Source organism: Neolamprologus multifasciatus, chromosome 3, assembly GCF_963576455.1.
Source record: "Neolamprologus multifasciatus chromosome 3, fNeoMul1.2, whole genome shotgun sequence".
Lineage (NCBI taxonomy): Eukaryota > Metazoa > Chordata > Actinopteri > Cichliformes > Cichlidae > Neolamprologus > Neolamprologus multifasciatus.
This window is the reverse complement of record NC_140441.1, coordinates 26,093,721-26,654,385: the sequence shown is the minus strand read 5'-3', so window position 1 is coordinate 26,654,385 and position 560,665 is coordinate 26,093,721. Positions and strand designations below refer to the sequence as shown.

At 38.8% G+C, this 560,665-nt stretch overlaps 31 protein-coding genes, 9 long non-coding RNA genes and 1 pseudogene across 66 annotated transcripts in view; 11 read left to right on the top strand and 30 right to left on the bottom strand.

Annotated features, from left to right (window-relative positions):
- LOC146522329 (uncharacterized) overlaps positions 1 to 18,394 on the bottom strand; it is a 35,571-nt gene extending 17,177 nt beyond the window's left edge. The window contains exons 1-6 of the mRNA XM_085154135.1: positions 17,730 to 18,394; positions 17,384 to 17,521; positions 17,078 to 17,193; positions 16,334 to 16,537; positions 16,059 to 16,124; positions 11,467 to 15,293 (exon numbers count right to left, since the gene is read on the bottom strand). Coding sequence (XP_085010261.1) covers positions 11,467 to 15,293; positions 16,059 to 16,124; positions 16,334 to 16,537; positions 17,078 to 17,084 — 4,104 coding nt within the window. The 5' untranslated portion in view covers positions 17,085 to 17,193; positions 17,384 to 17,521; positions 17,730 to 18,394. The remainder of the gene's footprint in view (positions 1 to 11,466; positions 15,294 to 16,058; positions 16,125 to 16,333; positions 16,538 to 17,077; positions 17,194 to 17,383; positions 17,522 to 17,729) is intronic.
- A 2,539-nt stretch (positions 18,395 to 20,933) lies between these two features.
- On the bottom strand, positions 20,934 to 25,537 carry LOC146522328 (uncharacterized). The gene is made up of 3 exons (XR_014873080.1): positions 24,914 to 25,537; positions 21,384 to 23,804; positions 20,934 to 21,307 (listed from the first exon to the last, which is right to left on the bottom strand). It is a non-coding gene; the product is annotated as an uncharacterized LOC146522328 (long non-coding RNA).
- A 763-nt stretch (positions 25,538 to 26,300) lies between these two features.
- On the bottom strand, positions 26,301 to 31,242 carry LOC146522327 (myeloid-associated differentiation marker homolog). Its single transcript, XM_085153720.1, has 2 exons — positions 31,024 to 31,242; positions 26,301 to 27,762 (listed from the first exon to the last, which is right to left on the bottom strand). Exon 2 carries the CDS (start codon positions 27,635 to 27,637, stop codon positions 26,792 to 26,794), a length of 846 nt encoding a protein of 281 aa, XP_085009846.1. The 5' UTR covers positions 27,638 to 27,762; positions 31,024 to 31,242; the 3' UTR covers positions 26,301 to 26,791.
- A 2,286-nt stretch (positions 31,243 to 33,528) lies between these two features.
- LOC146522326 (uncharacterized) lies at positions 33,529 to 39,424 on the bottom strand. 2 transcript variants are annotated; one of them, XM_085153695.1, is made up of 5 exons: positions 38,003 to 39,424; positions 36,922 to 37,110; positions 36,649 to 36,708; positions 34,903 to 36,279; positions 33,529 to 34,830 (listed from the first exon to the last, which is right to left on the bottom strand). In XM_085153695.1, exons 1-5 carry the CDS (start codon positions 38,007 to 38,009, stop codon positions 34,553 to 34,555), a joined length of 1,911 nt encoding a protein of 636 aa, XP_085009821.1. In that variant the 5' UTR covers positions 38,010 to 39,424; the 3' UTR covers positions 33,529 to 34,552. The 2 variants fall into 2 exon arrangements, with proteins under 2 accessions (XP_085009821.1, XP_085009820.1); XM_085153694.1 differs by having other exon boundaries at positions 33,529 to 36,279.
- Positions 39,425 to 39,505: 81 nt separating this feature from the next.
- On the bottom strand, positions 39,506 to 68,981 carry LOC146522323 (myeloid-associated differentiation marker homolog). Of its 3 annotated transcripts, none has more exons than XM_085153719.1 (3): positions 56,310 to 56,399; positions 49,006 to 49,084; positions 39,506 to 42,825 (listed from the first exon to the last, which is right to left on the bottom strand). In XM_085153719.1, exon 3 carries the CDS (start codon positions 42,698 to 42,700, stop codon positions 41,852 to 41,854), a length of 849 nt encoding a protein of 282 aa, XP_085009845.1. In that variant the 5' UTR covers positions 42,701 to 42,825; positions 49,006 to 49,084; positions 56,310 to 56,399; the 3' UTR covers positions 39,506 to 41,851. The 3 variants fall into 3 exon arrangements, with proteins under 3 accessions (XP_085009845.1, XP_085009844.1, XP_085009843.1); XM_085153718.1 differs by lacking the exon at positions 56,310 to 56,399 and adding an exon at positions 49,340 to 49,890; XM_085153717.1 differs by lacking the exons at positions 49,006 to 49,084; positions 56,310 to 56,399 and adding an exon at positions 68,322 to 68,981.
- Positions 53,802 to 58,599, top strand: LOC146522325 (serine/threonine-protein kinase pim-1-like). 2 transcript variants are annotated; one of them, XM_085153702.1, is made up of 9 exons: positions 53,802 to 53,947; positions 55,332 to 55,574; positions 55,700 to 55,852; positions 55,974 to 56,068; positions 56,206 to 56,253; positions 56,357 to 56,575; positions 57,579 to 57,759; positions 57,846 to 58,016; positions 58,106 to 58,599. In XM_085153702.1, exons 1-9 carry the CDS (start codon positions 53,824 to 53,826, stop codon positions 58,195 to 58,197), a joined length of 1,326 nt encoding a protein of 441 aa, XP_085009828.1. In that variant the 5' UTR covers positions 53,802 to 53,823; the 3' UTR covers positions 58,198 to 58,599. The 2 variants fall into 2 exon arrangements, with proteins under 2 accessions (XP_085009828.1, XP_085009829.1); XM_085153703.1 differs by lacking the exon at positions 53,802 to 53,947 and adding an exon at positions 54,678 to 54,910.
- LOC146522324 (uncharacterized) lies at positions 58,722 to 61,177 on the top strand. Its single transcript, XM_085153732.1, has 3 exons — positions 58,722 to 59,850; positions 59,923 to 60,102; positions 60,185 to 61,177. Exons 1-3 carry the CDS (start codon positions 59,677 to 59,679, stop codon positions 60,206 to 60,208), a joined length of 378 nt encoding a protein of 125 aa, XP_085009858.1. The 5' UTR covers positions 58,722 to 59,676; the 3' UTR covers positions 60,209 to 61,177.
- A 1,717-nt stretch (positions 68,982 to 70,698) lies between the features above and the next one.
- On the top strand, positions 70,699 to 94,354 carry arhgef11 (Rho guanine nucleotide exchange factor (GEF) 11). 12 transcript variants are annotated; one of them, XM_085153678.1, is made up of 43 exons: positions 70,699 to 71,329; positions 72,266 to 72,939; positions 74,570 to 74,584; positions 74,895 to 74,986; positions 75,089 to 75,193; positions 76,232 to 76,281; positions 76,374 to 76,431; positions 76,516 to 76,715; positions 76,829 to 76,900; positions 77,124 to 77,231; positions 77,689 to 77,737; positions 79,110 to 79,147; positions 79,263 to 79,355; positions 79,994 to 80,062; positions 80,173 to 80,277; positions 80,626 to 80,724; positions 80,879 to 80,921; positions 82,104 to 82,200; positions 82,315 to 82,437; positions 82,957 to 82,980; positions 83,096 to 83,222; positions 84,062 to 84,155; positions 84,491 to 84,520; positions 84,739 to 84,865; positions 85,003 to 85,206; positions 85,420 to 85,467; positions 85,767 to 85,915; positions 86,055 to 86,195; positions 86,667 to 86,743; positions 86,843 to 86,968; positions 88,940 to 89,057; positions 89,144 to 89,292; positions 89,389 to 89,464; positions 89,545 to 89,727; positions 89,831 to 89,912; positions 90,017 to 90,097; positions 90,452 to 90,507; positions 90,597 to 90,737; positions 90,879 to 91,112; positions 91,451 to 91,567; positions 91,718 to 92,025; positions 93,280 to 93,412; positions 93,522 to 94,354. In XM_085153678.1, exons 2-43 carry the CDS (start codon positions 72,806 to 72,808, stop codon positions 93,569 to 93,571), a joined length of 4,425 nt encoding a protein of 1,474 aa, XP_085009804.1. In that variant the 5' UTR covers positions 70,699 to 71,329; positions 72,266 to 72,805; the 3' UTR covers positions 93,572 to 94,354. The 12 variants fall into 12 exon arrangements, with proteins under 12 accessions (XP_085009804.1, XP_085009810.1, XP_085009805.1 ...); XM_085153684.1 differs by having other exon boundaries at positions 70,699 to 72,463; positions 72,907 to 72,939; XM_085153679.1 differs by having other exon boundaries at positions 70,699 to 72,939; positions 93,522 to 93,583; positions 93,757 to 94,354.
- A 140-nt stretch (positions 94,355 to 94,494) lies between these two features.
- LOC146522321 (vang-like protein 2) lies at positions 94,495 to 110,652 on the top strand. The gene is made up of 8 exons (XM_085153698.1): positions 94,495 to 98,041; positions 101,651 to 101,888; positions 104,424 to 104,547; positions 104,632 to 105,239; positions 106,997 to 107,133; positions 107,384 to 107,519; positions 107,848 to 108,094; positions 108,472 to 110,652. Exons 2-8 carry the CDS (start codon positions 101,818 to 101,820, stop codon positions 108,727 to 108,729), a joined length of 1,581 nt encoding a protein of 526 aa, XP_085009824.1. The 5' UTR covers positions 94,495 to 98,041; positions 101,651 to 101,817; the 3' UTR covers positions 108,730 to 110,652.
- A 1,127-nt stretch (positions 110,653 to 111,779) lies between these two features.
- LOC146522320 (uncharacterized) lies at positions 111,780 to 113,126 on the top strand. Its single transcript, XR_014870636.1, has 3 exons — positions 111,780 to 111,819; positions 112,677 to 112,907; positions 112,992 to 113,126. It is a non-coding gene; the product is annotated as an uncharacterized LOC146522320 (long non-coding RNA).
- An 8,885-nt stretch (positions 113,127 to 122,011) lies between these two features.
- LOC146522319 (uncharacterized) lies at positions 122,012 to 127,359 on the top strand. Of its 3 annotated transcripts, none has more exons than XM_085140847.1 (8): positions 122,012 to 122,081; positions 123,099 to 123,305; positions 123,390 to 123,500; positions 123,769 to 124,059; positions 124,274 to 124,402; positions 124,681 to 124,758; positions 126,036 to 126,110; positions 126,218 to 127,103. In XM_085140847.1, exons 1-7 carry the CDS (start codon positions 122,033 to 122,035, stop codon positions 126,095 to 126,097), a joined length of 927 nt encoding a protein of 308 aa, XP_084996973.1. In that variant the 5' UTR covers positions 122,012 to 122,032; the 3' UTR covers positions 126,098 to 126,110; positions 126,218 to 127,103. The 3 variants fall into 3 exon arrangements, 2 of the variants coding, with proteins under 2 accessions (XP_084996973.1, XP_084996961.1); XR_014870635.1 differs by having other exon boundaries at positions 122,020 to 122,081; positions 123,096 to 123,305; positions 124,681 to 125,958; positions 126,218 to 127,359; XM_085140835.1 differs by having other exon boundaries at positions 122,020 to 122,081; positions 123,096 to 123,305.
- Positions 127,360 to 128,882: 1,523 nt separating this feature from the next.
- LOC146522318 (uncharacterized) lies at positions 128,883 to 135,923 on the bottom strand. The gene is made up of 7 exons (XM_085153709.1): positions 135,650 to 135,923; positions 133,943 to 134,248; positions 132,016 to 132,288; positions 130,841 to 130,945; positions 130,675 to 130,733; positions 130,495 to 130,569; positions 128,883 to 130,288 (listed from the first exon to the last, which is right to left on the bottom strand). Exons 1-7 carry the CDS (start codon positions 135,723 to 135,725, stop codon positions 130,211 to 130,213), a joined length of 972 nt encoding a protein of 323 aa, XP_085009835.1. The 5' UTR covers positions 135,726 to 135,923; the 3' UTR covers positions 128,883 to 130,210.
- A 13,161-nt stretch (positions 135,924 to 149,084) lies between these two features.
- LOC146522312 (uncharacterized) lies at positions 149,085 to 237,181 on the bottom strand. Its single transcript, XM_085154133.1, has 7 exons — positions 237,117 to 237,181; positions 234,136 to 234,464; positions 232,999 to 233,274; positions 232,814 to 232,918; positions 150,119 to 150,134; positions 149,769 to 149,836; positions 149,085 to 149,644 (listed from the first exon to the last, which is right to left on the bottom strand). The coding sequence occupies exons 1-7, from the start codon at positions 237,179 to 237,181 to the stop codon at positions 149,580 to 149,582; spliced, it is 924 nt and encodes a 307-aa protein (XP_085010259.1). The 3' UTR covers positions 149,085 to 149,579.
- On the bottom strand, positions 158,190 to 174,932 carry LOC146522315 (uncharacterized). Of its 2 annotated transcripts, XR_014873046.1 has the most exons (7): positions 174,827 to 174,932; positions 174,510 to 174,646; positions 174,201 to 174,423; positions 167,348 to 174,116; positions 159,844 to 159,920; positions 159,281 to 159,438; positions 158,190 to 159,174 (listed from the first exon to the last, which is right to left on the bottom strand). It is a non-coding gene; the product is annotated as an uncharacterized LOC146522315 (long non-coding RNA). The 2 variants fall into 2 exon arrangements; XR_014873045.1 differs by having other exon boundaries at positions 158,191 to 159,438.
- Positions 163,657 to 166,893, bottom strand: LOC146522317 (uncharacterized). 4 transcript variants are annotated; one of them, XR_014873049.1, is made up of 5 exons: positions 165,806 to 166,893; positions 165,400 to 165,488; positions 164,445 to 165,300; positions 164,108 to 164,281; positions 163,657 to 163,734 (listed from the first exon to the last, which is right to left on the bottom strand). It is a non-coding gene; the product is annotated as an uncharacterized LOC146522317 (long non-coding RNA). The 4 variants fall into 4 exon arrangements; XR_014873048.1 differs by having other exon boundaries at positions 164,108 to 165,020; positions 165,133 to 165,300; XR_014873050.1 differs by having other exon boundaries at positions 164,108 to 165,300; positions 165,806 to 165,914; positions 166,471 to 166,893.
- On the top strand, positions 168,447 to 170,568 carry LOC146522316 (uncharacterized). The gene is made up of 4 exons (XM_085153711.1): positions 168,447 to 168,932; positions 169,512 to 169,580; positions 169,746 to 169,892; positions 170,196 to 170,568. The coding sequence occupies exons 1-4, from the start codon at positions 168,447 to 168,449 to the stop codon at positions 170,412 to 170,414; spliced, it is 921 nt and encodes a 306-aa protein (XP_085009837.1). The 3' UTR covers positions 170,415 to 170,568.
- LOC146522314 (uncharacterized) lies at positions 194,589 to 199,823 on the bottom strand (the record flags this gene model as incomplete). Its single annotated transcript, XM_085147898.1, has 8 exons — positions 194,589 to 196,674; positions 196,822 to 196,881; positions 197,346 to 197,402; positions 197,484 to 197,534; positions 197,703 to 197,761; positions 197,861 to 197,876; positions 198,024 to 198,131; positions 199,508 to 199,823. Coding segments are annotated over 8 exons (750 nt in total), but the record flags the coding sequence as incomplete, so codon positions are not given.
- On the top strand, positions 211,812 to 220,665 carry LOC146522313 (uncharacterized). Its single transcript, XM_085153676.1, has 4 exons — positions 211,812 to 218,042; positions 219,620 to 219,736; positions 219,853 to 219,956; positions 220,060 to 220,665. The coding sequence occupies exons 1-2, from the start codon at positions 211,860 to 211,862 to the stop codon at positions 219,623 to 219,625; spliced, it is 6,189 nt and encodes a 2,062-aa protein (XP_085009802.1). The 5' UTR covers positions 211,812 to 211,859; the 3' UTR covers positions 219,626 to 219,736; positions 219,853 to 219,956; positions 220,060 to 220,665.
- A 4,654-nt stretch (positions 237,182 to 241,835) lies between the features above and the next one.
- LOC146522311 (uncharacterized) lies at positions 241,836 to 245,229 on the bottom strand. Of its 2 annotated transcripts, XR_014873042.1 has the most exons (5): positions 243,941 to 245,229; positions 243,756 to 243,860; positions 243,664 to 243,679; positions 243,517 to 243,584; positions 241,836 to 243,393 (listed from the first exon to the last, which is right to left on the bottom strand). It is a non-coding gene; the product is annotated as an uncharacterized LOC146522311 (long non-coding RNA). The 2 variants fall into 2 exon arrangements; XR_014873043.1 differs by having other exon boundaries at positions 243,756 to 245,229.
- Positions 245,230 to 251,767: 6,538 nt separating this feature from the next.
- Positions 251,768 to 257,600, bottom strand: LOC146522310 (uncharacterized). Of its 2 annotated transcripts, none has more exons than XR_014873040.1 (4): positions 256,992 to 257,600; positions 256,774 to 256,824; positions 256,636 to 256,692; positions 251,768 to 254,628 (listed from the first exon to the last, which is right to left on the bottom strand). It is a non-coding gene; the product is annotated as an uncharacterized LOC146522310 (long non-coding RNA). The 2 variants fall into 2 exon arrangements; XR_014873041.1 differs by having other exon boundaries at positions 256,636 to 256,689.
- Positions 257,601 to 258,713: 1,113 nt separating this feature from the next.
- LOC146522309 (uncharacterized) lies at positions 258,714 to 266,390 on the bottom strand. The gene is made up of 4 exons (XM_085153725.1): positions 265,787 to 266,390; positions 262,941 to 262,976; positions 262,393 to 262,659; positions 258,714 to 261,900 (listed from the first exon to the last, which is right to left on the bottom strand). Exons 1-4 carry the CDS (start codon positions 265,842 to 265,844, stop codon positions 261,614 to 261,616), a joined length of 648 nt encoding a protein of 215 aa, XP_085009851.1. The 5' UTR covers positions 265,845 to 266,390; the 3' UTR covers positions 258,714 to 261,613.
- A 23-nt stretch (positions 266,391 to 266,413) lies between these two features.
- Positions 266,414 to 269,058, top strand: LOC146522308 (uncharacterized). The gene is made up of 2 exons (XR_014873055.1): positions 266,414 to 268,769; positions 268,847 to 269,058. It is a non-coding gene; the product is annotated as an uncharacterized LOC146522308 (long non-coding RNA).
- Positions 269,059 to 269,613: 555 nt separating this feature from the next.
- Positions 269,614 to 285,857, bottom strand: LOC146522307 (uncharacterized). Of its 2 annotated transcripts, XM_085153715.1 has the most exons (8): positions 280,708 to 285,857; positions 278,447 to 278,482; positions 277,929 to 278,195; positions 277,174 to 277,437; positions 273,957 to 274,067; positions 273,732 to 273,800; positions 273,410 to 273,460; positions 269,614 to 273,069 (listed from the first exon to the last, which is right to left on the bottom strand). In XM_085153715.1, exons 1-8 carry the CDS (start codon positions 280,742 to 280,744, stop codon positions 273,062 to 273,064), a joined length of 843 nt encoding a protein of 280 aa, XP_085009841.1. In that variant the 5' UTR covers positions 280,745 to 285,857; the 3' UTR covers positions 269,614 to 273,061. The 2 variants fall into 2 exon arrangements, with proteins under 2 accessions (XP_085009841.1, XP_085009840.1); XM_085153714.1 differs by having other exon boundaries at positions 269,614 to 273,460; positions 285,805 to 285,857.
- A 17-nt stretch (positions 285,858 to 285,874) lies between these two features.
- Positions 285,875 to 362,545, bottom strand: LOC146522302 (Fc receptor-like protein 5). 2 transcript variants are annotated; one of them, XM_085153690.1, is made up of 18 exons: positions 361,664 to 362,545; positions 359,985 to 360,020; positions 359,509 to 359,775; positions 358,781 to 359,047; positions 358,380 to 358,658; positions 336,989 to 337,252; positions 336,588 to 336,866; positions 301,930 to 302,193; positions 301,529 to 301,807; positions 300,377 to 300,658; positions 291,610 to 291,717; positions 291,477 to 291,492; positions 291,296 to 291,381; positions 291,082 to 291,132; positions 289,798 to 289,857; positions 289,518 to 289,577; positions 289,300 to 289,365; positions 285,875 to 289,167 (listed from the first exon to the last, which is right to left on the bottom strand). In XM_085153690.1, the coding sequence occupies exons 1-18, from the start codon at positions 361,698 to 361,700 to the stop codon at positions 289,163 to 289,165; spliced, it is 2,706 nt and encodes a 901-aa protein (XP_085009816.1). In that variant the 5' UTR covers positions 361,701 to 362,545; the 3' UTR covers positions 285,875 to 289,162. The 2 variants fall into 2 exon arrangements, with proteins under 2 accessions (XP_085009816.1, XP_085009817.1); XM_085153691.1 differs by lacking the exons at positions 358,380 to 358,658; positions 358,781 to 359,047; positions 359,509 to 359,775; positions 359,985 to 360,020; positions 361,664 to 362,545 and adding exons at positions 337,717 to 337,983; positions 338,194 to 338,229; positions 339,891 to 342,237 and having other exon boundaries at positions 285,875 to 289,365.
- On the bottom strand, positions 311,154 to 312,630 carry LOC146522306 (uncharacterized). Its single transcript, XR_014873054.1, has 3 exons — positions 312,561 to 312,630; positions 311,934 to 311,984; positions 311,154 to 311,653 (listed from the first exon to the last, which is right to left on the bottom strand). It is a non-coding gene; the product is annotated as an uncharacterized LOC146522306 (long non-coding RNA).
- LOC146522305 (low affinity immunoglobulin gamma Fc region receptor II-like) lies at positions 312,712 to 319,127 on the bottom strand. Its single transcript, XM_085153713.1, has 3 exons — positions 318,379 to 319,127; positions 314,684 to 314,947; positions 312,712 to 313,365 (listed from the first exon to the last, which is right to left on the bottom strand). The coding sequence occupies exons 1-3, from the start codon at positions 318,698 to 318,700 to the stop codon at positions 313,058 to 313,060; spliced, it is 894 nt and encodes a 297-aa protein (XP_085009839.1). The 5' UTR covers positions 318,701 to 319,127; the 3' UTR covers positions 312,712 to 313,057.
- LOC146522304 (uncharacterized) lies at positions 320,416 to 321,184 on the top strand (annotated as a pseudogene).
- Positions 348,844 to 354,896, bottom strand: LOC146522303 (low affinity immunoglobulin gamma Fc region receptor II-like). Its single transcript, XM_085147889.1, has 4 exons — positions 354,575 to 354,896; positions 350,890 to 351,189; positions 349,329 to 349,568; positions 348,844 to 349,080 (listed from the first exon to the last, which is right to left on the bottom strand). Exons 1-4 carry the CDS (start codon positions 354,894 to 354,896, stop codon positions 348,950 to 348,952), a joined length of 993 nt encoding a protein of 330 aa, XP_085004015.1. The 3' UTR covers positions 348,844 to 348,949.
- Positions 362,546 to 362,671: 126 nt separating the features above from the next.
- On the bottom strand, positions 362,672 to 377,307 carry LOC146522300 (basement membrane proteoglycan-like). The gene is made up of 8 exons (XM_085147874.1): positions 377,295 to 377,307; positions 376,126 to 376,389; positions 375,725 to 376,003; positions 368,541 to 368,807; positions 366,124 to 366,234; positions 365,921 to 365,989; positions 365,596 to 365,646; positions 362,672 to 365,287 (listed from the first exon to the last, which is right to left on the bottom strand). Exons 1-8 carry the CDS (start codon positions 377,305 to 377,307, stop codon positions 365,280 to 365,282), a joined length of 1,062 nt encoding a protein of 353 aa, XP_085004000.1. The 3' UTR covers positions 362,672 to 365,279.
- LOC146522301 (copia protein) lies at positions 370,251 to 375,652 on the bottom strand. 2 transcript variants are annotated; one of them, XM_085153700.1, is made up of 2 exons: positions 373,969 to 375,652; positions 370,251 to 372,751 (listed from the first exon to the last, which is right to left on the bottom strand). In XM_085153700.1, the coding sequence occupies exon 2, from the start codon at positions 372,709 to 372,711 to the stop codon at positions 371,212 to 371,214; it is 1,500 nt and encodes a 499-aa protein (XP_085009826.1). In that variant the 5' UTR covers positions 372,712 to 372,751; positions 373,969 to 375,652; the 3' UTR covers positions 370,251 to 371,211. The 2 variants fall into 2 exon arrangements, with proteins under 2 accessions (XP_085009826.1, XP_085009827.1); XM_085153701.1 differs by having other exon boundaries at positions 372,619 to 372,751; positions 373,969 to 375,636.
- Positions 377,308 to 386,128: 8,821 nt separating the features above from the next.
- LOC146522299 (uncharacterized) lies at positions 386,129 to 410,401 on the bottom strand. The gene is made up of 32 exons (XM_085154132.1): positions 410,086 to 410,401; positions 409,653 to 409,688; positions 409,160 to 409,426; positions 407,626 to 407,892; positions 407,225 to 407,503; positions 405,691 to 405,978; positions 404,869 to 404,976; positions 404,716 to 404,731; positions 404,531 to 404,616; positions 404,256 to 404,356; positions 403,354 to 403,390; positions 402,923 to 402,982; positions 400,191 to 400,258; positions 396,894 to 396,960; positions 396,709 to 396,744; positions 396,246 to 396,512; positions 395,453 to 395,722; positions 395,096 to 395,362; positions 394,735 to 395,007; positions 394,373 to 394,648; positions 392,007 to 392,285; positions 391,634 to 391,909; positions 391,115 to 391,522; positions 390,726 to 390,998; positions 389,008 to 389,250; positions 388,432 to 388,539; positions 388,291 to 388,306; positions 388,106 to 388,203; positions 387,920 to 387,964; positions 387,756 to 387,815; positions 387,474 to 387,536; positions 386,129 to 387,235 (listed from the first exon to the last, which is right to left on the bottom strand). Exons 1-32 carry the CDS (start codon positions 410,120 to 410,122, stop codon positions 387,228 to 387,230), a joined length of 4,983 nt encoding a protein of 1,660 aa, XP_085010258.1. The 5' UTR covers positions 410,123 to 410,401; the 3' UTR covers positions 386,129 to 387,227.
- Positions 410,402 to 423,299: 12,898 nt separating this feature from the next.
- On the bottom strand, positions 423,300 to 429,433 carry LOC146522298 (Fc receptor-like protein 5). Its single transcript, XM_085153699.1, has 11 exons — positions 429,233 to 429,433; positions 427,426 to 427,461; positions 427,046 to 427,312; positions 426,244 to 426,510; positions 425,843 to 426,121; positions 424,500 to 424,778; positions 424,307 to 424,423; positions 424,078 to 424,146; positions 423,868 to 423,918; positions 423,705 to 423,770; positions 423,300 to 423,602 (listed from the first exon to the last, which is right to left on the bottom strand). The coding sequence occupies exons 1-11, from the start codon at positions 429,267 to 429,269 to the stop codon at positions 423,526 to 423,528; spliced, it is 1,545 nt and encodes a 514-aa protein (XP_085009825.1). The 5' UTR covers positions 429,270 to 429,433; the 3' UTR covers positions 423,300 to 423,525.
- A 208-nt stretch (positions 429,434 to 429,641) lies between these two features.
- LOC146522297 (transcription factor Adf-1-like) lies at positions 429,642 to 430,748 on the top strand. Its single transcript, XM_085153731.1, has 2 exons — positions 429,642 to 429,984; positions 430,123 to 430,748. Exons 1-2 carry the CDS (start codon positions 429,855 to 429,857, stop codon positions 430,392 to 430,394), a joined length of 402 nt encoding a protein of 133 aa, XP_085009857.1. The 5' UTR covers positions 429,642 to 429,854; the 3' UTR covers positions 430,395 to 430,748.
- Positions 430,749 to 432,156: 1,408 nt separating this feature from the next.
- On the bottom strand, positions 432,157 to 433,493 carry LOC146522296 (uncharacterized). Its single transcript, XM_085153730.1, has 2 exons — positions 432,973 to 433,493; positions 432,157 to 432,412 (listed from the first exon to the last, which is right to left on the bottom strand). Exons 1-2 carry the CDS (start codon positions 433,323 to 433,325, stop codon positions 432,286 to 432,288), a joined length of 480 nt encoding a protein of 159 aa, XP_085009856.1. The 5' UTR covers positions 433,326 to 433,493; the 3' UTR covers positions 432,157 to 432,285.
- Positions 433,494 to 448,869: 15,376 nt separating this feature from the next.
- Positions 448,870 to 470,452, bottom strand: LOC146522295 (uncharacterized). The gene is given in 20 exon segments (XM_085147859.1): positions 448,870 to 449,493; positions 449,662 to 449,721; positions 450,400 to 450,456; positions 450,538 to 450,588; positions 452,660 to 452,715; positions 452,839 to 452,854; positions 452,961 to 453,080; positions 453,391 to 453,672; positions 456,456 to 456,734; positions 456,857 to 457,123; positions 457,856 to 457,946; positions 457,949 to 458,148; positions 460,521 to 460,556; positions 460,634 to 460,703; positions 465,090 to 465,134; positions 466,450 to 466,541; positions 468,894 to 469,160; positions 469,306 to 469,629; positions 469,832 to 470,107; positions 470,401 to 470,452. Coding segments are annotated over 20 exon segments (2,718 nt in total). The 3' UTR covers positions 448,870 to 449,416.
- Positions 470,453 to 482,606: 12,154 nt separating this feature from the next.
- LOC146522294 (Fc receptor-like protein 5) lies at positions 482,607 to 495,049 on the bottom strand. Its single transcript, XM_085147852.1, has 16 exons — positions 495,031 to 495,049; positions 494,478 to 494,744; positions 494,077 to 494,355; positions 492,977 to 493,255; positions 492,575 to 492,839; positions 492,181 to 492,185; positions 489,196 to 489,486; positions 487,968 to 488,225; positions 487,467 to 487,715; positions 487,175 to 487,294; positions 487,055 to 487,070; positions 486,844 to 486,938; positions 486,540 to 486,599; positions 486,399 to 486,449; positions 483,397 to 483,459; positions 482,607 to 483,254 (listed from the first exon to the last, which is right to left on the bottom strand). The coding sequence occupies exons 1-16, from the start codon at positions 495,047 to 495,049 to the stop codon at positions 483,169 to 483,171; spliced, it is 2,403 nt and encodes an 800-aa protein (XP_085003978.1). The 3' UTR covers positions 482,607 to 483,168.
- Positions 495,050 to 512,021: 16,972 nt separating this feature from the next.
- On the bottom strand, positions 512,022 to 512,807 carry LOC146522293 (uncharacterized). The gene is made up of 4 exons (XR_014873053.1): positions 512,600 to 512,807; positions 512,321 to 512,380; positions 512,166 to 512,216; positions 512,022 to 512,043 (listed from the first exon to the last, which is right to left on the bottom strand). It is a non-coding gene; the product is annotated as an uncharacterized LOC146522293 (long non-coding RNA).
- Positions 512,808 to 514,738: 1,931 nt separating this feature from the next.
- LOC146522292 (Fc receptor-like protein 5) lies at positions 514,739 to 519,119 on the bottom strand. Its single transcript, XM_085154131.1, has 3 exons — positions 518,861 to 519,119; positions 516,004 to 516,270; positions 514,739 to 515,118 (listed from the first exon to the last, which is right to left on the bottom strand). Exons 1-3 carry the CDS (start codon positions 519,117 to 519,119, stop codon positions 514,739 to 514,741), a joined length of 906 nt encoding a protein of 301 aa, XP_085010257.1.
- A 14,229-nt stretch (positions 519,120 to 533,348) lies between these two features.
- LOC146522291 (uncharacterized) lies at positions 533,349 to 539,592 on the bottom strand. Its single transcript, XM_085153723.1, has 8 exons — positions 539,237 to 539,592; positions 537,209 to 537,481; positions 536,070 to 536,165; positions 535,933 to 535,948; positions 535,770 to 535,849; positions 535,422 to 535,478; positions 535,223 to 535,285; positions 533,349 to 534,442 (listed from the first exon to the last, which is right to left on the bottom strand). Exons 1-7 carry the CDS (start codon positions 539,310 to 539,312, stop codon positions 535,233 to 535,235), a joined length of 651 nt encoding a protein of 216 aa, XP_085009849.1. The 5' UTR covers positions 539,313 to 539,592; the 3' UTR covers positions 533,349 to 534,442; positions 535,223 to 535,232.
- Positions 539,593 to 539,614: 22 nt separating this feature from the next.
- On the bottom strand, positions 539,615 to 541,552 carry LOC146522290 (uncharacterized). Its single transcript, XM_085154130.1, has 4 exons — positions 541,324 to 541,552; positions 540,924 to 540,959; positions 540,452 to 540,718; positions 539,615 to 539,901 (listed from the first exon to the last, which is right to left on the bottom strand). The coding sequence occupies exons 1-4, from the start codon at positions 541,391 to 541,393 to the stop codon at positions 539,615 to 539,617; spliced, it is 660 nt and encodes a 219-aa protein (XP_085010256.1). The 5' UTR covers positions 541,394 to 541,552.
- Positions 541,553 to 550,974: 9,422 nt separating this feature from the next.
- The window catches only part of LOC146522274 (basement membrane-specific heparan sulfate proteoglycan core protein-like), a 276,185-nt gene continuing 266,494 nt past the window's right edge, over positions 550,975 to 560,665 (bottom strand). Inside the window, exons 31-40 of the mRNA XM_085154129.1 lie at positions 559,788 to 560,036; positions 559,421 to 559,540; positions 559,293 to 559,308; positions 559,123 to 559,190; positions 558,440 to 558,502; positions 558,286 to 558,345; positions 556,208 to 556,273; positions 555,051 to 555,113; positions 552,992 to 553,054; positions 550,975 to 552,606 (exon numbers count right to left, since the gene is read on the bottom strand). Of these exons, the coding sequence (XP_085010255.1) occupies positions 552,599 to 552,606; positions 552,992 to 553,054; positions 555,051 to 555,113; positions 556,208 to 556,273; positions 558,286 to 558,345; positions 558,440 to 558,502; positions 559,123 to 559,190; positions 559,293 to 559,308; positions 559,421 to 559,540; positions 559,788 to 560,036 (776 nt within the window). The 3' untranslated portion in view covers positions 550,975 to 552,598. The remainder of the gene's footprint in view (positions 552,607 to 552,991; positions 553,055 to 555,050; positions 555,114 to 556,207; positions 556,274 to 558,285; positions 558,346 to 558,439; positions 558,503 to 559,122; positions 559,191 to 559,292; positions 559,309 to 559,420; positions 559,541 to 559,787; positions 560,037 to 560,665) is intronic.

Genomic DNA, 560,665 nt, shown 5'->3' with positions numbered 1-560,665 from the left:
GCTTTTTCAGTGACCCATTCCAGTAAGTCTTTTAACTTTTGAATTACCCCTGCTCCTGCCCCAGTGGCATCAGTAAATAATGTCGTTTTAAATGCTGTTATTAAGGCTACTGCAAGTGCTGCTCCAATCCCAAATACTGGTCCAATTAACCCGAGGAACAAGCCAAATGGACCACCCCTCATGCTCTCTACACCATTACGTACCCATTCTGCGACTTGGCTTACTCTTTGGATTAGCCGTGCTCCTGGCCCTGTTGCTCCAAAGTTAAATGACGCTTTAACTGCTGATATCAGTCTAAATGTGAATGCTACTACACGTCTAAATGTTGCACCGGTTAACCTTGAAACTGAGCCAAATAGAGCACCCGCCATGGTCTCCAATCTAGCTCCTGCCCATTGTGTCAGGTTGTGTACCTTTTGGATCACAAATGCTCTTGCCAATGCTGCTCCAATGTCTAACATTACTTTCAGTTGTCTTATCAATGCTACTGTGTGTTGAATTACAATGCATGCTCTTTGCGACACATACTCTCCTACTGTTATTACTATTTGCTTTACCCATGGCCCTGCCTGAGTGGCTCCAATCTCTAATATTCTTTGAAGTGTTAACATCAGTTCAGCTGTGAGAGTTGCACCACCCTGTAAAATGGTCATTCCTAACTGCAAAAAGAATTCAAATGGATTAGCCACCATACTCCCTAATCCAGCAGCAACCAAATGTTTTATGTTGCTTGCCTTTTGGATTGCCCATGCTGCTGCCCCTCTTACTCCAATGCCATATGCTGTCTTCGCTGCTGTTATCAGTTCATCTTTGAGTCTTGCTCCAAGCCCTAATATTATTCCTTGTAACTGCAAAATGGAGCCAAACAAACCACTCACCATGCTTCCAAATCCAGCTCTTAACAATTGTGCTCCTTTGCTTGCTTTTTCAGTGACCCATTCCAGTAAGTCTTTTAACTTTTGAATTACCCCTGCTCCTGCCCCAGTGGCATCAGTAAATAATGTTGTTTTAAATGCTGTTATTAAGGCTACTGCAAGTGCTGCTCCAATCCCAAATACTGGTCCAATTAACCCGAGGAACAAGCCAAATGGACCACCCCTCATGCTCTCTACACCATTACGTACCCATTCTGCGACTTGGCTTACTCTTTGGATTAGCCGTGCTCCTGGCCCTGTTGCTCCAAAGTTAAATGACGCTTTAACTGCTGATATCAGTCTAAATGTGAATGCCTACTACACGTCTAAATGTTGCACCGGTTAACCTTGAAACTGAGCCAAATAGAGCACCCGCCATGGTCTCCAATCTAGCTCCTGCCCATTGTGTCAGGTTGTGTACCTTTTGGATCACAAATGCTCTTGCCAATGCTGCTCCAATGTCTAACATTACTTTCAGTTGTCTTATCAATGCTACTGTGTGTTGAATTACAATGCATGCTCTTTGCGACACATACTCTCCTACTGTTATTACTATTTGCTTTACCCATGGCCCTGCCTGAGTGGCTCCAATCTCTAATATTCTTTGAAGTGTTAACATCAGTTCAGCTGTGAGAGTTGCACCACCCTGTAAAATGGTCATTCCTAACTGCAAAAAGAAGCCAAATGGATTAGCCACCATACTCCCTAATCCAGCAGCAACCAAATGTTTTATGTTGCTTGCCTTTTGGATTGCCCATGCTGCTGCCCCTCTTACTCCAATGCCATATGCTGTCTTCGCTGCTGTTATCAGTTCATCTTTGAGTCTTGCTCCAAGCCCTAATATTATTCCTTGTAACTGCAAAATGGAGCCAAACAAACCACTCACCATGCTTCCAAATCCAGCTCTTAACAATTGTGCTCCTTTGCTTGCTTTTTCAGTGACCCATTCCAGTAAGTCTTTTAACTTTTGAATTACCCCTGCTCCTGCCCCAGTGGCATCAGTAAATAATGTTGTTTTAAATGCTGTTATTAAGGCTACTGCAAGTGCTGCTCCAATCCCAAATACTGGTCCAATTAACCCGAGGAACAAGCCAAATGGACCACCCCTCATGCTCTCTACACCATTACGTACCCATTCTGCGACTTGGCTTACTCTTTGGATTAGCCGTGCTCCTGGCCCTGTTGCTCCAAAGTTAAATGACGCTTTAACTGCTGATATCAGTCTAAATGTGAATGCTACTACACGTCTAAATGTTGCACCGGTTAACCTTGAAACTGAGCCAAATAGAGCACCCGCCATGGTCTCCAATCTAGCTCCTGCCCATTGTGTCAGGTTGTGTACCTTTTGGATCACAAATGCTCTTGCCAATGCTGCTCCAATGTCTAACATTACTTTCAGTTGTCTTATCAATGCTACTGTGTGTTGAATTACAATGCATGCTCTTTGCGACACATACTCTCCTACTGTTATTACTATTTGCTTTACCCATGGCCCTGCCTGAGTGGCTCCAATCTCTAATATTCTTTGAAGTGTTAACATCAGTTCAGCTGTGAGAGTTGCACCACCCTGTAAAATGGTCATTCCTAACTGCAAAAAGAAGCCAAATGGATTAGCCACCATACTCCCTAATCCAGCAGCAACCAAATGTTTTATGTTGCTTGCCTTTTGGATTGCCCATGCTGCTGCCCCTCTTACTCCAATGCCATATGCTGTCTTCGCTGCTGTTATCAGTTCATCTTTGAGTCTTGCTCCAAGCCCTAATATTATTCCTTGTAACTGCAAAATGGAGCCAAACAAACCACTCACCATGCTTCCAAATCCAGCTCTTAACAATTGTGCTCCTTTGCTTGCTTTTTCAGTGACCCATTCCAGTAAGTCTTTTAACTTTTGAATTACCCCTGCTCCTGCCCCAGTGGCATCAGTAAATAATGTCGTTTTAAATGCTGTTATTAAGGCTACTGCAAGTGCTGCTCCAATCCCAAATACTGGTCCAATTAACCCGAGGAACAAGCCAAATGGACCACCCCTCATGCTCTCTACACCATTACGTACCCATTCTGCGACTTGGCTTACTCTTTGGATTAGCCGTGCTCCTGGCCCTGTTGCTCCAAAGTTAAATGACGCTTTAACTGCTGATATCAGTCTAAATGTGAATGCTACTACATGTCTAAATGTTGCACCGGTTAACCCTGAAACGGAGCCAAATAGAGCACCCGCCATGGTCTCCAATCTAGCTCCTGCCCATTGTGTCAGGTTGTGTACCTTTTGGATCACAAATGCTCTTGCCAATGCTGCTCCAATGTCTAACATTACTTTCAGTTGTCTTATCAATGCTACTGTGTGTTGAATTACAATGCATGCTCTTTGCGACACATACTCTCCTACTGTTATTACTATTTGCTTTACCCATGGCCCTGCCTGAGTGGCTCCAATCTCTAATATTCTTTGAAGTGTTAACATCAGTTCAGCTGTGAGAGTTGCACCACCCTGTAAAATGGTCATTCCTAACTGCAAAAAGAAGCCAAATGGATTAGCCACCATACTCCCTAATCCAGCAGCAACCAAATGTTTTATGTTGCTTGCCTTTTGGATTGCCCATGCTGCTGCCCCTCTTACTCCAATGCCATATGCTGTCTTCGCTGCTGTTATCAGTTCATCTTTGAGTCTTGCTCCAAGCCCTAATATTATTCCTTTTAACTGCAAAATGGAGCCAAACAAACCACTCACCATGCTTCCAAATCCAGCTCTTAACAATTGTGCTCCTTTGCTTGTTTTTTCAGTGACCCATTCCAGTAAGTCTTTTAACTTTTGAATTACCCCTGCTCCTGCCCCAGTGGCATCAGTAAATAATGTCATTTTAAATGCTGTTATTAAGGCTACTGCAAGTGCTGCTCCAATCCCAAATACTGGTCCAATTAACCCGAGGAACAAGCCAAATGGACCACCCCTCATGCTCTCTACACCATTACGTACCCATTCTGCGACTTGGCTTACTCTTTGGATTAGCCGTGCTCCTGGCCCTGTTGCTCCAAAGTTAAATGACGCTTTAACTGCTGATATCAGTCTAAATGTGAATGCTACTACACGTCTAAATGTTGCACCGGTTAACCTTGAAACTGAGCCAAATAGAGCACCCGCCATGCTCTCCAATCTAGCTCCTGCCCATTGTGTCAGGTTGTGTACCTTTTGGATCACAAATGCTCTTGCCAATGCTGCTCCAATGTCTAACATTACTTTCAGTTGTCTTATCAATGCTACTGTGTGTTGAATTACAATGCATGCTCTTTGCGACACATACTCTCCTACTGTTATTACTATTTGCTTTACCCATGGCCCTGCCTGAGTGGCTCCAATCTCTAATATTCTTTGAAGTGTTAACATCAGTTCAGCTGTGAGAGTTGCACCACCCTGTAAAATGGTCATTCCTAACTGCAAAAAGAAGCCAAATGGATTAGCCACCATACTCCCTAATCCAGCAGCAACCAAATGTTTTATGTTGCTTGCCTTTTGGATTGCCCATGCTGCTGCCCCTCTTACTCCAATGCCATATGCTGTCTTCGCTGCTGTTATCAGTTCATCTTTGAGTCTTGCTCCAAGCCCTAATATTATTCCTTGTAACTGCAAAATGGAGCCAAACAAACCACTCACCATGCTTCCAAATCCAGCTCTTAACAATTGTGCTCCTTTGCTTGCTTTTTCAGTGACCCATTCCAGTAAGTCTTTTAACTTTTGAATTACCCCTGCTCCTGCCCCAGTGGCATCAGTAAATAATGTCGTTTTAAATGCTGTTATTAAGGCTACTGCAAGTGCTGCTCCAATCCCAAATACTGGTCCAATTAACCCGAGGAACAAGCCAAATGGACCACCCCTCATGCTCTCTACACCATTACGTACCCATTCTGCGACTTGGCTTACTCTTTGGATTAGCCGTGCTCCTGGCCCTGTTGCTCCAAAGTTAAATGACGCTTTAACTGCTGATATCAGACTAAATGTGAATGCTACTACATATCTAAATGTTGCACCGGTTAACCCTGAAACGGAGCCAAATAGAGCACCCGCCATGGTCTCCAATCTAGCTCCTGCCCATTGTGTCAGGTTGTGTACCTTTTGGATCACAAATGCTCTTGCCAATGCTGCTCCAATGTCTAACATTACTTTCAGTTGTCTTATCAATGCTACTGTGTGTTGAATTACAATGCATGCTCTTTGCGACACATACTCTCCTACTGTTATTACTATTTGCTTTACCCATGGCCCTGCCTGAGTGGCTCCAATCTCTAATATTCTTTGAAGTGTTAACATCAGTTCAGCTGTGAGAGTTGCACCACCCTGTAAAATGGTCATTCCTAACTGCAAAAAGAAGCCAAATGGATTAGCCACCATACTCCCTAATCCAGCAGCAACCAAATGTTTTATGTTGCTTGCCTTTTGGATTGCCCATGCTGCTGCCCCTCTTACTCCAATGCCATATGCTGTCTTCGCTGCTGTTATCAGTTCATCTTTGAGTCTTGCTCCAAGCCCTAATATTATTCCTTTTAACTGCAAAATGGAGCCAAACAAACCACTCACCATGCTTCCAAATCCAGCTCTTAACAATTGTGCTCCTTTGCTTGCTTTTTCAGTGACCCATTCCAGTAAGTCTTTTAACTTTTGAATTACCCCTGCTCCTGCCCCAGTGGCATCAGTAAATAATGTCATTTTAAATGCTGTTATTAAGGCTACTGCAAGTGCTGCTCCAATCCCAAATACTGGTCCAATTAACCCGAGGAACAAGCCAAATGGACCACCCCTCATGCTCTCTACACCATTACGTACCCATTCTGCGACTTGGCTTACTCTTTGGATTAGCCGTGCTCCTGGCCCTGTTGCTCCAAAGTTAAATGACGCTTTAACTGCTGATATCAGTCTAAATGTGAATGCTACTACACGTCTAAATGTTGCACCGGTTAACCTTGAAACTGAGCCAAATAGAGCACCCGCCATGCTCTCCAATCTAGCTCCTGCCCATTGTGTCAGGTTGTGTACCTTTTGGATCACAAATGCTCTTGCCAATGCTGCTCCAATGTCTAACATTACTTTCAGTTGTCTTATCAATGCTACTGTGTGTTGAATTACAATGCATGCTCTTTGCGACACATACTCTCCTACTGTTATTACTATTTGCTTTACCCATGGCCCTGCCTGAGTGGCTCCAATCTCTAATATTCTTTGAAGTGTTAACATCAGTTCAGCTGTGAGAGTTGCACCACCCTGTAAAATGGTCATTCCTAACTGCAAAAAGAAGCCAAATGGATTAGCCACCATACTCCCTAATCCAGCAGAAACCAAATGTTTTATGTTGCTTGCCTTTTGGATTGCCCATGCTGCTGCCCCTCTTACTCCAATGCCATATGCTGTCTTCGCTGCTGTTATCAGTTCATCTTTGAGTCTTGCTCCAAGCCCTAATATTATTCCTTGTAACTGCAAAATGGAGCCAAACAAACCACTCACCATGCTTCCAAATCCAGCTCTTAACAATTGTGCTCCTTTGCTTGCTTTTTCAGTGACCCATTCCAGTAAGTCTTTTAACTTTTGAATTACCCCTGCTCCTGCCCCAGTGGCATCAGTAAATAATGTCGTTTTAAATGCTGTTATTAAGGCTACTGCAAGTGCTGCTCCAATCCCAAATACTGGTCCAATTAACCCGAGGAACAAGCCAAATGGACCACCCCTCATGCTCTCTACACCATTACGTACCCATTCTGCGACTTGGCTTACTCTTTGGATTAGCCGTGCTCCTGGCCCTGTTGCTCCAAAGTTAAATGACGCTTTAACTGCTGATATCAGTCTAAATGTGAATGCTACTACATGTCTAAATGTTGCACCGGTTAACCCTGAAACGGAGCCAAATAGAGCACCCGCCATGGTCTCCAATCTAGCTCCTGCCCATTGTGTCAGGTTGTGTACCTTTTGGATCACAAATGCTCTTGCCAATGCTGCTCCAATGTCTAACATTACTTTCAGTTGTCTTATCAATGCTACTGTGTGTTGAATTACAATGCATGCTCTTTGCGACACATACTCTCCTACTGTTATTACTATTTGCTTTACCCATGGCCCTGCCTGAGTGGCTCCAATCTCTAATATTCTTTGAAGTGTTAACATCAGTTCAGCTGTGAGAGTTGCACCACCCTGTAAAATGGTCATTCCTAACTGCAAAAAGAAGCCAAATGGATTAGCCACCATACTCCCTAATCCAGCAGCAACCAAATGTTTTATGTTGCTTGCCTTTTGGATTGCCCATGCTGCTGCCCCTCTTACTCCAATGCCATATGCTGTCTTCGCTGCTGTTATCAGTTCATCTTTGAGTCTTGCTCCAAGCCCTAATATTATTCCTTTTAACTGCAAAATGGAGCCAAACAAACCACTCACCATGCTTCCAAATCCAGCTCTTAACAATTGTGCTCCTTTGCTTGCTTTTTCAGTGACCCATTCCAGTAAGTCTTTTAACTTTTGAATTACCCCTGCTCCTGCCCCAGTGGCATCAGTAAATAATGTCATTTTAAATGCTGTTATTAAGGCTACTGCAAGTGCTGCTCCAATCCCAAATACTGGTCCAATTAACCCGAGGAACAAGCCAAATGGACCACCCCTCATGCTCTCTACACCATTACGTACCCATTCTGCGACTTGGCTTACTCTTTGGATTAGCCGTGCTCCTGGCCCTGTTGCTCCAAAGTTAAATGACGCTTTAACTGCTGATATCAGTCTAAATGTGAATGCTACTACACGTCTAAATGTTGCACCGGTTAACCTTGAAACTGAGCCAAATAGAGCACCCGCCATGCTCTCCAATCTAGCTCCTGCCCATTGTGTCAGGTTGTGTACCTTTTGGATCACAAATGCTCTTGCCAATGCTGCTCCAATGTCTAACATTACTTTCAGTTGTCTTATCAATGCTACTGTGTGTTGAATTACAATGCATGCTCTTTGCGACACATACTCTCCTACTGTTATTACTATTTGCTTTACCCATGGCCCTGCCTGAGTGGCTCCAATCTCTAATATTCTTTGAAGTGTTAACATCAGTTCAGCTGTGAGAGTTGCACCACCCTGTAAAATGGTCATTCCTAACTGCAAAAAGAAGCCAAATGGATTAGCCACCATACTCCCTAATCCAGCAGCAACCAAATGTTTTATGTTGCTTGCCTTTTGGATTGCCCATGCTGCTGCCCCTCTTACTCCAATGCCATATGCTGTCTTCGCTGCTGTTATCAGTTCATCTTTGAGTCTTGCTCCAAGCCCTAATATTATTCCTTTTAACTGCAAAATGGAGCCAAACAAACCACTCACCATGCTTCCAAATCCAGCTCTTAACAATTGTGCTCCTTTGCTTGCTTTTTCAGTGACCCATTCCAGTAAGTCTTTTAACTTTTGAATTACCCCTGCTCCTGCCCCAGTGGCATCAGTAAATAATGTCATTTTAAATGCTGTTATTAAGGCTACTGCAAGTGCTGCTCCAATCCCAAATACTGGTCCAATTAACCCGAGGAACAAGCCAAATGGACCACCCCTCATGCTCTCTACACCATTACGTACCCATTCTGCGACTTGGCTTACTCTTTGGATTAGCCGTGCTCCTGGCCCTGTTGCTCCAAAGTTAAATGACGCTTTAACTGCTGATATCAGTCTAAATGTGAATGCTACTACACGTCTAAATGTTGCACCGGTTAACCTTGAAACTGAGCCAAATAGAGCACCCGCCATGCTCTCCAATCTAGCTCCTGCCCATTGTGTCAGGTTGTGTACCTTTTGGATCACAAATGCTCTTGCCAATGCTGCTCCAATGTCTAACATTACTTTCAGTTGTCTTATCAATGCTACTGTGTGTTGAATTACAATGCATGCTCTTTGCGACACATACTCTCCTACTGTTATTACTATTTGCTTTACCCATGGCCCTGCCTGAGTGGCTCCAATCTCTAATATTCTTTGAAGTGTTAACATCAGTTCAGCTGTGAGAGTTGCACCACCCTGTAAAATGGTCATTCCTAACTGCAAAAAGAAGCCAAATGGATTAGCCACCATACTCCCTAATCCAGCAGCAACCAAATGTTTTATGTTGCTTGCCTTTTGGATTGCCCATGCTGCTGCCCCTCTTACTCCAATGCCATATGCTATCTTCGCTGCTGTTATCAGTTCATCTTTGAGTCTTGCTCCAAGCCCTAATATTATTCCTTGTAACTGCAAAATGGAGCCAAACAAACCACTCACCATGCTTCCAAATCCAGCTCTTAACAATTGTGCTCCTTTGCTTGCTTTTTCAGTGACCCATTCCAGTAAGTCTTTTAACTTTTGAATTACCCCTGCTCCTGCCCCAGTGGCATCAGTAAATAATGTCGTTTTAAATGCTGTTATTAAGGCTACTGCAAGTGCTGCTCCAATCCCAAATACTGGTCCAATTAACCCGAGGAACAAGCCAAATGGACCACCCCTCATGCTCTCTACACCATTACGTACCCATTCTGCGACTTGGCTTACTCTTTGGATTAGCCGTGCTCCTGGCCCTGTTGCTCCAAAGTTAAATGACGCTTTAACTGCTGATATCAGTCTAAATGTGAATGCTACTACACGTCTAAATGTTGCACCGGTTAACCTTGAAACTGAGCCAAATAGAGCACCCGCCATGCTCTCCAATCTAGCTCCTGCCCATTGTGTCAGGTTGTGTACCTTTTGGATCACAAATGCTCTTGCCAATGCTGCTCCAATGTCTAACATTACTTTCAGTTGTGTTATCAATGCTACTGTGTGTTGAATTACAATGCATGCTCTTTGCGACACATACTCTCCTACTGTTATTACTATTTGCTTTACCCATGGCCCTGCCTGAGTGGCTCCAATCTCTAATATTCTTTGAAGTGTTAACATCAGTTCAGCTGTGAGAGTTGCACCACCCTGTAAAATGGTCATTCCTAACTGCAAAAAGAAGCCAAATGGATTAGCCACCATACTCCCTAATCCAGCAGCAACCAAATGTTTTATGTTGCTTGCCTTTTGGATTGCCCATGCTGCTGCCCCTCTTACTCCAATGCCATATGCTGTCTTCGCTGCTGTTATCAGTTCATCTTTGAGTCTTGCTCCAAGCCCTAATATTATTCCTTGTAACTGCAAAATGGAGCCAAACAAACCACTCACCATGCTTCCAAATCCAGCTCTTAACAATTGTGCTCCTTTGCTTGCTTTTTCAGTGACCCATTCCAGTAAGTCTTTTAACTTTTGAATTACCCCTGCTCCTGCCCCAGTGGCATCAGTAAATAATGTCGTTTTAAATGCTGTTATTAAGGCTACTGCAAGTGCTGCTCCAATCCCAAATACTGGTCCAATTAACCCGAGGAACAAGCCAAATGGACCACCCCTCATGCTCTCTACACCATTACGTACCCATTCTGTGACTTGGCTTACTCTTTGGATTAGCCGTGCTCCTGGCCCTGTTGCTCCAAAGTTAAATGACGCTTTAACTGCTGATATCAGTCTAAATGTGAATGCTACTACACGTCTAAATGTTGCACCGGTTAACCTTGAAACTGAGCCAAATAGAGCACCCGCCATGCTCTCCAATCTAGCTCCTGCCCATTGTGTCAGGTTGTGTACCTTTTGGATCACAAATGCTCTTGCCAATGCTGCTCCAATGTCTAACATTACTTTCAGTTGTCTTATCAATGCTACTGTGTGTTGAATTACAATGCATGCTCTTTGCGACACATACTCTCCTACTGTTATTACTATTTGCTTTACCCATGGCCCTGCCTGAGTGGCTCCAATCTCTAATATTCTTTGAAGTGTTAACATCAGTTCAGCTGTGAGAGTTGCACCACCCTGTAAAATGGTCATTCCTAACTGCAAAAAGAAGCCAAATGGATTAGCCACCATACTCCCTAATCCAGCAGAAACCAAATGTTTTATGTTGCTTGCCTTTTGGATTGCCCATGCTGCTGCCCCTCTTACTCCAATGCCATATGCTGTCTTCGCTGCTGTTATCAGTTCATCTTTGAGTCTTGCTCCAAGCCCTAATATTATTCCTTGTAACTGCAAAATGGAGCCAAACAAACCACTCACCATGCTTCCAAATCCAGCTCTTAACAATTGTGCTCCTTTGCTTGCTTTTTCAGTGACCCATTCCAGTAAGTCTTTTAACTTTTGAATTACCCCTGCTCCTGCCCCAGTGGCATCAGTAAATAATGTCGTTTTAAATGCTGTTATTAAGGCTACTGCAAGTGCTGCTCCAATCCCAAATACTGGTCCAATTAACCCGAGGAACAAGCCAAATGGACCACCCCTCATGCTCTCTACACCATTACGTACCCATTCTGCGACTTGGCTTACTCTTTGGATTAGCCGTGCTCCTGGCCCTGTTGCTCCAAAGTTAAATGACGCTTTAACTGCTGATATCAGTCTAAATGTGAATGCTACTACACGTCTAAATGTTGCACCGGTTAACCTTGAAACTGAGCCAAATAGAGCACCCGCCATGCTCTCCAATCTAGCTCCTGCCCATTGTGTCAGGTTGTGTACCTTTTGGATCACAAATGCTCTTGCCAATGCTGCTCCAACGTCTAACATTACTTTCAGTTGTCTTATCAATGCTACTGTGTGTTGAATTACAATGCATGCTCTTTGCGACACATACTCTCCTACTGTTATTACTATTTGCCTTACCCATGGCCCTGCCTGAGTGGCTCCAATCTCTAATATTCTTTGAAGTGTTAGCATCAGTTCAGCTGTGAGAGTTGCACCACCCTGTAAAATGGTCATTCCTAACTGCAAAAAGAAGCCAAATGGATTAGCCACCATACTCCCTAATCCAGCAGCAACCAAATGTTTTATGTTGCTTGCCTTTTGGATTGCCCATGCTGCTGCCCCTCTTACTCCAATGCCATATGCTGTCTTCGCTGCTGTTATCAGTTCATCTTTGAGTCTTGCTCCAAGTCCTAATATTATTCCTTGTAACTGCAAAATGGAGCCAAACAAACCACTCACCATGCTTCCAAATCCAGCTCTTAACAATTGTGCTCCTTTGCTTGCTTTTTCAGTGACCCATTCCAGTAAGTCTTTTAACTTTTGAATTACCCCTGCTCCTGCCCCAGTGGCATCAGTAAATAATGTCGTTTTAAATGCTGTTATTAAGGCTACTGCAAGTGCTGCTCCAATCCCAAATACTGGTCCAATTAACCCGAGGAACAAGCCAAATGGACCACCCCTCATGCTCTCTACACCATTACGTACCCATTCTGCGACTTGGCTTACTCTTTGGATTAGCCGTGCTCCTGGCCCTGTTGCTCCAAAGTTAAATGATGCTTTAACTGCTGATATCAGTCTAAATGTGAATGCTACTACACGTCTAAATGTTGCACCGGTTAACCTTGAAACTGAGCCAAATAGAGCACCCACCATGCTCTCCAATCTAGATCCTGCCCATTGTGTCAGGTTGTGTACCTTTTGGATCACAAATGCTCTTGCCAATGCTGCTCCAATGTCTAACATTACTTTCAGTTGTGTTATCAATGCTACTGTGTGTTGAATTACAATGCATGCTCTTTGCGACACACACCTTTCCACCTTTCCACCTTTTGTGCTACTTTGTTTACCATCTACAAATTCTTTACCCTCTCTTTTTTCTTTCTTTACCTTCTTTCCTGGCACTAGTGCTGCAATGTTTAATGCTTCTTTCGGTGCTCTTATTAATTTTAATATATGTCCTCCACCATACCTTAAAAGTATTTTTGTTTTCCCAAAGAATAAGCCAAATGGATTATCCAACATTCTCTTAAAACCACCAAGTAGCCATTCTGCTTCTTTGCTTCCTTCTTTAATTACCCATTCTGCTACTATTCTTGCTTTTTTTATTACCCATGCTGTTGCCAGTGCCAGTCCTACATTTAATGATGTTATCTGTTTATCTCTGAGTATTGCTCTACCCATTAATATTGTTCCTCCTAACCCTAACATTAACCCAAACAAAGCAACCATGATTCTTTCTAATCCAGTAGCTCCCCCTTCTGCTTCATAGCTTACTTCTTGCATTACCACTGTCGCTACTTCTGCTTCTCCATAGTCTAATTCCATTGTAAATAACACTATCAGTCCAACTGTGAGTGCACCTAACACTATTCCTGCTAACCATGAACAGGAGTTAAATTGAGCACCCATCATGCTTTCTAAACCACCACCTATCCATGCTAACCCTTTGACTAATTTTTGCATTGTTCTTTTAGCTACTTTCCATGCTTTCAGGATTATACATGCTCCTGCATCTGCCACTCCAATGTCTAATATGATTTTTATCGCTTTTATCAGTAACACTCTAATTGCTTCTTTACCCTCTAATATTTTTACTCCTAATTTTAAAACCAACAAAAATGGAGCATGCACAATGCTCCTTAATCCACCACCTACTATTTCAGTCTTTTTCCTTAATTTTTGTATTGCCCATTCTGTTCCTCTGCTAACCTTTTTGATTGCCCCTTCTGCTCTTGTGACTAATTCTTTTATCATTGGTGTTATCAGTCCAACTGTGTTTGGTTCTCCACCCCCTAATATCTTACATCCTAACCATGTAAAAAAGCGAAATGCATCACCCACCATTCTCCGGAAACCACCACCTACACATTCTGCTACTTTTATTGCTTTTTTTATTACCCATGCTTTTTCCTCTGGCACTCTAATGTCTAATGTGTTTTTGAGTTGTGTTGTTAGACTTTTTATGAATGCTGCTACACTCTTTAATATTGTTACTGCTAATGCTAAAACCAAGCCAATTAGAGCACCCACCAGTCTCCCTAATTTACGACCTGCCCATTCTGTTCCTGTCCTTAGTTTTTCCATTACTCCTGGTTCTGCCTCTGCTGCTCCAATGTTTAATGCTGTTTTCAGTTCTTTTAACAGTTCAATTGCGAGTATTGCGCCTGCCCATGCTATTGTTCCTACTAACTCTAAAAACAAGCAAATTAGAGCGCCCACCATGCTTCCCAATCTACCACCTACCCATTCTGTTTCTTCGGTTACTTTTTGCATTACCCACGCTCCTGGCCCTTCTCTTCCAACATTTAATGCTGTTTTCATTGCTCTTTTCAGTCCTACTATGAGTGTTTCTCCACCACCTAATAATGTTCCTATAAGGAAGCCAAAATTTGCATTCACCATCTTGACTAGTCCACCACCAGCACTTTCTCCTCCTTTGCTTAACTTTTGCAAAACCTGTTGTACTGCCTTGCTTATTATTTGCATTACCCACTTGTTTATTTCTTGCATTATCAATGTCCCTGCTCTTATTGCTTCTATGGCTAATGCTGCTTTAAAGGCTGTTATTAATCTTATTTTGAATGCCACTACACTCATAAATCCTGTTCTTGTTAGCCAAAAAAAGATTGCAAATAGAGCACACATCATGCTCCCTAATCCACCGCTTACCCCTGGTTTAGTTTTTGTTTTTGTCTCTGTAATTTCTATTTGTCGTTCTCCTTTTCTTGCAACTTCTTCTTTCCTCCTTTCCTTTTCCGTTGATGGTTTGTGTTCATCTAGCTCTTTTGTCATTTCTTCCGTTTTTCTTTCTTTTTCTTCATTTTCTCCTTCGTCTTTATTTTTTGCAGTGCTTCCTTCTTGCGCTTCATTTGTTGTTCCCGGGGTTAAAAGCACGACAATTGGCCCGAAGAAGGCATTTGCCACTGATTCTGCGGCATGACCTTTAAATTTGATCAATCCATTATTATTGACACTGTGGCTAGACTTTTTGCAGGAATTTCCTTGTGGTAACATCTTACTGGTGTAACACTTTCCTTTATTTTCTTTAACTATCTGATCCACTGTGTTTAGGAGTGCCTCCACCTGGGACTGGTCTCTAAAAGATTCCCCCAATTTGCTATACTTGTTATCAATGAAATGGTATCGACCCTTCATTTTCATGACCAAATCACTCAAACATTTATTCTGAGCCATCAACTTCTGAGTCTTCATTCCTTCTGGGAGAGTGTCTTCCTGAGTAAAGACAACTGCAGCATATTTAAAAACTTCCTCTGAGAAATATTGGCTTATTTTCTCAATGACAGCCTGCTGCTGCTCTGTGGATTTCTCCACTTTGAGCACAATGAGAAAAGCATGAGGCCCTGGAATGCATTCACTGACAGACTTCAATATTTCAAGCTTACGCTTCTCCTCTGAACCACATGGGGCATAGAAATCAGGAGTGTTGACCAAGGTTATCCGTCTTCCATGGAGAGATTTGGACTCAGTTTGACATTCCGTATTGTCAACCTTGAACAGATCTTCTCCAAATATAGTGTTTGCTAGACTGTTTTTCCCAGGTTTAGTGGCTCCCAGCAGGACAATCCTGTACAATTTTTGCACTGGAAGGAAATAAAGACAGAAAATGAATAATGTTTGTTTAATGCTGTTTATGAGGTTATTAATCAAGAATAAACATTTACTACATTTATAAGTTTCATACTTAGAATGACTAACACTTTATAAATGACCAATTAACCACATTATTAGTGCTACCAATATATCTTCATGGCCCTAAATTTGTAAAGGCATAATTTATGTAAAATGTCTTTATATATACACTACATTGTTTGTGATAGACCATTCATAGTTTAAAACGACTATGTGTTTATACACCACTCTCCATTTAATCACATAATATTAACTCCGACCAACTTGTTGTGGCAGATGGCTTACCAAAGCACCTTGAGGTGACTGTTGTTGTGACATGGTGCTATATAAATAAAACTGAACTGAACTTCCTCAATCTGCTGCAGTGAGGTATAAATACAGTGCTGCCTTAACACTAACTTCAGGCACAGTTTGGTAACTAAGGCGTTTCTCTTCAGGGGGTGGAGTACAGAACAAGTTTGCCACATTCCAATTGTGAGGGACCATTGTATACAACAAAATCAAGTAAATTAAAAGCATTTGTTTCTATTTACTTTCCATTTGGATCAAGTTTACCTTTTTCAAGTAACTTACTAGATTTGACAGTGTCAGTTTCTTTTTTTAATAGTAGGCTTAGAACAACAATTTATTTTATCAGGATAGAGATTCCTGTCATCTGAAAATCCTACTGACTAAAACTCATGTCAACTCATGTCAACATGTCAGTATGCTGTTACCTCTGATGTACTTTTGACCTCCAGCTGCTCCTGCCATGCAGATCATTTTTGGTGACTCCAGAAGAGCTAAATAAGGAAGAATAACAAATAGATTAGCGTATTTGGTTAGGGCTGTTTTTTTATATTGCCACACAAAAAAGACTACTAATTTCAGTTCAGCTAAATTGCTTTACTACACTAAAAAGAAATAGGCAATGTTTTTTTAATACACTGGACAATAGACAAATTAATACACTGTCACCAAAATGCTGTATTTGTTTATTTATTTAGAATACCTTTCTCAGGTTTGATTCTTCCAACCTCTTTCTGTGTTTTGTCTTCTGCTTCTGTTGTCTCAGCTTTTGCTCCTGTCTTTTTTTTCATGTTTTCCTGCAAAACTGTAATGCTTGGCCCAAAGAATGCTTTTTTCAAAGGCTCAACGGCAGGGCCTGTTAAGTTGATCCATACATGCATAGAGACACCACCTGGATTCATCGGTTCTAAAAGACACAAATAGCAACATGTAATTAATATACAAATACCAAGAAAAAGGCTTCAAGACCAACTTGAAGCTGGTTTCTATCGAGCCATAGAGCTCATCCACATACTAACCAATAAAGTCAAAGTCTGTCTTTATGTTTCTTGGGGAGTTTGCTGAACAAAGCATGATCAAACACTCTGAGGTGAAAACAGTGTTTTGTTAAATTTGATTTAACATTGAAATGTAAATGTTAAATTTGTTATTGGCATTTTGTATTCTGTAGAGGCCACATATTACTCAAATAACTTATGTAGTGTAATCCAGTTAATAGATTATCTCAATGACTCTTGCCTCACAAATACCAGAAGCAATTGAATTTTCTCAAACAAGGCTGCATGCTTGGCTTGGTGTAAGGTTTCACATTTGCCATTACCGACTTACACACAGTAGGCTTAAAGCATCATCCAAGTGTATTTTGAAAGCATACTTTATCTAAAATATTAGTTTTCAAAATGCAGATGTTGTGATGCCCACAAATGTTAGTGTTAAAAGTACTTACCAGACATGGTGTTTGAAGTGAAGAGCACAGCGTTACAATCACGGTGTATCTTGTGACTTCAGCTTAGTCACATTTGTCACAATATGTGTATATAGAGGGCAGATTGCTGGTTTCCCCTTCAGGAGGAAATAGAATGCAGCTGAGTGTGTATTTTTAGTAACAAAATTGCTTTGCATTTTTATAAAACAACTTAAAAAAAATAAATTGCAACACATTCAAGTTTGTTTTTTTAAAGCATAGTCTATCTAAACTATTCGTTTTCAGAATGTTGTGATGTCTGCAAAGGTTTAGGTTAAAATAACATACCAGACGTGTTGTTTGAAATGAATGAATGCAGAGCAGAGCGTGACAATCACAGTGTGTCTTGTTGTTTGTGACTTTCGCAAACTTTCTCTTGCTGTTTCAATATCTGTCTGTAGAAGGTGGGGATTGCCCTGGTTTCCCCTTCAGGAGGAAATAAAATGCAGCTGCAAATGTTTGTTTTTTTTTAACAAAATAACTTTGCATTTAGATAAAATAACTTTCAAAAATTAAATTAATTCTAACACATTCTGTTTGTTTGTTTTTTCTATTTTTAAAGTATACTTTAGCTAAAATATTCATTTTCAGAATGCTGTGATGTCTGAAAAGGTTTGGGGTTAAAATTACTTACCAAATGTGTTGTTTGAAGTCAATAAATGAAGATCAGAGCTTGACAATCACAGTGTGTCTTGTGGCATGTGACTTTCGCTTACATTATCTTGCTGTTTAAATATGTATCTGTAGAGGGTGGGGATTGCTTGGGTTTCCCCTTCAGGAGGAAATAAAATGCAGTTGCATGTGTTTTTTTTAAGTAATGAAATAGCTTTGTGTTTATATAAAACAAATAAATTAATTGCAACCATTTTTTTTTGTTCAGGTTACTGCTAATCTTCCATTATTAATTATCTCTTACCAGTGTAAGTATTTGCTTTCACCTCTGGTGCACCTGTTCTTAATTTCATCAACACCAAAGGAGCTAAAACTGATTATCAACCCCCTCTGCTACTAAACTGACTAGATCAATATCCCAGAGGTTTAACTGACTAATTGCAATAATCTTTGTTTTCTTTTTAAACTTGTCAAGTCTTGTCTAGGACATTCAGATCATTATTCTAATAATGATCTGAATGCACTGTTGTCCCAAAAAAACATTGCTTTTCCAAGATCAGCTCTGTAAATTCTCTATAGGCTCCTCTTATTCATGCATTTGTTTTATCTGTTTACTTATTAATTTCTATTCATGTTATTTCAGTTATTATATTATATGTGACATGCTACGACAATGTCTAAGGCAGCGAGAGAAAAAAAGGGAAGGGTGGGGGGGGGGGGTGATAGTGAAAAATATAATAAAAAATATAATAAAAGGATAGCGTACAAATAGAAATGCACAACGTATCGCCAACTATCACACCTGTAAGAAAAACAAAATACATGATGCATGAGTCGACACTCTTCTTGTGGAGTGTGTGTGTGTGTGTGGGGGGGGGGGGGGGGGGGGGGGGGGTGATAAAATGTATTTGAAAAAGAAGGTGGGAAGTGGCAATATCACCGCCCCAAGAGTCAGAGGCAGACAGAGGCACAGATCCGAACATCCAAGAGAAGGAGGGAAGCGCCTGAGGTGCCACCAGCCAAAGGGAGAGATTTCCAAAGGACCAGAGGATGAGCAAAGCCCCGTGACCAGCAAAGCTATACTCTGATTAAAAAGTGTTGAACAATATACACTCATTCGAAAAATAATTTTTTGTAGGACTCTATGCTTTTTTCCAAAACCTCCTTAAGCAGCAATGATTTTAAGCAATTATTTTCACACCATTTCATGCTGGGGTGCTTGTTGTGGTTAAGTTTAGGGATAAAGTTATGGTTAGAGTTAGGATTATGGTTAGGCTGGAATGTGTGTTACTGCCAGGAGCGTCATTCTATATGATTTCATTCACAATCCGGTTCGTATTATAGGGAAGTAGAAGGTTACCTTTCGCGTTCCCATGGGACAAATCGTCAGTATGTTACGTGTCAGGAATGGGAACGGGCCCGATTCTTTGGATACACGAAACCAATAATAACCTGCAGCAGAATGATGGGGACAGAAAAGCATGAGGAAGATGAGAAACAGAACACATACTTAAACAAGTTGTGGAGTTCCTTATAGACTTTTAAACTGTATTGCAATGGGTGCTACTAGAAGTCACCAAACATGATATCTGAGTTATGTCTCTGGTATTTTCCCTGACCACAGTGCAATACTTCATTTGCATTTTGCTTTTTCCTTCTTCCTTGTTTTGAGTAGTTGCTCCTGTCTACTCCTGGAGAGGGATTGTTGTTCGGGTATTAAAGACAATCCAGAACAAGCAGAAACTGAAAGTATTTGCAGTAAAGACAGTAAAGGTATTTCAAGACAACAAATGCAGCATTTGGTGATGCCTGTGGTTTCTGGACTTCTTAACCTCTTAAGCCCCAACGCCCCTGATACGGGGGCAAAAGGCAGGAGATCCGGTAGGCTTGGGGTTTAAGAGGTTAACAGTCCTTACACCTAAAATTATGCTAGCTGTCAGTTGTTTTAGCCTCTTGGACGAGAGGAAAAGCATCTTCGTGAACCTACAGTGGTCCAGTTGCCTTCTTTAAGCACTCAACACAACCTTTCAGTAAGCATGTCAGCAAGGGGGAAAATGCACCCCAAAATATCAAAGACAATTTATTCATTTATTTTTGGATAACACATAATATAGAAATATTCTATTTGATGTTCTTATTGAAGAATAGTTATTTAAAAGTAGAAAGTAGCTTAATTTATCTAGAGAAACAGGTTTTGTGATTTGGTGGAAATACAAGAGTACAAACTGAGTCGACTTTAAAAAGATTTTCACTTTATTAAAAGTTATTTGTTAAACAAAGAATTAATTTCTTTAGCTTACAAAAAAGAAAAAAAAAGAAATAATTCTCTTAGTGAGCAGCATGAAAATAACGGATATTTTGGGTAGTTTTGTAAAATCTCTTTCTTGAAACAAGGAATTATAAAACCTGTCATGTTGTGTCACAGATTCTGTGTTTCTGATTCATGTGCCATATTGGACATAGCCCTTTTTTATGGTGTGATTATATGATAACAAGAATAATAACAAGCAACAGGAACAAAAATGATATGAGGAGGGTCCCAGCAAATGGTGCTTTGAGAAAAAACCATGACAGAAGCAACGAGTAGAAAACAAGCACCAGTAATACCACTCCAAGATGTTGTTTCATCCACTCTATTAACTTTCTTATTTTTTGGGGGGGGGTGATAAAATGTATTTGAAAAAGAAGGTGGGAAGTGGCAATATCACCGCCCCAAGAGTCAGAGGCAGACAGAGGCACACATCCGGACATCCAAGAGAAGGAGGGAAGCGCCTGAGGTGCCACCGGCCAAAGGGAGAGATTTCCAAAGGACCAGAGGATGAGCAAAGCCCCGTGACCAGCAAAGCTATACTCTGATTAATAAGTGTTGAACAATATACACTCATTCAAAAAATAATTTTTTGTAGGACTCTATGCTTTTTTCCAAAACCTCCTTAAGCAGCAATGATTTTAAGCAATTATTTTCACACCATTTCATGCTGGGGTGCTTGTTGTGGTTAAGTTTAGGGATAAAGTTATGGTTAGAGTTAGGATTATGGTTAGGCTGGAATGTGTGTTACTGCCAGGAGCGTCATTCTATATGATTTCATTCACGATCCGGTTCGTATTATAGGGAAGTAGAAGGTTACCTTTCGCGTTCCCATGGGACAAATCGTCAGTATGTTACGCGTCAGGAATGGGAACGGGCCCGATTCTTTGGATACACGAGACCAATAATAACCTGCAGCAGAATGATGGGGACAGAAAAGCATGAGGAAGATGAGAAACAGAACACATACTTAAACAAGTTGTGGAGTTCCTTATAGACTTTTAAACTGTATTGCAATGGGTGCTACTAGAAGTCACCAAACATGATATCTGAGTTATGTCTCTGGTATTTTCCCTGACCACAGTGCAATACTTCATTTGCATTTTGCTTTTTCCTTCTTCCTTGTTTTGAGTAGTTGCTCCTGTCTACTCCTGCAGAGGGATTGTTGTTCGGGTATTAAAGACAATCCAGAACAAGCAGAAACTGAAAGTATTTGCAGTAAAGACAGTAAAGGTATTTCAAGACAACAAATGCAGCATTTGGTGATGCCTGTGGTTTCTGGACTTCTTAACCTCTTAAGCCCCAACGCCCCCTGATACGGGGGCAAAAGGCAGGAGATCTGGTAGGCTTGGGGTTTAAGAGGTTAACAGTCCTTACACCTAAAATTATGCTAGTTTGAGTATTTTTCAAAGTTCAAAGTCAGCTTTACTGTCAAAAGCCATATGTACAGATCATAAACATTATTTTAAAAATTGCAGTCCTCAGTATTACACTAAAACAACATGTGAAAATATGAGACTTTTTTCCCTTCCATAGAACAAGCAGTATGTGCTACGCTGATGACTAGGTTGAGTGGATGGCATGAAATAAAAAGGCCCAAGAAATAGAAAATAATGTATTTTAGAGCCAAGCTGAGCTCGTGCCTTGTCAAACACCTTTATACTTGTTGCTGTTATTGTTTTTGCTTTTTCTGCTGCAGCTGTATAATTATTAGAACAGCCACAGCAAACATGCAAACTTGCTCATAAGTATTTTAATTATTCTAAACTGATGACCAACTTCTGTCTCTAACATTTTTCTGATGACTATCTAATTCACACCAAGTTTTTTTTTTCCTCCCTCCTTGTTTTGAGTAGTTCCTCAACCTGGAACGGGTTGCCCCTGTATGCTCCTGTAGAGTGGTTGATGTTCAGTTATCAAGTACAGGGCAGAACAAGCAACAATTGCAGGTGTTTGCAGTAAAGCATCACAAGATTCTATCTAAAATTTTGTTGGTTTTGTGGACTGTTTACTCTTTCACAGAGTAAGCAGCATGCTTGCTGCATTGATCGTGGCGATCAATGCAGCAGTTGCCAGTTCATCTTGTAATCGGAAGGTTGCTTCTCCCTGCCTGCACTGCACATGTGTACTATATGTACCCACTGCCTGTATTTCAAATTTATATCACATCACAGAAAATTATATTGCTTTCCAGCAAATGTGCGTTTGCTGTGCTGTACTTTGTTCGATACAGTAGGAAACCATAATTGCACAGCTCAACCCAGAGGAAAGAATGTTTCAGTGCTCAGCAGTGCTGTTGCCATGTGAAGGGCCATTGTGTTTAAGAATCACTGTAATTGCTAAACAGTTAATAATAATAAAAAAATTTTAAAAAAATTAAAACCCCTTGAATTACATTGGAAAGTCTGCACTTCAACTGAGTACTGGGAAAAAAATGGTGGTGGTCCACATAAACAAAAATGTCTATGTCTAATTATACTTATTAGAATTGTTAGACAAGAAAAACACACCTGTTGGCAAGCATGCAAACTTGCTCACAGGTATTTCAAGCATTCTGACTTCTGTCCGACGTATTAGCCATGCTACGCCTACTGCTCCTCCAGTGACTACAGCTGCTGCTGCTGCCACATATCCTGCTGCTGTGCCTCCAAACCCTGCCGTGCCAGCACTTGCACCGGCTCCTGTTGCTGCTGCCAAACTTTCTACGGCTGCTGATACTCCTATAGCTGTTGACAATGCTCCAGCAGCTACACCACCTCCTGTAGCTGTTGATAATGCTCCATCAGCTACACCACCTCCTGCAGATGCTCCACCACCTGCAGATGCTCCACCTCCTAATAGTTTGTTTTCTCTTGCACTTTCTTGTACTTTTTTTGTGGTTTATCTTCCACTTTTCCTTCCGTCTTTTCTTGAGTTTCCTTTTGCAGTTGTTCTCCTCCTTCTTCTGCTCTTTCTTCTTGTGTTTCATTTGGTCCTTCATCTTCTTCTAGTTCATTTGATTTTCCAGTTGTTTTTTCTTTCTTGTGCTTCTTTTGTTTCTTTTGCTACTTCCCCTTCACTGTTTCTTTCTTTTTTTTTCTTTTGTCATTTCTGTCTGTTCATCATTCATTTTTTCTGATGTGACATGCTCTTCATTTTTTCTTCCTCTCCCTCCTTCTTCTTTTTTTTCTTTTGTCATTTCTTTCTGTCCATTGTTAGTTGTTTCTGATGTAGATTTTCCATCTCCATTTCTTCTTTTTCATCTGTTTCAGTGCTGTCTTTCTTTTTTCCATTTGTTGATCCTGGAGTTAAAACTACAACAGTTGACCCAGAGAAAGCCTTTGCCATGGATTCTGCTGCAGTGCCCGCAAGTTTGATCATTTCATTCTGAGAGACACTGTTGTTAGCCTTATTACAGGTGTCTACTTGTGGCAACATCTTGTTAGTGTAGCACACTCCTTTGTTTTCTTTAACTACCTGGTCTATTGTGTTTAGCAGTTCTGCCACTTTTGACTGGCTAGTGTCACCCTGTCGGTTGTATTTATTAATGATGTGGTATCGGCTCTTGCACTTCTTCACCAGGTCAAATGCAGCATTTATTTGTTTAGTTATTCAAGATACCTGTCATGTCATCTTTCTGTGCTTCTCGTGGTGTTACCACTTTAGCGCTCATGTTTTCCAGCAAACCTGCTACATTTTGACAGAAAGCTTCTGTGAGAGATCCAGCTGCAGGGCCTGTTAATTTGATCCATACGTGCTTAGAGATGCTTTCCCTGATTTTAGCAGAGGGGTGGAGCATTCCAGAGTGTTCTAGAAGAGATAAATTGCAGCGTTTAATTAATAGTGTACATTTATGTAGCTGGATAATCCATTATCACTCATTTATGCTTTTGCTGAAACAATTGCACATATTTCTAAAATTCTTAAATCACCAGAAGAGGTTAAAAACATCCACAAAATAATGACGGCATAGGAGAAACGTGACATTGCATTCTGTGCAGCCGCAATAAGAATCAAAGTAACATATCTGCCTTCATGCAGCATGTCGAGTTTGTTTGGCAAAGCATGATCACAAGCTCCAAAATCAAAGATACTTTTTAAAAAGTTTTTCTAACCCCAATCATTCATGTTCATATGATTTCATGTTTTTAACACTAACTTTACAAGAACATTTTTAAACTACCTCTTTAGACATTCTAGAGCTGCATTTATTTCAGTTGTACAATCTATGACTTTAATCCAAACTGTAACTGACTGTGAGGAATGTGTTTTGGCTGAAAATGTACATTTTAAATGCATGCATGAGATGGGCTTTGTATGTGTTCTGTACATTTATTTTCAGATCCAAATATGTGTAAGTGTCAATGTCATGCATTACTCTAATATTTATAAACTCTCTTGAATTTTCACACAGGTCAATAAGTCTTCAGGCACTTTCAGGTGAAAATGGGAAGACAGTAAGCAACAGCTCTGCTCTACTAATGTTTGGTTTTGGCTCCATCTAGTGGTTCCTGAAATATAATGCAATGTTATGTCATCAAGCTTCGTTCTTGTTGGTTTCACTTTTGATTTCTTGGGTCTCTTTTTTTCCTGCATTCACTGCGCAGCCTTTTAGGTGAAATGACAAAAAAGATTCGATGTGTTTGTTTGTTTTTGCTTAATTATAAAAAGCTAGAAAATGCCATTCAAATCAAATGTATTTAATGCAATCTGGCTGACAGATTAACATGATGAGTCATGTGTCATAAAAAATCAAAAGCAGGCTACGTGCTTGGTTTGGTCCGACATTTCTGTGATTGTGATTTCATCACAATAGTCTCAAACACCAACCAAGTGTCGTTTCCTCCGATTATTTATTAGGCTTCTCAAAATGCACATGGTTGTTGTGACTGCAGAATATTAGAGTTAAAATAACTTACCAGGCATGCTTGCAGAAAATCAGTGAAGAGCAGAGCTTGACAACCGTTGCTTGTCTCCTGTGGGTTTACTTTCACTTGCTGTTTGAAACGTTGGCATGGAGAGAGCTCAGGGTTTCGGTTTGAGTGGAAATAAAAAGTGCAGCTGAATGTTTGTTTTCAGTTGCTGAATTCTGCATTTGCAGAATATATTAACACAGATGTGAGGTTTACCCTTCTATAGAACAGATAAGATAAATGTTCCATTGGTCCTGATATGTTATTATAGCATGTTGCTATGACATGAAGTGGATGATGTAAATGTATAATGTTGCATTCTTTTCTTTTTGTGCCCTTGCCACATGGTGTAAATTCAGTAGAAAGTACAGTATATAGCTACACATGACTGGTTGCAGGTAAGACACATGTTTTGTGCAGAAACATGCTGAATATTAAAGGATAGAAGAAGCACGTGTCTAATATTAAGTCAGATTTTACGTTTTCATGTTAATATTAGTTTTATTCACCTTGCTACTACATCATTAATTTCAGAAAACCATAACAAGAAACTATAATCAACTATGAAATAACACAAACATACAAATGTTAAAATAGGTAAATTCCTCTTTTCTAAGTGTCTGTATCCCTAAAGGCATTTACACCAGTTTGGACTTTATTCTTTGCACTTTTTTCTGTGATGTTTCTGCTGCATTACATCCTGTAAAGCCACCTTAAAGTGTTAACCTTTTCTGATCTTCCTTTTATTAAAATAATTTACATTTTTAATAGTTCTCTCCCAGTGTCACAATAGTGGCACGTTTTTGTAGTGCCTGTCAAAATGTCCCCAAAGGCACAAAAAACTAAATCGTCTGATCCCTGCTTCTGTATAATTCAATAATTTTTTGTTGTATTTCTGTCAGCCCTCCTTTCTGTATCACATTGCCATACCTGCTTCTTTGTTTGCTTGCAATGTACTTCCTGTTTCTTCAGGCAGCTCCTCCACCTGGACCTGGTTTTCATCCTTTAAAGTTACTGCAGAGACCAACAGTGTAAACAATAAATATTAACAAATTTCACTACTTTCACCACAGCAGTGTGGCACACATGCCGAACTTTGCATAAAGTTCTGAATAGTGCCTTCCACTCTGCAGGGTCTCCTCTCAAGTGATTCATGTATCAGTGTTGAGTATTTAAAAAGAGGTATAGATTTCCAATGAAATGAAAGTTCTTGTGTTCATTGTAGCAATTATTTAAAGTGTGAAAACACATGACTCAGAATGTACATCCTTATTTGAATTAAAAGTATGTTTTATGACTAAGTATAACTAATTATTGATACTGTCATCTTTGACAGCTCATCTCAGTTATTCTATTTCCTTTCCAAGTGAGTAAAAAGTCTGAGATATATTGGTTTTATTGTAAAAGCTTTATTTCTTCAACAAATACAAATATCAGAACACTTTGTTGGTATTATAATGATATTGATACTGATATGACTTTAAAGCGCTATTAACAAAAGATTACAGGATGATGATCTTTCAGTTAGAGCGTGTTGAAATGCAAGTGCCCTATTTTGCCATCCCCCTGTGCTCCAGTGTGCTAACTTTATTGGCTTTAATGGAATATAATGTACTTTTTCCCCACACGATTATGTGAAATCTCACACTTTGATAGCTGATGTTTGAGTTGTGTTGCGCATATCATTTCACATTAGAGGTTAAATACTGTATGGCAATTATTTGATGACATTCAAAGAAATACATACTCACAGGCAAAACAGGCTTTTCAAATTTGGGATCCCTTTGTAGGATTTCAAGATTTTTTTAAAAATTCAGGATTTTAAAATTTCAGCATTAGCTCCACTGCTCTGCAAAGCTATTGTTCACTACATCTCTCTTCTTCTCAGCCACTGACAAACACTAACCTGGCACTGTACACTAGGTCAGCAACGTAAAGCAGGAAATTGATGGCAGTGATTACAGCTGCGGCGATTGTTTCTGGGTCATCGTTTCTCCTGTAACTCTTGTTAAACTGGAACACGGGCCAGAGGATGGTGGCAGTCAAATACATGATAACCGCCAGGAGCCCGTATGCTGAAAGGAACTTGGAGAATGGGATGGGGAGACAGCCGGTCCACTCTCCCACACACAGCACCACCACAGCCATGGAGAGGATGAAGCAGATGCAGTACACTGCCATGCACCACTTCAGAGCTGGATGATGGTCGTATGTCACGGGGCTGCTGATCAGGATGAAGATAATACAGGCCAAAAAGGTCTGGCACACTTTCAGTAAGCCCGGAGCTGTAGCCATGTAACCTGCCACCTCTCCTGGCCTTGCTTTAGACAGGCTCACCTCCCCCATGTAGGCAACCGCTGCCAGGCAGGAGAAGACTGTGGAAACTATGCGATGGTCACGAGCTACATGATAGAACAACTGGTGTCTAAGGAAGAAGACTGGGAAGATGATGGATGCTGAAAGGCAGAGGAGTGCAGCATAGCAGGCAACAGTGATGGGGAAGTTGGACCAGGACACTGGCACCCGGGCCTGGAGGCCAAACAACTCTACCAGCAGGACCAGCAGAGTGCAAGCGAAGCTGAACGCCCAGCAGAAGATGCACCAGTCAGCCATGCCTCCGTGGGGCAGATCAGCTCCATGTGCAGCGACACTAAATGCAACACAGGTGAATAACAGGGCAGCTACTCGCATCCAGAGCAACTGGGAAGTAGGGACCACAATCAATGGCATGATGGGATGTTACAGTCTGTCAGGAGGTGCAAGTGACTTTAATTGTCCTGCAAGATTTAAGATGAGTCTTGTACTGAATGTCGGATCCTGCTTCTCCTCTACTTAGTTGGCATTTGTCTCATAATCTGCAGGAAGAAGACAAAGATAATCAGAATAAAATGAAGCAAAGATGTGTTAATATGTAGTTAAGGATTGACTGTACAGTACGTCTGTGGAAAACAAAATTATTTTTGAAATTTAAAAAAATTTGGATTTTTTTTTTATTATTTATTCCTTTAATTATGTACAGTCCATAACGAAGAGTAGCTGAGTTTTCTAAAGTCTAACCTTTAAGTTTAGTCTTATTTCTTGTTAAAATCACATGCCATCCTTATGCTATACTAGCAAAATTTTACCACTCGACTGTTCATAAATAAGCTAACAGCCAAATGTACGGGGGGAATGCAATGCCTAGTGACCTGCAACATCAAACTTACTAATCTAATTATTAAAAAGTTGCTCACCCCTGACAAACATGTCTGGGCTCTAACTTAAATTGCACAAAGCTAAAGGAATTTGTGAGGTCTGGCGTTCAGGCTGTGGCCTGTGTATGCAGGAAGCTGAGTTCTGCCTGCTTAATCTTCAAGGAATTGGAAAGTCCCTCAGTGTAAACCATAGTGGGTGTAGTGCTTTTCAAACTCTCTAGAGTTTAATCCTGGTCTGTTATCCAAAGCATGGCCGTTTTAGTTTGCTGGTTGGGTTGTATTTATACTGTATATTTTCAACAAATATGCTTCATTGCCTGTGTGTGCAACCTTCTATGAGCAGCTAGTTGTTGCATGAATGCGTGAGAAGAATTCAAGCCATTTGGCTGTCATCAGGGGCTGATTGTGACCCAGTGTATATAAAGAGCTAACCTGGGATGTGTTCCAATAGTAAATTTCTCCTAGGAATCTTACTAACTAACAGAAGTGGCCTGGAAGTATCTATTTAGTGGCCATAATGAGATCTGTTCCAGTCCTCCAAATATTAAGGAAAGGAAGTTCAGTGCTTCCTTCGTTGTCAGCATCATTCTTTATAAAGGGGAAGAAGAAACAAGCTGTCCCATAATTCATTGTGATAGCCCATTTAAACATTCATAAAAACAACAGACATAATAAACAAAGAGTAGATCATGTAAGAGAAGTGCTTAATTTTAAAGAATATAGGACAGATTTACTGAGTGGGGCAAAACATTATGCCACATTATTACACAATTGCAGGTTGATCTACTAACAGTGTTCTGTAATTTAGATGAGATGAGGGCTGTTCACTTCAGTAAAAAAAACACAGCCAAGAACCATGCGAATTAGTGGTTCATAAATTCCAAGGAGGGAGCATGAGACAGCGATTGATGAGTGACTTTTAACAAAAATAATCAAGTGTAAGCTCAGGTTTCACATGTGTTTCTCTCAGGAAACAGCAAGGCAGTTCAGATAAATAAGAGGGGGATAAAAGGAAATCTGTATGCTTTTGACATGAGAAGTAACTGTACTGATAGAAATCACTGGGCACTATGTAAAAGGTTCGGAAGATTAGTACTCAGGTGGAGTCCAGTATTTATCGAGAGGAAAGCTGCATTATTACAAATGGAAATCTGTGTGGAACTGCTTACAAAAAATACCAAATATTATTGAGCATCAGACCACAAGCTGTCCCGGTTACTATGTTACTGCATCACATCTGTAAATCACCTTAAAAATTACAATCTAATAATGACAAATGCAACATTTGTGCATTAATCTAACGGCTGCATTTTCACTGACACTCATTTTATTCATTTCAGATTTAGCAGGTGAGTCCCTCACTGTGAACGCACTGCTGAGAAAACCCCCAGTTCAGTTCATTTCTGCTTGAAATTCCCATTATTATTGAGGAGCATTAAGTGGGCCTAGCCTCTAAACCAGGGGTCCCCAATCCCAGTCCACGAGGGCCGGTGTCCCTGCAGGTTTTAGATCTCACCCTGAGTCAACACACATGAATCATATGATTAGTTCATTACCAGGCCTCTGGAGAACTTCAAGACATGTTGAGAAGGTAATTTATCAATTTACATCAGCTGTGATGGCTCAAGGACACATCTGAAACCTGCAGGGACACCGGCCCTCGTGGACTGGGATTGGGGACCCCTGCTCTAAACACTCACAGTGAAGACTGAGTAAAGAGTTTTAAGATTAAGAGTTTCCGCACTACTCATAACTTCTCATGTGCATTACTCATGTGGACTCCCTCTGAAGTCCACATGAATCTGGTATCTTGAAGCTAATCTATAGAGCTTTATGATGCCAGTGTTTCCAAATTCTGCATTCTGCATTTTAGCCAAATCCCCATATACTTACGAGATAGGTAAAAGCAGATGTTTTGGCAGATTGAATGAGTAAGGAAATACCCTTTTCCCTACATCATTTTTAATGCAAGAGTGAAACATCTGTTGTATTTCTAGGGTGTGGCGAATTTCACTAGAAGATAAACTCTAGCTCACCCCCGCCCCCATAGGTCACGTTCAATTGCCATTAACTCCGGTGTCACATATCCTGTTGCACATAAAGGGACTCACACAAAACAGGAAGCAGCTCTGAAGAACTAACAGCGTGTATCCAGGAAGCAACAGTAGCAACATCGAAGCAGTTTTTCAGACTAAATGGCAATCATGCCAGAATATTAGGACTATTTCAGGTATATTTTTTAACAGGGATCAACATCCAGAAAAGTTTTTTTTAAGTTCCTGTTGGATTCTCTCGGTTTAAACACACTCCATGCATGGTGATCTAAACTGAGAGAGATTATTGTTAATATTGCAGCAGCAGCATGGTACCGAGACATCAGGAAAAGGTGCGGTTGTGCGGTGTAGGTTATGTGGCCTCTTCTGCTGACAGGAAACCAGGTTTGGGTTTACGCTTTTGGTTTGGTAGCGCGCATACCATGCATACCTCGGTTCTTAACACAACCCAGTCGAGGGGGTAGTGCCATATAAAGCTTAAAAGTTAAAGGGAACCACCCACACTGTTGTAAAATGGGGGCAAAGAAAGTTTCTCACAAATAACAGGTTATGTTTAATCAAATAGGCTATTGCAGGATTTCTTACCTCTCCTAAAATAATAAAGCTATGAAAGAATATGCTCGTTTTCATGCAGATACCCTACCAGAGGAGGCGTGTTTATTTCTAAGAGTATGTTCTGTATAACAGATGCGTTTATCAAGGGTAAAACCGAGTAATTAAGAGGTTTTCCATGTCAGATAGCGGACATACCGCGCCTCGGTGCTATTGTAATGAGCTCTACTCCAAGAATAGACCGCGATAAACACGAGCTGCTAAGTTTTACTTAAAATCTTTCAGAGCAACATATCATTCTGAGGCGGGATCTTACCGATTTCTGAGCCAGGAGTTTTATTTCACAATAATGTTAAAGCTTTAAGTTCCTCGGCGCATCCCCTCTGTTATCCAGCGATAACTGTCTGCGAGCTGTGGGTCCCACGCCCCACACTGCCATATTTGGTAAAGTCTAAAACCTCCTCCACGTCCAGCAAAATCGTCACAGTTCCTCTTCTCGGTGATGGCTTACTCACATAATAAAGGAACAAATAAAAAGGTCATATAAATTAACAGGCAGCGATAGGTCAAAAGTGTGAGTTATGTCATAATTTGGGGTTGTTGTGTCAAAATTCTGACACAGTAACCCCACATTATGACTATCTCGAAATTTCAAGTTACTTCTGAGTCAAGACTCCTGAGTGGAATTTTACAGAGAGGAAGCAGTAAGTGAGGCTGGAAAGAATCGCATCAAGCATCCTGAAAATCCTCCCAGGGTTGTGTCCTCCTCTCTCTTCTCCTCCCTCTAAGCCAGGGGTGTCAAACTCAAATACACAGTGGGCCAAAATTCAAAACTGGAACAAAGTCGCAGACTAACATTAATATTTATTGAAAAAAAAAAATCTTCCTCTAGATATAAGAATGAATCTTTTCTTATGGACTCAAACAAGTTTTACTGAAAAACTGAATATGGAACAAGCAAAGGTTAATACTAAACAATATATATATTAGCTGTATAATACCAGTAGGCCAGCTCTAATAGTAATTTGGTATGGCTTCGCGGGCCAAATGTAATTAGGCTGCGGGCCAAATTTGGCCCACGGGCCAAACACCCGTCTGGTAAAAGCGTGAAGTTCACAGATGACAAGTCATTAGACTCATCGAGGATGGTGATGAGCATGCATGAAGATGTGGGGTTGAACGGTACTGTGTGTGCTGTAGAATTCTTCAGATTTCTGGGATCCACAGTCTCCCAGGATCTTAAGTGAGGACAGAGCAGAGGATAGACTTCCTGCACCAGCTTAAAGGTCAGCCTGGCTCAGGAGCTGTTGATCCAGTTCTACTCTGCAATAATCCAGTTTGATCTCTGCTCATTCATTACTGGTTTGGATCAGCCACTAAACAGGACTACAATGGTCTACAACGGAAAGTCAAGTTTGCAGAAAAATTAATTGGTGCCAACTTGCACTTCATGCGGGACTACATTGCAGACCATGGCTTTGTCCCAATTCAGGGTCTGCACGCTTGAAGTACGCGCACTACGCGTACTACGTACAGTGCGTACTATAAGTACGAGAAGTGCGGAAGTGAGAGGCTTGTGAAATGGGACGGTCTAGCCTCCGTCGCGCTGCCCAGGTTGCCTAGCAACCATGATACTAACAGCTGAAAATGTTTCATACAGCTTTGTTTGACAGAAATGAAGGAAAACATCTTTTGTTCATTTGTTTGTTTGTTTCTACATGAGCTTTGATTTGATAAGTATCTGAGGTTGAGACCACAGGACTGTGAAATCATGATTATTGGGCTTCATTTCTGTACTGAACAGTCATTTTAAGATTAGCTAGTAAATAACAATTAGCTGATGTTGTTCATGAGACTAAAGTCATCTCACTTTGGTAATGTAAATATGGCCAATATTAAAGTTATTATTTCAATCATGATCAGTTATTACAGCAGTGAATGAACTCTGTTTCAAATACTGAGCGTCAATACAGATTCAAGCTGCAGTTATTTATATTTCCTGTCACCTTAAATCTTCACTCAAAGACAGGTTCCTTTGACACTGTATATATAAATGTATTATATATAAGAGACAAATATTGTTCTTTCAATATGTTGGCATTACTAAATTTCTCAGTGCTTACTTTAAATATCCATGAAATCATCACATTCTCTGTAAGATTAAGGCCAACTATTGAACGGCGTATATTTTAAAGTAAAGGCTTTAAAACCAAGTTAGTACTAACTACAGATGGCACGATACCACTTTTTAATGTCCGATACTGATTCCGATATCATAAATTTGGATATCTGCCGATACCAATATGAATCCGATGTAGCGTATTTTGTAATCAATAAAACTGGTTTTTTTTATAAATATCTTGCTACATTTTGTATAAGTTCATACTCAAGTTTTAAAAAACAAGAGACTGAAGCTATTCTGTTATACCTGTATGCAAAAAATACACTCCACCCAAAACATTTTATAGCTCAGCAACACTGATCAATCTAATAAATTTAAACCTACACCATCCTCCCTATTCTGGTATTTTAAAGAGTACTTAGTGGAAATATTACGCAAACTTACTAATAGGGTTGCCAACTCCCAGCAAAAATATTAGGGAACCACCAGAAATGGGCAGTATCGCGTTACTTGTAACTTGTAATTACTGTTCATTTTTAGGTATTTTAATTACAGTTACTTACAATGTACTTGTGTTACATTGTAAAATAATTAAACTTACATACTACTACATACTACATTATGGAAGAGATGCTACTGCTGCGTACTGTCTTTAAAAAAAATGATTAATTTCTTTTGTTTGCCCACTCAAGGTTTATAAGTATGTAGTTAAATTACTTATTTAGTAATTAAGTTACTTTTCGGACACAGTAATTAGATAAGTATTTTAAATACAATATTGACTAAGTAATTAGTAATTAATTACTTTTTTAAAGTAACTTACCCAACACTGGTGCTGACCCATGTGTGGGCCACATCTGGCAAACCAGATCTGGGCCAGCAAAGGGCTGTCATTCTTTGCGGTATGTGAGCCATGTGTAAGCACATTGTGTGGGCCAGGTCTGAGCCATGCTATGTGGGTAGTAGCACCCACAACCAAATCAACCACAACATCTTGTTAGTGTAGCACACTCCATCGTTTTCTTTGGCAATTACTCTAAATTTTTTATGTATTATGTATTTATTGTGTATTTAGGGCAATGTCTTACAGAGGTTCGACACTCTGGCCTATGTGAGGACTCATATGATTAATAATGTGTCAATAACACTAGGACCATCTCTAAAGAGACACCCACTCTAAGGCTTAAATACCTACAACTCTGTCAGTTGTTTTAGAACTCAAGAATCCTCTTAAGCTGTCTTTTTAAGCACTCAACACAACCTTGCAAGTCAGTAAGGGGAAAAATGCATCCAAAAATATCAGTGACAATTCATTCATTTATTTTATAACACAAAGAAATATGTGTGACAGAACATAGTTGATTTTCTTATTGAAAAATATAATTATTTAAAAGTAGAGAGTAGCTTAATTACTCTGGAAAAACAGGTTTTGTGATTTGGTAGAAATACTAGAGTACAGAGTTGATTTTAAATGAATTATTACTTTATTAAACATAATTGTTTAAATAAAGAAATCATTTCTTGAGTTTACAAAAAAAAGACAAAACAGAGAGAAAAAAAATGATTCTGATTACAGAGCAGCATGGGAATAATTTATATTTTGGGTGGTTTTGTAAAATCTCCTTTTTGAAACAAGGAATTATAAAACCTGTGATGTTGTGTCACAGATTCTGTGTTTCTGATTTATGTGCCATATTGGACATAGCCCTTATTTATGGTGTGATTATATGATAACAAGAATAATAACAAGCAACAGGAACAAAAATGATAAGAGGAGGGTCCCAGCAAATGGTGCTTTGATAAAAAACCATGACAGAAGCAACGAGTAGAAAACAAGCACCAGTAATACCACTCCAAGATGTTGTTTTATCAACTCTATCACATTTCTTATTTGTTGTATTAGCCATGCTACGCCTACTGCTCCTCCAGTGACTACAGCTGCTGCTGCTGCCATATATCCTGCTGCTGTGCCTCCAGCCCCTGCTGCACCAGCACTTGCACCTGCTCCTGTTGCTTCTACTGCTCCTGCTGCACCTCCAGCCCCTCCAGCCCCTGCTGTACCAGCACTTGCACCTGCTCCTGTTCCAGCAGCTACACCACCTCCTATAGCTGTTGATACTGCTCCAGCAGCTACACCACCTCCTATAGCTGTTGATACTGCTCCAGCAGCTGCACTACCTCCTATAGCTGTTAATAATACTCCAGCAGTCACAACACCTCCTGCAGCTGTTCCACCACCTGCAGATGCCCCACCCCCTAATAGTTTGTTTTCTCTTGCACTCTCTTGTACTTTTTTGTGTGGCTTGTCTTCCCTTTTTCCTTCCGTCTTTTCTTGAGTGTCCTCTTCCAGTTTTTCTCCTGCTTCTTCTATTTCTTCTTGTGTTTTATTTGGTCCTTCATCTTGTTCTAGTTCATTTGATTTTCCAGTTGTTTTTCTTTCTTGTGCTTCTTTTGCTACTTCCCCTTCACTTTTTCTTTCCTCTTTTTCTTTTGTTATTTCTCCATTTTCTTCTTTTGTCATTTCTGTCTGTTCATCATCCATTTTTTCTGATGTGACATGCTCTTCATTTTTTCTTCCTCCTCCTTCTTCTTCTTCTTCTTCCTCTTCTTCTCCTTCTTTTGTCATTTCTTTCTGTCCATTGTTAGTTCTTTTTGATGTAGCTTTTCCTTCTACATTTTCTCCTTCTTTTTCATCTATTTCAGTGCCATCTTTCTCTATTGCATTTGTTGATCCTGGAGTTAAAACTACAACAGTTGACCCAGAGAAAGCCTTTGCCATGGATTCTGCTGCAGCGCCTGCAAGTTTGATCATTTCATTCTTAGAGACACTGCTGTTAGCCTTATTACGGGTGTCTACTTGTGGCAACATCTTGTTAGTGTAGCACACTCCCTTGTTTTCTTTAACTACCTGGTCTATTGTGTTTAGCAGTTCTGCCACTTTTGACTGGCTGCTGTCACCCTGTTCGTTGTATTTATTAATGATGTGGTATCGGCTCTTGCACTTCTTCACCAGGTCACTCAGATATTCATTCTGACCTATGAACTCTTTTACTTCCATTTCATCTGACTGTGGGCCATCCTGAGTAAAGACAACTGCAGCATATTTGAAAACCTCCTCTGAGAAATACTGGTTTATTTTCTCAATGACAGCCTGCTGCTGCTGCTCTGTGGATTTCCCCACTTTGAGCACAATGAGAAAAGCATGAGGCCCCGGAGTGCACTCAGTGACACACCTCAGTATTTCAGGCTTCAGCTCCTCCTCTGATCTACCTGGGCCAGAGAAATCAGGAGTGTTGATCAGGGTAATCCTTCTTCCATAGAGAGATTTGGACTCAGTTTGACATTCAGTGTTGTTAACCTTGAACATGTCTTGTCCAAACATGGTGTTTGCTAGGCTGCTTTTCCCAGCTTCAGTGTTTCCCAGAAGGACAATCCTGTATAATTTTTCCACTGGAAACAAATGAAGACAGAAAATTAATAGAGCATTTGAGTACTCATATGTTGTAATTTTGAGCTTGAAGATTAAACATCCAAAATATTCATAAATGTGTCTGTTGTTAAGCCATCACTCATTAGAGAATGATTGTTTGTTAACTAGAGGTTTGTGCGAAAAGAAGAAGAAGATATGACTGTGTACACTGACAAAGGAAAGAAGAAGAAAATAGAAAGCAATCAAGGATGAAATGAAATAGACATTTTAACACACTCTCCCAGACTCCTCCATTTTATTTACAAAAAAGAATAAAACATAGGACCAGGAGAGCAGTCAGTGATGATGATTTACATGTACACAACTGAGTCAAACTCATGTCTCCTTACCTTTGATGTACTTTTGAGCCCCAGCTGTTTTTCCTTCCATGACAATCATTGTTGGTGGCACTAAAAGGGCAAAACGAGGGAAAATAACACATTTGATAATCCTGTTTTTATAGAGCGGTTTATTATATTCCTGTAAAAAAAATTTTTTTACTTATATCAGCTCAGGTCATTTGCTACATTACATAGAGAGAAATAAGGTCATGCTTTGGAAAAATGATATCAGATGAAATGACACAGAAATACTGCATTTATTTGTTTAGTTATTCAAGATACCTGTCATGTCATCTTTCTGTGCTTCTCGTGGTGTTACCACTTTAGCGCTCATGTTTTCCTGCAAACCTGCTACATTTTGACAGAAAGCTTCTGTCAGAGATCCAGCTGCAGGGCCTGTTAATTTGATCCATACGTGCTTAGAGATGCTTTCCCTGATTTTAGCAGAGGGATGGAGCATTCCAGAGTGTTCTAGAAAAGATAAATTGCAGCGTTTAATTAATAGTGTACATTTATGTAGCTGGAAAATCCATTATCACTCATTTATGCTTTTGCTGAAACAATTGCACATATTTGTAAAATGCTTAAATCACCAGAGGAGGTTAAAAACATCCACAAAATAATGACGGCATAGGAGAAACATGACATTGCATTCTGTGCAGCCGAAGTATGCTTCTAGCTCAGAAGGTAGGACAATTTGCCACTTAATTTAGCTGTTAAAGTATGCTTGTAGGTCACATTCACAAAGGCAGGCACCAGTCAGAGTATTTTTCTAGCTAATATTCACAAGGGTAGGATGGCTCGCCACTTAATTTTGTGTTGTGCACATGTGTAGAAACAGCAGGTAGGATGGATTCCCAGAACACCGGGACCTTCAGGTGAAAATGGGAAGACAGTAAGCAACAGCTCTGCTCTACCAATGTTTGGTTTTGGTCCATCTAGTGGTTCCTGAAATATAATGCAATGTTATGTCATCAAGCTTTGTTCTTGTTGGTTTCACTTTTGATTTCTTGGTCTCATTTTTTCCTGCATTCACTGCGCAGCCTTTTAGGTGAAATGACAAAAAAGAGCTAATTTGATTTGATTTGTTTGTTTTTTATTCAATTATAAAAAGCTAGAAAATGCCATTCAAATCAAATATATTTAATGCAATCTGGCTGACAGATTAACATGATGAGTCATGTGTCATAAAAAATCAAAAGCAGGCTACGTGCTTGGTTTGGTCCGACATTTCTGTGATTGTGATTTCATCACAATAGTCTCAAAGCACCAACCAAGTGTCGTTTCCTTCGATTATTTATTAGGCTTCTCAAAATGCACATGGTCGTTATGACTGCAGAATATTAGAGTTAAAATAACTTACCAGGCATGCTTGCAGAAAATCAGTGAAGAGCAGAGCTTGACGACTGTTGCTTGTCTCCTGTGGGTTTACTTTCACTTGCTGTTTGAAACGTTGGCATGGAGAGAGCTCAGGGTTTCGGTTTGAGTGGAAATAAAAAGTGCAGCTGAATGTTTGTTTTCAGTTGCTGAATTCTGCATTTGCAGAATATCTTAACACAGATGTGAGGTTTACCCTTCTATAGAACAGATAAGATAAATGTTCCATTGGTCCTGATATGAGCCCCTATATGTTATTATGTTATTATAGCATCCCATATAGCAAGCAGGTCTGGCCCAGATCTGGTATCAAGCCAGCACTGCTGGCTGACGTCTGGCATGGTAAGACGCATGCCATCCAGATATGGGCCAGGCCTGGTATAGATGGCACTGTCAATGTGATGACATGCCACATCTGGCCCGATTGTGGTTCGGTTTATGTGGCCCAGGCTCATAGAAAACAGGTCTGGCCAGGATCTGGCATCAAGCTGGCACTTCTGACTGACTGGTGTCATGGCAGGGTGTATGTCAACCAGATGTGGGCCAGGTCTGGCAATGGTGGCACTATTTATGTTCCTATTTTCCTATTTTAGTTGGAACCCCAAAGTGCAATGTTAATATACTATACTGCTATGGTAGCCAACGTTACAAATTCAGTTATGACAGGTTTGTGAGTGTACACTTTATCCAAAACCTAGTGAGGGTTTACTCATGTTTACCTCCGGGTGGCTGTAGCTCAAGTGGTAGAGCTGGTCACCTACTGATCGGAAGGTGAGTGGTTTGACTTCTGGCTCCTCCATCTGCATGTCAAGAGTGTGAATGTGTATGAATGTAATTAGAAAACACATAAAGTGTGTGACTGGGTGAATATGGCATGTTATACAGAGTGCTTTGAGTAATAAGGGGGAAAGGAAAAGAATCAGTTAATTCACTGTCTGAACAGAGGTTTGTCATGTTACTTTTGCACTATTTATGTTCCTGCACATGTTGTTATTACATGGCTTGATTAAGGTACACATTTGGCTGACATCTGGGCCAGCACAGAGCCAGCTGTATGTCTGCAACTGGCCTTGTGCTGGCCCATGTCTACCTCTGGCAAACCTGATCTGGGCTGCCAAAGGGCCATCATTCTTTGCGGTATGTGGGCCATGTGTAAGCACATTATGTGGGCCAGATCTGGGCCATACCTGTCATGGTCTCCGTGCCTGGCCGGCTGGCCCCACAAGGCTACATGTGCTGTTTTGGTTCTCTCTCTCTCTCTCCCTCTCTGCCTGGGCGGAGCTCACTGTGAGCTCCCGCCCTTGGCCCACACACCCGACAACAGTCACCTGTCATCACCGGGAGCACTATTTGAGGCTGGAACACAGATCCTCTCGTCGCTGGATGATTGTTAACACACTACTGACGTTAGTGTTTCTCGCAGCTCCTGTGAACTCGTGCTTAGTAATTTGAGATTTGTGATTCGTTTGTGACTTCCATTCTCTTCTGCTTCAGACCTTCCTCCCCGGACCTGTGACCTCCCTGCCGTGTGAACGTGTGTGAGTGTGAGAGAGCTACCCTGTGATTCCCTGGAGTTTTGGATTCCCTTCACTGTATATACTGTGCACTGATGCTGTAAATAAACTGGTTTTTGGAGACGTCTAACCGCTCTGCGCCTGAGTTCCTACAACCAGATTGTGACAATACCAATTTTGCTATGTGGGATGTTGCTATGACATGAAGTGGATGATGTAAATGTATAATGTTGCATTCTTTTCTTTTTGTGCCCTTGCCACGTAATGTGTAATTTAGGTAGAAAGTACAGTATATAGCTACACATGACTGGTTGCAGGTAAGACACACGTTTTGTGCAGAAACATGCTGAATATTAAAGGATAGAAGAAGCACGTGTTTAATATTAAGTCAGATTTTACGTTTTCATGTTAATATTAGTTTTATTCACCTTACTACTACATCATTAAATTCAGAAAACCAAAAAAAGAAACTATAATCAACTATGAAATAACACAAACATACAAATGTTAAAATGGGTAAATTCCTCTTTTCTAAGTGTCTGTATCCCTAAAGGCTTAATCACATTTACACCAGTTTGGACTTTATTCTTTGCACTTTTTTCTGTGATGTTTCTGCTGCATTACATCCTGTAAAGCCACCTTGAAGTGTTAACCTTTATTGATCTTCATTTTATTAAAATAATTTACATTTTTAATAGTTCTCTCCCAGTGTCACAATAGTGGCACGTTTTTGTAGTGCCTGTCAAAATGTCCCCAAAGGCACAAAAAACTAAATTGTCTGATCCCTGCTTCTGTATAATTCAGTAATTTTTTGTTGTATTTCTGTCAGCCCTCCTTTCTGTATCACATTGCCATACCTGCTTCTTTGTTTGCTTGCAATGTACTTCCTGTTTATTCAGGTTGCACCAAAACACTGATTAACCTCTTCTGGAAACTGCTGTAATTGCTTTAACACGGCAATATTGCAGAGACCAACAGTGTAAACAATAAATATTAACAAATTTCACTACTTTAAAAAAATCAAAACTTTGCATAAAGTTCTGAATAGTGCCTTCCACTCTGCAGGGTCTCCTCTCAAGTGATTCATGTATCAGTGTTGAGTATTTAAAAAGACGTATAGATTTCCAATGAAATGAAAGTTCTTGTGTTCATTGTAGCAATTATTTAAAGGGTGAAAACACGTGACTCAGAATGTATATCCTTATTTGAATTAAAAGTATGTTTTATGACTAAGTATAACTAATTATTGATACTGTCATCTTTGACAGCTCATCTCACTTATTCTATTTCCTTTCCAAGTGAGTAAAAAGTCTGAGATATATTTGTTTTATGATAAAAGCTTAATTCCTTCAACAAATACAAATATCAGAACACTTTGTTGGTATTATAATGATATTGATACTGATATGACTTTAAAGCGCTATTAACAAAAGATTACAGGATGATGATCTTTCAGTTAGAGCGTGTTGAAATGCAAGTGCCCAATTTTGCCATCCCCCTGTGCTCCAGTGTGCTAACCTTATTGGCTTTAATAGTATATAATGTACTTTTTCATGATACATAATGTATTTCATTGTGTGAAATCTCACACTTTGATAGCTGATGTAAGAGTTGTGTTGCACACATCAAGATTCAAGAAAACTTTATTTGTCACATGCAAGTTGCCCTGCAGTGAAATGAGACCCCCCGACCTTACATACACAACACAGACATCACATGGGGAGACAGGTCGGAAACCGGTAGTATTACGGAAAAACACTGAAATGTACAATACAATGGGAAAGTCCAAGAGGGGAAAAAAAGAGACCTCTACTCATGCTGTGCTGCTATGGTAGGACAGCATGAGATCAGAAAACCAAAAAACTCCTCTACACAGAACGCACATAAATGTCCACAGCACAACGTTATGGAGCACGTGACAAGCAACAGGGGTGGGTAGGGGGTGAGGAGTAATCCGAAACATTTTTTCCAGAATTTTTTCCAGCGCTGGGCCCAGACCCACCGTGTTCTCCAGGAGGAGACAAGTATCGAAGGCGTTGGGAAAGGGATGAGTGCGTATCAGTGTATGTGTATGTGTGTGTGTGTGTCCAGAGTTCAGCTGAGACAGTGTCCTTCGCCCATCATTTCACATTAGAGGTAGAGTAATTAGAATACTGTATGGCAACTATTTGATCACATTCAAATAAATACATACTCACAGGTAAACCAGGCTTTGCAAATATGGGATCCCTTTGTAGGATTTTAAGGATTTAAAAAACGTTTCAGGATTTTTAAATTAGGAGGGGGGGGGGGTCAAAATTAGCGCTACATCTCTCCACTTCTCAGCCACTGACAAACACTAACCTGGCACTGTACACTAGGTCAGCAAAATAAAGCAGGAAATTGATGGCAGTGATTACAGCTGCGGCGATTGTTTCTGGGTCATCGTTTCTCCTGTAGTTAAACTGGAACACGGGCCAGAGGAAGGTGGCGGACAAATACATGATAACTGCCAGGAGCCCATATGCCAACAGGAACTTGGAGAATGGGATGGGGAGACAGCTGGTGCAATCTCCCACATACAGCACCACCACAGCCATGGAGAGGATGAAGCAGATGCAGTACACTGCCATGCACCACTTCAAAGCTGGATGATGGTCGTATGTCACTGGGTTGCTGATGAGGATGAAGATAATACAGGCCAAAAAGGTCTGGCACACTTTCAGTAAGCCCGGAGCTGTAGCCATGTAACCTGCCACCTCTCCTGGCCTTGCTTTAGACAGGCTCACCTCCCCCATGTAGGCAACCGCTGCCAGGCAGGAGAAGACTGTGGAAACTATGCGATGGTCACGAGCTACATGATAGAACAACTGGTGTCTAAGGAAGAAGACTGGAAAAATGATGGATGCTGAAAGGCAGAGGAGTGCAGCATAGCAGGCGACAGTGATGGGGAAGTTGGACCAGGAAACTGGCACCCGGGCCTGGAGGCCAAACAACTCTACCAGCAGGACCAGCAGGACCAGCAGAGTGCAAGCGAAGCTGAACGCCCAGCAGAAGATGCACCAGTCAGCCATGCCTCCGTGGGGCAGATAAGCTCCACGTACAGCAGCGCTGAATGCCACACAGGTGAATAACAGGGCAGCTACTCGCATCCTGAACAACTGGGAAGTAGGGACCACAATCAATGGCATGATGGGATGTTACAGTCTGTCAGGAGGTGAAAGTGACTGTAATAGTCCTGCAAGTTTTAAGACAAGTCTTGTACTGAATGTCGGATCCTGCTTCTCCTCTACTTAGTTGGCATTTGTCTCATAATCTGCAGGAAGAAGACAAAGATAATCAGAATAAAATGAAGCAAAGATGTGTTAATATGCAGTTAAGGAATAACTGTACAGTACGTCTGTGGAAAACCAAATTATTTTAGACATTTTAAATTTTTTTTAATTTTTAAAAAACTATATTTAAAATTATTTTAAAAATTATTTTAGTATTATTTATTTATTTGTATTTTTATTTTGTTATCCTTTTTATTATGTACAGTCCATAAAAACAGTAGCTGAGTTTTCCAAAGTCTAACCTTTAAGTTTAGTCTTATTTCTTGTTAAAATCACATGCCATTCTTAGTATTTCTCATAATCAGTTAATAGTTTTCAAGCACTGCTTTAAACACTTTATTCATGATGAATAAGCTAATGTACAACACTTTTTATTAATTATGTTTTCATGTTCTACAACTCATTGATTAACCATTTATAAACGCTACTCTGCATCAGTTACAAACCAGTCATTTCAGGATGTTCAATGGTATACAAAATAACTGGTAAAAGGTAAGTAGATGGTTAACATATCCTATATAATGCTATAAACTCTACATGTACTACACATAGTAGTTTCATACTAGATGTTTTATAAACACTGAATATCAGGGTTTCATCACTCATATATATCTTAACAGATGTCTTACAATACATTTATAACTGTCACTTAAAGGCTGCTAAAGCTGTAACTCACTATCGACCAACTTCTTTTTTGATAGATTATCTAAAATGCTCATAAATACCTTAATAAACTTATTTAGGAAGTTACAAACCATTTACTACTTGTTAGTAAAGTATCTTGAGTGAGCCCATCTGAAGTGGGGACCATATATACCTTACAACCTATTTATAGATGTGAAAGTTTTTAAAGTACATTGTAACAAAAAATAAATGACAACACACAGGGTAGATCCAGAATGCAATATATTTTTAAGATGCCAATCACAAAAACATGAGAACAATGCTTACAGATTGGACACACAAATTTTGATACAAAAATAAAAAAGTGTCATAAACTATCAGCCAATATTTGAGGAAATACAGAACACGGCTGGATGCAAACTATATGACTTGTAGCTCTTTACATAAAGTGTATCACATGTATGATGATTAAAATTAAACTACAGAATTTATAAAAGTAAAATAATGAAGTAACATTCAAACCAAAAATCAGCAGCAGACATGGTGCCTCCTCTTTTGAACAGCCTCAAAATCTTGTTATACCGGTTGACCACTTGCTTCGGATTCTGGACTGCATTTGAGAGAGCATAATCATTAATGTAATAGTGTGGTAATGAAACACACCACATGCAAACTGTTAAGTTAATCACTTGACTTCTTGTTCTTGGTTTTTGGTCATGTTTCTTTGACTTCTTGTGTTTTTTTGCTTTGCCCTTCTTCCTCTTCTTCCTGTCTTTATCTGATGAAGTTGTGCTCATGGAGGAGTCGGAACTCTCATCAAAAGACCCATCAGAGGACAGTGAAGATATGCTCAATACCTCACTGGAATCCTGGACAGAACATGTGGGTTCCTTTGAGAGCTAGTAAAACTGTTAAAAAGACAACACAGACAAAATTACTCAACAAAATGCTTATGCAAGTGCTCAGGCAGAGGAATTATGTGACTAGCTATGTAATGTTTTTAAGAGTGGACTTACATGCTGCTAATTGCTCCTTTAGATAGTCTCTTTCTTTGGTGAGCTCATCAGTCTTATCCTTTTGCCACTCGAGCCTCATCTTACAGATCTACAACTCTTGTGATTTTCTTCTGTCTGCCAGCTGTGGAGTTGGGGCAACAGTCACACCTGGAGAATATTAAAAACAAAAAGAGATTTGGCTATAAATAAAATTAATAAAACAAATACAATAATAATAATAATAATAATAATAACAATAATAATGTACACATTGTAGAATTTAAATAACAGTAACAGCATCACAGTGATTGATAAATAGCCTACAATGGTGATATTATAAGCTAAATTTAGTTATGTATTTAGAAACTGGCCAATTTGCAGCAAAATAGCTAGAGAAGGACTGACAAACTAAATTACAGAAAGCACAATTTTAAGTTACAGCCCAGAGTAACACCAAAGGCAATAATCCTCATTTAATTCTTGAGCCAGACCACAAGAAACGACTAATAAAATAAACTAAACTGTGTTTTTGCCAATATCTAAATCTTAAATGTAGCTAAAAGCTAAGCTAAGCTAATCACCTAATAGCAGCTAGCGAAAAGCTAGCTGCACACACCCACTTTGTTAAATATAGTGAAAAGGTATAAAATAATATGGTATAATACCTAAAAAGTTGAATATTACAGTAAATTACTGGCAGCTGTGGTTGCCAGAATGTCAGCGTGGAAAATATAGTGATAATGTAGAATATATAACGGTATACTATGTTGATAAATGTAAAATTCTCAATAAAGAATCATAAACCTGTTCATGGTAACTCATGTAAAAACAACAAACATTCCATTAACCTGATTACAGTTTTGCATTGTTAAATACAGTGAAACTGTATAAAATAAATATTAAAATGTTCAATATTACAGTAAAATACTGGCAGCTGTGGTTGCCAGAATTTCACCGTGGAAAATATACTGATAATGCAGAATACATAACGGTATACTTTGTTGAGAAATGTAAAATTCACAGTGAACTTTGGTTTTTGCACTATAATTACATCAAAATAAAAAAACTAATATAATGTAAACCTGTTAAAATACAATTTTAATAAGCCTGATTACTGTCTCCTATTGACAAAGCACAGAAGAGCTGTATAATACAAAACATGTTTTTTTATACAAAAGTTTATATTTACACGAAATTACTGGCAGCTGTTTTAGCCAGAATGTCATCTAAAACATTAAGGTCCAACAAATGAGGCAATAAGAATGATAGGGCTGATGTTGCAGAGAGCATCCCTCATGACTGAGGGCCTTCATCTGTGTGGTAACGACTGGGTTTACGCTACAGTACACAATGCCCGTAGGACAACGGACTTCTTCCAGGAGAATAACATCACTCTTTTGGACCATCCTGCGTCTTTCCCTGATCTAAATCCAACTGAGAATGGACAACAGTTCCAGACAGTAGACGCCCTTCTTGTGGCCGTCTTCACCACTTGGAAAAATGTTCCCACTCACCTCATGGAAATGCTTTCATGAAGTGATCGACAATAACAGCGAACCTATTCATTACTGAGTTCAAGTTTGGAACTTTGATTTCTGTTTTTTGGAGGCGTGGTCCAAAAATCTCTTGATCAGCTGTAAAACAGCCTGTTTCAGTTAAAGCTTTCTTTTTAACTCTTTAAGACCTACCATAGAACCGAGTCCGCCAGAGCTTACATTATCTTTTTTTACATGCTGTAGTGCCATTTTTGGGAGCATTTCAAGTTGCTATACATCAGTACAACTGTTATAGCCCAAAATGTAATAATATGTATGCATTACGTCCATAGTAAATACATAAATTGCAAAAAAAAGTGCAATAAACTACAAAAAAATTGAAAATCGTTTGTTTTTTTTACATCTATTTCTACTTAGAGAAATTTAAGAGGTTTATCCCTCAAAACGTTAAATACAAAAAAGTTGCAAAAAATAGCTTACAACAACAGGAAATTTATTTTGAGTGTCTTCAGTTTTATTTTTGAGATACACCAATTTTTATATACTGCAGAAAAAACAAAAATAAATCCTATAATGCAAATTTGCAAAGAAAACAGCATGTGCATCTAAATAAAGTGTTTAAAGCAGTGCAATCTGAGTTCTAAGCATCCCAGAAACTATTCAGAAAAGCATGAATCAAAACATGACTTTTAAAAACACCAGTATAGGATTATCAGAATCAGAATCAAAATACTTTATTGATCCCTGGGGGAAATTATTAGGCCTATAAGTAAAAAACTTCATTTTTCGCAAAAATATCGTCACTTCCGGTTTCGGGCAGGTAATGGCGGACATGCGATAGTTCGCGCTGATGTCTATTTCAATGTAGGAAGTGTTATAAACAGCTGATCTGATCGGCAAAGCATGTTTCTGGAATATTATGTTTCTTTTCCTGCAAGCGCTTTATATGCAGTTTTTCCAAAGCTATATGTGGAAGGAAACTGTGACCTAGGACAAGCTGATGGCATAAGATGTAAGTACAACTCCTCCGGTTTCATATGCAAAAAGAATTATTGCGCTACCTTACGTGGTTCCGGTTCTACCGTGATTTAAAAATAGTTACGCAAAATGGAGCGTGCCCGCTCCGACCAGCTTTAGAGGGTTAATAAATTGCATGCTCAAAAAAGTGTTTTGCCACACTCCCATTCCTTCTTGTTGTATGTTGAAGCTCTACTTGGAACCTTGTTAGGATCCAACCATGCAAAATGTGATTTTTTTGCCATTTTTTAAAATGGTCTTAAACTTTTGATCAGGACTGTACAACCTAAAAATAACAGGAAATTGTTTTCTTCAACCACCTACGTCACAGTAGACCAACAAGTGCAGTCTGTGTTCAGACAAGTTTTGAGCAATAAAAAAGTAGCTTATATTAGGGCTGGGCTATTTCATACCATTCACGGTAATACCGGTGTAATTTTGGGCAACGATAGGAAAATGAAATATCGCGATAGAATATGGGTAAAACGCGCATGCGCAGTGCCTATGTTTACATACGCACATGGCGGTGACGCAGAATGAGAAGAGCGAGAGCGGATCGTTGAATGAAGCGGATGAACCAGAACTGGTTTGTAAAAATGCTGCAACTTCAGTGGTGGAACTGGTTTAGCTTTCGTCCGTCAGATACACAACAAAGCACTATTTTTGGTAGAGCATGCTAGCGGGCCGTCGTTATTATCGTGTTGTTTGGAAAATGCGGCACACTTAAAATCAATCCTTTGATTTTTCTGAAAATCGACAGTGCCCCTTATAATCCCGTGTGCCTTATGTATGAATTCTGGTTGTGTTTACTGACCTCGAAGCGATTTTATGTCGTACACGGCGCTCGAAAATCTGTCAAATGTTTCAGTACAACTTTGCTAAGCAAGAACCCGCACTGCTTGATGGATTGTCGGAGCATTACGGTTATCGTAGTCAGGAGCCTCGCGGAGTGATACGTACTGTGCTTCAACATAATATTACCGTATTGCGTGTGTATAACCTCTTTTTAAGTTTTGTGGATATTATACATGGTTATGCTGAGGATATGTCGGCCAATTTCCACTGGAAATGCCTTTGGTTAAACTGTCAGCAAGGAATTTGCACTGTTACGTTTTTATACAACTTTAATGCACATAAAAAACAGCTGCTTGTTTAAGTGAAAATACATTGATGGGTTTTTTTGCACTAATAAAGTTGTGGAGTTGTAAAGTATTTTGTCTAGTGTCAATTATATTGTCAATTATATCGTCAGTTATATCGTTATCACAAATTTTCAAATGCATATCGTGATAAATATTTTTGGTCATATCGCCCTGCTCTAGCTTATATGTAACCTCCTTTATTTGTTGATGAAAACAAACAAACTGAAATGAAGTTAGCGTCATGCATTGGGATACTGAATTGTATCGTTGACATAACTGCAATTGAACTGAAATGCGAGTAGGGCTGGGTACCAAAACACGATACCTTTTTAGTACTGACTGATTCAGTAGATATCGATACAGAAAAAATAATATTTTTTGGCGCAAAATTTCTGTACTTTTCTAATTAAATCTCTGTTACTGAGCCTCACAGGTCCTTTTCTTCTGCTGCTGCAGATCACATGCCAGCAGTGGCTTCGCACATGCACAATTCATTTGCAGTCTGGATGCAGTGGGTTAAAAATCATCGGTTCCATATTCCACTCTGTCACCAATTATGAGAGGCAACAGTCTTAAAAATTTCCAGTTTTGTATTAACTGTCCTGAGAGTTTGTTTGAGGAGTGACCTCACACGGCTTTGAAGAGGTATCAAGGTCAGAGTATTTGAAAAGTCAGAGTATTTAAACTGTTTAATGCTCCGATTTAGAATAGAGTGGGTGAACCATTCTTTTTTTTTCACAAAACATTTAAGAAACAGCACAACATCATATGACAAAATGCCCTAAAAATGTTGTGTCCTAATCAAAATGGCAAACCTGGCTGTCAGATGTGAAAATATTTTAAACAGTTAACTGACTCAAATTTTATTCCTCCTATATCTGGTGTACCTTCAGTCTTGAGGTGTTCAACAGGAGAGTTGTGCGTCTCTATGGTGCATTCTGCTCCACACTGATTTGGATCACCACCCTGAAAAACAGATTGTGTCATTAAACAGTATCTACAGAAATGATGTGTACGACTAAAGCAGAAGCCACCAGTGCAATGTGAGCCCAAATTATCTCCAGCATGCAAAACAAGGTTCCTTTAACTACAGTTTTATCTAACTAAACAGGACTGAAGGCAAAACCTGTGACAGAGGAATGCTTTCAATGCAACAAGAAAACTGACCAAGCGAACTATGGTTACAGTTGATATACGTTTCACGTCTAATGATATAATTACAATGAAATTGAAGGTTGTTGGTTCAGTGCAGGGTGCTGCTGGCCTCCCTTGCTGAGCCGATTCAGTCTGGACCATTGACTGTAGAAAACATGGACGACGCGACCCCGCCTCCTACCATTGTGCAAAAATGAAGCCAAAATATCCCGCTTGTGGAGGCTGCCATCTTGCAAATTTGGAGCCAGAGTCTGCGCAGTAGTGACTTGAGGTGGAGCGACTGTGTAACGCTCCCGCCCACACACCCGCTGGACGTGACCGCAAACACGCCCCCCTACACTTTTTACGTAGCCCGGCTGCTCGAGTTTTTTTGCTGGTTTACCGCGACTGACGACTCGTTTAATTAAGGTAAATACAACTATGTCACTGTTATAAAAAAGACACACAGCTTATCATCTTATAGTTCTAATATCACTCTGTTGTTAATTCGTTAGTTAGATTAGCCGCTAGCATACGCATTGTGTTGAAGGCTTGTTGCTAGCTAGTTAGCGATGCTACACACCTGCTACTCTTAATAGTCTTCAACACTTATGTTTTTTTTTATCCGTTTTTAGACAGCGATGAGATCAGCTGCACACTCCACAGAGTTACTGTTAATATCAAAAATATAATGCTGTCCTTTGAGATTTTAACATAAGACTGTGAGTGTAATGGATCTAAAACTGTTTAAATCTCTACAGCCTGGAAACATGGAGACTTTAAAAACAGCAGCAGGTTTCAGTAGTGTAGTCTAATTTGTTCTTTTCATTTAATAATAGAGTCCATATTATATCAACAGCTACATTTACCCTGGAGATAAACTAGTGAGGGAGACCATCAGGACTAAGCTGGGTTTCCTGGGTCCAGAGGTTTGGAGAAACTTCTTTCATCACAGCTGTCCTGTGCCATAAGTTCTGTTGACCCGCTGTAAGAGGCATCATTTAAGAAACACCAGGAAGACTGAAGCTCATGGCAGTGATTAAGCAGGACTCAAGATCTTCACCAGCAGCTCCCTCACAGGGAAATCTTCAGCACTCCTCCGTAGGCCCACCCGAGGAGATGGATAAACCCAGCATTTCATCAACACTGTGATGAGACCTTTGGTTTGTGTAATGTAATAAATACTCAGATACTCCCCAGAGGCTCCGGACTTTTACATAAAGATATTATATTCAGTCCTGTAGAAAGTTATATATTTAAAAATATGTGATCCTCTCTGGTTACTCTGGTATGAATAACTCTGAATCACTTTATGGTAAATAACACACTATCTGCAAAAAACTGTGAAAGAATTCCAGATGACAAGTTTGTAGTTCAACATACAAGTGACGACCTTTGACCTTCATCAGGTTTTATTTAATTGTGTTAGACAAAATCTCATATGCTCGTCATGCAGCTGAGTACATCAAGTGTTTAAAACGGAAGCTGTGCAGGTCTGAGATCAGCAGCTTTGTGAAACACCAAACTGAGGTCCTGTTAATGCTGATATATAGTGACACAGTTACATGAGTGATTAATCCTTTTGTTTTTTTGTCTTTAACTTTATCAATAAAACAACTGCAGCTTTCACTACAGTACGTGTGGTACTTTAACCTTTGTACTGTTTTCATCAGTTCATTTTACAGTTAACATATGAACATGTTGGATGATCTGTCTGCTGTCACTCGATGGGGCTGAGGTCTGAATCTGAGGGCAGCTCCTGTAATCACAAAGACAACAGAACCATCAAACTCAGATATAAATAAATAAATTTTAAATAAATTTTATCCCTCAATATTGAAATAAAGCTGATTCTTCTGTCCTCACACACTCAGGATCTGAAGTTCTTCTCTTACATTTTTTCAGTACAGTATTACAGTACACTACAGTACTTTAATCCATAGTTCCTGATTAATGAGGAGTTACTGAAGTACAAGCTTTTAAAAAAAATGTTTGTCTTTACAGATGTGGCAAGAGACTGAAAACATGCTGTTGTTTGCACATATTTAATATTCAGCTCTGCACAGGAGCTGAAGCAGGGTGCAGCCTGTTGCTTTTACAGTATAATATAATACTTGTAATAAAAGTACAGTAACAGTAATTACTGACTGAGCAGCCCAGGGCGTTTCTCTTGATTTCTTTAGTAAATTCATTCACCTGCACAGATTAGCTAAACGAACCCTGACAGCCGAGTGCTCATTTTAGCTAGCTAGGTCTCAGGAGCTAGCTATGGACGGTAGTTACGGATTAGCTTACAAACACATTTAAGTTACCGAAAAAGTGCAGCGGGGCCTCGGGTCCTTCTGTCGGGTAGTCCAGTTTACTGAAGAACACCTCAGGCTGTCAGGTTAAAACACTCGGTCGTGTTTTCGTAGCGTAAACGCTGGCCCGCCTCTCAGAGCCTACGCTCTATCTGCTATTCGCGAACAGAGATACGCAAGTTTCTCCGTGACTGCAGCTGTCAGTCAAAGCTCTTATGATGACGTTTCACCCCAATTTAACATCACCGCGGTAGGAATTAGAATCAAACTTATGGGAAAGGAGACCCCTTGAACATCAATCAGCGTGATGAGAACTATTGAAAACAAAAGAAATAATCTTTGGAAAAAAATTATCTAAGGAGAATTAATTTATTTTAGTCTGACCCCAGTCCCATCCGCTAACATGGAGGAGGCGGGGTTTATGACCTATACTGCAGCCAGACACCAGGGGGCGATAGAGACGTTTTGGCTTCATTTTTGGGGACCTGTCGCGTTGTCCATGTTTTCTACAGTCAATGGTTCACCCGAAAGACAAAACTCCAAAACACAAACTTAACAATGTGGTGTATGCTGTACAGTGCAGCGAGGAATGACCAGACCTCTACATTGGAGAGACCAGTAAGTACACCGTTCCAATGGAGCGGTAGGAACAAACTGAAACACACTAAAAGAAAAGGGTTATTGTTTAAAATTGTGTTTTAATAAATGTGTTAATGTTAATTAAGTGTTCATTGTGTGCTGGAGGTCCTACTGGTCCCATGGTGGAGCAGCTACTACTTCTCCTTTAAGAAACTAGCCTCTGATGGGATACAGATATTTGGGACACATTTTAGTTAGCTCGTTAACGTGTTGGCTGTCCAGCCCCATGCACTGGGCGATCCGCGGTAGCTCGTTAACGGAGATTTGCCGTGTTGTCCCGGGGTAACCCACGTCCCGGGGCTAGCGACTTTTCCAGTCGGGCTACCAAAATCTATTTCTGCCCTGCCCGTCGGCCTATCGTAGGAAGGAAAAATATATGTCAATGCTTTTGCATTCTTTCGGAAATGTAGCTGGGTAATTATGTCATTGGCATCGAGCCACTGTCAATATGTGACATATTGAAATCGCGCTTGAATTTGCGCTTGTTTTTTGCTTTCACTTTGCAATCCCGGGAACTGTGTATAGAGAGCGACAGCACTGATTGGTGAGTGATGATAATTTGCGCACCAATTCCTCTGACATCGTCTTATCAATCGTTAGCTTACTATGCAAACATGACAAGTGAAATCTCCCGCAGCAAGCTTAAACATGTGAGAGGTTGATCGTGCAGAGAATCGCTGAGCGTTATGTGAGTGGGTGTGTAAAAGCAGCAGGATATATATTTTAGTTCTGCTGAGCCTAATAAGACAGGTCAGGGTGAAGGAGTGACAGCCAAAGAAAAGCTTACCACAAAACGGAAAAGTTATTACAAATCAGACTATAAGGCAAAAAGAAAGTGCAGCTTTATGGTTTCATGGACAAAAGAATTTCTGTGGCTGCAATATGACGAGCTAAATAACCAGGGCTGCACATAAGTGGTCTGCAGGTGCGCATTCGCTGTCAAAATAAAAAACGCGCACAAGATAAGAAGTTGCAACGCGTGTTTGCGCACATAAAATTTTCAGGAGGAGGACAGACATTTGTTTAGAACTCTTAAAGATGTCGAAGAAGCTCCTTTAAGCAATTACTGTGATGTTCCTCCACCTCCAAAGAAATGTCAGAAGGAGTCCGAACCACAAAAGAAGCACGTACTCTCGGAAAAGTGGTTGCAGGAGGTGAGCTGGCTTCAAACAAATGATGAACGCACAGAGATGTGGTGCAGAATGTGGTGTGAAAATTTAATAAATGACAAATTAAAAAGGCATGAACATTTTTTTTGTATCGAAAAAATATCGAACTGTGACACCAAAGTATCGAACCGAACCGAACCGTGAATTTTGTGTATCGTTGCACCCCTAGTAAAGACATTCTCTTCAAAGTGAACGCTGCAAAGGTGAGATGCAAGTTTCAAGTACATCCTTCTTATGTTAGCTAGCCACTAGTTCAGTCTCTGTGCTACACCATCACCTACAGGACAACTGCAAAAAAAACCCCAACAACAACAAAGAACAAAAAAACAAAACATGTAGTTAAGATGATGGTTTTTAATTAGCTGCTGTAAGACAATGTAATAACAATAAATAAATGCAACATGACATTAACTGCTTTTTAGGTAAGTACTATATGTACTTTTGGAGAACTGTTAGATCATCCATGTTTTCTACAATCATTGGTTTTCTGGACAAAGTGGCCCACCCAGAGGTCCTTGCCATCGACCAGCAAGCCACCCTGGCTGAGAATCATCTGGTTGCCAGGGCAGAAGGAGCAGAGCCTGCAGGTACAGCATTCTAATAAGGTGTCAAGGGGGTATACACCAGGCTTTGGTGGACACAGGCTGCACGCAGCTCCTGGTTCACCAAACCCCGCTTTGCCCCGGGACATTATTGGTGTTGCAGTGGGTGCAGGTTAAATGTGTACATGGGGGCATTCACAGACAAAACACATGGAATAAAGGCTGCAGTCAGTTTGTGCCTGTGGCGTCTTCTAATTTTAGGAACACGTTGGCAGGGATTTAATAAACTTCTGGTGCAGTATGTGGGGTTCTGATCACAATATTAAGTAGTGTGTAGTGTCTGCGTGACGCTCAGTGGTGATACAGGGTTGTCCGACGCCGATTCCGATGATTCGCCCCACAGAAGATTTTCCACTGGTGACACCCTACGCTCAGCCTTTGACAAAGTGATAGAAATTGATGATCACTTCCTGCCGCGTGGACCTAGCCTCGCTTTGTACTATTGAATGATCCTAACAGAAAAAAATAGAGTTAACACTGACTTAATAAAAAAGTGTTATATTTTATCTCAGATAAACTAGTCAGTGTTTATTAGTGTTTGCTGAACTAGAAGTCTTCATAGTAGCATCCACACATCAAGTCTTTAAACAAATAATGAAAGGATAATGAAAGAAAGTTTAATGTGAAATTACTGAATTATATGGAATATTATGGCTTTGAGTGTTTTTCTTTAAACTACTTGGGACACTTTTACTGGCAGTCAGTGATGTCAGTAAAAGGCAAGGTTCTAATGTTGTGTTGCCATAGTCTCCGGAGTTTACTTTTAAAGCTCACTTACAGAACTGACTTCTACAGCTTAGTTAGAAAAGTCAAGCATCCAGACATTTGAAGGACTATTCACTCATTAAGGCGACATTTTCTATTTTAAAAGTTCTCAAAAAATTAAGATGAAAAAGGAAACAAGAAAAGTTACGACTGAGGCAGATAAGAAAGATCCAGGAGATCAAAGTAAGTAAAAAAAGAAAGAAAATCTAGCTCAAATCCCCCAAATAACAAAATCTACATTTCTAACAATGTTGAGGCTCTGTGTATAAAATGGTTCATTTTTAGACGATTTAAATCCTAGTTTTGATTGAAACTAGCGTAAGTGCAACATGTCTAATCAAAGAAAGGTTACTGGGGCACTTTGTCTTTTGGTAAAACAATGTGACAAGTTTATTCTTGGACTGAGCAGTGAAAACAGAGCAAGAAGTGTCATCAGTATCTAGACTTAGTAGACCTAGTATGGACTCATGTTGGTGTGTTTTTTATCAAAAGGATAAACTTGTTATTATATTGTAAGTGATAGTAATTTAAAATTCAATGGCATCAAAATCCTTCTAGTCCTGATGTCGAGCGCTCTTTTTCACTAATGTGTTGTTGTTTATAGATTGTAAGAGCAGGATGGCTAAGAGAAAAGCCAGTCCTGAAAAAAAGACCCCCATAAAAAGAAGGAGGGTCACTGAGCAGGCTGGTCCTTCCACCAGCTCAGATGCTCATGTGGTCAGAGGAGTCAAGCGAAAGGTCCAACAAGATGAAGCGGGGACAACCAATACAGCAAAAAAGTGTAAACTTCTTGACCATATGAGCGGTGACAAGGGGCAGGCATCTTCCTGGTTGGACACTGGTAAAGGTAGGCTAATTAGTTGAGTGAGGGGTAGATTAAGTGTACATCTGGTTGCTAGTTTTAAGATATTAGTGTTTGGGAGATATTTGTCTATTAAGCTGATGTGCTTTTGGTGTTTTCCACATCTGCAGACTGCAGCATAGAGATTTCAGAGAGCTGCAGTAAAAACAAAAAGGCTGGCAAAAGGAAAGCTGCGGGAGACAGCAGGGACCCACCTAAGAAAAAGAACGTGGACCAGGACAAAAGCAAAACTGTTGCCAAAAAGTCAGTGGCTGAACAGAAACGTAAGTAGCAAGCAGCTTGGCTTTTATATTCAGGTGAAGAGCAAAATGAACATTTAGGGTACAGCAGAGAGTAATTTGTGTGACAGCTGTAGTAAAACCCAATTTGTGTTTGTCTGTTTAGGTGACTTCCGAGCGAGATACGTGGAGGAGCAGCGGCTTGGAGAAGGTGGATGCGGAGCAGTGTTTGCTGGCTACCGCATAAAGGATCATTTACCAGTAAGTGTTCAGATGGTGGTAGTAAGACAGGCAGTAATGCAGATAAGGGATAATATCGTAAGCTGAGACGTGTGCTGTTTTACACCTTTAATTATGTCATACTGAGGAAATGCTCATCAATGCCCTGTGTCTTTTAGGTGGCCATCAAACACATCCCAAAGGAGAAAGTGTACTGCAAAGTGACGGTAAATGTGCAAGACTTGAATTGTTTTTACATTAGTGGATTGCATGCAGCGTTCACCTGTGGAATGTCTGTGCCTCATCATCCACTTTGTTGAAATATTTCAGGATGATAACGGGAAGCATCTGTCAGCGGAAGTTGCCATCATGCTGAAGCTTGCAGCTGAAGCAGATGGATCAGTGGTAACATCAGCCCCAGTGTCTCTGTTGGAGTGGTTTGACTTTGGCAGAGAGCTGATCCTGGTGATGGAGAGACCTGTCCCCGCTGTGGACCTGGACAAATACATAAAAGAAAATGGAGGATTTTTGCCAGAGGACAAGGCCAAGGCAAGTTGACTTGCCTTAGAAGAGCCTTAGACTGTACATCATTCAATCAAAGCACAGAGTATTAGAGAAACATTAACCTATTGATTGATTATTGTCTTTTTCATCATTTCCAAGTAGGGCTGGGCTATATCATACCGTTCACAGTAATACCGGTGTAATTTTGGGCAACGATAGGAAAATGAAATATCGCGATAGAATATGGGTAAAACGCGCATGCGCAGTGCCTATGTTTACATACGCACATGGCGGTGACGCAGAATGAGAAGAGCGAGAGCGGATCGTTGAATGAAGCGGATGAACCAGAACTGGTTTGTAAAAATGCTGCAACTTCAGTGGTGTGGAACTGGTTTAGCTTTCGTCCGTCAGATACACAACAAAGCACAATTTTTGGTAGCGCATGCTAGCGGGCCGTCGTTATTACCGTGTTGTTTGGAAAATACTGCACACTTAAAATCAATCCTTTGATTTTTCTCGACAGTGCCCCTTATAATCCCGTGTGCCTTATGTATGAATTCTGGTTGTGTTTACTGACCTCGAAACGATATTATGTACACGGCGACTTTGCTAAGCTACGAAGCCGCACCGCTCGATGGATTGTCGGAGCATTACGGCTATCGTAGGCAGGCGCCTCGCGGAGTGATACGTACTGCGCCTCAACATTATATTACTATATTACTATATTATTGTGTGTGTATAACCTCTTTTTAAGTTTTGTGGATATTATACATAGTTATGCTGAGGATTTCCGCTGGAAATGCCTTTTGGTTAAACTGTCAGCAAGGAATTTGCACGGTTACATTTTTATATAACTTTAATGGACATAAAAAACAGCTGCTTGTTTAAGTGAAAATACATTGATGGGGTTTTTTGCACTAATAAAGTTGTGGAGTTGTAAAGTATTTTGTCTAGTGTCAATTATATCGTCAGTTATATCGTTATCGCAACTTTTCAAATGTATATCGTGATAAATATTTTTGGTCATATCGCCCTGCTCTATTTCCAGGTCATTTTGAAGCAGCTGGTTGATGCTGCGAAGCACCTGGAGGATAAACACATCTTTCACCGGGACATCAAGAGTGAGAACATTCTCATTGAGACCGGCTCAGATGTACCGCGTGTTCGTATCATCGACTTTGGACTGAGCTGCTTTGTTAAGGAGCGGTCGCAGTACCGCGTCTTCTATGGTAACATATTCTGCTCTTGCTCTTCACAGATGTCACAATTTTCGCCTTTTGTTTTAGAAGAAATTGCAATTGTGTCTGTTTATTAGGTACAGACATTTACTCCCCTCCCGAGTGGTACAAGCGCAGTTGCTACAGGTGTGGACCCACCACGGTGTGGCAAATGGGAGTGGTTCTGTACGAAGCACTTCATGCGGGGGACTTTAACACCAGGAGTTTCCTCAACAAGCGCCTGAAATTCAAAAGACATCTGTCCAAAAGTAAGAAAACGTCACACTTCAAGACTGACTAATGGCTTGGACCACTGGAACTATCATCTTCATGTTTTTTCTCTTTCCTTTTTTTCCAGACTGCCAGGATTTCTTGGACGCGTGTTTAACCAAAGTCCCGGAGATGCGGCCGACGCTGGAGGGCCTACAGCATCACACTTGGCTGAGATAAACCTATCGCACACACACACAAACACACACAATTCAGATATTATCATTTATGTGTGATATATGAATTACCTTTCTTTTTTTCTGTTTGACAGGAAATAATTTTTTTAATTGCCCCACTTTAAATTTCAGTGTTTTGGAATTCCTGTAATCCCCCCAGCCATCCCAGGAAAGGGGATCTCTCTTTGAATGGGCTTTCCCGAGGTTTCTTCCCGTCAATCTGGCCCCCCCAGGGGAGTTTTTCCTCGTCTTCATAGAGAGCTTGGGCTGGGTCAGGAGCTCCATCAAAACTGTCTTCATTTAATTACTCTAATGTAATCATATACTTTAAAGTAATCAAATAAAAAACAGTAAAAATCTGAAGACTTGAAGTAAACTTCCATTAAAATAAAACTTGTTTAATTCATCTTTGCTGAGGATACTGTGTTATTACTATCTCAAGGATTGTATTTTACCTACCACCTGTATTTTGAAAAGTAAGAAAATTAAAAGGTAAATCAGGTTCAGGTATATACAAAGAAAGTCACACTGCCACTGCTCTGAAGACTTGCATCTGTTGCCCTAACCCCCAACCAGTCTTGACAGATTTCCTGGTTCTAGCAGAGGTTGCAGCAGTTTTTCCTTCCCACTGTTGCTGATTGTTTGTTCATAGTGGGCTGTCTGATTGGTGGGATTCTTTCTCTAATATTGTGGGCTCTCTACCTTACGATGTAAAGCGACACTAGACGACGGATGTGATTTGATGCTATAGTTACGATTGAATTTATTTGTTAATGTCCGTTCAAGAAAGGAAGTTTGATATTTCTTAATATCCATCTATACTCTGTGTGAACTGTGAGCTGTTTGACTGATCACCTAATGTGTGACAAAAGAATGCGCTGTGATGCTAATGACAGTCTGCGCTCTCTTACCTGTCTGCAATGGTTGGCCACAAAATTACTGGTGTAATTTATCGGAGATGTGCAGAAGCAGGCAATTTACTGGATTTAAAAGTGATGTAATTCATGCAATATTGGTTAAGCTACTGTTAAGACAGCTGTTACTGTTAACGTAATAATTTAACAAACTGTGTTTATTTATTTATTTCTATAAATATTTCTATATATATATGTGAATTCCACATTTGTTCTTTGTACTTTCATTAACCTAAATATTCAACATCCTCACTGAGGACTGCAGAGATTGACAAAAACAATCTCAAAAGCTATATCTCAATCTGAGCTTGGACTGAATTTGCATGTATGTCCGTTCACTGAATTAGTCAAGTCAGGTGTGACATTTTAAAAACAGAACAGAACCACTGTTGTTAAGCTTTATGCAACAGCTGCCCTAGATTAACAGTATTGGTGATTTCAAAATATGTCTTTATGTTTCTGTAATAGTTAGATCAAAAATATAATGCTTAAAATTAAGGAGCTTGGAAAGAAAAGCGTCTGAACTTCTTTAAGTTGCTTGAAGACGTTTCACCTCTCATCCGAGTGTCATGGTCTGGGTGAGCAGCTGGGATTTTCCATCAGTGCCAGAGCACCCTTGGCTCCGCCCGTGGGCAGGACTTCCTCAGCTTCAAGCATCTGGAGCTAATTGGGGCAATCAGGCCAAAGAGGGATTTAAGCTCTGCGCTGTCATCTCCTCCCTGCCAGTTCGTCAACTACCTGATGTTGGTAACCGGCTCCCACGTTCATGTTGCTAATCTCAAGTTGTTTGACTCACGCTGTTTCTTGTGCTTCAGGACCTATTCTCCAGTGTCGACTGCTGCTCACCGCTTGGATCTCAGCTCCTTTCCATCTCACTGGGAAATATCTCCAAACCTCACCTGCCTGCCCTCCTGCTCACTCACCACTTTGGATCCAACGAACCCCAGGTCAGCCGTTTCACCTCCCCCTCGATACCACACCTCCACCTCCTGCAAGTAAGGTGAAGAGACTCTCATAATTACCTTCTCTGGTAATCCACTTCAACCCAGCTCTAACTCCGCTCTCCTCTCTCCCCAGTGTGACCAATACTTACCTGCCTAGATCCAGTTGTCCTCACGTTCATGCCACGCTAATAGTTCCACGGCTACGTTTCCACACCGCAGTTTGCCACGTTATTGTGTTTTCACCCATATTATATATTCACCAATAAATTGGCCCTCTTGCCTCCGCTCTGTGTGTCTGCGCTTGGGTTCTGTTCAAGTTGCAGGCCTCTGTCCAGCGTGACACCGAGAAGCTTCTTCAGTTCTAACAGTCAAATGGCGGAGAGTCCCAGATTTAAACCCAGTGGGAGTATCCCCCCAAAGAGGGACAAAGGACCCCCTGATGATCCTCTACCTAATCACATGAGCCAAGGTGTGAAAACTAGTGATGGGTCGGTCGCGAACGAAATGGCTCTTAGAGCTGGATCTTTGACGTGAACGACGCAAGCCGGCTCCTTAACGCGAGCCGTGGTTTGTTTTTTTCTTTCTCTCACCCTCTCTCTCGCACCGCTTCACTCCGCACTAGTGATGTGCGATACCACTGATTTCCTTTCCGTTCCAATACCAAGTAATGTCCAGGGTGGTATCGACGATACTGATCCAATACCGATACTTTGTACAAAAACTTATTTTATTTATTGTATCTCAAATTATAGCATCATAATGATTACAGGAAATCAGATTACTTGTTCTTATCACTTAATAATGCAGAGTTTATCATATAGAAATAAAAAAAACTGAAGTTGTGCTCTATTTGAACACCTTGTCTGCCTGCAGCACTAAGGACTCGGTGAGAGACGTCTGTCTCGCCCTAGCAGCACCTGTCCCTGTCCTTCTCTTCAGTTCGCCTCAACATACGCTCGTCATATTCTGTGATATGATTTACTCTGAGGTGTTTGACAAGGTTAGTGATGTTGCCACAACCATACATGCCAACCCTCCCGATTTTTCCAGGAGAATCCCGAATTTCAGTGCCCCTCCTGAAAATCTCCCGGAGTCACCATTCTCCTGAATTTCTCCCGATTTTCCACCCGGGCAACAAAATTGAAAAACCATATTGCAGAATTCATAGCGCAGCCCAGCCAATTCCAGTTTCCAACAATGGCGGCAGCTACTTCGTTTTAATTTTACTCTTATTTCTCTTTCTGGGTCGCAAAAAAACTTTTAACATATTTTCAGGTGAGAATGTAGCTGTGTAAACTTCAAATATCTTAGCCGACTGACTAGTGATGGGTCGTTCGCGAACGAAATGGCTCTTAGAGCCAGCTCTTTGACGTGAACGACGCGAGCCGGTTCCATATCGCGAGCCGTCACGTGGGTTTTTTTTTTTTCTTTCTCTCAGCCTCTCTCTTGCACTTTTTTTCTGCTTCACTCAGCACGCGAGCCTTGTGCTTTACGCTGGGCAGAGGGGGGAGGGGCGGTAGTTACACTCAGTAGCACAGGAACAGAGCCGGAGGGAGAGAGAAAGAGAGCCAGGGACAACAACGTCACATTAGAAAGGTATAGTAATCATCCACAACTATTTTCAGTTGCAGATGATAAAGGATTCAGAAAGTTTATTCATGCAGGCCCATATGACAGAGAATGTGTATCTTATTTTTTTTCATGTTTTAATTTATATTTATTTGTGTTGTGGTTTTTGCAGTGTTTTGTGTTGTTTCACTTTAAATTTGTAAAAGGAAATAAATAAAAGTATATTTACGGTGGCCCCTAGAGACAAAGCACATACAAACTTCAAATCACGTACAAACCCTGAAGCACGTACAAACTCCAAAACACGTAAAAACACGTAAAAAACTTAAAAGTAGGGCCCTTTCTCAATTCTCAAGTACGCGAGTACGTACTCGCCGAGAACGCAAGCACGGACTCGTGATTTGTACAATTGGAATACCAGCGTACTTGATGATGTCACAGGTCCGGAGTTTTTACTGCCGTCCCCTCTTAATTTAACTGTGAGTAATATGTTATGAAGCTTAACTTTAATCACAGCCAAACCGGTTTACTCAGGAACAAATAAAACACTGAAATAAACCAAACATTAACATTTAGAAGTGATTTAAGTGACTTATATATCATGTTTAACCTCAGTAGTGAAATCTCTATTAATAAAAATAGTGTACATGTACATGCATGTACATACCTTAATAAAAACAAGCAGGTGAGATGTTAGAACGCTTTTATTTTTATTTTAGTGGACACTCAATACAATAGACAGCTACTGGGGTTTGGGGTTTGTTTAACCTGAGTAGCAAAAAGACCGCGGGGGGTTGAAAACGATGTGCCGGGAGTCTGCTGTTCTCGGCGGCTGTAATAATCCTCGACCTCGCTGTCTGGTATGGAGCTGGCAGGTCACAGACGTCTCCGAAAACGTCGGAGCTCGTTTGGAAATATATGATATCTTGATAAATCGAGCAGATATTTGAAGTTTACACAACTACATTCTCGCTTGAAAAGAACTTAAAAGTTTATTTTGTGACCCAGAAAGAGTAATATTTAAAAGTTTTTAGCCCCGCTCGTCCGCCATTGCCGCGTTTGAGTTTTGGACGAAATGCATTCTGGGATATTTAGCTGTACCAAGTCCACACAAGTCACCACCGATGCATGCTCGATAAAACGGGCGGAGCGAGAACACATCCGGGACTTTTTTGCGTTCTCGGCTTGATGCGTACTTCGAATTGGAACAGTACTTGGTCTCCGACTGATGACGTATCACGAGTAAACGAGAACGCAAGTACGCACAAGTATGCATATTGGCTGTATCCCAATTCAGGGTCTGCAGCCTTAAAGGCCGCATTTTAAGGCCGATTACGTCACCGCGACGCGACGAAGGCTGTCCCAATTCGAAGGCTGCTCCAAATGCGGCCCTCAAATGCGTCCTTCATTTCCCTGAATTTTAAGGACGTGGCGGTGTAGACTTCGTGGCCCAACATATCCCAGAATGCATAGCGCGGCGGTGGGTGTGGATAATTTTGCCGATTATCCACAACGGCAGATGAGGGGCGCCCGAAGAGTAAACTTTAAGTAAGTACTGAATATTATGTCACTTATTTATGTGCAAATGTTTAATAACGAAGAACATTAAAACATTCCTGTTGGCCACATGTCGGCAAAGTCATGTGACATTAGTGACGTTTGTACTAGGGGTGGGTTTTTATAATCGATTTATCGATTAAAATCGATTCTGGCTTGGATAACATAAAATCGATTCATTAAAATCCTGAATCGATTTTTTAATATAAATTTATTTTGCCCGAAATGCCAGAATCTCTGGTGAAATCTCACAAAATTTCAACAACCACCAAACAGCTAAGACAGTAAATGAGAGCAGGAACACGGATTCTGCACAAAGACTTAAACACACAGCGCAACCCGCGGATCAGAATCAGTGAGATGTCGCCTTTCTCACGGTCGGGGCTGAAAGCCGACAGCTCTCTGATTCTGATCTGTCGGCGGTTCAGCGCTTTGTGTTCACGCCCTTAATGCGCTGATTCTGAAGCTGTTAGTTTGATGTCTCTCCAAACAATATTGACCGAACCAGCAGCAAAAGAATATCCAAACTACGCTTCACATAAACATCGTCATGTATTCACTCTGACTTTTGCTGTTTTGCTTCGACCATAGCTCTCTCTCTCTCTCTCTCTGTACTGTTTTCTGCATTATTCGGTTGCTTGTTACGCACAAGACTACCGTTGTTTACAGCGCTGTCGGCCGCAGTTTTTTTTTCCCGTTTTATATACTTTTACATTCTTCCGAAAAGAAAACCTAATTTCTGCCGTTCAATACTGAACAAATTTAAACTTTTTTAAAATTATGCAAAATGCAAAATGCTTACCGCTGTAACTTCAGAGGTAATGTTCATATGTTGATTAATGGTTTTCTTTCGTTTTTGATGTACTGCAGAATATTTTTATAAAATCCAGGCCAGGAAAATCGCCTTCATGTTTTTCTGTGTTTTATCCTCAGCTACTTTGACACAAAGGCATCTGCTGTGATGCTCACACCTTTGATAAAGTCTTGCGTGTGTCAGCTTCCTTTTTATAGATACAAAAATATGTAAATGTACTGATCTGAATTATAATATTTCTGACTGTCAAAATTTCCCAGATTCAAATCGAAGCGAATCGAATCGAATTAAATCGAATCGATTCGGGACCTTGTGAATCGGAATTGAATCGATTCTAGAAATCAGTGACGATACCCAGCCCTAGTTTGTACTAACTTGGTTTTAAAGCCTTTACTTTAAAATATACGCCGTTCAATAGCTGACCTTAATCAGAGAATGATCAAAGCTCATGTAGAAACAAACAAACAAATGAACAAAAGATTTTCTCCTTCATTTCTGTCAAACAAAGCTGCATGAAACGTTTCCAGCTGTTAGTATTATGGTTGCTAGGCAACCTGGGCAGCGCAACAGAGGCTAGACCGTCCCATTTCACAAGCCTCGCACTTCCGGCCTTAGCGGTCTTTAAGTACGCGGCTCTTGAGGATCGTTGAGGCTGCGTACTTTAAGGCTGCAGACCCTGAATTGGGATACAGCCATTGAGAAAGGCCCTAGAAGTGGCGCTATCTTCTTCTTCGTTGGTTTGGCGGACTACACACCACCAATAAGTATTGGTGCCCTCTGCTGTTGCAGTACCTCACAGACAACTCCTCGTCTAAGTTTTTTGCTCTTGACATTGCAATCTACACCAATTATTTTATTAACATTATTTCATTAATTTTATTAAAAATTAATTTTGATCAATTCATTTTAATTTCAGCAGGTGGTATCACACTCAAACAGATTGAACAGTGATAAATCCATGATTTAAATCTCCTGTTCACCACATCCCAAAGGTGCTCTTGGTTTGGGCTCTGGTGAACGTGGAGTCTGATGGATTTCAGTGAAGTCATTGTGATGTTTAAGAACCTAGTTTGACATGATCACAGTTTCGTGATATGGTGCGTCATCCTCCTGGAAGTAGTCATCAGAAGATGGGTACACACATAGCTGGACTGGCCGATGGTGATTTTTTGTTTTTATGGGCCAATGATTTTTTTTTTTATAACAGTATAAACAATGAAAGGTGATGGATTGGCCAGATGCTGGCAGATGTGTAAAAATAACTCAGTTGTTTGGTGGTGGCTATGGTGGAGCTGCCACAAGAGGCCAGGTGGATGAGGGAAAGGGGAGGCAGGAGGAGCAGAGACCCGCCCGTCAGAGTGTCAGGTGAACTGAACTTCAGGTAAGAAGTTATGACCTGCAGTCTATCTGGATCAGATATAAACCAAGTTTAGGTGGAGTTTATTTTCATTGTGCTGAGTTTTTACCGTCAGTTACAATAACTTGTACTGCGTACTGGCTAGCATGACAGAGTTTCTACAGCTGGGTGGGTGCTATGTTACTGATAATGAACTTTATTTTACTCATAAGGTTAGTTAGTAGAGTTGCCAACCATCCCCTAAAAATGGAATTGTCCCATATTTAGAGAAAATATTACGCGTTTCGTATTGAGGTGAAAAGGAACACAGTTTGTCCCGTACTTCAGCTAGGATGGAAAAAGACACAAAGCTGGAGTTTTTCTCTGTCTTTACGCTGTCAGCTATCTCTTCTTCTCTCATTCAATCGTGAAACTGATCAATGATCAGCTGATCAGCTTTTCTCTCTTGCTTGTTTATCGCCCACTATGTGCCAGAAAGAGGAAACCAGCGGTTGTAGCGTTAAACAACAGCAGCACGTTTGATCAGCTGTTGTTAGAATTTATTTAATATTAATTTCTAGTATCAGCTGATGTTTGCTGGAGCCACAGATGTAAAAGCTGCTGGTCATTATGTCGGTTTGGTTATCTGGTGAGAGGGAAACATGAAGATGAAACCAGGAGATGTCCTTACTGAATCATCAGAGCTGAACAGGTGATGGAGAAACAGGTTTACCTTTTAGGTGACATGAATGAGTTGAAGGGAAGTTATGAACTGTTTCTGAGAGACAAATAACACCAGGATCCTTTTCGAAGTAGCTGACAGCTGGTAACTGTGCAGGGGCGGGTCTAGCAAAGCTTTGCCAGGGGGCCAGGTAGGGCATTAACAGGGAAAGGGGGGCACAAATAAAATACTTTTCTTTCTTACTCTCATTTAAAATATCTCGCTTTTATTAAATAATTATCTGAATCTTACAATCAAAGTTTTTATCTGATGTACAACGTATAGAAATCATACATATACCAACAAGACAGTGTACATCACTGTCACAACAGCGTTTGTTTTCATTCAAAGGCTTTATGGTTTTTCCTATAATACCTGGTGGGCTGGTCTCTAGTCAAAATGCCCGGGCCGATTTTTTGTCCCAGTCCAGCCCTGGGTACACAGTGGTCATAAACGGATAGAAATGAATGGTCGAAGTTCGAGGAGAGGAGTAAGCAATTAACTAATAAGAAAAATTATGTTTAATGATCAAACCAACTGATGAATCCCTGAGATTCTGAATTTGAATGTATTTTTTTTTCAATGATAAGGAAGATTAAAACACAATCACTTGTGACTCATGATGTGCATTAAAGGGTTAAAAAACACTGTAAAAGCACACAGTTATTTTTAGGGTAATTGGTTCTACAATAGAAAATAGCCTTTTGCCATTAATTATCCCACAATTTTTTTTTTCATTATAAATAGCTGTCTTATATCAAATCACAATCAAATCAAAATTTATTTATATAGCACATTTAAAAACAGCAGTTTCGATCAAAGAGCTTCACAAGTTACTTGGTGAGACTGTAGAACTTAAAGAAAAAACATTTTTTATTTTTAGTAATTGCTCGTATTTACTGTTAAGATGTACTGTTTTATCAAACAGTCTGAGCTTGTTAATATAAAAAAATTCACCGTAAGTTTCACAATAATTCTAACAGTGTTTTGACACTTTGTTAAAATTAAAAGCACGGTATGTTTTGAGTAATTAACATACAGTTGTAAACTGTAAATTCAAATGAAAAAAGCAGGAAAGATTGTCATTCATACAGAATTATTATGTAAATTGTAGGGTGATTAATTGTAGATAATGTTACAGATTTTTCCTGTTGTTTTCAAAGACAATGTGCCATATTACTGAAAATTAATACATTTTCAACATATTAGCAGTGTAAAAATAAAGGCAAATAACCGTTTGTCAATATACAGTAATTTAACATAGATATTACAAGCATTTACCCTTTTTGATTTAATGGCAATTTACCGTTGCCATTTTACAGTTATTTAGGGTCATTTTTACGTACATTTCTTATTTCTAGGGTGTGGCGAATTTCACTAGAAGATAAACTCTAGCTCACCCCCGCCCCCATAGATCCCGTTCAATTGCCATTAACTCCGGTGTCACATCTCCTGTTGCACAAGTGACTCAAGAAGCAGCTCTGAAGAGCTAACAGCGAGTATCCAGGAAGCAACAGTAGCGACATCGAAGCAGTTTTTCAGACTGAATGGTAATCAGGCCAGAATATTAGGACTCTTTTCAGGTGTGTTTTTTTTTTAACACGGGTCAACATCCAGAAACACTTTTTGTTTTTACTTCCTGTTGAATTATCACGGTTTAAACACACTCCATGCATGGTGATCTAAACTGAGAGAGATTACTGTTAATATTGCAGCAGCAGCATGGTACCGAGACATCAGAAAAAGGTGCGGTTGTGCGGTGTAGGTTATGTGGCCTCTTCTGCTGACAGGAAACCAGGTTTGGGTTTACGCTTGTGGTTTGGTAGCGCGCATACCATGCTTACAAGGTTCTTAATAAAACCCAGTCGAGAGGGTAGTGCCATATAAAGCTTAAAAGTTAAAGGGAACCACCCACACTGTTGTAAAATGGGGGCAAAGAAAGTTTCTCACAAATAACAGGTTATGTTTAATCAAATAGGTTATTGCAGGATTTCTTAACTCTCTTGAGATAATAAAGCTATGAAAGAAATCTATGCTCGTTTTCATGCCAGAGGAGGCGTGTTTATTTCTAAGAGTATGTTCTGTATAACAGACGCGTTTATCAAGCGTTTAACTGAGTAGTTAAGAGGTTTTCCATGTCAGATAGCGGACATACCGCGCCTCGGTGCTATTGTAATGAGCTCTACTCCAAGAATAGACCGCGATAAACACGAGCTGCTAAGTTTTACTTAAAATTTTTCAGAGCAACATATCATTCTGAGGCGGGATCTTACCGATTTCTGAGCCACCAGGAGTTTTATTTCACAATAATGTTAAAGCTTTAAGTTCCTCGGCGCATCCCCTCTGTTATCCAGCGATAACTGTCTCCTGGTCCTAGCCTGTTTGGCGCCCCGGGCGAACACTCCCTTGCTCGTTTCTCCTCCTCTTGTTTTCTATTTTTTCTAAACTGAGGACCTGATGGCTTTGAACTTTTCTTGTCCATCTTACATTGGTTTTAATTTTGCACTCCAGTATGAAGACAAATCCCCCATATCAAGGATCACCTCAACATAACCTAATAGACCTACACCTCAGTTCACATATTATTCACTTTGTCTAGGGTTTATTTCTGTGATTTCGCACAACCCAGGATTCAAATCATGAATACATAATGGTTTTGGATTTACAACATTATGAAGGAAATGTGCTCTATTTGGAAGAAGCCGGCCCCTCTCCCGTGTCAACAGGTTGTGTGTGAGACTTTAATTCACCAAACTGTAAATTATAAATTATAAATTGTTATTGATCCCTTTACCCCGAGTCCTAAAGTGTATATTTATTTTCTTACTCTTCTCATATTTATTGTTTGTTTACTTGCACTGCTGTAACTGGAGCCTCGTCGTCTCTCTATATACTGGACTGTATGTAGCGGAGATGACAATCAAGTTTACTTTGACTTCAGCAGCAAGCAGGCGCACCGAGGGCTCTCACGCTCACTTTTCACGTATAGCATTTCGAAAAAACATCGGTGCAAATTATAAGTCTGTATCATAATGTCTGCTGTTTTCGTGTTTGTTGTTTTTATTTTGTTTTATTTTGCGAGTTGTTTATTAGATGCTGCTCCAGCCAGCCACAGAATCCCCCGCCGCCCCGCCCTCTCCTCCCTGTGCCGCAAGCAGCGGGCGCACCTCGCAAACGGAGGGCGCCCTTACTCCCAGCAAATGGGCCATAGAAAACCGATCGGGGCCTGTGCCATTCCCAATATGAGTACGAGCAATTTTCTTTTTCTTTTTTTTCTGCCGATGCCCGTGATGCCGCCCCGGGCAACCGCCCGTGTCGCCCGTGTCAAAAACCGCTGCTGCCCACGCCCCACACTGCCGTATTTGGTAAAGTGCTAAAACCTCTTCTCGGAGATGGCTTACAACTCACATAATAAAGGAACAAATAAGAAGGTCATTTCTGGCATGTCGTGCTCCTCACTAGAGATGCTTAGTTGTGTAGCGCTGCTGGATGGGCGTGGAAGCTTGTTACTGCCAGTAAATAAATAAATAACTAAATGAATAATTAAATCAACAGGCAGCGATAGGTCAAAAGTGTGAGTTATGTCATATTGTGTCAAAATTCTGACACAGTAACCCCACATTATTACTATCTCGAAATTTCAAGTTACTTCTGAGTAGAAATGTCAAGACTCCTGAGTGGAATTTTACAGAGAGGAAGCAGTAAGTGAGGCTGGAAAGAATCGCATCAAGCATCCAGAAAATCCTCCCAGGGTTGTGTCCTCCTCTCTCCTCTCCTCCCTCTAAGCAAACACCCGTCTGGTAAAATCGTGAAGTTCACAGATGACATGTCATTAGACTCATCGAGGATGGTGATGAGCGTGCATGAAGATGTGGGGTTGAACGGTACTGTGTGTGCTGTAGAATTCTTCAGATTTCTGGGATCCACAGTCTCCCAGGATCTTAAGTGAGGACAGAGCAGAGGATAGACTTCCTGCACCAGCTTAAAGGTCAGCCTGGCTCAGGAGCTGTTGATCCAGTTCTACTCTGCAATAATCCAGTTTGATCTCTGCTCATCCATTACTGGTTTGGATCAGCCACAGGACTACAATGGTCTACAACGGAAAGTGAAGTTTGCAAAAAAATTAATTGGTGCCAACTTGCACTTCATGTGGGACTACATTGCAGACCATGACACGCTGGACACAAGCTGTTCCAACTGCTCCCCTCTAGGCGCTACAGAGCACATCAGGCCAAAAACAACCAGACATCTGTACAGTTTCTTTCCATAGGTCACTCACATATTGTCTACTACTAAACAAATCCACCTGCTACTGAAGCAAAGCATGCATAACTCAAAATTTTGTGATATGATTCCAATACCTTGACTTGCTCACGGAAAAGAAAAACCATTGAAAGAAATATAACTAAATATGAAAAAATATATTTTCCATAATTTGTTAAATATGATGATATTAATTTTTTTATGAAAATATGTTTCATAACATCTGTTGCACAAACAAGCTAGAGTGATAGCGACGGAAAAAATAAATATTTATGTTAATGATCTAAAAATATATTTTCATTAAAAAAAATTCTTTCCATAAACGGATGCAATTCAAACTTATCCTGTCTGGTTACTGTCCGGTTGTAGTACACAACCCTGACCAAACGAGGGCGCTGTTTACGCTCTGTGTGTACGTCGTGTGATCCTTGAGGATATGGTGGTGGATCAGCAGCCAGACAAGACAGCAAGATAACAGCACAGCATACAGCTTAATGTCAAGGACTTTGGAGAGGAGATAAACATATGCTACGACGATTATTAATTAAATCCGGGATTCTGTGGCAGATCACGAGAGGGAAGCAGATCCTGCTGTAACCGCTGTATATTTGGAAAGAAGACCTGAGGTGGAGCTCTTACTGGAATCGCTTTGCCTTCTCGCTAACTAGCTAATATGCAACTCTGCGTGTGAATTTGCACGAAAACAAGACTGCTGGATATAACAACCCGGGGCTTGCATTGACTCCCCTTTCCGTTCTCATTGTGATATCCACCTGCTCACATGCAGCTAAAGTCATGCCGGTCTTTCGTCTTGCAGATATAGCCGGTTAGCAGACTAGCTCGGAGGCTCGGCAGGTGAAAGCCGGGCACGCAGCGCTTCGGTTCTGCGTGAGACATAACGCCATGCCGCTGGTTGAAAGAGGCCGATTCGTAGAGCTGACTTCACCGAGCTAACGCTAGCTGCAACTAGCAGGCCGCTGCAATCATCTTCAAGTCAGCTAATTACACAAAGCCACAGGTGAACGGTGGAGATCACCTTTCGCTTTCTTTCTTTGCTGTGCTTACTTGTATATAAGCTCCATATACGCGGTGAGCCAATACCCAGTAATCTGCTAATCGGCTAGCCCTTTAGTTAGACAGTAGCGCTAATGCAAAGCCATTTGTAGCGTCTGGTTTTGCTGTTGTTTACATAGTTAAGAAAAACAGACTGTTTTCTGTAGCTTACAGCTAGCTCGTAGGAGTGATAAGGCTGTTTGTAAACGTGTATATATATTTTTTTGTTTAACTAATACACGGAGTTTGATACTTGTGTATTGAATAATTTGCACTAGATAGCCACATGTACATCACTACAGATCATATCATATTCACTTTGTGGTGGCTTTATTATTTTTAAGCATTATTAGTGAAAGCAGAGTGAATGAGCAGTACTGATTTGAATGGGGTTATTTAGTCTGGGATCTCTGCTGAAGCCTCCACATGTAAACAAGTCTGCGTCAAGTGAGTGTCAGGTTCGCATTACTATTTGTTTTAACTGCACGTAATCACCGAATATCCAGTTTATTCTCTGAACATTATTTATCCATGTTTAAGCAGTTACTTTAAACCTGACACAGAAAAAACAAAAAACAATAACAACAAAAAACCCAAAAGATGGGATGTTGTTGACCTCCTGGAGCATAGCCAGACATATCAGCCCATTCATTCATGATTGATGATCTTTGTGGAAGTAGGTTGTCCTCTATCCATTTGCCACTAATGTGAGACCTCAGCACCAAGCCACCAACGATCTGTATTTAACTTTAACCACTAATGTTAAAGGAGTGAAGACAGATCCTGGGGAGATTTGAGTGTTTATAGTTTTAGCAGCACTTTCCTTTAAATCCTGCTGAGCCTAAAACTGGAGCCACTGGTGTGAAACATGAAGACCACTGTGTCTGATCTAAACCCGCAGCCCTGTAGCGTGGAGATCTGATCAAAGCGCAACAGAAAGGCTCATTGTACGGACTGATAGTTGAAGAGGAAACGGAGATCATGGTGGTGATAACAAAAGCAGCCCAGTGACAGCTTTGAATCCCGCACCAGGAAGCAGAGGAGTGTCTATAAAGGCTGCAGACATGAGTCTCCGCCAACCCACCTCCACGCTGGACAGGTAGGAGCCTCACATCCGCTACACCCAGACAGTTTATGTGGGTAAAGGTACGCCTCTTTACGCCTCGCTAAAAAAAATGTGGTATTCCCAGGTGAGCATTGTTTTTATCTGACGGATGTGCAGTGAGGCCACTGGAAGAACAGCTCAGACAGCTTGTTGACTTCAGAAAAAAAGCAAAAGATTACACAATAATGTTCATTTATGTCATTCAATCTGCATCTCCTCTAATAAAACACTGGATGTAGTGCACCCCGTCTTGTTTGTTAATGCCGTTTGTCACCACTTTCACCATATATCCCTGCACTATGTGATCGTCCTTGTGATGCATCTTTGTTGTTTATCATGTGTCTTTCCTCTTTCTCCTGCTGTATACTATTTTCCCCGATTTGCACGTGCCTATTACTTCCCACTGCTGTGTCTTTGTGTGTGTCATGTGACGGCAGGGCAGCCAATAAGACAGTCAACCAACTGTTCAGGTAGGACAGCTGCCCGGTGGTTGCTCATGTCAGGGTTTGGGGGTGCTTTGGAGACATTAGGAACCCAAAATACAAGAAAAAAAACATTTTATGACCTTGGTACAAGCACGATCCTTACATGAACACTTAATTTTAAGTGATAAAGAAACACTTTGAAATCTTTACCTAAATACTGCCGTTTTGTCAAAGCCGCTGCTGTCCCACACTGGAAGTATAGCTCTGTGCTATGCCTATGTCATAACAGCTAACCCTTCTGATACCCCTCAATCTAACCTACAGCCCCAATGTTCATGACCCTGCAGATATAACTACATGTCACCATTGACCAACCCATGCAGGTTTAAATGATGGCAATGGTGTTGACCACCTGTGTAGGTGTTGTAGGTGCTACGTAGATTCATTGCAGAAGTCTCAAATCAAACATCAGAAATTGAGAAGGTTCCTACTCTTAATTTGTCAGGTATGGAGTGAACTTGCATTACTGGGTAGCTTAAGCCTCGATTATACTCATGTGGTCATGGACACGTACACAGACAGCTGGAGACACCACAGCCGAATATCATTTATGCTATCCTTATTTGAAGTTCACCATGTGGTGCATGTGCATAGTTGGTGCATTTAAATATCCATCCATCCATTTTCTACCGCTTATCTGGGGCCATATCATAAGGCAGCAGCCTAAGCAGAGAAGCCCAACCATCTCCTGTAGCTCAACTGAGTGAACACTGAGGTGTTTCCAGGCCAGCCAAGAGATGTAATCTGTCCATGGGACTACCCAGGGGCATCCTCCTGGTAGAGCATTCCTCGAACACCTTAACAGGAAGGATCCTGTTCAGATACCCGAATCATCTCAGCGACTCCTTTCTTTGCCAAGGTCATGCTGATAGTGTCTCCACCCAGTTGGTCCTGGGTGAGCTACCTTGCCCAGGATAGATGTACCAGAGCCCTGTAATACCTGGGATAGGCTCCAGCCCCCCTGAATTGGATAAGCAGAAGAGCATGGTTGGAAGGATGTAAACCACTGAGTGAAATTAAAGTGTTCAAGTGAAACTACTCAGAGTAGGAAAACAAAGCAAAAGGCTTCCATTAGGACATGAACTGCAGTGTAGCAGCTGAGATATTGGTGATTTATGCCATCTGCTGCAGACTGTCGCAGTTTAAAACAAAGCTGTTCCACATTGGAGTAGCCAAAACCAGTTTGATTTGAGAATTAGAGACATTCTCAAGAGATTTTTTTCATTCAGATTTCTTTTTTCTCTTTTTTGATCATCTAACCCTTAAGTAACTGATCGTTTCAGTGCTACTTGCCTATGTGAGGAGCTCTATCTGTCCTGATCACAGCACATTTCTTTGGATTTAAAATGACCTTTGTTTGAATTATTCCCTTCAACCTTTGGAGTGTGTTCTTCCATCACACCCCTTCATATAAATATATTCCTTGAAGTCATGGCTGCTTTTAGTGTTTACAGTCTGTAATAGTCTGAAGGGCATAGTGATGGTTTAAGCAGTCTGCCCTCTCCCTCAGTCTGTTTCTCTCTGTTGTTTTCTCTGTCTTATTCTTTATTCTGACTTTCTGCTTCTTCCCCCCTTCTCTGTTTCTTCCTTCTTTCCTGTCATGCTTCGCTTTCAGCCCTTTTGCCGCTTGGTGAGTTTTCCTGTCAACTACTATCTTGTCTCTTCTCTGCTATTCATACACTTATTACTGTTAATACCGCAGCAAATACAACCATGTGTCTCCATTGAATCTCCTTTTCTCTCTTCATTTTCTGCATTCCTGGCTAAGCTTTTTGGCCTGTTCTCTGACTTTTGATTTCTCTCTTTCCTCCAGTGACCCTCATGTTTTTCATTTATTCCCTTCAGAGCTTCCTTGTCCCTCCCAGAGCGTTTCCTAAATTGGCCTGTTCAGTATCATGCCGTACTAAAGTCTCTTTCTGTTTCTCGTCTTTCAAATCCAGGATCAACAGTTTGACAATTGGGGACTCGGAGCGTAAATCCTCTGGCCCTCAGCAGAGAGAGCCAACGGCAGAAATCATTTCTGACAGTACAGGTAACTGCGACTTATGATGGGTTATTTTTAGTTGCCGTTATATTCTTGTTTGATTTAATGTCATCCCGCCGCTCATTACGTCTTCTTCTTCTTCTCCCCCAGGCACTGGACTTGTGCACAGATGTGTGGTCGTGCAAAAGGACCAGCTGGGTTTCGGCTTCACCGTGTGTGGAGAGAGAGTGAAGCTGGTACAGAATGTCCGACCAGGTGAGACAGAGATGCTGCGCCTGCGTTGTCATAGAAACGTAGACAGTGTTAAAAGGTGAACGCAGGTGCAATTACATCATCTTTTGGGTTTTGAAGGCTCAGTGAGCATCGTTGTCATCGTCACCTTAGTTGCAAAACCCAGAGAGGAGGAGAGGCGGGTCTGACTGTGAAACGGCACCCTCACTGCCTCACAGCTTGTGATGATATGCTGTTAGCCAACGAGTGAGCAGATAATACTGCAGATAATTGTCCCTTTTTAAACATAATTTAGTGAAGATTTGTTGTTCCGTATGGTAAACTGAGTCCTCACACACTCAAACACGTTATGCAACACGCCACAGTCCCACCCATTCATAAGTGGACTTTATTTCTATGCTTAAGTGTTTTCAGGCTAATATTTACTCACATTCACGCCCGAGAGCAACTTGGGGTTAGTATCTTGCCCAAGGATGTTTGGCATGCAGACTGGAGCAGGGATCAAACCACCAGCCTTTATGATTAGTACATGACCTGAGCTATAGCCATCCTGTTATGATGACCCAAAACGAGTGACTGAGACCGTAAACTCGCCAGGATTGTGTTTACAGAATCCAGTTTCCCATCTGTGAACATTAACTAGCATTAAATGAATGCGATACAACAAATAACACCATCTCATTTGCTAATAGGCCAGCAGCAATCAGTAGTTCTATTGTTGTAACACCACTTCGGGCTTAACGGCGGCAGTAGCTCAGCTCCAAGGACGGCAAAGTATCCTTGGAACGACGAGGTGCTCTCTGATTCGCTTATCAGAGTGAATGTGATTGAATTTTTGATAGATGGAAGAACAGTGTTTGTATGACTTTGTGTGAATGAGGCATGTCACTGTGGATTTCTATGAGTCATCACTGTAAAGAACGCTTGTTCAAATGCAGTCTGACCCACGTGATCTGGTTGGTGACGGATTACGTGTTGACAGCCGCGCTGACTATGTGTGAGTTAAATCGTCCTTTATCCTTTGCATGAGTTTGAATGTATGTTTGTATGGATGCTCTTCAGGTGGAGCAGCAGTGAAGGCTGGTGTCCAAGAAGGGGACAGAATCATAAAGGTTTGTACTGCTTTCCATGTCACTGGAAATCTGTGCTTTTTGTTCCTATTCAATAGTAACATTACTGATTCTCTGTCTCTCATTCTGCTCAGGTGAACGGCTCGTTGGTTTCCTCCATGTCCCATCAAGAGGTGGTAAAGCTCATAAAATGTGAGTATATGTTTGGCTTTAATGGTTACGTGTTTTTTCTTTTCTTATTTTAACCTCATTCTTTTATCATTTATCATTTCAAAGCTGGATCTTACGTCGCACTTACACTACAAGGGCCGTCTCCATCAACCACCTCCTTGCCCTTGGAGCCCCTCCTCACTGATCACACTCTTAATCAAAGATCATCTCTGGCTGGGGAGGCTGCACCTCCTCCACCTCCACCCTTGCCCTCTGGACTGAGCAGCACCCCCTCCCAAAGGATCACAGGGCCCAAACCACTACAAGTACATGAAACTTTCAGGACTGATATCTAGTCAGTAAAGCTTACTTACCAGCAAAGTAAATGTCAGTGATTTACAGTTTTTGTTTTTTTGTGTGTGTCACACTCATTTTTTAGGACCCACAAGTACAAAAACATGCGACTCAGATACTCAGGAAAATGCTGGAGCAGGAAGAGGCCGAGCTGCAGGTATCCATGCCACCTGTGCTATTTGTATATCGATACATATCAGTGAGCTGCCCGTGTTGCAGAAAAATCTAGTGCATGCTATCTCCCGTTATCATCGTGTACTTGAATAAATATTTTTTTAAGCTCCTTTGGCCTGTTTTTGCTTTTGGAGTACTAGTTAAGATAAAGTTGTGTGGATAAAATCTGCTGTTTATAACCAGACTGAGACTGACTTGATTTGCAGGACTTGATGGATGAGCAGCTGAGGAACCCGTCGCCATCGCTGGAGGAGCGAATTGAAAGCGCCAAGAGGAGAGCTAACCAAGTCAGAGTCAAGATTCAGCAAGATGTGGTGAGGCGACCCGGCTGTTTTACTCTATTACAGTTTCTGTAATCGCTGAGAAGCTCCTGTAACATTCACTTAATGATCTTACTAGGACAGAGCATACACTAAGACACAATAAAAAGAACAAACCAAATTACTAGAAAGGCAACATGACCAGATAAATTCAGTTAAGTTAAAAAAAAAAAGTTTTCAGGGGAAACATCAAACAGAACGATCTGACTAACATGCTTGGTGCTTTTTTCCATTTGCATCAGGGACATAAAACAATGTCATTCTTTTAAATTGATTTGCTGCTCTAACTGTGCAGTATTGATCTTATGAAAGAGTTTAATTCCTATCCTGCAAACCCTGATCGATCCCCCAAAAATGAATTAATTCTATCATAAAGGTAATAAACAAGCGTAACTTCTGTTTAAAGCTTGCGCTTCAAATCCATTTAACTCGCTTTATTTTTTGTTTGTAGGAGGGAACGAGGTCAGAATCTGTCACAGGCTACTTCATAGCAGGAGAAGGTTTGTATCTGTGGGTCTTTGTAAAGCTTCACAATATACAGTGCTGTTTAAAAGTCTCGAGCCACGCGTCATCTTTCTTCTTTCTTTTTTTAAAGAGGTGTTGAGCAACAGTTCTCCAGGCTTTCTGAAAGTCTTTCAGAGCTTCTATTTGGACATTGTCTGCTTTTTCACTCATTTTCAGTCCAGTCCTTGTACCTGACCATTTTCAGAGGAATGTTTATTTTTTTAAGCTACTTAACAAATAAGCTGTGTTAAGAATGAAAAAGGAAACTAACTGTAAACTGAACTAAAAGTGACAAAGATAACAGAGTTTGACTGACATAAAGATATTAGCCGGAAACTTGGCGATTCTTCGTGTTGTGTGCAGTGACTCATTAAAAAAAAGTTTCTAGAGTAGATGAGCAGTGTCTTAGGCTACGTTCACACTGCAGGCGAAAGTGCATCAAATCAGATTTTTTTGACCCTCTGCGACCCATATCCGATCATGGTATGACAGTGTGAACGGCACAAATCCGATATTTTCAAATCCGATCTGGGTCACTTTCGTATGTGGTACTGAATCCGATACATATCTGATGTTTCAGAAAGCGACTGCTGTTTGAACGGTCAAGTCGCATTAAATCCGTCTTTTACGTCACTGACACAAGACAGACAGCAATTATCAGCGCCGGAGAGGCGCCCGAGAAGACATCGCAAATGCTTCCTGGCCATCCGGTGAAACTGTTGGGAAGACAACGTTGGAGAAACGTGAACATTTTATTTGTACAGTATAATCTGCAGATTCTGACAGAAATCTGCAACTATCCTTTGAAGCACCGCTCCTCTAAAACAGCAATAAGGATAATTATTAGGTTATTTACATTATTATGTAAATAACAAAATAACAAATAATAAATAACAAATAATAAATAAAGCAAAAATTGGGAAACGTGAAGTCCGAAGTCTTTATATTAAGGCCATCAGTCAAACAATATTGTTTGCTCTTGGTCTAAACAGAGCGCGTTGTGTGTGACATCTTCTTTTGTGCATGGGGGCCGCTTTGAGCGTTCACACTAGAGCGCGTTTGCTGTCGCATTTTATTTGTAGTGTGAACGAGCAGACAAAAAAAATCGGATTTGATCAAAAAATCGGAATTGAGCTTTAAGACCTGCAGTGTGAACGTAGCCTTAAAGTCGTGCCATTAAGAATCCAGCAAACATTCGTGAGGTGAGGGTCCTTAGTCATCTATAAAACACAGTGGAGGCTCTGTCATGGTGTGAAGCTGGTCTTTTGCACAGCACTCTATGTGTCTTTTAAGCTTTATTCACTAAAAACTTTAATGATAGATTTGGTTGCTTCATAATTGGTTTCCCATGATTCTTTGCTTTCACAGGGCGACAATCAATAGACTCCAGTGAAGGAGACATGGAGGTAGGCGCCACAATCTCTCTTTTAATAAGCTTGTTTGTGTGTGCTTGTGCATGTGCACTCATCCCGTCCCGCTCGTCCTTCTTCATTCCCTCCTTCTCCTCGTCCTCCTCCCCAGGCCTTTGAGAGTCCCCACTCCTCCCCCTCATTTTCCTTCAGGACCCCCCTGCACCGGCGCCAGACGTCCGACATATCCACCTTATCTGATTTGGTGAGATTGATGCACATATTCACTGTAAAGACGTTTTCCTCTTTCTGCTGCTGGAGCCACACAGGACTAATGACTGAAAAAATCAGAGGATCATCATCACACGATTAAGATAAATGTGTACTGGAGTGGTAGGAGGGCATGCAGGTCGAAAAGAAAAAAAAAGTGAGAGAGGGAAACAGAGAAAGGGCACCAGGTTAATGTATCACTTTGGAAATTTGAGATTTAGTAGTGTCATGTGATTGTTACCAAACCAGGCTGAATGTTATTAATCACTTTTATAGAGCAGAGTCAGTAACTGAGGATACGATGCTGTATTACACAACATTTCCAGTCTGTACTCGGAGTCTGCCTTCGTACCTGCATGTTCTGCATGGTTCACTGTGACACGCCGACCCTTCAAGGCAACAGCTGCTTTCCTTCTCAGACATTCAGGCTGTCGTTTCCTGCCTATTTCTGCCGTGTGGCACTTTGATTTGCCCTTTCCTTTCAAATGCACGAGACAGTCGCTGAGATCATTTATCAGCATGAATATAGTCATTATTTATATTGATCCCTGCACATGAATTATGTAAATTGAAATGCACATGTGTGTTGCCAAGTATTTTCCATTTTCTGAAATCTGTGTGTGTCTGTTCAAGGGTGGAAAGGCTCAGATCATCGGGCCCGAGGAGGAAGATGAAGAATATGACGGCTATGCATTTAATGAGGTGACATAGATAGATGGATATAATATTTTTTTTTTGGAAGATGTCTCTTCTTTTTTGTATATTTTCCTCCAGTTGAGCATCCCTTCATATTTTTCCCGTCTTTCTCTCAGATGGACGGTCCATACCAAGATATTGAGCTGTTAAAGGCACGACCAGCACACATGGCAGTGTTCATGAGATATGTCTTTACCCAGCTTCTGGATCCCAACCCTCTGGTCAGTTTATATTATCTTTTGCACAAGGTTCAATAAACTCCCCATTTTCCCAAAATTTGAATTTTATTGCAGTTATGTCATGTTTCAGACTTTAAGAGGAGGTTAAATGTGGGACGACACTCAAGTTCATATGCGTGTGAAGGCAGATAAGCAAATATTTGTGGCAATACAGTTTAGCTTTTTATTCAAAGCCTCCAATTTTAGTAGTTCAAAATGTTTCTGATCATCCAGAATCTTATGTATATTTCAATTAAATTGGTGCATGTCAACACTAAGTTACACAAACGCACGTGCATGTCTGTGTTTGATTTCTTACTTTCATGGTTGTTTTCTGTGTTTCTCCATCAGCTGTTCTACCTGTCTGTGGAGGCTTACCTCGGCTCCCTTCCTAAAGATGCCCGCACTCTTGCACCTCAGATCTGCTCGCTGTTCCTGGAACCAGATGCTGTATGTAATGAGTCTAATCCTGTTATCCCTGTATTAACTGACTGGTGATGATGGTACCACAATTATCTTGTGTGCTCCGGTTAAAAAAGACTGACTCTATATTTTTACCATAGAGTAACTGTAAGAAAGAAAACATTTTTTTGTTTGGTTACAGCCCCTGAAAATTAAAGTACGAGAGGAGTATCTTGCTGATATCGGTAAGTGAACTAAAAGCTCGTGTTCATGTTTGTGTTGATGTATCCAGTCGTATACAGAATTTTCTGTTTTGTGAAAAAGCCTCCAAAAGTCAACCTTTACCACCCCCAAATGTTTTACCGTTCATTAAGGTAAATTGGCGAAATGAAGGTCGTGATGTAAGAATTGTGCAGGCAGTGAATTCACAGCAACTCAGTGAGCGCCACTCCTGTCTCATGTCGCCTACCCACTTCCTGCTCAGTGCCAGATGTGGGAAATGTTATTAGGAATGCCTGCTCAACTGTTATTAATGCAAATATCAAATTAGCCAGTCGCATGCCAGGAAGAGAACACATTTAGGCATGTAGACATGGTCAGAATGACCTGCTGAAGTTCAAACTGAGCATCACAGGAAGGTTTAAGTGACCTTGAGTGTGGTGTGGTTGTCGGAGCCAGATGGGCTGTTCTAAAAGTGCTGATCTGCTGGGATTTTCCCACATAGCCATCTTTGGGGTTTACAGACACTGGTCTGAAAAAGAGAGAATTATCTGAGTGAAAATGCCTTTTTGATGCAAGATGACAGAGTTGAGCTGCCGGGCGGTTTTTAGCTAATGGGAAAGCAACAGTAATGCAAATAACCACTCATTATAATCAGGGTTTGCAGAAGAGCATCTCTGAACACACAGCGCATCAGCAGAAGATTGCAATTGGAGAACAGCAAACTCTGATTATAATTCATGCAAACTGAAAAAAATTGGACTTGAGAAGACTGGACTGGATGTGGCCTGATCTGATGAGTCTCTGTGGATATCATTTCACTGTGGACCAAAATCTCAGAGGAATGCTTCCAGCTCCTTGATAAATCTGTGCCATGAAGAATTAAAGCAGTTTTTAATGGAAAAAAGGGGTCCAACATGGTAGCAGCAACATGTACCTAATAAAGTGGCCAGGGTGTCTCTCTTCCCCCGGTGATCCACCAATGCAGTGCATCTTTTGCCCACAAGGTGGAGCCTGCCAAACAGTTTGAGAGTAGCTAGAGTAAATAAATAGTAGTCATCAAATTTAAAGGTTCATGTTATTTTGACAAAGCAAACATATTATTTATTATTATCTATATTATTATTATTATTATTATTAAAAATATTAGTTTGATTTTTCCTGCTATCTAACTGTACCCTTTGCTATTATGTCCATCGTCCCATAAGAAAATCGACTTCATGCTCAGGAGGACATCCGGGGACCTCTGTCTGAGCTGCAGCAGCTTGTGCTGCCAGAAATCCAGGACCAGCTGCAAGATTACAGGTACATCACAGAGGATTCATTTTGTTTGTTTATTCAGTGGAAAACATTGTTTTTAAATCTGAAGAAGAGTTTCTCAGAGGGTCACATTAACCTCGTGTCCGTGTGTTTCAACAGGAACAAGCAGATGATGGGTCTCGGTTCTCTGTTTGGAGAAGGAGACCTGCAGCACCTTGATGGAGACACTGTGAAAGAGAAACAGGTGGTGGACAAACAAGTCACCGCCCTGTGGGAAATACTGTGAGTCTGTGTCTGCATTTATTGTGGTGTTTTAGCACTAAACTGTAAAGTTTAAACCACATTGAGTTTAAAGTGAAGGCAGCGGTTTGTTTTTGTTTGATCGGCTGATTCAGCTTTCTGTGTCTGTGTTGCTGTGTCCAATTAAGTTTATTTACTCGTGCTCTCACCACACGCGCACACACAGACTGAGACAGGTTTCCCTAGCGACCCCGTCAGTTGTTAGGCGTCCAATAAAACTGTTATTACATATCAAATGAGGGAGCTCAGTAAAGCTATCATGACAAAGGTCATTATCCCGGCCACAAACTCTGGAAAAACCACATGACATTTCCTCCTCTCACGTTATACACACACAGAAGCTGCTTCCCGTCACATGACTGTGGCTCGGTGCTCTGTTTCTTGCGTTCTTATTTGCACCCGAATAAAGTGGATTTAAGTTTGAGGAGTTCTTTGGAAAAGGGATTTTTGTCGTGGAGGGAGTTAACAACGTTTTTATGTCTCTTTGTCTTCCTGCTGCAGATCAAAGCACGAGGAGGACAGAAGGTAAAAGAAGAGTCTCACCTGTTGGAGTGAAATATCACAGCTACACCTGCATTAGAAATTTCCTAATTCTTCAAACCTTCTTTTCTGGTCTCTGCTCTTCACTCCTCTCCTTCAGTTCTCCTCTGGCATCAGCTGTGATCCTCTATCTGCGTCATTCTGGGATCAAGCCTAGAGACTCCAAGGTCTTCCCCGGCCTGACCACAGAGAAGGACAAGTGGATCACTTTCTTAAAGTCCAAGAAGGTAAGAATGGAAATTTGCCTTTTATCTTGTCACCTTCTGCAGCTGTGATCATTAAAGTGACGGCGTCTTAAAGAACACAGTATTAGGTACACCCTACTGCTACCATGTTGGACTGCCTTTTGCCTTCAGAGCTGCTTTAATTCATCATGGCACAGATTCAATAAGGTGCTGGAAACATTCCTCAAAGATTTTGGTCCATGTTGACATTCATTGACATTCAAGTCATTGTCACGACAATATCCCCTCACACCATTACATCACCAGCTGAACAGTTAATACAAGGCAGGATGGATGGATGCTTTTGTTTATGCAAAATTGAGACCATCCAGATGTTGCAGCAGACACGAGTGACACCAGGTGTGGTCTTCTGCTGCTGTAGCCCATCTGCTTCAAGCCTTGAAAGAGTTGTGCATTTAGATATGTTCTTCATATCTTAGTTATAATGAGTCGTTATCTAAATTACTCTGGCCTTCCTATCAGCTCACTCATTCTCCTCTGACCTCTGACATCACTGAGGGACTTTTGCCCAATGAACTGCAGCTTACTGGTAGTCAAAACAAAGAGCAGCATTTCTTTCTCATTCTGAAGCTCAGCTCAAACTTCAGCAGCTCATCCCGACTATGTTTACCTGCCTAAATGTACTGAGTTGCTGACGTATGATTGGCTAATTTGTGTTATCGAGCTGTTGAACAGGTGTACCTAACAAAGTGGCCAGTTTCTCTGCATTGATTGCATCATATTCATTTTGATGTGACTGTGTGTTTTCCAATTTTCTCTCTTAAAAGTTGTTGTTTGTTGCACTCGATCTCAGTGACTGAACTCAGACCTCCTCTCCACAGCTGAGCGGTACCAAAAAGGAAAAAGATGGAGAGGATAAAAAGAGAAATCCCATCCTGAAGTACATCGGCAAACCTCGGACCACATCCCAGTCCAGTAAATTAAACAGCACAAACACTTTCGACACTTTAGAAGAAGCTTTTTAAATCATCATCCAGGCCCAGTTCATGGTCATGCTTCCTGCGGTCTCTCGACATTGTCTAATAACGGCTCCTGTCAGTGTCAGCTGATGGTTCACTGATACACAACAAACAGCAGCATGCTGACACACGTGACCCTCTCACTCATTCTGCTTCTATTGATTCCCTTTTGTCCTTTGTTTGCCTTTTAATTGATTTTTCCTGGTTTCATGCGTTGATTTATGGGATTTTCATTGTGTCATTATTCTGACTTTTATTGTTGTTTCTGTTTGGCTCGCTGTGATTTTGTAGCATTCCATGTCCCGCTGTCACCCACCGAAGGTACTTCACTTATAATTTCACTTTTAATTTTACCCTTTTGTGCAAATTTAATTTTAAGAATCATACCTGGTGATGGATTTGTATTTTTTTTGTTTTTGTTTTTTCATCAACCGTTTCTCCTCGTAGTGTGTGTCTGTGTTTGTGTCTGTGTGTGTGTAGGGGCGAAAGAAAGGAATGTTATTTTATTATACCATTAAAGTTTACGTTTGTATTGGCAGTCCGGCCTGGCAGCGTGCGGAACATCATTCAGCAGTTTGAGAACAGCACCGAGACCGGCGAGGAAGTCAGCGACGGCGCTGACCCGCAAAGGCTCTCCTCCAGCAGCCTCGGGGATGAAATGGACAGGTAGCTGCGCCTGCAGTATAAGTTCACAGCCAGCTGGCAGCAACTGAGCGAAGCAGACTTTGCTTTATTGTTTTTGTTGGAAGTGGTTAAACTGATTTAGCCTTTTGGGTTTGCTTTGCGCGCTCTGTCCCCACCAGCCCTCTACCAGTTCGTCTGGCTCGCAGCGAGTCACTAAAGGCTCAGGGAGAAGGGCGACGGCGGGGCGGCACCTCAGGAGCCGAGTCTGTGCCCCGCTCTCGTAGCGATGTGGACATGGAGGACTGCGCGGATGAGAGGGACGGGCCGGGCCTGAGGCCTCTGCAGCACAGCGCCTCGTCCTCTGCATCCAGCAACTCTGCACGGTAAAGATTGACCAAGCCAGACCTGTCGGGGTGCTCAAACACCAACACGCGCACTTTAGCAGCTTTAAGGCAGGAGCTGAGTTCACTTTATTTGAAAGAGAGACTTTTGATCCCCTGAAGCACATGTAAATAAAGTTTTTTGCCCCTGATTTGACCCTGAGAATTATAGGTTTTCACCTAGTGCCGTCTTTCTCTCCACTCTCTCAAACTCAGGTCTCTAGAGAACCCTACACCCCCATACACCCCTCGGTCTAGACGCAGGTGAGTTAAACTGTTGTCACAGTAGATGGACAGGGCAAAGGAATAAAGATATGGACATTTGAAGATGAAGTTGGGTTCGCAAGCAGGAGAAATTCTACTTTGATCATCTTACAGTACTAATACATTTTAAAAGAACTATTTAGACATGGAGTTACAGAGATGATCGTGGAGTCACGGCTGATTATTTTCTGTTTGTCTCTTCGTGTGTCGTCCGCCACTGCTGTCTGCCCATCGCTCCATCTCTCTGCGGGTACACGTCGGTCCGCCTCATCCACCCGTGTTTCTGGATCCCCTTGTAGGAGCGTGGAGTCGCCGCTGGCCCTGCTACCCGATGCTGCAGCACTGGAGGATGACGTGATGGATAGTAAGACCTGGCAGGAGACTGTTACCCCTCAGCTGCTTGCAACACTCAGCCCCAGTGAGGTGGATAGACAGGCTGTCATATACGGTAAGAGCTACAGCAGATATTTTAATTCTCAGTACAATCAGCAGGTTTTAATTTGCTTTTATTTTCTAATACACATCTCTCACATATGCGAGGTAGTTTGACCCTGTCCTCTTTCCTCATGTGGCCTCATCCTGTTCAGAGCTGTTCACCACTGAGGTGTCCCACCTGCGAACCTTACGGGTCCTGGACCAGGTTTTCTATCAGAAGATGAGGACTGTCCTGAACTCTGACGAGCTGGCCTGCATCTTCCCCAACTTGCCTCAAGTTTACGAGCTCCACGGTCAGTGTTTGTCCACCATAGCTGCTAAAGGCCTGTGAAAGTGTTTATACACAGGCCTGGTTAGTGACATTTTAATCAATACAAGCAAGAAAATAGAATAAAGATTTATGTTTGAATGTCTTCATATTAGTTAGTTGAGTTAAATATGAAACATATCCTGTGTAAATGGAAATCCTCCCTTTTTAAGAGCCTTTTGCTGTCCTGCTGTGTCTGTTTGTACACCCGGTGTGTTGCACTTTGAGTTGCTTTGTGTTCACGGCTCTGTGTTGCTATGTAAACGGCAGCTTTTCTATATGTTTGCTGATCCTTTATTTCGAGCCATGTAGACACTCAGTGTTAGATTACTGTACTCCTCACTAAGGGGAAGCTTTGTCCTGATTCTTAAAAATACCTCGTGTGTTGTTTTCATGATTAATTTAAACATTTCCAGGCTTTGATGTTCTTTGTTGCTTTTGTGTCTCTCGTTTGCAGCGAGTCTGTGTGAAGCGATGAAGAAGCAAAGAGAATCGCCGATTGTTCAGGACATCGGGGATGTGATGCTGACCAGGGTTTGTTTTACTCCTCCTGTCTCGATGGCAAGTGGAAAAATGTTTTTGTGCTCCATATTCAGTGTGTTTACAGTTTTGTTTGTTTGTGTGTGTTTGTAGTTTGAAGGGGCAGCCGGAGACGAGTTTCAGGAACAAGCGTCCCAGCTGTGCTGCCAGCAGTCTCAGGCTCTCGAGCTCATTAAGAGCAAACAGCGTAAAGACCCTCGCTTCGCTCACATTATCCAGGTACACACACACACACACACACACACACACACACACACACACACACACAGCCTCTGACAAAACATGTAAAATATTCATGCAACACACACTTTGATGCTCCTTGTGCTTATTAAAGCTTTATGCAGTGAACACATCATTTTAAAAAAGTGTGTGTGTGTAATTTACTTACAGTTGACGACAGAAGTGTGTTCATGTGTGTACAGTTTGTTCAAAACTGTGTCACCTTACAATAACTGCACTTCTAAGTTCAACAGTTCAGATTTAAAAGACCAAAGTAAAAGTCACACAGTCGGAGGGGCTGTTGTTTACTGGGACTAAAATATTTTAACATTTCATACTTTGTGTGTTTGCCTTCATTTTTAATGACATGGTCTCTTTTGGCACACAGGAGGTCAGTGTTGCATCATTTCTAGAGTTTTGCTTCCTCTCAGCTGCGTTTTCTTTTTCCATACTGTCTCAGCTCATAGTCTCTCTATTTTTTGCTTTGTGAGAGGACATGAATTCAAGCTTTCCTGTTTGGTATTGTTATGTTACAACACTTCTTACAGAGGAATCTTAGAAGTTTTGTAGCCGCCGTTAGGCTCTTATGATTTAAATGTAATTTTTCCCAACATCCTTTGCTCTCGTGAAGCCCTGCATCTTCACACTCCCACATCTGTGCTTTCCTGCCAGGATTATACATTCACTGTGATAATCCTGAGCAAGTTCACACCGAACGTACAGGACGCCGTCTTAGTCTGAAGCAAGCCTTCGTTTTTTCACCACACTGAGAAAGCAGCGAGCAGGAGGTCGTGTCTGTGGCCGCAGCTGCAGTGGTGCACATGCAGGTTTTTATCTGGCTGTTGATCTTTCTGCTCGCTGCATTTTATGTCTTTGTGAAATCTTCGCATTTTCCCGTTAATTTTTCAGAAAGCAAACACGCTCTGTCATTATCATCAAAAAGACAGCGGCCACTTTATTAGGTATACCTTGCTAGTTTCAGGTTGGCCTTCAGAGCTGCTTTAATTCATCATGGCACAGATTCATTAAGGTGCTGGAAACATTTCTCCGAGATTTTGATCTGTATTGACATGACGGCATGACATAGTTGCTTCAGTTTGTTCTTCCACTGTTAAAGCTGCTCTATTGAACTGTGATGTGGTGACTGGATGTCATTTGAGTGCAGTAAACGCATGTTTAAGAAACCAGTTTGAGATGATTCAAGCTTTGTGACATGACTTGTTGTCTGCTGGAAGCATCCATCAGAAAATAGGTACACTGTGGTCATAAAGGGATGGACGTGGTCATCAGCAACATTCAGGCAGGTGGTGTTTAAATGATGATCAGTTTGTACTGAGGGTCCAAAGGAACCAGAAGCCTAAACCATTGATAGGAGGGATGATCACTCATCTGATCGGAAACGTTGGGTTGAGCCTGTGTAAATTGTAGCTCGAGTTTCCTGTTCTTAGATGAATGAGTGGCAGCTGCTGTGGCCCATCTGCTTCCCAGTCTTGATATGTTGTGCATTCAGAGATGCTGTTATGCGCACCTTTATCTTTGCCTTTCTATGAGCTCAAAGCAGCATGTCCATTTTCCTTTGCTGCTGTCGCTCACTGGATATTTTCTCTTTTTCAGCCTTTCCTCTGTAAAGTGTAGACATGATTGTGTCGGGGGAAAATCCCAGCAGATCAGCAATTTCTGAATCCCTCAGTCCAGCGTGTCTGGCTCCAACTACCACGCCATGTTCACAGTCACTTAAATCAGTTTGAGCTTCAGTAGGTCATTATGACTGAGTTGCTTCTGTGTGATCGGATGATTGGTGACTGATTTGTGTTGAGGAACAGTTGTTATTAATCGCTTTATATCAAGTGATATTCGAGGATGTACTAAATAGTTTTGTGTACAGGATAGTTATTATACCGTGTCTATGTGTCATAGGTAATAAAGCGTATAGTTATGTTTAAACATGACCACGTTGTTTTATTTGTTCAGGAGTGTGAGGCGAGTCCTCACTGTCGCAGGTTACAGCTCAAAGACCTGCTGGTGTCAGAGATGCAGAGACTCACCAAGTACCCGCTGCTGCTGGACAAAATCGTTAAATACACAGAAGGTGAGGAAAAGCAGATCCAACATAACCCTGACCACAAACTGAGCTGTTGCTAGGAAACATGATCTTATTTGTTTTGTTGATTTTAGCGGGCTCATCAGATTTGCCCTTGCTCCAGCGAGCGCACGCATGTTGCCGAGGGATACTGCAGAGCGTCAATGAGGACGTTAGGGAATCGGAGCACCGGCAGCGTCTCAGCGAGTACCAGTGCAGGCTGGATGCTGCTCCTCAGTTCAAGGTGAGAAGTTTAAAACTTTATTTTTATTCTGATTTTTAAATGACAACGATTCATTTTTGATCTGTAAATGTTTTGCTTCGTTCTTGTTTCACGCAGAATGTGGACCTCACCACGAAGAGAATGATCCATGAAGGTCCTCTCACGTGGAAAGTTAACAAAGAAAAGCTGATAGGTGAGCATCGCTGTGGTCATTATGTCTCATCAGTTTAGTTTCAGGCCTTCTAACCACAAATATCTGCATTCCTGTGTCAGAGATCCAAGCGCTGCTGCTGTCAGACTGCCTCGTCCTCCTTCAGAAGGGCCCGGACGACCGGCTACAGCTGCGAAATCATTCCAGCAGATTGGGTGGAGGCGGGGGAGGCAGCGGTGACAGCAAGACCTCTTTCAGCCCTCTAGTGAACCTGGCATCGCTGCTTGTTCGCCCAGTAGCTACAGGTACACTCGCAGCCTTTTATTTCTCTGTTTTTGTAATTTTTAAATAATATTTAATTACCTTTTTTTTTTTACTAATTTTATTTTTTATTTCTGTTTTCTCTAGACAAAAAAGCTCTTTACATCATCAGCACCACAGATATGCAGATCTATGAGCTGGTGGCTGCAACAACATCCAAGAAGGAGATGTAAGCTCTGTTCTTTGATTCATTCACATTTACCTGAGGAAACCTGTGCTGTGCTGCACTCTTTACTTAATTTGACGATGTCTTAACTTCTTCTTGTTAAACAGCTGGAAAGATTTACTGGAAAAGGCCATCTCTGCCGCCGGCGGATCGTCACCTCTGATGAATCACAGCTCGATACCCATGTCGTGAGTAGATTTGATTTGAATCATTTCTTTGATGAAATGTCCTGATTAGACAGTGAAAAAATTGAACTTTTCTGTCATTTAATTATGTAACTATCACTTATTTATGCTATTGTCGTATGAGTAGTCATGTGGAAGCAGGAAAGCTGTCAAACTTTACCAAACTTAAAAGTGCAGCGTTCACATGTTCCAAAACAGTCCGACTGGCAGGATTGGAGTTTTTGGTGGGCTGATTCTGGCCCGCAAGCCTTATGTTTGACATCCCTGTTTTAAACACAATATGATAATCTGTATGTTCTTTTGATCTGTTTATTTTTAATCCAAAAATATGCGTCATACCCTTTATTCTTCCTCCAGGTCCCCGAGTCTACGCAGTTCTTCCCCCGTCTCGACTGGCAGCAATGCCTACGGAGGTAATGACCACGCCGCGATCGTCGGCCTCAGATCTGTAAACAGTCTGCAGATGTTTTAAAAAGCTTTCTCCAACTTCGCTTTCTCCCAGATAACTCGATGACGGAGCAGTCAGACTCCACGGAGACTCATTCCAACAGCGACGAGCCCGCGATCTCCCACAGTACGCCTGTGGACCAATCGGAAGCTTTGCTCAAAGGACAAGGCGTGGCGGAGGCCGCTCTGCAAGACGGTGAGAGCGTCCGAGTATTTTACGTTGGATTCTGTTTCTTCTGATTGTGGAACATAAAAAGTAGAAAAGAAAGAAATCGAACCTTTAAACCTGAATCTTCGCTAATCCAAAATTCATCCCTTTTTCATTTTTTTTTTACAGTTGAAACCCTGCGGCAGCTCATATTACAAGATTTCGGAGAGGACTGTTGGAGCCACGATTCAGATGATACACCCACCAATGAGATGGCCGCTGAAAGCAACTCATTCACAGAGAGGCAGCGACCGGAGTCTCTGGAGACGGTCCTCAGCTGCTGCACCGATGAATGGGAGGCTGAGCCAGAAGAGCTTCTGCTTGCAAAAGCACCCAAACCCAGCGTTCAGGTTATGAGGAAAGGTAAACACAGCCTGGCTGCCGAGCACCCTTTTTCTCATGATTTTTTTCAGCAGCCGCTCACTCACGATTGCACTAAATTCTCAGATAATTAAACGTCTTAAGCTATAATTTGCACCTTTTTCCCCCAATGAGGTGACGTGTGGTCACTGTCATCTGCTTATATGACATCTGGGTGTGAATAATGGCCGCCGTCCTTTGCATGTCTTCTCTCTCACGCACTTTATCTTCTCGCTGTTGAGAACATGACGACACACTGGTTGCTTTAGTTCAACTCTTCACTCCTTTACACCTTTCAGTGCACTCCTCTTTTGTCACAAGTCTATCCTCTGTGTGCGTAGCTGTGGTTGCGGGTCCTCCTCCTCCTTCTTCTTCTTCTGTCGCTGAAGACATCACTGATGATGTCACCCTCCCCTCCAATCAGTCATCCAACTCAAGAAGCGAGGCCAAAAAGCAGGGTAATGCTGACCGACCTGGTCCACAGCTGTAGTTTTTTTTTGTTAAAATAGGTGTAATAAAGAATGTAACATCTGATGTTAGAGGTGTTGATTTTACTCTCTGTTCATTCACTAAAACACTTCTTGTTTTGTTGCACCTCTGCGATTCAGGAAATACCTTCTACCTGGTCATGCCCATAGAACAGGGCGAGAGCATGACTGACGATCTCAACGACCCCCCTACACCCACCGCCAGCCACTTCCCTCCACCTGCAGAGGAAATGACGTTGCCACAGACGCAGATGGAAGAGGAGCCGGCAGCCGGCGGCCCGGAGGCCAACCAATCAGAGACTATGCAACTAGAACAGGAAAAAGAAACAGGCCATTTGCAGGCTGCTCAACACACTCACGTAATCAGAAACGTGGATGAGATTTTTCACACGATTGAGGAGCTGATGACCAAGTTGCGCCACCTGAAGGTGAGTTTTGTGGACCATGTTAAGTGTGTGGTTATTAGACCTGAGTAACAGCAGAAGATTCGATATTATATGCTTTAAGAAGCTTTTAAGAAACAAGAATCTGAGGAAAGAGGGAAAAATGTGCATAATCATCAGCAGTTAATCTTCAGTCTGTCCAGTAAAGAAACATACATCATTGTGAATAGGTTTCATTTGCTTTGGTGCGAATGAAGGTGATGACAGGACACCTGTTATAGCCTTAGGTTGTGTCCGGTGCACAGATAGTGTAGCTCCTCAAAGATCGTTAACTGTGTCTCCCAGCACAGTCTGAAGGGTGTGGAGGAGATGGCAGTAAGCAGCTGCAGTATTCTCCTGAAAAATAGGTGTCGCCACTCACACAGCATCACCACATAAGCACTGATATAGGAAGAGAAGAAGGAAAAAAACGGAAACAAACAGATACTCAGTCTCATATTTTTGAAACTGTTGCAGCATATCCCTCTGCGCAATCTGACGATCTCTGAGCTGCTTTACTGATCTGTCATTTAAACGGTGGTTAAAAACCGACATGATCGTACACTGGTGTCAGTTTTGTCACACACAGCCATGCAATAGGGAGAGAACAGAAAGCATAAAAGCACCATCAGTAGGACCTGTACTCACAGCTGTGTGCCAGTTAGCATTTGGTGGCCCGTTCTCCTCACAGATGAGAGCAGGTTCACCCTGAACACGTGACGGACGTGAAAGAGTCAGGAGACCCCGTGGAGAACAGTTTGGTCTACCCTTGGATGCTCACAGACTTTCCCTTGCTAGCCAGCGTTCCTTCACAGCTGGTGGTCACCACACTGACCTCTCAGACACATCATCAGACATTATGCGGGTACAGTGAGGCTTGTGGTGCAGGACAGTGCCTGCCTTATGTTGGCACAGTATGCAGGGAGTTGCTGTCATTGTCTGGTACTCGTGTTCCCCAGAACTGAATCCAACTGAGAAACACTGCTGTCAACCAATTATACAATATGTCAGTAAAGAGTTTCAGCTTAAGTGATTTAAGTGTTCTCTTACTTGTTTATGAGCAGTTGTGAACTTACTTTAAAGCCACATCGATATGATGACTCCTGTGTAGATAAAAACAAGCTTAGTGATTTATTCATTCAATTTTCTTTATACAAAATTAAATGTGGCACACATCACACACAGTATTTCATCATAAAGTATCACCTGATTCTCTACCAGAAATAAGTGTGTTTCCTAAAACTGTTAACTCCTTTGCAGGAGATAGAGAAGGCCCACTATAAGCTTCTGGAAACTCTCAGAGAGTCCTCCATCAGTCAGGAGTCTGAGGACCAGCAGTGTCGCTCGGCAACCGTCTCCAGGACGCCGTCTCTGGATCGTAGCTCAGGAGATGGTGAGCACGCACTGAATTTGCAGCTTGAACTTTTACATATTGTTGGCCGATGATAGCAACTTCTCCTCTTGTGCTACTAATTAATGCTTTCATCCTTCAATCACACCAGGCAAAGAGAGCAGACCTGCGGAGCCCAAAATCCTGTCGACTGGATTCTGATGCGGCTGCATGGTAAATCCAATTGCAGTCGCTTAATCTTGATTGGCAGTCTGACGTAGCTATCCACTTTGGGGCTTCCCCTTAGACCCGGTTCCACTCACCCATCAGCCCCGCGTGCACCAGCCTGTGGCGCAGAACATCAAGCCCGTCACCATTTCTTTGTTTCTGTTGCCCTGATATAACAGGAAGGTGATCTGACTGATCGAGGTTCCTGAGCTCAGTAAGCGCAGAATGAATGGAGTCCACGGAAGTTGAGGAATAAATACGAAGGAAAGGAAGGAAAAAAGCAGAAGACAAGTTGACTGTGGAAGAGAGAAGTTGGAAAAATTGAAAGTGGAAATGTGAGCAAGTTTGGATATTTGTGAAGGAAAGAAGTGTTCATGTAATCCTTTTGGAGAACTGGTTGAAGGAACAGAGCAGCAAAAATGTTTAAATGTTAATTTAAAGAAGAAGAAAAAAAAAATCAGAGGGACCCGTCACCCCAGCACTTTACCCACAACGCACCTGTCTGTCATGTACGTCCTCTACAGCGGACAGATCAGGGACTGAAGGATTCAGGCTTCATTTAGGGAGGGTGGGGTGGAGGGCTGAGACTGCCTCCTGATGGGGTCTCCCTCCCCCTCCATCTTCGCTGTTTGCTTTACACCGACTTCACCTGCCACCTCGGCCGAAGGACTGTGTCTATATAATTCAGGTTATTTGCACTGGGTAAGGAAACACACACACGAGCATAGTCGAACTCTCATTCATCTCCTACACCGACTGTGGAAGAAACTTAATTCATTTCATTCACACGCCTTCTTTGAAGCTACAGGAAGGCTTTCATCAGTGCAACATGTTTCACATTTTTCTTTTTTGGAAACAGTACTACGCTGTTTACTACTGAAAATGCTGGCAGGTTTTATTTTCAGCGCCGCTTCAGGGGCGCACAGGGATCTCAGCGGTTCTTACGTGCTCAGTGGATTCATCGACCGTGTACAGCTGTTGGAACGTTTTGGGGAGATTTACAGTATGTTGAGGTGAGATTCAAACCTGGGATGATTCAAACTTAAGAAACTTGAATTTTCACCAAGAACCTGTTGCCAAATAACCAGACTGGCATCGCCTGTCTACACTTTAGGGTTTAACTGTGCATCCCTCTCTAGTGTTTTGTGTAAATGTGTAGTGACCCACCACGGTGAATACTGTGAACCAGCAACTTCTACCCGTTTAATATTAAACCCATAAATAGTGTTTATATCCTCCCAGGCCTACACTAAGCCATGAAAACGACTGCGCTCCACCCCCACTCCAAGCACACATCCACTTTGAAATTGTGGAAGATTAAAAGCTTTGTAAGAACCTTCTGACATTTTATGGGAATACACTCAGTTTCGTTGCCTTGGCAGGTGGTTAGCGGAGCTTAGCATCAAAACTGGAAGCTGGGCTTGACCAAAAGTAAGCAAACCCACCTGCTAGCACCTCCAAGAGCCGATTTTCACATCTGAACTTAGGACAGCATTGGGAGAATTAAGTCAGGATTGTTGTTCAAATTCGTTTGCCTTTTCTCACATGTAGCGCACAACGGGATATTTTCACAACTGGAAACACTCAGTCTGGACTTAGTGGACGCCACCTGGTTTGCAGATATAGTAAATGGGATATGTGGTGCCCTCTAGTTAGCACACTGTGAACTATTTGGATAATTACCTACTCTGTTCTCACCTGTGTTGAGTGTGACGTGAGGCGGGGTTTATGTTTAAGAACTAGCAGTTCAGCATTTCTGTTTTTACATCAGGACTGCAGAGCGTGGGTAAAAATCTAGAAATTTCCCGCACCTGCCTTAGAAAAGTCCTACATGTAGGGAAAACCACCTTGTTAAACTTTTATTTTTGTTTTGTTTTTTGTACAGATAAACAAACACTGAGCTTAGCAGGTGGGTTTGTTGCTTCTGGGAGGAGCCAGACTGGCTCTTTCAAGTTCTCATGCTAAGCTAAGCTCGCTAGCTGTTAGCTGAAGTTCTGTATTCAAAGCACATACGTGAGACTGGTGATGGTCTACCCATCGAGGTGTGTTTCCCAGAAGTCAGGCCGTTCCTTTAAATATTTTTGGGAACATATTTAGGATTGTTTTATTGCTACTGACATTCAAATTTTTTGTTGAACGCCTTGTTTGAGGCACATCTAACCAGCAATGACTGACACTAAAGCCAAGTGATTTTTCTCTATTCTTCCCTTTTTCTCTCAAACTACATCTGTCTGGTACTAATTCTAATACACGGCAGGACAAAATGTGTATTTTAAACTGCAACTAAATAGCAGTTTAAGTGTTATTTTTTTTGTTTTGTTTTTTTGCCTCTTTAATGTTCATCGCGCTGGGCAGAAACACACCGCGCTGAATTTGATTTGAGCTGGTTTCAAATACTAACTGAGGAGTGAGTAACCCAGCCTGATTACAAGCTCCATAACTAATCCTAACACTAAACTGATCAAAACCAGGAGCCGATTCAGTCGTTCGCACTGTCAGATTCTGCCATTTGAATGGATGTTTCACCGCCTAGTGGAAGGTTTTTGCTCTTCAGCCACCAACACTGTGTAGGAGAACGTGTGACTGTCAAATCACACGTGTACAAAACATTAAATGCAAATTTAAAAAAAAGAGGAGAGATGATTAAAGCAGCGCTACGTAATGGCAGGATGGCTGATTTTTCTTTTCACAGCTGTATGAAATTTGTGCTAAAATGTAAAAATGTTTTACCAAAGTGATTTTTTTTTTTTATTTCAGAGGTGTTTAAGGGAACACGCTTTTTTTGTTTTTGTTTTCTTTATTCACATTTTGGTGGCTGAGTTTCAAGCACTTCAGACCAAGAGACTGACATTATTACTATTAAACTTTAAAATCACTATTTTTAACACCTTTTCACATCAAGCTGTCATCACACAGTTTTCACACTCTACATTTTATTTATAATTAAAAAACAAACACAAAGCACCAAATGGTCTGAGCTGGTTGAATGCTAATCTTTTCTTTTCTGCACATCTTTCGGTGTATTGTCCTCTTTGTTCCTCCACAGCATTTTCTAATTCCTACCTCTACACTTTCCTTTTAGTGATTTCCTTATCATTTTTACGTCAGTGCCGCAGCCCTAATGGCTGGAAAGAAGCTAGAATTGATTCCATTGTTTAAAAAGAAGAAAGAAAAAAAAATCTTGCACAGACAAAACTTCCCTGCACAGTGCAAACTACTGTATGCATAAACACATCAATAACTATCATCTCATTCTTTATTTTTGTGTCTTTTTTAAAAAAGAAGAAATCTTGTTCACATGTAATATAGAGATCAACCCACTTGTTTTATATACGTTAATTTTTTTTCTGTAAAGCGTTAGTCATTGTATTTGATTTTATTTTTGTAGATATAAAAAAAATGATGTATAAATTATTTTCTTCTCCTTTGTTTTTAAAATTGGTGAGATTGTTAGCTGCACAGAAGGAAAAAAAAGAGCTCATGTCACAGATTCATGTGTTTTGTGAGATTAAAAAAAGAAACTGGTTAAAGAGAAGGACTGGTGTGGATTGTTACTCTTTGATTCAAATATATTTTGTTGTGCTGTTTTGTTTTGTTTTGTTTGTCTTCTCTCTAAACTTCGACCTCTCCTGTATCTGCACATCAGCCACCTTAGTCATCAGTTATAAATATTTTCCTGGCATATGTGTCTATCTTATATGGAAGAGACGATGTAGGAGAGCCCTCGTTTCCTTGCCCCCCCCCCCCCCCCCCAACAAAAGACAAACAAACCATCTTTTAGGTCTGATTGTGATAGATTGTAACTTGAAAAAGTTAGAAAAGTCTGATTAGTGCGGTTTTTTGGCTTAGAAACCAGATTATTAAAAGATTCATGGACAAGGCAGGAAACATAGTTTCAAAATAAAAGCATGAATGAGAGTTTCTAAGGCTTTTTTGGTAAACCTGCTTTTCTGTATTATATGGAAAAGATATGAAAATGCAGTTTCCATGTTAAGAGATTGTAAATAAGTAATCAGGTGACTGTGGAAATACATCCAGGGAAGTTTTTAAGGTTTTCGAGATGATTTTCGCATTGTCTTTGAGTTTGAAAGTTCAGTTTTATTATGAAAATCCCTACCGGAAGCCGAGAATATACTCCAACTGTGCCGGTTCGGTACGTGCGTACGAGACCCCCCTCACAGCGGGACACCGCAGAAGTAGATCGGGGATGAGGTCTGGTCCGCAGCCTGTTGTTGATGTTAGCTGGGAGGATTTTATTAAAGAGAAAAATAAAACAAAGTGTGCGCACAGCGGAGATTCAACATTCACTCCTGCTGTAAACGAGCGAGGAAACTGTGGGCAGATGAGAGAAAGTGAATTGGGAGCGTTTGGAGTGGCTTTTGTTGGACACTGCCCTCTGGCACCGCTGCTGCTAACAGCGGCTCTTTGTGCTGCAGGCTGCCGCTTTTTCCTTCAGGGAGAAAGGTAGGACCTCTGGAAAAACCTTCCTGCAGGTATTACACTAGATTATTATACATGCATTTCTCCAGCACCACAACACTTGATAGAAGCTGGTGCTCAGCCTCTCATCCGTGGACTTTTACGCACAGTGTGCTTAAGGACGCACTTTGCGCTACGCGTCTGGGTAGACTTATTTCACTATCATGAAATAAAAGTGAGCAGCAGACTGGTGACCAACAGCAAATAGGTTGGTCACCAGTCTGCTGCTCACAGCAGCATCACTTCAGCCTGCATGCTCTGCTTTGTTTTAACACCGACTCTCTTTGACGCTTAAAGTAAAATCGCGTTACGTGCAAACCTTCCCTGGAAGCGCCGCCACATCCATCATGTCAGCTGTTTGAGTGTTTGTAGAGTCCTGGATTATCGAACTACTCTGTTTAGGGTTGGCTCTTGGAGTGAGGACAGGAGGCAACCCACACCTCGCTGGCTCACTGCCACCCGGAGGACAGGAGACCCCTGTGAGTCACAGAATTAGACATGAGGCTAAACAGCGACAGAGAGTTAAAAACATCCTAAACTGATTTAAAAAATACAAAGTTTCACCTGCTGACAAATGTATTTTATTTAAACATGAGTGGAGGGACACATAGTGATATGAAGGCAATGAAAGCTTTTTAAAAATGCAAATCCACAGATAGTTATCTCTCAGCATCAGCAGAAGTGGACGCTAGTAAACACTTACAACAACAACTTAGGACTTTGAGGCAGGCCTCTTAAATTCAAAATTAGTTTAAGTGCTGGCAGTCCCCTTTCCACACTGCACGTGGAAAATCTCACATGACAGTGGACTGCAGTGTAAATCAACTAGTGAATCGATTACAGTGGGATAGCCTTATCTGATCAGTGTGATCGGTGTGATTAACTGTGTCCTGTCAGCGTGAGAGAGAGAGATGAGGGGCTGGTTTTGTTCACATTCATGGCACAAAAATAGTTTCCAATCTGTGAGAAACATTTACTGTAAATTCTGACATTTTGGTTTTGCATTAAGTTTGTGTTTGTCTGCAGAGATAAAATATTCTACTTGAGCATGTGTCAGTATGCCTCCCATAGTCAAGGACATCCATGGAGGTGTGCACTCTCTAAACACACAGAGGTAACTGTGGGGCTGTTTTTCACTCAGTCCTGATGGTTTGTAACCACCACTCTCTCATGCTCCTTTTTCTGTTTGAGACAGTATTTGAAAAAACAAACAAACAAACCTTTGTCTTGATGAGAGGAATCGTGCTCAAACTGCAGCAGCTCTGAAGATAATTTCTCATCGTGTCAACAGGGAATATGAGTTCTTAGGTCACAGTGATTTCCATTTTTATCCAGAAAGTTGGCAGAGCGCTCTGCCCATCATGGCGCTGTGACAGGTAGTCCATACAGCCATGTCTCTCTCTAAGGAGGCAAGAATGCCGTTTTAACTCTTCACTTCATTTATGTGTTCCCTTTTACCTCTTTTACCTCATATACATTCAAAGAAGGTTTTACATAAAAACTGAGGAGACATTTGACTTTTATTGGGATAAAAGTCCACACTTTTTAAGTAGAGATAGTGTCTCTCTCATGAATCCAAAACTGGAGCTGGTTCCACAGAGGAGGGGCCTGAAAGCTGAAGGCTCTGTCTAACTGTTTGTTCTTAAACATGGCCAGATTTCTAAATAATCAGGTCAGTGTATGTACAGTCAATTATATGTGAGCCACAAGCTCTAGGCCACGTCCACACGTGCGTGGATATTTTTTGAAAGCGGAGATTTTTCGTTTAAAAAAATCCTGTCCACACGTAAAAGCAAAACCAGGTTTTCAAAAATCTCCAACCTGGCAGGAGTTTTCAAAAATACCCGGGTACGTGTGGACGTAGCCCTAGACCATCAGTTGGAGGTGGACATTTTTCTTTTTCAGTATCAGTATCAAGAGACCAGTATCACTAATATCATCATCTCACACACATAGCTCTAGCTTTAAACACAGAACTAACTCCAACTTACTTTTTAAGTCTTCTGTTTATAAGGGGCAGTTAATCAGAAGAAAGCTGTCTTAAAAAGGAAGGTGTGAAACAGTTTGTGAACCAGAAGCTCAGGATTCAGACAGTTTTCTTTCAACCTGTGTTTCTTCATTACGTCAGTGCAAGCAGACATCCTAATATGTTCCCTGATAAGTCACACATCTCCAGCTGAGAACAAAGAAGCCCCACCCATCTGCTGTTTAAATATTTTGTTTGCTAGGAGCAGCCAATCAGAATAAACTTGTCTAACAAGGAGGGGGAAGGGAACTAAAACTGCTTGTTTTTGACAGTGAAGAGAGGGGGTGCACAGGGGGTGGTTCTCATTTCTGCATTATTAAAATAATAACAGCTTCTACAAAGTAAATAAATCAGTGTGTCAGAGAAATATGGATATTTAAGTGTCAGAAATTTTCAGTGACCCTCTGTGGATGTCAGACAACTCCACATGAAGGTCCGATCTCCTAAAATTTAAACCTACTCATGCGCCTTCTTGCAAAATGTCCCTCTTGAGAAGTCCATGTTTGAATCACATGAAAGCTGTTAAGTAAAACCTGAAGTCTCTAATGTGGAGATGTGATGCTTCAGGTCACAGCACAAACTGAGAGCACAAGGTAGCTTGTTATTAGATTAAGTGTCCGCTTTTTCTGCAGGCAGTTTGGAAAGTACCCATGAGAAAACAACCCGGCTCTATCTGCATGAAAACAAAAACAGATTACAGGTCTGTAGATTCAGAGGAATGTCCTTACAATGATGCCAGATTTGCTTAGTTTAAAAAAAGTCTTGAGGTGTGCAGTTGAGGGATAAGAGAACAGGATGGGGTGCTGCTGAGTTGATGTTTTGGTTGCCACGACAACTGCTCCCCCTCCTGTCTTTTCTCACCGCTAGCCTCCCATTCATCCCCATTGTAGTAGCTAAGCTCCGTTGCCCCAGGAGACCACGGGGGACAGTTGGGGAATGTGGGCGAGAATGCAGATCGCAGATCGACCCACAACAAAACTCTACGGAAGGTTAAATATAGCGAAATAAATGAAGCTCACTTTAAAAAGCAACAAAGTGCAGGTTCTTTTTTTAAAACTGCATGTTTCCAAGTTTTTCACGTATAAGACAGCAGGAATATTTTCAAGCGGCTGCCATGTTGGGCATCTGTTCCTGTGTGTCCTGCACACTGGAGACTTGCAGCCTAAGAATAGAAGGTAATGTGGTTGCCCTTCATTGGCTGAGAACACACTTGGAGCCAAATCACTCAGTTTGCTCATTTAAAAAAAAAAAGGCAGAATAATGGGCTCAGTTATGCTCTTCCATACACTTAGAGTGCCAACATTTCAACAAAGCTGTCTCTCTTCTTGTTGCCATTCCTCGGTATGTGTCCTTCTGAGACTGTTTTACTTCTGTCTCACATGACAAATTATCTTTTTCCTATCCCTCCTTCTCTTCATTCATCTCTCTGCCTCCTCCCCCTGCTCTCCCTCTCTCTTCTCTCTCAGCTTTCTTTCAAATGGTCTCCATGCCTTTTCCAAACACTCACCCTATCTATAATTAATCTCTCACTCTTGTCTTTCTCCCCCATCTTTCCGTCTTCTCCCAAGGCTCCAAGATAGATTCCCTCAGGAGTAAAGTGGATCTGCTGCGCCTCCCTCTGGCCCTCTCTACCAAGTCCATCAGCAACTGCAAGAGCCAGTTGGGAGTGGTCTGGGACAAGGGCGGTTTGGGGACAGGAGTGGCCCGGAAACTCCACCCACCGCCGATCACTGACATGGACAACGAGTCAACGTACTCGGGATACTCTTACAAGTCATCCCACTCGAGGAGTTCCCGCAAACACAGGTAGAAGAAGCAAGCTGAGGCTGTCTAGTGTTTGTGTTTGTGTCTGTCAACCGTTTTAAAATAGCAGAACATTTCTGAAAGGCCAAGCTGAGGTCTTTAAATCTAAATTCTAATGATCGATGAACTTTTCAGTCATATTACACATGGATGTCACAAGTCTTACAGTAATAAACCAAATCTGTGATTAGGAGGTGAGCAGCGAAACTATCGCTATCAAGTACTGTGATCACATATCATCATGGTGCATAACAACCACATGACAACAAGCGAAAATGACACTTCTGACATCTTAGAAAACCACTGAATCATTTTAATTTCACAACAGTAACATCTAATTTGTATCCACAAAACTTTTAATATTAGACAAATATGAGAAATGCAGGTGTGATTTATCCACACCTCCCCGGTCCTCTGTGAAAAAATAATTGCCCTGTTTGTTAAATCATGAATTAACTGTGATTAACTGCACTCGGGCTTTATTACCGCTAGACCTGTCAAATCAAGAAATCGCAAAAGATCGCAAAAAGCAACACATCATGCCATGACTTAAAGAAACGGCTGACAAACAGTCAGTTATGTCTAAGCCATTTCTAAGGCTTTGTGATTCCATGAACCGCAGCGAGAGCCATTATCCACAAATGGATAAAACTTTGAAAAGTGGCGAAGAGTGTCCTGCCTACCAAAATGACTCAAAGAGCACACTGACGACTCATCTAGGAGGTCGTAAAAGAACCTAGAACAACATGTAAAGAACTGCAGGCCTCATGTGTCTCAGATAAGGTCAGAGGTTATGATTCAACAATAAGAAAGAGACGGCAAAAGTGCCATCCGTGCAAGAGTTCAAGGAGAAAACCACTGCTGAGCAAGAAGAACACAAAGGCTCGTCTCACATTTATCAAAAAACATCTTTGACTCCAAAGACTTTTGGGGAAAAAAAGCTGAACTTTCTGGAAGATTTGAGTCCTGTTAGATCTGCATTAAACTGACACAGCATTTCAGAAAAACACCATCATACTAACAGTCAGACATGGTGGTGGTAGTGTGATGGTCTGGAGCTGTTCTGTTGCTTCAGGACATGAATTCTGCTCCCTACCAGATAATCCTGAAGGAGAATATCCAACCATCAGCTCATGCTCAAGAGTGGAACAAAACGTCTTCCACATGTGAAAGGCTCAGTTTTTTTTTTAGTTTTTTGGCACTGCCAGATTTAGGGGCACTTGCATTTTAATGCAGGCTGTAGGTTTGGATAAGTGTTTTCCCCTTAATAATGAAATCATTGTCTAAAAACTCCAAAAGTTGATTCTGTTCATCTGGATGTAGCGTTTTCAGTGGGAGAACACCCTGGATTTTGTTGAGAAGGTGAGAGATGTCATTATCGAGGCAGATGAAACCATGGTGTCGTACGATGTTACATCTCTGTTCACTTGCATCCCAGTCACGGAAGCGTTGGAGGTAGTCCGTAAGAGATTACAGGATGACCCCAACCTCAGCAACAGGACCACTGTCAGCATCGACCAAGTGTGTTTGCTTTAGGAGCTGTGTCTTCACTCCCCATATTTCACATAGAAGGGTCAGTACTACAGGCAGAAACATGGGCTCCCCAGTTTCACCCATCGTGGCCAATTTGTACATGGAAGAAGTGGAAAAGAGGGCTTTGCTATCCTACCCTGGAACACCACCAAGCCATTGGTTCAGATATGTGGATGACACCTGGGTGAAAATCAAATCTCAGGACGTACTACATTTCATGGATCACATTAACTCGGTGGACTGACACATCAAGTTCACCAGGGAGGATATGAAAAGTGGCAAGTTAGCCTTCTTAGACTGTGAGATTTCCATCAGTAATGGGGGACATCTAAAAGCTGACGTGTACCGTAAACCTACACATACGGATCAGTATTTAAGGTTTGACTCTCATCATCCACTGGAGCACAAACTCTCCCACTGAAAACGCTACGTCCAGATGAACAGAATCAACTTTTGGAGATTTACTTACCTGGATGACTGAGCACGCGTCAAGACATTGTCTAAAAACTGCATTTTGTCTTTACTTTAGTTATCTTTGTCTAATATTAGAATTTGTTTGATAATCTGGAACATGTAAGTGTGACAAATATGCCAAAAACTAAGAAATCTGGAGGGGAGCAACTATTTTTTCACCACATTGTTTTGCAATGTCCTCAATGGACAGTCCGTTAATTGACATATAAATCATCTGACTAAAATCAAACAAACAACTCTAGAGCACGGGCATTTACTAGTAAATAAACAGTAATACATATCTTTAAAGACACTAGATAAAGTCAACACGCTGGTTACATGAAACAGTAGTGTATAATTACATTATATGTTCATAATAACAATGCAGTAGATTATGGAAAAATATAAAATGATGTTTCTTTCTTAAATAGCTGTGTTTATTGTCAGAGTTTCACCACAACAGTTTCTGAAGAATCAGATCAAAATCTGCTGACATGAATTAAGTGTTGTGCGTTTGTAGACAATAACTACTTTTTTCTTGTGGGTGTGCAGGGAGAGAAGGGACAGGCATCGCTCTAAGAATCGCGATGGCAGCATCCGTGGAGAGAAATCTGTGGTCATCCAGGCTCCGGGGGAGTCGCTGCTGGACGCAGATTCCCCCAGAGAGGACGACAGGGTGAGAGATTCATTTTTCATTTTTTGTCTTGTAACAAATGTTCTTCATAGCCGCAGCATTTCTGACACTGATCTCTTCCTTCAGGATGACAACTGGGGTGAAACGACCACGGTGGTCACCGGCACCTCTGTGGACAGCATCTCAAACGAGGACCTGACGCAGCTATCTAAGGACTCAGACGACTCTTCAGCGCTGGAGTGCCGGCGTTACATCAGCCCAGCGCTGGGTGTCATTCTGGGGTTCGTCTCTCTGATCACTCCACTGGCCTTCTTGGCCCTCCCACAGCTCTTGTGGCGGGACTCACTGGACCCTTGCGGCACGCCGTGTGAAGGCCTTTACATTTCACTCGCCTTCAAGCTCCTGATCCTCCTCATCTCCACGTGGGCGCTGTTTCTCCGCCCGCCCAGAGCCGCTCTGCCACGCTTCTTTGTGTTTCGCTGTCTGCTGCTTGCGCTGGTCTTTCTCTTCGTGGCGTCCTATTGGCTCTTCTATGGGGTGCGGGTGCTGGAGCCCAGAGAGACAGACTACAGGGGGATTGTGGGCTATGCGGCATCTCTGGTGGACGCGTTGTTGTTCATTCAGTACCTAGCCCTGGTGCTGCTGGAGGTCAGACACCTGCAGCCTGCTTTCTCTCTGAAGGTTGTGAGGAGCACAGATGGAGTCAGCCGCTTCTACAATGTGGGACATCTCAGGTTAGTAAGTGTGGAAAATCAGGAGTATTTGTCTATTTTTTGTGTCTCTTTTTTTTCTAGTTCTCTGAAATAATGCTTCTTAAATTTCAGTGATACTTGCTGCAGAGTTTGGCCACGCTGTAGTAGGGGGCAGCATTTCATCACTGTTTGATCTGTCTGGGTCATGTTTGTTTCAACCCACTGCTAAGATTTCCAAAAAGCCCACTTTCACACCACATGCATTATTTTCTCCAAACCGCATGTGGATCAACCCACAAAAAAAAGTCCAGATTTTGTTACGAAGTTTTCCCCAAAGTGTCGGTGGAACTGTTCAGTCCTGCAACTTTGACTCTGACTCTTGACATCAATGCATTGCACTAATTCTCAGTTTTAGTCATTGCTCTAGTTTTCCTGCAGTTACCAACCAAACCGCAGTGAGTGGTTTTTAAAATATGCAAAGATCGTGTGGATGGTGTTGCTTTCATTTTCTGTGGGTGGTTAGGAAGTCACGCCTGTGCTATGTGTGTTAGACCCCTCTTAACCTTTGGCTCTGCTGTGAAGCTGCAAGCATGTACTGGTGGTGCAAGCAGAGCGATCGAACTAAAAACTCAACACAACTGCAAAATATGTGGCCATAATTAGGTGATGATTTTATTTAGAGGATTGCAAAGCACAGTAACAGTCATCTTCAAGATAAAGATGTTATAGATGAAAAGGGAACAGCCCAGCAACACTGGAGAAGGGGAGAAAAAAATAAGCTCTTGATGGACCAGACAGCTCAGGAGGGCAGACGTATGCTATAAATGTCCAATTGCACAGCAGGATGGATGAGAGCTGATAAGGATCACAGATTCAGACGGGATCAGGCCCAGATCCTGTTAAGCTCTGATCATTTTGCACTTAACTCACGGTGAACATCCTCAGAGTGGACTGAACTCTGATCAACCTTTCTGGAACAGGAAACTCCAAAATTGTCGATCTCACAGTTATTCAAGCCACAGTTTCTTTTTAAACTCAAAGTTTGTTGATCCTGCTTCCTGTAATAGGGCCCTGGTGACTGTGGAGGTCATTTGAGTGCAATGAAGTCATTGTCACGCTAAAGAAAGCAATTTGACATGATCAGAATATTGTGACTTTGCGTGTTGCCATGGAGCTGTAAACATTGTGGTCACAAAGGGATGGACATGATCAGCAACGATACTCATGCAGCCTGTGGTGTTTAAATAAAGATCAGCTGCTATGAAGGGACCCAATCTGTGCAGAGGAAACATCCCCCACACCACCAAACCACCAGCAGCAGCCTGAACAGTTGATGAAGGCAGGACAGAGCCATGCTTTCATGTTCTTTGTGTCACTACACTTACCATCTGAGTGTTGCAGCAGGTTGTCTCGATCATGTCTACATGCCTAACTGCAGAGCCCTGTGATTGGCTGATCAGATATTTGTGTTCATATGCAGTTGAACAGGTGTTCCTAATGTGGTGGCCAATGCAGCGTAGCTTTAATAAGCACTTCTTCATAGCAGAGGATTGTTGTTGCATGTGATTTATAATTCTTGCACTGCTGTGCACTTTTTCTTGTTTCACACTGTTATGATTGATGTACGTTGTTAGTCCACAGCAACCGTTTTTTGAGCGGCGCTCCATCTGAGTGACTGTTGCTGTTTCTTCCTGTTTCAGGGGCAGTAAAGCAGCGAGGATGTTAAGGTTGCTGATGCTGATAACCGCTCTGTGTTGTCAAGTGTAACAAACTTTCTTCCTCTTTGTTGTGCAATGCAGCATTCAGAGGGCCGCAGCGTGGGTTCTCGATCAGTACTACAGCGACTTTCCGGTTTATAACCCTGCGTTGCTTAACCTCCCCAAGTCCATCCTCACCAAGAAAATGTCTGCTTTCAAAGTCTACAACCTGGGGGAAGGTAATAATTCAGCTGAGCAAAAAACCTTATCAGTCCGAGTGAAATAAATGACGCTGAATGAAAAAGCAGTTTTCACCTCCACATGTAAAGCCATAGCTTCAGATTGCATAGTGAATTTCACACAAACACGAGTCTATTCATTTATTTCTTCCAAATTCTACATGGAATAATAACTGATAAGCTCATCAGAAGTATCAGAGCCACCCGTGTTACTCTGCTCACGAATTAAATGACACATTTCTGTTCACAGACAACAGCACCAACAACTCCACAGGCCAGTCCAGAGCCATGATTGCAGCGGCCGCTCGGAGAAGAGACAACTCTCACAACGAGTACTACTATGAGGAGGCCGAGGTGGAGCGGAAGGTCCGCAAACGCAAAGCCAGGTACTAACGGGCGTGTGAATACAGAAGTACTTACTGACAAAGATGCAGAAGTTGCAGACTTGGTTAAACTTGAAAGGATGTGGTTTTCCTATTAAAAGATAATCATATAAATATCAAAGATAAGAAGGAAGCACAAAGACAAAAAAATGTTGTTCTTGTCATGAACTTTTTACATTTGTGGAATTCATATTATTACGTTTTTACCTGAAAGTCCTAAAATGATGCTTGTTTTTTCCGCTGGGGTAATAAACATAGAAGTATAGAATTTGTAGTTTGTAATGTAGATGACATCGGTTTAGTGGAGTCATGGTCTCCTTAATCCTCACAGGCTGGTGGTGGCAGTAGAAGAAGCTTTTACCCACATCAAACGTCATCAGCAGGAAGATGCAGTCACTTCGTCTCCCAAACACCCGCGGGAGGTGATGGACCCCAGGGAGGCAGCTCAGGCCATATTTGCCCCCATGGCGCGGGCCATGCAGAAGTACCTTCGTGCAACCAGGCAGCAGACTTACCACAGCATGGAGAGCATCATCAGCCACCTGCAGTTCTGCATTACCCACAACATGACACCAAAGGTAAGGAGGGTCAGTTTGTGTGCGTGATTTTCCCCAGTTCAGTCCTGGGAGGAGACACACATCCCTTTAGGGTTGTGTCAGGAATGTAGGAATAAAAGTACGATATAATTTTAAGCAGAAATCCACCTTTTCTAGCTAAACGTTCAAATAAATGAATTTTGCTCTTGTGTAAGAAGACAAAGTGTGAAAACAGTTTGTTGACTTTAATCCCAAACATGTTTTTATAAATGTTTTACATTTGATTATGAATTGTGATTGAAACTGTCCAGCATTAAAGTAGTGGCAGCATTTTATTTTGACATCACATCCAGCCACATTAAACAGTGTGATGGAGTTTGTTCACAAACCATTCTGCACATTTTCTGCTGTCATTAAAGGCTTTCCTAGAGCGTTACCTCGTCCCGGGCCCCACCCTGCAGTACCTGGACAGCAACAGGGGGCGCCAGTGGACACTAGTGAGCGAAGAGCCAGTGACCGCCTCTTTACGTCAAGGCCACGTCTTCAGCCTGAGGCGCCTCGACCTTTCTCTGATTGTGACAGTAACGCCGCTTCCTTTCTTGCACATAGCCGAAGAGTTCATTGACCCCAAAAGCCACAAGTTTGTCATGAAGCTTCAGTCAGAGACGTCTGTGTAGGAGGGGAGAGGCACTGGGCAAGGCAGAGGAGGGGCAGGATGTCGAATCATATGTACTAATAACTGAGGGCTAATTTTTGGGGGGGATTTTTTTAAGGGATATTTTGTTTGTTCTTTATTTACTTTGCAGTATTTAAAACCTGATTGTCATGTCATTGTCTTTACTGACATGAATATAGGAAAAACACCAAGGCCACAAAGATAGCAGGTCGCTGACCATCTTCCGTTTACTTGCTCGTAAAACTGCTGACTGTTAACTTCGCTAAGTGATTCTACTTCCCGTTGTTGCATTTTGTTTGCTCTTTAAATGAAATTTTTATAAATGTGATATTGCACCATTTACCTAAGATCCACCCATTATAGATCGATGTAGGAAAATATTCGAGTATTCTTATTGTTCAAAATGACCTTTTTTATGTGCAGTCAGACCTGAAAGGCTTCGCTTTAATTTATCTTTCTCAGACTTAAGCTCAGTTCTCTTTTCTTTCTTTAGCATCTTCTTTTTTTACTTTTTTTAGTTCCTGACAGACGGACCTTGAAAGGCAAAGAATAAACAGAAAACTTTACTAAAAGTTTGCCTGACATTTATAGACTGCTTTCATAACCTAAATATGGAGACATGAAACCATCTTTGAGTTATTTCTTCTTATATTTTTTTAATCCACTGAATGAAGGTGAAATGCTTACTTTGCAGTAAATATGTTGTTTATGTGGTTTGGTCACTCACTGAGAGGTCCATCAACAGAAATGTCTTACATGATGAGGTAAAAAAAAAAAAAGCTAAATTAGGAGCAGGGAATGGAGCCTTTCCCAGCTATCATAGATCAAGAGGTAGCTGGGCTAACAAAGAGAGGCAGGCAACCACATTTAGAATCAAAAGTTGAGAAACTTCACAAATGGTTGTTTTGAATTCAGAACATTCTTGCTGTGAGGCAACAGTGCTAACCACCGCACTATTCACGTCCCACTTTATAAAGTCTTCCTCTATAAGCAAAAATACTGCATTCAATAATTTACATTGGCCTCATGAATACATTTAGTCTTTATGGTCTATTTTAAAGTCCTATTTAATTAACAATAGCGATGGATTAATGCTGGTAAAGTCGGGCCTATATTAGCAGCGGGCCTGTAAGGGAACAGCTTATGTGCTGTGAAACACTAACTTCATGTAAGTGTTTCAAATGAAAAACCTTAAAGAGTTTCATTGCATGGGTGCCCTTTATTACTGCAGGGCGCTTTTATTATGAAACATGAGCAAATATGGATGACAATAAAACACACAAGAGGTTGATTGTATTGTTCAATTTCTGAAACTGAAGCACTAGAAATGCACACTATGCTTAGGTGGTGCAGATCTTACACCACCATTGGCACCCGGAGCTTATCTAGCCCTGTGCTATGTCTGTGTATGGGGGTCAACCTGTAATGGTTATGAGTAGATGAATCTAATAACACTAGCTAGAGCCTGTTTGTCTGGAGTAATAACAAAGGTATTGATTTAAATGATGGCTATAATTAGGTGTCTTTTGTCATTCAGAAATGTCTTTTTTTACACTACAAATAGTCGTGTTACTGATGAGCAGTTTACATGTACATTTAGAGTGTTTCCCTTTTATAAATGTAATTTTGTATTTTATCAGTTGTATTTTGCTGTCACTGTACTGCAAATAATCTCTAACACTCATCTTTACAGGTCACTGTCACTGTCAAACACTATTAAATGATGTCAGTCAAACCTCATATGTGTCACCATATGTTTGAGTTGTGGCCGGGGTTCTTTGGTACTGAAAAAGGGAAGTGACGCTGACATAGCAGTAGTGTGTGCACCCAAACACGAGGTGACAAATTTCCACAGTCATGAGATTCCATGTAGCTAAAGTAAATTTGAATTTGAAATACTACGGAAACATAACCTACAATAATACAAATGTGATACAATTGAAGATGAAACCATAAAATAAATCCAAGAGAAAAACTGAAAGAAAGATGTGAAATGTACCAAAAAATAGAGGTTTGTAACATTGATAACAGGAATATTAAGAAGAAAAGTGATAAACATGATATAACAGGAATGTTTTTAATGAAAGTAGTAAAGTATTTCCGTAGTAAATTGTATGATGTGGTAAAGAGTGGTGATTGGAGCTGACTTTAATAATACTTTAATAATATTTTATTCTATTGTATATAGTATGTTATTCTATTTCATTCTATTCTATTGTTTTTCTTAATTTTTGATGATTGTAACTTTGTAGTCCACTTTCTGCTATGCCAACAAATTTCCCACGTGGAGGACATATAAAGGTTTATCTTATCTCTCTTAATGGACATGCAGGTGTAGGAGATGATGTGCTGGGCAGGTATGTTGTTAAGGAGGGAAACACAGAAAGACGGATGGTTGTAGATTTCCAAAAAGGATGGACATTGGTGTGTTAAACACTTCCCAGATGGACGACAGGTAGTGAATCAGGAAGGCAGTTGGTCTGGATGACATACCTGACAGGGCCACAGGCTTTTTAACCACAGTTTGGTGATTGAGACAAAGAGTACTTTGACTGATCTTCAAGAACAAGGCTGATGTGAAGACAGGTCACTGAGATGAAAATGTTAAGGTTTTCTCTGGGCGTGACCAGGATAGACAGCATAAAAAGTGAGTACATCAGAGGACAGCTCAGGTGGAGCGTTAAAGTTAAAGAGTCAAGGCTGAGATGGTTTGGAAATGTTCAAAGGAGGGAATGTGGATATATTGGACAAAAGATGATGAATATGGAGCTGTCAGGAAGGAGGAGAAAAGGAAGAATGTTTATGGTTGTAGTGAAGGACAACATGCAGAGGGTTGGTGTGATGGAGGCAGATGTGGAAAAAGGACAAAGCAATGTAGTAAATACAAAAAATACTTTTTTGAGGATTCACACACAGGACTCCAAATTCTGATGCACACAAGGAAATTTATTAACAATCTTCACCGGGTGTAACGTACGCTTCCTCTGTGGATCCTTCTGGCCATGAGAACAACAGAAAGTCATAGCACTTTGACTGTGTTTCACAGCAACCACCATGAGACTACCAACCCTTCTTATTGTTTTCCTTCAAGGTATGTCCTGTGTACATTATCTGAAGCTATTTATCATCCACAGATGTGCCAGATGTCGAGATAAAAAAAAAATATATATATATATTTTTACAGTTTTGTTTTGAAAATGACTTTACTTTTAAATTAATAGCCTTAAATGCTGGACATAAATGCCCACATTTTCTCTTTGAACTTTTAGATTTATGCCAAGAAAAGTGAGTATAGTGGAATGATTTGCTCTTGTTCTCATTAGAAAAAAGGAGGAAGGTTAATTGGTGTACAGACATGGCTGCTGTCACGTTGCTTCATTTCTGGCTTCTCTCATAAAACTCGTTGTTTACTCTTCTCAAAATGGGACTGCATCCCCATGTGTTTAGTGTTCATTAACATATATTCCTGTTACGCGTGTTATTAGCTTGACCATTTTTAGTGTGATTTTGTAGTTTTGATGTTTATGGTGACAGATTATATATTTTAAATCTGTATTGATAACTACCCTAGTTTACCCTTTAAAGGGAGAATGTTTGATATCTAGACAGAGGGAATTATTGGGATTATCAGTTTGACCCAAAAAGAAAAATATATTGACAAAGGATGTTCAATATTAGAAATATTTCCAATTATTTCTAATGAAGATCAAAACATAATTATGTGACTGATAGCTGTCATTAGCCATTTTATGATAATGTCTTATTTAGAGATGGGTCAAATGAAACCAAACAAAATCTGTTGGCTCATTCAGTAGAGTTGAAATGTTTACCCATTTTTCTAATCGAAGGTCAAAAGTATTTTTAGAAGTGCTTTTCTTCTTTTTTAATGTTTAAACCTGAAAGACAATGTACAGTGCTACTAAACGTGTTTATGTATTTATTTAACAGCATTACAAGGTGTACAAACAGCAGCAGTAGATAAATCGCCTCCAAAGGTCTCTGGGTACCTTGGATAAAACATCACATTGCCCTCAGGAGTCGACTCATCATGGAGTCTCACCAGAATTGAGTGGTCAACATTCACCAACATCACTTGGATTGCCACTTATCAACGAGGAAAAATAAACACTGAATATTTCTCTCAGTACACAGGGAGACTCACTCTTAACACAACATCAGGTGACATTTATCAGCTTTTTTATTGTAAAGGAATTGGAGTTTTCTTTCTTTCTTGATTTTGTTTCAATGTATTTTATTCTATAGGTGACCTAACAATTCACAACCTGATGGAAAGTGATGGTGTTGAATATACTGTAGAAGTCTTCAACAGTGATGGTGAAGACAAAGTAAATCAGATTAAACTCACAGCAAAACATAAGTGATGTATTAATGATCAACCATTATCACAATACAGACCTTTCCTAAATTTTCAATGCATTTTCAAGTCTTGTCTTTACTTTGTGTGAATTCATCATTTTCACTCTCCATCCTTGCAGAAAAGCTCCAGCAGCCATCCATCCAGATAGTCACAAGCACATCTGTAGAAAGTGGTTGTTTAATGGTGGTGAACTGCTCTTCTCTGGATGAGGGTGTTAACCTCTCCTGGAGAGTTGAACCAGTCAGTGTGCTCACCATCAACAAGAGTAATCCCAGTGACAGCTCTGCACAGATTTTTGCATTTGTCAACACCAAAGAGAACTTTGCCAGTTTTACCTGCATCTCCAGCAGAGATACAGAGAGTGTTTCATCCAAACCTGTCACACCAAAGTGTGAGAGTAAGATCTGTGGTAAGTTGTTGAATGGGACACATTCTGTAACAAACAAGCACAGCGTCAGCTGAGATAGAGATTAACCAAAGGATATGTTGAAATTAATGATGTTGAAGTTGCAATTAAATCAGACAAATCAGCTCACACGCAATAAGTCACATTTCTGATTTTAAATTTTTTGTTTTCCTCCTTTTAGTTTCAAATTGTACAACAGTGACACGGCCCAGGGCAAGAAATTCTATTTGTTTCTTTGTTGGCGTTGGAGTAGGTGTCTTCATAGCTGTTTTAATTTACTGTTATAGAGGTAAGAGGGGAAACTACGGAGCCCCACAAGGGACATGGGAGAAAAAAAAACAGACTTTTGCGAGATTTTGCAAAACAAACTCGGGATCTCGCAAAACCTTTGCGAGATCCCGAGTTTGTTTTGCAAAAGTCCATCATAATTTTTTTTTCTCCCATGTCCCTTGCGGGGCTCCGTAGGAAACAAAACACAGACGGAAAAGAAATATTTATTCTGTAAACTCCCTTGTTTGCAGTTTAGCAGAAAGCAGTGAAGATAGTGGTAGATATTAGCCATGGAGGTGTTTAAACCCCTTTTTCAAGCACCCTTAAAATAACAGCTATATAACTACAAAAACATTAATAATAATAGTGTATTTTAATATTATTATCTGGCATTTTTCCCAAATGTTAAGTTTTGCCAACTCTTCTACTGAAGACAGGATAGAATAAAGACAGGTTTCAACGTTCATTGTTCATGATGCTAAAGGGCACCCACATAACCTGCAGCATGACTTGTCATTAATAGATAAGACTTTATTTGCTCCAGCAGAAAGAAGAAAAGGAGGCAATGTAATGGCATAAATAAGGGGCGCAAACTGTTCTGATATTACATGGTCATTAATGTGATTTTTAAAATGTCTGTTTATGTTGTTGTTGTTTTTTGTTTTGTTTTGTTTTTATTGATGCTCTTACACAAAGTATTTACATTAGGATTAGTGATATTTGTCATATTTATATACATACTATTTTACTAGTTAAGATAAGTTATTTAGACAAAATCACTTCTTAACTCTTTAATGTACTGGGCCATTTGATCCACAGTTTGTTGAATTTATCTATTTGAAGCTGCAAAGACATAATAAGCCTTTCTATTAAAAGTATTTGATAGACAGTATTGTACAGTTCTTGTGTTCCTGCTTTGAACCATTTCCTAGTCAATGTTTTCTTAGCATTAAAATGATTCTTAGTAAATATTTATCTGTTGGAGTAGTCATATTTGGGATGTTGAGGCTGAAGTACATATAAAAGAAATCAAAAGGGATTTGGGTACAGAAAATATTTTCCAAACATTTGTGGATATCTTGCCAGAATGGAGTAACTTTGGGAGAGAATAGATGACAGTGATATGCCTTTAGACTCCCACATAACCTCCAGCAGCCTCCAAAGCTAAATTAAAAGCAGGACCTGTCCCAGCTATCGTAGATCAAGAGGTAGCTGGGCTAACAAAGAGAGGCAGGCAACCACATTCAGAATCACCACTTGATCTTACTCCACCAACTTCATGGTTTTGGACTGTGGAGGAAGCCAAAGTACCCAGACAGGCAAACATGGGGAGAAACTCTACACAGCTGGTTATTTTTTACCCAGAACCTTCTTGCTGTGGGGAAACAGTGCTAACCACCGCACTGTGCACTTCCCACTTTATAAAGTCCTCCTCTATGAGCAAAAATAGTACATTCAATAATTTACATTGGCCTCACGAATACATTTACGGCCTATTTCAAAATCCTATTGGATATATATATATATATATATATATATATATATATATATATATATATATATATATATATATATAATAGTGATACATTAATGCTGGTAAAGTCGGGCCTTTATCAGCAGCAGGCCTGTATGGGAACACTCTAATATCAGGTTGTTTTGCTCTAAAACTAAAAATTTCCTTCATGTGTTTCAAACTAAAATCCTTAAAGAGTTTCAGTGCATAGGTGCCCTTCATTACTGCAGGGGGCTTTTATTATGAAACACGAGCAAAGGTCGACACATGCCATATTTACAAACAGCTGGATGAGATTAAAGGATGACAATAAAAGACAGTGTTAAAAACAGGATGATTGTATTGTTACATTTTTGAAACTGAAGCATTAGAAATGCACACTATGCCTAGGTGGTGCAGACGTTACACCACCATGGGCAGCCAAATCTTATTTACCCTTGTGCTATGTCTGTATATGGGGGTAAACCTTTAGTGGTTATGAAAAGATAACTCTTTAACACTAGCTAGAGCCTGTTTGTCTGGAATAATAACACAGTTATTGATAGAAATGATGGATAAAATTGTGTGTCTTTTGTCATTCAAAGGTGTCATTTTATACAGTACAGATAGTGACGTCACATAGCACAAGTCACCATCAAGTGTGGGATCTACCAAGGAGATGCTCTGTCCCCACTGCTGTTCTGCATAGGCCTGAACCCCCTCAGTGAGATCATTAACAAGACTGGCTACGGATACCGACTACGGAACGGAGCAGTTGTCAGCCACCTCCTGTACATGGATGACATCAAGCTGTATGCCAAGAGTAAACGAGACATCGATTTACTGATCCACACCACCAGGATATACAGCAATGACATCGGAATGTCGTTCGGACTGGAGAAGTGTAGTCGGATGGTAACAAAGAGAGGGAAGGTAGTTAGAACTTAGGGGATTGAACTACCAGAACGCAACATTGCAGACATAGAAGACAGTTACAAGTACCTGGGGATCCCGCAGGCAAATGGGAACCATGAAGAGGCCGCTAGGAGAGCTGCAACCACCAAGTACCTGCAGAGGGTCAGGCAAGTCCTGAGGAGTCAGCTGAACAGTAAGAACAAGATCCGGGCCATCAACACCTACGCCCTGCCCGTGATCAGGTACCCTGCTGGGGTAATAGGCTGGCCAAAGGAGGAGATAGAAGCCACTGACATCAAGACAAGAAAGCTCCTTACCATGCATGGAGGGTTTCACCCCAAGTCCAGCATCCTGAGGCTGTACGCTAAGGGGAAGGAAGGAGGCCGGGGACTAGTGAGTGTCAGCACCACAGTCCAGGATGAGACAAGGAACATCCACAAATACATCACGAACATGGCCCCAACTGACAGCGTGCTCAGTGAATACCTCAGGCAGCAGAAACCCAAGAAAGAGGAGGAAGACGAGGAACCATCATGGGAGGACAGGCCCCTGCACGGTATGTACCACCAGCAGATAGCGGAGTTGGCTGATACCCAGAAATCCTACCAGTGGCTGGACAAAGCTGGACTGAAAGACAGCACAGAGGCACTAATCATGGCAGCACAGGAACAAGCACTGAGCACAAGATCCATAGAGGCTGGGGTCTATCACATCAGGCAAGACCCCAGGTGCAGGCTGTGTAAAGATGCCCCAGAGACAATCCAGCACATAACAGCAGGGTGCAAGATGCTAGCAGGCAAGGCATACATGGAATGCCATAATCAAGTGGCCGGTATAGTGTACAGGAACATCTGTGCAGAGTATAACCTGGAAGTCCTGAGGTCAAAATGGGAGATGCCCCCAAGGGTGATGGAGAATGACCGAGCTAAGATCCTGTGGGACTTCCAGATACAGACGGACAAAATGGTGGTGGCTAACCAACCGGACATAGTGGTGGTAGACAAACATGAGAAGACGGCTGTAGTGATCGATGTAGCGGTTCCGAATGACAGCAACATCAGGAAGAAGGAACACGAGAAGCTGGAGAAATACCAATGGCTCACAGAAGAGCTCGAGAAGATGTGGAGGGTGAAGGTGACGGTGGTCCCAGTGGTAATCGGAGCACTAGGTGCAGTGACTCCCAAGCTAGGCGAGTGGCTCCAGCAGATCCCGGGAACAACATCAGAGATCTCTGTCCAGAAGAGCGCAGTCCTAGGAACAGCTAAGATACTGCGCAGGACCCTCAAGCTCCCAGGCCTCTGGTAGAGGACCCGAGCTTGAAGGATTGACTGCCCACAGGGGCGAGCGGGGAAATTTTTTTTATACATATATAGAGGCAGGGTTTTTTGGTACTGAAAAAGGGAAGTGACGCTGACATAGTAGTAGTGTGTGCACCCAAACATGAGGTGACAAATTTTCATAGCCATAACATTCCATGTAGCAAAGTCAATTGGAATTTGCAATACTACAGAAACATAACCTGCAATAATGCAAAATATAAATACTGTCACGGTCGGATGGTCCTCCCCGGACGACCTTGCTTGTGTGCTTGTGTGTGTGTGTTTGTATCCTCTCATTCTCCCCTGTCCACAGAGCCTGGGTTTACAGAAATACAACTTTCTCCCTGGAAGCTCCCTCTGCGCTATTGCCCGCCCTCCTGCATCTGATCACTCGGCCAGCTGTTGTCTTTCAGCTTTTTCTGCCTGTTGGAGGTATTTAACCAGAACACACGGCGACAGTCGACATGGGATTATTACTTCAAACTGGTAGAGTCTGTGAGCATAGTGTGCATGTTGAATTTGGCTAGTGAGCCTACTAATTGTGGATTTTGTTTGATTTCCTTCTTCTTCCAGGAGAATTGGGTGGAGAAGAGAGTTGGGGAGCACCACACACACATGGAGCCACACCACAGAGTTCATGGGGAGCAAAGGATGAGCACCTTCGGGAGTTGCACTTATTGTTGAATCATTGGACTTAATTTTGCACTGTAAATAAACACAATTTTTTGCCTTTTAAAGAGAACCGTGCCTGGGTACTCTTTCCTCCTCACTTTTGTGACAGAATAATCCCACACTCATGGAGCCAGCAGATTCTGCTTCACACCAGCTGTCTCTCCAGGGGAAAGTTTTGGAGCAACATGAGGAAATGCTCAAGCATGTTTCCAAGGAACAAGCCATGCTGTTGCAAGACATCACAGAGCTTAAAGGTATGTTGATTTCCTCACCTAATGTGGCCCCCCCACCACCCGTCTCTTCTCCTGATGCGGTGGCAACCTGCCCGCTCCCTCCCTCTCCTCTACTGCAACAACGGGAGCACTTGCTTCCCGTGCCGGACAAGTTTGACGGAGAGTTGGGAAAAAGCCAGGGTTTTTCACACAATGTTTTCTTGTGTTTACAGAACAACCCTTTGCTTATGCCACAGACTCAGCTAAAATTGCTTTCTTGGTGCAACTCATGACTGGGCAAGCTCTGCAATGGGCACAGGCTGTATTAAACACTCAGCCCTCTGTTGCTTAATGGGCAGCACGTTGAACACATTTCACAAGTGGTCAGAAACTTGTAAATAACTCATGAAAGAATAAAGTTATGTTGAAACCAAGCATACCATTGTTTTTCTTGTGACATTACCAATAAGTTTGATGTGTCACATGGCCCTGTTCCTATTAAAAAAACAAAAGTTGTATCCAAGATGGCCGACTTCTAAATGGCCACCATGGTCACCACCCATCTTGAGGAGTTTGCCCCCTCACATATACTAATGTGCCACAAACAGGACTTTAATATCACCAACTATTCCCATGTTATTACGGTGTATCCATATAAATGGCCCACCCTGTAGTGTTCCACAGGGTTCAGTGCTAGGACCAATTCTGTTTACATTATACATGCTTCCCTTAGGCAGTATCATCAGAAGACATAGCATACATTTTCACTGCTATGCAGATGACACCCAGCTCTATCTATCCATGAAGCCAGATAACACACACCAATTAGTTAAACTGCAGGAATGTCTTAAAGACATAAAGGCCTGGATGGCCGCTAACTTAAAGATAAAACTGAGGTTATTGTACTCAGCCCTGTCTCAGAGTGATGCTGAAGAACTGGTTCATGCATTTATTACTTCTAGGCTGGACTACTGTAATTCAAAACTCCCTGAAAAGCCTTCAGTTAATCCAAAATGCTGCAGCAAGAGTACTGACAGGGACTAGAAAGAGAGAGCATATTTCTCCTGTTTTGGCTTCCCTTCATTGGCTTCCTGTTAAATCCAGAATTGAATTCAAAATCCTACTCCTAACATACAAGGTCTTAAATAATCAGGCCCCATCTTATCTTAATGACCTTGTAGTACCATATCACCCTATTAGAGCACTTCACTCTCGCACTGCAGGCCTACTTGTTGTTCCTAGAGTATTTAAAAGTAGAATGGGAGGGAGAGCCTTCAGTTTTCAGGCCCCTCTTCTGTGGAACCAGCTTCCAGTTTGGATTTGGGAGACAGACACTATCTCTACTTTTAAAATTAGGCTTAAAACTTTCCTTTTTGCTAAAGCATATAGTTAGGGCTGGACCAGGCGACCCTGACTCCTCCCTTAGTCAGTGTTGGGAAGGTTACTTTTAAAATGTATTCCACTACAGATTACAAAATACATGCCCCAAAATGTATTTTGTGACGTATTCCGTTACGTTACTCAATGAGAGTAACGTATTCTGAATACTTTGGATTCCTTAATATATTACCATGCTTTTTACAACTACGTGAATGTACTAATGCTGTGTGATTTATTACTGTTACTGAAGGTCCGCGGTGCCGAACCATGGTAAAGGGACCTCTGGCTAATATGTCGGGTTCCGTGTCGGGCTCTTAGCTGAAAACTAGCTTTACTTTGTTGTGTGGGTCAACTTTGCTTGCGAGAGACAGAGAGAGGCGTTGAAAGACTGCTCGAACCGAGCTTATTGTTTTGGAGGAAAACACAAACACAGCATACAGTTGAGTCTTAATAGCTTACTTACAACTGGGCTCCTCAGGCACTCTTCTTGGCTGCAGTGGTTATTATTATATTTACATGCTTCCAGCTCCTGTTTTTGCTCGATGACAACTCGTACTTTTCTACTCTCCCTTTTTTCCATCCTCGCGCTCGAGCATTCTACCTATTAGCTTAGCACAACAACAACAAAAAGGTGCTCTCTCACCCAGGAAACCATAGCTGGACTGGCCATCGGGCATACAGGGCAATTGCCCGGTGGGCCGATGGTGATTTTTCGTTTTTATGGGCAGATGGGTCTTTTTTGTTTTTGTTTGTAACGGTATAAACACTGAAAGCTGGTGGATTGGCCAGATGCTGGCCGTTGTGTAAAAATAACTCAATTGTTTGGTGGTGGCTATTGCGGAGCTTCCACAGATTCAATAACATTAGCAATAACATTAGCAAGTGGTGGAGGCCAGCAGGTGAGGCAGGAGGAGGAGAGACCCGAGGTGGCCCCGAGTCCCAGTGTAAGGTGAACTGAACTTCAGGTGACAACGTATGACCTGCAGTCTATCTGGGTCAGATATAAACCAAGTTTAGGTGTAGTTTATTTTCTTTGTGCTGACTTTTTACAATCAGTTACAATAACCCGTACTGCGTACTAGCTAGCATGATGGAGTTTCTACACAGCTGGGTGGGTGCTATGATGTTACTGATAGTGAACTTTATTTAATTCATAAGGTTAAATATTAGAGTTGCCAGCTGTCCCGGAATCGTCTAGTATTCAGGGAAAATATTATGCATTTCATATTGAGCTGAAAAGGAACGCGATTTGTCCCGGACTTCAGCAATAGTCACCTTTCTCACTCACTATGTGTTAATAGACCTCTCTGCATTGAATCATACTTATTATTAATCTCTGTCTCTCTTCCACAGCATGTCTTCTAACCTGTCTTCCTTCTCTCACCCCAACCGGTCGCAGCAGTTGGCCCCGCCCCTTCCTGAACCTGGTTCTGCTGGAGGTTTCTTCCTGTTAAAAGGGAGTTTTTCCTTCCCACTATAACCAAAGTGCTTGCTCATAGGGGGTCATTTGATTGTTGGGATTTTCTCTGTATGTATTATTCTAGGGTCTACCTTACAATATAAAGTGCCTTGAGGCGACTGTTGTTTTGATTTGGCGCTATATAAATAAAATTGAATCTAATTGAATAGATATGATCTTGATTGGCCTGGCAGAGAGAAAGGATATGCAGCAGGTTAGGATGATTTAAGGATAGAGATCAAAATGAAGGAAAATAGCATGCTGAGAAGGTGCAAGGAGTAGTTTGAGAAGTTGATGGATGAAAAATGAGAGACAGGAGAACAGATGGAGGACAGATAGTTAATCAGGAAGTGCAGTATGGTGTTATTTTTGTGCCACTATTCTGAGCGCACATAAAAAAAATTGCAGGTGCAAGTGTTGCATTTTGAGAAGAAATTTATTTTGAGCGAAGAAAAGCTAAATTTGAGTGAAAAAAATTCACTGCTGCGTGCAAAAAATGTATTTCAGTGTTTGCTATTATCCATATACACACAGAATAGTAGCCCCTCTCTCCGTCAGTTTTTGCATTTGTGCTTGCTCGCAATGTGTTATTGCGAGCAACATTTCTTTCTGAATGTCGACATATTGGAAAAAGGATGCTGAATATGGAGCTGTAATGAAGAAGTAATAAAGGAAAAACGTTTATGGATGTGTCAAAGGGTTGGTGTGAATGAGGCAGGTTATCCGCTTAAAGGAAGCAGCTAAAGAGGAACAAGAAGTGATGTAGCGTAGACAAAACAACAGGAAGTCACTGCCACTTTAATGTCAGCTACCATGAGACTGCCAACACTTCTTATTCTTTTCTTTCAAGGTATGTTCCGTGTACATTATCTGAAGCTATTTATCATTGAAAGATCTGCCAGACTTGAGGTCTGGCAGATCTTTCTTTGTACCTAAAGAAACTTACTCGTTTCTTTAGGTACAAAACCTAACTTGTGAAATAATTGCCTCACATGCTGGATGTAAATGATGTGAATCTTATCATTTAACTTTTAGATTTATGCCAAGAACAGTGAGTATAGTAGAACAATTTACTGTTGTTCTTATTATAAAAAAGGAGGAAGTTTGATTAACGGGTGTGCAAAATGGCTGCTGTTACGTTTCTCTTATAGAACACATTGTTAACGCTCTTGACTCAATCTCAATTCCCTATGTTTAGTGTTCATTAACATACATTTGTATTGTGCAATTTATTAGCTTGACCATTTTTAGTGCGATTTTGTTTATCCTGGGAGATTATATATTTTAAATCTGTATGTAACCTAGCTTACACTTAAAAAAATAATTAATTAATTAAAATTGTCGGAAGCACTTCTCTGTCTAGACTAATGGTGTCATTGGGAGTTTTAACCAAAAAGAAACATATCTTGACACTAGATGTTTAATATTGCCTACTTATCATTGAAACTACTGCAAATGCTGCTCAAAAAAACAGGAAAATAAGAATCCCTAAAAGTTTATTCCGTTCATCTGGACATAATGTTTTCAGTGGGAGACGTCCAGATGAAAAGAATCAACTTTTTGGGATTTCCTTACCTGGATGATTGACCATCATGTAATTGTATGACAGATAGCTTTCATTAGCCATTTTATGATAATCACATATTTGTGGATGACTGAAATGAAAGCAAACAACATTTCATGATTCTTGTATTTAAAAATTCACATGAAATAACCTGTAAAAATGTTCAAAGATCAGAATACTGGAGCTTTTGATGCTTAAAGTTGCGAGTATTTATAGGAGTTCTTTTCATTCCTTTTTTTTTGTGTTTAAACCTGAGAGATAATGTATAGTGTTACTAAATGTGTTTATGTATTTATTTAGCAGCAGTAGCTAAATCACCTCAGGAAATCTCTGGGTATCTTGGAGAAAATGCCACGTTGCCGGCAGGAGTCGACCCATCATGGAGTCTCACCGAAATTGAGTGGTCAATATTCACCAACATCACTTTGATTGCCACTTATCGCAATGACAAAATAAACACTGAACGTGTCCCTCAGTACACAGGGAGACTCAGTCTTAACACAACATCAGGTGACATTTATCAGCTTTTTTATTGTAAAGGAATTGGAGTTTTCTTTCTTTCTTGATTTTGTTTCAATGTATTTTATTCTATAGGTGACCTAACAATTCACAACCTGATGGAAAGTGATGCCATTGAATACAATGTAGAATTACGCAACAGTGATGGTGACGACAAAGTAAATCAGATTAAACTCACAGCAAAACGTAAGTGATGTATAAATAAAACTGTGTTAATCCTTTATATTTTGACTTTTGTGTTGCATCATCTAAATCATCTATTGCTTATCTTATTTTAAATAATTGCAGCATTTATGGACTATTACTGACTTTGTCTTTATTTTGATTGCATCTATGCTGCATAAATATCAAATTTAGCCGTCTACAATCAAATATATTACTTGGTTTCAATTAAGCTATTCAGGCATGTCTTTACTTTGTGTGAATTTATCATTTTCACTCTCCATCCTTGCAGAAAAGCTCCAGCAGCCATCCATCCAGAGAGTTACGAGCACATCTGTAGAAAGTGGCTGTTTAATGGTGGTGAACTGCTCTTCTCTGGATGAGGGTGTTAACCTCTCCTGGAGAGTTGAACCAGTCAGTGTGCTCACCATCAACAAGAGTAATCCCAGTGACAGCTCTGCACAGCTTTTTGCATTTGTCAACACCAAAGAGAACTTTGCCAGTTTTACCTGCATCTCCAGCAGAGATACAGAGAGTGTTTCATCCGAACCTGTTACACCAAAGTGTGAGAGTAAGATCTGTGGTAAGTTGTTGAATGGGACACATTCTTTAACATGTAAGCACAACATAGGCTGAGATGAAGATTAAACAAAAGATCCAGCTTTAGTAACCAGTGCTGGTGTCAATGCATCCTTTGTTGTAAGGACTCTAAATTGAAACTAAATCAGACAAACCAGTTGACACCAGTTGAGTAATTCACATTTCTGATGCTTATGTTTTTTTTTCTCTCTGTATAGTTTCAAATTGTACGACTCCACCTTCACCAACAACAGGGACACAGTACTGTGCTGGAAATATTGTAATTTTTGTCATTATCGTCCTTGGGATATGTGGCATCATATCTTATATGATTTATCGTTATCGAGGTAAGAGGGAAAAAAATCACCCCCAGAAGATAATGTTTATTCAGTTTCCTCCTCTGTGTGCAGAACACTAGAAAGCAGTGAAGTATCAGCATCAGCCATATGTGAGGTTAGACCCCCTTTTGAGGGGGTCAGCCCCTAAAAACAAGTATAGCAACTGTAATAATAATCATGTATTTAAGGTTTATTTTCTGACATCGTCTTCTAGTGTTATATTCTGCCAACTGAAGACAGGATAGAAGGAAAACAAGTTTTAATGTCCAGTGTTCTTGATGTTACAGTGAAATCGTACAGCCTGCAGAGTGACTTGTCATTAATAACTCAGAATGCAGTGGCTCTGGTACAAAGAAGACAAGGAGGTAATTCCATAACACTTTACATGAAACATAGAAAAACTGCATATTGTTCTGATTACACATGATTTGGTAGACTCCCTTTTTGTGGTTAAAACTAAAACAGTGTGTAACGGTTTCGCCTCCAACCTAATTTTTTGATTCATTCTGAATCACTCGTAGACACTGCACTATATAATACAACTATTTAAGTTGCTTTTGAAGATAAAATAGTGATGTGTACCTCACTGAAATTAGGTTTACACGTGAAAAGAGTTGACTACATGTGCAAGCAGATTATTCAATTAATATTAAATACCAGGTACTGAATATGTGGCAGTATGACTGGAGGTTGAGCACCCCTCAAAGTTTTAACCTAGTCAGCTCTCGTTGTCTTCTAATGCTATATTTTGTCAACTTGTCTATTGAAGACAGGATACAATGAAAATGGGTTTAAATGTCCAGTGTTCTGAATGTCATGATGCTACAACAGCTGGCCTGGTTTGTCATTGATAAATAAGACTTTCTTTGATGCAGCAGAAAAAGACAAAAAGGACAAAGAGGTCATTCGATGGCATAAATCAGTGAAGCAGATTTTAAACAAACTTTACCAGAAATATGGCAATAGTGCAAACTGTTTTGATACTGTGGGATCATCGCTGACTAATAAAATAATAGATTATATTTTTTGTTATTTTTTAGTTGAATTTAATGAGTTTGTATGTTAAATACATTGTAATAGTAAAATTTAGTGTTATTTTGTATCATTGGTTTCTAATGTTATGTTCTGCCAACTTGTCTACTGGTGACAGGGTGGAATTAAAATATGTTTTAATGTCCAGTGTTCTTGATGTTAAAGCGCTATCACACAGGATGGTTTGCCACTCAAAAATGTGACTTGCGTTGCTGTGGCAGAAAAAAGATGAAGAAGTAATTTGATTACACAAAACTTTTACTTACTTGTTCTCCAAACAGCATTATAAATGTTAGATAGATAGATAGGCTAGATAGAGATCAGTAGCTAATTTTAGCTTTCAGAGCCACTAGTCTGCTGATATATTGCTAGTTCCCTGTCAAGGAGCAGATTTACTTTATTACTTTAGTTAGTTAAAGATTTGTATTTCTATTCTGTTTGAATTGTGCTTCATTGTGTGTTTACAGTACACCTCCAGACCCAGGAGGCAACAAATGAAAATATTGTTGCCTCTCTATGTCCAGCAGCAGCTGGTATTCAAATTAATATGGATCACTTTATACAATTTATTAGGTTGTACATTTTGTTTATGTTACATTTAAATTTTTAGTGGCAGCACAAAGACCAAGAGAGGAAGAGCAGAAAAGAAATCAAATCAATATACTTGGGTGATCAAAGCCCAAAGGTAAGTTTCTGTTTCAGTTTTATCTGGTTGCTAGGATTAATTACACTTTTTTAAATACAATGACAAAATAACCAAGTTCCTTTCTATGTTATTATATGTCATAACAGCTTCAAGAATGTCACAACAGCCTCAACAAGAATTCCTGAACGATTTCAAAAACATGCCTGAAGACAGATTGAAGACAACCGTCGTATTTGAATGAATGCATTGTGGCAGAATCATCAGAAGATGGACACAGTATTAAGAAAACATCAGTTATCTAAATGATAAAGTTAAAAAATCAAGTGTCAAAACTCAGACATGGTGAGCATTACCCACTATTGTATAGGCGGTCAGGATTCTTAAATTATCTCAAATATGTTTTTTGGGTTTTTTGCCTTTTTAAAATATTTTATTATCTTAAATGTAAATCTCGCCCCCTCTCTATTTTTTTGCTACTTTATGTACTAGAAATGGCACAACACTTTTCTATGTCTGATACGAATATCAAAAATTTGGATATCTGCCAATACCGATATGAATCCGAGATAGTGTATTTTCTAATAAATACATTTTTTTAAATATCTTGCTGCATTGTGTATAAGTTCCTACTCAAGTTTTAAAAAACAAAACACAAAAGCTATTCTGTTATACCTGTATGCAAAAAATGCACCCAAAATAATTCATAGTTCAACAATACTGATCAATCTAACCTACACCATCCTCCCTATTCTGGTATTTTAAAGAGTACTTAGCAGAAATATTAAACAACCTAACTAATAGGGTTGCCAACTCCCAGCAAAAAAAATAGGGAACCACGCCCCCCACCCTCCGCCTTGTGATGCTTAATCGACATAATCGGCTTTAATTTAATGCACATGTAAAGTAAATGCAGAGAAATCAATTATTTTTCTACAATAAATACATAGATTCAACATCTTTCTTCAACAGAACTGCTGACTGCACATATGGTACCTTCCCAAAGGAAAAAGTACTATAGGTACTACTATTACTCGGGTATATATTAGAATTTATATTTACTAAATACAATAATGGATTTCTATACATTTTACATCAGATAAAAACTTTGGTTGTAAGATTGAGATAACTATTTATTAAAAGCTAGACATTTTAAATGAGAATAAGAAAGAAAAGTACTATTTAGAAAAGGATCCTGGTGTTATTTGTCTCTCAGAAACAGTTCATAACTTCCCTTCAACTCATTCATGTCACCTCGGCTGTAATTGTTCCAGCCCAGAGTCGAATATGACCAATTGGCCAATCCACCACCTTTCATTGTTTATACTGTTACATAATAATAATAATAATAATAATAATAATAATAATAATAATAATAATAATAATAAACAACATCGGCTCATAAAAACAAAAAATCACCATCGGCGGCTGATGGCCAGTCCAGTTCCATATATCGGTTGTTTAATGTGGAAATACTTTACAAACATTCAGAGATGAACTTACACACTTGCTTTACTTCTCTGGGATAGCTTTCTCAGAGATGAAATGCCAGTTTGGTAGCGAGGCTCTAAATGCTGCACCAGACCGCCGACTGGTCTCGCACTCCACAGCTGCTCTATTGCCTGACGCATACTATTCTGACGTGCTAAGGTTATGAGCTGAGTTACACCATGTCGCAAGTTTTGTGAGGTGCTTTCGTGATAGTTAATAGATCGAATTACATTTTTTCTTTCTCTCCAATATCCAATCCAGTAATTTAGGTCATTATCGGACCAATCCCAATACGTAATATCGGATCGGTCCACCTCTAGTATGTACAGAAGTAAGTAACAGTTATAGCAACCCAGTGTTGTCCATATTATTTCAGCTCACTCTACCTGTTTGTCTTTTGTTTTGTTTTGTTTGTGCTGCGTTCAGTTGTGTTTACAAGTACTTTGTGCAAAATGAAGCTGAATGTTCTTTCTGAATTATTTTCCAAATCCAAATCATTTTACCATATGAATTTTGCATTCTTGCAAGTTAATTTTTAATGTGTTCACACAAACTTGGGTACATTTGTTTTGGATAATATTATGTAATGTAATTGTAAACAAAGGTATAACCTTAATATAGGAAATGAGAAAAAATATTTTTTTTAAAATGATTTATCTTGTTGGATGCCGTTAGGACTGTTAAAATCATGTATTAATTTCTATCTCCAAAAGTTGATTCTCTTCATCTGGACGTAGCGTTTTGTGGGAGAAACGTTTCATCACTCATCCAAGTGACTTCTTCAAGTGTCATCTTACAATGCTGTGATTGCAGCCATTCCCCAACTGTCTGTAAATGGTACTCATGGCCATTGATCACTGGTCTTTGATCAGTGGGTTTTGGTCAGTGGTTGTTGATCAACGGTCATGAGAATTTGCATAATTCTGATTAAGGAACTGACCTCACAGCCCATTGTTCCTTCACTGGGCTGGTTTCAGTCATTATGCAAATGTGCTGTTTATAAGATTGGGGAAAGCTGCAGTCAGCTGAGACTGAAGAAGTCACTCGGATGAGTGATGAAATGTTTCTCCCACAAAATGCTACATCCAGATGAACAGAATCAACTTTTGGAGATTTACGCATCAAGACGTATTCATTTATATTTGTTTCTCTTGGATTTTCTTTACTTTGAAGTTGTACTTATGATGGTAACCCATCCACTCTAGGAATTTAGTTGCAAATTGGTCACAACACATTACTACTTCTAGTTTTATTACTTTAATCATTTAATTCAGAATAATTAAGTTGTGTGTATATACATCAAATGTTTGTATGTGCTTCACTCCATGGCACTACAAAGTTGACACTTATGCTAAGTTGGATCACTGAGTTACACAGTGGGAGGAACACTGGTAGCAGACCCCTTGAGCAAGTCAGAGTCATGTCAGTGGTGTTCAGAATTCAGGTTGGCACGTGATATACAGAGGCCTCAAATAGTTCTGTCAGTGATTACTGGCAAATTTAAACTGAGAGATAGACTATTTAATTCTATAATTGTGTTACAATATTTACATACCACATACAATTTTGTATGCAGTTGCATACATATTCGCACGCATTTTAACCATAAAATATCTGAATATCTCTAAACAGATACTGCCACCTACATAAGTTTAAGAATGTATTGAATTGAATATATTTATCTATTTTTAACTTCAACTCCACTGCAAAAAAACAAACAAACATAAAAAGCCCCAAACATTTATTGTCTAATTCTGTAACATCGGGTAAAATTTCAGTTACATTATCCTAAAGTTGTACTTTTTTACAGCACCTAAATCGCCTAATGAAGACATTAGGCATGCATTGTATGTTACAACTTAACTTTTTTCTTTGTGTACTTATAGAATGGAGTTTTATTTTTGAACATCTTCCTTTTAAAAAGTACATCTCAATCTTCTGTGCTGCTATGGAACTATTGTGAGTCTCCATCATCCACCATTGTGGATACCACAATAAATGGTCCATTGGAGTGATTGGAGATGATGTGACTCTTCCATTCAATAGCTCTGACTAGCAGGATATAACAGCTTGTTGGCTGGTGGGGAGTCTGGGGCTGGCAGCAGAATTAAGGGCTATATTATAAAGATTTAACCCCGAGTTAATGAGGATAGTCATGGTTCAAAAACTCTGATTCAGTGTTACCTATCACTTCATTGATTAAGATGTCTGTTGATTCAGTGTTATATTTTGGGACTGACATATTTGTAGTAGAATGAGCACCACATACCATGATTGTGCAGGTAGTTTTATATCAATAAAAAAGTATTGGTAGAACTATTGCAAATAAAATAATTATTAAGAGAATAATTACAGTCACATGAATGCCATTCAATGTATGTGAAGAAAAAAAGCACAATATACTCTGTATTTTACAAAATTTACAATGTTAATGACATTTCCTTATATAGCTTACAAAAGAAAAAGAAAGGAAAATAAGACACTTACTCCAATATTACAAAAGTCACATATTAAATGTTACCTCTTTTGTTTTCCTATTAACCTTGTATTTTCTTATTCTGCCCATTATATAATTGTTGTTAGAAGCAAAATGTTAAATACCACCTTTTTTATGTTTATACTAAAAATGGACAAACAAAGCTGTGCACCATCTAGGAAACATCTTGGTAGGGGGACACTGAAACCTTCCTCACACGATTAAGCTGGATCTTGTCATAGACAGTCTGAGGCTGTAAGTGTGACAAAAAGACATCAAATCCACAGTTACTTGGTCTGTTCTAACATTAACCAGTATTTACAAAAAGTGAAGTATAAAAAGTGCTAAATACTCAGCACAAGGTAGAAAGAATGGCAGGTCACTACACTGTAGTGACTTGACATTATTTCTTCAACAGATTTAATCTTACAAGTATCTCAAACAAAGTTTTGCTCTTACCCCAGGTTTAACCGAGGTGACTCTATTATCAATGGTTTCGTACAGCGAGCAAGGCTGCATGGTAGATAGAGTCACCTGAGAGTGGACAGAGACAGGTAGAATCACTGAAGTAAAACTTTTAGGAAACACAAAACTTTCCCAAAAAAACTCATGTGTTTAATAGTGAATAAGCATACTTACGTCATCATTTGTAAGCTCACCAATATCAGCATACACTGTGAGGTCATTTGTGTCACTTCCTGGTTCCAAATGAAAAAACAAACAAACAGATAAACTACTAAAATATGGCACTATTAATTTTATTATTATGATAGCTAAATAATGGAAATAATCAAGAGTTTCTTACCAATGTGTCTTTTTCTGCAGCAACAAATTCCCACTATAGTGACTATAGTGACTATCACCAAACATCCACCAGCTGCACCCACGTAAAGGAAAATATGTTTTTTTCCTGCAAATGATGACATTGATTATATTAAGAACATCCTACGATTAAATGAAAATAACCAAAAAAATACCAGCAAAATTATTGCAGATAAGTAGTTTTCACAAGTCGAATGACAATGATGACTTCAATGTCTAACCTTATATTAAACATCATCATCTAGAGCAATGTGCAAAGGTCCCAAATCATCCTTCATTTCTTTATATTTTGCTTTCAAGAAACCAGATGTTCTCATATTTTTTAAAGTGGATTTGAGCAACAGTTTCTCCATGTTTCTGGAAAAGACCAAAAGTTCTTTCAAGGTTTTACTTTGGACACTGGCTTTGGACACTGATTTTTACTAATTTTAAGTCCAGTCCTTGTATCCTCCAGGGATAACCCTGAGCTGTGTCAACAAATAACTTAAAACACATAACAAAGAACCATTTTTACATAGGACCTTCAGGCTCTTTAGGCCAGCAACCTTTTGGAAAATATACTATTTATTCAAGCAAAAAAAGTGTTTTTGCACCAACAAGGTTATTTTCAAAGAGCTATTAGCTGAATAGTTTTTTTTATATATCTCAGCATGGTGTGCAATGTGTCCTTAAAAAACACTGAGAAAACTGGACAAGTGGAGGAAAAAAGAATAAGTGGCATGCCTAAAAAATCTACATCAAATGAATAGTATCTATCATGGTTTGGAGCATTATTTGATCGAATTATAAACACAGAAAAGCCTAGAGAACTAGCGATGAAGCCCAATTAAAAAAAATACAAGATAGCTTGCATAGGAGAACTCCTCGCATTAAAAAATAAAGATGTTGACACCGAATGTTGACTTTCAGCTCTGTTTTTGCCTTATATAGTGTATTAACATTTGTATTTATAAATGCTTCAATGAATCACTGCAAGTTTCCTATATTCTTTGCAAAATATACAGAACTGAAGGGTGCTTCAAGACGTTTGCACAATACAATGTAAACTATTTATCCTGCTATATCATTTCAGTTTTACAATATTCATGGTCATGTTTGATCTGAGGATTGCATCAATATATTATAAATAAACGTATCCACTTGTTATGTGTCCTATACCTTTTAGTTCTTGTTGTGTACTGTTGCTGCACTTCACTGTTCGAAATGCAGACTTCTCACTGACATGATTGGAAACTGTGCAGGTGAAATTGGTCTCGACACCTTGATTCCTGATGATATATTGTTGTATGGGACCAGTTAGTGTTTGTTTTCCTACAGTCCACTTGTAGCTGACATCACCAGTTGTGCTGCACTCCAGCAGAACTTCACATGATTCATTTGAGGGAATCCAGGTAGAATTGATTTTTATGTCAGGCTGTTTAGTTATGGGCTCTAATGAGAAAACAGGAGGAGACAGAAAGTGTGTCAGGTCAAGTATATGTGGTGCTGATTTCAGAACATGTATTATATAAATCTTTATGTGTCTGTGTGTGTATATATATATATATATATATATATATATATATATATATATATATATATATATATATTAGGGGTGCAACAATACTCGTATCGATATTGAACCGTTCCATACAGTGCTTTCGGTTCGGTACGCATATGTATCGAACAATACAAAATTTTTAATTTATTTTATCAACTTTCCTTCTGACGATGCTGTCTGTGTTGAGCGCTCAGTGGATCTGCACTCGACAGTGCAGCCTAGGCGGAGTAGTCGAACGCAGATTCACTGAGCGCAGGGCAAGCTAGCGAGACAGAAGTTAAGCTCTCCTTGCAACATGGCAAATTGAACCTCCCCCACCCTCATTCAGATGTGGCGTTTGGAACTATTTTGGTTTTCATGTGACGTATGACCCTGAAGGTAAGCGCGTCATGGACTGAAGAAAAAAAAATATGTTGGATGTGTCACGCAGTGCTCAATTACATGGGTGGGAACTAGTGCGTTAGCACAGTTAGCTCGTTAACGTGTTGTCCAGTCCCATGCACGGGGCGATCCGCGATTGCTCGTTAACGGAGATTTGCCGTGTTGTGGCGTTAACGTCATTTCAACGAGATTAACGCTGACAGCACTAGTGGGAACACAATGAATATGACTGCACATTTACTCTGACATCATCCTAGTGCAAAGACAAGTGGAAGCAGACAAAAACAACAAGCACGCATGCTACAAACTTTACCTGAGTCATTTAGACAGCCGTTAGCACATGATTCTCCTTATGGGGACCTGATATGTTTAATATGCTGCTGAGAGTATAGCCCAGAAGAAGCGTATAGTATAGCTTTTATTTTGGAAAGAGACATTTCTCTGTAATAAACTCTCTTTTCCAAAGATGAGTGATTCCTCAATCAGATAGATTTATTCTTTTTATTACTTTGTTGTTTCAGCAACATTAAATTTAAAAACTGTACTTTTGAGTTAAAATATATATTTATAATTGTAATAAATGACAAATTAAAAAGGCATGAACATTTTTTTTGTATCGACTTTACCAAAGTATCGAACTGAACCGAACCGTGAATTTTGTGTATCGTTGCACCCCTAGTATATATATATGTATATATATATATATATATATATATATATTATATATACATATGTATATACATGGTTTGAAGAAATATATAAATGATTTGATCTTGATCTTAATTTTTAAGTTACTGGAAAAATTATGGAAAGACACAATGTTGATTTGCAGTTAAAAAAAAACTTAGGCTGATAAACTATTACAAATTGTCGCATTGTATTTTATAATGAGTTGTATGGATTAGTGTTAATAAACAGATACATGGACATAAAGTTCAGAATAAAAAAATAAAAAAAGTCAATTAATTAGTATGATGTACAACCAGTATTTAACGTTAACACATTGAGGTGGCTGAGAAGGCACAGAAAATTTTAATAAGTAAATTTAATAAGTAATTTTAATAAATAAAGTAATAAAGAGGAAAGAAAGTTTAAAAAAAGAGCTAATTTTTCATTAGGATCCTTGTTTAATTAAAACAAACAAGCAAAAAAAAAGTCTCTTACCATGAACTTGCAGAGTGATGGTGACTGAAGGCCTTTGCTCATCATTCACCTCTGAGACAAAAATGAAATCACCAGAATCTTGAAGAGTCAGTTTTCTCACTGTTAAAGTAAAGTCTGTGAGGTTCAGCTCTGATCTGTCCTTAAATGGAGAGTTTTTAGAAACACCCTCATCTTTGCCTGCAACTGTTATTCGTCCATATTTCCACGTTGCTGCAGTCACTCCTTCAGTTGTTAAGCCTGATGAAAGCTCCACAGTATCTCCAACTTTTTTGTGAATGACGCGTTTTCCACTGGAAGTCTCCACATCTGCAAATCATACAAACAACTGAGTATGATCGTCATGAAAGTTCAAAGTTCAGTCAGTTAGTGAGAAAAAAAAGACCAAATTACCTGCAACCATATCCTCTAGTTTTAGTATGCAAACAGTGATTGCTAATTCAAAAATAACAAAACTAAACAATCACAAAAAAGAGAAAATTACAAAAAATCTTATTACAGAATGAAGACATTTGTCAATTGACTTTTATGGTATGAGTGACCTTGCATAGCTAAAATTTTAAATATGGCAAAAATAATTACATATTATTGCTCCATAAATGTTTCTAGGTTGTTGGTTTCTCTATAGACAAACAATAATTAATTAGTTAGTAATTTTAGGATAAATAGAAAAGTGCATGAATAAAAAAATTAATAAAAACAAAAATAAATAATCAAACAAAGAGAAAACCAACTGCAGGCATCTGAAGGCAGTTGTTCATTAGTAGTGGTTATTTATAGCAATAATTAATACTTTAACACAACAATTGTCTGTGTGATTACCAAAACTGCTGCATTTTGATTTTAAAAAAATGGTGCAACTGCAGAATTTGTGGACAAAGTTTACAGCTGCCCCTTGTGTTCTGAGCTCATCACTTTCGGCCACTGTTGCTGCTACTGGTGGAGAGTACACAGGAAATTCTTCTGTTGCTAGTGTCACATCTGACTCACAGCTTTTTCTTATTTGCTATACTGAGTTTATTTGTCCTTTCAAGTCACTAGAGGTTTTTCATGTATTTTTTCCTTACTTTTGTTTTTGTTTCTAAATAGAAGAGAATCAACACATAGATCAATTATTATTTATAATTACGTCTGTACAAAAGACTTCTGAAATGTGTCCACACCCCCATTTCAGTCAGATCAATTACTACATAGAACTGTACTGCATGAGAAGTTATGCATAAGAAGGATACAATACAAATAACACTTGCATGTTATACTTATGAATACTTAAGAAATACAAAATAAAAAAATCAGCAAGCAAGTTTCTTCAATTAGATTTCTAAACAGATGCAATCTGAAGTAGCAAAGATGCAAACCAAGCTGCCAGTTTAGAAATACAAGATGTAAGAGGTTCACTGTTCATTAAGTTATAAATACTTAATACTTTTATATGAATACGCCCAGTTCTCAAGTTCACAAGTGCACATGATATTATAGCTTTAGGGTCACCGCTACATTTTGTAACACCAGGTTTAGAAACTCACAAGAAAAATACACTGCAAGCCTCTTCCAAGGAAGACATGTCACTTCTCAAGAGTTGAAGCACTTCTGATGTACTAACTAAGCATGTATCAGAGTTTATGAAAAGAACAAAAAACAAATACAACACATTAGTATTGTATTTGTGACACACATTTGAGAAAGATCTGAAAGCACAGGTGTACTTACAGTAGAGGCAGACCCAGAGAAGTAGCACAATGCTCTTAACGAAGTAGCTACGATAACAAAGTCGACCACCAAACATCGCTGTGGGGAGAGGAACAACGTCTGTTTCCTCTTCTTGTCTGTCAAACTGTGGCTTCACAAGTAAGTGCAGAAAAAAAACTGAGAGGGTGGAGAGTGGGGGGAGGTTTCAATTAACATAGAAGCAGAACAAGCGGTCATAAACTTGCATGATATGCAGCAAGATTAAAGTAGGCACACTATTTAAAATCCATTAAAACACATTAAAACTAAATTATACTTAGTTAAAAAAAAAAAGATATTTGAGAGGATTTTCTAAAACACTGTTAGGAACAGTTAAGATGTACAACAGCATTGCTTATTTTTGCTATAACAAAATGTTTAGGTCACAAAAAGCAGCCTAAATAAATATACATTCCTACTTACATTAAACATCCTGGGCCCCTATTATTGCTAGTCAGTCCTACTTTGCATTAACAGTACAAACCCTGCATTTACTGCTACAAACAACTGTATCTAAGCTAGATGTGAAGATAAGATGAGAGATTAGAGTCCCTTTCTAATAACATTTCTGCAGGAAGAACATAACCACATCCTGCCTTCAGATATGTTACACTTAACAGAGTGTTGTCCTAAACTTTATTCACCTCAGAATAGAGGAGAACATGGATCCAGATAATGAACTGCAGAGTGCATTTAAACATTTAAATAAACCACCATCTCTGTTATGACTCAGTTTCTTATCACCACTACAGCACCCTGTCTGTATATACTGTATGTATACATGTTACACAGTCCGCAAAAATTATATTGGACAAAATAAATAAACAATTATTTTTAAAGACAAATCTGTTCGAGCATTCCCTCTCCTGAACAAGTCTTTTCCTTGCTGAGCTGGAGATTTCTTTACAATAAGGAAATTATTTTGGTCAGGAGGAACACTGGTGGAGCTTTGTCCAATAAGTTGTGAAATATTTCAACACTGATGCTAGGTGCTGTTTTCCTCTGCACACTATGTAGATGAAAATATGCTTATTTTCTTATTTCCTATGCAGGGCTTCAGTCTGTCCTTGCACGATGAGGCCTATAACAGTATATGCCTTAAGCAGAAGTTATGGTTCAGTGGGGACTTAACACAGGAGGAAGTGAACTACCCATCATCAAGATCAAGCTCATTTCTATGCAGCCTGCTCAGAGAAATTACATGTAAAGAGGATATATGACCATGCTGACCTGCCTGGTCTGTTCTGACTGATCTGATTCGCTGCAGCCAACATTTTCCAGTTTTGAAATATTGGGACTGTGTGTGGTAAACCTATGCTAGCTTGTCTCCCAAACTATGTCACATACAACTGCGAGAAAAAAAGAAAACAAAACACTTTTCAGACACATATATATTTTTTAACATACCCAGGGACACATGCAGTCGGTGGACTAAGGTGTGGGTGTGTGGACACCATCTTTATGAATTCCCCAGACAAGTGCCTAAAGAGGTTCGACACTGTCTATCATTGGGGTTTACGTCTTATTACTGCCTGTTGAAACTGTGCACATCACTGTTGTCTGTATACCGCTGCCAAGTGGCCATCTCTGTCTTTATCAGGAGAATCTCCCATTGGTTACTTTTTATCTAGAAATCTCCTCTTGGGCTGTTTTTTTCTTATCCGCGTCTATATGTGCAAACCCTGCAACCAGTATAGCCTACACTTTCACAATATAGAGAATAGCTCTCTTGGTCAGTGTTGCTGCTTTTAATGTCACTCTTGCAATGATAAAGGTTTTTAATTTTAACACTCAATACATACCATTATATCACAAAGCCCTAATGAGAGAAAGTCAAATATCGCACTTGCACTTTACATAATAAGGTTGATCTATTGTATTTTTAGCTTCAGATGAGTGTACGTTAAAGGTGAGTGCATCTTAACTGCAGCTAAGCAGCCAAAGCCTGATCTCCCACAGGCAACAAAAGCACTGGTAAGCAGTTAGGGTTTCATCACAACCCATAAAGGAGAATTGCAGCCTTTGGACAATTTTCTACTTTAGTGTCAGCTTTGTGGTAAAACATAAGCACTCAAAGATAGATCCTGTGTGAGTGTGATAAAAAAGCCCAGAAGCGATCACAGCTAATGCAATGATTGCAACAAAATCTCTCATTAAGCTGTCCGTTTGACATAATGGCCGTTCATGAAACAGAGCAATCCACCTTTAAAGTTTCCAGAAGCCTTTCAATAAAATCCCCCCAGTTTGACATTAGTTTATGTTGTTACTTGACTAATGTGTGGAAACGTGCCACTATAACTGTGGTTACATAACTACAGAAAAATGTCACAGCTCAGTCATATCTGTGAACTCGGGTCCTCTAAACTCAAAGTAATAGTAAGCTAATAAGATTGCGTCTTTAAATGGGTATAATTATGAAAACACTAAAATACTTGGCAACTGTAAGATTGCAACTATGTAGCAGTGATGACTTAGGACTGATTGCACAAACAGCTACAGTGCTTTTCTTGTATTATGATTCGGATCAGTTGGATTATTTTTATATAGTGTCAGTGCATAGCAGCAGTCATCTCCATGTGCTTTAAACTGCAAAGCAAAAACCTTAACAATATAAGAGAGAAAACTCCAGCAGAACCAAACACAAAGATGGGGGCAAGGGCAGGAAAACAAAACAGAAGTGGAAGCAAGAGTCAAAGTCAATTTGACTTAAATAGCACATTTAAAACAACACATGTTGACCAAGGTGCTGTACAATTAAGATAATCAAAAGAAATACAAACGTAGGGAGACATGAGAAAAAGTTAGGAGAAAGAAAGAAGAAAGTGAGAAATTAGAAGATTTGAGTAAGAAGTAAGATAAATGAAAGTAATACAAACTCATTCTGATTTAAAAGTCATGGAGTAAAAGTGGGTTTTCAGACGGGTTTTAAAAGTGTCCAATGTTGGGGAGGTCCTGATTTGAAGTGGAGAAGTTTGTTCCACAATTTAGGAGCAGTTACAGCAAAGGCCTGATCTCCTCTGTGCAAGCCGTTAGTTAAGTAAGTGTAAAGACAAAGATAGGAAGTTAAATGACAGGAAATGCACAAGGAAAGGTAATTACCAAAATAAAACAAGAAGCCAAAAACTCAGAAAAAGAAAAGAAAAAGTTGTGGAAACAGAAGAACAGAATAAAATAAATACAAGGAAGGAAATCAGTGAAACAGACCTGGAGAGAAACTCAAATGTTAATCGACACCCAACAGAAAGCCACATACATTATTATATGTGTATAGAAAGTTACTCTTTATGATTCTATATGAGAAGGCTTTTGCTAAAGCTTATGTATCTATCAATACAATAAACATAGTGTTAAGACGTTTTACAATTTTTGTACTATAATCAGAAATAAAATGGACTAATATTGTCATGAGGGGAGTCTTTATTAAGAACCTGAAACTGTAGCTGCTGCAGTGTCTCTTTGGCCAGCACCACTGTGGTTTTCCTGGTGTCACGTGTTCATGTGAAGCAGAGAGAGCTTACCGGCAATGACTGAAACTCACAGTGTGGTGTTCACAGTGGTCTCTTCACGTATGTGCACGCCATGAAGTTGAACGTCTTTTAATTTAATTTTTTTTCTTGTTTACTTCAAGGAAAATGATCTCTCTGTAAACACACTGGTGATGAAACAAAAAAAGTTTTGATGTTTCCTGTTTAAAGCGTAGCGACACAAACTGTGTTTAACACCTCCCACATCTATGCTACTGATGATCAGCCACTGATGTTACTTCTCCGTAGATTAACATCTTTATGAGTTGTGAGCGACATTGTTTTCAGATGTAATCACAAAAAAACATCTGAGCTTCAGTTTCATACTTTTAAATAAATCCAGTGTTTAGGTTACTTGTGTCAGACCTCACATATCTTTCTCTTGTAAGAAAATAAAATCAGAAAAAAATAAAACTAGCATCATTAATTTTTCTTGAAACTACAAATAGTCTGGTTTGATGATGTTAACAGCGGCTTTATGGCTGGAAACATTTGGTTAACAGATCCACAGACAGATATTTCACTGGTGGTTTACCAGTGTAACTTTGTACCAAGTACAATTTTGTAGCTGCACTGACTGCATAGTCAGTTAAGATTAGGCTGGAGTTTATCACCCTTACCACCATTATGTTTAAGATTTTAATTTTTAATAATATGTCTTTAGATGACTGACAGCCTCATAGACTGAACTGACTTGGAATGATCCTGGAAGAAGACATGTTTTCCTTTGGAGTTGTAGAGCTACGCAGGGCTGTGACCCCTTATGAAGAACAGAGGAGCTTTTTATAAATCATGTCTGCTGTAAAATCATTTTACCCAGGAAAAAGGACAGTTCAAAGAAATTATTCAAAACCCCAAATTACCATGACATTCTTCACTATGATGAAACTTCTGATGTCAACTGTAGCATCAAGTAGTTCAGACATGTTTGTTCAAAGACAGTTACTGTGTACGCTCAGATGAGTCTGACCACGTCTAAATGTACTGAGGCCTCTTAGCCGCTTTGAGATATTACACAGTTTCCTGTTTTCTGAGATATGATGAGGGGAATTGGATGACACAGTTGCTTTTTAAAGAAGTGATCATACCATAAACACTCCCTTCCCTTCTGCATCACGTCATTTTCTATTTATTTCAAGCATTTCCCACTAGTTTGTGTATAGGATCAACTGAGCTGGTCAGCCTTTGAGGAAAATAACTGGTGAAAACCTGAAGTGTAACAGATGTGTGGTTAGCGACATTTCAAAACAAGAAGTGATACAGTACTGGTAAAGTGAGGCCGAACAATGACTCATTCAAGAAACAGAACCAACACAGGACACCCTTAAGGACACTCCCAGAAATATTTACCAGAAAGATCTTCAGCACAAACCCGATGAGTTCAAAAGTTTGTAACAATGTTACAATAAAGTTTCCACCAAGTTAGAATTCAGAGGTGCATGAACACTGCTACAAATAATGACATAGATATTACAATACAAAGCATATTTGTCCTCTAATATTACATATTTAAACACAGTGAAGTTGTACACTTGACTCTTGCAAACCACCATAAAAATGGAGCAGAAAGCAAAACCACAGAGCCCCACCACGCGGCTAAAAATGGTAACCAGCAAAAGTGATACCAGTGCCTTCAACCTTTGGCAATACACTCTTCTTCACACACACACACACACACACACACAGACACACACACACACACACGCACGTGTGTGTGTGTTTGTGATTAATGTACATAGACCTGTTACAAACTGTTAACTAATAAAGTTTATCACATATATGTACTCAGATGCTGACTGTAGTTCATTCATTCAAACCTTCAGACATTTCAACCACAGTTAAAAATATTTACCTGCATTAATAGACACATGAGGTCAGTGGTAACTCAAGCTCATGGGAAACAAAGTCTCTGTGATACCAGGTAAATCGTATGATAGTTTTAATGTTTAGCTTCTTCTGTTTTATATTTTCAAATCAAGATTGAATCCTAATTATGTTTACTTAAGATAGCTGCTAGCTGTTTGCAGATACACAGGAAACCAACTAGGACACTGTTGGTCAGCGTTAGCGGGTGCATTTCATGCTAATATTTCCTCCTGCAGAGACATCTTCCCACAGCAGCACCACTTACATACTTAAAGCAACACAGTTTAAAGAGTCTTTTAATACATTTTTGTCTGGAAAATTTGTGCCACCATAATTTAGCATGTCAGAAATCTTGCTTTCTATATGTGTGATGGAAAAACTATCAATATCAGAAAGTGCACCAGAGAATACAAAAGAATAAGATGATCATGGCTTTAGGTTTGCCTTAAAAAAAGAATGTTTTTAATCCAAATTGAATTACTTTAAATCCATCATTCAATTACTAATGAATACTAAGTTATTAACCCTTACAATCTCTTGCCATACATTATCCAGCATCTTCAGGGCCACTCATTAGTTCAGAACTGTCACCAGAGCCGTCGCCTACTGTTCTTTAAAAAGGATCACATGAAATAGTCTTTTTGTCTGTGAAATATTTTATACAAAATTAAGATTTTGGCATAATGATTTCTTTGTTATTATACTCTATACTCAGAACTCAATAGGGAGAATAAGTCATACTTAATATCTATATTGACATGGACTAGTTAATGTGTTAGGAATAAAAGGCCACATGGTTTAATGGTAATTAGGCCACTGTTTTGAAGTCTGTTTCAAATCCACACAGTGGGCTGCTGGATGTCATTCTGTAAGAATCTGACGGTGCTCATCCTGTTCTTCCTTGCACAAAGATGCAGATAGTCCTGCTGATGGGTTAAGGATCTCGTACAGCCCAGTCCAGCTCTCCTAGAGTAGCTGCCTGTCTACTGGAATCTCCTCCAGGCCCTTGAGACTGTGCTGGGAGACACAGCAAACCTTCTAGCAATGGCACATATTAATGTGCTATCCTTGATGAGTTGGACTATTTGTGCAGCCTCTGTAGTATCCAGATATTGCCACATACTACCAGTAATGACACTGACCACAGTCAAATTCAAAACTAGTGAAAAACAGTCAGAAAAGGTGAGGAGGGAAAAATGGCCTCCACTGTAAAACCATACCTGTTTAACAAACAAACAAGCTTTTATTTTGTCACATACAGTATCATATGTAGTGAAATGTTCTTGTGTCAATGCTGGAGATGTAGCTGCGGCATTCCACTGCCTTTTTTTAAGCATGAAGGGTCTAGGGAGGACCCTTACTGGGTGGGACTGAACTTACGACTCCTGCTCCAAAGACGTGAATGTGTTACCACTACACTTTCCAGCTGTTTTGGGACTTGTCTCATTGTTGCCCCTCTACTGCATCTATTATTGATTGATTTCATCGACGCCAACACTGAGTCTAATTAAAGGGTCGAGACGTGGTGGTGTTAGACATTGCAACAGCCTATCCGGTGTACAAATTAGCCTTTGTGCACATGGTTGCAGAATTTTCACTGACACTAAAGTGCAGTCACTTCTTCTTCTTTTCTTTCCAACACTAAATTGGTGTGTTTCTGGTCAACATTGTGTGAACAGGACTGTTTTCTTGGTTCCTCTATAAGAGATGTGCTGCTGTGATAGACACACACTTTGAGTCTGCAAACTGGACAAACACTTTGCAACTGTTATTTTTGTGTGCCAGCTATATTTGAGGTCACACCAACAATGTAAAATTAGACGTGGGGCTTTTGTTCATGTCAGTTTCTCACAAACATACTGTGACACCAAAAGTGTAACAGAAAAAGCAGCACCTTTTCTCCTACCGTTTGTGTTTCCACATTATTGCAATTATATTTGCCCAGTTAGATTTGAATATATGTGATTATATTGTCGAACACAAAAACCTATTACATTTTCATGCTTACTAAAATGTTTTTGTAATTGTCCTCTCAGACTCTGTTTTTTTTTTTTTTTTTAATCACTCTACTCACATACAGCTTGCCTTGCATACTAGGCAAGCTGCTGATAACAAATGGTGATCAGGAGGAAGAAGATGGCATCCGTGTATAGCATGCATCATTGACAGCTAGAGCCAGTGGCGGTCCTAGCCTGTTTGGCGCCCTGGGCGAACACTCCCACCCCCCCGTGTTTGTTCGTGTTTGTTGTTTTGTTTTTATTTTGTTTTATTTTGCGAGTTGGTTATTAGATGCTGCTCCAGCCACCCTGAGAATCCCCCGCCGCCCCGTCCTCTCCTTCCTGTGCCGCAAGCAGCAGGCGCACCTCGCAAACGGAGGGCGCCCTTACTCCCAGCAAATGGGCGATAGAAAACCGATCAGTGCCTATGACATCCTCAATATGCGCTGGCTGATGTTGGGGCAGCATGAGTACCGTGATGCCCGATGCCTGTGATGCCGCCCTGGGCAACTGCCCGTGTCGCCTGTATCAAAAACCGCTACTGGCTAGAGGAAGGGGCTGACAACAAGTGTACCAGAGGCACTGACGCTCTGATCATCCCACCAAAGGAAAAGGCCCTAAGCAGCATATTCACAGAGGCAGGAGTCTACCTGCAGCCTGTGACAAGTTACCCTTGAAACAGTAGTGATGGGATTTCCGGCTCTTTTTAGAGAGCCGGCTCTTTCGGCCCTGAACTGGCTCTTCAGGTTGTTTTGTTGCTTTAATTAATTTATTATTAACAATAATATAAAATTATGCACAAAAGGAATTACTAATGTAAAAAAAAGTGGTTTTATTTCTATATGTTTATATATAAATATATGCGGTGGCCCTTAGAGACAAAGCACGTACAAACTCCAAAACACATTTCTAGCGTTAACTGAACTTCCAAACAGAGCTACCTAGATCACTTAAATTACACAATTGAAAGCATATGTGTATTGTTTGTGTATTTATACACAAGCACTCATATATATTCAAATAATTAAAAAAAATGTTCATTTACCTGTTACTACAACACACCAAATCCGGTCGTTGGTACTTGCTGGCTTGTGTAGCCACTAGGTAACAAAAGCTCAACACTGCGCCGAGCATCCTGGAGCACTTCTGTTGTCTTTTGTACATGTTTTGGAGGTTTTACGTGTTTTGGAGTTTTTACGTGTTTTGGAGTTTTTACGTGCTTCAGGGTTTGTACGTGCTTCAGAGTTCGTACGTGTTGTGAAGTTTTTACGTGCTTTGCCTCTAGGGGCCACCGTAAATATACTTTTATTTATTCACTCCACATAAAATGTAATAAATAAATCATATAATACAAAAACCAACTATTTACAGTTCTTTTACTTTTAACTATTTAAATTTTCAGCTTTTTCCTTTTAAACAAATTTAAAATGAAACAACACAAAACACTGCAAACCACAACACAATTAAATATAAATGATAATATGAAAACAAAAAGAAGATGCATATTCTCTGTCATATGGGCCTGCATGAATAAACTTTCTGTATCCTTTATCATCCGCAACTGAAAATAGTTGTGGATGATTACTATACCTTTCTAATGTGACGTTGCTGTCCCTGGCTCTCTTCCTCTCTCCCTCCCTCCCACTCTGTTCCTGTGCTACTGCGAGTGTAACTACCGCCCCTCCCCCCTCTTCCCAGCGCAAAGCACAAGGCTAATAAGAATAAATTACACAGATTATGAAGATCTTACATGTGATCACGTGTATTTAAAAACCACTGTACGTTCCTTAACAAAAACTTGTCCTAGATCAGTACTTTTTAAATAGATGTGATTAGTGACATGCAGACATTGATGCTGATTTATTTGTTTCATTGGAAAACTAAATCCAGCAAAGTCACAAATTGTACTCAGTAACCAGTTATACCCACACAACGATGGAGTCACAGAGCAGGGCAGGGTCACTCTGCCCCCTCCTGGAACAGTTGTGCTATTGCCACTCAATTTGGTTCAGCTGCTGTTCAGCTTTCAACAACGACACAACAAAGAAACCACTGGAACCAAACCAATTTACGCAACTAGATTGAAATAAAAGTGGTAAATATTTGTATTTATACTTATTCAGTTACATGTGTAGGTATTTCAAAAAACTAATAAAGTTTGAACATGATGGGAAAAAAAGTATATTTTCCAAAGTGGCAAAAACTTTTCTAAATTCTTGGTATATACTTGGTCCACCTTACATTCCCAGGCAAGCAACAGTCAAGTAGTACTCAGTGTTGTGGAAGTATCAAGTCTCAAGGAAAGGTGGAGTAATACTACACTGCTGTGTACACCAAAATCACATATTTCAAAGTAAAACTCAATGAAACAACATTATTTATATCACTGTGCTTATATGAAAATTAAATAGATTAATCAATTAATTAATGCATTTATTTAAAAAAAAGTGCTACTGGAATAATAACATAAAATTGTTACAACTGCACACTTTGTTTTTTCAAATAGTGATCTGAAAAATGGTTCCCCATCACATGTTGGAAAATCCAAGACTTTTTCCTAAAGATAAAAAAAAAACAAAACCCAGTTAGCCTGAATGACGATAGGGGACCCAGGTCAATATTAACTCAGGAAATGATTTAACATCACATTATTGAGCAGCATAGCAGTAATTTACAGCTGGGAAGTTAATAGAGTTGATCATGATCCTTCACCATGCAGATTGCATTCTGGTGTCTTGCACCATCAGCTCAGCTCAGTAAGTGGCAGTGACACCAACTTATTTTAGCTTTAATTGCAGAAGAAGAAGAAAATAAGAAGAAAGAGAAGCAGAGCTGTAAATGCAGTAGTTCTTGTCTTCAGCGCCCTCTGCTGGGTCAGTAATGATCACATAAGAATGCATAAAAAGAAAACCCATCTGTTTGAAAGCAACAAATGTCAGCCCACACTTTGTGTCATGCCTGATTGACAATGTTAATTACATTAAGTCTGATACAGGGAAAATAAGTTATTTAGTGTAAAAGTCTTGAACCACCTCTCATTTGTGTATATCGTGATAAGAAAATGAGAAATAGGTGCAGTGATTCATTTAAACATGTTCAAAGCAATAGTGTATATAAGACAAAAACAGAGGTTTTAAAATTCTATCATTTTTTACCATCTTTTAAATACATTCAGTATTGGGGTCCCCCCTTTTCCTACAAACATACATCAGGAGTCAGGGGGGTTGTTGTGCCTAAGAAATTACTCAGTTACGATGAACACATTTTCAGACCCATGTACAATGCAGGAAGGTTCATAATTCTAATTTACATTTCCAGCACATGTTGTCCTTCATCACTTTTATTCTGTGTAATCTCAGGGTATGATAGTGTCTGTGTAACCCCCCCTCTCACCTCTCTAACATACTTTCTACAGTCTGCCAAAATCCCCCGCCAATTTTCTTGTCCTATGTTTATTCTCGGATCTTTTTTTCCATTTTTGTCTCTTATGATAGAAACCAAATCATGCGTGGCAAAATGCCGACACCCAGAGTCTATTATAGATAAGATGTATTGTATAAACTGTATAAGGGCTCTGAAGCTGTGGGATTTGGTTTCTTAATAGGACCCTGACCTGTGAAGAGAATATTTCTGTGGCAGCCTTGTTGCATTCTGTTTAAGAGTGTTCTCACTTTTCACAGGGTTTTATGGTAACTGGTCTGTATTTGTATAGTGCTTTTACTAGTCCCTAAGGACCCCAAAGCACTTTGCACATCCAGTCATCCACCCATTCACACACTGGTGCCACCGGGCCCTCTGACCACCACCAGTAGGCAATGGGTGAAGTGTCTTGCCCAAGGACACAACGACAGAGACTGTCCTAGCCAGGGCTCGAACCGGCAACCTACAAGACGAACTCCCAACTCTTGAGCCACAATATTCTTTCCCTTCTTATCAGAGACATCAAGATCATTTGTTACTTTAATGGACTGCCTAATCTCCAAGAATCTGTGTACGTCTTAGGTTTAAAAGTTATGTGGTGACCATAAATATACTGAAGAATGTCTCGCTTGCCAACTTTCAGAAATGTCAGTCTCACTCTTTTAGTGCGCTAATCTATGTATTTTCTTTTTTTTTTTTTTTATCTAAAATGATTTTCTGTTTGAGGACCACATATTTGATGGTTTTGAGCAGCATCATCCTACTTACATGTTTCATTCTAAAAAACAATTTCACTTCAATTTCAGGTTGAAGCTGAAATGATAAAATAAATGTTCAGTTTAATGCACTTTTAGCAACTATATATTATTAAATACATATTTTCAGGATAAAAGAAGAATTCAAACTCTTAACTGCTGGTGTGTGTGTGTGCTCAAATGAAAATGCTCTTTTTTCCCCTTCTAGATATCAAAATGACTAAAAACTTCTGAGTCCCACATTTAACAATCCTTCCTATTATGGACGGTATAGTGTCATCAGGTTTTGTTTTTGTAGAGGAAAAATGGCTGCAATTTTGAGAATCTTGTGCTCTGTGAGCCCACAACAAATGTGGCATCAATAAAGAGCCCAGGATGTTCCCTTGACAGCACAGCAGGAGTCATACATGCATGAACGGTGCTTGATGTAGTGGTTGCAGACTGGTATCCCCAACAGAAGACAAAAATAAATTGCCGGGACTTAGGAGGATATGCTTAAAAAGTTGAACATATAAAGACATGGACATTTACTCTGTATTTATAAACCGTATTTATTATGCTATAATTGTAGTGGACATATCAGAGATAGGCACGATTGTGGCACTGATTCAGTCTTTAGCACTACGGTCACCCCGGTGTGTCGGCTAGAACACCACTTAAGGCCAAAATGTCCCAGATTATGGAAGAAGGAGCTTGAGGTTCGGTTTGAGGCACTTTATTGTCACAACTCAATTCCTGGGGCTGTAAAACTGTTTTGATCTAACTGGGGAGCTAAATAGTTTGTTTTGAGGGGTTAATGAAAGTCTAATTCCCGTGAACTTTGGAAAACTACTTTAGAAGAGCATAAAAATATTCAGTTTCTCTTTAACCAAACTACACAATCTCTATAGTTTGCAACAAGCTCACCAATCAAATAATTTAGCCTAGCATAGCGCATACTAGATAAAGATTTGAATAAGTATAATGTGAAAATAAATCACATTGATTCACTTCAATTAAATATGAACAGACTTTATCCATCCATCCATTCACTTCCGCTTCTCCTTTTTCAGGGTCGCGGGGGGCGCTGGAGCCTATCCCAGCTGTCATAGGGCGAGAGGCGGGGTACACCCTGGACAGGTCGCCAGTCTGTCGCAGGGCCAACACACAGGGACAGACAACCATTCGCACTCACATTCACACCTAGTGGCAATTTGGATTATCCAATTAACCTATCCCCACAAGCTGCATGTCTTTGGACGGTGGGAGGAAGCCGGAGTACCCGGAGGGAACCCACACAAACACAGGGAGAACATGCAAACTCCACACAGAAAGACCCCGGCCTGATGTTAGAATTGAACTCAGGACCTTCTTGTTGTGCGGCAACAGTGCTAACCACCATGCCACCGTGCTGCCAAATATGAACAGACTTTAAACTTTATTAAATAACAAACACTATATGTCATAAGTGCTAATATATGTGTAAAACTGGTATGCCACTTTGGTCGAGTTCAGAGCTACAAAAGTAGATACTCATGTTAGTCTATGTGGGTTACCCATATGCTTATAAAAAGAAGACAAACTTACATAATTTGTAAAGGTTTACAGAAATTTACATTTTAAACAATATAGTTTTCACTAGTTTTGTTAACAGTGGATTTTAACTAAATAAGCAGTCAAACAGACAGATGTGAGCAAATGCCAGAATTTTTTTATTTTATTTATTGTTTCCTCTCAGAGATTCATAAGATAATTCAAACCAGGTCATACGAAACAGAAAGGCTTACATGCCACTTTATACATTAAAAATTCTGTTATACCTTCAATGTAACAATGAGCTGTTTGTAATTATCCTCTTAAATCATCCAGTTTTAAAAAAAAAAAAAAATAGTGGTCACTACAGTGGAAGCTATTCAAAAGCTGTTTTCTTGTATGTGTGTCAGTGTTGACGGTATACTTGCACATAAACCACTATATTGGACACTGATGTGTCTCTCCATACCCTACCACCCACTGGTTGTTTAATGTACTATAGATGTATGACGTGTTTCATTGTAACTAATTTTTTTTAACCCCTTCATGCATAAATTATGACAACCTCATTTAAGATTTGTTTCTTAAGTATTTTTATGCATCTTTTCATGCCTAAAGATGCATAAAAATACATAAGAAACAAATACTGATTGAGGTTGTCATAATCTGTGCACGAAGGGGTTAAATAGGATGATTTGATATAATAATTGATAAAATAATTACATTTAAAATAAGGCACCCAAAAAAATCCACCTGAAATACAGTAAGAATAGTTTAAGAATGTCACAAATGAAATTCTTGAAATCCCAGAGTTCCCATTTATTACTTTGATGGCTCATCATTGTACTGTACTTGGGCCAGCATCTCCAGATCCTCTAACTGTCTCATAAACACAACGATCACCTGCAAGTTAATAACAGTTCAGTCAAAGTCACAATAATTAACATCTCCAAATGATCTAACATTGAATAATTCCTGAACAATATAATATGACTGATGAAAGCAGGTAAACAGTGTTAGACCTGACCATGGGAAAGAGCCGAGTACACATGCTGTTGATTTTCTTCCTGGTTGATAGTTTTAGAGCGTGTGAGCCTGAAATAATTAAAATATATTTTTATTAGTAGAATAAACGTATTTTTTAAATTCCTGCTGTTAATGAGTTTCAGCAACTGTAACGTCTGTGTTGGAGACGGCGTGGAGCGTGGACCCAAATGCAAACATAAGGCCGAGGTGCATTGAAAAACAATACAGAAACCTGAAACACAAAACCTTGAACTGGGAAAGAGGAACCCGAGGCCTGAAACAAACAAGAAAAAAAAAACCACACCAGAAACACAAACACTGGGGCCCCAAACCCAGGACCATGACACTAACCTTTTGGGATGTAGACCTGTAGAATAAAAACAAGTATTATGAGATTAGGAGATTAAGAGAACATTTTTAATAGTAGAAGCTGAAAGCTCCTACCCTTTGACTTTATGCAGTAAAAAAATGATATAAACAGAGCAGTTACATGTATTCACAAACTCAGTCACTCTCCACATACCTGTTTCTTTTCTGTGTGAATGATCTTTGCTGCAGTTCACTGTTTGAAATGCAGACTTCTCACTGACATAATTGGAAACTGTGCAGGTGACATTGGTCTCTCCATCCTGCTCCCTGATGATGTATTGTTGCCTGGGACCAGTTAGTGTTTGTTTTCGTACAGTCCACTTGTAGCTGACATCACCAGTTGTGTTGCACTCCAGCAGAACTTTACATGATTCATTTGAGGAAATCCAGGTAGAACTGATTTTTATGTCAGGCTTAGCTATGGGATCTAAGGAGAAAACAGAAGGAGAGAGAATCTGTGTCAGGTCACTTTTTGCCCAGAGCTTAAAGTATATGTGGAGTTCTGAAAATGTATTATATAAAACTAATAATATATATAACTAACATTACAAAAACAAATTCAGATAAGTACTTTTAACTGCTTTGCCAGTTGGCCACATCTGGTCTAAAAAATGCAAAAAAAAAAAAAAAAGCTCAAAAACAAACCAAATTGTATAAACTAAATACTTTAAACATATATTCTATTCCAAGTTAATTACCATACCAGCTTTATTTATAAAGCACTTTAACATTAAGATCCTAAAACGTACAGGTAGCCAGTGGAGTGGAATTAAATGGCGTTAATAAGCTCAGACTTTTTTCTTCCAGTTAAAAGATGCACTGGAGCATTTTGCACAACCTTCAGATGCCTAATGGACGCATCACTAGCATCACAATAAAGGACATTGACAAGAATAAAGTCAAATCAAGAACAATGATGGGTTATGATGAGCAAAAACAAGTAGGATTTGCTATTTGAGCAAATATCTAAATTATTTCATCTCCATCTTAATTTTCAAGTTACTAAAAAAATCAGGGAAAGACACAATAACAGATGTGCAGTAAAAAGAACGACAACAAAAATCTGAGGTTGATTAACCATTACAAACTGTTGCATTGTATTTTACACGGATTAGTATAAATAAACAAATATGTGGACATAAAGTTCAAAATATAAAATAAAGTCATTTAATTAGTATTTTACACAATAAGTATTCAACATTAACACATTAAGGTGACTGTGAAAGCACAGAAAACACAAGTTAATCAATAAAGTAATCAAGAGGAAAGAAAGTTTAGAAAAGAGCTACTGGGGTTTCTTTTCATTAGGATGCTTTTAGAATTAAAACAAACAAGCGAAAAAACAAAGTCTCTTACCATGAACTTGCAGAGTGATGGTGACTGAAGGCCTTTGCTCATCATTCACCTCTGAGACAAAAATGAAATCACCAGAATCTTGAAGAGTCAGTTTTCTCACTGTTAAAGTAAAGTCTTCAGGGTTCAGCTCTGATCTGTCCTTAAATGGAGAGTTTTTAGAAACACCCTCATCTTTGCCTGCAACTGTTATTCGTCCATATTTCCACGTTGCTGCAGTCACTCCTTCAGTTGTTAAGCCTGATGAAAGCTCCACAGTATCTCCAACTTTTTTGTGAATGACGCGTTTTCCACTGGAAGCCTCCACATCTGAAAAACATACAAACAACTGAGTATGATATCTATGAAAGTTTAAAGTTCAACATGTGAGTGAACGGGTGAGGCAAACAAGTCCAAATTGCCTGAAACCTTATAGTGAACGTGTGACAGTTAAAGTAAAAACAACAAAATCAGAAAAAAACAAAATAAATCTCTTTACAGAAAGAGTACGTCATCACACATAAGTGACAACTCTGATATGACTGACTTGGCACAACAAAAATGTAAACATAGTAAAAATGTTTACACACTACGGCTCCATGAATTTTTTTTTAGGTGTTTCTCTGTGGACAAGCATGAATTCATAATGTTGTTATTTTCATATAAATATGACAGCAAATGAATTTAAAAAATGAAATAAAGTGTCAGAAGCTGTTTCCCAGGAATTGTCTGTTAAAGGTAATTGTTGATTAGTAGCAGTTAGAACAATAATAAATACTTTAGCACAACAATACTCAGAAATGGCAAAGCTGCAGCTATCTTCTGTGTTCTGAACTCACTCATGTACCAGAGTTCATGAGGCAAAAAATACAACACATCACAAACATCTGGAAGCAAAAGGTTTACTTACAGTGGAGACAGACCCAGAGCAGCAGCACAATGTTGTGCACGAAGCTACGATAACGTCGTCCACCAGCCATCGCTGGTACACAGCCTCTGTTTCCTCTTCTCATCTGTCAAACTGTTTCTTTACAAGTAAGCACAGAAAAAAATAACATAGTGTGGGGGAGGTTACCATCAAAATAGAAGCAGAAGAAGTGGTTATAACCTAGCCTGATGTACACAGATCAAAGCAATCACACACTTAAGAATTCAACTATTAGACATTAAAGTTACAGTTAAATAAAATATATTTCAGATGATTTTCTAAAACACTGTTAGGTACAGTTACAGAAAGTAGCCTAAATGTTCAAGGTAATCACTATAACATCATATTTACATGAAACAATAGTTAGTTTTACTTTGCATTAACATTACAAACTCTGTATTTACTGTTACAAGCAACTGTATCTGAGCTAGATGTAGAAGTCAGAGATTAGAGTTTCTATATAATAACATTTCAGCAGAAAGAACATAACCACATCCTGTCATCAGATATTTTAAACTGCTGTCCTAAACTTTATTCACCCCTGCATGTCCCACAATAGAGTACAGCATGTACTGAGATAATGAATCGGAGAGTGAGGGTGTTTATTGGTTTGAACTTGACTTAAACATTTAAAATAGCAGTGGCTTTGCTCTGTCATACAAGAGAGATCATCAAGCACTTGCTGCAGCTGACATGTTTGTGGTGAATAAAGTTGCTTCCACCACAGTCACCACTCTGTCTGTGTGTACTGCACGTAAATACTGAGATGCATGAAGAAATGACAGATAAATATTAAAGAACAGTGAGGTGCACAGACAGGATGCTGCTCTCTTCAGGGGAAACGTTTCTTCCCCTGAAGAGAGCAGCCCATGATCAATCCTGTTTTTAAAGGAAATGGTTTTGGTCTAGAGCGATACTGGTGAAACTTTGTCCAGTGCATTGTCAAATGTGTTAACAGTTTTTAAGTGCTGCTTCTTCATAGCTCTGCATACTATATAAATAGCTCTTAGTGTGGTGTTTCTGTTAAAGTCATCTGTGGTTAGCTGCAACTTTATTTCACATGAAAGTCAGAACAAAGTGTTTATCTGTAAACACACAAGCATTAAACATAAGTCATAATGTATCAATCAGATAGCTCTGTGATGCTCACACAGCAGACTAACATCATAGTGACTAGTGATCAATGTGAAAAATGTAACAGTATTTTGCAGTGGTTTTATGGTTGGAAATGTTTGGTTAACAGATCAACGCACACATATCTCACCATTTCTAACTTTGTGCCCAGTACAAATTTGTACTGACTGCATAAGAATGTTCACCTATATGACCTTTTTATTTCCATGCCAAAAAAAAGCTGATGGTTATATTGCTCTGAAACATTGTACACAAATCTATTTGTTATCTTATCTTATCTATTTGTTATCTATTAATCCATTTGTCTCACAGGACAAACTAATTATTTTGAAATATGATGAAGTGGAGAGAATGACACTATTTGCTCATATATCTGCTCATACCATGACATCAATTTCAAACTGCTCTACAGTAATTTAAAAATAGTCCTTGATCATTCAGCAGAATCATCTGAGCTGCTCGGATGCTTATTTCAGGCCTTTCAGGAAAACACTTGTTGAAACCCTGAGACGTCACAGCACCATCTTTGCTAACATTTCAAAAGAAGTCATGCAATCCTGGTTTAAGTAAACTCCAGAGGACAGGAAGTGATCGTCTGCAGCTGTAGGTGCATTACTTAGAGATGCACATCCCTCTTATTCACCATTAATTATGGATTTCTTCTCAGTTGAGGTTACTTTTAAAGTTAGTAACGCCCTTCAGATCACAGTTCAGTGTCACACTGCCCCCTGCTGGTGTGGTTGTGCCGTCTGCTGTTAGAGTGGCTCTGGGTTCAAGTTCTGTTAATAAGTAATTAAATGAACAAAAAAAGTGTTGCTTCAAAGAATATGATGCAAAATAAGAAAATACAATAAAAGGTTTTGGAGTCCATCATCATAAAAAAGTTTATTTGGGTACATGCACATGTTAGCATTAAAGAAAATGAAATGGAAGATACTGAGGCCGAGGAAGTTAAATGGGACAAGATGGAAGTGAGGGTTGCACTTAGTAAAATTGGAGTTTTGGAGCAGAGCAGGGCAGCTGGTAAAAACAGAAAAGTAGTCATACTCTCTAGACTAAGAATAGCTCATGATTTAAATTCAACCATTAACCATTAAATTAAACTATTGAGAAACTTAAAAGAGAAATGACAAGAAAATGAAACTGTGCAGCATGTGATGTCTGAATGTAATGAACATAGGAGAACCAGAGAGATTTCCAAGATAAAATACAGAAACAAGGGTCAACAGGAGCTAAGTTTAGGTATTTTATGCATGATGGGATTACAGTACTTCTGAAAATGTTTTAAGCTAAAGAGAAAATCTAAATTGAGTCTATGGATAAAATGTAATACACATTGCCGGAACCTCACCATGTGACACAGGCGGAAGTAAAGAAAGGAAAGGCGCCATTACTGTTACTGCCCCACATGTGTTGTTGTGTGTGAGCTGTCGCAGTAACAATGCTTTCAGTTCAGTGTCTGAGAAAGTTTATCGACGAGCGACTAACTGCTGCTGCTGAACAAATATTCTTGGAGTTTGAAAAAACGATCGTCCAGTACGAGGAAGAGATCAACTGTCGGCGCAGACTGCTGGATATCACCTGGAAACCCAAAATAAAGCTGCACAGGACAGACATCCCACAGCAGTCTGTCTGTAAGGAGAAGGAGGTTGCAGCTCTGGAACCAGGAGAGGAGCTCCAGTCTTGACCAGGAGGAACCAGAACCTCCACAGATTAAAGAGGAACAGGAGGAACTGTGCAGTCAGGAGGTGGAGCAGCTGGGACTGAAGGAGGAAACTGATACCTTTATGGTGACTGCTGCTGAGGAAGGAGACCACAGTGAACCAGAAGCAGGCAGGGAGCAGCTCCTCGCTCACAGCTCTGCTGTAGCTGACAGTCAAGAACGCAGATTCAAGATCAAGTAGAAAAGGACACAGAAAATCCCACTATGTCAGAGAGCATGTGTAACTTTGATAAAAGTAGTAAGTCTTTAAAATGTGATGTGTGTGGAAAAGCTTTTAAGTTTAATTATCTAATAGTGATGGGTCGTTCGCGAACGAAATGGCTCTTAGAGCCGGCTCTTTGACGTGAACGACGCGAGCCGGCTCCTTATCGCGAGCCGTCACGTGGGTTTTTTTTTTTTCTTCTTTCTCTCAGCCTCTCTCTCGCACTTTTTTCCCGCTTCACTCCGCACCCGAGTCTTGTGCTTTACGCTGGGAAGAGGGGAAGGGGCGGTAGTTACACTCAGTAGCACAGAAACAGAGCCGGAGGGTGAGAGAGAGAGAAAGAGAGCCAGGGACAACAACGTCACATTAGAAAGGTATAGTAATCATCCACAACTATTTTTGATTGCAGATGATAAAGGATTCAGAAAGTTTATTCATGCGGGCCCATATGACAGAGAATATGCATCTTCTTTTTGTTTTCATATTTGTGTGAATGCTGTAGGCATTCACACTATTGAGTTCCTGTTTCTCTTTATTCTTTATTATTATTATTATTATTATTCAAGTTGCTTCCGTACGTTTTTTACTGTTTAACTACTTCCACAATTTTTGTGCTATTTTCACCATTCAAATTTTAAACTACTCTGAAGCAACTTGAAGAATAACTAGAAAAATTTGCATTTCCTGCGAAAATGCAGTGTGGATGCTTTAAAGCTGAAGCTGTCTGCAAAAACTAGCTGAAAAAGCTGAAAAGTTGCTAAGGAACTTTGCTAAAAAGTAATAACTTAGCAGAACTGCAATATCTTAGAGGAAACATAATACTTGGCAGAAATACAATAGCATAGCAGAACTTGGCAGAAATATTGTAACTTACCAGAAACATGATAACTTCTCAAATATACAAGAATTTAGGAGAAATAGTATAAGATAACAGAAAGAATATATTTAGTCAAAAATACTTAAACATTACAGAAACACTATGATTAAGAAAAATAGTAGTACAACATAGCAGAAATACTGTGATTCACCAGAGACACTGTGATGAACTATGAATATTGTAATTTTAAATTAATACTATGTTTTAGCACAAATACTATAATTTGACAGAAATACTATGTTTCAGCACAAATACTCTGGTTTAGCACAAATATTATAACATAGCAGAAATACAATTATATAGCAGAAATGCTATATTTAGAAAGAGAAATATAATATAGTAGAAACAGTATGATTTAGCAGAAATACTGTAATCAGCACATATACTGTAACATGACAGAAATTCCTCCACTTAGTAGTAATACTATAACATAACACAAATGTTATGATTTGGCACAAAAAACAGGATTTGGCAAAAATACTATGATTTAGCAGAAATACTATGATTGAGCAGAAGTACTAAGATGTAGTAAAAGTACTTTGATTTAACAGAAATACAATTATGGAGGAGTAATACTTTAAAATAGGAGAAATATTGATACACACACACATACACAGAGCCTAAAGGGAACAATATGTGCCATGGAGTGTTAACAAGAATGTGAGGTCCATATTAGAAAAGCTGGTAAAATGATAAAAGTTTGCAGAATTGTAATAAATAATCAATATGAATTACTGGTCTGTGATAGTGTATTAATTTGTAGGGAAAAAAACAACGACCTTTGGCTTGCAGACCCATGTCACTACCAACTGCGCCACTGGGAAAGAGAGCAAACGCCTGGAAAAACAGGGTGATGAGCAGTCAGAATTAGATCGCGGTGAGAGGCAAAAAACGCAGTTTTTTGGAGTTACAAAACATCGTGTAACTCAAAAACTAGGTGGACTAGAAGCATAATTCTTGTACTGGGTGAATCAGCGGACTTTGGTGTACTTTGACTGCGATTTTCATTGCTCTTTGTACAACCGTCACGGAGATATGACAAGAGAAGAAACGGCAGACCTCAGATATGATTGGCTGGCTGGGAAGCCGTGCAGGCTCTGATTTGTAAATTTGAATGTCTCAGTCCTCACAGAGGATTGGCTGCCTGGGGACCTGGCAGTAATATATAGAAATAGTATGATTAAGCATAAATACTACATTACTAAAAATTGGCAGAAAAACCATGTCAACACATTTATTTTCTTAAAAAAAAAATCATCATGAAATTGGTGCACCTTACTCAATGCAATTGGGATATGCATTTCTCCTGAGATGATTGGAACCATGATTCCAAGTGTATTTTCAGTGTTCTGACACCCATGTCTGAATACCGGGATAAAATGTTTTCATCAGTACAAATCCCACACTACCCTGAATCGAATGATAAGATTTATTACCACACACTATTCACTTAGAAGATTTCACGTCTAATGATACATGTGGAGAGAGCAATTAGAAGCATCAAGGCGATCAAAATATTTGACACCATTATCCCTCTGAACGGTGCTGGCAGTGCACACGTCTGCTTCCTAAGTATTATCAAAACAAACCCCTGGTTAAAACTTTGGCTAAAGATTTCACTGTCAGTGAAGTTGCGCAGTTCACTTGGCATTTAGATTGCTCATCTGGTAGATAGGGCACCTCATATACTAAAGCTACGAGACCTCTGCAGCAGCTGTAGTCTTGTATTCATTCCACTGATTGAATACAACAAAATGTTTTAAAAAGCTGCACCGCTCAGACCAGTGCTTGTAACTGCACTATTTTTTATAGTAAAGTTTTATATTGGTTCAGGTAGATTATATATGATTAAATGATTAGAGCTCTAATTATTGATAACAAACAACAATTTTTAACAAGTAAATGTAAAAAATGGTTTTAATAAAATTCAGATTTTAGTGATTGTAGCCCCTCAAATGTAAATATTGGAACTATGCTTTGGCTATTTTAGTAATGTTTACATAATCACATTTATGAATTGCACTGATTTACACTTGGATATATGTTTTTCCTGCCAAGAATAAAGAAAACCTACATTTATTTCAACATATGCACAGCTAATTATGCAACCAAGCACCCTGTTGATTTACCATTAAGATTGCATTAGATGAGAAGAAGAAACTGTAGAGTGCATGTGTGTGGTGTGACCAACATACTGAACATTTAACTTGGCATCTTTAAATCACCTGTACTCTTTTAAGACCACACAATAGAAATCAAATTATTTTTAAGAGAGAAGTGCATCAGTGTGTGAACATGAAAGTAACACCAGTCCACGCTCTCTCTGGTGCTGCTGTTAACTTTGTGTCAACATAGTCGTTACAAGTGACTTTTACAGAGAGACAAGGTGCCATTCTTAGTTGAAGGTATCTGAAGTGAACATAATTCCTCACATAAAGACACTTTATCTCAAGCAGTCCAAACGGTGGCTGTGCAGATGGATCAAAGATCAACCCATCTGGTGAGGAACCAAGCCAGGGAGTGTCAGGGTGGACAACGAGGCCATGAGGCCTATAGTTAAAATTTTTCAATTTGCAGTTTTCTCCAGCTGCGTGTCTGTCCATGTGCTCACGTCTGCAGTCTGTCTCGTTCCTTTGAGGATTCTCTCTGCACAGTTTCACCCCTCATATAACAAACCTCTTAAACATGAAGATGTAATCTTGGCCTGTGGAGCTGATGCCACTCCTGGTCAGCTGCCTGTTCTCCTGTTGCTGTCTCAATCTTATTTGCCATGTCGTCTGTGCTTTCAAGGTGGAAGAGTTCATCCTCACTGCAGACATGCACACACTCTGTGGGGTCCAGCCTGTACTCACAGTGTAGAGTAGCAGTGGCAGGTAAAGAGGAGGATCTTGGGAAATGTTTACAGATGTTGTGGCTAATTTGGGCTGCTGGTAAGAAAGCACACTCACCAATGCTGTCTCAACACAGGTTTTCTCATCACTGATGCCCATGGTTGCTGTTAGAGGTCAATCTGTTACATCAAAGTCTTTGCATGATTCTCCAGTGTTTAGCAAGGAGATGTGAAGTGGGTCACCAGCCAAGTTGTTGTACAGTTTATTTCTGTTAGCTGAAATTTCACATAGCACATAATAATATGAGGGTAAAACGAGGCACTGTTAAAGTCATCTGTGCAATAATGACAATAATAATAATATCAATAATAATAATAATAACAACAACAATATATACACTTAAAAACTACCCCACACACAATAGTTTTTCACCTGAGCACTTAAAGTTAGAGCACTTTATTCATCACTTTTAACTGGATTGTCAACGTCTGACAGTTTTTGGTCTGTTTACAAGTTTTACTGTTTATGTTTGTTTGTCTTTACTTTTGTGAATAGCTGCTATAGGATGTATATATAATTATATTAATTATATTTAAACATTGCACTTTCTATTGTGCTTGGAGCATGTTACCTGACTGTTGTACACTAATACTGTATATAACAGCAGCTTACTATCTCACCTGATTCCTCCTTCCATGACTCGATTGAGCCTTGGTCTGGTGATGACCATTTTAATATCTGGCCCTGGTTCCAACCCCTGAAAAAAAGCAATAACATTTTTTTTTTTTAATACTTCTCAAACAAGCATATAACATATTATTTATTGCTGGTTAGAAAAGAACATTAAAGGGTCAGGCCTGAATATGAATCTCAGTGCTGTTTGGGTTTGTCCCACTGTTGCTCTGTCTCGGTGTAGGTGTGAAGAGACAACCTGCAGCTTCATTTCTGATTGAAAGAGCAAGGCTCACACTGTGCGATTTTGTCAGTCGCGCGATTCAGCTCCTGCTCAAACTGTACGATTGACTCGCGGGGGTTAGAAGTTCGTAGGTCACGATGCAGGGTCTCACACTATACGACCCGATGCTCTGATGCGACCTGAGTTAGGGCTGGGCGATATGACCCAAAATTCATATCTCGATATTTTTTACCTGGACGGCGATATAAGATATATATCTCGATATTTTTTAAGCCATTTTAAGCCATAAAGTAAGAACAAAAAGAGAGTTCTTAGTCAAAGCTGTGTCCCAGATGTCACACAGGCACTTTTATTAACATAGAGCATAGATGTACATAAAATTTACTCAAAAATAAATTATGAGCATTTATTAAATAATAATGTTGCATAAATAAAAGAAAACAATGTTGTTTTTGTGCATAACAAAAAGCTCACAATTGTGCAGTCAAAATGTAAACTAAAAGACGCAGAGCATAGTAACAAAGACAGATTTCACAGCTGCTCAATTCCCAACTTCTACTGTGTGACTGACAGCATTGAGTTTGAAATCCTCTTCGTAACCATGTCTCTTAACAGGTGCCATTTATGGTCCTTATACACAGTAGGGTAATATTACGTTGAAGCACAGTACGTATCACTCCGCGAGGCTCCTCGGTCGCCGTAATGCTCTGACAATCCATCAACCGGTGCAGCACCTTAGCTTACCAAAGTCGTATTAAAACATTTTTTGACAGATTGCTGAGCGCTGTGTACCACATAAAATCGGTTCGTGGCCATCAAACACAACCAGAATTCATACATAAGGCGCGCTGTCAACTTTTGAGAAAATGAAAGGATTTTAGGCTGTGCAGCGCCTCTGGGCTGCCTGGCGTTAGCTCGTTAGCGTGGTTAGCTAGCTAACACGTTGACGGCGTCCAGCCCCACGCACGGGGCGATGCGCAGTAACTCGTTAACGGAGATTTGCCGTGTCCATCTTGTCGCTTCCTGCAGGTGAAGCGATGGGGGAGGAGGGGGATTTGTGTTCAGTGAAGGAGGGGCGAGGCCGAGTAATGTTGCGTAAAGACAAAAGTGGACGAAAGAGAGGCAAACTTGCGGCTCCACAAGTATAGTTCTAACTTAACATAGACTATATCGATATAAAGGATATTGTCACATCTTATATCTCGTATAAAAATATATCGATATTTTTTTAAAACTCGATATATCGCCCAGCTCTAACCTGAGTGCTCACACTGTGCGTCCATAAAATGAAGGATATAACAGAAATTCTGTCGCTCGCTCTCCCTCTCTGTCTTTCACTCACACAGACACGCACACCACCGCCATCAACTTTGCTAAATTGCTAATGAAAAACATTGATCAGGCAGCTGTGATTGAGCAGCAATGTCTATCCAACTATTTTCACGGTTGTTGTGGTCGTGATAATTTTGTGAGGCCACATCGAAAAGGCTCGGATGAGCTTTCCAAAGTTTTACAAACAGGTTTGAAATCCTCAGGACCAAGCGATGGATGATCGGGAGCTGGTCGTGAGGTGTTAATCGCTTCTCGTTACCCCACGTATACTACACGACGCACGATGAAGGCCAAAATCGGGCCATCGCCAAAACGGTCGCACGACTCAAAAATCGGCTCAAAATGGGCACAAAAATAAAAATAAAAAATAAAATCGCACAGTGTAAGCCCAGACAACACACAGTCTGCACTAAAGCACATAGAGAGGCAGTCTTACACACAATGGCTATACAATAATTCAGAGGCAGAGGCCTCCCAGATAGCAAGGAAACATTGAAACAATGTTGAGTCAATATCAGGCGACATCATTGAATCAACGTTGAAGTGTGACGTTGATCTAACGTCACTCTTGCACCCTTTTTTAACATTGAAACAACATCAGGTTTTGATGTTGAATCAATGTCAGGTTTCAACATTGATTCAACGTTAGATTTTCTAATACTGTTGACATTGAAACAATGTCAGATTCTGATATTGAAACACTGTTGAGCTATGGTGTTGATTTTCCACCTCTTTCGCACAGTTGCTTTTCATTAAAACAACAGTTAAATCATGACTGGAAATCTACCTTTCTTTATAGGTATTTTAACCAATACTAAACTACTGCATGTTTCCATCAATACTTAAACCACCTAAACACATAATTGTGTTTTATAAAAAAAAGTCTCAAAATGTATTAATATCCTAAAATAAGAAAGCATTGCATGTGATGTAACAGAGAAAAAAAATAAACAAAAAAGGTCAATAGGCATGTTTTGTTTGCTAAATACTTTATTAAAAACACAATTTCCTATTTACATTTATATGTTTCACAGAAGTTTTTCATTTTTTACTCCGGGATGGGGATGCGTCCTGCACCACCCAAACGATCTGGGGCGTATCGCAGCTAGGGCTGGGTATCGTCACTGATTTCTAGAATCGATTCAATTCCGATTCACAAGGTCCCGAATCGATTCGATCCACGATTCGATTTAATTCGATTCGATTCGATTCACTTCGATTTGAATCTGGGAAATTTTGACAGTCAGAAATATTATAATTCAGATCAGTACATTTACATATTTTTGTATCTATAAAAAGGAAGCTGACACACGCAAGACTTTATCAGAGGTATCACAGCAGATGCCTTTGTGTCAAAGTAGCTGAGGATAAAACACAGAAAAACATGAAGGTGATTTTCCTGGACTGGGATTTTATAAAAATATTCTGCAGTACATCAAAAACGAAAGAAAACCAATAATCAACACATGAACATTACCTCTGAAGTTACAGCGGTTTTATTAGAGACATGGCTAAGCGTTTTGCATTTTGCATAATTTTAAAAAGTTTAAATTTGTTCAGTATTGAACGGCAGAAATTAGGTTTTCTTTTCAGAAGTATATAAAACAGAAAAAAAAAAAGTCGGCCGATAGCGCTGTAAACAACGGTAGACTTGTGCGTAACAAGCAAGCGAATAATGCAGAAAACAGTACAGAGAGGGGGGGGAGAAAGAGAGGGGGGGGGAGAGAGGGAGAGAGAGCGCGAGCACGCGAGAGAGCTGTGCATCGTGGTCGAAGCAAAACAATAAAAGTAAGAGTGAATACATGACGATGTTTATGTGAAGCGTAGTTTGGATCTTCTTTTGCTGCTGGTTCGGTCAATATTATTTGGAGAGACATCAAACTAACAGCTTTAGAATCAGCGCATAAAGGGCGTGAACACAAAGCGCGGACCCGCCGACAGATCAGAATCAGCGAGCTGTCGGCTTTCAGCCCCGACCGCGAGAAAGGCGACATCTAACTGATTCTGATCCGCGGGTTGCGCTGTGTGTTTACGTCTTTGTGCAGAATCCGTGTTCCTGCTCTCATTTACTGTTTTAGCTGTTTGGTGGTTGTTGAAATTTTGTGAGATTTCACCAGAGATTCTGGCATTTCGGCAAAATAAATTTATATTAAAAAATCGATTCAGGATTTTAATGAATCGATTTTACGTTATCCAAGCCAGAATCGATTTTAATCGATAAATCGATTATAAAAACCCACCCCTAATCGCAGCCATTTCTGCACTGCTTGTGCAAAGACAAACTCGGACATAGAGTTTGCCCCTAACTGCTGCGTCAGGCCATCTAGGACAAAAATACACACACACAAACAAAAAAGGTGAATTAGAGCACATGAATAAGTTCTTGTTAACTGTCTTCAGCGGGGAGAAAGTATGTAAACTCCTAGGCTGATAAACATGAAAGTCACCAGGCGTAAATCTGCAAACTGCCGCGTTTGATTCCCAAAGAGCTAGAGCGGAAAAAGTAATAAGTCTTAGCATAGTGTGCCGTGTATCCTTTAAAACAAAATAAACATGGGGTCTTCAGGCTGTACAAACTACAACCCGAGGACTAAATAAGCCAAAGACCAAAGACTCCATCTCCAGATTAACCGGACATGAAAGTCTTGTTATTAAGAAAGACAAAGTAATATAGCAAAAAAAATGGTAAAACTTACCAAATATGCATTTGCAGAGCACTGTATCTTTAAATGCCCTCTTTTGCTTTGTCTGGTCCTTTGTTTTTTTCCCTGCCCAGTTCAGTAGCGAGGCCAGCTCATTTGTAATGGCATAATTACACGGCGGACTCGCACCTCCAGTGTGGTCCCTCCAACCAAGGCAAAGCGTCTCACCTATAGACACATTTTAAGAGATGGAATTAGCGTGTCTCATGTCTTAAATGTGTATGCAAGTGCTTGTGTGTTTAATCAACAGGCCGTTGTTATGTATTTAAATCACATCTGACAGCTATTACACTTTATAGTTACAAAGTGTACATAACCTTTATATACTTACCATTGCCTTATTGGCCTCTTGTGATAGAAGAGCTGCCTCTGCATTATTTAGCTCCTCCATGTTGTGCAAGGGCAAATCCAGAGGCAGTACCCCAGCATCTACCGATTGATTGCAGCCGGTATTGCGGATGGCTCCGACCTCCTCACGGAGTTCGTTAACTGCTCGCGTCAGGTCTGACAGCATAGTTAACATCTTTTGTGAGGTCGCATCTGTTTAAAAAAAAAACAATTCTAGAAAGATTAATGGCTTAAGCAATGAGAGGCGAAAAACTAATGTATCCATAAGTGATGGTGTAACATTCTGCATTCAAGTACAAGTTGTTCTAACTGCTAAGAGCTTTTGCTAGTTTTTGCCTGTCACATATATTTGATATTTGTATATGTAGCTGCCATCACCAGTGCATGAATTATGTGTGAATGGGTGGATGACTGAATGTGTAAAGCGCTTTGGGGTCCTTAGGGACTAGTTCAAGCGCTGTACAAATATAGGCCATTTACCATTTATACCATGTAAAATCTGAAATTCAAAGACTTTCGAACTTGCCTTGTAATAGTGGCCTCACAGAGTCTCTGGAATCTACAGAAAAACAAATCACAACAAGATGACATTCAGGAGTATAAACTGGTGTTTTGAAGATAAGAGTACAATGACATTGTGATTCAGCTTTAAAACAATTTTAAAAGCATACCATCTATAGGGAAGGCCTCGACATCAGACTCAGCATGCTGGGGAAATCGCAAAGCTGTGTCGGTTGTGCTGGAGTTGTGCTGGAGTGGAGAAAGGTGCCGGCAGCTGGGTGGGGCATTATGATGCCTGCTGTCAGTGGGCTGGGGGGAAGACTGCGGAGTGGTGAGGGCTGTTTAGAAAAAGATTTAAGAATACAGACAACTTGTCAAAAAAGTTTCCTTGTGTCACACACAGATATGTACAAAGACACTAGACAGTATTTTATTACCTGGTATTTTCACTCGAGGGGCCTGGGGAAACCTTTTTTTTGTGGGCTGCTCATCCTCTGAGTCACTATATGTGTACAGGGGATTTGGTCTAAAGACAAAAAAGTTGAAAACGGTCATAAGTAATTACAAATGTGCTTTTGGAATATTTTTTCCTAAAGTTACAGTTTGATTTATAAAAACACACACAGGAAACGGAGATGTGCAAGAAGGTACAGTATACAAGGAATTTTTGAAGTGCACAAGTGTACACGGCTTTGCATTTTTAAAAAGTTTACAAGCTTCCACTTTTTGGACTATATTATGTGGTGATATTGCAGTATGCAAGCACCACAGATATGTATAAAAGACAAGATCATAAATTCTTAGCAATCAAAGATATGTTTGTGAAATAAAAAAAAGTTTTACTTGTGCTTTCTTTTATGAGTGGTATGAGTTTCAGCTTCGGACTGAAGGTCAGACGTATAGTGTTCATTTAGATATTTCTGAAGACTGCGTTCTGCTTCGTGAAATGTGTCTGGAAGTACAAACACAATGTATGGCCAGACATAAATTGAGCGTGCAGCGTAAAGTTAGGTGAGCGTGCAGCGTAATTTAGGTGGGCGTGCAACGTAAAGTTTGAATTGAGTGCGAATCGAAGCGGGTGCTCTGCAATCATTAAAAGTAACAAAGTCATTGAACACATTTATACAGTTACCTTTACGTTTATCAATCATATATCTCAGATTTACAATTTTTTGTAGTACTATGCTAAAAAGAAACTACAGAGCGAAAGTCTGGGTCAGGCGAAGCGACGGCAAGAACAAAGGAACCCTCGAAGCGTTAAAGCTAACTAGCTAGCTAGCTTTGTAAGGGAATATAACGGAAAAGTTTGAAACGAAAATGTCTTCTTTGTTGATAGACTTTGTTCGCTGTGCAATTTATTTGTTGCCGGATTGTAAGATGAAAGTAAACACAATTTCGGGTTCCCATATTTTGTCCGAAACTTTACATTAACAAGTTTGTTTGTTTTTTACTGTTATTCAAATGCAACTGTGGAAATAACAAATAGAACAAAAATCATTCATTCTTACCTTATACTAATCGTGGTGCAGGCCAGTGCAGTGCAAGAACTGATGCCTTCTCCGGTCCGCTGAGAGTAATGTCCCGCTCTACTGTACAAGACAATGGTTACCTGGAGGGATGTACCACTGTGAGAGGGGGTGCTTTGGAATAGTCCAAGTGGTAGCAGCTTAAATTTCCCGCTCAACCATAAATATATGGTTTTTCAACGTGATTGTTGTCGCCTTGTCAACTATAAATAGATCAACAATCAACGATGACAGAACAACAGTGAATCAATGTTATTTCAATGTCAGTGTCAGGTTTCATCAGTATTTCAGTGTTGTTTCAACATTGGTTTTGTGTTGACATTTCAACCCTGACGATTCTGATGGTTCAGATGGAAAATCAACATCTGTTCAATGTCTCCTTGCTATCTGGGCTGTGACATCCACCAGGTACAAAGAGGGCTAGATGATGGCACTCAAACTCCCAACAAACATAGATGTTTACATCGATGCTGTAACTGCAATAAGTTAGTTAATTAACCAATTCGCACTACAACCTGGTTTGCCTCTTACCTGTAATTATTTTTATTTAATATAATAACTGTACAGTACTCTCTGTTTATAGTAACCATTGTCCTTAATGTAAATATGTAAGAAAAATTGTGTATGTTTCTGTTCCGTGTCCTGTGTACTGTTTGTTTGTATATTTGTCTTTTTGGCTGCTGTTACAACCAAATTTCCAAATTTGTGGGACAATTAAAGGATTATTCTATTCTATTCTAACAGAGCCTCAACATGTTCTCACTGTAATTTCCCCTCATGAATGAATTTATGCTGCACTAATCTGAATGTTCGGAGGGAAATCAAACACATTTTACTGGCAGTACTCAAGCTGGCTTACCTTTGTTTGAATGACGACGTATTCACAACGTGGAGTCTAAAAATAGCCAAATCTTGTAACCAACCATTGGTTAATCGGATATGCGCCTCCAGACATTTATAACTGGTTCGCTGTGTATGCGCTGACTCCTCAGGTACGGAAATATATCAGGCTTCGGGGTTTCTGCTCCACTGCCGTTTTTTCATACGGGTCCACGTTTCCAATGCACGCTATTTTTTGCAGGTACCGTCTCTTCGCATCCGACACAATCTGAGTCTATAAAGTTCTTTTTGTTTTGAGCTGCTTTTAAGTACGGTTTGTATCTTCCTTCCAAACGAGTGTGTTTGTTTTGATTCATGGCCTGATAAAATGGTGGCATGCTCCCACAATGCATTGCGGCGTGACGTCAACTCCAAAGCCCTATAACTGATTTTATAAATCTCAAATTTTACGTTTGAGACTTATAAAATAGTAATGATAATTCCATGATTAAAATTAGACGAGTTAAACAATAACAAAAAAAAAAACAAAAAACAGTGATAACATAAAATCAACACAAGGCAGTCCAATCACGAAACACAATCGTAGTTAGCCAATCAGGGCGGGTGACAACAGATTACATCACAAGTTGCAACTTAAAGACCGGCGGGAACCTTATTTGATCTTTCTTGATCTTTCTAAGAGACTTCGAGGGACTACTGTTCTTAACAACTTCGGATAACGTAAGTATTGAACTTTGAGGGTTTTTTTCTTTTACTACCTTTATAATATGTATAATACAATATAGGGCAAGACACAAGATCTTGCCATTTAATTTGCTGTCAATATAAAGACTGTCAAAGTACCAAAATTTAATCTGACTTTTCTTTCTTTTTCCTATGTTACGTTTCTATTGCAGAGAAATTCATTATCGATAAATTCACATTTACTATTGACAGTAATGTATTAGTGGGTGTCATAGTTGATGAACTTATTGTCTCATGGGTATTTAATTGAAAAAAGATCTAAATGTATTAATGAAAAATAATTATGTTTATGAGTTTTCTTTGAATCTACAAAAGCTACAGGTGTTACCATATTATATGACCACTGGATATAGCAGAAATGTATTAACTTCATAATGTTTTTGTGTTGCTTTTTTTCCAGAATGGCATTAACGAAACTTCTTAACAACCGCCCGGACACTCCATACTTCCGGCCACCCCCGCTGCATTTCCGAATTTTGAATTCCTGTGACCAGCAGAAGGTCCTCAGCTGGGATTTTAAAGATGAGACCGCTAAAGCTCTTACAACCAAAATAAACAAAGTCATAGCCATCACTGATGGGGAGAGTGTGACAAAGGTCACAATTTTTGAGGAATTTGCCTCAAAGGTCCAGCAGGGGGGGTCTTTTATAATGAGAGGCTACGAACTTAGGGGCACAGTGCCCCCTTTCTCCATTAATGTTAAAAGTCAGACCCAATTTTTTAGGGCTCCCACACTGAATGTCAAAGAAGACCTTTACAAACAAGCTGATGAACTCCTCCATCCCCCTGCTCCTCTCACGCCTCTGAGGATGAGTTCAGCCAGGTGCGGGCTCATCACAGCACAAAGGGAGGTGGTGGAGGTAAGTATTTGTGGTTGCATCAGAATTTACATAGCTTTAGGTTTTCAAATAAGTCATTACTGCTTGTATTGTTTACACTTAAAATGATAATTTCTGTTTTTGCTGTCAAGCAGACACTTAATTATGTTGTTATTAACTACAATTTAGAAAAATGTATATTTTCCTCAAACCTTTTCTGGTATTTATGCAGATTTAAAATCCATTTGCATCATGTCTACATGCACTTGTATTGTAAAGGCTAGATTCTAGCGAACAGTCTCTACTTGATAAAAACAAACATAATATAATTTGTATATCTGAAACTGGAAAAGTTTTAATTGAAGTTGTTGTTGCTAAAACATGCAACTAAGTTACAAAATGTACTGTTTATAGAAGGATTTTCCACAAGTTGTTTCATAATCACAGTAGATGAAAAGCATCATAATAACTGATACAGATAAAACAGCTTCTGATAAGATCATGTGCAGAATACTTAACAATAACAATAACATAATCTAAACAGATGACTGAAAAAATAAAAACCAATCACAGATCACTACACTGACTATTACTGACATTAAATTTCAATTTACTTTTCAGTTTTCTGCTGTAAAGCAAGTGAAGGTGGGGAAACATAATGTTCCCCTTAAAAATATCCAGCTGAAGGAGGTAATGTTGAAATTTAAGTTTTATATTGAAAATAGTGAAACTAATGTAACAAATTTGACATTGCTGTTACAGAATGTATGAGGCTGTGGGCTTCCCCCCCCTATTTACTGGAGTTGTTATTATTTAATTAATAAATCTTTAATTCTGTCATGTTTGTGATTTCAGGATGGTTATACGATGACAGTCTGCCTCTGGAGGGAGGCAGCCATTTTCCACTTCAACGTGGGAGACCACGTCAGCCTCTCCCACTTGAAGCGGAGCCAGTCCTCATATGGCGTGCAGCTGCACAGCACGGCATTCACGAGGATTGAGGTATGAAGAAGCTAAACAAACAAATGTTTAGAACTAGGTTTTCAAATTTGACATAATATTATATATATTATCTTACACACACACACACACACACACATATATATATATATATATATATATATATATATATATTCATTCTGGAATTTACTTACCTGGATAATTGCGCATGCATCAAGACATAATGTGTATGTATGTGTCTTGGCGACTTAATGAAACCACATGATGACCACAGCTCTTCTTTTTTCTTGTTGGATAAAAAAAACCTTTTTCAGGGCTAAATGTGTGCCTATGCTGTCTCAACAGGCAAAAGTCGAGGAGAGAGCTGACATCCTCATCATTGGTGTGGCCACAACGGACATGCCAAACCAGCTGGAGGTGTTGCTGGAGGATGGAAAGAGTCTATACATTCAAAGTGACCTGTGGAGTCCCTTTGATAAGGAACTGGAGGAGGCAGCTATCAAAGTTGCTGTTAAAATAAAGGGAAAACAAATTGTACATATTCAAAAATATCAGTGCGAATAATTTAAACAAAATGTAGTTCCTTTGTTCACTTTGTTCAAAAATGTGTAATGTAATGTGTAAAAAATTGTATTTTATAACTTAAAAAGAATTATTTTTTTTTCCTATCAATATTTATAATTTGTAATGACATTTTGTTAAGTTCTGTACTATAGTTAACAGTTTTAGTATTTTCCAGTGTTAAGTATTTATATATTAAAAATTGTACATAATAATCTTATATTTGTGTTTGTTTTTAATTTTTAGAACAATGGAAGGCTATATAATGTTGTTTTTAAAAAAAGAAGAATAACAGAACAGATCAAGGCTTAATGTTGAATTTTGTAGATAATAAAGGGGGCAGGTCTATAAACAATATTTGATTTGTACCTTTTGAAAAAGCCAACAAATTCTTTTCATTATTGATTTTAACATTCCTGCTCTTTTAATTTGTAATTCAAATAATTGTGGAAGGGCAAAATGATGAACTCGAGATTTCTGGGTGGATATGATATCAATTAGAATAGAATAGAATAGATTAGAATAATCATTTAATTGTACCACAAGGGGAAATGTGGTTGTATCAGCAGCACAAAAAACCCCACATATACAAACAGAACAGTACACAGAACAGAAACACAATTGTTACATATTTACATCATGGACAATAGTTACCAAAGCAGAATACAGTACAGTTGTTAAAATTTAAGTAAAGATCGGGTGCAAACAGAGCAGGATACTGAAAAATGTTTAAATAGTTAGAAATATTTAGAATAATTAGAAAACTGCAGATTGTGTATCGTACTTGTGCATTAAAAAGTAGACATGTAACTCCCAATAAGTTGTCTGTACTCTCAGTACAGACAGTGGACAGTGGACTCAGTACAGACCTGTGGTGATGACGACTATGGCAGAGTTGTCAGAGAACTTCTGTTGGTGGCAGCGTGGGGAGAGGATGGAGAAGTCTGCAGTCTAGGAGGTGAAGAGGAACAGTTCCAGCACAGTTCCCTGTGAGGCTGCCGTACTGTAGACCAGTGTATCAGAGACACAGCCCTGTGACCTCACATACTGTGGGCGTTCTGTGAGGTAGTCCAGTATCCACTGGGACATGTGGTGGTCTTTCCTGATAGCTCCAGCTTGTCCCTCAGAAGTCGTGGGTGGATGTTTTTGAAAGTACTGGAGAAATCAAAGAACATGATCCTCACAGTGCATCCAGGCTTCTCAAGGTGAGTCAGAGATCGGTGCAGGAGCTAGATGATGTCATCCTCCACCCCAAAGCCAGGCTGGTAAGCAAACTGCAGCGGATCCAATAAAGACCTCACCAAGGGGCGCAGATGGTTTAGAACCAACCTCCCGAGGGTCTTCATCAGATGTGATGTCAGGGAGGACAGGGAGATGTGATTAAAATTGCCAGAGTTCATGAAAAGGGCCAAAGGGTGCTGTGTTTGGAGTATGCTGGTTACAGTGTGCAGCTAATGTTGGGTCATAGCTGCCAATTCATCCACTTTGTAGGGGAGAGATCTCACGTTCCCCATAATAACAGATGGAATTGCTGGCCGGTACCTTCTAACCTTGCTGCGACGCCCGATCCCGGCCCGAGTACTGCGTCTCTCCCTTCTCACCTCATGGGGGATGTTGGCTTGCTCGGTGGTAGGCAGAACAGCGGAAGCGCCGAGGGCTAACAGCTGCTGGCTAACAACAGATCCCTGCTGTAAAGAATGCGAGGTTGGATCTCCACGCGGTCTCCGGACACAGATGCCGTAAAAAATGCAATAAGAAAAACGATTGTCCATAAAATTCTGAGCTCCATTGTGGGAGATCAGTCCACAACAGAAAAGCTCAGTCCACAGTCCTAAGTGGGAGCTCAGTCCACAGTCCACAATAGAAAAACAAAAACAAGATTCACAAGAACAACAAAGAAACAAATATTAAAGGGAAAAACGGAGTCTGTCAGGCTGGAGCTGCTGATACTGGCTGCCAGCTCGGAGCGGCGCTTGAAGCTTTTTTTAAAGGCATTTACAGGCAGTGAATTAAAACAGACATTCACATGTGCATATTTAAAGAAACGGGAAAAAAATAAAGAACATTGAAGTTGTGGAATAAATAACATTGAAAATTAATTGAATAATAATTAATAAATAATTGAAAAACTGCCCCATGTTAGAGAGTGACTTATGATAAGTTATTGCTTGGTTTAACTTTACTACTAACAGCTTTATGGTTCTACTCTGATCAAAACTCAAGTCAGCTGTGTCACTCAAAAGTAATGATAAACAGAAACACATATCACTGAATGTGACTGTCATGAACTTTTCAAGGCATTCTTATCAACACTCTGATAACCACAGTTTCAAACAGATGTTTGACCAAATAATCTAAAATCTATACAAACAATTGAAGCATCCGCTGGAATTGTGAATATATCCTTGTTTGCCATGTTTATGTTCACAGGCTATTAATTTAAAAATTTCTACATATACATATATTTATTTATACCTAGGAAGTGAGAGACAAAATATGTTCTCTGATTTGTTGGAGTTTTTTGCACATACCGTGTGGCAACGATAAACAACATATTCAAATGCCACATTAAAATTTTCAAAAGCTTCTTTTTTCAATTAGTTTACAGTTTCCTGATTTGATGATAAATATGGTACCAAACTAAGGAATACTGTTGAAATGAAGTTCACATTGTGATATATTTCAGGTATGGAGAGTCACACAGCTGAACAACTGAAAAATAGTCAATGTTAGAGAGCGACTTATGATCAGATATTATTTGGGTTAACTTTACCTCTTACAGCTTTTCACATAGTACTGTGACCAGGATGAAAGTCATCATGAAGTAGCTGTAAACAGTAGACTCATTAACATGAATATTATGGTTCTACTCTGACTCATGTCAGCTGTGTGACCTCATAAAATGATAAACAGAAACACATAGCACTGGATGACACCTTCATGAACTTTTCAAACAGACTTAATGGGTCAAACTATATGTCTGACCCATTATCTATATATATTAGAGCAGTCTAAGCACAGATGTGGAAAACCACTGTTACACCTATTCTATACTCATGTACTTACTGACACCCCATACTAAGACAATATTCATACAAACACACTTTGAGCTTTCTTTACCTATCCTCTTAAACACTTTCTCTTTTTTGAGATTGTGTAATCTCTATAAAGAATATGTGTAATGGTTCAATAGAATCTGATTTAAATGTCCATAATAACCAAATGATCTTTATTGTGCATCCTACAATTCAAGATTTAGAGCTGTGTGTTTGTATGAATTCAGGTTGCTATACTTATAGACTAAAATTACACTAATCCACTATTTACCCAAACAAGTTACGTTGTTTGGGTAAATAGGTTGGGTTTTTTCTACAACATAATTATTCAACAATCAAAAATTACAAAACAATATATGTGCACATTAATCCAAAATTTAGTTTTATATGTCCGATATTGTTTCTTAAATCTGGTGACACAAACGGAGTCAAAAATTCATTGTTGGTGTGACATGTGGCTCTATTTACCTTTGAACAATGATGTGCTGCTAAAAAAAATAATATGTTGATTAAAACTGTTTTTGTTTAGTAAAAGGACTGAAATCACAAGGAAACTGTCACCTTAAAGCCTCATTTTGAATACCATCACAAACAGATGTTTTCCACACAGTTAACAAAGCTCCAGCACATCCGATCACTGCATCTAAATCTAAAAGAAGACAAAAACATATCAAATATAATTTACACAATGGAAGACTTTTGATTTAATAACTAAGCTTAAAATAAGTGTTACCTTTGAATATTTGTGGGAAAAATCTGATGCTACCCCAAGAATACAAAGCCACACTGGAAACGATGACAGGCTTGCAGCCCTCTGTCTTCCTGGAGTGAGGTGCCTGATCAGTAGCAGTGAGTTGACAGAAGTCGGTGTCTGTAAGAGTGGTCAAACACTGATACTCTGTCCACTTGCGTAGAGTCTAAGAAGCTGGAATGCAGGCACACTGTACAAGCTTGTTCTAAAAAATACAGAAAAAGGAACATTTTATTTGTGTTAAGGCCTAAAAACTACAAATAAGTTATACAATGAACAATGTTGAAATACCTTATAGGTGCTGCAGGCCACATAACCAGAATCCAGAGCAACCTCACACTCACATGATGGTGAGGAAAGACATGAGCTCTGCAATGAGGTTTGAATGTCTCAGTTGGGACACTGAAGAACTCAGAAGACAGCAGTACCTGCACAGAGAGACAGAGTAGGAAAAGCATAGATTTGTAACCCATAATGTGAATTAAAACTCAAAAAGTGTCAACAAGTATAATCATCTGAGTGTGGAATTATTTAAGCAATAAACAGGATTTAAATTAATTAATTGAATTTAAAACACTGACATTTTTATCAAAGATAAAGAATCATACCTCTCTCTGCTCTGAGGATCACTGAGCATCTCTGACAGGAAATACAGTTTCCTCAGTATGAGTCATCATTGATGGTCTCAGAGGTGTGTAGTGTGGCAGCATGATGTTGGTCTCCAGATCAGGCAGGAGGTCAGGTGATGGGTGTGTCATCTTCTCCATTGAAGGCACACTGATATGGCAGTTCATAAAACAGCAGTCTCTGTGTGGCATGTAGTTATCTGTGCAGTCCAGCACTGATGGATCAGGTTTGGCTCAGCAGTTCATGAAGATGGTGTTAAGATGTTGTTTCAGCTGAGGATGGTGAAGTTTGAAGGTTTTCCCACAAAGGAAACAGGACTGTGTGTGCCCTGTCTGAAAAAAATACATCTACAAAACATAAAGTGCTTTTAACACCACCCACCCTCCCCACCCACCCATTTCAGCCCCCAAGTGTCTATGTAATGCTGGTATGGGGTGTCAGTTACTAAATCTAATTAGTGCGTCAGAAAGCGGGAGCTACACCTAAAGCCCCCGCTTTCTGATGTCTTTGTTTATTAGCAGCTTTTTCCAGCTGCTCAGAGAATTCTGACTTGGCCTTTATCCACCCAAACCCAAACCCACCCAGATAAAGGCCAAGTCAGAAAATGGATGCAGAAACTTTCCATGTACTTCTAAATCAGTTTTTATACATATTCTGTAAGCTGTAAAAATGTTTTTTCTCTACATAATGTATCATTATAGACATCTCTGGTAGCCTAAAGATAGTTTAAAACTTTTACATTTTTTTACCTGTAAAACATGATAAGCAAAACCTAATTCATCCCAAAAACATTTGATTCTACAAAATCTACTATAATCAAGAAAATATAATTGTCTGTATTTATTCATGTGACCCATAATAAATACCTGCATTTATCTGGGATTTATTTATTTACTATTTCATATTTGAAAGCCCTTGGAGAGGAAGATCTCATTTGTTGAGATACATATGTCAGAGTAAAAAAAGTATCAAAAAAGGAGATGACAATTAACATCCATGAAAAAATGCATTTGTAGATTTAGTCATTTAAAACATGAGAATAAAAAATAAATTATGTCAGTTTAATACTTTTTGCAGCATATTTCAGATCTGCGGTGCATGATAACAGAAAGCAGATCTCCCAGCTCTGCATGAAGTACAGCCATGATTTGGTGAAATGATTAATAACATTGCAATAAGAAAGGGTCTTCTTACAGACAGAGTAGGGAAGACAATATGAAGAAATGTGATATTTCAATGAAAAATCTTTTTCATGCTCTACAATCAGTAAACTCTGTAACAGACATGATCTGTAATTGTTTCAAAACTCACCACACAACTTCATGATTGGCTCAAGGACAGGACACAAAACACAGGGTTGTGGTAACTGTAATATGTTCTCAGGACACCTGAATGGAGGCTTTTCTGTGGCTGAGAAATAAAAATCAGGTCAAGCAGGGTGTTCTTGTCTGTAGTGGCAGAAGTGATCAGCTGTGAATACCCTCTCGACTGAAACTGCTCCAGAATCTGTTTTCTTCCACTCTGTAACTGGTTCTCATTAAAATCTCCAGCACACAAGCAAGTCCAACTGACAAATCAGAATCTCGACTTTAATGAAATTGAGATCCTTGAAATGATTTCAAAACACTATTTTTGACCTTAATTAAGGCAACTCTGAAATTAAAGTGGACCAAAATCCCCCAGTGATGTAAATCAGTCATTACTAGTTACTATAAATGCTTGATGGTAGTTGTTGCTATCAGGGCTTTCACAGCTGGGTATTAGAGAACAAATAGCTCTGGTTTGGTTTTCTCTGCTTCATACATGAAATCATCACTTTAAAACTGCTTGTATTTGTATTTATCCAGGTCATCCTTGTTAGAAGATTTGAAACATGTGACAAAAAAGCATAAACAAACTAAATCTGCAAGGAAGAAAGACTTTTCCCACTGTACCTCAGACAAAACCTGTACTTACCAGACTTGAGACGATCAGATCAGCAGTCTAGACAAAGGAAACAAAACATCAAATCACTGTTTAATGATTCAGACTGTTGAGCCTCTTCACACACAATCCAATTTACTGTGACATTAAATAACTAGTCAAATCCTCAATTTCTTCAAGCCCATGTACTCACTGTAGTCTAAAGAGGGCACAATTTAATTGCAGAGTCTCAGATGGCATGTTTAATAAGATGTTAACATGTTAATTAACATGTTTAATAAAAATATTCATACTACAGAATTGCAAAGAATAGGCACCAATATTTGTTGGCACAAATGGAGGATATACCAAATATTTTCGTACACAGAAGCATAGTGGCTCCAACATTTTCTATCACAAGTCAGTTCTAATAACATGTGAAGAACGACAACTTTTAATCTCATTTCAGATTAAAAATGTTGAATACAAATTAATTATTTAAATCAGAAGCAACAGAAAACCACAACAACAACAGTGGCACACCATTTTTCTAATGAAAATTTCTTAAAATATTACGCTAAAAAGTCATTCCATTGTACTTGTTGCTAACAATATTTATGTTTTGCAGTATATCCCTTTTTGGCAACATTTATATTTAATTTGAAAACATTGGCTTTAATATACCTACTCACAACTGTACTTCTCTTACATTTTATTATTGCTTAAGCGTTTAAGCTATCACTTACAGTCAGTCAGGCAAAATACTTCTAGTGTTTCGACTTCGTGCTAATTCATAAGTGGAATGAAAGAGACAATAAAAATCGATAGCTGTGGTGCTCTTAAGTGTTTAAGGTACCACCTATACTTACCTAAAGCACTTTCATAGTTTTGTTTGATGCTTAAATCCACAAACATAAGGAGAAATCAAACAACTGCATAAAGATATCTCTGACATTTAACTATGTTTGGACTTGATAAGCCATCAAAAATTAAAATCAGAGAAAAATGGGCTATTAAACTTCATTGACATTTTCAGGGGCAGTCAGTGCTCCTGTGTGGGGGCTTTGCTGCTACAGATTCTAAATGCTGACTATTTGTTTTTGCCCATGAGTGAATGGCAAGATGACACAAGTAAATTACTAAACATTACCATTACTGTCTACTTACCAGCAAAGGCAAAACCAAAGATCTGTTCACTCTGTGTAACAAAAGACAAAGAACAAAAATACAGGATCAGACAACTCCAATCAGCATTAGAGTCAATACTGCATCACTCTCTGTAGTCAAAAAGATTCCGGAAACTTCTTTGTTTACCACAGCTGGAATACAACAACTCTCCTCTGTTTTTCTTTAAAGATTATCATCTTCATAAAGGTAATATGTAGTTTTATTCATTTGCAATAAGCCACACAAGTTTCTGATTCATGTAATGCGCTGCTACAATAACCTACCGACCTCTGTAGGTCAACCAATTTTCACCGTTCAAATTTTAAACTATTCTGCTATTTCTGCTAATTATCGCTATGACTTTTGGTATTTTTTGCTATTATACTTTTTAAAATATTAAGCTTTTTTCCTTTAATTTGTCCCATTGAAATGAATGGAAAACTTCCACAATTCTGCTAAAACTTGCTTGTTTTTGAAACTTAACTACTTCCTCATACTTTCACCTAGAACAACCATTCAAACTTTAAAATGTTCACAAATTATTGGGCTATTCATGTATGATTCAGCTTTTTCATATCTGTTACCGTTTTCATCTTATCCCTCTTTAAGTTTTGAGTTGCAAAATTGTGATTTTTCACAAAATACATGGGTTGTTATGGTTGCTATGCACTTGGCTTTCACTGTGCCACTGTAGGTTTCGCAGTCTTCTCTTCATGTCCGAACAACTTCTTGCTACTTGCTCAATTTTCACTCAACTTCCACAAATTATACATCAAAACGTAGGTATTTTTGCTGGCTTTCAGAAAATGTCACTATCATTGTTATGGGATTTATAGAATTTTGGCAAATCTCCTCAGACCAACACAAAGTCGGAAAACGCTCCATAGAAAGTCAATGGAGAGTTTGTTCAAAATCGCCGCTTGATTTCTGTAATGAGAGGCATATTCGAATCGTCATATCTCCTTAACGAAGCGAAGTTAAGACATGAGGCTTGTCCGAGTATATCTTCAGACACTCTTGACGCTCACAATTCAAGAATTATTTTCTCACCTATTACCGTTCTCAGATGAGTTACACTTGTTTGAGGGTAGGAAATTTGTCCTTCGCTCAGATTTCTTCAGCTTTCAAACTCTGGAAATGAGGCAATTTTTTCTCTCGTCATATCTTTTTAATGGATTTCCACAGAGACCTGAAAATTTCCATGACTGTTCACCAAAGCCTGCTGTCTCTTACGGTGAAAGAATGATATCGATACTCCAAATAGATTTAGAGTTACAAAGCGTTGTTTGAGGGCAGGTCAAGGCAGTTTTTGCTTCGCCTCTACTCAGTTATGGTGCATTACAAGTCAAATATCTTTAATAATTCATATTTTAATAATAAATTGCCAACACTTGAAGATTCCCCCATCTCTTCTGAACAAAACGGTGTAAGAATGACCGTTCTAGCCCCTACGGTTAGGAAATTATGGTCATTTGTTTGAGTTTAGTCCTCACTATGAGAAATAGACTGCAAAAATCCTGTCTCTCTGCTGCGTGTGTAAAAACGGCTGCACCTGTTTTGGCGGGAAAAAGTACACAGCCTCTCTAATTGGTGGATTCAAATTTAGCAGCTCCCAGGCTGCTTGACTGACCTAAAAACTTGCTTCTCTCTCTTTCTGTGTGTGTGTGTGTGTGTTATAGTATTTCTAAATTATAGTATTTCTGCTTTTTATAGTATTTCTGCTAAATTATAGGATTTGTGCTTTTTATAGTATTTCTGCTTTTAATGGGATTTGTGCTTAATATAGTATTTCTACTTTTTATAGGATTTGTGCTTAATATAGTATTTCTGCAAAATATAGTACTTCTGATAAATTATAGTATTTCTGCTTTTTATAGTATTTGTACATAATATAGTATTTCTGCTTTTTATAGTATTTCTGCTTAATATAGTATTTCTGCTAAATTATAGTATTTCTGCTTTTTATACTATTTCTGCTTTTTATAGGATTTCTGCTTTTAATGGGATTTGTGCTTAATATAGTATTTCTGCTTTTTATAGTATTTGTACTTAATATAGTATTTCTGCTTTTTATAGTATTTGTACTTAATATAGTATTTCTGCTTTTTATAGGATTTGTGCTTAATATAGTATTTCTACTTTTTATAGGATTTGTGCTTAATATAGTATTTCTGCAAAATATAGTACTTCTGATAAATTATAGTATTTCTGCTTTTTATAGTATTTGTACATAATATAGTATTTCTGCTTTTTATAGTATTTCTGCTTAATATAGTATTTCTGCTAAATTATAGTATTTCTGCTTTTATACTATTTCTGCTTTTTATAGGATTTCTGCTTTTAATGGGATTTGTGCTTAATATAGTATTTCTGCTTTTTATAGTATTTGTACTTAATATAGTATTTCTGCTTTTTATAGGATTTGTGCTTAATATAGTATTTCTACTTTTTATAGGATTTGTGCTTAATATAGTATTTCTGCAAAATATAGTACTTCTGATTAATTATAGTTTTTGTACCAAATCATAGTACAGTATTTCTGCTAAATTATAGTATTTCTGCTTTTTATAGGATTTGTGCTTAATATAGTATTTGTGCTAAATTATAGTATTTCTGCTTTTTATAGTATTTCTGCTTAATATAATATTTGTATATTTCTGCTAAAGTTATTACTTTTCTGCTGAATTATACTATTTCAGCTCCTATGTTGCATTTCTACTAGGTGTTACTATTATACTACTGTATGTTAAGTTGTACTCTTACAACATTTTTCCAAGTTTTTAGGTTTGTGCTACATATTAACATTTCTGCTGTATTATAACACTTCTGCCATGCTGTACTATTTCTGCCAAGTTACTATGTTTCTGCTGAGTTACAACATTTCTGCTTTTTTCTCCTTTGATATAGTATTTTTGCAAATGCTTTATGTTTCTACTTAGGTTTCTGCAAAGTTATTATATTTTGGCTCAGTTGTTATTCATCTACAAATTTATTACAATTTCAACAACTTTTTTGATACTGACTTCAACTTCTTCAGCTATTTTCAGCAGTTTTCAGCAGACAGCTTCAGCTTTACAGCATTCACACTGCATTTTCGCAGGAAATGCAAATTTTTCTAGTTTAATTTATATTTAATTGTGTTGTGGTTTGCAGTGTTTTGTGTTGTTTCACTTTAAATTTGTAAAAGGAAAAAGCTGAAAATTTAAATAGTTAAAATTTGAAATGTGAATAGTTGTTTTTTGTATTATATGATTTATTTATTACATTTTATGTGGAGTGAATAAATAAAAGTATATTTACGGTGGCCCCTAGAGACAAAGCATGTACAAACTTCAATTCACGTACAAACTCCAAAACACGGACAAACTCCGAAGCACGTAAAAACTCAAAACACGTACAAAAGACAACAGAAGTGCTCCAGGATGCTGGGCGCAGTGTTGAGCTTTTGTTACCTAGTGGCTACACAAGCCAGCAAGTACCAACGACCGGATTTGGTGTGTGGTAATAACAGGTAAATGAACTTTTTTTAAAAAAATATTTTAATATATATGAGTGCCTGTGTATAAATTAGAGATGGCACGATACCACTTTTTTATGTCCGATACCGATATCATAAATTTGGATATCTGCCGATACCGATATGAATCCGATATGTGTTTTTTAATCAATAAAACTTTTTTTAATATCTTGCTGCATTTTGTATAAGTTTATACTCAAATAAATAACAACACTAAAGCTATTCTGTTATACCTGTATGTAAAAAAAATAAAAATAAAAATACACTGCGCCCAAAATATTTCATAGTTCAGTAATACCAATCTAAACCTGCTCCATCCTTCCTATTCTGGTATTTTAAAGAGTATTTAGCAGAAATATTAAGCAACCTAACTAACTAACTAACTGCAAACTCCCAGCAAAAAAAAAAAAATAGGGAACTAGCCCCACCCCCACCTCATGATGCTTAATCAATATAATCAAATTTAATTTGATGCAGGGGGAAAAATGCACAGAAATAAATTATTTTTCAATAATAATTAAATAGATTCAACATCTTTCTTCAACAAAATTGCAGACTGCACAGATGGTACCTTCCCAAAGGAAAAAGTAGTATAGCTTACTAGGGTCTATTAGACTTAACAGTTACTATATACAGTAATGGACTTATATATATATTTTACATCAGATTAAAACTTTGGGTGTAAGAGTCAGATAATTATTTATTAAAAGCTCGACATTTTAAATCAGAATAACAAAGAAAAGTATGTCTTTGTGCCCCCTTTTCCCTGTTCATGCCCTATCGGCCCCCCTGGCTAAACTTTGCTAGATCCGCCCCTGCACAGTTACCAGCCGTCAGCTATGTAGAAAAAGATCCTGGTCTAGAAAGTAATATTAAATAAATTCTAACAACAGCTTATCAAGCTTAATAGTGCTGCTGTTGTTCAGCCGCTGGTTTCCTCTTTCTGGTGCAAAGTGGGCCAAAAACAAAGAAGAGAGATGGACTCGCAACAGAAAAGCCGATCAGCTGATCATTGATCAGTTTCACGTTTGAAGTAGGAGCAGGAGAAAGAGAGAAGAGGCAGTTGCTCTATATATCGGTTGTTAAGCTTAACGTGGGAATGCTTTACAAACATTCAGAGATGAACTTACACACTTGATTTACTTCTCTCTGGGAAAACGTCCTCGGAGATGAAATGCTGGTTTGGTAGCGAAGCTCCACACAGCCGCTCTATCACGTGATGCACACTGCTGCAACGTGCTACGGTTATGAGCCGAGTTACGCCATGTAGCAAGTTTTGTGAGATGCTTTTTTTTATATTTAATGGATCGGATTACATTTTTTATTTCTCACCGATATCCGATCCAGGAATTTGGGTCAGTATCGGACCGATACCGATACGTAATATCGGATCGGTCCATCTCTAGTATAAATACACAAACATGCTTTCAGTTGTGTAATTTAAGTGATCTAGTAGCTCTGCTTTGGAAGTTCAGTTCATGTTAGAAATGTGTTTTGGAGTTTGTACGTGTTTTGTCTCTAGGGGCCACCGCATATATTTATATATAAACATATATAAATAAAACCACTTTTTTTTTACGTTAGTAATTCCTTTTGTGCATAATTTTATATTATTGTTAATAATAAATTAATTAAAGCAACAAAACAACCTGAAGAGCCGGTTCGGAGCCGAAAGAACCGGCTCTTTTTAGTGAGCCGAACCGAAACCTAAAAAGAGCCGGAAATCCCATCACTATTATCTAATGAAGAGACATTATACATTTGGGGTGGCTGTGGCTCAGGTGGTAGAGCAGATCAGCTACTGATTATAAGGTCAAATATCCTTGGGTAAGATACTACGGTAACCCCAAGTTGCCCTCCGATGCGTTCATCGTGGGTGTGAATGTGTGTGAATGTAGATTAGTTTGCACTTGTGTTTAGAAGTGCTTGTCTGAGTGGGTGTGAATGGGTGAATGAGGCATGTTGTATACAACGCTTTGAGTACTCTGGGAGAGTAGAAAGGCACTATATAAGAATCAGTCCATTTACATTAGGCTGGTGTTTGTAATTGGGGCAGATTTCTTGTGCAATGGGAAGTCCTCATGCTGATTGCATTGTGAAGTTGTGTACGATCACCTCCAGCCAAATAGGTGGTGGTGACTCCAACATCATCTGCAGTTGGGAAGAAGTAATAGAAGAAGCAGCAGCATCAGAAGAAGAAAGAGAAGAAATACTGTGGTTGTTATTTTAGTAGCAGTGTGCTCTGCTGGATCATTGACATGATCTGTCAGGACAATCATATAAAAGTGCATGAAACTCATTTAAAAACCACCTTTTCTCTTTGGCGTTTAACCCAGTGTGAGTTGTCATCTGTGTTAAACTTCTTATCCTTTGTGTGACCCTTGTATTCTTGTTCTCTTATTTTTTTTTCTTTATTCTTTTTGTACAACACTTTGGTCAGCTGTTAGTTTGTTTTAAAGTGCTTTAGAAACAAAGTGAAAGGCTGCTCCAACAGAACTTATTGTTTTTGGAGGAAAACACGAACACGGTGTACAGTCGAGTCTTAATAGCTTACTTACAACTGGGCTCGTCAGGCACTCTTCTTGGCTGCAGTGGTTATTATTATATTTACATGCTCCCGTTTCTGCTCGATGACAGCTCGTACTTTTCCTTTTTCTCCCTCCCTCGCTCACAGGCACATAACGGGTATGGCAGTCCATTCTCCCTGCAGCACGGACTACACTGTCCATGAGGCTACATTCTTTAGGGCTATGCCTGTAACACTCTGCCTATTGCCTTCATATTAAATCATATTTTGAATAATAATTTTTTTAAATATTTCTGCACGTCATTATGCGGGCCGCAGTAGAGGTGATATGGGCTGCGAGATTGAGACACAGGCACTAGAGCCTCTTAATGCATGTTTTGTTTGGGTTTCCACCGGCATGGAATTACCAAAAATAAAGAGGGCATAGCCTAACATATGAAACGGGAAAAGACCACCGTGTAATCTATTTATTTCAACTAAGTAACAAAGCGAAAATATAAATGTGCCTGTTTGATTACTTTGTTTAAAAGTCAAATTATGTAAATTAAATGTTATTTAACTAGTGTGTTGTGCCATGTTTGGTGGTGTTTTAGTACTTTGTCTTGTTTCTGCACATAAAATGAACTTGTCTTTTTGTGTATGTATGCGTGTTTTTCAGCATCAGTCATAGTGATGGGATTTCCGGCTCTTTTTAGAGATCCGGCTCTTTCGGCTCGGCTCACTAAAAAGAGCCGGCTCTTTCGGCTCCGAACCGGCTCTTCAGGTTGTTTTGTTGCTTTAATTATTTAATCATTAACAATAATATAAAATTATGCAGAAAAGGAATTACTAATGTAAAAAAAGTGGTTTTATTTATATATGTTTATATATGGCCCCTGGAGACAAAGCACGTACAAACTCTAAAGTATATACAAACTCCAAAACACATTTCTAGCGTTAACTGAACTTCCAAAACAGAGCTACCCAGATCACTTAAATTACACAATTGAAAACGTGTGTATTGTTTGTGTATTTATAGACAAGCACTCATATTTATTCAAATAATTTAAAAAAAAAAGTTCATTTACCTGTTACTACCACACACCAAATCCGGTTGTTGATACTTCCTGGCTTGTGTAGCCACTAGGTAACAAAAACTCAACACTGCGCCCTAGAAATCTGGAGCACTTCTGTTGTCTTTTGTACGTGTTTTGGAGTCTGTACGTGCTTCTGAGTTTTTACGTGTTTTGGAGTTTGTACATGCTTCTGAGTTTTTACGTGTTTTGGAGTTTATACGTGCTTCTGAGTTTGTACGTGCTTCTGAGTTTTTACGTGTTTTGGAGTTTGTACATGCTTAGGAGTTTGTACGTGTTTTGGAGTTTGTACGTGCTTTGTCTCTAAGGTCCACCATAAATATACTTTATTTATTCACTCCACATAAAATGTAATAAATAAATCATATAATACAAAAAACAACTATTTACATTTTAAACTTTTAACTATTTAAATTTTCAGCTTTTTCCTTTTAAACAAATTTAACGTGAAACAACACAAAACACTGCAAACCACAACACAATTAAATATAAATTAAAATATTAAAACAAAAAGAAGATGCACATTCTCTGTCATATGGGCCTGCATGATTTCTGAATCCTTTATCATCTGCAACTGAAAATAGCGGATGATTACTATACCTTTCTAATGTGACGTTGTTGTCCCTCGCTCTCTTTCTCTCTGGCTCTGTTCCTGTGCTACTGCGAGTGTAACTAACGCCCCTCCCCCCTCTGCCCAGCGCAAAGTACAGGCCGCGCATGCGGAGTTTAGCGGAAAGAAGGGCGAGAGAGAGGGTGAGAGAAAGAAAAAAACAAACAAAAAAAAAAACCTCACGGCTCCCAATAAGGAGCCGGTTCGCGTCGTTCACTTCAAAGAGACGGCTCTAAGAGCCATTTCGTTCGCGAACGACCCATCACTAATCAGTCACTACTGAAACAGCAGCAGAGATCCAACCACAGCAGATAAGTCTACAGCACGAGGATGAAGATCAGCTGTAGTGTAAAATGTGTTATCTAAGGGTAAAAGAAATAGCGCACCTGCAAGAAGAAAACCAAAAACTGAAACAAGAACTGCCCAAAAAGAAATTAGACAAGGACTTCCTCAAAGGACCCTGACAGTAGGGCTCTGAAGCTGTGGGATTTGGTTTATTCTACAGGACACTGACCTGTGAAGGGAATCTTTCTGTGGCAGCCTTGTTACATGTTGGGAGCGTTCTCACTTTCCAGAGGGCTTTATTCTTTCCCTTCTTATCAGAGACATGACGATCGTTTGTTACTTTAATGGACAGCCTAGTCTCAAATAATCTGTCTTAACTTGTTGAATTGGCTAAAACCAGAAACCAGTAAATTCAGATCTTAGGTTTCTGAATGATGTGGTGGCCAAATATCTGCTGAACAATGTTTCACTTCCAGATTGTTTTTAGCTTTAATGCCAGCTTCAGATGTCCGGTTCATTCTTTTTAGTTAACTGATTTATTTATTTCTAAAACATGGTTGCCTATTTTCTGTTTGATGGTTTTGAACAGCATTATCCTGCTTTCATGTTTTATGCTAAAAAGCAATTTCAATTTAATTTTAAAGCTAAAACTGAAGCGATAAAGATGGGAAATGTACAGTTTAAGGCACTTTTAGCAGTATTAAATACAAATAAAAAGATAAAAGGAGAACCTTTAAACTCGTAGCTGCTGCTGTGTGTGTGTGTGTGTTTAGTCAAGTGAACTTATTTCCACTTCTAGATATCATAATGACTAAAAACTTCAGAGCCCTACATTAAACAATCCTTATTATGGACAGTTGGTGTCAGGTTGTACCTGCTGCGGAGACTCAGGTTTTGGAGTAAAGGACCCACTCCAGAAGACCTTCTATGACTCTGTGGTGGCCTCAGCCATCTTTTATGGTGTGGTCTGCCGGGGACAGGAAGAGACTGAACAGGCTGATCCGGAGGGCCAGCTCTGTTCTAAGATGCCCTCTGGACCCAGTGGAGGTGGTGAGTGACAGGAGAATGGTGGCTAATCTGTCATCCCTGTTGGACAACATCTCCCACCCCATGCAAGAGACTCTGACAGCACTGAGCAGCTCCTTCAGTGGCAGGCTGCGGCACCCACGGTGTGGGACAGAGAGATTTCGCAGGTCTTTCCTCCCACTGCTGTCAGACTCCTCAACAAAGACTTTTGCAGCTGATCAAACACACACATGTGCAATAAGACTGCTATATGTGCAGTTCTTTTTCTGACAAAGTTGTACTTTTGTATTTTCTTACTCAGTTGTGTATAGCATTTGTATTATATTTTATTCTATTGTATCTAGTATTTTATTTTATTGCATTCCAGTGTTTTCTAATTTCTGCTACATAACTTTGCACTTTTGCTGTAATGAAACAAATTTCCCACCTGTGGGACTAATAAAGGTCATCTTATCTTATCTCTGTTAGCCCCGCCCTCACAAATTTGCCATCAATAGAGAGCCCAGGATGTCCCCATGACAGCACAGCAGGAGTCATAGATAGCATGACTGGTGCTTGATGTAGTGCTTGCAGATTGCTAGCCCCAATAGAGAACAAAAATTAATTACAGGGACTTATGAGGATATGCGTGAAAAGTTGAAAATATTAAGACTTGCAGTGTTGGGAAGGTTACTTTTAAAATGTATTCCATTACAGATTACAGAATACGTGCCCTAAAATGTATTCTGTAACATATTCTGTTACGTTACTCAATGAGAGTAACGTATTCTGAATACTTTGGATTCCTTAATATATTATCATGCTGTTTACAACTACGTGAATGTACTATTGCTGTGATTTATTACTGTTACCATAGCTGGACTGGCCATCGGGCATACCGGGCATTTGCCCGGTGGGCCGCTGGCGATTTTTTGTTTTTATGGGCCAATTGATTTTTTTTTTTTTTGGAAGGGTATAAATAATGAAAGGTGTTGGATTGGCCAATTGGTCACGATCGACTCTGGGCTGGACCAATTACAGCCGAGGAGGTCGGATGCACCCGCCCCTTTGTTTAGCAATCTTATAGACGAACTAAAGAAAATGGAGAACAAAAAAGGAAAGGAGGTGCAGAAAAAATTAGGGCCAAAAAGAAACAAGCCCTTCAGGCAGATGCTGCCAAATGTGTAAAAATAACTGAATTGTTTGGTGGTAGCTATGGCATCGCTTCCACAGATTTAGCAACATCAGCAAGTGGTGGAGGCCTTTCACTTGTGTCTTGTTTTTCAGGGTCCCATATAAATTCTTCAGAAGTAAGTACTGCATATGATGCCAGTATTTTCCCATATTTTCTAGATACTGTATTAGTACTGTGTGTAAAATGCCATCAAAAACTCAATTAAGTGTTATTCTCATTCTTCTTTCTCACCTTTCTTTCTCTGTCTCCTTTCATATTTAAAGGTTGCTGTGTTAAAAAATATATTGTGCTACCATGCTGTTTTGTATTGTTTTGGTAAATAAATAGTTTATGAGAATATCCCTAAATCTGTCATTTATTAATTTTAATATTAATTAATGATCATGTCTCAGTGTTCTTGGTCTTAATTTCAGGTTTCTACCATGTGTGATTGTTCAGGAGGTTAACTCTACCAAGCAGACTTTTTGTTTCCGCTATGTACTGTTTAAAATCCAGAATAGGGAGAATGGTGTAGGTTTAAGTTTATTAGATTGATACATATATACCAACAAGGCAGTGTACATCAAAGCAGTTGTTTTCATGCAAAGGCTTTATGGTTTTTCCTATAGCGATTGACAGACCACGTGACTTTTGCGCAGTGCATGCCGGGAACTCGTGGCAAAACAATCCAAGTACCGCATCAAATGCAAGCATTTGCAGCACCGCAAAACGTTCATTCTCCGGTTCCAATAAATTCTTGCTTTTTCTTTGCCCCCCAAAAAAGTTATGTACAAAACGAAGGAGAACAATGCCGGTCCGTACAAAGACAGACTCGACGAAAAGGCAAAGAAAAGATACGAGGAAAAAATCAAAGGAGTAAAAGGATTAGACCCTTACGAGCACACAGAGGGACAAAATACGTTAGCGTGCTACCCACTTTCACCACGCTCATATTTATAATCATACCGTTCTTGGAGTGAGTGGATACACTCGTGAAGTTTAGTAACTTCAGGTCACTGCAACAAGCCCAGGAACAGTTTACCGACAGATGGGTACAGGACCTTGAAATGCACCGTGTAGAACAAAAGACCATCGTACGAACAAAGGTAAGTTTAGTCCAGTCTCACAAATCGTCTTCATAAATACACATTCGTTAACCATTTATCAATAGGACCTTTAAGCTCAACAGTAATTAATTAGTAGTGGAAATAATTTCTGGTACGAGTTACAGAAATGTAGCAGTGACAATAATATTGTATGCTGTAATCGTACTGGGCAATTAGTGATACAAAACAACTGTTTTATCCTGTGAATAAAAGTATATGTTTTTGTCAATGTACCATGGTAATAACAGAAGCGAAATGCAATATTGTGTCAGGAAAATTCACTATTTATGCACAATAAACAAAGGAGCATAGCACGACAATTTCTGTTCAGCGCCAGACTTGCTTGTAACCTATATCACCAATTATGTTATGGAAAATGACATATTAACTACTACAAAACACTTACCTTTGTGGGAATGCTTGGAGCAGACTAACATGTGAGCTGGAGTGTTCTGGGACGTTATATTTGGTATATCCAGGCCAGCCGTCGGCTCTCTGTTACTTCGGAAACATGGCTTAAACAATTTCTCTTCCACGACGTAATCCGATAACAACCGATCTCTTTTCCCGTGGCTGTCATGCAACAGGTGTTGTGCCAAAAAGTGATTGCCTGCCAAAAACTGATTTCCAATGTTTGCGTGTATTTTTTATGTGTAATATCTTTACTTATGTTGGTAAATAGTCTTCGGTGAACAGCGTTTACAAAGGGGCTATATATGGAATTAAAAAATTATCTGTTTTTTCAAGTATCTTTACAACTCTGTGTTATTGTACTTACATTATAACCAATCCGGTCCTTTATCCCCACTTTAAATATTTTTACAGAACTATTGTAATATTTGAGCCATTTCTGCTGTCCAACTACTTCTTACAAAAGACATTTTTAATGTTAATTCGATTTTTTTAACGGCATAAATAAAGGTTATATAAAAGTCATTATAGCAATTTAAATACGAGCAATCAGTTTTTGGCAAATACCGGAAATCAGTTTTTGGCAGACAATCACTTTTTGGTGCAGTTAATAATACAGCTTCTTGCCATTTTTTGTGTTTCTTTTTATCGCTGTGTAACTGAGTTCAATTGAAAGCCTGCGTGTGCTAGTACCTCTTGCCACAAGTTCCCAGAATCCTTTGTGGTTTTACCCCTGAATGACATCACATTTTTGGTGGGCCGGTCTCTAGTCAAAATGCCTGGGCCGATTTTTTGTCCCAGTCCAGCCCTGACTGTTACTGAAGGTCCGCGGCTCCGAACCGTAGTAAAGGGACCTCTGACTAATATGGTGGGTTCTGTGTCAGGCTCGTAGCCGAAAACTAGCTTTACTTTGTTGTCTGGGTCAACTTTGCTTGCGAGAGACAGAGAGAGGCGTTGAACGGCTGCTCCAACGGAACTTGTTGTTTCGGAGGAAAACACGAACACAGTCGAGTTTTAATAGCTTACTTACAACTGGGCTCGTCAGGCTCTCTTCTTGGCTGCAGTGGTTATTATTATATTTACATGCTTCCATCTCCCGTTTTTGCTCGATGACAACTCGTACTTTTCTCCCTCCTCGCGCTCACAGACACATAACGTGTATGGCAGTCCATTCTCCCTGCAGCACGGACTACACTGCCCATGATGCTACATTCTGCATTCTGCCTATTAGCTTAGCACAAAAACAACAACAAAAAGGCCTCTCTCACCCAGGAAACACGCAGAGCGAGAGCGTCACCCTGTAACCATGGCAACCGTAACGCCGCCACCTGGAACAACAGATCGTAGCTGTCAAACAAAACCCAAACAGGCCTGACCCGCCACAATATGAAACAGGGAAGTACCGCCGTGTAATCCATTTATTTCAACAAAGTAACTGTATTCTAAATACCACCTTTTTAAACGGTAACTGTAACGGAATACAGTTACTCATATTTTGTATTTTAAATACGTAACGGCGGGACATGTATTCCGTTACTCCCCAACACTGAAGACTTGACACCACCAGAAGGAGCCTTCTGTTTATACTGTACTGGGGAGCTAAACAGTTTGTTTTCAGGGCTCAATAAAAGTCTAATTTGTGTGAACTATGGAAACCTACTTTAGAAGAGCATAAAAATATTCACAGATTCTCTTTAATCAAAACACATGATCTGTATAGTTTGCAACAAGCTCACCAATCAAAAAAATTAAGCCTACCATAGCATAATAAAAAATTGGAACAGGTATAATGTGAAGAAAATTACTTTTAGTCTCTTCAATTAAATAATGAACCTTTAAAACATTTACTATAGTTTTAACTAATTTTGTTGACAGTGGATTTGAACTAAATAAGCAGATGTGAGAGAAGTGTTTCCCTCGAAGATTCAAAAGAAAATCCAAACCAGGTCACATGAAACAGACACAGTCTTTCATACCATTTCATACATTGAAAATGGTGTTAATCTTCAATGTAGCAATGAGCTGTTTGTAATTATACACTTAAATCATCCTTTTAAAAAAAATAGGATTTGACATAAAAATCACATTTAACTTAAGACATCAAAAAAATACCACAGGTGTGCAGAACTGCAGCTCCTCTAGTCTGATTTGATGCACTGTATTTGTGATCCACCTGAATAGTTTGAGAATGTCACAAATGAAATTCTTGAAATCCCAGAGTTCCCATTTGTAACTTTCATAGCTCATCATTGTCATACTTTACCTGGTCCAGCATCTTCAGATCCTCTGTGTCATTTCACTAAATGTCATGTCTGCTGTGGCAGGTGGAGTGGAGAGAGTGTGGACCCAAATGCAAAAAATATAGATGGAGAGGAATGTTAAGAGAAAGCAAAGAAAAGCTGATGGGAGAATGTGATAAACTAACAAAAACCTAAATTGTGGAAAGTTAAACATAAAGACATGAGGTGGAGCAGGAGTCATAGATAAAAACGGTAAAAACCTGGGACTTGGGAAACATGAGGGAGGTAAGCAGAAAGAGGAGAACAGAGGAGTAAATACACATGGATAAGGAGGGGATGAGGAAAAGTAGGGAACACGGACATGAGAATATAACTGACTCGATATGACACATGGTACACAGGAGAGGCACCGCAACAAAACCTAAAGACTAGAAATCACAAAATCCTAAAGATAATTTAGGATTACAAAGTCAGAATTACAGAGAGCTAGAATTACAAATACTAAACCATGAAAAACACAAAATCAAGGAATATGAAAACCCCTGAGTCCCCAGACCCAAGACCATGACACTGACTTTTTGTGACACAGACCTGTAAAAAACAAAACAAAACAGAAAGTATTATGAAATTGGGAGATTAGGAGAACATTTTAGTAGCATTAACAAGAAATCTTACTCTTTGACTTTATGCAGTAAAGCAGAAAGAGCAACAGTACAGTGATCAATACTCCAGTAAACAGCCCAACAATGAACCATGAGAAGAGAAGAAGAAGAGCTGCACTCTGAAATCACAAAAAGTAATAATAAATTATATAAACAGAGCAGTTACATGTATTCACAAACTCAGTCACTCTCCACATACCTGTTTTATTTGTGTCTGTGTCTTTGCTGCACTTCACTGTTTGAAATGCAGACTTCTCACTGACATGATTGGAAACTGTGCAGGTGACATTGGTCTCTCCATCCTGCTCCCTGATGATGTATTGTTGCCTGGGACCAGTTAGTGTTTGTTTTCCTACAGTCCACTTGTAGCTGACATCACCAGTCTCCAGCAGAACTTTACATGATTCATTTGAGGGAATCCAGGTAGAATTGATTTTTATGACAGGCTGTTTAGTTATGGGCTCTAATGAGAAAACAGAATGAGAGAGAGTCTGTGTCAGGTCACATGTTGCATCAAAGTAGATGTTTGTGCAGAATTCAGCAAATTTATTATATAAAATTGGGCCAATTAACAATAACAAAGACAAGTATTCTTTACTACTGTGTCATGTTGTCATGGTTAATGGATTGGACCCAGGGTTGGAGTTTACTTGTGTGATTCTTATTTTGTCTGTGTCATGTTATATCCTCCAGCAGTCTGCATATTAAATTCAATTTTGTCTATACAGCGCCAAATCCCAACAACAGTACCTCAAGGGGCTTAATATTGGTAAAGGTACAGACCTTACAATAATACAGAGGCTTTTTCTTCTCTGGTTAAAGTCTATTTGAGTCCAGGTATCTTGGTTTTGTTATATTTATCATGCCTGTCTGATGTTTCTGTGCCCTTATTCCAACTTGCTTTTTTTTGTTGTGTCCTGTGTTCTGTTTCTACCTGTTGTATTTTAGTGTCTTGTGTCTAGTTCTACTTCCTCTGTTTTGATGTGCTCCCACCTATTTCCTTTCTGCGTGTTATACTGTGTGTATATATTCAGATTTTCCTTGCCCTTTGTTGTGTTCTGCCTCAAGTTGTTTGTGCTTTTCTTGTACGTTTGTCAGATTTTTAGCTCCTTGCTAATGTCAAGTTCATTCATTTTCATTCATTTATTTATAAAGCACATTTGGTGGCTTTTTGGGTTGCAACTGTGACATTTAGCAGTCGCATCATTGTTCTGACACACAAAACAAAACTATCGACTAGGCTACAAACTAACTACACAACACAGTTACTTAAGACTCCAAATAAGCTGAAAGTCACAAATCTCTGACATCTCAAAACTCTCAATCTGTCTCTCTTTCGCTCTCTCTATGTCACTGCGAAACATTGAAACGGTCGAAAACGCTTACGTTCCAGTCCTGCGCATGTGCAAAAGCGAGTGAGAATTAAAAAATTTGAAGAAAAGCTTTCTGGAGCATGTACAAACTGATATTAATCTTTTTTAGGGCTGTAACTTTTAGGGCTGTAACTGCTGTATAATGCCCTCCGCTATCTTTATTTAATTGGTCACACGACTGCATCACATGACTAAAATCCGTCATTGTTTTAGAAAGTCTGCCTTTTCGAACGTCCACACTGTGAGGGAACAGCTCGGTTTTGAAATATATGCGTTTCCGAGAGCATTTCCAAAACCCTGCATTTTTCCTTGAGGAAAACGCCGTCTCAGTGTGGACGGGAGGCCAAAACGGAGGCTGAGGAGAGTTCCACAGCTCAGGAAAACCTCCTTTGTTGTACCAGTGCCAAAGACTCCACGTCCCAAGGACCTCAACTGCTACAGGCCGGTGGCTCTGACATCCCACCTGATGAAGATCCTGGAGCGGTTGGTCCTGACTCAGCTTCGGCCCCTGATGAGCTCTTCACTGGACCCACTTCAGTTTGCCTACCAGCCTGGCATTGGAGTGGATGATGCCGTCATTCACCTTTCTCACCTGGAGACCACTGGGAGCACTGTGAGAATCACGTTCTTTGAGTTCTCCAGTGCCTTCAACACCATTCTTCCCACAGTTCAGAAGGACAAGCTTCAACATTTACACCACAAACTTCTGCCTCAACTGTGCCCAGCGCTTCCTGCAGAGGTTCTCTGATGACTCTACAATAGTTGACCTCATCATTGCTGGGGGCGACAGGGAACACAGAGAATTGACCCAAGACTTTGTGGACTGGTGCCAGCAGAACTACCTCCAGATCAACGCTAGTAAAATCAAAGAGCTGGTGGTAGACTTCCGCAGCAACTACTTAACATCCAAGGTATGGACATTGAGGGTGTGGATAGTTACAGGTACCTTGGTGTTTATCTGAACAATAAGCTGTACTGGACTCACAATTCAGATCCTTTCTACACAAAAGGGCAGAGCAGGCTGTACCTGATGAGGAAGCTTAGATCTTTTGGAGTGAAGGGCCCACTCCTGAAGAACTTCTACGACTCTGTGTGAGCCTCAGCCATCTTTTACGGTGTGCCTTGCTGGAATAGCAGGATCTGTGCTGGGGACAGGAAGAGACTGAACAGGTTGATCCGAGGGCCAGCTCTGTTCTAGGATGCCCTCTGGACCCAGTGCAGGTGGTGAGTGACAGGAGAATGGTGGCTAAGCTGTCATCCCTCTCCCACCCCATGCAGGACACTCTGACAGCACTGAGCAGCTCCTTCAGTGGAAGGCTGAAGGAGCTCATAGGAGGAGAGGATTACATAGGATCAAAATTCATGATGCAGGCTAAAACCACAAAAGGTGACACTTTCATTTGTGGTAAAAAACAAAGTACAGCTCGCTGAACTATGAATCCCAAACAAAACGAGCAAGAATTGAAGCCAGGTCTATGAACCCACTAAGGTCTGCTGAGGTCTGTGTGAAGTAAACTTCATCATCAGATGGTGAGTCCATGCAAATGTCCTGCCTGCATAGATAAGTCTGTGGAGAATTCACATTGCAGTATAACAACTATGAATGCACCCCGAGAAGGGGACTTCAAAGAAGTATCACAGGAATGACTACTCCAGCTTTCTATTTACAATTTAGTGTAATAAGGCCTTATAAATAAGACGATAAGTAAAGATTTTTTTTTCAGTTGTAGCCCTGCTTCTACACTGTTTCCAAAATAAGTAATGAAGATGTGAAGCTTAGATAATAAAAAAGGCATTTTAGTTACTTTATTTGTCCTCCTTCATTTGTAAAAGCACAGAAACTTCAAACATAAATGAGTAAAAGTCAAAACTAGAATGAAGACTCTAAATTTAATCTTATTTAACTTTGAATGAGGTGAAGCTTCAGTCCCATGCACAGCTGCACTATATATGAAGACAAAGGGGAACACGATTTTATTAAGCATTTAAAGACACTCAAACTTTGCCTCTAAAGGGCTCAGTAGCTCTGCACATAACTTCACTCATGATGTAACATCTCTATTCTACCAACCCAACAACAATAAATGTAAGTGAAAACAAGATTGCAACAATAGCAGCTTTATGACTGTAACAAATACAGTAAACACAGCTTCCTTAAAACTCAATGTTAAACACACTGTTCCAGAGGCACAGCAGGGAACTACACTCCAGCCACTCCCAACATGTCACAGTATATAAAGTGTGTGTTTATATGGCACACATAATCAGATAACACAATGAAAAATCTGCCTGCAGTTTAGAATTTTATAAAATTAAAAAATATAATTTTTCAAATGATACTTAATCCATTCAGGACATAGAAAACATCAGTACAGATACTGAACTGAACTCAAAGCCACATCATCACTTTCAGATAAAGATCATTTATAATGAAAGGCAGCTTTTTAAAAAAAACAGGCAAAAAACCTTTTTCTTCTCATTTCTGCTTTCAATGCTTTGTAAAATTCATATGAATTTATTCTGAACAAGGATAAGCGGAAGCGAATGGATGGATGTATAAAGTAAATTCTGTCCTGCATTCAATTGCTTTTGTTTGTTATTAATCTGGAAGAACATAATCATGAATATTCAATGGTTAAAGGTGATTTGGTAATGAATTTACTCCGTTTAAAACCTATTTGAAAATCATTACAGTCACAACAGGAAAATTCCTTGTGTTTCTTGTGGTTTGATTTCAGAATAGACCGCTTTGTCAGCTGCTTCAGTGGCTGATTTTCCTGCAAATAAAAAACATTTTTAAAAAGGATTTTTAGTAACATCTTACTTCAAACTGACAACTTTACTCATTTATATAGTTTTCCTTGATGGATAAATGAAATGTAAAAGAGAAGAAAATATGGTACCTATTTTATTGCTTTGCTTACTTTTGTTACTGTTACATTCAGCCTTACTGTAGGTGGCATCTGCGTACAACAGGCTGTCATCTATGAGAGGATGGACAGATCATCAGGGTAAAATAGGATGACATTCTTACCTTTACAGTTACAAATCTACTTCCAACAGATCTGGGGCTCTGTACAAAGCTTAATGATAACAGCAACATCTCTCAAAAAAGTTGGTATAGGGGCAACATAAAGCTGGAAAAGGAAGAGTTGCAAAAAAAGCTAATCTTAGACAGGTACGATTTGCAAAAGTTCACCAATCTGCAAATAAATTGTATCAAAAATTTTATTTTATTCTCTGTCATACTGCAGGCTTACTGGTGATTCATCAGATATTTAAAAGTCGAATGGAAGGCAGAGCCTTCAGCTTTCAGATCATCTGATTGTTGTGGTTTTCTCTGTATTACTGTAGGGCCTTTACCTCACAATAAAAAGCACATGAGTCAATTGTAATTTATCCCTATATAAATAAAACTGGATTGAACTGAATTAACTTGAATTCTTACCTTTCTTAGTGAAGTTTTTAAGCTCAATCAAAGAATATGTGAAATCCCTGCATTCTGCTAAAATGGAGAATTAATACATAAAAATGGAACATAATCACAATGAGTCTGCATACTTATATGAAACTATAAATGCATTACCCTTTTCTCTGTCATCGTAGTCTCTGATTGATTCATATATACAAGCATCACCTGCAAAAATAAGTCAGTGATATATTAATCATTAACATTTCTATATATGAATTTGATCATCTTTTAAATAAAAAAACTGCAAATATCAGAGTCAAAGTTCACAATTTGACAATAAATAAATGAATAAATAAAGTAACAATAGCAAAACTTGTCATAGTTAAGGCTGACCCTGGAGAGATTTATTTTGGCTGTGTTGAGCTTCATCCTGGTTGATCCTGTGTTGAGTCCTGGTGAAGCATAAAATGTAGTAAAACATTTGATTTAATAAGAAACACAGGTTGTAATTCTGGTTTGTTAAAAACGTGAAGTAGGGGATTTGAACCAACCTGATAAAAGATTTATCTGTAAAAAAGACAAGTATATGTTTTTCTTTTTAGTTTTTCTGGTGCTGTGACAGTACATGAAGTGTTCAGGATACATCTGTGATTCTGAATAATTAGATAATAATGGGATCATAATCAATCTCGTATCGGAAAGAAAAAGTCTCACCTTTTAACAGTTTGATGTAACACAGCAGCAGAAGAAGAAGAATCAGTAAAATTCCACAAAGAAGTCCAGTGATCAACAGAGTAGGAAACGTTTCAGTCCTGGACTGTGCTGTCAGAAAGAATAACATTAATTATGAGGTGAGGTGAAACCAGGTAGCGTCAGATGGACTAAAGCATAATGTGTCTTATAATATTATAAAATAGAGCCTCACAAACAAGTGGAATAATCACAAAGTATGCATATTTAACTGTTAAAAGCTTCTTTAGGCTGCTCCCTTGTCACAAAGACTCACCTGACATTGCAGAAATTTTTTGAAGAGTCAGTTTAATATGATGGATACTTTGTAGTGTTTATGCCACAATATCCATGTTTGTGAAGCTCTGATATCTGACCTGGTGCTTTTGATAACTTTATCCATGCTTATTTTGAATGAAGAAGGTTCAGGTTTAAGTTAAAGTACCCTGTGACTTCAGCTGCTCAGTATTTCACTATCAGTCTTAATCTCTCCTACAAACTTGACATATATTTTACTATTCTCCTAATGTTAAGTTAGTTCTGTTTGCATCTTGTATGATCTAAATTACTTCATATTTTCTGTTCTGAAGGTAGTTCAGATCTGCAGTGATCTATAATTTGTGTGGTTTCTAGTTATAATCTGGAATATTTTATGTTGTAATGTAATATATTATGCTCCATAAATTTGCCGTGTTTTGTTATGCTGTTGTAAAGTGTTGGTAGGTGTCGTAAAGGTGGTGTGTAGTGGGCCGCCATGTGGTGATGAAAGGTGAGGCAAGTAAGCAGGTTTGGAGGAACAGTTTTCTGACCGTCATTGTGATAGTTGTTTCAGATATAATATCATAGAAATGTAAACGGAGCTCCTACTGGAACATATGTTTTCTACTTTTCGGGTTTGCTACCAAAAGGCATACAAGTGATCTAAGAAAAGGACGAGTCAGAAACTTTACATCCTGCAGCGGCAAAGAAGGACCGAAGATTGCCGCTACACCAACTATGGCTAGTGTAAACCAAGGGTTTTACAACACAACAATACAATGTTGTGAGCATTCAACATCAGTATACCTCTATTTAGGTTTCCAACAACAAATAAGAAGCAATAAAACCAAACTGCCATGCTATGAGTACATCCTTCTTTTTGATAACCACAGGATGGTAAAAAAGTCCAAGCTGTATTAATACTGATGTAATACACTTTCCTCTTACATAGGCTCGTAGTGCATTTTATCCTTTCAGTGCATACATTTTTTTTGCTCCATTGCATTATGATGCTTTATGTTATTTGTAAATTACTCCTTTCCATTATTTGTTGTGATGTCTCCTTGCTCCGACCACAACAGATTCACAAGAAGACAGAAGACTTCTCAAAATAGATACAAATAGAAACATGAAATCAACAGAGAAAACTTAACACAGTATATTGATAATCATGAGTGAATGTATATTTTAAACTAAATGACTGAACTCACAGGTTATCTCAATGGTGACATCATCACTTCTATCAGTGTAGTAAACTGGGTTTCCTCTTGTTCCTCTGCAGCTGTAGATTCCTCCTTCAGATACTCTGATATCTCTGTTTTGTTGATCTCTGATTGGAACTTCAGAGGTTGTTTGGGTTCGTCTGAACCACTCATATTTCCATCCATCAGAGCTCTGCACAGAGCAGGTCAGTGTCACACTGCCCCCTACTGGTATGATTGTTGTTCCTGTTGTCAGTGCGGCCCTGGGTCTATCTGATGTTATGAAAGAGGATGAAACACAATGATGGATTAAAATGTCTCTTCCTCATGTTTTGGTTTAGATAACAGAAACATCTTCACTTTAAACTTCATGAAGATTTTGATGTTTCTTCTTTTCCTTTAGAAATGTAATTAAATTTAATTTCATTCATAATTGCTGTTGTCAAAACTCACACACCTGCTAATGATAAATTTCAGGGTCTGTCAATATTGTAGCACTGACTTTACTGTGAACGAAGTAACAGGTACAGTAATTTTGGTTAAAACTCACGTTCAATGACAAATTTAATTAAATGTTCTCTATTTTATAATTCAGTTGAGTTATTGAACAGGGATCATACATTTGTGCTGTCATTCACTGAAGACTTACCTAAAAAAGTTATGAACACAGTATTACTGTTCTTTATATGATGTGAGCTCACTCTGCTACCAGAGCACTGATATTCACCACTGTCACGTGTAGATATAATTTGTAATTTATAGTCTTTGTCTGTGTTGTAGGGCACAAATTCTCGACCATCCTTCTTGATTTCGTAATACCAGTCAGTGTCTTCTCCTTCATTCATGTCACATTTGAAGGTAACAAACTCTCCAATGAAAAAACTGGACGAGCTGGGTTCAATAGTTAACACAGCATCTAGAATCCAACACAACCACAAAGTTAACAATCCGAAACACTTTTATGCACAAAACAATCTGTGACAGTACGTTCATACACTGTTCATATATTGTTCATATATATATTTTACTATTCAAAACACAAACTGTGTTTATATTCATAAAATTATAAATATAGTGATGAAGAATGAAATAAAAACAAAAATGTGAAGTGCTTAAGACTGATACAGTAGTTAAGATGAATCTTTATTGAAAAAATAAAAAAATAAAAGTTTTCAGTCACCTTGAGTGTGTCCAGTGCAGAGGAGGATACAGAACACTACAATACAGACAGAAACTTCAGACATTAAACTAAAGGCACTCACATATGTCTGTGTAGGTTGTCAATCATACAGATCATGGTAGTGTATTTATGCTATATTTGAGTGTCTAAGGAGCTTGGTGTGAAACTGAAGGTGTTTCATATCTCTGCTGAGAAGATTCTTCAGCTCTAAAACCAAATGGTGGAGAATCCCAGGTATTTAAACCCAGTGGGAGTTTCCCCCCAAAGAGGGACAAAGGACCCCCTGATGATCCTCTACCTAATCACATGAGCCAAGGTGTAAGGAATAATAATAATAAGGAATCCCTTAAGAAATCTGAATTCTTATCTGTTTATTTCTTCATATCTATTTATGTTATTTCAGCTGTTACATTATATATATATATTATATACAGTACACAGCACCTGGAACACAAAAATATGAAAATGCACAGAAACATTAATAAACAATCTTAATGTGGTGTATGTGTGTGTGTGAGAGAGAGAGGATGTCAAGTCTGAGTGTGTATGTGTCTTAGTCATGAAATGTACTTGATAATGAGGGTGGCAAGTTGCAATAACAGACAGACAGAGATAGATCGGGGAGAAGTGGGCCATTTTCAGCCTTCAATAGTACCGAAGACTTACAAGGTTTCAAAATTATTTTAAGACTTTGCCTCACCCTATACATGTGGCCTATTGACATCACCTGATGCAAAATGTTAGTAGGGATTGAGGATCCCAGGGAGGGATCTTTGAACTGCATTGTAGGTGGCAGACAGTAAGGAAAACCACCACTAGGGTTTAAATACCTGCATTCTTCATCTAGTGGTTTTAGAACTGTAGAAACTTCTCAGATGAGAGGAGGAGCATCTTCACAAAACTTCAAGAAGTAAAGTTATCTTCTGTCCAAGCTCTGTAGACACTCAAATAGCTCATAAAAAACACTTGTGGTTGTACCAGTGTCTACTATGATTTATATACATCAAATTATCACTGATGGAGAAACAAACCTTTCTTAGATAAACTAAACCAGCTCCACTCTGATCTGAGTCAGTGCACTAAAATCTAATCCAGTCTACAAACAAACATGTTGGTAACAAACATGAGAGTCCTCTGATCACATGACCTGCAATGGTACACATGACTGATGCTCTGTTCTTCTTACTAAAACATGTTTATGGATCAGTATGAATCAAACAATAGAAGTCAGTGATGTACTCACAGAATAGGCCCAGCTCACAGAGCAAAGTGGCTCCCATCCTCACATCCAGCAGTGACACGTCTGAAAACTTCTACAACTTTCTGTAAAGAGAGAGAGTGAAGCAGCAGCACAGCACATACCAAAGAACTGTGAAGAGAACAAAGATTTTTTTCAACTTCTTCTCTCAGCTTCCTTCCTTTTACACTGACATGACACACTTAACAGGATCTGATCACAGCATGACGTGTTTATACTCTTTTATATTCATTTAAATTTTCATCTTTCCAGGGTGTACCCCAGCTCTCATCCTAAAACAGCTGAGACAGGCTCCAATCCATCTGAGAACCAGAACTTCATAAACAATTAAGAAAATAGATTCATAGAAGAATAAAGTTTTAACTGATGCTGATAAACAGAGATGTCAATATAAAACTAAAACTACATCTGAACTGACAAAGCTTGTTTTTGTGCACTTTATATTTAATATATGTATTTTGTTGTGCCTGAAATGAACAAATAAATGAAATGAATGAAATGAACTTGACTCATTTAGTATTTCATTACACTAATGCAGATTTTTTTAACATGGAATTGTGGTTTGGTGATAAATTCACCCACATGTCGTGAGCAAGCTCAAGCTAAACAGAAATAGTGTCGTTAACCAGAAGTGGGCAGGGAAGTCCTGCCCCCTCTCTCAGATTAGAACGCTATGACTTTAAAAGTGCTGCTGTGTTTATGGTGATGTCAGCTGGGCTGAGTTCCTGAGGCTCATGGGTAACTTGACAATTGTTGCCCACATCAGTGTGACAAAGTTTCACACTTTGTACTTTATTTTTTACAGAAGAATAGGAAGAAAATAAAAAAAGAAGTAGAACCACAAAGTTGCTTCACCCACAGTTACACCTGTTTATTTTTATTTACATTTATTCTTAAATGGGCACCTGCTACACACAGAGCTTAATACATACAGGACAACTCACTGGCAGTGAGTGTTTCCCATTTTCTGGCTTCTGGAAACCCTCAAAGTGACAGAAGCTTTAATTTCATTTAAAAAAAACCTCAGAAGAGATACCACAGAGTGGGAGTTTTGCAACACACAGTTTTAATGACTATTAAAAGTTAAAAACGTAAGCCACATTTAAAAAGCTGTTTATTCTGTACAGTTTAAGTACTTCACTGCAATTCTATGATCACCACATAATGATGCATGTCGGTGGACAAATATATGATGCAGATGAGCTAAACGGCTTCTGTTGAGGAGCTAAATAAAGGCCTATTATAACTTTTATCTGAAACCGTCTGGATCAGTCATATCAGGTAGAAACTGCTACATCAACAGTTTTGTAGCAGATAAATTCTTTGCTGTTTTTTTGCTTTTGGCAGAACAGGAAGTCTTTGATGTGCAGGAGTATACTGAGTATTAACAGGGCAAATTTGTCTAAACTAGCTGCTGGGGCAGTGCAGTGGCTATGTATGCATCCCGGGTGTTTGGATAGAAGGTTCAGAGTTGTACTGTCTCTGTATTGGTCCCTGTGCTGCCCGGCTGGCCTTGTGTGGCTACATGCGTTTTGGTTTTCTCTCTCTCCTCTCTCCCGCTAGGTGCTGCCTGGGCGGAGCTCATTGTGGGCTCCAGCCCTTGGCCCTCACACCTGCAAGCAATCACCTGTGGTTCATCAACTTGTCTGCTCTCACAACTTAAGGCAGAGGCTGGGAGCACCTGCCGCTCGGCTATTGTGTAATGCTTATTAGTGTAGCTCCGGCCTTAACACAAGTTTTGAGCTCTCTCTGTGTTTTCTCTTGGTGTTAATTATTCTATTCTTGTATATAGACCTTTCGTGCTTTGTCTGGAACCCTGGTGACTGGAATCTGTATGTGTGTGCTGCGATCAAGTGTGGCATATGTGAGGAAGGAGATTCCTGTGTGAAGTGAGCCGACAGTGAGGAGCTGTGTGAGAGAATTACTCTGTTTCCCTGATACTCCCATGGACCCCTGGCAATTCTGGACCCTTTCACCCCCCCTCACCTGTATGTAGTGTGCTGGAAATAATATCAACTGTTCTGGAACTGTTCATTGTGATTGTGATTGTTTGCCTCTGAGTCCATCCCACTTTGTTGTGACAATCTCATGTTTTAAAGTCTGCATACCGCTAAAAAGTTGGGATTCCAGATTATCATTGTCAACACTTCTGTTCTTCATCTGTTGCGACCGGTTGGGGTGAGAAGGAGGAGAGGATAGAAGACATGCTGTGGAAGAGAGACAGAGATTAATAACATGTATGATTCAATGCAGAGAGGTCTATTAACACACAGTGAGTGAAAAGGGTGACTGAAAAGGAAAAACTCAATGCATTATGAGAATCCTGCGGCAGCCTACGTCTATTGCAGCATAACTAACCCTAACTATATGCTTTAGCAAAAAGTAAAGTTTTAAGCCTAATCTGAAAAGTAGAGATAGTGTCTGTCTCCCGAATCCAAACTGGAAGCTGGTTCCACAGAAGAGGGGCCTGAAAACTGAAGGCTCTCCCTCCCATTCTACTTTTAAATACTCTAGGAACAACAAGTAGGCCTGCAGAGCGAGAGCGAAGTGCTCTAATAGGGTGATATGGTACTACAAGGTCATTAAGATAAGATGGGGCCTGATTATTTAAGACCTTGTATGTGAGGAGCAGGATTTTGAATTCAATTCTGGATTTAACAGGAAGCCAGTGAAGGGAAGCCAAAACAGGAGAAATATGCTCTCTCTTTCTAGTCCCTGTCAGTACTCTTGCTGCAGCATTTTGGATTAGCTGAAGGCTTTTCAGGGAGACATCCTGATAATAATGAATTGCAGTAGTCCAGCCTGGAAGTAATAAATGCATAAACTAGTTTTTCAGCGTCACTCTGAGACAGGATATTTCTAATTTTAGAGATGTTGTGTAAATGGAAGAAAGCAGTCTTACATATTTGTTTAATATGTGCGTTGAAGGACATGTCCTGGTCAAAAATAACTCCAAGGTTCCTCACAGTGTTACTGGAGGCCAAGGTAATGCCATCCAGAGTAAGAATCTGGTTAGATACCATATTTCTAAGATTTTCAGGGCCGAGTACAATGACCTCAGTTTTATCTGAAATAAGAAGCAGAAAGTTAGTGGCCATCCAGGTCTTTATGTCTTTAAGACATTCCTGCAGTTTAACTAATTAGTGTGAATGCTTGTAAAAGCATTCACAGTATTGTTCTTCTAATCTTTATTATTATTTTCTTTTCCGTACGTTTTTCGCCGTCTATCTCCTTCAAAACCGTTCAACTTAGAAAAACCATTCAAACACCGTTAGATTCCTCTTCTTTTGGAAAGGTGTGCTTCTATTTTTTTCATTTTTAACATTTATATTTTTAATTTTATTCAACTTTTTTCATCAAAAATTTCCCATGTATTTCAATGGGGAGACCCTTCAAATCCTCATTCAACTTACTCATTTTTAAACTCTTACTACTTCCACATACATTGACATAGAGCAACCATTCAAACTTTAAAACGAAGACAAGACATTCAACTATTCAACTTGTATTTATCTTTCCAATATCTATTATACTTTTTCTTCAGTTCCAGTTTAAGTTTCATGATGTTTTTTCAGCCGTTTCAGAGTTTATAATGGGAGTGTATGGGACGGAATGTTGCCGCTAGAGTGAGACAGATCAACTGCTAGAGTGAGAGGAGCGAAAAAATTAATCTTAAAATCTTTTTTAAAAACTGCTGCTGTGTCCGCATCGTTTGCTCTACAGGTATGATTTTACCCTCAAAACGTAGCCATCGCTGTCCTCTTTCATCCAATGTGTTTATTATTGTACTAGGTGTTATGGTTCTTTCATAAATGTCACCAATGCACAGCCTCCTCCCTCCAACTCTTCCATAGACTCTAATGTTAAAATGGCTCAGAAGGTTCGTTTGAAAATCAGAAGAGCATGGTGTCTTTACACTGTCACCACGTTCATATAATAAACTCCACAGGCATGAAAACTGAGAATTCAGTAGACCAGACATTGCTGGTGCTTACGGTGAAAGAATTTTGTCGATACGACCTGTACTTTTCATTTGGGAACGATTTGTTTCGGCCTGACTTTTCTGTTCATTTTAAGCATCAAAAGTGAGGCGCATGTCTGTGTGCTTGTCACACCTGCCTGCCTAACGAGCTCTGCCTGCCACTCTGCCAAGATTCATCTTAAACACTTCTCTTTCAACTGCTGCTGTGTCCACAGCGTTTGCTCTACATGTATGATTTTACCCTCAAAACGTAGCCATCGCTGTCCTCTTTCATCCAATGTGTTTATTATAGTAATAGGTGTTATGGTTCTTTCATAAATGTCACCAATGCAAAGCCTCCTCCCTCCAACTCTTCCATAGACTCTAATGTTAAAATTGCTCAGAAGGTTCGTTTGAAAATCAGAAGAGCATGGTGTCTTTACACTGTCACCACGTCCATATAACAAACTCCACAGGCATGAAAACTGAGAATTTGGTAGACTGGATATTGCTGCCGCTCACGGTGAAAGAATTTTGTCAATACGACCTGTACTTTTCATTTGGGAACGATTTGTTTCAGGCTGACTTTTCTGTTCATTTTAAGCATCAAAAGTGAGGCGCATGTCTGTGTGCGTGTCACACCTGCCTGCCTAACGAGCTCTGCCTGCCACTGTGCCAAGATTCATCTTAAACACTTCTCTTTCAACTGCTGCTGTGTCCACAGTGTTTGCTCTACAGCCATCATTTTACCCTCAAAACGTCGCCATCGTTGTTCTCTTTCCAAAACTGTGTCTTTCAAAGCGCAAACATTTAAAACTGTGTGGATCCAAGTGGAGGGATCACATTTTAGTCATTCAGTGATTCAAAGAGTATGAACTTTTAATATTCATTCAGATGTTTTCTGACTCTAAATTTTTTTTCTCATTACTTAGGTTTTTCTAATTTACATTTAAAACATTTTCAGCTATTTTCCAACTTTTTCTGTGTAAACGTCAGCTATCATAAGTTCTGCACTTTTGTTTTCAGGTTAAATTCTGTTTTTTTTTTTATTTTTTATTTCATTCAAAGTTTTTAATTTAAAATTCAGCAATTAATTCATTTCAGTGCATACATTCAGATTCAAGCATTCACACTGCAGTTTCTTCAGAAAATGCACTTTCTAGTTATTAGTGTGAATGCTTGTAAAAGCATTCACAGTATTGTTGTTGTAATCTTTATTATTATTATTTCCTATTCCGTACGTTTTTCGCCGACTATCTCCTTCAAAACCGCTCAACTTAGAAAAACCATTCAAACACCATCAGATTCCTCTTCTTTTGGAAAGGTGTGCTTCTATTTTTCTCATTTTTAACATTTATATTTTTAATTTTATTCAACTTTTTTCAACAAAAATTTCCCATGTATTTCAATGGGGAGACCCTTCAAATCCTCATCCAACTTACTCATTTTTAAACTCTTACTACTTCCACATACATTGACATAGAGCAACCATTCAAACTTTAAAACGAAGACAAGACATTCAACTATTCAACTTGTATTTATCTTTTCAATATCTATTATACTTTTTCTTCAGTTCCAGTTTAAATTTCATGTTGTTTTTTCAGCCGTTTCAGAGTTTATAATGGGTGTGTATGGGACGGAATGTTGCCGCTAGAGTGAGACAGCTGACCTGCTAGAGTGAGAGGAGCGAAAAAATTAATCTTAAAATCTTTTTTAAAACTGCTGCTGTGTCCGCAGCGTTTGCTCTACTGGTCTGATTTTACCCTCAAAACGTAGCCATCGCTGTCCTCTTTCATCCAATGTGTTTATTATAGTAATGGGTGTTATGGTTCTTTCATAAATGTCACCAATGCACAGCCTCCTCCCTCCAACTCTTCCATAGACTCTAATGTTAAAATGGCTCAAAAAGTTCGTTTGAAAACCAGAAGTACAGGCTGTCTTTACACTGTCACCACGTCAATATAATAAACTCCACCGGCATGAAAACTGAGAATTTGGTAGACTGGACATTGCTGGCGCTCACGGTGAATTTTGTCAATACGACCTGTACTTTTCATTTGGGAAGGATTTGTTTTGGCCTGACTTTTCTGTTCATTTTAAGCATCAAAAGTGAGGCGCATGTCTGTCTGTGTGTGTAGGGAGCCATTGGGTGCAGTCACCAATGTCACCAATGCACAACCTCCTCCCTCCAACTCTTCCATAGACTCTAATGTTAAAATGGCTCAGAAGGTTTGTTTGAAAATCAGAAGAGCATGGTGTCTTTACACTGTCACCACGTCAATGTAATAAACTCCACAGGCATGAAAACTGAGAATTCAGTAGACTAGGCATTGCTGCCACTTACGATGAAAGAATTTTGTCAATACGACTTGTACTTTTCATTTAGGAACAATTTGTTTCGGCCTGACTTTTCTGTTCATTTTAAGCATCAAAAGTGAGGTGCATGTCTGTTTCCGTGTGTAGGGAGCCATTGGGTGCAGTCACTATAGCAACCAGGCTCACACCTGCCTGCTTAACGAGCTCTCTCTCACTCTGCCAAGATTCATCTTAAAAATTTCTGTTACAACTAAGCAGTTTGAGTTAGATTAAGTCAACAAGTCAATAAGTCAAATTTGACAGGGTTTTGCCACAGATTAATAGTATGTCAGTAGTTAGTATAGGTCAACCGAATAGTGCATTCTCATTGGCCTTTTAAATTCAAGCTAATTGTGTATTGGTGGACTTGTCCTCTGCACACAGGTTTTTTCAGATCTGTGCAGTTGGAGTCAGTTGATGACTTTAAAATAATCTTTTCTGACTGGATAATTAAAGCTCACAGCATCTACCTGTCTGTAGTGGATTTTCCCACATTTTAAATAATCTAATCTTATTTAATGTCTCTGTTTTTAGTCTGTATAGTTTATCTCCCCACGAATACACTCAAAGTAGTTTTAAAACAAAACAGTTCAAGATGACATACTTTTTATTTGCTTGTTTAATGCCAGTTGCCCTCTTTCTCTGTATGTCACTCATTCCCTTATACTCAGGCAAAAAGTATCAATATTTATGCTGATGAGTCTTGTGTATTTTTTTTTTTTACTCTGTCTCTCTATGACAGAGTATATGTAGAGTATATGCTCAATATTGCTGTTCAAACTGATGGTCAAATTTCCAAGCACCACCTGAACGCCTCATCGGTCTTTAACCAATCACTGCACCAGCTGTCATCATTCCGCTTTGCTCTCTGCTGTGGTAAGTACAGTATACTCAGTACTGCACTGTTTTATTTTTATGATCATAAAAATACATGTTTGACATTTAAACTCACATATCAAGTCTTGCTAAAGTTCAACAGAGTTCAACGAATAAAGAAAGCAAAAAAAGAATAACATTCACTATCACAGGTTTATGAATTTTGCTGTTAGCAGCAGTGCTAATGCTAGCGTCAATGCTAATGCTAGCAACAATGCTAATGCTAGCAACAATGATAACGCTAGCTATAGTGCTAACCCTAGCCTTAGCAGTTGTTAACTGACAAAAAGAATATTCCTGTGATATTTATTTGCGGTTAGTGAGACAAAAGTAACACATGAGCTTTATTATTGCCATTATGGCTCAGTTTTAACAGTAAGAGTGCTCTAGCTCTAGCTGCAATGCTAACGCTAGCTGCAATGCTAACGCTAGCTACAGTGCTAACACTAACTGAAGTGCTAACGCTAGCAGGAATGCAGCAATGCTAAGGCTAGTAACAGTCTAACAGTAGCCTTACATAAGTGGAAATACTTCAGTTAAGTAGTTTTAATTATAAAATGGCTGCTGTGTCAGCTGGTGTGCTATATTACTCTATAATTACCCTACTGACTATAAGTTCAGTGTATCATGTCGTGTGGGATTTGTATTTCTGTTAGTCTGATAACACTGTACAGACAACTAACATATTATTTCTCGTCTTACACTTTCAGGAACCCGACTGACATCTGTGCTTTGCCTGGTAGGTGTGCACATATTGTAAGAGAAGTAGACCAAAATAAAAAAATAATCTCACTAATATAAGCTGTAGAGTGATGGGTTCAAACTTTTGTTCAAACTAGACCTTTTAAACACAATTTTATAATAAATACACATAAGTGCAGCATAACAATTGGGCTAAAATGATTTTTTTCGTACATTTTTGTAGTCACACTAAATGTGATTAGTTAATGATTCGCTCAATCATATTTGTATTTAAAAATATTATTGCTGAATTTAAATAAATATTTATTCTTTTAAAAAGTGACCAATTATGCAACTTTTTGCATATGGCAGCCGACAACAGTTTAGCTTGAATATTTGTTTTGTCCTTTTTCAGTAGTCACAATTAATTCATACAATTACCATGTGATATAATTTTAATAAAATTATTATTTTTTTCTTCTTTTTTGTTCACAGTGTGCAGAAGAAGAACAAGGACCAGATCTCCAGTCTTCTCTCTCACATCCCAACCCCCCATCCCCTCTATCCTCTGTCCTGCTCCACCTGTTGTCTCTGCCTTCTTTCCATCTGTATTTCACCCTGTGGTTTGTGAGGAATTTTGCCAAACCAAGAATCTTATTGCGGTTTGATTTAAAGCCGTCTCTCCTGCTCTGTCTGTTCTCTCTGCTAAATTTTCTCTCTACCTGTTTTTCACTCTTGGCTTGCTGCTGAAAAACGCCAAGCCAATAAAGCAACAAAGAGTGCATATTTTGCCTCAACCTAAGAACAAACTGAACAAACAAAGAAAACTCTGCGGTTTGATTTTCAAGCCGTGTCTCTCCTGCTCTGTCTGTTCTCTCTTCTAAATTGTCTCTCTACCTGTTTTTCACTCTTGGCTTGCTGCTGAAAAACGCCAAGCCATTAAAGCAATAAAGAGTGCATATATTGCCTCTACCTGAGAACAAACTGAACAAACAAAGAAAACTCTAATTCACGGTTTGATTGTGATTTCCCAGCCGTGTCTCTCCTGCTCTGTCTGTTCTCTCTTCTAAATTTTCTCTCTACCAGTTTTTCACTTTGTGCTTGCTGCTAAGTTGTGCCAAGCCAATAAAGAGAGTGCATAATATTCTCTCGACTGAAGAACAAACTGTCAAACAAAGACAACGGTTTCTGAGAAATAAAAACTAAAATATAAAGACAAAGACAACATCTCCTGGTGTGTGCCACTCTTATTTTATAAACATATTTTCTAAAGACTAAGAGAAACACTTGTGTAAAAATGCCAAGGAAGCAGAAAAAGTCACAAGCTGCAAAGCAACGCTGGAAGAAGTTCCATGAGTTTCACAGTGTACCAATATGTGAACAAACTGAGTGTGATTTTCCTCAGTGCTCTGCAGAAGACAGTGTGTCTACAAAGACCAATGCTGACAGTGTCAAACAGGCAGGTCAACATGTTCCTGCAAGTGTACAACAGGTATCCTATGCTGATGCTGTAAAGAGTGGACTGCAGCATGAATTTAATGAACAATATGAGGTGTCAAGTGCCCCACAGGTGGGTTATGCTGATATTGTGAAAAGAGGCTGTCACAGTGATGTGGCAGGACCATCTCATGCAGAAAGAGTGAACCTTGAAAACCAGCCCTCTGTAACACATGTCTGTGCATCTCACAGCCAGGCACATCCTAAATATGGAGACTCCAGAAACAAGCAGTGCACATGTAACTCTCTCACATTTCTTGCTTTCCTTCATGAGAATGAAAACATGACTACAGCTGATCTTAATCTGGTCTTGGATAAAGGTAATGTGATGTACAAAGAGGCCAAGAAAAGATTTCCTAAAAATATTCATTTGGCAACCGATGAGCTGCCAGACAAAGTTGATGCACGCAGGTCTATGTATCATGTCGACATGACACAGCCTTCCCGGTATGGGACACATGAAGAACCTCCAGAGGAGGCAGTAGATACCTTTCTCAGCTTAGAAGCAGGACTGAGCTGCCTGTTGTCAGATGTGCAGTATGCCTTATTAATTATGAGTGGATTGTGTATCGCAGTGTTCAGATCCACATCAGGCAAATATGGTTTTTTTGACCCACACCCAAGAACACCCAGTGGTCTTCCTCTACCACTATGGTCACGTAATTGTGGTACAGCAGTGATGCTGAAATTCACACTCCTCAGTGACATGATTAAGAGGCTCCAAGATTCTTATGAAGGGATGGAGATATCACCCTATTGTACCTATGAACTGAAGCCTGTGCAGTTTTACAGTGTGCACACAGTCAACCTGAGGGATACTATCACCGACACAGTCTGCAGATCAACAGCTGCCACTGCTGTGGCACCTACTCACTCTGATACAACTATTGATGAAGCAAACTCCTCTACTCCAAGGAGAAACACATCATCTGTCAAACCATTTCACAGTACACAAACTGAATCAGTACCATCCAGTGAATGTATTTTCCTACCAGAGAATGACATTTCATGCAGCCAGTTAAACTCTTCTGCAGTCAATAATGCAGTAGCCTGTGATCTTTCCTGTACTGCTTTAAAAAAAATCGACAAAATGACCAAAGTTAATAAACAACGAAGACAAAAAATGAAAAGAAGATTAATGGCATCAGAAAAACAGAGAAAACAGAGATATGAAAACCAAAAAATGAAAGAACGACAAACGTATGCTTCAAATAAAGATTACAAAGAAAAGAAAAAATCTTGCACAAGCAAGGCATATAAAGACAATCCTGAAGTTAGACGGAAACAACAACAATATAAAAAAAGGCTTTACTGTGAGAATGATGAATTCAGACAAAAACGACGAGACTATATAAAAAGACTTTACTGTGAGAATGCTGAATTCAGACAGAAACAACAACAATATATCAAAAGACGTTACTGTGAGAATGCTGAATTTAGAAAGAAACAAAAAAGCTATATCACTAAAAGGTATCAAGAGAGCCCAGAATTCAGAGAGAGACAAAGATCTCGAATGACTCAGCGTTATGTACGTGACAATGCATTCAGAGTAAGACACAAACAACTAATGAAACAACTAATGCGAGACAGGTATCAAAGTAATCTTGCATTCAGAATTATGCACAACATGAGATGTGCAATGAAAATAAAAAGGAAATACAGATGGGTGAACAGACAAACCCAAGAGAGTGACAACAGTGTGATCAACGAGGCCATATCTGTGTTCAAATCACAAATCAAAGCTGGACCATCATACCCATGTACTGTCTGTTTCAAGGCTTCATTTCCAAACCAAGTACGACCCTGCAGAAGGTCATATTATGTGAAAAACCCACATGTGGTTGCAACATGTTTGACAGGAAGGTTTGTTCATGTTTGTGATGAAAACTGCAGAAATGAGGAGTGCAATGTGCCTGATGAGAGAAAGAAAGAGTGGATTTGTCACACCTGCCACAATCATCTTAAAAATGGATCCATGCCAGTACTTGCTGTTGCCAATAAACTGGATCTTGCTGATATTCCACCAGAACTGTCTGATCTCAACATACTGGAGAGACATCTCATAGCCAAGTGCATACCATTTGCCAAGATTATTCCTCTTCCCAAAGGCAGACAGAGAGCAATTAGAGGGAATGTGGTCTGTGTCCCATCAGAGGTACAGGAAACTGTTGAAGCACTACCTCGATTGAGAATTAATTCTCAGGTGATGAGAGTAAAACTGAAGAGACGCTTGTCTTACAAAGGTCATCAGCTGTTTCAGACTGTAAGCTGGTCTAAACTTGTGCAAGCACTGCATAAACTCAAGCAGATTCATCCACAGTATAAGGATGTGAGCATCAGAGATGATCCTGAGCTGTGTGATCCAACACTTCCTAATGAAGATGAGGAGGATGATGATGATGAAAACATGAATGAGGATGATTATGATGAGGCTGATTTAATGGAAATTGACAGCTGTGAGAAAAATGCACTGAGTGAAGCACAAAATAAAAATGAACAGGACATTGACATGTTACCCTGTGATGGTGAACAATCACATGAACAGATGAGAGATGATTCAGAGCAAGCAGATGGACTGACTAATGGTGGTTTTGCACTCGAGTCCTGTTTGCAGCCCCCTGATGTGGCTGAGGAGATATTATGTTTCAGTGAAGGAATCTACTCTGTTGCTCCTGCAGAGAGAAACAATCCAATAAGTTTTTTCAAAACACCTAAACTGGAGGCCATGGCCTTCCCTGTGCAGTTTCCTACAGGCCAAAACACACTTGATGAAAGAAGGCTGATCAAAGTATCCCCCAGTGGATATTTCAAATCAAGACTTTTCTGCATTGATGATCGTTTTGCCAAAGACACAAACTATTTGTTCTTTGCACAGTTTGTGACTGAAATACACTTGGCTACTTCCAGCATGACAATACAGTTAAGGAAGGCAAAGCCTCTGACCAGAGATGGGAGAAAAATAACCTCAGGCATGTTACAAGATAAACATGAGGTGGAGAAACTGGTGCGAAATAAAGATGCAGTGAGATTCATGCAGCCTCTGAGAGGAACCCCAGCCTATTGGGAGAAAACAACAAGAGATCTTTTTGCCATGATCAGACAGTTGGGAACTCCCACGTTCTTCTGCACATTTTCAGCCGCTGAAATGCGCTGGCCTGAAGTGATTGAGGCAATAACAAGGCAGCAAGGTGAACAAGTGAATTTTGAAGGACTCGACTGGTCAGCAAAGTGTGACATCCTGAGAAGCAATCCTGTCACAACAATGCGCATGTTTGACAAGAGAGTTGAAGCATTATTCAGAGATTTACTCTTATCTCCTGCACAGCCACTTGGCAAAGTTATTGACTACTTTTACAGAGTTGAGTTTCAGCACAGAGGAAGCCCACACATACACTGTCTCCTGTGGGTAGAAGGTGCTCCTGTGTTTGAGGAGGATGATGAGCAAACTGTTGTGGATTTTATAAACAAATACATCACAGCTCAGCTGCCTGATCCTCATAAACAACCTGAACTGTACAAGAAAGTAACAGAAGTGCAAAAACACAGTAAGAACCACACAAAGACGTGCTTTAGGAGTTTAAGCTCCGGGTGCCGTTTTGGTTTTCCTAAACCACCCTGCAATGAGACAATGATCACAAGACCCAGTGAGGATGATGCACTGGAAGTAGAAACAGCAAAGAACAAGCTCAGACCACTGAACCAGCTGCTGAATGAGCCTGAAACTGCTTCCATGAGTTTAGAGCAGCTCTTGGCAAGATGCAAGTTGACACATGCAGAATATGAGAGATACCTGAATAAAATGAACACAAGGAGTACGATCATACTAAAGCGTGATCCAAAAGACTCTTGGATAAATGGCTATAATCCACATCTGCTTGAAGCCTGGAACAGTAATATCGACATAAGCTTTGTTTTAGATGCTTTCGGCGCTGCAAATTATTTAATGAAATATATATCAAAAAAAGAGGGCGGGCTATCTGAGTACCTGAAAACTGTCATTGAGAACTCCCATAAGGACAGTGTAAATGAGTGCGATGAAATGAGAGCCGTCATGCAGGCATATTCAAAGAAACGAGAGATCAGTGCACAGGAGTGTGTTGCTCGTGCATGTGGTCTTCACATGAAGCAATGTTCACGTGCTGTAATATTCATTCCAACTGATGATAATCCTGTGAAAATGAGTCGTCCCCTGTCAGTTCTGGACAACACAACACCTGAGTCTTCCAATGTTTGGATGACATCTTTGAATGACAAATACAAAGCCAGACCTGAAACACCAGAGTATGAGGAGATGTGCATGGCAGACTTTGCTGCTACTTGCAGGATTGTCTATGGCCAACAGACAAAAGGTAAAGATGTTTTGCCCCTTCTCAATGAGATAGGATTTGTGCAAAGGCGCAAAAACGATAAGCCTGCTATCATCAGATTTCACCGCTGTTCACAAGAAAAACATCCAGAGCAATATTACGGAAGACTGCTTAAACTTTACCTTCCTCATCGTTCAGACCATGAACTGAAAACACCATCGTTGCCAACCTATCAGGCTTTCTATGGTGCTGGCTGTGTACAGCTACCAGGTACTGACCGTCTTGAGTACGTGCAACACATTGTCAAAAGAAACAGAGAAAAATATGAGAAAAACAGTGAGGAGATCGAGAGCGCTGTTGAGGAATATGAGCAGAACAGAGGTGTGACTGACGAATGGTGTAATCTGGCACCTGAATCAGATCTCGTAAGGTTGCCACTTGTTGAACAAGAAAGAGAGCGAGACAATGAAAATGAACAGGAAGATGTGCCCGACTACAGCCGTCAGGCTGATGCTTCAACAGAAGTCAGAGCCATCAGGGAACCCCCTGCTATTGATCCTACATTGTTACGTCAGATGTTTCAGAATCTGAATAAGAAGCAAGCCTGCATATTTTATGCAGTTAGAGACTGGTGCATTAAAAGAGTCTGTGCTCTAAATCCAGAGCAGTTTTTCTTTTATATTAATGGTGGTGCTGGAACAGGAAAATCACATCTTATCAAATGCATCTACTCAGAAGCATCTAAGATACTGAGCAAAGTGCCCAGATATGCAGACGACGTTGACATATCAAAACCCACTGTCCTGTTAACTGCTTTCACTGGGACTGCAGCATTTAACATTTCTGGAACAACACTGCATTCTCTACTCAAGCTCCCTAGAAGCTTAAAACCTCCCATTCAGGGACTTGGCAATCAGCTGGATGAAGTCAGATCAGAACTTTTGAATGCTGAAATAATCATCATTGACGAAGTGTCTATGGTGTCAAGACATCTCTTTGCCTACGTAGATGCAAGACTCAAACAGATCAAAGGGACTCGGAGACCCTTTGGAGGCATGTCAGTCATTGCTGTTGGAGACTTCTATCAGCTACCCCCAGTGCGACAGTCTAAACCTCTCTGTGTGCACGACCCGTCCGAGATCGACCTGTGGCGGGAGCATTTTCAAATGATCACTCTGACTGAGATTATGCGTCAGAAAGATGATGTTGTCTTTGCTGAGATGCTGAACAGAATTCGTGTGAAAGGAAAGTTGGATGAGCTTTGCGAAGCAGATAGAGATTTGTTGTCACAGGCCATAACTGAACCAGCCCTTTGTCCGACTGATGCGTTGCACATTTTTGCAACTAATAAAGAAGTGGATGCACACAACTCTTCAACACTGGCTCTGCTCCATACTCATGTCATTGACATCCATGCAGATGATTATAGAAAAGATCCTAGAACTGGCAGAATGGCACTTCAAGACAGACCATTGAAAGGAGGTAAAAACGAGTTACCCGACACACTGAAAGTTGCAGAAGGAGCTCGTGTCATGCTCACCAGAAACATTGACATACACAATGGTTTGGTTAATGGAGCTTTTGGAATACTACTTAGAGTAGTTTACTCTGAAAACGACCAACACATCATCAAGCTTGGACTTAAAATGGATAATGAGACATCTGGAAAGAATAACCGCACACCAGCAGACGACATGGTGTACATTGAGAGAGCTGAAGAGAATCTGAAGCAGAAAGGAGTGGTACGAAGACAGTTCCCAGTGAAGCTGGCCTTTGCATGTACAATACATAAGGTACAGGGTATGACAACTACATCAGCTGTTGTCTCTCTTAAGAGCATTTTTGAGCCCGGCATGGCCTACGTAGCTGTCAGTAGAGTGACGTCTCTCAGTGGACTGTATCTTCTTGATATGGAGGAGAAAAAAATATTCACCAACCCAAAAATCACTGCAGCGCTTGAGAACATGAGACAAGCCAACCTTGATGACATGATGCCTCTTCTACACGTGAGACAAACACTGAGCAGGTCAGACGTTTTCACCATTGTTCATCATAATACAGAGGGACTGCCAGCTCACATTAATGACATCAAGAGTCACCATGAATTGTGTCTAGCAGATGTTTTGTGCCTAACAGAAACACACCTGCGGGGCTCTTTTGTCGCAGAGAGTCTCCACTTGGAAAATTACAATTTGTTTAAACGCAACAGACACCTGTCCTACACAAACTTTCCCCAGATGGCAAACAGAAGTGGTGGTGGAGTTGCTGTTTATGTGAAAAGTGACATTCAAGTGCATGAAAAACAGTACATCCATAATGTAACTGACCTTGAATTTCTGGCTTTAAAGGTTGAAGCACCAGTCAGTGCACTGATTGCAGTTGTGTACAGACCTCCAGACTACACTCTGAGGCCATTCCTGAAAAACCTGGTAAGCCTATTAGACTCATTGGAGATCATGGACTGTCATCCCATCATAGTTTGTGGTGATTTTAATGAGAATGTTTTATCCAGTGCAAACAAACCAATCCTGGAGCTGTTTGAGTCTAGGGGATACGCACAGGTCATCACTGCCCCTACCACAGAGAAGAACACACTGCTTGACCTAATTTTCATTTCTCAGCCAGAGCGATGTCTCCATTCTGGAGTCATGAAGACCTACCATAGTTACCATGACCCTGTATACTGTGTATTGTCCTGTGATGATTCATGATCTAGATCTTTGAATACAGTAAGTAATTTCTATATTTTTGAATGACATAAGAAAGTAGAGCGATATTTAAAAGTTGGCTTAAGAAAAAACGCCCTGCATTGCAGTATAATGTTTGAATTGTTTACATAAAATACAATTAAATGAATTAAGTAATGATATCAGTAAAAGATGACAATTTTATTTATTACAGAAAATCTAAAAATCACCTACAGTAATCTATGAATGTCAGAAAAATCAAATATACCAGTTTAAAACGAACAGTGTAGGCATATCCTCTCTGCAGCCAGGCTTCAAAATCCTGCCAGGCTGCCCCAGTCTCACTGTGGCTGGGAGGGAGGGAGGGTGGACCAGAGGATTGCCCAAACAACGCATATATGTTCAACAGCTTCTTCGTTGTTTCTGGGAGAACAACACAGACTAAAGGTTTAAAATACCTAATTACAGCAATAATGACAGTTAAGCCACTTTATGTGTGCCTTTATTTTAAAATACTATTTACAAAAATGTTATTGATTTTAGTTGACTTTAAACTTTTGAAAAAGTTTAAAGTCTTTAAACTTTTTCAAAAGTATACGATTATATTTTTGGACAAATCTTACGATGAAACATACATTTTTATGAGCTTTTATCATGTTTCAGACAGTGCATTTATCAGGGTGGGTCTGGATCTGGGATGATAAATGCACTGGCTGATAAATGCACACTTCTGGCCAGAAGTGTTTCAGCAGTGTCACATATGTACTACATATGTGACACTTGCTTTCTGTTACCAGCTGATACCCTACATTTGTATAGACATTGGATCTTGTGAGGCTGGGGAGTTGAGTGGGTAGGTGGGAGTTGAGTGGGGGCGGGGGGGGGGGGGGGGGGGTTCGGTGGGAGGTTGTTAGGTTTTTGTTTTTTTGTTTTTTTTAAGAGAGACACAGTCCTCCTGTGTCTTCTTCAAGCTTAAAAGCGTAAAAGCCAACAGTGTGAAGCACATAGCAGCCAGAAACTGTAATGCCACAGATCAGAGAGGCTTCATCATCACCATCTTCATTGCCGTACGACCAGAGTGTGAGACTTCACATCTGGAGCACAGGAGACATTCTGTGATAAGTCCTCCTTCTAGCTCGTCCCACAAGCAGTCGGTGAGATTTACTCGCATCAAAAAGGGTTAATGACATAATTTCCATGAAAACATGTATTAATTTTTTGTAACGTGTTTAAATTGTGTTTTCACCTGACCTTAGGAGTGTTAGAGTGTATTGTAATGTCTGTACTCAGGTGTTTCCCTCTGTGATCCATCCCTTCAGAGCTGAGACACTCAGGACTGAACAGACTGCACAGTTTCTGTGACTGAGCCTCCAAAACACCTTCTTTGAAACCACACATGATAGGAGGGCTTCATATTTGCAGCAGCACTACTACAGGTATTCAGTTTATTACAGGATGTGTTTGTTTCTTAAGACCAGCTCTAAGTGCACACTACCTAACATATACACCTTTCTGTTCATTACAAACCAACTACTCTGGATCATATGGCCAGTTGGCAGGAATGTTGCTGCAGGAAAACATCCCTGGAGATCACCATCATTGTCAGACTGACTGTGCCTCCTCTGTGCAGTGTCAAGAGCCTCCCTAAATGAGTGTGTAAGTTAACATTTTCATTATTTTATTCCCTATGACAAGACAAGTATCACTGATATTTACATTTACAACTACATATGTTCCTGTTTTCTGCTCTTCTTTCAAGGCCTCAGCTATCCTGCTTCTGTGCTGCTTGCCACACATCAAACACTGGCCGGATGACAGGGAGGATCCACTCTGAAGTCACTGGACATGATGAGGATCATCTGGGACTTTATAGTTTCACAGAAACGTTGTGCTCTTTGATTACAGGTTTTAAATGGACATAATGACTGCCTCTCTCTGATCAACAGGCTAAAGGATTGTTTTCATTATTAGAGCTCTGCAGAATGTATGCTTATTTACTATTTCAACACAGAGCAAACCTTTATTTATTTATTTAACATATTTTTATTTGTTTTAATGTTGAATTAACTGTGGGGATTTTTTCAAGTGGGCACTCAGGATGTCATATGACCAGAAATGTGGTAACTGGAATTCAACAGTATGGAGAAAAAAATCTGCTAAGAACAAAACACACACAAAAACCCCCAAGAGAACTCAAATTCATTCCATGTAATCCAATCTAAAACATTTTAAACTGCTGAACAGCAAAACAAACAGTGTTTAAAAAAAAAACAAACAGTGTTAACAGAATGATTATGATGAGTTTTTACCAAAGTTTCAGGTCACATGGCACACCTAGTGTGTAGTGTGGGGTATCAGCTGGTAAGTATAGGTTTTTTCATATTTGTGTCCTTAGAGTTCAGATGGATAAAGCCTTGTGTATAATAATTAGTCATAAACACAACTCAAAGGCAGGGACTTACTGAGATAACTAAATTTGGGACTTTGTGTCTGAGCCCAGGTTAAAACACTGTGTAAAAAAGCATTTAGTGGCATGGCTGAACAATGCTGTAAACTAATGATACTTATTTATCCATGTTCACAAAAAGGACTAATGTGTTTATTTGATTATTTGTATGTGTTAAACTGTGTCACCACCTTAGGCTTTCATTTGAATTTACTCAAAAATCTCTATACAGTTCTCTTTTACCACTGCGTGGACTCTGTTTACATTAAAACACAAAAAAGAATGAGTAATAAAAAGATGTGTAGACAGATCAGTAGATTAAGTAGACTGATAGAAACAGCTGTTCAGCCATGTTCTAAGAAACCAACACAATTTAAAGGTTCAGGATTGTGGTTTTAAAAGTTGAATTTTCATGTATTTCATATGTTGCTTAATATTTTTATTTAGTTATTTAATTTAGTTATTTTGATTTATTCTACTAGTCCTTTTCAGAAAGGAGCTGTAAAATATGACTTAAGATTTTTATGTTATTTTTTATGACATACAAAACAAATTGATGTATATAATACTATTAAACATAATATACACAATATGTCTGAAAAACATTATGCTGTATATTAAAGTTTGTATTTTCTCCAGAATGTTTGTTCATCTTTTAAGTTCGTTTCAACAAATTTGTTTTTACATTTATTTTTAATAAGTTCTTTTTTTATGAATTGGAGATTTATAATACATAATTCCACTCTTTAAGTGATTAGAAGAATATAAACTTTTAATATTAATTCAGAGGTTTTCTGACTCTAAATTTTCTTTTGTCAAGACTCATCTTTTTCTAATGTTCAGCTATTTTCCAAATTCTTCCTTTGTGTAAACGTCAGCTTCTAGCAGTTCAGAACTTTTGTTTTCAGGTGAAAAATTCATTTTTTTAGTCTCATTCAACATTTTTAACTTAATTTCATCAATTAATTCATTTCAGTGCATACATTCAGATTCAAGCATTCACACTGCAGTTTCTTCAGAAAATGCACTTTCTAGTTATATTTTATTCTGTATTCCGTACGTTTTTTGAAGTCCTTCTCCTTCAAAACCGTTCAACTTAGAAAAACCATTCAAACACCGTTAGATCCCTCTTCTTTTGGACATGACTGCTTCTATTTTTCTCATTTTTAACATTTATATTTTTAATTTTATTCAACTTTTTTCAACAAAAATTTCCCATGTATTTCAATGGGGAGACCCTTCAAATCCTCATTCAATTTACTCATTTTTAAACTCTTACTACTTCCACATACATTGACATAGAGCCACCATTCAAACTTTAAAACGAAGACAAGACATTCAACTATTCAACTTGTATTTATCTTTTCAATATCTATTATACTTTTTCTTCAGTTCCAGTTTAAGTTTCATGATGTTTTTTCACCCGTTTCAGAGTTTATAATGGGTGTGTATGGGACGGAATGTTGGGGCTAGAGTGAGACAGCTCAACTGCTAGAGTGAGAGGAGCGAAAAAATTAATCTTAAAATCTTTTTTAAAAACTGCTGCTGTGTCCGCAGCGTTTGCTCTACAGGTATGATTTTACCCTCAAAACGTAGCCATCGCTGTCCTCTTTCATCCAATGTGTTTACTATTGTACTAGGTGTTATGGTTCTTTCATAAATGTCACCAATGCACAGCCTCCTCCCTCCAACTCTTCCATAGACTCTAATGTTAAAATGGCTCAGAAGGTTCGTTTGAAAATCAGAAGTGCATGGTGTCTTTCCACTGTCACCACGTCCATATAATAAACTCCACAGGCATGAAAACTGAGAATTATGGTAGACCTAGACATTGCTGCTGCTCACGGTGAAAGAATTTTGTCAATACGACCTGTACTTTTCATTCGGGAACGATTTGTTTCGGGCCTGACTTTTCTGTTCATTTTAAGCAGCAAAAGTGAGGCGCATGTCTGTGTGCTTGTCACACCTGCCTGCCTAACGAGCTCTGCCTGCCACTCTGCCAAGATTCATCTTAAACACTTCTCTTTCAACTGCTGCTGTGTCCACAGCGTTTGCTCTACAGGCTATGATTTTACCCTCAAAACTGTAGCCATCGCTGTCCTCTTTCATCCAATGTGTTTATTATAGTAATAGGTGTTATGGTTCTTTCATAAATGTCACCGATGCACAGCCTCCTCCCTCCAACTCTTCCATAGACTCTAATGTTAAAATGGCTCAGAAAGTTCGTTTGAAAATCAGAAGTACAGGCTGTCTTTACACTGTCACCACGTCCATATAATAAACTCCACAGCCATGAAAACTGAGAATTATGTAGACTAGACATTGCTGGTGCTTACGGTGAAAGAATTTTGTCGATACAACGTGTACTTTTCATTTGGGAAGAATTTGTTTGGGGCTGACTTTTCTGTTCATTTTAAGCATCAAAAGTGAGGTGCATGTCTGTATGCCTGTGTATGGAGCCATTGGGTGAAGTCACTACAGCAACTAGGCTCACACCTGCCTGCCTAACGAGCTCTGTCTCACTCTGCCAAGATTCATCTTAAACACTTCTCTTTGAACGACTTCTGTGTCCACAGTGTTTGCTCTACAGCCATCATTTTACCCTCAAAACGTAGCCATCATTCTTCTCTTTCCAACACCGTGTCTTTGAAAGCTCAGAGATGTAAACTTTTTAAACTGTGTGGATCCAAGTGGAGGGATCACATTTAAGTCATTCAGTGATTCAAAGAATATGAACTTTTAATATTCATTCAGATGTTTTCTGACTCTAAATTTTTTTTCTCATTATTTAGGTTTTTCTAATTTACATTTAAAACATTTTCAGCTATTTTCCAACTTTTTCTGTGTAAACGTCAGCTATTATAAGTTCAGCACTTTTGTTTTCAGGTTAAATTCTGTTTTTTCTTTTATTTTTTATTTCATTCAAACTTTTTAATTTAAAATTCAGCAATTAATTCATTTCAGTGCATACATTCAGATTCAAGCATTCACACTGCAGTTTCTTCAGAAAATGCACTTTCTAGTTATTATTATTAGTGTGAATGCTTGAAAAGCATTCACAGTATTGTTCTTCTGTTTCTTTATTAGTGTGAATGCTTGAAAAGCATTCACAGTATTGTTCTTCTACATCTTTATTCTATTTTATTATTATTATATGTTCCGTACGTTTTTTGTACTCCATCTCCTTCAAAACCGTTCAACTTAGAAAAACCATTCAAACACCGTTAGATTCCTCTTCTTTTGGACATGACTGCTTCTATTTTTCTCATTTTTAACATTTATATTTTTAATTTATTCAACTTTTTTCAACAAAAATTTCCCATGTATTTCAATGGGGAGACCCTTCAAATCCTCATTCAACTTACTCATTTTTAAACTCTTACTACTTCCACATACGTTGACATAGAGCCACCATTCAAACTTTAAAACGAAGACAAGACATTCAACTATTCAACTTGTATTTATCTTTTCAATATCTATTATACTTTTTCTTCAGTTCCAGTTTAAGTTTCATGATGTTTTTTCACCCGTTTCAGAGTTTATAATGGGTGTGTATGGGACGGAATGTTGGCGCTAGAGTGAGACAGCTCAACTGCTAGAGTGAGAGGAGCAAAAAAATTAATCTTAAAATCTTTTTTAAAACTGCTGCTGTGTCCGCAGCGTTTGCTCTACAGGTATGATTTTACCCTCAAAACGTAGCCATCGCTGTCCTCTTTCATCCAATGTGTTTATTATTGTAATAGGTGTTATGGTTCTTTCATAAATGTCACCAATGCACAGCCTCCTCCCTCCAACTCTTCCATAGACTCTAATGTTAAAATGGCTCAGAAAGTTTGTCTGAAAATCAGAAGTACAGGCTGTCTTTACACTGTCACCACGTCCATATAATAAACTCCACAGCCATGAAAACTGAGAATTCAGTAGACTAGGCATTGCTGCCACTTACGGTGAAAGAATTTTGTCAATACGACTTGTACTTTTCATTTAGGAACTATTTGTTTCGGCCTGACTTTTCTGTTCATTTTAAGCATCAAAAGTGAGGTGCATGTCTGTGTGTATGGAGCCATTGACTATAGCAACCAGGCTCACACCTGCCTGCCTAACGAGCTCTGTCTCACTCTGCCAAGATTCATCTTAAACACTTCTCTTTCAACTGCTTCTGTGTCCACAATGTTTGCTCTACAGACATCATTTTACTCTCAAAACGTCGCCATCATTGTTCTCTTTCCAACAGTGTGTCTTTCAAAGCTCAGACATTTAAAATTTTTAAACTGTGTGGATCCAAGTGGAGGGATCACATTTTACTCATTCAGTGATTCAAAGAATATGAACTTTTAATATTCATTCAGATGTTTTCTGACTCTAAATTTTTTTTCTCATTTCTTAGGTTTTTCTAATTTACAATTAAAAAATTTTCAGCTGTTTTCCAACTTCTTCTGTGTGGATGTCAGCTTTTAGCAGTTCAGCACTTTTGTTTTCAGGTTAAAATTTCTGTATTTTTCATCTCATTCAACATTTTTAACTTAAAATTCAGCAATTAATTCATTTCAGTGCATACATTCAGATTCAAGCATTCACACTGCAGTTTCTTCAGAAAATGCACTTTCTAGTTATTATTTCATGTTCCGTACGTTTTTTGGCATCTAACTCCTTCAAAACCGTTCAACTTAGAAAAACCATTCAAACACCATTAGATTCCTCTTCTTTTGGACAAGTGTGCTTGTATTTTTCTTATTTTTTAACATTTATATTTTTAATTTATTCAACTTTTTTCAACAAAAATTTCCCATGTATTTCAATGGGGAGACCCTTCAAATCCTCATTGAACTTACTCATTTTTAAACTCTTACTACTTCCACATACATTGACATAGAGCAACCATTCAAACTTTAAACGAAGACAAGACATTCAACTATTCAACTTGTATTTATCTTTTCAATATCTATTATACTTTTTCTGAAAATCAGAAGTACAGGCTGTCTTTACACTGTCACCACGTCCATATAATAAACTCCACAGCCATGAAAACTGAGAATTCAGTAGACTAGGCATTGCTGCCACTTAAAACTGCTGCTGTGTCCGCAGCGTTTGCTCTACATGTATGATTTTACCCTCAAAACGTAGCCATCGCTGTCCTCTTTCATCCAATGTGTTTACTATTGTACTAGGTGTTATGGTTCTTTCATAAATGTCACCAATGCACAGCCTCCTCCCTCCAACTCTTCCATAGACTCTAATGTTAAAATAGCTCAGAAGGTTCCTTTGAAAATCAGAAGAGCATGGTGTCTTTCCACTGTCACCACGTCAATATAATAAACTCCACAGGCATGAAAACTGAGAATTCAGTAGACCAGACATTGCTGCCGCTCACGGTGAAAGAATTTTGTCGATACGACGTGTACTTTTTATTTGGGAAGGATTTGTTTGGGCCTGACTTTTCTGTTCATTTTAAGCAGCAAAAGTGAGGTGCATGTCTGTGTGCCTGTGTATGGAGCCATTGGGTGCAGTCACTACAGCAACCAGGCTCACACCTGCCTGCCTAACGAGCTCTCTCTCACTCTGCCAAGATTCATCTTAAACACTTCTCTTTGAACGACTTCTGTGTCCACAGTGTTTGCTCTACAGCCATCATTTTACCCTCAAAACGTAGCCATCATTCTTCTCTTTCCAACACCGTGTCTTTGAAAGCTCAGAGATGTAAACTTTTTAAACTGTGTGGATCCAAGTGGAGGGATCACATTTTAGTCATTCAGTGATTCAAAGAATATGAACTTTTAATATTCATTCAGATGTTTTCTGACTCTAAATTTTATTTTCTCATTTCTTAGGTTTTTCTAATTTACATTTAAAACATTTTCAGCTATTTTCCAACTTCTTCTGTGTGGAATGTCAGCTTTTAGCAGTTCAGCACTTTGGTTTTCAGGCTTAAAATTCTGTATTTTTCATCTCATTCAACATTTTTAACTTAAATTCAGCAATTAATTCATTTCAGTGCATACATTCAGATTCAAGCATTCACACTGCAGTTTCTTCAGAAAATGCACTTTCTAGTTATTATTTCATGTTCCGTACGTTTTTTGGCATCTATCTCCTTCAAAACCGTTCAACTTAGAAAAACCATTCAAACACCATTAGATTCCTCTTCTTTTGGACAAGTGACTGCTTGTATTTTTCTTATTTTTAACATTTATATTTTTAAAATTATTCAACTTTTTTCAACAAAAATTTCCCATGTATTTCAATGGGGAGACTCTTCAAATCCTCATTCAACTTACTCATTTTTAAACTTTTACTACTTCCACATACATTAACATAGAGCCACCATTCAAACTTCAAAACGAAGACAAGACATTCAACTATTCAACTTGTATTTATCTTTTCAATATCTATTATACTTTTTCTTCAGTTCCAGTTTAAGTTTCATGATGTTTTTTCACCCGTTTCAGAGTTTATAATGGGTGTGTATGGGACGGAATGTTGGGGCTAGAGTGAGACAGCTCAACTGCTAGAGTGAGAGGAGCGAAAAAATTAATCTTAAAATCTTTTTTAAAAACTGCTGCTGTGTCCGCAGCGTTTGCTCTACAGGTATGATTTTACCCTCAAAACGTAGCCATCGCTGTCCTCTTTCATCCAATGTGTTTATTATTGTACTAGATGTTATGGTTCTTTCATAAATGTCACCAATGCACAGCCTCCTCCCTCCAACTCTTCCATAGACTCTAATGTTAAAATGGCTCAGAAGGTTCGTTTGAAAATCAGAAGAGCATGGTGTCTTTCCACTGTCACCACGTCCATATAATAAACTCCACAGGCATGAAAACTGAGAATTAGGTAGACCTAGACATTGCTGGCTGCTCACGGTGAAAGAATTTTGTCAATACAACCTGTACTTTTCATTCGGGAACGATTTGTTTCGGCCTGACTTTTCTGTTCATTTTAAGCAGCAGAAGTGAGGGGCATGTCTGTGTGCGTGTCACACCTGCCTGCCTAACGAGCTCTGCCTGCCACACTGCCAAGATTCATCTTAAACACTTCTCTTTCAACTGCTGCTGTGTCCACAGCGTTTGCTCTACAGGTATGATTTTACCCTCAAAATGTAGCCATCGCTGTCCTCTTTCATCCAATGTGTTTATTATAGTAATAGGTGTTATGGTTCTTTCATAAATGTCAGCGATGCAAAGCCTCCTCCCTCCAACTCTTCCATAGACTCTAATGTTAAAATGGCTAAGAAAGTTCGTTTGAAAATCAGAAGTACAGGCTGTCTTTACACTGTCACCACGTCCATATAATAAACTCCACAGCCATGAAAACTGAGAATTATGTAGACTAGACATTGCTGGTGCTTACGGTGAAAGAATTTTGTCGATACAACGTGTACTTTTCATTTGGGAAGAATTTGTTTGGGGCTGACTTTTCTGTTCATTTTAAGCATCAAAAGTGAGGTGCATGTCTGTATGCCTGTGTATGGAGCCATTGGGTGAAGTCACTACAGCAACTAGGCTCACACCTGCCTGCCTAACGAGCTCTGTCTCACTCTGCCAAGATTCATCTTAAACACTTCTCTTTGAACGACTTCTGTGTCCACAGTGTTTGCTCAACAGCCATCATTTTACCCTCAAAACGTAGCCATCATTCTTCTCTTTCCAACACCGTGTCTTTGAAAGCTCAGAGATGTAAACTTTTTAAACTGTGTGGATCCAAGTGGAGGGATCACATTTAAGTCATTCAGTGATTCAAAGAATATGAACTTTTAATATTCATTCAGATGTTTTCTGACTCTAAATTTTTTTTCTCATTACTTAGGTTTTTCTAATTTACATTTAAAACATTTTCAGCTATTTTCCAACTACTTCTGTGTGGATGTCAGCTTTTAGCAGTTCAGCACTTTTGTTTTCACGCGAAAATTTCTGTATTTTTCATCTCATTCAACATTTTTAACTTAAAATTCAGCAATCAATTTATTTCAGTGCATACATTCAGATTCAAGCATTCACACTGCAGTTTCTTCAGAAAATGCACTTTCTAGTTGGTGTGTGTTATCTGGCTTCATGGACAGATAGAGCTGGGTGTCATCTGCATAGCAGTGAAAATGTATGCTATGTCTTCTAATGATGCTGCCTAAGGGAAGCATGTATAATGTAAACAGAATTAGTCCTAGCACTGAACCCTGTGGAACTCCATAATTAACCTCAGTGTGTGAAGAGGACTCTCCATTTACATGCACAAATTGGAGTCTATTAGATAGATACGATACAAACCACTGCAGCACAGTACCTGTAATACCTACAGCATGTTCTAATCGCTCTAATAGGATATTATGGTCGACAGTATCGAACGCTGTACTAAGGTCTAGCAGGACAAGCACAGAGATGAGTCCACTGTCAGAGGCCATAAGAAGATCATTTGTAACCTTCACTAAAGCTGTTTGTGTGCTGTGAGGAGCTCTGAAACCTGACTGTAACTCTTCAAATAAGCCATTCCTCTGCAGATGATCTGTTAGCTGTTTGACAACTACTCTTTCAAGGATTTTTGATATGAAAGGAAGGTTGGAGATTGGTCTATAACAGGGGTCGGGTTAACTGTTGGCACGACCATAGCTGGATTGCCCGGTATGCCAATGGTGATTTTTTTTTTTTTATGGGCCGATGATTTTTTTAATGTATTCTTTTGTAACGGTATAAACAATGAAAGGTGGTGGTTTGTCCAGATGCTGGCCGATGTGTAAAAATAACTCGAGACCCGAGACGGCCGCCGCTCCGAGTGTCAGGTGAACTAAACTTCAGATGAGAAGTTATGACCTGCAATCTATCTGGGTCAGATATAAACCAAGTTTAGGTGTAGTTTATTTTCGTGGTGCTGACTTTTTACAGTCAATAACTCATACTGCGTACTAGCTAGCATGACAGAGTTTCTATACAGCTGGGTGGGTGCTATGACAACACATTCTTACTCCCAACTCGTCAAATGTGTGACACATGGTCAGGCTCCCTCTGCTTCACTTATCGACGCGCAGGGTAACCCCCTCGCGTCGAGAATTGACGTGCAGGGTCCTCTTATTGAATACTATAGAGCTCCCTTAACGTTGCTTATTGACGACCAGAGATTTCCGCGGAAGAGCCTTTCCAAAATCACATTGTAGTGACGTATACTGAACACAATAAATTATATAATGTAAACAACTACCTGAGGAACAGCAGATAAATTAATTATAGGCTATTACTTTTGTATTGTTTATTGCATTTGTGTAGGGAGAGGTGTATGCTGGGTAATGGCACAGCTAGCGACTGGGTGACTTTATTCACCCGCTTTGGCTGTTATCAGTCCATACAATGGGCGTTATTAGCAGAAATCAGTCCCATAGATATGGGCCATCTCCTGCTAGATTGTTCAGAAGGTTGTTATCTTCCATCCAGATGGAGGATCACTAACAGGAGCGTGGGAAGACTCCAGAATCCACTCTGGCTGGAATCCGGTGGATACAGCAGTGTTTACAGGTAAGACCATTTAAACGGACAGCATTTATAGAATGACTATTAAAAGTCAGCGAGTATCAATAATGTTAATGTGGTTATGTTAGTAATACACCAAGTGCTAATATAACTGCTTTAAGATGCATTTGTAGATATTATTACGTGTTTTACCATCTTTATGGTGCTAGCTTAAAGTTATGGTGTAAACGTTAGCTTATATTGTAGTAAAGCTGTTACTGTTTAAAAGATGTTAGCACAGAAATATTAGCTTCTGTCATGACTGATAAAGTTACTAGTTAATAAAGTTTCCAGTAAAGTGTTTAATCGCAGCCACAGATTGACAGTAAATATCTCGATTAGCTTCAGTACATCTGTAATAAATATGTGCAAGTTTCAGTGCTTCGTTTAAACTGTATGATACTTATACTGACCCAGGGTCAGTGTAAAATACAATCCTAGCTGTGTGAACAAAGTCTGGTTCCTTTAATCCTGCATGACAAACCTCAGGATGCAGGTTATTATTACTCTTTCCTGCTGGCACACCTGAGAGTCAGCTGGAAACTTACAGTAACGTGGACATCATGCAAAGACTGCCAGATTCTGCAATACTGCAAATGATGAGTGACTCAGGTCAACACTAAACTTTAAACAGTACCTCTGTGTCTCTGTGTGTGTGCTGAACATCTAGGATTGAGTCAGGCTGCATTAACTGTGGGACTTTTCTGTGTTAAAAGCAGGTTGAAGACGGCTCAGAAACATTTGAAGATTAAAATTTAGCATTATGGCTGCTGGTGGTTTGTAAAGCCTCTACTCAGCTGTATTTTTGTCAGCAGGAAGTCTTGACCATGTCTACATACCTGAATGCTTTAAACTGCTGACTCATGTTTGAATGATTAGATATTTGCATTAATGAACCATTGAACAAGTCTACCAATTCAACTGCTACTAAATGTATGTAGCATGAATTTACTGGACTATAGTTTTCTGATGCATTTAGTTTTGTGGACACAAGACTGATGTGTATTGTATGTATTTATTACAACTAGACCTCTTTTCAGAACATATGTTCATATTTGTTTCAACCGAAAAGCAATGTGATTGCTACCACAGACAGCATGTTACTGACAGAACATAAATGCAATGCTGGACAGTGATAGGTTTGTAGCATAAACCTATTCGCTGGAACGTTAAGGACAATTTAATTACACAGCAAAGCAAGACACAAGTAGGCAAAGTTCTTTATGTTTCTCGTCCACGGGACAGAACTGGACAAACGCTGTCCCTTCGCTTGACCCCAGTTGCTCTCGTCCGCTCCCCCATAACATTGTTCTTTTATTGAGCGCACATGAATATACATAGGTTCATTAACACATGACGTCTACATACACACAAAGAGTACCTTGCCTGTGCGTTGTGTAAGTATCTGTGTGCGTGTGTGTGTGTGTGTGTGTTTGGGGTCAGTGTGTGACCCCATAAAGACTTCCCTAAACCTGCTGGTATGTAAGTCCAGTAGTTCATCTAAACAAAAGGTTCTTAGACTAAAACTGACATAGCCACGTTTATCCTACCATAAAACAATAAAACAAGGTACGACCTCTCCCATGCTCCCAGGATGTAGGTGTGAATGCCAGAACACTCTGGAATGCACACAAAACCTTTGCACACTATTAAGGATCACACATCCTATCACTACACAATCGATTATACACCTCTAAGCATATATGGTTAAATATTTCTAAGCATAAATGACAATAAACAATACAAATCTAATAAACAGTAAGTGAGTTGTGACTCGCAAAAGTACAAAAGGTTTAGATGAGGTGTCGGATTTTGATGAGGAATGCATCAGCATGATAACAGATATCTTTAGCAGTGAAGTAAGTGTAGAAACAAAAGCTGTGTGCACAAAAACAATGGGAAAGTCTAATGAATGTGGGGAAATTGCATTACGGATTTGAGAACTCCCTTATTATTGGTGAGAGTGACTTTTCTGATGTCAGACTTGCATCAAAGCAGTTGAGGATGCTAAAGTAACAGCAGTGAAATACTGCAGCACCTTATATCTGACTTAAAGTTACTGCATTTTTGATCTACCTGAAATTAAAAACATTTCAAATGAATTGAATTACGTGAAATCCCCGACTCATTCCGCTACTTTCATGGCTCATCATTGTCATACTGTACTTGGCCCAGCATCTTCAAAGGCCTCATTGTCTCATAAACACAACGGTCACCTGAAAGTTAATAACAGTGGAGATTCAGTCACAATAATTAGCATTGATAAATGATCTAACATTTAATAATTTTTAACAGTATAATATAACTGATGAAAGCACGTAAACAGAGTTAGACCTGACCGTGGGAAAGAGCAGAGTACACATGTTGTTGATTTTCTTCCTGGTTGATTGTTTCAGACTGTGTGAGTCTGAAACAATTAAAATATGTTATTACTACTAGAATAAAAATATTTTTATATATTACTGCAGCTGATGAGTTTCACTCACCTTTTGCGACATAGACCTGTAGAAAAAGAAAGTATTATGAGATTAGGAGATTAGGAGAACATTTTTAATAGTAGCATTAACAAAAGCTCTTACCCTTTGACTTTATGCAGTAAAGCAGAAAGAGCAACAGTACAGTTATCAATACTCCAGTAAACAGCCCAACAATGAACATGAGAAGAGAAGAAGAACAGCTGTCCTCTGAAATCACAAACAGTAATAATAAATTATATAAACAGAGCAGTTACATGTATTCACAACCTCAGTCACTCTCCACATACCTGTTTCTTTTCTGTGTGAATGATCTTTGCTGCACTTCACTGTTTGAAATGCAGACTTCTCACTGACATAATTGGAAACTATGCAGGTGACATTGGTCTCTCCATCCTGCTCCCTGATGATGTATTGTTGCCTGGGACCAGTTAGTGTTTGGTTTCCCACAATCCACTTGTAGCTGACATCAGCAGTTGTGCTGCACTCCAGCAGAACTTTACATGATTCATTTGAGGGAATCCAGGTAGAACTGATTTTTATGTCAGGCTGTTTAGTTATGGGCTCTAATGAGAAAACAGGAGACAGAAAGCGTGTCAGGTGACCTTTGGAATCACTGATTAAAGTAGATGTTTGTGCAGAGTTCAGCAAATGCATTATGTAAATTTAGGCCAGTTAACAATAACCAACATCATTAAGTGCAAATGAGTATTGTTCACTACTGTGTCATGTTGTCATGCTCGCTGGGTCATGGACTGAGAGTTGCGAGTTTACTGATTCCTGTTCTTCCTGTGTCACTATTATCTCCTCCAGTCTGTTTATACTTAATTTAATTCAGTTTTACTTATATAGCTGCAAACAACAACAGTCGCCTCAATGTGCTTAATATTGTAGGGTTTTGTAAGTTTTTCTTCTCTGGTTAAATTCTAGGTAAGTCCAGGTATACTGGTTTTATTATATTTATCATGTCTGTCTAATGTTTCTGATGTGTCCTCTTTCCACGTTTGTTTGCCTTTCTCTCGTTTCTGGTGTTTCTGTTTCTTCCTGTTTTATTTTAGTGTCTTGTGTCTAGTTCTAATTCCTCTGTTTCGTTATCTATAATTAGCCCTGGATGTGCTCCCGCATGTTTCCTTTCCCCTCATTATACTGTGTGTATATATTGCCAATATTAATTTTCTTCCACTTTGCTGTGTTCTTCCTCGAGTTATGAGTCCATCCTCCTGTGTGCTTCTCTTGTAAGTACCTGTTTTTCAGGTTATTAGCTCCTGCCTTTAATGAAGTTTATTCTTTAAGTTCCCAGCAGTAAAGCTGCTTGTAAGATTACTTCTCTTTTTCTAAAGGAGAAAGACAAGCTCTTAGGCTCACAGGGTTTCTTTTCATTAACAGTAATCAGGAACCTTTTTTAAAAGAAAAACAAAGTCTCTTACCATGAACTTGCAGAGTGATGCTGACTGAAGGCCTTTGCTTCAAAAACACCTCTGAGACAAAAGTGAAATCACCAGAATCTTGAAGAGTCAGTTTTCTCACTGTTAAAGTAAAGTCTTCAGGGTTCAGCTCTGATCTGTCCTTAAATGGAGATTTTTCAAAAACACCCACATCTTTGTCTGCAATTTTTATTCCCCCATATTTCCACATTGCTTCAGTCACACGTAGAGTTGGTAAGCCTGACGAAAACTCCACAGTCTCACCAACTATTGTGTGAATGACATGTTTTCCACTGGAAGTCTCAAAAACAAGCAGCTGTGGCAAGAATAATCTGAAAAACATACAAAAAATGAAAGTTTCAACATGTTAGTGGGTCTAAATTGCCTGAAACTGTATCGTCAAAGTGTGATAATTAACGTAAAAACAATCAAATCAGTCAAAAAAAAAAAATGTTTTTACAGAATGAGAAGACCATCATACATAAGTGACATTTCTGATATGACTGCCTTGGCACAACAAAACTTTAAGCATAGCAAAAATATTTTTCTGTGGACAAACATAAAATCATAATTTTGTAATTTTCATATAAATAGAAAAGCAAATGAATAAAAATAAATAAATAAAATGTCAGAAGCTGTTTCTCAAGAATTCAAAGAACATGTCTGCTATAGATAATTGTTGTTTTTGTAGCAGTTAGAATAATAATAAATACTTTAGCACAACAATACTCTAAAATGGCAACGCTGCAGCTATCTTCTGAACTCACTTATGTACCAGAGTTCATGAGGCAACAAATACAACACATGCCACAAACATCTGGAAGCAGAGGTGTACTTACTATGGAGACAGACCCAGAGCAGCAGCACAATGCTGTGCACGAAGCTACGATAACGTCGTCCAGCAGCCATCTCTGTGGGGAGAGGAACAACCTCTGTTTCCTCTTCTCTGTTTCTTCTTTCCCAGTTTTGCTCTGTCATACAAGAGGAATCATCAAGCACTGGCTACAGCTGACATGTTTGTGGTGAGTAAAGTCACTTTCACCACAGTCACCACTCTGCATGTACTGTACATGAATACTGAGATGCACAGATGCTGAAAAGAGCAGACCATGATCAGTCCTGTTTTTAAAGGAAATGGTTTTGGTCTAGAGCGAGACTTTGTTCAGTGGACTGTCAAATCTGTTTACAGTATCTTCGTGCTGCTTCTTCATAGCTCTATATAGTATATAAATAAAATGTGCACATTTTCTTTTTTCATCTACACTACATTCGAGGAAAAGGATGACTTTGCTGACCTAATGAGCTGACTCCACTAGTCCATGCACTAGTCCAAATCCATTTATTTCACATAACAAACTGACTTTGGAAAAAAAGTCAATTTTACTTGAACAAACAAGCAACTCAAACACACTGACAACATAAACTAAGATTGTGAACATAGTTAAATGTTCTGGGGTTCTTTGGCTTGGGATTTTTCAGATATTATGAAACTTTTTTCCTAAATATGAGGAAGTGGACAGAATGACAGCATTTCTTTCTGCTCATACCATGAACACTCATCATTCAGCAGAATCAACTGAGCTGTTTGGACGCTCATTCAGGCCTTTTAGGAAACCCTGACACATCACAGCAACATATTTGGTGACATTTCAAAAGAAGTCATGCAATCCTAGTGACGCCATGCTGACCAGCCAAGCTTTAAAGACACAGAGCAAAAGACAGACATTTTTAAGTACACTCCAGATGACAGGAAGTGATACAGCACTGATAACGTATGACTGAACAGTGAGTCAAGAAACAGAACAAGTACAGGACACATTCATGGACACACCCTGAAAAACAATTTGAAAGAAATCTCTACAACCCTGATTAATTTGAAAGTTTATGCTCATTTATTTTACAATAAAATTCCCATCAAAGCAATAATATCGATATTACAAGACCTGTGTTACAACCTTAACTCTGAAAATATTGGCATGCTGTGTTAAATGCAATTAAAAACTAAATGTAATGATTAGTAAATACCATGAAGCCATACCCATGATCTTAGGGAGTTTAGGTGGCACTGGATTAACAACAGACACAATTCTGTCATGGAAACCAGTGCATTGGCTCAGGACCTCTTCCAGCTCAGTTCCAAAAATTGCATCTTTGCTGGTACAGTGTTGCATGGATTTGACAGCTTGCAAATCTGTACCATCAACACTGAAAGGGATATGATGGTTTAATAATACAAATAATAAAATATTGATGAAATATATAAACTCTAAATACAATATATATATATATATATATATATATATATATATATATATATATATATATATAATTTATTTTATGATTTCAATTTCATTAGTTTTTTGTAATTATACTCTTAAATCTTAAAATTTGATTCGGAATATTTAGTCATGTATTGTTCAATATATTAACAACAGAAAAGCAACATAAGCACTGCAGCACCTTTAGCTGACAGCAGAGGAAATAAGGCAAGAAGGTGTCAGTCAGTATCATTGATCATAACGTATCCTGCTGTTCCTCTTTCTTTCTCCCCTTTTTTCTATACTTAGTAATCTGTATTTAAAAACAGCATAATAAAACTGGAAGTTTCTTTTTTTATAGTGCCACACCAATATTTTTTGGTGGTCCTCATATGGCAACCCCTATAAAAAAATTCTGGTGGTGACCCTGCTTTGAGCAAAACTTTGATGAAGACATCTTTGTGTGTAAGCTTGAAAAAAGTCTGACTAAAACGCTTAAAGGAATTTGTAGAATTTCCTGTAAATTGTGGGTGGACAGTGGCCACCTGATTTCCTTTTCATAGCAAACAGAAGCATTGAAATCCACATATCACATGTACGCATCTCAAGTTACAGGACATTCTTGGCCTGGTGAGCTCTTCACTGGACCCACTTCAGTTTGCCTACCAACCTGGCATTGGAGTGGATGATACCATCATTCACCTCCTACATTGTTCCCTCTCTCACCTGGAGACCGCTGGGAGCACTGTGAGAATCATGTTCTTTGAGTTCTCCAGTGCCTTTAACACCATTCTTCCCACAGTTCTGAAGGACAAGCTGGAGAACTCAGAACTGTTCCTCTTCAACATTTACACCACAAACTTCTGCCTCAACTGGTGCATAACTTGCATAAAGGATTAATTGCATTGAAGAGTTTGTGGCAGTGCAATTAATATGGAGCAGCTGGAAAAGATAATTTCAAAGCATACCTTTAAGGCACAAGAGGAAAAGCTTCAGCAGCTAAAAGTGACAAAGATTAAAGAGATTGAGAAACTTATGGAGGATGATGGCAATGTTAAAGAAGTGTCTGTTAAATTAGCCACGGACTTTTCAAAAATGTATATTGAGTTTTGTAAAAACAAAGATGCAATTAAAAACCACATGACTGAGTCAGAACTTCTTCATGTTCAGACACAGTGGTATGAGCCAAAAGCTAGCTATTTGAGTTTTTTTTTTTTTTTTGAGAAAGTAGAGATATGGTTGAAAAGAGTGGAAAGGCAAGCAGCTGTGGCAAGAATAATTGTTGATGAAGTTGAGCCTGCAGACACTGCCTCAATGATGTTATCCAGATACAGTAAGACACATCGAAGCAGCCAGACCTCCTCTGCTGTGTCTTCAACCACATCTTTGGCCAGGCTAAAGATAGAGGCAGAACGGGCTGCTCTGGCAGCACATATGGAGGCTTTAAATACCTTTTTTTGCAATTGTAATCCCTTACTTTACTTGTAACTTAGAAAAAAGTACTCTCTGTCTGTCCCTGTCATCTGTGGTTAGCTACAACTTTATTTCTCATGAAAGTCGGAGCAATGGGTTTATTTGTAAACACACAAGCATTAACATAAAAGTCATGATGCTATGTGTCAATCAGATAGCTCTGTGATGCTCACACAGCAGACTAACATCATTGTAATTAATGAGCAACGAGAAAAATGTAACAATATTTCGGGTTAGTGATGCTGGCAGTGGTTTTATGGTTGGACATGTTTGGTTAACAGATCCGACAGTTGATAAAAATAGAAAAGGAGTCATACTCTCTAGGTTAGGAATAGCTTGCGATTTAAATTCAACCATTAACCTTCAAATTAAACTACTGAAAAACTTTAAAGAGATAATGACAAGAAAGTTTAAATGTGCAGCTTGTGGTGTTGGATTGTAATGAACACAGAAGAGACAGAGAGATTTTTATGATAAAATACAGAAACAAGGGTCTACAGGAGTTAAGCTTAGGTATTACAATTACCTCCAGCCTCAATACACAGTACACAGACTGAATCCTTGTGCAAACCTTTAGTCATATGAGTCTGCAGGAAAAACTCTCCACGCTTCTTGAATGAAATTCAAAGCTCTTCTTTGGATGGTTGAGATACTTCGGTGCAGCTCTTGTCTACTTTTCTATCCTTTTACTACATTTATTCTTGTTTAGCTTTGATCTTTCTTTTTTTAGGGTGGATTTTTGATTTCTGCATTAATAATCCCATCAATTTTGATTTATTTTTCTTTTTGTACAGCACTTTGGTTAACTGTTATGTTATTTTTAAAATGCTTTAGAAATAAAGTGAAAGTTTGTCTACTTCATAGTTCTTTTAGTCCTGCCACTTCTGTATTCTCGACTTGTCCCGTTTCCTTATTTTTTTTTAAAGACATTCGACACATGATGCTAAGAAACACACATGTTCTGTTCCCTACCTGAGACCATTTACTCATGTTAGTTTTGACAGCATTTCTAGTAGATACTGGCAGATGGCTTCTACATGTGGCCTGTGAAAAGTAACACCTGAAACTGTACAGCATAAAGTAGAGGACTTAAAGATGAAAGTTGAGTGTCTTAATCTAGATTATATTTGCATCATAGGGTAAGCAGCCATATGCAGGATGCAGACTAAAATAACAAAATATGATCTTTTTATTTAGACTAAAACCAAAACCCAACTCATTGAAACAGAAATTAAACACAGGAGGAGGGAGGAAAGGAATGCAATCACATGGAGTTACAAGAGACAGGATGAAGGACATCATACTAAAAACTAGTGATGGCCCGCTTGAAGCTGTGTGTGTGTGTCAAAAAAAATCAACAAACTGGTCCAAAATCTCTGTGTCAAGGCGTGATTTGTTTGGCCAGAGTTACATGATCAGTGATTTCCGAAGCTTCATTTAGAACGTAAGTGATTCAGTGGTTTAAAAGGAAGTGAATCATTTGCGGAATCTGTGAAGTGTTTTGATGGTGAGAGATAATGAACTACTGATCATTCTATTGAGAGATATGGAGCCATCGAGTTAGAGAGGAGCTTCTGTCACAGAACACAGAATGTTGTGTCGTATTTTGAGTTGATTTTGGTCAATTCAGTGAGTTTGCCAGCTTTCAGTTGTTGTTATTTGTTTTTGTTTTGTGTGTTTATTTTATCTGAAAATGCGAAAAACTATAAATGTCAAAAATCTGCTTTTGATAATATAAATATCGTTATATCACTTTAGAAACACTTCCATTTGACTTTTACAATTTTAAATAATCTTAAAATGTTATTCTACAAAATGTGCAGCAATTTGATTTGTTTATTCTTTTTAGGTGATCGTCTGTGGGACCCAGAAAGACTGTAATCCTGCATCTCTACCAGTTTCTGTGCACTCCAGCATCGTTTGTTCAATGTGAGAGGATTTTCTTTAAGGCAGGAGAAATTATCTCCAAGAAAAGAAACAGACTCGGCCATTGCACAGTGAAACAAATTCTCTTCTTAAATAAAAATGAAAAAGAGTTACCATAAATGCATCATTTTTTAATTTGCAAGTTCATAAGGACTTTCCCTTTCAGTTCACAATCAATTCTACCCCCAGGTCAAAAATACAGTGGGGCAAAAAAGTATTTAGTCAGCCACCGATTGTGCAAGTTCCCCCACTTAAAATGATGACAGAGGTCAGTAATTTGCACCAGAGGTACACTTCAACTGTGAGAGACAGAATGTGAAAAAAAAATCCATGAATTCACATGGTAGGATTTGTAAAGAATTTATTCGTAAATCAGGGTGGAAAATAAGTATTTGGTCACCTCAAACAAGGAAAATCCCTGGCTCTCACAGACCTGTAACGTCTTCTGTAAGAAGCTTTTCTGTCCCCCACTCGTTACCTGTATGAATGGCACCTGTTTGACCTCATCATCTGTATAAAAGACACCTGTCCACAGCCTCAACCAGTCAGACTCCAAACTCCGCCATGGCCAAGACCAAAGAGCTTTCGAAGGACACCAGGAAAAGAATTATAGACCTGCACCAGACTGGGAAGAGTGAATCTACAATAGGCAAGCAGCTTGGTGTGAAAAAATCAACTGTGGGAGCAATCATCAGAAAATGGAAGACATACAAGACCACTGATAATCTCCCTCGATCTGGGGCTCCACGCAAGATCTCATCCCGTGGGGTCAAAATGATCATGAGAACGGTGAGCAAAGATCCCAGAACCACACGGGGGGACCTGGTGAATGACCTGCAGAGAGCTGGGACCAAAGTAACAAAGGTCACCATCAGTAACACACTACAACGGCAGGGAATCAAATCCCGCAGTGCCAGATGTGTTCCGCTGCTGAAGCCAGTGCATGTCCAGGCCCGTCTGAAGTTTGCCAGAGAACACATGGATGATACAGCAGAGGATTGGGAGAATGTCATGTGGTCAGATGAAACCAAAGTAGAACTTTTTGGTATAAACTCAACTCGTCGTGTTTGGAGGAAGAAGAATACTGAGTTGCATCCCAAGAACACCATACCTACTGTGAAGCATGGGGGTGGAAACATCATGCTATGGGGCTGTTTTTCTGCCAAGGGGACAGGACGACTGATCCGTGTTAAGGACAGAATGAATGGGGCCAATTATCGTGAGATTTTGAGCCGAAACCTCCTTCCATCAGTGAGAACTTTGAAGATGAAACGAGGCTGGGTCTTCCAACATGACAATGATCCAAAACACACCGCCCGGGCAACAAAGGAGTGGCTCCGTAAGAAGCATTTGAAAGTCCTGGAGTGGCCTAGCCAGTCTCCAGACCTCAACCCCATAGAAAATCTGTGGCGGGAGTTGAAAGTCTGTGTTGCTCGGCGACAGCCCCAAAACATCACTGCTCTTGAGAAGATCTGCATGGAGGAATGGGCCAAAATACCAGCTACTGTGTGTGCAAACCTGGTAAAGACCTATAGTAAACATTTGACCTCTGTTATTGCCAACAAAGGTTATGTTACAAAGTATTGAGTTATATTTTTGTTATTGACCAAATACTTATTTTCCACCCTGATTTACGAATAAATTCTTTACAAATCCTACCATGTGAATTCATGGATTTTTTTTTCACATTCTGTCTCTCACAGTTGAAGTGTACCTCTGGTGCAAATTACTGACCTCTGTCATCATTTTAAGTGGGGGAACTTGCACAATCGGTGGCTGACTAAATACTTTTTTGCCCCACTGTATGTATAAGAAAAATGGACTATAATCATATTGTTTATAAACCTGTTCAGCTGTCCAGTGATTACTTGTAGAAGTACATGGAGACAGGACCTCACATGATATATGTATATTTTATGTATTTTTCACAAGTAAAGAATGACCATCCCATGGTGTATGTTTAAACAAGGAAAGTTTTTAAAAATTATTTATTAAACAAATAAAGAACAATTTTTAACCCCCCCCCCCCCCCCCCGCCGCCCCCAAATACACAGCAAAAACACTAAATCTTCTACCAATCTTGTAATGTTGAACCAAGTATTTATGTCTTATTTCTAGTCAAAATAATCTCATCACACTTAAAATAAGACTCAATTATCTAAAGAGTAACGTTTCAGTGAGATATAGGAACTTGTTTTTAGACAGTGCATCTTGAAACTAGAGAATTTCCACTTGTTCCATTGGCAGATTTTTTTCACTTTACAGTATACGTGATATTTTTGCTTGAAATAGGCGAAAAAAGTATTTTGACTAGTAATAAGACAAATATACTTGGTTCAAGATTACAAGATTGGTAAAAGATTTTGAGTTTCTGCAGTGTACATGTTCAAAGCAACACAGCAGTGGCCCAATATCAAAGAAAATTCCTCTCTGTAGAGTACACAACTGATTGTTTGTAGGGACAACAGTCTTTATGATTGCCTAAGTTGCAGCATTTTGAAAGAAAAAAGTGGCAAACCATAGAATTAATCAACAAAGGTTATTTTACACTTTTTGTTTCAAAAACAGATCTGAAAAGTAGTTACACATCAAATTTTGGAAAATCCAAGATTTCTTTAAAAAATTAAAAACAAAACAACATAAAACAAATAACAGTTTGAATCACTGTCCAACATGGCTAAATTTTCCCCTTCATCCTTTCCTGCTGTACGTGGCTCCTTTAGACAAACAGATTGCCATGATTCATCATCTTCTATGTCCTGCTGTCATGGTTCTGCTTTTTGCTTTCTGCGACTAGTTTTGGCTTCAATTTCTGTGAATTAGAAAAAACAAACTTATAAACAAACACGATAAAATGTAAGAAAGCAAGGAAGCTGTTGTCTTGGTGTATATGATGAAAAATAATAAAATAACTCTCCTGGAAAATCAACAGCCCAGCAGAATACGTAAATGTTTAACTCTTGAATGTTAAAATGGGGCAGACTGATGACAGCATGGCATATTTATTTTTATGTCAATGAAAATCTCCAGGCAAGACTGCAGCTGTGACACAAGTTTGTATTTCTGTCTGTTAAATGTAAAATGTATTGTATTTACTCTTTTATACATATTTCTAAAAAGTATGAAGTAATTTGATTGAAACATTGATGCAATACTGGATAGTATTCAGGAAAGTGAGTTGTGACTGACAAAAGGACGGAATATTTTGATGAGGTTTCAGATTTAGATGAGAATTGCATCAGCATGATAACAGATACCTTTACCAGTGAAGTAAGTGCAGAAACAACAGCTGTGTGCACAAAAACAATGGGAAAGTCTAATGTAGGTGTGGAAAATGTGTTACTGATTTGAGAATTGCCTTATGACTTTTCTGATGTCAGACTTGCACCAAAGTGATCAAGGATGCTAAAGTAACAATGATGATGTGCAGTACTGCAGTACCTCATGTCTGATTTGATGTTACTGTGTTTGTAATCTACCTGAAATTAAAAACATTTTAAATGAATTGATTTACTTGAAATTTCCTTTCATGGCTCATCATTGTCATACTGTACCTGGTCCACCATCTTCAGAGGTCTCATTGTCTCATAAACACAAAGATCACCTGCAAGTTAATAACAATGAGGTTCAGTCACAATAATTAGCATTTATAAATGATCTAACATTTGATCATTTTTAAACAGTACACTATGACTGATGATAGCACATAAACAGCGTTAGACCTGACCGTGGGAAAGCGCTGTGTACACATGTTCTTGATTTTCTTCCTGATTGATCGTTTCAGACTGTGTGAGCCTGAAATAATTTTAATATGTTATTAGCACCAGAATAAAAGTATTTTTATATATTACTGCTTCTGATGAGTTTCACTCACCTTTTGCGACATAGACCTGTAGAAAAAGAGAAAGTATTGTAAGATTAGGAAATTAAGAGAACATTTTTAATAGTAATAGCAAAAGCTCTTACCCTTTGACTTTATGCAGTAAAGCAGAAAGAGCAACAGAGCAGTGATCAATACTCCAGTAAACAGCCCAGCAATGAACATGAGAAGAGAAGAAGATAAGCTGTCCTCTGAAATCACAAACAGTAATAATAAATTATATAAACAGAGCAGTTACATGTATTCACAACCTCAGACACTCTCCACATACCTGTTTCTTTTCTGTGTGAATGATCTTTGCTGCACTTTGCTGTTTGAAATGCAGACTTCTCACTGACATAATTGGAAACTGTGCAGGTGACATTGGTCTCTCCATCCTGCTCCCTGATGATGTATTGTTGCCTGGAACCAGTTAGGTTTTTTTTCTCTGGTTATATTCTAGGTAAGCCCAGGTATCTTGGTTTTGTTATATTTATCATGCCTGTCTGATGTTACTGATGTGTCGTCTTTCCAAGTTTCTTTGCCTTTCTCTCGTTTCTGGTGTTTCTGTTTCTTCCTGTTTTATTTTAGTGTCTTGTGTCTAGTTCTACTTCCTCTGTTTCGTCATCTATAATTAGCCCTGGATGTGCTCCCACCTGTTTCCTTTCCCCTCATTATACTGTGTGTATATATTGTCTAAAAACAAAGAAAAAACAAAGAAAACAAAGAAAAAACAAAGTCTCTTACCATGAACTTGCAGAGTGATGGTGACTGCAGGTCTGTGCTCATAATTCACCTCTGAGACAAAAATGAAATCACCAGAATCTTGAAGAGTCAGTTTTCTCACTGTCAAAGTAAAGTCTGTGAGGTTCAGTTCTGATCTGTCCTTAAATTTAGATTTTTTAGGAACACCCACATATTTCCCTGCAACTGTTATTCCTCCATATTTCCACGCTGCTGCAGTCACACCTTCAGTTGGTAAGCCTGATGAAAGCTCCACAGTCTCTCCAACTTTTCTATGAATGATGTGTTTTCCACTGGACGCCACATCTGAAAAACATACAAACAACTAATTATAAAACAACCAAATCAGAAAAAAAGGTCTCTTTACAGAATGAGAACATCATTTCACATAAATGACATCACTGATACGACTGACTTGCCACAACAAAAGTCTGAACATAGTAAAAATATTTCATTATGGCTCCATGAAATGTTTTTGGGTTGATGCTTTTCTGTGGACAAACATGAATTCAGAATTTTGTAATTTTCATATAATAGCAAATGATTAAAAAAGAAATTAAATGTCAGAAGCTGTTTCTCAGATAAGCAAATTCAACTGCTGACTCCAAAATGTCTGTTAAAGGTAATTGTTGATTAGTAGCAACGAGAACAATAATAAATACTTTAGCACAACAATACTCTAAAATGGCAAAGCTGCAGCTATCTTCCGTCTTCTGAACTCACCCAGAGCTCATGAGGCAACAAATACAACACATCACAAACATCTGGAAGCAAAAGGTTTACTTACAGTGGAGACAGACCCAGAGCAGCAGCACAATGCTGTGCATGAAGCTACGATAACGTAATGTCTGTGGGGAGAAACAACCTCTGTTTCCTCTTCTCATCCTTCAAACTGTGTCTTCAACAGTAAGGAAAAAAAGTGTGTGTGTGTGGGGGGGGGGGGGGGGGGGGGGGAGAAGATACCATCAAAATAGAAGCAGAAGAAGTGGTCATAATCAGGCCTTATGTATACAGATCAAAGCAATCATACGTTTGGTTTAAGGTTTAAGATTTTAGTTTTTTATTTCTATGTCACTAAACTGCTGATTGTTGAATAGCTCTGAAATATCACACACAAACCCATTTGTGTCACAGGACAAACTGACTTTGGAAATGAATTCAATTTTACTTGAACAAACAAGTAACATAAACTAAGATTGTGAATATAGTTAAATGTTCTGGGGTTCTTTGGCTTGGCATTTCTGAAATATTAGAATCTTTTTTTTCTGAAATATGAGGAAGTGGAGAGAATGACAGCATTTCTTTCTGCTCATACCATGAACACTCATCATTCAGCAGAATCAACTGAGCTGTTTGGACGCTCATTCAGGCCTCACATCACAGCAACATATTTGGTGACATTTCAAAAGAATTCATGCAATCCTAGTGACGCCATGCTGACCGGCCAAGCTTTAAAGACACAGAGCAAAAGACAGATGTTTTTAAGTACACTCCAGATGACAGGAAGTGATACAGCACTGATAACGTATGACTGAACAGTGACTCAAGAAACAGAACAAGTACAGGGCACATTCACAGTCACCCGCCTGCTTGTCCAGGACGTCAACAGTCGCCTGCGTCATTCAGGGCCAGAGAGGGTCTTTGCAGAGCTTCGCGGTCACCCCACCGCTTCGTATGAGAGAGACAATGGAACTTAGTCAAGGCACTTGAGCTTTTCTGCTCCAGATACCTGCAGGGAGTTGGTCATTCCTTGAGAAGTGTGCGTTAATGAGCAAAGTAAGTTTGTGATGTGCGAGTATAAGTGATAATAAGATGTTTTTGGGACTGTGCCTGAGTTCAGTGGGGAAATGACTATGTTTCCGTGCAGCTAATGGGTGCTAAACTAAGCTAAGCTAACTCTCCTGTCATGTGGTTGGGTATAACCGTGTACCGTGTTAGTTTTCTCAGTGAGTCTATATGTGAGACGTGGGTAATATGGCCACGCCTCACGTATTAAAGGGGATGTTAGTTTATTTCCCACCTGTGTCCCACACACACAAACACACACCTAAACCTGTATACTAACCTGCTCCTATGACAATACCACTGTCACTCCCACCTGTGAAAAATCAATACAAGAGTCTGCACTATCCTCGGTGTCTTCACACCACTCAAGGGCCTTGAGCGGTGTGTTCTGGCTGACACTCCGAGGAGTGGTAGCGGCAAATCTGAACTAGCACCTTACAGTCCTCCCAGTCCAAGCTATCTACCCAACAGATACAGTTACAGTCATCCACCATCACCGACAAGTCAAATATGATTCAAGGTCATACAAAACAAACACACTGAGTAATACTGTGATACAACCATAACTCTGAAAATATTGGCATGATGTGTAAAATGCAAATTAAAACAAAATGTAATGATTAGTAAATACCATGAAGCCATACCCATGATCTTAGGGAGTTTCTGTGGCACTGGATTAACAACAGGCACATTTCTGTCATGGAAACCAGTGCATTGGCTCAGAACCTCTTCCAGCTCTAAAAATTGCATCTTTGCCGGTATAGTGTTGCATGGATTTGACAACTTGCAAATCTGGAAAAGTACCATCAACACTGAAAGGCATATGTTGGTTTTAGGGCAACATATGCTCCCATTTAGATGCTTTTTCTCCATAAATCAATGCTAAAAATATATATTACATCTACGAAAACAGCATGCCCCTTTCCACCGACGGAAAATATTTCGTACAAGATAAAAAGAAAACTATAACAAACAAAATTATTGAACAGTTTTGAATCTATAATACTATAGTAAACAAAAATGGGACAACATCCCTCTCCCAAAAGTCCAGAAACTGGTCTCCATAGTTTCCAGACATTTATGGACTGTTAATAAAACAAAGCAATATTAGTGGGCACGACTCATGTGGTGTTCAATAGTTCTAACTCATAGTTCCTCTTGCAAATACATGTTCCTACAGTAGCATTACTTATACACGTTTACACATTAGATTTGGGGCCATATAGACCACCATAATTTAACATGTTAGCATTGTTATAATATTTATTTTTCACTATTACATGAAAAAACATGAGGCTGATTGATAACACAACCGTTTTCACAAACTGCACTGGAGAATTTTTTCCTCTTGTTGTCTTTCTTCAATAACAAGATTGAAGCTCTATTCTCCCCATCAATGGCCTACCTGAAATGAAATATTTTTAAATTTAATATGTAATGTTTATGTAATAAGGACAAGCAGCAGAAAATGGATGGATGTTTACTTAATTTTTAATATAATGTAATCTATACCTAGCCCAGCATACTCAGGGCCTGATATGGGTTCTTAATCATCACTGCAGTCATTACCTACAAGTCAGAATAAAATATATAAACTATAAATAAATATATATATATATCACAATAAATATTTTATCTTTCAAAACAAAGTTATGATTTCAATTTCATGAGTTGTTTGTAATTATACTCTTAAATCTTAACATTTAATTTGAAATATTTAGTAATGTATTGTTCAATGTATTAAAAAAACAGCAAAACAAAGAAAGCACTACAGCACCAGGACACAGTCAGTCAGTCAGTATCACTGATCACAACTTATCCTGCTGTTCCTCTTCCTCTTACAATCAAAGTTTAGTCTGTTGACACATCATGGAAAGAAGATAGACCAATAATCTTCTAATCCTGTGGCATATGTCATACTTTTTGTGCTTTTTTGTCAGTTAGGGTTTGATAAACATCGTCATGAATTCCCTCTCACTTTGGCAGTTTTGCTGCCACCACGATAAAAATTACACTTCCTGCACTGCTCTCTCTCAGTGTACTTCAAGAGTCAAAAATCTCTATTTTCTGTATTATTTGCTTGCTTATTACACACCAGTCACCATCGTGTACAGTGAAATTTCAGTTTTTACAAATGACGCCAAATTGCAAAACACTTACCTGTGTCTCTAATAAAACCTCTGTAACTTTGCTCTAGTTCACTTCAGCAGAATTGGGGAATTTTCCTATGTTGATTCATGGTTTTCTTCCATTTTTGATCTACTGCAGAATATTTTTAAGGCGGTACTATAAAAAGCCAGGTGAGGAAAATCTCCCTTATATTTTTCTGTGTTTTATCCTCAATGACTTTGACATGAAGGCATCTGCTGTGATACTTACACCTCTGATGAAGTCTCACAAGTGTCAGCTTTGTTTTTATAGCCTACATAGATATAAAAATAAGGATATGTACTGATAAATGATCATAATTATAGTATTTCTGAGTCAAAACGGAATTGAATCAAATCGAGACCTTGTGAATCAGAATTGAATCAGCAATAGAAATCAGTGACGATACCCAGCCCTACATCCCTTAAAGGAATTGTAAATTGTGGGTGGACAGTGGCCACCTGATTTCCTTTCCATAGCAAACAGAAGCATTAAATTCCACATATCACGTGTACGGGAATTAAAGGCCATGTGACCAGGGAAACTAAAACAAGTAGACAATATATAAGAACATGCCAACCGTCAAAGTATAAATAATTTTTAGCACAAGGTTAATATTTAACAGATTTATTCAACTGAAGGCTATTTCCAGGTTTATGTGCTACAACTTCAAAATCCTGTTTGTCACTTGATTTGATCAGATGATTGGAGAGGCTCACTGTTGAGGAAGGTTGTTCTGATATGAAAGATTTAGAAAGACATTTTGTGCTTTGTAACTACTTCGTACATTTTGAAAAATAATTCTAAGTTTCACTGTTAGGCGATGAAGGAAGGCAAGAATAGCAGTGCTGCACAATTGCTGTTGGCTATTAATGATATTACACACTATGTGTCACATATTACTGCCAAAGGACATCCTACGTACTACCTGAAGCATCAGAACATTGTCAAAGTGCTATGCAACCTTTATTTTTACATGTCAGAATCTTTTTTCGACTCTGTTTCTGTGTAACATGTACTGATGATAGTTCAGGCATAAATCTATGCATATGCTTTTAAGGTTTGTTGCCATCTGCTGGTCACTTTTTAAAGTTTAGTCACAAGTTATCCCCAGTGGAGTTCATAACAATGCATAAATTCTGTTGCTGCAGACAAACAAATGAAGATTTTCATATTTCAAACCTTGTTATTGGGGTCAAACTTGGTTTGCTGGGTAACAGCAACATCATTCGCCAATTTTTTAAACTCTTACTTGTGGCTTGTGGCTGTGCTAGTAAAGTTATTTATTTCATACAGTACAGTGCACCCCTTTTTTCCAGGTTGAGTGATGTAAATATGGCTGTGGATAACATCACATGAGCTAAAGTTTAACTGTATTATGTTTAAGAAGCTGCTTTTTTGCCACTTTGATACAAATTTGTTGTATCAAAGTCAAAGTCAATAAATCAAACAGCTCATCTGCAAAAGAAAAAGCCAGTCAGTAGTTCCACTCAGCATGTGTGCAGTTCCTCTACAAGAGTGTTGCTGCTGTGACAGGCAAACGTGTTGAGACCACAGTACACTCTGAGGCTGCAAAGTGGACAAATGCTGAGCAACTGTTGTGTTGTGTGTTTGACGTAACATAAACAACCACAGAGTTTAATTTACACACTGTAAAGTTAAGTTAAAAATGAAGGCATCGGTGCCTCATCGACACTGCTGCTACTGCACTACTGTAACACCAAAACTAAAGCAAATGAAATAGACAAATAATTCTCCCATTTTATGATAACTTTATAAGTCTGTTTGACCAGATGGTGAAGAAAAGTTAGTTTTTTCAATGAACATACTGAATGATAATAAATAAATAAATAAATAAATTAATTAATTAATTGTCCAGCACACAGCAGGGTGCAGGAAGTAATAATGTGTTTTACTGCGGATCATAGGAGGAGAGGACCAAAATTCATGATGCAGACTAAAACCACAAATATGGAACCCCTAACTTCCAAATGTACTTCCTCCATTAAGAGCCTCGGTGTTACTTTTGACAGTGCTTTTAAATTTGATAAACAAATCAGCTCCGTAGTCAAGGGATCTTTTTATCATCTACGGATTTTAGCTAAAGTCAAGTCCTACCTGTGCAGGAACAATCTAGAAAGGGTGGTCCATGCTTTTATTACATCACGGCTGGACTACTGTAACTCCCTTTATGCTGGTTTAGATCGTTCCTGTCTGCATCGCCTCCAACTGGTGCAGAACGCTGCTGCTCGCATGCTGACCGGTTCCAAAAAGAGAGACCACATCACTCCGGTCCTCTGCTCTCTCCACTGGCTCCCAGTTGCTTTTAGGATTGATTTTAAAATTTTACTGCTGGTTTTTAAGGTTCTTAACGGTACTGCACCTCCTTACCTGGCAGAGCTTCTTAGCATTTACCGCCCCAGGAGATCTTTGAGGTCAGCAGACCTGATGCTTTTAGATGTTCCCAGGTACAGATTAAAGACTAGGGGAGAGAGGGCTTTTGCTGTGGCTGCACCCAGACTGTGGAACAGTTTACCTCCTCACATCAGATTCTCCACAAGCCTAGGAACTTTTAAAACTGCTCTTAAAACTCACCTCTTCTCATTGGCTTTTAGCAAGGTTTAACTTACTGTATTAACTTATTGTTTTATCAGTGAGGTGTTTTATGTACTTGTGTTTTATTGTATTTTATATTTGTATTTTATTGTACAGCACTTTGGTCAGCCTTGGTTGTTTTTAAATGTGCTTTATAAATAAACTTGACTTGACACAAAAGATGGCACTTTCATTTAGGCTGAAGTCCGGCTCACTGAACCATGAATCCCAAACACAAGAAGCATGAACTGAAGTAGTGATGGTAAATTTGATTCTTTTTACTGAATCGAGTCACTCACCAAAGTGAATCGGGTTTTTTGAGTCATTTGATTCACTCAGTCAGTTGACCAGAGAGTGCAAAAAATGTACATTTTCACTCAAACTTAATTTGTTTCTCTTTTCATGTAAATCCGACTGCTAAGATGAATGATTCTAAAAAAAACCTATTATTAAAATTAAGCATTTTCCTATCAAAATTGCTTAATAAACATTTATTTTGTTTATTTTTTATTTTATTAGTATTTTCCTTAAATGAGTAAAATATATATTTTCTCATCTAAATGTCCACTGAGCTGTGAGCCAGGGGGCGGTAATGCGCCTTAACATTGGTTGCCAACCAAGAAGAAGAAGCTGTGAGCCAGGAGGGAGGGGGTGAGCGAGTCCTGAGTGATTCGCTTACGCTTATGATTCAGCACAGGAAGGGAGGGGATGAGTAGCTCAAATGTGCTGTTAGCATGTTAGCAGAGCGATGCTACTGTGAACTGAGGAGCTATTTTCTTGATGTGAGCTTCTACTCAGGGTTTTTTCTTCCAGTTCAGAGCAGAATTTTTTTTGTTAAGATACTGGATGTTGTGTTTTTCTCCACAATTTTAATTATAAGCTAGATACATTGCTGCTAACAGCAACAGGGATGAGTCAGTGAGTCAGTTGGGCTTGTGGATCATGATTCATGAGTCAGTAAAGTGATTCTCGAGTATTGAACGATTCGTTCATGATTCGCGCATCACTAAACTGAAGCCGTGTCAATGAGCCCGTAAATTTCATCATCAGACGGTGAGTCCGTGCAGATGTCCTGCCTGCATGGATAAGTCTGTGGAGAATTTACATTAAACTAAAACAACTATGCATGCGCCCCAAGCAGGGGAGAAGAATGACTGTTCCAGCTTTCTGTGTTTGCAATTTAGTGTAATCAAGGCCTTATACATCATTAAACAATAAAACCTAGAGAGCGACCCAATCTCAAATATAAATACACAAACACAGAAAAACCCAATAACCGTGACACTGTGGCAGCCACAACTGACAGGCATGACCAAATCACTATAGGCACATCTGATTCAGATATAGATTACAAGTCCACATGTGAAATGGAAGTGGTTGCAGACTGAAGTGCATCCGATAGGTCTTATAATCACAATCAGAGACAGAGCCCTAAAAATGGTTCACAGTAAACACTAACCTTTAGTGACCTGTTTAATGTTTAAATTTAAATCATAACAGTTTTGGTTTTTTGGAGCTACAAACACTTTTCATTTTGTAAAGAAGTTTTGATAAGTCGAATATCTTCACAGAGTCCAGTTATTTGTTTCGGTGTTTTTTATGCTTACAAAAATTAATTTCTCTTTATGGACCTGAAACAAACTCATAATAAACATCTGCAAAACAGGCTCATAGTGCTGACAATATATCTTTATATGTTTCTCTATATATGTTTCTTTTACTGAAACCTTTGCTTTACAGCACATATTAGCAAAAGATGCCATGAAATAAAAAGATGCTGAAGAAATACAGAAAGACATTATTTTTTATGTTTGAGGCTTCAGCACTGCACTCACTTTTGTTGTTTTCCAAGACTTTTCCAAGTAAAATAGTTTGCAGTTTTTGTGCATATTTAAACTTCAGATGTCTCTCAAAGTTCATACAACCGTGTCATCACTGACAATCACATTAATGAATCGCAACACTAAGTTTTTGTAAGATACAAAGAGCTTAAGTGAAACAAAGTGTTAAAAACAGTGAAAAACATCGACTGCATTTTTTGTTCACTGTTTCCGATTTCATGGCAGTCACTACCTTCCCTGTTCTGGCCCACTTGTTAAACAATAAGGATTGATCAAATGGATACAGTGGTGTGAAACAGTGTTTGCCCCGTTTCCTGATTTCCATTGTTTTTTAATTGTATGTCTGTCACACTTAAATGCTTAAGATCATCAAGGTAAAAAAACAAAAACAAAACACAGCTACAGCAGCACATTTATCCAAAACACAGCAGCAAGTCCACCTCTGCATGGAAAAACAAAATGAAGACTTTGGAGTGGCCCCATCAAAGTCCTGACTTGAATCTGATTGAGACGCCTTAAAACTGTGTTTCATGTTCAAAAAACCCAACAATATGGCTGAATTACAACAGTTCTGCAACGATGAGTGGGCCAAAATTCCTCCACAGTGCTGTGAGAGACTCCCTGCCAGTTATCGCAAACACTTCATTCTTGTCTGGGCTGCTAAGGTTGATCCAAAGAGTTATTAGGTTTACAGGGCAATCATCATAAATTCTAAAAATAAATCTATTTTCTTAAAACAATATTTTTTCTGATTTTTTTTAATGTTTGGTTTAGTACAGATTTTTCTTTCTTTTTTTGCCCTGCTTCTACACTGTTTGTGAGTTTTGAGTAATGAAGATGTGAAGCTTGGATAATAATGAAAACACTATGAATTCTTTTAGTTTCTTTATTTGTCCTCCTTCATTTATACAAGAACAGAAATGTGAAACATAAATGAGTAGAAGTCAAAAATAGAATGAAGGCTGCAAATTTAATCTTATTTAACTTTGAATGAAGTGAAACTTTAGTCCCATGGACAGCTGCACTATATATGGAGACAAAGGGGAACACGATTTTATTAAGCATTTAAAGACACTCAAACTTTGCCTCTAAAGGGCTCAGTAACTCTGCACATAACTTCACTCATGATGTAACATCTCTATTCTACCAACCCAACAACAATAACTGTAAGTGAAAACAAGATTGCAACAATAGCAGCTTTATTACTGTAACAAATACAGTAAACACAGCTTCTTTAAAACTCAATGTGAAACACACTGTTCCAGAGGCACAGCGGGGGACTCCATTCACCCGATCCCAACATGTCACAGTATATAAAGTGTGTGTTTATATGGCACACATAATCAGATAACACAATGAAAAACCTGCCTGCGGTTTAGAAGTTTGTAAAACTAAAAAAAAATCGAATTTTTCAAATGATACTTAATCCATTCAGGGAAACAAAAATATTTAGAAAAGACATAGAAAATCAGTACATATACATGTATCAATAATGCAGTTTAATAACTGCTCGTGTGAAAGTGAAAAAGAAAATTGAACTCAAAGCCACATCATCACTTTTAGATAAAGCTCATTTAAACTGATTTATAAAAAAGGGGAAAAGCTTTTTTCTTCTCATTTCGTTTTTCAATGCTTTGTAAAATTCATGTGAAATAAAGTAAATTCTGTCCTGCATTCATCTGCTTTTGCTTGTTTTGAAAGTACATAATCATGATTATTAAATGGTTAAAGGTGATTTGGTAATGAATTTACTTTCTTTAAAACCTATTTGATAATCATTACAGTCACAACATGAAAGCTCCTTGTGTTTCTTGTGGTTTGATTTCAGAATAAACCCCTTCGTCGGCTGTTTCAGTGGCTGATTCTCCTGCACATAAAAAAACGTTTTTTTCAACATGACTTTTAGTAACATCTTACTTTAAACTGACAACTTTACTCATTTATATAATTTTCCTTGATGGATAAATGAAATGTAAAAGAGAAGAAAATATGGTACCCATTTTATTGCTTTGCCTACTTTTGTCACTGTTACATTCAGCCTTACTGTAGGTGGCATCTGCGTACAACAGACTGTCATCTATGGACAGTTCATCAGGGTAAAGTAGGATGACATTCTTACCTTTACACTTACAAATCCACTTCCACAGGATCTGGGGCTCTGTACAAAGCCCACACACCTGCCTATGCCTGCCACTACTTAAGCTGAAGAAATGAAGCTCATTGCTGGATCGTTGTATGACTCGTGTCAGTGTAGCCCCAGCTCAAGTCTGTTCATAGTTCTAGTTGATTCTTTGCCCTCGTAATAGTTTGTATATTCTTGTTCTTATAGATATAGATATATTCTTATAGATTATCTGGACTTGTCCCTGTTTTCCCAGAGTGGATTTTCATGAGCGAGTGGAGAGTGGCTGGCAGTCTATGTTGTGTGGCTGAAGAGGAGCAAGAGTGATTTCACTGTTTTCTTCCTCCCTTGGATTTCTTAAGAGTCCCTACCCATGGACTCCTGTATAAAACACCTACCCTTGCACTATTGTGCATACACTTGGAGCATTATAAATAAATTCTCTGTATTCTTCCAAGCATTGGAGTCCTGCACTTGAGTCCTCAGTTTAGTGTGACAACAGGCTTACATGTAGGGATGGGTATTTATAAGATTTTCACGATTCCGATTCCATTTTCGATTCTGTTTAACGATTCGATTCTTTATCAATTCTCTTATCGATTCTTTTTTTTTTTTTTAAAAAGGAGAACACTAAGGTCGATTAGCTTAGAACTTTGTTTTATATCTTCTCTTTGAACAAGATAGAAATCTAGGAGTAACATGGCCTTACAGCAGTGTGATCTTAAGAGATCCACAGCCTACGGCTCTTCAATTGGGTGTCACAGGGTCCCAGGGGAAAAAAAATTGTAAATGTAAAATAATAAAATAAATATTCTTCTGTAGCAATAACAAAGTATAACATAAATTATTCTGTAGCAATTACACAAGAGTATCCAGTAATGTCCCTGCCTACAATTAAACACATTCACTTACCTAAAATCGGGGCATCTGTTGTGGCAAATGGGTGCAAGCCTTTGACCACAAACTTAGTCACTGCTCGGTGACATTCGTCTATCCTGGCCTGAAAGGAGACGCTACCGGTAGACTGCAGCGAGAACTGCCAGCATCTGAGCCAGACTCTGTCTCTCTCATCATGGTCATCTAAACGCACAGTAATGGCAGGTTTTGTAATAAGGCAGATCGCGCTAACATAATATGCACTGTTAGTTGATTATTTACCTGCCGCATTAACGGGAGAGGACGTGCAAACGTTACCGCTGCTGCTGGGTTGAGATTCACGAGTCCGGAGCGGAATTAAAAACACGACATTCATTTAAGGTCATCGTGTGTTTTGTGAGCAAATGCTTTTGCATGTTCGTAGTGTTTCCTCCCTTAAATGAAATATCTACTTTGCAAGTATTGCAAGTTGCCCTGTTGTCATCCGTTCTCGTAAAGTATAATCAAACTTTTTAGTGTTTGAGCCGCTTAGGCGCCATGTTTCCTGCCAGGTAAATGACGCTCCGCAACGTGGTGACGTCATTCGGGGCGACTGGAATCGATAAGGGAATCGTTTGCAAAAATGGCAAACAATCCCAAGGAATTGAAACAGTGGGAACCGGTTCTCAACAAGAACCGGTTTTCGATACCCATCCCTACTTACATGTTGTTCCTAGGATATTTAAAAGTAGAACGGAAGGCAGAGCCTTCGGCTTTCAGATCATCTGATTGTTGGGGTTTTCTCTGTTTTACTGTAGGGTCAATGAGTCAATTGTTGTTGTGATTTAGCCCTATATAAATAAAATTGAATTGAACTGAATTAACTTGAATTCTTACCTTTCTTAGTGAAGTTTTTAAGCTCAATCAAAGAATATGTGAAATCCCTGCATTCTGCTAAAATGGAGAATTAATATATAAAAATGGAACATAATCACAATGAGTCTGCATACTTATATGAAACTATAAATGCATTACCCTTTTCTCTGTCATTGTAGTCGCTGATTGATTCATATATACAAGCATCACCTGCAAAAACAAGTCAGTGATATATTAATCATTAACATTTCTATATATGAATTTGATCATCTTTTAAATAAAAAAACTGCAAATATCAGAGTCAAAGTTCACAATTTGACAATAAATAAATGAATAAATAAAGTAACAATAGCAAAATTGTTATGGTTAAAGCTGACCTTGGAAAGAAGTGTTTTGGCTGTGTTGAGCTTCACCCTGGTTGATCCTGTGTTTCATAGCAGAGCTCTGGTTTGTGCTCTGAGTCCTAATATAGTAATAAAATATAGTAAAACATTCAATTTGATAAGAAACACAGGTTGTAATTCTAGTATGTAAAAATGTGAAGTAGGAGATTTGAACCAACCTGTTAAAAGATTTATCTGCAAAAAAGACAAGTACATGTTTTTCTTTTACTTTTTCTGGTGCTGTGACAGTACATGAAGTGCTCAGGATACATCTGTGATTCTGAATAATTAGATAATAATGGGATCATAATCAATCTCGTATCGGAAAGAAAAAGTCTCACCTTTTAACAGTTTGATGTAACACAGCAGCAGAAGAAGAAGAATCAGTAAAATTCCACAAAGAAGTCCAGTGATCAACAGAGTAGGAAACGTTTCAGTCCTGGACTGTGCTGTCAGAAAGAATAACATTAATTATGAGGTGAGGTGCAACCAGGTAGCGTCAGATGGACTAAAGCATAATGTCTCTTATAATATTATAAAATACAGCCTCACAAACACATGGAATAATCACAAAGTAAGCATATTTAACTGTTCTTTAGGCTGCTCCCTTGTCACAAAGACATTGCAGAAATTTTTGAAGAGTCAGTTTAATATGATGGATACTTTGTAGTGTTTATGCCACAATATCCATGTTTGTGAAGCTCTGATATCTGACCTGGCGCTTTGTGATAACTTTATCCATGCTTATTTTGAATGAAGAAGGTTCAGCTTTAAGTTAAAGTACCCTGTGACTTCCGCTGCTCAGTATTTCACTGTCAGTCTTAATCTCTCCTACAAACTTAGACTCTGGTCGGACATATATTTCACTATTCTCCTAATGTTAAGTTAGTTCTGTTTGCATCTTGTATGTTCTGAATTACTTCATATTTTCTGTTCTGAAGATAGTGGAGATAGTCTATCTTCTTGTGGATAGAAACTCGTGGAGAGAGACACAATATCACCCAAAAATCCATAACCCCTGCCACACTACATAAATGTTATTGATTGACTTTGCGTGTTACTCAGGGAAATATGTATTTGATCCCTAAGCAAACTGTGACTAAATACTTGGTGGAGAAACGGTTGTGGGCAACTGTAAAGTTGACTTCAGGAGACAAAGCACTGACTTGGCCCCCCTTTACATCAACGGGAAGTGTGTGGAGAGGGTCCACACCTTCCGGTTCCTTGGTGTCCTCATCTCTGCTGACATCTCCTGGACAGACAACATCTCAGCGGTTGTCAAGAAGGCCTAACAGCGGCTGCACTTCCTGCAGTCCTCAGGAAGTACAAGCTGAACTCCAACCTGCTGCTGACCTTCTACCGCTCGTCCATTGAGAGCCTGCTAACCTACTGCATCATGGTATGGTACAGCAGCTGCACCAAGGCGGATAGAGTGAGGCTTCAGAGTGTGGTCAAGACAGCACAGAAGATCATCGGCTGCCCTCTCCCCTCCCTGATGGACATTTATTCCTCCCGTTGCCTCAGCAGAGCAGCAAACATTATCAAGGACAGCTCCCACCCTGGTTTCAACATGTTCAGCCTGCCTCCCTCAGGGAAGCGCTACAGGTGCATCAGCACAAAAACCCACAGACTCAAAAACAGTTTCTTCCCCAAAGCCATAACCACCCTGAACTCACACATGCACCGATAACACAGCCCCCCCCCCCCCCCCCCCCAAATGTTTTTTCTTCCCACTTCCTCTATGGACCACTACTGTGCAATACCAATTCTATGTGCAATAACTCAACTGTATATACACAACACTATTTATTACATATTACTTTTTTTTTAAAAAACGGCTTGTATATTTGTACATATATATATATATATATATATATATATATATATATATATATCTTTTTCCCTATGTTAATACTGTCCATATGTATATAGCGCTGCAGAACTGTACCCCCCCCCCCCCCCCCCCAACATGTTTACACTGAGTAGGAGGTGCTCTGTATCTCATTGTACAACTGTATAGTGACAATAAAGGCATTCTATTCTATTCTATTCTATAGGTATGTAGATTGTGGGGGTTGCCATATAGTGCCTTGAATGGCTTGTTTGAGAAAGTCAAGAGAAAATCAAAGAGAAGACAGAGAACCCGCACGCGCTCGTGTGTGCGTGTGGAGCCAAGGAGAGGAGAAGTAGCCGTCTCGCGCATGTTGTCACGGTCAGACACATTAAGGAAGCCTCACGTTTCGGCTGAGCCCAAAAGGGGGATCCGAGAGCTCAGTCAAAATTAAGTTGCTTGTGCGAAGCTTGGCTTTTTGTAGCCGCTAGCCACAACATGTGGTGCTGTAGGCCATCGCCGACAGCGTGGTGGCGGGAAGTCGGAGCAAAAGTTAACCTTGGCTGCACTTTTCTTTAAGACCCATCTCCGTTTCCAGTTGGATTAGGCCGAGTTCGGCCGTTAAGTGAATGTTCGGACAGCAAAGCTAGCTGCCTTGCTGGGAGCTAACGAGTCTCTGCGAGGGCTTTAGCGACCTCACTTAATGTTGCCAGTTACTGGCCTGAGTTTGGGCTCATTCTAAGAAACAAACACAAGAACAAAGTGAGTCAGCGGTGAATAGGGTACGTGTTTTGTTCGGCTGTGTGTGAAAGCGTTGCCGTTGCGTAGCCTGGTGATTTTCCCACGCAGTGTCACACAGAGACAAAGGTATGGTTTCTATTTTCTTTGCTTTTGTGGACCCCAAACTGTATTGCTCACTCCGGCTGCTGTATCTTTGGTCAGCTTAACAGACTAGGATCCCACTGTCGTCTCCTGTTCACTACAGTTACACCTTCAAAGAAGACACTGTATATGATTTCATATCCAAAGGACATTTTTGTTGGGACTGACTAGTAGAAACTGGGACCATTTCCTTATGAACATTGTAAATTGTGTTATATTGGTGATACAGTGTTAATCATTCTAGAGGGGACAGTCAATTGATGTAATCTGGAAACCCTTGGGTTTTAAAGGAGGGTTTCTGTAAGCGCTCTAAGGAGAATTAGTTCCTTTTATTTCTATTATGTTGTTCGTGTTGTGATTTTTGGACCCCTTCTATTGGAGCATAGACAATTCAGGCCAATATTTACTCAACTATATCGGGTCATATTTAAGCATTTTGTTATGATGTAAAATTTGTGTAAATTCTAGTTATAATCTGGATTATTTTATGTTGTAATGTAATATATTATGCTCCATAAATTTGTCCTGTTTTGTTGTGTTGTTTTAAAGTGTTGGTAGGTGTCGTAAAGGTAGTGTGTAGTGGGCCACCATGTGGTGATGAAAGGTGAGGCTAGTACGCAGGGCATGGAGGAAAAGTTTTCTGATCATTGCTGTGACAGTAATTTCAGATATAATATTATAGAAATGTAAATGGAGCTCCTACTGGAGACATTTGTTTTGTACTTTGTGTAGAATAAACAAATGTTTTTCCTTTTTTACATTTTCCTCGTTTTTTGCTACTGAAAGGCATACAAGTACCGTAGTTTTCGGTAAGCTGCTACTTTTTTCCCACACTGTGAACACTGCGGCTTATAATGACGTGTGGCTAATGCATATTTTTTTCATGCGGCCAAAAACATTTTGCCTGGTAACAGTAGACCAATCAAAATGATAAGTAGTATATATACGCTATATATTTTTATCGGTTGTTAAGAGATGTTGTAATGTTGTTTGTGCACTGTTACATAAAAAAACCATAAGCAACGTAATTTGTGTGTTACCGATACGTACGTATACTTAAAGGTAGTCGTGTTACAGGTGCTGTTCGAGGAAAAAAAGCATTTGCAGTATGTATTTTTGTATGTTACGTTTATGTTACCATGTTGATGCTACCTTATGGATGAAATTAAACGTTAAAAATCCTCACGTGTAATATTTCTGTGTAAATATCTCATATTACAAGTGAAACGCATACAGCTTAAAATCCGGTGCGGCCTGTACAAGTACAAAATTGATTTTCTTTCTACAATTAGAGCATGCGGCTTTTAATCAGGTGCGCTCTGTAGTCCGGGATTTACGGTAATCTAACAAAAGCACCAGTCAGAAACCTTACGTCCTGCAGAAGTGGCAAAGAAGGACCAAAGATTGCAGCTACACCATCTATAGCTAGTCTAAACCAAGGGCTTTAAAACAGTGTGGTCACCATAAGATTGCATTGCCCTGATGTTGTGAGCATTCAACATCAGTATACCTCTATTTAGGTTTCCAACAACACATAAGAAGCAATAAGACCAAACTGCCATGCTATGAGTACATCCTTCTTTTAGCTAAGCACAGGACGGTAAAAAGGTCCAAGCTGTATTAATACTGATGTAATACACTTTCCTCCACTCTGTCCTCTTACACAGGTCCATAATGAATATTATCCTTTCAGTGCATACATTTTTTTTGCTCCATTGCATTATGACGCTTTATGTTATTTGTAAATTACTCCTTTCCATTATTTGTTGTGATGTCTCCTTGTTCCGACCACAACAGATTCACAAGAAGACAGAAGACTTCTCATAATAGATACAAATAGAAACATGAAATCAGCAGAGAAAACTTAACACAGTATATTGATAATCATGAGTGAATGTATATTTCAAACTAAATTACTGAACTCACAGGTTATCTCAATGGTGATATCATCACTTTTATCAGTGTAGTAAACTGCGTTTCCTCTTGTTCCTCTGCAGCTGTAGATTCCTCCTTGAGATACTCTGATATCTCTGTTTTGTTGATCTCTGATTTGAAGTTCAGAGGTTGTTTGGGTTCGTCTGAACCACTCATATTTCCATCCATCAGAGCTCTGCACAGAGCAGGTCAGTGCCACACTGCCCCCTACTGGTATGATTGTTGTTCCTGCTGTCAGTGTGGCCCTGGGTTTATCTGCAGTTATGAAAGAGGAAGAAAAATAAATAAATATCTGTGATTCGTTATAACAACATATGAACACTGAAAAACAATACAGTTTATATTTTTATTAGTTGATCTAAGCATAAATGTTTGTCTATTCTCTGTTGAAGGAAACAATGATGCATTAAAATGTCTCTTCCTCATGTTTTGGTTTAGATAACAGAAACATCTTCACTTTAAACTTCATGAAGCTTTTGATGTTTCTTCTTTTCCTTTAGAAATGTAATTAAATTTAATTTTATCCATAATTGCTGTTGTTAAAACTCACACACCTGCTAATGATAAATTACAGAGTCTGTCAGTATTGTAGCACTGACTTTACTGTGAACGAAGTAACAGGTACAGTGATCTTAGTTAAAGTTCAAGTTTTAGTGACAAATTTAATTAAATGTTCTCAATTTTATAATTCAGTTGAGTATTTGAACAGGGATCATACATTCGTGCTGTCGTTCACTGAAGACTTACCTAATACAGTTATAGAGACAGTATTACTGTTCTTTATATAATTTGAGCTCACCAAGCTACCAGAGCACTGATATTCACCACTGTCACGTGTAGATATAATTTCTAATCTGTAGTCTTTGTCTGTGTCGTAGGACACAAATTCTCGACCGTCCTTCTTGATTTCGTAATACCAGTCAGTGTCTTCTCCTTCATTCATGTCACATTTGAAGGTAACAAACTCTCCAATGAAAAAACTGGACCAGCTGGGTTCAATAGTTAACACAGCATCTAGAATCCAACACAACCACAAAGTTAACAATCTGAAACACTTTTATGCACAAAACAATCTGTGACAGTACGTTCATACACTGTTCATATATTGTTCATATATATATTTTACTATTCAAAACACAAACTGTGTTTATATTCATAAAATTATAAATTAGTGATGAACAATGAAATAAAAACAACAATGTGAAGTGCTTAAGACTGATAAAGCAGTTAAGATGAATCTTTACTGAATAAATAAAAAAGAAAGAACACAAGAAAAAGTAAAACTTTTCAGTCACCTTGAACATGTCCAGTGCAGAGTAGCGTACAGAGCACTACAATAAAGAAAAAAATGGTGAGAAAGTGACTGGACTTCTTTAGGTTTCCTGAAGGTGTTTTCATATCTTTTCCAAGAAGCTTCTTCAGTTTTAAAACCAAATGGTGGAGAATCCCAGTTATTTAAACCCTAGTGGTGGTATCCACTAGTTCCACTATCCACTAGAAGGCTGTTAACTCAATATTGATCCTGTGCCTCATCACATGAGCCAAGGTGTGAACAACAGTGTCATGGGTCATTATCACTGGAGGTTTTTACTTTTCTTTCTTTTTTTTAAAATCTTGTCCTGTCTGAAACTCTTTGCAATGAGAAATATGATCTGAATAAATTTTTGTGTCAAACACAGCTATAAATTTTCTCCAGGCTCCAGAATTACTGAGCCTTTTTTTCCCTGGTGCAAGTCCCTACTACTAGATTTACTAGCCTGCGCAAATTTGCGTAAATTCCCCTGACCCTAAAACCTCTTGGCACCCCGCTGAGATTTTCACAGGTCTTCAGCTCCATTGTTCTCCTACTTTTGTTGTGCAAACACACCCTCCCCCAACCATGAGAGATTCAGGTCTTTCCTTCCCTGCAAGGCTACTTTCCTTCCTTACCTGCAGCGTAGAATACACCATGGTAGTTCTTGTCAATCCTTGTCACTACATTGCATGGCTGTCCATAAAAATATATACATAGAGTTGTACATATATTTATATAGCAACACCTTACATAATATGCATAAAGTCTAGTTATAGACACACATATACATATATATATATATACATATATATATATATATATATATATATACATATATATATATATATATATATAATACATATATATATATATATATATATATATAATACATATATATATATATATATATATAATACATATATATATATATATATATATATATAATACATATATAATACATATATAATATATATATATATATAATACATATATAATATATATATATATATATATATATATAATACACACATATATATATATATATATATATATATATATATATATATATATATATATATATATATACGTTCTCTGCCAGCCTCTCTCCCTTCTGACCGCGTGTCCCTGTCATCAAATCGAAGGTGTTGTATAATTGAAATAAATCTATCTCGGGGCATTGTCTCTTTGATTACTGGCACCAAAAATCTTTCTGACCAGCAATCTGCAATGGCACCAACTGGACACATGATTGCTCTCACAAACAAGATTGAAATGAATGCCATCAGTTCATGAACTGACAAATTCCAGTCTGGCTCTGTTCTGCGGGCTTGATATACCGTACACTCTCTGATGGTCTGCAGCATTCCCACTTCTAACAGGCAAAGGAAGCTTTGGAGCACACTTGTAATCTTACGCTGTCGGAAGATAAACAAATAGAGAATGGAAACTTTACATGAACCTCACTCTAAATGGGTTTATATAAATATCATATCTACTATGGCAGTGACAAACCTTAGCAGATGCTGTGGGTCCAGCTTGTGCAGTGAAGCACGAGCGATTTGCTACTGCACTGGTCATTCCAATGTCCTCCTCAACCCACACAGTGCCATCGTTTGCCGTGTGGCTCTGGCTGGGCTTCCCACTACCACGAGGCATGTTGGGTTCTTGTTCCGTCTCCTTTTCAGATTCTTCTGAGGAGGTATCAGTGGCCTGCTGGACAAATGAAACCTCCCCTCCATCAGAATCTGCTTCGTCCATTTCCTGAAGTAAGGCCTTTTGAGCGGGGAGGTTCTTCCTGTGTGGCAGTGATACGAAAGCCATCCTGATGTGCATTCTCAGAAATGCGAACAAGAAATGATTCTCCCGCCTGGGTCGGTCTGCTTTTATGCACAACACTGTGCTGTAGTCAAGCAATGCCACTTCCTCACATACACAGTGACAATGAGAGTCAAGGAAGGTGTGAATGTGTGTCTTTTATATTTGCAAGTCAGTCAATGTGTGGGATATTTTGTATAGATACCGCAGGCATTTCTGAAAGTTGTAACACAGAGGTTTGGCCTGACTTGGATCTGAGCAACTCTGAGTGAGCAAATGCAAATGTGCCAGGCCTCAAGGATAATGGGTGGTTTGCACAACAAAAGCTGGAGGAGAAATGAGCTGACGACCTGTGAAAATCTCTGCAGGGGTGATTAACACCTCGGGACTTGCACCAGAAAATAAAAAAGCCAGTAATTCTAGTGGGTGTTGGGTTTAGGGAAGTTACGCACATTTGCACAGGTTTAGTAAACCTAGTGTTTGTTAATCCTGTCCTTTCTGGAAGTCTTTGCAATCAGAAATACAATCTGAATAAACACATACAATACAAATACATTTTCTACGGGCTCCTCTGGTTCATATGTTTATCTGTTTATTTCTTCATATCTATTTGTGTTCTTTCAGCAATAACATTATATGTAGCAGCACCTGGAACATAAAAATATGACAATGCACAGATACATTGATAAAAAATCTTAATGTGAGTGTTGGGTCTGAGTCTTAGTCAAGAAATGTACTTGATAATGAAGGTGGGAAGCCGCAATAACAGGCAGACAGAGATGGATAAATTCATCAAATTATCACTGACGGAGAAACAAACCTTTCTTAGATAAACTAAACCAGCTCCACTCTGATCTGAGTCAGTGCACTAAAATCTAATCCAGTCTACAGACAACCATGTTGGTAACAAACATGAAAATCCTCTGATCACATGACCTGAAATGGTACAAATGACTGATGCTCTGTTCTTCTTACTAAAACATGTTTATGGATCAGTATGAATCAAACAATAGGAGTCAGTGATGTACTCACAGAATAGGCCCAGCTCACAGAGCAAAGTGGCTCCCATCCTCACATCCAGCAGTGACATGTCTGAAAACTTCTACAACTTTCTGTAAAGAGAGAGAGTGAAGCAGCAGCACAGCAGATACCAAAGAGCTGTGAAGAGAACAAAGATTTTTTCAACTTCTTCTCTCTGCTTCCTTCCTTTTTCACAGAACTAACACTCTTTAACAAGATCTGACCACAGCATGACGTGTTTATACTCTTTTATATTTATTTCAATTTTCATCTCTCCAGGGTGTACCCCAGCTCTCATCCTAAAACAGCTTTGATAGGCTCCAAATCATCTGAGACGCTCAACTTTATAAACAATTAAGAAAATAGATTCATAGAAGAATAAAGTTTTAACTGATGCTGATAAACAGAGATGTCAATATAAAACTAAAAATACATCTGAACTGACAAAGCTGAGCTTGACTCATTTAAAGTATTTCATTACACTAATGCAGATTTTTTTAACATGAAATTGTGGTTTGCTGATAAATTCACCCACATGTCGTGAGCAAGCTCAAGCTAAACAGAAATAGTGTCGTTAACCAGAAGTGGGCGTGAGGCAAGAGGAAGTCCTGCCCCCTCTCTCAGATTATATCTCAGTTACTTTAAAAGGTTATGGTGATGTCAGCTGGGCTGAGTTGCTGAGGCTCATGGGTAATGGTTTTGAAATCAAATAAACTTTAAACATGTGACAAAGGTGTAAGTGTGGCATGCTGAACTTCAATGCCACATCAGTGCCACAGTTTCACACTTTGTACTTTATACTTTACAGAAGAAGAGGAAGAAAATGCAAAAAAACCCCCAAATAAAAGGTACAATGTCGCTTCACCTGCAGTTACACCTATTTACTTGTATTTATATTTATTTATTACTATTATTTTTAAATGGGTAACTACTATACACAGATCACAGCCACTTAGCAGTGGGTGTTTCCCCTTTTCACACTCTGGAAACCTTTTAAGAGACATCTGTAATGGAAACTTACATGCCTGTAAGTTTCCATTGCATACACATGTAATGTGAGTATACTGAGTTACTATTTCAGCTGTGTGGTCATTACTCATTTGTAAAGCTACTTGTGTGCTAGCGACTGTATATTAGCATGTGTTTGCTAACTTGCTATGATCAATAATGCTAGTTAACTGAAGGTGATGTTTATGTTTAATTTAGGCAACCTTAAGATTTATGTTTTTGCTGGTTGTCATGAAAACTAAGTTTCAATTAGTACATTATGTATGTTCAGTGAATGAGAAGGTAATTATCTGTTTTGTGTCTATTTAGTTTTACAAAAAGAAAAGAAAAAGGAGAGAAATGAAAATGAATAAGGGATACCATGTATAAGAAGCCTTAGTAACATGGCCTGTAAACTGGAGATGCAGATCGAAGTAAAGAAGAATCTCAGTTCGAAGCATTCTCTTCTTCTCATTCTGTTCACTGTCTGTCAAACTGGATAAGCTAAATCACACCCACATCTAGTGAGGACAGAACGCTCATGTTGTCTTCACCTCAGTTTCACAAGAGATACCACAGAGTGAGATTTACACAGCACTTTTCTAGTTTTAATGACTGTTAAAAAGTTAAAACTACAAGCCACATTTAAAAAGCAGTTTATACTGTACAATTTAAGTACTTCAAATTTCACAGCAATTCTATGATCACCAGATAACCTGAGATGCACCTTCCTATTTTTATGCAGTACAATATAGGATACAGATAGAGCTGGGCGATAGAACGATAACGAAATAACTTTTTCTCGATAGAAAAGTTAAACTATTGTGATAGGCCTCATCTCTCTTGTCCTCTTAAAAAAAATGAATAGCCAATTCAAATTAACTAGCGCAGAGCCGAACCAATCACAGCCGCAGCGTCACGTCACGTGACTTGTTACGTACAGCACAAATGCCAAGCCGCACATGTGTATTTGTTTGGGAAGCAGCCAGCCGCCGTGCCACCCGGGTAATGGAGGAAATGAGTGTGCTGACTAGAGAAAAATCAACCGAGAGCGTGACCGAAGGTTACCGAAGAGAAAACAGATGATGGTTCCAACGTCGGAGAGATTGTCGAACGGAAGAGCCATAGAAGTTCCGTAGTGTGGAGGTATTTCAGCTATTTCAAGTCTGACAAAAAACAGAGTAGCGCGCACTGTAAATTGTGCCGAAAGCAAGTCTGGAAATACAATAAAGCGGTGCATGCTCAATCTCTGACTGGAAGCGCTAATTCGTCATTTGGCTTTTGTCAGACTAAAGTAACTGTTAAAACAGTTTGAAAAGCTAAGCTATACAACAAGGAAAGATTGAGAATTTCCTTTTAGTTCTCAGTTTATTTGATATTGACAAAAGTTAGTCAATTTTGTCTGTTCTTCTGTAAAACAAACTAAGATTTATTTTTAGAATTAATATTTTGTTTTTAAGTGGAATTGACAATTTAGTAGTCTGTTTTTTTTTGTTCTATTTTGAAACTTAAACGCTTTAGCGGCTGCCTTTTGTGTAGTTTGCAGTATTTGCCTTTATTTATCTGAAAAAGTCTCATGTTCCTTAAGTACATCTACCCTGTTGAACTTATTATGGGAAATAAATATTTAAATCAAAACAAGCTGCTGATTATTTCACATTTTACTTGTGAGCAACGGCACATTTAAATCTTACAAATATAGTTATTTGGCTTATATCGTGATATATATCGTTATCGCCTGAAATGAAAAAAACATATCGTGATATGAAAAAACTGTCATGGTCGGACGGTCCTTCCTGGGGGCGACCTGCCTGTGTGTGTGTCTCTCTCTCTCTCTCTCTCTCTCTCTCTCTCTCTCTCTCTCTCTCTCTCCTCCTCCCCTACCCAGTGGCTGACACACCTGCACCTAATTTGCCACCCAGCTGTCACTGATCATCCTTCGTTGTGGGCTGAGGTATTTAACTGTGTGTCCAGATGGCAGTCGACGCTGGATTGTACTGGAAGCTCGGTAGTGAAGTGTTTGTTGACTTGTAGCTTAGCCTTAGCCGGCTAGCCCCCTCACTTGGTGTTTTTGCTCATTTGTAGGAGGAAAAGATACAGAGCTGGAGGTTGACGAGAAGGAGCCCACGGGGTTAAGCTGTTGGAGGAGAACACACACTTGGATGTCACTTTGGGAACTCACCTGCACACCACTGGGAGTTTGGAGAAGATCACCGTTGGACTTTGCACTTCACTTTGTGTTTTGAAACTGTTTTTTGGGCACTATAAATAAACGCACTGTGTACTTTGCACCCAGAGCTCCGCGACTGAGTCTGCATTTTTCCATTATCCGTGACAAAAATCTTATATCGCCCAGCTCTAGATACAGATGAGCTAAACAGCTTCTGTTGAGGAGCTAAATAAAGGCATTTTATAACTTAGTTAAGCAGAGGCTGAAACACAGTTGATAATGTATCTCAAACTGCCTGGATCAGTCATATCAGATAAGTGCTACATTTAGAGTTTTGCAGCAGATAAATTCTTTGCTGTTTTTTTTTTTCTTGCTTTTGGCAGAAAAGGAAGTCTTTGACATGCAGGAGTATACTGAGTATTAACAGGACAAGTTTGTCTAATCTAGCTTCTGGGGACATGCAGTGACTATGTATGCATCCCAAGTGTTTGCATAGAAGGTCCCGAGTTGTACTGTCCCATGTCTTACGGTGTGTTTACACCGAACGCGCTAGACGTGAACAAAACGCGCTAGACACCCTTAATTTGACGCGTGCATATTCGCACCTCGATGCGTGTCCAATGCGAATCAATCGCGCGTCAAAATATGCAATACACACATGAACATTAGTCACAGTTAAAACATGTTTGATTAGCTGATGGGCACCGAGTGTAATAAGTGCTTAGTGGACACATGTCCAACACCAGTTTTATGTACTTTTCATTTGTTTATTATTGTGTAAAACTGTATGCTAAAGCGGATTGCTAATGGGATGTTCTGCCATAGTGTGCTATGCGGAGTGGTGTGTGGCGAGCTTGTGCACTGATAATACACTGTTGTTTCCATTCAGGTACATCACTTGTTGTTTGTACATTAGAAATTGTAATATTGCTGCAGTAATCGCGGCCAGTCTGCCGTAGCCATACGAGAGTGTGCTGTGCGGAGTGGTGTGTGGCGAGCCTGTGCACTGATAATACACCGTTGTTTCCATTCAGGCAATAAAGTGGCAATGATCGATAAGAGACTCCTTGTCTTCTTAAAAAAACACAACACAACGCAGAGTCAAGGAGTCTGTTTGGGCCGAACGGTTTCAGCGGTATGAAGCAGAAACCGGTTACATTTACATGTAAACCTGACGCTCTGACAGCGTCTATCGCCTTCGGTGTTAAAGTCTGCATACTGCTGAAAAGTCAGGTGAGTGGAGTCCAGATTATTGCCCCAATTAAACACATTAAACAGAATATAAAGTATAAAGTATTTAATATGAGCTCAAATGTAAACATGCAGCAGTGATATTAATGCATCATGTGTAGTGATGTGTTTTCACAGTGTTTGATTGCATTTTTTTAAAAAAAGGAATAGTTTGAAACATTCCTACACCACTTGCCATTACAAGCTGATAATAAATAATTGGTGGTAACATAGTAGATATTTGTCTAACTATAGAATAATATTTTACAATTCTTCAGCCACTTAGTAGTGCCGAAGGTGAAGATTTCCATGTTGAGTGTAGCCAGACAGCAAAAATGATGTGTTTTTATTAGATCAAATTTAACTTGAAAATTGGTAAACAGTGAAGGAAGGTTTTTGTGCAACTGTATTGTAAAATAGCATACCATTAAATGCACTTGTCACCAGCATCAATTGCAACTTAAATGAAAAAGGAAAGAGAAATTCTGAAGGTTTTCCCATGTTGTGCAAGATTATGAGGAATAAATATCGGGAGTTATCTCTGAACAGCCGGCAGAGCTGTCCACAGAACAGATCAGGATCATGATGCTCCCTGCTCTCTTATCTGCTACCAGTGAGGCCTGAGGTCTATATACTGTTCAGGTTGCAGTGTAAAACATATGTAAGGGCACTCATAGTACAGCTAAAGCTAGTATGATTCTCTTACTCTTTGTTCCCTTTTGATACAAGTTTAGTAAGGTTATTAATAAATTGTTATATTATGGTGCATGACCCGCACTGAGTGTTGGGGCCACTTAACTGAAGCCCCTGCATCATTTTAGCCTTGTCACACTCTGCTATGATATCAGAAAGATATAAACATGAATGAAGTACATATTTAGTGGGTCTTTTCCATCTGATGTACCAGTGAATTAGTCATCTGTGGTCTTAGAAAATTGAGCAACCATGGCTTTGTTCACTGCTACTGTACATGTATGGTGAAAGATTGACGCTGACTTAAAATACAATGAAAAACCACACTTATCCCTCATGAAAGAGCCAGAAGCACAGAACAATTCAATATACTGATTACCACTTTAAAAAAATAGACATGAAATGCATGATACTTTCAAATCCATACAGTATGTATGAATACTGTAAGTATTCTTCATTACTTTTGGGATAATGTAGAAGATCTTATGTGTAAAAAAATTCTCATTGTATGTACTGTAACACAGCAACAGCTGAATTTAAAGCCACATTTCACTACATACACTATATATAACACCTTCCAAACTTTCGGTTGTTACATGAAATGTTATACAAAAGTTTTAATAAAAAAATATTGGATTATAAAGAACACTGTTAAGAGATATATTCTAAAACACTTCTTCAGTAGAGAATCAGAGAAGAGAAACACACAGAATTTCTTGCTACCAAGGGCAGCCTCCAGAACTCCAACATCCCAAGAGTGAGTCTCAGAGAGTGGCCCTGAGGACTGCCCTGGTCTTTTATTTATACACTTCAGTGAGCGTTTGCTCCATACATTGAAATGTGTGTGTGTGTGTGTGTGTGTGTGTGGTGGTGGTGGTGGTGGTGGTGGTGGTGGGGGGGGGGTGTCAAAGTGTGACCCCATAAAGGCTTCCCTAAACCTGCTGGTCTCGAAGTCCAGCAGTTCATCAAACCAAAAGCACTTAGACTAAGACAGATATAACTACGTTAATCCTACCGTAAAACAATAAGACAAGGTACGACTTCTCAAATGCTCCAAGGATGTGGGGGTGAACGCCAGAACACCCTGGAATGTTACAGACGTCCTAGGATGAGACATTCTTTCAAATATGCCACCAACTATATGCCTTTAAACACAAATGATTACATGCAGTATTCTACCATATTCAAACTTATATCATTAAAGATTATACTGACTACTAAGTACAATTTTCCATTGACAAACATGAATACTTAATGTAGTAAAAGAAAACATTAACTCTATATTGTAGTGTTTAATATGATTTTTAACTGTCACGGTCCTGGGTCAGTGACCCAGTGTTTTCCGTTTGTATTATTATTCCTTGATTTCATGTGTTGTTGCGGGTCTCTTGGTTTTGGTTTCTGTCTTAAGTATTCCTGGCTCCTTAGTTCTTTAGTTTTTTCTGAGTTCTAGTTCTTAGGTTTTGGTTCTGTGTCTCCCAGTTGTTTTCCCTGTGTGTCTATCGTTGTGTGAGTTCTTGTGCCATGCTTCCACTTGTGTTTTGTGCTGTTATGTTTATCGGGTTTATCAGGTTTGTTCTTATGTTTGTTCTGTTTTTGACTTATGCCTGCAATAAAGCAGTGGACCTTGAGTTTAAGTTCTGCCTCCACGAGTCTGCATATTGGGTCCTTTTCCTGCCTGCCTGCCACGCAGCCTTATGATGACACTAACTTATTGTACAATGTTAGCGAGAAAATCACAAACATTTAAAATGAAAACACTGGCACAGTCATTGCATGAAAATGTCATTAATGAACCTTTTAGAAATTTGCCTTAGAACGTAATTTAATAATGTTTGCATCATCAAAACATTCCTACTGATATTTCAATTAATTTTTTACATCAAAGAGAAGTTAAAACATATATAATATAAAAACAAAACATCAGAGAAACATTTATAAAACATATTTCAGATGTTTAGCTATAATGTTATATCTAAATACTTTACCAGAAAACCTTATTTTATATTTGTGCCCATAGATTGTAACTTGATGGTCCATGAGTGGTGGGAAATATGGGGGAATGGGACGTGACAAAGGTCTGATGGTTGAGAATGACAATTAGTCTTCAGTTATGAGGAAAGGAGACACTCAAACTATTGTCACTTCTCATAGCTCATCCGGTTTGGGTAGAAAGAACCGGACCCACTGCACCCACATCACACAGGTCACCCACCTTCATACAGAGCAAAGGCGGTAAAGCACAGATAAATTAATAAATTCATGATTCCAGATACATTCTGCTTTAAATGAGCACATTAGATGAATGCTCTCTTTCAGTGGATTCATGAACAACACTGAACTTCTGTAAAATATATTCAAATATACTCTCAGTATGAAACAGCTCTGCAGTTCATTATTATTATAGGTGTGATCACATTCTTGTGATTACAATAATAATTAAATTAAAAAAAACATTAGATTAAAATAATAATATTAGTATTGATATTAATAATAATCACTGTTATGTTCTAATCACGGCTTCCACAATCTATATATTAAAGTTGATACTGTACCATTTTGAGTATTTCCAGAGCCTCTGATTGTTTCATAGACAGAACGATCACCTACAAGTCAGAGAAAATGAGTCACCACAGGTCTGTGATAGTAAAGTAAACACAAGTATTCTTGTCAATAACATTTATATTAAGTTAAGATAAGATAAGCTTTAATGTCAGTGTAAGCACAAACATACATTGAAATTAGAAAATGTATAATTACTTATAAATGCTGCACATGATTAAATGTTGTTATTGTCTTAGCTTTGTTTAATTCAACAGTGTTAAAGCTGCAGCAGAGAAAAGCATCAGGATATTTTAAACTAGGTAAAAAACTAACCATGAAGGAGAGAGGAGTAAACTTGTTGTTGATTTTCATCCTGACTCACCCTCTGGTCATCGGCAGAACCTTTATTAAAAATCCAAAATAAGACACTAACGTTCACATAGTTTATTATGTTTTATATAATATTGTGAACAGTTTGCAATTTTGTAATGTTGCATCTCCATATTTAAATATTTTAAAGAGTAAAATATGTAATATCAGAAGAAAAAAAAGTCTCACATTTCTTTCTGTAGACCTTTTTGTACAGGAACAGGAACAGGAGGAAGATAAATATGATTCCAGGAATGAGTCCAGTGATCATCAGAACAGGAAATGGAGAACTCGACACAGCTATTGCAAATAAGGAAAATGAACTGTTAACTTTATTAAACATAACCAAATTGCACAAAGTCAGAGTTAAGTCTTAAAAGTAAACTCTAATTTAAATATATAACAATATTATATAACCTCTTCACTGAATTTGGCACACTTGACAACCCTTTAAACACTGGCACCACTTGCTGTAAATAACAGTCATGGTTCCTTTTAGGTTTGTCAAGTGATTTATGTTTGTGTTGTGTTCTCTGTTTTTAGTATTTGTATTTTTGCGTTATTATTTTACCTGCCCAGTGTCACTTTTGTATATTTATCTTGTATTTCAGGTCTGATACTTCATATGGCTTCTTTATAGTTTATTTTGGGATGGAAAATGGGACATACAGTGGCTTGCAACTTTTTGACCAAAATGCAAAATGCTATGTGTGGTGGAAAACTAACACTGCACATCACTCTGAACACACCATCCCCACTGTCAAGTATGGTGGTGGCAGCATCATGCTCTGGGGTGCTTCTCTTCAGCAGGGACAGGGAAGCTGGTCAGAGTTGATGGGAAGATGGATGGAGCCAAATACAGGGCAATCTTGGAAGAAAACCTCTTGGAGTCTGCAAAAGACTTGAGACTGGGGCGGAGGTTCACCTTCCAGCAGGACAACGAAGCTAAACATAAAGCCAGGGCAACAATGGAACGGTTTAAAACAAAACATATCCATGTGTTAGAATGGCCCAGTCAAAGTCCAGATCTAAATCCAATCGAGAATCTGAGGCAAGATCTGAAAACTGCTGTTCACAAACGCTGTCCATCTAATCTGACTGAGCTGGAGCTGTTTTACAAAGAAGAATGGGCAAGGATTTCAGTCTGTAGATGTGCAAAGCTGGTAGGGACATACCCTAAAAGACTGGCAGCTGTAATTGCAGCAAATTGCAGCGGCTGAATAATTACACACACCCCAGTTTTCAGTTATTCATTTGCAAAAAATGTTTGGAATCATGTATGATTTCCGTTCCACTTCTCACATGTACACCACTTTGTATTGGTCTTTCACGTGGAATTCCAATAAAATTGATTCCTGCTTGTGGCTGCACTGTGACAAAATGTGGAAAAGTTCAAGGGGGTCGAATACTTTTGCAAGCCACTGTAAATGAGCTCAGCTTCTGTGTACAGTAATAATTGAATATCACACCAGATTTGATGCCAGGCGACTGTGGAATGGACTGCACTGCATCACTGACAACGAGAACGAAAACACAGGCAGTTTTCAGCCCACCGCATCTCTTGCAGACGAGCTTAACAACTTCTACGCTCGTTTTGATGCAGACAACAAAAAACAGATCCTCTACCCTCAGGAAGACAGTGAGGCTGTAACTCTAACACTCAAAACAGAAGATGTGAGATGGTCAATCCTCACAAAGCTGTTCCTTGTTACCATCCGACAGGTGTTACAGGAGTCTGTCTGCTCAGACTACAAGACTTAAAAACAGTTTTTACCAGCAAGCCGTTCAACACCTCAACCACAACACTCAACAGGACACACACCACACTCAACAGGAGACAGAAGCTGTCCTACAATTTCACAGGTGCATACTACACTCTGCACTGGTCACCCCATTCTTATTAGTATTTTCATAAAAATAAAAACCCTTATTCCATGCAATACTGTACTAACTCCCACTCAAAAATATTGTACTGCTCAGTTTCACTCCTGCCACTTTATCCCCATCCCAAACTGAAACTGATTTGTCTGTGAGTCCTTAATAAACTGGCCACTCTTTAGGGTGTTTTATTATCTTAATATGCTAGCCTCCTGTTGCAGCTGTCTGCAGGTGACTGGGGGTGCTGAGGATGGTAGCAATAATCACAGTCACATTATTTTTGATGTTTTTTCTTGATCATTGCTTCTTGTTAAATAAATATATCTATATCTATCTATCTATATATATATATATATATATATATATATATAGATATATATATTAGGGGTGCAACAATACTCGTATCAATATTGAACCGTTCGATACAGTGCTTTCGGTTTGGTACGCATATGTATCGAACAATACAAAATTTTTAATTTATTTTATCAACTTTCCTTCTGACAGTGCTGTCTGTGTTGAGCGCTCAGTGGATCTGCGCTCGACAGTGCAGACTAGGCGGAGTAGTCGAACGCAAATTCACTGAGCGCAGGGCAAGCTAGCGAGACAGAAGTTAAGCTCTCCTTGCAACATGGCAAATTGAACCTCCCCCACCCTCATTCAGATGTGGTGTTTGGAACTATTTTGGATTTCATGTGACGTATGACCCTGAAGGTAAGCGCGTCATGGACAAAAGTAAAACAGTATGTCGGATGTGCCACACAATGCTCAATTACATTGGTGGGAACTACTGCGTTAGCGCAGTTAGCTCGTTAACGTGTTGGCCGTTCAGCCCCACGCACGAGGCGATCCGCGGTAGCTCGTTAACAGAGATTTGCTGTGTTGTGGCGTTAACGTCATTTCAACGAGATTAACGCTGACAGCACTAGTGGGAACACAACGAATATGACTGCACATTTACACCGACATCATCCTAGTACAAAGACAAGTGGAAGCAGACAAAAACAACAAGCACGCATGCTACAAACTTTACCCGAGTCATTTAGACAGCCGTTAGCACATGATTCTCCTTATAGGGACCTGATATGTTTAATATGCTGCTGAGAATATAGCCCAGAAGAAGCGTATAGTATAGCTTTTATTTTGGAAAGAGCCATTTCTCTGTAATAAACTCTCTTTTCCAAAGATGAGTGATTTCTTGATCAGATAGATTTATTATTTTTTATTACTTTGTCGTTTCAACAACATTAAATTTAAAAACTGTACTTTTGAGTTAAAATATATATTTATAATTGTAATAAATAACAAATTAAAAAAGCATGAATGTTTTTTTTGTATCGAAAAAATATCAAACCGTGACACCAAAGTATCAAATCGAGCCGTGAATTTTGTGTATCGTTGCACCCCTAATATATATGTGTGCATATATATGTATATATATATGTATACACACACACACACACACACACACACATCTCTCTCTTTCTCTGGGTGTGTGTGTGTGTATTTCGAACTAAATTACTGAACTCACTGGTTATCTCAATGGTGACATCATCACTTATATCAGTGTAGTAATCTGCGTTTCCTCTTGTTCCTCTGCAGCTGTAGATTCCTCCTTGAGATACTCTGATATCTCTGTTTTGTTGATCTCTGATTTGAACTTCATAGGTTCTTTGGGTTCGTCTGAACCACTCATATTTCCATCCATCAGAGCTCTGCACAGAGCAGGTCAGTGTCACACTGCCCCCTACTGTTATGATTGTTGTTCCTGCTGTCAGTGTGGCCCTGGGTTTATCTGATGTTATGATAGTGGAAGAAAAATAAAGAAATATCTGTGATTCGTTATAACAACATATGAACACTGAAAAACAATACAGTTTATATTTTTATTAGTTGATCTCAGCATAAATGTTTGTCTATTCTCTGTTGAAGGAAACAATGATGCATTAAAATGTCATTCCTCATGTTTTGGTTTAGATAACAGAAACATCTTCACTTTAAACTTCATGAAGCTTTTGATGTTTCTTCTTTTCCTTTAGAAATGTAATTAAATTTAATTTCATCCATAATTGCTGTTGTTAAAACTCACACACCTGCTAATGATAAATTTCAGGGTCTGTGAGTATTGTAGCACTGACTTTACTGTGAACGAAGTAACAGGTACAGTGATCTTGGTTAAAGTTCAAGTTTCAGTGACAAATTGAATTAAATGTTCTCTATTTTATAATTCAGTTGAGTATTTGAACAGGGATCATACATTTATTCTGTTGGTCACTGAGGACTTACCTAATACAGTTATAGAGACAGTATTACTGGTCTTTATATGATGTGAGCTCACTCTGCTACCAGAGCACTGATATTCACCACTGTCCTGTGTAGATATAATTTCTAATCTGTAGTCTTTGTCTGTGTTGTAGTGCACAAATTCTTGACCGTCCTTCTTGATTTCATAATACCAGTCAGTGTCTTCTCCTTCATTCATGTCACATTTGAAGGTAACAAACTCTCCAATGAAAAAACTGGACCAGCTGGGTTCAATAGTTAACACAGCATCTAGAATCCAACACAACCACAAAGTTAACAATCTGAAACACTTTTATGCACAAAACAATCTGTGACAGTACGTTCATACACTGTTCATATATATATTTTACTATTCAAAACACAAACTGTGTTTATATTCATAAAATTATAAATTAGTGAAACAACAATGTGAAGTGCTTAAGACTGATAAAGCAGTTGATGAATCTTTACTGAATAAATAAAAAAGAAAGAAACAAGAAAAAGTAAAACTTTTCAGTCACCTTGAACATGTCCAGTGCAGAGTAGCGTACAGAGCACTACAATAAAGAAAAAAATGTCAGACATTATCAAAGTGGTGACACGCAACTATGTGTGTGTAGGTTGTCAATCATACAGAAGATGGTAGTGTGTTTATGTCATACTTGAGTGTCTAAGGAGCTTGGTGAGAAAGTGACTGGACTTCTTTAGGTTTTCTGAAGGTGTTTCATATCTTTTCCAAGAAGCTTCTTCAGTTTTAAAACCAAATGGTGGAGAATCCCAGTTATTTAAACCCTAGTGGTGGTATCCACTAGTTCCACTATCCACTAGAAGGCTGTTAACTCAATATTGATCCTGTGCCTCATCACATGAGCCAAGGTGTGAACAACAGTGTGAGTCATTGTCACTGGAGGTTTTTACTTTTCTTTCTTTTTTTTTTTTTTTAAATCTTGTCCTGTCTGAAAGTCTTTGCAATGAGAAATATGATCTGAATATTTTTTTCTGTCAAACACAGCTATAAATTTTCTCCAGGCTCCTCTGGTTCATGTTTATTTGTTTATTTCTTCATATCTATTAGTGTTATTTCAGCTATAACATTCTATGTATCTAGATATATGTATCTATATATATATCTTTCTGTGGTGTGTGTGTCTGTGTGTGTGTGTGAGTGAGAGGCTGACAAATCTGAGTGTGTATGTGTCTGTGTCAAGAAATGTACTTGATAATGAGGGTAGGAAGTCACAATAACACGCAGACAGAGATGGGAGAACTGGGCTATTTTCAGCCCTCAAGAGTACCGAAGACCTGAGAGGTTTCAAAATTATTTTGAGGCTTTGCTTCACCCTATTATGTGGCCTACTGACAACACCTGATGCTAGATGGGAGTAGGGATTCAGGCTCCTCGGAAGGGATCTCAAAAATGCATTGTAGGTGGCAGACTGTAAGGGATGCCATGACTAGAGTTTAAATAGCTGCATTCCCCGTGTTTTGGTTTTAGAACTGTAAAAATTTCTCGGTTGAGAGGTGAAACATCTCAACACAAGTTGTCTTCTGTCCAAGCTCTGTAGAAACTCAAATATCGTAGACACATGCCCAGAACTGATCAACCCATGACGGGCCTGCCTCAGCAGAGGGCATCAAAAGGGTAGAAAACCCAACACTAGAAATTTTATAGTGATAAACCATAACGCTGGTTGACTGATACAGCTGTCTCAGGGCCTCCTGGGGGCTGTGAAGTTAACCTCATGGTAGTGAAACCTAACCAAGGAACGATAAAAGAAAAGAAAAAGAAAAAAATTCCACTCTTCTCCCCTCTGTTCTTTTTCTTTTTTCATTTTCTGAGAGGCAGTGGGGAGGTAGAGTGTACAGCCCTATCCGGCGGGGAGGTGTGGGATGCCAGATCAGGTGCCTCCCTTCTGTCTCTCCTCTCTCCTATCTTTTCTCTTTAGTCTTACTTCTCTCTATCACCTTTTCTATCCCTTTGAAGAAGTGAGGCTCCATAAATATTAAAGAGGTAAGTATTACTTCTTGTTTTACAGTGAATTGATGGAAGAAAATAAAATGTAGAAAAATAAACAGAAGAAAATAGAAGAGAAACAACAATATAACATAAACCAGTAACACACCCCAGGGCCTAATCAACCCTGGCAGGGCCTCCTTGGATGAGGGTGTCTAGTGATAATGGCCGAAACACCCGTTGAATCCAAGGTCCACTGATGTCACAAAATTTTTATTTTATAATCTAGATCAGATCTCTAATCCCTAAACCTAACCAAGGAAGGTAAAAAGAATCTAAAAAATGGCAAAATAGCTTTTGATAAAAGACTGAAACACCCTGTTAAGTTGATGCACACAACGATGTGTCTCTCTGGTAAAGTTTCCAGGCTGCCATCCCTCAAGACTTTCTCCATTTGAATCAATTTATAATCAGGGATTGTAACTTCTAGTCCTTTTATTGAATCATAAATAAAACACTTGGAGTTTTACTGGTGTCTACTATGATTTGTGACATTTTATATTAAGATGTAAAATTAATATTCAATTCAATTCAATTTGCTGATGGAGAAACAAACCTTTCTTAGATAAACTAAACCAGCTCCACTCTGATCTGAGTCAGTGCACTAAAATCTAATCCAGTCTACAAACAACCATGTTGGTAACAAACATGAGAGTCCTCTGATCACATGACCTGAAATGGTACAAATGACTGATGCTCTGTTCTTCTTACTAAAACATGTTTATGGATCAGTATGAATCAAACAATAGAAGTCAGTGATGTACTCACAGAATAGGCTCAGCTCACAGAGCAAAGTGGCTCCCATCCTCACATCCAGCAGTGACACGTCTGAAAACTTCTACAACTTTCTGTAAAGAGAGAGAGTGAAGCAACAGCACAGCAGATACCAAAGAGCTGTGAAGAGAACAAAGATTTTTTTCAACTTCTCTCAGCTTCCTTCCTTTTTCACAGAACTAACACTCTTTAACAAGATCTGACCACAGCATGACGTGTTTATACTCTTTTATATTTATTTCAATTTTCATCTGTCCAGGGTGTACCCCAGCTCTCATCCTAAAACAGCTTTGATAGGCTCCAAATCATCTGAGACGCTCAACTTTATAAACAATTAAGAAAATAGATTCATAGGAGAATAAAGTTTTAACTGATGCTGATAAGCAGAAATGTCAATATAAAACTAAAAATACATCTGAACTGACAAAGCTGAGCTTGACTCATTTAAAGTATTTCATTACACTAATGCAGATTTTTTAACATGAAATTGTGGTTTGCTGATAAATTCACCCACATGTCGTGAGCAAGCTCAAGCTAAACAGAAATAGTGTCGTTAACCAGAAGTGGGCGTGAGGCAAGAGGAAGTCCTGCCCCCTCTCTCAGATTATATCTCAGTTACTTTAAAAGTGCTGCTGTATTTGTGGTGATGTCAGCTGGGCTGAGTTGCTGAGGCTCATGGGTAATGGTTTTGAAATCAAATAAACTTTAAACATGTGACAAAGGTGTAAGTGTGGCATGCTGAACTTCAATGCCACATCAGTGCCACAGTTTCACACTTTGTACTTTATACTTTACAGAAGAAGAGGAAGAAAATGCAAAAAAAAAAAAAAAAGTAAAAGCACAATGTTGCTTTAGCCGCATTTACACCTGTTTATTTGTATTTATTTATTACTATTATTTTTAAATGGGTAACTACTATACACAGAGCACAGCCACTTAGCAGTGGGTGTTTCCCTTTTTCACACTCTGGAAACCCTTTAAGAGACAGAAGCTCAGGATGTCTTCAAATAACTCCTCAGTTTCACAAGAGATACCACAGAGTGAGATTTAAGCTATGTCCAAACTTGCCCGGATAGATTTGAAAACGGCGTTTTTGTCTGAAAACGCTCTGTGTCCACACTATAGTTTTCAGTTATTTTCACAGAGTTGTGCGTCCACATTGAAATGGCCTAAAATGCTTACGTTCCAGTACTGTGCATGCGTGGAACGCAAGAAGATTCAGCCTGCCTAATTTCTGTCTGCCGTTTATATACTTTCCGGTGTTGTGCCAAAAACTGATTCCAATGTTTTCTGTATATTTTTTCTGTGTAATATCTTTACGTATGTTCGTAAATAGACTTCGGTGAACAGGGTTTACAAAGGGGTTATATAGAGAATTAAAAAAATATCTGTTTTTCAAGTATCTTTACAACTCTGTCTTATTGTACTTACATTATAACCAATCCGGTCCTTTATCCCCACTTTAAATATTTTTACAGAAATATTGTAATATTTGCTGCCATTTCTGCTGTCCTCTTGGCCAAATTACTCTTACAAAATACATTTCTAATGTTAAAGGAGCTTGCGAAGAAAAACCTGGATGACTGAGAACCTTCACAGACATTTCTAATGTTAATGAGATTTTTTTAACTGCATAAATAAAGGTTATATAAAAGTCACTGCCAAAAACTGATTGCGGCTTCTACCTTGTTACACGAATGTTGTTTGTGGCTCAAGATGACTTTATGCCATCCATAAGGGATGCATTTGACATATGTTTCACATATTATAGCCCAACAACTTACTTATAGCAGTTTAAATACGAGCAATCAGTTTTTGGCAGACAATCACTTTTTGGCACAACACCGGCTCATTGAAACGTTGCGGCAAAATGTTGAGGAAAAGCAACAAGTTTTTTAAATGGACTAACAATGAGGTGGAGTTGTTGCTGCGAGTAACACAAAAGTAAAAGGTTTGAAGAAAAGCTATCTGGAGCATGTACAAACTGATATTAATCTTTAATAGGGCTGTGAAAATTGAGAGCAGACAAAATAACTGCTGTATAATGCCCTCCACTATCTTTGTTAAATTGGTCACATGACTGCATCACATGACTAACATGCGTCATTGTTTTTGAAAGTCTCAGTTTTCTCTGTCCACACTGCGACGCAAATGCACCGTCTACAAATTTATTCGTTTTCGAGAGCGTTTTCAAAATGCTGCGTTTTTCCTTGGGGAAAACGCCATCTCAATGTGGACGGGAGGCCAAAACGGAAGAAAACAATGTGGACATAGCGTTACACAGCACTTTTCTAGTTTTAATGACTGTTAAAAGTTAAAACTGTGTAAATGTATGCATTTCAATAAAAAGACTTTAAGCAGAGGCCAGAGCTGGAGTCATCTGAGGTTGGGTGCAGAGCTTGCAGCTTGCAATTAAAAAAAGGCTGAGCTTTAACTATCTTGCTTCGTTCACGGTGATAAGTCTCTGAACCAGCGGGGCCTGCGAGTGCAGACCTAACACACCTTAATGAAAAGAAAAAAGAAGTTCTGTAGGTTTTCCCATTTTGTGCAAGTTTATGAGGAATAAATATTTGGTTATCTCTGAACCTCCAGCCTTCAGAGCTAAGAACAGCTCAGGATAATGCTGCCCCCTGCTGGTGCAACTCTTTTATCTGCTGTCAGTGAGGCTTGAGGTCATTGTAGTGTTCAGGTTGCAGTGTAAGGGCAGTCATACTACAGCTACAGTTTGATATAAGCTTGGTAAGGTTATTGATAACCTGCACTGAATGTTTGGGTCACTTAACTTAAGTCCCTGCATCATTTTAGCCTTGTCACACTCTGCTATGATATCAGAAAGAAATAAACATAAATGAAGTACATATTTAGTGTGGCTGTTCTTCTCTTCCATCTGATGTACCAGTAAATTTGTCATTATTTGTCTTAGAAAACTGAGCAATCTTGTTGTCTTTGTTTATTGTTACATGCACGGTCAATCATCATTTCCGTCATTTGCACTTAGAAACATATAATCATATATGCTTAGAGGTATATAATCGTTTCCATATTGATAGAATGTATCATCCTTAGTAGGTCTTTAAGACTCTGTGTACCATGAGATGGTAGGACGTACACTTCTTTTCCTGAGTGTTCTGGCATTCCTCACACATGTCCTAAGGTCATAAGAGAGGTTGTATCTTCTCTCTCTGATATATGGTATGGCAAACACAACTGTATCTGTTTAAGTAAAAGAGGCTTTTGTTTAGGGGAACTGCTGGACTCTCTGGCCCAGCTATCTTGGGAATTATTCACAGGGTCATATTCCCTGTGAATTGATAAACCTAACAACTCCAGAAATGAGTCCAGTGATCATCAGAATAAGAAATGAAGAACTGGATACAGCTACTGCAAATAAGGAAAAAGAACTGTTAACTTTAATAAACTGAACAGAACATTGTGATAGAAAAGATGGAAAGTATTTTTTCTCTTGAACTGCAGCTCAGACTAACAGAACTTCCTTCAGTCACAGGATGAACAGGACTCACCAGGATAGGATCATAATCTGCAAAAAAGTCAAATCACATTAGTTCTGGTCACACTATTAGGGATGGAAAGAGCCTAAACAACAACAACAGAATGAATTGCAAAAAGTTAGAGATAAGAAGTGAAACAGCCTATAGAGAGGAGGTGATGGCGCTGTACGAGTGGTGTCTGGAAAATAACCTGACTCTCAACATCAGCAAAACTAGAGAAATGATAGTGGACTACCAGAAACGACCAGTCAGGGAACACCAGCCCATCCACATCAACGGTGTCAAGGTCGAAAGGGTCAGCAGCTTCAAGTTCCTTGGAGTCAACATCACAGAGGACTTCTCCTGGACCCTTCACACAGACACTGCTATCAGGAAAGCTCGCCAGCAGCTTTACTTCCTGAGGAGGCTGAGGAAGTTTGGCATGAACACCAACATCACCTCAAATTTCTACAGGTGAGCAATCGAGAGCTTGCTGACAAGCTGCATTACGGTTTGGTACGGAAGCTGCTCTGCCAGCAGCCGTAAATCACTACAGAGGGTGGTGAAGGCAGCAGAGCACATCACTGGCACGAGGCTTCCTGCCATTCAGGACACCTCAACCACAACACTTAAACACACACACACTCCACAGGACGCACTCAGAGGCTACCCTGCAGCTTCACAAGTACTCTGTATAATCTGCACTGGTCACTCCACTTTATTAATATTTATATTTAAAAAAGTGCAATACTGTAACAACTGCCACTAAAAAACTTTTGCACTGTTCAGTTTGTACTGCTGCTCATTCCTGCCACTGTGCAATATCCCATATATTAATATATGGGATATTAATATATGGGATATTGCACAATATCAAGTCTGGAATTTAAATTTACTCTACACTCAGTTGAATATGACAAAGAGAACCAGATCTGAGTTTTGGTGGGTTTTTTTGTAGGCAAGAGTCTAGACAGAGAGGTCCAGACTTGCTTCCCTTGGCCACTCTTCCATGGTCTCACTGTGGTTATACAGGGACTGAATAGGCTGTGACAACGAGCCAGGTATCCCATACAGGATACCCCAAGAGATGCAATCAAGTGCTTTCTCTAAGTCCACAAAGCATAAAACGATAAATATACTGATAAACTGAAAGTGAAGAGAGTAAAAAGTCTTAAGATTCATAATCACTAAATAAATAAAAAGAACACACAAGTGAAAACTGTTCAGTCACCTTGCGCATGTTCAGTGCAGAGGAGTGTACAGAGCACTACAATAAAGACAGAAACTTCAGACATTATAAAACTAAAGACACTCAAATATTGCATAAATAAAACATGAGAGTCCTCTGAGCCTCCGTTTATGAGTCAAACACCCTGCCTGCCACACAGAAAACCATGACAACAAATCTTTCTTGGATAAACTCGAGCAGCTCCACATACTGACTCAAATTAGAATGAACCATCAAAAAACATGATGGTAACAAAACATGAGAGTCCTCTGATCAGAAAACCTGAAATAGTGATGACTGATGCTCTGTTCTTCTTACTAAAACATGTTTATGGATCAGTATGAATCAAACAATAGAAGTCAGTGATGTACTCACAGAATAGGCCCAGCTCACAGAGCAAAGTGGCTCCCATCCTCACATCCAGCAGTGACACGTGGGAGAAAACCTGGGAGAAAACTGAGAGCCCAACGGATTTACTTTACCAAATGGACCATCTCAGCCTTGCCGTAATGGTCTATTTGATTCACCTTTTATTGTTTATTTTATTTTATTTTCACTTTGCTAAATACGGGAAAAAAAGGGGAAAAGCGGAATAATAAACCCACTCACAGAGCACTGGGACTATGTAACAGGGTTATTTACAGCTAAGTCAATAAAACAGAGGCAAAGCAGCAGGTGAATGCATTAAAGATTTGGGAGAGGCAGTGAAAGTATTTCCAAGGGTAAACACACGCTGTTGTTTTAATCTCACGGGGCTCGATACACACAGAGAGATTTGCACAGACAGACTGATTATTCCAATGTAAAGAGAAACAGAAAATCATACAAGACAGAGGCTGAGTACCTAACTGACACAATAATATGGCAACAACTGAGTGTCTGCTTGTGTCAGTCTGAAATAGTCGGCTTGATGAGCAATGAGCTGTACGTGAGTATGATCAGCTGATCTTTTACAGGTTAGCAGCCAGTGAGGAGGCAGACACATTGAGCGGAGCTACCTCTGTAGAAAGGTAACACACCTCCACGAACACAAACAGACAAGCACAGGAGAGAGAGAGAAAGAGGCAAAAGGCCATCGTGAGAGAAACTCAGGGAACATGACAGGGAGACTGTTTGGTTTCTGGCAGAACCACGTTACCATGGACCTACACAGACAAGGTCTTCATGACAGAGAACAACAGCAAGACGTGTCTCCTTCTTTCTCTGTTGTCCCTGTGATAGACTGGTGACCAGATCAGGGTACACCATGTCTTGAACTTATGGCACATGGAAGAGGTTCAAGCCCCTCTGTGACCCAAGAACTGGGGGATTTTGACCCACAGAAAATGGATGAATGAGTAGAAGACTCACACTGAGCATTTTGTGGTTGCACAAACAGAACAGGATTTCACAGAGAAGCCAAATAAGAAATGATAAAATAATCAAAGGGCTTTTACATGAAAACTATTGAAAACAGAAGTCACGCCTCTACTTCAGTTAGAGGCGCGACTAACTTATTGGGTGTTTATTTGTAAGCTGAGAAGAAAGTCAAAACTTCATTTATTATTTTGATTTTAAATTGATGTACCGCAATTATTAGTGTTTTTATATATTACCTTTGATTCATCATATCTGCTGTATAAACGCTTTCACAATCCTGCTCCTTTTTTACAGCCAGTAATGAGACAATCTTTTTATATTTACAGGAAAATACCAGATAATGTATTTTTTCTGAAACTGAACAAATAAACAAATAAATACTGTATCACTGAGTGTGTCTAAAGAACAAGTACCTTGATCAACATTAAGGTATCAATAGTTGCAAGACTGTAAAGTTATTATTTTTAAATGATGTGAAGTCTGTTATATTAGATGATATGGACTGATTGGTAAATGGACTGATTCTTATACAACACTTTTTACTCTCCTGGAGCAATCAAAGCACTTTATATAACATGCCACATTTACGCATTCACACCAATTCCCACAAGCACTTTCTTTTATGCTTTAAGTGCTTTCTAGCTAACTTTCAGACACATTGCATCGGAGAGCAACTTGGGGTTAGTATCTTACCCTCGGATATTTAGCATGCAGATTGGGGGAGGCAGAGATCAAACCACCAACCTTCCGATCAAAAATACAATTATTTGTTGGTTACCTCTGAAAATTGATATCAGAGGTATATAGGCTCCTATTTTTAACAGAGTAAATCCTGTAGTCAGACTGTACATAAAGTTATCATTTATGTCCTTTTTTTTCCATGTACAGTTGTGGGGTTTATGAATATTCCCCACCCTAAGCTATGTATGATCTGATACCACTTTACTTCTTTTGCTGGTTTAGAACACAAGCATTTGAGTCAATTTAAATCAGTTTTGTTTATTTAACAACAATTCACAATAACAGTCACCTTAATATGCTTTATTTTGTAAGTTAAACACCCTGCAATAAACAACAAGCACCTGGTAACCGCTGAGAGGAAGAACTAAGCCTGACACTGACAGAAAATACAACTGCCTCTGCAGGCAGCTTACTTAAAATAAAAAGAACAAAAAGTTGATCTTTTAGTAAAACTGTTAAAAGAAGAAAAACAATTTTATAGAAATATGTCAAGTGATGCTTAATTCATCCAGGAGAAAAGAAACATCAAATGATTTTAGAAAAGACACAGAAAACATCTGTAAATATGCACTGCTCAAAAAAATTAAAATAATTACTTTCAATTCGAGTAAAGCATCACACCACTTAAACATCTGTGAAGTAGCAAAACATGCAGTTAACAAAAGGTGCATCCCAAATCAGGAATCATTTTACAACTAGAGGTCACTGACATTTTTTCCTTTCTCATCTTTTCTATCTGTCTTTTTCACTACTTTTACTTTTGGCTAGAGTTATCATCGTTACTGGTAGGATGAGATGAGACAACCCCTGGATGCTACAGAGGTTCTACAGGCAGTCTAGCTCCTCTAGGATGCCAGTTCAATGCGTGCAATTGCCAGGTTTGCTAGCACAGTCTCAACAGTTTGTCACCCATTGTCAGATCCTATGCAGGTGCCTGTGGGTCCTGGGTTCCTCCCTGTATGACAATGCCCAGCCTCATGTGTTGAGAGTATGCAGGCAGTTATTGGAGGATTAAGGAATTGATACCACTGATTGGCCCCTATACTCCCTGACCAAAATCCAACTGGGACATTATGCTCCTCTCCATCTGAAGCTGCCAGGTTGCAGCTCAGACTGTCCAGGAGCTCAGTGATGCCCTGGTTCAGATCTGGGAGGAGATCCCCAGGACATCATCATCTCTTGTGGAGTATGCTCCAACATTGTCAGGAAAGCACACAAGTCCATGGAGGACAAACTGACTACTCAGTATAATTTTGAGTTGGTGCAATGAAATTTCAACAAAATGGTCTGCATCATTTTTTTTCCCACTTTGATGTGTATCAAAATTCAGCCCCCTGTAGGTTGATTATTTTGATTTCAAGATGTTGTTTATTTGTATTTTTATTTATTTATTTATTTGTTTATTTATTTAGCAGTGAACATGTAACAATACTTGCAGTTCAGTGAATGTTCATGTGTGCAAAGCATCCTGGTCTCAAAGCATGATTATCACTCAGGCTATTATGATGAATGATTTTACTTATTTTACTTTATTTTATAAAACAGTGCATAATCTCAATTTCTCCAACAATCTCTTAAATTCAAATGAAACACAGTTTTGTCACTGATCCAGTTGGTTTTGCAGATCTTGTTATTACTCTGAAAGAAATGATGCAGCATAATTCAGTCATTAAAGGTGATTTAGAACTAAATTTACTTCCTTAAAAACTTGAGTTCATCGTTACAGCAACAAATCACAACATGTAAGCTATTTTATTTCTGCACAGTTACCCAGAGCTGTTTGTGATTTAACTTCAGAATAAACTGTTTCATCAGCTGCTGCAGGAGCTGGTTTCCCTGCAAAGAAATGATTTGTCAAATGTCATTGTTACTGCCTCTTTGTTCAAAGTGACAACTTGATTAATTTTTACAATTTTTCTTCTTGTGTAAAAATAATTAAAACTCGAAGCAAGCATGAAATTAGGTACTTATTTGATTACTTTACTTACCTTTGTGTCTCTTCGGTTTCGCTTTATTGTAATTGACCTGTGCATACAACAGGCTGTCATCTAAAAGAAGATGGACAGATGATCAGGATAAAAAGCCTCAGTTCAACGCTCCTCCACCCCTGGTCATTAAAGTCAGTGACTCTACAATCCAGTGAGGGAAATTTATGTATTTATGTAACTGATATCATCACTACCCCCTGAAATAATGGTGTAGTCAATGAGGATTGCTTGATGCATAAAAAACAAGAAAAAAGAAACAAAATCGTATTACTTTACTAACCGTTGTCTTTCTTGGTTTTAGCTCTATCGTGGGAGACCTGTGCATGCAACACACTGCCATCTGAAAGAGGACGGACAGATGATCAGGATAATAAAAAAAAAAAAGGGTGAAGTGTGTTAATTTTCATTACATTCATATCTCTGTCAGTCAACACCACACTGATCATCTAAACCTATTGAAGGTCTATTAAAGATGAGATGTTTCTGTCATGTTTAAAAACATTTCTATGAAAACCTGTCAGCCCTCAATTCAGTTTCACATCAGCTCAACCCTCCTTCATCCCTGCTCAGCACGACCCTTCCACTAAGCTCAACTCCAAAACTTAAGGATCACTCTTCACTTTTCCTCCATCTCTGTCAGAACCTAAATTCCAGTGAGGGCATGTAGCTCATACCATTTATGTCCTTTGAAAACAATAATCTGATCTAATCAACAGATTCCTCACATGTTTCTTCTATTCTCTTATTTCTGATAAGAACAGGGTTGAAATTAATTACATGCAACGCTTGTAGGTGAAAATATTACACTCACACTAACATAACAATAATGTTTATTACATATCTACATACCTACATGCTAGATAGTACAGAGTTAAAAAAAAAAAAAAAAAAAAAAAGAAAAAATAAGGAATTTTATTGAACTATACCAAAATCTACCAAACCGACATAACACAGAGTGAGATAAACATCAGGGATATCAGTTTGTCTAATTAGGAAGCGTAAACCCGTCTGAATCCGTTTTAGCTGCTTTGGTGCAAATCAAAGTGACAAGAGGTGCACTGGAGAGGCAACAACAAGGCAACTGCCAAAAAATAAACGTTTCTACAAGGAGTCTGTTTCTTACAGTTTGACCAGAAACATGCACATGCTGCTTGATTAAAGCCCTTATGGCCCAGATGCTCAGCTCTCCTTGTGTTACAGATCATCTCCTAGTATGTCCAGCACTTTCTTGAGAGTGCGCTAAATGTGTCCTCCTGAACGAGCTGGTCTGCAGGTGCTGTACCATCTCATACAACCAGTAGTGACAGGAACACCAGCAAAAAGCAAAACTAGAAAACAATCATCCAGGAGGAATGAGATGGATTCATAAAACAGATTCACAATGGTTTACATTTTGTAGGACAGACTGATCTTAAAGTTGAACTGACCCCGTGTTACACCGGAAGGACCAAGTGTCCAACTTCTTTTTTTTCTTATATGTGTGCTGCATATTTCTAAAACTTCCATGTTTAAACATAAATAATCACATAGTCTTCATATGTCTATGCTACTGTATCTACTTTACCATTATGTGTGTCATCGTGGTCTTTGATTGATTCATAAACACAAGCATCTCCTACAAAAACAAGCCAATGTCAGATTAGTAATTGAAATTCTTTTGAATGGATTTGATTATATTTGAAATCAAACTAGAAACAGATAAATTGGACCTGGAGTTTAAAATCTGTCAGTAAATAAATAAAGCAACAACAATAAAACTTGTCATGGATCAGGCTGACCTTGAAGAGTAGAAGCATGTCGACTGTGTTGAGCTTCATCCTTGATCACGTGGTTCATTGCAGAGCTCTGATTTGTGCTCCGAGTCCTGGTAGAACAAAAAGAAAAAAGTAGTAAACCTGTAGATTTAATAAGAAACACAGGATATACTTCTAGTACAGGAGAGGGGAGATTTTAACCAACCTGGTAAAGATTGAATCTGGAAGAAAAGAAAATTTCAGTGTTATATAGTAAATTCTTCTGGTACATGGAGTGTTGAAGATACATATGTGAATTTTATTATTTACTTTATATTCAGTTCAGAAAATGGTCTCACCCTTTTTGAAGCGACACAACAGCAGCAGAAGAAGAATCAGTAAAATTCCACAAACAAGTCCAACGATCAAAGGAGTGAGAAATGAAGAGCTTTCAGGATCAGGTTCTGCTGTAATAATACCAGGCTTTAATTAGACGTATTTATACAGATTCATCCACATAATTTAGGAACATTTTAAAACATAAAATATAGTACTATTCACAATATCACTATTCCTAATAAAAAGTGAAAAGATTGCACTTGTTTTACACCCTCCTGTTCTCTGGTGATTATTTACCTGAATAGCGATAATAAGAAAACTTTGATCTGAATGTCCCATCACCTGTTCATCACTCCTATCTCATATCATTTTGATTAGTTTGTCATTTCTATGGAAAATCACATGAGAAAGAAAAAATGTATCTTCTCAACCTGTAGTAGGGCTGGATTGGACAAGAAATTGGCCCTGGCACTTTTGGCCCAGGTGGCCCAGCGTGATATAAGTACTTAGACATGTGACAGTTCACTATTAACAGTGGCTGATGGTCAAAGTACGCATTCATTTTACTGGAATCCTTGAATCTCGCTTCCTAATTATATCCCTCCATCTACTTTTTTATGGCTGGTGCTAGCAAGAACAGCCTCCTGAGCCTATGAGACCTGGTTACTGGATGTTTCTGGCTCCAGGCCTAGAGGGACATACAATACAATTACAACACAATTTTTTTTATATAGCACATTTAAAAACCAGATGTATGCCAAAGTGCTTCACAGAAACCAATTAAGAGCAATAATAAATACAAGTAAATAAAATAATAAAATACAAATAAATACAAATAAAATATACTGACAGGCAGTGTTGGGAAGGTTACTTTTAAAATGTATTCCAGTACAGATTACAGAATGCATGCCCCAAAATGTATTTTGTAACGTATTCCGTTACGTTACTCAAAGAGAGTACTTAATATACTGTCATGCTTTTTACAACTACATGAATGTACTATTGCTGTGATTTATTACTGTTACTGAAGGTCCGCAGCTCCGAACCGTAGTAAAGGGACCTCTGGCTAATACGTCGGTTCCCTGTCGGGCTCGTAGCCGAAAACTAGCTTTACTTTGTTGTCTGGGTCACTTTGCTAGCGAGAGACAGAGAGAGGCGTTGAAAGGCTGCTCCAACAGAACTTATTGTTTCGGAGGAAAACACGAACACAGTCGAGTCTTAATAGCTTACTTACAACTGGGCTCGTCAGGCACTCTTCTTGGCTGCAGTGGTTATTATTATATGTACATGCTTCCAGCTCCCGTTTTTGCTCGATGACAGCTCGTACTTTTCCACTCTCCTTTCCCCCCTCCCTCGCTCACAGACACATAACGTGTATGGCAGTCCATTCTCCCTGCAGCACGGACTACACTGCCTATGATGCTACATTTTTAGGGCTATGCCTGTAGCATTCTGCCTATTAGCTTAGCACAACAACAACAACAAAAAGGCGCAGAGAGAGAGCGTCACCCTGTAACCATGGCAACCGTAACGCCGCCACCTGGAACAACAGATCGTAGCTGTCAAACAAAACCTAAACAGTCCTGACCCGCCACAATATGAAACAGGGAAGTACCGCCGTGTAATCCATTTATTTCAACAAAGTAACTGTATTCTAAATACCACCTTTTTAAACAGTAACTGTAAAGGAATACAGTTACTCATATTTTGTATTTTAAATACGTAGCCTAACGGCGGTACATGTATTCCGTTACTCCCCAGCACTGCTGACAGGTGGGAGACATAACTAACCAATGATATACCAGGCATAGTAGGCACAAGCCGAAAGGCTGAAGGTTAAATGCTAAAAACATTAATAAAAGCAAAAAAAGCATAATTAGGAAGGGAGAGACTCAAAGATTCAGGTAAAACTGAATGGCTACTTTGACCACAAGTCACTGCTGATAGCTAAAGTGTATGTTTAGTTAGCAATCATGGTAGGCTCCATGGACCAAAAATGCCAAGCTTGATTTTTTTGTCCCAGTCCAGCCCAGCCTGGAGCCCAGAGTGACAGGATATCCTTCAGTAATGGTGCGTTCACACCGAACGCGACAGACACGACCAGAGGTTCAGGTTTACATGTAAAGTCAATGGAGGAGCGCGATGAAGCACGACTGGGGGTTGCGCGAAACTGCAGAAGCAGATTTGTGACGCAAAAGCGCTTTTCTGCCTGATTTCTGCAGCCAAGTAGCGCGACTGACACGTTTGAATCGCAAAGTAAAATCCACGCTGCAGTTTGTGTGGTGCATTTTGTGCATTCACACTTATCTCATCTACCGCTCGAGTTGGAAAAATCTGAACTCCAGCGTCAAGTCGCGCCGCGACAACCAATCAGGAGCCTGGTGATGTGATGCTCTGACCTAGTTCAAAGGGGCAAGTCCAGCCAAAGCCATTCATTCTAGCAATCAGTAGTTTTCTGATGAGGCAGCAGGCTCTCCAGGGCAGAAACAATGTTCTTATTTTTCTCCTCCTTCTCCCTGAGGCTCTTCCACTTTAAGCTAGGTCCTTTTTATTCCTATCTCTCTGTAAATAGTTATATTTATGTTTAATATTTTTCTGTTTGAGCATCTTAATATTATTTCAAATAAATTTTTGTAATGAGTAATGTGTAAGTCTGATTATGAGTCTGACTGTGTCAGGATAAATGACCTGCTATTATCCAATGACACATCAGCTTTCCGGTATCTTTTGTTAGTTTCTCCTCCTCTTCTTTTCTCTTTTTTCTAAACTGATGACCTGATGACTTCCATTGCTTTTAATTTTGCACTCCAGTATGAACACCCATCCCCCCCAACCCGAGGATCACCACATCATAACCTAACAGACCTACACCTTAGTTCACAGATTGGCTTTGTCTAGGGTGTATTTCTGGGATTTCGCACAACCCAGGATTCAAATCATGAATATATAATGGGCTTTGATTTACAACATTATGAATGAAATGTGCTCTATTTGGAAGCAGCCGGCTCCTCTCCCCTGTCAACGAGTTGTGTGTGAGACTTTAAATCATCAAATTGAACATGTTGCCTGTCTGCATCACTAAAGGACTCCGTGAGAGACGTCTGTCTCACCCAGGGCCGTGCAGAGAGGTTTAAAGGGGCGGGTGCTCAAAGTTAAAAAGGGGCACATTGAACCAGGCTGAATAACAACAACACACATTCATCAAGAATCTAATATGGGAAGGGCAGGGCTGTGTTGATCTGAGACTGTAGACATTAAAAAGTCCATAGGAGAGATGGTAGCTGATTAAACAAGTGTCATGAGATAATAACAAAATGCAAAGATTGGTGACAGTGCTTGGAACCATAAGGCAACAAAAAACTGTGAGAAATCATTTAGGCTCTGCCTGTGAATCACTCTTTGCTTCTCTTCTTCCTTCCATCCCATCATTTCATATATCACTCTCCACTTGCTGTCTATCTGAGAACAAGGCACAACTTGTTATTGCAATAAACTATAATTTAATTATCCACACCTAACAACTCTTGCACTTAATCTATAATAAAATGATGACAGAAAAATGTTATAGCACTGCCTTTAGTAGCCTCACACAGCTCCTACTGTTTCCTCCTCATGTCCTTACCAGGCATGTCTGGACAATGTTATATCATGAGTAATAATTTTAAAAAAATCCATATACATAAAACAAACACATGCACGCACACACAGTGACGTTTTAGACCTTCTTCAGAATACTGTATATACTATGGGCATCACGGTGCTGATCCAGAATCCTTACATTATTATTTATTACTAGAGCTACAATAATAAAGAAATGAGGAGGGAGAAGTAATAAATATGAAATAATGTATTTATGATGATTCCATTTGTTTCGCTATCCACTCTGTGCAGGGCAAAGCTTATTACATTTTTAAACAGTAGAGATACAATAATTTTACTGCTGTAAAAACCAAATTTTGTCTTATTTAAAATATAAATCTAATATAATCTGCTTATTAATGTTTGTTCTTTAAAATACAGCGTGTGTTTTTTAATATATTATAATTTTAATGCATAATTATGTGGACATGCATATTAGATCGTTTTTTAGTGAAATATAATCCCTCCAGAAAGGCAGGAAAAGCCCGGAAACTTACTTTAAAACTAAATATGTTCTAAATACTTTAAAACTAAATATGTTCCCTAAAACGGTGACAGAGCTACAGACCCATGACAGCCTTACACAGGTAGCCAGCAGCTATGACCAGCACTACATGTGCAGTTAATAAAAGGACAGGTAATGTTTGTCGCGCTGTTGCAAACACAGCACGCTCGTTTGTTTCAGTTCGTCAGTTGCCACAAGACAACTTACCAACGTGTACGTAATAAGTTAATACTCCTGGGTGCTATAGACTACAGTGTACGCTGTACACCTACTTACTGGTTTTGTCGCATCAGTCTGTATGGAAGAAATATAGTAAGTCTATGTCTCTGAGTTAACTTGTGTTTCTCCTACAGCTCCGGACTGCAAAAAATGCGCGTGCTCTTTGTGAGCTCGTTCCCGGCTCGTAACCAGCGCGTTCTGCCGTCAAGGGCGATCATTGGTTAAATGTGATCATGTGACTGATGCAAGCCAGATCCTTTTATTTAGCAAAACTGTGATTAATAGTTAAATATTATTGTTTAGGGGCACAGACAGGACTCCGCACGTACACACACATTAAAAAAAAAAGAATTTTAAAAAAGTTGCCTCAACAAAAGGGCACTTTGGGCACCCATCAGGAAAGGGGCGGGTGCTCAAGCCCCTCTAGCCCCCTCCCCCCCCCCCCCCCCCCCCCCTGCACGTGCCTGGTCTCACCCTAGCAGCACCTGTCCCTCTCCTCCTCTTCAGTTCGCTTCAACATATGCTCATCATATTCTGTGATATGATTTACTTTGAGGTGTTTGACAAGGTTAGTGATGTTGCCACAACCATACATGCCAACCCTTCCGATGTTTCCAGGAGAATCCTGAATTTCAGTGCCCCTCCCGAAAATCTCCCGGAGCCACAATTCTCCCGATTTTCCACCCGAACAACAAAATTGAAAAACCATGTCGCAGAATTCATAGCGCGGCCCAGCTAGGGTTGCCAACCGTCCCTTAAAAAACGGAATCGTCCCGTATTTAGAAACAAAAGTACACGTCCCGTATTGAGCTAATAAGGGACGCACTTTGTCCCGTAATACAGTGAGAATCAAAAGTAGTCTATAAGTTTTAATGTAATTAACGCTTTGTTTGAAAACATAATTCCCAGCCCCGCCCCTGCTTTGTGACCAATGAGCTGACAGCACACTTATGACAATTCGAGTATGACAATTCAGATTACCGCTCATCTCATTGGTTGAGGAAAGGTCGCTTGCGGAGAAAATACCGGAAGACAACAGATGACCACAACAAAAAGCATGGCCAACAGGGAAACAAACGCCGACACTGCGGTGCAAGTCTCAGACGACAGTACACCTGAAGCTGGGCAAACACTGTGCGATTTTCAAACTGCACGATTGACTCGCAGGGGTTATAAGTTCGTAGGTCACGATGCAGGGTCTCACACTATACCGCCCGATGCTCTGATGCGACCTGAGTCACACTGTGCCTCCATAAAATGAAGGTTATAACAGAAAATCTGTCGCTCGCTCTCCCTCTTTGTCTTTCACTCACACAGACACACACCGCCATCAACATTGCTAAATTACTAATGACAAACATGATCAGGCAGCTGTGATTGAGCAGCAATGTAAATCCAACTATTTTCACGGTTGTTGTGGTCGTGATAATTTGGTGATGCCACATCGAAAAGGCTCGGATGAGCTTTCCAAAGTTCTACAAGTTGTGCCTCCATCGCTTGAGTCCAGATCACACGCTGCACAGCCGTGCTGCTCCGTCTTTTTCACCGACGTTTACGTGTTTGCGCGTGAGCAGTGTGAGCGGCTGCGGTGACACCCTCACGAGCGATTGATGATCGGGAGCTGGTCGTGAGGTGTTAATCGCTTCTCGTTACCCCACGTATACTACACATGCACGATGAAGGCCAAAATCAGGCCGATCACCAAATTGGTCGCACGACTCAAAAATCGGCTCAAAATGGGCCAAAAATCGCACAGTGTGAGCCTGGCATTAGACCAGCAATGTTTGTTCCTCTCAGAGAAAGAAAAAAAGGCTGCAAAAGTGCAGGGAAGAATGGGAAAAGGAAAACACCTGGCTGGAAAAGTGCACGATAACATCTATAAAGCGCACTGCACTGTGTGCCGGCGCACTTTTTCCATAGGCATGCTTCTAATGGTGGGCACATGAAGAACATGAGGGGCGTGAAAGCTCGGGGAACCCTTAACCAATTTTTGTCTACCAGGCCACGGCAGAACCAGATATGGTAAACACTGGTTTGTTTGTTTTTAAACCCTCTGGTTAAGGTTAAAATGGGCATGTGCAGTGAATATCAGCGCTATGTGGCCAGAAGTGTGATAATATAATTTATTTTGTGTAATAAACAACTGCAAGGATAGATGATTACAACAAATAGATGAGTAATACATAAAAGTAATACATAGATGAATAATGATGATGAGTTATGACGCGTAATCATGGGAACAAGTGGGTTTACAAACGGGAGCAAAAGCTGAAATAATGCCTCTACTGAAGCCAATTGCACTAAATGCACTAAATGTGCACTGTTACAAGAATATTTTTCTTTCTATTGTTTTCTATTAATTTATATAATTTTAAGTTAAGCAGGACAGAGTTCTTTTAAAGAAAGATTTACTTTTATTATCAAAAGTTAAGCATGACAGGCTTCTGTTTAAGAAAGAGACCTGTTTTATTGTGTTAATGTTGTCATTTTGAGCTAAAAATAAATGGCTAAATGATTTTTGTTTCCCATGTGTTGATATCACAAAGAATACGCATCTACTTAAATCAAATTCAAGTCAAATGGTTAAAAAAAATAATTTCACACACAAAAAAAGAGCTAAAAAATTCACCACACTGGGAAGGGTGAAGACAACTGGGTCGCCCGGCCCTGGCCACGAGGTGTCCCTTATTTATTTTTCAGGGAGTTGGCAACCCTAGGCCCAGCCTATTCCAGTTTCCGGATACTTAGTTTTAATATTACTCTTATTTCTCTTCCTGGGTCGAAAAAAAAACTTTTAACATATTTTCAGGTGAGAATGTAGCTGTGTAAACTTCAAATATCTGAGCCGACCGACACATCGTTTTCAAACCCCCGCGGTCTTTCACTACTCGGGTTAAACATGACATATAAGTCACTTTGATAACTTAAAAATTTGTTCGCGAGTAAATCGGTTTGGCTGAGAATAAAGTTATTAGATTAGATTAAATTTAATTTAACTTTATTAATCCCTCGGGAGGGTTCCTCCGGGGTTTTACACAGCTGAATAAACGTTGAACAGAAAACTGTTTAAACAGAAGTGTGAGACGGTCGAGAGTCAGCGCCCTGTTATATTTTAGATAGCAGGGAGCAGAGCCTCAGGTGGAAGCAGCCTCTGAATTTGGACACCCCCGCTGTTTCCGGGCCGGCCAATAATAACGGTGACATTTAACGTATTTTATCCGATAAATAAACACTGTAAAATTTATTTATCAACCCCCCAACAGCCTTTTTAAATGTCTCCCTAATTCTGAGGTCTCAAGGTTGGCAAGTATGGCCACAACACCTCACTTTTTGCCACATGTATCGCAAACCACGTCTGGGCTGTTTGTGGATGTAAAATATGTCCGCAAATTACTCCAATTACGCTCAGCCATTGTTGTGAGTGCGCAAGCCAGCGGCTGCAAGACATTTATACAGCCATATTTCGCACATGACTATGAAAGGCGGAAGAGGAAGTAGTTCCTTTGAATGTAGACAATCCGAATGTTATAGTTTCTTTCCACTGTGTTCCTGTTAATGATGAACTACAAATTTACTCTAAACCACTAAAATATCGATATTTTAATGTGAGAATCGATTCTAGAACATAAATGATTGGTATCGGAGGAATCGATATTTTAGGATCGATCCGCACATCACTAGTTCGGTGTGAATACACTGTAACAGAAAGGACCAGGATAGGTTCCAGCTAGTGCAGTGCAATATACAATTACTTTTACTGCATGGCAACTGAGCCATGATGTCTAAGACTAGTAAAACGTACCCTTTGTCTATGTAATTCATAGTGTTTCCTGTTGCTATAGTAACTAGAGCAAAGATTTTCTTTAAACCGACACAATATTTTGATTCACTCTTGGTACTTCAAATACAGTTAATGTCAGTTCTGCAGAGAAAAAACAAACAAACTATACTGCTACTTTATCATGTTGTATTTACACAGTAAACATGGCACTGTGGTGGTGTAAAACTTTGAAAATGTTTAAATTCAGAAGAGCTCTTGCATTTTTCTGCAGCCAGTGTGAATTTTTAACAATAATAACTATATAGTAGATATGGAGCCAGACAATAAGTAGAATCATATTGTCATCTAAATATTGTCTAGAGAATAAAATTAATACTGTCAAAATGAAGTAATTACTCCAGTCTGCAGAAAACTGCTGTGCACTTTTCAGTTTTTCTTTACACCTGTAGTCTCTATCGTGCAGTGAAATATTTAGCTTCCTCAATATACTTTTCCTTCGATGTTTTGTAGTTTTTTATTTATACTTCCCACTCTGTGTATTTTTCATATACTTCATATTGCCTCTGCTCTGTATATCTGAAGCCAGATATGTTGTAGATTTATAAAAGTCATGTTTGTTTATTCATGTTCAGAAAAAACTCACCAGTTTTCCCAATCCTGACTGACTGGCTGTCCTCTGTGTAGTAAACTGGGTTTCCTCTTCCTCCTCTGCACCTGTAGAGTCCTTCCTGTGAGACACTGATTTGTCCATTTGAGTGGAAAACTGCATCTTGTGTTGTTGGGGCTTCAGAAGATTTCTCATCTCTGTACCAGTAGTATTTCCATCCAGATGATGATGATGGGTTCACAGAGCAGTTTAGGGTCACACTGCCCCCTACTGGAATGTCTCTCATGTCTGACGTTATTTGGGCCTTTGGTTGATCTGCTGTTGAGTTTAGACAAAGACAGAAAGAAAATATATATTAAACCCAACACAAAGGTCAAGATCACACTGCCCTGATGTTGTATGCCTTCACTTTACGTCTTGTATACCACCTCTTAAATTCACAGTTTCCAACAACACATAGGAAGGAATGAGGCCAAATTGAAATGGTATGAGAGCAATTATTTTTATTTTTTTAACTCAGCATGATAAAAGAGGTGTTAATAAGCATGTTGTTCACTTCAACTCTTTTTGCACATGCATACACATACATACAGGTGCTTACACACACACACACACACACACACACGCACACACACACACACACACACACACACAGTACCTTGTCTTAGAACCATTGGGGGGTTTTACGGTAGGAGGTGTTGTGTTGTATTGTGTAAACTGCAACTGTCATGGGAATAAATAGCTGCGAGGAGAGCTGCTCTTTGAAGGATTTGGGCTAGAAACAGGTGAGGAGCATTGTTCCACTGCCTGGTTCTGACCAAAGCTCTCCCTCGTTAGCGAGTTAAAGACCGGTTGAAGATGTTCTGTCTTGTTTTCCGTTCTTCATGAGGAATAAGTCTCTAAACTAGCGGGGCCTGTGGAAACACTGACTCAACAGTTTGAATTTCAGATGTGGTGTTTAAAAGTGCTTGTCCTCAGGTGATGGAGCAGCAGGTCAGCATTGGCGTCTCTATACCAGCTGAAAGTTCACGACACAAAGTGGTGACAAACTGTCTACAATGAGGCTACTATCAGCTGCAGCTCTTTGTCTGACTAACAATGTAACATGCTTTGTAGACCATTGAATTCATCCTGTGCTGACCATGATGACATTTGTCAAATGGAGATCACACAACAAACATGACTTACTTGATCCTGACAATGTGAAGGCTTCACTCCACTCTGTTGAAGAATATGAGTCATCTCTGCGTCGACTCTTACACATGTAGTCTCCACTGCTGGACTCAGAAACTCTGAATGTCACATCATTATTGTGTGTCCACTGTGTGGGTGTCCTGGGTCCTCTCCATTCATACTCCCACTCAGTGGTTTCACCTCCTTCCTGCACCTCACATGTCAGAGTGATCGTCTCACCTCTGAATATCTGAGGCCAGTTGGGTTGTTGTTTTACAACAACTTTATTGGAAACTGTTTACACATATTAACAGTTGAGATACAAATAGAAACATGAAATCAACACAGAAAACTTCACATTGTATGTTTGATAATCATGAGTGAATGTATATTTCAAACTAAATTTCTGAACTCACTGGTTTTCTCAATGGTGACTTCATCACTTATATCAGTGTAGTAAACTGGGTTTCCTCTTGTTCCTCTGCAGCGGTAGATTCCTCCTTCAGATACTCTGATATCTCTGTTTTGTTTATCTCTGATTTGACCTTCAGAGGTTCTTTGGGTTCGTCTGAACCACTCATATTTCCATCCATCAGAGCTCTGCACAGAGCAGGTCAGTGTCACACTGCCCCCTACTGGTATGATTGTTGTTCCTGCTGTCAGTGTGGCCCTGGGTTTATCTGCAGTTATGAAAGAGGAAGAAAAATAAATATGTGTTTTTCATTATAACAACATAAGAACATTAAAAAAAATAAAGTTTATATTTAGATTAATATTTGCTGATCTCTAAATAACCACGGTCTAAATGTTTGTCCATTCTATGGCCCTGAATGTAAACTAATGCTGGTTAGTTGGTTTAGATAACAGAAACATCATCACTTTAAACTTCATGAAGCTTTTCATGTTTCTTCTTTTCCTTTAGAAATGTAATTAAATTTAATTTCAACCACGATTGACTCTGTTGTTAAAACTCAATTTGTTAATTTTGTTAATGACAACTTGCAGAGTCTGTGAGTATTGACGCACTGACTTCACAGTGGTCCTGGTTAAAGTTCAAGTTTCAATGACAAATTTAATTAAATGTTGTTCAGTTGATTATTTGAACAGGGATCATACATTTATGCTGTCGGTCACTGAAGACTTACCTAATACAGTTATAGAGACAGTATTACTGATCTTTTTATCACGTGAGCGCACCCTGTCACCAATGCACTGATATTCACCACTGTGACTTGTAGATGTAATTTCTAATTTGGAGTCTTTGTTTGGCCTGTAGGAGAAAACTTCTTGACCATCCTTGTTGATTTTGTAATACCAGTCAGTGTCTTTTCCTTCATTCATGTCACATTTGAATGTAACAAACTCTCCGATGAAAAAACTGGACCAGCTGGGTTCAATAGTTAGCACAGCATCTAGAATCCAACACAACCACAAAGTTAACAATCTGAAACACTTCATGTACTATTGAAGGCACAACCTTAGTTTATATTCACAAAATTATAAATAAATAAATTAAGTAATTAAGTAAAAAAAAGAAAAGTTCTTAAGACTGAAACAGTAGTATGTAAACAGAAGTAAGATAAATAAAAAACAAAAAAAGTGAAAAGTGTTCAGTCACCTTTAGCGTGTCCAGTGCAGAGAAGTGTACAGAGCACTACAATAAAGACAGAAACTTCAGACATTATCAAAGTAGCAACACTCAAATATGTCTCTGTAGGTTGTCAATCATCATAAAACAGGAAACAGAGGATGACAACACAAGTTTGACAACATGAACCAGAAGACAGGAAACATGACAGACTAACACAGAAGACCTAAGTGAAACATAACTAAACTAAACGCAACCAAAGGCAACCAGGTACCTACCCCTGGTTTATTATTACTAGTCTTATTGTTTGTGGATCTGTATTTCTAGCTTTAGTTGTTGTTTGTTTTGTGATTTCTAGTTCTTGTGTTTTGTTCCTGTGCCCCTGATGTTTAGTTCTGTCATAGATTGATTAGATAAGATAAGATAGATAGAATTTTATTTCGAACATGCAAATATAATTGAAATAACAAGAGAAAAAAACAAAAAACAAAACTTACACATCATCAGGTTTTCATGTATTTATCTATGTCTACAGAATGTGTGTGCTCTTCATGTTTATTTTCATGTTCCCCACTCAGTCGTGTCTCATGTCGCAGTTTGTCACTCCTGTGCCTGTGCTTCGTGTTCTCTCTGTTCAGTGTCAAGGTTGTGCCTCTGTGCCTGTCGTGTGTTTCCTGTTTTATTTTGATATCCCCTGTCCTGTGTGCAGTGTGTCTGGTTTTGCTTCCCTTGTGTTGTTAGGTCTGATTTGTCCCGCCTGTGTTGCCACCTGTTCCCCATCCTCTCATTGTCCTGTGTGTCACTTATACTGCTGAATGTTACAGTTGCTCCAAAAAAGTCACCAAAGGCAGATTCCAGTGTAAACGCTGTCTCCACATGGAAAACTGGACTGATACACCTCCTGCTGTCAGACCTGCAGGGTTTAGCCCTGTGGTGTTCTCCTCTGTCTCACACTGAACAATAACTATTTTTTGAAGTGGCACAAGTAATTTGTGTGCCTTCTTATTTGATGCAGCACACCTGATTGTTCTGTAAATAGATTTAAATGGTTATATAAAAAACGCCTGAGGCCTTGGCTGCATTTTTAGGTAAATGGTATTAAATAACTTTGTTTGCAAAACTTGTGCATAATTTTTAGAAATGTACAATTTCTATTTGCATTTCAAGTTATGAAAATGATTCGTTAAACATGTTTGTGGGTTTTACAGTAAAAAATATAACTTTTTTCTACTCTGATTTTGAATTTTTTGTCTGGATTTAGATCAATTGTGCTAATATAGTATTCCAAAATGAAAAAAAACCCCTCAAATTTCAGATATTTGAGGTTGTGCTGAAAATAATGATACCAAACAAAGCAAGATAAACAGTTTTTAAAGGTGAACTATAGAGGTAAAATCAAAAGTAGTCAAAAACAGCCAATTATACCCTGGACCCCAGAGGGTTAAGTCCTGTGTTTCTTTCTGTCATTTGTCATGTCGCACACTCATAATGCTCTGTGTTTCTTTCCTCCCTGTTCCAAGTCAATTCCTAGTTTTCAGTTTCTGGTTTATTTTCTAGTGTTTGAGTTTCTAGTTTTGCTTTATATTTGGATGAGAAGTTTTCCAGCGTTAAAGCTATCGTTTTGAGTTTACTCCTCTGTTTACGAGTCCTACACTTGGGTCCAACATCCTGCCTGCCACACAGCAAACCATGACAATAAATCTTTCTTAGATAAACTAAACCAGCTCCACACACCGACTCAGATTAGAGTGAACCATCAAAAAACATATTAATAACAAAACATGAGAGTTCTCTGATCACATGACCTGAAATTGTACAAATAACTCATACTCCGTTCTTCTTACTAAAACATGCTTATCGATCAGTATTAATCAAACAATAGATGTAATAGATGTGATGTACTCACAGAACAGGCCCAGCTCACAGAGCAAAGTGGGTCTCATCCTCACATCCAGCAGTGACACGTCTGAAAACTTCTACAACTTTCTGTAAAGAGAGAGAGTGAAGCAGCAGCACACGAGACACCAAAGAACAGAAGACGTTTTTTTAACTTCTTCTTTCTGCTTCCTTCCTTTTAACACAGAAATAGCAACTTAACAAGATCTGACCACAGCATGCTGTGACATCTTTATACTCTCCTGCTGCTGCAGAAACATCAGGTTCTTTCTTTATGAAAAGAACTGTAATACAAAAACTAAACCGAAAAAAAAAATAGACATGCAGTAAGTTTTATTATACAGCGTGACTGAGCAGCTAAAAAGGCAAAATAAGATCACAATTTCAGAATAATTTTTAAATGTGAAGTGTTTAGGTTATCTTACGTACAGAACTTTATAAACAACCAAGAAAACAGATTCATACAATAATAAGTCTTTCTTAACTGACAAAGTATTTCATTACACTAATGCAAAACAGAAATAGTGTCCTTAACCAGAGGTGGGCATGAAGCAAGAGGAAGACCTGCCCTCTCTCTCAGATTATACGTGCTGCTGTTTTCATGGTGATGTAAGCTGTGTCAGTGACAACACAGTGGGCTGGTTCCTGGGAAATGTGAGTAATGTTTTTAAAATCAAAACTGACATCTAAAATAAAACACTTTATGACTCTTTTATAAACTGTTTCCACTGAGAACTATTAAAGCAAATCCAAAATGTAGACCTGTTTGAGCTGACCACATACAAAACACTGTCAGTCTGATGTTTGGAGAGCAGAGCAAAGCTGCAAACAGAGCCACTGTGTGAATGCTATATTTGTGTTTCTTGTTTGGTTTCCTGATGCACATATTTTTGTATGTATTTTATATACATATACATATATATATATAACATAGCACACCCACTTAGTACAAACAGCACAACTCATGGGCAGCGGCTGTTTCCCCTTTTCTGGCAAGAGACAGAAGCTCAGGATCAAATAACATCTCAGTTTCAGAAGAAATACCACAGAGTGGGGTTTATGCAGCACTTTTCTAGTTTTAATGACTATTAAACATTAATAGTACAAGCCACATTTATAAAACATTTTATTTTGTACACTTTAAATACTTTAAAAACTTCACATCAACAACCAGTTTTAAACACTGGATATGGTTTCTCGTCCACTGAAGAATCAAGAGGCTGCTTCTCCAAAAGCTGGTGACTGTCCTGGAGCCATGCAGGCAAATAAAACTATTTTTTTAAACGTATTCTTACTGTTTCTTCAAAAAGCTCTATAGTTGATAGTTAGTGTGTAGATTGATAATTACTTTCTTGAACTACTACAGGTTTGGACCTGAGCTTCTTGGAGGTGAGACATATGTCTCATGTTCAGTGGTTTTACCTGTTTTCTGCCACCCACATCACACCATGGAGGTCTGCAATGATCAAACTACATAGTGAAATTTAAAGCTACATCCACACAAGCCCGGATAGATTTGAAAACGGCATTTTCGTCTGAAAACCCTCCGCGTCCATTTTATCGTTTTCAGTCGTTTTCACAGAGTTGTGCGTCCACATTGAATCAGCTGAAAATGCTAACGTTCCAGTACTCTGCATGCGTGAAACGCAAGATGATTCGACCTGCCTCATTTCTGTCTGCCGCTTATTTACTTTCCGGCTCTTTGAAACATCGCAGCAAAATGTCGAGGAAAAGCACCGAGTTTTTTAAATGGACTAAGAAGGAGGTGGAGTTGCTGCGAGTAAGAATTAAAGGGTTGGAAAAAAAGCTATCTGAACCATCTACAAACTGATATTAATCTTTAATAGGGCTGTCAAAATTGAGAGCAAACAAAACAACTGCTGTATAATGCCCTCCGCTATCTTAGTTTAATTGGTCACTTGACTGCATCACATGACTAAAATGCATCATCGTTTTCAAAAAGTTTCCATTTTTGCTGTCCACACTGCGACGCGAAAGCACCGTCTTCAAATGTATGCATTTTCAAAACATTGCTTTTTTCCTTCACTGTTGACGGGAGGCCAAAACAGAGAGAAAAAGATGCGCTTTCAAATGAAAACGTATTAGTGTGGACGTACCCTAAGACTGCCTTCACAAAGGACCCATCCCAACATGTAGCTATTAGAGTTGGATGACCGGTCTCGAGACTCCACTTTTACATGGTCTTGGTCTTGTCTTGGTCTCAATGGACTTTGGTCTTGTTTTGGTCTCACTGTCTCGGTCTTGCTGTCTCAGATCGACATAGTGGTCAGGAGATTTGGAGTCAACAGTATCAATGACACACAACGTAATGTACAATAATGTGTCATGCGTAAAAGCATCAGCTCTAAGAGCCGTGCTTAGAGAGTGCTTTGTAGTGAATCAACTCCCAGTCGACTCCCATTGAGCGAGAGCCGGCTCCTCACTTAATTTCCTTTCGCTGCTCAGCTCTCACACAGTGGCTCAGCTATGCTCCAATCCCTCCATATTGTGGCCAATCACATACGAGGATATAGGATAATATCATTATGTGAAAAACAGAGAGGGTGACGCGACAGTCAAGTAGAGCATGGGTCTGTCCTCTTCTGAGTGAGACAGTAGGCAGCAGTGAGGAGGGCTGTGCGAGTGCATTGCAAAAACACATAAATATGCCTGACACCCGTAAACGAAGCAGCATCTGGCTGCGGTTTAAAGACTTTTTTGTCTTGGTCTTGTCTCGACTTTGTCTTGGTCTTGACTCGGTCTGTGACCCTCTGGTCTTGGTATTGTCTTGGTCTTGGTTTAGGCAGTCTTGACTAGAGAGCGAGAAGAGGTTTGGCCCAGCCTTGAGGTCCTGCTGCAGGAACAGTGTAAAGATGCCACCACAAAGGAGCCAACAAAGACAAAGAGCCTCCTCTGTCTTCAGACTCTGATTCAGATGAGGAAGCCCAGTGTAAAAGGGCCCTGAGTTTGTACAGAGCAGAAACTGCCATCAGCGAGACAGACTGCAGTGGTGGGCCAGTTGAGAAGGGACCCACCCACAGCTTTCTGTCCTGGAAACGCTCTCAAAAACACATACATTTCAAAACAGAGCTGCCCCGTCGCAGCGTGGACACTCGAAAACACAGACTTTCTAAATCGATGACGCATTTTAGTCATGTGATGCAGTCATGTGACCAATTAAACAAAGATAGCGGAGTGCTTTATACAGCAGTTGTTTTGATTGCTTTCAATTTTGACAGTGCTATTAAAGATTAATATCAGTTTATACATGCTCCAGATAGCTTTTCTTCAAATTCTTTAATCCCCAGGACTGGAACGTAAGCGTTTTCGTCCGTTTCAATGTGGACGCACAACTCTGTGAAAACGACTGAAAATGCTAGTGTGGACGAAAACGCCGTTTTCAAATCTATCGGGGCGAGTGTGGACGTAGCCTTAGAGACTCTGCTGATCGTCTGCCCCGCGATGATGCATTCTCTCACTAAGCTTGGTTTAGCTTGTCTGCAGGCTTTATTAAATGGAAAACTTCCACAACACTGCCTTATTTTTTTAAGAAGAAAAACTGCATTTATGTTGAAATTTTTAGTGTTATTATTTAAAGACAATGTACTTAAAGTACTTAAAATAGCACTTTATTTTTAAGTCTGCCCAATTTTGGCCAGGGATATTATTTTTGTTTCTCTGTTTTGAATTGAAATGCAGTTTCAATGCTTTTTTCCCATAAGTTAAACGAGCTTTAGTTTACAATATTCATGTCCATGTCTATTATTTGATTCTGTTGCCCACTAAAACCCTTTTTGAATAAAAAAACATTTGCATTTTGTGTATATTGAATGAACCATAGATATAGTGAATGAGTAGTGAAGTCTAAACATAAGATACAAATTTTTTTTTTAATGAAAACTGAAGTTGAAGAGCCTCGGCACCATCTTGTGTTTTAGATGTGTAATTTTAGAGCAAGTCAGCAGGAAAGCAGAATTCCTAAGTAATGAAGACATAATTGGGTGGGAAATTCTTGTACTGTATAAACCAACACTAATAACAGGGTTCTGTTATATTACAGATGATGAAATTTAGCTAGTTATATCATAGAAGACCAAATTCAAGACTGAACCTTTAGCTGACCTTTCACAGCACTAAAGGAGGAATATGGAATTAAATTAGAATTTTCTTTCCCTTTTCTAAACTTAACAATGTAGTTTTGAATGAATCACTAAGTGAAGTGCAAAATTTAAGGTCCAAATGGGATTCTGAAACAATTTATTGCAGTTTCAGGTCTAGCTGTACATAGAAGAACTATGTACAGCTCGACTCTCCCTGGCCTGTTGAACAGTCAGGTCAGGCCACAGTTCTTTATTGTCCATATATTCAGACGATCATTATGAAGGCATCTGCAAGTGAGAATGATAGATGTGCAGTGACATTTAAAGTACGTGGACTGAAGGCTGATTCGTCTTAAGAAGGGTGGCAGAAAGATGATTGGACTAGACCAGTGATGTCACAATCAGCTTGACAATGTGGGTGTGTGTGATTATAGAGCTTCCTCATTGAATGTACTTATAACCTTTATTTCATTTTTATCTCAACTGACAAAGCTGAGCTTTACTAATGTAAGTTATTGCATTACACTAATGCATGGTGATACAAATCTTTCCATTCAGGTAAAATTGTGGCTTGGTCACAAATTCAGCCACAGGAAGTGAATGAGCTAAAACAAATAGAAACAGAGTCCTCAAACAAAAATGAAGTCCTGCCCCCTCTCTCTGTTTGTCTCTCTTTCTTGACGTAGCTGCTGCATTATTGCAGAACGAGTGTTTTTTGTTTTTGTTTTTTTTAAATAAACCACACAGTGAGCCTCATCCAAAGGGGGAAATATTTCAGAAACTAACTTGAACTGATGTTAAAATGGCACAGTCTTCAAACACTGTATGAATATTGTAAGCACATTTGTGTTTCTTGTTAGGTTTCCTGATGCACATATTTTTTATAGATGTTAAACTGCAGCCTAACATAGCAAAAGAGATGTAAATGACTACACTTGATAGCTTGTCCTCATATTGGTGTTTAAGACATTTTATTATTAAAGTTTCCTGATATTCCTTATTTTATTATACACTTCGCAGGGATAAGAAGAAGAAGATATACGAGAAAAGGTAGAAATACGATGAAGAAGCCTGCTTTGCTGTTTGGTCCCAGTAAAGTGATCCTTTACATTACTGCCATCTTGTGTCCCGCAGTCGGTTACTGTCACTGAAACCTCCACTTCTTTTCATGCTCATAGGATAGCTCTCTCTCTCTCTCTCTCTCTCTCTCTTTAATGGGCGTGCCACACTGTTTAAGCTTTTTGATTCATATTTTTTAAAATCAAATATTTAAAAAAAATAATGATGAAAGAAATAGAATATGAAGTATTTAAAATGAGCTCAAATGTAAATATATGAAGCAGTAATGTTGATGTGTGTGTAGTGAAAGTATTCCTTCTGTGAAAGGACCGCTGCTATCTACCCGAACAAATGTGACTGGAGTTTGTTTTAGAACTTAGGTTTTATGCTATTTATGCCTTATTTGCTGCTCTTTTTAAACTGTATTGTATTGGGTTCAAATATTGAGGGTGAGCACAAAAAACAACAATTGGTCCAGGAGAGTCGGTCAAACAATGATTTTAATGAACACACGCGTTTGGAGATGAACACTGCACACAGACAGCATCGATCTCTGCCCAATAATACACAAGCAGTTGTTATTATAACATCAGGGTATCATTTATGACGCCCCCTCATGCGTCAAAGCAGATACAATACATGCATAAGTTTCAAAACCACAAATGTTCTGTTGACGACTTTTGACACATTTAAAAGGACATCTTCTCCGTCTCGAGGCCAGGTGCTTCCTATTAATCTTCTAACTCTCGCTTATCTCCTGGAACAAACTGTCCCTTATGCAAACACAATCTTACAGTTACAAGGTTTTGCAAACTATTATTTGAACTCTTACCTAAACATGAGTCTAACTACTGTTTGTGTGTGTGTGTGTATGTCTCGACCTCAAAATGCACTCAGCCTCACCCCGCCCGTTGACGCTTCTGACCTTTTACCAGACAGAAGCTCTCTGTGATAGGTGTAATAATCTTAACTAAGAATAATCTATGTAATCTATTGAATAAATGCTTTGATGAAATGATAATTAATGTAATGGTAATGATGGTTATGAATAGTAGCAGTAAAATATTTCCCTGATCTCCACAATTGCTTATTGCACTGTAGAGGCTGGTGAGAAACAGTATTTCGTTTCAGGCTGGGTAACACCATACGAAATGACAGTAAACTTCTTGAGTCTTGAGTCTAGTGGGATATTTTCAGAGTATTTGAGTACTTCTTTTCTTTAAGGAATGGTTTAAAAAATTCCTCCACCACTTGCTATTAACAGCTAATCATAAATTATGTGATAATGGTAGCTAATTTACTGATAATTCTTATGAATTGTTATCAATACAGAAAGGTGAAGATGTCCATGTAGAGTGAACCCAGACAGAAAATATGTGTTTAATCTGGTCAAATTGATCTTGAAAATGACTGAACATCCAGCCTGTAGAGCTGTCCACACAACAGCTCAGGATCATGCTGCTCTCTGGACCTACATCACACGGGTCACCCAGTTTCCTAAAGAGCAAAGCACAAATAAATTAAATATAAATTTACAATCTTCAGCTTAAATGAGCAGAATTGAGCAATAATGAGCTTTCAGGGAGTTAATGACCAACACTGAACATCTGTATAATATACTCTCAGTCTGAAACAGCTGTGCACTACATTAAAATTGTGGGTGTAATCAATTTCTGCCCAAACTAAAATAATAATGTTAGTATTGGTTTTAATGATAATCACTGTTATTTTATAACCACAATTTTCCACTAACTATACATTAAAGTTGATACTGTACCGTTTTCAGTATTTCCAGAGCCTCTGATTGTCTCATAGACACAACGATCACCTACAAGCCAGAGAAAATGAGTCACCACATGTCTGTGATACTAATGTGAACACAAGTATTCTTGTCAGTAACATTTATATTAAAATACAATGAGATAAGCTTTGTTGTCAGTGTAAGCACAAACATACCCTGAAATTGGAAAATTTGTTATTACTTATAAATGCTGTAAATCAACGGTCCCCAACCCCCGGGCCTCGGACCAATACCGGTCCGTGAGAGTTGAGGCTCAGGTGTGAAATGTATGGTTTTCAGGGTTTTTATCGGTTTTCAGCGTTGTTTTGTTATCGTTTTTATCGTTAACTCAGTTTTCCTTGGTCTTTTCACGTGTGTTGTGAATGAATATTTTTTTCGGTACCGGTACTAGTTTTATTTTGTTGTATTTATCCGCAACACCTTAAAGGCCGGTCCGTGAAAATATTGTCGGGCATAAACCAGTCCGTGGCGCAAAAAAGGTTGGGGACCGCCGCTGTATATGATTAAATGTTGTTAAATGTCTTAGTTTTGTTTAATTCAACAGTGTTAAAGCTGCAGCAGAGAAAGGCATCAGGATATTTTAAACTAGATGGAAAAACTAACCATGAAGAAGAGAGGAGTAGACTTGTTGATTTTCATCCTGACTCACCCTCTGATCATCGGCAGAACCTTTAACAATTTAAAATGAAAATTTGCATTTACATGGTTATGTATTACACATTTTTGCAAACGGTTTCCAGTTTAGGAACGTTGCCCATTCAAACACTTTAAAGAGTGAAAAGAGTCTCACCTTTCTTTCTGTAGAGGTTTTTGAACAGGAACAGGAGGAAAATAAATATGACTCCAGAAATGAGTCCAGTGATCATCAGAAGAAGAAATGAAGAACTGGACACAGCTACTGCAAATAAGAAAAATGAACGGTTAACTTTAATAAACTGAACTGAACTTGCTGTTTAAATTCTCAGGGATTTATATCTGCTATCACTCTCAAACCAGGGAATTTTATACATGTTAGGCATTTGTGTTAACCACAGTATTGTTGAAAAAAAAATACATGCCTGTTTTAAGATCATATTATAGTGCAGTAGACAAGGTATCTACTATAAATATATTTGGATAAACCACCTACAATAGATCATGAAAAATAAAATGTTTTGATCCTGCTCACCTTTAACTGACATCCAGCTCTGTGCTGACTGTCTTCCTGAGTACTGACACTTGTAGAAACCTTCATCAGACTTTGACACTGCAGAGATATTCAGCTCCCCTCGGGTATCATTTTGAATAATTTTGTCATTGTGATAAAACATCACATTGGAAAGTATTTTCTCTCTTGAACTGCAGCTCAGACTCACAGATGTTTCTTCAGTCACAGGATGAACAGGACTCACCAGGATAGGATCATAATCTGCAAAACAGGCAAATCACATTAGTTCTGGTCACACTATTAGGGATGGAAAGAGCCTAAACAACAACAACAACAACAAACTGAATTGCACAAAGTTAGAGTTTTAAAAACCCTCCTGTCGTGTTCACCTCCCACCCCTTACTTTAGTGTTCACGGTCACGGTTTTAACTGCTCTTAAATTAGCACAAAAGACATTTTTGAAAACCTAACTCAGTTCTTGTGGATCTTTCAGTGGATCTTTTGGTGGTCATTCGCTGGGCCATTCAGGGGGTCATTCAGTGGATCGTTCAGTGAGTGAGCGGGTGAGTGGATTCCCATTGATTTCCTATGGTGGTCACTTTTGATGGGGAACACCACAGGTTTAACAAGGTGGATTAAAACACTCAAAATTCAATGAGAGAGGTGATCATCACTTTTTATGTTCTCAGCTTTAGTCACTGATCACTTTATGGTCTCTGTGTTGTCTGTGTTTCTGTCTTTCAGTATTCCCATACCTTCCTCTCTCCTCCTTGTGTTAAATTAGTCTTCTTTCTCTATCTAGTTGTCTTCTTTCCTTTTTTTAGTTACAGTTTGATCTTGTTTATCTTGTCTAGTTTTATTTCCTGTCCTTGTTCTCAGGAATTTCTTGATTGTTTTCAGTTGTGTCTGGTTCCCTGCTTGTTTCATTTCCCCTCACTATCTCTTGTATATAGTTTTTTATTTTTATCTTTTCTTGTTTCGTCCGTGGAGGTGTGTGTTACCGAGGTATGCTTTCCGTGTGCTTCATGAGTGCTCCACATTATTTCTGATATTTGGATTGCATCATTTCTTTATTTACTTTGGATTTTGAATGTTGGAAATCCCAAGACTAATCAGCTTTTCTTTTAATGAAAAATGAAAAATCACTGTGTTATCCAAATGTTTCCTGTGTCCTGCCTGTGAGTCTGCAATATAAATTTAGTGTACCAGATTTTTTAACTTTGGGGTTTTTTGTAGGAAGGAGTCTAGGCAGAGAAGTGCAGACTTCCTTCCCCTGGCCACTCTTCTATGGGCTCACTGTTGTTGTACAGGGACTGAATACGCTGTGACAACAGGCAGGGTACCCCAAGAGATGTGATCAAATGCATTCTCTAAATCCATCAAGCAAATGTAAATTGGTTGGGTAAATTGCCCCTGACACCATAGCTCCTAGGATTACTGGAATCCACAAACCCCTCCACTGTGATAAAGTGGAGATTCACAGAGGGGATATGTCTGAACCACTGAGGAAAATATTCTTCTTCTTCTTTGCCACATACAATAACTTACACCAGGTTATTGGGGGTAATCATTTACATACCGTGTACAGTGATGTTGACTGCATTGCTGAAGTCTCCTGATTCAGATTCACACCAATACACTGCAGTATCTGACTCTGATGTGGTGATTTTGTATGTAGATCCAGTCATTCTGCTCCAGTTAGAAGAGTTCAGTTGGCCATTATCAGAAAACCACCTCACTCTCGCCTTGGCAGAGTTTCCCTCACAGGTCAGTGAGACAGAGTCAGAGGTGAAGTGTTGCACTCTGTCAGGACTCACTGTGAGAGACGCTGCTGAATGAACATCTGGAAACAACATGCAGTGAAGAGACAAAGCTCAGAGATGTTAAATATTATTTGAATTTATCTGGGTTTTTTTTTTACTATGTGCTAATAAGTTATAAGTTAACAAGATGTTCGTTTTGGTCAACCTAAAAATTGTACCCTGGATAAAAATGGCAGCATTGTTAAGTGTACAAATAAATAAATAAAAAAATCTCAAACAACACTATTCAAAACCTTGAGCCATGCCTCATTTCTTAATAGTTTGCAAGGAAAACAGGAAATGGAAACATGCAAACATAAATGAATGTATCATATATAAGACAAGGATTGTGTGTATTACCACCTTTATTTTTTAACATAACCTGAACTCTCGTAGGCAAAATGTCTTATAATTTATTTAACTAGTCCTCTTTAACTAATAGTACTTAAAGAAGTTAAAATGATGCCAAACAGACTACCAGTGTCGTAAAAGAATATCTGGATAGAAAAACACACAGCGGTCTCTGTTGGGAACCCTATCAAATTGTTTATTGTATGAAGAATAAACAAGCGTATCTCCATTATTATCTAACATGCATATATGTATATACACACACCAACACACACACAGGTACGCACGTGGACACAAATACATGTATACATATACACATGCATACATCATCCAATGAGATAAAACACCAGAATAGCTAAAACAGAATAAAAGCGGTGTCAAAGAGATCCGAAAGCCTTTGAAAATAGGTCGTCAAACTTGATTTGAAAATGACAAAAGAGGAAGAGGATTTTATAAAAGAGGGAAGACTGTTGCAGAGTCTCGGAGCAGCGATGGAGGAAGCTCTGTCACCTCTGGATTTTAACTGGGAGCGTGGAACCAGTTAAAGCATCTGACTGGAGGAACACAGAGTTCGAGTGGGTAGGTGCAGGCTAAGGAGAGCTGAAATATAAGCTGGAGCCAAGCCATGTAGAGCTTTAAAAACAAATAATAAAATCTTGAAATCAATTTGGTATTTAACTGGCAGCCAATGTAAAGCTGTGAGTATCGGAGTAATACTGTCTCTCTTTCTGGTGTCCGTCAGGAGCCTTGCGGTTGCATTTTGAACAAGTTGCAGGCAGGACAGGCTTGATTGACAGACGCGTAAATAAAGAGAGTTACAGTATTCAAGATGTGATGAAATAAAGGCATGGATAACGGTTTCCAGATCTTTAGATGACAAGATAGTTTTGAGTTTAGAAATGCTCCTGAGCTGGAAGAAACTGCCACAAACAACTGAATTTCTTTGTTTGTACAGCTTGAGGGTAGAATCAAAACTGAAAACAAGATTTTTTAACATGGGGATGTAGATTACCTGATCGTGGGCCCAAGTCATTTCTTATGAGACTAACAGAGTCTTGGTTGCCAAAAATTCTAATGTCACTTTTGTCATGGTTTAGTTTGAGAAAGTTCAAAGACATCCAGCAATTTATGTCACTAAGACAATCTGAAACTTTCTGCAATGTGCTATCAACGCCTGGTTTTAAAGAGAGATGTGTATCATCTGCATTAGAGTGATAGGAAATTTGGTGTTTCTGAAAAATAGAGCCTAATGGGAGCATGTATAGGGAGAATAACACAGGGCCCATAATAGAGCCCTGAGGTATTCCACAGGCAAGTGTAGCAGGGCAAGAGTATTTCTTTCCCTGCATCACGGAGTATGCTCTGCTCTCTAAGGAAGAGGCAAACTATTTTAGAGCACAACCTTGAATGCCAACGCATGTCTTCAAACAGTTTAATAGGATTGTGCGGTCAACAGTGTCAAATGCTGCACTCAGGTCTAAAAGAATTAAAACTGTACTTTTTCTAGAGTCACCAGCACATCATTGAACATCTTCAGTAGAGCAGACTCTGTGCTGTGGAAGGCTCAGAAACTAGACTGATATTCATCCAGAATACTATGTGTATCTAAGAATAAGGACAATTGATGGGGGGACAACTTGTCATGGTCCTGGGTCATTTTGACCCAGCATTCTCAGTTTTCTTTTGTTTTTGTATTATGTTAATTTCATTTGTTATTTTAAGGATTTATTCTGTGGTGCACATTTCATGTTAAACAAGTTTGTGACTGTTCCATTAAGACTCATCATAAAAACTAAAATAATAAATATATTATCACTACTTGTTGTGTTAGATTTTGGACTGTTTATTATTTATGGCCTGTATGTCTCATTAATTTAAGCTTAAATGCCTTACATTCTAAAAAACAGAATTTCTGGATGATTCTAAATGAAAGAAATAATCAGATGAAACATACTGTACTATTTATCACTGTCTACTTTGGGTTAAATACACCAAGGACATTTTTTGAAACTGTTTAAAATTTTTATACAGTCACATAAAGTAACATCTGTTATGTTTCCAGTCAAAAGTGACCAGGAATATTTTATTTGTGTACATCTGACCCTTGTCTGACTAGTTTCTGCATCCCAGAAACTGCTGGTAAATTTATTTCTGGATCTATACACATCACTCAAAATCAAAAGATCCATATATGCTTTGGTGTCTTTCTGGGTTACCTCCTTCCAATTCTTTTTGTAAATCTGTTTCCCCTCCAAGTTGGTCATGTTTACCACTGGGTTTGATGGACCCAGTCCAGAATAGTTCAAAGCACGATTTGATGTCATCAATACAGGACACAATACATTTTGTAGGTGCTATGGTCATCCTGATGACATTTTCAGCTGAAAACTAACTTAATTCTCAGGTGGGGTTAAGTTCCCATTCTTTTACTTGAATCTGACAGCAAACTCTTCATCACTGGATTCCTCCTGATCAGTCATTTCTAGGTCTGGATTGCACAGATTATGTTCCCTGCCGTCTTCAGCTTCTGACACTTCCTTATCTAATCCATCCTCACTGTCAATTTCCTGGCCTCATTTGTCCTCACTAATGTGGTGATCAAAGAGCTTCACATAGGGTATATCAACCTGCCATGATGTTGCCAAACAGTGACCTTTGAGTATCACCTCAAAAAAGCATTATACATCAAAACTACAAGAACAGTTCAGTGCTGTTGAAACAATGTTGCAGCTGTCTGTGAGAAATGCCAACACAGGAGTTGTTTCCATGGAAGAGAGGCTCTAGTGGACAGCAATTACCAGAGTGGCTACCAGAGAACCCAAGGTGCTTGTGTGTGTATATATATATGCACATGTATGCGTGTGTATGTCCAACTTTTAAATTGGTAAATTTGACCAGAATGCAACATGAAAGTTAAAAATTACAAGAAAGTCTGACTGAAAAATGAGGAGTGGCTCATAACTTTTGCACATTGCTGTATATTCATTTTCTCTTTTTTGCTATTACTGTAATTGATGAAGGAAAGAGTTACAAAACAAGGAACAAGTAAATTCAGTCTGGCTTGATCATAGTCAGAAATGACATAACTTCAGCTCATTGGAATAAACAGAAACTAACTGACCTGCAGACCAGACAAACTTTGGTCGACTGTGATCAGTGTGATACTCTGGGTCTCCTCTTCCAGCTCTGCACACATATCCTGCTGTGTGTGTCTGTCCATGAATGATGTAGGAGTCCTGTGCAGTCCCACTGCCATCAGGTAGCAGCTCATAACTGGAGGATTTCTCTGATCGATCAGGAACAGCTTTATACCAGTAGAAGCTCCATCCTGCAGACGGATGTTCAACCTCACAGTTCAGAGTTACTGAGGCTCCAGGACTCAGCCATGATGGAGACACAGTGAGGACAGGACGGGGTTGATCTGCTTGAAAGACATTTCCCATTATGAAAACACATTACAGTGTGAAAATGATATAGTTTATTTTATCTTAGTCCATTTAACTATCACACTTTTGTCAGTTCATAAATTATTATTTTCCTGTGATCTGCATATTGCTTCTCTCAGATGTACTGATCATAACAACAGATTTACCAGAAAACACAAGACTTCTTATTAGTGTAATGTTCAGATGCCAGACCTCACAGGAGGAGATGCACATTAGCTGACAAATTGAAAATCTCACAAATCACATCATCAATAAAACAAACTTAATTATCAGGTTTTTGCATCTCCAGACACACACACACACACACACACACACACACACACACACACACACACACACACACACACACACACACATACATACATACATTCTTTGCATTCTGATTTTCTTCCCATATAAATGAGCTCAGATTCTGCTTAGAGTAATATTTAGTGTCAGACCAAATCGGCCGGTCAGTCCGTAATAAACTGTCTCTCTTTGCAGTGTATTATCATCTTAAGATGCAAGCCTCCTGCTTGAGCTGTCTGGAGGTGATTGTGGGTGCTGAGGATGGTAGTAATAACCAAAGTAACACATGAACAATATTTTTGATGTTTTTCTTCATCATTTATGTGTTTTGTGTTAAACACTTAAAGTCATAGTGAAACAGACAGTGTGTTTCTGTGTGTTTTATTTATTTTGTATGAGATGATAAGGCAGGATGACTTTTATTCTTTTTTTGAGCGAAATCATAATTGTTTTCATAGTTACAGGGAGTTTGAAATTACAAATGGCTAGTTTATTTATTTCATTATTGTACTACGTGAGGGAGCAGCATATCAGCATTGCTCTCCGATACCCTCCGTATCCCTCCCTAAAACTCCTCTTAAAAACACAGCAACAAATATCAATACCTCACAAAATGGAACATGGGATGTGGGAACACACAGAGGCCAGCAGGTGGATGAGACAAAGGGGAGGCTAGAGGAGAGACCCGAGGTGGCCGCCGGTCTGAGTGTCAGAGGAACTGAACTTTAGTTCAGTTCTTACCTTGTGGGAGCACACGGGGAACACAGCTGACATGAAAAATCATAACGAGACAGGGGAAGCTAGACTGAACAGAATAAACGTGAAAATATGGGACCTTCACAGTAAAACAAGAAACATGATGAGGGAGTGGAAGAGAGGCAGACGAGATGGAGCGAGGGAACATGAGGGAGAGCACAGACACGGTGGGCTGGGGAAACATGAATAAACACGATGGAATAAAAGACGAAGGGCAACAAGGCACAAGAACTCACAATTAAATAAACACTGACACACAGCGGGAGACCGACTATGGAATGTAGCAATTGTCAGCCAATTCCTCTACATGGATGACATCAAGCTGTATGCCAAGAGTGATTCATTGATCTACACCAACAGGATATACAGCAACAACATTGGAATGCCATTCAGACTGGAGAAGTGTAGTTGGATGATAACAAAGAGAGGGAGGGTAGTCAGAACTGTGGGGACCGCATCAAAAGCTAGAAGTAACTGGGAATCCCACAGGCAAAACGGAACCATGAAGAGGCATCTAGGAAAGTTGCAACCACCAAGTACCTGCAGTGGGTCAGGCAAGTCCTGTGGAATCAGCAGAACGATAAGAACATAATCCGGGCTGTCATCATCTAAGCACTGCCTGTGATCAGGTAACCTGCCAGGAAAATAAGCTGGCCAAAGGCCCCTGCACGGTATGTACCACTGGCAGATAGAAGAAGTGGCTGACTTCCAGAAATCCTACCAGTGGCTGGACAAAGCCGGAATGAAAGACAGCACGGAAGCACTAACCATGGCAGTACAGGAACAAGCTCTGAGCACAAGAGCCATAGAGGCTGGGGTCTGCCACACCAGGCAAGACTGCAGGTGCAGGCTGTGTAAAAATGCCCCTGAGACAATCCAGCACATAACAGCAGGGTGTAAGATGGTAGCAGGCAGGGCATACATGGAACACCATAACCAAGTGGACGGCATAGTATACAAAAACATCTGTGCAGAGTATGGCCTGGAAGTCCCGAGGTCAAAATTGCAGACGACCACTAGGGTGGTCGAGAATGACTGAGCTAAGATCTTCCAAATACAGAGGACAAAATAGTGAACCAACCGGACACAGTAGTGATAGAGAAGCAGAGGTAGATGGCCGTAATGATAGATGTATTGACACCAAATGACAACAGGAAGAAGGAACACGAGAAGCTGGAGAAATACCAAAGGCTCAGAGAAGAGCTGGAGAAGATGTGGAGGGTGAAGGTAACAGTGGTCCCAGAGGTATTCGGACCATTCAGTGCACTGACCCCCAAGCTAGGTGATTGGCTCCAGCAGATCCCGGGAACAACATCAGAGATCTCTGTCCAGAAGAGCACAGACCTGGGAACAGCTAAGATACTGCGCAGGACCCTAAAGCTCCCAGGTCTCTGGTAGAGGACCCAAGCTTGAAGGATGGACCGCCCACAGGGGCGAGTGGGGAATTTTTTTTTTTTTTACACATTTTAGCTCTTCGAAAAAAAGTAAATAAATTGCAGTGGTTTTAAAATGCTTGTTTCACATAAGAAATATGTTCAAAATTCATACAAAATAAACCCTGTAGACCATTTACAGACATCATCAAGTCACTATTTCTCTTTCTAGGATGCCTGAACCCACAATAATCCAGCTGAACAAAGACAGCATTAAATCACTTCTTGTAGCTCTATCAGTAACCAAAACAAATAATCAAAGAGAAGCATAAATACTGCAATCTATAAATAATAAATAATGCCTACTTTTTTTTTTTTTTTTTGCAGAACTAGTGTAATCTCAATAGTCTCCTGTTACAGCTGTCTGGAGGTAGTGAAGCTTGTGGTAATAACAACCGTAACATTATTTTAGCTTCCGTTACTCAATTTTCCTTCATCTGCAGCTCTCAATATTCTCACTGAAGCTCCAAATATTATTCTTCATCTTTACGTTTTTGTTTTCATCTCTTCTGCTGATCCAGTTCAGGGTCACAAGATATTGGACCCTATGCCAGACAGTGGTGCAGTACCCTTTGGAAGGAACTTGGAGAACCCGGAGACAATCCATGCAGAAGCAGGGAGAGCATTCAAACTCCACATAAAAAGATCTCAGCCAGATGATGGATTTGAAACCAGTGCTAACCACTGAGCCACCATGCAGCTTGTATTTGTCATGGTGAATTAAACAGTGGACTTTTTTTCTGTACTGTAAGAGATGGCAGTATTTGCATAAGATGCTAGGCCAATAGAAGTTGGAGATTTGTGGTTATTTGTTGAAGGAGTTGAAAAATAATACATTTCCGATCCTGTTTATTTATATCATTATGGTCCTCAGGTGATGGAGCAGCAGGTCAGCATTGGCGTCTCTATACCAGCTGAAAGTTCATGACACAAAGTGGTGACAAACTGTCTACAATGAGGCTACTATCAGCTGCAGCTCTTTGTCTGACTAACAATGTAACATGCTTTGTAAACCATTGAATTCATCCTGTGCTGACCATGATGACATTTGTCAAATGGAGATCACACAACAAACATGACTTACTTGATACTGACAATGTGAAGGCTTCACTCCACTCTGTTGAAGAATATGAGTCATCTCTGCGTCGACTCTTACACATGTAGTCTGAATACTGGTTATATTTACATTAATATTTGTAGATCTCTAAATAACCACAGTCTAAATGTTTGTCCATTTTATGGCCCTGAATGTAAACTAATGCTGATTAGTTGGTTAAGATAACAGAAACATCATCACTTTAAACTTCATGAAGCTTTTCATGTTTCTTCTTTAGCCTTTATGTAATTAAATTTAATTTCATCCACGATTGACTCTGTTGTTAAAACTCAATTTGTTAATTTTGTTAATGACAACTTGCAGAGTCTGTGAGTATTGACACACTGACTTTACAGTGGTCCTGGTTCAAGTTCAAGTTTCAATGACAAATTTAATTAAATGTTGTTCAGTTGATTATTTGAACAGGGATCATACATTTATGCTGTCGGTCACTGAAGACTTACCTAATACAGTTATAGAGACAGTATTACTGATCTTTTTATCATGTGAGCTCTTCCTGCTACCAGTGCACTGATATTCACCACTGTCACGTGTAGATGTAATTTCTAATTTGGAGTCTTTGTTTGGCCTGTAGGAGAACATTTCTTGATCATCCTTCTTGATTTGGTAATACCAGTCAGTGTCTTCTCCTTCATTCATGTCACATTTGAAGGTAACAAACTCTCCGATGAAAAAACTGGACGATTTGGGTTGAATAGTTAGCACAGCATCTAGAATCCAACATAACCACACAGTTAACAATCTGAAACACTTCATGTACTATTGAAGGCACAACCTTCAATAGTAAGCGCCTTGAGGCGACTTTTGTTGTGATTTGGCGCTATATAAATAAAATTGAATTGAATTGAATTGAACCTTAGTTTATATTCACAAAATTATAACTAAATAAGTAAATTAATTAATTTAAAAAAAAGAAAAATGTAAAGTGCTTAAGACTGAAACAGTAGTATGTAAACAGAAGTAAGATGAAAAACAAAAAACAAAAAAAGTGAAAAGTGTTCAGTCACCTTGAGCGTGTCCAGTGCAGAGAAGCGTACAGAGCACTAAAATAAAGACAGAAACTTCAGACATTATCAAAGTAGCGACACTCAAATATGTCTCTGTAGGTTGTCAATCATCATAAAACAGGAAACAGAGTGGACATGACAACACAAGTTTGACAACATGAACCAGAAGACTAAACTAAACTTAACGCAACCAAAGGCAACCAGGTACCTACCCCTGGTTTATTATTACTAGTCTTATTGTTTGTGGATCTGTATTTCTAGTTTTAGTTGTTGTTTGTTTTGTGATTTCTACTTCTTGTGTTTTGTTCCTGTGCCCCTGATTTTTAGTTCTGTCATAGATTAGATAGATAAGATTAGATTAGATTAGATTAGATTAGATTAGATTAGATAGATAGATAGATAGATAGATAGATAGATAGATAGATAGATAGATAGATAGATAGATAGATAGATAGATAGACAGTGTTGGGGAGTAACGGAATACATGTACCGCCGTTACGTATTTAAAATACAAAATATGAGTAACTGTATTCAGTTACAGTTACCGTTTAAAAAGGTGGTATTTAGAATACAGTTACTTTGTTGAAATAAATGGATTACACGGCGGTACTTCCCTGTTTCATATTGTGGCGGGTCAGGACTGTTTGGGTTTTGTTTGACAGCTACGTTCTGTTGTTCCAGGCGGCAGCGTTACGGTTGCCATGGTTACAGGGTGATGCTCTCTCTGCGTGTTTCCTGGGTGAGAGAGGCCTTTTTGTTGTTGTTGTGCTAAGCTAATAGGCAGAATGCTACAGGTATAGCTCTAAAGAATGTAGCATCATAGGCAGTGTAGTCCGTGCTGCAGGGAGAATGGACTGCCATACACGTTATGTGTCTGTGAGCGAGGGAGGGAGAAAAAGGAAAAGTAGGAGCTGTCATCGAGCAGAAACGGGAGCTGGAAGCATGTAAATATAATAATAACCACTGCAGCCAAGAAGAGTGCCTGACGAGCCCAGTTGTAAGTAAGCTATTAAGACTCGACTGTACACCATGTTCGTGTTTTCCTCTGAAACAACAAGTTCCGTTGGAGCAGCCTTTCAACGCCTCTCTCTGTCTCTCGCTAGCAAAGTTGACCCAGTAAAGCTAGTTTTCAGCTACGAGCCCGACACGAACCTGACGTATTAGCCAGAGGTCCCTTTACTACGGTTCTGAGCCGCGGACCTTCAGTAACAGTAATAAATCACAGCAATAGTACATTCATGTAGTTGTAAAAAGCATGATAATATATTAAGTAATCCAAAGTATTCAGAATACGTTACTCTCATTGAGTAACGTAACGGAATACGTTACAGAATACATTTTGGGGCATGTATTCTGTATTCTGTAATGGAATACATTTTAAAAGTAACCTTCCCAACACTGTAGATAGATAGATAGATAGATCTCTATCTATAGATAGACCGACAGAATTTTATTTCGAACATGCAAATATAATTGAAATAACAAGAGAAAAAAACAAAAAAACAAAACTTACACATCATCAGGTTTTCATGTATTTATCTATGTCTACAGAATGTGTGTGCTCTTCATGTTTATTTTCATGTTCCCCAGTCAGCCGTATCTCATGTCGCAGTTTGTCACTCCTGTGCCTGTGCTTCGTGTTCTCTCTGTTCAGTGTCAAGGTTGTGCTTCTGTGCCTGTCGTGTGTTTCCTGTTTTATTTTGATATCCCCTGTCCTGTGTGCAGTGTGTCTGGTTTTGCTTCCCTTGTGTTGTTAGGTCTGATTTGTCCCGCCTGTGTTGCCACCTGTTCCCCATCCTCTCATTGGCTGTATCCCAATTCAGGGTCTGCAGCCTTAAAGGCCACATTTTAAGGCCGATTACGTCACCGCGACGCGACGAAGGCTGTCCCAATTCGAAGGCTGCTCGAAATGCGGCCCTCAAATGCGTCCTTAATTTCCCTGAATTTTAAGGACATGGTGGTGTAGACTTCGTGGCCCAACATATCCCAGAATGCATAGTGCGGCGGTGGGTGTGGATAATTTTGCTGAAAAAAAACGGCGGATGAGGGGTGCCCGAAGAGTAAACTTTAAGTAGGTACTGAATATTATGTCACTTATTTATGTGCAAATGTTTAATAACAAAGAACATTAAAACATTCCTGTCGGCCACATGTCGGCAAAGTTATGTGACATTAGTGACGTTTGTACTAACTTGGTTTTAAAGCCTTTACTTTAAAATATATGCCGTTCAATAGCTGAGCTTAATCTTACAGATAATGATCAAAGCTCATGTAGAAACAAACAAGCAAATGAACAAACGATTTTCTCCTTAATTTCTGTCAAACAAAGCTGTATGAAACGTTTCCAGCTGTTAGTATCATGGTTGCTAGGCAACCTGGGCAGCGCAACGGAGGCTACACCGTCCCATCTCACAAGCCTCGCACTTCCGGCCTTAGCGGTCTTTAAGCACACGGCCCTTGAGGATCGCTGAGGCTGCGTACTTTAAGGCTGCAGACCCTGAATTGGGATACAGCCATTGTCCCGTGTGTCACTTATACTGCTGAATGTTAAAGTTGCTCCAAAAAAGTCACCAAAGGCAGATTCCAGTGTAAACACTGTCTCCACATGGAAAACTGGACTGATGCACCTCCTGCTGTCAGACCTGCAGGGTTTAGGCCTATTTTTTTTGGACTGGCACAAGTAATTTGTGTGCCTTCTTATTTGATGCAGCACACCTGATTGTTCTGTAAATAGATTTAAATGGTTATATAAAAAACGCCTGAGGCCTTGGCTGCATTTTTAGGTAAATGATATTAAATAACTTTGTTTGCAAAACTTGTGCATAATTTTTAGAAATGTACAATTTCTATTTGCATTTCAAGTTATGAAAATGATTTGTTAAACATGTTTGTGGGTTTTACAGTAAAAAATATAACTTTTTCCTACTTGGATTTTGAATTTTTTTCTGGATTTAGATCAATTGTGCTAATATAGTATACCAAAATGAAAAAAATAGCTCAAATGTCAGATATTTGAGGTTGTGCTGAAAATAATGATACCAAACGAAGCAAGATAAACAGTTTTTAAAGGTGAACTATAGAGGTAAAATCAAAAGTAGTCAAAAACAGCCAATTATACCCTGGACCCCAGAGGGTTAAGTCCTTTCACACTCATAATGCTCTGTGTTTCTTTCCTCCCTGTTCCAAGTCAATTCTTAGTTTTCAGTTTCTGGTTTATTTTCTAGTGTTTGAGTTTCTAGTTTTGCTTTGTATTTGGATGAGAAGTTTTGCAGAGTTAAAGCTATCATTTTGAGTTTACTCCTCTGTTTACGAGTCCTACACTTGGGTCCAACATCCTGCCTGCCACACAGCAAACCATGACAATAAATCTTTCTTAGATAAACGAAACCAGCTCCACACACCGACTCAGATTAGAGTGAACCATCAAAAAACATGAGAGTTCTCTGATCACATGACCTGAAATGGTACAAATGACTGATGCTCTGTTCTTCTTACTAAAACATGTTTATGGATCAGTATGAATCAAACAATAGGAGTCAGTGATGTACTCACAGAATAGGCCCAGCTCACAGAGCAAAGTGGCTCCCATCCTCACATCCAGCAGTGATACGTCTGAAAACTTCTACAACTTTCTGTAAAGAGAGAGAGTGAAGCAGCAGCACAGCAGATACCAAAGAGCTGTGAAGGAAACAAAGAGGTTTTTTTTTTACTTCTTCTCTCTGTTTCCTTCCTTTTCAACAGAACTAACACTCTTTAACAAGCTCTGACCACCGCATGACGTGTTTATACTTTTTTACATTTATTGAAATTTTCATCTGTCCGTGTTGTACCCTACCTGTCATCCTAAAACAGCTTTGATAGGCTCCAAACCATCTGAGAACCAGAACTTTATAAACAATTAAGAAAATCATGGTCATATTGTCGATCGTAGCTCAAGAGTTGGCAGTTTGTCTTGTAATCGCAAGGTTGCTGGTTCGAGCTTGTGTGTGAATGGGTGAATGACTGAATGTAGTGTAAAGCACTTTGGGGTCCTTAAGTAAAGAGCTACACAAATACAGACCAAAATAGATTGATAGAAGAACAAAGTTTTAACTGATGCTGATAAACAGAGATGTAAATATAAAACTGAAAATACATCTGAACTATGAAATTGTGGTTTGGTGATAAATTCACCCACATGACGTGAGCAAGCTCAAGCTAAACAGAAATAGTATCGTTAACCAGAAGTGGGCATGAGGCAAGAGGAAGCTCTGCCCCCTCTCTCAGATTATATCTCTGTTACTTTAAAAGTGCCGCTGTGTTTATGGTGATGTCAGCTGGGCTGAGTTGCTGAGGCTCATGGGTAATGGTTTTGAAATCAAATAAACTTTAAACATGTGACAGAGGTGTAAGTGTGGCATGCTAAACTTCAATGCTACATCAGTGCCACAGTTTCACACTTTGTACTTTATACTTTACAAAAGAAGAGAAAGAAAATTGGGGGGGGGGGGGGGGGGGGGGGGGAGAGAATTATGGTATGATGTTGCTTCAACCGCAGTTACACCTGTTAATTTCTATTTATATTTCTTTATTACTATTATTTTTAAATCGGCAAGTACTATACACAGAGCACACCCACTTAGCAGTGGGTGTTTCCCCTGTTCACTCTCATGAAACCCTTAAAGAGACAGAAGCTCATGTTGTCTTCAAATAACACCTCCGTTTCACAAGAGATACCACAGAGTGAGATTTATGCAGCACTTTTCTAGTTTTGATGTTAAAAGTTAAAACTACAAGCGACATTTAAAAAGCAGTTTATATTGTACAATTTAGGTATTTTAAATTTCACAGCAATTCTACAATCACAAGATACCCTGAGATGCACATCTGTGGACTTGAAAAGCAACTTGCTATTTTTATGCAGTACAAACATTTGATGCAGATGAGCTAAAAAGCTTCTGTTGAGGAGCTAAATGAAGGCCTTTTATAAATTAGTGAAGCAGAGGCTTAAACACAGTTGATATTTTATCTCAAACTGCCTGGATCAGTCATATCAGATAGATAAGTGCTACATTTATAGTTTTGCAGCAGATAAATCCTTTGCTGGTTTTTTTTTGCTTTTAGCAGAACAGAAAGTCTTTGACATGAGTTTACTGAGTATTAACAGGACAAGTTTGTCTAATCTAGCTACTGGGAGGAGGGAACCGGCTATGTGTGTATCCATGGTGTTTGCATAGAAGGCCCAGAGTTGTACTGTCCCATGTTTTAAAGTCTGCATATTGCTGAAAGTCGGGTGAGTGGAGTCCAGATTATCATTGTTAAAACTTAAATTTGAAACTCTTTCGGCACCTTAATGGACAAAAACTGTACACACACAAAATCTGCCATGAAATCATCACATAAGAATGTATTTTTGTCTTTATTTCATAAATCACCGAATCAACTTGAGATCTTTTGATCTCAATGATCAAGCAATAAGATATTTCCATCAATTTTCGGATATTTTAAGCCTTTAAATGACAATTTAAACATTTTAATTATTTGTTGTTTGTTGAAATGTTTATTTTGCATATAATATCTAGTAAGGGGAAGGACACTCGTGGTGATTAGAGTCTTGGACATCAGCAGCAAAATTGACTTAATTGTAATGTCATTGTTTTGTGAAGTGCAATGGAGAATAATGTCCTGTTGGCTTCCACTGAAACCACATTTAAATCTCTCTGCCACTGCAGTATAAAACAATGCATTCTGTATTGTCAGCTTTTCCTTTTGAAGAAAAGCAATTGATTTTTGTTCACTATATTCCACCAGATTGAACCTTTTTGCTACTGTAGGCCAATGCATGAAAGTCTTGTATATTTGCCAGTTGTCTTAGAGAATTGAGCAATCATGTCTTTGTTCACTGCTGCTGTACATGTATGAACATGATTGACACTGACTTAAAATAAACTGTAAAACCACACTCATCCCTCAAAAAAAGGCCAAAAGCACATAACGATTCAAGATAATGATCACCGCTGTATTTGCTGTTCCAGGTCCATAAAGACAAATGTATTGCAAATTTGTATAGAAAAAAATAGACATGAAATACACAATACATTCAAATCCATACACTATTTATGAATAATTTATGTATTCTTCATTACTTTGGGGATAACGTAGAAGATCTAATGTGTAAAAATATTCTCATTATATCTACTGTAACAAAGAAACAGCTGAATTTAAAGCCACATTTTCACACACTACAAATATAACATATAACACTTTTTAAACTTTTTGTTGTTACATGAAATGTTATACAAAAGCTTTAATAAAAAAAATATTCAGTTGTAAAGAACATGAATACTTAATGGGAATATCCATTTGGAAAAAAAGACACTATTAAGTCTATATTATGGTATTTAATATGATTTCTAACCAACCTATTGTACAATGTTAAGGAGAAAATCACAACCATTTAAAATGAAAACACTGACACAGATAATGTAATCAATGAACCTAAGAAAGTTGCCTCACTTGTAATGATGATTTAATGTTTACATTATCAATATATTCCTACTGATATTTCCATTTTTTCAGTGAGAATTAAAAAATATAATATAAAAACAAAACATCGGAGAATCATTTTTAAAACATATTTCAGATGTTTAGTTAAATGTTAAACCTAAATACTTTACTAGAAAACGTTAATGTATATTTGTGCCCATAATTTGTAACTTGATGGTCCATGAATGGTGGGAAATATGTGGGAATGGGACCTGACAAAGCTCTGATGGTTGAGAATGAGAATTAGTCTTCAGTTATGACGGTGGTTCCCAAAGTGGAAGGCCATTGCAGGGGGTGGGGGTAATGAACTCTTGGGCACTGCTAGCATAATGGACAGGTTTTTTGACGGGGCTCCCACACAAACGCAAAGCAGAGGTTGAAGCATTGCCAAATATGCTTCCAACCCAACTTCCTTCCAAGCCATAGAAAATATGATGAAGCATATCTTGTCTTTGGCTTCACCTGGACAACAAAGATTTTCTTGTAAAACAAAAGGGGGTCAAAAAAAAAAGTTTGGGAACCACTGAGTTATAGGAAAGGAGATGCTCAAACTACTGTCACTTCTCATAGCTCACCCACTTTTGATAGAAAGAATCGCTGACTTTCCACAAGAAGGAGCCACTGGACCTACAGCACACAGGTCACCCAGCTTCATACAGAGCAAGGGCGGTAAAGCACAGATAAATGAATAAATTCACAATTCCAGATACATTCTGCTTTAAATGAGCACATTAGATGAATGCTCTCTTCCAGTGGATTCATGAACAACACTGAACTTCTGTAAAATATATTCAAATATACTCTCAGTATGAAACAGCTCTGCAGTTCATTATAATTATAGGTGTAAAGACCCTCTGGTTAAACTAAAATAATAATGTTAGTGTTGTTTTTAGTGATAATCACTGTTATTTTATAATTACGTGGCTTCCACAAACTATATATTAAAGTTGATACTGTACCGTTTTGAGTATTTCCAGAGCCTCTGATTGTTTCATAGACAGAACGATCACCTACAAGTCAAAGAAAATGATTCACCACATAATGTAAACACAAGTATTCTTGTCAGTAACATTTATACTAAGACAAGATGAGATAAGATAAGTTTTAATGTCAGTGTAAGCACAAACATACAGTGAAATTAGAAAATGTATTATTACTTATAAATGCTGTACATGATTAAATTTTGTTGTTGTCTTAGTTTTGTTTAATTCAACAGTGTTAAAGCTGCAGAAGAGAAAAGCATCAGGATATTTTAAACAAGATAAAAAACTAACCATGAATGAGAGTGGAGTAGACTTGTTGTTGATTTTCACACTGACTCACCCTCTGGTCATCGGCAGAACCTTTATTAAAAATTCAAAATAAGACACTAACGTTCACATAGTTTATTATGTTTTATATAATATTGTGAACAGTTTTGGAATGTTGCATCTCCATATTTAAATATTTTAAAGAGTAAAATATGTACATGTCTCACCTTTCTTTTTGTAGACCTTTTTGTACAGGAACAGGAACAGGAGCAAAATAAATATGATTCCAGAAATGAGTCCAGTGACCATCAGAAGAAGAAATGAAGAACTGGACACAGCTATTGAAAATAAGAAAAATGAACTGTTAACTTTAATAAACTTAACCAAACTCAGTTGAGTCAGCTGATCTGGTAACACTAGTAGGGATAGAAAGAACCTTAACAACAACATCAAGATGAAGTGCAAAACAAGTCTTAAAAGTAACTTTCATTTAAAGATATATAATAATATTATATAACCTCTTCAATACATGTGCCACACTTGACAACATTTAAAAGTGGGACCACTTGCTGTAAATAGCAATCATGATTCCTTTTAGGTTTGTAAAGTGATTTAAGTGTTAGGATGCCTGGGTCGTTGACCCAGAGTTTTGAGTTTATTATGTTACTTTGTTGGAGTTCTGTCTTATGGTTTATGTCTGTGTTCTCTAGTTGCTGTCTCTCTGTGTCCAGTCAGAGTCTGTGTCTATAGTTCAGTCTGTGTTATGTTTCCTGTTTTACTTTGAAAATCCGTGTCTCATGTAAATGTGTCTGGTTTTGCTTCCTTTGTCTCGTTAGGCCTGATTTGCCCCAGCTGTGTTTCCCTCCTGTTACCCATTCCCTGATTGCTCCCTCTGTGTATTTAAGCCCTGTGTTTCAGTTTGTCTGTGTTGTGATCTACCCTTATCTAGCTGTGTGTTTTGTCTGACTGTGTAAGTTATTTGGATTCTTACTTTTGTTTGAGTTCAGCATTAAAGCTGTTTGAGTTTACGTTTGTCTCTGGAGTCTGCACTTTGGGTCCTTTTCCTGCCTGCACACAGCCGTCATATAACAGTTTGTGTTGTGTTCTCTGTTTTTAGTAGTTTTGTATTATTTTACATCCCCAGTGTCACTTTTCTATATTTAGCATGTATTTCAGGTCTGATACTTCATATGGCTTCTTTATGGTTTATTTTCTTGCTTTGTTGTTTTTGTTTCTATATTCATTTGTATTCTTGTATTCATGCCTAAACTTTTCAGCTTTAGTTATTCATCATTTTATGGTTTATATTTAGTTGGTTCTCCCTCATGTTTTCTACTCTACCTTTAGGTTCATCTCTGCGTTGTCTTCGTGTCTGTCTTTCAGACTGATGGGGTTTATTTGTTAGAAACATATTTTTCCCCCATAAAAAAAAAAAAACATGTTACAGTGTGCACATGATAGACTTTCTTTTTTCTGAATCCATTTGACCACTACTCTCCTTTACATTTATAAATTAATCTTTTTCTGTACTCTGCATGATGCTTCCCTCAGAGCTACTGTTCATAACAACCGATTTACCAGGAAACACAAGACATCTCATTAGTGTAAGGTTCAGAGGCCAGACCTCACAGGAGGAGATGCACATTATAGCTGCACAGGGACATTTGAAATAGCAGCAACTTCAAATATGTTATTTCTAACTTCTGACTAATTTCTTAATCTGCTCCAAAACATACAGACTATATCAAAATTTCACGAATCACATCATCAATATAAGACGCGCATACACGTGTGTGTATTTATATCCTTGTGCAGGCATCTCATTGACATAATGGTTTCCCTACCTAACCCTAACCATTAAAAATAAATGCCTAACACTGACTCCAACCCTAAACCTAACCATAACCTAATTGTAACCATGACATTAAAACCACATTTTGAGTCTCAAATGCCTTCAAACTCGTGGGGACCAGGATTTATAATCAAATATCAGACGCTTTTTAGGGTGTCTTATGACTTTAATATGCTAGCCTCCTGTTGCAGCTGTGTGCAGGTGACTGGGCGTGCGTACACAGTAACATTATTTCTGATGTTTTTCTTCATCATTGCATTTTTGTATTAATCTGATGAAGTCATAGTGAAAGAGACAGTGTGCTTGTGTGTTTTTATTTATTTTGAATGAGATGATGAGGCAGGATGAGTTCTATTCTTTTTTTTAGTGAAATCATAGTTGTTTTCTTAGTGACAGGAGTTTAAAATTACAAATGAGTACTTCAATATTTTTTCTGTTTATTTCTTTCATGATTGTACTCAGGTGAGAAAGCAGCATATGAGTTCTGCGCTACATACACCAGCTGAAAGTTCAAACACAAAGTGGTGAGAAAGCTACGATCACATGAAGCTCTTTGTCTGACTGAAAATGTTACGCTGCCTGCAGTTTCCAACTCTGTGGACTGTGAGAAGAAGATGGAAAATCCAGAAAGAATCCGGATGAGGGAAGAAGAGGGAGTTTGAAAAACTGTATAATTTTATAAAACGTATTAAAAAAAATGGTAGCACTTCAGTCTGTTGAAGACTACTGTGCACATTTCATTCTGCCTTTGCAAGTTTCAGTCAGAGTTAAACAAACAATTAAACAAAACAAACATAAACAGTTTTAACTTCCACAGTTATTTTTTTTCCTTCAAAGTTTGATAGACCTCTGTTCATATTCCCACTGAGTGTCGTCTCTGTGGATCTCACATCTGATAATTATTTTCTCTGCTCTGCCCATCTGATGCCAAATGTGTTCAGATATCAATAATACAGGCACAAAAAGGAGAAAATAAAACTTTTTTCACAGTTTGTATTAAATGAAAATTTACTGCTGAAAAAAACCTACCATTTTTAAAGGGATCACTGTACTCTGTGTAGTAAACTGGGTTTCCTCTTCCTCCTCTGCACCTGTAGAGTCCTTCCTGTGAGACTCTGATTTGGCCATTTGAGTGGAAAACTGCATCTTGTGTGGTCAGAGGTTTAGACAAGTTCTCATCTCTGTACCAGTAGTATCTCCATTCACATGATAATGGGTTCACTGAACATTTCAGAGTCATATTGCCCCCTACTGGAACGTCTCTCATATCAGAAGTTATTTGAGCCTTTGGTTGATCTGCTGAGTTTAGACAAAGATAGAAAGAATAAATATAATATACCACACAAACAGGTTAGGATTGCACTGCCCTGATGTTGTCAGAATTCAACATCACTATACCTCTATTTAGATTTCCAACAGCGCGTAAGAAGCAATAAGACCAAACTGCCATGGTATGAGTACATCCTTCTTTTTGATAACCACAGGATGGTAAAAGGGTCCAAGCTGTGCTTATACTGATGTAATTCACTTTCCTCCACTCTTACACACCCAGAATGCCTTTTATCCTTTCAGTGAATGCATTTTTGCTCCATTTCATTGTGATGCTTTATTTTATTTATAAATTACTCCTCTCCATTATTTTGTGTGACGTCTCTTTGCTCCCACCACAACAACAGATTCACAAGAAGACTTCTTATAATCTGAGGTTCAGATGTCAGACCACACAGGAGGAAATACACATTATAGCTTCAAAGAGGAATTTGAAATAGTAAAACTTTAATTAAGAGACTTTGTAACATTTTGTGACCCTCGTTAAGCATTTTCATATTATTTGTTATTTCGTGGAGTTTGCGTTACTTGTGACTTTCAAACTGTAACAGACGCACAACAGACCCGTCCACATTTCAACGCTTTTCAACACTTTATTTCGGTTGCTGCTCCTTCAGCTCTCAGCTGCAGCTTGTCAGCTGCCAGCCACACACACAACAACAACAAACTCAGGAGCCAGTCCAGCCTTAAATGCAGTGGAGGTGTGATGAGCTGATGCCGCTAAGGTGTGGTTTAAAATGATTGTTTTACATAAGAAAAAAATATAAAATTCATTCAAAATAAATGCTGCAGGCCATTTGAAGTTTTGATAGATGTCATCAAGATACTTTTCCTCTTTCAGAGATTCAATAATCCAGCTGAACAATGACAACACCAGATTGCTTATTTTAGTCACAAAAACAAGCAGGCAGAGAGAAACACAAATTTTACACTCTATAAAAAATGACTTATACATAAAATAATTCCTACATCTACATCATTTTTAATGTTATTTTTTATGTTTTGCAGAATCAGTGCACAGGCACATTCACACACGCACACACCTCTCTAAGGTCTGGGACTGGGTTTAAAGGGAATGATCTCAATATTCTAGCCTCCTGCTGGAGCTTTCTAGTGTTGGTGAGGATGGTAAGCACAGCAACCGTAACATTATTTTAACTTCCCTCCTTCAATTTTCCTCCATTTCCTGCTTTGCACTGATGTCTTTTTGGGTTGTGGCTCCAACCCTGAATATTTTGACTAAAATGTCAAATCTGATTGTTGATCATTGCATTTATTTTCAATCAAACTCATGAATGGTAAATGGCCTGTATTTGTATAGCACTTTACTAGTCCCTAAGGACCCCAAAGTGCTTTACACATCCAGTCATCCACCCATTCACACACTGGTGATGGTAAGCTACATTGTAGCCACAGCCACCCTGAGGCGCACTGACAGAGGCGAGGCTGCCAAACACTGGCGCCACCACCTCTGACCTCTGACCACCACCAATAGGCAACAGGTGAAGTGTCTTGCCCAAGAACACAATGACCGAGACTGTCTGAGCCGGGGCTTGAACCGACAACCTTCCGATTACAAGGCGAACGCCCAACTCTTGAGCCACGATCACCAGTATTAATGTATTCTGCTTCAACAATTTAGGGTCACAAGGTATTGGACCATATCGCAGCTAACAGGAAGCTACTCGGGACAGGTCGCTCATCTGTTACCGGGCTGAGACATTCAAACCTACAAGCAATTTAGATTCACCAATTTCCCTAACCCCACTAACTCTGTGGACTGTGGGAAGAAGATGGAGAATATGGAGAGAATCCACAGAGATGTGGAGAGAACATTCAAACTCCACACTGAAAGACCTCAGACAAACAGTGGATTTGAAACCAGTGCAAAGCAGCATGCTGTTTGTGTTAGGCATAGTGAATTACACAGTGGACTGAACTATTTATTTATTTAATACTGACATTTATTTTAAAAGATCACATTACTTGCATAAGATCCTAGGCTAAGATGATTTTGTTTTTGTTTAATAAAATTTGGAGATTTGTGGTTATTTGTTGGGCAAGTTTGAAAAATGCTACACTTCTTATCCTGTATCTTTATATCATTATTGTCCTCAGGTGATGAAGCAGCAGGTCAGCATTGGCGTCTCTATACCAGCTGAAAGTTGATGACACAAAGTGGTGACAAACTGTCTACAATGAGCTACTATCAGCTGCAGCTCTTTGTCTGACTAACAATGTAACATGCTTTGTAGACCATTGAATTCATCCTGTGCTGACCATGATGACATTTGTCAAATGGAGATCACACAACAAACATGACTTACTTGATGCTGACAATGTGAAGGCTTCACTCCACTCTGTTGAAGAATATGAGTCATCTCTGCGTCGACTCTTACACATGTAGTCTCCACTGCTGGACTCAGAAACTCTGAATGTCACATCATTATTGTGTGTCCACTGTGTGGGTGTCCTGGGTCCTCTCCATTCATACTCCCACTCAGTGGTTTCACCTCCTTCCTGCACCTCACATGTCAGAGTGATCGTCTCACCTCTGAATATCTGAGGCCAGTTGGGTTGTTGTTTTACAACAACTTTATTGGAAACTGTTTACACATATTAACATTGGAAATACAAATAGAAACATGAAATCAACACAGAAAACTTAACATTGTATGTTTGATAATCATGAGTGAATGTATATTTCAAACTAAATTACTGAACTCACAGGTTATCTCAATGGTGACATCATCACTTATATCAGTGTAGTAAACTGGGTTTCCTCTTGTTCCTCTGCATCTGTAGATTCCTCCTTGAGATACTCTGATATCTCTGTTTTGTTGATCTCTGATTTTAACTTCAGAGGTTCTTTGGGTTCGTCTGAACCACTCATATTTCCATCCATCAGAGCTCTGCACAGAGCAGGTCAGTGTCACACTGCCCCCTACTGGTATGATTGTTGTTCCTGCTGTCAGTGTGGCCCTGGGTTTATCTGCAGATATGAAAGAGGAAGAAAAATAAATGTGTTTTTCATTATAACAACATAAGAACATTAAAAAAAAATAAAGTTTATATTTAGATTAATATTTGCTGATCTCTAAATAACCACGGTCTAAATGTTTGTCCATTCTATAGCTCTGAATGTAAACTAATGCTGGTTAGTTGGTTTAGATAACAGAAACATCATCACTTTAAACTTCATGAAGCTTTTCATGTTTCTTCTTTTCCTTTAGAAATGTAATTAAATTTAATTTCATCCACGATTGACTCTGTTGTTAAAACTCAATTTGTTAATTTTGTTAATGACAACTTGCAGAGTCTGTGAGTATTGACGCACTGACTTTACAGTGGTCCTGGTTCAAGTTCAAGTTTCAATGACAAATTTAATTAAATGTTGTTCAGTTGATTATTTGAACAGGGATCATACATTTATGCTGTCGGTCACTGAAGACTTACCTAATACAGTTATAGAGACAGTATTACTGATCTTTTTATCATGTGAGCTCTTCCTGTCACCAATGCACTGATATTCACCACTGTAACTTGTAGATGTAATTTCTAATTTGGAGTCTTTGTTTGGCTTGTAGGAGAAAACGTCTCGACCATCCTTGTTGATTAGGTAATACCAGTCAGTGTCTTCTCCTTCATTCATGTCACATTTGAATGTAACAAACTCTCCAATGAAAAAACTGGACCAGCTGGGTTCAATAGTTAGCACAGCATCTAGAATCCAACACAACCACACAGTTAACAATCTGAAACACTTCATGTACTATTGAAGGCACAACCTTAGTTTATATTCACAAAATTATAAAGATAGTGATAGATATATAAATAAATAAATAAAAAGAAAAATGTAAAGTGCTTAAGACTGAAACAGTAGTATGTAAACAGAAGTAAGAAAAACAAAAAAAGTGAAACGTGTTTTGTCACCTTGAGCGTGTCCAGCGCAGAGAAGCGTACAGAGCACTACAATAAAGACAGAAACTTCAGACATTATCAAAGTAGCAACACTCAAATATGTCTCTGTAGGTTGTCAATCATCATAAAACAGGAAACAGAGTGGACATGACAACACAAGTTTGACAACATGAACCAGAAGACAGGAAACATGACAGACTAACACAGAAGACCTAAGTGAAACATAACTAAACTAAACTTAACCTCTTAAGCCCCAAGCCTACCTGATCTCCTGCTTTTTGCCCCCGTATCAGGGGGCGTTGGGGCTTAAGAGGTTAACGCAACCAAAGGAAACCAGGTACCTACCCCTGGTTTATTATTACTAGTCTTATTGTTTGTGGATCTGTATTTCTAGCTTTAGTTGTTGTTTGTTTTGTGATTTCTAGTTCTTGGGTTTTGTTCCTGTGCCCCTCATGTTTAGTTCTGTCATAGATAGATAGATCATCATCATGTTCCCCAGTCAGCCGTATCTCATGTCGCAGTTTGTCACTCCTGTGCCTGTGCTTCGTGTTCTCTCTGTTCAGTGTCAAGGTTGTGCCTCTGTGCCTGTCGTGTGTTTCCTGCTTTATTTTGATATCCCCTGTCCTGTGTGCAGTGTGTCTGGTTTTGCTTCCCTTGTGTTGTTAAGTCTGATTTGTCCCGCCTGTGTTGCTCCAAAAAAGTCACCAAAGGCAGATTCCAGTGTAAACGCTGTCTCCACATGGAAAGCTGGACTGATACACCTCCTGCTGTCAGACCTGCAGGGTTTAGCCCTGTGGTGTTCTCCTCTGTCTCACACTGAACAAAAACTATTTTTTTGAAGTGGCACAAATAATTTGTGTGCCTTCTTATTTGATGCAGCACACCTGATTGTTCTGTAAATAGATTTAAATGGTTATATAAAAAACGCCCGAGGCCTTGTCTGCATTTTTAGGTAAATGGTATTAAATAACTTTGTTTGCAAAACTTGTGCATAATTTTTAGAAATGTACAATTTCTATTTGCATTTCAAGTTATGAAAATGATTTGTTAAACATGTTTGTGGGTTTTACGGTAAAAAATATAACTTTTTCCTACTTGGATTTTGAATTTTTTGTCTGGATTTAGATCAATTGTGCTAATATAGTATACCAAAATGAAAAAAAACCCCTCAAATTTCAGATATTTGAGGTTGTGCTGAAAATAATGATACCAAACGAAGCAAGATAAACAGTTTTTAAAGGTGAACTATAGAGGTAAAATCAAAAGTAGTCAAAAACAGCTAATTATACCCTGGACCCCAGAGGGTTAAGTCCTGTGTTTCTTTCCTCCCTGTTCCAAGTCAATTCCTAGTTTTCAGTTTCTGGTTTATTTTCTAGTGTTTGAGTTTCTAGTTTTGCTTCATATTTGGATGAGAAGTTTTGCAGCGTTAAAGCTATTGTTTTGAGTTTACTCCTCTGTTTACAAGTCCTACTCTTGGGTCCAACATCCTGCCTGCCACACAGCAAACCATGACAATAAATCTTTCTTGGATAAACTAAACCAGCTCCACACACCGACTCAGATTAGAGTGAACCATCAAAAAACATGAGAGTTCTCTGATCACATGACCTGAAATAGTACAAATGACTGATGCTCTGTTCTTCTTACTAAAACATGTTTATGGATCAGTATTAATCAAACAATAGATGTAATAGATGTGATGTACTCACAGAACAGGCCCAGCTCACAGAGCAAAGTGGCTCCCATCCTCACATCCAGCAGTGATACGTCTGAAAACTTCTACAACTTTCTGTAAAGAGAGAGAGTGAAGCAGCAGCACAGCAGATACCAAAGAACAGAAGACTTTTTTTAACTTCTTCTTTCTGCTTCCTTCCTTTTAACACAGAAATAGCAACTTAACAAGATCTGACCATAGCATGCTGTGACATCTTTATACTCTCCTGCTGCTGCAGAAACATCAGGTTCTTTCTTTATGAAAAGGCCTGTAATATAAAAACTAAACCGAAAAATAATAGACATGCAGTAAGATTTATTATACAGCGTGACTGAGCAGCTAAAAAGGCAAAATAAGATCACAATTTCAGGATAACTTTTAAATGTGAAGTGTTTAGTTTATCTTATGTACAGAACTTTATAAACAACCAAGAAAACAGATTCATACAATAATAAGTCTTTCTTAACTGACAAAGCATTTCATTACAAAGTATTTCATTACACTAATGCAAAACAGAAATAGTGTCCTTAACCAGAAGTGGGCATGAGGCAAGAGGAAGTCCTGCCCTCTCTCTCGGGTTATACGTGCTGCTGTTTTCATGGTGATGTAAGCTGTGTCAGTGACCACACAGTGGGCTGTTTCCTGGGAAATGTGAGTAATGTTTTTAAAATCAAAACTGACATCTAATAACATTTCAAATAACATCTCAGTTTCAGAAGAAATACCACAGAGTGGGGTTTATGCAGCACTTTTCATGTTTTAATGACTATTAAACATTAATAGTGCAAGCCACATTTATAAAAGATTTTATTTTGTACACTTTAAATACTTTAAAAACCTCACATCCACAACCAGTTTTAAACACTGGATATGGTTTCTCGTCCACTGAAGAATCAAGAGGCTGCTTCTCCAAAAGCTGGTGACTGTCCTGGAGCCATGCAGGCAAATAAAACTATTTTTTTTAAACTTATTCTTACTGTTTCATCAAAAAGCTCTATAGTTGATACTTATTGTGTAGATTAATAATTACTTTCTTGAACTACTACAAGTTTGGACCTGAGCTTCTTGGAGGTGAGACATGTGTCTCATGTTCAGGTGCTTTCTGACACCTGCATCACACCATGGAGGTCTGCAATGATCAAACTACATAGTGAAATTTAAGGCTACATCCACACAAGCCCGGATAGATTTGAAAACTGCGTTTTCGTCTGAAAACCCTCCGCGTCCATTTTATCGTTTTCAGTCGTTTTCACAGAGTTGTGCGTCCACATTGAATCAGCTGAAAACGCTAACGTTCCAGTACTGTGCATGCGTGAAACGCAAGATGATTCGACCTGCCTCATTTCTGTCTGCCGCTTATTTACTTTCCGGCTCTTTGAAACATCGCAGCAAAATGTCGAGGAAAAGCACCGAGTTTTTTAAATGGACTAAGAAGGAGGTGGAGTTGCTGCGAGTAAGAATTAAAGGGTTGGAAAAAAAGCTATCTGAACCATCTACAAACTGATATTAATCTTTAATAGGGCTGTCAAAATTGAGAGCAAACAAAACAACTGCTGTATAATGCCCTCTATGTCCGCTATCTTAGTTTAATTGGTCACTTGACTGCATCACATGACTAAAATGTGTCATCATTTTCAAAAAGTTTCCATTTTTGCTGTCCACACTGCGACGCGAAAGCACCGTCTTCAAATGTATGCATTTTCAAAACGTTGCTTTTTTCCTTCACTGTTGACGGGAGGCCAAAACGGAGAGAAAAAGATGCGCTTTCAAATGAAAACGTATTAGTGTGGACGTACCCTAAGACTGCCTTCACAAAGGACCCATCCCAACATGTAGCTATTAGAGTTGGATGTCTCGAAACCGGTCTTGGCCTCGAGACTCCACTTTTACATGGTCTTGGTCTTGTCTTGGTCTCGATGGACTTTGGTCTTGTTTTGGTCTCACTGTCTCGGTCTTGCTGTCTCAGATCGACATAGTGGTCAGGAGATTTGGAGTTAACAGTATCAATGACACACAATGTAACGTACAATAATGTGTCATGCGTAAAAGCATCAGCTCTAAGAGCCGTGCTTAGAGAGTGCTTTGTAGTGAATCAGAGTCGACTCCCATTGAGCAAGAGCCGGCTCCTCACTTAATTTCCTTTCGCTGCTCAGCTCTCACACAGTGGCTCAGCTATGCTCCAATCCCTCCATATTGTGGCCAACCACATACGAGGATATAGGATAATATCAGTATGTGAAAAACAGAGGGTGAGAGACGCAACAGTCAAGTAGAGCATGGGTCTGTCCTCTTCTGAGTGAGAGAGTAGGCAGCAGTGAGGAGGGCTGTGCGAGTGCATTGTAAAAACACATAAATATTAGGGGTGCAACGATACACAAAATTTACGGTTTGGTTCGGTTCGATACTTTGGTGTCACGGTTCGATATTTTTTCGATACAAAAAAAAAAGTTCATGCCTTTTTAATTTGTCATTTATTAAATTTTCACGGCACATTCTGCACCACATCTCTGTGCGTTCATCATTTGTTTGAAGCCAGCTCACCTCCTGCAACCACTTTTCCGAGAATACGCGCTTCTTTTGTGGTTCGGACTCCTTTTGACATTTCTTTGGAGGCGGAGGTACATCGCAGTAATTGCTTAAAGGAGCTTCTTCGACATCTTTAAGAGTTCTAAACAAATGTCTGTCCTCCTCCAGAAAATCTTATGTACGCAAACACGCGTTGCAACTTCTTATCTTGTGCACGTTTTTTATTTTGACAGCGAATGCGCACCTGCGGACCACTTATGTGCAGCCCTGGTTATTTAGCTCGTCATATTGCAGCCACAGAAATTCTTTTGTCCATGAAACCATAAAGCTGCACTTTCTTTTTGCCTTATAGTCTGATTTGTCATAACTTTTCCGTTTTGTGGTAAGCTTTTCTTTGGCTGTCACTTCTTCACCCTGACCTGTCTTATTTGGCTCAGCAGAACTAAAATATATATCCTGCTGCTTTTACACACGCACTAACATAACGCTCAGCGATTCTCTGCGCGATCAACCTCTCACATGTTTAAGCTTGCTGCGGGAGATTTCACTTGTCATGTTTGCATAGTAAGCTAACAATTGATAAGACGATGTCAGAGGAATTGGTGCGCAAATTATCATCACTCACTAATCAGTGCTGTCGCTCTCTATACACAGTTCACGCGACTGCAAAGTGAAAGCAAAAAACAAGCGCAAATTCAAACGCGATTTCAATATGTCACATATTGACAGTGGCTCACAGATGCCAATGACATAATTACCCAGCTACATTTCTGAAAGAATGCAAAAGCATTGACATAAATTTTTCCTTCCTACGATAGGCCGACGGGCAGGGAAGAGAGATTTTGGTAGCCCGACTGGAAAAATCGCTAGCGATTTTGCGAGCCCTGTATCTGATTGAGGAATCACTCATCTTTGGAAAAGAGAGTTTATTACAGAGAAATGGCTCTTTCCAAAATAAAAGCTATACTATACGCTTCTTCTGGGCTATATTCTCAGCAGCATATTAAACATATCAGGTCCCCATAAGGAGAATCATGTGCTAACCGCTGTCTAAATGACTTGGGTAAAGTTTGTAGCATGCCTGCTTGTTGTTTTTCTCTGCTTCCACTTGTCTCTGCACTAGGATGATGTCGGCATAAATGTGCAGTCATATTCGTTGTGTTCCCACTAGTGCTGTCAGCGTAAATCTCATTGAAATGACGTTAACGCCACAACACGGCAAATCTCCGTTAACGAGCTACCGCGGATCGCCCCGTGCATGGGGCTGGACGGCCAACACGTTAACGAGCTAACTGCGCTAACACACTAGTTCCCACCCATGTAATTGAGCATTGTGTGGCACATCCAACATACTGTTTTACTTTAGTCCATGACACGCTTACCTTCAGGGTCATACTTCACATGAAAACCAAAATAGTTCCAAACGCCAGATCTGAATGAGGGTGGGGGAGGTTCAATTTGCCATGTTGCAACAGAGAGCTTAACTTCTGTCTGGCTAGCTTGCGCTGCACTCAGTGAATCTGCGTTCGACTACTCCGCCTAGGCTGCACTGTCGAGCGCAGATCCACTGAGCGCTCAACACAGACAGCACCATCAGAAGGAAAGTTGATAAAATAAATTAAAAATTTTGTATTGTTCGATACATATGCGTACCGAACCGAAAGCACTGTATCGAACGGTTCAATATCGATACGAGTATCGTTGCACCCCTAATAAATATGCCTGACACCCGTAAACGAAGCAGCATCTGGCTGCGGTTTAAAGACTTTTTTGTCTTGGTCTTGTCTCGACTTTGTCTTGGTCTTGACTCGGTCTGTGACCCTCTGGTCTTGGTATTGTCTTGGTCTTGGTTTAGGCAGTCTTGACTAGAGAGCGAGAGCGAGAAGAGGTTTGGCCCAGCCTTGAGGCCCTGCTGCAGGAACAGTGTAAAGATGCCACCACAAAGGAGCCAACAAAGACAAAGAGCCTCCCCCTATGTCTTCAGACTCTGATTCAGATGAGGAAGCCCTGTGTAAAAGGGCCCCGAGTTTGTACCGAGCAGAAACTGCCATCAGCGAGACAGACTGCCCGCTGCAGTGGTGGGCCAGTTGAGCAGGGACCCACCCACAGCTGTCTGTCCTGGAAACGCTCTCAAAAACACGTACATTTCAAAACAGAGCTGCCCGGTCGCAGCGTGGACACTCGAAAACGCAGACTTTCTAAATCGATGATGCATTTTAGTCATGTGATGCAGTCATGTGACCAATTAAACAAAGATAGCGGAGTGCTTTATACAGCAGTTGTTTTGATTGCTTTCAATTTTGACAGCGCTATTAAAGATTAATATCAGTTTATACATGCTCCAGATAGCTTTTCTTCAAATTCTTTAATCTCCAGGACTGGAACATAAGCGTTTTCGTCCGTTTCAATGTGGACGCACAACTCTGTGAAAACAACTGAAAATGCTAGTGTGGACGCGGAGCGTTTTCAGATGCCGTTTTCAAATCTATCGGGGCGAGTGTGGACGTAGCCTTAGACACTCTGCTGATCGTCTGCCCCGCAATGATGCATTCTCTCACTAAGCTTGGTTTAGCTTGTCTGCAGGCTTTATTAAATGGAAAACTTCCACAACACTGCCTTATTTTTTTAAGAAGAAAAACTACATTTATGTTGAAATTTTTAGTGTTATTATTTAAAGACAATGTACTTAAAGTACTTAAAATAGCACTTTATTTTTAAGGCTGCCCAATTTTGGCCAGGGATATTATTTTTGTTTCTCTGTTTTGAATTGAAATGCAGTTTCAATGCTTTTTTTCCATAAGTTAAAGGAGCTTTAGTTTACAATATTCATGTCCATGTCTATTATTTGATTCTGTTGCCCACTAAAACCCTTTTTCAATAAAAAAAACATTTGCATTTTGTCTATATTGAATGAACCATAGATATAGTGAATGAGTAGTGAAGTCTAAACATAAGATACAAAAATTTTTTTTAATGAAAACTGAAGTTGAAGAGCCTCGGCACCATCTTGTGTTTTAGATGTGTAATTTTATAGCAAGTCAGCAGGAAAGCAGAATTCCTAAGTAATGAAGACATAATTGATTGGGAAATTCTTGTACTGTATAAACCAACACTAATAACAGGGTTCTGTTATATTACAGATGATGAAATTTAGCTAGTTATATCATAGAAGACCAAATTCAAGACTGAACCTTTAGCTGACCTTTCACAGCACTAAAGGAGGAATATGGAATTAAATTAGAATTTTCTTTCCCTTTTCTAAACTTAACAATGTAGTTTTGAATGAATCACTAAGTGAAGTGCAAAATTTAAGGTCCAAATGGGATTCTGAAACAATTTATTGTAGTTTCAGGTCTAGCTGTACATAGAAGAACTATGTACAGCTCGACTCTCCCTGGCCTGTTGAACAGTCAGGTCAGGCCATGTCCATATATTCAGACGATCATTATGAAGGCATCTGCAAGTGAGAATGATAGATGTGCAGTGACATTTAAAGTACGTGGACTGAAGGCTGATTCGTCTTAAGAAGGGTGGCAGAAAGATGATTGGACTAGACCAGTGATGTCATAATCAGCTTGACAATGTGGGTGTGTGTGATTATAGAGCTTCCTCATTGAATTTACTTATAACCTTTATTTCATTTTTATCTCAACTGACAAAGCTGAGCTTTACTAATGTAAGTTATTGCATTACACTAATGCATGGTGATACAAATTTTTCCATTCAGGTAAAATTGTGGCTTGGTCACAAATTCAGCCACAGGAAGTGAATGAGCTAAAACAAATAGAAATGGAGTCCTCAAACAAAAATGAAGTCCTGCCCCCTCTCTCTGTTTGTCTCTGTTTCTTGACGTAGCTGCTGCATTATTGCAGAATGAGTGTTTTTTTTGTTGTAGTTGTTTTTTAATAAACCACACAGTGAGCCTCATCCAAAGGGGGAAATATTTCAGAAATCTAACTTGAACTGATGTTAAAATGGCACAGTCTTCAAACACTGTATGAATATTGTAAGCACATTTGTGTTTCTTGTTAGGTTTCCTGATGCACATATTTTTTAGAGATGTTAAACTGCAGCCTAACAAAGCAAAAGAGATGTAAATGACTACACTTGATAGCTTGTTCTCATATTGGTGTTTAAGACATTTTATTATTAAAGTTTCCTGATTTTCCTTATTTTATTATACACTTCGCAGGGATAAGAAGAAGAAGATATACGAGAAAAGGTAGAAATACAATGAAGAAGCCTGCTTTGCTGTTTGGTCCCAGTAAAGTGATCCTTTACATTACTGCCATCTTGTGTCCCGCAGTTGGTTACTGTCACTGAAACCTGCACTTCTTTTCATGCTCATAGGAAAGCTCTCTCTCTCTCTCTCTCTCGCTCTCTCTCTTTTAATGGGCGTGCCCCTCTCACACACTGTTTAAGCTTTTTGATTCATATTTTTTAAAATCAAATTTTTAAAAAAAATAATGATGAAAGAAATAGAATATGAAGTATTTAAAATGAGCTCAAATGTAAATATATGAAGCAGTAATGTTGATGTGTGTGTAGTGAAAGTATTCCTTCTGTGAAAGGACCGCTTCTATCTACCCGAACAAATGTGACTGGAGTTTGTTTTAGAACTTAGATTTTATGCTATTTATGCCTTATTTGCTGCTCTTTTTAAAACTTATTCTTTTTAAACTGTATTGTGTTACGGGTTCAAATATTGAGGGTGAGCACAAAAAACAACAATTGGTCCAGGAGAGTCGGTCAAACAATGATTTTAATGAACACACGCGTGGGGAGATGAACACTACACACAGACAGCATCGATCTCTGCCCAATAATACACAAGCAGTTGTTATTATAACATCAGGGTATCATTTATGACGCCCCCTCATGCGTCAAAGCAGATACAATACATGCATAAGTTTCAAAACCACAAATGTTCTGTTGACGACTTTTGACACATTTAAAAGGACATCTTCTCCGTCTCGAGGCCAGGTGCTTCCTATTAATCTTCTAACTCTCACTTATCTCCTGGAACAAACTGTCCCTTAGGCAGACACAATTTTGCAGTCACAAGCTTTTGCAAACTATTATTTGAACTCTTACCTAAACATGAGTCTAACTACTGTTTGTGTGTCTATGTCTCGACCTCAAAATGCACTCGGCCTCACCCCGCCCGTTGACGCTTCTGACCTTTTACCAGACAGAAGCTCTCTGTGATAGGTGTAATAATCTTAACTAAGAACATGTGTAATCTATTGAATAAATGCTTTGATGAAATGATAATTAATGTAATGGTAATGATGGTTATGAATAGTAGCAGTAAAATATTTCCCTGATCTCCACAATTGCTTATTGCACTGTAGAGGCTGGTGAGAAACAGTATTTCGTTTCAGGCTGGGTAACACCATACGAAATGACAGTAAACTTCTTGAGTCTTGAGTCTAGTGGGATATTTTCAGAGTATTTGAGTACTTCTTTTCTTTAAGGAATGGTTTAAAAAAATTCCTCCACCACTTACTATTAACAGCTAATCATAAATTATGTGATAATGGTAGCTAATTTACTGATAATTCTTATGAATTGTTATCAATACAGAAAGGTGAAGATGTCCATGTAGAGTGAACCCAGACAGAAAATATGTGTTTAATCTGGTCAAATTGATCTTGAAAATGACTGAACATCCAGCCTGTAGAGCTGTCCACACAACAGCTCAGGATCATGCTGCTCTCTGGACCTACATCACATGGGTCACCCGGTTTCCTAAAGATCAAAGCACAAATAAATTAAAGATAAATTTACAATTTCAAATATCTTCAGCTTAAATGAGCAGAATTGAGCAATAATGACCTTTCAGGGAGTTAATGACCAACACTGAACATCTGTATAATATACTCTCAGTCTGAAACAGCTGTGCACTACATTAAAATTGTGGGTGTAATCAATTTCTGCCCAAACTAAAATAATAATGTTAGTATTGGTTTTAATGATAATCACTGTTATTTTATAACCACACATTTTCCACTAACTATACATTAAAGTTGATACTGTACCGTTTTCAGTATTTCCAGAGCCTCTGATTGTCTCATAGACACAACGATCACCTACAAGCCAGAGAAAATGAGTCACCACATGTCTGTGATACTAATGTGAACACAAGTATTCTCGTCAGTAACATTTATATTAAAATACAATGAGATAAGCTTTGTTGTCAGTGTAAGCACAAACATACCCTGAAATTGGAAAATTTGTTATTACTTATAAATGCTGTACATGTTTAAATGTTGTTATTGTCTTAGCTTTGTTTAATTCAACAGTGTTAAAGCTGCAGCAGAGAAAGGCATCAGGATATTTTAAACTAGATGGAAAAACTAACCATGAAGAAGAGAGGAGTAGACTTGTTGATTTTCATCCTGACTCACCCTCTGCTCATCGGCAGAACCTTTAACAATTTAAAATGAAAATTTGCATTTACATGGTTATGTATTACACATTTTTGCAAACGGTTTCCAGTTTAGGAACGTTGCCCATTCAAACACTTTAAAGAGTGAAAAGAGTCTCACCTTTCTTTCTGTAGAGGTTTTTGAACAGGAACAGGAGGAAAATAAATATGACTCCAGAAATGAGTCCAGTGATCATCAGAAGAAGAAATGAAGAACTGGACACAGCTACTGCAAATAACAAAAATGAACTGAACTTGCTGTTTAAATTCTCAGGGATTTATATCTGCTATCACTCTCAAACCAGGGAATTTTACACATGTTAGGCATTTGTGTTAACCACAGTATTGTTGAAAAAAAAATACATGCCTGTTTTAAGATCATATTATAGTGCAGTAGACAAGGTATCTACTATAAATATATTTGGATAAACCACCTACAATAGATCATGAAAAATAAAATGTTTTGATCCTGCTCACCTTTAACTGACATCCAGCTCTGTGCTGACTCTCTTCCTGAGTACTGACACTTGTAGAAACCTTCATCAGACTTTGACACTGCAGAGATATTCAGCTCCCCTCGGGTATCATTTTGAATAATTTTGTCATTGTGATAAAAAATCACATTGGAAAGTATTTTCTCTCTTGAACTGCAGCTCAGACTCACAGACGTTTCTTCAGTCACAGGATGAACAGGACTCACCAGGATAGGATCAGAATCTGCAAAACAGGAAAATCACATTAGTTCTGGTCACACTATTAGGGATGGAAAGAGCCTTAACAACAACAACAACAACAAAATGAATTGCACAAAGTTAGAGTTTTTAAAACCCTCCTGTCGTGTTTACCTCCCGCCCCTTACTTTAGTGTTCACGGTCACGGTTTTAACTGCTCTTAAATTAGCACAAAAGACATTTTTGAAAACCGAACTAAGTTCCTGTGGATCTTTCAGTGGATCTTTTGGTGGTCATTTGCCGAGCCATTCAGGGGGTCATTCAGTGGATCGTTCAGTGAGTGAGCGAGTAAGTGGATTCCCATTTATTTCCTATGGTGGTCACTTTTGATGGGGAACACCACAGGTTTAACAAGGTGGATTAAAACACTCAAAATTCAATGAGAGAGGTGATCATCACGTTTTTATGTTCTCAGCTTTAGTCACTGATCACTTTATGGTCTCCGTGTTGTCTGCGTTTCTGTCTTTCAGTATTCCCATACCTTCCTCTGTCCTCCTTGTGTTAAATTAGTCTTCTTTCTCTATCTAGTTGTCTTCTTTAGTTTTTTTAGTTACAGTTTGATCTTGTTTATCTTGTCTAGTTTTATTTCCTGTCCTTATTCTCAGGAATTTCTTGATTGTTTTCAGTTGTGTCTGGTTCCCTGCTTGTTTCATTTCCCCTCACTATCTCTTGTACATAGTTTTTTATTTTTATCTTTTCTTGTTTCGTCCGTGGAGGTGTGTGTTACCTAGGTCTGTTTTCCGTGTGCTTCATGAGTGCTCCACATTATTTCTGATATTTAGATTGCATCATTTGCTCTTTATTTACTTTGGATTTTGAATGTTGGAAATCCCAAGACTAATCAGGATTTTTTTTAATGAAAAATGAAAAATCACTGTGTTATCCAGATGTTTCCTGTGTCCTGCCTGTGAGTCTGCGATATAAATTTAGTGTACTAGATTTTTTAACTTTGGGGATTTTTGTAGGAAGGAGTCTAGGCAGAGAAGTGCAGACTTCCTTCCCCTGGCCACTCTTCTATGGGCTCACTGTTGTTGTACAGGGACTGAATACGCTGTGACAACAGGCAGGGTACCCCAAGAGATGTGATCAAATGCATTCTCTAAATCCATCAAGCAAATGTAAATTGGTTGGGTAAATTGCCCCTGACACCATAGCTCCTAGGATCACTGGAATCCACAAACCCCTCCACTGTGATAAAGTGGAGCTTCACAGAGGGGAAATTTCTGAACCACTGAGGAAAATATTCTTCTTCTTCTTTGCCACATACAATGACTTACACCAGGTTATTGGGGTAATTATTTACATACCGTGTACAGTGATGTTGACTGCATTGCTGAAGTCTCCTGATTCAGATTCACACCAATACACTGCAGTATCTGACTCTGATGTGGTGATTTTGTATGTAGATCCAGTCATTCTGCTCCAGTTAGAAGAGTTCAGTTGGCCATTATCAGAAAACCACCTCACTCTCGTCTTGGCAGAGTTTCCCTCACAGGTCAGTGAGACAGAGTCAGAGGTGAAGTGTTGCACTCTGTCAGGACTCGCTGTGAGAGACGCTGCTGAATGAACATCTGAAAACAGCAGCGAAGAGTCAAAGCTCAGAGATGTTAAATATTATTTGAATTTATCTGGGTTTTTTTTTTACTATGTGCTAATAAGTTATAAGTTAACAAGATGTTCGTTTTGGTCAACCTAAAAACTGTACCCTGGATAAGAATGGCAGCATTGTTATGTGTACAAATAAATAAATAAAAAAATCTCAAACAACACTATTCAAAACCTTGAGCCATGCCTCATTTCTTAATAGTTTGCAAGGAAAACAGGAAATGGAAACATGCAAACATAAATGAATATATCATATAAGACAAGGATTGTGTGTATAAATAAAGTAAAACTTTGGTATTGCCACCTTTATTTTTTAACATAACCTGAACTCTCGTAGGCAAAATGTCTTGTAATTTATTTAACTAGTCCTCTTTAACTAATAGTACTTAAAGAAGTTAAAATGATGCCAAACAGACTACCAGTGTCGTAAAAGAATATCTGGATAGAAAAACACACAGCGGTCTCTGTTGGGAACCCTATCAAATTGTTTATTGTATGAAGAATAAACAAGTGCATCTCCATTATTATCTAACATGCATATATGTATATACACACACCAACACACACACAGGTACGCACGTGGACACAAATACATGTATACATATACACATGCATACATCATCCAATGAGATAAAACACCAGAATAGCTAAAACAGAATAAAAGCGGTGTCAAAGAGATCCGAAAGCCTTTGAAAATAGGTCGTCAAACTTGATTTGAAAATGACAAAAGAGGAAGAGGATTTTATAAAAGAGGGAAGACTGTTGCAGAGTTTTGGAGTGGCGATGGAGGAAGCCCTGTCACCTCTGGATTTTAACTGGGAGCGTGGAACCAGTAAAAGCATCTGACTGGAGGAACACAGAGTTCGAGTGGGTAGGTAAAGGCTAAGGAGAGCTGAAATGTAAGCTGGAGCCAAGCCATGTAGGGCTTTAAAAACAAATAATAAAACCTTGGAATCAATTTGGTATTTAACTGGCAGCCAATGTAAAGCTGTGAGTATCGGAGTAATACTGTCTCTCTTTCTGGTGTCTGTCAGGAGCCTTGTGGCTGCATTTTGAACAAGTTGCAGGTGGGACAGGCTTGATTGACAGACGCGTAAATAAAGAGAGTTACAGAAATCAAGATGTGATGAAATAAAGGCATGGATAACGGTTTCCAGATCTTTAGATGACAAGATAGTTTTGAGTTTAGAAATGCTCCTGAGCTGGAAGAAACTGCCACAAACAACTGAATTTCTTTGTTTGTACAGCTTGAGGGTAGAATCAAAAATGAAAACAAGATTTTTAACATGGGGATGTAGATTACCTGATCGTGGGCCCAAGTCATTTCTTATGAGACTAACAGAGTCTTGGTTGCCAAAAATTCTAATGTCACTTTTGTCATGGTTTAGTTTGAGAAAGTTCAAAGACATCTAGCAATTTATGTCACTAAGACAATCTGAAACTTTCTGCAATGTGCTATCAACGCCTGGTTTTAAAGAGAGATGTGTATCATCTGCATTAGAGTGGAAATTTGGTGTGTCTGAAAAATAGAGCCTAATGGGAGCATGTATAGGGAGAATAAGACAGGGCCCAGAATAGAGCCCTGAGGTATTCCACAAGCAAGTGTAGCAGGGCAAGACTATTTCTTTCCCTGCATCACGGAGTATGCTCTGCTCTCTAAGGAAGAGGCAAACCATCTTAGAGCACAACCTTGAATGCCAACGCATGTCTTCAAACAGTTTAATAGGATTGTGCGGTCAACAGTGTAAATGCTGCACTCAGGTCTAGAAGGATAAAAATTGTACTTTTTCTAGAGTCACCAGCACATCATTGAACACCTTCAGTAGAGCAGACTCTGTGCTGTGGAAGGCTCAGAAACTAGACTGATATTCATCCAGAATACTATGTGTATCTAAGAATAAGGACAATTGATGGGGGGACAACTTGTCATGGTCCTGGGTCATTTTGACCCAGCATTCTCAGTTTTCTTGTGTTTTTGTATTATGTTAATGTCATTTGTTATTTTAAGAATTTATTCTATGGTGCACATTTCATGTTAAACAAGTTTGTGACTGTTCCATTAAGACTCATCATAAAAACTAAAATAATAAATATAGTATCACTACTTGTTGTGTTAGATTTTGGACTGTTTGTTATTTATGGCCTGTATGTCTCATTAATTTGAGCTTAAATGCCTTAAATTCTAAAAAACAGAATTTCTGGATGATTCTGAATGAAAGAAATAATCAGATGAAATATACTGTACTATTTATCACCGTCTACTTTGGGTTAAATACACCAAGGACATTTTTTGAAACTGTTTAAAATTTTTATACAGTCACATAAAGTAACATCTGTTATGTTTCCAGTCAAAAGTGACCGGGAATATTTCATTTGTGTACATCTGACCCTTGTCTGACTAGTTTCTGCATTCATTTCTGGATCTATACACATCACTCAAAATCAAAAGATCCATATATGCTTTGGTGTCTTTCTGGGTTACCTCCTTCCAATTCTTTTTGTAAATCTGTTTCCCCTCCAAGTTGGTCATGTTTACCACTGGGTTTGATGGACCCAGTCCAGAATAGTTCAAAGCACGATTTGATGTCATCAATACAGGACACAATACATTATGTAGGAGCTATGGTCATCCTTATGACATTTTCAGCTGAAAACTAACTTAATTCTCAGGTGGGGTTAAGTTCCCATTCTTTTACTTGAATCTGACAGCAAACTCTTCATCACTGGGTTCCTCCTGATCAGTCATTTCTTGTTCTGGATTGCACAGATTATGTTCCCTGCCGTCTTCAGCTTCTGACACTTCCTTATCTAATCCATCCTCACTGTCAATTTCCTGGCCTCATTTGTCCTCACTAATGTGGTGATCAAAGAGCTTCACATAGGGTATATCAACCTGTCATGATGTTGCCAAACAGTGACCTTTGAGTAAGACCTCAAAAAAGCATTATACATCAAAGCTACAAGAACAGTTCAGTGCTGTTGAAACAATGTTGCAGCTGTCTGTGAGAAATGCAAACACAGGAGTTGTTTCCATGGAAGAGAGGCTCTAGTGGACAGCAATTACCAGAGTGGCTACCAATGAACCCAAGGTGCTTGTATGTGTGTGTATATATGCGCATGTATGCGTGTGTATGTCCAACTATTAAATCGATGAATTTGACCAGAATGCAACATGAGAGTTAAAAACGACAAGAAAGTCTGACTGAAAAATGAGGAGTGGCTCATAACTTTTGCACATTGCTGTATATTCATTTTCTCTTTTTTGCTATTACTGTAATTGATGAAGGAAAGAGTTACAAAACAAGGAACAAGTAAATTCAGTCTGGCTTGATCATAGTCAGAAATGACATAACTTTAGCTCATTGGAATAAACAGAAACAAACTGACCTGCAGACCAGACAAACTTTGGTCGACTGTGATCAGTGTGATACTCTGGGTCTCCTCTTCCAGCTCTGCACACATATCCTGCTGTGTGTGTCTGTCCATGAATGATGTAGGAGTCCTGTGCAGTCCCACTGCCATCAGGTAGCAGCTCATAACTGGAGGATTTCTGTGATAGATCAGGAACAGCTTTATACCAGTAGAAGCTCCATCCTGCAGACGGATGTTCAACCTCACAGTTCAGAGTTACTGAGGCTCCAGGACTCAGCCATGATGGAGACACAGTGAGGACAGGACGGGGTTCATCTGCTTGAAAGACATTTCCCATTATGAAAACACATTACAGTGTGAAAATGATATAGTTTATTTTTTCTTAGTTCATTTAACTATCACACTTTTGTCAGTTCATAAATTATTATTTTCCTGTGATCTGCATATTGCTTCTCTCAGACGTACTGATCATAACAACAGATTTACCAGAAAACACAAGACTTCTTATTAGTCTAAGGGTCAGATGCCAGACCTCACAGGAGGAGATGCACATTAGCTGACAAATTGAAAATCTCACAAATCACATCATCAATAAAACAAACTTAATCATCAGGTTTTTGCATCTCCAGACACACACACACACACACACATACATTCTTTGCATTCTGATTTTCTTCCCATATAAATGAGCTCAGATTCTGCTTAGAGTAATATTTAGTATCAGACCAAATCCGTCGGTCAGTCCGTAATAAACTGGCTCTCTTTGCAGTGTATTATCATCTTAAGATGCAAGCCTCCTGCTTGAGCTGTCTGGAGGTGATTGGGGGTGCTGAGGATGGTAGTAATAACCAAAGTTACACAGGAACAATATTTTTGATGTTATTCTTCATCATTTATGTGTTTTGTGTTAAACACTTAAAGTCATAGTGAAACAGACAGTGTGTTCCTGTGTGTTTTATTTATTTTGTATGAGATGATAAGGTGGGATGACTTTTATTCTTTTGTTGAGGGAAATCATAATTGTTTTCATAGTTACAGGGAGTTTGAAATTACAAATGGCTAGTTTATTTATTTCATTATTGTACTACGTGAGGGATATCAGCATTGCTCTCCGATACCCTCCGTATCCCTCCCTAAAACTCCTCTTAAAAACACAGCAACAAATATCAATACCTCACAAAATGGAACATGGGATGTGGGAGCACACAGAGGCCAGCAGGTGGATGAGAGAAAGGGGAGGCTAGAGGAGAGACCCGAGGTGGCCGCCGGTCCGAGTGTCAGGTGAACTGAACTTTAGTTCAGTTCTTACCTTGTGGGAGCACACGGGGAACACCGCTGACATGAATAATCATAACGAGACAGGGGAAGCTAGACTGAACAGAATGAACGTGAAAATATGGGACCTTCACAGTAAAACAAGAAACATGATGAGGGAGTGGAAGAGAGGCAGACGAGATGGAGCGAGGGAACATGAATAAACACGATGGAATAAAAGACGAGGGGCAACAAGGCACAAGAACATTAAATAAACACTGACACACAGCGGGAGACCGACTATGGAATGTAGCAATTGTCAGCCACTTCCTCTACATGGATGACATCAAGCTGTATGCCAAGAGTGATTCATTGATCTACACCAACAGGATATACAGCAACAACATTGGAATGCCATTCAGACTGGAGAAGTGTAGTTGGATGATAACAAAGAGAGGGAGGGTAGTCAGAACTGTGGGGATCACATCAAAAGCTAGAAGTAACTGGGAATCCCACAGGCAAAACGGAACCATGAAGAGGCATCTAGGAAAGTTGCAACCACCAAGTACCTGCAGTGGGTCAGGCAAGTCCTGTGGAATCAGCTGAACGATAAGAACATAATCCGGGCTGTCATCATCTAAGCCCTGCCTGTGATCAGGTAACCTGCCAGGATAATAAGCTGGCCAAAGGCCCCTGCACGGTATGTACCACCGGGAGATAGAAGAAGTGGCTGACTTCCAGAAATCCTACCAGTGGCTGGACAAAGCCGGAATGAAAGACCACGGAAGCACTAACCATGGCAGTACAGGAACAAGCTCTGAGCACAAGAGCCATAGAGGCTGGGCTCCACCACACCAGGCAAGACTGCAGGTGCAGGCTGTGTAAAAATGCCCCTGAGACAATCCAGCACATAACAGCAGGGTGTAAGATGGTAGCAGGCGGGGCATACGGGGAACGCCATAACCAAGTGGCCGGCATAGTATACAGAAACATCTGTGTAGAGTATGGCCTGGAAGTCCCGAGGTCAAAATTGCAGACGACCACTAGGGTGGTCGAGAAGGACTGAGCTAAGATCTTCCAAATACAGAGGAAAAAATAGTGAACCAACCGGACACAGTAGTGATAGAGAAGCAGAGGTAGATGGCCATAATGATAGATGTATTGACACCAAATGACAACAGGAAGAAGGAACACGAGAAGCTGCAGAAATACCAAGGGCTCAGAGAAGAGCTGGAGAAGATGTGGAGAGTGAAGGTAACAGTGGTCCCAGAGGTATTCGGACCATTCAGTGCACTGACCCCCAAGCTAGGTGATTGGCTCCAGCAGATCCCGGGAACAACATCAGAGATCTCTGTCCAGAAGAGCACAGACCTGGGAACAGCTAAGAGACTGCGCAGGACCCTAAAGCTCCCAGGGCTCTGGTAGAGGACCCAAGCTTGAAGGATGGACCGCCCACAGGGGCGAGTGGGGAATTTTTTTTTTTTTTTTACACATTTTCGCTCTTCGGAAAAAAGTAAATAAATTGCAGTGGTTTTAAAATGCTTGTTTCACATAAGAAATATGTTCAAAATTCATACAAAATAAACCCTGTAGACCATTTACAGACGTCATCAAGTCACTATTTCTCTTTCTAGGATGCCTGAACCCACAATAATCCAGCTGAACAAAGACAGCATTAAATCACTTCTTGTAGCTCTATCAGTAACCAAAACAAATAATCAAAGAGAAGCATAAATACTGCAATCTATAAATAATAAATAATGCCTACTTTTTTCTTTTTTTTTTGCAGAACTACTGTAATCTCAATAGTCTCCTGTTACAGCTGTCTGGAGGTAGTGAAGTTTGTGGTAATAACAACCGTAACATTATTTTAGCTTCCCTTACTCAATTTTCCTCCATCTGCAGCTCTCAATATTCTCACTGAAGCTCCAAATATTATTCTTCATCTTTACATTTTTGTTTTCATCTCTTCTGCTGATCCAGTTCAGGGTCACAAGATATTGGACCATATACCAGACAGTGGTGCAGTACCCTGTGGGACGAACTTGGAGAACCCGGAGACAATCCATGCAGAAGCAGGGAGAGCATTCAAACTCCACATAAAAAGATCTCGGCCAGATGGTGGATTTGAAACCAGTGCTAACCACTGAGCCATCATGCAGCTTGTATTTATCATGGTGAATTAAACAGTGGACTTTTTTTCTATACTGTAAGAGATGGCAGTATTTGCATAAGATGCTAGGCCAAGATGACCTTGTTTTTTTAAATAGAAATTGTAGATTTGTAGTTATTTGTTGAAGGAGTTGAAAAATAATACATTTCCGATGCAGTTTATTTCTGTCATTATTGTCCTCAGGTGATGGAGCAGCAGGTCAGCATTGGCGTCTCTATACCAGCTGAAAGTTCATGACACAAAGTGGTGACAAACTGTCTACAATGAGGCTACTATCAGCTGCAGCTCTTTGTCTGACTAACAATGTAACATGCTTTGTAGACCATTGAATTCATCCTGTGCTGACCATTATGACATTTGTCAAATGGAGATCACACAACAAACATGACTTACTTGATACTGACAATGTGAAGGCTTCACTCCACTCTGTTGAAGAATATGAGTCATCTCTGCGTTGACTCTTACACATGTAGTCTCCACTGCTGGACTCAGAAACTCTGAATGTCACATCATTATTGAGTGTCCACTGTGTGGGTATCCTGGGTCCTCTCCAGTCATACTCCCACTCAGTGGTTTCACCTCCTTCCTGCACCTCACATGTCAGAGTGATCGTCTCACCTCTGAATATCTGAGGCCAGTTGGGTTGTTGTTTTACAACAACTTTATTGGAAACTGTTTACACATATTAACAGTTGAGATACAAATAGAAACATGAAATCAACAAAGAAAACTTCACATTGTATGTTTGATAATCATGAGTGAATGTATATTTCAAACTAAACTACTGAACTCACAGGTTATCTCAATGGTGACTTCATCACTTATATCAGTGTAGTAAACTGGGTTTCCTCTTGTTCCTCTGCAGCGGTAGATTCCTCCTTGAGATACTCTGATATCTCTGTTTTGTTGATCTCTGATGTGAAGTTCAGAGGTTGTTTGGGTTCGTCTGAACCACTCATATTTCCATCCATCAGAGCTCTGCACAGAGCAGGTCAGTGTCACACTGCCCCCTACTGGTATGATTGTTGTTGCTGCTGTCAGTGTGGCCCTGGGTTTATCTGCTGTTATGAAAGAGGAAGAAAAATAAATATGTGTTTTTCATTATAACAACATAAGAACATTAAAAAAAATAAAGTTTATATTTAGATTAATATTTGCTGATCTCTAAATAACCGTAGTCTAAATGTTTGTCCATTCTATGGCCCTGAATGTAAACTAATGCTGGTTAGTTGGTTTAGATAACAGAAACATCATCACTTTAAACTTCATGAAGCTTTTCGTGTTTCATCTTTTCCTTTAGAAATGTAGGCAAATTTAATTTCATCCACGATTGACTCTGTTGTTAAAACTCAATTTGTTAATTTTGTCAATGACAACTTGCAGAGTCTGTGAGTATTGACGCACTGACTTCGCAGTGGTCCTGTTCAAGTTCAAGTTTCAATGACAAATTTAATTAAATGTTGTTCAGTTGATTATTTGAACAGGGATCATACATTTATGCTGTCGGTCACTGAAGACTTACCTAATACAGTTATAGAGACAGTATTACTGTACTTTGTATCACGTGAGGTCATCCTGTGACCAATGCACTGATATTCACCACTGTCACGTGTAGATATAATTTCTAATTTGGAGTCTTTGTTTGGCCTGTAGGTGAAAACTTCTTGACCATCCCTGTTGATTTTGTAATACCAGTCAGTGTCTTCTCCTTCATTCATGTCACATTTGAATGTAACAAACTCTCCGATGAAAAAACTGGACGAGTTGGGTTCAATAGTTAGCAGAGCATCTAGAATCCAACACAACCACAAAGTTAACAATCTGAAACACTTCATGTATTATTGAAGGCACAACCTTAGTTTATATTCACAAAATTATAAATTAATTAATTAAGTAATTAAGTAAAAAAAAAAAAAGTGCTTAAGACTGAAACAGTAGTATGTAAACAGAAGTAAGATGAAAAACAAAAAACAAAAAAAGTGAAAAGTGTTTTGTCACCTTGAGCGTGTCCAGTGCAGAGAAGCGTACAGAGCACTAAAATAAAGACAGAAACTTCAGACATTATCAAAGTAGCGACACTCAAATATGTCTCTGTAGGTTGTCAATCATCATAAAACAGGAAACAGAGGATGACAACACAAGTTTGACAACATGAACCAGAAGACAGGAAACATGACAGACTAACACAGAAGACCTAAGTGAAACATAACTAAACTAAACTTAATGCAACCAAAGGCAACCAGGTACCTACCCCTGGTTTATTATTACTAGTCTTATTGTTTGTGGATCTATATTTCTAGCTTTAGTTGTTGTTTGTTTTGTGATTTCTAGTTCTTTTGTTCCTGTGCCCCTGATGTTTAGTTCTGTCATAGATAGATAGATAGACAGATAGATAGATGTGTCTCAAGTCGCAGTTTGTCTCTCCTGTGCCTGTGGTTTGTGTTCTCTCTGTTCAGTGTCAACGTCGTGCCTCTGTGCCTGTCGTGTGTTTCCTGTTTTATTTTTATATCCCCTGTCCTGTGTGCAGTGTGTCTGGTTTTGCTTCCCTTGTGTTGTTAGGTCTGATTTGTCCCGCCTGTGTTGCCACCTGTTCCCCATCCTCTCATTGTCCTGTGTGTCACTTATACTGCTGAATGTTACAGTTGCTCCAAAAAAAGTCACCAAAGGCAGATTCCAGTGTAAACGCTGTCTCCACATGGAAAACTGGACTGATGCACCTCCTGCTGTCAGACCTGCAGGGTTTAGACCTGTGGTGTTCTCCTCTGTCTCACACTGAACAAAAACTATTTTTTTGAAGTGGCACAAGTAATTTGTGTGCCTTCTTATTTGATGCAGCACACCTGATTGTTCTGTAAATAGATTTAAATGGTTATATAAAAAACGCCTGAGACCTTGGCTGCATTTTTAGGTAAATGATATTAAATAACTTTGTTTGCAAAACTTGTGCATAATTTTTAGAAATGTACAATTTCTATTTGCATTTCAAGTTATGAAAATGATTTGTTAAACATGTTTGTGGGTTTTACAGTAAAAAATATAACTTTTTTCTATTCGGATTTTGAATTTTTTTCTGGATTTAGATCAATTGTGCTAATATAGTATACCAAAATGAAAAAAATAGCTCAAATGTCAGATATTTGAGGTTGTGCTGAAAATAATGATACCAAACGAAGCAAGATAAACAGTTTTTAAAGGTGAACTATAGAGGTAAAATCAAAAGTAGTCAAAAACAGCTAATTATACCCTGGACCCCAGAGGGTTAAGTCCTTTCACACTCATAATGCTCTGTGTTTCTTTCCTCCCTGTTCCAAGTCAATTCTTAGTTTTCAGTTTCTGGTTTATTTTCTAGTGTTTGAGTTTCTAGTTTTGCTTTGTATTTGGATGAGAAGTTTTCCAGCGTTAAAGCTATCGTTTTGAGTTTACTCCTCTGTTTACGAGTCCTACACTTGGGTCCAACATCCTGCCTGCCACACAGCAAACCATGACAATAAATCTTTCTTAGATAAACTAAACCAGCTCCACACACCGACTCAGATTAGAGTGAACCATCAAAAAACATGAGAGTTCTCTGATCACATGACCTGAAATGGTACAAATGACTGATGCTCTGTTCTTCTTACTAAAACATGTTTATGGATCAGTATGAATCAAACAATAGGAGTCAGTGATGTACTCACAGAATAGGCCCAGCTCACAGAGCAAAGTGGCTCCCATCCTCACATCCAGCAGTGATACGTCTGAAAACTTCTACAACTTTCTGTAAAGAGAGAGAGTGAAGCAGCAGCACAGCAGATACCAAAGAACTGTGGAGGAAACAAAGAGGGTTTTTTTTTACTTCTTCTCTCTGTTTCCTTCCTTTTCAACAGAACTAACACTCTTTAACAAGCTCTGACCACCGCATGACGTGTTTATACTTTTTTACATTTATTGAAATTTTCATCTGTCCGTGTTGTACCCTACCTGTCATCCTAAAACAGCTTTGATAGGCTCCAAACCATCTGAGAACCAGAACTTTATAAACAATTAAGAAAATCATGGTCATATTGTCGATCGTAGCTCAAGAGTTGGCAGTTTGTCTTGTAATCGCAAGGTTGCTGGTTCGAGCTTGTGTGTGAATGGGTGAATGACTGAATGTAGTGTAAAGCACTTTGGGGTCCTTAAGTAAAGAGCTACACAAATACAGACCAAAATAGATTGATAGAAGAACAAAGTTTTAACTGATGCTGATAAACAGAGATGTAAATATAAAACTGAAAATACATCTGAACTATGAAATTGTGGTTTGGTGATAAATTCACCCACATGACGTGAGCAAGGTCAAGCTAAACAGAAATAGTGTCGTTAACCAGAAGTGGGCATGAGGCAAGAGGAAGTCCTGCCCCCTCTCTCAGATTATATCTCTGTTACTTTAAAAGTGCTGCTGTGTTTATGGTGATGTCAGCTGGGGTGAGTTGCTGAGGCTCATGGGTAATGGTTTTGAAATCAAATAAACTTTAAACATGTGACAGAGGTGTAAGTGTGGCATGCTAAACTTCAATGCTACATCAGTGCCACAGTTTCACACTTTGTACTTTATACTTTACAGAAGAAGAGAAAGAAAATGGGGGGGGGGGGAGAGAGAGAATTAAGGTATGATGTTGCTTCAACCGCAGTTACACCTGTTAATTTCTATTTCTATTTCTTTAGTACTATTATTTTTTAAATCGGCAAGTACTATACACAGAGCACACCCACTTAGCAGTGGGTGTTTCCCCTGTTCACTCTCATGAAACCCTTAAAGAGACAGAAGCTCATGTTGTCTTCAAATAACACCTCCGTTTCACAAGAGATACCACAGAGTGAGATTTATGCAGCACTTTTCTAGTTTAAATGTTAAAAGTTAAAACTACAAGCCACATTTAAAAAGCAGTTTATACTGTACAATTTAGGTATTTTAAATTTCACAGCAATTCTACAATCACAAAATACCCTGAGATGCACATCTGTGGACTTGAAAAGCAACTTGCTATTTTTATGCAGTACAAACATTTGATGCAGATGAGCTAAAAAGCTTCTGTTGAGGAGCTAAATGAAGGCCTTTTATAAATTAGTGAAGCAGAGGCTTAAACACAGTTGATATTTTATCTCAAACTGCCTGGATCAGTCATATCAGATAGATAAGTCTACATTTATAGTTTTGCAGCAGATAAATCCTTTGCTGTTTTTTTTGCTTTTAGCAGAACAGAAAGTCTTTGACATGAGTTTACTGACTATTAACAGGATAAGTTTGTCTAATCTAGCTACTGGGAGGAGGGCACCGGCTATGTGTGTATCCATGGTGTTTGCATAGAAGGCCCAGAGTTGTACTGTCCCATGTTTTAAAGTCTGCATATTGCTGAAAGTCGGGTGAGTGGAGTCCAGATTATCATTGTTAACACTTACATTTTAAACCCTTTCGACACCTTAATGGACAAAAACTGTACACACACAAAATCTGCCATGAAATCGTCACATAAGAATGTATTTTTGTCTTTATTTCATAAATCACTGAATCAACTTGAGGTCTTTTGATCTCAATGATCAAGCAATAAGATATTTCCATCAATTTTCCGATATTTTAAGCCTTTAAATGACAGTTTAAACATTTTAATTATTTGTTGTTTGTTGAAATGTTTATTTTGCAAATAATATCTAATAAGGGGAAGGACACTCGTGGTGATTAGAGTCTTGGACATGTCAAAGATCAGCAGCAAAACTGACTTAATTGTAATGTCATTGTTTTGTGAAGTGCAATGGAGAATAATGTCCTGTTGGCTTCCACTGAAACCACATTTAAATCTCTCTGCCACTGCAGTATAAAACAATGCATTCTGTATTGTCAGCTTTTCATTTTGAAGTAAAGCATTTGATTTTTTTTTCACTATATTCCACCAGATTGAACCTTTTTGCTACTGTAGGCCAATGCATGAAAGTCTTGTATATTTGCCAGTTGTCTTAGAGAATTGAGCAATCATGTCTTTGTTCACTGCTGCTGTACATGTATGAACATGATTGACACTGACTTAAAATAAACTGTAAAACCACACTCATCCCTCAAAAAAAGGCCAAAAGCACATAACAATTCAAGATAATGATCACCGCTGTATTTGCTGTTCCAGGTCCATAAAGACAAATGTATTGCAAATTTGTATAGAAAAAAATAGACAAGAAATACACAATACATTCAAATCCATACACTATTTATGAAGAATGTATGTATTCTTCATTACTTTGGGGATAATGTAGAAGATCTAATGTGTAAAAATATTCTCATTATATCTACTGTAACAAAGAAACAGCTGAATTTAAAGCCACATTTTCACACACTACAAATATTACATATAACACTTTTTTTAACTTTTTGTTGTTACATGAAATGTTATACAAAAGCTTAAATAAAAAAAATATTCGATTGTAAAGAACATGAATACTTAATGGGAATATCCATTTGGAAAAAAAGACACTATTAAGTCTATATTATGGTATTTAATATGATTTCTAACCAACCTATTGTACAATGTTAAGGAGAAAATCACAACCATTTAAAATGAAAACACTGACACAGATAATGTAATCAATGAACCTAAGAAAGTTGCCTCACTTATAATGATGATTTAATGTTTACATTATCAATATATTCCTACTGATATTTCCATTTTTCAGTGAAAATTAAAGAATATAATATAAAAACAAAACATCGGAGAATCATTTTTAAAACATATTTCAGATGTTTAGTTAAATGTTAAACCTAAATACTTTACTAGAAAACGTTAATGTATATTTGTGCCCATAATTTGTAACTTGATGGTCCATGAATGGTGGGAAATATGTGGGAATGGGACCTGACAAAGCTCTGATGGTTGAGAATGAGAATTAGTCTTCAGTTATGACGGTGGTTCCCAAAGTGGGAGGCCATTGCAGGGAGTGGGGGTAATGAACACTTGGGCACTGCTAGCATAATGGACAGGTTTTTTGATGGGGCTCCCACACAAACGCAAAGCAGAGGTTGAAGCATTGCCAAATATGCTTCCAACCCAACTTCCTTCCAAGCCATAGAAAATATGATGAAGCATATCTTGTCTTTGGCTTCACCTGGACAACGAAGATTTTCTTGTAAAACAAAAGGGGGTCAAAAAAAACCAAAACTTTGGGAACCACTGAGTTATAGGAAAGGAGATGCTCAAACTACTGTCACTTCTCATAGCTCACCCACTTTCGATAGAAAGAATCGCTGACTTTCCACAAGAAGGAGCCACTGGACCTACAGCACACAGGTCACCCAGCTTCATACAGAGCAAGGGCGGTAAAGCACAGATAAATTAATAAATTCACAATTCCAGATACATTCTGCTTTAAATGAGCACATTAGATGAATGCTCTTCCAGTGGATTCATGAACAACACTGAACTTCTGTAAAATATATTCAAATATACTCTCAGTATGAAACAGCTCTGCAGTTCATTATTATTATAGGTGTAAAAACCCTCTGGTCAAACTAAAATAATAATGTTAGTGTTGTTTTTAGTGATAATCACTGTTATTTTATAATTACATGGCTTCCACAAACTATATATTAAAGTTGATACTGTACCGTTTTGAGTATTTCCAGAGCCTCTGATTGTTTCATAGACAGAACGATCACCTACAAGTCAGAGAAAATGAGTCACCACATAATGTAAACACAAGTATTCTTGTCAGTAACATTTATACTAAGACAAGATGAGATAAGATAAGCTTTAATGTCAGTGTAAGCACAAACATACAGTGAAATTAGAAAATGTATTATTACTTATAAATGCTGTACATGATTAAATGTTGTTATTGTCTTAGTTTTGTTTAATTCAACAGCGTTAAAGCTGCAGAAGAGAAAAGCATCAGGATATTTTAAACTAGGTAAAAAAAAAAAAAAAACTAACCATGAAGGAGAGTGGAGTAGACTTGTTGTTGATTTTCACACTGACTCACCCTCTGGTCATCGGCAGAACCTTTATTAAAAATTCAAAATAAGACACTAACGTTCACATAGTTTAATATGTTTTATATAATATTGTGAACAGTTTTGGAATGTTGCATCTCCATATTTAAATATTTTAAAGAGTAAAATATATAAAAGTCTCACCTTTCTTTTTGTAGACCTTTTTGTACAGGAACAGGAACAGGAGCAAAATAAATATGATTCCAGAAATGAGTCCAGTGACCATCAGAAGAAGAAATGAAGAACTGGACACAGCTATTGCAAATAAGAAAAATGAACTGTTAACTTTAATAAACTTAACCAAACTCAGTTGAGTCAGCTGATCTGGTAACACTAGTAGGGATAGAAAGAACCTTAACAACAACAACAAAATGAAGTGCAAAACAAGTCTTAAAAGTAACTTTCATTTAAAGATATATAATAATATTATATAACCTCTTCAATACATGGTAAATGGACTGATTCTTATAGAGCGCTTTTCTACTCTCATGGAGTATTCAAAGCGCTCTATACAACATGCCTCATTCACCCAATCACACCCATTCTCACAAGCACTTTATCTACACTTAGTGCTTTCTAACGACATTCATACACATTCACACTCCGATGGATGCATCGGAGAGCAAGTTGGGGTTAGTATCTTGCCCAAGGATACTTGACATGCAGACTGGAGGAGCCAGGGATCGAACCACCAACCTTCCAATCAGTAGGTGACCTGCTCCACCACCTGAGCTACAGCCACATGTGCCACACTTGACAAAATTTAAAAGTGGGACCACTTGCTGTAAATAACAATCATGATTCCTTTTAGGTTTGTAAAGTGATTTAAGTTTGTGTTGTGTTCTCTGTTTTTAGTAGTTTTGTATTATTTTACGTCCCCAGTGTCACTTTTCTATATTTAGCACGTATTTCAGGTCTGATACTTCATATGGCTTCTTCATGGTTTATTTTCTTGCTTTGTTGTTTTTGTTTCTATATTCATTTGCATTATTGTATTCATGCCTAAAATTTTCAGCTTTAGTTATTCATCACTTTATGGTTTATATTTAGTTGGTTCTCCCTCATATTTTCCACTCTGTATCTTTAGTCTCATCTCTGCGTTGTCTTCGTGTCTGTCTTTCAGACTGATGGGGTTTATCTGTTAGAAACATATTTTTCCCCCATAAAAAAACATGTTACAGTGTGCACATGATAGACTTTCTTTTTTCTGAATCCATTTGACCACTACTCTTCTTTACATTTATAAATTAATCTTTTTCTGTACTCTGCATGATGCTTCCCTCAGAGCTACTGTTCATAACAACCGATTTACCAGGAAACACAAGACATCTCATTAGTGTAAGGTTCAGAGGCCAGACCTCACAGGAGGAGATGCACATTATAGCTGCACAGGGACATTTGAAATAGCAGCAACTTCAAATATGTTATTTCTAACTTCTGACTAATTCCTTAATCTGCTCCAAAACATACAGACTATATCAAAATTTCACAAATCACATCATCAATATAACACAAGCATACATGTGTGTGTGTATTTATATTCTTGTGCAGGAATCTCATTGACATAATGGTTTCCCTACCTAACCCTAACCATCAAAAATAAATGCCTAACACTGACTCCAACCCTAAACCTAACCATAACCTAATTGTAACCCTGACATTAAAACCACATTTTGAGTCTCAAAAATGCCTTCAAACTCGTGGGGACCAGGATTTATAATCAAATATCAGACGTTTTTTAGGGTGTCTTATCACTTTAATATGCTAGCCTCCTGTTGCAGCTATGTGCAGGTGACTGGGCGTGCGTACACAGTAACATTATTTCTGATGTTTTTCTTCATCATTGCATTTTTGTATTAATCTGATAAAGTCATAGTGAAAGAGACATTGTGATTCTGTGTTTTTTATTTATTTTGAATGAGATGATAAGGCAGGATGAGTTCTATTCTTTTTTTAGAGAAATCATAGTTGTTTTCTTAGTTACAGGGGTTTAAAGTTACAAATGAGTACTTTTTTCTGTTTATTTCTTTCCTGATTATACACAGGTGAGAAAGCATTATATGAGTTCTGCGCTACATACACCAGCTCAAAGTTCAAACACAAAGTGGTGAGAAAGCTATGATCACATGAAGCTCTTTGTCTGACTGAAAATGTTACGCTGCCTGCAGTTTCCAACTCTGTGGACTGTGAGAAGAAGATGGAAAATCCAGAGAGAATCCGGATGAGGGAAAAATTGTATAATTTTATAAAACGTATTAAAAAAATGGTAGCACTGTGCTTTGCAAGTTTCAGTCAGAGTTAAACAAACAAATAAACAAAACAAACATAAACAGTTTTAACTTCCACAGTTATTTTTTTTCCTTCAAAGTTTGATAGACCTCTGTTCATATTCCCACTGAGTGTCGTCTCTGTGGATCTCACATCTGATAATTATTTTCTCTGCTCTGCCCATCTGATGCCAAATGTGTTCAGATATCAATAATACAGGCACAAAAAGGAGAAAATAAAACTTTTTTTCACAGTTTGTATTAATAGAAAATTTACTGCTGAAAAAAACTTACCATTTTTAAAGGGATCACTGTACTCTGTGTAGTAAACTGGGTTTCCTCTTCCTCCTCTGCACCTGTAGAGTCCTTCCTGTGAGACTCTGATTTGGCCATTTAAGTGGAAAACTGCATCTTGTGTGGTCAGAGGTTTAGACAAGTTCTCATCTCTGTACCAGTAGTATCTCCATCCAGATGATAATGGGTTCACTGAACATTTCAGGGTCATATTGCCCCCTACTGGAACGTCTATCATATCAGAAGTTATTTGAGCCTTTGGTTGATCTGTTGAGTTTAGACAAAGATAGAAAGAATAAATATAATATACCACACAAACAGGTTAGGATTGCACTGCCCTGATGTTGTCAGAATTCAACATCACTATACCTCTATTTAGATTTCCAACAGCACGTAAGAAGCAATAAGACCAAACTGCCATGGTATGAGTACATCCTTCTTTTTGATAACCACAGGATGGTAAAAGGGTCCAAGCTGTGTTTATACTGATGTAATTCACTTTCCTCCACTCTTACACACCCAGAATGCCTTTTATCCTTTCAGTGAATGCATTTTTGGCTCCATTTCATTGTGATGCTTTATTTTATTTATAAAGTACTCCTCTCCATTATTTTGTGTGATGTCTCTTTGCTCCCACCACAACAACAGATTCACAAGAAGACTTCTTATAATCTGAGGTTCAGATGTCAGACCACACAGGAGGAAATACACATTATAGCTGCAAAGAGGAATTTGAAATAGTAAAACTTTAATTAAGAGACTTTGTAACATTTTGTGACCCTCATTTAGCATTTTCATATGATTTGATTATTTGTTATTTCGTGGAGTTTGCGTTACTTGTGACTTTCCAAACTGTAACAGACGCACAACAGACCCGACCACATTTCAACGCTTTTCAACACTTTATTTCGGTTGCTGCTCCTTCAGCTCTCAGCTGCAGCTTGTCAGCTGCCAGCCACACACACAACAATAAGAAACTCAGGAGCCAGTCCAGCCTTAAATGCAGTGGAGGTGTGATGAGCTGATGCCACTAAGGTGTGGTTTTAAAATGATTGTTTTACATAAGAAAAAAATATAAAATTCATTCAAAATAAATGCTGCAGGCCATTTGAAGTTTTGATAGATGTCATCAAGATACTTTTCCTCTTTCAGAGATGCCTGATCCCACAATAATCCAGCTGAACAATGACAACACGAGATTGCTTATTTTAGTCACAAAAACAAGCAGGCAAAGAGAAACACAAATTTTACACTCTATAAAAAATGACTTACATAAAATAAATAATTCCTTCATCTACATCATTTTTAATGTTATTTTTTATGTTTTGCAGAATCAGTGCACAGGCACATTCACACACGCACACACCTCTTTAAGGTCTGGGAGTGGGTTTAAAGGGAATGATCTCAATATTCTAGCCTCCTGCTGGAGCTTTCTAGTGTTGGTGAGGATGGTAAGCACAGCAACAGTAACATTATTTTAACTTCCCTCCTTCAATTTTCCTCCATTTCCTGCTTTGCACTGATGTCTTTTTGGGTTGTGGCTCCAACCCTGAATATTTTGACTGAAATGTCAAATCTGATTGTTGGTCATTGCATTTATTTTCAATCAAACTCATTAATGGTAAATGGCCTGTATTTGTATAGCACTTTACTAGTTTTTACACATCCAGTCATCCACACACTGGTGACACTGGCACTGACAGAGGCGAGGCTGCCAAACACTGGCGCCACCGGGCCCTCTGACCACCACCAATAGGCAACAGGTGAAGTGTCTTGCCCAAGGACACAATGACCGAGACTGTCCGAGCCGGGACTCGAACCGGCAACCTTCTAATTACAAGGCGAACGCCCAACTCTTGAGCCACGATCACCAGTATTAATGTATTCTGCTTCAACAATTTAGGGTCACAAGGTATTGGACCATATCGCAGCTAACAGGAAGCTACTCGGGACAGGTCGCTCATCTGTTACCGGGCTGAGACATTCACACCTACAAGCAATTTAGATTCACCAATTTCCCTAACCCCACTAACTCTGTGGACTGTGGGAAGAAGATGGAGAATATGGAGAGAATCCACAGAGATGTGGAGAGAACATTCAAACTCCACACTGAAAGACCTCAGACAGACAGTGGATTTGAAACCAGTGCAAAGAAGCATGCCACTCTGCTGTTTCTGTTAGGCATAGTGAATTACACAGTGGACTGAACTATTTATTTATTTAATACTGTCATTTATTTTAAAAGATCACATTATTTGCATAAGATCCTAGGCTAAGATGATTTTGTTTTTGTTTAATAAAATTTGGAGATTTGTAGTTATTTGTTGAGCAAGTTTGAAAAATGCTACACTTCTTGTTAAGCTCGAAGAGTTTTCTTCTTCTTTGGCCATGTTCTCTTAATAATGCACACACTTGGTTGGTTGATTACTTTTCCCGTTTCTTTTATTGTTAGCAACACAGGGGGGAAAACCATACATACTTCAGCAGTTCGCGCTTCGGAACATAAGGAACAGGAAGTGAAGTAATCTGTAATCACCAAAATAAAATCCTTTCCAAAATAAAATGACAATCAGAAAACGTCTTTCACAACATAAAATAAATTAATATATTTACTCATGAGAACACAAATCTAACACCCTCCCTTGTTCTCATGCTGTTAACCCATAGCATCTTATGCATTTCCAAAGAACCATTTTTGAAACTTTCTGAGTCTCACTCTTGTAACTGGTTTTGTTAGTATGTCTGCAGCCATTTCTTCTGATGGACAGTGTTCAATGCGGATTTTCCCTTCATTTACCGCTTCACGAATGAAGTGATATTTCACATCAATATGCTTTGACCTCTGTCTGTTCACTGGGTTTTTACTCAAAGCACTGGCCCCTTGGTTGTCCCCAAACAGTTTTGTACATGTGTACCTTTTTCTGTCCATGCCGTTTAACAGTTGGGTTAAGTACATGCTTTCCTGAGTAGTGGTTGCAAGACCAATGTATTCAGCTTCACATGTTGAGAGTGCCACTGTAGGCTGTTTCTTTGTTTTCCAAGATATTACTGGTCCCTCTTTAGTAAGTGCAAAACAGTAGCCTGTTGTACTGCATCTGTCTTTTACAGAGGATGCCCAGTCAGAGTCACTGTAAGCAATTAGATCTAGATCCTCACTGCTTTTCTTAAAGATCAGTTCAAAGTCATTTGTGCCTTTTAGGTATCTGAGGACTTGTTTTGCTGTTACTAAGTCCTCTCTCGTGGGTTGAGCTAGTGTTTGAGATAGTCTGCTAACAACCCAGCTTATATCTGGTCTCGTACACGTCATGGAATATATCAAACTGCCCACTATTTCTCTGTACTCTCTTGAGTTAACAGTCTCATTTGCATCACTTCCTCCACATGTAGTAGTATCCGTTTTTAGTTCCCACGGTGTGGATCTGGGTTTGCATTCAGACATCCCAAAGCGTTCCAACATTCTTTGAATGTACCTCTTCTGATTCATCCTGATTTCACTCTCTTTTTGTATAAACTGTATCCCAAGAAAACTGGATATTTTCCCCAGGTCTTTCATGTTAAACTTTGACCTCATTGTTTCTTTGAATGTGTTTAACAAGTTAGTATTGCTAGCCGCAATGATCAAGTCATCTACCCAGATGATAACCAGTAGAGTTTCATGTTTAATATCCTTCCTGTATACACAGTGATCAGAAAGGTTTCTTTCAAAGTCATTTTGTTCAAGGTTTCTACCTGATTGTTTTAACCCGTAAAGGGATTTCTTTAATTTGTACACCACGTTTTCTCCTGATTCTGTTTGCTCAAAACCTTCTTGTTGGTCCATGTATATTTCTTCCTCAATGGGAGCATGCAAATATGCAGTTTCAACATCCATTTGGTGGATAATAAGATCATTCTGGACTGCTATTTGCATTAGGGTTCGCACAGATGTCATGTTTGCTGTTGGTGCAAATGTCTCTTGGTAGTCTATTCCTTGTGTCTGGTTGTAACCTTTTGCTACAAACCTGGCTTTGAATATTTGTCCTTGTTCATTTTCTTTGAGGGCGTAGACCCATTTTCCTCCAATGGTTTTTCTACCAGTAGGTAAAGTAGTCAGTTCAAATGTGTCATTCTCTTTCAGAGAGTTGATTTCTTCTGTCATTGCCTGTTTCCACCTTGGTGCCTCTGGTGACATCAGCGCCTCTTTATAGGTTTGGGGGATTCCACAGGTTGCTCTGTAACAATAATCAACACTTACAGAAGTTGCATTTGCTAAATCTCTGCAGTTAGATGTGTAATCCTCTAAATATTTAGGAGGTTTCCTTTCTCTGTTAGGATAGCGCTCAGTTTGGTTTTGCTCATCACCCTCATTTCTTTCTATGTCAGGGTTTGGTTCATTTGTGTTGGTTTCCTCTTCTCTAGGAGGTCTGTTCTCTGCTGCGTTTTCATTTTGTTGTTCTGTACTTTCTTTTGAAGGCACTACATGCTCATAAGTCTGAATTTCTGTCTCATATTCATCAGTCTGTGTTTGTTGTTCAACAGTGTTCTTCTTGATAAATCTCACAAGTCTGTGTTTTGACACTTTTCCTGTGTGAGGGTTATAAACCAGGTATGCTGGGCTATTTTTACTATAACCCACAAATATTCCTTTTTCACATCTGGGATCAAGTTTCTTGTGATCATGTATGTATGCATAACAGTCTGACCCAAATATCCACAGTTTTGAGAGATCTGGTCTTTTCCCTGTTAACATCTGATAAGGTGTACTTTTAGTCCTGTTACTGTAGCATCTGTTGCGGATGTGTGCTGCATTTTGAATGGCGTAAGGCCATAATTCTTTTGGCAGCTCTTTTTCTAGTAAAAGACACCTCCCCATTTCAAAGAGAGTTCTCCATTGCCTCTCAGCTGTGCCGTTCTGATGGGGAGAATATGGCGCAGATGTCTCATGCTTTATACCCTTTTCCCTTAAAAGAGACTGGAAGGAACTGCTTGTGAACTCGGTGCCATTGTCCGATCTAATGCACTTAACACTGCCGTATGGTGCACAGTCGGCTAGAAACTTTGCTGTGGCCTCTGTGGTGTCACTTTTCTGTTTTAGAAAGTAAACTGACACTGCCCCTGAAAAATCATCCATAAATAATATAGCGTATTTATGACCACTTTGGCCACTTGGTTCAATGGGGCCGGCTAGATCAGTGTGCACCAACTGTAATGGCTCACTCGCTTTTGGGTCGCTTTGTCTGTTTCTGTTGTTAGTGAACTTCCCTTCTGTGCACACATTACAATCTAACATGCCACTGCCTGTGATTTTCATGCCATCTACAACATCAGGTAGCTTTAACACATCACTAACATTACAATGTCCTAAAATTTCGTGCCATGTTTTCACATCACATGCCAGATTAACAGTGTCACAGGACATCATGTCATTGAATGATGTTTCATTGTTTACCGTTTTCAAATAGTAGAGTCTGTTGTATTCTTCGATGGAGAAGACTGTCCCATCTTTGTTCACTAGTTCATTCTGTCCCTTCTTGAAGACCACCTGTGCTCCATAGGTTGTAGCTGCCTTCACTGAAAATATGCTCTGAGGGTAGGATGGGATGAACAGAGCATCTCTCAGTGTGATGGTGGTACAGTGTCCTTGTATGTCCCGTAGAGAGACGTTGGCATCTCCCCTCTTGAGTGCGACGTTGTTTGTCCTGGATCCATCAGCAAGCTCCATGTAGTGTTTCTCAGGATCAAAAGTCTCATCAAACTTTATGAACTTGTTCTTCTCCGTAATGATGTGTGAAGTAGCACCACAGTCCACCATTAGTCCTTCTCTTATTATGTCAGTAGGCAGAAGTCTTTGACTAACTTTAAATACAAAAGTCTGCTCTTCTTTCTTGTCCTCTTGTTTTACTACAGTTAGTTTTGCATCATCTCTGTACTTGGTTTTTCTTCTACATGTCTCATCACTGTGTGTCGAGCTTCTATGGTAGCTACACCACTTAGGTGTTCCCTTTTGGCGACAATCTTTTACAAAATGTCCTCGGTTTCCGCATCCATGACAGGTGATTGATGTTAAATCAACCTTCATCACATTATCCGCTTTTACTTTGTTGTCGAATTTCTCGGTTTCCTCATAACTTCGTAGGTTGCTTTTGAACTGTGCGAATGTTAAATCATCACTGCTTTGAGTTGTGTGAATAGCAAATGGCTTGTAAGCTTCAGGAAGCCCCTTTAAAATCATAGCGATAATAAGTCCATCACTGATTACTTCTTTTGCATTTCTTAGGGAGGTCACTGCTTTTTCAGCTCGGATAATATAATCTGTCACTGTCTCATCTGGTTTCTTCTGTAAAGACGTCAGCTCTGTGTACAGTGCGATGATTCTGGGCTTGCCTTTACTATCGTAGTGGTCACGTAGTATTTTTAAAGCTTTTCTTCCGTCGTCAGTCGCATCTCTCATTACCAGTGAAAGGCTTTTATCATCAAGAAACTGTATCAGTTCAGCGTAGCATTCAGCATTCTTCTCTGCATCTGGGTTAGTGGCTAATAATATAGTGTCCTTTAGGCCAATGATCCGCATGTGGCCGAGAAACTTTGCCTCCCAAAGTTCGTAACTGTTTTTGTCTCCGTTGAACACTAACCTCTGCCATCTTCCTCCTGTTGTGTCATGTCTGGGCCCATAACCTGTTAAGCTCAAAGAGTTTTCTTCTTCTTCGGCCATGTTCTCTTAATAATGCTCACACTTGGTTGGTTGATTACTTTTCCCGTTTCTTTTATTGTTAGCAACACAGGAGGGAAAACCATACATACTTCAGCAGTTCGCGCTTCGGAACATATGGAACAGGAAGTGAAGTAATCTGTAAACACCAAAATAAAATCCTTTCCAAAATAAAATGACAATCAGAAAATGTCTTTCACAACATAAAATAAATTAATATATTTACTCATGAGAACACAAATCTAACACTTCTTATCCTCTATCTTTATATCATTATTGTCCTCAGGTGATGGAGCAGCAGGTCAGCATTGGTGTCTCTATACCAGGTGAAAGTTGATGACACAAAGTGGTGACAAACTGTCTACAATGAGGCTACTATCAGCTGCAGCTCTTTGTCTGACTAACAATGTAACATGCTTTGTAGACCATTGAATTCATCCTGTGCTGACCATTATGACATTTGTCAAATGGAGATCACACAACAAACATGACTTACTTGATACTGACAATGTGAAGGCTTCACTCCACTCTGTTGAAGAATATGAGTCATCTCTGCGTCGACTCTTACACATGTAGTCTCCACTGCTGGACTCAGAAACGCTGAATATCACATCATTATTGTGTGTCCACTGTGTGGGTGTCCTGGGTCCTCTCCATTCATACTCCCACTCAGTGGTTTCACCTCCTTCCTGCACCTCACATGTCAGAGTGATCGTCTCACCTCTGAATATCTGAGGCCAGTTGGGTTGTTGTTTTACAATAACTTTATTGGAAACTGTTTACACATATTAACAGTTGAGATACAAATAGAAACATGAAATCAACACAGAAAACTTAACATTGTACGTTTGATAATCATGAGTGAATGTATATTTCAGACTAAATGACTGAACTCACTGGTTATCTCAATGGTGACTTCATCACTTATATCAGTGTAGTAATCTGGGTTTCCTCTTGTTCCTCTGCAGCGGTAGATTCCTCCTTCAGATACTCTGATATCTTTGTTTTGTTGATCTCTGATTTGAACTATAGAGGTTCTTTGGGTTCGTCTGAACCACTCATATTTCCATCCATCAGAGCTCTGCACAGAGCAGGTCAGTGTCACACTGCCCCCTACTGGTATGATTGTTGTTGCTGCTGTCAGTGTGGCCCTGGGTTTATCTGCAGATATGAAAGAGGAAGAAAAATAAATATGTGATTCATTATAACAACATAAGAACATTAAAAACAATACAGTTTATATTTATGTTTATATTTGTAGATCTCTAAATAACCGTAGTCTAAATGTTTGTCCATTCTATGGCCCTGAATGTAAACTACTGCTGGTTAGTTGGTTTAGATAACAGAAACATCATCACTTTAAACTTCATGAAGCTTTTCATGTTTCTTCTTTTCCTTTAGAAATGTAGGCAAATTTAATTTCAACCACGATTGACTCTGTTGTTAAAACTCAATTTGTTAATTTTGTTAATAACAACTTGCAGAGTCTGTGAGTATTGACGCACTGACTTTACAGTGATCCTGGTTCAAGTTTAAGTTTCAATGACAAATTTAATTAAATGTTGTTCAGTTGATTATTTGGCAAAATAAGATCACAATTTCAGAATAATTTTTAAATGTGAAGTGTTTAGGTTATCTTACGTGTCAAAAACACAACAAGAACACAGCTCTGGCTGCATGCACCTTCACACACCACACACACCGAATACTCTTTGTCATAAACCATTAGAAGCATCAAATCACAGCATCGAAGCATCATCATACAGAAACATACATAAAAAGACACAAAATGCTAATGTTGCACTAAAGGCTGCTGCACAAAATCATTACATTGCTTCAAATATCCAATTAATACATTTCCATGAACAAATAAAGTCATATGTCCAGGGTGTATCTCACCTCTCATCAGCTGGGATAGGCTCCAGCCCACCTGAGACACTGAACTTTATAAACAACCAAGAAAACAGATTCATACAATATTAAGGTTTTGTTAACTGACAAAGCTGAGCTTGGTTTGTTTAAAGTATTTCATTACACTAATGCAAAACAGAAATAGTGTCCCTAACCAGAAGTGGGCATGAGGCAAGAGGAAGTCCTGCCCTCTCTCTCAGATTATACGTGCTGCTGTTTTCATGGTGATGTAAGCTGTGTCAGTGACAACACAGTGGTCTGGTTCCTGGGAAATGTGAGTAATGTTTTGTTTTTTGTTTTTTTAAACTGAAATATAAAATAAAACTCTGTCTGACTCTTTTATAAACTGTTTCCACTCAGAACTATTAAAGCAAATCCAAAATGTAGACCTGTTTGAGCTGACCACATACAAAACACTGTCAGACTGATGTTTGGAGTGCAGAGCAAAGCTGCAAACAGAGCCACCGTATGAATGCTATATTTATGTTTCTTGCTTGGTTTCCTGATGCACATATTTTTTATATATATTTTATATATACGTGTGTGTGTGTGTGTGTGTGTGTGTGTGTATATACATACATATACATACATACATATATATATTCTAGTTTTAATGACTATTAAAAGTTAATAGTACAAGCCACATTTATAAAACAGTTCATTTTGTACACTTTAAATACTTTAAAAACCTCACATCCACAACCAGTTTTAAACACTGGATATGGTTTCTCGTCCACTAAAGAATCAAGAGGCTGCTTCTCCAAAAGCTGGTGACTGTCCCTGAGCCATGCAGGTAAATAAAACTAACTTATTGTTACTGTTTCTTCAAAAAGCTCTATAGTTGACAATCATTGTGTAGATTAATGGTTGGGTCTGCGCTTCCACAGGCAGTGTTGGGGAGTAACGGAATACATGTACCGCCGTTACGTATTTAAAATACAAAATATGAGTAACTGTATTCCGTTACAGTTACCGTTTAAAAAGGTGGTATTTAGAATACAGTTACTTTGTTGAAATAAATGGATTACACGGCGGTACTTTCCTGTTTCATATTGTGGCGGGTCAGGACTGTTTGGATTTTGTTTGACAGCTACGTTCTGTTGTTCCAGGTGGCAGCGTTACGGTTGCCATGGTTACAGGGCGACGCTCTCTCTCTGCGTGTTTCCTGGGTGAGAGAGGCCTTTTTGTTGTTGTTGTGCTAAGCTAATAGGCAGAATGCTACAGGTATAGCTCTAAAGAATGTAGCATCATGGGCAGTGTAGTCCGTGCTGCAGGGAGAATGGACTGCCATACCCGTTATGTGTCTGTGAGCGAGGGAGGGAGATAAAGGAAAAGTATGAGCTGTCATCGAGCAAAAACGGGAGCTGGAAGCATGTAAATATAATAATAACCACTGCAGCCAAGAAGAGTGCCTGACGAGCCCAGTTGTAAGTAAGCTATTAAGACTCGACTATACATATATACATGTTCGTGTTTTCCTCCAAAAACAATAAGTCCCGTTGGAGCAGCCTTTCAACGCCTCTCTGTCTCTTGCTAGCAAAGTTGATCCAGACAACAAAGTAAAGCTAGTTTTCGGCTACGAGACACAGAACCCACCGTATTAGCCAGAGGTCCTTTACTACGGTTCAGAGCCGCGGACCTTCAGTAACAGTAATAAATCACAGCAATAGTACATTCACGTAGTTGTAAACAGCATGATAATATATTAAGTAATCCAAAGTATTCAGAATACGTTACTCTCATTGAGTAATGTAACGGAATACGTTACAGAATACATTTTGGGACATGTATTCTGTATTCTGTAATGGAATACATTTTAAAAGTAACCTTCCCAACACTGTCCACAGGCCCCGCTGGTATAGAAACTTATTCTCGTTAATGACAAGGAAGGAAACAAGACGAACAGCTTCAACTGGTTTTTACTTGCACAAGGGAGGCCCTGGTTGGTGTCTCAGAAAAGCACTCTGAATCCAACCACAGACGACCACGACTCTGGCCCCCGCTTGCCGCCTTTTATTGAAAACAGTTACAGTACACACAAGCACCTCCCATTGTAAAACCCCCCTATGGTCACAAAAGACAAGGCACTATGTGTGTATGTGTGTGCACGTGTAAGCACGTGTGTGTATGCACGTGCAAGAATGTATGTGTGTGTGTGTGTATGTGTGTGTGTGTGTGTATGCTTGTGTTTGGGGGTGTGTTTGTGTGACCTCCTGCTTACCAAAAGGGTCATAAAGGCAGGAAGTTCACTAAGCAAGAAAACAGAACCCTCACATAGATGTCCCTATAATAAAACACTACAGCCTCCCCCACCAACAAACTAGTTGGAGAGGTGGTCAGAGACAAAGGAATGTCTTTGATCATGCTGCTTGAACTAAGACTTACAAATTTAAGTAACACAATGACAACATTTAACAATTTGACTCCAACATTAATAATTCCTTTCTTGAACTGTCTACTACAGGTTTGTGACTGAGCTTCTAGGAGGTGAGACATGTGTCTCATGTTCAGGTGCTTTCTGACACCTGCATCACACCATGGAGGTCTGCAATGATGACTCAAACTACATGGTGAAATTTAAGGCTACGTCCACACTAGCCCGGATAGATTCGAAAACGATGTTTTCATCTTAAAATGCTCCGCGTCCACACTATTGTTTTCAGTCGTTTTCACAGAGTTGTGCGTCCACATTGAATTGGCCGAAAACACTTACGTTCCAGTACTGCGCATGTGTGAAACGCAAGACGATTCGACCTGCCTCATTTCTGTCTGCCGTTTATTTACTCTCTGGCTCTTTGAAACGTTGCGGCAAAATATCATGGAAAAGCACAGAGTTTTTAAATGGACGAACAATGAGGTGGAGTTGTTGCTGCGAGTAACACAAAAGTACAAAGTTGCAAAAGAGAGTGAGAATTAAAGAATTTGAAGAAAAGCTATCTGAAGCATGTACAAACTGATATTATTTTTAATAGGGCTGTCAAAATTGAGAGCATGCTTATGTGTATATGGGGGTGGGAATACACGTTTGTGTCTGTGAGCACCTGTACGTCTGTGTCTATATGTCAGGTTGGGTCTTAGACTCCACCTCTCTGGGAACATGTCAGTATGTATGGACTCCTATGTCCCCTCACCACACTCCCTGCCGGTGGCTGATGCCCTCAAATGTGGGTGCGTTGGTGGTTCTTGGTGTCTGGGGCTGGGCACTCATGTATGTACCGGCTCACTCCTGGTGGCCGCTTGGGGGTCCTGGCGCCTGTGGCCCGGCTGGGCCCCTTCTCGGGGGTGGGGCGCCCTCAGGCCTCTGGGCCTGGGGCTCGGTCCTCTCTGGCACAGTCGGCTGCCAGCAGAGCCCGCGGGCACGTCACTGCAACCCCCTCTGGCCTCTGCTCCGTGGCTGCTGGGTGACCTCTCATCTGGGGCTCTCCTCAGCCCTTCCCAGGAGGGTGGCACGGTTGTCCCTTTGGTGGTCCTCCTTGGGTCCTCGTACTCTGGGCCCTCTGGATGTCTGGGGCCTGGATCCCCACCATACCTGCTTCATGCCCTGGCTATGGCTCCCCACATCGTTGCATGGAGAAACCCTTTGAATACAAGTGTGCTGATCCACACAGTTGTGCACACAGGTGTACACACGGGTGTTCACAGTCACAAACTACATCTTTCTTGGCTGCTACCTCAAAGCACATTGTGCGCTGTCAGTCTTGCGTGCTGCACAATAACATTTAATATTTAGTATCTACTGTTATCTACTGTTAGCTAGTTTATTGTGATGGTGTTGTATTTATTATGTTGCTCTTTTTTGTTTGTTTTCTCTTCTGTTTTTTTTTCTTCTCTCGACAGGTGATCCAGGTGTTGTTTTTTTCTTTTTTGTTTGTTTGTTTGCTTTTCTTTTTTTTTCTCTCCCCTCTATTTTGTCTTTCTGTCCTTCTCTTTCTTTCATCCTTTCTCTCTCCCTATCCTATTCCCCAGTCATGTCTGTCCCATCTGTAACAACTGAAAATAAAATAAAAATAAATACATAATTATAACAAAGATCAATCAAATGGACCAATATGGCAAGGCCATGATGATCCACTTGGTAAAGTAAATCTGCTTGGCATCTTTTTTGGCCTTCAGACAACAATTCTGATGGCTAAAGATCCAAATGGGACAGGCAAAAAAAAGAAACACTGTATGACTCTTCCATAAACTCTTTCCACTGAGAACTATTAAAGCAAATCCAAAATTTACACCTGAGTGTAGTAGTGTGGACCCGCATCCACACTATGGTTTTCAGTCGTTTTCACAGAGTCCCATCCCAACATGTAGCTACACTCAACCATCAGTGGCTCAAATAGCTACTGTGCTTTACCCACGCTTTAAGGATTTAAAGTGTTTTGCAAGGGGAGAGCAAGAAGAGGTTTGGCCCAGCCTTGAGGCCCTGCTACAGGAACAGTGTAAAAATGCCACCACAAAGGAGCCAACAAAGACAAAGAGCCTCCTCCTCTCTTCATTGTCTTCAGACCCTGACAGATGAGGAAGTGTAACAGGGCCCTGAGTTTGTACAGAACAGAATCCACCATCAGCGAGACAGACTGCCACTGCATGCTGGTCCAGTCGATTAGGGACCCACCCACAGCTATCTGTCCTGGCCCACAAGTATTTGATTAGTCCTGCCACTTCTGTCCCATGTGAGAGACTGTTTTCACTTGTAGGTCGCATAGCAACAAAAAAGAGAGCTGCTGAGCTCTGAAAATTTGGACAGGATAATTTGTCAAAGTAACTGGCTGAAAGAGATGGCCATTTTTTGCACTAAAATGTTGGACGATCACACTGTTTTAGCCTCATGTAAAAATAATGTTGGCTAAGGTTACTCAAATGTACTCTGTTTTTTTTAATAGAAATCAGAGTTTAAAGGTGAAGCTGGTCAAATAACCTTTTATGTTTATGCCTTATTTTTTAAGAAGAAAAACTGCACTTTATGTTGAAATTTATTATTATTTAAAGACAATACCATTTTGAAAATGTACTCAAAGTAAATAGCACTTTATTTTTAAGTCTGCCCAGGTTTGGCCAGGGATATTATTTGTGTTTCTCTGTTTTGAATCGAAATGCACTTTAAATGTTTGTTTTTTTTCCCCCCATAAATTAAAAGAGCTTGAGTTTACAATATTCATGTCCATGTACATTATTTGATTTTGTCGCCCACTAAAACCATTTCCAATAAAAAGACGTTTGAGCTTTGGGGGAAATTTTCCTGTGCTATTAAATGTGATTAATCGAGATTAACTAATTACAAAGCCTCTAATTAATTAGAATACTTTTTTAATTGAGCCCCATCCCTAGTTATTACATTAAGTAGTATTATTTATGTATGACAGTGTCAGTGCAGGACAAACATGAGCAAAAAAAAACAGGGGAAGACGTAATAAAAGGACAGATTACGAATAGAAAGAATGTAATGTATGTAATACATTACATACATTACATTATTAAATAATTTAATAATGTATCACCAACCTTGCCTTACACTATCATGTGTACTGTACTGGCTACTCAGTAGGGATCTCAAAACTGCAATGAAGGTGCAGACAGTAAGGGACACCAACATTGGGGTTTAAATTCCTGGGATTCTCCATTTTTTGATTTTAGAACTGAAGAAGCATCTCGGATGAGAGGTCTTCAAGAAACTCCGTAGACACTCAAATATCCCGTAAACAAAACACCTGGGGTTTCCCAGTGTCTACTATGATTGGTTCCATTTATATTAAGATCTTAAATACATCAAATTATCTCTGATGGAGAAACAAACCTTTCTTAGATAAACTAAACCAGCTCCACACACAGACTCAGATTAGAGTCAACCATCAAAACACGTTAATAACAAAACATGAGAGTCCTCTGATCACATGACCTGAAATGGTACAAATGACTGATGCTCTGTTCTTCTTACTAAAACATGTTTATGGATCAGTGTTAATCAAACAATAGAAGTCAGTGATGTACTCACAGAATAGGCCCAGCTCACAGAGCAAAGTGGCTCCCATCCTCACATCCAGCAGTGACACGTCTGAAAACTTCTACAACTTTCTGTAAAGAGAGAGAGTGAAGCAGCAGCACAGCAGATACCAAAGAGCTGGGAAGGAAACAAAGAGTTTTCTGCTTCTTTCCTTTTACACAGAAATAACAACTTCTGACCTCAGCAAGGTGGGGTTTCTTGGAAAATCTACCAAATAGATACATAAAAACTGGAAGAACACACGTTTATAGTAGAATCCTAGGATTCAAATGAACAAAAAAAGGGAAATAAAGATCCCTATAAAGATTGTTTGTTTCCATCATGATTGCTGCCACATATAAAACACCAGGACAGGAACACATAATGTACCACACACAACCATAAATGCTGGCAACTTATGTAGGTTACATCATAGGCTTTACGAAGATTCACCAGAGAAATCTAAATCAGCCATTATTCACAGTGTCTACCATAAGCAAATTAAATGCACACTTACCATATAAAGACTGAATGCACTGTATGCTGACATGTGAAATTCACTTTGTCATAAACCATTACTAGCATCACACAAGTGTCTCATCTTTGCCTGCTAGCTTTGTTTGGTAGAAGCTTTATCACCAAAAAATAATTACCCTCACAAGCGTTTGCTGTTGCGTCATTGAGGTAACTCTACATTTGAAGTCTAAAAAATACATATATTATATGGGTTCAAGCCATAATGACATAGAGGTATAAATGCAGAAATAAAAAATATTAGCAAGCAAGACAACATACTTTTATTTCCCTCCTGTCATCGATGTGATCAACCAGTAGGCCACTTCTGCTACTTCGCAGTCATAAACTGCTGGTGCACACTAATCACCAGCAGACAAAATCATTACCAAACACAGAAGCTGTTGGTAATCCTGCACTTTTTCATGCAAGAGTTAAAACTATAACTAAAAATACTTCCCTTTTAATTTTAAGCTGAGCTTCAGTGATGTAAAGTCTCCCACAAACATGGACTCTTTTATAGTTCAGTTGTAGTTTTTCATAAATTCATCCACAGGAAATGGGTTAGCTGAAGCAAAACAGAAATTGAGTCCTTAACCAGAAGTGAACACGAGGTGAATTCCTGCCCACTCTTTCAGCTTATCTCTGTGCTCATAAAAGTAACTGTAACTGTTGTAATCCTAAAGATTTTTTGATTTGTTTTGTTTTTTTAGCACTTAGTAACCACTGGGCCACCAGTTCAAAAGGTTCAAAGGGAAATGCTGCTGAAATTGAAAAAAAAAAAATGAACAGGAAGCTGTTCAAACTACAGGGCATAATTATTTAGTTATAAAGCACACTGAAGCACAGTGAGCTACAAATACAGAACACTTTTTATTGAAATCCAAAACCCATTTGATTAAAATACCATGTGTCTCTTCTATAAACTGTTTGTACTGAGAACAATTGGAATAAATTCAGATTTTACAGCTGTTTTGCTGACCACATACAAGACTCTGTCAGTCTGATATTTGCAGAGCGGAGCGGCAAACACAGCTGTTGTACAAATACTATATTTGTGCTTCTTGTGATTTTCTGACTCACATCTCTTTATACATATTTAACTGCTGCTCAACAAAGTGACAGAGATGTAAATGTGTCAAGCTAGACTTGTCAGTCAGTTTGTCCCCACATCACTGTGTACCCACTTTTTAAATGTTTTATTGAACACTTCATGGGATGGACGGATGAAAAGGAAGAAGAAAAAGTATAAGAAAGGATAGAGACACATTAGAGAACCCAGCTTTGTTGTGTGGCCCCCAGTTACTCTTGTTTATTTCATAGAAAAGAAATAAGTACTAAGATTCCAAATTATTTACTGCCATTCAAAAAGATGTTTTTAGTTGTTAGATGTTATGCCTGATTACTTTCTGACTTTTCAAAGATGGTTAGCATGCCCAAGTGTCCACAAAATATAATGAACAGAAACAGTGACAAAGGGCAGCCCTGGCGGAGTCCAACACTCACTGGAAACAAGTCTGACTTATTGCTGGTTATGCAGGCAAAGCTTTTGCAATGGTTGTATAAGGATCGAATGGTTCATAGCAATGGGCCAGTACTCCCAAAGCACCTCCCACATAACACACTGAGGAACATGGTCGAATGCCTTCTCCAAGTCCACAAAATACATGTAGACTGGTTGGCTAGGCTTGATAGGGTAAAGAGCTGGTCCGTTGTTCCACGACCGGGATGAAAACTGCATTGACGTGTTAGTGGGACTAAGGAAGTCCTCGAAGTATTCCATCCACCACCCAACAATAATCTCAGTTAAAGTCATCAATGCTCCACCTGCACTGTGTGCCCCTGTTGTTAAATAGGCCTATACTACTGTGCTTTAATGTTGGTCATAAGGGCGGTACTTCAAGAGCCATATATTTTATGAGGGTGCACTCAGTGTGAAAAGTTTGAGAACCACTGGTCTAATATAAAATATTTGCCAAATCAAACACATGCATCATAAATAATGTGATTTCCATGTTACATAGGTTGAGGCCTCCTCTGGTGCTGCAAGGCAACAAGGTGCCAGTAGAAACTGTGCTACTGTTTTCCATAGACAAAGGAAGGGGAGAGAGAGGTGGTGTGTTGAGGACAGCAAGAGAGGAAAGACAAGAGTTTGGAGAAGAGAGTAGGAACTTTAAATTGAACTGAATTGAAGACAGCAAGGAGATATGATGGAGGAAGGTAAATATGTTGTACCCCAAGAGGACCACCTGTGTGAGTCAACACACAGCCGAGCACCTGGCTTGAGAAAATACTTCACATCTTGTGTCGTAATCTAATGAGTCAATCAAACACAAAGCATAAATATAAGCTCAAGTACTTAAGTCACCAAGACTGAAACAAAACATGGTTGGAAATACAGAAATTTTTAAAATGTTACTGTGATAGAGCGACTAGTGCAAGAAATGGAGCTTCCTACAACAACATTTAAGAAATTTAATATTTATTATTTTAGTAGAAATGCGGTTAAAATAATGAGAAAATGGGATACAGTTCAATGTGAAAAACTACTTAATACACTTTATACTTATATACAATATTTTCATCATAAAAACACTTCTACAAAATTCAAACTTCCTCATGTTTATATGTTTTGTTTATATTTACACACAGAATTACTCATCATGATACTCATGAGCATGTTTATACTGGTGATCATGTGACATGGTCACCAGTACAATTACGATACTTAGGAGCTTAGTATTGTTAGAGTTGGAAGTGTCTTGGTAATTTCCCTTTAGTTTGATATCAAACTCTGAATTATACTGTAAACACTTATACAATTACAATAATAATTATTACAATAACAATTAATTTATTAATTGATCATTTACAAATAAATAGTCGTGGAGTCTTGCAAACCTTCCCTATCAATCTCGCTGCTGTCCATATGTCACAAATCACCCCTGCCCACTCTTTACCCACCCTTGCTGCACTCTCTTTGGGGCTCTCAGTTGAACTTATCCACCTTCACTTCCTCTACTCCTTGCAGCTTCACTGTTAAACTGTTTCTATTCATACACATGTGTTCTGTCGTGCTTCTACTGAATTTCATTCCTCTTCTCTCCGGTGCATACGTCCTCCTCTTCAGCCTCTCTTCCACCTGCTCCCTACTCTCACTACACATCACAATGTTGTTTGCAAACAACATAATCCACAGAGACTCCTGCATGACCTCATCTGTCATCTTGTCCATCACCACTGCAAACAAGAAGGGGCTCAGAGCTGATTCCTGATGTAAACCCACCCCCAGCTTGAACTGCTAAGTTACAACCACACACCTCACTGCTGTCTCACTGTCCTCATACATGTCCTGCACCACCTTGACATACTCCTCTGCTACTCCTGACATCCTCACGCAGTACCCCACACGCTTGGCACCATATCCTTTCTCTAGATCCACAAAGACACAGTGAAGCTCCCTCTGACCTTCATTATACTTCTTTCTCAGCATGAAGCCATATGCTGCCATATCACTGACATAATGGTTTTTTTTATGTTTTTGTTTGTTTTTTCATGTTGCTGTTGACCTTCTCTTGTTTTATTGATGCCGTGCCTCTCTTTAGGGACCTTCAAATGTAAATAAATAAAACGAAATAAATGAAAACAGAATAAAGTAAAACTAACTAAACAACAGGTTTAATGATACTGAAGGCGTGGTTTTAAAAGGGCTACAAATGAGTTTCTTATTATTATTAGGAAATCTAATTAAAGCTCCCTTGAAGTTAACACACATGTAGCCCAACACACATATGTGATACATATTTCATCCCCGAAACTAAATATTTGGTACATTTAATATTTGTACCTGTAGCTGAGTTTGGATCTACATTATGGTAGTCAGAGGTTTCCTCTGGATCATCACGCTTTCCTGTAACATTAACACAGAAAATATATGTGGGTATCATGACTCTGAAGGGCCTTTAAAATTTAAATGGTACAGTATACAAATGATATTTTATTCACTGAAACTTAAATGTTACATATATTTACAGGTATGATTTCAGAAGTGCACATGCTTTTGGCTGCATGATGTATTTACATTTATAATTCAAAATCTGTTTTGTATTTTCATATTTTTTGTACTCACTCCTCTGTTCGACACTTCTGAGCTGAAGAGAGATATTTCTGTAGTCATCTGTCCGTCCACCTAAAATGAGGACAATTGCACTATTTTAGATTTTTATTTCTCAGTAGAAATACGATTTCAATCTAATCTTTAATAAAAAAAAAAAGACATATCTTATACTGTACCAGTGTTTTCAGAAGGTCTACATGACTCATAGACATTCATGTCACCTTTGGGTCAGTGAGAATTAAGACAATGACAAAATAATCACTCTGTGTGCAGTAAACTTGCAGCTATATTATAACTGTGAACATGAGTATAGAAAGGTTCAGCTGTAAATGCTCTTATTTTGTAACAGGTGTGTGGCTGACCGTGAAGAAGAGAGGAATATATTTGCTGCTGATTTTCATCCTGGCTCATAGTTTGAACTGTAGCAGCAGCCTGACTGGTTTCCTGAGACTGGGCTGGTCTGAGGTTTTAAACAGGTTCAAGTTACAATGAATGTGTTACATAGTGTTTGTTCACTGGAGACAAGAAAAGAAAGTGTTTTACCAACCTGATACAAAGTGTACCTATGGAGAAGACAGTAGTAATCATATTAAATAAAATGAGAATTACAAATAAACATAATACTTGTCCATACCATGGCAGTGTCTGGCAGTTAATATATGAAATAAAAATAAATAAATAAAATCACCCTTTGATTTTTTGTGCCAACAACAGAGTAGCAGGGACAGCAGGAGAATCAGTGACATACCACTAACCAGCCCCGTGATTAGAGAGACAGAAGGTGAAGATCTGGATCCTGTAATGATAACAAATAAAAATTAGCTTAATCTATAATGATATAACCCAATCAATGGGATACATCATGGGCAAAGGACACTTTAAACCTGACAGGCATTTTCTGGCGTGTCTGAAGATGTCTGTAAATGTTTTGTTAAATCAGAAAGTCATCTCTTAAAACTGTGGAGATGGAAAATATTGTAAATGGTTACATAGTAATGACTGGAAGATACAATAATCAACGATTTATAAAAGTGACTAAAAAGACAAACTATAAAATACAGTTTTAGGATAAGGGTTTGCATACTTTACGTGGGCAGGACCATTTTAACCTTCTTTTAACCTTTTAATCTTCTTCATTTTCACACTTATATTTTGTAGACTGTCACTACTGGCCGGCTGGTTTTATTTCATGAGCCTTTTGTTTAAATCTTTTGAAACAGAGACAACAGGGTATTTCTTTTCTGTCTGTATCATTCACACTTACCTTTTACTGACATCCAACTTTCTGGTGACTCATGCCCTAAATAGTCACACTTGTAGAAACCTTCATCAGACTTTGACACTGCAGGGATATTTAGCTTTTCTCGGTCATCATTTTGAATTAGTTTCCCATTTTTGTAGAATGCAACAGTGGAATTGAAGTTTCCTGTCCTCAACTTGCAGCCAAGAGCAACAGAGTCCCCTTCATTGACTGGATGGACAGGGCTCACCAGGATCACATCAGTATCTGTAAAAGCCATTAAAATATGAGAGAACTTACCAACAAACAGTCTACTGTTTCCATCCTTGTTTGGTAAATGAAGACAGTGGCATCAACAGCTCTAATCCTGTTCTTTGTTATGTTTTTATTAGTATTATTTTTCCTCACACTTTTAACCACAGCATGATCATTTAAGCTATAGCTGGATTTCAGATGCATTTTTGGCTACATCATCTCATAATTATGAATACTGTTATGACACAAAGCTATTACCACACCTATAATCATGGGCTCACATTTCTGCTTCATCCTCTGCAGTGTTGGATTTATTTAAATAAATGGCAAATAAATAAATAACTCAGAAATGAGCACAATGTGTGCAATGGCTGCACTGTGAATTTAAATCCTGTTGGTGCCACTTAATGGAAAACTAAACTCTTGGTATCGTCATAATTATGTGGAAAATATATTTCAAAAATGTAGATATTGAACAATATAATGAAACATGTCAAACATTGTATAAATACATGTTTTATTCTGCTGTATACACATTGTAATAACATGACTTGCAGCAAGGATAGATTTTTTCCCCCTAATGCAATATAAACCAATGTGGTACATACAGTATTCTGTTGATTGTTTGCACTTCTATGTTGCAGATTAGTCAGTGTTTCAACGTTACTGTGCCATTCAGAAATACAGGCTACAGGTCTAACATTCAAAGACGAGGCCATGTGGGAACATCATTCAGTGTCTTGTGTTGGCCAAAACTCATTTGAATGAAACCAAGATAACACAGAAAATTGTTTTCTTGTTTAGATTAATACAAATTTGAAATTCTTTTGGAAATACATAAATGCCACATCCACTGGACTAAAGAAAAGAAGGACCATCCACGCTGTTATTAGGGCTCAGTTCTAAAGTTTGGATCTCTGATGATTTAAGGTGCTTTAGTGACTATGGAATATGAGCTGCTTGGCTCATCTGAAAAGGCACCATTAATGTTGAAAAGTATATAGAGATTTTAGAGCAAAATATGCCCTCATCAAAATGACTTTTTTTTTCATGAAAGGCCTTGCATATTTGAAGAGTACAGAAGCTGAACTGGGCTGCCTGGAGTCCCAGTCTTTCACCATTTGAAAACAATTTGTGTATCACAAAATGAAAAACATGACAAAGAAGACCCAGGATTGTTGAGCAGATATAAGCCTCTATCAGAAGACTATGGGATAATATTGCTTTCCCAAAGGTCCAGCAGCTGGTTTCTACAGTCCCCAGATGTTTATAGACTGTTGTTAAAAGAAGTGGGGATGCTACACAGTGGTAAATGAGGCCCTGTCCCTTTTTTGTGATGCGTTGCTGCCACCACATTCAAAATGACTTATTTCTTGCAATTACCCACTTTCTCATTTTAAAAGCTTAAATATAGATACTGTTTTCTTTCTTAATTTATATTTTACACAGCGTCCGAACTCTTTAGAATTAGGGATGTAAAGACCTACAAGGTGCAGAGATGTTGATTCCATTGCTGAACTGTCCTGATTCAGACTCACACCAGGACACAGCATCTTGGTACCGGGGGAACCAGCGTAGATTGCATGTGGATTCAGTCCCCCAGTCTCCACATGCATGGAGTTTTCTCAGATAGCCGTGCTGAGTAAATGTCATCACTCTCCACTGAGAAGAGTTTCCAGAACAATTCAGAGATACTGAATCATAAATGAAGTGCTGCACACTGTTAGGACTGACTGTGAGAGAGGCTGCTGAATTTAAATCTAGAGGAAAAACAAGAACTGTCATTTTTTTTCTTGATAGATTAATAGATTGAAGACTGTGAATGCAATAGTAACACTTATTTTTACCTTTTTAAATTAGGAGCAAAAATACTGACCTGCAGACCAGACAAACTTTGGTCGACTGTGATCAGTGTGATACTCTGGGTCACCTCTTCCAGCTCTGCACACATATCCTGCTGTGTGTGTCTGTCCATGAATGATGTAGGAGTCCTGTGCAGTCCCACTGATGCTTCCAGGTAATAATTCATACTTGTAGAGGTGATTAATTCTATTATGATGAATCCAGTGTCTGTGTCCGGAGTAATAGTCATAGGGGTAATCGTGGTAGGGGGAAGAGTCATAGGGGTAATAGTGGTATGGGTGATACATGCCTGACTCCTGTTTAATAACTTTATACCAGTAGAAGCTCCATCCTGCAGACGGATGTTCAACCTCACAGTTCAGAGTTACTGAGGCTCCAGGACTCAGCCATGATGGAGACACAGTGAGGACAGGATGACGTTCTGTTGGGAAATTATATTTTCAGAGTGATATCAAGAACAAGAACCTTAAGGGCAGAGGGTCTGTTAATAAATGCAAGCAAACAACTCACATTACATTTATAATTCACTCACCATAAACTATCTTTAGTTCAAAGGATGCACTCCACATTGTTGAATTCTGTTGTGCACTTCTCATTCTGCCCTTACACCAGTAGTGCCCATGGTGTGATGTAGAAACAGAGTTAATCTTGTATTCATTTTGGTTTGGAGGTTGATGTGAGCTGCTTGTTGCCCACTCATAATCCCACTCAGTGTCTTCTCCTGGGATCTCACATTTCAAAGTGATTGTCTCTCCTCTATATACCTCAGGCCAGTTTGGATGCAGAGTCACAGCAGGCCTGTTTCTAACTGTTAAACAGATAAAAAATAAATAAATAAATTAATAATTAAATTACTTTTAAACGTCTTCCATTAATTAAATAAAGGGAAATTCACCATGACTCACCGGTTTTTTTAATACTGATCACATCACTGTAGTCTATGTAGTAAACTGGGTTGCCTCGTCCTCCTCTGCACCAATAGTCTCCTTCCTGTGATACACCGATTTGTCCATCAGAGTGGAGAACAACTTCTGCCATCGTCAGTGGTGCTGAGGTTTTCTTGCCTCTGTACCAGTAGTAACTCCAACCAGTAGTAGATGGTGTCACAGAGCAGGTCAGGGTGACTGTATCACCTTCTAGAAAGACTCTGTTGTCAGCACTGATGCTGGCCTTTGGTCTGTTTCCTGTTTAATTTAGAAAAAAAGAAATGTATTATAAAATTACAGTGAAACAATTACTGCCTCTTTGCTTTAGAGACAATCACAATTTTACAAATAATTCTTAAAGGATACATAGTATATCTTAGGTTACGTTCACACTGCAGGTCTTAATGCTCAATTCTGATTTTTTGATCAAATCTGATTTTTTTTGTCTGCTTGTTCACATTATAAATAAAATGTGACAGCAAACGCGCTCTAGTGTGCCCGCATGCGCAAAAGAAGACGTCACACACAACGCGCTCTGTTAGACCCAGACCAAACAGTATTGTTTGATTGATGGCCTTAATATAAAGACTTGTTTCAGACTTTATGTTTCCCAATTTTGCTTTAAGTTATAAAAATATTGTTATTTACATATGGCCTAATAATTATCCTTATTGCTGTTTTAGAGAGGAGCGGTGCTTCAAAGGATAGTTGCAGATTTCTGTCAGAATCTGCAGATTATACAGTACAAATAAAATGGTCACGTTTCTCCAACGTTGTCTTCCCAACAGTTTCACTGACATCTACACGGGATGGCCAGGAAGCATTCACGATGTCGTCTCTGGCACTGATAATTGGCGTCTGTCTTGTGTCAGTGACGTAAAAGACGGATTTAATGCGACTTGACCATTCAAACAGCAGTCGCTTTCTAAAACATCAGATATGTATCGGATTCAGTACCACATACGAAAGTGACCCAGATCGGATTTGAAAATATCGGATTTGTGCTGTTCAAACTGTCATACCATGATCAGATATGGGTCGCATAGGGTCAAAAAAGTCAGATTTGATGCGCTTTCACCTGCAGTGTGAACGTAGCCTTATTCAGTAGCACTCAGCCTGTACCAAGTATGTATGTTTGCATCACATATATGAAATATTAACATTTGCAGTTATATGCTTTTATCAAACTCAGTTTAATTTTGCAGTCATCTGTTGGTAACAAATGCACTGTTATGAAAAAATTAGGACGCCGCATTAAATATTCAGTTCTTAATAAGGAATATTCACATATCAAAGTCTAATTTTGTTATTATTTATTTTGGTAGAAGAAACTCATTTAAGAGCAGGTGGTCTAAGGAGCTTGGAAAGAAAAGCGTCTGGACTTCTTTAAGTTCCTTGAAGACGTTTCACCTCTCATCCGAGAAGCTTCTTCAGTTCTAAGGTTAAATGGCGGAGAGTCCCAGATTTAAACTTACTTACTAAGTTCTGACCTTAGAACTGAAGAAGCTTCTCGGATGAGAGGTGAAACATCTTCAATGTCGACATTTATACTGTACTGTGCACTCTGATCTACCACTGAGATTTTTTAAATAGAATTTGTAGAGTTTGTGGGTGAAATAACCCTGAATTATGATCACTTTAAATTGTTGGTGGTTTTAATATTCATAAGATAATAATATAATAATAATGTCTTCATCTTGTTGAAAGATTTAACCTCACTTACTCAGTGACTTGTCCAACACAGGAAAAGGGACACACACACCAGACCTTATGTCCCACACAGATTTAAGACACGAGTATTTCAGACCATGATGCTGTTTTACCTTCTGTTTCTTGGTTCTCAAATTAAATAGTATTGCCCAGCTTTTCGAATTCACATAAATTCTTTAACAGCATCTTTGTTTTCATTAGATTTTAATGACCTTAAACTTTTCATTTGAAAATACTTCATGACGAAGCTCTCGCTCTCTTACTAGTTGATAAAAAATGAATCCTTACATGCATAAATGTGCATCTGAATACTTTTTATACTTACACTTTCAACATAATGCTACTGCTATTAGGTCTAAGCATTTTATACTTGGTGAAATGCTTAATTTACAAAACAGTCATTTATAAACAACAAAAATGCTGTCATTAAACATGCTATGACCCGTTAACGAAGAATAATGATTTCATCATTATTAGTTGTAATGTTTATTATGCCATAAGGTTTTATAAATGATCAATCCTGCACCAATAAATTAGTGATAACTCATACTATGTGGTTGTAATATAAACTATAAAATGTTATAAAATGTTGCCCTTGTGCCTTATATAGGCATAACAAAATGAAACTTTCTTACCAGAGACTGACAGTGTGATGACATCACTCCACTCTGTCACAGAATACAGCTCCTGTTTGTTTTTACCCATACACCTGTAGCTTCCACTGCTGATCACAGATGCATTAAGATTTAAGTATGCATCATTTGCAAGAACTGTGCTTGAGTCGGGTTTGCTCCACTCATACTCCCACTCAGTGCTTCCACCTAAAGAAATCTGACATCTAACAGTGATCTTCTCGCCACTGAATATCAGAGGCCAGCTGGGATCCAGGGACACAACTGCTTTGTTGGAAACTGTTTACAAAAACAAAAATCCAATTGGTCCAGTTTTAAATATTTCTGCATCCCATGTTAATCCAAATGAAAACGCTTAAACTCACCTCTTTTTTCAATAGTAATTGGATGACTGTCCTCTGTGAAGAAAACTGGGTTTCCTCTCCCTCCCTTGCAGTAGTAGATACCTCCCTGTGTGACAGTGATCATTTGATCTGGTTCTTTGTTTCTAATCACCTGAATTTCTGAAAAGACTGAGGCACGTCTGAACCAGAAGTATTTCCACTCATTGTAGCTCCCCACAGAGCAGCTGAGTGTTACATTGCCTCCAGCTGGTATAGTTCTTCTTTCAGCAGTAATTGTGGGTCTGGGTTTGTTTGCTGTTTGTTAGAGTAAAACAAATGTGTTTTTCTATAGTTGGTCAGATGAAAAAGAGTACTTAATAAACTCAAAGATGATTTTACTTACAGACTTTTAGTGTTAAAGCATCACTCCAAGCTGTTGAGAAGAACAAGTCTCTTCTACCCTTACACCAATATTGCCCGTTGTAGGAAAATGAAGCACTGCTGATGTTGTATTCACTGTGTGTGGGAGGTGTTTTTGAGCTTGTTGTTCTCCATTCATACTGCCACTCAGTGTTTTCTCCTCCTTGGATCTCACACTTGATGGTGATCATCTCACCGCTGAATATCTGAGTCCAGTTCTGTTGCAGAGTCACAAAGGCCCTGTTGGACACTTTTCATACCGAAAATGAATTAATACAGAAAAGGTTGGTCATCATAAATCTTTGTCCTTTTATTTCTTACAAAAAGTTATCAAACTCACATGTTTTCTGAATGTGATACACTTTGCTGAGGTTTGTGAAGAAAACTGGGTTTCCTCTTCTTCCTCTGCACCGATAGATGCCTTCATCTGAGACATTAATGAAGTTCTGCAAACTGTTCGTATTAATTGCTACTTCACGAGAATCTGGTACTTGTCTGAACCAATCATATGTCCAACCAGCAGAGCCCTGAACAGAGCAGGACAGTGTCACTGAGCCCCCCACTGGAATAGTTGTCCTGTCTGCTGTTATAGTCGCCGTGGGTCTGAGTGCTGTTTGATTTAGAATATGTTGTTTTTGTTATTAATACATTTTCCTGGGAAAAACTCAATTTGAACTATTTTCTCATAATATGTAGAATAAAAAGCTGTGAAGTAATTCATCAAGGCAGCATCTCATGTGACCTGTTCTTCTCACGTCTCTCATACATCATACTATATATAACATACACTTCGCTGTATGTAATGCACTAAAGTTCACACTGCTTCCTAATTTGGTGTCATCTTCACCAGTTGTCACAACGCTCAGCTAAAAGTTACATCGTACTTGACATATTTACTTCCTGCTACATTTTCAGCCTTAACAGGTCGACTCTGAGTTTGTAACTTAGCAGGAAATGTCTGCTTAATGTTACTGTCCACGCCCTGCTGTGCAGAGATCATTACATCAACAAGAATAAAAGAAAAATACTAAACAGAAACTTTGGAATAACATAAACTGAAACTCTGATGCTGGATTTAACACAGCTGTGCTACTGTTGAATGAAAGTCTAATAAATATGATACAGTAGCTTACCTGATATGGACAGAGTCAGGTTATTACTCTGTTTTGTAAAATCTTTCAAGCCATTGCGGCGACCAATACATTGATAATTCCCACTCAGCTCTGCTGTCAGGTAAAGTGAGTAAGATCTACTTTTAGTTAAGCGGACCATTTCCTGAGCATTCCAGTTGAATTTGTAAAGCCAGTCAATGGCATTTCCCTCTCTCATGTCACAGATGAAGGTTACAAACTCTCCAGCAAATAAATGGGACACGTTTGGTTTAAGGCTCAGCTCAGCATCTAAAATCCAACATGAACATAAACACACAGAAAAAGTTCAGACAAGATTTTGTCTTAATGAAGAGGAAGATTTCTCACTTTACAAGCAATTATTAATGTATTTCTAATATAATTTGCAAAAATGAAGAAAAAACAAGAATGTTATTCACACATCAATCCATAGAAAAATAAAAAAGGAAGAAAGCTGTTCATTTACCTTGAGCGTCTCCACAGCAGAGGGTAATATTCAGCACTGTAACATATCATTCAATCATCATGTCGCAAATAAAAGCCTTTTTAATGAATATAATTTTACCAGTAGTATCAATAGTTGGACAAACATTTAGCACTCAATATAGTTCAGTCTTTATCGGTCAAATAAAGGAAGTTACTTATACTCACAGAATAAGGACAGCACGCTGAGCACAGTGAGCCCCATCCTCACACTGAGCCTGAAAGTCTGTCGCTGCTACTGACAACAGAAACACTGAAACAGAAGTGAGAAAAAGAGAATGTGAGAAAATAGTAATGTTTCTCCTGATTATGGGAGTAGAGGCTTTCTGCAACCTCGTTTTATGTGTTCAGCCTTTCACTGCTACTTCTCTTTTAGCCCTACATGAGGACACTGATGACATATCTTATTTTTAACTGTTGACACTTCCTGTTTTACTGTGAACAGTATGCAGAGCTGACATTATATATGATCCCTGCTTCTGAAACTAAATTGTAACTGCTCAGATAATAATGTTTGGGAAAGTGATTAGTCGTAGTGTTTTAAGATTATAAGAGTGTCACCAAAGGTTTAATTTAAAAACTAATTCAAAGAAAAAAAATGGAACAATTTATCATTGTTATGTCTTAGACTACTTAAAATCTGGGGTTCAAACGGGAGGTAGCAAATAAATTCAAGCCTGAATGTAGAATTCCTCAGGGGCAGATTGTTAGAACAATAATGCTTTAAAAAAAAACAGAAAAAAGAAGGAGCTTCAGCTAATGCTTTATGTAGTGGCTTCCTGGTGAGATGATGTGGGTGGCAGATTGTTGCAGCTGCATTCAGCCAGAGGCAGGAACCTGTAGTGGGTCCCACCCATAGACAGACACGCATGCACAGAAGAGAGACAGATAGGGAGAAAAACTAAACTTGGAACAGGAAGCTTAGGAGGACTAGGGGACCATGACACTGACGGTTAGCATGTGGTTGATGAGCTCAACTTCTTTTTCACACCTTGCAATGTGCTGCTAGATCAGGGTTTTGACATCATCTCAGACATTGAGCTTTATACATATGCAAAAAAACTTCTTTATATTTTTATAATGCATTCAGGAAAGATGTGCAATTAAACACGCTATACAGTTAAAGATCAACAGGGTTTATAAAAGTATTACAGCATCTGACACTCCTGTGGTTTTGAATAAAAAGTCCGCTGTTGTGTTTTTTTTATATATATAAATGAGGAAGTGTAGAGTGAAATGTTAGAAAATAGTTACTCCATGCAAGGCAGAGGAATAAAGGTCTTTGCATTAAAAAACGACAACTAAGATACTGAAATATATGAGTTGTTTCACCTACTAGGAAATCAGAATAACAAATGGAACAACATAGTCATCCATTGCGTGGCAGGTTTGTCAGAGAAACTCATCCCACGACCAGAATTCTCAAACAAAAATACCACATTTTATGTTCAAAATTAAATGTCATGCACAGTAGCAGAGAAATACAGGTTAGAAAAGTACAGCTGTAACATATGCAGTTTTAACTCTTAAGGACAAAAATACTACATGGCACAGATAAATATTTGTTGCTCAAACATCAAAACTTGACACAGAAGAAACGTAACAAGACTTAAGCAAGATGACTGAAAAAGAGGAACAAAATATAACTAACTATGACCAGGAAGAGAACCCAGATAACTAAAACTAAGTGCAGAGAATATGAATTCAATTAAACTAACTAGTAATAAAATCTTTAAGCTAGCAAATACAAAACTCAAAATGCAACATCAAAAGAATACAATATACCAGAGTCACCCAAGCCTGGGGTTGTACCTCAGTATCTAGAAATTTATTTGTGTGTGACTACTCCTCACATATATGTTTCTAGTATGTTTGTATTTTAAAATGTTGTTATATTTGAAGCTGAAAGTTATTAACAATTATTTGTTAGCTCCCACTGACAATTTACCCAAAACCATGTGCTTTGATGATAGCACTTTACTGAGGTCGCAAGATTGTTAATCTGAGGTTTTTCCCCCTTCAAAAGTACACTTGGAGCAAAGCTATAACTAGGCTGAACAGACACTTGGTGTACTGTATAATGCTTTCAGGTTAACCCTAGTTGTACAACAATATTAGATTGGTGGCGATGTCATGGATCGGCAGAATGATAGACCCGCTCACAGACGGGTTTGTTTACGTGTGAATAGAAACAGAGGCGAAGCAACTGGTGAATCTCTAATGCAGGGGTGACAAACTCCTGTCCGCAAGGGCCGCTGTCCTGAAACTTTTAAATGTGTCCTTGCTGCAACACACCTGAATAAAATTAGTAGGTCATTAGCAAGAGATTATTGAACTCGACTGCATGCTGAGGTTACAACCCCTAACCCCAGGGTGTCGAACTCCAGGCCTCGAGGGCCGGTGTTCTGCAGGTTTTAGATCTCACCCTGGGTCAACACACCTGAATCAAATGATTAGTTCATCACCAGGCCTCTGGAGAACTTCAGGACATGTTGAGGAGGTAATTTAGCCACTTGAATCAGCTGTGTTGCAGGACACCGGCCCTCGAGGCCTGGTGTTCGACACCTGTGCCCTAACCCTACTTAAGTAAATTAATTGTTTGGAATAATTTACTTCTTAAAGCAATTTTATTGCACCACATTCATTCACTCATGAGCTGCTGTGACATGAATCAAATGGCTGAATTGCCACCTCAGCATTCTTTCAAGTTCTAGTCTCTTGCTAATGACCTATTCATTTTATTCAGGTGTGTTGCAGCAGGGACACATGGAAATGTTTCAGGACAGCGGCCCTCGAGGACTGGAGTTTGACATCCGTGCATTAGATATTTGGGAATAGCGGTGAAAGTATTGAGGCTTTCCAAGGAAAGCACTGTTGTTTGAAACTCAGGGGGCTTGATACACACAGAGAGACTGATTATTCCACTGAAAGACAAACAGAAACTCATATAAGAAAGAAGCAGAGCACATATCTCACTGACACAATAATATGGCAACAACTGAGTATCTGCTTCCGTCGTAATACTGAGCTTGATTAGAAATGGTGAAGCAGGTGAATCTGATCAGCTGATCCTCTACAGGAGAGCAGCCAATGGGGCAGCAGAGAAAATGAGTGGAGCTCATGTCCACACATGTCCACAAGCACACACACAAACACCAACAGGAGAGAGAGAAAGAGACAAAAGCCAGGCCATCACGAGAGAAACTCGGGGACCACGTCAGGAAACTGTTGGGTTTATCTGGCACAACCTTGTTACCATGGAACTACATGGAAGACGAGGTATTCATGTCAGAGAACAACAGCATTTAACTTGACAGTGGCACTGCTGCACCAGAGTCTGGATTGGCTCTTTCTATACCTGTGTGGGTTCTCTCAGAGTACGTCTGCTTCCTCCAAACATATGCATGTTAGGTCAATCAGTGATTTGAAATTGGCTGGAGCTGTGAGTGATTTTCTCTTTCCTACTCTGTTGACCCTCTGATAGACTGGTGACCTCTCCAGGTTACACCCTGCCTTGAGAGGTTCAAGCCCCTCTGTGACCGAAGAATATGGAAATTTTAATCTACAGCAAATGGATGAATGAGTAGATGACTCACACTGGGCATGTTGTAGTTGCACAAAAAGAACAGGATATTCCTGAGAAGACCAGTAAGAAATGATAAAGTAATCAAAGGGCTTTTACACTATGAAAGTTATTGAAAACAAAAGTCTACGGGTCTACTTCACTTACTGAGTGCAATAACTTATTGGGTGTTCTTTCTAAGCTGAGACAGTCAAAACTTAATTAGAATATTATTAGAATTTTAAAGTGATGTACTGTAATTATTAGTGTTTTTATCTATTACCTTTGAATCCTCATATCTGCTGTCTAAACACTTTCACAATCCTGCTCCTTTTTTACAGCCAATAATGAGACAATCTTTCTATATTTATAGAATAACCAGATGATGTATTTGTTGTAAAACTGATCAAATAAACAAATAAATAAATACTGTATCACTGAGTGTGTTTGATGAACAAGTACCCTCATCAACACCCAAGGCATCAGCAGTTGCAAGACAGTAATCTGTGTATTTGTTGGTACCTCTGAAAACCAATATCTAGGCTCTTATTTTTAACAGTAGAGTAAATCCTGTAGTCAGACTGTACATATAATTATTATTTCTGTCTTTCTCTTTCCATGTACAGCTGTGGTGTTTATGAACATTCCCAACTCTAAGCTATGTATGATCTGATACCACTTTACTTCCTTTGCTGGTTAAGAACACAAACGTTCAAGTCAATTTAAATCAATTTTGTTTAGTTAACAACAACTCACAATAATAGCCGCCTCAAAATGCTTTATTTTATAAGATAATCACCTTAAAATAAAAAGTCCGCTTTAAACAAGCACCTGGTAACACCTGGGAGGAAGAACTAAATCTTACACTGACAGAAACTAAAATATGTGGATGATGTGTAAATTAGATCTATCTGGAGCAATGAAGCGCAGAAACAAGAACAAGTGTGCAAACAACTTTAAATTGTTTTTCAACAAACAAGACTGTAGATGTAACAATATTTGAGATTAAATATCTTATAGGAAACACATATTCATATAACACAATTGCAGCTCTCCAAGCAGCTTACATAAAATAACATTTAAAGTTGATCTTTTCCTAAAGCTGCTAAAAGAAGAAAAGCAACTTTATAGAAAAATGTCAAGTGATGCTTAATTCATGCAGGGGAAGAGAAACATGTATGCTTATCATACACATCAAATGATTTTAGAAACAACACAGGAAACATCTGTAAACATGCACTGCTCAAAAAACATTAAAGGAATTATTTTTAATCAGTGTTTAGCATCACATCACTCAAACGCCTATCCTCGATGAAGTAGCAGAAAATGTAGTTAACACTAGGTACACTAGAGGGGCAACAATGAAACGACCCCCCAAACTTGTTTTACAGGTAGAGGTCACTAACATTTTTCCCTCCTCATCTCTTCTGACTATTTTTTTCACTATTTTTGCATTTGGCTAGGGTCATCATTGTTACTAGCAGGGTGAGACGATCCCTGGATGCTACAGAGGTTGTAGAGGATGTCCAACTCCTCTAGGATGCCAATTCAGTGCATGTTCAAGAGTCTGTCACCCACTGTCAGACCCTATTGTGCTGTGGGTCTTGGGTTCCTCCTGGTATGATAATGACCACCCTCATGTGTTGAGAATATGCAGGCAGTTCCTGGAGGATTAAGGAATTGATACCACTGACTGGTCCCCACACTCGCCTGACCAAAATCCAACTGGGACATTATACTTCTCTCCATTTGAAGCTGCCAGGTTGCAGCTCAGATTCTCCAGGAGCTCAGATGCCCTTGTCTAGATCTTGGATGAGATCCCCAGGACACCATTGACTCATTATTCATATGCTCCAACATTGTCAGGCATGCACACAAGCACATGTTGGCCAAACTGACAACTGAGTATCGTTTAGAGTTGGTGTAATGAACATTTGACAAAATGGACAAACCTGCTGCATTATTTTGTCACTTTGATGTGTCTTTGCATTTAGCCCTCTGTAGGTTGTTGACTTTCATTTCCAAGTGTTGTTTATTTTTATTTTTTTTATTTGTTGTTTATTTATTGAGCAATCTAAATGTAAAAACACTCTAAAAAGCATCCTGGTCTCAAAGCCAGATCATCAGTTGGTGCTATTATGATGAAAGAAAGTTTGTTTGACTTTATTTTATTTTACAAAACAGTGCATAATATCATTTTCTCCAATGATTTCTTTACTTCTAATGGAATTAACACAGTTTTGTCACTGATCCAGTTGGTTTTGCAGATCTTGTTATTACTCTGAAAGAAACGATGCAGCATAATTCAGTCGTAAAAGCTGATTTAGAACTGAATTTACTCCCTAAAAACTTATTTGAGTTCATCGTTACAGCAACAAATCACAACATGTAAGCTATTTTATTTCTGCACAGTTACCCAGAGCTGTTTGTGATTTCACTTCAGAATAAACTGTTTCATCAGCTGCTGCAGGAGCTGGTTTCCCTGCAAATAAAGAAATGGTTTGTCAAATGTCATTGTTACTGCCTCTTTGTTCAAAGTGACAACTTGATTTATTTATACAGTTTTCCTTGGTGTGTAAAACATGTAAAACCCAAAGCAAAAGAAATAAGGTACTTATTTTATGACATTACTTACCTTTGTGTCTCTTAGGTTTTGCTTTAGTGTAATAGACCTGTGCGTACAACAGGCTGTCATCTAAAAGAGGATGGACAGATGAGCAGCATTAAAAAACGAGTGGCTTTAATTTCCTTTATATTTTCTGTCAGTTAACACCTACAGTAACTCATCACAGGAACTGACTGAAGGAGATTTTCACTCTATTGAAGACGAGATTTTATGACAACCTGTTACTGTCATGTTTGAAAACCTGTTTCTTTCTCTGCTGCTGTTAAATCTCATTTCAGTGTCAGATCACTTCAAGCTTCCTCCACCCTGGTTATTAAGGTCAGTGACTCTATAATACAATGATATCTAACTGATATCATTATAACCCTCTTAAAATTATGAAATAATGGTGTAGTCAATGAAGTCAAGAAAAAAGTTATATATTATATTACTTTACTCACCGTTGTCTTTCTTGGTTTTAGCTGTATCGTGGGAGACCTGCGCATACAGCACACTATCATCTGAAAGAGGACGGACAGATGATCAGGATAAAAGGTGAAGTGTGTTCATTTTCATTACATTTATATATCTGTCAGTCAACAACACACTGATCATAGAAACCTATTGAAGGTCTATTAAAGATGAGATGTTTCTGTCATGTTTAAAAACCTTTTCTATGAAAACCTGTCAGCCCTCAAGTCAGTGTCACATCAGCACGACCCTTCCACTAAGCTCAAATCCAAACCTTAAGGATCACGGTTCACTTTTCCTCCATCTTTGCCATTCTATACTCCTGCACTACTGATGCCATTTATGTCCTCTTAAAACAAGATAATGTGCTATAATCAACAGACTCCTCAAATGTTTCTTCTAATCTCTTATCTGAAACAGCGCTGAAATTAATTCCACGTGATTCTTCTAGGTTAAAATATTAGAATAACAATAATAATAATAATGATGTTTATTACATAACTTGGCATAAGAAAAACGAAAACAAAACGTAATTACATTTAAAAATATATATATACCAAAATAAAGAAAAAAATCTCTGAAAATGTAAAAACAACCAAACAAAAAAAGGATATAAGCAAAGAGTTAAAAAATGAAGACATGAGGTTGATTACTGGTTGTTGTCTCATACTGTTAGTAGTGACAGTAACACCAGCAAAAAGTGAAACTGGAGAATAATCAGTCAGGAGGAATGAGATAGATTCATAAAACAGATTCACAATGGTTTATGTTTTGCAGGACAGACTGATCTTAAAGTTGAACTGACCCTGTGTTACACCAGAAGGACCAAGTGTCCAACCTCTTTGTTTTCTTATCTGTGTGCAGCTGATTTCTAAAACTTCCATGTTTAAACATAAATAATCACATAGTCTTCATATATCTGTGCTACTGTATCTACTTTATCATTTTGTGTGTCATCGTGGTCTTTGATTGATTCATAAACACAAGCATCACCTACAAAAACAAGCCAATGATAGATTAAAAATTGAATTTCTTATGTATGGGTTTGATTATCTTCTAAATCAACAAACTAGAAACAGATAAATTGGACCTGGAGTTTAAAAATCGTCAGTAAATAAATGAATAAATACAACAACAACAACAAAACTTGTCATGGATCAGGCTGACCTTGGACAGTAGAAGCATGTCGACTGTGTTGAGCTTCATCCTTGATCATGTGGTTCATTGCAGAGCTCTGATTTGTGCTCCGAGTCCTGGTAGAACAAAAACAAAAACAAACGTAGTAAACCTGTAGGTTTAATAAGAAACACGGGATGTAGTTCTAGTACAGGAGAGGGGAGATTTGAACCAACCTGGCAAAGAATGAATCTGTAAGAAAAGACAATTACATTTTTTATTGTAACCTGTTGTGGTGATGAAATATTACATTGAGCGTTCAGGATACATCTGTGATTTTTATTATTTACATCATATTCAGTTTAATATCAGATGGTTAATGGTCTCACCCTTTGACTGTTTGAAGCGACACAAAAGCAGAAGAAGAAGAATCAGTAAAATCCCACAAATGAGTCCAACGATCAAAGGAGTAACAAATGAAGAGCTTTCAGGTGCTGCTGTAATAATACCAGGCTTTAATTAGATGCATTTATACAGATTAGCAACATAGTTTATATGGGCACATTTTAAAACATAAATACTATTTACAACATCACTATTCCTAATAATAACTGAAAATATTCCATTTCTTTTAGTATCATTGTCCTCTGTGGTGATTATTTACCTGAATAATGATACAAAAAACCTTTTGAATTTCACATCACCTGTTTATCATTCCCTTATGAGCAAAGGTATTTAAACCAACAGCAGATTTTGATTCAGATGAGTGGTGATAAATTCTGTGAATTATTTTCTAATTCAAATACATAATGTGAGCTTTACAGAGACAAAAGTATATATCGTTATTTTATCACTTTGTATTTATACTGTAAAGCTCTGTGCTAATATGTTCAGCTCAGAAGAACATTTACGTTTGTCTGCAGACACTGTGAATTTTTCAATAATGGTAATATACAGTAGATAATGAGCGAGCGTAGAAGTAGATTCACATCATCATCTATTCTACATATTGTATAAAAAACCTAATGAATACTGACATGAAGTAATCACTCAACACTGGTGCGCGCTCTCCCTTCACATTTGTATTGTGCATCTTCGAGTGAATTTATTTTTGTTTGGTAGTTTTCCATTCATACATCCACTAAAGGTCTAACTGTGAGATCATTAACTTATCACTTTTTGTATTTCTTGAAGAAAAAAAATAAACTCACCCCTGTGATCAATCCTGACTGACTGGCTGTCCTCTGTGTAGTAAACTGGGTTTCCTCTTCCTCCTCTGCAACTGTAGAGTCCTTCCTGTGAGACACTGATTTGTCCATTTGAGTGGAAAACTGCATCTTGTGTGGTCAGAGGTTCAGAGGAGTTCTCATCTCTGTACCAGAAGTGTTTCCATCCAGATGATGATGATGATGGGTTCACAGAGCAGTTTAGGGTCACACTGCCCCCTACTGGGATGCCTCTCATGTCTGAAGTTATTTGGGCCTTTGGTTGATCTGCTGCTGAGTTTAAACAAAGACAGAAAGAAAATATGAATATATACCCCACATGAGGGATCACACGGCCCTGATGTTGTCTGCATTAATGTTACCTCTTGTAAACCTCCTCTCCAGTTTCAAACAACACATAGCAAGCAATAACACTAAACTGAAATGGTATGAGTGCTCTTACAGATGCCTATAATGCATTTTATTCTTTTAGTGTTTATTTTTTTCTGTTTCATTATGATTCTTCTTTGGATTTATAAAATAATACTTGTGATTATTCTGTGTGATTCCTTCTTATTTTCAGAACAGAAGACACAGAACGTCTTACTAATGGAAGTTTATAATTCCCAGACCATGTAGTTGCACAGAGAAATTTGAAATACAGACATTTAGACTTTCATAAAACATTTTCATTTGTTTAGATTATTTTTTCATGGTAAGTTTGCTTTGATTAGGAAATAGTCTTCTTCCTACATGATCAGAAGGAACATATCAACATATCTCTGTCTCTATAAACCTCCTGTTGAACACATACACACTGATATCAAAAACTCACACATCACCGTTTGTTCCATTAATACAACAAAATGCATTCATTTATCTACCACTGCTCATGCAAAGTTCTTAAATAAAGTGTTTAAAGCATCGGTTTCATGACAAATAAAGAAAGAAGAAAAATCTTCACACAGTTCACCTTGGTTGGCAAAACAAACCAAAAAGTCAGTCACTAAAAATGTTGATTGTTGTCACAAAGTCACTCTCTCTCTAGGATGCCTCACCCCACAGTAATGCAACTGAACCAGGAAAATATTGCATTACTCCTTGTAACTCTATCAATCACAAAGACGATTAGTAATTAAAGAAAAAACATAAATCTTACTATCTTAAAAAAAGGGATAATATAATATGGCTTATATATTACATCTTCGGCGCACATATTCTGTCCAATTTGTATTTGCACAGAAATCGCCTCAGTGTCTGTTTACAATAATAATTTTTCCATCTTGTCAGTTTTTTTCTGTTTTTGTATTTCTGTCATTATTGTCCTCAGGTGATGGAGCAGCAGGTCAGCATTGGCGTCTCTATACCAGCTGAAAGTTCATGACACAAAGTGGTGACAAACTGTCTACAATGAGGCTACTATCAGCTGCAGCTCTTTGTCTGACTAACAATGTAACATGCTTTGTAGACCATTGAATTCATCCTGTGCTGACCATTATGACATTTGTCAAATGGAGATCACACAACAAACATGACTTACTTGATACTGACAATGTGAAGGCTTCACTCCACTCTGTTGAAGAATATGAGTCATCTCTGCGTCGACTCTTACACATGTAGTCTCCACTGCTGGACTCAGAAACTCTGAATGTCAAATCATTATTGTGTGTCCACTGTGTGGGTGTCCTGGGTCCTCTCCATTCATACTCCCACTCAGTGGTTTCACCTCCTTCCTGTACCTCACATGTCAGAGTGATCGTCTCACCTCTGAATATCTGAGGCCAGTTGGGTTGTTGTTTTACAACAACTTTATTGGAAACTGTTTACACATATTAACAGTTGAGATACAAACAGAAACATGAAATCAACACAGAAAACTTAACATTGTATGTTTGATAATCATGAGTGAATGTATATTTCAAACTAAATGACTGAACTCACTGGTTTTCTCAATGGTGACTTTATAACTTTCATAAGTGTAGTAACCTGGGTTTCCTCTTGTTCCTCTGCAGCTGTAGATTCCTCCTTCAGATACTCTGATATCTCTATTTTGTTGATCTCTGATTTTACCTTCAGAGTTTCTTTGGGTTCGTCTGAACCACTCATATTTCCATCCATCAGAGCTCTGCACAGAGCAGGTCAGTGTCACACTGCCCCCTACTGGTATGATTGTTGTTCCTGCTGTCAGTGTGGCCCTGGGTCTATATGCTGTTATGAAAAAGAGGAAAAGAAAACACACAGCCATTGAACATACATTTTAAAATATGTTTTCATTTTATTTAAATTCCAACTTCCAAGAAGAGATGTCTTTGCTGAGCACGCATCATTCTCAGGGACTCCTCTCCTTACTGAACTCAGTCCTCCGCTTCACCTTTCCATCCACACCCACTTATCCTTCCCAGTGACCATGATCATGACTGTCATTCATTCTCAACCTTCACCATATGCTTACATTGGTTACTGTTATAGTTTAGGACCCTGACATAGTATATTCTCTGGTATAGTGCGTACACTGTTCACTATTATAGTCTGCTCAGAGTGCTACGCTTCCACTAAACATATGTTAATAGCACTTTGTAGATCTGTTTACCATATGTAGCACATCTGTATATATTTAGCAAAGCTTTATATTTGTTCATAGTACATCTGTATTTCTGCCCATCTGTATAGCAATATAGAACATCTGTATACTATACAGATCATCTGTATATCTGTACATATGTATACACAGTACGTCTTTACATATGTCTGTAGGTCATCTGTATATTTGCTCTCTCTGTACATAATCTGTTCATAACTATCCCACCATTTATTTATACTACCCTTATCTGTATATAATTGCTCCTATTTTTTAGCACTTACTACTCTTGCACTCTGATCAGATGCAAACTGTATTTCCTTACCCTGTATTTATAGATGTCTAATGACAATAAAGTTGAATGCTAATCCTAATTTCATTTAATTTAATTTTTTTAATACAGTTTAAGATCATTTTATTTTTTTCTGACATGGTAAGAGAGCTACAATTTTGAGGTTAGTCGGGTAATTCAGGTTGTAGATCTCTAAATAAGCACAGTACAAATGTTTGTCCATTCTTTGGCCTGAAGAAGTTACACTGAATGTAAACTAAAAGGAAGCACACTGATGGGTTCAGAGGGATCTGCCTGGTTTCACATTTAGACAACAGAAACATCATCACCTTAAATTATATGGAGCTTTTGATGTTTCTTTTTTTCATTATTTAAATTAAATTTCATCCACAGTTATTCTTGTTATACAGTAAAACATGCACATGAGTATTTTGGTTATAGTGTGTACTGTGAACAAAGTTAGGTAAAATGCAATGGTCTTGGTTAAAGTTTCAATACATCGTAAATAAAATAGTTTCAATGAAACATTTATTAAACACATATTTTTATAATTCAGACGAGTATTTTAACTGGAATCATCACATTATTAATCACTGAGGACTTACCTAATACAGTTACAGAGACAGCACTACTGATCTTTGTATAATCTGACCACTTTGAGCTGCCATAGCACTGGTATTCACCACTGTGACCTGTAGATCTAATTTTTAATGTGTAGTCTTTGTATTTGCTGTAGCGGACATATTCTCGACCATCCTTGTCGATTGCGTAATACCAGTCAGTGTTTCTTCCTTCATTCATGTCACACTCGAAGGTAATAACCTCTCCAATGAAATAACTGGACCAGCTGGGTTCAATAGTTAGCACAGCATCTAGAATCCAACACAAACAGACAATTAGCAATCTGAAACACTTATTTAATGATCAAGGCAAAACATTGATTGATAATACTTTATTTATATTCACACAAAATGAAAATACAGTGACAAGTAAATAAAAAGAAACACAAATAGGATCTGCATTAGAGTCATACAGGTTGAGAATAATCTTTATTAAATAAAAAGGAAGAAATTGAAAAGGGAAAAACTGTTCAGTCACCTTGAGCATTTCCACTGCAGAGGAGCGTACAGAGCACTACAATAAAGACAGAAACTTCAGACATTATCAAACTAAAGACATTCAAATGTAACATAAATAAAACACTGCTGGTAATGATGTGTCTCATTTCTTGAGGCACATGATCAATAGTGAGTTAATGACCTTCTTAAGGAACAATCCCACTAGGGTTTAAAGTCCAGTCACTTTCTTACCAAGCTCCTTAAAACACTTGGAGATTTTCAATGTCTACTATGATCTGAGTCAGTGCACTAAAATCTAATCCAGTCTACAAACAACCATGTTGGTAACAAACATGAGAGTCCTCTGATCACATGACCTGAAATGGTACAAATGACTGATGCTCTGTTCTTCTTACTAAAACATGTTTATGGATCAGTATGAATCAAACAATAGGAGTCAGTGATGTACTCACAGAATAGGCCCAGCTCACAGAGCAAAGTGGCTCCCATCCTCACATCCAGCAGTGACACGTCTGAAAACTTCTACAACTTTCTGTAAAGAGAGAGAGTGAAGCAGCAGCACAGCAGATACCAAAGAGCTGTGAAGGAAACAAAGAGTTTTTAATACTTCTTCTTTCTGCTTCCTTCCTTTTACACAGAAATACCAACTTAACATAGTCTGACCACCACATCATGTGATACATTTATACTCTCCTACAGAAATATATCAGGCAGATTTTTATCAGAACGGCTGTATATAATATATATATATATATATATATATATATATATATATATATATATATATATATATATATACTGAAACTAAAGAATAATAGCTTGACTGAGTGCCCAAAATGAGAAAAACACAAGTCAAAGACAAGCTTTAACTGTGAAGTTCATTAGTTCATTTTACAGCCCAGAAACACAACGAGAAACATTGTTCAGATTCAGATTGCTAACAAGTATCTATCATGCATTAGATAATAAAGTAACAGGTTAGTAATAAGTTTTTCCTGGTTGCTTAGAGTGCTGTCTATGGACTTTTTGTATATACTGTAATAACTCCAGACTTGTGCATTACATGCATTAAAATTTGACTGAGGTCCGACAGAAACAGCGACGGATATTTTGTTGCCTTTGTCTGCTGCTTGTATGCTTGGTTTGATTATCAGGAGCTTTATCACCAGTAATAATTACCCTCATAAACACTACATGTATACATCATTCAGATCGTTTAAACTGCAGTAGATGCATAAATGAAGACAACTGATTAAACACAACCAAGACAATAAACTTTTACCATTCCCTTCCTGTCACAGATGTAGTCATTGAGTTTGCTGCTGCTCCTTTAAAAGGAGATGACGATACACTAAATATTGATGCACAAAATCATTACATTGCTTCAAATATACATTAAATAGATTTGAGGTGAGCCCCCATACCAGCTGATAAACAGAGATGTCATACTTACTCACAGCAAATGTTCACAGCAGGTGTTGGTAATCCACACACTTTCTCACACAGCAGTGAAATCAATAACTGACAGTAATTTTATTTTTATTTCATTAAACTAATGCAGATTCCTTTAACATATCTTTCCACTGTGGTGACATCGTAGATTAGTCATAAATTCACTCACAGAAAGTAAGCGTGCACAAGTTAAAATAGAAATGTGTCCTTAACCAGAAGTGACCGTGAGACCAGATGAAGTCCTGCCCCCTTTCTCAGCTCCTCTCTGTTTTCTTACAAGTAGTTGTAACTGCTGTATTAATAAATAACGACAGTGCCTTTTAGCTACACTTGTTAACTAAAAAGCACACTTACACACTTAGTTAATCATTTCCATGGCTACATTTTTAGATAGCAGAGCACAGCTGCAAACACAGCAGCTGTTTATAGACTTGAATGTGTTTTACAGAATTAACGCTGTAAGTCAAATAAAGGAAGCAATAAGAGGAAGCAAGCAGTTCAGGGAGGCAGAGTTACCATGGCAATCTGATAATGTTCAGTTATTGGTGAAACACAGTTGTGCTTACTGCACCCTTTACTTTATAAGAAAGTGGACTCCAGCTCATATTGAGGCGATTTGCTTCTGAGTGTGAAGAGGAGGGAATGAGAATCAGCACTGAGCTGTGATTGACAGTGGAAAATTGTTGGAGTAGTAACTGTGGTTTAGGGATGAGTTCTGGCCCAAAGCACAGGATTTTAAGGATCTTGTGGCAAGAGTGGAGTGGGAGATTGACAGGTGGATTGGGTGATACTGGGTGACATCTGCAGTGATATGGATGCAGGACCAGTGTGTTGTGGTGAAGTCAGAACTGAGTGTGAAAGTGAAGCTGTCGGTTGGCAGGTTGATTTATCTTCCTACCCTTGTGTGGTCACAAGCTCTGGGTAGTGACGGAGAGAATGAGAAGGAAGACATTAGCGGTTCATTAGAGGTTCCCAGTCAGAGTTGCATGATCTCCACACTGGTAAGGCACATTCTCTGTAGCTCCTCTCCCTGTCTTATAAGTTTAAGTTTGGTGTTGCTTTACTAAGTGTTAGTTTTTAGAGCTAAATGTCCCCAAAGTGCTTTTGATTACTTTTAAAGGGAAAAATAGTAATTGAATCTGACTTTTATCCATTATAACACCTATTTATGTGTTTTTCACCTGTGCTAAACAGGGATGAAGAGAGGCCTGCTGCTGTGTGTTTCCCTGATTGTGGTGCTGCATTTAGTCTTTTAGAGTTTGTAGAGATTTTGTTTTATGTGTATAATGAGTTTGTCATCTAAAGCTGCAAATAAATAGTATTTTCAGCCATGTTGGGAAAATTTACTCTTGTATCTATAGGTTATTTGTAATTGATCCATCTTAGCGGGGATTTAAATATTATAAGTGATTATAGTTTGTTTTTGAGTATACTTCCTCATCGTATAAGAGGTGGGTTGAGTATCCAAAAATTGTACTCAAGTAAGGGTAGCATTACTTTAAAATATTATTACTCAAGTAAAAGTGAAAAGTAGTTGTCAAAAAAGTTACTCAAGAGTAAAAATGTACTTGGTGAAAAGACTACTCAAGTAGCGAGTAACTGTTTGAAATGTCCAATTTATTTTATAAATAAATGCTATCAGACAAACAGAAATAAATAAATATACAAATTTTGCCATTTTCAAAAGGAATATATGTAAAAAGATCAACAAAATAAGGCACAACAATTCTAATTTCCAGATTTCAGTTTTTCACAACTGTGTGCATTTATTTCTGCATTTTTAGCAAAAATGTGCCATTTCTTCACTCAGTGAAGTGATGGTTAAGCTTCAGCAGCAGTTTGCTCTCAATGTTCTTTCTGTGAAGCTGTAACTGTTTAGCAGTGAAGAGGAGTCCTGCATGACTAAGAAGTCCTTCACCAGCTTCAGATGCATGAAGAGCTGTATTGACTTTGATCGACAGCTTCTTGATGTGAGGAACACCATGCAATAGATCCACACCTCCAGTGAATGGACATGAAAGGTACCTCTCCAGCTCCCCTGCTTCTGGCTTTACTGACCCCATGGATCCATCATCTTCGTTGAATAGGCCGCTGTTTCTGCTGGCCTCATCCAGCTCTGTGTATAGGTGATGTCTGATGAAGTGGAGACCTGTGGAAAGATGTAAGGTTTTCAAAAGAATTAGGTCTGGTCATTATAGTGCTGTATACACTGCCAAGCTGCGGATGTTTGTTTGGAGCTAGCCTCCAAAAGCTGACCATACACTGTGCGATTTTTGGCCCATTTTGAGCCGATTTTTCAGTCGCGCAACCGTTTTGGGGATCGGCTCAAGTTTTGCCTTAATCGTGTGTGCATCGTGTAGTATACATGGGGTAACGAAAAGCAGTTAACACCTCACGACCAGCTCCCAATCATCAATCGTATGGTCGCATGATAATCAAACCTGTTTGAAATCCTGTCACCCCTCAACGCAGCCTCTCACACTGCGCACGCACAAACACAGAAATGAAAGAGAAAAGGTGGAGCAGCACGGCAGTGCAGCGTGTGATCTGGACACAAGAGATGGAGGCACAACTTGTAGGATGAGGCAAGCTCATCCGAGTATGTAAGCGTAGAGCTGCCACACAGGCAAAAGAAAAATAGAGCTATATAACGTTATAACGTGAAAAGTTTATTGTTCTAACAATATACTTTTCATGTTCGTACAATATAATATTTATATTGTACGAACATGATAATTATGTATATTGTAATAATGTGATAGTGTATTGTACAAACATGAAAAGTATATTGTTAGAACAATAAACGTTTCATGTTATAACGTGATATAGCTTTTAGAGGCTTTTCAATGTGGCCTCACAAAATTATCACGACTACAACAACCATGAAAAGAGCTGGATGGACTTTGCTGCTCAATCACAGCTGCCTGGTCAATGTTTTTCATTAGTAATTTAGCAAAGTTGATGGTGTGTGTGTGAGTGAGTGAAAGACACAAAGAGGGAGAGCGAGAGACAGATTTTGTATGATAAGCTTCATGTTATGGACGCACAGTTTGAGCACTCAGGTCGCATCAGAGCATCAGGCCGTATAGTGTGAGACCCTGCATCGTGACCTATGAACTTCTAACCCCTGAGATTTAATTGTACAGTTTGAGCAGGAGCTGAATAACGTGACTGAAAAAAATCACACAGTGTTTGCCCAGCTTAATGCAGACTGTTTAAACTAAACAAGCTGCTGTTTCACATAATAAACCCTGTCAGCCGCAGTATTGCCTTCTGTTTTAACAGTTAAAGCAGTAGAGACGCGCTGTTTGCATGTGCGTGGAACTCTAGCGTCATTAACTAGGCTAGCTGTTAGCTTATAGGCTAACCAGCGAGCAGTTAACAGGACAGCCGAAGCTGCACAAAACACCCACAAACTTGTCTCACTACAACGTAGCACCGAAAACAAGACTTGCAGCTCGAGCTCGACTAGGGTTGCCAACTCCCTGAGAAATAAATAAGGGACACCTCGTGGCCAGGGCCGGGCGACCCAGTTGTCTTCACCCTTCCCAGTGTGGTGAATTTTTTAGCTCTTTTTTGTGTGTGAAATTATTTTTTTAACCATTTGACTTCAATTTGATTTAAGTAGATGCGTATTCTTTGTGATATCAACACATGGGAAACAAAAATCATTTAGCCATTTATTTTTAGCTCAAAATGACAACATTAACACAATAAAACAGGTCTCTTTCTTAAACATAAGTCTGTCATGCTTAACTTTTGAGAATAAAAGTAAATCTTTCTTTAAAAGAACTCTGTCCTGCTTAACTTAAAATTATATAAATTAATAGAAAACAATAGAAAGAAAAATATTCTTGTAACAGTGCACATTTGTGGGCCAAAAGTGCGAAAAGTACACTGTGCGATTGTTGTCCCATTTTGAGCCGATTTTTGAGTCGTGCGACCAATTTGGTGATCGGCCCGATTTTGGCCTTCATCGTGCATCGTGTAGTATACGTGGGGTAACGAGAAGCGATTAACACCTCACCACCAGCTCCCGATCATCAATCGCTCATGAGGGTGTCACCGCAGCCGCTCACACTGCTCACGTGCAAACACGTAAACGTCGGTGAAAAAGACGGAGCAGCACGGCTGTGCAGCGTGTGATCTGGACACAAGCGATGGAGGCACAACTTGTAGAACTTTGGAAAGCTCATCCGAGCCTTTTCGATGTGGCATCACCAAATTATCACGACCACAACAACCGTGAAAATAGTTGGATTTACATTGCTGCTCAATCACAGCTGCCTGATCAATGTTTTTCATTAGCAATTTAGCAAAGTTGATGGCGGTGTGTGTCTGTGTGAGTGAAAGACAGAGAGGGAGAGCGAGCGACAGAATTTCTGTTATAACCTTCATTTTATGGAGGCACAGTGTGACTCAGGTCGCATCAGAGCATCGGGCGGTATAGTGTGAGACCGTGCATCGTGACCTACGAACTTATAACCCCTGCGAGCCAATCGTGCAGTTTGAAAATCGCACAGTGTTTGCCCAGCTTCAGGTGTACTGTCGTCTGAGACTTGCACCGCAGTGTCGGCGTTTGTTTCCCTGTTGGCCATGCTTTTTGTTGTGGTCATCTGTTGTCTTCCGGTATTTTCTCCGCAAGCGACCTTTCCTCAACCAATGAGATGAGCGGTAATCTGAATTGTCATACTCGAATTGTCATAAGTGTGCTGTCAGCTCATTGGTCACAAAGCAGGAGCGGGGCTGGGAATTATGTTTTCAAACAAAGCGTTAATTACATTAAAACTTATAGACTACTTTTGATTCTCACTGTATTACGGGACAAAGTTCGTCCCTTTTCAGCTCAATACGGGACGTGTACTTTTGTTTCTAAATACGGGACGATTCCGTTTTTTAAGGGACGGTTGGCAACCCTAAGCTCGACACAGCTGCTGTAACATAAGACTGACATCCAGCTAACCACAGCTAAAAAGATATTTAGAGAAAACTTACCGTTTCCTCAGGTTACACGAGTTGAGTTGTTTCACGCTGAAAAGTTGGTTTGTTTTGGCTCTCACTGAAGACACCGACACTGAAGACATAGCTGTTCTTTTGTACTGCTTTTAAGCGAAACATCCTTTGTATGTGAGGAAAATGCTGTTCATCCTCTTCAGCTCTAGCGTAGACGACTGGCTCTGCCATGTTTTCATGTTTCTTCTTTCCGTGTGTCCCGTACTTTGAAATGCTTGGACCGCTCTGCCCGCCACAGTTTCAAACTGGTCATGTGACTGCATGGCCAAATCTCATTGGTAAAAAAGTTACTGGAAACTCCACTGGCGGCATGTTAACTAATGTGTTAAACTAATTATTTTTTTAAAAAGTAACGAGTCAAATTTTGCAAATGTAGTGGAGTAAAAGTACCGTTTCTTCTTCACAAATGTACTCAAGTAAAAGTAAAAAGTATCGTGCAAAAAAGGTACTTTAAAAGTTCATTTAAAAAGAAAACTTACTCAAGTAAATGTAACGGAGTAAATGTAACTCGTTACTACTCACCTCTGCGTATCATGCAGGATGTTAACTCGCATCCAACTGGTCTGTGTGTTTCTTCATATGGGACATTCCTTCTGGTTCTTAGTTTGATTATTATTCATGATGTTATTTATTTATTTATTTATTTCAAAAGTATCAATGTATCAATTCTTATGTTCTTAGCCTCTCGTTTGTTTCCTTCTGTTTCGAGTTTGCATGTTAGAGTCTGTTGTACCTCTTGTTTACCTTTTCTATTTGTTTCTGACTTGTGGAGAGGTTCTCCGCCAGGTGGACACCCAGGAATTTGTTGTTCTTGATGACCTCCACAGAGAATCCATTGGCATTAAGTTGGCGGTGATCTCTCTGTGCTCTCCTGAACTCAAAATTTATCTCTTTTGTTTTGTCCATGTTCAGAGACAGGTTGTTGACTCTACACCAGTCCGTTAGCTGTTGCACCTCCTCTCTGTGTACTGACTCATTGTTCTTGCTGATGAGACCCACCACAGTCGTGTCATTGGTAAACTTGATGAGGTGGTTCGAACTGTGCATTGCTGCACAATCGTGAGTCAGCAGAGTAAACAGCAGTGGGCTGAGCCCTGAGGGGCTCCAGTGCTCAGTGTGGTGGTGTTGGAGATGCTGTTGCTGTTGTTGTTGGTGGTTGAGGCCCGTTGGGACAACAGCAGTGCTCAGGGAGAGGTTGAAGATGTCGGTGAGGACATATGTCAGCTGGTCTGCACATTCCCTGAGCACTCTACCAGGAATTTTATCTGGATATGTGGGTTAACTCTGCAAAGAATTTTCCTCACATCAGCAGAGGTCAGACAGAGAACCTGGTCGTTATGACGGGGGTTGGACTTCCTCACCAGCACATCATTCTGGGGATCAAACCATGCGCTGCGTGTCACCGCAGTCCTGAAAGTGGCTGCAGATTTTTCTGCCATGCGCGCGCTTCGATGCTTTGATGGTTTGAGACAGTTTGGCCCTCGCTGTTCCCAGGGCCCCATTGTCACCTGCTCTGAAGGCAGAGTCTTGAATCCTTAGCAGGTCACACACTTCTGCAGTCATCCACTCTTTCTGGTTGGTCCGTATAATAATATCCCTGGAGTAAGTGACATCATCGATGCACTTCCTGATGTAGCTGGTCACAGATGATGTGTACTACTCCAAGTTGGTCCAGTCGCCATTTGTTGTAGCCTCCCTGAACATGTTCCAGTTAGTGTGCTCAAAACAGTCCTGGAGAGCAGAGAGAGCTCAATAAGGCCAAGTTCCCACCTGTCTCAGAACCAGTTTGGAGTGTCTGATGAGCAGTCTGTATGCCGGAATTAGCATAATAGACCAGTGGACTGAGTGTCCGAGGTGGCGGCGGGGCTTCGCTCTCTCCGCGCTGGGAATGTTTGTGTAAACAAGATCCAGCATGTTTTACCCCCCGTGGCAAAGTCAACGTGTTGATGGAATTTTGGAAGGACTGACTTGAGATTTGCGTGATTGAAATCTCCGGCGATAATAAACAGTCCATCAGAGTGTGAGTTCGGGAGCTCACTGATCAGCTCGCAGAGCGCCTCCTTAGTATTAGCGCTGGGTGGGATGTACACTGCTGTAATGAGCACAACAGTGAATTCTCAAGCTCGATAAAAAGGTCTGCATCTAACAGTCATAGGCTACGTCCACATGTACCCGGGTATTTTTGAAACACAGATTTTTCTATGCGTTTGCACCTTTCGTCCACACGTAAACGGCTTTTTCAGTTACTGAAAATGGAGATTTTTGAAAACTCCTGCCAGGGTGGAGATTTTCAAAAGTTCTAACTGTATATGTAAGCATTTAAACACTGCAGAGAGTACAATTTATGTGTGAGGAAAAAGTCCACACATAAATTTTACTCTCTGCAATGTTTAAATGCTTACATATACACACACAGTTTCTGTCCCTCCACACAGAGGACTCAGTTCTGCTTCTGGGCGTCATCTTTATTTACTCTTTCCCACCCAGGCTTCTAGACTTCTGATTGGCCAACATTTCAACACGGTTAGGAATATATCAAAACCTGTTGCTTCGTTTCTGCGTTAAAGTGTGGGCGGTTTTTTTTTTTTTAAACGAAAAACGGAAAATCTCAGTTTTGAAAAATACCCGTGTACGTGTGGACGTAGCCATAAACTCTACCAGTGATGAGCAGTAATTACAAGCAAGCATAGCGTTCTTGCACCATTTCAAGCTGATGTAGACACACAAGCCACCACCCTGAGTCTTACCGCACAGAGCTGCATTTCTGTCGGCACAAAATGTGGTGAGTCCATGTAGCTGAACGGCGGCGTCCGGGACTCTGTCACTGAGCCATGTTTCTGTGAAAACAAGGACGCAGCAGTCTCTAAATTCCTGCTGTGTGGTCAGCTGGAGTCGGATGTAGTCCAGTTTATTGTCCAGTGAGCAGATGTTTGAGAGCAAGATGGATGGAAGAGCCGGTCGGCTTGGATTTGCTTTTAGTTTTGCACGGGCCCCGCCCCGCATGCTGCGCTTCCGCTTCCTCACACACCGCTTTTGGCGAGCCGTCCTCCAGCATCAGGTGACGCCGAGGACTGAGGGCCTGGTTTCGGTAGCGACCCAAGGACGCTCAGCGCTTTCAGCAGTTCCGGGTCAGTTTTTGTGTGATGCTTGTAATTTAGAAGTGTTTGCCATTGGTAAACCCGAACACCGATTATTCTCGTTGTGGTGTCCATGTGGCTCAGAGGTCACGATAAAAAGGCGATAGAAAGAACACAAAAACGGCACTGTTTGGTCCAGAGTGGTCGCTGCGTGCTGTTGCCGCACCGCCATCTCACATCTCATCTGTTTGTAATAATAATACTTGTAAACTTGTAATAATTCTACTTGTTCCCACTGTGTTCCCCATCTGTTTCTACTTGCCTCATATCCTCTTGTAGTTATTGTCTCAGTCTTCCGTCGCTTTTTCAGTTTTCTGTCTCTGTTGTGTATTTGCTCTTGTTACCCAGATACTTAGCTGTGTGTATTCTAGTGTTCCCTGGATCATTACAACACTTGTGTGTTCATAAGTCAGTTTTCCTAGTTTTGATTCCTTTTGGACTTTTTAAACCTGACAGCAATAAAAACTTGTCCTATTTTGATTTTTTCTACAGATGAAGCTCTGTACAGTTTGTAATCTGTCCACTTAAATATGTTTTGTCTGTGGATATAGTTTCATTATTCCTCATCCTGAACAGAACTCATCGAGTGGGCAGCATCGTTCCTCTTTTTAGTAGTCCTGTCAGCAATTTTTCTTTTCGTTTATAAAAATAGAACTTCCAAGCAAATTGTTCCTGTGGGGTACTGTGTGTTTCCCCGTCCTTCACTCGTGTATGTTCATTTGAAGAGGAAAAACCTTCCACGGGACTCCGATATGAAAATATACAAACAGAAATATAATTCAGAGCATGTAAATTGTCTTACAGGCGTAATCAGGTCTAAGTTATTCTCAACAACAAACAAACTACGGTAGGAAAACCGTGTGGCTCTGCAGCGTCTTGCCTCTGCTATGCTTCCCCCCCCCCACCACCGTGTGCACTTATTTGCATAAATCCATGATGCATAGATTTAAAGTATAAACCTAGTCTTTAAAGTGAACATATTCAAAGTTTTACTTTACTAAGCAAAAACACAATAAAATAATTTTATAATAATAATAATAATATTTTATTAATAATTTTCACTATAAACATGAATTTACTTATTAAATTACTAATTACCCAAAATAAGTTTAACAGCAAATATAAATTGAACTATATTAACCTGGCTCCCACACTGTGTGTCCTGCTGTGTAGACTTGCCTTTCTCAAGCTTAACATAGTTTCCTTGTATTTCTCTTCACTTATTACAGCAGTTCTGGTGAAATCACACTTCTTAGGCTGACTAAGGCTGCACAGAAAACGTGACATAGCAGGAGATCAGGGACTGTCATGGTGCTGCGTCTTTAGACCCAGCTTTAAGTTACAGACCAAGATTCATATTCTTCAGTATCCTGAGTAATTGGGCCTAATTTTTGCTTCATACATTTATGATACCATATAATGTTTTTGTGTTTACACCATCAGGCTATAGATAACAGAAGCATCATCACTTTAACTTCATGAAGCTTTTGATTCTTCTTCTCTTTCTTTAGAAATGTTATTACATTTAATTTCATCCATGATTGCTGTTGTTCAAACTCACACTCATACTAATGACAAATTGCAGAGTCTGTCAGTATTGTAGCACTGACTTTACTGTGAACAAAGTAACAGGTTCAGTGATCTTGGTTAAAGTTCAAGTTCAATGACAAATTTAATTAAATGTACTATATTTTATAATTCAGTTGAGTATTTGAACAGGGATCATACATTTTTGCTGTCGGTCACTGAAGACTCACCTAATACAGTTATAGAGACAGTATTACTGTTCTTTATATAATGTGAGCTCTTCCTGTGACCAGCGCACTGTTATTCACCACTGTAACCTGTAGATAAAATTTGAAATGTATAGTCGTTGTAATCGCTGAAAAATTCTCGACCATCCTTGTTGGTTTTGTATTCCCAGTCAGTGTCTTCTCCTTCATTCATGTCACACTTGAAGGTAACAAACTCTCCAATGAAAAAAATGGACCAGCTGGGTTCAATAGTTAGCACAGCATCTAGAATCCAACACAACCACAAAGTTAACAATCTGAAACACTTTTATGTACTATTCAAGGCACAACATGTATTTATATTCATAAAATGATAAATATAGTGGTAAAAAAAATAATAAAAAAAATGCAAAGTGCTTAAGACTGAAACAGTAGTTCATATTCTTCAGTATCCTGAGTAATTGGGCCTAATTTTTGCTTCATACATTTATGATACCATATAATGTTTTTGTGTTTACACCATCAGGCTATAGTTTAGTTCTTGGTCATAGTTTGTTTATGTTCTGCTTCAGTTTAATCTTTCTTCTGTGTCATGGATTCAGCCAGACGCCTCCAGAAAGACCCTTTATATTGGTTCTGATTAGTATTAAGCATGATTAACTATCACCAACCTACTTAACACTCACACATGATGACAGGCCACAGACTTCCACACTCTTATCTTCACCACATTCCTGCAGCCAGCCTCACACACAGAGACTAATATGTTGAGGTTGGAGGTGAATGATGCCAGTGCAGGCGAAATCCAGACATTAAAACAATTTTCATTGATCAAACTAGGTTTTCTTGTTCATCCTATTAATTAGGGTCATACTTCAATTAGAATAAAGCATGATTAATTATTTGGAGAATAGCATATAGATAAACATATAGATGTTAAATCCTCGTACTCCACTTTTGAGAGTGTGTTTCACATACCTTGTTAAGTCTTTGTCTCTGTGGTAGGTGTTCGTTACTCCGTTTTCTTTTGGTAACCTTTTTCTTATATGTTAGTGGTCAGCTTTACTTTCCCCATCGTTTCCCCAGTTAGTCCCAGCTGTTCTTCCACCTGTTTCCTCTTCCTATGTTACCTTTTATGCATTTATTGTTTGAGTCTCGCCTTGTTTCTTGCCTCTTTGGTTGTGTCTTCTGTCTGTTCTGTTTTGTTCTGTGAGTCACAGAGAATAAAACCAAGATTTTTTTTTCGAAGTTTATTACCATGTTCTGCATTTAAGGTCCTGCTCTGTCTGCCACACAGTCATCATATGACAGAAACAGTAAACGGATTGTTCTCTTTCTTTAACCCTTTAAAGCCGGTTGGAGTGGGCACACTCGGTTTTGCATAACTATTTTTAAATCCCTGTAGAATCAGAGCCACGTAAGCTAGCGCAATAAGTTTTTTCCCATATGAAACCGGAGGAGTTGTACTTACATCTTATGCCATCAGCTTGTCCTAAGTCACGGTTTCCATCCACATATAGCTTTGCAAAAACTGCATAAAAAGCACTTGCAACAACAAAAACATAATATTCCAGAAACACGCTTTGCCGATCCGATCAGCTGTTCGTAACACTTCCCACATTGAAAAAAGACGTCAGCGCGGACATCGCATGTCCGACATGACCTGCCCGAAACCGGAAGTGACGTCATTTTTCACGGAAAATGTAGTTTTTTACTTGTAGGCCTTAAAAGCCTATACTGGTGTTTTTATAAGTCATGTTTGACTTTATACTTTTCTGAATAGTTCCTGGGATGCTTAGAACTCAAATTGCACTGCTTTAAACACTTTATTTTGATGCACATGCTGTTTTCTTTGCAAATTTGCATTATAAGATTGTTTTTCGTTTTTCCTGCAGTGTATAAAAATTGGTGTATCTCAAAAATAAAACTATGAAGACAATTCATAAAATAAAATTCCTGTTGTTGTAAACAGGAAATATATGTACAAAACCAAAAACAAATTTCAGTTTTTTTTGTAGTTTATTGCATTTTTTTGCAATTAATGTAGTTACTATGGACTTAATGCATGCATATTATTAAAATATGGGCTATAACAGTTGTATTGATGTATAGCAACTTAAAATACTCCCAAAATGGCACTACAGCATGTAAAAATATAAAATAAGCTCTGGCGGACTTGGTTCTATGGTAGGTCTTAAAGGGTTAAAAAAAAGTGGTTAAAAAAAAACAACTAATTTTGACTTATAATGAAACAGATTTAAATAATGAGAAAGCTGATTAAAATGAACATTCACAATAAAATTAGAATATTTACAGTATAAGAAATTTAAAAAAAAATGATGGGAGAAAGAAGTATGTACAGTTATTTCTGCAGAAGTCTCTGGCAGTGTCACTTTATCTGACATGGATGGAGTGCTGCAAGAGTTTGTCTTTTGGCAAGTGCAGCATCACACAGGGTGATCTGCAGGTGGTTCTTGTGGAGTCTTCTTTCTTTTCCATTAAATACATTTTCGGTGCTGGCTCAATCGACAATCACAAAACAGCTAAAGAGCTGCTGTTAAGATTTTAGAGCTGTAGCTGAATTTGGATTGACATTATTGTAGTCAGAGCTCTCCTCTGGGTCACCACGTTGCCCTGTTGAGGTGATCAAATGAAAGCATTTCAAGTGTAATTATTAATGATGATAATTATCAAGGTATTTTCTCATGGTCATCATCTCACATTTTGTGCACTCACTTGTCTTGTTAATGACTTTGAGCTGAATCACAGATGTGACATTGGTGTAATCACCTTCTGCTGGACCTGAAATAATAATCTGATTGACTTTCATGTTAAACACAGTTATTGTATAATCATCCAGCTTCCACAAGCTCTATATTAATGAAAGTGTAAACTTTACCATTTTCAGTGTTTTCACATCTTCTGACTGTCTCATAGACACAACGATCACCTGCAGGTCAGAGAAAATCAGTCACCTCATGTCTGTGATACTAATTTAAACACAAATATTCTTACAAATAACATTTATATTAAAAGCTGCAGCAGATGTAATAAGTACAGTCTTGTTGCAAATAGCATCAGAATATTTGAAACTGCATGAAAAACTAACCATGAAGAAGAGAGGAGTACACTTGCTGCTGATCTTCATCCTGACTGAGCGTCTGCTCATTAGCAGCACCTTTATTAAAAATGTAAAATTAGATGTTTGTTTTATGTTGTTGTGGATTATACATTCTTGTGAACACTTTGCATTTTATGACTCAATGCTGCATCTGTGTATTTAATCATTTAAAATATAAAATATGTAACATTAGAATAAAATAAAATGAAAACCTCACCTTTCAACTTTTTACAGCAATACAACAAGAGCAGGATGAAAATAAAAGTAATTCCAGAAATTGCTCCAATGATCATCAGAACAGGAAATGAAGAGATTTCAGGACTCGAGACATCTACTGTGGAGAAACATAAGTTTAAAACTGAACTTAATTTATAAGTTAAAAAAAGTGTAATAACATATTATAAACTGACCAGTTTTCCCAATCCTGACTGACTGGCTGTCCTCTGTGTAGTAAACTGGGTTTCCTCTTCCTCCTCTGCACCTGTAGAGTCCTTCCTGTGAGACACTGATTTGTCCATTTGAGTGGAAAACTGCATCTTGTGTGGTCAGAGGTTCAGAGGAGTTCTCATCTCTGTACCAGTAGTATTTCCATCCAGATGATGATGGGTTCACAGAGCAGGTCAGGGTCACACTGCCCCCTACTGGAATGTCTCTCATATCAGACGTTATTTGGGCCTTTGGTTGATCTGCTGTTGAGTTTAAACAAAGACAGAAAGAAAATATGAATATATACCCCACACACAGGCTGGGATTACACCGGGGTTTAAACTCCTCTCCAGTTTCCAACAACACATAGGAAGGAATAAGAGCAAACTGAAATGGTATGAGTACTCTTACAGATGCCTATAATGCATTTTATTCTTTTAGTGTTTATATATTTTTTCTGTTTCATTATGATTCTTCTCTGGATTTATAAAAGAGTACCACAACAGAAGACACAGAACTTCTTCCCAATTGAAGTTTATAATTCCCAGACCATGTAGCTGCACAGAGAAATTTGAAATAGAAACACTTTATTTATGAGATTTTTAATTTCAGACTTTCATAAAACATTTTCATTTGTTTAGATTATTTGTTCATCATAAGTTTGCTTTGATTAGCGGATAGTCTTCTTCCTACATGACCAGAAGAAACACATCAACATATTTCTCTGTATCTATAAACTTCCTGTTGCAAAAATACACACTAATATCAAAAAGTCACAAATCACTGTTTGTTCCATCAATACAACAAAATGCAATGATTTATCTACCACTGCTCATGCAAAGTTCTTAAATAAAGTCTTTGAAAGCATCAATTTCCTGACGAAAAGAGAAAGAAGAAAAATCTTCAACAGTAATGCAACTGAACAAGGAAAATATTGCATTACTTCTTGTAACACCATTAATCACAAAGACATGGTTAATATACTACATCTTCACCCCACACATTTAGTCCACTTTGTATTTCCGCAGAAATCACCTCAGTGTTTGTTTGTAATAATAATTTTTCCCCCTGGTCAGTTTTTTTTCAGTTTTTGTATTTCTGTCATTATTGTCCTCAGGTGATGGAGCAGCAGGTCAGCATTGGCGTCTCTATACCAGCTGAAAGTTCATGACACAAAGTGGTGACAAACTGTCTACAATGAGGCTACTATCAGCTGCAGCTCTATGTCTCACTAACAATGTAACATGCTTTGTAGACCATTGAATTCATCCTGTGCTGACCATTATGACATTTGTCAAATGGAGATCACACAACAAACATGACTTACTTGATGCTGACAATGTGAAGGCTTCACTCCACTCTGTTGAAGAATATGAGTCATCTCTGCGTCGACTCTTACACATGTAGTCTCCACTGCTGGACTCAGAAACTCTGACTGTCACATCATTATTGTGTGTCCACTGTGTGGGTGTCCTGGGTCCTCTCCATTCATACTCCCACTCAGTGGTTTCACCTCCTTCCTGCACCTCACATGTCAGAGTGATCGTCTCACCTCTGAATATCTGAGGCCAGTTGGGTCGTTGTTTTACAACAACTTTATTGGAAACTGTTTACACATATTAACAGTTGAGATACAAATAGAAACATGAAATCAACACAGAAAACTTTACATTGTATGTTTGATAATCATGAGTGAATGTATATTTTAAACTAAATTACTGAACTCACAGGTTATCTCAATGGTGACATCATCACTTATATCAGTGTAGTAAACTGGGTTTCCTCTTGTTCCTCTGCAGCGGTAGATTCCTCCTTGAGATACTCTGATATCTCTGTTTTGTTGATCTCTGATTTTACCTTCAGAGGTTGTTTGAGTTCGTCTGAACCACTCATATTTCCATCCATCAGAGCTCTGCACAGAGCAGGTCAGTGCCACACTGCCCCCTACTGGTATGATTGTTGTTCCTGCTGTCAGTGTGGCCCTGGGTTTATCTGCTGTTATGAAAAAGGAAGAAAAATAAATATGTGTAATTTATTATAATGACATACGAACACTGAAATACAATACAGTATATATTTTTAGTTGTTGATCTCTAAATAAACACAGCATTAATGTTTGTCCATTCTCTGGCCTGAGGAAGTCAAAATGAATGTAACCTAATACAGTTCACTGTTGAAGGAAACACAATGATGGGTTAAGAGGAATCTTCCAAATTTTTGGTTTAGATAACAGAAACATCTTCACTTTAACTTCATGAAGCTTTTGATTCTTCTTCTCTTTCTTTAGAAATGTTATTAAATTAAATTTCATCCTTTGCTGTTGTTCAAACTCACACTCATACTAATGACAAATTGCAGAGTCTGTGAGTATTGTAACACTGTCTTTACTATGAACGAAGTAACAGGTACAGTGGCCCTGGTTAAAGTTCAAGTTCAATGACAAATTGAATTAAATGTACTATATTTTATAATTCAGCTGAGTTATTGAACAGGGATCATACATTTACGTTGTCGGTCACTTAAGACTTACCTAATACAGTTATAGAGACAGTATTACTGTTCTTTGTATCACGTGAGCTCACCCTGATACCAGTGCACTGATATTCACCACTGTGACGTGTAGATGTAATTTCAAATTTGGAGTCTTTGTTTGGCCTGTAGGGCACAAATTCTCGACCGTCCTTCTTGATTTCGTAATACCAGTCAGTGTCTCTTCCTTCATTCATGTCACATTTGAAGGTAACAACCTCTCCAATGAAAAAACTGGACCAGTTGGGTTCAATAGTTAGCACAGCATCTAAAATCCAACACAACCACAAAGTTAACAATCGGAAACACTTTTATGTACTATTCAAGGCACAACATGTATTTATATTCATAAAATGAAAATAGTGAAAAATGTTCAGTCACCTTGAGCGTGTCCAGTGCAAAGAAGCGTACAGAGCACTACAATAAAGACAGAAATTTCAGAGATTAAAAAAGTAGTGACACTCAATCCAGTCATGATGTCTACTTATGAGATATTTGAATGTCTACGGAGCTCGGTAAGAAAGCAACTAGACCTCTTTAAATTCCTTGAAGATTTTTCACCGCTCATTCAAGAAGCTTCTTCAGTTCTAAAACACTGTGTGAGTTGTCCCTTAAGATCATTAATTCACTATTGCTCATGTGCCTCATCACATGAGCTAAGGTATAAATAACACTGTGGTCATTATCACCAGAGGTTTCCATTTATTTATTTTTTTTCTTATTTTTTCTGTCCTGTCTGGCAGCTTTTGCAATCTGAATGCACTGTTGTGCCAAACACATTTTCTTTTCCCAAGGTCAGCTCTATAAATTTTCTACAGGATCCTCTTGTTCAGGGTTTATCTGTTTATTTCTTCATTTCTATTTGTGTTATTTAAAATGATTACATTGTGTAGTATTATTGCTGTATGACAAGGTCTAAGGCAGGACAAGCAGGAGAAAAAAACAAGAGAGGAGGGACAGGGGAAGATGTCAGAGTACAGAGTACAAATAGAAATATATAATGTAACACCAACCTTGCCTCACCCTGGCCTATTGAGGTCACCTGACACGAGATGAGAGGGGGGTTAAGACTCCTGGGAAGGGATCTCAAAACCGTATTGAAGGTGCCGACAGTAAGAGACGCCACCACAGGGGTTTAAATTCCTGGGACTCTCCATCTTTTGGTTTTAGAACTAAAGAAGCCTCTTGGATGAGAGGTGAAATGTCTTCAAGAAACTTCTTAGACACTCAAATATTTTATATTAAGATGTAAAATAAGTCAAATTATCACTGATGGAGAAACAGATGTCACAGTCCTGAGTCGGTGACCCAGTGTTTTGTGTTCCGTGTTACTATTAATCTTTGGTCTCATTGTGGTTTATCATTACTAGTCTTTTGGTGTATGGTTCTCTACTTCTTTAGTTGTTCTTTGTTTTGTGATTTCTAGTTCTTGGGTTTTGTTCCTGTGCCCCTCATGTTTAGTGTAGGTTTAGTTCTGTCTTCATGTTTATTTTCATGTTCCCCAGTCAGTCGTGTCTCATGTTGCAGTTTGTCTCTCCTGTCCCTGTGCTTTGTGTTCCCTCTGTTCAGTGTCAAGATCGTGCCTCTGTGCCTGTCGTGTGTTTCCTGTTTTATTTTGATAGTCTCTGTCCTGTGTCCAGTTTTGCTTCCCTTTTCTCGTTAGGTCTGATTTGTCCCTGCTGTGTTGCCACTTGTTCCCCATCCTCTCGTTGTCCTGCCTGTGTATTTAAGTCCTGTGTGTCTCACTGTCCTTTTTGCCAGGTCGTACCCTCATTATGCTGTGTGTTTCTTTCCTCCCTGTTCCAAGTCAATTCTTAGTTTTCAGTTCCTGGAATATTTTCTAGCGTTGTAGTTTGAGTTTCTAGTTTTGCTTTGAATTTGGATGAGAGGTTTTCCACCGTTAAAGCTTCCGTTTGAGTTTACTCCTCCGTTCAAAAGTCCTGCACCTGGGTCCAACATCCTGCCTGCCACACAGTGAACCATGACAACAAATCTTTCTTGGATAAACTAAAGCAGCTCCACCTACAGACTGAAATTAGAGTCAACCATCAAAACATGTTGATAACAAAACATGAGTCTTCTGATCACATGACCGAAATGGTACAAATGACTGATGCTCTGTTCTTCTTACTAAAACATGTTTATGGATCAGTATTAATCAAACTATAGAAGTCAGTGATGTACTCACAGAATAGGCCCAGCTCACAGAGCAAAGTGGCTCCCATCCTCACATCCAGCAGTGACACGTCTGAAAACTTATACCACTTTCTGTAAAGAGAGAGAGTGAAGCAGCAGCACAGCAGATACCAAAGAACTGTGAAGGAAACAAAGACTTTTTTTTAACTTCTTCTCTCTGCTTCCTTCCTTTTACACAGAAATAGCAACTTAACAAGGTCTGACCACAGCATGTTGTGACATCCTTACGGTGTGTTCACACCGAACGCGATGGACGCGAATAGAGCGTCAGGTTTACATGTAAAGTCAATGGAAAAGCGCGATGACGCGCGATTGCGGGTCCCGCGAAAATTCGGAAGCAGATTTGCGTCGCGAAAACGCCAAAACTCGTGAAACGCGCGTCAGTGTAGCGCGTCTGGCGCGTCTGGCGCGTTTGACTCGCGAATAAAACCACGCGCGTGAGTTTTTGTGTTGCATTTTGTGCATACGCGCGTTTCGCGTCTACCGCTCGAGTTGGAAAAATCTGAACTCCAGCGTCAAATCGCGCCGCGACAACAAATCAGGGGCCTGGTGACGTGGCTCTGACCTAGGTCAAAGGGGCAGATCCAGCCAAAGCCCTTCATTCTTCATTCAGTATGGAGGAAAAGCTAATCAGTGCCGTGGCTAATCACCCGGAGCTGTACGATGCTAGCTACTACTTTTACCGAGACAGGAATAAAAAGGACCTAGCTTGGAGACACATAAGTGAGGAGATCGGGCAACCTGGTAAGTTCATTCCTTCTTTTTAATTTTCAGACTGACCCGATGAACCCGCGCAAAAGCTAGCAAGCCCGCCTACTGTCCCGCTATTTTCCCACTGATGTACAAATACCTTTCCGCTAACAAGATAATGCGTTTATTCAGAGGACATCTGCAGGAGAAAGTGGAAGAGCCTCAGGGACACATATAATAAGGAGAAGAAGGCAGAGAAGGAGAAGAGGAGTGGGTCTGCAGCAGGATCGGGGAGAAGATGGAAGTTCTTCGCGGTCATGGGGTTTCTGGACCCCTTCCTCACCCCGCGGGAGACAAGCGGCAATATGGTGCGGACCGTGGAGAACTTCTCCCCCGAGGACCAGGGACAGCCCGAAGAGGCAGCAGGGGAGTGTCAGTCAGAAGGTATGTTTACATTGAGTTAATGTAGGCAGTTAATTTATGCGTGTTGTCATACAGGAACATATTTTGTTTATTAATAAACAGTATACAGTAGTCCCGCTGTTCATCCGTCACTGCCTCGCCTTTTCGCTGATTTTTTTTATTGCACCGTACAGCTTTCAACTATGCGCATTGCATTCTGCAGCTCAAATGACAAATCTCCTCCGTGTCGTGTCTCCTGCGCTTGCCAAACTTATCATGTTTGGTTTTGATAACCATCACGTCCAATAGAAAAAAACAGCACAAAAACACTCATAACTATGACCCTCATTCGGAAATACACACCTGCACCGGGAGCAAAAAAGGCGCACAAAAGTGGCGCCGCAGACGGAGAAAAAGCGCAGCATAATACTTTTACGTTTTAAAATCGACAAAGGTTTGCACTTTGAGAATCAACTTGTGAGAACTGTGACTACTGTTCATGTGCTGCAATAAATGAGAGACCACTGTATATAATAATAATAATAAGTATATAATAATATAATATTCTCTATGACTATTGTCTTCAACCTATATTAACATTAATAATAATATTAACATTTAATATTGTCTTCATAGAGTCAAGTAATCATGCAGCAGAGTCCTCAGCTGTCTCTTCTCCTGGCTCTCCAGTCCCTGGTCCCTCCACTCCTGCTGCTGCACCCACAGATATGAACATCAAGCACTGACAGCTTTTTACTTGCTTGAATTCCCTTGTGATCACCTTTACTAAATATGTACAACCAATCTGTTTATATCATGTTTTTTTTTCAATTTTGAAAATGAAAATCTAGTAGCAGCCTTCTCATTACTTTGTGTTGTTTTGTGCTGTGTTTTACAGGCCCACAGAGGAGGACAGCTCGAAGGCGGGCGAGGGACGGGTCCCAGGACGGTCCATCGGCGGTGGAGCTGGCCATCCTGGAGTCCCTAAAGAGGCCACGCCCGTCTCCAACTGAACATTTCCTCCTCGGCCTTGTTCCTGCTCTGGAGAGCATGCCGCCTCAGACACGAGAATTCGTGAAATTTCAAATTTATAAATTAGTTTTTGAAAACAGCACAGCTGTGTTAAATTTGGAAACATTGGACCCTAATGATCAGTAGTTTTCTGATGAGGCAGCAGCTCTCCAGGGCAGAAACAATGTTCTTATTTTTCTCCTCCTTCTCCCTGAGGCTCTTCCACTCCAAGCTGGGTCCTTTTTATTCCTGTCTCTCTGTAAATAGTTACATTTCATATATTTATGATAAATGTTTTTGTTAATGAATTTATATTTTTTCAAATAAACATTTATAATGACAAAATGTCTCTGTTCTACTACACAGCAAATATTGGCACCCGACTTGACACAAGTAGAATTTATTTCATATTATACTAATGACAAAACATAATAATACAGTGGGATGCAAAAGTTTGGGCAACATTGTGAAAAGTAATTATTTTCTTGTACAAATCATTGGTTGTCACAATAAAAATAGTCAAATATATCATATAGGAGACACACACAGTGATATTTGAGAAGTGAAATGCAGTTTACAGAAAGTGTGCAATAACTGTTTAAATCAAGCAGGTGCATAAATTGGCAACACAAAAAAAGAGAAATGAAGCCTGGAAGTAAATATTTAGTGTATATCAATGTGTGTGTCTCCTATATGATATATGTAAGTGACATTTTTCATTGTAACAGTGATTCATACAGGAAAATAATGACTATTAATAAGGTTGCCCAAACTTTTGCACCACACTGTATATAGGAACATAGTGAAGACAAGTTATTTAAGAGAGTAAAAAGAGGTTAGTTTATTTTGGAGTAGAGCTCCATTTATTAAGAAAAATTTAAAAAGACAGGAACACTCTTTAGAGGTTTGTGGGTGGCTCTTAAAAGAGCCGTTGTGGGGAAGTCACTCGGACTTCAAACAGGCTACTCCTTTGGTTGCCAAGACACAGCTCCCTCCACCGAGAAGTGAGCCATGAATTTCTCCCTCACCAGGACAGCCTCTCTGGAGGAGTTGTTTGCTGGCAAGGAACCTGGACAAAATTGTTTAAAATGAGTATTATGTGTACTGCAGTTACAAAATACATTATTGAAATTCCAAAATTACAAATTGCAAAACATAAATCTTACATAAAACCTTTTGTAATTATAAGGATAATTACATGATATATATTAGATATAATCTAAAACAGTCTGCGGTGATTATATACAAATATTCAACTATCCCAGAATTAAACCAGGTCTAAATAAAAAGGAGTGAGTATCACTACAAAGGTTAACTCAGTGGTCCTAATGCTACAGTTTGATATCAGCAAACACCGAGCGCATACATTGATATGACACCACAGACATGCTATCATTCAAACACTGATAACAGCATAAATCGAATTAAATCGGGACTTGATGAGACCTTCTGAGTATCACTAGAAATATTATAAACAGTCGTCTCCGTACCACAGTTTGCTATCAGTAAAAACCGAGAGCATTCACTGTTAGCATAGCACGTCCATGTTAGCAGTGTATAAATGGATGGTTTAGCATGTATTAGCACAGGTATCAATAAAGGACTACCGTATTAAATACTTTTACTAACCTCAGGCAGATGGACAGGCGCTCTGCAGGTGGGATTGAGCGCCTGTAGTTGGTGTCTAGGCGGGCGATTCTGGGACCGACCCGGGAAAGCAGGTCCTCAAACTGGCCGAGTGAAAGACGGTGATATCGCTGAAATCGGCCGTCATCCAGGCGCAGCTCCTGGAGCAAATGGTGAAACTCACCAAACTGCTCACGCCTCTGGAGGACCTGATGGACCCAGGTACGGCGAGGGCGTCTTTTACGCCGCTGCTCTGCTCTCCACAGTATATAGAGAAGGGAGACTCTCTCTTCAAGCGCTAACTCGACAGCTGCCATCTTGCAAAGATACCGGTCTGGCACAACTTCCTCCCACATCCCTCCCACATTTCCGGTTCACGCGCGTCAAAATATCATATTTTGAAGCGCGATGGATTTTTCTTGGACACGCGTTGAGACGCGAATGTGCACGCGTCAAATTAGGGGCGTTTGGGGCGTTTTTGTTCGCGTCCATCGCGTTCGGTGTGAACACACCGTTATACTCTCCTGCTGCTGCAGAAACATCAGACACTTTATTACGGTGGCCCCTAGAGACAAAGCATGTACAAACTCCAAAACAAGTACAAAATCCAAAACACATGCAAACTCCAAAACACATGCAAATTCCAAAACACATGCAGATGTAACGGGTGTATTAGAAAATAATTTATATTTCACCAAAGATCCATCCTGCAGTGTTATCTTGCTTTGTCAGTATTGGTTATGTATATGTCTTTATTTATATATGTTTATTTTCTGTATTTATATTTTGGGAGCTTTTATTTTGTTTGTGTGACCTTTGACTTCCCGCAAAGTCACTTCCTGTAGCTGCGCGCTATTTTCCTCAGTCGCCTAGAGGCCCCGCTGAGGAGAGGTGTTCATGCAGAAGTCCAGTAGTGAAGTGAAGTCGCTGTACTGTTTTGTTTTTATTTTAAACAGTTCTGGGAGAATAAATCCATCCAGCTGGCAAAGTGAGAGCTGACTCCTCTGGTCATTCGCACAACACAACGCAGAGAACTAACGGCAATAAGAGTTTAAGGCCAGACCGGCTACACAAACTCCAAAACACATGCAAACTCCAAAACACATGCAAAATACAAAACACATGCAAACTCCAAAACACATGCAAACTCCAAATCACAACGGAAGTGCTCCAGGATGCTAGGGGCAGTGTTGAGCTCGATTTGCAAAATAAACAGCAAGTTTGTTGCAAACACATGGGCTGCATGGGACAGTCTAGTCTCCGTCGTGCTTCCCAGGTTGCCTAGCAACCATGATACTAACCGCTGGAAACGTGTCATACAACTTTGTTTGACAGAAATGAAGGAGAACATATTTTGTTCATTTGTTTGTTTGTTTCTAGAAGATAAGTGATCTGAGGCTGAGACCACAGGACAGTAAAACATGGTTGTTGGGCTTCATTTCTGTACTGAACAGTCATTTAAAATTAGCTGGTAAATAACAATTAGCTAATGTTGTTCATGACACTAAAGTCATATCACTTTGGTTATGTAAATATAATATGGCCAATATTATAGTTATTATATTAATCATTATTAGCTATTACAGCAGTGAACATGAACTCTGTGTCAAATACTGAGCCTCAGTACAGATTCAAGTTGCAGCTATTTACATGTCTTATCAACTTAAATCTTCACTCAAAGACAAGTATATAGGAATGATTGCCAAATTTATTTGCCACTGAAGCAGAAGGATGGAATCTGAATAAAACCTCTCTTGACATGCCTAGATGACATTAAAGCTTGGTTGGCTCTAAACTTTTTAAATTTGAATGAAAAGAAAACAGATTTGTTGGTGTTTGGACCTAGTGGCCCCTGTGAGTCCTCTTCTTTTGATTTGGAACCCCTGGAAGTTTATTTTAAACCTGTTGTTACTGCCCTTGGTTTTAAGTTGGACCAGTCCAGTTTTTATTATTTAAGGCGACTGGCAAGAGTGAAATCTTTTCTTTCTAGGCAGCACTTTTGAAACCGTGATCCATGCTTTTATTTCTTCCCCTGTGGACTACTGTAACGCACTTTATGTGGGGGTCAGTCAGTTGTTACTCTGACGTCTGCAGCTGGTTCAAAATGTATATTGACAGTACATATATAGGTGTATCATATATAAGAGACAAATGTTGTTCCTTCAGTATGTTGGTATTACTAAATTTGGCTCATTGCTTACATATATTTATAAAAAGAAAATGTAAAAGCTGTGATAACTGTTTCTGATAGAATGAAGAGTAGACTGATATATTAAATATTCCTTTATTGGGTGAGAAAATCAGACCATGTCATAACTGCTTTAAGTCATACAGAATAGATATCAAAGCCTTAAACAGGCTGACTTCTGCTAAATGGGTCAGAATATATAAAGCATATAAACAATTACAGCAATATGATGCAACAAACACAGCACTGCTACTGATCCAAAATACTCAAAGCTTCATAAAACTGAAACACACATTTATTTTTAGGTCCATTCTGCTGCTGATACATACTTTAGGTTTCTGAACATTAAACTTGTTGCTGCCTTTCATAGTGTGTAACTTGAAGGCCCTGAGTACTTTCTCCCACACTGAAAACACTGGAATGATAAAATTATTTGAACATTACCTAATAAGACTGATTCAGGACAGACAATTAGTTATTCTAAACTTTCCTAGCAGTCCTTCACAAACAGGGAACAGTCTGTCTATTCTCTCCATCTGTCAGCTGCTGGTGGCTCTTCCTCCTCCTCTTCCTCACACACTGCTGAGTTTGTCCTGGTGGATCATCAGGGGTGCAAAGCCTCACACATGATGTGCAGCAGTGGGTCCCTCAGTCTGTCCTCACTCTGGACACTTGCAGTTGTCACACATGGAAATCAAATGTGTAATAAGCTGCAGGATTCAAACACAAGTATAACTTATTAATACATGTTCATACTTTTATTCCACAATCAGAGAGAAAGAAACAGAGAGAGTGCAGGACAGACAGACAGGTGACAGTCTCAGGTGTATACACTGCTACAAAACAGCACAAAAGGAGGAGGATTTAGTGTTTGTGTTATTACGAGTGCTAAACAAGAAGAGTTCCCAGATGGTACAGTGGACACGTGTGTGACTCCTGTGATTAAAGCATCTTTCTTTCAGCTTAATGAGTGAATCGTCAGCTCGTTCAAACACACGTTAAAGTCCGTTTGGCTCGACACCACCAAACAGAGGCAGCAATATAACATAGCTAACATTAACAGTGCAGTGAATCCTGCTTGTGCTGTGATATTCAGGACTGCAAACCGAGCAGCATCACTGACTTTCAGCTTGTTGTGTTTGTGGATATATGACTGACTTTAATTATCCATAAAATCATCACATTCTCTGTAAGATTAAAGTCAACTATTGAACGGCGTATATTTTGATGTAAAGGCTCTAAAACCAAGTTAGTACAAACATCACTAATTCAATTCAATTCAATTTTATTTATATAGCGCCAAATCACAACAAAAGTCGCCTCAAGGCGCTTCATAGATACAGAGAAAAACCCAACAATCATATGACCCCCTATGAGCAAGCACTTTGGCGACAGTGGGAAGGAAAAACTCCCTTTTAACAGGAAGAAACCTCCGGCAGAACCAGGCTCAGGGAGGGGCGGCCATCTGCTGCGACCGGTTGGGGTGAGAGAAGGAAGACAGGATAAAAGACATGCTGTGGAAGAGAGACAGAGGTTAATAACAGATATGATTCAACACAGAGAGGTCTGTTAATACATAGAGAGCGAGAAAGGTGACTGGAAAGGAAAAACTCAATGCATCATGGGAATCCCCCGGCAGCCTACATCTATTGCAGCATAACTAAGGGAGGATTCAGGGTCACCTGGTCCAGCCCTAACTATATGCTTTAGCAAAAAGGAAAGTTTTAAGCCTAATCTTGAAAGTAGAGATAGTGTCTGTCTCCCAAATCCAAACTGGAAGCTGGTTCCACAGAAGAGGGGCCTGAAAACTGAAGGCTCTCCCTCCCATTCTACTTTTAAATACTCTAGGAACAACAAGTAGGCCTGCAGAGCGGGAGCGAAGTGCTCTAATAGGGTGATATGGTACCACAAGGTCATTAAGATAAGATGGGGCCTGATTATTTAAGACCTTGTATGTGAGGAGCAGGATTTTGAATTCAATTCTGGATTTAACAGGAAGCCAATGAAGGGAAGCCAAAACAGGAGAAATATGCTCTCTCTTTCTAGTCCCTGTCAGTACTCTTGCTGCAGCATTTTGGATTAGCTGAAGGCTTTTCAGTGAGTTTTTTGGACATCCTGATAATAATGAATTGCAGTAGTCCAGCCTGGAAGTAATAAATGCATGAACTAGTTTTTCAGCGTCACTCTGAGACAGGATATTTCTAATTTTAGAGATGTTGCGCAAATGGAAGAACGCAGTCTTACATATTTGTTTAATATGTGCGTTGAAGGACATATCCTGGTCAAAAATGACTCCAAGGTTCCTCACAGTGTTACTGGAGGCCAAGGTAATGCCATCCAGAGTAAGAATCTGGTTAGATACCATATTTCTAAGCTTTCCAGCGCCGAGTACAATGACCTCAGTTTTATCTGAGTTAAGAAGCAAAAAGTTAGTGGCCATCCAAGACTTTATGTCTTTAAGACATTCCTGCAGTTTAACTAATTGGTGTGTGTTATCTGGCTTCATGGACAGATAGAGCTGGGTGTCATCTGCATAGCAGTGAAAATGTATGCTATGTCTTCTAATGATGCTGCCTAGGGGAAGCATGTATAATTTAAACAGAATTGGTCCTAGCACTGAACCCTGTGGAACTACATAATTAACCTCAGTGTGTGAAGAGGACTCTCCATTTACATGCACAAATTGGAGTTTATTAGATAGATATGACACAAACCACTGCAGTGCAATACCTGTAATACCTACAGCATGTTCTAATCGCTCTAATAGGATATTATGGTCAACAGTATCGAATGCTGCACTAAGGTCAAGAAGGACAAGCACAGGGATGAGTCCACTGTCAGAGGCCATAAGAAGATCATTTGTAACCTTCACTAAAGCTGTTTCTGTGCTGTGATGAACTCTGAAACCTGACTGAAACTCTTCAAATAAACCATTCCTCTGCAGATGATCTGTTAGCTGTTTGACAACTACTCTTTCAAGGATTTTTGATATGAAAGGAAGGTTGGAGATTGGCTTATAATTAGCTAAGACTGCTGGGTCTAGAGATGGCTTTTTGAGTAAAGGTTTAACTGCAGCCACCTTGAAGGCCTGTGGTACATAGCCGATTATTAGAGATAGGTTGATCATATATAAGATCGAAGAATTAATCAATGGCAGGCAGTGTTGGGACTAACGCGTTATTAAGTAACGCGTTACAGTAACTACGTTATTATTGTGGTAACGAGCACGGTAACTAGTTATTATGCCAAAATCAGGAACGCGTTAGTCGTTACTGGGATTTAGATAGGGTCGTTACTCGTTACTTGGCTATCGCGGAGCTTCCACAGATTCAGTAACATTAGCAAGTGGTGGAGGCCAGCAGGTGGAGGAGAGAAAGGGGAGGCAGGAGGAAAAGAGACCCGAGGCGGCCGCCGGTCCAAGTGTGAACTGAACTTCAGGTAAGAAGTTATGACCTGCAGTCTATCTGGGTCAGATATAAACCAGGTTTAGGTGGAGTTTATTTTCGTTGTGCTGACCTTTTCCGTACTGCGTACTAGCTAGCATGACGGAGTTTCTATACAGCTGGGTGGGTGCTATGAAGTTAATGATGTTGAACTTTATTTTGTTCATAAGTTATTAGAGTTGCCAACCGTCCCGTCTGGTATTCAGAGAAAATATTACGCGTTTCTTATTGAGGTGAAAAGGAACAGTTTGTCCCGTAATTCAACTACAATGAAAAAGGCACAAAGCTGGAGTTATTCTGTGTCTTTGCTGCACAGCTGCCTCTTCTCCTCTCATTCCCCTCCTTCTCCTGTTTCTACTTCAATCATGAAAACTGATCAATGATCAGCGGATCGGCTCTCTTGTTTGTTTATCGCCCACTTTGCGCCAGAAAGAGGAAACCAGCGGATGTCGCGCTAAACAACAGCCGCACGTTTAAGCTTGATCAGCTGTTGTTAGAATTTATTTAATATTAATTTCTAGTATCAGCTGATGTTTGCTGGAGCCACAGCTGCAAAAAAGCTGCTGGTCATGATATCGGTTTGGTTATCTGGTGAGAGGGAAACATGAAGATGAAACCAGGAGATGTCCTTACTGAATCATCAGAGCTGAACAGGTGATGGAGAAACAGGTTTACCTTTTAGGTGACATGAATGAGTTGAAGGGAAGTTATGAACTGTTTCTGAGAGACAGATAACCCCAGGATCCTTTTTAGGTAGTTGACAGCTGGTAACTGTGCAGGTGGATCTAGCAAAGTTTTGCCAGGGGGGCCAGGTAGGGCATTAACAGGGAGAGGGGGGCACAAAGAAATACTTTTCTTTCTTATTCTCATTTAAAATGTCTAGCTTTTAAAAAATAATTATCTGAATCTTACAACAAACAATTGATAGATTGATACATATATACCATCAAGACAGTGAACATCACTGTCACAACAGCGTTTGTTTTCATTCAAAGGCTTTATGATTTTTCCTATAATGGTGGCCGGTCTCTAGTCAAAATGCCCGGGCCGATTTTTTGTCCCAGTCCAGCCCTGTATGCAGCTCATCTGCAGTCTGGTGTTACCTACATCTTCCTATTCAGAAGGCAGAATTTCCGAGTTCTGAGTACAATCAAAGCACCACGACTGCAGTTTTTGTGTTGGATGTAAAAGGCGCACATGACGCTGTGACGTAGGCTAGAATCATGGCAGCAGTCAATGACGGTCCAGGCGTGGGATTTCTCTCGTGGAAAAATGCACATTATCTTTTCCTTTCTATTGGTAGGTGGCACAGTGCACTTGTGGCAAGTAAGCAAGCTAGAAGACTGGCAAAGTTGTGGAAGCAACACATTAACAAGAGAATTCTGAGTAAAACCAAAGTTACTTTCCCTAGTAACTAGTTGCTTTGAAAGTAACGAGTAACTTGAAGTAACTGAGTTACTTTTGATAGAAGTAACTAGTAATGTAACTAAGTTACTATTTTAAAGTAACTTACCCAACACTGATGTCAGGACTTCTTTGAGCAGTTTTGTAGGAATGGGGTCTAAAAGACACGTTGATGGTTTGGAGGAAGTAATTATTGAAGATAACTCAGAAAGATCGATTGGAGAAAAAGAGTCTAACTTAACATCAATGGTACTAAGAGTAGCTGTAGATAATATTACATCTGTGGGATGATTATTGGTAATTTTTTCTCTAATGATAAAAATTTTATTTGTGAAGAAGTTCATGAAGTCATCACTAGTTAACGTTAAAGGGATGGTTGGCTCAAAAGAGCTCTGACTTTTTGTCAGCCTGGCTACAGTGCTGAAGAGAAACCTGGGGTTGTTCTTATTTTCTTCAATCAGTGATGAGTAGTAAGCTGTTCTGGCTTTGCGGAGGGCTTTCTTATAAAGCAACAAACTATTTCTCCAGGCTAAATGATGATCCTCTAAATTTGTGACACGCCATTTCCTCTCCAGATTACGAGTCATCTGCTTTAGGGTACGTGTTTGAGAATTATACCACGGGGTCAGGTACTTCTGATTAGAGACCTTAGTTTTCACTGGAGCTACAGTATCCAGAGTCGTACGTAGTGAGGAGGTGAAATTATTAACAAGATAATCGACCTCTGTTGGGGTAGCGTTCAGATAGCTGCTCTGCTCTGTGTTGGTACAGGGCATTGACGATGATAACAGTGGCTGGATTATATTCTTAAACTTAGTTACAGCGCTTTCAGAAAGACATCTACTTTGATAAAGTCCACTCTCCACTGCCTCGTAATCAATTATTGTAAATGTAAATGTTATCAAGAAATGATCAGACAGGAGAGGGTTTTCAGGAAACACTGTTAAATGTTCAGTTTCTATGCCATATGTGAAAACAAGATCTAGAGTGTGATTAAAGTGGTGGGTGGGTTCTTTTACATTTTGAGAGAAACCAATTGAGTCTAACAACAGATTAAATGCCATGTTGAGGCTGTCATTTTTAGCATCAACATGGATGTTAAAATCACCCACAATAATTATTTTATCTGAGCTCAGAACTAAATTAGATATAAAGTCTGAGAAATCAGACAGAAACTCTGTGTAAGGCCCAGGTGGACGATAGATGATAACAAGTAAGACTGGTTTCTGAGTTTCACAGCTGGGGTGGACAATGTTAAGCATCAGGCTTTCAAATGAATTAAAAGTCTGTCTTGGTCTTTCATTAATTAATAGACTGGTGTGAAAAATTGCTGCCACACCGCCCCCTCGACCTGTGCTTCGAGATTTCTGGTAGTTAGAATGACTCGGGGGTGTTGATTCATTTAAACTAACATAATCATCCTGCTGCAACCAGGTTTCTGTAAGGCAGAGTAAATCAATTTGTTGATCAATTATTAAGTCATGTACGAACAGAGACCTAATATTTAATAATCCACATTTCACTGTTTTACTCTTTGGTTCAGGTGTGGATACTGTATTGTTCTTTCTTTGTAAATGTTTAAGTTGTTTGTTGCTGGTTTTTAGTTTGTTTTTTGTCTTTTTGGAAGCAGACACAGTCTCTATGGAGATGGGTTTTTGGGGGGGTAGCAGGAGGAGAGAAGCTGCAGAGAGGCGTGTAAGACTGCAACTCTGCTTCCTGGTCCCAACTCTGGATAGTCATATTTTGAGGGGTTTAATAAATTTGTCCATATTTCTAGAAATGAGAGCTGCTCCATCCAAAGTGGGATGGATGCCATCTCTCCTAACAAGACCAGGTTTCCTCCAGAAGGTTTGCCAATTATCTATGAAGCCCACATCATTTCTGGGACACCACTCAGACAGCCAGCAATTTAAGGAGAACATGCGGCTAAACATGTCACTCCTGGTCTGATTGGGGAGGGGACCAGAGAAAACTACAGAGTCCGACATTGTTTTGGCAAAGTTGCACACCGATTCAATATTGATTTCTGATGTTTACTAATGTCACATAACTTTCCCGACATGTGGCCAACAGTAATGTTTTAATGTTCTTCATTATAAGAACATTTGCGCATAAATAAGTGACATAATATTCAGTACTTCTGAAAGTTTACTCTTCATCCGATCCGCATCCGCCGTTTTTTTTGGCAAAATTATCCACACCACCGCCGCGCTATGAAGTCTGGGATATATTGGGCCATGAAGGCTACGCCGACCCATCCTTAAAATTCAGGGAAATTAAGGACGCATTTGAGGGCCGCATTTCGAGCAGCCTTTGAATTGGGACAGCCTTCGTCGTGTCGCTGTGACGTAATCGGCTTTAAAATGCGGCCTTTAAGGCTGCAGACCCCAAATCCGGTCATTGGTACTTCCAGGCTTGTGTGGTTACTAGGTAACAAAAGCTCAACACTGCCCCTAGCGTCCTGGAGCACTTCCGTTGTGTTTTGGGGTTTGCACGTGTTTTGGGGTTTGCACGTGTTTTGGGGTTTGCACGTGTTTTGGAGTTTGCACGTGTTTTGGAGTTTGCACGTGCTTTGGGGCCACCGTACTTTCCATATGAAAAGGCCTGTAATATAAAAACTAAACTGAACAAAAATAGACATGCAGTAAGTTTCATTATACAAATATCAGCGTGACTGAGCAGCTAAAAAGGCAAAATAAGATCACAATTTCAGAATAATTTTTAAATGTGAAGTTTTTAGGTTACCTTACGTGTCAAAAACACAACAAGAACACAGCTCTGGCTGCACCTTCACACACCACACACACCGAATACTCTTTGTCATAAACCATTAGAAGCATCAAATCACAGCATCGAAGCATCATCATACAGAAACATACATAAGAAGCCACAAAATGCTAATGTTGCACTAAAGGCTGCTGCACAAAATCATTACATTGCTTCAAATATCCAATTAATACATGTCCATGAACAAATAAAGTCATCTGTCCAGGGTGTATGTCACCTCTTATCAGCTGGGATAGGCTCCAGCCCACCTGAGACACAGAACTTTATAAACAACCAAGAAAACTGATTCATACAATATTAAGGTTTTCTTAACTGACAAAGCTGAGCTTGGTTCATTTAAAGTATTTCATTACACTAATGCAAAACAGAAATAGTGCCCTTAAGCATGCATCAAGATGTTATTTTATTAATATTTTTAAAATGATAGCAGCACAAACAAAAAATTTTGCAGCACAAACCAGCACAAACGTAGCAAAAACGTTTGATACTGCTTTTGCTGGATTTGAAGAAGGTGGGGGGCCAACTTCAGTCACATCCAGGGGGCGGGCACCACACTTTGGGAAGGTCTGACATAAACAGTGAAGCTGGAGGATGAACGCTAACTTTTTTCCACTCATTCATGCTCAGGATATGTCAGCCCATTTCTACTGGAAATGCCTTTTGGTTAAACTTTCAGCAAGGAATTTGCATTTGCACTGTTAATTTTTTATATAGCTTTAATGCACATAAATAAAAAAAAAAACAGCTGCTTGTTTAAGTGAAAATAAATGGATGGGTTTTTTTTTGCACTAGTAAAGTTGTGGAGTCGTATTTTGTCTGGCATCAATTATATCGTCAGTTATATCGTTATCACAAATTTTCAAATATATATTTTTGGCCATATCGCCCTGTCCTAGCAGTCACTATGGAAATATGATCAGCTACAGTTGCTAGTGAATACACCTGTGTTTACTGCGTCTTCAAAGTCATGTCATGTCAATATGATTCTATTTTCTATTTCATTGTCATGTCATCCTGTTTAGCCGTCTCTGTGTTTCCCCTGTTATTCCAAGTAGTTTATTCAACTCTGTTTTCATCAAGTGGGTATGCCGGCATACCCACACAACAAAAAATTAGGTTAATCTGTTTATTATCCAGAATGGTGCAATTAATGAGTAAATAAATCGTATAAGCAGTTTAACACATACTGTTGTCAAGCAAGATATTTCTATGGACCGCACCTTGGTGATCACATTTGTCTTTTTTACTCACAGATTTCAGCTTTCTCTATTATAAGTAACATTTGTCTAATGAGTCTATGAGCTGGCAGTGTTGGGAAGGTTACTTTTAAAATGTATTCCACTACAGATTACATGTCCCAAAATGTATTTTGCAACGTATTCCATTACGTTACTCAGTGAGAGTAACGTATTCTGAATACTTTGTATTACTTCATATATTATCATGATTTTTACAACTACATGAATGTACTATTGCTGTGTGATTTATTACCGTTACTGATTAGTGATGTGTCGGTCGTGAACGAAACCGCTCTTAGAGCCGGATCTTTGAAGTGAATGACGTGAGCCGGCTCCTTAGACTATTTGCACTTTAGCATATGCTACTTCCGGTGGGGAAACTTGTATGGCACTTCGTTTCCAGTGTCTTTCCGCGTCTTGTTTACGGTTGGGTTTTCCAATAAAAAGTCAACCAAATGGATGAATCAAGCGGCGACTTACATTTTTCAAGATGTCTTGTGCATTTACCCAATATATCTGTAGATGATGTCGATATTTTTCCCCTAGCGTCTCAGAGGAAAGAGAGAAAGGATTGAAATTTCCCAGTATTTGTATATAGAGCTCCCTCGTTTATCGCGGGTATGTTAAAAAAATAACCTGCAATAGGTGAAATCTGCGAAGTAGCCAGCTTTATTATTTACAATTATTTTTACAATTGTTTTAAGGCTGTAAAACCCATCACTACACACTTTAGAAACGACAAACATACAGTGCAGCACCTCAGTGTCACACTGCTAGTGATCAATGTAGCGATTCTGCCGTGTCGATCTCCTCCGTGCAAGGAGATCGACACGCAGAATGCAATGGGCTTTTTAAAAAAAAAAAAAAAAAATCCGCGAAACAGCAAGGCTACAAAAGGTGAACCGCGTCATAGCGAGGGACCACTGTAATTGTGAAGAGAAGTCACAACATACCCTTCGTAAATACTAACATATAGAAACCCTTACCCGCAATGATTCATGAATTTTTTTTTATATCCTGTGGCTTTTTTTTTCACGGTTTGTTGACATGCTGTGAAGGTGTGCAAGGATTTCAGTCTCTAGATGTGCAAAGCTGGTAGAGACGTACCCTAAAAGACTGGCAGCTGTAATTGCAGCAAAAGGTGGTTCTACAAAGTATTGACTCAGGGGGCTGAATAATTACGCACACCCTTCTCAGTTTTTTTATTTGTAAAAAATGTTTGGAATCATGTATGATTTTTGTTCCACTTCTCACATGTACACCACTTTGTATTGATCTTTCACGTGGAATTCCAATAAAATTGATTCATGTTTGTGGCTGTAATGTGACAAAATGTGGAAAAGTTCAAGGGGGTCGAATACTTCTGCAAGCCACTGTGTGTTGTTCAGTATATTTCTATGCAAAACAAGAGGAATTTCAATACACAGCAGTATATTCACAGTTGAAACCAGATATTTACATACACTTTATGGAGAAAACACAAAACTTTTTCTTTTTTTAACTGTTAAACATCAATTTAGAGTAAACTTGTTTTGTTTTAGATAAATAAATAAATGTTGAAATATCTTTTAAATTAGTTAAATGTCAGAATAAAGAGAGACAGAGCTGTCTATTTTTATCACTTTCATCAAATTCAGGAGTACATATACACTAAGTTTATTGTTAATTAATAAGAAAACTGCAGACGATTCCATTTTGAGCTTAAGAAGCTTCTGATAGGTTAGTAGAGTCCATGTGGCAAACCTGTGGATCCATATAAGGCAAAACATAGAGCCTGTTTCTTTGACTTGGGAAGATCAAGAGATGTCAACCAAAACACCAGGAAAAGAATTGTGGAGCTCCATAAGTGTGGCTCAATTTTTAATACAATTTGGTGCCATTTGCAATTAAGAAATACAGACAATTTCTCTCTTTACTCTTAAAGTTAACAAATATGTTTTTTATATTTATCAACCTAAAAAAAATAAACATTTAGTCTGATTTGATGTTTATCTGAAGAGTGATGTTGTCCGGCTAGAGGCCCAGAAAGTGGCCGACGATGCTGAGGTGCAGGATGTACCTTGAACGGTGGTGTAACAACCGCTGGACCAGGCGAGGAGGATGAAGGCTCGGAGGCCGCTGGACCAGGCGAGGAGGATGAAGGCTCGGAGGCCGCTGGACCAGGCGAGGAGGATGAAGGCTCGGAGGCCGCTGGACCAGGCGAGGACGACGATGATGGCCGGACGGGCTCCTCAGACCCCCCAGCGGAAACAGGTGGCTGAACGGGCCCCTCGGACCCTCCAGCGGAGACGAGGAAGGGCTGGCCGGGCTCACCAGAACCCCCAGCGGACGAGGCGGGTGGTGGCGTGGGAGCCGCGGAGTGCTGGATGGACTCATCCGAGCCTCCAGCAGGAGCTGAGGTAGAGTCAGAGGGTATTGGGACCCCTGGCTGAATGTTAAGCTGACCAGAAGACTGAACTGCTACTGGAGACACGGGGGGCCTGAGCTACTGGAGACACGGGGGGCCTGAGCTACTGGAGACACGGGGGGCCTGAGCTACTAATGGTGGTGAAGTAGATGACTGCACAGGGGACTGAACTGATGTCTGTAGTAACGGTTGTGGTGAGAGTGGAGTTGGTGGTTGAGTAGACGACTGAGCTATGGTCGACTGAAGAGGAAACTGAGTGGCGGACTGAACTGAGGGAGACTGAAGTGATGGTAGGGTTGGAGCTTGTGGTGGAGTTAACGACTGTGCTAGCGGGGACACAGGAGATGCAGCTAAGTGAGCTTCACATTGACCAACAACATTGCTGCGACAAAAGCAGCGGGTGAGTGACAGTCAAAGCAGAGGGTGGATGGAGAGGAGTTCTGTAGCAGCGGCGTGGAAATGTTTTCCGATTGTGGCGGTCGCCGTTGCGGTATGACGAGCTCCATTAGCGACTTTTGCTGCGGCACGGCGAGCTCGTACTGCCTCCTTGGCTTTATGCAGATTGGAAAGTAGGCCTGAAAATCCTGAGAGCTCACGAAGAAGGGGATTCCCCTTGAGAATTGCCTCGATGGCATTTATCCCAATGGACATTGTTTTAGTGTCCGAGGCATGGGAAACGCGCTTCCACAGGCTGAAGATGAGGGCCAAATCACTTTCCCGGGAGGAGCCTGCTGAGTCCATGTCTGGTTGCGTCATACTGTCATGAAACACTGTGTGGCAGGCAGGAGATGAGGACTCAAAATGCAGGTTCTTAGACACGAGGGATGAACTCAAAACCACAGCTTTATTTGCTGGCCGGGAAAAGCATACTAAACTAAACTGGAGAAATTACGAACTCAACTCACAAGGAGACACAGGGCAATCCACACAGCATAAGGGACGACACAACACTGACTCAGAGAAACACAGGGTTTAAATACACTGAGAAGTAACGAGGGGAATGAGACACAGAAGGAGGGCACAGCTGGGAGAAATCAGGACTGACGAGACAAGGAAGCAAAGCAGGACACATTCACATAAGACACGGACCTTCAAAGTAAAACAGGAAGTATGACACAGAGACGCAAACTTGGCACAGTGGAGACAGCAACTAAGAAACACAGAGACATAAACCATAAGGCAGAGGTCTAAGAACCAAAATACACAGAAGGAAATACTAAGCTTGGAACACAAGAAACTAGACTCGAGTGAGTAACAAAAGACCAACCATGAGAACATAATGCACAATACAGAGTGACAGAAAACAAAAAACTCAAACGTGCAAAGACACAGACTTACACAGAACAGAGGGGGCACAGAGAAACATGAAGGGCAAGGGATCAAAACTAGAAACCATAGAATAACTCAAAAGTACAATAATACAAAAACCACGAAGAACTAAACACGCTGGGTCAGGAGACCCAGGACCCTGACAATATGAAGTCATTCTTTTTTGAACAAAACTCAAAACAGAGCCTATTAATCTTTCTGTCATTTCTAAACACCCCCCCCCCCCCCCAAATCCCACATGCATACTACCCTTTAGGGTTAAGCCCTGAGTATATAAAATGTCTGGCTCCGCCTCTGCTTTGAAGAAAGCTAATTTCTACCGCTTGTATCTGCGATCTCGTTCTTGCTATCACTATCCACAACTCGTGATCACAGATGAGAGTAGGGACATAGATCGCCCGGTAAATTGAGAGCTTCTTTTTACACTCTTCACCACGACGGACACTGGCATCATGCATTTTATTGGCATGCTTTCATACAACATATATCAATATTTTAACCATTGTGTGTGTGTGCTACATAGATTTATGTCTGAAGTCCAAAGATGTAATTGTCATCACTATGGCAGCAGACATCTGGAGTTTATGAGAGAAGGACCCAAAATGCAGGCACTGGCTTGGATGAGATTGAGCTTTATTTACAGTGGGTGTAACAAACAAAAGCAAGGGTGGCAGGGACAGAACTAAGAAATAACCTGAACTGAGAAAACTAGTAAACAAACCTGAAATCATAACATGCTGGGAGAAACACAAGATAATAAGCAGAGAAATGCAGACAGACCAACGACAAACACAGGAGAACAAACACTAAATATACACAGAGGGAAATGAGGAAACAGCACACAGGAGGGAGACATGGCTTAACCTAAATAATGTGAAGAGACAGGGGGACGCAAAACAGAACACACCGACGTCAGACATGGGCCTTCAAAGTAAAACAGGAAACACACTGACTGAACTCAGAGACACCATACAGTACAGAGTACAGAGGGCAAACACAGGCAGAGATGACTAGACACTAAACGAAATCTACCCCAACACGATAATAATGATAATAATAACAATAATAATAATAATGATAATAATGATCAGAAAGCACAATTGAAGATCAGAACCTAAACCATAATACATGATAGTACAAAAACACAAGAAACAGAAGATGCTGGGTCAAAAGGACCCAGAACTGTGGCAGTAGCTGATAAACAGTCATGTGTCACGCAACTCTATCTGGTGTGTTGGAGCAAAAAACATGAAGGAGTATAAGTCAACTTGAACAGGTTTTTTTTCAGCAAATAACACAGAACACTGCAAAGTGAATAATATATCAGGTTTAATAAAGAAATGATTTATATGACACATGTAATCAGATAACAAAAACTACTGGCAAAAAAAGTTAATGTTTAAAAGTTGTTTAAAAAAAGCTTTTTGAAATGTGTCAAATGATACGTATTCCATTCAAGGGAACAGAAAAACATACTTAAAGAAATAAATAAATGAATAAGTGCTTGTGCTAACGTGAAAAGAGATCCTAATCTCAACGCTTGCCATCACTTTATAATAAAGCTCTTTTTTAATAATACAGTCCATTAGCTTTTTTCCCCCCACAATGATCTCTTCAATTCAGATTTGGGACCGAATACTTGCTTGAAGACTTATTGAAAGTATTCATTACCAAGAGCTGTTTGTGGTTTGATTTCAGAATAAACGTCTTCATCAGTTGCTGCAGGAGCTGGATTTTCATACAAATAAAGAAATCATTAGTCAAAGTTAATTGCCATTAACCTCTTACTTACATATGACAGCTGTACGTTTTTATACAGTTTTCCTTGATCTGTAAAAAAAAATTGTAAATGAGACAGAAACAGAAATAAATTATTGATTGTATTACTCTACTTACATTTGTCTCTCTTGGATTTAGCTTTATTGTAGTAGACCTGTGTGTAGAACTGGCTGTCATCTAAAAGAGTATGAACAGGTGCTCAGCATAAACAAAGGGTGGAACGATTTTTCTGTCAGTCAACACCAAACTTATCACATGAACTGACTGAAGGAGATTGTCGCTCTATTAAAGGTGAGATTTCCTGATGACCCCTTGCTGTCATGTTTAAAAATCTGTTTCTTTCTCTGCTGCTGTTAGCTCTCATTTCAGTGCCAGAGAAGCTCAACCCTCCTCCACCCCTGCAGAGGATTACAGATTACTGCTGTCTTCTTATTCCTTCTGATTCTGGGAGACACAGCAAGCCTTCTGGCAACAGCAAGTGTGGACGATCCATCCTGAAGGAGATGGTCTACCTATCCAACTAGAATGGGATGCAGGTACTGTTGTCATTTTTGGGCTTGCCATTTTGTTGCCTCTCCAGTGAACCTGCTGTCACATTTAGCAGGTCATATGGAGTCACCATGGTTTATGCTTCCTAACTGGATGTATTTATGCCTCTTAAATTTAACTGGTTTTTGTTTTATTTATTTATTTTTGAGGAATGCACAAGACAAGAAGACAGCATGTTTCTTTGTCTCTGTTAGAAGGCTCATATGAATGAATGAATGAATAATTTTAAATTGAATATAGACACTACTGTCCTATGACAACATCTAAACTACTGTATTTCATGTTTTTATAACATCAAATTCTTACCTTTCATTGTGAAGTTTTTTAACTCAATCAAAGAATATGTGAAATCCCCAGATTCAGCTGGAACAGAGTTACACAGTCATACATAAATAAACATCACACAGACTCTATATACCTTATTGCCTTATTTATGTACTTTACCATTTTGTGTGTCGTCACAGTCTTTGATTGATTCATAGAAACAAGCATCATCTACAAAATCAAGGTCGATGTTAGAATAACTAAAAAAAAACAAACATAAAAAATACTGATACTCAAAGCTATGTAAATATATTAAATTTGGTTACAACATTACAAACAGCAAAGACGTAGCATTTTTACATCACTATAAACTTTCCAAAGAACATTTAAAAAGAACAAAGAAAACAAACTGAATATATACAAAATACTATTCTCTTAAAAGTAAATATTGCCCAGAGAGTGACCTGCTTTGGTGACTCTCTGCCTCTCAGCTCTTTTTTTGCTTTTTGTTTGTTTTTGAAACAAAAACGAAATGACAATTTCTGGGTAGATGATCAGATACATATACAAATTTTAATTATTAACCACTATAGTATGTGGATAGCATCCACTTCCTTTTTTTTTTTTTTTTTTTTTTTTTTTTTTTTTTTTTTTTTGCCTGTCCCGTTTGGCTCTTTTGCCATCAGAATTATTGTCTAAAGGCGAAGAAAGATGCCCAACGGATTTTCTTTACCAAATTGACCATCCCAGCTTTGCCGTAATGGTCCATTTGATTCACCTTTTATTCTTTATTTTATTTTCACTTGCTGAATACGGGACAGACTTGACTGGGGGAAAGAAAAGGGAGAAAGAAAGAGGGAAAGAAAAACAGTTGAGAAGAGGGACGGGGGAGAAGGGCAAAAAACAAAAACCAACAGAATAAGCAGAAGAAAAAAAAAAAAAATACATATATCGATCACCTGGATCACCTGTTGAGAAAGAAAAAAGAAAACAAGCAGAAGAAAACGAGAGTAATACAATAAACCACATCACAATGATATATGGGAATATGACAGTAAATACTAAATATTAAACATTATTGTGCAGCACGTAAGATCGACAGCACAGTGTGCATTGAGGTAGGAGCCAAAAAGGGTGTAGTTTGTGTGTGTGATCACCCGTGTGTACACCTGTGAGCATGGACGCGCTTGTTTTCTTAAAAGGTTCCCTCATGTAATGATCTGCTAGAGGGTGTGGGGGGCCACTGCCCCGTCCTCCAGGGCATGAAGCAGGTATGGAGGAGATCAAAACTCCAGACATCCAGAGGCCCCCAGAACACAAGAGACCAAGGAAGACCAACAGAGGGGCAGCCGTGCCACCGTCCCAGAAAGAGCTGAGGAGAGTCCCAGATGAGGGGTCACCCAGCAGCCACGGAGCAGAAGCCAGGGGGGGCTGCAGTGACGTGCCCGTGAGCTCCGCCGGCAGCCAGCTGTGCCTGAGTGACCGAGCCCCAGGCCGAGAGGCCGGGGGCACCCCACCTCCGAAGTGGCCCAAGCGAGCCCCAGGCTCCAGGCCCCGATAAGCAGCCGCCAAGGAGTGAGCCGGTGTGTACCCGGACGCCCACCCCCGGACACAAAGAACCACCAACGCACCGATGTCTGAGGGAGTCCGCCCCCGGTAGGGGAAGTGGTGGGGGGAGATAGGCCTCCAAACCTTGGAGGGCCTGAGCTGTCCTCAGAGAGGTGGCATCTGATACCCAACCTGACATATAGACACAGACATACAGGCACACACAGATACAAACATCCATTCCCACCCTCATGCTCTCATATGCACTTACTCCACACTCAACCAACGTGGAGACAGACATAAAGAGACGCAGAACACACAATCACACTCCCCAAGCGTACTCTACGAACCGGGTCTAGGTACCCTTGCCCCTGGAGGGGGGAACTGCACCCAGACCCAGGTTGTGTTAACCTTTTCACTGCGGTGGGGAGAAGCAGACCGCCCCGACTCCGCAGCAGCAGGGAGGCCCCACATTCCGGATCCCAGTCGGACGGCCAACTCCTCCTCCTAGCCCCCCTGCTCCAGCAGAAAGCAGAGAACGAGGGTGAGAGAAGACTCCTAACCTCCCTCCACCCGCTCATTGTAGTGTTGATGTATGTGTGTTCTAAGGTGCATTTAAAATCCAGGAGGGCATGGAGCTACCTGCCAGAGAGCAGCAGGTAAGCGCATAGCATCCACTTCCTTATTTAGTACATTTGTTACATATATTTACATTACAGACCAACAGCAACAATAATAGCAAACAAAGGCTGACCTTGGAGAGGAGAACTGTTTTGTCTCTGAATTTCATTCTGATTTGTGATCTGAGTCCTGGTGGAACATAAGGTGTAGTAAAACAGTAGATTATTATTATTATTATTATTATTATTATTATTTAAGAAACACAGGATTTAATTCTTGTATGCTAAAAAGAGAAGTGAAATGTGAACCAACCTGACAAAGAATGAATCTGTAAAAAAAGACAATTACTTTTTTTAGTGTTGTAACACTATATGCAGCTTTTTAAACAAATCATAGATCATATTCAAGCTAATACCAGAAGAAAATGGTCTCACCCTTTGACCGCTTGAAGACATACAACAACAGAAGAAGAAGAAGAAGAATCAGTAAAATTCCACAAAGGAGTCCAACAATCAACCGGGTGAGAAATGAAGATCGTTCAGGCTCAGGTACTGCTGTAATAAATAATATACCCTAATTAGATTATTATAATGTGAATCACCACCACAATTTACATAGGGAATTTACAAAACATATCAGCTATATTACAATGTTCTTAATAATAACTGATGATTGCACCTTTTATTGCAATCTGTGGTGGGGTTTTTTTCCTGCTTTATTTGTCATCAATTCATATTCCCATTCACTGTCTTCTTTGTGGATCTTCTATGCTCTGCATATGCATATAAATGACTAATGACAATATTGATTTCCACATTCTTTATTCCTAGATTATTCACTCTTTGATGGTGATGGAAAACTCACCCTTTTTATCAATCCTGACTGACTGGCTGTCCTCTGTGTAGTAAACTGGGTTTCCTCTTCCTCCTCTGCACCTGTAGAGTCCTTCCTGTGAGACACTGATTTGTCCATTTGAGTGGAAAACTGCATCTTGTGTGGTCAGAGGTTCAGACGAGTTCTCATCTCTGTACCAGTAGTATTTCCATTTGGATGATGATGATGAGTTCACAGAGCAGGTCAGGGTCACATTTCCTCCTACTGGGATGTCTCTCATATCAGAAGTTATTTGAGACTTTGGTTGATCTCCTGTTGATTTAAGACAGAAAAAGAAAGAAAGTAAATATATTATACTCTAAACAAAGGTCAGGATCTACACTGTACTAATGTTACAAGCCTTCATTTCCCCTCTTGTCCACCTCTGCTTCAGTTTCCAAAAACAAATACAAGGAAAAGAGACCAAACTGAAATGGTACGAGCGCATCACATTTTTATTACCCAACATTGTAAAAGCAGTGCTTCCCCTTTCCTACTCCATGTATAAAAAAATACTTTCACTTTTTTGTGTGATTCTTTGTAGGTCCCACTGCAACAACAAATTTGTGAGATAACCCAACAAGTGTTAGTAAGCTTAGTCTCAGATGGCAGACCACTCAGGAGGAGATGAACATGCTTTACAGAGAAACCAGCCTTCTTCCCATGTCATAAAAAAACATCCCTTTTTAGTTTGGAAAAAAAGGCTCAAAACTCACAAATTACTGTTCATTAACTCAATAAACTCCTGGTCCAAACTTGTTAAATAAATTCTAAAAATGTTCACAACACTTGGCTCTGTAAATGATGATCAATGTCACCAAATCATTATACATAGTTCTAGGATGTCTCATCCCACCTTAATCCAGCTGAACAAGGGAAATAGACTACTGATTATAGCTCTATCAGTCACCATGGCAACAAGTAAAAAATGAGTAAATTATTAGTAAGGAAAATTTTGACATCTCCTCCTGAAATATTACAACAACAAACCTACATCCATATGCTCTTTAACCTCCTACAAAACTTATTTTCTTCTTTTTACATTTTTTTCACACCAAACACGCCCAGCTGTGAGCCCTTTCTATGGGTGCATAGACAGTGCACAGGCTACAACCTCCTCCATGCATCTGAATTCACACACAAGGCTCAGATTATGTCCACTCTGGTTTTACTTCCATAGCAATGGGTTCAGATTGTAGTAATGACTGGATGTCAAGCCAAATCTGGCAACCTAATCATTTTTTCCCTCTTTATTTATGTTAATATTGCACTCAAGTGGTGGAGCAGCAGGTCAGCATTGCGGTCCCTATCTGGTTTTTAAAGTCTGATATCATTAGTCGTGTGCATATCCAAACTCAGCACCAGGTCCTAAAGTCAAACGAACACTGTCGCATCACTGAGAGTTACAAACTGTCTAAATTTGTTCATCTTTAATAAAATGATCAGTGTTGTTGCTCTACCAGGTGTAACGATTAAATTTGACATCCAGGCATTGATGAAAACAGAATTTATGAAATTTAACAGAGTCAGAAGCTAGCCGGGAGTTACCTAAGGGGTTAACATGGTATAAAGATGATATACCATGTTCTGACTGAGGGAATTCTGAAAAATTCAAAGTACAGCTCTGCTATCACTTCCGACCAGAAGTGACCAGCAGAGCCATTTTGCAGGGGGGCGCGGTATGAAAAGGAAAAAAAAAAGAATGTTTGGACGCTGCTAGCATAATGGACAGGTTTTTTGACGGGGCGCCCACACAAATGCAAAGCAGGAGATGAAGCACCGCCAACAATGTTTCTAAACCAACTTCCTTCAAAGCCAAATACTAGAAAATATGGTGAAGCATATCTTCCCTTTGGTTTCACCTGCACAAGTGCCAAGGTAGGTCTCCCCTGCAGAATTGGTTTCCCTTCGTTGGGAGCAGCGCTGGGCTGTTTAAATCACGGACAAACAGTATCCCACATTCTTGATTTTAAGTTCACAAACACTTGTTGTAATGACTAACTACTCCTGACATTTTGGAGATGTTAGCTCTTTATACAGTAAAGTTACAGTGGGATACAAATAATATCAGGCTGATCCTGCCACGATTTGTTCCCCTTGTCCAAATCATAGACAAACAGTATCCCACAGTTGTTTATGTTTTTGAACCCATTTTGCACAGAGGCATTTTTTGATTTGATAGCAATGTTGAATATTATTAAACAGGAAAAAAACAACTACACGTAAACTAATCACGCCTCTGCCTTTCTAAATGGAGGGACAGTAACTGCATGTGTATATCTAAGCGTGTGAAACCTGCAGATAGTCAGGTTAACAGTAACAGTATTTTGTCTCTATCTGCCATTCTGCAATTCATCTTATGTAAACAATAATGTGCATGAAAAAAGGCACATACCTTTGATGTTGCATGACGAACTCTGTATTCCTCGTCCACACGTAAACGCAAAAAGGGAGTTTTAAAAAATCTCAGTTTTGGGTGATTCTAAACGGCGTTTACGTGTGACGAAACAGCTGCGTTTTCAAAAATACCCGTGGAGGTGTGGACGTAGTGTAAAAGAGTTAGTAGTTTATTTCCTTACTACCTGTAATTTATTGCAGTCTAAGTTTTCTGTGTTGTCTTGTGAGACAAAGGGGGTAGCAAAAAAAGTTTGGGAACCATTGCATTAACATACTGCTGTATGGGCTCTAGTTACATCGTAAGGTTTTCAAAACTGAGTTTTAAAATGAATAGTTATAGTAGACTTTTTTTAAGGTCTTGTTCAGATTAAATAGAACAAGATACAAAGCATTAAAACATGTTAAAGACACAACAGCCTTAATAAACGAAGAGTAATTTGGACCCGGAAGCAGGGTTCATCACATCATCACTTAAAGACTGGATACCAGCTGAAAGTTCATGACACAAAGTGGTGACAAACTGTCTACAATGAGGCTACTATCAGCTGCAGCTCTTTGTCTGACTAACAATGTAACATGCTTTGTAGACCATTGAATTCATCCTGTGCTGACCATTATGACATTTGTCAAATGGAGATCACACAACAAACATGACTTACTTGATGCTGACAATGTGAAGGCTTCACTCCACTCTGTTGAAGAATATGAGTCATCTCTGCGTCGACTCTTACACATGTAGTCTCCACTGCTGGACTCAGAAACTCTGAATGTCACATCATTATTGTGTGTCCACTGTGTGGGTGTCCTGGGTCCTCTCCATTCATACTCCCACTCAGTGGTTTCACCTCCTTCCTGCACCTCACATGTCAGAGTGATCGTCTCACCTCTGAATATCTGAGGCCAGTTGGGTTGTTGTTTTACAACAACTTTATTGGAAACTGTTTACACATATTAACAGTTGAGATACAAATAGAAACATGAAATCAACACAGAAAACTTCACATTGTATGTTTGATAATCATGAGTGAATGTATATTTCAAACTAAATTACTGAACTCACTGGTTTTCTCAATGGTGACATCATCACTTTTATCAGTGTAGTAAACTGGGTTTCCTCTTGTTCCTCTGCAGCTGTAGATTCCTCCTCCAGATACTCTGATATCTCTGTTTTGTTGATCTCTGATTTGAAGTTCAGAGGTTGTTTGGGTTCGTCTGAACCACTCATATTTCCATCCATCAGAGCTCTGCACAGAGCAGGTCAGTATCACACTGCCCCCTACTGGTATGATTGTTGTTCCTGCTGTCACTGTGGCCCTGGGTTTATGTGCTAATATAAAATAAAATATACACATCATGATCTATTATTAAGCTACACTTTAAAATATGTTTTCAGTGGATTAAATTTCTGACTTCAGGTAAAATCTACATATTTCATTTTATATATATATGTATATATATATATATATATATATATATATATATATATATATATATATATATATATATATATATATATATATATATATATATATATATATATCATATTTTTTCAGGTTGTTTTTTTATTTTATTTTATTTTCTTCTGCAGTTTAATTTTTATTTTCTTTCTGGTGTCCATCTCAACACTGTTCCAGTGGTGTAGTAAATCTTACATCCCAACGTAAGGATGGTATACCAGTTTTTCAATTTTCTGGCCTGAATTAATACATGAACAAAATAGTGAACTACTTGTAACTAATTAGTAAAGTAATGCAGTTCACTGCTGAATGATAGACAATGATGGGTTAAGAGGGATTTGTATTTGTATGATTTTTGCTTAGATAACAGAAGTTTTTTTTTCTAATTTCATTCACAAGTGCTGCTGTTACACATTAAAACGAATATTATGCATTATAGAGTGCATTAGCATTGTGTATACTTTGAGCAAAGTAACATGTATGAAACAGTGGTTGTGTTCAAAGTTTCAAGTTTCCATGACAACATTATTTAAATGTACAATGTATTTTATCATCCAGATTAGTGTTTAAATGTATTGTTTGTTTTTTCACTGAGGACTTACCTAATACAGTTAGAAAGACAGTATTACTGTGCTTTGGTTTATGTGAGCTCTTTGTACGACCTGAGCAAAGAGCTCAGGTCGTACTGAGCTCAGGTCGTATTCACCACTGTCACCAGTAGATCTAATTTCTAATCTGTAGTTTTTCAGTGTGTTGTACTGGATAAATTCTCGACCATTCTTGTTAATTTTGTATTCCCATTTACTGTCTTTTCCTTTGTTCATGTTACATTCGAAGGTAACAAACTCCCCGGTGAAAAAACTGGACCAGCTGGGTTGAATAGTTAGCACAGCATCTAGATTCAAACACAAGAACAATATAAGCAATCTGAAGTACTTTTATATGACTTCAAAGGCAACATCTGTGTTGATGTTTTCATAAAATGAGAAACATATTAAAAATGAATAAATAAAAACAGAAATGGAAAGTGTTTAAGGGTGAGTATGCAGTATTTTCTGTTCAATCTTTACTAAATAGATAAAAAGGAAGTGTATTGGACATTTCTTTACTCTATATATTGATCACTTTAGTATTATTAATATCACTTGCTCACTTAGTTATATGCATGTACAATAGCACCCCAAATGGGCCTTATGCTCTATCACACTTACACATACAGACAGAGTGGGGCCATTATGATTGGTTGATTATGATTATGATGATGATATGGCAACGTGACATTTGGATGTTTAGGAAGTGGGGGGGAGTTTTACGAGTGACGGCGAGAGAGAGAGTGAGAAAGAAAGAAAGAGTGGAAAAAGTGAGAGAGAGAGTTTTGAGATGTGAGAGATTTGTGACGTTTAGCGTGTTTGGAGTGTGTAGTTAATGTGTTGTCTTGCGTAGTTAGTGTGTAGTGTTGTGGATAGTTTTGTGTTGTGTGTCAAAACAATGAGGTGACTGCTGTCTCCAGGTAGAAAACAGGAGTGATACACCTGCTGCTGTCAGACCTGCAGGTATCAGGCTGTGATGTTCTCCTTTATAGTGGACAGAAATTTTTGGAGTGGCACAAATAATTTGTGCAGCATCTTACTGAATGTAGAACAGCTGATTGTTCTGTAAATAGTTTTGAAATGGTTATAAAAAAAAAGGGGGGGGGGGTAAATGTAAATGGCTACAAATAACTTTGTTGTTTGCAAAACTTCTGCATATGATTTTCAAATTGACAATTTATATTTGCATTTAAAGTTATGAAATATGATTCAATAAACATGTTTGTGGTTGTTACAGTAAAAAATATAACTTTTTCTACTTGGATTTTATGTTTTTTGTCTGATTTTAGATCAATTGTGTTAATACAGTATGTCAAAATGAAAACATAACTGTAAGTTCAGACACATGAGGTTGTGCTGAAAAGAATGATACCAAACAAGGCAAAGTAAATAGTTTTTAACCCTTTAAAACCAGTTGGAGCGGGCACGCTCCATTTTGCGTAACTATTTTTAAATCTCTGTAGAACTGCAACCACATAAGGTAGCGCAATAAATAAATAATAAATTTTTTGCATATGAAACCGGAGGAGTTGTATTGACATGTTATGCCATTAGCTTGTCCTAGGTCATGGTTTCCTTCCACATATAACTTTCCAAAAATTGCATGAAAAGCTCTTGCAGCAACAAAAAATTATATTCCAGAAATATGCAACACTTCCTTGGTTGCAATAGACATCAGCGCAAACTATCATATGTCCGCCATTACCTGGCTGAAATCAGAAGTGATGTCATTTTCACAGAAAATGCCTATACTGGTGTTTTTAAAAGTCATATTTGACTTTATGCTTTTCTGTATAGTTTCTGGGAGGCTTAGAACTCAAATTGCACTGCTGGAAATAGTTTATGTTGATGCATATGCTGCTTTCTTTGCAAATTTGCATTATAATATTTATTTTCGTTGTTCCTGCAGGATATGAAAATTGGTGTATCTCAAAAATAAAACTATGAAGACACTCAAAATAAATTTCCTGTGGTTGGAAACTATTTTGTGCAACTTTTTTGTATTGACAATTTTGAGGGATAAACCTCTGAAATCTCTCTAACTATAAATATATGTTTAAAAAAAACAAAAACAATTTTCATTTTTTTGTAGTTTATTGCACTTTTTTGCAATTTATGTAGTTTCTATGAACCTAGTGCATACATATTACTAAAATGTGGGCTATAATGGTTGTATTGATGCATAGCAACTTGAAATGCTCCTAAAAATGGCACTACAGCAGGTAAAATATAAAGATAAGCTCTGGTGGACTTGGTTCTATGGTAGGTCTTAAAGGGTTAAAGGTGAAATGTAGAGGTAAAATCAAAAGTAGTTAAAAATTATACTGTGGACCCCAGAGGGTTAGACTTTTTTTTTTTTTAAAGTAACGCAATAGTTACTTTTCATTATTTTTAGAATCTTGTAACTCAGTTATTTTTTTGAAGAAGTAGCTATAATTAATTACTTTGTCAGTGTTACTTGCCCAGCACTGCTAGAGAGACAATTGGAGTAATTTTGAAGGTATAAAAGGATCAGGGTGGCCGATCTTCAGAGACCAATCTGATGTTGGACTAATGTGTTTCTCTCCATGTTGCAGCACAATATTAAACCACTTTAAATCATGTTCACCTGGTGTTAGCAGTTTATTTTAAAACTTCCACGACAAAGGAAAATAAAAAACTAAAACTGTTCAGTCACCTTGAGCGTGTCCAGTGCAGGGAAGTGTACAAAGCACTACAATAAAGACAGAAACTTCAGACATGTTTATGGATCAGTATGAATCAAACAATAGAAGTCAGTGATGTACTCACAGAATAGGCCCAGCTCACAGAGCAAAGTGGCTCCCATCCTCACATCCAGCAGTGACACGTCTGAAAACTTCTACAACTTTCTGTAAAGAGAGAGAGTGAAGCAGCAGCACAGCAGATACCAAAGAGCTGTGAAGAGAACAATAGGTTTTTTCTGCTTTCTTCCATTTACACTACAATAACAACTTAACACGATCTGACTACAGCATGCTGTGATGTGTTTATACTATAGTATAATAATATAGTATAATATTTACACAATAGATTCTCAGAACTATTACTAATCTTAATAAATTCATACATCCACTCACACAAAAATATGAATAAAAAACAATAAATGTCAACAAATTTGTCTAAACAGTTAAACAAAGTCTCTGAATGCTGTTACACTGCTGGATCTAGCAAAAAGTTTTTTCCCCCTGTGGAATTGTTTTGAACATTTTGGGAGATGGAGAACATACAGAGATACATTTGTGGGAACTTTTTATTTTACTGCTTTCCTCCTGTTTCTTATCAGTCTTCAAATTTCTAACAAATATCTGCTAACATTAAGTAATAAAATTACTTCTCAGTAATATGTTTATTATGGATGCTGGGAGTGCCCTTGATGGACTCTATTATACAGTTAAGGGTTTTAATGTATTAAACGTCAAAGCCAGAAAAAAACTTTGAAAAGCAGTTTGCTTGAAAGTGTTTCACACACTGGAATAACTGCATTGCAAGGCTTAAAACTTGACTGAGGTCTTACAGAAACAGGAGATTGCTTTTGCCTGCTCATTTTGTTATTAAGCAATTTTACCACTGATAATTATTACCCTCACAAACACAACACTACATAAACACCTCATTCAGATTGGTTCAAACTGCTGTAGATGGATAAGTGAACAAAAGTATTATAAAGGAAGAGAATACACTTTTCTTTACACTGTCTCTTTTATGCCACCGAGACAATCCCAAATAGGGTGCTGCTAATATCCAAGCAGCCATTAATTTCTCATACTAAAGGTTGTAACACAAAATTATTACATTGATTCAAATGTAAAGTAAATAAACCACAACATCTCACTCTAAAAAAAGCTGGAGTATGATGGAGGCCACCTGCCACTTTATAAGCAGTTAAGAAAATAGTTTGAGAGATGAATAAAGCATTAACTGATAAACAGAGATGTCATACTCACAGACAGTAAATCTTCACAGCAGGTGTTGTTGATCCATGCACTTTCTCACAGAGCAGTTAAATCTATAACTAAAAATATTTCCTAATTGAAAAAAACTGAGCTCAGTAATGTAAAGTACTGCATTACATCAGGGCCGATTCCTTTAATGTGAAATTCTGGAGTGGTCATAAATTCACACACAGAGAGTGAGCGGCCTCGAGCAAAACTGACATTTAGCAGAAGTGAGCTTGAGGCGAGATGCCGAGCCCTATGTTGTTTCTCTCTTCCTTAAAAGTAGCTGTAAAGTAGTAGTAAAGTAGCTGCACTCAGTAACCGCACAGTGGGGCAGTTGGGTAATGTTGCCCAAATCAAACATTGGCTAACTTTAAACAGGGACGCTGTTCAAACCATACCAGGTAATGGATGAGTGTCAAGGATTGCTGTGTGGCAGGCAGGAGATTGGACTCAAAATGCAGGACTCACAACACACAGGAGTGAACTCAAAATACAGCTTTATTTACTGACTCAAGGAAATGATACAAAACTAAACTACATGGGGAAATTATAACCTAAACTTCAAGGCAACACACAACACGAGGGAGAACACAACACTGGCAAAAAGAAACACGGGGCTTAAATACACTGAGGGATACCGAGGGCAATGATACACAGAAGGAGAGCACAAATGGGAGTAATTAGGCAGGACGAGACAAGGGAAGCAAACTAAAAACACTAACATGAGACACAGACCTTCAAAGTAACACAGGAAACACACCGACTGAACTCTAGACACATAAACTTGACAGAGACTGTGAGACAGAACATAGAGACCTGAAATGTGGGACAGAAAGGCACAGAGTTAACAACAGGAAGCCAAATAACAAAACCTAAGAACTAGAACTCAGGAAGTACTACAGAACCAGGGAGCTAGAAATACTAGGACAGAAACAAAAACAAAAACAGTTATAAACCATGATCAAATCAGAAGTAAAAGTATACAACTCAAAACACGGGGTCACCGACCGAGAACCACAACAGTTAGTTTCTTAGACAGACTAAAACCTACTGAGATAAAACCAAAGACATCAAAATCAAAGACAACATTGTTTGACTCTTAACTGTTTCCACTGAAAACAATTAGAGTAAATCCAGATTGTACAGTTCTTTTGGCTGACCACATACAAAACACTGTCAGTCTGATATTTGGAGAGCAGAGCTGCAAACACAGCCGTTTGTATTTATGGATGATGTAAGCAAAATTCTCCTTCTTGTTTGGTTTCCTGATGCATGTGCTGGTTTTTTTTGCTGTTCACTTTAAGAGTTTGTGTTTGGGTTCTCGATCTTGCACCCAAACAGATTCCTTTTTAAAATATTTCCCATGTGGTGAAATTCTGGTTTTAAAGATGGTCATAACTTAGTGGGCAGGATGTGGGTGAGCATGGGGAAAAGAGAAATACTGTTTTGAAACAGAAGTGTGAGGTGAGATTTAATCCTGCTTCCTCTTTGAGCTAACACGTGTGTCGTTAAAAGTAGCTCTGAAAGCTCTATTCACAGAGATTTTTTCCCCTGAGGCTCATGGGAAAAGTTAAAGTTAAAGAATCTTTGATAATCACAACGTAATAAGCTGTTTAAACTTCAGCAAATGAATTTAGTTGTAGTATATAGTGAAATCAACTGAGATCAAATCAAAAGTCTATTTCATAAAAATAGAAGTCCGTTTCCAGTGAGAACACGTCTGCAGAAACTATATTTTTCTGTTTTTTTGTGTGTGTTTTTTAACGAGTCACATGCAAACAATGCAAATCTGTGATTTTTGGAAAGCGGAGCAAAGCTGCAAACACAGCAGTATGGGTTAAGTAAGGGGTGATTAAACAAGAATGTAGTTTCAACATTTGCACTTCTTGTTTGGTTACATCATCAATGTCCTTTTTATGCACATTCAGTTGCAACAAGACAGTGTTAATTGTGCCATGCTATAGTTAATAGCTTATAGCAGGATCTATGCTACATGTTTGACATCTAAAAAAAATCTGAAAGCAGCAATAAAGGTATGCAAGCAGTTCAGTAGAGCACAATCGATTTGGAAATATCATGATCAACAGTTATTAGTGAAATACAGCTGTGCTTCCTGCACTGCCCCCTAGTGATCAAATGGCTGTTACACTTGATGATGTATCATATTTATAAAGCTCAGTGTTATTGGGTTTGACTGTTATAGTTTACATTCAAGTCAATACAGCATCAGTCACAGCATTTATTTATTTCAACATAATGTATAATACATTATGCAGTACAAATATGTATTGGTGCCCTAATGTAGCATGGCAAAACCTTTATTTAAAGCTGTATTGTCAGTTAAACCAAATAATACAAAAAAACCCCTCAAAACAACAACAAAACAGAATATTGTGTCTATATCATTACATACAAGCAAATCCCAGCACGCTGCAGTTAGCATGGGAGACAGGGAATACAAATCTGTATATGCTACCACATATGAGATGCTATGATATATGCTATAATATGATGCTAAAATACATTAAATTAGACACGCCACTCTAATCTGATATTCCATTATTCCAATTGAGCTGTCAAGTATACAATTATATACGATTCTGAGACTTGTGCAAAATATTTACATATGCATGGGTCACTCACAGTGCCCTATTCTGTCACGGCTGGGGCAGCAGTCGTGTAGTGGAATGAAAAGGACCCAAAATGCAGGCAACTGACTGATGAAGAGTGTGACGTTTATTTACAAGGTGGGAAAGCAAGTGGCAAGCAGTGAGGCATGACAAATAACTGAAGAAACCTAAACTGGGAGAACTAAATAACAAACCTGAGAGCATACAAAAGGGGTGCGGGCAGAGAGACGCAGAGACAGGAACGAAACACCATAGAACGCAGACGAGCCGACAACGAACACAGACCGACACCCACTATATATATATATACACACACAAGGTAATCGGGTAATCACACACAGGAGGGAAGAACAGCTAATCCGAATACACATGACGACTGGAGGACACAAGCTGAACACAATGACAACAGACAGAGACCTCCAGAATAAAACAGGAAATCTAGAACACGAACCGGACACAAGGGGGGAGGACACAGAATACCAAAATCAGAATAACTAGAACAGAGGAAAATAATCATAAAACACAAAACGCTGGGTCAACGACCCAGCACCATGACATATTCAATGCTTATGCAAAATTCTATCGAGCGTGTCTCACTCAGAGGATGTAGGGAACATATACAGCATGCATATGCTCTAAACATTATAGTATGATTACATTATGCTTCTCTTTGGCTCTGCTGCTGTAGCTCTCTTCCCTGACCTGTAAGGCAAACACAAAAAGACAAAATTAAAAATGTTATGTGGTGAGGTCATTTACTCTTGTCAAGGGAAATTGTCAATGTAATGAGACATTTCATTGCGTGACTGCTGTGAGTTTACCTGCATTTTCCATATTCACATCAGTGGAAAGAGCACTCTCATTTGGTTTATGATGCTTCCTTGCTAAGATAATCAGATGAATGAGCAAAAGAAAATAATTAATACATTTACATCAGTAATGCAGGTCAAAACCTTTCCTAATTAGTTTTTTGAATGTATTTTATCTTTTATGCATGTGCGAGTATTTGTACTATACTTACTGTTCTTTCTGGAATTTTTAAGCTCAGTAAGAGAGTATGTGGCTTCATGAGCTTTATCTGCTTCTGAAATATATATATTTGTATTTATAGGATTATAAAAAAAAAATCACCAGAATTACTGTTTTTAACTCAAATGTTTATGTATCTCTAACCACTCTGTGATATTCAAAACATGACATGTACCATTTTCACAATTTGCAGTCTCTTCCAAGTCAGCGATTGTTTCATAGTCGTGATTATCACCTTAAAAAAATAATAAGCCAGAGTCAGAGTTACAATTTAAAGCTATGATATGTAAGTATGTGTAATTCTTGCTGCTGTGTGCTATTCAAAAGATACTGTGTACCATTTGGACCATTAGCAGTTTCTTCCGCAAGATGGACTGTTTCATAGGGTTCATAATGAGCTTGAAGAAACAAAGTCAGAGGATCATGTCAGTGCTATTAGAGCAAATACATGAACACAGTTTTGTTAAAGTGCAAAGACACAAAATTCAAATTTAATTTAATTACAGTTTTAGAAAGTTTGATTAACAGTTTGATCTCCCTGTTGGAGCTCAGTCTGGGGAGAGTTCTTTTTTCTCCTCGTCTGTCCTCACATTGTGCATTTTCCATTGTTAAACCTCTCTGACCTGTCTTCCCCATGATGTTTGTGTAATGAATGTATGGTCAGAAGGGTAAGATGGCACTGGGAAGGCTGGCAGCCTTAACCCAATTTTCCCCGGGATGAATAAAGTATTATCAATCAATCAACAGTGTATTAAAATATTGTATGCGTTGTAATGATATGGAACAATAACTTTTGTTGATCCTTCAGTTCATTTAGTTAGATATACATTTCTGTGAGTAAATTCTGGTTTAACTCAGTTTTTAGGATTTTTTTGATTATTTGCCCAACTTTTTGTGTTTTTGATATTTGATTGATGACCAGATGACCAGTACTCCTGGACTTTATGAAGACTAATTATTAATACTAAACTTTGGTTTAAGCACTGACCATGCTGAAGAGATTTGTATTCATGGGTTTCATCCCGATTGTCTCCATGATTTCTGGTGGAGTCTTGACTGTTGATGTCCGACTGGATCGGCCTAATGAAAACATAACAAATGCACAGATGATAACATAATACAGTAAATTTAGTACAGTAAGAAAATTACTGCTGAATGTTTAAAATGAAAATAGGAAAGCAGAGATTTATACCAACCCAGTGAAGCATAAATCTGTCAAAAAAGGAAAATTATTTTTTTGTTAATCCAAACTGTTTTACTTCTATTTAGTGCTATGATGTTTTTATATTTTGTATCAAGTAAGAAAAATGTCTTACCCTTCACTTTTCTATAGCAATACAGAATACTCATTCCTAAGAGCAGGAGAATAATAATAAGAAAGACTCCACAAACCAGTCCAACCAACCACAGAGGAAATGAAAAGCTTTCAGGACCTGATGGAACAACTGTGATTGTAAACATTAACAGAAAACATTAAGAGACTTTATGTGAGAATTTTTTCTAAACATTAAAAAAACATATATTCTCAAAGAAGTAGAGTCAGGTGACAAGAAGACAAAAGACATACTCAATGATATACGCCATCAATGAGTACTCCATAAAAATCCATCAAATGTTTTGATCCTGCTCACCTTTAACTGACATCCAGCTCTGTGCTGACTCTCTTCCTGAGTACTGACACTTGTAGAAACCTTCATCAGACTTTGACACTGCAGAGATCTTCAGTTCCCCTCGGGTATCATTTTGAAGAAGTTTGTCATTGTGATAGAAAAACACATTGGAAAGTATTTTTTGTGTTCTCAAACTGCAGCTCAGACTAACAGAAGCTCCCTCAGTCACAGGATGAACAGGACTCATCAGGATAGGATCATAATAATTATCTGTGAAACAATCAATGGTGGTCCTGTTAGATCAGAAAAAAAGCTGAAGGGCACAAAAGTTACATGATGATGTGATACCTACTGTTCTGTGTATAAGAACTACTGTACATGAACTTTTTTTTTTTTACCAAATAGACAGCTGACCTATAAAATATAGAGTGCCTTAGACATTGAAATGTTAATCTCATGAGACATGGGCTATTTCCAAATATCAGTTAGTAACAGCTAAAAGACTTTGGGCTCTAAGTTGACAGTTGGAGGTATTTTGAAATATGGGAATTGTCCTTGTCTTCAGAGTGAGACTTTAAAAAAGTGTTGTAATGTAATGTTGAGCTGATTTGATGCAGCATTAATGAAAACAACTCACCAGCTGCTTGTTTATGCAGTAGCACATATCAAAAACAGCCACACAGGAAAAGAGGAACATGAGGTCTTACTTTAAGTGTACAGTGGTCCCTCGTTAATCATGGGTGTTACGTTCTAAAAATAACCTGAAATCTGCAAAGTAGCCAACTTTATTTTTTACAATTATTATAGATGTTTTAAAGCTGTAAAACCCCTCACTACACACTTTATACACTTTTCTCAGACAGGCATCAACATTTTCACACTTTTCTCTCGTTTAAACACTCTCAAAGCTTAAACCTTTGTAGAAAAATAAGTTCAGTATTATAGAATGAAACCAAAGATCAAACCCTGTTTTCAGGTCCAGAACATGAGAATAATGGTACGGAAGTAGAGGAAGCAAGAAGAATGAGTTGAGTAAAGTTTGACTCATCTGACTGTTTTGTTTTGCTTAATGCGCCTTATCGTCCAAAAAATACAGTAACTTCTACTTTCCTTTAGCAAGTCCAAAAGTCCAACTTTTTGTGCAATGGCTAGCATCTTCCTCTGCCTTTTGAGTACTACCAAAGGTGCCTTTGACAGTGCAAAACGTTTCATCGACATTGTTGTGTTTGTTGGGGAGAAAACTTACAAACATGCAGTTCAGCACTTCAGAGTGATAGAAGATTTATGTAAATTTGACAAACTGAACGCATTCTGTACACGACAGGAGACAGCACGAGATTGATTGACAATGGTCTACAGCCAATCAGGACGCAGAACACAATGCGCTGTAAAAAAAAAAAACCCAACCCAAAAACCATGCAAAATTGCACAAAAAAAAAAACAACTGCGAAACAGCAAGGCCACAAAAGGTGAATCGCGTTATAGCAAGGGACCACTGTACTGTACTCTGCTTTGCTGGGTTTTGCAGTTTTTGTTTGTTTGTTGTACATATGTTAAAAAGTAAAACTTAGTGGTCTGAGCACTCTGTGGAGAACCCACAAAAACATATGTATAATAACATACTCAGACATTTACTGCTTATTCACTGATAAGGGTCGAGCTAAAATCAGACTTAAAATTGCCTAAATGTCCGACTTTTTGTCTGTTTTTGACAGATTTACTTTCATACAGCACCGTAGTGGGGAAAAACTGTGAGGTAATGATTAACATAAAGGGGGGGGGGGAACGACCAAAAGAACATGAAGAATGTATAATAACATACTCTGTACAGTGATGTTGACTGCATTGCTGAAATCTCCTGATCCAGACTCACACCAGTACACTGCAGTAGGTGACTTCAATATGTAACTGATGTTACATGTGGATCCAGTCATTCTCCGACAGTTGGAATAGAATAGGGTGCCATCGTTGGGGAACCGCTTCACTCTCCACTCAGTGAAGTTCCCCTCACAAGTCAGTGAGACAGAGGCATACATCAAGTTTTGCACACTGTCAGGACTCACTTTGAGAGTTGCTGCTGAATGAACACCTGAAAACAACATGCAGAGAGGAGAACGTGAAATAGCAATTGTAACTGCACATGTGCTTGTTAGGCAAAGATATATACCAATATCACAAATGAAAAAAATTCAATTATTCTTTGGGGGACCTTTAAAGGTAAACATCAGCTGCACTGGTTACAATAGAAACAAGCTGACCTGCAGACCAGACAAACTTTGGTTGACTGTGATCAGTGTGATACTCTGGGTCTCCTCTTCCAGCTCTGCACACATATCCTGCTGTGTGTGTCTGTCCATGAATGATGTAGGAGTCCTGTGCAGTCCCACTGCCATCAGGTAGCAGCTCATAACTGGAGGATTTCTCTGATAGATCAGGAACAGCTTTATACCAGTAGAAGCTCCATCCTGCAGACGGATGTTCAACCTCACAGTTCAGAGTTACTGAGGCTCCAGGACTCAGCCATGATGGAGACACAGTGAGGACAGGACGGGGTTTATCTGTTCAACAAAGATTTTCTCTCAATGTTTCGTCTCTTAACTCTGGATTCAATGTCACTAAAATGTTGACTCACAAATATTTATGATGAACTTTAAGAGTGAGACTATCTAAACATGTCAAATATCTCAACATGTACTAATAAAAACACATTTTTACAAACTGTTTCTATTTCCAGGTTAAATGAACTATGACTCTACTTACTGTCAGAAACTGTCAGTGTGACTGAATCACTCCACTCTGTTGTTTTATGCTGTGAACTTTTCATTCTGCCCTTACAGCGATAGTTTCCACTGTTGGATGATGAAGCAGATCTAATCCTGTATTCATTTTGATTTGGAGCTTTTATCATGATGTTTGTTTCCCACTCATAATCCCACTCAGTGTCTCCTCCATGGATCTCACATCTTACAGTGATCGTCTCACCGCTGTATATCTGAGTCCAGGATGGCTGCAGGGTCACAGTGGGCTTATTGGAAACTGTTCACAGAAAAGCATAAACAACAACAAGTAAAATTAGAGCAGATCTAGAAAAAAAAATCAATCAACGATACAAAACTTTGTGATCATTAAGTTATTCACAGGCAACAAACTTTGAATATGACACATGAAACTAACAAAACAGATAATGTAACATTTTCAGGTATGTATGTGTGATGATCTTTGTGCAAAGATTTGTTGAGATTATCACACTTGTTAAGGAACTGGGTATATACAGACATACATATGATGTAATTACAGTAAGATGACTATAAAACAGGCATTTATCTCACAGATAAACTGTTTGGCACACTGAACACCAGCATCTCTACACTCCACTGTCATTCTCAGCAGCTCTGCTAAATACACAATGTCATGTTATCATGTTATGTATCATCATTTCAACAGCTTTTAAATTGTAAATGTTTAAAATTTACTTGGTATGCATTACTTGGTTACTTTCAGCTGCTCCTTTATTCACATAAAATAAAGAGCTACACGTGTTTTGTTTGGAAAATGCTCTTCCTGACACAATCCTGAAGGATTCTGTGTCTCCTCCCAGCACTGAACTCATTGCCTTGTCAGACAAATATATAAACCAGCATCTACATCATGCAGCCACAGCTACAAGCTTTTATGTATAATCTATAATTGACTGAATTTTTGTTAGTTTCAGGTGGACAAACACATTTTTAGGAGAAAAACACAGTAGAACTGTGGTTGGGTCTGTGTCCACACAGAAACAGTAGGAATACTTGCATCTGAACACTTTTTACTTTTACTTGATGTCATTACTGGTTACTATTAAAAAAATAATGCATTACACATATATTCATATAGTTTTTGTAATTACTCATCTGAGAAAGTAACTTCTTACACTATTTGTCATGTTACCAAATGCTGTTGTCATCAAATTCCTTAATAATTTATCCAAAACAACAGTTATCACAATATTCAAGGCTTGAGCGGTCAGCAAAAGTCGCATTCTCCCATCATCCACTCATTCAAAAAATCCCTCGATAAGCGAACGGGTGATATAACAATCACTACTACCGCCAACACCAGCAGAAAGTCAGCGAAAGAAAGCAAAGTTGAAAACCAGCACAAAAACACTTCAAAGCAACAGTTCAACTGTTCAAATATACACAGGTATGGAGGCCGCAATGCAATGCAATACAATGCGCTACGCTTGAGTGCTCATCACTGTCTTTGTTACCTGCGCAAGTCAGTGAGTTAGCAGGGCAGTTTCCAATGTGGATATAGACATAACTACTTACTTTTGCAAAATAAGATGAGGTCACAATGGTAAATTCAAACTGCTTCCAGGACAAAAACAGTTGCATTATGTTGTTAACACAACTTTAGATCTTTGCAAGCACCTGCACACACGGAATGCTAACGCTAAGCTAGCCAAGAGCCCAGAGTGATGCTAAAGCTGAATAAATGCAGACCCCACTTGACCCAACCCAGTCAAGTGAGCTGTAGTGAAGCCAGCTGCTGATGAACTTTTTCAGGTAACAAATGGATGAGCAGTCAGACTGCAGTCTCTATTTCTACCTGGGTTTTTTTTTTTTTCATGTAATTATTTAGCGGCAAATCTCATCTACAGTTGTCTCAAGGTGCTTTATTTTGTTGGGTAAAAGACCCTACAACAATACAATCCTGTTCATGCTTCTAAAGAATTACATTGGAGATCACTTTAAAGTCTGTTTGTTCTGGTTTTTATTTTTGCTTTGTGTTCATACCTAAATACTAAGAAAAAGATCATATGTATGTCTTCATCACTGTTGCCAACTTAGCGACTTTTTCGCTATGTTTAGCGAGTTTTCAGACCCCTTAGTGACTTTTTTCTAAAAAGCGACTAGCAACAAATCTGGTGACTTTTGCTGGTGTTATTAGGAAATTATGACCACTCTTTGACTGAAAGCTCGCTCTTACTCTCAACAAGCAGAGCCCTGCGCACCTTGCCTATGCCAAAGCGCTCACAGACGGCGGATCATCCTCACTCAGCAGTCGCCCCCAGCTGCTGTCAGAGATGCTGGCCTCTACGTGTCCAAACTAGGGATGGATACCGGTGGTTCTGACATAAACTGTAGTAACCAGACCGAAAAGCAACACACATTTCGGTGCGAAATGTCCCTGAAATGTCATACACTTTGGATTCTAGCCAATCATTTTACCTTTGCAAGCGTAGTAGGCGGGCCCAGGTACGTACGTTCTTTTAGAGCAGAGCTACAGATTAAAAATGCCCAAGGTGAAGGGTCAAAAGTCTGGCTGTACTTCACAGCAAAATATGCAAACTCAGCAGCCAGCAACAAGTGCTTTAAGGTGATACTGTGCAAAGGAGGTAACACCTCGAATCTGATGAAACACCTGGCAACGTATAGAATTTTGTTAAAAGCCGAGAAATGCACCGTATTTGATAGCTTGCTGCGAGACCTCACAGCGTGCACATCTACTGCGGGTGTGGTGCCTGTTATCGGACCCACAGTTAGCAACATCTCCCCAAGAACCCGAAGAGGAGAGTCCTGGCCCCTAGCCCTGCCAGTGTAGCATAAATGATGACGAATGATGATGGCAGCAGCAGCCGTTCTTCTCTGCGTGAGTAGCTTAATGTTGTTTGTGTGTAATTTACGTTGAGTAGGCTAACCACGTTATTAAATTAACGCATGTAAGGTGAACTAGCAAACACCGTCGTAGTTACATGCGGCTGTCTTCTTGTTTGATGGCAGATACTCCCTTCACCCTGGCCAAAAAGGCTAAAATGACCAAAGAAAAAGTGGGAAACAGTTAAACATGAGAGGTTTTTGGACAAAGTTTGTGTTCTCCATTCTTTAAGCACCGCTTCGAGCATGGTTTAAGCACTGGCACCATTTCAAAAGTACCGGTTTGGTACTGGTATCGGATAAAACCTAAACAATACCCATCCCTAGTCCAAACTGAAAATGAATCGCGCATGAACAAAGCCACTGCTCCCGCCCTTCTTTTACTCTTATTAGCTCCATAAACACACACACACACAAAGTAACTTCACCAGAGTGCCCATTTCGGGTCACTTTTGCCGGCACCAAGACCGAATAAGGGAGATGGAAATGTGATAGCTAAAATAATTTCATTTGTAGTTGTAAATGTATTCTAAATGCACTTAGGCTGTTTTTTACTCACTTTGTCTCTTCCACAATGCTATTTCCCTCTCCTACAACATGTTACAGGTTACAATTACATAAGCATGATCAATTATGCAAATTAGGAGATGACGTTATTTAGCGACTTCTACTGACTTTTAGGATAGCCAATAGCGATTTTCCTTACTGAGGAGTTGGCAACACTGGTCCTCATTAGGATAGGGATTTGTGTTGGTGTGTGGGGTTGTAGCCTAAGTGTTATATTGTTAAATGGTAATTACATGACAATGTGTTTGAGGTCATTTTACAGGGAAATGCAATAGTAATGTAACAAAGAGTGCAACACATGACCTACTTCTTGGAGTAATCAGTAATGTCCTGCATTACTTTTAATAAAAATGTTCTGTGTAATACATTACTTTTTTGAGTAACAACCCCAGCACTGATCACAATAAAGACCTGAAATAACTCTGCCATCCACAAACATTTCACCCACAGCCTGTAATTAATTTGCATGAATGTGATGTCTTTGTTATGATGCTTAGAGATGGCGGTGACTCTCAAAATGGAGCAAATGAGAATCAAAAGAGAATCGGAATCGCTAAATTCTTATCAATCCACATCCCTAGAGAGAAGCTACTGGAGTTACATCATTCAAATATTATGTTTGAATTTTTATGACTTCAAATACTGGTCTAAAAAAATTGGTACAAAAATTTCACTTTCACACACAATCAAAATTTGTATTCCAAAAGAAATATAAAGCTCACCATTTTCCTGAATGGTGACTGGATCGCTTTCTATTGTGAGTGAATTTTTCTTACTCCTTCCTCTGCAGGTGTAGATGCCTCCTTTAGAGATACTGATCTGTCTATCCAATCCAACTTCTAATGTGGACCTGCTTTTGGATGAGGTTTCTCTGAACCACTGATATTCAAATTCACCAGAGTGCCTCAGATCACAGGTCAGTGTTACATTGCCCCCTGCTGGTATGGTTCTGTTGTCTGCTCTGAGAGTGGCCTTGATTTCAAGTTCTGTCATTTTGTAATGAAAAGACACAAAAAAATAAACAAAAACCCTGAATATACATTTAATAAAAACTAAAATATGACTCACACTGGAGTCATGAGATTACAACACATGTGGGAGCAACATCTTAAACAGCAAAATAAAGACAACGTTGTTCAGAAAAGGCAAATGTGTAATATTAGTTGGTTAACTTATAATTTTCAATTCAAGACTTTTAAAAGTTACTATGGGGTAATCACTACAAAGAAGAATATGATAACTACCTGTGCTTGTGGTTGTTCTTGTCTTCTCAGTGGTGGCTTTTGCTGGATTACTATTGGAATCTGCTGAGATGATCACATAAATTCACAAGAAGAAAACTGATCGGCACGAAGGCAACAAACCACAAAATACAAAAAATTAACCTCACGGGTGAGTTTAACATGGTGTATGTAACATCCAAATATTTTTTCCAATATAGAATGTATAAAAGTATAATTTTATCAAATATAACAACAAAGGTGCTGGGTCAAGGGAAATACTAAACACTTCACAAAATTGAAAGGCAAAGACAACTATTTCTCACCTTCTGCATTTCCACAGAAAAATGTGCTGAACACTAGAACAAATATTAATATCAAGACATTATCAACCTGGCAGAAAATCAGAATGATGAATTGAATATCAATAATGTTTGTTTGTACGTATATACTATGAGATCATAAACAAGCTGGGAACATGACAAAAAATAACTGACAGGAATTTTTTGAAATAAGAAAGAATTACAAGAAATACTAACAGGGTAACTTAAAGAAAAAACAAAAAAAAAACATAACTACAGTAAGTTTAATTACTTTTTCTAAACTTAGTCAAAAAAACAATTTTACATAAACAACTATATTGATTTAAAAAGAAAATTAATGAAAACAAAACAAACAAACAAACAAAAACATAAACTGAATCCAATCAAACAAAACATATTTTTCTTTAATTAGTGGCACACAAACGGAGAAAATCAATGTACTTACAGAATAATGCCAGCAAAGTATTCCCCATCATCACAGTACTGCAGCTCTCTGTTCCAAAGATAACCTCAAAGTGTGCTACTTCGAAGAAAGAGAACTCACACTTAATAAAAATGAGATGCCACTGTGACCCATTATTGTTGTTTTTAAAATATTGGAGTCAATTAAATTTGAAAATGGATGATTAATGAAATTAATCAAATGTAAATAGTAAATGCATAGGTTCTCATATATATCTTTTCTATTCTTCCTGAGAAAACAAAACACTTTCTACAACAAGTCTCAATTATTCACACACTCATTCAAATAAGTGCATCTGATATTGCAGCGATGCATGTGACAGCGATGTGATGATTTGCCTCTCCTGAGTGTGAAATGCAGACAAATACAAAAGCTGCAGTACCAGCAGAGGGCGGAACATAGAGTTAAAGTCAACAGGTGGCAAGTGAACAAGGAAAGTATAAAGTACATACCAGACTCCTTCTATGCCAGAAATGATTAAGCTAGGTGGCTGATACGTATTTGACTACAATTACAATGTGTTAATAATGTTTCTCTAAATGTTTTCCATGACTGTTTTCATGTTGGCTTGAAATAGAATGTCTCCATCTGCTGGTACTGCAGTTTAATGCAACCTATTACATCCATAAAAGTGTGACATCCACATGTAGATGAGCATGGCTACTACATCGTGGCATCGTAGATCGTGGCTCAAGAGTTGGGTGTTCGCCTTGTAATCGGAAGGTTGCCGGTTCGAACCCCAGCTCGGACAGTCTCGATCGTTGTGTCCTTGGGCAAGACACTTCACCTACTGCCTACTGGTGATGGCCAGAGGTGAGGCTGATGGCGCGATATGGCAGCCTCGCCTCTGTCAGTCTGCCCAAGGGCAGCTGTGGCTACAACTGCAGCTTGCCCCCACCAGTGTGTGAATGTGAGAGTGAATGAATAGTGGTATTGTAAAGCGCTTTGAGGGGTCCCGAAAAGCGCTATATAAATGCAATCCATCATTATTATTATTATTATTATTACTACATGCTTAGTCGAGTTGCAAAGTGTTTTCTATCAACCGTTAACACAATGATGAAAGCATCAGGAGCAACTCTGGACCAGTATCTTGCCCAAGGATACTGGAACATGAAGCCTGGAGCAGCCAGGGGTTGAACCAGCAACCTTGCATTAGTAGCTGACCTGCTCTAGATGACAGATCCATAAATGACAGATGTCATTTATAAGCCCTGTAACAAGACTGAGGTCACTATCTGTTTTTCAGCAGTGAAGGGAACTTTGATGGCATCGTTCTTGGCATCATTTTAAGAGGACGGTTCTAATAACCAGCACTAAAACTCATAATGTTGCCTGCCTTCTAATGACTGCTTGTAGAGTGTGTTTTCAGTTTGCAACTGATTTCCATCTTTTTAACATCACACTGTCAGATGTGCAGATAGACACAGCCTTTTTCTTTCTTTTCTTTCTTGTTTCCCTTTATTTTTTATCATGTTTCAGAAAAACTTTTTTTGCTTGACTCTGATCTTGCAGCTCACAATCAGCACAGATCTATAAATAATCTTAATCTGCGGTTCTGAGCTTTGTCGTGAACACAGACACAGGAAACAACTCTCTGTATGGTTAAACTGAAGCGAGGGATTTCTTTGTTTGTAAGTAATGAGCTGTAAAACTCAGGTGTAATGTCATAACTGACATCTGTTGAACTGTTCTACAGTTAACAGCTATGAACCTGGGCTACTGCAGGGTTGACAGACAGAAGAAAAAATAATGAGACCTGCCTGATCCCTGTCTGTTAGCACCAGCTGTAATTTCATTCTGATACTGAACAGGAAGCATATGCTTATTAAACACTAAAAAACAGTCAAAACCTTTTCACAACGTTCTGCTCTGACATTCACAAGCTGCAGTTCACCTATCTTTAGATCTACAATGGTCAACCACAAAATGACTGTGCTACCAGTGTTCGATTTTTTGATTAGCTTTTTTGGGTTTTTTTGTTCTGTGGCCACAGTGAAGAGACAAGAGAGCACAAAAGCATTCAAGCCAGTAGATATATAAATCAGTGGAAATGATCAATGGGATATTCAACAAGCATCAATGGGGCTATAACACAGCACAACATTAGATGCAGAATCCCCACAGCTGTTTGGTGGGGGTCTAACTTTCAATGGTGTCTGATAACAGCAAAACTCACAGAGAGAAAGGTGTCACACAAAAAATTCAAGTTTTTAAAAACAAATTAGTAGCTGATCTGCAAAATCCTTTTGCAGCATCTCAAAAATAAAGTGTTAAATTAACCAAACCATGCCTCAAAAACAGGCATTCATCGTACCTTGCGATCATGTTCCTGATTACGTTTTGTAACTCTGTAAAGAGTTACGAAATGAAAATAAGTTAAAAATCACTTTTGAGTTTTCCTTCTGCTGCTGCTGAATTTTTACTGCTGAAACATTACACAGAAAACCATTTTGATCAGAGAGCGTACAGTCCACAGCTGTTGCACCCAGTGGGCAGGCAGAAGATAGTAGGGTCAAAGTTCATTCTTTATAAAGCTATATTGTGAAATCATATATATATATATATATATATATATATATATATATATATATATATATATATATATATATATATATATATATATACACATACACATACACACACACACACATTTGGTAACAACACATCCACGTTGTCCAATGCATTAAACACAAGGGGGAGGATAACGTACAAAAAATATCCACACAGTGACACATATTTAAGTATAAAAGTTTAGCCTTAGCATAAGCCTTGGTTTAGTTTAGAGCTGCTAAAAAAAGATTATACATATATAAAGTATACTCACGGTAGTTTATCAGGCTTGTCAGCAAACTGTAGTTACACATCAATATAAATATTTATAAAACTGCTAACTACTGATCAATTTAGATTTAGATTTTATATTCACATCTGTGCTAGAATCCAAACTAAGAGTGACAATAATGAGGAGACTCAAATACCTGAACTGCTGCTGCTGCCACTGCTGCACAGTTTCATCAGCTAACAGTGCTGTGGTTTTACTGGTCTCTTGTCATGTTAATGTGACGGAAGATAACGAGAATACTACCAAATTGAAACTCAGTGTGGTGTTTCTGTGTAAAACGCCTGCAGACTGCCTGTATGTGAACAACGAGATCGTTCTCATTCCGGACGCGTAACATACCGACGATTTATCACATAGCGTATAATGCTACGTTTTGGGATGAGAACGTGTTAGAACTACATATAGTGTAACCTTTTTTTATGAACTTAAAGGAACACCTCATAAAAATGTGACAGTCACACAGTTTGGTTACCACTTCATAGAGAAGTCTACAGTTTTTTAACTGAAATCTTAATTGACAAGTTCACCGATTCCATGTTTTATGTTTTTACAGTCATTGGTACTTTCTTTATAAAGTTGATCATTCAGAAAAACCCACTGTTTGACTGCTGAAACCATGAAATTTAAAACCAGTTTGGTTTATATTTACACATAATTGACGCAGTCCTAAGCAGTTCTAACTGAGCAAAGCAATTCTGACCAGTCAGTCATTAAAGACTCAGAACCAGGTCAGACTAGATGTCTTTAGTACCCTCTCTCATAATCATTTTAAATAAATGCCCAACAGAGTTGAAAAATGAATATCAATGTATTTTTTGCAATAAAGTTTCCACCAATTTATATTTATTCTATATTTGAAATAAGAAGTCTGCGAAATGTGTTCGTATTTTATCAATAACACAGAAACAACATCTCCAAAGTATATTCTTCCACAGATATGTTGCTATTAACATTGTACTGGTACATAGGTTAAATGGCCACTCTTGCTTACACTCACAAAAGCATCTAGAATAATTATTTAGGTCAACAAACCACCAAGCAGAAAATAACTAAAGGAAAACCACAGGAAACCATAAGGAGGTTAAAAAATGCAACATTTTAAGTAAGTCACTGGGAACTCAATACAACAAGAGCACAAAACCCACAGAACAAAAAATAAGTGAAGAAAAAATAATGTATGAAACTCAAATAAAAAAAACTCCACAAATATTAGACTGCCAAACCAAGACATCAAACTAACAAGAGCTAAAAGACTCAAACAGGAACCCAAACAGGAACCCAATAAGGAAACACCAAAAGATAAACAATACTATAAATCTCAAAAACCATGTTATACAACTGATTCTAGGAAGATTAATAATATTGATAAACAAAAGGAACCTAGAATAAATAACAAACTATCAAACTAAACTCGAAACCTGCATTTCTAAATTAACAGGAACAAAAGTCAGACATAAGTTAAGCAACAAAAAAAAAGACTGTAGCATCCAACTCACCATCTGGTTGGCTGGGTCATCATTTCATCCTCATTTGTCTTCTGTTCTTGTTCAGTTATTGTTGCTGCATATGATATTGTTCACATCCTGTTTTATTTTGATAGTATTTTGTCTCTTGTGCCTTGCATTTAGTCCACTTCCTCCCATTCATCATTTTTTTTCAATGCAGGTTCCACTCTTCAAATTAGCCCTCAGTGATTTTCTATACCGGTGTCTTTCATTCGTTCATTCTCAAGTTGCACTGTAGACTCCCTTTCACTTAAAGGGCTGTGAATTATGATTATATTTCATTTTTTACTTTAATTTAAACACACGATAAAGAGCTGTTTTTAAGATTTTATAGCGGTGGCTAAATTTGGGTTTACATTACATTAGTTCTCCTCTGAGTCACCACATTGAGGTTGTAATATATGAAAGCATTTCAAAACAAACACCTCTGTTGTTATTAGCGATCACATGCTTTTTAATATCCCATTTTGTACTTGTTTTGTAAATGACTTTGAGCTGAATCAGAGATGAGATGCTGTCGTAATCACCTTCTACCTGAAATAACTATGTCATCATTGATTATAATGATAATCACAGTAATTTTATAATTGTACAGCTTACACCAACTCTTTAATTGTGTGCTATACCAGTTTCATAGCACAGCAATCTGCAAGTCAGAGAAAATTTGTCACCTCATCCCTGTGACCCTGTGAAGGATTCTCGTCCATATAATTTATACTAAATATTGTTATCACAAATAGGATAACTGTACAATAGGATAACCTAGATGAAAGGCTAATGACATAGAGGAGAGGAGTACACTTGCTTTTGATCTTCTTCCTAATTTAACCTCTGTTCATCAGGACAACCTTTATTTAAAAAAAAACAAAACAAGACATTTGCTTTTAACAGTGCAATCTGCAGCTTTAGATCCATTATTTAGAATACTATCAGTGTCTTGCACATGTATAATTTTGAACAGTACAACTAGATGGCACAAGTCGTTAAGGAAAGTCATCCAGATCCTGAAGCAGTAAACCAGTTTCAGACAATCACATTTTTGCCATTATGTTTGACATTTGGTATGATGTTTATTTATGAAGTTATGTGTTATTTTAATGCCACAGTCCACAGAATATTTTCACTAAGCTGACCCCAGAAGTATTCGATGGGGTTGAGGTCAGGAATGCAGGCAGGCTGTTTCATCCTCCCCACTCCCAAATTCTGGAGGTACTTTGATAAACTCTTTGTGTGAAAGTGATCATTGTCATTTTAGATGATAGAGTTCGGTCTCAGTGATATGGGATTGCCACTGGTTGCAGAATGTGTGTCTTCCTACATTCAGGAGTTTCCTGCTTTACTATTGTCTTTTGTAAAGATTTTGTTTTTTGGCTTGGGCCAGCAGAAATAAAGGTGCTTTTTGCAGTTTGGTTTAAGAGTTTGTGTTTAAGTGTCTGATTTTACAATCACACAGAATCTTTTTTTACATCTTATTGTGACATTCTGGTTTTAAGGTTGGTCATGATGCTGTGCAGGATGTGGGTGAGCTTGAGGAGAAGAGAAATAGCGTTTTGAAACAGAAGTGCATGTGAGGCAAAATGAGGTCCTGCTTCCTCTTTGAGCTAACATGTGTCCTTAAAAGTAGCTCTGATGGTGTATTCACAGAAATTTGTTTTCTTTAAGCTTCCAGTTATACCTCACAGTAGGCCTGTTCCTGGGGCTCTTGGGAAAAGGTCAAAGTCAAACAATCTCAACATAATAAGCTGTTTAAACTTCAGCAAATGAGTTTCAGTATATAGTGAGATTCAGTGAGATCAGACTACATGAAGTGTAACTTTAAATGAAATCCAACATCTATTTCACAATAAAATAGTTTCCACTGAGAACACATCTGTAGTAACCAGATTTTGTAATTTGTGTCACATACAAACATCTGCAAATTTCTGATTTTTGGAAAGCAGAGCAAAGCTGCAAACAACAGTATGGGTTAGGTAAGTGGTGAATAAACAAGAACGCAGTTTCAACATTTGAACTTCTTGTTTGGTTTCCTCATCAATCTTTTTTTATAAATAATTAGTTGTAGCAAAAGAAATGTTAGTTGTGCCATGCTAGAGTTAATAGTTTCTTATAGGATCTATGCTACATGTTTGGCATTTAAATAAAACTGAAAGCAGCAATAAAGGTATGCAAGCAGTCAGGGGCGGTCCTAGCATGTTTGGTACCCTGGGCGAACAGAGGCAGATGTCGTCCAAGATAAGGACAATGCTGGATAATACCTCAAACCCACTCCGTGACGTGCTGGCTAGTCATAGGAGCATGTTCAGTGAGAGACTGAGATTACCAAAAAACACCACTGAACGACACAGGAAATCATTCCTGCCCGTGGCCATCTCCCTGTACAACTCCTCCATCTAACACACTGTAAACACTGCAATAGTTACTTTTTACACACGCTTTTTTTGACTCTGTAATATTCTTGTCAGTTTTCTTGATATTTATTTATAATTACTTCTGCTAATTCTTGATCTTTATAATTGAGTGATCTTTATATATTAGTGCTATTTCTTAAATTTGTAAATTCTGTAACATATTGTATTGTTTAAATAGTTTAGTCTGTTACTGTTACAGTTTTTACAATTCCTTCTTGGAGAAACTGTAACTGTAACCCAGGAAAAGCCCTGGGCAATGGCTGCTGTCACTCATATCAAAAACCGCCACTGCAAGCAGTTAAATAGAGCACAGTGAATTTGGAAATCTCACAATTAACAGTGCACTGCCCCCTAGTGATGGCTGTTACATTTGACGATTTATCATATTTTTAAACCTCAGTGTTATTGGATTTCACAGTTATAGTTTACAAATATGATATACAGCAGCATGATGCAAGAAAAATACTGCTGACAGACTGGAAATTAAAAAAAAATCCATAGAAGAATAAACTTCTCAAAACTGTGCAAAAAGTGCTTTCATTCAACTCCATACACCATAAGTCACACCATTTATTTATTTTAACATAATGTATAATATGTCATACTGTACAAAAATGTATTGGTGCCCTTGTGTAAAAACAGAGTATTGGGTCTATATTATTACAAATCCCTCCACCCTGCACTGGAGACAGGGACTAGAAATATTTATATACTACGATAAACAAGATACTATGATATGCTATAATATGATGCTAAAATACATTAAATTAGACACACCACTCTAATCTGATATTCCATTATTGCTCAGTTGAACTGTCAAATACACAATTCTATACGATTCTGAGACTTCAAATATTTACATATTCATGGGTCACTCACAGTGCCCTATGCAATGCTTATGCAAAGTTTTATCAAGAGTGTCTCACTCAGAGGATGTAGGGAACATATATAGCATGCATATGATCTGATCATTATAGTATGATTATACTATGCTTCTCTTTGGCTTTGCTGCTGTTGCTCTCTTCACTGACCTGTAAGGCAAACACAAAAGACAAAAAGTAAGGATGTTATGTGGTGAGGCCATTTAATCTTATCAAGGGATATTGTCAATGTAATGAGACATTTCAGTGCATGACTGTTGTGAGTTTACCTGCAGTTCCCGTATTCACATCAGTGTAAAGAGTACTCTTATGTGGTTTATGATGCTTCCCTGTTAAGATAATCAGATGAGTGAGCAAAATAAAATAATTAATACACATTTCAGTACTGCAGGTCAAAACCTCTCTTAACTAGATTTTTAAATGTATTTTATTTTTCTTTGTTGTTTTAAATTGCACATGTTGGATACTCACTATCCATCCCAAAGTCTTTAACCTCAATTAGAGAGTATGTGGCTTCGGATGATTCAACTTCCTCTGAAATGTACATTTTGTTAAGTTAGAGGATTATAATAAAATATCATTTGAGTTACTATTTTTAATTCAAATGTTTATACATCTCTAACCACAAGAAGTACCGAAGTACAAATACTTCATTATTGCACTTGTACAATTTTCATCTATATCTGTATTTTTTTCTAACAATTTTCTACTTTTACTCCCTACTTTTTTAGACAAACATCTGTACTTTCCACTACCATTTCCAAAACAGGTTTGTTACTTATGGTTTTATGCATTTGAGGGGAGTTATTACTTTGTTACTGTGGGCCTTCACAGTAACACATGAAAGGAAATCCTGTTTTTGTATTTTTTAAGAGGCAAAACCATGTGTCATAGTCAGGGGTTACAGTAGGCTGGTGTTTTTTAGCTATATTTTTTATGGGTTTTTTTTGGGGGGGGCACTTTATCAGAAGTTTTTAAGTGATAGATGATTCCAAATGCAGAGTTTCTATCAGAAGAAGGGTTTGATTTAAAGGCAAGGACTGCTCAGTGAAATTTTATTAAACTGGAAATTTAAAGCTTACATGTAAGTGTTCATGTTTTTAAATCAGATATCAGGTCTGTACATATGAAATTATGTTACTCAGATTGTGAAACCTGCTGTAAACAAAATGAGGTAGACTAACTGTATTGCTTAAAGGTTGCATGAAAATCCACTGCGGTTTAGTGCAGATTATATCATGTTCCTGGGCCGGTGACCCAGTGTTTTGAGTTTTGTATCATTATTGAATTTTGATTTTGTCATAGTTTATCTTTTCTAGTCTTTTTGTTCCTGTGTATTGCCTATTCAAGTCTGCGTCTGTTATGTTTCCTGTTTTACTTTGGAAGTCTGTGTCCAATGTCAATGTATTTAGTTTCACTTCCCCTGTCCTGTCTTTAGGTTCATGTGTGTCAGCTGTGCTCCCATGTGAGGCCACTTCCCTTGATCATCCCTTATGTGTATTTAGTCTCTTGCTGTGTCCCAATTCGGGGTATGCACGCTTGAAGTACGCATTTTAAGTGCGGTTACGTCACCGCCACGCGACGACGGCTGTCCCAATTCGAAGTGTACTTCAAATGCATACTCCAAATGCGCCGTCGATTTCCCCAAATATCAAGCGTGGTCCGGTGCACGCTTCGTGGTCCCATATATCCCACAAGTCATAGCGCGGCGGTGGGTGTGGATAATTTTGCCGCAAAATACGGCAGAAGGGAGCGGCTGAAAAGTGAACTGTCAAAAGTAAGTACTGAATATGACGTCACTTATTCATGTGCGAATGTTTAATAATGAAGAACATTAAAACATTGCTGTTGGCCACATGTCGGCAAAGTTATGTGACACTAGTGATGTTTGTACTTTCAGCATTAACTTGGTTTTAAAGCCTCTACTTCTAAATATACATATAGTCGACCTTAATCTTACAGAGAATCTGATGATTTTATGGATAATTAAAGTCAGTCATATATCCACAAACACAACAAGCTGAAAGTCAGTGATATATATATATATATATATATATATATAATCTGACAATACTATAATATTGGCCATATTATATTTACATTACCACAGTGAGATGACTTTAGTCTCATGAACAACATTAACTAATTATTGTTTACTAGCTAATCTTAAATGACTGTTCAGTACAGAAATTAAGCCCTTGAATCATGTTTTACAGTCCTGTGGTCTCAGCCTCAGATACTCAACTAATCAAAGTGATGTCATGACAAACATGAATGACCAACAAAACATTTTTCTCCTTCATTTCTGTCAAACAAAGCTGTATGTAACGTGTCTCGCGGTTAGTATCATGGTTGCTAGGCAACCTGAACAGCGCGACGAAGCATATACCGTCCCATTTCACAAGCCTCTCACTTCCGCACTTCCCGTACTTATAGTACGCACCGTCCGTAGTACGCGTAGTGTTCGTACTTCAAGCGTGCATACCCCGAATTGGGACACCGCATCTGTGTTTCATTCAGTCTGTGTCGCGTTGTCTGTGTTCCACATCCTATGTCATGTTAGGTTTCAAGTCTCTGTGCAGGTCATGAGTCATGTTGCTTATTCTTATATTTCATAGTTCCTTCATGTTCTGGCACAGTCTTGTTTATAGTCTCACTGTTCTTAGTTTCTTCCCAGTTTAGGTTCCTGTTTAGTTGTTGTCCCTGTTCAGCTCTTGTTTAGTTTAGTTCATGTACTCCAGCCTCAAATAAATGCTCGCCTTTGTTTAAAGTTAATTTTGTCTGCTCATCTGTGTCCGCACCTGGGTCCTCCAAACACTCTCCACACGGTCAGCCACTGCGGACCGTGACAGATTAAGCAGGTTAGATAGTGTAATGTGATGGATTTATAGTATAGAACAGTGTGTGACTGGTGCTCATTATCAGAGTTAGGTTACATGAAAGGGAGTAGAAATGAATTTGAAATTAAGCAGTGAATGGTTGTATACTGTATAATATAAGAAAGCATAAACAGTGTAAAGGATATAAATCAGCAGGATGATTCTTAACACATCTGCCGACATCTTGTTGAATTCAAATCCACAAAGAGCAGCAGGTACATTAAGTAAATCTACTGGAGCTCTCAATAGAAATTAATGTGAGTTGTGATTCCTTTATTAGAATTAACATGTAGATTGAAATAAAGATGTAATTGCATCTACCAAAATTATTTTATTAGTACATTAACATAGCACAAGGTTCTGTTTTCAGCTTTGTACAAAAGTATTTAGTGGAAATGTTCTTCAAAGAGCTACTTTTACATTCTTTGAGTACATTTCAGAGCCTGTAGTTTTTCACTTTTACTTGATTTAAGACATTGAATCAGTGCTTCAACTTTTTTAGTATTTTTAAACACTAGTATCCGTAATTCTGCTCAAGTGCAGTACTTTTGCCACCTCTGGTAACCACTGTGATATTTTAAAGATAACGTGTACCATTTTCAGTATCTTCCAGGTCTTGGATTGTTTCATAGATGTGATGATCACCTTGACAAAAAAAATTATAAAAAAATTTAAAAATCGAAATAATTATTTCTATTTCTAACTGCTCTGTGCTATTCAAAAGATCCCATGTACCATTTGCACCATTTGCAGAGTCTTCTGAGTGATGGACTGTTTCATAGAGTTCATATTCACCTTAAAAAAGACAAGGTCAGAGTATCATGTTAGAGTTTAATGTATTACAGCAACTACATATTTTTGTTAAAGTGCAAAGACACCAAATTAATTTCACTTGAATTTTTTTTTTTTTTTTTTTGTCCTAAGTTTTTGTGTTCTGGATTTTTGCCTTTGATTCAGGCTCTTTGAAAAACAGTTGACCAGAACTCCTGGGGGTTATGAAGACTAATAATTAATACTAAAGTTTGGTTTTATGACTGACCAGGGTGAAGAGATTTGTATTCATCCTGTATTTCATCCTGATTGACTCCATGATTTCTGGTGGAGTCTTGACCATTGATATCTGACTGGATCGGCCTAATGAAAACATAACAAATGTACAGATAATAACATAATACACTAAATTTAGCACAGTAAGAAAAATACTACTGAATGTTTAGAGTTAAAATGGGAATATAAAGTTTTATACCAACCCAGTGAAGCATAAATCTGTTAAAAGAGAAAAAAAAAGTTTTTTTTTCTCTCAGTGCATTTTACTTCTATTTTGTGCCAGAACATCATCACATGTTGGTGTATTTGTAAAAGTGTCTCACCCTTTGCCTTTCTATAGCGATACATTAAGAGCAAGAGAATAATAAGAAGAGAGACTCCACAAACCAGTCCAACAACCAGGAACAGAGGAAATGAAGAGCTTTCAGGTCCTGATGGAGCAACTGTGATTGTAAACATTAACAGTAAACACTTTATGTGAGACATTTTTCAAAAAATATTCTTGCAAAACAAGAATCAGATGAAAAACAAGACAAAACACATACTCATTAACATACTCTATAGTGACCATGATAATCATTACAGAAATGCAGAAAATGTTTTGATCCTGCTCACCTTTAACTGACATCCAGCTCTGTGCTGACTCTCTTCCTGAGTACTGACACTTGTAGAAACCTTCATCAGACTTTGACACTGCAGAGATCTTCAGCTCCCCTCGGGTATCATTTTGAAGAAGTTTGTCATTGTGATAGAAAAACACATTGGAAAGTATTTTTTGTGTTCTCAAACTGCAGCTCAGACTAACAGAAGCTCCCTCAGTCACAGGATGAACAGGACTCACCAGGATAGGACCATTACCATCATCTGTGACACAATCACACACAATTGTTTCAGTCACATCAGCTGGTGCACACTTTTAGAAAAGCTGACAAACACTAATAAGAACAGATTGTACAAATGCTTTTCATCATGAAGATCTGATCTTGTGTATTTAAAAACTGTGTGTATGTGTTTTTTATTCCCACATAAATTACTTCACATACAGCAAAGCTGGGACAAATGTTCATGTGACATTTAAATCATTCAAATCCAAGAAGTAAATGTACAATAACATACTCTGTACAGTGATGTTGACTGCACTGCTGAACTCTCCTGATCCAGACTCACACCAGTACACTGCAGTATCTGACTTTGATGTGTTGATGTTACATGTGGATCCAGTCATTCTCCTACAGTCAGAGAGTCGGCCGTCCTCAGAGAACTTCCTCACTCTCCACTCAGTGAAGTTTCCCTCACAGGTCAGTGAGACAGAGTCAGAGGTGAAGTGTTGCACTCTGTCAGGAGTCACTGTGAGAGACGCTGCTGAGCAAACATCTGAAAACAACATGCAGTGAAGAGACAAAGCTCACAGATGTTAGGATTCAAAATATCACAGTGAAAATATTCCATCCATCCATCTTCTTCCGCTTTATCTGGGGCCGAGTTGCAGGGGCAGCAGCCTAAGCAGAGAGGCCCAGACCTCCCTCTCCCCATCCACCTCCTCTAGCTTGTCTGGGGGAACACCAAGGCGTTCCCAGGCCAGCCGAGACATATAATCTCTCCAGCATGTCCTGGGTCTGCTCCGGGGCCTCCTCCCGGTGGGACATGCCTGGAACACCAACCCCAGGAGGCGTCCAGGAGGCATCCTTGTCAGATGCCAGAACCACCTCAGCTGGCTCCTTTTGATGTGGAGGAGCAGCGGCTCTACTCTGAGCCCCTCCCGGATGGCTGAACTTCTCAGCCTATCTCTAAGGGAGAGGCCAGCCACCCTTTGAAGGAAGCTCATTTCCGCTACTTGTATCTGCAATCTCGTTCTTTCGGTCACTACCCACAGCTCGTGGCCATAGGTGAGGGTAGGGACGTAGATCGACCGGTAAATTGAGAGCTTCACTTTTACACTCAGCTCCCTCTTCACCACGACGGACCGGTGCAGCGTCCACATCACTGCAGCCGCAGCACCAATCCGTCTGTCGATCTCCCGCTCCCTTCTCCCACCACTCGCAAACAAGACCCCGAGATACTTGAACTCCTCCACTTGGGGCAGGAACTCATCCCCGATCCGGAGTGGGCACTCCACCCTTTTCTGGCTGATATTAAATATTAATAGATTAAATATTATTTTTACTTAAATGTCTAAGGTCTACTAAAAGATGCAATGTTTGTATTGGTCAACTTTCACCTTGATTGGTAAACCAAAAAAGTAAACCATGAGTATATTAACAAAAAGCAAATTAAGTTTCATCAATCAATTTAGATTTTCTTGCATTTTCATTACTTGAAAGTAGAAAGAGAGAATCAAGCTGACCTGCAGACCAGACAAACTTTGGTTGACTGTGATCAGTGTGATACTCTGGGTCTCCTCTTCCAGCTCTGCACACATATCCTGCTGTGTGTGTCTGTCCATGAATGATGTAGGAGTCCTGTGCAGTCCCACTGCCATCAGGTAGCAGCTCATAACTGGAGGATTTCTCTGATAGATCAGGAACAGCTTTATACCAGTAGAAGCTCCATCCTGCAGACGGATGTTCAACCTCACAGTTCAGAGTTACTGAGGCTCCAGGACTCAGCCATGATGGAGACACAGTGAGGACAGATCCTGTTGGAAAATAGTGGATCGTTTTTTGTTTTTGTTAAGTTTACTGTGAGTGTTTTCTTACTGCTCTTTTCAATTCAATTCAATTTTATTTATATAGCGCCAAATCACAACAAATGTCGCCTCAAGGCGCTTCATAGATACAGAGAAAAGCCCAACAATCATATGACCCCCTATGAGCAAGCACTTTGGCGACAGTGGGAAGGAAAAACTCCCTTTTAACAGGAAGAAACCTCCGGCAGAACCAGGCTCAGGGAGGGGCGGCCATCTGCTGCGACCGGTTGGGGTGAGAGCAGATGGCCAGCAGATTAGCTGGCTGTTTCTATTAGAAGATTTTTTTGTTGAGAAATCATTTTTAATTTAGATTTTTTGCTTTTGTTTGTTGTATTTATCTGTTATCTTCATGTGGGTTTTATGTTTCACATGTTTATGTTTCATATCAGAAAGCACTTTGAGTAAAATCCTGCTGTTTTAAAATGAAGCTTATGCAAGCTCATTGTGAGTTCACTGGTCTAGTCTAATCATCTTTCTGCTGGCCTTCTTCAGGCCAATCAACCGTCACACCACGTAATTTAAATCTCACTGTGAAGCTGTCATTCCTCCTTGCAGATGTCTTCACGCAATCCACCTCGTCCACATAACCGCCTTTCCTGCGTCACCCAGTCTCCATTCAACCCTCTATCTCCATCTTCACCATTCCGGAGGGTTCTGCCTTAATCCCAACTTGACTCCCCACAATGAGAACATTGGCACATGTCCAGTTGACTTTAGTGACTATAATTTACAAGCTTTTGCTATACAAATGTGTTAAACATGATTCTCATGTGAACAATGTGTTAAAATCCTGCTTTTTCCAACTGTGGCAACTGTCAAAGATCAAGCCTCTCGTGGCCAAACACATACTTGAAACACAACAAAATGCTTTTATAACCTCTTGTCTCAACTACTGCAATGTAGTCGGAATCAGACAGGCCTCTGTTGCTTGCCTTCAGCTGTAAAAAGCCACCCCATGATTTTTATCAAGTGGAAGCAAGCAGGAGCATGTCACTCCAATTTTTACTTCCCTTCACAAGCCTCCTTTTCGTTTACAAATCCAGTTTAAAATCATTTTATTTGTACCTAAATCTTTTGATGGTTATGCCCCTATCTGTTTCAGCTTCTGCACCCTTGTGTCCCGCCTCGTTTTCTCAGGTCAGCAAACCAGATGCCTTTACTCGTTCCAAAGATGGGCAGAGGTGACACAGGTTTTTGTAGTTACAGCTCCATAATTGTGGAACAATTTACCATTTGCACATCAGGCAGGCTCCTTCACTCGCTGTTTTTATATCTTGTTTAAAAACACACCTACAACATAGCATGCTTTGTAGACCATTGAACTAATCATCATTTCTGAATATCTGAGGCCAGTTGGGTTGTTGTTTTACAACAACTTTATTGGAAACTGTTTACACATATTAACAGTTGAGATACAAACAGAAACATGAAATCAACACAGAAAACTTCACATTGTATGTTTGATAATCATGAGTGAATGTATATTTCAAACTAAATTACTGAACTCACTGGTTTTCTCAATGGTGACTTCTTCACTTTCATACGTGTAGTAAACTGGGTTTCCTCTTGTTCCTCTGCAGCTGTAGATTCCTCCTTGAGATACTCTGATATCTCTGTTTTGTTGATCTCTGATTTGAACTTCAGAGGTTGTTTGGGTTCGTCTGAACCACTCATATTTCCATCCATCAGAGCTCTGCACAGAGCAGGTCAGTGTCACACTGCCCCCTACTGGTATGATTGTTGTTCCTGCTGTCAGTGTGGCCGTGGGTTTATCTGCCATTAATTTAAATTTATTAATATTTTAATAGTTTCAGTGCACTGAACAACATCTTTCATTTATGTTGGAGAGTGGTTAATGTTATCATGAATTTTCAAAGTAAATATTATTTAGCAGTTGTCGCAGGCCTATGAATTATTTAAAATGGAAACATTAAATCACTATAAATAACTTCCAGTCAGTTTGAATGTGGGAACCCTGTCACTGATGACCAACCATTACTATTAACTGCAAAGTTTTTTTATCTTCCTTTTCCCAAACAATCACAGGGTCTTTGAATACGTCTTTGATAGTAGTTTAAAAAAAAAAACTAAAATATTACAATTAATAAGTTCTATTTTAATATAGTACTATTAAAATAGTTCTATTAATTGGTAGTAAAATGTCTTCATAAACTCTGATGAGGACAAATAGTCTGGGTGTAAGAATGATAAATCTCTCCCACACTCCAACAGAATTAAAAGACTCTGGTATCATGGCTGTCGTGGCAGGCAGTAAGGAGGTGAGATAAGGACCCAAAATGCAGGCAATGGCTGAGATGTCAGTGAGCTTTTATTGAAGGAGAGTGACATACAACCAACTGAGAAACAGAACTAAGAAATACTCTAAAACTGGGAAGAACTAAACAACAACCTGAAAACAAGGGGAGGGAGAGCAAGGGTAACATGAAAAATGACCAGCAGCGAGACCAGCATGGATGAACACAGACAGGCCATTAACACGCAGTAGAAAACACAGGGCTTATATACACACAGGAGCAATCAAGGAATGAGAAACAGGAGGGAGACAAAGCTGGGGCTAATTATACATAACAAGACAAGGGGAAGCAAAACTAGACTAACTTGCATTCCTACTGAATGTAGGACTGGGACTATCAAAATAAAACAGGGAACAAGAGACAATTCACAAAGACGCGGACTTGACACTGAGAGACAGACTGAAAGAATATGACACATGGCGCACAAGGAAGACAGTGACGTAAACTAGACACCAGAACGACAAATACCATCAAGAGAACAAAACCATGAATAACCAATAATCAGGAAATAGAACTTAAACACAAAACACTGGGAAACACCCAGGACCATGACAGCCGATCAGTACACTGTAACTATTGAAATATTATTTTTGTATTTTCACAGACTCAAATAAAATCTCCAATAAAATGATCTACATTAGAGGCTGTGCTTAAGTTTTTAAACCAGCTGATGTCAATGTAAACATGAAAACATTAAATGTCAGCATGAATCATGGTCCAACTTACATGAAACTGTCATTTTGAAGGCATCACTCCATCCTGTTAAGAGATAGTCACTGCTACCCCGACATCTGTAGTCTCCACTGTGGGACACTGAAACTCTGCTGATCCTGTATTCACTGGATGTTGGAGGGCTGTTTGTGTTGGGTGCTGTCCATTCATATTTCCACACCTTTCCTTCACCTCCCTGAATCTCACATCTGAGAGTGATTGTGTCACCAGTGAATATCTGAGACCAGCTGTGCTGCAGTTTCACAGCAGCCAAAACTGTTCAACAAACAAACACAAATATTAAACAGAAAAAAATCAACAGACAAGAAAAACTAAATTTTAAAAATTAAAGTTATTAGGTGCTTCTTTAATATCATCATGGTTTTGTGTTTTATCTCACAACAAAACTTAACCCTCACCTTGTTTCTGAATTGTAACTGCAGCACTGTCCTCTGTGGAGAAAACTGGATCTCCTCTCCCTCCTCTGCAGTAATAGATGCCTCCTTCTGAAATACTGATCGTGTGCTCTGATGTTCCAGCTCCTATTTTCTGACCTCCAGAAAACTCTGAATCACATCTGAACCAGTCAAACTTCCAGCCAGTAGAGCCCTCCACAGAGCAGCTCAGTGTCACACTGCCCCCTACTGGTATGACTGAACTTTGTGCTGCCAGTGTGGCTCTGGGTTTACTTGCTGTACAGGTTACAGGAAAAAGTTCATCAGATTGCCACTTGCTTCAGGAAGAACTTTGTTATAGAAATGATCACACTTTACATATTCACTCAGTCGTTTAGCTTCTAGCACCAAACAGAAAATATTTACCTGCATGTGACACGTTAGACTGAGTGTCTTCATACAAAATTATGAATTATGAATGAATGAATGAATGAACTAACAAAGAAAACATCACTGTTTCCAGGAGCAGTTTTTTTATCATAATAATTTTTTAAATGCATACTGATAGCACAAATGTAACAGTGTAAAGAAAAAGTTGAACGCGCACCGGCAGAAATGTTGAGAGCGCAAGCAACACACTGCAAGCAAGCGCAAATGCAAAAACTGAGCGAGAGGGGCTGCTATTGTGTGTGTGTGTATGGATAATAGCAAACACTGAAATACATTTTTTGCATGCAGCAATGAATTTTATTCACTCAAATTTAGCTTTTCTCCGCTCAAAATAATTTTTTCCTCAAAATGCAACACTTGCACCTGCAATTTTTTTTTACATGCGCTCAATTTTTTTTTTACATGTGCTCAGAATAGTGGCACAAAAATAACACCATAGAAAGGAGTGGGATTGTCGTTGAGAGAGTGAAGTGTGTTTTTGGACCCTTCCCCTTTCCCTCGGACCCTTCTCCCAAACACTTTGTATATATATTCACCTGGTGAAACCACTGTAAATAAATGCACTGTCAGCTTTGCAAAGGTCTCCTGGTCTGCGCATGAGACCGTTTACAAAACCGTGTCACTTATGACATTTGTCCAATGGAGATCACACAACAAACATGACTTACTTGATGCTGACAATGTGAAGGCTTCACTCCACTCTGTTGAAGAATATGAGTCATCTCTGCGTCGACTCTTACACATGTAGTCTCCACTGCTGGACTCAGTAACTCCGAATGTCACATCATTATCGTGTGTCCACTGTGTGGGTGTCCTGGGTCCTCTCCATTCATACTCCCACTCAGTGGTTTCACCTCCTTCCTGCACCTCACATGTCAGAGTGATCATCTCACCTCTGAATATCTGAGGCAAGTTGGGTTGTTGTGTTACAACAACTTTATTGGAAACTGTTTACACATATTAACAGTTGAGATACAAATAGAAACATGAAATCAACACAGAAAATGTACCATTGTATGTCTGATAATCATGAGTGAATGTATATTTCAAACTCATTTACTGAACTCACAGGTTATCTCAATGGTGACATCATCACTTGTATCAGTGTAGTAAACTGGGTTTCGTCTTGTTCCTCTGCAGCGGTAGATTCCTCCTTGAGATACTCTGATATCTCTGTTTTGTTGATCTCTGATGTGAACTTCAGAGGTTCTTTGAGTTCGTCTGAACCACTCATATTTCCATCCATCAGAGCTCTGCACAGAGCAGGTCAGAGTCACACTGCCCCCTACTGGTATGATTGTTGTTCCTGCTGTCAGTGTGGCCCTGGGTCTATATGCTGTTATGAAAAAAGGAAAACATAAACATCATGATCTATCATAAACCTACTGTTTAAAATGTGTTTTAAGTTAATTCAATTTCTGACTTGAGCTAAAATCTACATATTTATTTTTGATTATATGAAGATATCACACTTAATTAAAAAACAAACACAATTAGTAAACTACTTCTAAACTAATTAGTGAACTAATGCAGTTCACTGCTGAAGGATACACAACGATGGGTTGTGAGGGTTTTGTATGATTTTTGGCTTTGATAACAGATTTTTTTTAAGTTTTACCCACAAGTGCTGTTGTTACACATTAAAACATATATGATGCATTACAGAGTGTACAGAGTGCATTAGCATTCTGTACACTTTGACCATGACCAGAGTGGTCATGGTCAAAGTTTCAAGTTTCATGACAAAATTAATTAAATGTACACTGTATTTTATCCTGCAGAATAGTGCTTAAATGTACACAGCAAATTCAAAAGTGTTAAATGTTTTGGTGTTAGTAGTCTTAGAGTTAATTTTACTCTAAGTAGAGTCACATTCTTTTAATGTAACTCTGAGGTGTAAAATGATAGTAGTTAAAATCGAGTGTTAAAAATGAGTGTTTCTATTTCAAATCTGGAGGTGTTACAATGGAAACATTAACTCTTGACCTCTTAACTCTGAACTCCTACAGGGGCTATGACACCAATAGAGTAAATTCACAGACTCCGCCCCCAGCACGGCTCCAATCGAAGCTGAAGTGAAGCTGTTTCAGAACATTTTGCTCTACATATTTGAGTTGTTTGCCATGCTTGGTAAGTCATGTTTTCAAAGATTGTTTCAATTATTGTTATTAGCTTTTACTTCTGTGGCTCTTTGGAGTTGAGACAAAGCTGTGTGAAAGGCATTAGCCATGTTGCTCGCTGATAGCATAATATTCTGTTTTAGCTAGCTGAAAGGTATTGTTTGCGGGCAAATACCACAGCCTTGAAAAAAAGCTTGCATGTGAATTTTCAGTCAAATTTCTTGGTCAAATACACTTAAAACAATGTCTAGAATGTGAAATGTTGGTATAATGGTGCTACTTGAAGCCTGAAAATGATCTCCCATAAAAAACGAGCAAACAGCAGTAGCAGACGTCCCGAGTCCCGACTGAGTTCTATGTTAGCATTTAGATTCCTCCAGAGTTTTGTGCACACGGTTTAGGTAAAAATGAAAAAGGTTGAGGTTTTACATTTAGTTCAGTATTACCTGTTGTCTGTGTCCTTGTCTTTTGGGAAAATACTTTACACAAGTAATGTCTCAAAAAGGATTCTTTTTTTTTTTCTTTTACTGTGCTGCAATTGATTTGTGCCATTAATTAGTGTCAACTAATTTTTATTCAATCTCCACATAGGATATGCTTGTGAAGATGGAATATGGGGGAGAGCAGAAGTGCGTTGAAGTTCCACAAAGTGATGAATGAAGGACATGCATATTGTATTTTGTATTTATTGAAATAAGTGATGAGAATGCTGTTATTTGCATTTACCAGCTCACCTATGTCAGACCTTTTGATAAACGAAATTCTAATGAAAGTGAGAACATGTACACTGTTACATCTTTCAGAAAATGTTTTGAAATTGTGGTGCACAGTTCAGAATAAATGTTTTTCAAAAACCATTGCGTCTTTTTAGTAAATGTTTATTTCCAAAAGAAATTTCTAGAAGTTCAGAACAGTAAAATTCCCGCTTTTTTAGAATTAATTAGAAGATAACTCTTACGTAGTTAAACTAAAATACTCTTTGAGAGTTAATATATAAACTCTTAACACCAAGTGTTAAATTATCAACTCCAGAGAGATTTGGTGTTTAACACTAAATCAGAGTTAACATACCAACTCTCCAAAAAGAGTTAAATTAACACTCTCTGGTGTGGACCCATATAGACACTTTAAAAGTGTTGAAATCAAATCTGACAGTGTTAATTTGGACATGCTGGATTTGCTGTGTATTATTTGCAAAGAAAAAACTGGAGGAGCTGGGTTCAATAGTTGCTACAGCATGTAGATTCAAACACAAGAACAATATAAGCAATTTGAAACACTTGTATATACTATAAAGGCAACATCTGTGTTGTTGTTTTCATAGAATGAAAAATAAATAGAGAAATGAATAAATAAAAATAGAAATGGAAAGGTTTTAAGGTGAGGATGCAATATTTTAAGTTGAATCTGACTAAATAGAAAAAAAGAAAGTTTATCGAAAATTTCTTTATTTTATGTATTGATCACTTTAGTATTAGTAATAGCACTTGCTCACTTAGTTATATGTAGGGGTGGGTTTTGATAATCGATTCATCGATTAAAATCGATTCTGGCTTGGATAATGTGATATCAATTCATTAAAATCCTGAATCGATTTTTTTTATATAAATGTATTTTGCCTGAAATTCCAGAATCTTAGGTGAAACCACAAAATTTCGACAACCACCAAACAGCTAAAACAGTAAATGAGAGCAGGTACACGGATTCTGCACAAAGACGTAAACACACAGCGCGGACCCGCAGAGAAATGGCTCAGTCCAAAATAAAAGCTATACTATACGCTTCTTCTGGGCTATATTCTCAGCAGCATATTAAACATATCAGGTCCCCATAAGGAGAATCATGTGCTAACGGCTGTCTAAATGACTCGGGTAAAGTTTGTAGCATGCTTGTTGTTTTTGTCTGCTTCCACTTGTCTTTGCACTAGGATGATGTCGACGTAAATGTGCAGTCATATTCGTTGTGTTCCCACTAGTGCTGTCAGCGTTCATCTCGTTAAAATGACTTTAACGCAATAACACCACAAATCTCCGTTAACTAGTTTCCGCGGATCGCCCCGTGCATGGGGCTGGACGGCGTCAACACGTTAACGAGCTAACTGCGCTAACGCACTAGTTCCCACCAATTGAGCATTGCACATCCGACATACTGTTTTACTTTTGTCCATGACGCGCTTACCATCAGGGTCATGCTTCACATGAAAACCAAGATAGTTCCAAAGGCCAGATCTGAATGAGGGTGGGGGAGGTTCAGTTTCAGGTAGCGTTGAGGCAGTTGCCATGTTGCAACAAGCTTAACTTCTGTCTTGCTAGCTTGTGGATCTGCACTCAACAGAGCAGCCTAGGCAGAGTAGTCGAACGCATATCCACTGAGCGCTCAACACAGACAGCATCGTCAGAAGAAAAGTTGATAAAATAAATTAAAAATGTTGTATTGTTCAATACATATGTGTACCGAACCGAAAGCACTGTATCGGATGGTTCAATATCGATACGAGTATTGTTGCACCCCTACTTGCTAGATGTTTTTCCAACTGAATCTATTTGAACTTTCTTACTTTTTCAGCTATTTGTTGTGCCTGTTCCAACTTTTTTTGAGACGTGTGGCAAGCGTCAAATTTAAAATGAGCTCATTTTGTGTTTAAAATACTTCAAATACTAAACACATCACACAAGTGGAAAGCAAAGAAAACAATTTCTCACCTTCAGCATTTCCAGAGAAGAATGCACTGAGGACTAAAACAAAGATAAATATCAATACATTATCAGAAAATCAAAATTATGAACTGATGGCAAAAACGTTTTTTTTTTCTTTTTTCAGATGCCACAGTTCTTGCCCCATCAACATGTTTGTGTTAGTTTTCCATAAGCTAACAGGCTGGATACATGACAAACACGTAACTGACAGGAAATTTGTAAAATAAGAAAGAATTAAAAGAAACTCCAACAGAGTACCTTAAAAACATGCAAATGCAGTAAGTTTAATTACTGCAATAGTGCATTTAAACTAAGTCAAATAATCAGGTAATTTGCGTAAACAATCCTAGTGATTAAAAAAACTGTATTAATAAGAAACAAAAAAAAACAAACAAAAAATACCAACTGGATCCAATCAAATTCTCAGAGAAATAGAGAAAATATTTTTTTCTTAATTAGTGACACAGAAACAGAGTTTACTTACAGAATAATGGCAGTAAAGTTTCCCCCATAATAGCAGTCCTGTAGTACTCTGATCCACAGATGATCTCAAAGTGTTCTACTTTGGAGAAAGAGCAGTTATACTTAGTGTAAATAAGATTTCAGGTGCTTCTCTCCCCTGCCTGTAAAGTTAAAATGTGCCCAGGGTTCTGGAGCTACTGTCATGATCCTGGGTCTGTGACCCAGTTCTATTGTTTATAAAATATTGGAATAAGCAGAATTTGAAAATATAAATGAAAAATAAATATAAAAAAATAAATAAAATAAAAAATGTAAATGATTTTGAAGTCTGCCCATTAAATTCTGTACATTAAGCATTTTGAGTGCTCAATTCTAATAGAGAAGAGCTGTACCATATTTCATGTCATAATGACTATATAATAATATATTAGGCTTGTAATACTCGTATTGATATTGAACCGTTCGATACAGTGCTTTCGGTTCGGTACGCATATGTATCGAACAATACAAATTTTTTTTATTTATTTTATCAACTTTTCTTCTGACGATGCTGTCTGTGTGTTGAGTGCTCAGTGGATCTGTGTTCGACTACTCCGCCTAGGCTGCACTGTCGAGTGCAGATCCACTGAGCGCAGCGCAAGCTAGCAAGACAGAAGCTAAGCTTGTTGCAACATGGCAACTGCCTCAACGCTACCCGAAATTGAACCTCCCCCACCCTCATTCAGATGTGGCATTTGGAACTATCTTGGTTTTCATGTGAAGCATGACCCTGATGGTAAGCGTGTCATGGACAAAAGTTAAACAGTATGTCTGATGTGCCACGCAATGCTCAATTGGTGGAACTAGTGCGTTAGCGCAGTTAGCTTGTTAACGTGTTGACGCCGTCCAGCCCCATGCACGGGGCGATCTGCGGTAACTCGTTAACGGAGATTTGCCGCGTTATGGCGTTAATGTCATTTTAACGAGATGAACGCTGACAGCACTAGTGAGGGAACACAACGAATATGACTGCACATTTGCGCCGACATCATCCTAGTGCAAAGACAAGTGGAAGCAGACAAATCAACAAGCACGCATGCTACAAACTTTACCCGAGTCATTTAGACAGCCGTTAGCACGTGATTCTCCTTATCGGGACCTGATATGTTTGATATGCTGCTGAGAATATAGCCCAGAAGAAGCGTATAGTATAGCTTTTATTTTGGAAAGAGCCATTTCTCTGTAATAAACTCTCTTTTTCAAAGATGAGTGATTTCTCGATCAGATATATTTATTTTTTTTAATTTAATTATTTAGTTGTTTCAGCAACATTAAATTTAAAAACTGTACTTTTGAGTTAAAATATATATTTATAATTTTAATAAATGACAAATTAAAAAGGCATGAACATTTTTTGTATCGAAAAAATATCGAACCGTGACACCAAAGTATTGAACCAAACCGAACCGTGAATTTTGTGTATCGTTGCACCCCTAATATATATATATATATATATATATATATATATATATAAAGCACTTAATACAACAAGTCTCAATTATTCACACACTCATTCATATAAGCACTTTTTTTCACTGTCACAACAGAGCATGTGATAGACACGCTGGTCGACCACATGGATGTGAAGCTTTGCCTCTCCTGAGCATGGACACTCATGCAGAAGCTGCACTAGCAGCAGGGGGCGAAATATAGACTTAATTCTCTGACCGGCTGGAGCAGCATCTAATAACCAACTTGCAAAATAAAACAAATAAAAACAAACCAACAAACACAAAAACAGCAGACATTATGATACAGACTTATAATTTGCACTGATGTTTTTTCGAAAATTCTATACGCGAAAAGTGAGCACGAGAGCCCTCGATCCGCCTGCTCGCTGCTGAAGTCAAAGTAAACTTTATTGTCATCTCCGCTACATACAGTCCAGTATATAGAGAGACGAGACGACGAGGCTCCAGTTACAACAGTGCAAGTAAACAAACTATAAATATAAGAAGAGTAAGAAAATAAATATACATTTTAGGACCAGGGGTGAAGGGATCAATAACAATTTAAAATTTAAAATTTACAGTTTGATGATTTAAAGTCTCACACACAACCCGTCAAAAGGGGAGGGGGGCGGCTGCTTCCAAATAGAGCACATTTCATTCATAATGTTGTAAATCCAAGCCCATTATGTATTCATGATTTGAATCCTGGGTTATGTGAAATCTCAGAAATACACCCTAGACAAAGTAATTTTGTGAACTAAGGTGTAGGTCTGTTAGGTTATGTTGTGGTGATCCTCAGGTTGAGGGATGGGTGTTCATACTGGAGTGCAAAATTAAAACCAATGTAAGATGGACAAGAAAAGTTCAAAGCCATCAGGTCCTCAGTTTAGAAAAAAGAGAAAATAAGAGGAAGAGAAACGAGCAAAAGATACAGGTAAGCAGATGTGTCATTGGATAATGGCAGGTCATCCTGAAACAATCAGAATCAGAATACTTTATTAATCCCTAAGGAAATTATGTGGATTACAGCTGCTCCAAGAAGAAATGGTAAAAATAGTAACAGTAACAGACTAAACTCCAAACAATACATTATGTAACAGATTTTAATATTAATTAGACATTGTCAGTTGTTGATTTATCCTGTTCTCATTGTATGACAAATTATGATGGCTGTTTGGTAGCCGTTGCATACTATGCAGACTCTGTATCTCTTCATATGTGCGTGTGTGTATAACAGTTTTATGTTAATGTACAATACTTAATATGTTTTGTTTGTATGTGTGTGTGTGTGTGTGTGTGTGGGGGGGGGGGGGGGGGGGCAGAGGGAGTGTTCGCCCGGGGCGCCAAACAGGCTAGGACCGCCACTGTTTGTCATGATACTGGGTTGGAAAGTGTTTTCTATCTAACAATGACACAATGATGAAAGCATCAGAAGTAACTTGGTAACAGTATCTTGCCCAAGGATACTGTAACATGAAGACTGGAACAGGGGTTGAACCAGCAACCTTGCATTAGTAGCTGACCCGCTCTAGATGGCAGATTCATAAATGACAGAGGTCACTATCTGTTTTTCAGCAGTGAAGTGAACTTTGATGGCATCATTCTCGGCATCATTTAAAGAGGACAGCTCTAATTAGCAGCACTAAAACTCAGCAATCTTCTGATGACTGCTGTAGAGTGTGTTTCAGCTGACACTTAGTTGGCGACTGATCTTTCCATATTCATTTCCATCTTTTTAACATCACACTCACAGATGTGCAGACAGACACAGCCAGTTTGTTTGTTTTCTCATGAGAATTTTTTTTTCTCTCTTTTTATCATGTTTCATAAAAGCAAGTTTTTGGGTTGCTTTTTGCTTGAGTCTGATCTTGCAGTTTATCCTCAGCAGCACAGATCTAGAAATAATTTTACTCTGTGGCCTGAGCTTTGTTGTGAACACAGACACAGGAAACAATTGTCTGTGATCGTTAAACTGAAGCGAGGTATTTCTTTGTTTCACAAACTAGATGTAAGGAACATTTCATTTACATTTGTGTATCAGTGTAATGTCATAACTGACAGCTGTTGAACTATTTTGCAGTAACTGTTGTGAACCAGGGCTACTGCAGGATTCTCATACTTTAAGTTAATCTTTAACATAATTAATGATATGATTCATTAATAGATGAGAGGAAAAAGGCAGGTGATAGTTCAGGTATTTATCCTATTCTGCTGGAATCTTAAATAGTGACTACAGATTGGGTCCCGCAGCACTCACAGCAGTGGACAAACTGGAAGAACATGATGTAAAGTGAGACACTTAAACTGTTTATATGAGAAACAGAACAAACATCAGACATGCCTGAGCCGTGTGTGTTAGCGACAGCTGTAATTTCACTGATACTGAACAGGAAGCACATGTTTGTTTGTTTTTTAAATATCATGATGGCACAAGACTGTGTCCACATACTGTGTATATGTCAAGTAATAATAATAATAATAATACAGACCAAATTACTCTGTGTTAATCACAGATAAATTACTAAGAACACTCAAAACTTGTTCACAGGTTTCCTCTCTGACATTCACAAGCTGCAGCTCACCTAACTTTAGATCTACAGCGGTCAACCACAACATGACTGTGCTACCAGTGTTCGATTTTTTGCTTTTTTCTTCTGTGGCCACAGTCAAGGAGACAAAAGAGCGCAAAACCATGCAAGCTAGTAGATATACTCTAGAAGTATGTGTAACATTTACAATCAAATATAAACAGGTGGAAATTATCAACAGGATATTCAACAAGCATCAAAGAGGCTACAACGCAGCACAAGATTAGATGCAGAATCCCCAGCAGCTGTTTGGTGGGGGGGGGGGGGGGGGGGGTCTAACTTCTAATGGTGTCTGATAACAGTAAAACTCACAGAAAGAAACCTTTATACCAATGGAAAGAAAAAATCAGTGGCTGACCCGTACAATGGTTTTGAAACATCTCACTAATAAATAGAAGTAACTTAACCAAACCATGCCACAAAAACAGGCATTCAGAATAAAACACTGGAGCATCCTAACCTGTGATCATGATGTAGCTGTGAAGAGTTAGAAAAAGAAAAATGTTTTAAAAAGTCACTTTGGAGTTATCCTTTTGCCCAAATTCAGTTTCTGTTCATACATCAACACAACAGCAACACAACGACGCATATGTAAGTATAAAAGGTTAGCCTTTAGCACACCATTGATCTGTATACATATATAAAGTACAGTTACAGTAGTTTATCAGACTTGTCAGTAAACTATAGTTACACATCAATACAACTATTTAACTAACTGCTAACTACTGATCAATTTAGATTTAGATTTTAGATTCAGACCTGACTAGAATCTAAACTAAAAGTGACAATAATGAGGGGACTCAAATACCTGAACTGCTGTCACTGCTGCACAGTTTCATCAGCCAACAGCGCCGTGGTTTCACTGGTCTCTTGTCATGTTAATGTGACGGAAGTGAGAGAACACTAGCAGTTTGAAACTCAATGTGGTTTGTTCTGAGTGAAATGCATGTGTGTGAATTGCATACACTTTTATTTTTTGTGTCTCTTATTAACTTAAAGGAACATCTCACAAAACTGTGACAGTCACACCGTTTGGTTACCACTTCAAAGAGAAGTCTATAGTTTCTTAACTGAAATCTTAATCAACATGTTAACTGTTTCCATGTTTTACGTTTTTACATTCATCGTTAGCTTCATTATGAAGTTGATCATTCAGCAAAATAAACTGTTTGACTGCTGAAACCATGAAGTCTAAAACCCGTTTGGTTATATTTCCAAATAATTTACGCAGTTCTGAGCAATTCTAACTGAGCAAAGCAATTCTGACCAGTCAAAGAATCCCTGAAATTCCTTTTAAAGATTACAATCCCACACAGAGTTGAATCATGTATATCAATATATCTCACTATAAAGTTTCCACCAAGTTATAGTTGTTGTAATTATGGATTTCTGCAAAATGCATTCATATTATCACAAAAAGACCAAAACAACACCTGCAAAGCATATTTTTCCACCGATATGTTGCTATTCACATTGTACTCGTACAAAGATTTAAGGACCACTCTTGCTTGCACTCACAGAAGCATCGACAATAATTATTTAGCTCAACAAACCACCAAGCAGAAAGTAACTAAAGGATAACCACAGGAAATCATCAGGACGTAAAAAAAATGCAATTTGTTAAGTAAGTCGCACATGCACAGAAGAAAAAACACAGTGAAGAAAGAACAATGTAAAAAACTCAAATAAGAAACTCCACAAATATTAGACTATAAAACCAATACACCACTAACGAACAAAAAGACAGGCAGGAACCCAATATGGAAATAGCAAAAGACAAACAATACCACAAGTCTCAAAGACAACATTTAAAATGTGTGTTATTCTTATTTAGGGTTTAGTGGAGATTTAGGTTAGTTATTATTTATCATCTGTCTCCTTGGTTTCTGTGTTTGGTTCCTTGTCTAGTCTGTAATGTGTGTTAAGTCTGTTAAGCGTGTGTTGTCGTGTCTAAATCTTCATGTTTCCTGTTTTATTTTTGGAAAGGGTCTTGTGTTTTGTGTTCATGTGGTTAGCTTTACTCTCCCCTGTGTCATTACGTTTCATTCTAGTCAGTGTCCTTATGTGTCTCCACTTCCCCTGATCACCTTATGTGTGTATTTAAGTCCTCGGTCTTCTATGGCGTTATTTTTGTGCCACTATTCTGAGCGCACATAAAAAACATTTTGACGCACGTAAAAAATATTTGCAGGTGCAAGTGTTGCATTTTGAGGAAAAATTTATTTTGAGCAAAGAAATGCTAAATTTGAGTGAACAAAATTCATTGCTGCATGTAAAAAATGTATTTCGGTGTTTGCTATTATCCATACACACACACAATAGCAGCCCCATCTTGCTCAGTGTTTGCATTTGCGCTTGCTCGCAGTGTGTTGCTTGCGCTCTCAACATTTCTGCCCGTGTGCGTTCAACTCTTTCTGTACACCGTTATATTTGTGCCACAAAACCAGCCAATCACAGACTTGGATGCAAAAAAATCTGATTGGCTGTTTTGGTCTCCAATCCGCTCGAAATGACGAAATGCAATATCCCATAACCCTTTTTGTCCAAAACTCAACTCGAGGCAGTGGCAGAGGAACGCAGAGTGGCAGAGTTTGAAATATTACTCTTTCTGGGTCACAAAATAAACTTTTAAGATATTTTCATGCAAGAATGGTGCTGTGTAAACTTCAAATATCTGCTCGATTCATCAAGACATCACATATTTGCATAAGTGCTCTAACGTTTTCGGAGATGCCTGTTACCCACTAGTGCAATATACCTTTCACGTTTGAACAATATAATATCACGCTCGTACAATATAATATTTATATTGTAATAACGTGATATTATATTGTTCAAACGTGAAAGGTATATTGTACTAAGTACAAGTATATTGTATATACTTGTATAGTAAGTATATTGTTAGAACAATAAACTTTTCACGTTATAACGTGATATAGCTCTATTTTTCTTTTGCCTGGGTGGCAGCTCTATGCTTCCGTATCCGAGGCTTTTCAGTGTGGCCTCACAAAATTATCACGACTACAACAACCATGAAAAGAGTTGGATGGACATTGCTGCTCAATCACTGCTGCCTGGTCAATGTTTTTCATTAGTAATTTATCAAAGTTGATGGTGTCTGTGTGACTAAAAGACAGAGAGAGGGATAGCGAGGGACAGATTTTGTATGATAAGCTTCATGTTATGGACGCACAGTTTGAGCACTCAGGTCGCATCCGAGCATCAGGCCGTATAGTGTGAGACCCTGCATCGTGACCTATGAATGTCTAACCCCTGCGAATTAATTGTACAGTTTGAGCAGGAGCTGAATAATGTGACTGAAAAAAATCGCACAGTGTTTGCCCAGCTTAATGCAGACTGTTTAAACTAAACAAGCTGCTGTTTCACATAATAAACCCTGTCAGCCGCAGGATTGCCTTCTGTTTTAACAGTTAAAGCAGTAGAGACGAGCTGTTTGCATGTTCGTGGAACTCTAGCGTCATTAACCAGGCTAGCTGTTAGCTTATAGCTCACGCTAGCTAACCAGCGAGCAGTTAAAAAGACAGCTGAAGCTGCACAAAACACCCACAAACTATGACTGGCAGCTCGACACAGCTGCTGTAACAAAAGTCCGTCTTAAATTTTTTTTTCTCCCATGTCCCCTGCGGGGCCTCGTACAAAGCACGTACAAGCAGAGCAAATCAGGATAAAGGTTTCAGCCACCCTCTCTAATGTCTGTGAAGGTTCTGAGTCATCCAGGTCATTGTAGTCAAAGGAGCTTGCAAAGAAAAGCGTCTGGACTTCTTGAAGCTGCTTGAAGACGTTTCACCTCTCATCCGAGAAGCTTCATCAGTTCTAAGGTCAAATGGTGGAGAGTCCCAGATTTAAACCTAGTGGGAGTATCCCCCCACAGAGGGACAAAAGGACCCCCTGATGATCCTCTAATCGCCTGAGCCAAGGTGTGAAACTGGGTATGGGTCCCAATCAGCCAGGGTTTTGGGTGAGCTCATTGTGAAACCTGGCCCCACCTTATCATGCGAATTCTTGAGGTCAGATGACCCAGGATGTGAGTGGGCATTAAGGCGTCTGGGAAGGGATCTCAAAACTGGATTATAGATGGCAGACAGTTGGTGTCGTAAACCACCGCCTCTGTTCAAAGATGGTCACTCACAGTGGACATAGATGGCTTATTTCACTCCTCTTTCAAACCATCTGTCCTCTCTGTCCAAAATGTGAACATTGGCATCCTCAAAAGAGTGTCCTTTATCCTTAAGATGCAGATGGACAGATGAGTCTTGTCCTGTGGAGGTGGCTCTTCTATGTTGTGCCATGCGCTTGTGAAGTGGCTGTTTGGTCTCTCCAATGTAGAGGTCTGGGCATTCCTCGCTGCACTGTGCAGCATACACCACATTGTTAAGTCTGTGTTTTGGAGTTTTGTCTTTCGGGTGAACCAGTTTTTGTCTGAGCGTGTTGCTGGGTCTGAAATGCACCGGGATGTCATGCTTGGAGAAAACTCTCCTGAGTTTTTCTGATACACTGGCTACATAGGAGATGACAATGTTGTTGCGTCTGTCCTTTGCAAGCTCCTTTGACCACCCTCTCTAATGCAAAAAAAAAAAAAAATCCTCCATCTAACCTCACAAAAAAAGAAGCCCTTCAAATGAGCAAAGACGAAAACATCACCATATCACCAGCTGACGATGGGGAGGTGCACTGTTGTTCTAAACACAACTGAGAATCACACGCAAAAAAAAATCACACTCCTTAGTGACAACAATGAAGCCTTAAAACGAAACCCCAAAAGCAACCACAAAAAGAAAGTTATCAGTTACCTGCAACAGCTTAAAGTCAATGACTGCCCTACATACTATCGTCTGTACCCAGGAGATGCTATACCCTGTATTTATAGACTTCCAAAGATCCACTAAGGCTACGTTCACACTGCAGGTCTTAATGCTCAATTCCGATTTTTTGATCAAATCCGATTTTTTTGTCTGCTCGTTCACACTACAAATAAAATGTGACAGCAAACGCGCTCTAGTGTGAACGCTCAAAGTGGCCCGCATCCGCAAAGGAAGACGTCACACACAACGCGCTCTGTTTAGACCCTTAGCAAACAATATTGTTTGACTGATGGCCCTTAATATAAAGACTTCGGACTTTACGTTTCCCAATTTTTGCTTTAAGTTATTGTGTTATTTACATAATAATGTAAATAACCTAATAATTATCCTTATTGCTGTTTTAGAGGAGCGGTGCTTCAAAGGATAGTTGCAGATTTCTGTCAGAATCTGCAGTTTATACAGTACAAATAAAATGTTCACGTTGTCTTCCCAACAGTTTCACTGACATCTACACTGGATGGCCAGGAAGCGCTTTCTAAAACATCGGATATGTATCGGATTCAGTACCACATACGAAAGTGACCCAGATCGGATTTGAAAATATCGGATTTGTGCCGTTCACACTGTCATACCATGATCAGATATGGGTCGCATAGGGTCAAAAAAATTGGATTTGATGCGCTTTCGCCTGCAGTGTGAAGGTAGCCAAAGAAGGTGTCCCACTCTGACCCATTGTTAGTATAAACAGCCACCTACAATATTGCCAAGTAGCTCACCAGCATCCTAGCGCCTCCTGTGGGGGACACACCACATCACATCTAAAACTGTCTTCACCAACAAGGTCCATAAACTATCCCTGGAACCAGATGAAACCATAGTGTCCTCTTATGTGGTCTATCACTTTGCTTCCATACCTACAAGTGAGGCAGATATTGTTCATTTGTTGCTTCGTATCATGTGCTGGTTCCACTCTTCACATTAGCCCTGAGTGAGTTTCTGTAATGCTGTCTTTCATTTGTTCCTTCTTAAATTGACCTGTGGACTCCTTCCCACTTGAAGTGCCTTAAATTATTATTTTATTTTTTATTCTTTACTTCAATATGAGAGCTGCTTTTATGATTTTATAGCTGTGGCTGGGTTTACATTATATTAGTCAGAGCTCTCATCTGAGTCACCACATTGAGGTTGGTCTTATTGTTGAGATAAGTGAATGAAAGCTAACAGCCTCTGTTTTTATTAGCAATCATATGCATTTTTAATATCTCATTTTTTGCACGCACTTGTTTTGTTAATGGCTTCGAGCTGAATCAGACATGAGATGTTGTTGTAATCGACTTCTACCTGAAATAACAATGTCATTATTGATTATGGGGGTTATCACAGCAATTTTATAACTGCACAGCTTACACAAACTATTTAATTATGTGCTATACCAGTTTCAGTGTTATCAAAGCCTCTTATTGGCTGATAGCCATAGCACATGTAAAATTTTAAACAGTCCAACTCTGTGCTACAATGCAGATTTGCTGTTTTCAACTTTTATTTTTATTTATTTCTGCAGTGCTGTGCTTTTCCCCCCCTTTTTTGTATATTAGTCACATTTATATGTTTGAGATCATCAAACCAATTGTAACATTCGACAAAAATAAACCAAGCATATAAAATATAAAATCAATGAAAAGAAACATTATCCCAACATACCTTAAAAAGTGTCTTCCCGCTAACTACAATCCAGTATTTGAGATAATCAGCAATGAATCTTTCACGTTCCTATGGAGGAATTTTGAAACATTCTTCTTTGTTAGTGTTAGTTTTATGCTTGATGTAATGGGATGCAATTAATTTCCAAAGCTTCCAAAAGTTTGTCTCGCAAGGGGAAAGAACATTTTCCCCAAGCTGATCCCACAAGTGTTCAGTAGGATTGAGGTCAGGACTGCAGGGAGTCCTCTCGATCTTCTCCACTCATAAATGCTGGAGGTACTTTGATAAACCCTCTCTCCCTCTCTGTGGAAGTGAACATTGTCATCTTAGACGATAGAGTTCGGTCCCAGACTGTAGACATGTGGCATTGTGACTGGTTGCAAAATGTGTTTTCTTTGGATTCAGTTTCCTTCTTCACTGCTGGAGTTTTTGTATAGACTGTATATATTGGCTTGGACTTTCCACCTGTTGAATTAAAGGGGTTTTTTGCAGTTTGCTTTAAAAGTTTGTGTTTAGGTTTTTAATTTTGCACCCAAACAGAATCTTTTTTATTTTACATCTTTCCCATGTGGTAAAATTCTGGTTTTAAGGATCGTCATAACCTCATGTACAGGATGTGGGTAACTTGAGGATAAGCTAAGTAGATTTTGTGAAAAGAAAAGTGGATGTGAAGCAAGATGAAGTCCTGCTTCCTCTTTGAGCTAACATGTGTGTCCTTAAAAGTATTGCTGACAGCTGTATACACAGAATTGTTTTTTCTTTAAGCTTTCCATTACCCCACAGTGGGCCAGTTTCTGAGGCTCATGGGAAAAGTTCAAAGTCAAACAATCTTTGTTAATCTCAACATAATAAGCTGTTTAAACTTCAGCAAATTAATTTAGTTTGAATACATAGTGAAATTCACTGAGATCAAACAGGGTTTAAAGGGTCACTTTAAATTAAATCCAAAATTGGTTTCACAAAAATATGAGCCTGTGTCCACTGACAACATGACTTATAAGTAAAACTGAAAATAGGAATAAAGGTATGCATGCAGTTCAATAGAGCACAGTCGATTTGGAAATCTCACGATCAACAGTTATTGGTGAAAGACATTTCTGCTTCCTTCACTGCCCCCTAGTGATCAAATGGCTGCTACACTTGATGATATATCATATTTATAAACCTCAGTGTTATTGGGTTTCACAGTTATAGTTTACAGATATGATATACAGGAGCATGATGCAACAAAGGTACTGCTGACAGATTGGAAATTAACTCCATTTAACTCCATACAGCATCAGTCACACCGTTTATTTATTTTAACATAATGTATAATACATTATACTGTAAAAATATGTATTAGTACCCTCATGTAGCACAGCAAAACCTTAATTTAAAGCTGTATTGTGATTTAGAACAGATAAAGTATAATGGTAAAATATATTAAATATGACACACCACTCTAATCTGATATTCTATTCTCTATTATCACGTTTCATTTGGTGCTGAGACTGAAGAAGTCACTTAAATAAGTGATGAAATGTTTCTCCCACAAAACACTATGTCCAGATGAACAGAATCCACTTTTGGAGATTTCATTTGGTGCTCAGTTAAACTGTCAAATATGCACTCACTGTCATGTTTAGGCTGTGTGCAGGCAGGAGAGGACCCAAATGCAAACTCACAGGAAAACTAATCAAAATACAGCTTTATTGCTGACGGAAGTTAAGGGGATACAAAATAATTATGAAACTAAACTGGGAAGTCATAAAGGAACTGACTCACGAGGAAACACACAGAGGGGCACACAGTCATGAGGGAGAACGCGACACAGAACTGAGGGAGACTCGGACCTAAATACACAGAGGGTTAATGAGGGAAGTGGGAACACACGGGGAACACAGCTGACACAGATAATCGTAACGAGACAGGGCAGGAGTGAACACAACATGGCACATACTGACGAGAGACTGTCAAAGTAAAACAGGAAGTACACAGAGGTTCAGACAGGAGGAGAGAAAGAAAACAGACATAACGGACTGGGAAAAACATTGAATGAAACACAAGGAGGGGAGACGAGGGCTCACAGATACACAGAGGGGGACACAGGGGGTAAAAGTCACAAGGGGAAATCAAATAAGGAACAACTTAACAGAGCAACCCAAGAATCATGACCTAAATGAAGAACAAAATACAAGAATACATGAAAACTAAGAATGCTGGGCCAACATGGCCCAGGATCATGACACTCACAGTGCCCTAAACAATGCTTAGGCAAAGTTTCATCATGATGGGCTCACTAGGCAGATATAGGGAACATATAAATATGTAGGGAACATGCATGCATATGTAATGATCATTATAGTGCGATTATATTATGATTCTTTTGGCTTTGCTGCTGTAGGTCTATTCACTGACCTGTAAGCCAAACACAAAAAGACAAAAAAATTTTATGTAGAGATCTTCACAGTGTGCACCCTACATGCTAGCAGAACTGTTGTGAGTTTAACCTGCAGTTCCCTTATTCACATCAGTGTAAAAGTGCACTTTTTATTATGTTTCCATGTTAAGATAATCAGATGAATCAACATTCAGTACTACAGGCCAAAACCTTTTTTAACCAAAATTTTTAATGTATTTATTTTCTATATTGTTGGGTCTTTTGTTGTTTTTCTTTTTTTTTTTTTAATTGCAGGTGTTTCATACTTACTCTCCTTTACAAAGTTTTTAAGATCAATAAGAGAGTATGTGGCTTCGTGAGCTTCATCTGCCTCTGAAATATATAAATATTTTTAGTTAGAGGATTATTAAAAAAAAATCACCCGAATTACTGTTTTTAACTCAAATGTTTATGTATCTCTAACCACTCGGTGATATTCAAAAGACAACACGTACCATTTGTAGTCTCACTCACGTCATGGGTTGTTTCATAGATGTGATGATCACCTTGAAAAAAATAATAGAGTCAGAGTCAGAGTTTCATTTCAATGCTATTAGAATAATTATTTCTATTTCTAACTGCTGTGTGTTATTCAAAATATATCATGTACCATTTGGACCATCAGCAGTGTCTTCTGAGAGATGGACTGTTTCATAGAGTTCATATTCACCTTTAGAAAGCACAAATATACACTTTGCTTAAAGTGCAAAGACACCAAATTAATTTAATTTAAATTCAATTTGAATTAATTTAAAAAAAGGTCCAACTTTTTGTGTTTTAGATTTTTGCCTTTGATTGATGTTCTTTGAAAAACAGTCGACCAGAACTACTAGGGTTAGTGAAGACTTCAAAAATATTATTAATACTAAAGTTTGGTTTTATGACTGACCAGGGTGAAGAGATTTGTATTCATGGGTTTCATCCTGATTGACTCCATGATTTCTGGTGGACTCTTGACTGTTGACCTCCGACTGGATCGGCCTAATGAAAACATAACAAATGCACAGATAATAACATAATACACTAAATTTAGTACAGTAAGAAAAATACTACTGAATGTTTATAGTGAAAATAGAAATGTAGAGATTTATACCAACCCAGTAAAGCATAAATCTGTTAAAAGAGGAAAATTATTGTTTCTGTTAATGCAATTTTTGAACTTTTATTTTGTCCCATGATGTCATCATATGTTTAGATTTTATAGCAAGTAAGTAAAAATGTCTCACCCTTTGCCTTTGCATAGTGAAACATTAAGAGCAAGAGAATAATAAGAGAGACTCCACAAACCAGTCCAACAACCAACCACACAGGAGATGAAGAGCTTTCAGGTCCTGATGGAGCTACTGTGATTGTAAACATTAACAGTAAACATTTAGAGACTTTATGTGAGACATATTTCAAAACATTAAAAAAAAAATTCTCACAGACGTCAGGTGACAACAAGACAAACACATTCTCATTCATAAACTGTAATGATTAACATGGTTACCATGATAATCACTACAGAAATCCATCACCTTTAACTGACATCCAGCTCTGTGCTGACTCTCTTCCTGAGTACTGACACTTGTAGAAACCTTCATCAGACGTTGACACTGCAGAGATCTTCAGCTCCCCTCGGGTATCATTTTGAATAATTTTGTCATTGTGATAGAAAAACACATTGGAAAGTATTTTTTGTGTTGTCAAACTGCAGCTCAGACTAACAGAAGCTCCCTCAGTCACAGGATGAACAGGACTCACCAGGATAGGACCATTACCACCATCTGTGACACAATCAGTGATGTTCCAGTTACAAGCTGTTAGTCAGCTGTTGAACTAAAGAAAAAAAAAAGCTGAAGGTCACTAAAAGTAACATGATGATTTGATACCTACTCTTCTGTGTTGAAGAACTACTGTACATGTCCTACAAGGAATTTTTAACCAAATGCACAGCTGACCTATAAAATATATAGCGCCTTAGACATGAAATCTTAATCTTAATCCATGAAACACAGGCTGTTTCCAAATGAAAACACTTTTATATATCAGTCAGTAACAGCTGGAAGACTTTAAGTTTTAGGGAGACAGTTGGAGGAATTTTGAAATATGGGAGTGGTCCTTGTCTTCAGGGTGAGATTTTTCTTTTTTAAAAAGTGTTGTATTGTAATGTTGAGCTGATTTGTTACAGCAGTAATGAATACAGCAAACACATCAAATGCTATATTCATTGAAGTCACAACAGTACAGAACCTTTATGTATGACTGAATTAGGTCTTAAACTAATGGGGTATGCTGTTAGTACCTCAGAATATTTTATGGAGCAGAGCTATGTGGAGCTGCTGGCATATCTACTCATCAGCTGCTTCTGTTTATGCAATAGCACAGATAAAACACAGGAAAAGAGGAACATGAAGTCTTATTTTAAGTGTACTCTGCTTTGCTGGGTTTCTGTTCAGTGTGCATTTTTTTTGCTGTTTAGTTTTGTTTTGTGTAAGTTACTAAGAAATACTTGCTGGTCTGAAAACTCGATCCCACGTACAACCCGCCTGTAGCAGAATTATGATTTTTTTTTTTGACTGATAAAGACTGTGCTGGTTAGTTGAGATACTTAAAATTGCCTAAATGCCCCACTTTTTGTCTAGTTTTGATAGACAGATTTGCTTACATAGAGCTGGGTAGTATGAAAACACAAATACATATGTATAATAACATACTCTGTACAGTGATGTTGACTGCACTGCTGAACTCTCCTGATCCAGACTCACACCAGTACACTCCAGTATCTGACTTTGATGTGTTGATGTCACATGTGGATCCAGTCATTCTGCTACAGTCAGAGAGTCGGCCGTCCTCAGAGAACTTCCTCACTCTCCACTCAGTGAAGTTTCCCTCACAGGTCAGTGACACAGAGTCAGAGGTGAAGTGTTGCACTCTGTCAGGAGTCACTGTGAGAGACGCTGCTGAGTGAACATCTGGAAACAACATGCAGTGAAAAGACAAAGCTCACAGATGTTAGGATCAAAATATGAAACAGATGTTGATGAGCTCAGTCTTGTTGAAAACATCTTGAATAAAAGTTACAACATAATCTCACTTCATTGAAAGGACAGAGAGAAACAAACTGACCTGCAGACCAGACAAACTTTGGTTGACTGTGATCAGTGTGATACTCTGGGTCTCCTCTTCCAGCTCTGCACACATATCCTGCTGTGTGTGTCTGTCCATGAATGATGTAGGAGTCCTGTGCAGTCCCAATGCCATCAGGTAGCAGCTCATAACTGGAGGATTTCTCTGATAGATCAGGAACAGCTTTATACCAGTAGAAGCTCCATCCTGCAGACGGATGTTCAACCTCACAGTTCAGAGTTACTGAGGCTCCAGGACTCAGCCATGATGGAGACACAGTGAGGACAGGACGGGCTTTATCTGTTCAACAAAGATTTTCTCTCAATGTTTCGTCTCTTAACTCTGAATTCAATGAGGCGATCGTAGCTCAAGAGTTGGGAGTTCGCCTTGTAATTGCAAGGTTGCCGGTGCGAGCCCCGGCTCGGACAGTCTTGGTCGTTGTGTCCTTGGGCAAGACACTTCACCTATCGCCTACTGGTGTTGGCCAGAAGGGCCGATGGCGCGATATGGCAGCCTCGCTTCTGTCAGTCTACCCCAGGGCAGCTGTGGCTACAACTGTAGCTTGCCTGCACCAGTGTGTGAATGGGTGGATGACTGGGTGTGTAAAGCGCCTTGGGGTCCCTAGGGGGGACTAGTAAAAGCGCTATACAAATACAGGCCATTTACCACTAAAATGTTGACTCACAAATATTTATGATGAACTTTAAGAGTGAGACTATCTAAACATGTCAAATATCTGAACATTTACTAATAAAAACACATTTTTAAAAACTGTTTCTATTTCCAGGTTAAATGAATTATGACTATCTGCAGTTAAGGTTAGAAAAAGAACAAAAACAAGTAAATGACTGAATAATAACAAACCTCAAGAACTTCATGGAAATGTACAATTAACAGATATCACCAAACTTGGATAAAATTTCAACAAACTGTACTATAATTGCAGATCGCATTGCTGCAATCTGCAGTATTAGTATCTGCAGCCTTAGACTGCATTTTGTTTTACATCCATTCAAAATGTAAAACTCAATAAATACCCTTATATTTTACTTTTTTCTATCAGGTTTTCTTTTTTAAAACCTGCATTTCAGATCTTCTTTTTCTAGGGTAAAAAAAAGAGTCGCATTAAAGACTCTTTAGCTCCAAAGTTAAACGTTTATTTTCCCTCCTTTAGATGAAACTTACATGATACAGTCAGTGTGATGATATCACTCCACTCTGAGAAGAAATAGTCCCTCCTGCCCCGGCAGCTGTATCCTCCATTGTCAGACTCAGTAGCTCTGATGATTCTGTATTCATTGGATGTTGGAGGTGTGTTTAACTTGGCTGCTCTCCATTCATACGTCCACTGAGCTCCTTCACCTCCCTGTATCTCACATCTGACAGTGACTGTCTCACCGCTGTATATCTGAGTCCAGGATGGCTGCAGGGTCACAGTGGGCTTAATGAAAACTGTTCATATAAAAGCATAAACAACAACAAGCAACATTAGAGTAGAACTAGAACTCTGCATACAGTAATTTGTTGTGCGTCAATCAAAATTCTGTTAACGATGCAAAATTTTGTGACCATTAAATTATGCACAGGCAACAAACATGGAGAAGTAAGAAATGAATTTAGAGGGAATGATGAATACAAAAATGGTGGTATTGCTTATTTTCTCTGCTGTTTTTTGTTTATGTAAGTTACAGGTGGAGGCTGATCATTAATTGAAGATGGAATGGAGTTGGCTATAAATTGGGACTCGTCAAGACTACCTGCTTCCAACCAGGCTTTTGAAAGCAGGCAACACAAATTACAATCCTAATGAGGACACAATACAAAATTTTTCTTTTAGTCTTGAAACACATGAACACAAAGTCAACGAAAGAAAGCAAAGGTGAAAACCAGCACAAAAGCACTTCAAAGAGACAGTGATTCTGCTGTTCAAACATACACAGGTATGAAGGCTACAATGCTCCATGCTTGACTGCTCGTCACTGTCTTTGCTACCTGCTGAAGTTCAGGCTCAAGCTGCTGGGTTTTAAACACTTTAACATCTCTCTGGGTTCCTGGATAGATTTGTATGAGCATGTTGTATGTGCGTATTGTATTAGATGATTAATTCATGTTAATCAATGTTGTGGGTTATTTTCCCCTAACAAAACTTAACACCCACGTTGTTTGTTAATTGTAACTGGAGCACTATCCTCTGTGAAGGAAACTGGATCTCCTCTCCCTCCTCTGCAGTGGTACAGACCTCCTTGTGAGACACTAATAACTCTGTTTGCCTCATTTCCTCTCATGAGCTGAGCTTTAGAAGAGACTAGTGATGGGTCGTTCGCGAACGAAATGGCTCTTAGAGCCGGCTCTTTGAAGTGAACGACGCGAGCCGGCTCCTTATTGGGAGCCGTGAGTTTTTTTTTTTCTTTCTCTCACCCTCTCTCTCGCCCTTTTTTCCGCTTAACTCCGCATGCGCGGCCTGTACTTTGCGCTGGGCAGAGGGGGGGGAGGGGCGTTAGTTACACTCGCAGTAGCACAGGAGCAGAGCCAGAGAGAAAGAGTGAGGGACAACAACGTCACATTAGAAAGGTATAGTAATCATCCACTATTTTCAGTTGCAGATGATAAAGGATTCAGAAATCATGCAGGCCCATATGACAGAGAATGTGCATCTTCTTTTTGTTTTAATATTTTAATTTATATTTAATTGTGTTGTGGTTTGCAGTGTTTTGTGTTGTTTCACGTTAAATTTGTTTAAAAGGAAAAAGCTGAAAATTTAAATAGTTAAAAGTTTAAAATGTAAATAGTTGTTTTTTGTATTATATGATGTATTTATTACATTTTATGTGGAGTGAATAAATAAAGTATATTTATGGTGGACCTTAGAGACAAAGCACGTACAAACTCCAAAACACGTACAAACTCCTAAGTATGTACAAACTCCAAAATGCGTAAAAAATCCAAAACACGTAAAAACTCAGAAGCGCGTACAAACTCCAAAACACGTAAAAACTCAGAAGCACGTACAAACTCCAAAACACGTAAAAACTCAGAAGCATGTACAAACTCCAAAACACGTGAAAACTCAGAAGCACGTACAAACTCCAAAACACGTACAAATGACAACAGAAGTGCTCCAGGTTTCTAGGGTGCAGTGTTGAGCTTTTGTTACCTAGTGGCTACACAAGCCAGGAAGTATTAACAACCGGATTTGGTGTGTGGTAGTAACAGGTAAATTAACTTTTTTTGTTAAATTATTTGAATAAATATGAGTGCTTGTCTATAAATACACAAACAATACACACATGTTTTCAATTGTGTAATTTAAGTGATCTGGGTAGCTCTGTTTTGGAAGTTCAGTAAACGCTAGAAATGTGTTTTGGAGTTTGTACGTGCATTTTGGAGTTTGTATATGCTTTAGAGTTTGTACGTGCTTTGTCTCTAGGGGCCATATATAAACATATATAAATAAAACCACTTTTTTTACATTAGTAATTCCTTTTCTGCATAATTTTATATTATTGTTAATGATTAAATAATTAAAGCAACAAAACAACCTGAAGAGCCGGTTCGGAGCCGAAAGAGCCGGCTCTTTTTAGTGAGCCGAGCCGAAAGAGCCGGATCTCTAAAAAGAGCCGGAAATCCCATCACTAGAAGAGACTGAATCACGTCTGAACCAGTCAAACTTCCAGCCAGCAGAGCCCTCCACAGAGCAGCTCAGTGTCACACTGCCCCCTGCTGGTATGATTGAACTTTGTGCTGTCAGTGTGGCTCTGGGTTTACTTGCTGTTAAAGATACAGATTACCACAGGAAGAAATTTCTTAAAATATTGATCAAACTTACTGATTAGGCTAATTTATCTACAGACACCAAACTGAAATTAGTAATCCTGCATGTGACACATTAGATTGTCCACACTATACATTTCCTTACAGCGGACCCTGCATCGCGGGATATGAACTGCTAGGAAGAAGAAGAAGACTATACATTTCCTTGATTTATCACTCACTTTCACACACAATCCAAATATTTTGTTCCAAAAGAAATTTTAAAACATACCAGTTTCCTGAATAGTGACGGGATCACTTTCTGTTGTGATTAAATCTGTGTTTTTTCTCCATCCTCTGCAGGTGTAGATGCCTCCTTTAGAGATACTGATCACTCTAGCAAACTGATCCTCTATTGTGGACTTGTTTCCAAATGAGGTTTCTCTGAACCACTGATAAACTAAGTCAGCAGGGTCCTTAAGATCACAGGTCAGTGTCACACTGCCCCCTGCTGGTACAATGTTTCTGTCTGCTCTGAGAGTGGCCTTCATGTTGAGTTCTTTAAATCGAAAATAAAAACAAACATGTAAACAAACAAAAATACATAAAGAAATTAATCAAATGAACGCCACTGAATATGTAATACAAATTAAAATAAGACTCACACTGGAGTTATGAGATTACAACACATTGGGATGTCTATTGAGGTTATGTAGTGACATATTAAAAACTAAAAATAAAGACGACGATGCCCAGGAAAGGTCAATTTGCAATTCAGTCAGTCGATCTATATTGCTCAAGTTAAGTGTCAGCGACTTTTAAAACTGAAGAAGAGTTTTAAAAGTCTTCTTCAGAGAAGAAATAAAACTATAACTATCTGTATGTGTGATTGTTCTTGTCTTCTAAGCTGTGGTTTCTGCTGGATTACTTTCTCAGTCTGCTGAGAAGATGAGATTTAAAAAAAGAAAGATGAGCTGTATAAAGGCAACAAACTACAATAAACATACACAGTTAGCCTCAGTGGTGAGTTTAACATCTTCTAATGTGATCAAAATCTGTGATGTGTGCAGATATTTTAAATGAAATGTTACATACAAAATGCAAAATGCATTAAAAAAGTATATCAAATATGAGAACAAAGGAGTTAGGAAAAGGTAAACACCAAACACGTGAATGAACAAAACACACAAATGAAAAAAAAAAATATTCTCACCTTCTGCATTTCCAAAGAACAATGTTCTGAGCACTAATACAAATATTAATATTAAGAGATTACGAACCTCAGAAAATCAAATAAGAATCTCAGAATAATTAACTGAAGTCACAAACTAGGACTTTTCAGATGCCCCAATCATTATGTTTGTACCCATTTACTGTAAAATGATACACAGGCTGGAAACTAGAGATGGACCGATCCGATATTACGTATCGGTATTGGTCCGATACTGACTTAAATTACTGGAAATAGAAAATGTAATCCGATCCATTAAATATCAAAAAAGCACCTCACAAAACTTAGGACATGGCGTAACTCAGTTCATAACCGTAGCACTCGGAGCAGTGTGCCTCACATGATAGAGCAGCTGTGTGTATTTGTAGCCTCGCTACCAAACCAGCATTTCATCTCCGAGGAAGTTATCCCAGAGAGAAGTAAGGCAAGCGTGTAAGTTCATCTCTGAATGTTTGTAAAGCATTCCCACGTTAAGCTTAACAACCGATATATGGAGCGACTGCCTCTTCTCTCTCTCTCCTGCTGCTGCTTAATGATCAGCTGATCGGCTTTTCTGTCGCGAGTCCGTCTATCTTCTTTGTTTTTGGCCCACTTCACTGGTAACTGTGCAGGGGCGGATCTAGCAAAGTTTAGCCAGAGGGGCCGATAGGGCATGAACAGGGAAAAGGGGGCACAAAGACATACTTTTCTTTCTTATTCTCGTTTAAAATGTCTAGCTTTTAATAAATAATTATCTGAATCTTACCCCCAAAGTTTTAATCTGATGTAAAATATATAGAAGTCCATTACTGTATATAGTAACTATTAAGTCTAATATACCCTAGTAAGCTATAGTACTTTTTCCTTTGGGAAGATACCATCTGTGCAATTCTGTTGAAGAAAGATGTTGAATCTATTTAATTATTCTTGAAAAATAATTTAATTCTGTGCATTTTTTTTCACACTGCATCAAATTAAAGTTGATTATATCGATTAAGCATCATGACGTGGAGCGTGAGGGGTGGTTCCCTATTTTTTTTTCTGGGAGTTTGCAACCCTATTAGTTAGGTTGCTTAATATTTCTGCTAAGTACTCTTTAAAATACCAGAATAGGGAGGAATGTGTAGGTTTAAGTTTATTAGATTAATCAGTATTGCTGAACTATGAAATATTTTGGGTGCAGTGTGTTTTTTACATACAGGTATAACAGAATAGCTTGAGTGTTGTTGTTTATTTAAACTTGAGTATGAACTTATGCAAAATGCAGCAAGATATTAAAAAACAGTTTTATTGATTAAAAAACGCACTATATCGGATTCATATTCACATCCTTTCTCGTTTGGCTCTCAGCGAAGGCGGTCGCACTTTTCTCCTCTCCTCCTTACCCTTATCTTCCCTGCTTAGCCTCTGTGTCCTTGTCTGTCTCATGTGCATTACTTTTTCCCTGGAACAGTCTCTCACTGTCGTTCTCTAAAACCTAAAAGAGAATTATGGATTTGATCAACTGGTCTCTGAATGCTATTGACACCCTCTTCTCAACGAGAAGTCTGGGCTCGGGAGAGCCCGAGTGCCCTGGAGGGACTTTCCCTGCCGGATACACGATGGACGGGTGGCAGAACTGGAGAGTCATGTGCCTGGCGGGACTGTCGATCGAGGACGCTGAAGATATCTAGCTATTCGGTACCATGATAACAGGGTTCTTGCTGATCGGAGCTGGCATGGCCCTGACTTATCGGAGAATTGAGAGAGCAGAACCGGCTGTTCAAACCCCCCCAAGGCTGCCCGCTGGATTCGAAGCGACGGGACGAGTCGCGACCTCTCACAATGAACGCAGCATGGTTAACACCTTGGAGACGCTTACAGCGACTGTGAAGGCTCAAAACAACACCATTGAGCGTATGGTGGGATACATCAGAGAGGGCCCTGCTCAAAATGACAACCTTGAGCGAAAGTTGGATCACATCACAGAACGGATCACTGCAGTTGTGAGGTCTCAGAATCAAAAGAATGACAACACCACAGATCAGAAGTTTGATACCATCATGGGGAGGCTCGCGGCTCTCCAACGGGAGATCGAGAGACCAGCATCAGAGTGTTAAAGATCAGCTTTGAAAATTCTCGTGAGCTGGTCATATGGAAAGAAAATCAACAAATTCGGGATCAAAATGCAGAAACCACCACGGCGCCAGCTGTAGGCCCAAGGCTGGAGCCGAACAAACACTCCCTGATAACGACTGTGTGATGACTATTCTCCCCATCCCATGCAAGGCCACCTGGATTGGCTGGAGGACTGTTTACTGAGCCTGATAGGGCGAAGGACACTGTCTCAGCTGAACTATGGACACGCACACACACACACTTACACTGATAAGCACTCACTCATCTCCCCTTCCCTTTCCAACGCCTTCGATGCTTGTTACCTCCTGGGAACACGAGGCGGGTCTGGGCCCGCGCTGGCGAGTCGGCGCAGTGGCAGGATGGCTGCTGTGTTGCCTGGGATTACTCCTCACCCCCTACCCAACCCTGTTGCTGGTCACGTGCTCTATAATGTTGTACTGTGGACATTTATGTGCTTTTCTGTGCAGAGGAGTTTTTTTGTTTCCTGTTCTCATGCTGTCCTCCTGTAGCCCAGCATGAGTAGAGGTCTCTTTTTTTCCTCTTGTACTTTTTCCCATTGTAGTGTCCATTTCAGTGGTTTTTCTGTATTGCAACCGTTCTCTGACTTGTATCCACATGTGATGTCTGTGTTGTGTGTGTAAGGTCGGGGGCGGGTTCATTCCACTGCAGGGAACCTACCACTGCATGTGGCGAATAAAATTTGAACTTGAACTTGAACTTGAACTATCGGTATCGGCAGCTATCCAAATTTATGATATCGGTATCGGACATAAAAAAGTGGTATAGTGCCATCTCTACTGGAAACATTACAAAAAAATAACTGACATGAAATTTGCAGACAAAAAAAACCCTCTAACAAAGTTACTTAAAAATGCTATCTGCAATAAATGTAATTCTTGCAATAGTATAGAAATTTAAAAATAAATAAATAAATCACCAATTAGATGCCACCAAAGTCTCAGAGAAACAGCAGAAAAATATTTTCCATAAATGGTGAAACTCAAAAATAGAAAATCAGTGTACTTACAGAATAATCCCAGCAAAGTGTGCCCCATCATCACATTAGGTCCTGCAGCACTATGATCCAAGGATAATTTCAAAGTGTTCTACTTTAAAGAAACAGAAGTCACACTTAATGTAAATAGGATTTGAGTTGCTACTAACCCCTGCAAACAAGTCCCCAATGCAAAGTGAACAATATGTACAGGGTCCAGTTGGAGTAATGTTGGAGTAAATGGAATTTAAACATGGATTTATTTAAATTGTCTTGAATTTAAATTCTGTCCGTAAGGAGCTTTGAGTGCTCAAGTCTAGTAGTAGAAAAGAGCTGTTCAAGAATTAGTCCATTTGCCATACAACATGTCTGAATTACTTATTCACCAGAGGAAGAAAGTAAGTCGTAGTCAGGGGTTACAGTGGCCCAGTGTTTTTTTTATTTTTTATTTTTTGCGGGGGTTTTAAATGAACAACTGCAGGTGTCCACAAGTTGAGGTTGCGGAACTTTAGCATCTAGCCAGCCCTACAGAAGATGAGCGAACATAAAGGGCGTAACTCCCCAAAAAGTTGATTCTGCTCATCTGGACGTAGCGTTTTGTGGGAGAAACGTTTCGTCACTCATCCAAGTGACTTCTTCAGTCTCAGCTGACTGCAGGTTTCCTCAATCTTATAAACAGTACATCTGCATAATGACTGAAACCAGCCCACTGAAGGAACAATGGGCTGTGAGGTCAGTTCCTTAATCATTAATATGCAAATTCTCATGACCATTGATCAACAACCACTGACCAAAACCCACTGATCAATGGCCATGAGTACCATTCACAGAGAGTTTCGGAATGGCTTCAATCACAGCATTATATGATTGCAAAAGATGTACCCTTCTCAATTCAGAGATGGTCTTTCCCTTTTCACATAAATGGCCTCTTTGACTCCGCGCTCAAACCAGTGTTCCTTCCTGTTCAGGACGTGTACATCATCATCATTGAAAGAGTGTCCACTAGCCTGTAGGTGCAAATAGACTGGAGGACTACAGTCCTGGCCTGACGAGATGGCTCTTCTGTGTTGTGCCATGTGTTGGTTCCCCTGATGTATAAATCCTGGAACTTACCAGCATACACTATATTACTCTGTGTTGGGGGACCCGATACTTGGGGTGGACCAATTCTTGACATGTAAAGTTTAGAAAAAAATGCATCTCAACTGTTCCGATACTCCTGACACATACGGGATCACTACAGGTTTTCGCTTGGGCAGCGTATGTCCTTTTCTCCTGGATCGGCTGGAGCTTTCTTTAGGCACCTTCACAGCTTTGACAAAAGTCCAGCTGGGATAACCGGATTTACTCAGGGCCTTTTTGATGTGCTGTTCTTCTGCCTCCCTGGCCACTGTGTCTGTGGGGATGGTGTTCGCTCTGTGTTGTAGCGTCCTGAAGATACCCAGTTTGTGCTCCAGTGGACGATGAGAGTCAAACCTTAAATACTGATCCGTATGTGTAGGTTTACGGTACACGTCAGCTTTTAGATGTCCCCCAATACTGATGAAAATCTCAGTCTAAGAAGGCTAACCTGTCACTTTTCATATCCTCCCTGGTGAAGTTGATGTGTCGGTTTAATTTTTACCCAGGTGTCATCCACATATCTGAACCAATGGCTTGGTGGTGTTCCAGGGTAGGATAGCAAAGCCCTTTTTTCCACTTCTTCCATGTACAAATTAGCCACATTGAGTGAAACTGGGGAGCCCACGGCACACCCATGTTTCTGCCTGTAGAACTGACCACTGTATGTGAAGTAGGTGAAATGAAGACACAGTTCGAAAAGCAAACACACTTGGTCGATGCTGAGAGTGATCCTGTTGCTGAAGTTGGGGTCATCCTGTAATCTCTTACGGACTACCTCCAACGCTTCCGTGACTGGGATGTAAGTGAAGAGAGATGTAACCTCGTACAAGACCATGGTTTCATCTGCCTCCATAATGACATCTCTCACCTTCTCAACAAAATCCAGGGTGTTCTGGATGTGGTGTTCAGAGCTGCCTACCAGCGGGTTGAGGATCAAAGCCAGAAACTTGTTATAGGTGACCGAGTTGATCATACAGACAATTGGTCTTAAAGGTGCACCCTGTTTATGTATCTATGGTAAACCATACAGACTTGGTGTAGATTCCCCTGGAATACCTGTGGTATGAGGTCTGGTCAATAGCCTTGTCTTGTTCTAACTGCTTCAGACAGTCTCACCCTCTTCCTGTAACCACTTCCTGGATCTCGTTACAGGGGCTCATAAGTATTTTCATCACTGAGCAGTGACAAAATTTTGTCATGATAGTCTTTCTGGTTTAGGAAAACTGTGCACCTACGTTCACACTGCAGGTCTTAATGCTCAATTCCGATTTTTTGATCAAATCCGATTTTTTTGTCTGCTTGTTCGCACTACAAATAAAATGCGACAGCAAACGCGCTCTAATGTGAACGCTCAAAGCGGCCCGCATGCGCAAAAGAAGACATCACACACAACGCGCTCTGTTTAGACCCAGAGCAAACAGTATTGTTTGATAGATGGGCCTTAATATAAAGACTTGTTTCCCAATTTTTGCTTTAAGTTATTTTGTTATTTACATAATAATGTAAATAACCTAATAATTATCTTTATTGCTGTTTTAGAGAAGCGGTGCTTCAAAGGATAGTTGCAGATTTCTGTCAGAATCTGCAGATTATACAGTACAAATAAAATGTTCACGTTTCTCCAACGTTGTCTTCCCAACAGTTTCACTGACATCTACACTGGATGGCCAGGAAGCGTTCACGATGTCTTCTCCGGAGCGTCTGTCTTGTGTCAGTGACGTAAAAGACGGATTTAATGCGACATGACCATTCAAACAGCAGTCGCTCTCTAAAACATCAGATATGTATCGGATTCAGGACCACATACAAAAGTGACCCAGATCAGATTTGAAAATATCGGATTTGTGCCGTTCACACTGTCATACCATGATCGGATGTGGGTCGCATAGGGTCAAAAAAATCGGATTTGATGCGCTTTCGCCTGCAGTGTGAACGTAGCCTAAGTGATGTGAGTGCCTTCCTCTCCTCCATGGTGATGTTGGATGCTGGGGGCTTTGCATTGCTGAGACAGGCCGACACTTTCATCCGTAGTTCCTCTGCTTCCACGTCTGTAATATTGTTGTTTCAAATTGCTGTTTTTGTGGCTGTGATCAGTTCCACTAGCAGGATTTGTCTCGGTGTCACAGCAAAATTAAAGGGAGTAACATTTTACGTGTCAGGTTGTCATCTATCAAAATAAAACAGGAAACACACACAGAGGCATGGATTTGACACTGAACAAAAAGAACACACAGACTGAACCTTAACACTACGGACTGGAGGAATGAAACAGAGACAAGATTCACAAAACACAAGACACGGCTAGACACTTAGGGAGGTAAAACATAATCACTAACGGCAAGAAATAAACAAGCTAACGCAAATGTTTAAATCAGATATTAGGTCTGTGCATGTGACATTATGTTTTTTCATGGTCAGACTTAGGTTACATCAAGTGTTGCAGGGAGTCATATGAATTTTAGCTGATGATGCTGAGATGCACTGATTGAATTCCACCTTTATACTGACTGTCTATTGTATAATATAAAGACAGCATAAACTGGTGTACTGTCAGTGAAGAGGATGGAAATCAGCCAGGACAACTCATAAAACATCTGACATCTTGTTGAATTCAGTTATGTAAATCCACAAAAAGCAGCAGGTCAGCTGATCAGTTTAAGATTAAGTAGATTACAAGAATCTACTGCAGCGCTTGATAGAAATTATAAAGATTTTTGTAAATTGGGATTCTTTTGCCCACGCTCAGCCACTAAAACTGATTTTAGGTTTCTCCCACTTGCTGAATCTGACTTTAACATCTTCCCTACTCATTATCCTGTTTGGAGGCAACTGAATTTTTAATTTGTTTTCTTTGTTTTTTGTTTGTTTGTTTGTTTTCTGCTTAGTCTTTCTCTAAACGATTTGAGTTGAGTGAATTAGAATTAAAAATTAGACCAAGAATCCAGTTTGTATTCCCATCCACTGGTATTATTCTATTATTACATTGATGTAGCACAAGGTTCAGTTAGCTTCACACAACAATAGCTAGTAGTAATATTCTCCAAAGACCCACTTCTTATTTTCTTACTAGAGTACATTTCAGAGATTGCACTTTTTTAAAGACATTGAATCAGTACTTAAACTTTTACTGGATTATTTTTCATCACTAGTATCTGCACTTCTGCTTAATTACAAAATATCTGTTGTTTTGCCACCTCTGTTGTCGCACACCCATTCATACAAGCATATTTTTCTACATCAAAGTGCAACCCGATATCACACCAAAGTATGTAATAGACACGTAGGTCTATTTGCGGATGTCACGCCTTGAGTCTCCTAAGCATCAAATGGACACACATGCAGAAGAGCTATATAGATTTAAAGCCAACAAGTCACTAGTGACCAAGGAAGGTATGAAGTACATACCAGGCTCCTTAGTAATTAATTTTTCTTTAAATGTTTTTCCATGACTTTATTTTGAATCAGCATGAAAAAAGTACCATCCTCTGCTGGTGCTGCAGCTTACTGGAGCTTCTGCGTGCATGCTTATTTCACACTTTGGTGACACAAAGTATCCACACACTGGCTTGCGTGTCTAAGAATACTCAAAACCTTTTCACACCTTTCTGCTCTGACATTCACAAGCTGCAGTTGACCTATCTTTACATCTAGCAAGTGTTCAATTTTTTTGCTTCTTTTTTTTTTGTTCTGTTAAGGAGAAAAAGAGCGCAAAAGCATGTAAGCCAGGCACAATAACAAGAAGTAGATATACTACCCACATAGCAGACAGGTTTGGCCCAGATCTGGTGTCAAGCTGGCACTGCTGGCTGACTTCTGGCATGGTAAGTGGTATGTCATCCAGATATGGGCCAGGCCTGGTGCAGATGGCACTATTTATGTGATGGCATGCCACATCTGGCCCGATTGTGGTTTGGTTTATGTGGCCCAGGCTCATAGAAAACAGGTCTGGTCCGGATCTGGCATCAAGCCGAGGAACGTCTGACTGACTGGTGTCATGGCAGGGTGTATGTCAACCAGATGTGGGTCAGGTCTGGCAATGATGGCACTATTCATGTTCCTATTTTCCTATTTTAGTTAGAAGACCCAAATGCCATGTTACAATACTATACTGCTACGGAAGCCAACATTTCAAATGCAGGTTTGTGAGGTTACACTTTATCTAAAACCTAGTGACGGTTTACTCATAGTCTAAGCAGCTTGGAAAGGAAAGTGTCTGGACTTCTTTAAGTTGCTTGAAGACTTTTCTCCTCTCCCCTCTCCTCAGCAAACCAGATCTGGGCCACCAAAGGTCCTTTAACTTTTAATGGTGTCTGATAACACCAAAACTAACAGAAAGAAAACATCACAAAACCATTTAAAGTAGATGATTTAAAAACAAATCAGTGGCGGATCTGCAATATGATTTTGGAGCATCTCACGAATAAATAGGATTAGTTTAACCAAATCATACCTCAACAGCAGGCATTCAAAATAAACACTGGAGCATCCTACCTTCAATCAATCATGTTCCTGATTGTACTTCAAAAAATCAGTTTTGAGCTAACCTTCTGCCCACATTCAGTCTACTGAAGTTGTACTGCTAAAACGTTTCACAGAAATGCACGCTGTTGACTTCTGATCAGAGAGAATAGTGACAGGTCCACAGCCATCAGCATCTGGTAGGCAGGCAGAACTAGCCAGGTCAAAGTTCAGTCATTGCAGTACTGTGAAAATCTTTACAATCTGTTGTCACTGCAGTTTATCAGGCTTACCATTACACATCAATATAACGATTAATAACTACTAATCAATTTAGAACTAGATTCTAGATTCAGACTTAACTAGAATCTAAACTTAAAATTACAATAATGAAGGGATTTGCTGTAAATGCTGCATTGCACGAGTGAAAATACTAGCAAACTGAAAACTACTTGTGGTTTATCTGTGTAAAACACATGCAGACTGCATGCACATGAATTATACACAGTGTTCCTTTTTGATGTGTGTGTTTCTTACAAATTTCAAGTGAAAGCCACAGCAGACTTGGGTGTACATTCATGCTTTGCTGCATCTTTTATCATCACTGTCACAGTTCCTGTACGCACTCGGCTGCAGCTGTGCCACTGCCAGCTTAACACATCAATAACAACCCCAAACACAGAACCCTACACAGATTTTAAGCTGGCTAAGCATGATTGCGATGCAGCACAGATGCATCTGCCTTCCCTGCTGCGGCACCAGTGATCACGCCCCGCCATGGTAATATTTCCAAATAAGTGATGCAAAGCAATTCTGACCAGTCTGTCTGTCTGTGAAGGTTCTCAGTCATCCGCGCCATTGAAGCTTAAGGAGCGTGGAAAGAAAAGCGTCTGGACTTCTTGAAGTTGCTTGAAGACGTTTCACCTCTCACCCGAGAAGCTTCTTCAGTTCTAGGGTCAAATGGTGGAGAGTCCCAGATTTAAACCTTGTGGGAGTGTCCCCAAAGAGGGACAAAATGACCCCCTAATGATTCTCTACCTAATCACATGAGATAAGGTGTGAAAATGGGTGTAGGTCACAATCAGCCACAGTTTCGGGTGAGCTCATTGTGAAACCTGGCCCCACCCTATCATGTGATTTCCTGACATAAATGGCTTCTTTTACTCCACTGTCAAACCATCTGTCCTCTCTGTTCAAAATGTGAACACTGGCATCCTCGAAAGAGTGACCTTTGACCTTTAGATGGAGATGGTCAGCCGAGTCTTGTCCCGTGGAGGTGGCTCTTCTATGTTGTGCCATGCATTTATGAAGTGGCTGTTCAGTCTTTCCTTTCCAAGCTCCTTAAACAACCAGTCAGTCATAAAAAAAAAAAGCCAGAGTCAAGGTAGACTAAATGTATTTAATACATTTAGTCTACCTTGACTAGGTGAGGTGTGGAGCCACACATGGTAAGCTCCACACCTCACCACTCGTTTTCTTCACTTTAGTTTACTTTGCAGTCGCTACTTTAAATATTGTTTACTTATTGTCCAATGTATTCTTTCTTTCTTTAATTAGTTTACTTTTTCCATCACACCTTACATTGTTTATATATGGAGTGCACACACATATTATCAAATTTCTGTTTTGTTATATTAATACATCTTTCTTTGTTTGAGTTACTTGGGGGTTAGGTTTCTCCTTCCTGGTTGGCAAAAGGTGTGGCAAAGTGCTGACTAAACCACATGGTTCCTTGCCTGGCGCGTGTTTGGAGTTTTTTAAATTGTTTTGTGTTAGTTGGCTATATGGCAGCCATTTTGTTTGAGGTTTTGTTAGTTGTTACTTTGAGTTTAGTTTATTGAGCTTTTATTGGTCTGCCTATTTACGTTTTTGGCTTTGTTAATTATCTTAGGAGACAGGGATCTCTATTTTGATCTGCATTTCCTGTGTTTCATACATCACTCAACTACAGGAATGCAGCTTTTATTAAGAACACCCTATGTTCCATGTTTTAAAGTAGCCACGCCACGAGCCCGTGGCCACTGATCTCACTCTGTGGAACACTCACCTGCCTGTCCTCCTGCCTACTGGTTTCTGGTACATCTGGAAAAACAGGTTGGCAGTTGCATGCCCTTCTCACATCCACTCACCTACAGACACCAGTGAGCCACCCTCCACACCTGTGTTACTTAGTTTCCTAATTCTCTCCCCTCTCAAATCATTAATAATTCTTTCCTTTGTTGCAGTGCCTTTGCCCAGAGACTCTTAATCACTCACACGGCTGAACCAGAGCTCCTAGATTTACACCTCATCACCATACTTGTAAATACACAATAAACTAGTGAAAACCAATCCTTGCCCTCCACACTGTTTCTCATATGGGTCCACGTTCTTTCTCTCCAGACACCTGGCCGTAACACATACAATCATAGAGGTCTGAAAGCTACACCCTGTTTATGTATCTTCGGTAAAACATGCAGACTTGGTGTAGATTTCCCTGTTTATAGCCTATGTATGAGGTCCGGTCAATAGCATTGTCTTGTTCTAACTGCTTCAGATAATCTATCACCCTCTTCCCGTAGCCACTTCCTGGATCTCGTTTCAGGGGCTCATACGTATTTTCATCACTGAGCAGTGACAAAATTTTCTCATGATAGTCTTTCTGGTTTAGCAAAACTGTGCACCCACCCGTGTCTTCCAGAAGGATGATAATGTTATTGTCATTACTAAGTAATGTGAGTGCTTTCCTCTCCTCCATGCAGATGTTGGCTTTGCATTGCACAGAAAGGCCAAAACTTATGTTCACATTTGCTCTGCTTCCACTTCCACTGCAATGTTGTTGTTTCAAATTGCTATTTCTATGGCTGTGATCATCCACAGATACTTTGATAGCAGGTGGCCTTTTGTGCCTTGCATTTAGTTTCACTTCCTCCCCTTAGATTCACGCTGGTTCCACTCCTCAAATAGCTCTCAGTGAGTTTCTGCTATCTTTCATTTGTTACTGCTCAGGTTGCACTGTGGACTCCTTCTCATTTAAAGTGTTATTTATGTATTTATTTTTAACTTTAACTTAAACTCACTCTAAAGAGCTACTTTTAAGGTTTTAGAACTGTGTCTGAGTTTGGGTTTACAATATTTTAGTCAGTAGTTTTTTTACTTGCACACAAAGAATCATCTACAATAATTACTTAGGTCAACAAGCAGAAAATAACTAAAGGACAACCACAGGAAACTATTGGGTAGTTAAAATGTGACCCTTAAAGTTTTTTGTTTGTTTGTTTGTTTGTTTCTTTAACATCGATGTGAAGGAATTTTCAGCCACTTGATCATTTGCATCCAGAAGCTTAAAATTAAAGTCAATACCAGAATAAATCATTTGGCATGGCAGAGATTTGGGAAGTTTTTCATGGGCACAATCCACTTATTCAACTCAACCCACATATTGATTTTCCATACTAATGTGTCAACATTTAAGGGGAAATAAACAGGCTTTTCTGCATTGTCATGTCATTGTCATGGTCCGGGTGAGTGGCTGTTTTTTTCCATAGAGCTGGAGTTTTGACTTCTGGGCGGCGCTACTTCATTCCATCCATGATCTGCACCTGTTTGCAATTTGGGCTGCCTGCATATAAGAGAGACTCATTGAGAAATTAGTCTTTACCAGATCTTGCACTAACCTGCATTAGTGTGAGGCCACCAAGTTGTTCCTGTGTGGCATAGTTTTTGGCATATGCTTACCTGGTGTTTTCCTCTCTTTGATTTTCAGGAATCATCCAGTTCATCATTTCACTCACCACTTCCTGATGCCGGTCTACTGTGTAATCACAGTCGCAGCACAAGCTCTTTTGGATATCTATTTACCTGCCTGACTCAAAGATTCATGGAAACACTTCCTGTGGACTATCGGGTTCTGTATACCCAGACCACTTCGACTGCCTTCCCCTCAAGTCAGCCTCCACCTGCAAAACCTGTAAGACACTCTGTTTAATTAGTCCTCTTACCTGACCAATCACCGCCATCACTGACACCCTTCTCACTGTGTTCCAGTGCCACTGATCTTCCCCGCCTGAATCACGACCCGCTCGCCGAGTCTCTCCCCCCCCCTAATTCTAGTTGACGGTTCCTTGCATAGTTCACAGCCCCATTAGTTATCACAGGTTATAGCTCATGTTTCTACTTAATAGTTTATAGCCTATGTTTCTATTTCATAGTTTAGCGCATAGCACATGTTCAGATGCATCATTCTTGCTTTGAATTATTTAGTCCACAGTAACCATTTTGTAAACTAAAGTCGCTTCTGTTAATAAAGTTGTGTTTTCATGTTCAAACCTATCTGCAGAGCCCCACAAGGGACATTAGAGAAAAAGAAATGAAGATGAACTTTTGCGAGACCTCACAAAATAGTCTGCATCCTTCAGAGGCCGCCAGCTCGAAGCTGACCTGGAGGTCGAGGTATGATGTGCCAGGAGTGTGGTATTCTTGCTGGTTCTTGTGGGCCTCAACCTCCTGGTCAGCTTTGAACTGGTGGGTAACAGACGTCTCTGAAAACGTCGGAGCACTTTTGCAAATATGTGATGTCTTGATAAACCGAGCAGATATTTGAAGTTTACACAGCTATACTCTCGCCTGAAAATATCTTAAAAGTTTATTTTGTGACCCATAAAGAGTAATTTTAAAACTAAGTAGCTGCCGCCATTGTTGGAAACTGGAATTGGCTGGGCCGCGCCAGGTTGGGCAAAAAAGGACACATTTGGAGCAGCCTTTGAATTGGGACAGCCTTCGTTGCCTGGCTGTGACTTAATCCGCCTTCAAATGTGGCCTCCATAGGATGTGGCCTATTTTGCGAGATCTCGCAAAACTTCATTTTCGTTTTTTTTTTCTCCAATGTCCATAGTGGGACTTGTACCTACTGCCTCTGTTCTGTGTCTGCTTTTTTTGTCCATTCCCCTGGTTCTGGCCAGCCGGCTGTAACATGTATAAGGTTTATTGCAAAAAAGCATTGTTACAACAAGAAAAAAATATTCCACCCCCCCAAAAAATTTCCGTACGTTTTTAGTTTAGCTTTCTTGTGGTACTAAATATATTCAAGGTGTCTCGTATTAATGTCTATATCTGAAGTGGAGACGGGCCATTTGAAACCCACGCTGTTGAAGGCATGGGCTGAACCAATGGAAATAGATCATATCAAGAAGAAAACATTATAGATATAAGGCTTTAGTTATGTCTTTATTTTGAATGTCTTAAAAAAATATGAAAAACAAATAATAAAATACAAGAGCAAAACATAAGGAAAATAGTAATCAGTAAATATCATCCCCAGAAATTGCTACTTCATTACTTCAAATCCTGCCAACTTCATTACAACTTGATACATATGCCTATAAATTTACATATTCATTTACATTAGCAGAGTTGTTGTTCTGAAAACAAGCCCAAAAGCACATTATCACTTGTGGATGTGAGGTTTGTCTCTCCAGTACCCTGGCATAGACTTATAGTGGAAACTGAGGAGTATGATCCACTGAAATGCTTCGGACCCTATTATTGAAGAGGGGAACCACCACCCCAGTTCACCAATCCAGAGTCCCTCTCCCCAATGTGCACACTATATTACAAACATGAAAAGAAAAAAAAGGGACTGATAATTTTAAAAGTTTACCACTGCCACTTAATTTGGGGTATTTTTTAGTTTTGGGGGATATTCTGGATTAAATTGGTTAGGGTTTAGTTGCTCTTTTGCCATCATTCCCCTTGATTTTGTTTATACAGAACTTTTAATTGAGCTGGAGAAAAAGCCAAAAAATTCTTCAGTAATTAATGGTAACTTGCAGATATATTTATTTTGTTTACAATACATTCGAATGTGTCTAAAAGTACATAATTACAGTGAAAAATCTCAATGTGCTATTTTACTGCTGTACAGTCAACAAGTTATTTTCCCAGTTTGACTCCAGAATAAACCATTTCATGAGCTGTGGCAGGATCTGATTTTCCTAAAAAAAGAAATAAAAATAGACAATTAATCAAAAACATTTTCCCAGCAAGATTGTAATTTAAACTGGATGAGTACGTGTTTATAAATTTTATTCAGGATTTATAAATTGTAGAAGAGAAAGTGCTAGAAAAAAGTATCTGATATATTACTTTACTTACCTTTCCTTGTCTTGGCTATCGATTTAATATTCGAGACCTGTGCATACAACAGGCTAACGTCTAAAACAAAGTCTACCACTGATTTCATAAGTAGTCCTGCTCCTAATCACATCCATCCAACCTTCACTTCACCACCACATCAACCAGAATCTACACTCCACTGTCTTAGCTTATGACATCAGTGCTGTTAAAACAATTACAGCTTCTTATGTACATCTTCAACTAACCTTATTTTGCACATCATATACATCCTTTAACTAATCTTTAGGGCTTTCTTGGACTTTACTGATACAGGTCTCGTAACATTAAACATTAGCCTTGTCACAAAGATTTATGCTTCAGTCGGCACTTTTTTCTTCATTTTTGTTAAGACGCGATAATCAACAGATGACATGACAACACTTCTACTGTAGAAGTAAGTGGAGAAAAAAATATTGCCTCTGATTGACCAGCTGTCAAAAACAGTCCTAAATTTCTCCTAACTGTTCCCAGATGGGTTTCTCCAGGAATGTATTACTGCGACACCAAGGAATAAAATACAGATTGCTGATTATTCTTTATGTGATATTAAAAAAAACAAACATTTAAAAGCAGGATTATTGTCACTGATTGTACTGTACCTGTGGAAGGTCATATTTTAACATCAGAGTAAACACAACTCTCCTCTGGTATCTTGGTCTTCTCTGTCAGAGGGATAAGACAAATGTCAAAAAACAACCAAAAAAAAAAAAAGAAAACACAATTTTCTTTATTTTCTTTAAATATTACTCGCTTTAAAAACATCTAAACCCCTAAATGTTTCCAACATAAAGTACTTACTCCTTGGAGTGGTGTTTTTAAGCTCCACCAAAGAATATGTGACATCCTCTGATTCAACTGAAATAGTGAAACAGTTATCCATTAATTAATATATTATTAAAGGTCCTACTCATTTTTATTTTCCACCGTACATACTGTGCCTTTTTCTGTGTCATTGATGTCTTTGATTGATTTGTAGAAAAAAGAGTCACATACAGAGTGAAATCAAGCCAATGGTTAAATAAATAATACAAAATAAATAGTCATATATAGCAATTTGATCATCTTCTAATACATCTAATCAGGACTTAATGTATTAAGCTCAGAGTTTACAATTTGTCAAGGAAAGAATACAGGGTGAAGGCTGACCTTGGACAGGAGAAATGTGTTGAGTTTCATCTTGCTTGGTCATGTGGTTTGTAGCAGAGTGCTGATTTTTGCGCTGAGGCCTTGAGGAATAAAAATATAACATAAATTTGTAAATGTAACAATTCCAGAAGGTTGAAAAAGGGGTGGGAAGGGTTCAACCAACCTCTTAAAGCATGAATCTGTAAAAAACAAAAAAGAAAATAATTTCAAACTGCTCTGGTGCAATGACAGTACATCTACTTCAGACTAGATGCATGAATACTTAGATCACATAATAAGGCAAAAACAAGATGGCCTCACCCTTTGACAGTTTGAAGCGACACAACAGCAGAAGAAGAATAATCAGTCCAACAATCAAAGGAGTGAGAAACAAAGAGTTTTCAGGCCCAGGCTCTGCTGTAATAAATGTTAGGTTATAATTAGATTTATGTATAAAGATTCTCCAAAATGATTTAGGGCTCTTTAATGGCACAAGAACAATACATATTCCCAATAACAGTATTTTTGTATAAACCTGAAGGTTAGAAAAATATGCTGGAACCCAACATTCTTTTCCTGTATATTGACACCTATGAAAATCTTCATATAATTATGTCACTGCATGGCAGGAATCATCATTTCCTCTTCTTTACTTTTGTGTGTGCATGTGTGTGTGTCGGGGGGGGGGGGGGGGCGGGGGGGGCAGATACTGCAGATGCTGCAGATTTGCTATCTTCACATGCATGATGTAAATCTCCTGTTCCACCATATCCATAACTGGATTGAGATCTGGTGGCTGTGAGTACACAGAGAACTCATTGTCATGTTCGAAAAACCAGTTTGTAATGATTTTAGCTTTGTCACCCAGCACGTTAACCTGCTGGAAGCATTAATTAGAAGATGGGTACACTATGGTCACAAAGGTGGATGGACATGGTCAAACACAATACTTAGTATTGTTTTCTGCAGTAGTATTCTGTGGTATATAGACAATGCTCACTTTGTACAAAGGGGACAAAAGTGTACTAAGAATATCTCTCGCACTATTACACAACCACCAGTATCCTGGACTGTTAATACAATACAGGATGGAGCTGTGCTTTTATGCTGTTAGGTCTCCACTGACCAAAAACATCTTACTTAAACCACAATATGTCGATGTGATGGTGTAACGTCTGTCAACAATTAGCAAAATTACATGCACTAAAAAAATATATATTATTTCATATTTATACTTTAAAGATACTACTGAACCTTTTAACCTTTAAATAATGTTGATGTTCTCAAAAACTACAGTATTTCTACGCAGCTAAAGTCAATTTGTAACAATGACCCAGTGGTAAACAAGAGCTATTCAAACTTTAAATATTGTACAAATATTATATTGAATATTGTCGAATTGAAAGGCTCACAACAATCTTTTGAAGGTTGTATACTCATTAACTTTCAGTCAAACTCACTGTTTTTATCAATGTTGACTGGATCACTGTAGTCTGTGTAGTAAACTGGGTTTCCTCTTCCTGCTCTGCACCTGTAGAGTCCTTCCTGTGAGACACTGATTTGTCCGTCTGAAGGAGCAGCATCTTGTGTAGTCAGGGGTTCGGAGGATTTATTACCTCTGTACCAGAAGTATTTCCATTCAGATGACAGGTTCACTGAGCAGTTCAGAGTCACTTTGCCTGCTACTGGAATGTCTCTGCTGTTAGTAGTCAGTTGGGCCTTTGGTTTAACTGCTGTTGTATGTAGAACAAAGGCAGGAAAAAAAGACATATTATTCAACATCACAATTTACAGGTCAGGATCACACTGCCCTGATCTGTGCTACCTGAGGCATGCAAGGCTATTATCTGCCTTTAAGTTAGACCTTGACCTTTTCTTCGGTGTATGATGCTCTAGCAGTATTACTTCCATTTCCTGTGACCACACATTTAAAGGTTCCAAGCAGCTTTAACACTGATGGCTTTACTTCAACCCACTCTTTCATCATTTCTGTCTTTTTTATTATCTAGTAAGTAGCCACATAATTCAATAATTATAGCATGTATTAATACAGAAGAAGAAGACGCACATGATGTTTCATCAAGTAGAAACAAAAACACATTAACAGCAATTTATGACCTTATGCTTTCTTTATGATGTTGTTTATGTTCTTATATGCTGGTCTGCAGTACGGGGGCCCCACAGGGAACTGGCACCATTTTCTCTTCACCCTCTACACTGCAGACTTCTCCATCAACTCCCCACGCTGCCACCTACAGAAGTTCTCTGACGACTCTGCCATAGTCGGCCTCATCACAGGTGAGGACGACTCAGAGTACAGACAGTGGACTCTGGACTTGTGGACTGGTGTCAGCAGAACCACCTGCTGATCAACGCCGGGAAAACCAAGGAGTTGGTGGTGGACTTCCGGAGACGCATACCCACCACACTGACACCAATGGACATTGAGATAGTGGACTCTTATAGGCACCTGGGTGTTTACCTGAATAATAAACTGGACTGGAGCCACAACACTGATGCTCTGTACAGGAAGGGTCAGAGCAGACTCTACCTGCTGAGGCGGCTGAGGTCATTTGGAGTCCAGGGAGCGCTTTTAAAGACCTCTGTGGTGGCATCCATCATTTTTACAGTGTTGTATGTTGAATCAGCAGTTTATCGGCAGCTGAGAGGAAAAGAGGTTGGATAAACTCATCAGGAAGGCCAGGTCTGTTCTGGGATACACCCTGGATCCAGTGCAGGTGGTGGGAGACAGAAGGACTCTGGCCAAAATAACATGTCTGATGGACAGAGTCTCCCACCCCATGCATGTAGATGTTGCTGAACTGCAGAGATCCACTGACAGACTGCTTCATCCTAGATGCATGAAGGAGCATTTCCGCAGGTCCTTCCTCCCTGCAGCTGTCAGACTGTACAATCAAAACTGCTCCCAACAAACATAGATGTTTACATCTGCGCTGTAACTGCAATAATTTAATCAACCGATTCGCACTACAACCTGGTTTGCCTCTTATCTGTAGTTATTTTTATTTAATTTAATAACTGTAGAGTACTCTGTTTATAGTAACCATTGTCCTTAATGTAAATATGTAAGAAAAAAATTGTGTATGTTTCTGTTCTGTGTCCTGTGTACTGTTTGTTTGTATATGTGTCTTTCTGGCTGCTGTTACAACCAAATTTCCCCTTGTGGGACAATTAAAGGATTATTCTATTCTATTCTATTCTATTCTATTCTATTCTTTATGATATTTAATTAAGCATTTTATGTCTTTAAATTCTCTGCAAAGTGCAACACTTTGTTCTTTTTAGGCTTTTAGGTCTTATGGTACTGTTGGATTGAGTTGGGCCCAGCTTTGGACCCTTTTTTCAAAAATGCAAGAAGAAAGAAATATTAGCTTATGTAGTTAGGTGGTTCAACTCACTAGATTCAATTGGCTCAAAATACTACACTAATAATAATAATAATATTGCATACACACACACAAACTTACTTAATACCAACAATGTTAAAGCTTCACTCCACTCTGTTGAAGAATATGAGTCATCTCTGCGTCGACTCTTACACATGTAGTCTCCACTGCTGGACTCAGAAACTCTGAATGTCACATCATTATTGTGTGTCCACTGTGTGGGTGTCCTGGGTCCTCTCCATTCATACTCCCACTCAGTGGTTTCACCTCCTTCCTGCACCTCACATGTCAGAGTGATCGTCTCACCTCTGAATATCTGAGGCCAGTTGGGTTGTTGTTTTACAACAACTTTATTGGAAACTGTTTACACATATTAACAGTTGAGATACAAATAGAAACATGAAATCAACACAGAAAACTTCACATTGTATGTTTGATAATCATCACTGAATGTATATTTCAAACTAAATGACTGAACTTACGAGTTTTCTTAATGGTGACATCATCACTTTTATCAGTGTAGTAAACTGGGTTTCCTCTTGTTCCTCTGCAGCTGTAGATTCCTCCTTGAGATACTCTGATATCTCTGTTTTGTTGATCTCTGATTTTACCTTCAGAGGTTCTTTGGGTTCGTCTGAACCACTCATATTTCCATCCATCAGAGCTCTGCACAGAGCAGGTCAGTGTCACACTGCCCCCTACTGGTATGATTGTTGTTCCTGCTGTCAGTGTGGCCCTGGGTCTATCTGCAGTTATGAAAAAGAAGGGAAGGAAATATGCATTGTGATCCATTAAAAAAATTAAAAATTAAAAATTAAATCTAGATTTAAACTATGTTTTAAACTATGTTTTAATGTTCTGCATTTCAGGTTCCAGAGCTCTTAATAAGATCAGTATAACTGTTTGTCTATTTTCTGGCCCGAAGAAGTCCCACTATAATCTAATGCTGAATGACACACACTGATTCGTGAAGATTCCAATTTTTGGAAGCATAAGTTTTCACCTTAAATTATTGGAAATTCATAATGTCTCTTATTTTATTTTGTGTTTGTTTTGTCATTATTTGTATCTACAATGGTACATCTAGTAATGATGGATTAAACAGTGAGGGAGTATTTAGCATGATGTTAGCATTACATGAGCAAAATAACAGGTAAAATACGGTGGTCCTGTTTGAAGCATCACGTTTCATGTATCAGGAAAAAAGTTTCAGTAGCAACATTAATTAAATCTACTTTATTATTCAGATGAGAATTTGAACAGAACAATTCATGCTATTGTTTACAGAGGACTTACCTAATGCAGTTATAGAGACAGTATTACTGTTCTTTGTTTCATGTGAGCTCTTTTTGCGACCAGAGCACTGATATTCACCGCTGTCATCCTTAGAGCTAATTTCTAATGTATAGTCTTTGTGTGTGTTGTAGCGGATTAATTCTCGACCATCCTTATTGATTTTGTATTCCCAGTCAGTGTCTTCACCTTCATTCATGTCACATATGAAGGTAACAAACTCTTGAATAACAAAACTGGACCAGCTGGGTTCAATAGCTAGCACAGCATCTAGAATCCAACACAATCACACCATTAGAAATCGGTTATTAGAAACAATCTGTGTTCGTGTTCATAAAATGTTTTTTTTTTGTTAAAATGTCAGTTATAAATAAATAAATGAATACAGAATTACAGAAAGATAAAATGCTAAAAAGTGATGCAGTATGTGGAGATAAAAAAAATCATAAATAAAATAAAACAACTGTTCAGTCACCTTGAGTGTGTCCAGTGCAGAGGAGCGTACAGAGCACTACAATAAACACAGAAACTTCAGACAGTGGTTCAAATAATCAAGTATGGCATAAATAAAACACTTGGGGTTTGACTAGTGTCTACTATGATTGGTGACATTTTATATTATGATTTTAAATGCATCAAATTATCACTGATGGAGAAACAAACCTTTCTTAGATAAACTAAACCAGCTCCACTCTGATCTGAGTCAGTGCACTAAAATCTAATCCAGTCTACAAACAACCATGTTGGTAACAAACATGAGAGTCCTCTGATCACATGACCTGAAATGGTACACATGACTGTTGCTCTGTTCTTCTTACTAAAACATGTTTATGGATCAGTATGAATCAAACAATAGAAGTCAGTGATGTACTCACAGAATAGGCCCAGCTCACAGAGCAAAGTGGCTCCCATCCTCACATCCAGCAGTGACACGTCTGAAAACATCTACAACTTTCTGTAAAGAGAGAGAGTGAAGCAGCAGCACAGCAGATACCAAAGGAAACAAAAACATTTTAACACTTCTTCTTTCAGCTTCCTTCCCTTTTTCAACAGAACTAACACACCTTAACAAGGTCTGGCCACAGCATACTGTGACATGTTTATACTGTCCTGGTACTGCACAAACTTATCAAGCAGTTTTTATCAAATGACCTGTCATACAAATATAGTGAAACTAAACAATACAAATACACCGATAATAATTTGCATTACGAAAGTATTTTTTTTGACCAGCACTAAACTTTGTTAAGTAATTAAACAGCTACAGATAAAATGACTTATATTAAACTGTGATGCTTTTTCCCCCTGCTTATTTTAATGCACTACGCAAATACAGTTAGTTAAACAATGACTGACAAGGGTGGGGTGGGTTCTAACGTATGTTATAAAAGTGTTCCAACACCCCCTTCCCCAAAGTATGAATAGTTTATTAATTTTGCATATACTTATACTTTTACAGCATACCTAGATAGTGGAAAAGTAAGAATGATTGAGATGTGCCTGCTGATATTTAAAACAAAAAAAGCATCTGATGAGGTCTCAAAGAAGGGCGAGTCAGTTAAATCAGTGACTAAAGAACATGTGATCTGCCACATAACACTGAGCTAATACTACAAATCATTGCAAAGGCTGACAGAGTCACCAAAAAAATGCAAAAAGAATGTCTTAGGAAAAACTGAAGGCAATCAGAAGAAAAAGAAAGAGAAACCTTTTAAAGAAATGAAAACTAATGCTAAAGACTTCGACCTCAGATGATACAAACCTTTGTCTGTATGGAGCCATTTGGCAGCTCAAAGCCAGAGGAAGTTTGGGTAAAATTACCCTGTCCAAGCCTGCACTATAGGGTTACATGCACACTGCTACTGTATTTTTGATACAGATAATATATAAGCTTTAAATGAGACTGTAGCAAGTATGACCCATGCTCAGCTACCGGTCTCCACTTCCAGCCCTGGCAGCTACCTTAAAAATAGGGGATGCATGATCATAATGATAGTATCCAGTGACCTCCAGTGACACTACAGCCTGAACCCACTGGTCCACCCATACCCTGCAGCCACACCGCAGACCACACCCCATCACACAGACGTATATCTTTTTTGCATGGGACCAATAATAAAAATTTAGTTTAATAAGTATTTGTGGTGTTGTGAAAGTTTTTTCTGTTAAACTAATTTGCACACTCAAACAAAAGAGTGAATTTGAATTATGGTCAGTCGTAGGGAAATGAACACAAAAACCACTTTTTGAAGCAGTTTCTCTTGTGTGGATTCAGTTTTTGCTTCTTTTTTCTAATTGTTACAATTATCTGCAGCATGTGTTACAACACACCCCAGTAATGGGGCAGGTTGTAGCAAAGGAATGCCATGTATTTAACGTTAACACACGAGGTCTGTGGTATTCTTGCAGGGCTTTGAATAGATACCATTCACAGGAAACAAAATTGGATGTTTTGTGTAAAAGTTTGAAAACTTTATTGCAAAACTATTTGAAAAAAAAAAAACAGTAAATAACAGCAAATATCTAAACAGTAAAAAGAAACTCCGTTCCACCTGCATGCTGTTACTCTACTGAAACTAATAATGTTCGTGATCCCTGTAAATTAATTTAAACATGCTGGGAGAGGAGGAACAGGCAGACGTAAGTTTGTGAAAAGTTTTTATTTTACTTTTTTTCCTGTAGACTCATATGCGTCTTCAAATTATTAACAAATATCAAGCTAACACCAAGTCATAATGTTATAAGTTAGTAATGTGATTATTATGGCTGCTGAGAGTCTCATCGATGGACTCTTTTTCTTTGTTAGTTATAGTTAAGGGTTTTAACATATCAAACTTTAAGGCCAGACAAAACCTTTGAAATGCTGTATTCCTGGAAGTGTTTTAGATACTGAAATAACTGCAATGATTAAAAATAATAATAATGCCTGAAAACTTCACTGAGAACATTTTGTTGTCTTTGTCTGTCAGGGGTTGTGTGTGGAGGCGTGGAAGAGATGACCCAAACGCAGGACTCACGGTGCAGAAATGATGAGGTTTTATTGGAGCGGGTGAATGACCAAAGCAGGAACGGTAGAACTGACTAGCTGACTGAAAGACTGAGTGGCTGAATAACTGAACACTAACGGGAACGACAACATAACATCAATGACACGACAAAGAACTGGTGAAACCGAGGAACTTAAATACACAGGTTGAATGATGACAATGATTGGAAACAGGTGAGTACAGAGCTGAACATAATCTGACTAATGACACGAGAGACAAGCTGACACGGGGAAAAAAAAACAGGAAGTGAAAACATTGATGTGGCAAAACTGAAAACACTGGGTCACCGACCCAGGAACCCTGACATGTCTGCTACTTGTCTGCATGTTAGGTTTGGTACAAGGTTTACCAGCAATAATAATTACTCTCACAACCATCATTAGTGATTGTAGACATAACTACTGTACACTCAGATTTTTATGGTATATGGTTAGTCTCTTATTCAAATGATGGGTTGGAACTGATGTAGATGGATAAATTAAGAAATGTAATTAAAAGAATGTACATTTATTTTGTCCTTGCCGGGTTAGGGAAGGACATTGCTGAGGGCCACAAACCGCTGATGACACACTAAAGGCTGTGAAATAAATGCACCTTTATACTTTTATTTCCTTTTAGAGTATACAAAGTAACCTCAAAGTACTTTGTAACAAAGTAACAGGGTGTACACTACTTCACATTAAGACATCCGGGCCCTCACTACCAGACTACAGAACAGTTTCTTCCCCCGAGCCGTCGACTCCTGAACACTCAGTGACTGGACTGACACACACATGCACACTTTCATACATGTCACTACCAAGCACTTATCTGCAGTTTCTGACACTCTCACACACACACACACACACACACACACACACACACACACACACACACACACACGCACACGCACACACACACACACACACACACACACACACACACCAAGTTACTTTTGTACAATACTCAGCATTTTGCTTACTTCCATTGCACTTGTCTTGTATCTGTATCGTCCTGCTCTGTCTAGTGTTACACTGTCTTGTCTTGTTTATTTTTGTTTACATTGCACTTTACGTAGTTCTGTGTTTGTCCGTTATATGTGAGCAGCAGGGTCTCGGAGGAATGCAGTCTCATTTCACTCTGTACTGTATAAGTGTACATGGTTGAAATGACAATAAAAGCCACTTGACTTGACTTGAAGACAGCTAGGAGAGACTGTGACCAACGAAACCAAGTTTTATAGGCACACAAATCATTAATAGATGAATAATGTATCAAATTATACTGATAAAGAGAGGTGCCATACATACCCAGGCTAAATTTTCGCGTTAATGACCCTGGCACTTTTTCACACAAGAGTGAAATGTGTGTCTAAAACAGTTAAATTTTTCATGTTAACTGATAAGGCTGAACTTCACTGTGAGGTATCCCATTACATCAATGCAGACTCTTTTAATGTGTTTTTCCATTATGAAGAAATTGTGGTTTGGTCATAAATTCACCCACAGGAAGCAAGTGAAACTAACGTGTGAGGCAAGATGAAGTCCTGCTCCCTCTCTCAGCTTTTCTCGGCTGCTTAAAATGCAGCTCTAAAACTAAGGCATTCATAGATAACTGTTTATATAATTATGTAATAGCATTCAGTAACCACACAGCAGATTAAAGGAAATAAAGATGTTAAATCTCTGACTACATTTAAAAAAAAACACACACACTGAATCTCCAACATTTGGATAACAGAGCACAACTGCAAACACAACTGTTATGTGAGAGCTGTAAGTACATTTGTGCTTCTTGTTTGATTTTCTGATGCATGTGTTTTTATAGATAATAAACTCCAGCCCAGCAAAGTAACAGAGATGTAAGCATGCCATGTAAGACTTGACAGTTTCTTGCAGAATCAATGCTGCATGTATCACAGTGAAGCCTCAAGCAATAAGGCGAAGCAAGAAGATCCCTACAGTTGCTGTGGCAATCTGATTGTAATAGTTATTACTGAAATACAGCTGAGTTCACTGCAACACGCCAAATGTAGCCAAATGCTACACAACTTTTAGCATTTCCTCACAATTTGCCCAACAACACCATCTGATTTGTTCATGTTTGTTACATTTTTTAATTTAGCAGATTTTTTTTTAAAGTTACATAATAGCAGCAAAACAACTCAGTAAATATTTATGTAGCTTATGATGCAAGTGTTTGTATTTTACATTCTTTCACTCATAATGTCATTTAGATAAACATAAAACCAATTGTGTTTTACAAACTAATGCACAGAATGACTGTTTTGTCCATGTGCTTTGGCTTTTGGGAAAACATATGACAAATCACATCTATGGGTCCTGTAACAGTGAGAAACTGGGAGACAATCTGAAAAATATCTTGGAGCAATTTTGTTATTGATATAGGTTAAGGTTATGGTTGTCTGTCCACACAGAGACAGACAACCATTTGAATTAAGATTCACACCCACATTCAAACCTATGGACAATTTAGATTTACCAGTTAACCTATCCCCACTAACTGCATATTTTTGGACTGTGGGAGGAAGCTGGAGTACCTGGAGAACATGCAAACCCCACAAAGAAAGACCCCAGCTTGGTGGTGGAATTGATCTTCTCAGGACCTTCTTGCTGTGAGGCAACAGTGCTAACCATGGTGCCACTGGACATCCATCTATCCTCCTTAAAAGCAAATATATTCTCCCCACAGATGACTAGAATGAATTTCTGGCTCTTGGGAGAATATGCAACTAAAACATAAAGAAAGTCATATGTAATACTTGTAGCTGTACTTTTAACTGTAATGTCTCAGCGTTTCAGCCCTTCAATGTTGATTCTAGCACTTTTTCACTTTGTTTTTCAGTCAGGAATCAGACATCGCGCCACACCAGAACTAACAATAATAATGGATGGGATTTATACAGCGCTTTTCAAGGCACCCAAAGCGCTTTACAATGCCACTATTCATTCACTCTCACATTCACACACTGGTGGAGGCAAGCTACGGTTGTAGCCACAGCTGCCCTGGGGCAGACTGGCAGAAGCGAGGCTGCCATATCGCGCCATCGGCCCCTCTGGCCAACACCAGTAGGCGGTAGGGTAAAGTGTCTTGCCCAAGGACACAATGACCAGGACAGAGAGGCTGGGGATCCGGTTACAGATGCGCTTCCCATCCCCTGAACTATGGTCGCCCCTAACGTGTTTATGAGCAGACAACTTTTGTCATACACGTTACAAAATTTTATGGGTGTAAACTATTTGAGTTTGTATACTGTTTAGTATCGTGTCAGATAACTCAAACTGTTTTTCTACCCAGATAATGCACTTAAAGTTTAGCTATTTTAAATTGCAGAAAACATTTAAAATCATGGTACTGACTTCTTTAATAGCCACCATAATAACTATCAAGCCAAAATGGCACATGAAATAAAATGTAAAGTCTCCTGTAGCAGTGATATCACCTTTAATCATTCCCGAGTTACTATTTATTGTGTCATATGTTAACAGGGAAAACATACAGTATATACAAACAGATCACTCACATGTGCATGTTTACATATATATACATATACACACACATGCACACATAACATAAAGAAACAAGATAAACTAAGACAGAACAGACCTGTAGCCAGTTTCAAAGTGACCCAAAAGCCTGTGAAAATAGCTAGATCTTCAAGATAGATTAAAAAATTTCCAAAGAGGAGGGGGACTTTGCAAAAGAGGGAAGTCTCTGAGAAAGACCTGTTACCTTTAGATTTTAAGTGGAAGTGTGGGACTAGTAAAATAATCTGACTGGAGGACCGCAGAGTTCGAGTGGATAAGTGATTAAGTATAAAAAATCAAAGAAGCAGCTTTAACAACAACAGACAACTATGAGAACTTCAGATGCAAACCCCCAGCTGTCACATGGCAAAAGGTGGGATACACTCAGAACGTTTTAGCTAACACAGAGTCAGATGACTATGGACACTCACATACGCAGCCATGCATGTCTTTGGACTGTAGGAGGAAGCAGAGTACTCTGAGAGAACCCACACAGACACAAGTAGAACATGCAAGCTGAACACAGAAAGGTCCAACTAGGCCGGTCGATTCAAACGCAGGAAAATCTTGCTGTAAAGCTGAAGCTTCTTTCTATGGACCTGGACAAAAAAATTACATATATTATATATAGATGAACACACACACACAAACACACAACAGACTTGGTATGCTTATATTACCAAAAGTTGTTTTCCTATTTTCTGACTTCAGAATAGATAGCGCCTTCCGTTGCTGCCTGTGATGGTCTACCTGTGAACGGAGAAACCAGTTAAGGTCCAGATTATGTGTGTTAGATGTTACATAAAATACAAAAAGAATCAAGTTTAACGAAAATGAACAGAGAACTTAAATTGAATTGAGTGCTAGTTTAAAATACCTGCATTGTTCTGAGATTCACCTTTGTTTTTGTGCATTACCAGGGCATACAGCAGATTATCATCTAAAAGATGACAGAAAGGAGACAGTGTAATAAATTCAGAAACTGAAATGCTGCAAAAGTGGAATCTAATTTAAAAAAAAATATTTCCTTGCTTTTTAAAAAGGGACATCATAAAGGTTTTTTGTCAGTATCTTTTAAAAACTTTTGAAGATTTGGGTTAGTTACTCAAAACTGACCATGTACTTCAGAGTAGAGCGCTTCAAGCTGACATGCATTCTGGCTAACCTCAGAATCTGCAGAATCAACACGGGTTTGTTTGCACTGTGTTCAGTAAAATGTAGCATAATAATTGAAAGAAAATAATGTTAAGAATATTGAAAATAGAAATATTTGATAACTAATAAACACGTATGCTCTTTAAGACGATTACTCAATAATTTTTATAAGGAAAATATTTTATTTTGCATTAGAAACTGAAGGCAGAATCAGATTTTAATCAACTGAAAAGGCCTCACCCTTTGACTTTCAGATAAACCATGAGTAGGAAAAATCCCACAAACAAATCCAACAATCATCTGCACAGTAAATGAAGACTTTAAAGGCCTGGATACCACTACAATAAAAAACAAATACATTTTATTTTTAAGTTTTATGCTCAGTTGTTTTCACAAAGTATAAATACTCATCACTATTAGTACATTAATGTGATTTAAAAGTATCCATATTCACATAAAAACACCAAAAGTGTTGTTGCAGGGAGTTTTTGCAAAAAGAAGGGCTGAAGAAGAGTTTTAAACAAACTTATCCTTTACTGACATCCAGCTCTGTGGTGACTGTTTTTCTGAACGCTGACACTTGTAAAAGCCTTCATCTAATTTTGACACTGCAGGGATATTCAGTTTCACTCTGACAGTTGCAAATGCTGAACTAGAATCTTAGAAACATGTAATGTGGGATCAAAACAGCCACTGAGATATTATGAAATTAGGAATCTAAATGTTTCTTCAAGTAAATGTATTAACAGAAGCTGTATTGTTATGCATCATCACAGTGATATTACATTCAAACTTACCTGCAGACCAAACAAATACAGGTTTGCTGTACAAAGTGAAATGCTCTGGCTGTTGTCTTCCAGCTCTACATGCATATCCTGCCGTCTGTTTCTGTCCATGAACAATGTAGGAATTTTGTGCAGTTCCATTTTTACCACCTGGTAGCAGCTCAAAGTAGTAGGCCTTGCTTGAATTTTTAAAAAAAGCCTGATACCAGTAGAACCTCCATTCTGCAGAGTGATTTCTAACACTGCAGTGTAGAGTCACTGATGCCCAGTGTTGGTCAAGTTACTTGAAAAAAGTAATCAGTAACTAATTACTGATTACTTCCCCCAAAAAGTAATCCCGTCACTTTACTGATTACTTATTTTCAAAAGTAATTAATTACATAGTTGCTTAGTTACTTAGTTACTTATTAAAAACACGATTTACAACCTGAATAGGTGATAAAGCGATAGATCTTTCAGCCCAATTCTACTTTTTCTGCATAATCCATCATACAAAATGTAATCAATTCTCTGACTGGAAGAAATTTGTTTAATATTTAAACCTATTTTCTGCACATTCCAGCACATAAAATATTTTTTTTGTGTGTGTTTACACTCACTCTTTCAAATAGATGCAAGTAAAACACAGCAGAAAATAAATAAAGTCAAAGACTCAGCAGTCCTTTTGCTCTATTTTCACCTGTAAAACAGGAGTGGGGTAGGCGGAGGTTTGCCCTGGTGCAGGTGTGCCGCAGCGGTCAGTGGAAGAATCTGCGAGTTTCTCTGTGAGTTTCCCATTACGTCATAGCGCACTCAGTGTTTGCTTGGAAGTTTAGGGGGGTTTTTTCGCTGTAAAAAGATGTTTTCTTCCCACGCACATAGGACACTAATGTTTTTGTCACTTTTTATGGAATCAAACTTAAAGTAAGGTCAGTATTTCCACGCTTTAAACCCTGCATGCTCATACTCTCTCCCGCACTCGATATATTATCCATTGTTGCTCTGCACACAGCTGTTTTCACAAACGTCGCACTTGCTTACGTCACTGTCATGAGACATTCTTGCAAAAAAATCACGGTTTTAGTAACGCAGTAACGCAGCGTTCCTACGGGAAAGTAATGGTAATCTAATTACCGTTTTTGCAATAGTAATCCCTTACTTTACTCGTTACTTGAAAAAAGTAATCGGATTACAGTAACGCGTTACTGCCCATCTCTGCTGATGCCCCAGGACTCAGCCATGATGAAGACACACTGAGATCAGGTTTGGGTTTATCTTTCAGAATGAACACATGCATGTCCACGTAAGTAAAGCAAACAATACTCAGCAGTTCTTCGATATATTTTTGTCATTTTCTTACACAATCTTTAGTAACTACGTTAGTTTTGTGTTCCTTGTCACAATACATTGTCAAAGAAACTGCTCAAGTAGCAAAGATGAGTAATCACAGCACGCATAAGTAGTGTTTGTGTTAAAGAAATCTGCCAGTTTAGACTGGCAGTAATTCTGCAAATAAAATATGGTTGATGGTATTTATGTGATATATATCTATCTAAAGTGATGCAACAGAAACGAAAGAAAAAGCATTCAATCACCTTCAGCTTCTCCGCAAGACAGAAGTGTGTTCAGCACTGAAATAAAAGTTAATGCTTATAAAACTTAAAATTAACCTTGCATTTAAAACTTCCTGGTGGTTTACTGATGACAGTATTGTGTGTAATTAACAATGTCACTACTAAGTGTTACACCTGCTCCAGCTACCCTGCATTAACTAAAAGGTGATCGAAGTGAAGTGGATAAAAATACCATACTGTCTGCGCTCTTAAAGAAACTTATACAAAAATAGACATTGCATAATGTAAATATTCAGTATACTCACAAACCAACCCAGATGCACAAAGCATGTCCCATCCTGATATTCAACACTGAAAATGGGGAAAGTGTCTCTGTACTTGTGAGAAATGTTTCCACTTTGATGCTGCAGCATTATGAAAAAGGCACAACATTTATACAATGTAAAGCTTTCAGAAATGTAATTTGTAATAAGCTGTTACTGTGATACTGCAGGGCTCAGCAGACAGGTTGCAGTCAAACACTGACTGATAGGTCTTGGAACCATTTCTGCCAAAGGTTAACATAGATTCAATAAATTATAAATGACATAATATCACCCTCTAGTGGCTATCTGCTGTAAACACAATCCATCATTGTACTGTGCTTTGTCTTATAAGATTGACGTGGGAAATATGGGACAAAGAGCTATAGCTGTATAGTCGAGTAGAGTGAGTGATTTATTTATTTTTTAGGTTTGTATTTCAGAGATTTCTTCCTATTAAAAATAAGTTTTTCTGGAGGGGGTGGTCTGACTTTTTTTTTGTTGTTCCTGTATTATTATTTTTGATGCTTTAAAAAGAAAACTTAATTGAATTGCGTGTAAAGTTAAATATTTCATTGTTTACATTTGTTACAATTTTGATGATTACAGCTTACAGCCTAAAAAAAAACCCATCTAACAATTACAGACATTTAAACTCAAGTCAAGTGGCTTTATTGTCATGTCAACCATATACAGTGGTTCAGTACACAGTGAAACGAGACAGCATTCCTGCAAGACCTTGGTGCTACATAAAACAGTAAATCAATACAGGACTACATAAAGTGTACACTACACTACATTGGAGCAATACCAAAATGTTGTAGTGTTTCCCATCATGCAGGATGCATAGCAAAGCATGTAGAAAGCAACAAAAAATGACTCAAAAAATCATGCTATATCCTGGCTTGTCCAAGTCAAGTTGAGGGGTACCTCAAGCCCAGGTGTTCCAACATTATATGCAGAGATGAAAGGATAAAGCTGTTCACTTGGTCTCAAAATTGCGGGGAAAAAAAGTTGCTCGGTTGAATTTTGACCAACCCAGATTGCCAAAATTTTGAGAGTCTTGGTCTGAAAATAGTATTTTCCCATATTCAGTGAAGATCGGAAGAAAAATGGTGCATGAGCAAATTATTAGGTCCAATAAAGAAAAAAAATTTTATAGCGGAGAAGTTACTCTGATTGGATTTTCTAAACACTCATTTTTTCAAAATAATAGAACCCCAGTACTAAATATCTATTAACTTTAAGCTGTCTCTATGATTTGCTATTCATATTGTATACATGGTCATTTAGTTGAAAGTTACAAAAGATAAATCCTTTACATTTTTACAGTTATATTGAACAGCTATATCATGATAGAACAAAAACACTGCTCAGACCAAAATAAAAAAAAAAGATAAAAACCCAAACTATAACTGCATACAATTTCCATGAAGAAATGCATTTATTCACACATTTAAATCCATACAGTATTATATCAGTCCTCTTTTAGGTAATGTTCAAAAACTTTCAATACATGCATTTATAGTATTTCTTTGTACCCAGAGGAACCTATCTTATGTTACACTGCAAAAGCTAACTTTAAATCATGTTTTATTATTAAGTGAATACAGATAATATGAACACTAAATGAAAACAACTTGTCTGTACCATATATTATATATATTGTATAATGTATATTATAATGATGATGACTATCACTAAAAAAAACTGTACAAAATACTGAACAAGCTACAGACATTTCTGTATAAGAAGCTTGAGGTTGGTTTTACTGCTACACTTCAATGACCTGTAAAACAGCCACAAAAAGGACATAGGGATTATCATTTAGTAACAATATTATGAGCTAAAGAATACAAATAAATCACTAAATATAACAGTCATGTTAGCTTAATTACAGAGGGCACTTCCTAATTTAACTTCAGAATAAACTGCTTCATCAGCTGATGCATGACTCGAGTTTACTGTGACTGGAGAAAATATTATTTAAAAGGCTTAGCTGTAAACTCATAATAAAAAGTAAGTCTTTAACTCACAGGTCAATTAAGTTAAGCATATTAGTGATACAAACTAAAATGCATTCAAGTAAAAAAATAAGTAAAGCAGATTTTCATGTTATTTATTCCAGTCAAATTTTAAGCTCATCACTGGAGAGGATGGCAGGCTTTACTTACGCTGGTTGTTCTTGGATGGTCTTTTATTGTGGCGGTTGACCTGAGCATACGTTGGACTGTCTTCTAAAAAAGAAATGAGATCTCAGGATGCATTTATGCCACAGAAAACAATGATATACAGCTGCTGAACTTGTGGACAGCCTTAGAAGTTGACATAAATCGTATGAATTTCATAATATTCTTCATTATTATTATTATTATTACACAAAGCTGTGTGTTTGTTTGTTTGTTTGTTTGTTTGTTTGTTTGTTTTAAACCCCCCTGTGTGGCACCATTCCAGGAAGCATATTCATCAAACTCTGACTTTAAAAACAAACAATAAGTTGATTAACTCTGAAATTGGCAACTCTGTGTCTTCTGTTCCAGAACAGCTGATCATAGTTAGTTCAGTCAAATCTGAATATGTTCACCCGGTGTTAAGCGCATGCATGAACAGAGAAAAAAGCAATCATCAGTGGATCCCCAATACTGCAATTCAACATGCCAATGCGTAAAAAAAATAGCAGACCATTCATTTTAATACAGAGGACCAAGAAATAAGATATGACAAGAGCTTTAAAAACAGAAAAGAAGACAACAAATATATTTTTCTTAATCCTATCCTGTCTGGCAGCTTTTGCAATCAATGTCATGTCCTCAACAGTTGACCTGTCCGCAGTGGCTCAGTGCAGGGAGTGAACACTGCTATAAATAAGTCATTTTGGATTAATCTTGCACTGCGGATCGGGAGGAGAGCACTGCACGAGAGTCAGGAATTTTGCCACGGAGGAAATCGCACTGTTTGTTCTAACACTGTAAATAAATTCACTGCCGCAACCAGGAAAGTCCTGCATTTGGGTCCAGTTCCTAACTAAATGTGATAAACTGTTGTTCAAAACACATTTTGGTTTTTCAAGATCAGCTCTATAAATTCGCTATGGGCGCTTCCTTTTCAGGATTTATCTGTTTATTTTGTCATTTCTATCCATGTTATTTCAATTATTACATTGTATATGGTACACAATATGACAATGTCTAAGGCAGGACAGCCAGGCAGGGGAGGGGGACCTAATAAAAGGAAAGAGTACAAATAGAATTGCACAATGTATCACTAACTGCCACACCTGTAAGAAAAATGAACATACAGCACCCGGAACACAAAAATTCGAAAAATGCACCTATTCTTGGTACTAACTGAATGAATGTTGAAGCAGTCATGTTAAGTACACAAAATAGCAAACTAATTCAAGTCTAGGATTTCAGTTCTTGTAAAAACATAAACTTCTGCAAATTAATTCACTCGTCAATGCATCTTTATGAATGAGGAAATTAAAGTGTCAGTCAGCTGGTTTGAGTCTAGAAGGAGGGGAGGAGTCAGAGAAACTCAGAGTTTATAGAAGAAAACCTGCCAGTGAGCAGGTTAGGTTTACAGAGACTGTCACCCCAGAAACCGACTAAGAGTTGAAGTTAACACTCTTTCTGGAACAGAAAACCCCAGTTTCACTCATTACAACTCAGAGCTGTTAGCTAACCCTGCTTCCTAGAACAGGACAGAACAGACACTAGATAATGCAGAAGCTAGACTATAAGACAATCTATGGGTGCACCAACTCTTTGTGTAAGGTACAGATAGAAGAGAAAAAATCTCTTTGAGATTCAGAAGGACCATTAATGCAGAATAAAGACATATAATAAAACTAAAATATTGCTGTAATCTTATTGCTTTAAAATAATAACTGATGCATACAGTTGGCCAAAAATTGAAAGGAAAAAGAAAACCCCTAAACAAAACAACAACACAAATCCACAACACAAAAAGGATCAGGCAATTGACAAAGGCAAGCAAACATCAATATCACAGCTTTTGTTAGTGATTTAAACTGTGAGTACATACAAACAAAAAAAGTAAAATAGATTCACAATTTTAGAATTCACAATCATTAATTATGACAGTAAATTATTAATATAAACTAAAATGTATACACAAATAAGAAAAAAAGACTTAATTTTTAATCAGAAATGATTATTTTTATAATAATTATTAAGTTCAACACTGGAGATTATAGCAGGCTTTACTTACCCTGGTTTTCCTTAGCTTTTGCTTTATTGTGACGGTTGATCTCGGCATATGTTGGAATGTCTTCTATAATAAGAAAGGAGATTTGAGAATACATTTCTATCAGTGGCTCACTGGCTTACTGAGAATTTTGATTCCCTTGTAGTTGGAGCACACCCTCTGGCCCCCTTTCTTAGAAAGGGGAACCACCAACAGTGAGTGTCCCAGTTCAGAGGCAATGCCCCTGATGTCCATGCAATGCTGCAAAGGAGTGTCAACCAAGACAGCCCTACAACATCCAGATCCTCAAGAAATTCATGGTGAATCTCATCCACCCCAGGGAACCTGCCACCAAGGACCTGTTTAACTACTGACTCCGCCCCCAGTGATGGGTGAGTCATCCCCCTCGCCCCAGACTCAGCACATGATGATTTAATTTTTTTTCTTTTTTCTCTTGGGCCTTTAAATAAAGAGAATTGGGTGTACATGTTTTGTTTGGGATTTTCCCCAGTTTACACAAATGTGTACATATAGGGTCAAAAGTATACATACACTCTTACAAATAGTTTGGTAAGAGGTCCTTCAGCAAGTTGCACCTTGATCAAGTGCTTTGGGTCACAATAAGCACGCTTCTGGATTAATTTTTGAGATCAAGCTTTTGAAAAAGCCATTCCAGAAGTTTACGTTTAGCCTGCTTCATCGATTTAAAAAAATAACTTTGATCTGTGGTTGTTATCATTGTCCTGTTGAAACACTCAGTTGTGCCCAAGTTTAAACCCTCTAGCTACTGAGTAAGGGTGAAGTTTAAGAATTTAGAGGTAGTCCTCCTTTCATTATTCTAACCACTTCCAGACCTTGGCAAGGTGATGAGAAATTTGAATAACTTGTACTTACATACAGTTGTTTAGGACTGACCCATTGGAAAGTTCATTCCAGAAGCTCAAAGTTCTGACATTAGCCCAATTGAAAATATGTTGACTACACTTAACTGTATCAAAAGAAATTAATAAAAGCTGAGAACTACCATGATACTCATGCCCTTGATGAGTGTATGTAAACTTTTGACCACAGCTATATATGTAAGTGTATATATACATGTATGTATGTATATATGTATGTGATTAAATGTGAATGCACTTCTATAACTTATAGATTTTTATATAGACTTATAAATTTATTACCGAGACTGCTTTCTAATCTGACTTCAGAGTAAAGTTCCTCATTAGTTGCTGCAGGACTTGATTTTTCTGTGAATGGAGAGAAGATCATTTAAAACACTGATCTGCAGTGTTATGATTACCAATTATAATGTACTTGAAAGGAAGACAACTGATATCTCTACTAAGGAAAAGAAAGAAAGGAGTATGATAGCATCAACTGATTTACAAATCTTGATGTAAACTGTGACTACAGACATAAAAATGCATAAAAAGATTTATATTTTCAAGAAAAGATAAGCATATTGAACAATATTCAGTGGGACTGATGACAGACGTTGCCAGTTATTTCCTTTCTTTACTTTTTTTGGGTGGTGTGTGACCTCAACATAAATCAGACTCGTATAAAAAAAAATAAGTCCGATTTTTTTCATCCAAAATGTGATACAGAGCTGTTGAATTAATAGACAGATTCAGAGGTGGACTAAAACTATTTTTAAGACACTGAAAAGAAAATCAGCTTTTTGTCACTGACACCGCAGCTAATGCACGATTATTGATTTTATATATAAGATAAAACAATGTAACATGTTGTAAAAATAATTCTCATCAATAAATATTATACCATTGTGAATCCTGTGATGCCACATCACCCAATCACACCCATTCTCACAAGCACTTTCTCTAAACTCAGTGCTTCCTACATTCATTCACACATTCATACTCCGATGAATGCATCGGAGAGCAAAGGATAGGTACTAGTTGCACATTCTAATCTTGATATCTCTCTTCATTGAAATGACCTCCAATGATGAAAAGACTTGTTTTTCCAGTGAGGGAGAGGTTGCTCCCAAACCATCATACTAGCTCTACCCTGTCAGTCCAGCATATAGCATAGTGCTCTTAGTGTCTTCTCCACACTTTGACTCTATAATCCATAGGTAGAATCTTGACTCATTGCTGAACACAACATTCCTCCATATGTTCAGGTTCTAGTGCACAAGTTGCTGACACCAGTACAAGTGGGCCTGATTGTGAAGAACAATTATGGCAGGGCCTCCTGGCAGCTCCATGAGACTGGAGATTTGGTTTGTGAAATTTATTTTGGGTACAATGAGCTATCAGCTATATCATTGTGCAAACCTTAACTGCAAATCTGTAGAAGATGTTTCTGAGTGCTGACAGGCTGGGGAAACGGTCTTCTTGTGGTGTGATCTTTTTGGGAAGACATCCTCCATTACAAGTATCTTCCTCTTCAATTTGGAGATGGTACCAGGGCCAAATCTGAATAACACTGGAGCGTTTTGTGGAACTCCAGCTTGAAGTTGACCTATTGCATGGGCAATATCAGTCAAATGTGACATGCTTGGTGCAGATACCAACTGACTGCTGTAGCAGTCTATCCTCACAGGCGCTACTAATCAGGCCCCACTCAGTCACCGGACTGCCAGCCCCTGTAGTAGTTTTTCATGGGCACAACCTGCATACTCAGCTTTGTTGCTCAAATGCAATTTCCTTACAAATGTGGTACCATTTACGGGACCATTTAACAGACTTAATTGCCAAGAAGCCTTTCACAACAAAAAATAATCAGCCACATAAAAACGTCCTCTTTTTTTCTCATGTATATATATATATATATATATATATATATATATATATATATATATATATATATATATATATATATATATATATATATATATATATATATATATATATATATATATATATATATATCATACAGTATGTATGGGTTCATGTACAACCTGCAAACAACCAGCAGAATCAAAAATCCAATAAATTTTATTCTAGGAATATGAATAGAGAGTGAAAACATAGGAAAGAGCTATTTATCTGTCATGCATATATCTAAGAAACAAATGGAAAGCAACTATAAATCACAAATTTGTTTAAAAATACTGTATATAAAGCAGGCAAATGTAATAATATCCAAAATATCCAAATGATCTTCGATGTGTGCAAGATTCAACTCTGGTAATATTTATTAATCTTATGAAAGTAGCTAAGCTTGGTAACTGCTAAGCTGACCTGAAACTGCATGCAATGCAAACAATGAGACTCTTATTACTTTACTTTACCTTCAACTCCCACCTTCACCTCTGAGTAAATAGTATGCTCCTGTGATTTATGATGCTTCCCTGTTTAGATAATCATATGAAAAACTTTAATAATTTGAACTTTCTCAATTATGAAAAATTATGTATTCATGTTCAATGTTTTTTACATACTCACTCTTTTTTCCAACATGTTTAAGCTGAATTACAGAGTATGTAACATCTTGTATTTCACCTGCACCTGAAATGCCAACATATCACACAGAATTAGTTTCCTTAAATTAGAAAAAACAAAAATAAAAATACTAACAACAAAAAAATAGCTTTATTTGTACTGTATATATTAAATCATCTCCAGTTATTTTTCCCACATGGGTTACTGATTTATAGAGCTTAGCAGTACCTAAATTAAAAAATAATAATAATAATAATAATAATAATAACAAGCCAGGAGTTATTTTGTGCCAAGCAGATATCACTTGTTTTTAAAGATAATTACAAAAATAGAAAATCCTGAGGCCTTTTTTAGAGATTAATGAAGATTTTAGATTCATACTGTATAAATAAAAATACATTTTCATCCATTGAAGTCATAATGATGTTGTAGTATGTGTAATTAATATACAACAATAACATTTGTAGATTCTTTCAATCAAGTAATAAAGGATACAATCAGGTATAAAAAAAATGGTTTAACTCTGTTATTGTCATTTTACTTTAAGTTCAACTGAAAAAGTTTAAGTCTCACAGCTTTTGATTTTTAAATATATATTTTAAATAACATTATTTTGAAAACAGCTGACCAAAAACTGAAGCAAAGAATTAGAGTTAGGGTAAATGAAAACTTAAAGAAGAACTGACCATGGTTAAGACAGTTGTGTTTGTGAATTTCACTCTGGTTGACTACATGATTGGTGGTGGTCATTGGACTGTATGGCATAATAAAAACATAACAATTACATGCAAAAAGTCTGATAAACACATGGATTGCAGGTTAATAAATATATTTGCTACAATAAAAAAATACCAACCTGATGAAGCCTGAATCTGTAAAAAAGACAATTGTTTCGCTGTTAATGTAAATAAAATTCCCTGTTATAAATGTCACAGTTATCTTTACATTTAAATTTTGAAATTTGAATGAAGGAAAAGGTCTCACCCTTTTTTTTTCTATAGTGATAAAACGAGATTAGGACAATAATAAAGACAGAGATTCCACAAGCCAATCCAACAATCAACCACACAGGCAAAGAAGAGCTTTCAGGACATAACACACCTACTGCAAATTCAAAGAAATAATAATAAGAATAGAAATAAAAAAAATTATTATTAGAAAAAAACATTTAAAATAGATAATTGCAAAAGTAGAATCAAATGACTTCAAACTTCAAAACAGCCAAAATTCTTTATGGACAGCACATCACTTTATTCTTTATGATGACTGTACTTAATGATAATCATGCTAGTTCTCAAATATCAAAATGGTTTACAAAAAAACATGCGTCACATGTCTTGATCCTGCTCACCTTTAACTGACATCCAGCTCTGTGCTGACTCTCTTCCTGAGTACTGACACTTGTAGAAACCTTCATCAGACTTTGACACTGCAGAGATCTTCAGCTCCCCTCGGGTATCATTTTGAATAAGTTTGTCATTGTGATAGAAAAACACATTGGAAAGTATTTTTTGTGTTCTCAAACTGCAGCTCAGACTAACAGAAGCTCCCTCAGTCACAGGATGAACAGGACTCACCAGGATAGGCCCATTACCATCATCTGTCAAACAATCACACACAATTGTTTCACTCACATCAGCTGGTGCACACATTCAGAAAAAAAAGACATATAATATAGGAAGAGATAAGAATAGATTGCACAAATGCTACAAATGGCTTTTAAAATCAATCTCTGATTTCCAATCCTGAATATTTAAAAACTATTTTCTGTTTTCTTGCTTACAAATAACCGCACAAACCAGTACAAATTAATTGGGTTAGGTTATATTAGTAGTTTTTAATAGTTAAAATAGTTGCGAGTGTGTTAACCCTTTGAGGTCCACACCAAGAAAAAAGCAATGGAAAAAAAAAATTCTTTGCATTTCTTATTGACTTGGGTGAGTAATAACCACAATCAATTTTTTTTTCAATAGACCCTGTAGTTTTTCACCACACTGAGGTTGAAGGTGGATGGTATCATGAGTGTCATGCCACAGGACCATGTGATTTTTAGCCATATAATTGTTTAGCGTCCATATAGTACTTATTAAACATGAAATTATAATTTTGACTACTTAGAAAAATTAATTTACCAGCTACTGTACTTTGGTTGAAGGGAAATTAGTTGTGATATTTGTGATTTCCACATGTTATTCTTGATTTTTACAGTATTTACTAATATTAACTCAG

Coding starts and splice junctions, on each gene's coding strand:
- LOC146522323 (XM_085153717.1), bottom strand. CDS start 42,700: ATGCCATTGATTGTGGTCCCTACTTCCCAGTTGTTCAGGATGCGAGTA.
- LOC146522302 (XM_085153690.1), bottom strand. CDS start 361,700: ATGGGAGCCACTTTGCTCTGTGAGCTGGGCCTATTCT. Junction 302,194..336,587: donor CTTCACATTGTCAGCATCAA/GTAAGTCATGTT, acceptor TCATAACTGCAG/ATAAACCCAGGGCCACACTG. Junction 301,808..301,929: donor AGTCACCATTGAGAAAACCA/GTGAGTTCAGAA, acceptor ATGTGTAAACAG/TTTCCAATAAAGTTGTTGTA.
- LOC146522300 (XM_085147874.1), bottom strand. Junction 366,235..368,540: donor CAGTGATCCCTTTAAAAATG/GTAAGTTTTTTT, acceptor TATTTGCAATAG/CTGTGTCCAGTTCTTCATTT. Junction 365,990..366,123: donor AAAGGTCTACAAAAAGAAAG/GTGAGACTTTTA, acceptor TTTTTAATAAAG/GTTCTGCCGATGACCAGAGG.
- LOC146522309 (XM_085153725.1), bottom strand. CDS start 265,844: ATGTCACTGCTGGATGTGAGGATGGGAGCCACTTTGCTCTGTGAGCTG. Junction 262,660..262,940: donor CTGCACTGGACATGTTCAAG/GTGACTGAAAAG, acceptor GTTGGATTCTAG/ATGCTGTGTTAACTATTGAA. Junction 261,901..262,392: donor TGTCTCTATAACTGTATTAG/GTAAGTCTTCAG, acceptor TCATAACTGCAG/ATAAACCCAGGGCCACACTG.
- LOC146522290 (XM_085154130.1), bottom strand. CDS start 541,393: ATGTTTTCAGACGTGTCACTGCTGGATGTGAGGATGGGAGCCACTTTG. Junction 540,719..540,923: donor CTGCACTGGACACACTCAAG/GTGACTGAACAG, acceptor GTTGGATTCTAG/ATGCTGTGCTAGCTATTGAA. Junction 539,902..540,451: donor TGTCTCTATAACTGCATTAG/GTAAGTCCTCTG, acceptor TCATAACTGCAG/ATAGACCCAGGGCCACACTG.
- LOC146522324 (XM_085153732.1), top strand. CDS start 59,677: ATGGTCTGGGTGAGCAGCTGGGATTTTCCATCAGTGCCAGAGCACCCT. Junction 59,851..59,922: donor CAGTTCGTCAACTACCTGAT/GTTGGTAACCGG, acceptor CTTGTGCTTCAG/GACCTATTCTCCAGTGTCGA. Junction 60,103..60,184: donor CACACCTCCACCTCCTGCAA/GTAAGGTGAAGA, acceptor CTCTCTCCCCAG/TGTGACCAATACTTACCTGC.
- LOC146522298 (XM_085153699.1), bottom strand. CDS start 429,269: ATGGGAGCCACTTTGCTCTGTGAGCTGGGCCTATTCT. Junction 423,919..424,077: donor GTACTCCTCTCTTCTTCATG/GTTAGTTTTTCA, acceptor TCTGACCTGCAG/GTGATCGTTGTGTCTATGAG. Junction 423,603..423,704: donor CAAAGTCATTAACAAGACAA/GTGAGTGCACAA, acceptor TCACCTCAACAG/GGCAACGTGGTGACCCAGAG.
- LOC146522326 (XM_085153694.1), bottom strand. Junction 36,709..36,921: donor ACAGAAAGATGACATGACAG/GTATCTTGAATA, acceptor TTGCCCTTTTAG/TGCCACCAACAATGATTGTC. Junction 36,280..36,648: donor GGCTCAAAAGTACATCAAAG/GTAAGGAGACAT, acceptor ATTTGTTTCCAG/TGGAAAAATTATACAGGATT.
- LOC146522313 (XM_085153676.1), top strand. CDS start 211,860: ATGAGTGGATTGTGTATCGCAGTGTTCAGATCCACATCAGGCAAATAT.
- arhgef11 (XM_085153678.1), top strand. CDS start 72,806: ATGTGTCTTTCCTCTTTCTCCTGCTGTATACTATTTTCCCCGATTTGC. Junction 76,716..76,828: donor CAGGGCCCAAACCACTACAA/GTACATGAAACT, acceptor CTCATTTTTTAG/GACCCACAAGTACAAAAACA. Junction 89,293..89,388: donor ATGCTGCTCCTCAGTTCAAG/GTGAGAAGTTTA, acceptor TGTTTCACGCAG/AATGTGGACCTCACCACGAA.
- LOC146522291 (XM_085153723.1), bottom strand. CDS start 539,312: ATGTGTAAGAGTCGACGCAGAGATGACTCATATTCTTCAACAGAGTGG. Junction 537,482..539,236: donor TTTAACATTGTTGGTATTAA/GTAAGTTTGTGT, acceptor TACATACAACAG/CAGTTAAACCAAAGGCCCAA. Junction 535,286..535,421: donor TAAAAACACCACTCCAAGGA/GTAAGTACTTTA, acceptor TCCCTCTGACAG/AGAAGACCAAGATACCAGAG.
- LOC146522301 (XM_085153700.1), bottom strand. CDS start 372,711: ATGTCACCAGAGGCACCAAGGTGGAAACAGGCAATGACAGAAGAAATC.
- LOC146522327 (XM_085153720.1), bottom strand. CDS start 27,637: ATGCCATTGATTGTGGTCCCTACTTCCCAGTTGCTCTGGATGCGAGTA.
- LOC146522299 (XM_085154132.1), bottom strand. CDS start 410,122: ATGGGAGCCACTTTGCTCTGTGAGCTGGGCCTATTCT. Junction 409,689..410,085: donor CTGTGAGCTGGGCCTATTCT/GTGAGTACATCA, acceptor TCTTTATTGTAG/TGCTCTGTACGCTCCTCTGC. Junction 388,540..389,007: donor AAGTTGGATGTCAGTAAAAG/GTAAGTGTGAAT, acceptor TTATCATTACAG/GATCCAGATCTTCACCTTCT.
- LOC146522325 (XM_085153702.1), top strand. CDS start 53,824: ATGTTTTCTACAATCATTGGTTTTCTGGACAAAGTGGCCCACCCAGAG. Junction 53,948..55,331: donor AGAAGGAGCAGAGCCTGCAG/GTACAGCATTCT, acceptor TGTTGTTTATAG/ATTGTAAGAGCAGGATGGCT. Junction 55,575..55,699: donor CTGGTTGGACACTGGTAAAG/GTAGGCTAATTA, acceptor CCACATCTGCAG/ACTGCAGCATAGAGATTTCA.
- LOC146522292 (XM_085154131.1), bottom strand. CDS start 519,119: ATGAAGGCCACTCTCAGAGCAGACAGAAACATTGTACCAGCAGGGGGC. Junction 516,271..518,860: donor CGTCACTATTCAGGAAACTG/GTATGTTTTAAA, acceptor TTATATGAACAG/TTTTCATTAAGCCCACTGTG. Junction 515,119..516,003: donor CATCACACTGACTGTATCAT/GTAAGTTTCATC, acceptor TTTGTTGAACAG/ATAAAGCCCGTCCTGTCCTC.
- LOC146522319 (XM_085140835.1), top strand. CDS start 122,033: ATGTCAGCTACCATGAGACTGCCAACACTTCTTATTCTTTTCTTTCAA. Junction 123,501..123,768: donor GATTAAACTCACAGCAAAAC/GTAAGTGATGTA, acceptor CCATCCTTGCAG/AAAAGCTCCAGCAGCCATCC. Junction 124,403..124,680: donor TATGATTTATCGTTATCGAG/GTAAGAGGGAAA, acceptor TTGATGTTACAG/TGAAATCGTACAGCCTGCAG.
- LOC146522318 (XM_085153709.1), bottom strand. CDS start 135,725: ATGTTTGGTGGTCGACTTTGTTATCGTAGCTACTTCGTTAAGAGCATT. Junction 130,734..130,840: donor CTGCAGAAAAAGACACATTG/GTAAGAAACTCT, acceptor ATTTGGAACCAG/GAAGTGACACAAATGACCTC. Junction 130,570..130,674: donor GTGAGCTTACAAATGATGAC/GTAAGTATGCTT, acceptor GTCCACTCTCAG/GTGACTCTATCTACCATGCA.
- LOC146522297 (XM_085153731.1), top strand. CDS start 429,855: ATGGAGGAAAAGCTAATCAGTGCCGTGGCTAATCACCCGGAGCTGTAC. Junction 429,985..430,122: donor TGAGGAGATCGGGCAACCTG/GTAAGTTCATTC, acceptor GCGTTTATTCAG/AGGACATCTGCAGGAGAAAG.
- LOC146522305 (XM_085153713.1), bottom strand. CDS start 318,700: ATGGGAAATGTCTTTCAAGCAGATCAACCCCGTCCTGTCCTCACTGTG. Junction 314,948..318,378: donor AAAGTTTGTCTGGTCTGCAG/GTCAGTTAGTTT, acceptor TGTTGTTTCCAG/ATGTTCATTCAGCAGCGTCT. Junction 313,366..314,683: donor AGTCAACATCACTGTACACG/GTATGTAAATGA, acceptor CCTGTTTTGCAG/ATTATGATCCTATCCTGGTG.
- LOC146522321 (XM_085153698.1), top strand. CDS start 101,818: ATGGACAACGAGTCAACGTACTCGGGATACTCTTACAAGTCATCCCAC. Junction 105,240..106,996: donor TACAATGTGGGACATCTCAG/GTTAGTAAGTGT, acceptor TGTGCAATGCAG/CATTCAGAGGGCCGCAGCGT. Junction 108,095..108,471: donor CCCACAACATGACACCAAAG/GTAAGGAGGGTC, acceptor CTGTCATTAAAG/GCTTTCCTAGAGCGTTACCT.
- LOC146522312 (XM_085154133.1), bottom strand. CDS start 237,181: ATGGTGTTAAAGGCACTGGAGAACTCAAAGAACATGATTCTCACAGTG. Junction 234,465..237,116: donor GTGCTCCCAGCGGTCTCCAG/GTGAGAGAGGGA, acceptor TATGTTTTTCAG/ATTATTCTTGCCACAGCTGC. Junction 233,275..234,135: donor CATCACTCTGCAAGTTCATG/GTAAGAGACTTT, acceptor TTTTCTCATTAG/AGCCCATAACTAAACAGCCT.
- LOC146522303 (XM_085147889.1), bottom strand. CDS start 354,896: ATGGGAAATGTCTTTCAAGCAGATGAACCCCGTCCTGTCCTCACTGTG. Junction 351,190..354,574: donor AAAGTTTGTCTGGTCTGCAG/GTCAGTTTGTTT, acceptor AATAATATTTAA/CATCTCTGAGCTTTGACTCT. Junction 349,081..349,328: donor GAGCTGGATGTCAGTTAAAG/GTGAGCAGGATC, acceptor TGTTATTTGCAG/TAGCTGTGTCCAGTTCTTCA.
- LOC146522296 (XM_085153730.1), bottom strand. CDS start 433,325: ATGTGGGAGGAAGTTGTGCCAGACCGGTATCTTTGCAAGATGGCAGCT. Junction 432,413..432,972: donor CGCCTGTCCATCTGCCTGAG/GTTAGTAAAAGT, acceptor AATTTTGTCCAG/GTTCCTTGCCAGCAAACAAC.
- LOC146522294 (XM_085147852.1), bottom strand. Junction 493,256..494,076: donor CTTCACATTGTCAGCATCAA/GTAAGTCATGTT, acceptor TAACCTGTACAG/CAAGTAAACCCAGAGCCACA. Junction 488,226..489,195: donor AAAGTTTGTCTGGTCTGCAG/GTCAGCTTGATT, acceptor TGTTGTTTTCAG/ATGTTTGCTCAGCAGCGTCT.
- LOC146522316 (XM_085153711.1), top strand. CDS start 168,447: ATGTTTTTGTGTTGCTTTTTTTCCAGAATGGCATTAACGAAACTTCTT. Junction 168,933..169,511: donor CACAAAGGGAGGTGGTGGAG/GTAAGTATTTGT, acceptor TTTACTTTTCAG/TTTTCTGCTGTAAAGCAAGT. Junction 169,893..170,195: donor CGGCATTCACGAGGATTGAG/GTATGAAGAAGC, acceptor CTGTCTCAACAG/GCAAAAGTCGAGGAGAGAGC.
- LOC146522307 (XM_085153714.1), bottom strand. CDS start 285,841: ATGGGAGCCACTTTGCTCTGTGAGCTGGGCCTATTCT. Junction 278,483..285,804: donor CTGTGAGCTGGGCCTATTCT/GTGAGTACATCA, acceptor TCTTTATTGTAG/TGCTCTGTACGCTACTCTGC. Junction 274,068..277,173: donor TGTCACCATTGAGATAACCA/GTGAGTTCAGTA, acceptor TATTTGCAATAG/CTGTGTCGAGTTCTCCATTT.